Source organism: Mustela lutreola, chromosome 2 (assembly GCF_030435805.1).
Source record: "Mustela lutreola isolate mMusLut2 chromosome 2, mMusLut2.pri, whole genome shotgun sequence".
Taxonomy (NCBI): domain Eukaryota; kingdom Metazoa; phylum Chordata; class Mammalia; order Carnivora; family Mustelidae; genus Mustela; species Mustela lutreola.
The window spans coordinates 95,994,997-96,545,079 of NC_081291.1; the positions used below are offsets into that span (position 1 = coordinate 95,994,997).

Below are 550,083 nucleotides of genomic sequence, written 5' to 3' on the forward strand. Positions count from 1 at the left end.
TCTCTCTCATTCTGTCCTTTTCCACCCTGCACTCCTCTAGTCCTCACACGTGGGGCCGCTTGCTTGGATTCTGATTTCTACAGACTTGAAATTGGATAAAAATGGTTTCAGCAGAGGAGATCAAAATACTGTCACCATCTTGGAGTTCTGCTCACTACCTGAAGCCCAGTCTGCAAAGGGGAAGGCAGTGGGATTTGTGGCTTCCAATGTGGCAGAGAAAGCTCCATTTAACAGAGAGGGAAAGGGAAGAAACCCATTTGCTCCTCTCGACACAAGCCACTGTTTCATGAAGACGAACTAAGATTTAATGGTGTTAATGTTGTTGAATTATGAGTTTGATTAAGGTGGGCAAGCAGTTAGTTAAACACAGGCCTGGAGGTGAGTGGTTTACATGCTCAGCAAATGCAAAATTGGTGATTCTCCTGTCCTGCCTATCTGGATGATTTTGGCAAGGCCTTGGCCATGCATTCGTCCTAAGTGCATGGCAATGATATTTCACCAATGCCCCATGGAACACATACAGGGGGGCTGAAGAAGGACAAAGGCCACGTTTGATATAAAGTATCAACTAAATGTGGAGGAATGATAGAGGGCAGCATTCTAAAAGTTATAAATAAATTCCTAATTGTGGAGTCAATCCCTGCACTTATATAGAAATACTCATATGGCAGCTTAAAAATTCTTAAGATATTTATGGGTAAAATGCTATGATGTCTAGGATTTGCCTAAAATACCTCAGAAAAAAAAATTTTTTTAAATGTCTCTATGTGTGTGTTGGGAAAGAAACAGATAAACAGATGAAATTGTCAAAGTGCTTGGAATCGTTGAAGTTGGGTGATGGGAACGTGGGGGTACATTGTACTATTTTCTCTACTTTTGTGTCGGCTGGAAATCTTCCACAGTATAAATCTTCCCTAGCCTCCAAAAAATTCCCTGGAGACAATTAGGTAAACTGTGAGGGGAGAGATATGCAGGGAGATTCAAAATTTAAAAAGAGAAAATAAAGAAGAAAAACATGAAAATCATGAAGGTCCAAAGTGGATAGATGAACACAGTGTGTGAGCAGACAACTGGTTAAAAATACCATGTTTCATAAGATTGGAGAGCCTGTTTAACCTCATTGAAACAATTAAGGACATTTAAATGAAAGCAGTAGGATGCCTTTGCTCTTCCCATGCAATGAGCAAAGATTTAAGGAGCGTCAGTACCAGGCCTCCTCTGAGCAGCTGCTAAGAGTGCATACCGGGACAACTTTTTGGAAGGCAAATTAGCAATGTGATTTCAACAACCTTCAATTTTTTCCTATCCATTCAGCCAGTAATTCCACTTCTAGGAATTTTGCCTAAGGAAACAAGTGAAGACACGTGTCATGATTTGTGATCTATGTACACAGATGACTGTGCTAGCATTATTCAGGAGAATAGAAACAACTGGAAATGACCCAACACCCAACAGTAAGCAACTACTTAGAAGATTTTGGGGTAATTAATTTGGGCATGTCTCCAACACATATTTATCAAGATCCCTCAGCAAGCCACACACAGGAGACACAAAGATGGAGAAGACACAGCCCCTATCTTCAGGTACTTGATAGGGCCATGGGAACATAGACAAGTGAACAGAAGAGAAAGGCCATTGCTACAATGGAGTATACTACACATATTAAAACAGAAGTTGCAAAGGATATCTTTGCTTTTAGGTATACTGCCCTACGTAAAAATGCTTAGATAGAATTTTAAGATTGATAAGCAATACGCAAAATGTTAACAGATTTACTTCTGAGTGGTGGGATAATGCATGATTCTTTTTCCTTAGATTTTCTTCTGACTTGCAGAGTTTTCTCTAATCAGCTGTATAATTTAATAATTAGAAAAATAACCATAAAAAAGGGAAGGGTGCTACATTTAATGAATGACCATTATATGCCATGTAGGTTTCTGGACACCACACACACACACACACACACACACTACACAAACATGCATACCATGTATATACTCTTACTTAACTCACAATTTTTAGAGGTAGGCTTTGTGTCAAATATTTATTTATTTACTTATTTATTCAAGTTTTTGTTTAAATTCCAGTTACTTAACATATCATGTAATATTAGTTTCAGATGTAGAATTTAGTGATTCAACACTTGCTTACAATACCTGGTGCTCCTCCTTAAAGAGCCCTCCTTAATAACCATCACCCATTTAACCCATCCCCACCTACCTCCCCTCTGTTCAACTTTCAATTTTTATTTTTGAATAAGTTATCTATCTATCTTTTGAAGAAGTTATGTAAGTCGTTCCAAAATCAAAGTAGTGTAAAATGATATGTCACGTAAAGTCTCATTCTCACCCCTTCCCTGAACCACTACATTTTCCATCCCCCATCTTCACACCAGATTTAACTACTTTTATGAAGTTCTGTGTACTGTTTATATAAAATAAGAAAATGAAATATATTTTTATATTTTTCTTTTCTTATACAAAATGTTCCACGCTATACATACCAGTTCCCACCTTGCTTTTCTCATTAAAATAAAATCTACCTCTTATTTTTGTGAAGATTAAAGAACTTCCTGATTTGTAATGCTTACATAATATTCCATCGTGGATATCTTATAATCAGCTAATCGGTTCCTAGTTCTGCTGCAAATGAAGCTTCCAGTTTTTTTCTGTTAATCATTAGGGTTTCTAAAAGGTTAAGATCTCATTCAAATGTGGAGTTCACAAAATTTCCCCTCAGTAGTCTGAATGGTTTCTAAAAAGGTAAGGTGTGGCCCAAAGGAGTCATTTGTACTTGTCCATTTTATAGAGGAGGGAAAGACATCTCAGAGGTCAGCTAATTGGCCCACATCACAAGCTAGTAAATGACTTAAGCCTGTTAGAGTCGGAGCCCGTGTTTTCTCTGAGCTGGACTGAGACATAATCACAGATATAATGGAAGAATATACCAGGAACTTAGAGTGTTATGCAAAATAGTTAATTATTAGCTTATTATAATTATTTTACGAAGGAGAGGAAACAGTGGGACCTCTGAATAATTGGGAGCAGGAAAGTTCATTAGTAACGATTTGGAGGGGGGAGGGGTGACCAAAAGATCCAGGAGGACTTCGCAGTGATTTGGGGGGACCTAGACCCACTGGAATTAATCCATTTGTCGTTTTTTTGATTAAAGGATACCCTGCTATGCAACTGGTTAGCTGTCTTCTCAAGCTCAGGGAGGAGGCGGTGCCTGGCCACGATCACTGAGTGTGGAGTGTTTTTGGTCAGTGCCAGCTTCTGAGGTCCGACAGGGGCAGAAGGTCGAGGCGTATGTGTGTGTTTGGTGCGGGGGAGGTGGTGGGAGAGTTGTTAGCAAGGGGCCAGATTGGAGTCCCTTAGGGCTGACTTCCTTACGCTGAAGCACATTGGCAGCAGTGTCCCTAGATTAAATGCTAAAAGGGCCCCCGAGCGAGTGTTACCAAATAGGAGACAATGAGTCTAAATAGAGGACGTACATTTCAGCTCAGTTCAGCAGGGAGGAGGCGGGAAGAGTAAAGGGAAGAGCCCTCTTGCTCCCCTCTATGCCCCAGCATAATCCATGTAAATTTTTAGTATTAGGATATCCTATGTCATATTTTTATTTGCTAAGTCTGAACCTCTATCACAGGAGCTCAGGTCAGACACTCCTGTTAGCACCCATTCCTTTCTGCACATGTTTACTATGAAACATTTAGGGGAGGAGGGATTGAGCAGTTTCCTCCTTCAGACCACTTCCATTTTATGGCTGTTGGTAAGTCTACCTGGTGGTAACCACATCAATTCCGTATAACTTTTATTTATTCGTTTATCTATCCATTTATAGATTAAACTATCTCTAAATAATTTTTATATTACAGAGTTCATATATGCTCACTATAGGAAAAATAGATATAAGTAGATACGTGTGTATATATATAGACACACACACCCAAAAGTATGTAACAATATATTTCATTGTACTTGGATTTGACAGAAGAAAAATTAAAGTGTAACTAATAGAAAAACTCCAGGTAACAGTTTTTTTTCACAGCAAGAGAAATGAGTTGCTAAAAAAAATCTTCAAATTAATAAAGAGTAAGTTATTCTATATAAAAAAATATTCTGTATAATTATTCCATATAAATGATTCTATAAAAAATTTTATACAGAAAAAATTAATCTATATAAATATATCTATAATCACAATAGAAATATACCAAACTCTGTAGCTAAAATATAGAATTATTAGAGTCAATTAAAAAAATCTATACATATTCTGTTTGCAGAAGCCACACTAAAGAAAAGGGCATGAAAAGGCTGAAAATCAAAGGTTGGAAAATATATATTTGCCAGATAAAATAACCAAAACAAAGCTGGTATACCTATATTAATATCATATTTTTTAGTAAGTTTCAAATTTTAATTCCAATATAATTATCATAAAGTGTTGTATTAGTTTCAGGTGTACAATATAGTTATTCAACCATTCTTTACATTACTTAGTGCTCATCATGAGAAGTGACCTTTTAACCTCCTTCACCTAATTCACCCATCCCTCCACCCACCTCCCCTCTGGTAACCATCAGTTTGTTCTCTATAGTCAAGAATCTGTTTCTTGGTTTATCTCTTTCTCTCTTTTTATCTTTTGTTTATTTTTGTCTCATAAATTCCACATATGAGTGAGATCAGATGGTATTTCTTTCTATGACTGACTTATTTCGCTTGGTATTATACTCTTCAGCTCCACCCATGTTGTGGCAAATGGCAAGATTTCATTCTTTCCTATGGTTAAATGATATCCCATTTTATATGTATGGCACATCTTTTTATCCATTCATCTATCGATAGACACTTGGACTGCTTCCATAATTTAGCTATTATAAATAAAGCTACAATAAACATAGGGATGCATGTATCTCTTTGAATTAATGTTTTTGTATTTTAGGGGTAAATACCCTACAGAATGATTACTGGATCATAGGGCAGTTCTATTTTTAACTTTTTTGAGGAACCTCCATTCTGTTTGGTTGTACCAGTTTGCATTCCCACCATCAGTGCACAGAGATTCCTTTTTTCTCCAGATCCTTGTCAGCACTTACTGGTTTTTGTTTTTGATTTTAGCCATTCTGACAGGTGTGAGGTGGTATCTCATTGTAGTTTTGATTTGCATTTCCTTGATGATAAGTGATGTTGAGTATCTTTTCAGGTGTCTGTTGGTGATCTATATGTCTTCTTTGGAGAAATGTCTATCAAATTTTGCTTTATATATTTCTTTGAGACTATGTTATTAAGTATATTTGAGTTTACTGGTTATCTCTTCCTAATGAACTGAAGATTTCATCATTTTATGTTGCCCCTTTTCATCTTTAAAAAAAAAAAACTGATATTACAACCCATGAGCATGGAATGTCTTTCCATTTCTTTGCATCATCTTGAATTTTTGTCATCAATGTTTTATGGCTTTCAGAATACAGGTCTGCCCATTTTTAATTGGATTATTTATTTTGGGGGTACTGAATTATATAAGCTCTTTATGTATTTTGGATACTAACCCTTTATCAAATATGCCATTTGCAAATGTCTTCTCTCATTCCGTAAGTTGCCTTTTAGTTTTGTTGATTGTTTCCTTCACCCTGCAGGAGCTTTTTATTTTGATGTATTCCCAATAGTTTATTTTTGCTTTCATTTCTCTTTGCCTTAGGGGACATAACTAGAAAAATGCTGCTACAGCTAATTGCAGAAAAATTACTGCCTGTGCCCTCTTTTTTTCAGGCCTCATATTTAGGTCCTTGATCCATTTGGAGTTTATTTTTGTGTGTGGTTGAAAGAAAGTCATCTAGTTTCATTCTTCTGTATGTAGCTGACCTGTTTTACCAGTACCATGTGTTGAAGAGACTTTTTCCCATTATATATTCATTCTTTTTTATCAAGATTAATTGACTATATTATAAATTGTGGGGGCTTTTTTCTACTGCGATTTCTATCCTGTTCTATTGATCTAGGTATCTGTGTTTGTGCCAGTACCATACTGTTCTGATTACTACCACTTTGTAATATTACTTGAAGTCTGGGATTGTGTTACCCCAGTTGTGTTTTTCTTTTTCAAAATTGCTTCGGCTATTCCGGGTTTTTTGTGGCTCCATACAAGTTTTTGGGTTGTTTGTTCTAGTTCAGTGAAAAAGGCTGCCAGTATTTTGATAGGGATTGCACTGAGTCTATAGATCACTTTGGGTAGTATAGATATTTTAACAAGTACTGTTCTTCCAACTCATGAGCATGGAATGTCAACCTAGAAGAAATGGACAAATTCTTAGAAACATCTAACCTACCTGAAGCAGAACTGAAGCAGATCTAGAAAATTGGAACAAATTGATCAGCAGCAATGAATTGAATCAGTAATCAAAAACTCCCAACTGACAAAAGTTCAGGACCAGATGCCTTCACAGGTGAATTATACCAAACATTTAAAGAAGAATTGACACCTTTTCTTCTCAAACTATTCCAAAAACTAGAAAAGGAAAGGAAAACTTCATTCTATGAAGCCAGTATCACCCTGATACCAAAACCAGATAAGACACCACAAAAAAAAAAAAAAAAGAATTATAGGTTAATATTTCTGATGAACAGAGGTGCAAAAATCCTTAACAAAATACTAACAGACCAAATTCAACAATACATTAAAAAAAATCATCTACCACAGACAAGAGGGAGTTATTCCAGGGATGCAAGGGAGGTTCAATAGTCATAAAACAATCAATGTGATACATCACATCAATATGAGAAAGGAAAAAATCCACATGGAAATTTCAAAAGTTTCAGGAAAAACATTTGACAAAGTACAACATCCATTTATGATAAAAACCCTCAACAAATTAAATCTAGAGGGAACATATATCAACATATTAAAGACCTTATATGAAAAGCTCACAGTGAACATCATACTCAATGGTGAAAAACCGAGAACTTTCTCCTTAAGGTCAGGAACAAGACAAGGACATCTACCCTCACCACTTTTATTCAACATAGTACCAGAAGTCCTAGCTTCAGCAATTAGGTCACAAAAAGAAATAGAAGACATTTGAATTGGTAAGGAAGAAGTAAAACTTTCACTATTTGCAGATGTCATGAGAGCATATTTAGAAATCCCTAAAACCTCCACCAAAAAACTGCTGGAACTGATAAACAAATTTCAGTGAAGTCACAGGATACAAAATCAATGTACAGAAATCTGTTGCATTTCTATATGTCAATAATTAAACAGCAGAAAGTGAAATTAAGAAAACAATCCCATTCATAATTGCACCAAATCCAATAAAATTTCTAGGAATAAACTTAACCAAAGAGGTGAAAGACCTGTATTCTGAAAGCCATAAAACACTGATGACAAAAATTCAAGATGATGCAAAGAAATGGAAAGACATTCCATGCTCATGGGTTGTAATATCAGTTTTTTTTGTTAAAGATGAAAAGGGGCAACATAAAATGATGAAATCTTCAGTTCATTAGGAAGAGATAACCAGTAAACTCAAATATACTTAATAACATAGTCTCAAAGAAATATATAAAGCAAAATTTGACAGACCAACAATGATAAATTAACAAATATATATAATACTAGGTTGTTATACCTCTGAATAATTAATAGATCAGCTAGACAACACATCTTTCGTAATATTTGAACAATATAATTAACAAACTTCATCCAGTGGATATATAGGGAGAGCCATGCAACAAGAAACTGGAGCTTTTACATTCTTCTCAAACTCACAAGGATCATGTATAAAAATGAATCAGAATACCAGCATTAATTAGGTCTCTGTATATTTCAAAGAATCAATAGCAGAGAGACCGCATATCTTACCTCAATGCAATTAAGGGAGGAAAAAATTGGTAAAAATAATTTAAAAGCCCCACACATTTCTAAATAACTATGTATCAAAAAAGTACTCAAAATGGACATTTAAAATACTTAGAATAAGGGAGAGCTTCCAGGTCTGAAAAATCGGGGCAGCTTCCTGATCTCTTTAGCTCTATACATCACATGCAAGATCAACTAAGTCCAGAGAAAGGACAAATAAAATCATCGCTGACCCACACCTTTACATCACTGGAGATGGAGACTACCATAAACTTCCAACTAACTGTAAGCTGAGGAATAAACGCTGTGTTCCAGCAGAGCTTCTGCTGTCGCCGCAGAGCTGAGGGGAGGAGAGTAGAGGAGAAGAGGCTTAGAAGAATGTGTGAAAAGGAAATAAGGAGAAGGCATAGACAAAGCACATACAAAATCACTCCCAGAAAAATAAAGGCAACACTAAGTGTCAAAATACTGAAAGCAGGTCTGGGATACAGTAGTTCACAGCATCAGCTGAAGGGAATATGGCTTGGAAGTGAGCTGGGCTGGAAATGGCAGCTACAGAGAAGCATAGCTCCTAGGAGATAATCAAATAAATGGGGATGAATTATGCCCTTTATAGACTGACATAGTAATCATATCCAAGTGTACTAGACTACGTCACAGTGATATAGTAAGAAAGGAGAAATACTGATCTTGCAGAAATGAAAAAGGAACAAGAAATGCCAACCTTTCTCATTCCCTTCATCATCATCTATAAGGAAATTGCACTTTATCAAACCGACGAAAGAGATACTCTTAAACTATGAACTCAGTCCACACTATGCTCAGGAATAAAAAAAAAAAGAAAGATAAAAAACAAGTCAAACTAAGCCCATATAAGACTACTAGCTGATTAAAATTTTTCCCTAACAAACACCCACAAAATGGAAGAAACTGATAACACATGTTTCAATCTGAATTAAATACACTTAAAAAAGCACTTGGAGATTTAAAAAATTAGAACCAAAATTAAAAACCTAAAAACAGAAATGAACAGAACATATAAAGAAATGCAATAAGAATTGACCAAACTTAGGAAGGAAATTGAAGAAAAAGGCAACACAATCTCAGAAATAAAGAATAAATGAGAAGGCATGTGAGAAGGAATATGTTGAAGTGAAAAATTTTAAAGAACATTGAAGAAAGGCAGGAAAAACAATGAAAACAACAAAAATAAAATAATGAAAGAAGAAAATGCTTCTGGGAGAAAGTGACTGAAATGGAAGATGGGCAAAGAAGTTCAGTCTACCTATATTTGGAGTCCCTAGAAGAAAAGACCAAAGCCCAGGAACAAAGCAAACATTTAAAACTGTATTCAAGAAAACTTTCCAGAAATAAGAGAAAATTAAATAACTATATTGAAATGGCCCATTATGTTGTTAAGTACGGTGTAAAGTCTTATATTTTATCTTACCTGTAAGCTAATAAGTTAGCTTGCCAGTTTTATGGATGTCAGTAGAAAATATGAGCCTCCTAGACCAGAGACTAAAGATAAGATATTTTTCACAGCAGCACCCACTGTGTAGTCATTTCTACACTGGTTCCCTAAGCCCTGGTGTTCAAGGGTGGCATGCAGAGGGCTGGGTGCTATCTGTACATACAACGTTGCAAGAGAGAAGTTCTGAGCTTAGGGAACCCGCATTTTTATAACGGGTGAGAAACATCCCTTCCCTTTGCTTCATTATACTGCCCATAAGCATGTCTTCTCTTTGTCCCAGAGGGCAACAGTGTTTCTATCTTCTGAAGCTGTTTGCTCCACAAACCTCCTTGAAAAGACCCTCTAGAACAGAGGGCAGTCAACACCTCACTTGAAATATATACAGATACGTGAAGGACTCACTGACAACTGTCTCCCAACACATTTACTTGTGTAAATGGAAGATTGTCCCAAAATGATCAAATCTTAAATCTGAGACATAAGATATTAGATGGTATAGACAAAGAAAAATCCTTAGGGCTTCCAGGAAAACTATGAAACTTAAGTGCATAAGAAAATTAAGTTTCTGTCTGTCTTCTCAAGAAAAACGTACAAAGGAAGGCAGGGGGTCCTTGCCAGTGTAATTGATTAAGATGAAGTCATACAGGAGTGTGGCAGGCGGGGGGGGGGGGGCTTAAACCTATATGATCATTGTCTTTATGGGAAGAGACATAGAGACAGAGACTCAGGAGGGAAGAACATCACGAGACGACGGAGGCAGAGACTGAGGTGCTGCAGGTGTAGTAAACCAAGGAACATCAAGGACTGTTGGCAAAGCATCAGAATCTGTGAGGAGGCAAGAGAGGAATCCCCCCTACAGGTTTCAGAGGGAGTGTGGCCAAGCCAACCCTGATTTCAGGCTTCTAGCCTCCAGAGCAATTCTGTTGCTTGAAACCTCCCCCCACCCCCAGTCTGTGACACTTTGTTATGGCAGCCCTAGGAAACCAATTATTTCCTTAGCATGAAAAAATAATATAAACCTCAAATCCTAAAGTCAGAGTACTACTCAATGGGGAAACGCTGGAGGTATTCCCACTAAGACAAAGACGGCCACTATCTTCAGTATGATTTAGCATTGTCTTTGAAGTATTAGCCAATGGAATTGGATAAGAGTGAACATTCAGGTATGAGAATCGGAAAAGAAGCTGTCTTTCTATATATACTTGTTCTGAGACCCAGAAATCTCTCTCGTGGATAATGATCCCAGAGAAATGAAAACTTACGTTCACACTCAAACCTGCAGAAGGATGTTTATAGCACCTTTATCTGGAAGAGACCCAAACTAGACACCACCAAAATGTCCTTCAACAGGGGATCGATGAAACAATTGCACACAAGGAAACAGATTAAAAATTTAAACAAAATACTACAAATCTGAATCCAACAGCAAGTAAGAAAAACATACCATGGTCATGTTAGTTTTATCCCAGAAACGTTTATCTAGCTTTCCCCTCTCCCTTTTACCAATTGTCTCGAGGTCAGTGTGGACCCCACAAATTTCCCCCTTTTTTCCTGTCTGAACATCTAGACCTCAGATCCTTAGTACTCAAAATGTGGTCTGGCGGCTAGCAGCCTGGGAGCTTGTGAGAACTGCAGGAGCTCAGCCCTACCCCAGAGCTCTGAAACTAGAATCTTCCCTTTAACAAGGTCCCTAGGTGATTCCTTTACATGTGAAAGCTGAGGAACACTGATTTGGAACTCAAAACTAAGACTGACGCCATTGCCCTCTGGTCCCTCCACGCTAACTCCCCTCAAGCAACGAGGGCTGACATTAAGGAAGAGACTTAGATAGAAGCCCGCAGCGGGGAGGGCTGCACCTGTAAGTGACTATTTGACAAATCTTCCAGGACATTTTGTTCCTTTCAGCTTGTTTTCTGGAGCACAGAGGGAGAGGTCCTGAGCTGGTTATATCTGGATGTTACTCATCAGGTGTCTGAGGAAGAATGGTAGTGGGCAGGCTGGTGGGTGTAAGCTGAGGGCAGCTCCCAGTTTCGCCCTGTAACATGAAACCCCTCTCGACAGAGTGGGGTACCCAAGGGTCTCCCTCAGTCTCCCTCAGTCTCCCTCAAGCTCCCTCAGTACCTTGTCTCCCATAGCACCCCCTCTCCTCCCGCCCTCTACCTCTGCCTCTCCCTGCCTGCCTCCACACTCTGCCTGGAGACTGGGGTTTGTGGCCTTCACTTTGTTTTCTCCCCGATGTCAACATATAACAGGAGGCTTAATACTCCGTTGTTGAGCCTCTGGAGATCGGACAGGAAGTCCCTCAAACCTGCTGGCATGGGTTCGCAGTTCTTCCAGGGCAGGGGGACACTGTGTCCTTCAGCTGGGATGTATGCTCGCCCTCCTGATGCATCTCTGTAGGGTCTCTCTCCCTCACACGACTACTCCAGCCCTTTCTCCGCCCCGCCCCCCGCCCCCCGTCCCCCGACTGCTGGGCCCCAGGGGACACTGGAGCTGAGATGCTGATCCAATGGCCTTGGAAGACTTTCATCTCTCAGGGAAATATGTCCCAGGGGCAGGCTGGCTGTCAGCACCCACACTGGCTGGCTCTCTGAACCTTTTTGGCCTTAGCTTCTTTTTCTGCAAAATGAGGGTTATAATAATTTCTCACTTAGTCAGATCTGATCATCATTTTCTTGATGGTTTCTACCTTTGCTCCATGCTTAGAAAGCCTTCACCGTCAAATGATTTTTAGAAAAGACATCTACCTATTTTTTTTTTTTTTCTGGTTGTATCATGGTTAAACCCATCTCAGTCTGTTTTGGTGTGTGACAGGAGTTTCTTCTAACTGTCTCAGGGCAAATTATTAAATAGCCCATTATTTCCTTGACAGTCCTGGAACGAAAACGTTATCATAAACTAAAAATGTAAGGATGTTCGTGTGTTTCTGGGATTGTTTGCTCCCTTCTGCTGCTCTTCCGAGGCCCCGAGGGGGTCCTCAGACTTGCCTCCTGAAGGGATTCTCAGGAAATCTGCGTTTCTGCCTCCGGAGGCTCACTCTGCACCACAGGGAGACAAACAATACTCTGAGGACGGGTGGGGACTGGGAGCAGGCCGCGGGAGCGTGTGAGTGTCCATGCACTTGTGGGAGTGTGTGTGAGTGTGCATGCGTGTTCTGAGGGATGGGGCCCCTTGGGTTGCAGTTTTTAGTTAATCCTGTTTCCTACTTAATTTAGATAGTGGGGGCTGAGGACATAATGTCCTTCAACTTTCATTCTCTGTCTTCCAGCCCATGGGCAGTCAGGGGCCACTCTGTCCTCCCTGCTTCCACTGTCCTTGACCCCTGGGCCTCCTTCCCTCTGTCATTCTCCCTCTCTCCTGCATCTTCACCACTCCCTCTCCTCTGGCTCTGTGCCCGCACAACACAGAGGATGAGAGGGTCTGGCGTGGGGTGGATGGTGACAAGTCCCGAGTGGCAGAAATGTGGGACTGGGTGGATGGGAGACGCCAGGAGGTGTGTGACTAAGGGTGGCTGGGGGCCAGCACCACATGTTTCCTCAGTGGGCAGCACGAATCGTGGGCGCAGTTGTTTTAGGAAACTCTCCCTGGTAGCAGGAATGGGCAAGGCTGGCCAGTAGGGCCCAGGGCTGGAGGCAGAGATGTTGCTGTGGGAACGCACGTGAGGGGTGGGAATTCGGGCCAGGCTGTGGGAAGAGAGATAAGGGGGTGTTAGAACTTCTCGAACTGTTTGGGTTAGGATTCTTCCACATTCTGAGCACCTGGTACTACTGGGCTTATGTCATGGAGTCACTGGACTGGACCTGAGTCTTCTCGTCCCACCTGGAATGTCACAAGATGGGGCTGTGAATGTCATCAGACCAGCTGTCTTTCTTCACTCCAGCCTGACACCCAACTTGAAAGCTGAGCCTATCTGCCTCAGTAGGAACCGGGTGAAGGCTGCCTCCCCCGTTCCTCTCCCAGGCTCTCCCTCCTGACACACTTCCATCCACATTCCAGTGGAGCACAAGTTCTCCTTATCCAGGGCCCAGGACTTCCTAATGTAATCCCCTATAATTTACGACCTTGTCTCCCATAGCACCCCCTCTCCTCCTGCCCTCACTCCCAGAAGTGTTGGGGTAGGAGACAGAGCCTAGGAAGCCATGGTTGGCTTTGCCGTGCTTTGTGTGGGCCACCCTGAACTATTAATCTGAGCCTGTGGTCACCCCAAACACACCCTGTGCCACTTTCATTTGAGAATTCCGCTGGGAAAGAACAGAGCCCTGGACACAACTGAGATTTACTTATCTATAGCTTGAGGGTAGACTCAGTATTGGGGGCTTGGTGGGTGAGGAGGGAATGTATCCTGCAGACTGATGCCAGATTGTCAAGAAGGGTATCAGGGCCCTGAGGGGAAAAAGAAAGATCAGATTAAAACAGAAGGGATTTGGTGCTATGGCCAGATTTAGCCTCAGGTCCTGCAGAGGAGGGGACACTAGGCTAAGCTTGAATACACCGCAGCATAGCGCCTTAGCGACACTTTTGGATTCTTAGAAGGAGGTGGTTATAAGATCAAATGGAAGGCACCTGGATGGCTCAGTCGGTTAAGCGTCTGCCTTCGGCTCAGGTCATGATCCCAGAGTCCTGGGATGGAGTTCCACATCAGGCTCCCTGCTTCTCCCTCTGCCTCTGTCTCTCTATCTCTCATGAATAAATAAATGTTTAAAAAATCTTTAAAAAAATCAAATGAAAATAATTGTTTCTTTAAGAACTTCAACTACTCTTCTAGGGAAATTGGTGGTAAATTGGGAGGAGTCATTTGACCGGGAACCAAGCGGCTCTGCAGGGGTCCTCCTCCTTCTCCTTGCCCAGAGCGGAGCAGTGGGAAGGAAGGGGCGGTGTGATCTGTGGAGGAACCGAGGGCTCTGGCCTTTGAGTGGGAGCCTGAGCGGTCCTTAAGCATGGTGATAGGTGGGTGCAGAGAGCATCCAACGAAAGAGATCTCAGAAAGATGGTGGTAAGGATGCAGGTGTGGCAGGGCAGCTGTGGGAAGGAGCCACCTGGGGCTTCGCTGTCGGAGGCAGTGGAACGTGGGGAATAAGGTTAAAACTCCAGAGGAAGATAGTCTGGAAGGTGGCCTCGTGAGCTGGATAAGCCCCTTTTATGGCAACTGGCTTGGATCTGGATGGGAGAAAGACTCATGTGGGACTTAACAAATGTGTTTCAGTTTCTCTGGGCCTGCTGGCCAAATCCTGAACCCTCCCTGGAAACTGGATACAAATTTTGGACGAAGATTATTTGTCAAAAAGCAGAGAGTTGAGCATCTTGCTGGAAAGCTATGGGTTGCTTATACATTCTTTAATGAGTTTCTGCATGCCTTTTTCTAATGTAGATTATTCTTCATTACCTGAGCAGAAATACCAGTCCCCTCAAATGTTAAAAAAAAAAAAAAGCTTTATTGAAGTACAATTACGTACAATAAAATGACTAGTTTAAAGGAAACAATTTGATAAGTTATAACATATGGATATACCTGTGAAATCATCTCCATAGTCAAAGTAGTGATCATATCCATCACCCTTCAGTGTTTCCTCATGTCCCTTTGTGATGTGTCCCCCAATCCCGTACCCCCCACCCCTGCTTCCTGCCGCTGCCTGGAGACTTTCCATGAGCATTAAACCAGGGCCATCACAGAGCTCATCTCAGTTAGTTTACTGCTTCTCAGAGATAACCTTTCTCTACTGCCCAATGCCCAGTGTCTTGAGATCCATTGTTTTGTATATTTTGTGTGGGCTTGTAGTTGTTCCAGGACAGAGGACAAACTTGGTCTCTGTTACTCCAGCGTGGATGGAAAAGGAATTCCAACCACTCATCTTGAGTGACTCTCTACAACTTGATAAGAAACCAGTGCATTCTGTCCTTTGATTCAGAAAGTTTGAGTAGTGCTGCGGTTGATGTCCTGGGTATGCACTGTGGGAGAGGTACTTTCTCAACAAATACAGGCATTCAACAAAGAAGTGGTTCCAAGAATGTTCGTGGGCAGAGCTCTCTCTCCACTGGGGATACGGGGATGGGCAAGACAGACTTGGCTCCGGCCCCGTCTGGTGGAGACACAGAGGGCTATGCAATCTCAGTTCAGAGGAAAGGGTCACACGAGAAGTGGTTGTGGCTTTCTGTGGGAGCGTGTGTTCACAGACTGGAGCAGATGCTTTTCTGCCCCATTTCACATCTTCCCAGCCCACCTCTGATTTCAGCTGAAGCCACAGTGGAAAGTTCCACATGAGCTCAAGTCCCACCACAAACACCCCTCGCATGTCTCTGCTTGTCTGTGTCCAGTGTTGCCTGAAGCTTTGAAACCTACACATCTGCAAACAGGACACCTCAGAAGTACAGTCTGGAGGAGGGAGGGTGGCGTTCGTGGGCATGTCAGTCCTTAACCAATGGGAGACGGGAGGTCTACTTCTTGTCCTTTGGACGGACAGTCTTGCGGGGGCATTCTGTATGCTTCCCATACACTTCTCAGGGCTTCCAGCAGGATGGAGGTCTGACTACTTACAGCAATAATTGTATTGGTGCTCCATTTCACCTGCCTTGCCTTCCCCAAAACTTTTCTCCCACTCTCTGTGTTAACATTCTAAGTAAATTACCCATATCCTAGTCCTTGTCTCAGGCTCTGCTTTCAGGGTGGATTCAAATTAAGATGTATGCTTATCCTGGGGCATCTGGGTGGCTCAGCTGGTTAAGGGACAGCCTTCGGTTCAGGTCGTGATCCTGGAGTCCCAGGTTTGAGTCCGGCATTGGGCTCCCCACTCAGCAGGGAATCTGCTTCTCCCTCAGACCCTTCCTGCTCTCATGATCTCTTTCAAATAAATAAGTAAAATCTTAAAAAAAAAAAAAAAAGACATATACTTATCTAAACTTAGATCTATAGTTCTATTTTATAGGAGAGAAAATGGAGTCATGGAGCTTTTCCTGAGGTCCCAGGGATAGAAAGTGGCAGAGACAAGGTACCAACACAGGTAGTTGGACTCCAACTCCCTCCTTCTTTTCACACAGTCTGGATGCCCCCAGAAGCCATGTTAATAAGGGCACGGGTCTGGAAGAACTGCAAGGAGCTTGTTGTGTGTCCTCCAGGAGCCCAGCAACATCTCTGTAGTGACAGCAAACCCAGTATTAAAGGGAAACAGTCATGCCTATGTGGCAGTGTGTGTCTAGGGAAATTGTGACAGCCCAGGGAATAGGGCTTGAGTCATGGCTTTGACTCGGGGGCCATATATTCACAGGGTGCTGGGCCCAAAAGTGCAAACTCGTGGTCGTGCCCTCCAAGAGCTAATAGTCTAGGAAGACAGAGAGGGATAGGCTGATATTGAGTAGTAGGTGTGGAGACTAGGCTGGAGGGGACACTCAGAGGAGTGGCCAGTGTGCTCTGAGGAGAGGGGAGAAGGGCACCCCAGCATGAGGGGCAGGGCACTGAGGCCCACAACAGCCCCTGTTGAGGGTGTCTTTGCCAGGTGGGAGAAGTTGACACAAGGTACGCTGGGGGCAGGGACAGTAATGAAGGGTGGGGAGGAGGAGGAAGGATTCAGAAGATCAACAGGGAGTCCCAGAGGTTCTGGGAGCCGTGCCAAGGAGTCTGGGCCTGGCAGTGGGAACCACTGAAGCTTTTAAGTAGGTCAGTGGTTTTCTTTCTCTTTCTTTCTTTTTAAAAAATTTTATTATTTTTTAAAGACTTTTTAAAAAATTTATTTGCCAGAGAGCAAGAGAGCACAAGCAGGCAGAACAGCAGAGGGAGAGGGAGAAGGAGACTCCCCACTGAGCAGGGAGCCCGATGTGAGGCTCGATCCCAGGACCGAGATCATGACCTGATCTGCAGGGAGTCGCTTAACCAACTGAGCCACCCAGGCGCCCCAAGTAGGTCAGTGGTTTTCAACTTCAGCAGGTATCACAAACACTTGGAGAGCTTATTAAAACACAAATTACTGGGCCCTGCCCAGAGTTGCTGAATCGGTAGGTCTGCAGCATGTCCTGCAAATTTGCTTTTTTTTTTAAACCAGTTCCTGGGGGCTGCTGAGGCTGGTGGTCCAAAATCACACTTTGATGTAGGGAAGGGAAGTGCTCAGATGTCCTCTGGGATGGGATGGAGAAGGAGGAGCTGGGAGAGAGAGGTAGGTGGGCCAGAAGGCTGTGTCTGCTGCAGTGATTCCAGGGAAAGCTGGAAGGTCCTGAAGCAGTTGTGTGGAGATGGGGAGAGGGGAGTGGCGAGGAGAAATGGAGAATCAACAGGACTTCAGTTATTTGGGGAAAAAACAATATAAACATCCAGGTGGATCCTATCCCCATCTCAAAATCTCCAGATTATATGGAGAGGCTGGCAGAACCTCCCCACCCCCTTCCCTTTGTTCCTTCTATCTCTTTCTCCTCCTAGTTAGAAGAGTGACAGGAATTGTTCAGGGAAAGGAAAAATGCACAGGGAAGATAAAGTGGGATGATAAAACAAAATGAGAGACAAGCAGAAAGTTGATCTCCAGCTGGAATCCGGAGGCCAGGAAGCTAGGCAGACATGGACAGAGTCAAGAGAATGGACAGACCTGAACTTCCAGCCCTGGACCTTTTGCTGGTGGAGGGCTCATTAATGGGTCAGCTCAGCTCTTGCTACCAGCCACTGCTGGATTGTAGTTTGGCTTTGGAGAGAGGGGCACTTGGAAGCAAGTCCCCCACTCGGTCAAACATCACTTTCCCATCTCATCTGCTTTACCTGGCTTGCTGCTTTTCCTGAATCCTGCAGCCTGCAATACCCTAGATCAGTATTAGCATCACCTGGCTAACAGTCCCAGGGCAAGCCCTTCCGGGCTCCTTCCAGCATGAGCATTTCTAACCAAGACCAGGCCAGTCATTGACCAAGGCTGGAAGCCTTGGTGGGGAGGGGCCTCCCGCTGGTCTCCAGCCTGCTGCTTGGCCAGAGCACCTCCCTCCCTGCTAATAAATGTCCTGACCCTGGAGGCAACTTCTGGAGGATGCAGCCTCCCCATGGGGGCAGCTGGGGGGAGGCCAACTCCTCTGAGGAAGGGTCTAGAGGAGAAGGAAGGTTTCTGTAAGGCATTTCTCGATCCTTTGGCTCCATCTTCCCTCCTGAGTGTCCACACTGCCAGCCTTTCTTGCCTGGAAGTGCTGGCATTCCTAATCTGGTAACAGAAAAGGGTTTATTTCCAAAATCAATGGGAAAACCTTGCAGGCTCCTTTAAAAATATTGAAGTGAAATTCACATAGTATAAAATTAACCACATAAAAGTGAACAATTCAGGGGCATTTAGTACACTCACAATGTTGTGCCACCATAGCCTCTATCTGATTCCAGAATGTTTCCATCACTCCAAAAGAAAACCCAGCAAGCATTAAGAAGTTACTTCTCATTTCCCCTTCTTTCCAGCCCCTGGCAACCACCAGTGTGCTTTCTATCTCTGTGGATTTGCCTACTCTGGACATTTCATGTAAGTGGCATCACATAATACGTGACCTTCTGTTAGCAGGATTTCCAGGCCCATCCACATCATAGCATGCATTGAAACTTCAGTCCTTCTTGTGGCTAAAGAGGATGGCCTTTCATAGACACACCCCATTCCATTTATCCAGTCGTCTTCTGAGGAACATTTGGGCTGTTACCACCTTCTGGCTGTCATGAATAGTGCTACTACAAATATCTGTGTACTAAGAATTGTTTGAGTGTCCATTTTCAATTACTTTGTGTATTTATCTATGAGTTGGAATGGCGTGTATGGTAATGGGTTATATGAGAATTCAATGTTTATCCTTTTATCTTTAACTTTTAGTTCAGGAGTTTTCATGCCCAGCCTGACCCTGCCAGAGCTTTCAGGACACTGTGACTAGTGTAGATGGCACCCAAGTTGTAGCTCAGCCAACTGGACCAATGGGTGAAGGGTGGTGTTGTCACTAAGGGGAGCACAGCTGGGGATCAGTGATGCGTTCCACTGGGATCTGTTAGATTTTCAGTGCCCATGATGCCCACATGGACTGGCCTGTGGGGAGGGATAGGTGTGCAGCCAGAGAGAAAGGTGTAAGCTGGACACTGGTGTGGGTCTCTGTGTTGGCTTAGGCTGTCATATGTGTCTTCACTCACTGACCATTTTCCTGGGCTCCTTTGTGAGCACTTTCTGCTACTTAACCATCCCGACACCTGTCTGAGGTTCTATGAAAACCTTCATTTTTCCACATAAGGGTAAATATGCTGGGCTCCCTCTACCCTTCTTATATCCCAATGAGCACCGAGCTCATCGATTTTATTATTGTTTTGTTTCTGGATGTTCTTCTGGAAGACTGAGCTCCTTGAAGGTCTCTGCTCCCCTGGGCCTGGCTTAGGGGCTGGTGTTCTTGGGAAGTGGGTCCTGTGGGTGAATGGATTTCCTGAGTTAGGGTTTCAGAGTGACAAGAGAAGATAGCCGAGTGGCACCTGGGGAAGACTGACATTTAAGGGCAAGTGGAAAAACAGTTATCAGTAAGACAGATCAAGAAACATGCTCAGAAAGATAGGAGGGAATAGGAGAACTTCGAAAGGACATAGTTGAAGGTAAGACAACTTGTCCCCATCACACCTTGCGTGTGGTCACCAAATACCAGTCCCCTGGGCAGAGGCTGTATCTGAAGTCACAGGCTTATGGGGTTCTTGTCCCACTGAGTCGAAGAATGAATCTTGCAGACACAAAACAATGAAGTGAGAGTTTATGAGGTGAAGGTGAGAACAGAATGGAAGGGAAAAAAGCTCTCTAGAGAGAGAGGGGCCCCTATACAGTTGCTTACCTGGGGCTTTTATGGTCTGTAATTTACAGAAAACTGACCAGGGAACTTAAATCTTCTTGGGGGTCACCACTGGTAGCACCATGTTTACCTCTCCTTTGAGGTTTGCTCACTTTCAGTGGTCAATTTGTCACTATCATGAAAATATCTTGTCTGCAACAAGAGAAACAAGGTGGTCTGGTTATGTTCCCTTCTCTCTGGTTTTGTCCACCTCAGCATTTCTCCACATCTGGGATGGCTGTGAGCCTGGTCATGCAGCTGCCTAGCTATTTGTCCCTGCCTAGCCCCGCATGTCCCTTACTCAGTGTGACCATGACTGCCACGAGCCCAGCACTGGAGGTAAATACACAACACGTGTGTGAGCACGCAGCATGACCACCGTTCTCCCCTCAAGGAGCGGGAAGCCCCTCCCCCCCGCTCCTCCCTCCCTTCCCCTTGTTGCTCCCCGCCATTCCATAGCTGTGGACAGCTGCCGACTCCACTTCTGGGTGAATTACCAGAGGGATGGCAGATGATTAGGTACATGGACAGCATGTTCATTTATCCCCCTTGGAAGGAGTTAATTACAATCATAAAAAGAAGACAAAGAATTTCCACTGCACCCCCCCACAGAGTAGGTGAAGGCAGGACAGGGAAGAGGTACAGGCTCCCAGGGCCAGGAATCACAGAAGAAAAACACCTTCTCGAGGGAGAAAATTGTACCAGGTCTCATTAAAGCCATTAACACGCAAGGCTGACAAGTGCAGGCCCTCTGTGATTGCCCGCGGCCCCCGGGGGACAGAGCTCTTTGAAGCCCGTGTCTTCCTGTACCTCCTGCCTGGGCTTGCCGGTGACCTGCGCTGCCCCCTCCTGCCCGCCCCCGCCGGGCTCTGCCGCTGCCCGGGCACGGAGCGGGTCTGGTGGCCAGCGGCCTGGCAGAAACTTAGTGCCTGCCGGGAGAGAAAGGTCCTTGGGGTGTCCAGGCAGGAAATGGGCCCAGAGGTCATGGGCGGCCGGGACTCTGTGTTTCCATCCTTCCTCCCTGTGCTCACGTGGGTGCCTGTGCCTGTGTGGGAACTCAAGCCCATGGTCCTGGACGGCTGTCCTTCTCTCTGTCTGTCTGTCTGTCAGGGGCTGTCTGTCTCTGTGTGGCCTTCCTAAGCTGCTCTTTCTACCCAGGCCATTTCTGCTCATTCCCTTTTGCATCTGTCACTGCTCTATTTACAGTTTCTCTTTCTCTATATTTATCCCAGCTCTTTCCCCCGCATTGTCTCCCTGCAGGCAGTACCTCCCTCCACGGGGCCTCGTGGTTCAGTGCTGGGTCTTCCCCACAAGCTGCAGGCAGGCAGAGGTGCTCAGTTCCATCCCTCTTGACATGGGAAGCAAAGGCAGAAGAAAGATTATTAAATTGCCTTACTGCCTAGAACCCACTGACAAGTCCTTGAAACAGGCGGAGTGACATTCTTCTGGGGACTCAGCTACCTTGATGTTGACACTTTGCTAAGGACAGAAGACAATCCTAGCCAACCCTCATTCCCTCCAAGGGATTGTTTAAGTCTACTTTAACATATAAAAACACTTTTGGAAACTTCCTTTAACTCTAAACCCCCCAAGACACATGTTGGCAATCATCCCCAAGCATATGACCTACCCATATATATCTGAAGGGTCTCATGACTCAGGTTTTATTAGACAGTAATAAATGATCCTTTGCTAACAATGGCTAGCCCCCTCAAGGTCCTGGAAACCTTGCTTCCAAATTCCTTAGAGACTTATGCTATCCCTAACCCTCTTCCAACTTGAAAGTTATATAATGAGCCATTCCTTAGGACCCCAGAGCGGCTCTTTCTGCCCATGGGTCCTGTCCCCGTGCTTTAATAAAATCACCTTTACACCAAAGCCATCTTAAGAATTCTTTCTTGGCTGTTGGCTTTGAACTTTAACGTTCTTTCCTACATCCCCTCTGACAGTCTCCATGCTTGCAGGCACTCTGACGTTGGTTGAGGACCCTCATTCCACAGGGGCTGCTGGATTAGAAAATTACCCTAAAAACGATGAGTGGGTGAACTCCTTCTTGTTTCCAGAGCACCCCCACCCCCCGCCACTGAGCATTGTCATCCTGGGTGTCCACACACATGGTCAGTCACAGATCTCAGACGGGGGCTCTGTAGACCAGCTTCCCATTTAGCTCCTGTAATTAGCCTTGGAGGTGGATGGCTCTGCCATATGCACTTTAACAAATGAGAAAGCAAAGGCTCAGAGAGGTAGGGTGACTTCCCCGAGGACCTAGAGCTAGATAGCAACAGAGTGCTCTTGGCCCAGGTCCACCCATCTTCACAATACTGCCTCGGGGCACTGTAAGGTGGGTCACAAAAGTATGCAAGCCACACACTGGGGTGGGTGCTCATATTGTACCTGTGAGCTTTATATGTGCACATGAGTGTGGGACCGTTTGTTTATTTGTTGCTATGCATATTTTAAGATCCACTTCCTTTTTAGGGAGCCCCTTAGGACAATGTAAAATGCTCCTTCGAGTGTTTTCTGAAAATTTGACAAAACAGTGTCTCTGAGCCCAAAGGTCTTGCCAGGCTCAGGGCCCCTGCCTCCTGGGCCGAATGAAGCACACTGCTGCCCACCCTAGCATCCTGCATCCTGGCACAGGGCCTGGACCTGGCTGGGCAGGTGAGGCCATATCTTGGCCTCAAGGAGTCCTTGTGTCTGAGGCTGCTCTGGCTGAGCCTGTGACAGCCAGAGTGGCAGCCGGGCTCATAGTTCCTGATAGGCAGGAACCTACTTAGATGGCCAGAGTTTTCCCAGGGTTTTTGCAGATGTCACAGCTCATCTTGTCAACAGATGGACTGTCCCAATGTGAGGAGGGTCTCCTCCTGCTTCCTAACCTCCTTCCCTTTACTTGCCCATGTGCGTTGGCCTGCGGATGCCTGGTCTTATGACCATGCCCAAGGCCTCAGGATGCCTTGTCTCATGATTTTCAAATTGAATCCTTGAGACTTTCAGCCTCTCCAAGAGGCACTCAAAGCCAGAGGTGGAGAGGTTGGGTAGTGTCGGGCTACTCAGAGGGTGGGATTCATTTATCCACCTCTGACCAGAGCAGCCCTGATTTTGTGTTTTCTACAACCTGGGCTTTCTTCTAAGAGCTTCACTAAGCCAACACCTAGACTCGTGCCACATTTTCATTTGTCTTGTTACAAAGGCTCCAGGTCCTACCTCGTGACTCTTAGCTTGGGATAAGCAAGATGTCAGCCCCGTAAAACCCTTCATCCTTCCCCTGTGGTTCTGAGAGAAGCAAACCTCTGGAGAATTCTGAAAGGGACATTCAGGGGCCGCATGGGCTGTTTTGACGTGTTTCTCAGATCTCAGCTGAACCCTGGGCTCCCTCTTCACCACAGAAGAGGCCAGAACATCTGGGCCCTCTAAGACAGCAGAGTGTGAGGTCAGCTTGTTCTTACCTCAGACGGAGGGTGCTGGGCCATGTGGCTTCAGAGACCTGATTTATGGAGGACCCAGAATGTAGAACAGTGGAGGGGATGCCTCACCCTCCACCATCTGGGAAGTCCTTCCAGAGCCCTGAGTCCTGAAGGCCCTCAGAGCTCCCAGGAAGAGTAGCGGAGCCCCTCTCAGAGCTGCCCTCTAGTGGAGAGTCTGCAAATGGCGACTGAGCCCTCACCTCTCAACTACTAGAGGGCATCTGTGGGGGTGAAGGGGCTCTGCCGGAGACAAGGAATGGGGTCCACCATATTATATGCACAGAGCAATGTGGCTTAAGGGGTGTGCCAGAGCTACTCCAAGGCTGATTGGCCTCTAAGATGGGGAGAGATCATTTCTTCCTTCTTCAGTGTCCAGTACCAGCTGCTTGGGGCTGGGGTGTCTCCACATGGCAGAGCTTGCCCCAGCCATGCCCAAGGTGTTTCTTCTGTGGCTGTGACCGAATCTCGGCTTCCTTCCCTTCCCATTTTCAGCCTGGCTCCCTTTGGGGAGAAGATCCCTGAGAGGAACCCCCAGCTTTGGTCACATCCCTGCACTGCTGGGATACTGCTGCTAAGTAGTTGGAAGTTGAATGTCCACTTGGCTCTCTGAGTGTCTGAAGCCGGAATGATTGCAAGAACCGCACCAGGGCTTTGCATGCCCCCAAACACATAGTTCCCATAAACAGTCGCTAATGAAACGGCACAAAGAGGTATTCACACTTTGCTTCTGGGAGGTGGTGGGGGGAAGATTGCCTCTGGTTTGAAGAAAGGCCTGAAGATGTGGTCTATGGTTAGGCCAAGTCCCATGCACAGGGCAGGAGGCGCTTGTGGTCCTGCTGCGAACCTAGAGTCATCGGACTGGAGGCAGGGATGGACAGAGGAGCTCCTGTGGGTCAGTGAGTCCTTTGGGCTGGGACATTTGCCCAGCAGAGGGGAAAGTCTCTGCTCAACACCCCAAAGACTATTTTGAGTGTTCCTGGTCCAGATGATTTTCTGTATTCCAGCCTACCTGAATTCAGTTTAAGATCAGAGGAGAAGAGGGCCCATGCCTCTGTGCAGTGACCATTCCCAAAGAGATTGTCCATGAACAGCTGGGGAATTCTCCTCTTAGCACTGAACACTATGCAAAGTGCTGGGGGTTGGGCCCTAAGTCGTTAAGAAGAGTATTGTTATCAAGAACCTGGTGTGGGAAATCAAGTCCTACTATGTGCAGGGATGGAGGGCTGCAATGTTTGGTACATCTCAAGGACTGGTATGTTGCGGGATCTGGAAACCAGTCCTGTCCTGACAGCTGAAGTTCCAGCTAAATCTGGAAAAAAAGGAGCCACAGGGGACAGGGAACATCTGACACATCTGAAGACTTGTCTGGCACCTGTCCTTCCAGTTCAGAGGGACAGGTAGGAGAAACTTCTGTATGGGCCCAGATGATAACCCAATAGCAGAGAGATTGTCATAACACTATTTGGGTGTCTGAGTGGAACCAGAATTGGGACCCTGTGGACCTCAGGGTCTGTCCAACTCCCAGGGTTCTGAGCCTCTAAATGTAGGCCACTCTCTTCCCATGGAAACATCAAACAAGCAGATGCCTTTCTTTTTTGCGACTTTTGCATGGCAACTTTTGCATGCAGCTTTTACCCCTGGCTGGTGATGACTCTTGGACCAGGAGGACCCGCAGGATACAGCACACGTTACCCTTAGGCTAGGACTGGCTGCCCAGGATGCATATCACTACCCAAGACAGAATCATTGTTTTGCCAAGGAGCACAAAGAGACTGGATAAGGAGCGGGTGAGGGACAGTGTTTGCCAGAATCCATAAAGCTCTCCTATTTCAAACCCCCCCTTCACAGATAAGCTCACTGAGATCCATAAAGAGTTCCATAGTTAGTGTTAGACCTTGTTCTAGAACTCAGAACTCTGTGCTCCCACCACAAGGTGATTTTATCAACACTTCAATTCAACGATATTTATGAAATAGGCACAGAATTTGGTGCCTGGCAGAATATCAAGGGCAGGTGTAGGAAAAGAGGAATTAAGAATTATTCCAAAATTCTGAGTCCTCAAAAGAGGAAGAATGCAGGGTCCTGCTGGAGAGGAGCTGAAGGCAGTCTGGGTGCTGAGGATGTGAAGAAGGACCCCTAGCCATGAAGGGAAGGGGGCAGGGGATGGTCACCTGGGGGTAGAGGATCAGGGAAGGACGGACCTATAAGACTGGGGGTACCATGATAGAGGTGGAGGATTTGGAGGAGGGATTTGGGGGTGTAGAAGTGAGTGGATGGATAGGGGAGGGAAGGAAGGGGGCAGAAGGGGCCCTGGCGCTGGGTGAGAGGAGGGGTTGATGTGGGGGCTTGAGCCCTGGAGCCAGATGAGGGGTGAGAAGAGCAGGGAGGTGGTCAGAGCCTGGGGAGGATGAAACTGTACGTGAGCACACATGTGCCCCCATGTGCCACTGGGCGCCTGGGCCTGAGCTAGGATGGGGCCCAGGCAAATGCTTTGTGTAGAGATGGTACAGCAGAAAGCTTTAGAGTCCCAACTTGTTTGATGAAGTCACCCTTGATTGCAGCTATTATTGATTATCGACCATTTATGGCTCCTGTTGGCGAAAAGATGTGATCCGAGTGTCACCTGGGAGACCTGCTTGGCCCTCAGAGAGCTGGGTGGGATGTGCCCTGGCTCACCCCCACTGTACAATCTGGGAGTTCCCAGACTCTGTTCTGTGACTGCAGCGGTCTGGACACAGGCTTTTCATGGCCTTCCCTGCCCCCGACCTTGCTTATGTCCCCTCTTGTGTTGTCCTACAACCACACAAAGTAAGTCTCTCCTTGGAGCTCTGCAGAGACTCCAGCCCTGCCACATCTCCGTCCCCTCCCTAGCTCGCCCCTTCCTCTTTTCTCTCCTCTGCCTTGTAGACTCTTCCCCGGGGGGAGGTAGCCCTTACCCTGAAGCCTTGGCTCCCACAGACATGTATCAAGAGGTTCTTGTCAAAATGAACATCAGGTTCCATCAGAAGAAGACTGCATTCAGTCAGTTTTCCCCCACCCACTTCTTATTCACATTTCTGGTTAGCTTTGTTTTCGGGGGCCCTTGAGCTCAGCGCTCAACTCTGATTATGTCCGTCTTGTCCTCTACCATAGGGCCAGATGATTCTCTGAGTCATGTGGTCACATGATTGTGACTCCTCAGAACACAGGAGACAGTGACACCATCTATGCAGAGGGAAGGGCCTGGACCAGGAACAAAGAAAGGGCTTTCGCTGCAGCTGCCTCATGAACCATCACAGCTCAAGGAGGGAGTGGGTGTTGTCTCTCCCTGGACTCCATTCCCTCATCTGTAAGATGAGGCTGCACCGGTCTCCCTGATGGGCTATTTCAGCTGGAAGAGTCTGGCTGCAGGTTTCCAGCTGCCTGGCCTTCTGCAGCCCCCACTTGCTGGGCCCATCTCAGCCTGGCTCTGGCCCTGCTTGTTCCAATGCAGCCACTCCTGTAGACCCCTAGATGTGTCCTTGCTGGCCGTTATGGCAGCATCTTGAGCCAGCCTGGGACAGTCTTTCCTTTCTTGCTTTTTGTCAGCCAAACCTCTGGCTGCTCCAGTCCACAGCAACCTTGTTCCCCTGATGTTTCAACCACTCAAACCCACTTCTCTGGGGACTCAGCTTGAGCTTTAGGGCCAAGCTGGGGATGGTTTGGGGTTCTTCCGGACCACAGACCATCCCTACGTGGACCTCTCCATGGGATGGGGTCCTAGTTATTAAGGAGAAGGTACATGCCATGTTCATTAACTCATGTATCCAACAATTCCTTCCGTAATGGGTTGAACGGTAACCCCCCAAACGTTATACCCACACCCTCAGCTCCAGTACCTATGAATGTGACCTTATTTGGAGCAAGAGTTTTTGCAGCTGTTGTCAAGGATCTTGGAGTGAGAGCATTCTTCATGAATGGGCTGGGCCCGAAATCCAATGACAAGTGTGCTTACAAAAGGCAGGAGAGAGAAAAAGACACAGAGAGAAGGGGCAAGGCCCTGTGAAGGTGGAGTCAGAGATTGGAAGATGCGGCCACAAACCAGGGAAACCCCGCAGCCCCCAGCAGCTGGAAGAGGCAAGAACACTGGTCCCCCAGGACTTACAGAAGGCATGTACCCTGCAGACACCTTGATTTGAGACTTCTGATCTCCAGACCACAGGATAGGAAATGTGCGTTATTTTAAGCCACTGAGTTTGCAGTGATTTTCTAGAGTGGCATCAGGAAACAGACACAGTCTCTGACCGAAAGAGTTTGGCTTCCGGGTTAAAAGAGCAGCCCTCCTTGCCTGGGACCCACGACTTCTAAGGCATCAGAGCCTCCCCTTGTTGGCTCATCGGTGTTTTGTGCACGAACTGGCCCGGAAGAGAGGACGTGCTTTTGCCTCCGGCCTCATCACCCACTGGGTTTTCCTGGCAAGGGAAACCTCATTCCCCTCTCGGGCTGTTACATGAGCCCGTTCGGCTCCCAACAACAGGAAAATGCATCCAAGTGAGCAGAAAACAGGCAGGCCCGATGCTGACTTATAGCACCTGGATTTTAAAACATGAAACCAGGAAAGCCAGCCTCACAGGACTGTGGTGTGGAGAGAAGCCCTGGTTCAAGGGGGTGGCTACCACGGGAGGAGGGGAGACCAAGTCACTTTCCCAGTGTTCTGGTTTTTATATAGGGGGCTGGGTCTCTGGCCTTGCCAGGTAAGCACGAACCCTAAAGGAAGAAATAGGACCCCAATTGTTGTGTGTGCGACTATTGATAACAATAAGGACAAAACCCGCAATATAATAAGACTAACAAGGGTTTACGATGGGCCAGGCACTCTTCTAAGCATTTAGCTCAACTTTTCTTTTTTTGTCCTTTGTGCAGTCCGCCTATGATTTTTTTCCTATTGAGATATCATTCACACACAACATTTTATTAGTTTCAGGTACACAGCCAAATCATTCCATATTTGTACCTATTGTAAAATGATCCCCACAATACTCGATGACCACACATAATTACTGATTTCTCTTTGAAAAAACTGAAGGTGGTCACAAGCTACAAACTTCCAGGGACAGAAGAAATAAGTTCTGGGCATGTAACGCACAGCACGGCGACTACAGTTAGTAACACCGCACTGTGTCTTTGAAAGCTGCTAAGAGAGTAGAGCTTAAAAGTTCTCGCCCCAAGAAACAAACTTGCAGGCATCTGCCTTTTCATCTTTGTGGTCACCTACACAACGTTTGCTTTTATTGTTCCTCTGTTGCAGGTGAAAAACGGGCACACAGAGAGGTTGAGCAATTGCTTAAAAGACAGTCAGAATGCATGATGAGTCTGACTCTAGGGAACGTGCTCTTGAATCAAGTGTAAAAATACACACCTGCCTCATCAGGGATCCCAGAGCGCTTTCCTTTTCCTAGTGTCATTTTGAGACCTCAAGCAGGAGGCGGTAATCCTGCCTGCATTCTTCAGATGAGAAAATGGGTCGAGAAACTGGCCCAAGGAAAAGTCACCACTCCAGTCCCTCTTCAAAGTCTGGTGTCTCTCTGCAAAGCATGACCCCAAGCCAGTGTTACGGGGAAGGAATACAATCATTGAAAGGGCTAGTTAGCATTTCCGTGCCTGCTAGGGATGATGTTCATGCATTATCATGGGCTCATGCCATTTTCATAACAATGCCCTGAGGTGGAGACCAGAGAGGCTAAGGAATTTGTCTGAGATCACACAGTCCGTGGCCACACCAGAGCCAGAAACGCTCTTGGGCCCTTGGGTTGAGAGGAGTTCAGCATCCAGGGCAAATAGCTTCCTCATTGATTCCTGCAGACCTAGAAGGGGCGCTGCTGTCCTGGGGCCTCTTTCCATGGCTGCAAGGTGACAGAGGCTCATGCTTGCTTCGTGCCTCAGAGCCCATGGCCCGCTTTCCCAGCACTCTCTACTGAATTCTCCTGCCAGGACCCTTCCCCGGATTTGGAGTTTTAGTTCTTTGGAATGACTGAACTCGTTGCTCAAAAGACTGTTGCTAAAATGGGGCAGAAGAGTCTTTTTTGCTCCTAAATGATAACCCTCTCAGGCAAAAGGGCTTCAGCTTTCTGTCTGATGGAGGACCGGAACGGGCTGCCATGGTCACTGGGGTGATGGGTATGCATAGGCACTGACTTCTTCCATTTAAATGTTCAGACAGCCCCAGCCCTGAGCCTGCAGTCTTCCTCTGGCTGACTACCAAGCTCTGCCCATTCGTTCTCCCAGTGCATCCCCCTAATTAAATCTCAGGGCTTTTAATTTTCATAGACATGAATATGGAACATGCATGAGGCTGGGAGAGGACCCGGCGTGGAAAGGCTTGCCGCAGCTGGAAGGGCAAGGTCAGGACTTGGACTCCTTCCAGGAGGCTCCCTTGGCATGGTGCACCCTTCAGAGAGGATGGCTCAGAGGAGGTGTCTCCGGGATTCACCTTAAAGCGGAACCAAGAAACATTCATTTTGTTTGAAAGGGCAAGGGGAGTCCATGCTTTGGCTGAGAAGGCTGTCAGCGAAGGCACCGCCACTCTGGGCGGCGAGGGGGTGAGACACTCAGGGCAGGGGTCTGACAGCCGCTGGGCACTGTCCACCTGGCCCGATGTGAAAGCTTCAGATGGGTCTGAGAGATGCAGAACACAGTCTCCCAAGATGTGCCTCTTTGTCTTTACCGTATTTTTTGCTCTCTGTGTAAATCCTGGTAGGTGCCCTAGCCCTTCCTCTGTCCCCCTCCTTTATCCCTGAGGTAGAGATGCTTTGGGGAGTTCCTCTAAATTCTGGAAAGTAAGGGGAACCCTGTGGGATTTTCTCTCCATATTTTACCTACAACACTCACTTCCTTTAACTGTGTGCCTACTCCTGATTATTCCTGCAAGAGCAAAGCCTTCCAGCAGTTCTTATCCTAAGATTTAACAGAGTTGCTGGCAGGGAAGAATGAGAAGTGAGAAACCTTGCTACCAACTCCTTGGTTATATAGTTATGATGTGTGGAACCAGCAGAGCCATCAATGCCACTGTGGGGAAGGTCCTTGCTTCCAGGATGGTTAATACAGCTGTGAACATAGGCCTATCAGCCATAGGCCTAGCCTACAGGTCCAGTCTCTAAATTTATCGGTGGGATTCCCGAAAGGGAATCAGTCTGAGGCCAAGTGCATGTCCTCCTACTTAGCTTTCCCAGGGCAGGTGTTCCTGAGGACGAGTTTTGTATCCGGAGTGCAAGTTTCTCCCCTCCACTGTGGAAATGTGCTGTTCTCTGAAGGAGTTGGGCCAGCTAATGTGGCCCTCTCACCCCCCACTTGGCACAAATGTCCATGAGTGAGTTTGCTGGATGTTAGGTGTTGAGTTGTGTAAAATTCATATTGAAGTTATGACCCTCAGGAGCTCAGGATGTCACCTTATTTGGAGATAAGGTAATTATAGAAACAACCAAGCTAAAATGAAGCGTGGTTTCAGTTCTATATCACTGGTGTCCTTGTAAGAAGGGGCAATTTGCTCAGAAGGGAGATGGCATGAGAAGAGAGCCATCCACCAGCCATGGAGCAATCCTTCCCTCACAGCCATGGAGCGATCCTTCCCTCACAGCCATGGAGCGATCCTTCCCTCACAGCCATGGAGGGATCCTTCCCTCACAGCCCCCAGCAGTGTGTGAGACCTTGCCAACACCTTGGTTTTGGAAGTGGAACTTCCCAAATGGCGAGACACTACGTTTCTGTTGAATCAGCTGCCTACTTTATGGTACTTTGTTATGGGCAAAGTAATACAGGGGATGTCCTCAGCACAAACGAAACAGAACAAAATTAAACAAAAAAAAATATCTCTAGTGAAAATTTTAGGACTTAGTGAATAAGTGGGGATGAGAAGTTCCTCCTGGGGTGGTGCGGTTGGGGGCAGGTCTCAGAAAGCTCATCAGGTGATTTTTGGCAGTGTACTTATCATATTTCTAATAGTCAAGAAAAAGGCAAAGGCACTTCGTCAAACCCAACTGAAAGGCAAGAATGCTTTCATCATTAATTTTTTAAAAGTCATTTACAAGGATCATTATAAACTGTGGCGTTCCCATAGTTCAGGACGATGTTGTGGCATTACATGCTGCCTTCCTTTTATGAAACAGGATTCAGACAAGCGGGTCTCCATAATCAAGAGGCATGAGGTCAGTACCTATAAGAGTTATTGGGTGTCTATGAGAGATACCGGGACACCTTGTTTAATTCTAAAACAACCCTGCTTAGGAGATTTTTATTTCAGGGTTGAGACAACCCTGAGAATCAGAGGATCTGTCACTTGCTTGAACTCACACTATGAGCTGGGTATCGGAGGAATATCTACCTCAATAACACATATTCTTTTCCCAACAGTTGGTTTCCCATGAATCAAATTGTTTCCACCAGATATCTGAGGGGATCTTGGGATTCTCTGTCCTGACCTTTGGCCTAACTTAGGATAAGTGATCAATTTAAATAAGGTCCCTTTCTCAGTGACCCATTGAATGATTTTTCTGGCTTCATGTGGCAAATCTGGTTTTAGTGGGGGGAATCCCACCCCTCCCTGCTCCTTTCTTGGGGGTAACACCACACAGGTAGGGAGGCAAAGACCACAGATCCATGCCTCCTCTACCCACTTCTGGGGTCCTAAAGACGGCCCAAGGCTAGCTTCGTTCACTGTGTAGAGTATGCTCTGTTGGCTTATGAAGACTATCTGAGAGCAAACCGTGCAGAGGTAAATAGCTGAGAAGCTTATGGTAGATCTATAGGGTGCCGCTGGTCAGGTTTCAACAAGCAAGGCTAGACTCTTCTTTCCATTTTGCTTCAATGTCCAGTGGCACGAGTTGGCAGGTTCTGAGTCTTTAAAGGGAAGTGCGCACTTTCTGGTAGGACTTCGGGGACAAGCCCCCCACATTCAGGCTGGAGTTCTTCTTTCCAAAGCCTTCTGAGGCCACCTGTGTTCTGATCTCCCCTAGATCACAGGACCTGGCCTCGTTGACTCCAACTTTGGAGAGAGTATGGGATAGTCTTTGCCTTGGGCAGTGCCAACCCCCTCCATTTGTCCCCATCCGAGGTTTTGTCATTCCTAACCCCTCCTGTGGCCCCACTCTGGGCCTGGAGCCTCCTCATGAGCCCTGAGGCGCCGGTGGCCAAATGTCGGTCATTTCTGCAGCTCTTACCCCTCATGCCTACTGTGTTGACGTCTCATGATGGGGCAGCTCACAGAATTTGGAAATACTTGCTCCCCAAAGCTCGCCAGTGAACTGAATACTTCCCCAAGCCCGTGCTTCTGATTCCTTCCATGAAACTAACTTTCATCTCACCTGGGTTTCCTGGTCACTGCTTTTCTGTTTGATCTGCAAATTATTCACCTGACAGAGTGATTGTCTCCCCTCCAAGCTCTCTTCGTCCGCAGTGACTCCTCCATCCTTGGAGTAACTCTTTTATAAATATTAATAATTTAGATAATTATGGGCCCTACCTGGACTACTTGGGGTTACATCTCCTCACGAGTGTAGACCAAACCCAAGACCTCTGTGTAGGAGCGTTCTCAGGTCAGTGCCCTTCACCAAAGCCCGAGAGCGCTTTGACCTTTAGAATACTTAAGTATTTCCACTGATTTTAAGAACTTATTATATGGCAGTGCAGTGGTTCTCAAACTTGAGAGTGCCCTGGAACCACCAGAGCCTTAGTAAAACCAGATTGCTGGGCTCCACCCCAGAGCTTCCAACTCAGAGGGTCTGGGATGGGGCCAAGAATTTGCATTTCTAAGAGGTTCCCAGGTGACATGATGTTACTGGGGGGAATCAAATCTGGAGAACCACTGTGGTAGTGTAGGTATAAGGTATTAAAATCCCGTCTAATATGAGTGTAAGCTAATATCTCCATAAGACAATGATCAGGTTTATGTTGTTCATTCATTCTACAAATACTTGCTGAGCACCTGTTGCTTCCTGGCCAGGTCTTGAGGATGAAATGGTGGCAAGGGTGATCTGAGTCCTGCCCTCACAGAGGATCAGTCAGACCAGCTCTGATGATTCAGTGCACTCAGGATTATAGGAGGGGACGTGCAGGCTGCTCCCAAAGCTCAGAGCAGGAGGCCCAGCCCAGTGTGACATGTGAGAAGCAAATAAGAGAGAGGAGAGTAGTCACGTAGGCCTTCCTGGTGGAAGTGACATCTATGTTGGATCATCCAGCAGAGCGAGACAGGGGAATGTGGGGAGGGATTGTGTTCTAGGTAAAGGAGAGAGCATGTGTAAGGATCTGTGAGAGTTAGGGCATGGTGTGACATAGAAACTAGAAGAAGTTCAGTAGTAGTGGGAAGGCGTCTGTGTGTGAGAGGAGGCCATGGAGTAGGGAGAGAGGCTGGAGCTGGCCATGGTAACAAGGTGAAGTAAGGGCAGTAGCTCCCCTGGTAGTCCTTGGACCACCAGCATCACCATCTCTGGGGAACTTATTGGAAACCCAACTTCTCAGGCCCCATCATGGACCTTTTGGGTCAGAAGCTTTGGGGATGAGGTCCAGCCATCTCTATTTTAACAAGCCTCCAGGTGATCTGATGCCACTCAGTTTTGAGGATTGCTTGACTGGAGAAGCAGGCAGAGGCTGGATAGACACTGTAAGTTGTCCTGGGGCATCTGGATTTGATCCCACAGAACGCACATCACAGAATCATTTCTCGGTAAGCATATATTTATTGAGTAAGTAAACAAGTGAAAGAATTTAAACAAAATGGTAATGGGACATACTTGCCTTTCCAAGAAACCGCTTTGGCCTCCTTGAAGAATGCCTTTAACAACACTTCTATGAGTACCTTTATTCTCAGGGTTAGTTGTCGTTTCGTTGCAGTAAGGTCAGAAGGTGAAGATATTGGCCGAGCCTGGCTCCCCATGACTTTCAAATATGTTTATTAAAATATACAGCTTGTGTGGATCAAGTAAGGATGTTCGGGCTTGAACATGCTCATACCATAGAAGGACTTGGGATCAGGGTGCTGGGCTCCCTCTTTCTTTGTCTTTCTTGGTATTAGGATCTACCTCTCCTATAGTTTTCCTCTGCTGACAGCTCTAATGGGAGAGGGTCAGAGATGCAGCAGAGTCTCTGTGACCAGGAGTCAGGTCTTACTCTGCCTTTTCCTGTACCCAATTCTGGTGTCTTCTTCCAGACCGGAAGCCCTTTCTCTGATTCTTGAGAGCCTGTCCTTTCCAGCATGAAGATTGTTCCAGTGCCACTGCCTTCCTGTCTGTCCGCACCATTAACCACCAGGGCAACCCTGCAGGGACTGCTTTGTCTGGTGCTAGAAAGGGTCCTTCCTGCCTACCTGCCCTGCCCACACCCTCAGGGGAGGCTGCATGGGCCCGGCTGGGGACTATAACCTTATAACCTATCACCTGTGCATGGCTAGTTAGACCAGTGATGGTCTTCTATTGCTTTCTGGCCAGCCACGAAGGCCTCCATGGCTGGGCTCATGTCAGGCAAATCAGACTCCTCCCTTGGGAATGCGGGACACACAGAGAATGGGCCAGAGCAGCACAGGGTGGTTAGGTGGGTTGGGGGGCTGTCGCATGGTCCCACTGTGTCCGAACAGAAACCAATTGCAGCCGAAGGAGCTGGGCAGAGGGAATATGTGGGAAGACGACATAGAGACACTGAGGGAGAAACTTACGCTCACAGGTTCTTTCCTTTCTGGCTGCTGTCAGGTCAGGTCCAGGTTTCCCGTGATCTGGAGCCACCCCCCACCCCCGCAACCCCACACTCTGTGGCGGCCCGTGAGAGCTTCTCCACCCCCACCCAACAGCATTTTTTTAAAAACTGGCTTAGAGATCTCTGTTTTTTGTAGCTCTTGGCCCCTCAGGGGAAAGTCCCATCATTGGTTGTGTGTGCCTGGGACAGACTGCTTCTGTCCAGAGCCCATCCTGCTGCCACCAGGATGTCCCCCTCCCCAAGAAGACTCTGCTGTGCTCTGGGGCCCCAACTGGTTGGCACCACAGCCCTGCTGGCTGGCTCCATCTTGCTGCCCGGCACCTGTGGGCCCAGCTGCACAGAGAGGCTGGCTGTGCACGCAGGCACATTGGTGTGACCCGTCCTTCTCCACCACTGTGTCTCAGCTGTCTGGGTCCCTGGCTATTGGCATAGACGTGCAACACCACGTGGCTGGGGTCTTTACCTCTTCGCTAAAGGGGAGGCTGAATTACAGTCCCCCTTCAACTAAAAGACCGTATGGAAAGGTTAAATTGTTAGGCATTTCAAGTCAGGCTGGAGGGTTTTGGGGAGATGGAAGATGAGGACTGCGGCCCGTGTGGGGCCACCCTTCAGCCCACGTCAAGACTGCAGGCTGGCAGGCCGACTTTCACGGGCACAGGACCTGCAGAGTCACGTGGGGCTCCACCTTTGCAAACAGCCTGCTTGCTTTAACGTACTGCTGTCTTGAAACGTCTGATACATCTGCCTTTTCATTTTGCCTTTACATCTGATACGTCTGCCTTTTCATTTTGCAATGGGCCTTGTGTGTGAAGAAACAAGGTCTGCAAACTGAACCCTGCTCTTGCTTTTCCCTGACACCCACGCAGATCATTCCAGTGCACAGATCTGGGTCTGAGTTCTCCACGTTCTTGTCACAGGCGTTATTCATGTTCTTGTAAGCAAACATCTTTGAGTGCCTATGCTGTACCAGGTAGCTGGCTAGTCCAGGGTCCTCTTTGTCTAGGGGAGGCAATAGATGCATAACTGGAAATCAACCTTCAGGGGTGCCTAATCCAGCCTAGCCATGGAGACAGAAGATCCTTCTTGAAGGAGTAGACATTTGAGTTGAGTGTTGGGTAATTAAAGATTCTCCAAAGACTGGGGGGAAAGATCTAGGCAGAGTCAGCCAGAGCAAAGACATGGAGATAGGGAGTGTCACAATGTGCCTTAGGAGTTTGGAACACTCAAGCAGGACACAGTGTGAGGCCAGGAATAATGAGGCTTCAGGGACCAACAGGGGCCAGATTGGGGGGCCTTTGACATACTCAAGGAACTTGGAATCTTTGGCATCGAGTGGAGAGCCACAGGAGGACTAGTAACAGGCAGGACCGTGATCAGATTTGCATGGTGGATAATCCTTCAGTGGCTGGGGTGTGGCCAGTGGGCTAGAGGCCATGAGTCAGAAGGGTGTCTGTAACATGCTATGCCATTATTGAGGATTATCTTTAGCTAGTCAGACCCAAATTTCCCAGGAACAAGGACCGCGTTTGTCTTGCAGCAGACTTTGCCTACAGATCTTAATTTTGCAAGCCTTGCTTCACTGTTACTGGAGCTCTAATTAAGGCAATGAAAGGCTTGAATGGGGACCAGAGGCATTTTCCCCTCTCTTCATCTTCATGGTGCCAGAAGGCTCTGAGAACCCTTCTCTCTTCTCAGTTGGGATTGGCATCCCTCCCTATTTCTGGGCAGGCCTGGGTGCTGGAAGCGCTTGTGTGTGACACTGGGAAAGAATAGTTTCACTGAGTCCTCACTCAGGCGGAAGCAGGACAAGCTGGTAGGAGCAAGGGGAAGGCACCAGTCTGAAGATGTGTCTCCAAACTCCAGCCCCATGGTTATTCAGTCAAATACTCATCTCAGGTACTGCTGTGTAGGGACTTTGAAGATGCATTACGGTTGCCAGTCAGCTGGCTCTAAGGCCAGGTGATTATCCTCAGCTGTCCCGGTGAGTCCCCATGCAATCCCACAAGCCCTTAAAAGCAGAGGAGGGTGCAGGAAGATTCCAGGCACGAGAAGGATCAAATATGCTATTGTTGACTCTAAGAGGGCCATGTGCCAGGACCAGACTGGTTGCTGGGTACTAATTTGGAGGAGCCCTGGCAGCCAGCCAGCAAAGTGATGGGGACCTCAGTTCTCTAAGTTTAAGGAACTAGATTCTGATAACAACCTGACTGCACTTGGGAGAGATTGTCCCCCAAAGGCACCAGCAGGGAATGTAGCTCCCTAGGCTGGCTACCCTTCTTCTCCTGGGGAGGCTTTCTCCTGTAAGATAAGCTGTTACCAAGTGTGAGTGGTACCTTGTCTTTGTAGTCCAATAGCCAGGCTTCTCTGATGGGTGGGTAACAGAGAGACCCAAGCCACAGTTCTAAAACCTGGCTGCCCATTGAAACCTCCTGGAAAGATGAGTGAAAACTCATACTACTAGTTCCCCTCAAGACCCATTCAGTCCCTGACTGATGTCCACGAGTGACGCTCTTGATTTTCTAATAGAACCCCCCAGAGACTGGTGTCCCTGGCACATGGGAGTTTGGGGATCACCGCCTCCTAACATACTCTTTTCCCAAAGTTACGTTCTTTTTCTAGAAAATGAAAACTGGTCTTAAAGTCGTTAAATGTAGACTGCCTCTGGCAAAAAGATCGCATCATCAAAGCTGCGTTATTTAGAGTGGAAATTAAAGATGGCAAACATTCAGAAGAGTTGCAATCCTTTCTACTCACCTTCCATTTCTTTTCCACTAACCTGATTCTATTCTCGGGACTTGGTGGTCCTTCTCATCCTCATCTCTGATTTTAGGATTTACTTCTTGTCCCCTTGTGATTTGGGGGCTATATACACTGGTTTGTCATCAAGCACCATTCAAGATGCTTCTACTTTTTCCCCTTGCAAATGCAATCACTGCTCAGGTGTAGCATGGCAGATGGGAGGCCTTGGAATTGACCTCCTTACCCACAGGGTCTTTGCCATTCTCTCACTTAGCATCCATCTTCTTATCAAGTGGCAAAAGAAAACTATAAATAGTTAAATAACAGTATTGTCACCCACTCGGGAATTCTCCTCTTGTGTCTGTTTTGTCTTACTCGTACATGGGCTAATTAGCTTCAAAGTCTTTCAAAGTTACAGCTTGTGTTGATGCTAATTTGGAAAACAATGATAAGATTTACATAGCAAACACTTTTCTCTCCATTCCCTTAGTAACCATCCCCAAATCTGAAACAAAATTATCAATCCACGTTGGCCAGAAAGCAACTAAGAATGTTTTTGGACAGATGCTAACAACGGGAATCAACTTCCTCACTTCCACGCTGAGACTCACAGCTGGCTGAGGTTCTCAAGGTAGGAAAATCCAGCTTCCTGCTTCCACACCATTAACTCTGCTGGATTTCTGACTCCATCCAAGAGAAGCTTCTGGGTCCGTCTCCACCCTCGCAAGGCATCAGATCCAGAAGACTTTATCTTCTAATGGCTTGCCACTGACCCTTGAGAAATATCCAGAATATTCTTAAAGGATATTCTTAAGTCCATATGCATTCTGGCTCCCTGACTTGGGCGGGGGAGTTACGGTGTTGAGGGTTGTTTGCAGGCACGTTGGTGAGATCAAGTTGCAGACATCTTTGTGCTGGAAAGTGGATCCAGACATCCAAGGTGGGCGGGGTAGAAGCGGACGTAGGCACGCTGAGCAGAGGCATCCGGGCCAGGCCTGTCTGAAACATCAGTCTTGGCCACCCCATTGCCTTGTCCCCTGCGGGCACTGTGGGCATTGTGTTGTCTCAGTGCCAGGAGAGGAGGTGGATGGGAGAAACCTGACCCTTTCCTGCCAGACACCCGGTGCAGCTGATACACGGCTGGATCCTCTTGCCAGACTTGGCTGGCCTCCCTCTCTGTTCGAGGCAGCATTAAGAAGATTGATTTCTGTTAGCCAGCCATAATGGGGGACAGTAATGGCTGTGAGGGAGACACTTGGCTTGTGGACACCTTGTACGGGTGCCAGTCGCTTCGGGGAGACCAGCTGACAGAGAGCCAGGCGAGGCTTCTCTTTAACTTCTCACTTTTCTGTTTTTTTTTTTTTTTTCTTCTTTTTTCCCTTCTCTTTCCCACTTCTCTCCTGTTCTCCATTTGCTTCTCCCTTTCCATTTCCCATTATCTCCCCATGTGGTTTGGAAATGTTCCATGAAGAAAGGACTCAGAGCTACTTTTAGCTTTGGATGTGGGGTGCTCTCTCTGCGCGCCCCTGCCGAGGGCACCCCTGGCGGCTGGGTTTCTGCAGCTTTGCCGTGAGGGGCTCACACCATTTCACTCGACATTCCAAGATGGCTCTCGGGCTCATCTGCAAAGGGCAAGCATTTCCTTATGGAGTTTATTCCCAAGAGGGAGCAGAGAGCTTGGTTGTCTCAGAAGCTAAAGGGTTGTTCCCAGCAACTAGGCTTGATTGTCGCCCAGTTTATGCCCCTGGCAATCTTTTGGGATGAGGAGAAGAGAATTTGGCTTTCGATCGGTGGAGATAGCTAACTGGGCCTGTGCTACCAAGGCACTGTGGTCAGTGAACGTCTCCCAGGAAGGGCTGTCTATTCCAAAGCATGGATGGCAGCTTTGGCCTCTTCTTTCTTATACCCCAGGTTGTGCCCAGAGATGCCCAGACCCCTCTGGAACATGCTTGCCAGCCCCAGCCTCCCAATAGTGCCCACAAGCATGAAGACATCCCAGGAGGCGAGACGTGTAGCTGCTTCCCCACATGCGTCCCCACCCCCAGGCAGCAGGATCCTGCTCCCGTTTGCTGCCACCAGCATTCCGAAATGGGGCCAGGCCTCAGAAAAGTCAGGAAACCCAGCCATCACTACCAGGTGGGCAACGTGGTAATCCTCGCTTCCCACCGGGGTTAGTCTCTTTTGGAGCAAGTAGAGCCTTCTCTACGTGGTCTGGCTGGGAGGCCACTCCCTCAGTCCAGAAAAATACAGCACCCATAGAGCCAAGGCTATTTTGAGCATTAAGTTCTGGGCATTGCTGTTATCATGGGTAAGGGTGGGGGAAAAGTCAAGTGTACCTGCCATGTTACCCCCAGTCCCAAGTGATTCCCCCAGCCAACATCTCCATAAATACCATTTTAGAGCCTAACCCAGAACAAAGACGGCCGCACACAGCTGACGTCAGACTCAACCAACCTCACGTCAGACTCTTTCAGCTCTTTGCTCTTCACTAGGCTCCGCTCCCACCGCCGCCCCCTGGCCTCTGATAGTTCTGCTTACTGGTTAGTGTTCTGTCCTCACTGATGCCCTCCCACACGGCCCTGGGTGCAGTTGCCCTCCTCATCCCAGCAAAGGCGCCGCTTTCTCAGGCAGTGCTTCACTTTCCACGTGGGTCTCAGTTAGCATCTCTGGGATAATCTTACTTGTATTGTTTAGTTTCTCGAGCGGACGGTCTGTCTCTTCTACAATTTAACATCTATAAGAACAGGGGCTTTGTCTTCTCCTTGTTTCTCTAGTGCTCAGCCTTGGTGCCCAACATTCTATAGGGGCTCAAAAAATACATGCTGAAGAAATCATTGACTAACACCTTGCCTCCCCTCACTGCTGTAGAGACGGGGCAGGGGTGGGAAGCGGTGATAAGTAACATCCTCTGGGGGCCAGAAGCAAGGAGACAGCCCCCACTGGCATGCCCTGGGGCATCATTTCCTATCAGACACTTCTCTCCCATGTGGCTGTGTTGGTTCACAAGTTGGCCCCCATACACGGAGGCCAAGGAGAGGCTGGAGAAAGAGGCGGGCTGCTCCAGATTGGTAGGCGGCAGGTTTCATAAGCAAGAGAACTTACAAGTGAGGCTTGTCTTGGCCCCAAAGTGAGATATCTGCATCTTCCTGCCAGAATTTGAAAACTGTGGTAGAGAACTTAATGACGTTCAGTCACACATACTGTCCACATGGTCTCAACAATCCTTGAAAACAGCTCCCGCTGTGGGAATAGTGGTTGGACTTGTATTCCAAGGATAGGGGAGGGGATGATGGACCTTTGTCGCCCAGGGTCTGCCTCAACCAGCTGTCACATCCTCAGTGACCTCCTGCAACAGGCAGATGTTGACTTCCTCCCCTTCTCGGTCTCTTCCACAGGCTCTCTGGGTGCTGCCGGCATCTGCATTCTTGCTCCCTCCCTTGTGCTAAGTCATGAAGCAAAGAAATGATGCAAAGAATTTACTCTCCAATTTAGCATACAAACTTAAAAATAAATTCTTAACTCAAGGCAGAATAATGACATACCATGATACTAATGCAATAGAGAGGAAAATTGCTTTATTAATCTGTAAACCCCTTCTAAGGAGAGCGAATCCCGTAAACTGAAAGGCCCTTGTGCCCTCCCGAATCCCTGATAGGCTCTGGTCCACATGGGTAGCTTGGAACAAGAACACAGAATGTTATCTCTGAGGCCATTTCTATTTCTGCCAAGTAATCACCTCCTTCATCACTGCTGAACCCTTGGGGAAGTCTCCATCACACACAAATGCTGTGTGAGAATGGTGAGTATGGGAGTGTGTGTGTGTGTGTGTGTGTGTACAGAGGGAAGGCCAAGTCTGTGTGAGTCAGTTTGGTACCTCAGTTTGGTACCTTTGGATATTGCGGACGTCCATGCCTTGATCTCATGAAGCAGAAGTTAATGACTTAGCATTGAAATCTCTTAAGCCCTGCCCATGCTTCCTTAGTTCTAGCACCTCCATCAGTGGCTTGACCCCAACTGCCAGCTTTGGTGCCCAGGGGCTTTCTCTGGGACACTGGAGGGCCCTCCCCCGATCCTCAGGCAGCTGGAAGTGCCGTGGAGTTGGTGTTCCCCACCCTGGTGGTCTGACCTGATGTCTGGGGAGAATTGGTAGATAAATACCCCAGCTTCCTTGCTTCCTTTGGGTCGGATAACTCTTAAGTACGTGTTCTACACTGTGCAGGATAAATCTCTAGTCACCCACGGTGGTGACTGTCTTGATCGTACATTGGGATTGGCTGCCTCGCCTTTGTTGTTTGGCTCCCCCCACTCACTGATCCACGTTTCCTTTCTGTCTGGCCTTAGTGAGGTCCCTAGAGTCTGAGCAGAGTCTGAAAGGGTATCTTACTCACGTGACTTAGTGGGGAGAAGAGAGAGGCCTGTAGGAAAGGGCAGGGGAAGGGGGCTGAGCAAAGCTGTGGTCTTGGTTGGAGACTGGCTTCAGCCAAATCCCTTGGAAAGCTCTGGAGTACTAATAGTACGAGTTGGTCTATCCTGGAGTCAAGAGCTGGCCTTTAACCCCCCATTTCAGTTAGACATTTCCCGAAGATTGTCCTGAAGGGTGGGAGAGAGCAGGCAGATCCTTCCAAGTGAGTCAGCGCCCATTTGGCTAAAGGCAATGCTCCAGAAAAGGGCTCAACTGAGCTGCTGGCAGCCAGCATTCCCAGCTGGGGGTTGGGTGCACCGGTCAGTAAAGTGTTCCTCTGGATGGGCTCTTATTCTAATCTTTGTCTCTGGATCTGACTCTGGGGTACGGAATAAGAGAAATTTATCTAGATCTCCAGGGGAAGGGAAACCTCAGATTCTTTCATAGTGTGTTCAAGTTTTCATTTGTTTATTTGGTCCTGGAGGTCATTCTGGATAATTGGTGGAGTTATTCAGACAGTGAGCCCTTCTCTCTCCATCATTCTTTCTGTGTGGAATGGCACGTCCCCTCCTGGAGTGATCCAACCTCTCTTTTCCATTCTCCTCATTCTGCTATGGATGTGCGGCTCTGCATCTGCCCTAACCCCCCTCTTTCCCACATCGGGTCTATGTAGAGAGCACTAAAGGCTGAAGACGGCATGAATGCCAGGTGTTACCAACATGGCAGCTGCTTCTTCAGCAAGCACTTGCCCATGCAGTCTTCTGTGGGCAGAGATATCTGTGGTGTAGTAGGACTGGGTCTCTCACCCACCTCCCTAGAAGTAGCCTACCGCTCTGAGATGCCCTACACCACAGGCCCCTCTGTGGGGCCTGGATACCTCTGAATCCTTTTGAACTCCTGGCCCTGGAGAGCCAGATTCTGTTTTCCACAATTCCAGTCAGCAGCTGGTTGGGGAAGAAATATAAGAAGAAATATAATGTAGGCTACATATTTTCTAGTAAACACACTAAAAAAAGATTAAGAAAACAGGAAAAGTTCATTTTAATAGTTTAATAAATTGTGTTATATTATAAAGTTAACATGAAATCAATAGAAAAACTATCAATGAGATACTACATTTTTTTCATACTAAATCCTTGAAAGCTGGTGTCAATTTCAGTATATTTGATACTGAAAGTACATTTCAATTTGGACTGGCCCCATATCGAGTGCTTGGTAAGCACGTGTGACTAATGAGAACCACATTGGGAAGCTGAATTCTAGAGGCTCTGGTAGTAACCTGGCCTGACTACAGGGGTCCAGGCTGGACCAGGAGACAAGCAAAGCTGTATGGTGTGGGGTAGCTGGGTTGGTTGAAGTCGGAGGGTGGTGGTTAGGAGTAGGTGAAGGAGGGGCTGCTGCAAGCCTGGCTGGTCCTGGGCCAAGAGGAGAGTTAGCAGAGCTGGGAATAGTAGAAGTGGGGCCATGTCTGGTGCTGGTGGCTCTCCAGACTGGGTGGAGATAGGGCCCAGGTGCCTCGGGTGGTGAAGGAGGTTTTAGGCCAGTGTTTTGTTTTGCTTTGTTTTGTTTTTTAAAGATTTTATTTATTTATTTGACAGAGCGAGCACAAGCAGGCCGAGCATCAGAGGGAGAGAGAGAAGCAGGCTCCTCACTGAGCAGGGAGCCTGATGGGGGCTCGATCCCAGAACCCTGAGATCACGACCTGAGCCGAAGGCAGTCGCTTAACCAACTGAGCCCCCAGGCACCCCTGGGCCAGTGTTTTAAAGGCCCGTGAAACCATCCCCGATGCTGGCAGGAAGAGGAGCAGACAGACAAGCCAGGGCACACGTGCCCATGCTATTTGGGGAACAGGACTGCGTTTAGATGAGATGAGATCAGAGCCAAACTTGCCGGTCTGTGGCTTGTCAATTAATCGTTAGAAAAACCAACCATCCTCAGTTCTGTTTTTTTCTAAGATTTCAAAAGGCAAAAAGTTTAAGTAGCGTGCTTCTCATTGCATTATCAAGTCGATGGTGTAGTTGTTGAAAACGGCCCACGTTTTGTATTGACCCTCTCATAAAGCACTTGTGGATTTTACCATTAATAAGTCCCCTTTGGTCCTCCCTCCAATTAGTTGTGTGATCATCTAACTGTATTTTGATCTGGACTGTGTTTCTTGTTATAATGTTAGCATTTCATACTTTGGACTCTCTGTGCAGAACAAGATAAATTGCCTTCATTTCTTCTCCTTGATTAACCACTCAGAGCATTCCATAAACAGAAGGATTGTGAACTCTCAAGCTCCTGCTAACTGACTTTTGAGCAGAGTATATACTCACTTTGTTTTTCAGATGGGTAAGCCGAGGCTTTGAACAATTACTGGACTTGTCCCATTAACTCACTTTTTTTAAAAAAAGTAAAACCCAAAGAGTTTCCTTCATAAAAAGACGTGGAAGCGATTAGTAACTGTGATTTCCAACTCTCACTTCCGGCAAAATTCAGTCCTTCAAACGACTGAATTTTGTAAAGAAGAGACTTTGTAATTCTCTGCTGTACCCCAGATTCTGACATATTGTGTGCCCTCAAGAAATACTTTGTAGTAAATAGATGACTTGTATCATCTCTTCATTTAGTCTTAGCTGGTGAAGCCTCTTATTGGTTTAAAAATATTTCTAAGGTTAATATTTGAAAGCAATAGTTGCTCACGTAGGCTTTTCTAAATGGCAAATCCTTTTTGGAAACAATTCAAAACATACAAAACAGGTATACACACACACACACACACAACTGGATGAGGTGAGATACACATACAGCCTATGGGAAATCTAATACTGTTTTCTCTCATTTCTTCTGCAACTTGCCCTTCCACGGGACACGGGGTCTTGAAGACCTACTCACATTAAGCCCTGATCCATGCACATCACTCTTTCTACCCTTGTATTATCTTTAGTTGTATGGCTGGATCAGAGTTTAGTCTTCTCCTTAATTAATGGCTTCTAGGTTATTCTCAGTGTTGTGCTATTTTAAAATTTGCTGCACCAAACATCTTGGCTCAAGGCCTCCTTATATGCCTCCATAGTTTTTTCTCTAGATTAGTGCTGAGCAGCGAACAGCAATTCACAGAGACGCCCAATTTAGGTTTTCTTAGATACTGCCAAAATGCCCTACAGAATAAAACTGCAATTTATACTTTTACTGCCCATCTGCCCACATCCTTGCCTGCATTTATTATTAACAAACATTTGTTTTTACCAGCCTGTCGGGTGAAAAATGATATATAGTTCATCGTGAGGAGGTAACTTTACTATGGCAGGTATATACAAAATAATGAATAGAAGTACATATATATGTATATATGCGTGTATAACACACAATTTAATTATTAATACCTACCACTCTGTTGAATATTGATGTTGCCTTAGGAACATCTTCCCAATAGTGTGACTGTAATTCGTTCATTTTTGCTCCTGTATAAGAATAGACCTAAATTTATTTATTTTTTTGTTTCACAATGATGGACATTTGAGCTGTTTGCTTGTTTTTTCCTATTATGAATTGCTCAACCGTGAACTTCCTTGTGCATATCTTCTGGTGTGCATGTGCGTAAGTGCTGCCGAGATATACCCCGCTGTGAAACTGCTCAGTCCCGGGGTGTAGTGCAGATCGTTAGCTGTGCACCACGTCCGTTCTTTCCATCTGCCCCCATGCTGTCCAGCCAGACATCTCTCCCAGCCACCCTTTTAGTTGCATGTGGCTATGCAACCGAGTTCTCACCAATGGAATCTCAGTGGTTCCCATTCTGCTACTCTGGGATCAGAGCTTGAAGGCTATGATTGTACCTCCTCTGTGCTCTCTTCTTTCTTCCTACAGCCTAAAACCCAAACGTGGTGGTGATCCGACTTCAGCTTTGCAGAAAACAACAGAGTCCTAGATGCTGGCAGAGCAATGGCTTAGAAAGAACCAGCTACCTGAATGATCATGAGGGTCAAAGTAGTCCCACTGAGCAGGATGGTAAACTTTGGGGCTAATATGTGAGACAGTAACACATTTTTTTTTACCTTCGAGCCATTTTATTGTTAGTATCTGCATTATGGCAGACTGTATTTACTCTGATAGGTAAGAAAGCACATGCTCGACTCCCCCGAGTGATGTCATACTCCTATTCAGAATGTTTGAACCCACTGATACTCCCATTAGCAATGTATGAAAGCTCCCATTGCTCTGTCTCCTATGAACTCTAGTTGTTGTCTGAAAAGTCTATTCGGATCTTTCCCCCTCTTTAATACTGGGTTGCTTTTAAAATTATGGTTAAATACATAGAATATAAAATTTGTATTATAACCATTTGAAGTGTACAATTTGGCGGCATTAATTACATTCACAATAGTATGCAACCATCACTGCTATCTATTTCCAAAACCCATTCATCACCCCAAATAGAGACTCTACCCATTGAGCAATTTCTCCCCATACCTACTTCCCTATAACCTCTAATCTACTTGCTGTCTTTCTGAATTTGCCTACCTGAGGTATCTCATATGAGTAGACTCATACAATATTTGTCCTTTTGCCTGGTTTAAAAATCAGGAACATGTCAGGAGTCTGTGTGTCATCTTTGTGTGGGTGCCACGCCAATCCCCATATAGAGAATAATGCATTTTTTGCCTTGAAATCAATCCTTTCAATTTTAGTGTATTTTCTGCCAATGCAAGGAATTGAGCACTTTTCAAAGAGTTTATTTCTTTCTGGTTTGTACAAGTTCTTGATACAATCTGGATGTTAATTCTTTTTTTTATGTTAATTCTTTTTAAATTAAATGGGCGGCAAATATTTTCCCAGTGTGTGGCTTAACTATGTTTATGGTGTCTTTTAGTACCAAAGTTTTTCATTTTATGCAGTCAAATATGCCTATATTTTCCTTTGTAATTTGTGCCTTTTGCGTCCTGTTTATGAAATTCTCCACCATCCACTCCGCATCATTAAAATATTATCCTATATTTTCTTTAAAAATATTTTGAAACTTTTGCTCTTCATAATTGTTTTTGATTGACTGGAATTGATTGTGTTGGGTGTGAGAGGAGCTTAATTTTATTTTTTCAGGTTGTCTCAGCAACATTGATCGATCGGTTGATTTTTTCCCCCAGTACTTTGTAATGCTTTCCTTGACATGGATTTTTCCTCCACATTTTTTCCATATTTTTAAAGTTGTGCTGTCCGTTCTGTTTGTCCTCAAAATTTGTTCTTGCCTTTTGCCTTTGAATTTTGTGTCAAATTGTCAAATTCTTCAAAAATATTGTGGGTACTTTTCTTGTATTTGCACTAAGTTTATATTTAAAGTTAAAGAGAATTACCGTCAGTTTCCTTACAAACATAGTGTATCTCCCCCATGACTTACATGGTCTTTAAAAATTTTATTGATTTACTTATTTGTTTGAGAAAGAGAAAGAGAAAGAGAGAGAGCGAGCAGGGGGAGTGGCAGAGGGAGAAGGACAGAATCTCGAACAGACTCTGCACTGATCACAGAGCCTGACACTGGGCTCCATCTCCTGACCTTTAGATAATGACCTGAGGCAAAATCTTAAGTTGGACACTTACTTACCAGATTGAACCACTCAGGCATCCTTACCCTTAACAATTTTAAAGCATGGTTGACTTGACAACATCTAAAATTATCCAGCATCTCTGCCTGCTTCCTGAATGGTATCTGGGTTTTAGAACACTTTTAGTTCTTAAACTCCTAACTTAGATGCTGCTCTTGTTCAGTATTTTAGTATTACCTTGCTTTTATAAACTCCAAGGATTGACCCACATTGACCTGTTCTTTTACTCATTATTGTGTCCTTCATCTTACTTTGCTTTTCTGAGTTCATTTCCCTTATTCCTGAGCTATTTCCTTAAGTAGGTCTCAAAGATAGCACCTGGCTGGTAAATTCCCTTAGTCTTGCTTTCAGTCTTAAAAAAATTTTAGCTGGGTATGGGATTTTAGGTTACATAACATTTTAAGTGTATAGTTCTTTTCTTTCTGTACCAAACATTTTGCTGCTTGGAAGACAAGTAACTTGTCTTTCTGCTCTGATGGCTTTTAAGATGTTTTTCTGTCTTTGGTGTCCTGCAGTACATTATAGTTTGCCTGGTCATAGATAGGTTTTGTTTCTTCTACTCAGGACTTCTAAAATCTGTGTTTCCTCAATCTGAATAATTCATTTCCTTCATCAGTTCTAGAAAGTTATCTGCTATTTTCCCTTAATATTGTTTATCTTGCCCCTCCCAATATTCCTTCTATGATTCTCTCCTAAGTATTTAAAAAATTATAGCCTTCTCCATGCTGCAGTCATATTTTCAACCTCTTTTTAATGTTTTACATCTCTTTACTTTTCTCCTTTGCATTATAGTTAATTTTCTCAGATTTACCTTGAAGTTCAGTGAACCTATTGGGGATACAGAACCTCTTCACCTATCCAGCTAGTTTTTAGTTTCCTTTTCTATATGCTTCTCTTTCAAATCTATAGGTTTTTTTTAATAGTGTCTTATTCTTTAAAATATTGATATTTAAAAGACTTTCTTTGCTAGTTCTTAACTCATAGGAGTCTAATCCTGTTTGTTTTGCCTGCTGAGTTTTGCTCAAGGTAGGTAGATTGATTCTTGTGTCCTGTGATTTTGGATTGTGAGTTCACGTCTGGCAGGGCTTTATCTGTGGAAATCTTGTGGAAGAGGTGTGCTTTTTGCTTTTCCCCTGGCCAGTCCATTTACAACTGATTTTTTTCAGTAGAGTTCTTGCCTTTGGAGATGTAAAACTAAGCAGTATGTATCTGAACTCAAACCGAGGTAAGTGAGAGCCGAGATAGGAATTCTGAGGGGAACTGTCCAGGCTGAGGGGCAAGTTTCCTTCCTCTCCTCTGTGAGAGTAGTAAATGTTTCTCTCAGTCCGTTCTTTCAGTGGAGCTGTTGCAACTTGAAGCCTCAGCTTTCTGTGGTGATTGCCATTCCAACTTTCGGCCTTGCATTCATTCCAAGCCTTGTTTCCAATTGACGTACATTAAAATTCAAGCTATTAGATTTCCCAGAACAGGGTCTAACCCCCACCCACACTGCGGGGTAAGCTCCCACATTTATCATTCAGGATTTTAGTGCTTCTTTGTTTCTAGGCCCTTGGGAATACTTCTTCTAAGCTTGGCAATATATTGAGAAGCAGCTATTTTACATATTATTGAGTTCTCCTAGCTGTGTTTAGCAAAACGTTTTACTGGTTAACTTATAATATTACCATGAATGAAAATTATTCTTTTACTCTTTATTTTTCTCTTTGTTTTAGGTGTTGTTATTATTATTATTTGCCAATATGAGTCTTTTAAATCAAGAGTCAGTTCATTTGTATTTGTTACTGGAAGTGATTATGTATTTTCTTGTAAATTCTTATTGTTTAAACTATAAATTCCATTCTATTTATTTAACATTTTTCTATTCATTTTTTAAAAAACATAGGGGTATATTTTGTTTTTCTCTTTTCTAGTATTTGTGAAAACTTTTAACTATTTAAATTGGTTTTAAAACAACTTTAGTTTTTAAAAAGATTTTATTCATTCATTGGAGAGAGATAGAGAGAGAGCACAAGCAGCAGAGGGAGATGGAGAAGCAGAGTTTCCATTCAGTGGAGACTCTATGTAGGGCTTGATCCCAGGATCCTTGGATCATGACCTGAGCCTAAGGCAGATGCTTAACTGACTGAGTCACCCACACACCCCCAACTTTAATTATTTTAAAGCAATTTCAGTATTTGTAAGATTTGAGCATTAAAAAAAAAAAAAAAACCCTCTTCTGAATCCCACCCATAGGAATTTCAACATAGCTGTGCTATCCCTCCTAAAACGGCTCTTCTCTTTGATCTTAATTAATATAGTTCGAGTTACTAGATTTAGGGTTTTGTAATTAGAATTTTTAACAACATGTATATTCTTTATTGAGACTATTTTTGACATTTCAACTCAATTTATAAGTGGTTTGCAAACATTTAGACTTTGATTTTATTACTTGTCACCAAACTTCATCTCTTTGTCCTTTGGATATATTTTCAAGTAAATTTTTTCTGAATGTTTACAAGTTTTCTAGTACCTGAAAATGTAAATTAAAACATTTATTGCTTTCATCTTCTGGAAATACATTTTTTGTGTGTCAAAAAGTATAGTTTTCCCTCATAAAACTCTATATCTCTGATGCCATTTCCTTTTGGAACTTAAGGTCATCAAGTTAACAATCTTTATTCTACTGTAGGCAATCTATTTGTTCATGTGTGTCCATATACAGATGTAAGATTTCATTAAAAAACATGCTTATGGTTCAAAGACATTACCTAGATGTGACTATCAGGCTTTTATTCAGCTAAGATGGGTTTGATTCCTTCATAGCTCTGCCAAGACTTCCATGGCATTTGTACTGATATCCTTTTTAAGAATGCTCCTTGGGGGCACATGGGTGGCTCAGTTGGTTGAGCAACTGCCTTCTGCTCAGGTCATGATCCTGGAGTCCTGGGATCAAGTCCCACATCAGGCTCCCTGCTCGGCGGGAAGTCTGCTTCTTCTGCTGACCTCTCTACTCTCATGATCTTTCTCTCTCTCAAATAAAGAAATAAAATCTTAAAAAAAAAAAAAAAAAGAATGCTCCTAGGGACTCTTTCAAGTCCCCCATACTTTGCAAGTATGGACATAATTTTATATGTGTTGGTTCTCAATTTTCTGTCTCCCAATGTTTTTCCTTTTTCTGTCTATTTTGTATTCACTCTTGGAAAGATTCTGCAGTCTGGCTTCTCTATCATTCATTCATTGCTCGACAGCTCACATCTGCTCTTCACTCCTACACCAATGTGATGATAGATCCCAACACTGTATGGTTTCATTTCCTGAAAACGCTTCTCTATTCCCTTCCCTTTTCTCATTCCATTGTCTTTTCTGCTTAAACTCTTTCTTGTAAGCTTGTTCCTTTTACATGGAGTTTTCAGGCATGCCAAGAAGCTTCCTGAAAATATCTCTTGACTGTACAGAGCCTCATTTTCAAAGGGATGCTCTCCTCTGGGTCTTGGAGGTGCTGCTCCTGCTCTTTATTCTGAAGTATTCTAACAGACCATGGATGTCTTGACTCTTCTTTGAGACTAACTAGTTCTTGCTGTTTTTTGATAGGCAGGATGAGTAGATTGGCCTTGGGCCATCCATCTCTCTCTTACTTGATGGTTGAATCATCTGTTTAGATCTACACTGGTCTACAACCAGCCAATGTCCAACTGCCAGTTGCCAGCGGGTTTTATCGAGTGTCTATCCATTCTACTAGGTGGCGTCTTTCCCTCACCACCATCCTGACTCTCTGGTGTTCTGATCCTATGTGTCATAGGAAAACAACACTCAGAAGACTGCCCAACTTCCATAGTTATTACTGTGTCTTCTCCAGTTTCTTGGCCATTCTTCACATCCGGTACACTGTGTTTTCACCAGTCCGTCTGTCTGCCCAGTCGCCTTTCTCATTCCTGGGTATAAGAAGACCTTGGGGGAAGGGAGGAAGTTGGCCAGAGAAAACTGTTCTTCATTTGGTGTGAAGCTGGAGCAACAAAATAAAGAACATTTACTCCATTCCCTGGTTAGTAGAGATCTTGGGTGTCTGAGTCAGGTATTGACAGAGCGGGAATTACAACATATCTTCTTATCTATTTCTTTAAAGCAGGTTCTCTTTATAGAGGAGAACTTGGCATATGTCATACATGTGCCTGATAGGTTGTTCTCCATCCGGCTTCATCTGCCTTATAAGTATTGTCAGTGCCTTCCACATCCTGACAATTAGGTTGTCTGTCAGTGTTCATTCACTTCGTTAGTGGGAGTCTTCATATTTGTCTGTTTGCTGGGATGTGTTCCTGAGAAGCAAGGAAATGCTTGCTGGAAACCTCTAGCCAGAGGCCATTTTATACAGAAAGTCCCACAATGCATTTCAATGTCTCTCTTCCCAGGGAGACCATGAGATCCTTAAGGGGAGTGACTGAGTCACAAACATCACTGAGTCCCCAGCACCTTGCAGGCTTCCAACACAGCACTGCTGTACAATACATGTTGAAAGAACGAAAGAGAAAGGAAGCTTCTTGTTATTTGTCTATTACCCATTGTTAAAATGTTTTAAATGACTCGTAAATGGTTCACCTGCTTCTCCAAAAAGAATCAAGGACAATATATATTGCAGATTAAGAATCAAATTAAAGGTAGCTTGGGTCGTGGAGCGTATAACTAAACCTTTCATTTATGCAGTTAAGTAATATTTAAAAAGAAAAAGATGGGACAAGGGAGCAACTTAATATCTTCTCGTGTACAAGATAGCCATATCATCATCCTCAGGATGGCTACGGTTTGTCTACGTGCTTTACAACTGGGTAGAAAGAGGAAAACAGGCTTAAACTACAACAGAGGGGATGTGGGTTAGTGGTGAGCAGGTGCTTCCTATAGGGTGGCTTTATAACATATAGAATTATCAGGGGAAGTTGTACAATTACATTCCCTTGAAGTGTTTGTCAACCTTTTAGACAGACTGTTTAGCGGTGGGGGTGAATTGGGTGGTTGCCCCAACCTTCTAAGCAAAAGGGCTTGTGAGCTCCAGAAGAAGGGTCAAATTACCCTTGGGTTCCTGGGACCCCTTAGCTGCTGGCTTGGAGGCGAGCATCTGTGGCTTTGAAGGACTGACTTCGTGATATCAAATAGCTGGGTGATTAATCAGGAAAACAAGTGAGCGTTTGACATCACAGAGAAAAACAAAGTAGCCAAGAAGATGCTTTGGGGAAAAAAGGCACCAGGCTTGGGTTGCCCAACCAATGGTGCTTTCAGGGATATTTGCAAATCACACCCCTTGCAAGCGAAAGATCAATTTGCTGCACAGCTAAATTAATATTTAACTTGCTCAAGAAAAGTCAATCCCTCGGGTTATTAGAGAAATTAACAAAAGCCCTAAACTGATGCTATTCTTACCTGAACCACCAGCACACTCTCAAAGTCATCAATGCTGTTTTCCTTGCCCCTTCTGATTTGATGTGTCCCAATCCCACCCCAATCCAACCAACCCTTTCCTTTAACCCCTCTTCCTTCCCCCTTACCTCCTCCTGTTCTTGCCACAGAACCTTTTCTTCCAACAAAACCTGGTTTTGATGCCCTTAAATCAAAAAGCTGCCAGAACAGAGGTGAGGTCTGCACCTCCCCCTTCCCCGCCCTGACTGTCCCCTGAGATGAACTGAGAACACAGTTTTAAATACCTGGACAAGAACAGCGACTCTCAAGCCTCCGTGTGCAGCAGAATCAATTGGCATGGGGGCCATAGAATCATATTTGTGGGTGTCCCTATTGACTTAAAAGCCTCAGGGGTGAAGCTTGGGGGTTTAGTAGACCTTAAGTCAGAGACTCTTGTGTTATTTGCCTGGTACAGGTGAAAGACCCTGGCAGAGGTCTCCTTGGGGTCCCTGTGCTTATGATCTGCTGGGGTCCTCCCAGGAGCAACGTTTTGCTGTTGGACACTGGTCAGTTCTTCTTCAGGCAGGTCTGGAAGAGCCACTCAGTACCATCCAAAGAGATGTAGCATGAGATCGTGGGTGGGAGTGACCAGCTGAGGGACATCAAGACTTCCAGGCAGAGGAGGGGTTTGGCAAGAAGCAGAGGGCAGGAAGCTCAACTCACTCCATTTAAGGGTTGCATGGAAACTTCCAGGGCAAGGCGTGTATGCATACGGTGTATAAACAGAAGCCATTCTCCTCATGTCTAACGGCACTAACACCCTTTAACTGCCGGTTGCTTTAGTCTCCACCTGACATGCTACGGCCTCTTTGTCACCCTTCCCGCTGTACTGTAAGATCCCTCAGAGCAGAGCCCGTGTCTGCCATGTCCCCACGTGGCAAGGGCCTGTCTGGCTCATCACAGGTACTGGATAAATATTTGTTGAGTAAGTGGGTGGGTGTGTGACTAGCCAGGTGCAGGGAAAGGGGAGCCTGGGGGTGGGGGGTGGGGATGGTGAGGGGACCAGGCTGGCTGAGCCGCTCAGGCCCAAAAGCAGGTTTTAGGGAGCCCGTAGAGAAGTCTGGATGCTATGCCAGAGTGGTTGGTCTGTCTTTAGCAGACAGTGAGGAGCCACTAGTTTTCTGTGCTGGGAAGAGATAAGATCAAGTTTGGCTTGAGAAAGATTAGGTTGGCAGCAGAGTGCAGAAAGATTAGTGGGATAGAAGGATAGAAGCTGGGCCGCTGTTCAGACTATCTGGTTGTCCAGGGTAAGGAGCATGGCGGGAACTGGGACAGGCTCACGGCTTTGGGACAAGGGCACTGGAGGGAGATGTGGCAGAGGTGGGCTCTGCAGGACATGCCTCTCAGAAGTCTGTGACCTGGTGAAGAAGAGAAGAGTCAGACTCCTCCCTCTGTCTAGGAGTGAGGGGATGGCTGGCCATAGAGCAAGGAGCTGTCCACAGACATAGAGAGCAGATGGTCCAGGGACAGAGCTGGTGAGGGGGCTTCTGAGAGCTAAAGAGGGATCAGGAAGAAGTGGTAAGACAGGAGGAACAAGGGAACCCTGGGAAGGGAGGCAAGGGCTGCAGGAGAGCTGCTGGTCACCCATGTGGGAGGGTGCTGGGGATCCATGGTGGTGATGGGTGACCAAGGCTGGGTCGTTCCCATGGGGACAGCTCCAGAGATGTTGGGACATGTTGGTGGTGCAGAGCAGGGCAGAGGGCAGCCAGCATGGCGTTGAAGTGGATGATGAGGGAATGGAGACAGATGGAATGCCCCCTTGCAGGTGCGGAGGCAGGGTGGGATGAAGGGTGGGGGGAGGGGAAAGCAGCATGAATGAGAGCATGAGGGCTGTGGGGGTGGGGAGGGAAGTAAAGCAGTGTCAGAACAGGGAGATGAGTCTGGCTGTGACTGAGGGGGTGCAGCCCCAGCAAAGGAAAGACTACACACACAGGTGGGAAATGGATTTAGCAGAGCTTGGGGAGGACAGAGAGTGCTCAAGTGGTCACCACATCTGCCCATGGTTAACTCACTCACTGACAGCTCTGGGGAGGGCTTGGTGGGGTAGAGGCTTTTGTTGCTGTTAGAGGAGGCCACCTAACAAATCCTCCCTGATCCTGTAGGATCAGGCCATCATCAAGTCTGGGGTGGGGGTGATGTGGTGAGGACATGTCTCCAGCACAACATGACAGTCTCAAGGTTGGTTCTTGATCTAGAACACTGGCTACCTCCAGAGACAGGAAGAGAAAGCAGAGCCGTGGGAGCTGGGCTTGGGAGAGTCACTCTTACCTCCAAGGTCCTGTCCCCTTGCTGTTGTCTGTTCAAGTTCTTCCAACCCATTCTCAAGGCTTCACCCACAATCAGGGGCCTTTTCTCTGTGCCTCACCTTGCAAAGCCCTTTGCTGTCCCTCCTCCCAGCCCCATGTGGCCACCAGTGTCTCCCACCTGAGTTGACTCTTGGGGTCAAGCTCTCCGTGGACGTTCACAGAATGTATTCAGAAGTGAAAACTAAGCACAGCCAGAAACTTGTGAAGGGTTAGGGCAGCAAGGAGTTGGGCAGAAAGCATATCCAGGGCCCTGCTCACACCTTCTCTGAACCTCATTCATTCATTCATTCATTCAACAGATACATGCTATCACCTTCTACGGGCCTGGCACTGTTCTAAGCACTGGACTTTCTGTAGTGAGCAAAACACACACGAATCCCAAGAAAGGAGACCCTCTCTGTTCTAATAAGGAGAGACCCACATTAAACAGAATTAATAAAAGACATACCCTATTAGAAGGTGAAGAGCTATGAATAGGAGCGGTAGGGTGTCCTTTCCAGTTGCGCTATTATGGGTAGCCAGGGTATGTGTCGTTAAGATGAAATAAGAGGAGAAATGATCACTTAAAGCTCACCGAGTCCCGGTGGGCTGTAAGGAAGGGTATGAGCCTGAACTGACTGCTTCACTAGTATCCCTAGGCCCCCGCAAGGGGAGCGGGGCAGGCCCGTGCGCTTCTCCGAGAGCACCACGAGGGGGAGCCCGGACCCCTCCTAGTGCCTTCCAAGCCCTCCCGCACAGCCTAGCAAGCAAAAGTTTTTCTTAAACTAACAATGCCTGTGTAAGGAGGTGCTCGCGCCTGATTGGACGGGGGAATTTTGCAGGTTTGATTCCTTGATTGGACAGGAGGTGTTAGGGGTGGAGAGAGAGCTGATGGTGGGGGATCCCGCTCCCTCCCCCGTCAGTCTGGCCGGCTCTGTCCTTTCGTAGGCTCCGCTGTAGCTCGCAATGTGACACCAGGACGCACACACACTCGCGCGCTCTCCCCAGCTCACACTCCTTCGCCCTCTCTCTCACATACACGCGCACGCACACACCCACCTCTCCCATAAACACACACACACACATGCACACCCACACCCACGCGCGCCCGCACCGCCCCACGCGCGCACACTCCCGCCCACGCCCACGCCGCGCTCCGGGGAGTCCGGTCCCAGCGAGAGCGCGAAAGGATACGGAGAAGCCACCGGCGGGGAGTGCAGCGGCGCCCCGGGACGCGGCGCCCTCCCCGCGCGGCCGCCTCTGCTTGGGCTCGGCCTGGGGGCCGCCGGCCGGCGATGGCCCCGGATTGCCTGCTGCTGCTCCTCCTGGCATCCGCAGTGGCCGCGATGGAAGGTAACGTAGCCTCCGCGGAGCAAGTTGGCGGCTGGAGCCTGCATCCCCGGGCTGCTCTGGCGGCTTCAAGGCGTCCGCCTCCCGCGACCCGGGGGCACGGCTGTTGGGGAGCCCCGGCCGCGGCGGAGCGTGAGGCTGGGGCGGCACCCCTGGCGCGCCCCCCGGCTGGCTCCCAGCGCCCCCAGCCGGTTCGCGGAGCCCCCGGCCCTCCCGCGCCCCGGCGCTCCCGGGCAGCTCGGGTCTCCCGCAGCCTCGGCTTGGCTCCGGGAGCGCGGAGCCCGCTGCATTGCGGTGCAGGCTCGTAAGCTCCAGGGGCGCCGGGCTTTGGGGACCAAGGGGCTTCTCGGGCTCTCCAGCCCCTGGAGTGCGGACGCCTATCGGGTCCCCTGCTGTCCTGGCCACGGATGCGCGTAGGTGGCCATGTGCCACCTCTCCTTTTCCTCTTTTCCTCAGCTCCGGCTCCACGGGCTCCGGTACTCTGGGCTCTGCGGGCTAGCGCCGAGCGCTGAGACCAGAGGAACTCTGCCCCGATGCCCCGAAAGTGGCTGCCGAGAGTGGCTGAGTTCACTGCTGTACCCTCGGTGGTCCCGGAGCCTGTGGAGCTGCAGCTTTCCTGGGTCAAGTCGGGGCGAGGCAGACACCTTTGTCGCCTCTTAAGCCTGGGAACGGGGATGCGGTGGGTGGGTGATGTGTGTGGCCGAAACTCGCCCGGCATCGCCTTCGCCCGGGAAGGGAGACTCGCGGGTTGGGAGACGACGGGCAGTGACACTCCCCCTGCTACTTAGCCTTGGCTGAGCCTCGGGCAGCGGCCGGGCCAGCGCGCCCCGCGGGCACCGCGCGGGGCGCAGCGGGGAGCACCCGCGCTCGGCTGAGCCCGCGAATCCCTGTGGGAAATCCCTGCCCGCTCCCCGCCCCCCGCACCTCCCCCGCCCCCGCTCCCGGCTGCAGAGCGCGGGCTGCAACCCCTCCTGCGAACGCTGCTCTCGGTCCGGGAGCCGAGCGGAGTTGTCGAGGTGAAAGCAACTGTCGGGGGCGGTGAGCCGCCGCAGCCCGGCTGGCGGCAGCGCTTCTCGGGAGCTGGCGGGCTGAAACTCCACCGAGGGACCCGGCGCCCGCGCCGCGTTGCCAACTAGAGGGTCCTTCGGCCAGGGTGCCCGTCCCTCGCCAAGCTGTTACCGGTTGTCCGGGGGAAACGCCCCCACCGCGGATACCGTGGTCCAGCGCCACTGACCCCTCCGGAAAGCGCTGCCCTTCTCCAGCCAAACTGGGGCATTCGGGATCCCGGGGCGGGGCTGATTCCTTCCCGGTGTAGGGAAGACCGCTCCGTCCAGTGTTCGTTCTGGTGACGGCCCCGGGATGCGACGATGAACGCCTAGAAAGCTCTCACTTGCTTTTCTGAGCTTTTTTTTTTAGCTTTTTTTTTTTTTTTTTTTTTTTTTTGTCTGCCTCCCGCTGCCCTTCTGGCTGCTGGTCTTTGTGCGGAGGGGTTGCATTTGGGGACGTGCGGGGACAAGAGCGGGGTGGAGCGCGGGAGACAGACACCCCAGAGCAGAGCTGGCCGGTCGGGTTTGACTTCCGTAGGGGCAAGGGCGGGAGCAGGTGAGATGGGACGGGCACAGCGCTGTACACTTCCAAAGCAGACAAGAGAACCATGGTGAGCGAGCATGAGCAACGGGCCAGGCAAGGCTGGACTTTGTCGCGCTGGGGCGGCAGGTCCTACCGGCCGCTGTTCGCGCCCGCCAGCGGGGTGGGACTGAAAGCAGACGGGTGCTCACTTTGGGAACCTGCTCTTGGCACTGGGTCTCATCGATGAAGGAGGGCACGTGCATGCGAGCAAAACTGTTGGGAGAGCAAGTGTGTGGCAACACACCAGGTGTCTGGATGCGGGTAGTTTCCTTCTGAGACCTCTTCTTCGTTAGCTCTCTGTGTGTGCTGGGCTGGAGCTGCCCGAGGGAGGGTGCCCTTGTGCCGGCACACCCAACCCTGTATGTGGGCCCTGTCACTGGGCCACCTGGAGTGGCTCACGTTGTGGGAGTTGTGTCCTTCTCTCCGCACAGCCCCAGAAACTTTGCCAGTAACCGAGTCTCTAGGCTGGAAATCTCTCCAGCAAGGGTTAAAAGAAACGCCACATTCAGCAGAATATTAAAGCAGCCCCATCGTCCCTGCTCAGTGCACAGGGATAGTACACACCATTCACTCCCATCTCTCCTCCAAGGAACACAGGCAGGTTCATTTTCTCCTCTTCACACACGGAGCCGCCTTCCCGCCTGCCTGGCTGGGCTGGGGCCAGCGTCATTTGGTTTGTGATGAGTGAGGAATAATTATCAGAAAAGTGGATCAATGAACTGCCTACACAGACAGTGGATCCCTCCCAAACTCTGCTGTGGCTAGCGGCGCCTCTCTTTGCTCCTTTGGCCCCTTAACGAGTCTGTCTTCTTTCCCTTGGGTGGTGGGGGATCTGGTGGAATTGCTCTAGGGCCTTGTGGCCCAGGGACAGCAGCTCTAAGACCAGGCATGTCCTCAGCCCTGGCCAGGGCAGGAACAAAGGGACAGTGGAAGCCGTGGGCCAGCTGGGGACCCTTGGCCAGACAGGCAGGCCCCTATGAGACCCTCTGCCTGGGCGGAAGGAAGGAAGGGTCTAGTTGACACGGGGTGTGAGAAACCCGCACTGAAAACGAGCACCCCTTTCCTCCCCTTCCCCATTTCCAGCCAGTGGCTCGGGCTTGTAGGGAGAGAGGTGCCATTGCAGGGAGAAGGCTTTCTGGGGCTTTTAAGGTCTGTTTTCAGGGGGTGAATGGGGCAGTTTGGGAGGCAGGGATGCTGATATCCTCTGGCCTTCTGGACACAGAGCCAGGCCTGTAAGTCTCCAGACGAGCCGGTGTCTTTTCACACTGGGTCTGGGAGCTTGCTCAGAATGGGCTGGTGAGGTCTATGAGGGAAGGCCACCATCTGCATTCTCTGAGCTTCCGTCTGGCCTGTGCTCTTCCAAACAGGGTCTGGAGGCCTGGGCTTCTTTCGAGGTGTTTCTGCAGCCGTGGGACATGTGGGGCTGGCAGTAGACACCCCGCCCTCATAGTGGACTAAGCGTGTTGGCCTTCTGAGTGGCAGCCTTCCGGCATCACTGAAAGCTTATAGCATTCTCCCAGCCCCCTGGCATCCACGAATGACCATGTACCTGCAGGTGGCCTCAGTGTCCGGACACTGGCTGGCCAGAGCACCCCCAGGAGACCTGCGCTTAGGTGTGGCTGGGAGTGAAGCCCTGGGCTTGCCATCCTTGAACACTCTGGTACATTTGATGTGGTGGTAGATTTCTTGGGGTTTGACAAACACTGGGTTCACGGGAGAGGTTGCTGATGCATAGATACAAGCCTCAGTTACTGTGCCCCTTTGTGGCATCCGCCACCTTAAAATGCAAGGGCACTGGGTTACACCATACAGGCTTAAATCTCCATTACAAGTTCGTGGTGAAAAACCCCCAGCCTCAACCTGTGTGTCTGCCACAGGCTGCTGGTAGGCACTGATTGGCCGTTTCTGCATTTTATGCGACTATTTCTTTGCTGTGTGTGCATCTGTTGTAGGCATCCGTAAGTGTGCCTGAGCCTACCAGCGGTAGCAGGCGCCAAAGATTTAAAAAAATGTCGGGCAGAGAAAAGTAAATTTGAGGAAATCCTATTAGGTGATTTTATTTTCTGTGCATCATGGAAAGGTGGCTATTACTCAGTGTTTGCTGAGGGACCCCTCAAGCCGGTGAAGGGAATGCTGGTGAGATAGGGCATTACAGCTCTGGGTAATTGCTTGAGAAAATTCTTGGCAGGGCACATAGCTGTGGAGGTGGGACCCAGCCCCAGCTCGAACCTTCTGGGTCGACAGAGCAGAGTTGCCACCTGTGGTACCCAGGAGCGTGAGGAAGGCCTACTGGGCCCCAGAGTACCCTGCCCCAGTCTCTGCAGCCTTCTGTTGACTTGTGCAGACCTAGACCTAACTCTCAGAGCCCCTGCCCTGGCCCCTCACCAGTACGGATCCTATTTACCAAGCTGAGCTTTGGGAAAAGCCCATGAGGCAGAGACGTGAGATGGCATCCTTTACAATTTTACCCATCTAGAAGGAATCTTCGATAAAACAGATTGGACCAAAGAGGAAGGGTGGTGCCAGGAAGCTCAGGACAGTGCTATGACCCTTTCCTCTGGGTCCCCTTTACCAGACACTACCTATTCTCTGGTTGACTGAATTTTGTGGACTTGGGGTAGTGGAAGGAGGTGCAGGGCCGGGAATGAGGTCTGGCTATGAGGATGGGGCTGAGGTCTGCATGAGGTGAAGACAGATGGCTGGATTGTGAAGCAGGGGCCTCCACCTGGAATCTTCATCTGCCCACTCTATGGTTTGGGGAAATCTTCTAGTCCCCTGGCTGAGTGTCTTTCTCGGTACAGTGTGTTGTGGTGCTTACCTGTTCCAACCTTAGAAGTTGGACAGGTCATATATGTTGTGAGAACATACCCATACTTGTTTAAAATTAAGGTGCTATTAAAGTCAAAGACACTTTTTTATTATTGAATCAAAACCATCAACTGTATCATGTATAGCTAGTCTCTAAGAGGTTCTACTAACACTCAGATTCAGGAGCAAAGTGTGTGCCCGCGTGAGCAAAGGGTGGAAGCAATTTTAAAAGGGGAGGATCATCTTGGGCAGTGGTTCTCAGGCTACAGGAAGCCTCATGGCAACTAAGCAATTTGTTATAGACTCCTGGGTGCTCACCCTCAAAGTTCAGGTCTGAAGGGACTCTGAAAATTGGCTTCTGGTCTCCTTGAAGATCCTGATGTAGGTGCTTCTTGCAAACCCCCGCTGCTCAGAGGGTGGTTCTCAGCTAGCCTACGGTCAGAAATCCTGGGTAGTCTGGCTCCCTTTTGCACTGGCTACATCAGAATGGCCTGGACATCTGCATTTTTAACCAAGGGCTCCAGTGATTCAGAGGCAGGCAGCCTGGCACCAGTATATTTGGGAATTGCCAATGATAGCCAACGCTTTATACTAGGTGTTGTTCTAGGTGCTTGACATAAGCTAATTCACTTAATTGGTACAACAATTGTATCAGGTAGGTGTTGTTCTCAACCGTACTCCCATTTTTCAGATGAGAAGACTGAGGTACAGGGTAGGTAAGTCATTTGCTAGGGTCGTGCTGCTAGTTAAGTGGCTGTGCATTTGAACCCAGGTGGTCAGGTTCTGGAGTCTATGTTCATAACCACCTTCCTATATCAAGTCTGTGTGTTTTGCATGAAGAAAAGTTCATATCCTGCCAGGGACAGGAAGAATTCCAGCTGCTCATCAGCCATTGGCCATTGGGTACTTCATTGATTACTGGGCACTTCATGTTTGGGTGATCATGGGAGAAGAATGAGTGTTGAGATCATCTTAGTGCTTCAACTCGAACACCAGTCTCCATGTAGCTCCCTTCTTGCCCCTTTTTCCCACCTCCTACCCTTACTCCCGCCCTAAACACACACACACACACACACGCACACACACACACACACACACACCACTGTTGGAGACCTGAACCACCTCATGCCTTCCGATTAGGAATCTAGAAGAACTAGAAGAATCTAGAAGAATCTAGAAGGACTAGAGTGTCTTTCCTCCTCTCCCTGCCCTGGCCAGCTCTCCCAAGGAAGAAATGACTACAGGCCAGTGGCCCCAGAGGAGATGGGCCTGGGCACCCCATGCATCCCGGGGTGGTGGATGGGGCACACGGTACCCTTACCTGTCTCCACCTGACAGTCTAGAGCACATCCCTCCACCTGGATTTCAGGAGTCTGCATTCCTTGGAAGAGCTCCCTTTATGTCTCCCTCTTCTGCACTAGCCACTTAAGCAACCTGAATATTTCTATCAGATTTCCATGTCTCCAAAGGTGGTGGGGAAGCAGAGCATTGGATGCCTGCCCTTCTGAGGAAATTACTATAGTAATAAAGTAACACCCTGGGAGAGATTTCATATTTAAAAGCAAAATAGTACATGAGAAATTCCTCAGCTCCTTCTGTGGCTTCCACTTCAATTTCAGCAACAGTTGGGGCTCTCGGTCAGAGTGTGTTTGTGCTTGGAGAGGGGGCATTGACTGGCCTGATCAGGGCCACCTGCTCCATCAAAGACCTCTGACACCTGATGCCTGAGCTGCCTGGCTGATTTTGTTGATCGCTCCTCTGAGGATTGGAGAAACGGGAACACACTTGCCAGGGAGGTCTGGAGGATGGGGCACAGGGGTTGGGGGGTTGGCATTGGTTCTTTGCTAATGGAAAAATGCTTTCCTCCTGACCTAAGCCACAGGGAGCGGCCAGACACAGGGTTAGCCCTCTTCTCTCCTTGTGCCTCAGTCTTCTCGTTGTTGACTCAGACTAGAGGAGGGGTCATTATGGGAGAGAAGATAGCGGGAGTTGGGGGTGGGGGGCAAACCCTGGGGTAGAAGCTGTGTTAGAAGCAGGGGAGTAGACAACTGTAGAACTGTCTGGGCCATGGTGACCCCCTGGGTAATTGTGGCTGGGGTGGGACTCCTCATAGGCTGGTGGAGTTACTGCAGAGGTGGCTCATGACCCCGTTTTGGAGCATCAGAGATGAGTGAAGGTGAGCTTGACTAGCATCAAGAAGGGGCTCAACCTGGTGCCCTCCACAAGCAGGCCCTGTTCTAGGGCCCTCCTACGGGCCAGCAGCAGGCCCAGGCCCATGTGGGCGGTGCAGACAGCGTTGGAACCACAGTCCCCGCTGGTCCCACGTAGTAGCATCTGTCAGCTGTCTCTCAGTGCAACTGGCTTGTCAGTTTGCCTCCAGCTTAGTGAGCGAGAAGGCTTCACTTCCACAGCCACGAGAAGGCATCTCGCTCAGTCACTCCCCAGCCAGCAAGGAGTGTCCCTCAGCTCTGTGAGAGAGTGCCCAGAGCTGAAGGTCTGGGAGCCCTTCACCGTGCTCTAAGAGCCTGCTGATGACTAGGGCTTCAGCACAAGCCATTTGCTAAAGGGGAAGAAGGGTGCGAGGAAGAAGGACCCGTTTCCCCTTACATCACCTGTAAAACTGTTCCTCCGGGTCAGGTGAAATCCCAGCAGCCCAGACACACCATTAGCAACTGCTTAGGGAGGCTGCACTGTCCCCTCATGGAAGGTTCCCCTGGAGTTCTCTGTAGCAGAACTGGGCCAATGTGGACACGCGTAGGAAATTTCTTGAGAATTACCAGCACTCATTTCTGACTGCAGATTGCACCTGAGGCCCAGAGGCTCTCCTCTCTCCCCTCCCGCTTCCTGACAGCAAGTGACAAAGTAACTGATTTGAATTTAACCTCCTTGCTCTGCTTCTCCATCCCCCAGTGGAGGTGATAATAAGCAGAGAAATGGGCAAGGCAGGTGGCCAGGAGGGGAGGGGGCACGTGAGGGGAGCAGGGGCCCCAGGCTGTAGCCTAGCACTAGCCTCTGGGGGCTCTCAGAAGCTCTGGGGAGCTGAGACTAGGGGTCGAACCTGAAGGGAAGGAACTTTTCCAGAAATCCTGTATCTTGGTGGTACTAGGACCAGGACTGAACTAAACTCCACCTGCCCATGGTACATTTACCACATGCTGGTCCCTGCGTATGCCCTTAATATCCAGGCATCCATTCTCCCATTTTATAGGTGAGGAAGCCAAAGCTCTGAGAGGTTAAGTTAACTGACTCAAGAGCTAAGACTCAAACTGATGTTTCGACAAGTGGGACAACTCTTCAGGCCTCTGCCTCCCGGGTCGGCACCTTTTCCATTAATGTTGCTTATTCAGGAATTAATTCAGGGAGCATCTATTATGCGCCAGCTGTTCACTGTCCTGCCAAGTGCTGTCAAAGGTCCCAGACAGTGCTAGGGTCTCCACATTCAGGCTTCTGTGGCCAGGCTCTTCTTATCTCTCTGGAAATGGTCCCCCCACCCCCGACCCTGTGCCCCCAGCCGGAAGAAAACCTCTTTTCCTTCCAGTTTGCCTTTTCCTGCAAGCACTTTGTCTTTCCTGTGTGCTCCCCAACAATCAGACCCCCACTGTGGTCATTATTGGTTTTTTGTTTGCTGTATGTCCATCTAGCTCTTGGCTCTGATGAGCTCTTTTGCTTAGGTGGTTGTAGTTCCGCACCTGTGCCTGGCTTTTAGTGGTGGGTGTTAGCGAGGTGTGGGGGCAAGGCCACTGTGGGTCTCCTGGAGCCGCCTTCACAGGCTCAGCTTCCAGGGGAAGGGGGAGCTGAGAGTGCTCACCTTTGGGGACCTCCCTGGCTTTTGTCCTGTGGGTCCTGTCCTGCTTGGGGTTATGTTTCTTCTTGAATCCTGGCTGCTCCCACCCACCTGGCCAGGTGCAGACAGCATGACATTGTAGGAAGACCCTGGGATTTAGCATCAGCTTTGAGCATGGAAGGAGGTATGTGGGAGGATGGGAAGAAGAGCAGCCCCTCAGTGTGCTAGTCTCATTGGCCTGTGGCCGGTCCCCCTTGGGGCTGTGACTGCAGAAAGGGCTGAGCAGTAGGACTGGGAATAATTGCAGGCAGCTCCACCGGACAGTGGCAGCAGAGAAAATGCCTTATCTGTGAGAAGCAGCCGGCCCTGCAGTTAATTATTCTGTTGTTTTCCTCTTGCTGTTTTTCTAACACATCAAGGTAAGACCTTTGCCTTTGGCTTTCTCATTGATGCTGAGGCTGGAACTGGGTGGTGAGCTTGGAGGAGGGGGGAGAGAGAGGAGGAGCCTCACTGGGCAAGGGAGGAGGAGGAGACATCCAGGGATGCTTTCAGCTCCTTTGGCAATGCATCCAAAGGGTCTGGATGGAGGAGCATAGACTATAACTTTTGGGGCAAGGAAGAGGGCCTCAGCCTCATCAGAAAATCCAGTGAGCTTTGGCAGATGCCCAGGGACCTGTGTAGGGCATTGATCAGACCAAACTTGGGTGTCAGATCACAGCTTGGTATTTCAGTTTATCCTGGCTGCTGCGTGTGTGGATCTCTTCCAGCATCTTCTGACCAATCCAAGACCCTTCCCAGTCCCGGTCATTCTTTCCTCCTGTCCTTCTGAGCAGCAGCATCTTCAGCTGCTTTCTTTTCCCCTGCTCCACCTGGGCACATGTGCACACGCACTACACAGGTACACACACCTGGGCATTGTCCCGTTTTCTTTTTGTCCATCTGTGCAGAGGCCAAAAGGAGCTTCTGGTGCTCTGTGCCTCTGGGTCTGCACCTGCCTGTTCCACCTTTAGTTGCAATTTCTCGCTGAGCTTTCCTTGGCAAACCCTAACTTATTCTTTAGAATTCCCTGCTATAGTCACCTTCTCCTGGAAGACTTCTTTCCAGCCCCAGGCTGGATTAGGTGGCTCGATGTCCCTGCACAGCTGCCTCTACCTGCCTCTGTGGGAGCGCATTCCCCACTGGTCTGCCATTGCGTGTTGCTTTCGCAGGGTACTCCACAGAGCTGTGAGCCTCTGAAGGGTGGGGCTCTATCTTAATGGGCACGGTATCCTCTGCGTGTGGCACAGAGGTAGCAGCAGTAAGTGTCTAGTGTGTGAAAACCTGAGATCATGTCTCGTGCAGCAGTTTAAAACATCTCTGTAAATTTTTGATGCCCTTCTTATCAAATATGAGACCAGCTCCTCTCCCCTGAAATATGGGTTGGCCTTCTTATTCACTGTAATGAACGGAATAGGGCAGAAGTGATCCTGTGTAATGTAACGTTGGAGCTGAGGTCATAGAAGATTCCAGCCTCTGCCTGGCTCTCTCTCCCTCCTGGCATGCTTGCCTTTGTGACCCAGCCACCATACTGTGAGGAAGCCAAGGTGCCACGGAGAGGCCACGTGTAGATGTTCTAGTGCCCCAGCCCCAGCTTAAATCCCAGCCCACTGCCAGCACCAAATGCCAGACGTCAGAGCGAGGGGGTTTCAGGCGGTTGCAACTCCCATCCTTCCAGCTATCTGCTGACTCCCAGTGGGAAGAGGCAGGCTGTCCTCCCTGAGTCCTGTCCAGATCACAGATTTGTGAATAAAATAGATGTCGTCACCATGTGAAACTATCAAGTTTTGGGTTGGTCTGTTACGCAACAATTGATAACCAAAATACGCTGGCAGAAGTCGCAGAAGAAGAATGGTTTGAAGAAGACGGGAGAGGACTTAGGGAGAAGCTGGGGAGGGGGAGGAGAGATGGCATGTCATTCATTCAACATCTAACACATACTTCTTAGCTTCCTGCTATGCGCTAGGCTCCATGCCCAGAACAGGAAGTGTCCCAGCTCTTGGGGGGACAGTCATGAAGACGACAAATGACATAGAATAGAATTTTAGGAAAGTGCTATGACGGGATAAGCAAGGTGTTGGGATAGAAAGTGATGTGTGCGGGCTTGGATGGCTTGGCATGAGGAAGAAGGTGGGGAAGGGAAGGCCTCTCTCTGTGAGCACGTGAAGGCTGGGCTTGCCAAACAGGCTTAGCTTTACTTGGCATGTGAGATAGATTTTTGGCTTGATTACGGTGTTCTTTACAGCCAGGCTGGACCAAGGTAGAATGGGCTCCCTTGAGGGACGATCAGCCCCATCCCAGGTTTCCAAGTGAGGGCTGAGCCGCTGCCAGACCTGAGAGCCCAGATTCTATAAGAGGGACATGAGAAGTGGGAGCAAAGAGACAGAACTGACAGCTTCACGTAGGAGCCATGAGTTTCATGAATACTCATGCGGAACACATTTATGGACCACCTAGACCATCTACATGAGAAGCATTGTACTTGATGCTGAAAACCTGAAGGTAAAGAAGACATAGCCGTTCCTTCAAGGAGCCGCTTATTAACAGACTGGTGGGGGAGACAGAGCCATGCGGACTGCAGATAATGGGACGTAGGACGGATTGTGACAGATGCGGTATAACAATTATATGTCAACTGCTAGGAGAGACCAGATGAGAGGTCATACTTCTAGTGGGAAGGGTTTGGGGAAGGAGCATGTGTATGTGCGTGTGTGTGCTTGTGTGTATGTGTGAGAGAGAGACTCTAGATCTCTTGATCCAGAGTGAAGCTCCTGGGGGATGGATAGAAATGTGTCAGATAGAGATGGGAGTGGGTAAGAATGAGAAAGCGAGACTGAATTATTCTTACTCTCTGTCTCCTGAAGGTGGACATCTGCAGCTCTCCATCAAGGGTTTTGCCTATTTTATTGGCCATGTCTTTAGTTGTAGAGAGAGATGTTCAACTCAAGATGGAGGAAAGCAAAGGGTAAGGGGTGATGACTGGTGCTTGTTATTACAGGGTAGTGGACTTTGGTTATGAGGATGTCTAGGGCCCCCAGGGCTGTGTCAGGCTGTCTCCCTTTTCTCATTCCTTAGCTCTGTGTCTGTGTCAGCCAGGGTCTTGGCAGAAAACAGACTGCACACTCTCAAAGGGTTGATTGAGGTGAGTTTAGCGAAGAGACTCTTTACAGAATTATGAATAGGGTTAAGGGACTCCCTGAGGGGAGAGATGCAGCTAGGGGCAAGCGACAGTGGGAAGCCAGGACTCCCCATGGCTGGGAGGGCAAGGGAAGGGAGTGAGGCTGTTGGGGCCTGGCAAGAGCTGTAGCATGGGCAAGGGCTCCCTGACAGGAGCTGTGGGTATAGATAGAGGAATTCAGCCGCTGCCCAGATCATGCGTGGTTGGAGAAGGGACGCTGTAGTCCCTGAACTCCTTCACCTCTGCATTTTCTCTTCCTGCCAGCACTTACCATGGGATGAACTCAGCAAGAAGGCAGGGGGCGTGGAAGCCTGGTTCAGAAAGGTCAGTCTCCTGAGGCTCAGGAGAGAACAGAGAAAGGTAGAGAATGGATCTGAAGGGACAATGGACAGAATGATTTATGTAGACTTCATCCTCAGACAGGCCTTCTGCAAGATAGTCCTATGGCCACTGGCAGCTCCAACGCACATTCTCTGGAAACTTCCACAGAACGAGAAACGCTCACTTCCAGAAATACTCCTCCTAGCAAAAGCCCTGGAACTTCTGTCTCCTTGGCCTTCCTTGGGCCCTAAGCCCCTCTCAGGAATCAGGCTGTCACTGGGATAATGCAATGGCCAGGCTTGAGGCATGCACTACCCATCTCTAGAGTTGGGGGGAGAGGGTTGGTCCAGACAGCCCCCCAAGCACATGGCCCGAAATGAGGACCAGCTCCCCACAAAAAGTCATGGGTGCTATGACAAGAGGCAGGGGTGGGTGCTGGTATGCCACACCCATTCAACCTTCTTGCAGAACTGAATCATGGGACGTAATGGAGAGCAGTAAAGAAAAGGATGGGGACTATGGGTAGAGGAGGGGCTGATGGGGGGGGGGGTGCTCCGTCTGTGGTGGTCCCGGTGGAAGATCTGGGAAAAGCTGGGGAAACTGAAGGTCATGGAGAAAAGTAACAACCCAGGATGGCTGGGCAAGTGGCTTCTTTCTTGATGAGGATGTTCCCTCTATCCCTGAGCATCTAATAGGGGACAAATAGTAGCGTGTTTGGCTAAAGGCAAAGTGATTTTAAGGCAAGGGTATCTCAACCAGGCTCTGAAGAAGAAGGGCTCCTCTTGGGGGCAAGTTGAAAAAATACGGTGCGAGGGACCCTCTCTCTCACTGTAGCTCTCTGGCTTCCGACCTAGCTATCAGAACATCTTAAGGTGATCATTACATTTGAATTGGATACCCAGTGGAGAGCAAGAATGAAAGAAATGCCACCTCCTAGGAACAATGGGATGGCTCATTTCCCTTCATTTCCCTGCGTTATCCATCTGCGCTTAGTCTCACCTGGAATTTCCATTTTACATCAGTAGAATATTTTGTTCTGGGTACTTTTTGTCAAGGCTCTGAGACGCGCATAAAGATGGCGGGTCTTCAGAGTCCTTTGTAGACTTCTCCCCTCATACGTTAGCTGTCTCTTCCTCTCTTGAGGAATCTGCTTAGAATACATCAGAGGAGGACTCCATTTGCCCTTCCAAGTTCCCTGCTCTTGGCTCCAACTTTCTTCTACTCCTAGCCAAGCAGAAAAAGAACAGTTCATTTTTTTTTTTTTTTAACACAGTAGCACAATGCTTCTGCTCTGCATGAAAACCCATGGTTTTCTTTTTCCAATCAGAAGAAAGTAATTTTCCTTTCACTCACCTGACTAACTTGTTCAGAGCGTCCCCTCCCCACCCTTTTCTGATATCTTGCTGCTAAGTATTTGCCAATTCATTTGCATCTCAATGGTTCCTTAGCAACTATCACACCCTCAGGATGAGGTACAAAGCTGCTCTCTGACACGGACCCACCAGGGCTACGTTGCCCTCTTTTATGGTGTCTGAATTATGAAACCGAACCCTGCTCAGACACAAAACGTGCTTACTCACAACAGCTCACGGGTTCGGAATTACAACGCGGTTCCTCCTCACCTAAACTGAGCACGTGGGCTTGCAGGCGACCCTGGTGCCCAAGTGCCCCCAGGAACCTATTGGCTCCTGAAGACTCTCCTCTAATACCTGCCTTTGGAGGAGAGAGAATCCCAGATCTCAACAATGGAGTGAGTCTTGTCTTCTTCAGATGGGCCATGAGTTAGGTCCATTTTACAGATCTGATAGCTGAGGCTCAGAAAAGTCAAATGACCTCCCCAAAGAGGAGCAGACACCTGGAATGTGCCAGGGGCAGACCTGAGCTCAGGGCACTGTGGCTACCAGGCCCACCATCATGTGCTGCCTCCTGCAGAGTGACCATCGCCCTCCCCTTGCTACCTAGGTGGTGATATTTCAGGATCAGTTTAAAGAAATTTTTTTTAGTGCACTTACACGGCTCTATTCATATGCAGTCCTAGTACATTTCAGTACTCACTTAACTGGAGAGTAAGTGCCCACGTGAATATCTCAAGTGTGTGTGTCTTTCTGCATGTGTGTGTGTGTGTGTGTGTGTTTATGCAGAAGATACAGACAGACAGTGACCCTGTACTATTTAGCAAATTAGAATATCCTACCCTGAGGAGGTGGTGCTGTTTCTGTAACAGCTCCAGGCCTCCGCCGCCAGGGCTCACGGGCCTGGAACAGCCTGGCAAATGGAAGACACTATTCAGAAAAGGACAATGAGAACAGAGCTCATTCTGTGCTAGGGCTGACCTTTGCGACTCCCACTTCACGTTGTTATTAAATATCGGGAAGAGACTGAAAGAACAATTATGGTATTGTCATAATGTATAAGTCTACAAAGCCAGCCATTCCCGAGGAGTCTCGGGCTCGGCTGAGCTTGACAATAGCGGGCCACTCAGCCACGGGGCTGATTTTCTTCTCCTCTGGAAGTTGTCTTCATTATTTAACACGGCAGAAAACCCTGAACGTGCCGCACGCAGTTCTGCCATTGCGGGTTCCAGAAAGCTAGGACATCAGGGAGGAAAGGGGTGCGGTGCTTGGATTTCTACTCGGGTCCCTGCAGACCATGGTGTGGTCTCCGTTGCAGCCACCTCGATGGCCTGGGCTTAGCTGGATGTTGGCCCCGGGGGGTCCCGGGGAGAGTTTGCTGAGCCAGTTGAGCTGGCTTCCTGGCTTTCAGAGGAGGCCAGTGAGTGACCAACTGGCTTTCCCATGAAGATGTGTCCTGCAGAGAGAAGGATCAAGGGGAGCTCCTGTGGCCACTCCCTCCTGCACATTCTAAGTGTGCGCATATACCCCCATATCCAATTGAGGATGTCACCTGACTACCGATGACCTGGGGCAGGGGGCACTGCAGAGGTCCTCTTAGCAGGTGGCAGTTCCACACGTGGGCTGGGGCTCTGCCTTGCAGCATCACTTTCTCCATGGAGATCTGCATCTAGACCACTGTTTCTCAGCCCCATTCTTCTTGTTGCTGCTCTACGGAGTCTTTGCAGACATTTTCTTAAGCACTCCAGACACTGTGAAATGTTAATACTACAGACACACTGTACATGTGTTTATATACTGGGGCTTTTGGAAGGACCTTACACCATTGTAATATCTAAGTGTTTTTGTTTCCCTCTATCCCCCAAGAATCTGTTTTCACCCCTGTTCAGAATGCAGGACCGAAAAGATGTAAGCCCGGCAGCAAAGTAGCCAGCTCTCAACTGAGTTACAGCCCTGCTTCGCACCATCTGTTTTTCTGTCTAACTTTTACCCTGGGTGTCACTGACCTGGGAACGGGTGTCTGCCTTGGCTGATCCAGGAGGACCCCCGCTGGCTGGGATTAACCTTTAGTTGTTGGGTCCTGGGAGACAAGGGTATAACCAGAAGCCCCAGGCAGTGGGGATTTACCAGTAGGGGTGGAAGTATTTCAGAACCTGAACAAGCATGGCTGTGTCAGCTTGTACTTTCTGAATGTCAGCCCTGAGTTTCCCAGATTTGAAAATCATTTCTTGAGTCTGTCGGTCCATTTTTTAATTTTCATCTTAATTTTTTTAAGATTTTTATTTAAGTTCTGGTTAGTTAACATACAGTGTGATATTAGCTTCAGGTGGACGATATAGTGATTCAGCACTTCCGTGCATCACCCAGGGTGCATCACAACAAAGACACACCTTGATCCCCACCTGGGTCCATTCTTTTTAAAGAAATAAATTTTCTTGAGCTGTAATTTATGTATAATAAAATTCACCCGCTTTAATTGTATAAATCCCTTGAGACTTGGCAAAGGAATATGGTTCTGTGGCCTCTGTACAGCGTGATACAGACCATTCTCAGTGCTCTCCCATCCCTTCACTGTCCTTCCCCTCCCTCTGCCTCTGGCCTCTAGCAACCACTGAGCTGATTTCTGGCTCTCTAGAAGTTCATGTAAATGGAATCACAGCATATGTTTGCCTTGTTTCACTTAGCGTCATGCGTTTGAGATTGTTGGTGTGTATCACGGGTTCCTTCCTTCTTAAAAAAATTTTTAAAGATTTTTTATTTTATTTATTTGACAGACAGAGATCACAAGTAGGCAGAGAGGCAGGCAGAGAGAGGCAGGGAAGCAGGCTCCCCACCAAGCAGAGAGCCTGAGATGGGGCTCGATCCCAGCACCTGAGATCATGACCTGAAGCCAAAGGCAGAGGCTTAACCCATGAGCCACCCAGGTGCCCCGCTTCCTTCCTTTTTATTGCTAAGTACCATCCCATCACAAATGCATCATGCTTGGTTCAGCCATCCAACAGTTGATGGGCATTTTTTTTTCTAGTTTTTATTTTTGGGCTTTTATGAATAAAGCTACTGTTGAGTACATGTCTTCATGTGGACACAGAATGAAACATAGGTTTGCATTTCTCTTGGGCAAGTACCTAGGAATGGAATTGCTGGAGAAGATGGTAAGTGTAGGTCTGACTTTATGAGACGACCAATTTGTTTTCCAGAGTGGCTGCAGCCCCTTGCACTCCTACCAGCCATGTGTGGGAGTCCCAGGTGCTCCACATCCTTACCGACAGCTGATGTGGTCAATCTTTTAAATTTTAACTGTTCTGGTGGGGGACATAATGGCATCTCATTGTGGTTTCCATGTACATTTCTCTATTGACGAATGATGTGCTTCTCACGTGCCTCTTAGCCAGTCATATATACTCTTTGGTGAAAGGGACGTTCAGATCTTTTATCCATTTTTGTGGTTGGGTTGTCTGTTCCAAGTCCGTTTTTGACTTGAATGGTTGTTTGGAGGTAACAGAGAAATGCCACCCCACCTCTGCCTGACTGGTTTGCTGTGTTGTGCTGAGAAGACCATAGGTTGTTATGTGCTGGGTCTTATTCCTGGAGTGGGGCTTGGGACGGGCCATGATCTTCTCCACAAGGATGGTTATCAGTTATCGGGGATGAAGTACATCCCTAGACAGGGGTCAGGACTTTGGAGAGTGGACTGTTGCTATGGGCCTGGGTGAGCCTCCATAGAAAACCATTGAGTGATCCAGGATTGTGTTCCCCATGTTTATTTCCCATATGTCATCCCCAAGTTCTAACCTCTGGGTCTCTGCCATATTCCTGGGGATGTATGAAGGAAGGACTTGTGCCACCATCCCTGCCCAGCATGGCAGGGGGAGCTGTGTGTCCATGGTGGCAGCAGAAATCAGCAGAAATCCTCATTCCCTGCTTCCCCAGGGTTTTCTTATTATTTTTTCCTCCTCCTCCTCCTCCTCTTTCTTCTTCTTCTTATTTTTTAATGAAGAAAAATGTGATTATCCTAGGAAAGGTGGTCTGATCCTACACAGGAAAGCATATGCAGGCTTAGGCCAGACTCTCAGGGCTCGGCACCCCAGGCTTCTCCTCACCTCGCTCCTGCCGCTCCAGCCCTGGGTGGTGTCACAGCTGTCCTGGTTTGTGCTGCATTCAAGCTGAGGAAGGTTCTTTCTACTCCTTTCTGAACTTTCAGTGACAGACTCAGGATGCCACAGGCTTCACAACCCTGGTGATGATGTGTGGGCTTCAATAGGCTTGTCATGATTTGCGTGATGATTGGTGATCACAGTAATCACGGGGGAGGCAACGCGTGACAAGGATGCTGAGGCCTGCCATGGTGTCACCAGGGATTGGTGTGCTCAGCTCAGCCTCACATCGCTTCTCACAAGCCCCTCTTGTCCCCAAAAGTGAAGCTGCAGTTGGTGCTGTTACCCTTCTAGCTGTGGGCGGTATGGGCTACCTGAGGGTCCCCCAGGATCCAGCCCAGGGCCGGGCACACAGAGGACACTTGGTGACTATGGAGGGATGGATGGACGAATGGAGGGACTGGGTCTCTGTTACACTTCATAGGACACTCAGGGAGAGGCTGATGCTGGTGTCCCCACAGCATAAAGCCAGGGACTCAGCTCAAACCAAAGCAATAACAACAGAGGAGGCCTTGAAAATCTGGTTGTGGAGGCATGACTGGGACACCCGGTCCTGGGTGGAGAGACCCGAGGATAGTTCAGATGAGGAGATGCTGTTGTAAGGCCTGTTTCTAGAGGAATCTTAGGGGCAAACTGGGCTTCTCATAATGGAGATGGAGAGTGGTGGCGAGTACATCATGCAAGAAGTAGCAGAAGTGGAGGCATGGCAGCGGGAGAGGAAAGGAAGGTACTTAGCAGGGAAAGGCAGGTGCCTGGAGTAGCAGTTACGGTCAGGTGAGTGCTCAGAGGTACAACGAGGCAGTCAGTGCTGTGGGGAGTCAGAGGACAGAGAGTTTGGAGTAGGTTAGGGGAACCAGGGTGGCTTCCTAAAGGAGGGGATAACTTTGAAAGAAGAGGAGAACCTTGCCAAATGTTAATGAAAGGAGAGTTTGCGGTAGTAGGGGAGGCAGGGCATAGATTTTCCTTCCAACCAGACTTGTCCTGTCCAAAGCTGGCATCATCTGGTGTGGGGACCTGGCAGAGAGCTCTGTCTGTATGGTGTATGCCTTTCTGTCTTGGACCTCCTGGCTCCAGAGAACCCAGGATCTGTTCCTATAGGGAGGGCTCGGCATCACTCTTCCATCCTGAGTCTTGGGGCTGGGGTCACACTGCTTAGATGACTCACCTAGAGGAAAGCAAGAGGCTTCCTGCAGTGCTCTGGACCAGCTTTCCATTAGCTGTTTTCTTTGCTTTCGCGCTCTGTGGGTGGTCTGTGCACTTCACCTGAGAGCCCCTTGGAACTGCCTCCTAGTGACCAAATTCAAATCCACCTAGGTCGAGTCCCAGGCTCTCAATTTCTGAGTCAGGGAAGCAGCCTTTTTTTTTTTTTTTTTTTTTAGGATTTTATTTATTTGAGAGAAAGAGCGAGAGTGCGAGCATGTGCAAGTGCTAAGTGTACATGAGCAGGGGTGGGGGGTGGAGGATGAGGGTGGAGGGAGCAGGGGATGGGGTGGAGGGAGAAGCAGACTTCCCACTGAGCAGGCAGCCAGTAGTGGGACTTGATCTCAGGACCCCAAGCTCATGACCTGAGCTGAAGGCAGATGCTTATCCCCCTGAGCCACCCAGGTGCCCCAATAAACCTTCCTTTGAGCATTTATTTAAAGGAGCCATTCCAGATTTTAAAAGAACAAAGGAGACCTAAGAAGTAAATATAATGCATGATCCTTTACTAGATCCCGTATTGAAAAAAAATTTTAAAAAGTTCTAAAGGACAGTATTTGGACAATTGACAGTTGACCATGGGCTCCCAACATCGGGGAGAGGTTCTTATATGGAAGTGTCATAGCAATGTTAAATGTTCCAAATGTGAGAACCATTTTGCGGCCAAGGAAGAGAATACCCTTGCTGTCTTGATGTATGCACCCTCCTCTCCGAGGGCTCATGGAGGAAAATAAACAAGCAAAATAATCAACGTGTGTGTATGTACTATAAGGAAGGTAATGTCTAACACAGTAGCATACATGAAATATGTAATATCCTACTATACCATAAATATGTGTAGAAAGAGAGAATGAAAAAAAAATTGGCCAAATGTTAAAAATTGGTGAATCAGGATAAAAGGTACATGGGGGTTCTTTGTTCTATTCAAGCAACTTTTCTGTGTGAAAAAAGTTTTTTAAAAATACATGGCTTGTTTAAATGTTTGATGGATGTTTCAGGATACCCTCCAAAAAGGCTGAACCAATTTATATTCTCACAATGCCATGAGAGGGTTGGTGCAGCTGTTTGACGGAGCTATTTTTAGTCTGCTGTTTTGATGCCAGGGACTTTTTCTGATGCGGTCATATATCAGTTTTGACCTGGGGACATTTTTTTTCCCCCAATTTATTATGAATATTTCTAAAAGTACCGCAAAGTCATAGTGCAGTGAGTGTCTCTTGTCCAGCACCCAGATTCCACAGTCGTTAATATTTTATCGTATTTACTGGTCAGTGCGCAGTTTTGGGGGAGGTTGGGAATGGAGACTGGGCAAAGTTCAGAACTTGCCAAAGTTAAGTGAAGGAGTTGGACACCGTATCCTCTGTACCTGGTTTCTTCATCTCCTGCCACCCAGATTTTCCAGAATTGTTTCCAGGTCAGATAGAGCTGATCTTTTTTTCCTGAAGCAGTCTGGCAGAGCATCTGAGGTAGATGGATCTGAATTTAAGCTCCATCTCTGGCCTGGGGCAAACTCTTCACCCTCTTCTTGCCTCAGTTTATTCATCTGGTCAGTGGGGATGATACCACATACCTGTTAAGATCACTGAGCATTATTAATGAGACAGCCCTCTGGAAGCGTGCAATAATCATTATCATCCTCATTTCTCCCGTGTCCTTCTTTTCATCTAAACACATCTCCAGGCCACCTCCTCCAGGTCCCCGCCTTTACCCTGCCTGCCAGGCCTTGTCTGGCCCGTGGGTTACTGGTGTGTGGCTCTGTCTCCTCTAGTCCATTAAACAGAGGGCCAGGGCTCCAAGTCTCCATAAGCTGGTACACAGACATGAGGGCTGGGGTGATGTTCAGCAGTCTGCCATCACTGACCCCGAAACCCATGCCAGGGCAGCAGGATCTCCCAGGTCACCCTAGGTGAGCAGGTCTGGACTAAGTCCCAATAGCCCTGGATTAGCAAGGAAAGAGCCTGTGGCCCATTGTTCCCTTCCTCCCGTGTCTCTAAGACTTCTCACGGACCAGAGTTCCAGTTTGTGGGGAAGGAAAGGCACAGGGATAGGACTAGGGTGGGGAGAGTGAGGCATTCATCTTGTGTGCACAGTTTAAGGGAACATCCAAACCCTCAGTAACCAGGATAAATATTTTTTGAAAAAAATCTTTATTTTTTTGAAAGATTTTATTTGAGCAAGAGCAAAAAAGAGAGAGAGAGAGAGAGTTCACAGAGGGAGAGGGGGAAGCAGACTCCTTACTGAGCAGAGGGCCTGACTCAGGGCTCCATCCCAGGACTCTGGGATCATGACCTGAGCTGAAGGCAGTGCTTAGCTGACTGAGCCACCCAGGTATCCCCAAAATAAAATCTTTGAACTCTGGCCTGTTCCTGGCTGCCTGTTTTTGTGAATAAGAAAGTAAAGTTTAGAAATGTTTGAAGGCCTCACTCAGTCTGCTGACATGCCAAGTTTATGGCCCTAGAAATTGGGGGCGACTGGAGAGTACACTCTTGGTACTTGTTCTCAGTACAGCCATATCAGTAAGTCTCCAACTCTAGAGTTAGTGCGGCTCCTTCATCCCTTAAAGGGCCAGCCACCCCCAATGCTCTCAGGCCTGGGGGCGGTGTGGCTGGGAAGGAGGCACGTGGTGTGGTGGCTTCCATTGGTGCTGGGTGGCGCTTATGTCTCTATCATGGTGGAGGGGAAGCGCAGAGTCCCTCTCTGGCCTTAGACTGAAAGGATGCCTCCATGAGAGAGACGTGGTGCTGGGGGTCTGAGAACTGGCTCACATTTCCCTTCTGGTGAACGTGGAAAGTCGCATCATGTCTCTGAGACTCTTCTTCATCCTTAGTCCAGTGGGGCTGACAGGCTTCGACCTCCTTGCCTCTGGGTTCAAGGATCAAGTGTGTGTGTGTGTGTGTGTGTGTGTGTGTATTAATAAATCTAGCTATTTTATTTTTCGCCTTGTCCCTTAACTGTGACGTAATGGATTTGCTACTTCAAAAGCTGGGAAAACCGGGAAGCCCAGCTGGCCCAGAGGAGGAAGTTGCAGTAACAGGCAGAGGGGCTCCTCCTTGTCTAGCTCCTCTCGAGATCTTTTTTTTTCTTTTATTTAAAACATTTTATTTATTTATTTGACAGACAGAGATCACAAGCAGGCAGAGAGGCAGGCAGAGAGAGAGGAGGAAGCAGGATCCCCGCTGAGCAGAGAGCCCTATGCGGGGCTCGATCCCAGGACCCTGGGACCATTACCTGAGCCGAAGGCAGAGGCTTTAGCCCACTGAGCCACCTAGGCACCCTCTCTCAGGATCTTCTGCCTGAGCTCCTAGCCACCTACTTCTCAAACAGATGGCCCTCCAGTGCCGCTCCACTCCCTGCCCCATTCCTGGTTCAGGTAAGAGTTGTGAGGTTATCCATCCCCCTGACTCCACTAAGAGCCACGTGGAGACGAAGGACATAGAAAGGGAAGACGTAACCAGGTACCAGGATATGCCTGCGGGGGGTTATCTCACGCGCCTGGGTGATTACAGGCCCATGACTACAGATTTTTGCTTTCACCTTCCTTTGACTTGTCACTCCGCGGGAAGGGACACCTGTGGCTGGCTCCTGGGTAATGAGGTTGGAAGTCCCCGCTGCTGTGTTTTAAGAGCCTGACGGGCAGACAGCCAGGTGGGGTGGGTTTACTTGACTTGCAGTAGGTCACCTGAGCATGCTTTGACCATGCTACTGAGCACAGTGCTATGGTTCCCTGGGAGCCCAGCAGACCCCTGGCCTCCCCTCTGGCAGGACTGTGTTCTAGGGTGAGCAGGGAGTGGATCAGGGATGAAGGAGTAGAGGGGAGCGGGCAGCCTGACTGGAAATAGGGTGGAGGTCTGAAGTGGGGGCAGCTTCAATCTTCAGATTACCATGAGAGGCCTAGTGGTCAGTGTATGAGTAGAAGTGGTCATCTGAGCAGTATAGAAATGATCTATACATGTGGGATACCAGATAGGAGAGTGCTTTGTCAGGTGGAAGTTTTGCCAAATGCAGAGATGAACTCATCACTGAATGCAGAGAAATGGGAATAGGGTAGGCACCAACACACCTTGCATTTCTGTAATACATGGGGTTTTCCATTTGATGTGTCTCTCTCCTCTCTGTGCTTCGAGGGCTGGAGCCTCCTGTTTGTGCATGAGTGCCTTGTACAGGCTGGCAGGCGTAGGCAGGATGTGTGCCTCCACGGGTGACCCCCCATTTCCCATGTGTTGGTTTGCAAACTGGGTCCTATTTGGAGGCCAGAGAGACCAAAGAAAGAGGGAGACTGCTCTAGATCGGTAGTGGCAGGTTTACTAAAGGAACTTCTGTATGAGGCTGTTCTCAGGTGTCACAAGACACACAGATGTCCCCCAGAATCTTAAATATCTTATATAGAGGCCTTAACATGTATACCATCCAGATAGCCTCAACACTACATTGCTCTCCCAATGCTGTGTCCTTGATAATGGCTCCCACCGTGGGGACATGGGCAGAGTGTACATTTTAAGAATGGGGAGGAGTGTGTGGCTGCCACTGCCCAGGTCCAGCTCATGGGTCAGCCAGCGGTCCTGTCCTCTTACTGACCTCCCGCAACTCCACAAGGGACGTAGAGTGGTGCTCCTTGGGTGTCTCAGAGAGCAGGTGCTCGTCTTCACTGGGCCATTCTTGAGGTGTGGGCCTTGGGCAGTCAGTTTGACCTCTGCAAAATGGAATGAGTAATACCTTCTTATGGGGATTTCAGTATAGCCTGTGTCTGGTGCCCACTACAGTGCCACGTATGTAGTAGGCACTCAATCAATGCTTCTTTTCTTTCCCTTCTCCTTCAAGGCTATAGTGTGTGGGCTCTGCTTGAAGAAGCCAGGTCTCTCTCTTGGACCCATTGGAGACTGGAGAGACACTGCCCTCACAGCTTCTTGTTGTGGATGAGGTGATTGTCCTAGAACGAGTTCTCCCGCAGCCCTGTGCCTCTCATCTCTGCCCTTGTGGGGTGCTTCCCTGGGACAGGCAGGCTGGAGGATGGTGGCTTCCTTCCCTACCCTGCTTTTGCTACCCCTACCTCCTGCTCTGTGCCTTGCTCGGATGGGCCCAGCTCAGAGGACAGATGGACACACCCCTGGTGCCAATTTCCGATCTGGCCAGTGTCAGCTAATTGCTGTGACAACTGATCCCAAATGTGTTATCCAACAAGTTAGTTTATTTCTTCCTCATATCACAAGCCAATGAGGGCCAGTGGGCACTCTGTCCCCTCCCATCACTTGGGGAACTATGCCAGTAAAGGAGATGGCACCCCCGTTCCTTTCTCCCTCGGCCGGGGGGTGATGCGTCCCTTCCTCTCTCCAGCGGTCCCACCCAGACACCTGCTGAGAAGCGGCGTGAGGAGGAGGGTGCTGGTTTGGAGAGCAGGTGGTGGTATCAGCCAGGGACAGAGGTGAAATCTCCCAGCCCCCAGGGGAGGCCTGTCCACCTGAGAGGGCTCAGAGAATCCCTCCTTCTTCACTACTTTCCTGTCCTTCCTCCTTCCTTCCAGTGTTTAGAGAGCAGCTCCTTGGACCAGAAACTGGCTGCCTTTCTGAAGTAGAGGCAGAATATGGGAGAGTTACTTCTCATGTTATTCTACACAGAGACAAGCGTCTAGGATAATTAGGGCTGAAGGGCCTTCAACAGCAAGTTCTTGGTGCTGTTTTTTATTTACTTCTGTTTGCCTGGGCCGCCCGTGGTGCACCCCTGCCCTGGCTGCCTCCTCTCTTCCTGTCACTCCCCATGCGCTTCCTCCTGCCTCCCAGCATTGGCACCTGCCGTTCCGCGGCTGGATAAAAGCAACAAGAATCGATAAGCTTTGAAAGGCAGAACGGATTTTAAAAATTAAGGAAACGCATTAGAATTAAGAATCTAGAGACATTTAAAAAATGATCATGAAGTGGTAACAACCAGGGAATTGAACTGCTTAAAAGAATGTGTGAAAAGTGAAAATGGCTCAAGTAAAGAAAAAAGACAAGGATGAAAATCATGGTGGAATAAAAGGGTAAACCCACATGGATGAGAAAAAAGGTGAAATCTGGAAACCGAAAGTACCATAAGGCTGCACTGTAATAACACAAGAAGACAAAATTCAGAAGCAAACAACCCTTTCCAAGCCATAGGTGAGGAGGGGGAGTGGCATCGTTCTGTGATTGTTCGGGGCGGGGGGAGCTTATGTCTCTTTCTCTGAGGACTTTCTGGGTGTGAAAAGTTTGAATGCAATGGAAACCTTGTCCTCTGTAGGAGGAAGGGGCTCTAGGTGGGCTCCATGAAACTGGGGGAACTGGGAGGCTGGACATCTTGCGCTATTTGTCCTGTCCCTGGGGTTCAGCCCTCTGGGTCACCCCCTTTCTGCCTGCTTTTGGGGACAGTTGTATGGGGCACAGAGGATGGGGGGGTCAGCATTTGGGGCTACTGAGAGCAGACAGCGTATCCAGGAGAATGTGGGTCACACGGCAGGTGACACAGTGTTAAAGTGGGGCAGGCGGGGGGGAAGAGGGGTCACCAAAGGTCTTGTGCTGTTTGGAGCGAGTGCAGAAGCTGGGAGGTCTCCTTGCTGCACTTCTGGAATTGGGGAGTGTGTGCCATGTCTAAAGAGGTGCTTCGGCTGGCAGAGACACCCCGTTTCCCTCCCACTGACCTCCTGCCTGGAACCGGGTCTCCTGGTCCCCACCGGCCATGTCACCACACTGGAGGCTGCAGGGCTGTCCCCCAGGTGTGGGCATGCTCCAGAGACACCCCGTAGCCTAGGATCCCAGGCCCCTGGCATCTGTCCACTCTGATATGGACCACCTGACACTCAGACCTTGGCTCCAGGTGAGCTGAACTGTGACAGGCAGATGGCCTGTGCAGGAGGGTGGGGACAATGGCCGGTAGGTAGGATTCCTTTCTCATTCCCACTGTGAAAGGATTTACTCCCTAAAGTCGAGACCTCGCCCTGACCTGTCCAGAATGCCCGTGATTCTTATATTAATGTGTAGGATATTTTTCCGTATTGTTTGTGAGCAAGACCACTCCAGCCTCCCCCTCCTTGTTCTGATGAGCCCTCCAGCACCAAAGCACGTCCCTTTTTTATTTTGCCTCATTTTGCAAAGACGACAGATCTAAATTACATCAGGGACCCTCCTGTTTTTAAATAGCATACCTTTTGCTGTTAAAATCCCCCCCCCCCCCCGCCAAGTCACCTTGGAAGAGATTTGTGTCCTTCTCAGAAGTGCTGGGATGGTTTGTGGGAATTGGGGGAGCAGATTGTAGCTTTGACTTGGCATAAATGAGCCCAGATGGTCTATCCAAGGATCACACTGGGCTGATTTCTCAGCAGGACTTGCAACTTTGCCTCAGATCCGGCCAAGAAGGAAGCAGAAGTGCCCTCCGTGGGTAGACTCGTCCACCTCTCATGCCCCTGCGACACCTGGTTTCCTAGTTCCCTTCACTCTGCAAGCTTCCACGTACTGGGTTGAAACCTCGAGTAACTTGTCCCTGAGGCTGTGGCCTCTCAGATGATTGCTTTTTCTTGGAAGCCATTAAATCTCTGAGGAGAAGGTGTGAACTGGTGTAGTGGACTCACCTGCCTCCTTAATGGAGGAAGCGAATTCAGAGAGAAGTGTCCAGAAAACAAGGACAGGCTAGGGTCTCCCAGAAGGGAAGTGTCGTCTGTGAGTAATGAGTGTGGTGAGTGGAGTGGCCGAGCTTGCACAGAAGGGAGAGGGTGGAGGAGGTCACTCTGGACTTGAGAACTGGAAGGAGCAAGATGTTTCCAGAGAAAACCAGCACATTTCTCTAGCAGTCTAGGGTGGGAGCCCATCCAGGAGGCTGGAGGGAAGCCCCCGTGCAATCCCCAGAGTCTGCCTAGAGCATCCGGGGCTGCTGGGGTCTTCTCGGATGGGGCCAGTGGGGCTAGAAGGGGAGTGCCCAAGATGGTGGGAGAAAGATCTTTCTGGACTGAAGGAGGGTCAGGCTCTAAACTGTGGGGTGTTGGAAGTGAAGAAGGAGAGAGAGGAGGAGGCATGGAGGGAAAGAGGGAAGAAAGAAAAGGAGGGAGGAAAGCAGAGAGGAACATGGGGAGGTAGAGTGGAGCTAAGGATGTCTTTTGTCTGCTTCATGCAGCCCTTTCTGGACTGAAGCACTTAGAACGAATTGGAGAAAAAAGAGAGAAGGAGAGGGAGGGGGCCAGGCACAGCAGAGTTTGTATCATCATGGTGCTCTCAGGAGCTCAGAATTTCCAGCTGCTATCCCAGCTCCCCAGTACCTGCCAGGGCTCCTGCTGAAATGGGCCACACATGCTCTTTAAGTCAGCTCTGGGGGGCTGGGAGAAGAGAAGGCCTACCTTCTCTACCAAGCCCCCGCCTTGCCCCAAACTCTGCAACCCCAGGCTCATACATACATCTCATAGCAACTGGAGAGGCTAAGCCTTCTCATTTCCCTTTTACAGTTGTAAAAACTAAGACCCAGCTTGGCCAAAATAAAGGCAGGTTCTTTCTTCTATTTCCATGAGGCAATCAGTGGCATGGAACTTAATGATTACTCTGTTAGCTGCTAAGTGTCATACTGAACATTGGCCATGTGATGATCCACAGTGATGTCCTCTCAGGAGCGTGTGAATACAAAGAAATTCTATTATCTGAAGTCAGAGTCAATGACAGCATCAGCTTCCATGGCAACAGACTGTGATGTCACAGAGGGACAGCCGGCAGGGCAGTGGGGTGCTATGGAGGAGAGGAGGTCAAACGTGGTCTGTTAGCACAGATGCTGAAGGCCTTCCGTCCACCCTTCCCCCAGCATCTGCTGATGCTTTTTAAAAGGGAGACGCACTGACACTTGGAACAAGTACATGAGCTTTATGCATCATTGAATTCTTCAGCTTGCAAACTCACTCAGTAATCCAAAACAAATATGATTTCCCTGAATGTTTTCTTTGAATATTTGCAAAAAGAACCATACTTTGTTGTTGTTGTAATACTGGGCACTTGCATCCAATGGAGTGCTGGTTGGTTCTCTGTGTGTCCAGCATAGTGAGGTGATTAATTCCCATTGATGTGGTGTGCCAGGGTGGAGATGGCAGTGAGACAGGACTGACTGGGGAGCTGGTCAAGTGCCGGGAGGTGAGTGGGTTTCTGGAAGGAGACAGGAAGGTGGAGAGCAGATGCCGAGCATGCTGGGACAGAGTGCCAGCTGGTGCATGTTGCACTTGAAGGGTCTAGGTCTGGGGTTAGCAGGGTGTGACACACACCAGCACTGCCTACCCTTGCCACCTGCCATTGTTTCATGGTGCCTCATGGGTTTCAAATCTGTGGCCCATTATATTGTGCAGAGATGGCTTCAGCTGTATCTGCCAACCCACCTGCTCTTCAGCACTGGGCCTCTGCCAGCCTAGACTCTTATGCCCCTCCCCTTGAATCTGGACTGGTCCTGGTGACTCACTCAACCCATACAATGTGGTAGCTGTGATGTTCTGGGACTTCTGAAACTAGATAATACACAGCCTCACAGCTTCCACCTGGGGCTCTGGGAACTGTGATCTTAGAAAGCCCACTCCAGGGACCCATTTGCTGTGTTGTGAGATGCCCAAGCCACATGGAGAGGCCCTGTGGAGGGACACCAGTTGACAGCCCCAGGTGAGCTCCCATGTGCCAGCCAGCACCAGGTGCTGGCCATGTGAGTGGGCCACTTGGGCATCAAGATGGCAAGAGCTTTCATGACTGTAGCTTCTACCAACACTGGCTGCAGGGTTCTGAGCAATCCTGGGTGGGGACTACCCAGCAGAGCCCCATCAACCAACAGAACAAAAATAACACATTATTATCTCAAGCCACTCAATGTCCGGTGTGATTTGTTACACAGAGTAGATAACAGGAACACAAGCAATCCCTTGATATTGTCATGAGACAGAACCCTGTCTCATGACAGGCAGGCCCTAGCCCAGTGACCAAAGGGGCATGTGATCATTCCCATAGTGAGCCCTAGGGTTCAAGGCTTTACACCTTCAAATCCCAAGGACATGGCCAGTGGCATGTCTGTTGGGGAATCCTGCTCTAAGGGCATCCTGGAGATGGGGGATCATCTGTCAGTCAACTCCACAAGCTTGGAGGTTGGTCTGTAGTTTGGCAACATCAGTGCCCATCAAGCCAGATCTATTCCAGCTCTGATGGGATCGTTTTGAACCTAAGCGTGTAGGACTGTTCATTTCATCTGGTTGGTTTTGGCTGAGCATCCCAGCAACTGAGATTGGATGAGTGTCCCTTGCAGGGTTTCATCCAAGTGGCTGATGAAAATGCCAAAGAGAGCAGAGCCTGAGAAATCTCACAGGAGATGCTGCTTCTACTGGGCCCTCTTTGGCTACCGTTCTGCCAGCTGTGAATCCACCAATTTGTACTTGTCTCTGCCTGAAGCTCTCCAGCTGATCCGCCATTTTGTGAAGTGCTTCACTGAGACCCACATACACCACCACCTAGTGGCCTAGGAAGACTTTCAAGAAGGAAAGGAGATAGAGTCGTTGGTTCTGACTCAACTCATGGTGCCTCCAAGTCATCTCCATGTTTCCTCCATGTTTATATATACCCCAGTCTCCACCTTCTACATGGCTTGGCTCATAGCACATGGTGGTGGTTTTTCTTCCTTAAATAATACGTTTATCTCCCAGTTTTCTACTACGTTGTTCATCCTCTGCCCTTCCTTGAGGAATGTGGTCATTCTTTGATGGTATCTGCATTGGCTTTCTATATTGTATTTTCTCCCTGATAGGATTATTGCCATGAAATGTGCTGGAAAACGTTTTCGGATGCCTAGCTTGGAAGTAGTGTATGTTTAGGAAGTTCTTCCTGTTATTATTTTGATGTCTAGCCTAAATATCAGTCTGGATGCATGGCCATCTTTTTTCTGCATTTCTTTAATCCACGTCACATAGGGGCCAGGGCTTGGGCCTCTGCTCAGCAGTGCTGCTTTGCATGTAATTGACGATGCTTGCTGTGTCCTTCATCTGCCTTCGCTCGTTCTGGATAAATAACCCCCAGCTTCTTGTGCATTTCTGCAACACTCCTGTTTTTCAGGGCCCTAATCAGTTTTATTTCATTCTCCACTATAAATGATTTTAAAGCCCCTTGGAAATATAAAGGTTGTCTAAATAATAAATCATCATTTTGGCAAATGATACGGAGACATTTAGAGACATAAAATTAATCACCCCTTGTAGCTACCTCACAGCTTTTCCACGGGGAGTATAAGGTAGTTTGTAGAGCTGAGTTAATTCACCACCCAATCCCAGAGAAAGAGGGTAGGGGTCGTTTATCTGTTTTACTGGGGAAAAGGTGGCTGAGGTGCAGTGACTTCCTTTTCAGCACCATCCCTATTCCCCAGCAGGTGCTATCCATGGTGTGAAAGAGGCCTCAGCTCTCTACTCAACATCCAATAGGACACCCAGGGGGTGTGTTGTCTCTTCTCCACCTGGAGAGCAGCATGTGATGGGCTGCCTGGGTTGGCTTCACTCCCTCTTCCAAGCCCATACTGTGCCCACACTGACAAATGTGATGCACATTTTCCTTCGAGTGAGTTCTCTCCCCAGGGTGCTGCAGCTCCCACGGCATCAAGTATGAGCACCACAGATTCTACCACTATTCACGGAGGCTCCATTCTCGCATACGTCAGCTGGTGAATTATGCCCGTTTTGTAGATGAGGAAGCTGGGGCTTGTGGAACCTCAGTGGCTTATTCAGACTCACACAGCTGCCCTGTGGTGGTGCCAGGATTGGAGGCCAGGTCTATCTAACATCCTAGTCTAGTACTTTCTCTTCTCTCTAACCTGAGCTCATGGCTGCGTCCAGGATAATTCTTTCAGTTCTGAATGATAGTAAGTCAACAATGCATCTTCACACATAGACGTACCCCTTAGGGGCTCGTGTAATTACAAGCCCAGGGTGGTGCTAGTTTCAGGCATGGCTGGAGTCAGCATGCTCGCTGGATTCAGCCTCTGCCCCATTTCCTCGGGGCTGACCTCATGCTCTCCCATCATGGGCAGCAGGTTTGTTGTTCTCATTACAACAGCAACAGGGAGATTCTCTTCTTGGTTTCTGCACTGTCCTGAGGGTCATTCTGGATCCCAGCCTACGTCACATGCTTATCCCTGAACCAGTCACCATGCCATAGTGCTGAAGTTCATTGATGGGACCAGATGACTCCTTCCTCTAGGGAGCTGGGGGCCATGGATGGGGGTAGGGATGAAATTACATCGAGTACAGGGGGCAGTTATGAAGGTAGGACAGTAGTCTTCTCTTGGCTCCCCACCCTGAGTCCTCAAGTTCTGGCTGGGGTGCTGCTCAGATGGGTGTTCCCCTGCCCCACCAGCATCTCTTTGCTGATGCTTTTTCCCTGCTCCTGCTGTTTGCTCTTCCCACATGAATCCCTCATACTGCTTTGGCCTATTTCACACCTCCTTGGACTGAGGAAGGCTTCCTGGCTACCAGGCCCCAGAGGCTTCCTTCCTTGAGGTCCTGTGATCTGTTTCTCCATTTTTCCTTATTTGGTACCCCATTGAGGAAAGAAATCTGTTTGGTACCTTGGACAGTTTTCAAGAAAAGTGATTATGTTCAAGTTGGAATAAATGTGCAGAATTCATATCTCAGTGCTATTTGGGCTTTTGGTGAATAGTTGGTGAAAATCACTGCAGCAAAGGATGGAGGCAAAGACTATGTAGGAGTGGGAACAAAAATGATCATGGGATCTAAATAGACCAGTGATGAATATGACTGAACATAGTGATATCCCGAGAAGTCAAGCATGTACTTCCTAGCTCCCCAAGTGGGATGAAAACAAACAGGGCCTTTTGGGCTGGAAAGTTGTCCTTATGCTCTGTTCCTGGTCAGTTAGAATCTTCTTAGAGACTAGTCCTCAGTTGGGCTACTATCCATGAAAATGTGTATTAATTCCCAGCGTTTGACTCAACCTAATTATTTTACAGATTAGGAATCTGAGATTGAATTCATTCCCCAGGAATCGGGCAGTGGATTAATGGCACAGCCAGAAGTGGAAATCCTATTTGGTGCCCTTCCCAATCTCTGTGGTTGTCCAGAGAGCCCAGCAAGATGCTTAAGGCCAGAGAATGCCTCTTTCAGGCTGGCTTGGGGACTCCGGGCTGTCCCCAGCCAGGATGCTGAAGGTGACGGAAAGGGTCTGATGGTGCTTTCTAGGAGACTGGTCAGCATAGTCTTGGCACATGTGGATAGTGAGCCAGTGCCTGGACACCTGGATGGGCCTGATGATACCTCTCAAGTTTGGAAGTTTCTAGAGAGGAAGATGCCATGCCACTGCTTTCTGTACTGCAGGAGAATAGAACTGTGAGGGTGACAGAGGCTGGGGTGGGCCACGCAGGGTGACTGCTGGATCCTCTGGAGGCATTAGAGGAGGATGTCTGGGTGGCTCAGAGAGGAGCTGCCTGAGGCTGGCAGGTTGGGGCTCTCCCTCCCCTGGCTCATACTCTGGGACGTACCTACTGTCCCCATCCTCCTCTCCGTCGATGAAATATTGCTGTACAAATTTGCTATTTTTCAGACATGATTTGAATAAATGGAAAACTCTCATATGGAGTGTGCTATTTATAAGAGATACTAGTTAAGGAATAAAATTCTGTGAAACACACAATTATTTAGCGTCTTTGTTTAGCAACACTCTTCTAATTAACCACCACCAGCATCTATTGAGACGCTGGGCAAGTACACCAGGCTCTATGCTTGTTTCAAAGGGGGAAAAAAATTAGTTCGTGCTCTTAACCCAAATCTCGAGTGAGCCTCCTCTGAGTCTTTCTTTGGGGTGGGTGTCTTTCTTTGTCCTGGGGCATGGGGACTTTTTCATCTCCCCTAGGTGCCTCTCAGCAGCTGCCTCTCTGGTGGGCTTTTAGAACCTCATGGATCTGAGATGGTTCCCTCAATATTGTTGTCCTCCCCTGCACAACTTCCCCTTCAGTGCTTCTTAGATAGAACTCCTTTCCATTTACCTTTTTTTTTTTTTAAGATTTTATTTATTTGAAAGACAGAGATCACAAGTAGGCAGAGAGGCAGGCAGAGAGAGAGGAAGGGAAGCAGGCTCCCTGCTGAGCAGAGAGCCCGATGCGGGACCGGATTCCAGGACCCTGAGATCATGACCCGAGCCGAAGGCAGAGGCTTTAACCCACTGAGCCAACTAGGTGCCCCTCCATTTACCTTTTTAAAAAAAACTTCTAATTTTGAAATAATTTCAGAACTATAGTAAAGTTTTAAGAGTAGTATAAAGAACTCCATTATACCCTTATTATAGGTTGAGTTTTATCTCTATCCCCCTTCCTCCCACCATAAAAGATATGTTGAAGTCCTTCCCCCACCCCATACCTCGAAAAGGGACGTTATTTGGAAGTAGTGTCATTGCAGATTTATTAAATTAAGATGAGGTCATACTGGAGTAGAGTAGATCCCCTAATTCAGTATGACAGGTGTCCATACAAAAAGGACAGATTTGGACCATTTGCACACACAGGGAGAATACCATGAGAACACAAAGGCGGAGGTCGGGGTGATGCACCAGCAAGCCCAGGGATGTCAAGGACTGCCAGAATACTAGCGGAAGCTAGAGGAGAGCCCTGGAACAGATTCTTCCTAGTCCCAGAAGGAACCAGCCCTACAGACGCCTTGACCTTAGACTCCTAAGGTCTAGTCTCCAGAACTATTGAAAGATACAACTCCATTGTGAAAGCCCCCCCCCCCCCCACCGGCATGCGGGACTTTGTTATAGCAGCCCCAGCGAACTCATACAGCCCTTCACTCAGATTCCTCAGCCGCGAATGTTTTAACACTTCCTCCCCTGCACACACTGCACACACACAGGCACACACACACACATAGTTGTTTTTTGAACTGTTTGAAAGTTGCCTGTACAATGCTTGTTCACTCCTAAATACTTCAGTGTTTGTTTCCTAAAAGCAAGGAAATTCTCTTACATAATCATAGTTACAAGGATCAAAAACAGGGATTTAGCCCTGATACAATATTATGGCAGTACTATTTCAAAGGTATAGACCTCATACTTTGCTAATTTTTCTATAAATGCTAAAGAAAAAAAATTCATTTTGTCTTTTTTTTTTTTAAGATTTAATTCATCTATTTGGCAGAGAGAGAGAGATAGTGAGAGAAGGAACACAAGGAAGGGGAGAAGCAAGCCTCCTGTGGATCAGGGAGCCTGATGTGGGGCTTCATCCCAGGACCCTGGGATCATGACCTGAGTCTAAGACAGAGGCTTAACCGACTGAGCCACCTGGGCACCCCTTCATTTTTTTTTTTTTTTTTTCAAATGCTGTCAGTTGCTCAGATTTATGCCTTCATTTGGTTTGTTCCACGTGTGGATGATGCCTTTCATGTCCTTTTTCCTTCCGGGAGTTTTGGATTGCCCCTTCCCTCCTTCCTTCCTTTTTGTAATATATGCCAATATCATATCTCCAGGTTCACCCTATAATAAGTTTCCCCCAAAGTGTTTACAAACACTCTATCACAGTATGGAACTGAGACTGCACCCCCTCATTTTTCAGAGACTTATCTCCTGGAGTTCTTTACCCCCTGTTCCAGTCTGGGCTGGTTTTCTGTAGGGCTGCTGCACAGCACCCCCTCTCCCTGCAGGACTTCTCAGCTCTGATCTCATGCGTGGGTTGATCCACTCTCTTCGTCCTGGGCCCTTGTCTTTCTCTTTCATGATTGACACCCTTGTTCAAGTGCAGCACAACCTCAAAAAGCCTCTAAGAGAGGGTGCATAGAAAGTAGACTTGGCATTGGCAGCATGAACATGGGAGCTGGACGCCAGGATGGGCCCCATGACTCTGTTTTTGCTTTCCTGTTCTGTGTGGGGAGAGCTCCTTTGCTTCATCCAGCAACCATCATTTGAAAGATATGTATATTTTGACAATAATTTTCTAAGCTTTATAAGATCACTGTCTGTATTTCCTGTGTGTGTGTGTGTGTGTGTGTGTGTGTGTCTGTCTGGTGTTCTGTTCTTGCTGCTTGCATCCAATGCCTTGTTTTTATCTGAAGGTACCAATTAGAGAATTTTTAAATGGGGGTGGGGGTTGGAGGGGTGGAGAAGTGCCGAGAGAAACTATTTCTTGAATTGACCATTTTTCCTGTTTGTCTGTCTTTTGTGTTGTGGGGCTCCTCAGAGATCTAGTGAACATTTAAGAATCGAAGAGAGAAGAACACCACAGACCTTCTCTAGATTGTTTCTTAACTGTAACTCTCTCTGTGTTCTTGCCGATGACTTTTTCCATCCTGCTTCGAAGGAACCACTTGTCTTTGGGCTTTCATAGAGGAATTTAATGAAGCCTTCTCCCTATTCATTCTCTCTATGGCTCTGGGTTTCTGCTCCCCACCCCCCACCCCCACACACTTAAAGGAGGAGAAGAAGATCCTGTGTGTTCAGCCTACTGTTTTCTGAAGGCTGTGGTTTCTTAAGACTGTGGTCTGTTAAACATGCAGACTCACTAGCTACCATTGGTCCTATTCCTCAGTGTGAAGGGATCCCTTTTGCACAATGGGTATTGGTGCAGATGGGCTGGGAAAGGGTGGAGAAGGTAGAGAAGGTGGAGAATGGTAGAGAAGGTGCCTTCTTCACAGAAGGCCCTTCCCATCCCGAGGCCTCAGGACTTGGGGTTTAGATACTTTGCATTGGCTCACATGTCACTCCATCCTTTTCTGAAGTGGACAGTGATTTCCTACTCTCAGATAAACTGTTATGGCATCCTTAGCCCAACTAGAGAATTGCTCTTAAACCCTTCTAGAATAAAGAAATTTCAGAGTGTTCTCTAGGGAGGAGATGAATCATTCAGAGGGCACCTCATAGGCATAATTGAGATCCAGTGCCCTTTCCAGGCAAATTGCTTCCCAGGGCTCTGAAAACACTTATAGGCATGGCCTCCAATCTTCTCCAGAGCTTGGGAGAGCAGCTGGAAGACCAGGGGTGGTCCTACAGGGTTCCAAAATCTAACAAGGGAGCTATGGCTTATTGAGCTGGAGCCCTGATCCCACAATCCTGGACTGGCTCGCTGAGCCCATAGCTAGGCAGATTTATGTGCCTTCCCATCCCTTCCTGACCTCATTTTTTCCAGGTTTACAGACTGGCTCATGGCCCTCCTAAGCAAGCAACGCATGTCTGCTTCTGGTCTGTCCTTCCCCTCTGATGTTTCTCCCTTCTTTCCCAGCATCTTTTTTTTTTTTTTTTATTAAATATTTTGTTTATTTATTTGACAGAAAGAGATCACAAGTGGACAGAGAGGCAGACAGAGAGATGGGGGGAAGCAGGCTCCCCGCCAAGCAGAAAGCCCGATGCGGGGCTCGATTTCAGGATCCCAGGATCATGACCCGAGCTGAAGGCAGAGGCCTTAACCCACTGAGCCACCCAGGTGCCCCCTTTCCCAACATCTTCAATGAAGTTATCACAAGCTGCCTCCACTTCCTTGAGGACATGTTTTCCTATGGGCTGGGGTCAGTTTGACTCTTTATCGCCTTGCTTTCCTAAAGGTTGCCTCTATACAAATGGAGAATTACCTTCTACCTTCTCTGACTTCAGGCCATTGTGGCTCGGCCCAGTGTTCCTCCCCCCAGTTTTATATGATTTATTGGCTCCCCCATCCCCTGTTACAAAGGAGACATGTGCTTCTGAGCTTCCCTTCTTTAACAATGTGGAGATTCCATGTCCAGTCCGTGGACATTCCATGTCCATGTCCAGATTCCATGTCCAGAACAGGGCTGAAAAGAAATCTGGGACAAGTGACGAGACAGCTGAACTTCCAGATCCTCAGATGAAGTGTCTGAGTCATCATACCTCCTCCAAAATTTGCCGTATTAACTGGGGACACTCTTCTGTCCCCTAGATCCTGCCATCTGAGCATCACTTCCATGATTCCCCCTAAACCCTATTACCATCAGGGCTAGCGTACACATGATAGCTGTCTTTAAGTCAGTCCACTGAAATCTTGAATAAATCTATTTCAAAAAGAAAACTTGATTTCACCACTGTCAGGGAAAAATAATCTCACTTTTCACAAATTGTGGGTGACTGTAAACATAAGGACATGGAGATTGATGGTATTGAAATCTAATTTTTGACTCTGAGTCTGAAACCTGCTCTCAGTTGCTTAAAAAATTGAAATGAGTAAGTGGTAGAGAGGTGCTAATGACACCCGGGTCCCCAGCTGAAGCTCTCTTCTTGACATAATCACAAGAACCAGAAAAGAGTTGCAGAGGATGCCTTTGTCTAACCCAATGACTCTGTGTACTTACTGCTATGGCCATGCATTTGTGGTCGATGTGGCTTGCACTTCTAGGGAGTGCTGGTATTGGGTATGGTTCAGCAGTGGTCAGTAATTCTGGTTTGTTCTTTATTTATTAATTCGTAGTTAGTTAATTACTTTAAAAATCCTTTATAAATGAATTTAATTTCTCTGTAGAGAAGGAGAGATCTGAATGTTTACAGTCAGGAGTCTGAGTTTCTTCAGAAGCTGTGGTTTAACCCAAATCCTTCATGCTCAGCTTCTGGGATAATGTCCCAGGGCCATGAGCCAACATACAGCAAAAACCATCTTGGGGTCCTTTGGGACTCTCGCTCCCCCATGAGTGAGGCTGCAGGGGCAAACCCAACTTGACTCTGCAGCTTTGATCTGCTGGTGGCCCCACACTGTGATCCTGCCAGGGCCTCTGGTTTGATGGGAGGCCCAGCACAGGAAAGAATATGCTACATGGACCAATCTTTTTTGCATTGGGACTGTGAATGGGCAAGCTGTGTCCCTGACAGGCCAGGCAGAACTTGGAGCACAATTTTCCCATGGAAACAATGTACTAAAGGGTGGTTAGGTTTTATGATATGGTTGGTTCAGGATAGTAAACTTTCATTGAGCACCTAATATGTTCCAAACACTGTGCTGGGACTATAGAGCATTTAAAGCACTGTTTCAGGCTAAATAGAGTTCAGTCTCGAGAGAGAAAGAGCAAATGAGCAGCAGTGGCAACTCAGTGTGGTGGATACGGGTACTGAAAGAAGCCGAGGGTGCTGTGGAGTCGAGCAGAGGGACCTGGCTGAGCCGGGTGGCATCTGGAGGAGCTGTTCTGAAGCCGAGTCTCGAAGGGTGAGGAGGCATTTGACCCACGAAGAGCAGGGATGTGGGGCACGCACGTGGAGCCAATGGCCAACAGCCAGGCAGACCAACACTGTGTGTATCTCTCAAGTGACAGAGTCTGGATGGCTAAGTAGAAGGGACTATGGAGGCCCACCAGAACCTGCTAGGAAGCACGGACTTGCCATTTTGGGCAGGGAACCATTTACCTTTAAGAAAGTTCCCCAGGCAATTGTGTGGCTGATGGCCGGAAGTCTCTGCTCATGCAGAGGAGACAGACCAGCTTCTGTGACTTTCTGGGCAGAGTATGGAAGTCTGGACCAGACAAATTTCTAGGCTTCGTAGAATGCCAATGCCATGATGACAGGAATCTTAACTCCGTTTTGTTCAAGCATATCTTCAGAGCCTAGAATAGAGCCTGATAAACGGTAAACGAAAAATCAGTGTGTATTGAGTGAGAGGCTCAAATTGAGGGGAGATTTAGGGGCTCCAGTTCTATGGAGATGAAATAGGCGTTTGGTGTTCCAATCTGGATTCCTAACTGTCCCCTTTAGACCTCTAGGGTCTAAAGGGTCAAGGGTCAAGGTCTTTTTCCTTTCTGTTCCTTACCCTTCCTTACCCTTCCCTACCCTTCCTTTCCCTCCTTTCCTCTCCTCTTCTCTTTTCCTACACAAACCAAACTGACTTGTGGGTGATCTTTTGGGATGTGAGGGCAGGTTGCCTGGGACTGTCTTGGCTGTGGTCATCTCCGGGGTCCACTCTTGGCTCTTTTCTGCTGCATTCAGATTGGCTAGTCCCAGTCTCTCTTGCTTGGTGCTTCGTAAAGACAGAGCAGGGCTTGTCTTTTTTTTTTTTTTAAATGCTCAGAACATGTCACCTTCTAGCTGCTTCTTAGGGATGGCCCTACCCTTTGGGCCTTTTTTCCCTGTTAACATCAAGTGGTCTTTTCAAATATTCCCAACTGGAGGTTGCCTTATAATCTGTGAGTTGAGGACACCCAGCCAAAGGTCTCCTGGCCATTCGGGCAGTTTTGGATGTTACCCAGTGGAGGAACACGAGCAGCCACACCATCAAAATCTGTGATTAATAGACATAATCTCCACCAGAGCATTAATTTTGGGTATAATCAAAGCCTGCTGAATTACTTCAGTGTCAGACCTTGACAGAGAAGTCAGCCTGGGATTAGCATTTTGATTTAAAGTTCAATGGGTGGTATTTATCTTTATTTCTGCCACATACGAGTGATTGACTGTCTGTCCTGGAAAATAAAAACAAATGCTTCTTCCCCAGTCAAGTGAACAGGGGGTAATTTAGAGGCGCTCCCTCACGGTTGGCTGGACATGTGCATAATGGTTCAGCAGCCTGTCTTGGCTTCCACAAGGTGTCTGGGATTCAGATTCTTGATTCTGTCAGAGGTCAGGTGACCAAGGGGGAAGCTGCACTAACATCTGAGCAGGTGAGCAGGTCTGTTACTCCTGATGCCTTAGCCATACTCTTGCTTGCAGGGAGAGATGCTGGCACGTCAGATTGGAGGCGGTAGGGACTCTGGAGAAACCAGGTCTGTCCCAGTAGGTCTGGGGTCAAAACCCCAGAGATCCCTCCTCTTTCCTGAGTTGGACAGCATTTAATGGTGGTAGATTGCAGAGGCCAGCTCATATGATTGCTCTGGCCAGCCCTGCATAGGAGTCGATAACGGGAACACATTCACGTATGTGTGCGTATGACATTTATTGATGTTGACCCTGTAGCTGGCACTGGGCCAGTGTCTTTTCCCTGTATTGTCTTGAATCTTGACCACACCGCTTTATACTTGAGGACCTGGAGGCACACAGAAGCGAGGTGACATGCCCAACATAAGTAGAAGTGGCAGCCAAAGTCCAGTCCAGAGAAGTCTGGCTCCAAAGCCCGAGTTCTTCCAATCCCAGCACGTGATACCTCTGGCCAAGGGGGACAGACTTGTGTGGGGGTGAGAGGACCCAGGCCACGAAAGCTCAGTGGTGGCTCCGGGAAGGACGAAGGGTGAGGAAGGTGTGTCGAGGCTGCCCAGGTTTCCCCACATCAGCCCTGCATTCTCAGCCCCACATCAGCCTCCCCTTCGTCAGAACCTGGGGGTTCCTGTCTCCCTGCAGGCAGCCTCCTTTGGTCATAGGTTGGAGGCTTCAGGTATGGGAGCTGTTTTGGTCCAAATACAGAAATGACTGGCACCCTACAAAGAGTCAGCAAACTTTTTCATAAATAAGGTTTTAGAGGAAGGTTTTGTCATAGTCAGCAGTTCGTGTCTTTTCTGCACATTTCATTTGAAGATGGGAGTTGAGGCAGAGGGTGTCTGGAGATGGCGAAAGGATGGGCCTTTGCTCTGGGAGAGCTGTCCACCTGGTGGGCACAGCCATCTAGCTCCCGCAGGCCATGCCAAGCTCCCCTTAGGCACCATCAGTCCATAACTGTTCCCGGGTTGATTTGATAGTGAGAGTCAAGGCAAGGCATGATTTCAACACCTATTATACTCAGCTTTTTCAATTAAAAAGTAAATTTTTAATAATAGATTTTAGCTTTTCATTAATCAGATGCAGGTTTTTTTTTTTAAAGGTGCATTTAAAGAATTAACTTCATTTGTCTGTTTTTAATTTTGCATCTGAAAATGCAGTAATCTTTTAGGAATTTTCTCTATTCACACAAATTGAAGCAGATATTTGTAAATTAAGAGGGATACCATCTCCAATCTAGCAGGGAAGTGATATATATTGGGTGAATTTTTTAAAACGATGCTTTATTAGGCAAATAAAGTATAACAGAAATAACAGGCATTCAAATTATTTTCTTTGGTTAAAACCACATATTTATACATTATGAATATCTACATTCAACAAAAGCACATTTTAACAAAAACATGCACACACATTGTTAGTATTTCAGTTATGAATATGAAAAAAATCACAGTAAATATGAATCAGCTTAAGTTTAATCAAGATAAGAAACTTAATGTCTTTTATTACATAGCGACTTCAGCATTTACCTTTTTCTTCCTGCTAATTCATTGACCGGAAAAGAAATAGGAGCTCTCCTGCCTTTCCAATTCCCAAGTGACAAATGTCGAATAAATTTGTCGAAAGAAAGAAGACATTGTTTCTCTGTTTATAGAGGGGGCTACTGTTAATGAAAGCTTGGTTTATCATTAAAATATTCTGATGAGTTTAGATAAATGACTTTAACTTGTTGAAATCAGTCATCAGCAAATACTTACCTCTTGACACGTTCACCCTGGGGTTTGACTCACAGAGTTGATACAGAGAAAGGATGATCGCTAGTCCTTCATGTCGCTGTAGCCCATTCTGCATGGAGACCAGCAGCAATCAATGTGTCAGGAGCATATTGGGAACTATTTGTTGGACTTTCCATTAGAAGATTAAAATAACCTTGTCTCTCAAGTACCTCCTAACTGAAGAGGATATTTCCTACTTCATGATTCTGTCTTTGAACTGTAGTGTATCTTTTTGGCTATAAAAAGGCAAATTGATGTTTTTTAAATTGAGGTTAATTAAGAAAAAATAGATGTTTTAAAGCCTGATTTGCTCCTAAAGAATCCCTGGTTATCATTTCTATTGGTTCATGTGGGTGTAGATGTTGTAGGTATAAACTCAAAAATGACCACCGGCTGGTTCCTATAGGGTTCGGGGTACTGTGCCTCAGCTGCTCAGGTGCTGGTAGGGGAGGGGGCCACCATTCTTGCCCTGGAGACTTTGCTGGAGCAGGGGAGGTGTGCAGCTGTGCGAAAAGGATGCCTGCAGGGCTAAACCTTAGTGGGGAAAGGAGAGGCCTTCTTGGTCTGGGGCTTCCTTAAGATTGCTTGCTCATATTTATACAAGCATGGTTTTTTTCAAAGGAACAGAATCTTACAGAAAGTTCTCCCCTGGCTGCCAAAGATTGAGAATCAGTCCATATGAAAAAGCTAGGTGTTAGGGGCTATTTGATGTTTTTGTTTGTTTGTTTGTTTGTTTTACCCTGTCCATACAAGGAAAATTTAAAAGGAAAGCAGGGAACACAAATAGTCTCATCATGCTGTTTCTCCTTTGGGCATGCATGCTTTCTAGATGAGAAAGCAGTGATAACTGCCCCACAGAACAGGTACTGGACGTTACCCAGCCATGGACATGGCCATGTACGAAGAGGACATGGCACCTGGGTCGACCCCAAGAACAGGCAAGTGGTGGGGGCGGGAGTTAGGGGGAGCAAAGAACAGGGGTGTGCTTTGAGTGGGATTGAGCTTCGGGGCTGTTGGGGAGGTTTTAGGGACTCCTTCGTCCTGGACTGTGCTGGTATCCCACTCTTGCCCCTTAATATCCGTAGGCCCCCAAATCACGTTTCATGCAACTGCCTGGGATCTGCCTGTAGGTGAGGTTTGTCATTACCTGGGAAGACAGAGCCAAGGGTCAGGGAAATGCAGCACAGAAATGTAGAAGATTCATGTCAGCTGAGGTCACGGGAGCCATAAAAGATCATTTATACCATCGTTTCCTTTTATAGCGAGGAAACTGAGCACAGAAAAGTTTGATGATCTGGCCTGAGCCTCACAGTGTGTCAGAAGCAGAGTCCAAGGGAAATCCTGGTTTCCTGATTTTTCTGTCCTGGACTTTTGTCTCCTCACAGCTTTCCTGGGCTTATTTTTGGCTCTTGGGGACATCTCCTGGGTGTCTTCTCTACAGAGTCTCCTAGCAGTTTATGCTAAAATGTTATTATCCTGTTGGTCTTCCTATTACATCATCTATTCTGCCCAAATGTAAAGCCTTTTCTCTCATACTATGCTTGAAAGTCATGGAAGAATAATTGCTTAACACTTTCCTTTAAAAACAAATCTTTCACTCAATAGAATCTTCAAATCAATCATATATAGCCTTTCTTGCTTTTTGAAAATTCATATCTGGAAAACTCTTCGTTGTAGCTGAATCTAAGACGAGTTTTGAGCACCAGCGGCCCCCTTGATGTTGAGCCCAAAGCAACCACCACCACCTGGTGGCAGTGTACCCTAATTACAAGAGAAGTACATAAAAAGGTGGCAGGTTTTTGGCATGTAACTTTGATGCTAGAAAATAAAGGTGAGCACTCCACGCCCAGGGAGATCCTAACAAAAACAAGAATGGAATAATTAGAAGTGGTCTAGCACATGTTCAAGTAAATTCTTTTTTCCAATATATATTCATCCATTGATTGATCAAATCATGTTCAGGTGGAAGAGAACTAATATTTACATGATGCCTCCTATGTGCCAGGCACTGTATTAAGTGTTTTGATTATGTCACCTCGTTTGATTCTAACTGTACAAACCCCAAGTACGATCCGTCCTCTGCAGATGCAGAGGTTAACAGACCAAGACATAACCTGGAACTCTCAGGGTTAGAATGTGAACATGACTGTGCGGGGCCCAGTAATTGCTTTTCTTGCCCCCCTGCTGCTGCTTCTGCAGGTCCTGTGCTCTCCTAGCATCAGTGTTTGGCAGGCTCAGCCCTTCCCTGACCGTCCTTGTTGTTAGCTAGTGACTGTTTCTTGCACTGCTAGAATGAGTGATCTGACCTCCTCTTGGACTCTAGAGTCTGTTCCTTTGTTGTTGGCTATTCTGGCTGTGTCACCAGCCACTGCCTATCATGAGACAGGAGTGGAAGAGAGTGAGTCCTGGGGAAGGGAATGTGACAGGAGTTAAGGCAAAGGTTTTAGGTTTCAAGGAGAGGGTTCTGGCATATCTTTAAAATTTCTCTGCCCTTGGACCCCTTGGAAGCCCCGCTGTACCACACCTCAGGCACAAGACCAAGGATGCCTAGTCCTGGCCTGTTGATTGGGTCATAGCCTCAGGCCAGGAGGTCCCTGAATAGAATGAGCAGTACTGTGGACATCTCACAGATGTCGAGACTTTTCTATGTCCCCATGAGCAGACTCCTCTCACCCCCACAAAAAGGGAGCCCAACTCCTTAGATGGTGGGACCTGTCTCTGTGAGGGATGAAAAGGCTTCCAGGTGATTCTACTGTGTGCCTAGGGCACTTTTGGGAATAAACAAGTGAAAGGTAGAATGTGCTTCTGCTTTGTTGAGGATTAGCTTAGTATGGGCTGGGACTGACACCTCATTAGGGACCCTGGGACTTCCCCCTAGGAGGTCTTGGGGCTGGGGCAGGGGTTGCTCCTCTGTCTCTCCCTATGAAATCTCCTTATCTCCACTTGGCTCCTCCATTATTGTCTTGTTCTCATTCCTCATTTGGTCTGTTATTTCTGTGTGTCTGTCTCCTCAAGCAGAATGAATCACTAGGGCACAAGAACCAGGTCTGATTTGATTATTTCCCCATGGTGCCTGGCACAGGGCTTGGCCTATAGGAGACTACTGTGTTAGTGTATGTGGTTCATCTGGAACAGGGCCTCATGCCTGTCAGACACTACAGGTTTTGTAACTGGTGGGCCAGTGGGGACCATGGAGACAGATGAGCCCATGCCCCATCTAGTTATATGGACATTGCCTCGTCTTCTGGATTTTCAAGGGGGTGATACCCAATTTTTAAATGTTGACAAAAACATGTATGTATGTTTCCTTCCTTCCTTCCTTCCTTCCTTCCTTCCTCTTTTTATATCTCTGTGCAGGCCAAATAAAATCAGTCTGGTTCTTGGATGCCTTAAACACCTCTAAACTAAAGCACTACATATAGTCTGTGTATGCTGTCTTAGCGTGCTGTAATTAAATGGGCCTTGGCAATTGAATTTCTGTCTTTCAAATGAGTGAGTGTGTAACAGCATCCTCTTCCTGAGAAGGAAAAATTTTATGAAGTTGTCGGAATCAGGACCATAACAATACCAATAAAATGTGTTTTATGAAGTTGGTGAGAAAGTTGTAATGTGGATACCATTTTATAGCATGCAAAACTGGTACATGTTGTAAATGCCAGTTCCCTGACTCTCTGACTCGGCTTCTCCTTATCTCCACTTGGCTCCTCCATTATTGTCTTGTTCTCATTTCTCATTTGGTCTGTTATTTCTGTGTGTCTGTCTCCTTTGGTGGCAGATATGAGGCCCCCTCCCTTCAAGAGTCCCTGGAGAAGCTTCCAGAACTGTGGTGGACATTAGTGGGTCTGGCCACTCATGGCTCTCCAGCTCATTTCCAGACTGGCTCATTCTGAGCTGTCATTGGCAGGTATTATTAGGAAGGGTTTTTTTGTTTTTTAAGATTTTTTTTTTTTTAAATTTTCCACAGAGATACAGAGAGCGAGCGAGCGCACAAGCATGGGGAGCAGCAGGTAGAGGGAGAAGCAGGCTCCCTGCTGAGCAGGGAGCCCTATGCGGTACTCGATCCCAGGACCCTGAGATCATGACCTGAGCCGAAGGCAGACACTTAACTGACTGAGCCATCCAGGCGTCCCATGGAAGGATGGGTTTTAAACTGCATGTGATGTGCTGCCTCATCTAAGGGCTCCTTCTAGGAAATGGACTCTCTCCCTGGACTCCCACACTTTCAGCAGCCCGCCAGTCTGTATTCATCTCTCTGTACCCCACCAGATGAGGATGTGTGAGCTGAGAAGAGGCAGAACACACTGGCTTTGCAGTATGGCTGGAAGCGCCTGTTCCTCCTGGGGCATTTTCGTGATTTCTGTGAGGAGCTCTGATGGGAACAGCAAACAGTGGCTAGGATGTCTCCAGAACCACTGGGTGCTCTGCCTGCTTCTTGTTCAGACCCAGGCTGGAAGCCTTGGAGGAGGCGAGGCTTCCTGTCCCAACAGCCATGTTCTTCTTGGTATTTGCGCTTTTGGCATGCGATGGCCTTTTGGTGGCGCTCTCTTACCTGAAAAATTACATGTCCCTGTGCGTGGGTGTGTGTAGGGGGCAGGTAGGTAGGTGGGAGGTACTAGGCTGCTCACCACTGAGCAATGCTGAGCCTGGGTGTTTTGCTTTCTAGGGAACACAGACAGAGATGAATGATTCCTGAAAGGAGGCAGGAGTGAGTCTAGCTTAAATAGTTTTCTACTCATTTCACCATTGATTTGACTGCAAGAGCTGATTCTGGGAGTGGGGACCTTCTCACCTGAAGAGCTGGCTGAAATGGTGGGAAGAGTAAGCAGTGAATCAGGCACACACAATCTTGTTTTGCTTTGCACGTGTGTGAACCTTAGATCAATATTTCCTCAGGCTCCTCCTTTATAAATGCATTTAATAAAATTTCCCTTTCAGACTTAAATGAGGGAATTTGAGGTGGTTATCAGAATGTCTGGTGTTGTGTATAGGTTTATTTAGATTTTTTCATGGGACACTTGCATGCCTTTGCTGGTTAGGTGTTGAACTCTTGATCTCAGCTCAGGTCTTGATCTTGGGGCCGTGAGTTCAAACCCCATGCTGGGCTCCATGCTGGGCATGGATCCTACTTAAAAATTTTTTTTAAAAATTCTCTTACTCCCTTACTTATTTGAGGGTACACTCTTCAGGGTCTCCCTCATTGCTTTATGCTTTGATGGGCTTATCAGCAGCAACTTTGAGAGCTAGAGAGAGAATAAAAGTAAGAGGACATCTTAGACGTATAATTCCGGTGGGATCCTGCAAACCTCCTTATAACGAGTCTCACTCTTGCATGCCCATGCCATCTGGAGCTGGTACCATCACAGCACTCATTCCATCTGGGACCTGAACCTGCAGTGCCTATAGCCAGAAGACACTTCCTGAGGCACTGATTAGAAAGATTTATTTCTCTAATTTAAAAACAAAACAAAACAAAACCCAAAAAGCCCTCCAGTTTCCTTTTGAATGGGGGAAAATCAGTCTTGTTTCCTTAGTCTGACTTTCCACAGGTCTCCTTAAGTTACCTGCAGGCAACTCTTCTAACCTTATCCAACCTGGCCCTCAAATCAGACAACTAGCTCTGCCTCAAACATGACTTTCCTATCTCCACACTTTCGGCTGTTTGGTTCTCTCTGCCTGGAATCCTTTCCCCACTGTCACCACCTCGTAATACCTCCGACATCCTTAATCATCTGGTTGAAGTAGTGCCCTCCTGTTCTTTGTGACATTCCTATTGTATCTGTTGCATTTACAGATGCTATAAACTCAACAATACAGTGTCATAATTATTACTTCATAATCTTGTGCTTTTAAAAGACATTAAGAGAAGACTGACATACTTACATATATTAACTTACTTGCTTTCCATTACTAGTTGTTTCCATTACCAGTCTTCCTATGTTTTCACATTACCTTCTGGTTCATTTCTTTTCATCGTGAGTGACATCTTTTACTATTTTTTTGGTAAGGCAGGTTTGCTAGCAATGTATTCTGTCTTTGTTTATCTGGTAATGTCTTTATTATTTTGCCTTTTTTGTAGGATAGTTTTACTGGATATAGAACTTTTGGTTGGCAGGCTTTTTTCTTTGAGCACTTTGAATATCATTCTACTATCTTTGGGACTCCATTTCAGGAAAGGAGTCAGTATTAATTGGATTGATTTACTCTGTGTGTGATAAATCATTTTTGCCTTGCTGCATTCACATTTCCTCTTTTGTCTTCTAAAAGTTTGACTATGGTAAATCTATGTGGGAGTCTCCTTAACTTTGGGTTCATTGAGTTTCCAGAATGTGTATAGATCAATGTTTTTCATTAAATTTGAAAAGTTTTAAGGCACTGTTTTTCAGAAATTTTTGTGTCTCTTTTCCCCTCTTCACCTTCTGTAACTCTCATCACACATATATTGGTGTGCTAAATGTTATCTGACAGGCTTCCAAGGTTCTGGTTCTTTTCACTTTAATCTTATTTCTGTGTTCTTCAGATATGGTAATTTCCATTGATCTGTCTTCAAGTTCACTGATTCTTCCTTTTTCAATCTTGAGTTTTTGGCTGAGTTTCTCTAGTAAGTTTTCACTGCAGTTCTTATACTCTTTAACTCCAGTGTCATTTGGTTCTTTCTTTATAATTTCTGTCTCCTTAGCAAAAATCCATGTTGAATCATTGTCACATTTTTCTAATTCAGTAGACATGGTTTCCTTTGGTTTTTGAACATATTTATAGTAGTGTCTGAAGTCTTTGCTGAATCCAATATCTGGGGACGCAGAGGCAGTGTCTGTTGACTTTTTTTTCCTTTGATTATTGGTCACACTTTCCTATTTCTTTAGGTGTATCATAATTTTTAAACTTGAAACTGGACATTTTAGATAATACATTCAGCAACTCTGGGTTCTGTTTTTCCCCTTGAAGACTGTTATTGTTTTGTTTATTTATTTGTTTAGTAACCTGCCTGGGCTGAATCTGTGAAATTTATCTCCCCTGAAGTGTGTGGCCACTGATGTGTTGGTTGGGTTTTTGTTTCTTAATTTATGTTTTTATGTTTAAGCTTACTTTCTGGGAATGGCCCCCCAACCTGGGTAGCTGAGGGATCTTCTAGCAGTCAAAAAGAGTTTGTGTTCCAGTATTTGGTGTCAGTAAGTCTTCCATTCTCTGCTTGTGGATCTGTGTGTTTGGTAGAAAAGCACATTCAAAATTCATACACTCCTGAAACATAGTCTGGCTATGACTTTGCTTCTCCTAGGAGCAAGTACAGCACTAGTGCTGACCAGTAGTATGTGGCTATCTTGGGTCTTCCTCTGGTTTCATTGAATATATGCATAGCCTCTGTCAGCCAGGAATGTGCTTGTCCCATCCATGACCACAGCCATTCCTGCTGAGATCTTTACTTCTACTAAAAGTGTTCCTGGATGTGGGCATCATCAGCTACTCCAAATCAAGTGAGTCCTCTTTGACCCCACACCTCTGCTATTCTCATGTCATTTCCTTTCCTGGAAGAATCTCCATGTCAGCTGAGCTGGGGGATGGGTGAGGAGGAGAAAGCAGCCCTACCAAGAATGACACAGATTCCCACTGTTTTTATCCAAAGTTCCACCTTTGAAACATAAACACTTCTCAGATGGTCTCTGATAAATTTCCAGAGTGCTGAAAGTGTTGTTTTGTTACTTTTGCCCACCTTTGTAGTTGCTTTTTGAAAAAGAGAGTTAGCAATCTTTTCCCTCTGCTCTGGCCATGCATCTCTACCTGGTTGTGAATTTTTTGATGTGATCAGCTTTTTCTTGGCTGGGGAGTCTGTGGAGAGCTTGTGTTTCCTCCCCTACCAACCCAAGAGCTCCATCCAAATCCACTTTGGGTTTGTCTTTGAGTCCTCCATGTGTGGCATCACGCCTGGTGCACAGCAGGTGCCCAACAAATGTTTGTTGCACTTATGATCTGAAAGATGGCTGACAGATGGCATGATCCATTTAAACACTGGATGTGGACTCATGCAGATCTAGCTTTGGGGCTCAAGTATAGTGCTTTCTTTTATTGATCCTTGGTTTCTCATCTGAAAAAAAATGTATAAAATAAAAATCACTTCTTGGGATATTTGTGTGAATAAGATAAGGTATAGAAGTCATCTACAACAATACCCAGCCTGGAGTAGTAGTTTGCAACTATTGATTTTATTTCTTTCCATAAGACGTGGAATTGATGATGATAATACACCTTGAGTAATCTGGTTTATCCATCCATCCATCCATCCATTCATCCATCCATCCATCTATATACAGATGCAGAAATAAATGAAACATGATGCATGCTCTGGAGAAACACATCTAGTAGAGTAGACAGCTATATAAATAGACAATTTGTAATCCTGTAGACGAGAGCTATGGCAGGCATCAGTGAAGAGCTGCAGGTGTAGAAGCCAGAGGAGTGACATTGGGTGGAGGATCTGGTGTTCGTGACACTTTACTGTGGCTTTGAGGCTGTCTGGTCAGGGGCAGGGAGCCAAGGTTAAGTAGAGACAAGACAGCCTAGCCACTTCCTTCATCCCCTAGAATCTCAGGGTCTTATCTCTTCTGGGGAGGTGACCCACCTGCTGTCACATGGTGGTGGTCATCTGTGTGCTCACACTGACATTGTATTTTTCTTGTCCACTGATCACTTTTATCCATTTTTTTTTCTTTTTTACCCCAAAGCCCTCACATCATAGTGTTTCTGTAGAGTCCAGGAGGGCTCTTGCAGGAATCTCTGGCTTCCCCCTCACACCCCCCATGGAGGAAGCATCCTCACATTTGAGGTAAGGTCACTAGGACTATTTCCTCCCCACCCCCCAACACGCACACACACACTTTGGACTTGGCGGTTTCCTCGCCCAGATCGGAGAGAAGACCTGTGGTCATTTCTCTCCACATCTGCAGAAGGTCTGCTGCAGTGGGCCACACCCCTGGGGAAGTGGGGCGGCCAACCTGCACCCCAGAGTTGCATTTCCTTCTCTGCTTCTGTTGCCTCTTCTCAGGGGCCCAGGGGACAGGAGGGCAATGATCAGCACACAGGTTTTCCCTAGGTCTATCAAGCCAGTAATACTTTCTCTCTGCAAGCACAGACCCATTTTAGAAGACAAGTACCCAAGTGCTGTGCATGAACAGAAGCCCGTTACGAAGTGGATCACTGCTTGCACACTGTGACCCGCCAGGGCAGGGCTCCGGGGTCCCATTTGGAGGGATGTTAGTACAGCCCAGTGCAGCCCAGGTTGACTGTAACGCTGCCTCCACGAGCCCTCCCAAGCCCTCCATTGTTCCCTTCACGCACATCACCAGGAGTGTTGCCCGGGTGCTCCTCTGCTGGTCCTGGGAACTCTATAGCCCATATTTACTGCTCTTTATTGTTGCCAAAGTACCTCTTGTGTGATGCCTGTTGAGCTACGGTAAAATGACCCGCCTCTTCTCCGTGGAGTTAATTCACAGAGAACTGCTCTTGGAGGAGGGCGGGGGACAGTCCTCTTTAGGAATACCTTTGTGGAGGATGGAAAGACATGGAGGCCTTGCTCAACATTGCAGGCCATGGTGTGGGAAGGGAAGACTGAGGGCAGCCAGGGCCACTCGCTGGTCCATTTTAGAAGTTGAAACTGAAACTTCTGGATATTTACCCAGCTAAGTCACCTGGAGGAGCAATGGTTCAGGAGGGTCATGTGACAGGAGTCAAGGCGAACACAAAAGAATCCATTTATTATCCTGGCAGGAAATTTGTTCTCTTGGATTCTGGAGCTGCAGACATAATGATTTCATTTCCTTCAGTGAAGGGAGATTAATGGCCCTTACCCCTGGGCCTGTGTGGACTGCCATTTCCTTCATTTCCCTAAGTGTTGTCAACTCTGGTATGCCTGCCTTCCCGTAGGGTCAGAGGGCATGTACCGGTTCACACTGATTAATACAACGTGGCCTTCCCTGTGGAAGGCTCCAGGATACCCGGAGGTGACCCAGGTTCAAGCACACACATCATGGAAAAACACATCTGAGACAGAGAGACTGTTCACGGGAGCCCCTAAGAGTTTTCAGCACAAGCAGGACAAGGCTTGGTTCCCCTCCTACTACAGAGGTCGCTATTCATCTGGCGGCTGGAGAACTATGCCAGAGCACCGACTCCCCAGGGGACCAGTTGCCCTCAGATGGCACTGCCATTGCCCATTTGCTGTGTGACTTGGAGCAGGGAACCTCACCTCACTGAACCTCAGTCCCCCTGTCCGTCAATGCGCAGATGACACCTACTTTCCCAGGCCTTGGAGAGGATTAAATGAGATCTGTGCCAGAGTGCTTTCAAACCCAGGTCCTGTCCAGGAACAGTGGCCTCTCATGGCCCCTCCTGACTCCTGGAGGCTGCAGGAGGACATGTCTGGTGTTGAATCAGCCTTGTTTAAAGGACATGAGAAGGTGGGTGGGAGAAGGTGGGTGGATTGAGCCTGTTGGTCTTCCTTGGATGAGGAGCTCAAGAAGAAGGCAGGAGGAGGATACCAGAAGGCCCTTGGCAGAGGGTGCCTCTCCCAGCAGTGTCATCGGCTGAGCTAAGGTGACCATGTCCAGCTCGCTCCAGTGTTCTGTAGTACGTGGGACAGATGTCCTATATGGGGACTCACATTCTGTGTCTGGATAAGGATCAGTGTTGTGTTAAAAAAAAAAAAAATCACGCTTAAGCAATTTTCCCACTGTAGCCTTTAGACGTGGTGTGCCCCTGCCTGGAGTCAGACCCTGGCTTGTGAGGCTCTGTGGCTTCCTCCCACTGAGCCTGCTCATGATTGGTGCTTAATAGCTATTTGCTCATCATACCTTCAATTCCAAGGAGACGCAACGTGATTTATTTGGGGAAATATTTGTATTTCTGTAGGCCTCAGTTTCCCATTTGTGTCTCCACTCTGTCCCAGCCACACATTCCTAACAGAGATTAATGAGTTTCTTATGCTTTGCATGAAGAGATGTCAGATTGAATATTGTGAAAAGAAACTGATTTAAACTGACAGAGCTGTTGGACCCAGGACTGTGTGACCGAGACAAGGACTGTTCTCTGGGGGCCCTCGGGCCCTCTCCATTGAGGTAGGTTTTAGGGAAGTCTTCCTGGAGGCGGGGGTTATCTCCATGAAGCATTACTAAAAGTACGTTAAATATGGATAACAGAGCAGTCTTAATAAACATTTTACTTTTAATATGTTTATAGTGTTGTTAATTATCTCTCTAAGTGGAGAAAATAGGAATTGTAGCACATTGAACAAAGATTGCTGATTAGGATAATAAAATGGAAATTTTAATCAAGACGATAACTTGAAGTCAAAGGGGGTTTTCTCCTAGGCTGCTGGAGCTTTCATCTTTATTAAACACCCCATTTATCATCACCACTCCATTCATCGTGAGCATTAGATTAATATTGACAATTTAAAATAGAAATAACTTTTTCTTGCCATTATGGTGCTGATGTGATAATGGTGCCGGAGACTTCGAGGGAGCCATCACCAGCTGTCGCTTCCCTCCCCTGCTGCAGTTGGCTGCCACTCTCCAAGCCAAGCCTCAGGGCACCAGCCGCCCAGCAGGGAGGGCTTCTCCTGCAATGAAGCTCCTCCAGGACCTGCAGCCCACTAACACTCCCCTGTTCTTCCCTGAGAGAGAAGACCTCTGGTGGCTTGAGGTTGTCTCTTCATGGTGTGAGTGTGCTGCCAGAAGTCACAGCCTCTGTTTCCCTGTGCCCACAGAGCAGCCACAGGAGCTCCCCAGGGAAGGGGGTGTGGGAGAATCGTGACCAGGGCAAGAGATACTTGCTGAGCCCTGGCCAAGTACTGTGGAGTGCCCACAGAGACCGGACTGCCCTGCCCTGCAGAGACCACACCTGAGCCTAAGGCAGGAGCTCTGAGTTCCAGATGAACTGCTTGGACAGGTGCATCCCAGAGATTTAAGTGGGGGGTCTTCAAGTGTGGTGCCCAGGCCCCCAGTGTCAATGTGCACACCGGTAGCAGAGGTCCACGCTCCTGACCAGTGGGTCTTTCACATAAAAAGAATCATCTGGAGGATGGGGGGGGGGTGCTTGTCCAAACCTATTGCTGCTCCCCTACCTTGAACCTCTGAATGGCATGGCTTTTGGGTGGAATCCAAAATAATTGCTTCTTGAACCAGGTGATACCGATGACCACACTTTGAGAACCACTGAATTAGACTCAGGAGAGACTGCTAAGAAGAAAACCAGGAAGACTTGATGGAGAAGGGTCTTTAAGCTTTTGTAGAAGTAGAGCGTCCCTACGTAGAGACGAGAAGTCCCTGGAAGGTGAAGTGGCCAGGGTCAGAAGGGGGAGGTTTGGAGGGCAGCTGGCCCAGGGGAGATGTCTGGCTTCAGAGCCCCTGTGGCTGGCACAAAGGGGGGCCAGCAGGTGGACCTGGGAGTTGGACAGGGGAGCCCCGTCTCTGGCTCTGGAGAGGGGAGAGTGCACAGTGGGAGCTGTTGCTGCTGCCATCAGAAGGCAGAGGGATGCTGAGGGCAGAGTGAGGAGATCAGGGTTTGGAAGCCATTCAGACCAGCTGGACAGCTGTGTCTGGAGATTCAGCTGAGGCCTCACTACAGACCCCTGTGCTGCAGGGCCCATCACCCCATGTCTGCTCTTTGGAGTAACTGTGTTTCCCTACATTGCGGTCTTTGCTGGACAGGGAAGGGGAAGGGCATGGACATGGGTGTGTGTCCCAGAGCTCTGCTCTACAAGCCCCTGCCGCGGGGAGAAGGACTGCCTTGGGAAGAGGATCACCCCTGACTTGGGCTAGGTCTGCTAGGCCCAGCTTTGGGGGGTCACCCAGCAGCAGGGGTCCCTCGGCTGTGTCGGGAGTCACTGGGGAGGGGACGAGGTCACTGACGCCTGCATGGCTCTGCCTTCTCTTTGGAGCCACTACCTTCTCTCACCTTCCACCAATCCTCTAGGGCTTCTTAAATGTGCTACATTGCTTCTTAAAAGGCCTCTTTCTTTTCCTTGATCATAAAATTGCCAAGGAACAATGGCTGTCATTTAAAACAGCAGCATTAAAACTCCTTCCCACCGGTTACTGCCCTGTCACCGCTGTTCCACATCAAAGCAGCACAGAGCTCCCTGGAGAGGAGAGAGAGGAGGGCCCGGCCTCTGTCCTCCCCAGTGCAGGGGGGGCGAGCCAGCCTGCGGGCTGAGACCTTCTCTGAGTAAAAAGGGTGTCCTCCACATTGGCCCCTGGGGAGACTGCCCAGGTCTGGGACTTGAGAGAAAGGAGGTTGGGGGCCTAGAGGGATGGGGACCCCTCAGTCTTCTTGAGTATCCTCTGGGCTTGCCCTCACAGACTGCTCTCAGCCAGGGCTGGGAAACGGGATGGGGGGTCATGGGGCAGGAAGGGGAGCATGTCCCAGGCATGGAGGTGAGAAGAGGTCACAGGACCTGGGGGCTGATGTAGGCATCTTGGTGCCAGCCACTTTTGCTGGCCCTAGAGGGCTTTGGGGATCATGCCTGAGCAGGGAGAGGCAGGTTATGCCCACATAAGCTGCAGGGATTCCTGACTTGCTGTCTAATGGGGCTGGGGGTGTCATAACCCACCCCTCTCCCCCTTTGCTGGGGAGCCCTGTGGCTGCTGTGTGGGCATAGGGCAGGCCAGACAGTCTCCCCACGGAGAAGGCTCAGCCACATCAGATGCCCTGGGCTGGGGTGTCCAGGGTCAGGAGGGTAATTGCCCCCTTCCCCTTGTGGACAGCCCTGCAGAAGCAGCTGGAAGGGAAATTGCATCACAATGGAAGGATGGGCCGTGACCTCCACCCCATCAGGAACTGCCTTTCTCCACTCTCTTCCCTGTTGGATCATTGCCCTGTTTGCTCCTGGGCTGCAGGTCTGAGTGTATCTGGGAGGGAAGGTGCTGGTTCTGTGTCCCTCCAGGCTCTGGCTGGGTCTGGCCAAGAAGGAAAGTGAGACCGGGGCCCCCAGGGCTGGACAAGCCTTGTGTGGAGGGAAGAATCTTGGCTGCTGGAAGCCCACTGAGGAGTTGCTCCCAAGGTCTCCTTCATGCAAATCCACCTTCTCAGTGATCGGTTTCCGAGAGCAGTTAGATCTCTGGAGAGACTCCTTTCAGGGCTCTCCTTGGGGTCTCTTCCCCTGTCCAATCTTCACGGCCTTTTCCCCGCAGGGCCCCAGTCCTGTGCATTCCAGCTCCTCCTGGTGCTCCCCCTGCTCCTCCCCCCCACCTCTTTTTCCTCCATTTCATTCTGCCTGCTCACTCTCCACTCTCTCCATCCCCCCACACCCTCCTCCTGTAACTTCTCTTTTGGAGCCCCTCTTTGGACAGCAGGCCCCCCTTCCTGGTGGATGTCCGCCTCGAACTCGATGCATGCATGTATGGCAAGGCCATGTGGGCTGTCTTTGCTTCCGCACCCTTGTTCCTTGGGCCACTGCCAGTTCATTGTAGGTTCGTGCTCATTGTCCTCGGTGCTCTGCCCCATGGGCCCTGTGGTCACTTTTCAGGGTGTGACGAGGGATAGTTTGTTTCAGAGGTTGGTTCACATGTTGTCTTATAAAAGAAGGTATAAGTATGCAATCCCGCTTGTTACACGTTTCATGAATTATGTTGGCTGAAAACCCCATAATGGTGCCAAATCTTGAAAAAAAAAAAAAAAAACCCCAACAACCTATAACCTTGTTTAGCATCTTGTAGCTATGTCCATGCTCACAGCCAAGCTATCGTCCTTTGCCAGGCTCCGGAGACCTGACGTGCATCTGTGGACCTGAGGACCAGCCCAGGTTCTTAACACATCCTTCTTTGCTCGCTGTCTGTTTTGAAACTCTGGCCCAAGATGGATGTGCAGTAGAACCCCAGGACTTTCGGGGTCTGTCCAAGTTCAGATTCTGAACTGAGGTTCAGATTCCCTCATCCTGTGCAGGCGGGCTGTGCACTTAACCCACCTTGGGGGTGTTTTCTTACCTGTTTTAAGCGGTCTCCGCAGGACCGTGCACGGCCATCTGCCGTCATCCCCCTGTCCCCACCTCTCACTGCTGTCCTCAGTGGTCCCCTCCTTTCGGCCGCCCACCCCTCTGGCAGTCTGCCCGGGCCCTAAATCTGCAGCCACAACACCCCCTGACACTCCCACCCTGGCGAGCAGCATTCTCACAGATGGCTGTGGTAAATCTGGATGGGTTCCGAAGATGTTATTGGATTTCTGCAGCCCTTTTGTGCCAAGACCATATGGGGCTACAAGGAGAGAAGGGCAGAGGGTCAGGCACTTACTCCCCACCCCACCCCCACCCCCGTATTTCCTCTGGGCACCCTTTTGGTGGTATTTTATTAAATCCTTTGTGGCCAAGTGATGGGATTTTGAAAGGATTTTTGTGGGCACAGCCAACTATAGCAGAATACGTCAGCCTCACTGGAGGAAAACTGAAGACCTGAAAAGCCACAGAAGGAACATTTGGAGAGGGTGAAAACGCTCTCCTCTGAAATGTTGGGTGCAGGTGCGCATGTGTGCAGTAAATGTGGAGGGGGAGAGAAAGACAGACAGACAGACACACGGAATCCCCAAGCATCCTGATTATTGACTTGTGTTGTAGGAAGAATGACTGGCTCTGTCTTCAGCAGTGGCTCACAGACATGGAGTAAGGGACAGGGACAAGAAAAATCAGCATTGGGCGGGGTCAGGATATTCCTACCGTCGACCTTGATGACTGCCAACCGCGATGAGAATGGGGAGCCGCTTTCCCACCCTGAGACTCACGTTCCCACCCATAAAGTCAGATGGGCAGATGATGTCACCAGCAATTCTGAATTTCTGTGACTGTCACATCTGAAGACCAGGAAGAGAGTAGAGTCGGGGAGAGAGAGAGAGAGGGGTGGGAGAGAGAGAGGAGACAAGGCCGAGGAGTGGGAGAGAAAGAAGCAGAATACAAGGTAATAACAGAAGTGGGGGCAGACATGAAGGAAAAGCGGAGAGAGAGCAAGGTGAGCCTGCCCCTGGAGCGGGTGTTGTCAGAGGGAGAGAAAGGAGGGTGGAAAGTGGCTGGCTTGAGGAGCCGCTGTGCGCTTGGGCTCCTCTATGCTGTGTGGCCCCCTGCCCCGCTTGGGTCAGCAGAGTCAGTGGAGGCTGCGGGTACCCCCGAGGACACCCCCGTTTGTGTGGTGCCTGTGGGCCGCCTCTCACAGTGCCCCTGGAAAGGAAAAGAAATGGCAGACACATTTGGGGGACAAAATCAACAATTTTTAGTGAAGGCTGTGGAAGCGGGGGGGGAGAGGGAGTTGTCAAAGATGGCGCCCAGGTTTTTGGCTTTTAGAGCCAGTGGATGGGGGTGCCACTTGCTAAAATGGGAAAGGGTGGAGGACTGCCATGTTTGGGGGACTTGGGATGGGTGTGTAGGTCTGGGTCTCAGAGGAGAGGTCTGTGGTTTGGGTGGAGCTGGAAAGTTGGTAGCTATGGCAGACCGATGGGGGACCCCCAGCAGAAGCACTGTGGTCCAGCGGTATTCCTGGCCTCTTCTCATAGGAGTAGGGAAACGAGAAGGCCCTGGGGAGGAAGAAAAGGCTCTGGGTCCCACCACCCAGAACTAAAGCCAAACTGGGAAATACAGTGGTTCCACGCGCGAGCAATCTCACACCTCTGTGAAGTGTGTTCTCCTCGACCAGGACCAGAGCCCAGCCATCACACAGTCCTTCCCATGAGCCCCTACTGTTGGTGTGCAAGCAGGCACACATGTTCCTCTCCTGCACTGGAGATTAACCTAAGGCTTTGTGTGAAGAAAAAAAAAAAGGTGTTTATCTGGCTGCAAGCTCCAAGATGATGTCAGGGGCAGAGGGCCTGACTGGAGCCCTGGGCGTGTGGCGGATCTGGGATTACTGGGAGTAACTGTGTGACAGGAGTGCCCAGGAGGGGCTCAGCAAATGTGTGTGGAATGAACAAATGTCTAGAGGAGTCGGCATCTGCAGCCTCTTTGGGGCAGAGAGGTAGGATCGTGCCTGCTGACCTAGGGGACTATGTGCGGTGAGCTGAGAGAGCCAAGCTAAGGAGGAAGCTCCTTGAGAGGTGATCTGGGTTCTCATCTTGACCCTCTAATGTCGCCCTTTTGATTCAGTCCAATCCACTGTGACCCCTGCAAGGAATTGCTTTGACTGCTCTGCCCTTCGGCAGGGCACCGTCAGCCAGCAGCGAGGGATTTTAGGGAAAGTCTTGGTGGTGTTTACTGTGAGTGTGTCTTGGCAGTGTTCATCGCATTTCATGGCATCCTCTGTGAGGACCCGTGGGAGGCATTTGCTTTAGGCTTCCATATCAGGAACGGCTGGGCTTTTCTGAGCGATCATTCAGTTTATGTCCTGTGGACCCCGTGACCCGGGTAGCTGATCAGGGTTTCCACATCCATTGACTGTCAGAAAATCCAGCTCCAAATATGCGGCTTCGCTATAGAAAATGAGTTATTTTAGCCTCACTGTGGGCTCCAGATTATGCCTTTATTTTTAGTTTGGTTTTTTTCTTTCCTACCTGTGTTTCTTTAAAGGCTTCTTATTACTTTTCTTCTTCTTCTTTTTAAGATTTTATTTATTTATTTGACAGACATAGATCACAAGTAGGCAGAGAGGCAGGCAGAGGGGGGGGGGGGGAAGCAGGCTCCCTGCTTTCCCACGCAGAGAGCCTGATGCGGGGCTCGATCCCAGGACCTGAGACCATGACCTGAACCAAAGGTGGAAGCTTGAGCCACTGAGCCACCCAGGCACCCCTATTGCTTTTCTTCTTATAAAACAAATATAGATGCTCGACAAAAAGTTAAGAAAATATAGAAAAGTGTAAGGGGAAAAAACGAAGTCATTTATAATCCTTACCCCTCCTTATGGCAATCTCTTAAATGTTGTGTTTAGCTTACCTGTGACTCTTCTAGACATGCATGTGCATACAACACATATGCACAATATTCAGATGATTTCACCACATTATATATAGAGTATGGTAACTTACAAGATAACAATATGTATTTTTTATGTGGTTGCTTAGATATCTTATAGTACTTTACATAATTCTTGTAAGACCTGCCTTACATCTTCTAGAACAGAGTGGTTTATAAATAAAATAAAATGTAAGATTACAGGCAGAGACTTCCAGTGTGCTTTGGAACCCACAGTGAGGCCAGGCCTGCAGGAGCTAGAGGCTCTGGACTGCTGTGAAAGACATGTGGGCCTGGGTTGGAGTTGCCTTGGAAGACTTACCTCAGATCCTTGAGGGGATTTTGAACACATTGGAAGTTCACAGGTGCCCATTGGATCCCACAGATGGGAAGAAACTTACCTGTTGAACCTGTAGGCAGAATATGGGGGCAACTAGAAGGTGTTAGAAATGAGGGAAATGTGTATCCTCTGAATGACAGCCTGCCACTCATCTGAGCAAAGATATGAGAAGTTACCTTAAAGAAACAAGCTGGCTCTTGCTTACCGAATGGGCTGTGACCTGATTGATATATATTGACTACAATGGGAATGATATTATAGAAATATCTCCTGATATGGGCTCCTGGGTGGTGTAGTCAGTTAAGCGTCTGATTCTTCATTTTGGCTCAGGTCATAATCTCATGGTCATGAGATCGAGCCCCCAGTTGGGCTCCATGCTGGGCGTGGAGCCTGCTTGGGATTCTCTTTCCCTCTCCCTCTGCCCCTCTTCCTTTTGCTCTCTCTCTCTCTCTCTCTCTCAAATAAATAAATCTTTAAAAAGGGAATATCCCCTGATACATTTTTCTATATTTATAGGCTTCTTTATTTCCATACAGTCCTTCCTCCAATTATGGTGGCAGAAGGAGGGAGGAACATATGGCATAGTAGGGGGAAAGGAAGATGGGAGCTAGAGAAGTTTCTGCTCCACTGTCGTAACTCATGTTGTTAAGCCCTGACCCAGTAGCAGGCATTCTTCTGAGTGTTTTATGGGTATTTGCCATTCAGTCTGCAAAGCAGCTCTAGAGGTGGTAGTATTGAGCTTATGCCCATTTTGTAGAAGAGGAAAGAGAGGAAGAGAGGAGTCCAGTAGCTTATTCTGAGTCATATAAGGTGCCTAGGTGGCTCAGTGGGTTAAAGCCTCTGAGTCATATAGCTACTAATGGGGGGAGCCAAGATCCAAAGTCAAGTGGCCTGACTACAGACAGCAGCCTTAAATTATGAGGGTCTAGGACCCACTTGGGAATACAAATAAGAAAATGCTCTGGTTCCTGGAGGAAGACAAAGAGAGAGGAAGGCAAGGGTGGAACTGAGTGCCAGTACCCCGGAGCCCCACTTTGGGATGTGGGAAAAAGAGGGGTTGCCATGGGCTTGGATATCCATAGACAGGTTTAGGGGAGTGGATGTGTGGTCCTAGCCAGCAGCTGGGACCAGGTCTGCAGTGGGGCTGCATCAGGTGCCTGGACAGGCACCCACGAGCCTGATGGGCCAGGTTCTTCAGGCTCCCCTTGCAGGCCAGCCCTGGCACTCAGTGTGGGTGGGGATAGGAGCCGATGGCCACACCCCATGGGAATAGCTCAGCTTCCCTGCACGCCACTCCATCTCAGGCCTAACCGAGAGGTGCTGTAAGTTAAATATACTGTAGGTTTTGAAGACCTGGTATGAAAAAAAGGAATAAAATATCTTAGTAATTTTTATATTGAGTACATGCTTAGCTGGTAATAACTTGGTCATATTCGGATAAATAAATCATTAACATTAATTCTGCTCTTTTAGTGTCCATAATGATTCCTGAAAAACTTGAAATCATATACATTACTTGTATTATATTTCTACTGGACAGCACTGGTTTAGATAAGAAGGAGGGTTAAAAAAGAGGAAGACTTTACTTTTTGCACCTCTCACTGAAGGACGTGTATTTCTGTTGCGTAAAGTGAATCTCGAGAAGGAAGTGTGGGAATTGAGACCCTCCCAAGCGGCTGGCCAGGGCATTGTGGTAAAGGCAGGGAGAGCTGGGTGAGCCAGCCCTGTGACGGCAGTGTCCCGTGAGCTCTACTGGGGCAGGCTCCTGGGAGAGCCCGGGCTGCTCCTTGCCCAGCCTGAGGCTCAGAGTTTCCTCGTGCCTGTCCCCCCCTGTGTCTGCTCCCCACCAGGTGTGTGCTGTCCCTCTTCTCTCAGTGTGTTCTCCCTCCTTCTAAGTTCCTTCTTCTTTCCAGCTTGGCTTCCACGTGGCCTAGGCTCCCTCTAGCTGCCTCAGCCTGGCAAGTCTTACTTCCTAATGCTGATAGAGGCGATCTGGTGGGTGAGTCACCTTTCCCAGCTGGCCATATCATGTCTGATGACTGGCTGAGAATGTCGGCCCTGGGATTGGTGGTGGCCTCTGATCCACTCAGTGGTTTCCTCTGACGTTAGGAGAAGGAAAGGAAAAGCGAAGGGGGTGAAAATCGGAGGGCGAGATGAACCATGAGAGACTGTGGACTCTGAGAAACAAACTGAAGGTTTTAGAGGGGGAGGGGTGAGCCTGGTGGTGGGTATTAAAGGGGGCCTGGATTGCATGGAGCACTAGGTGTTATCCGTAAACAATGAATCTTGGAACACTACGTCAAAAACTAATGTTGTAAAAAAAAATAGATGTCAGCTTGGCATGTACCCCTGAGCAGAGGGCAAATAAGTTGGGCCTGATGGCACTAGGTAAGGAGAGGTGGGATGATTCATCATGTGAACAGAAAGAAAACGGGCAGTGTCCATCCCAGCACCATGCTGGTGGGCAGTGCTTGTCCCAAGCACCTGTTCAGAAGTGATGCCTAGGGTGGAGGTGAAGGCAGAGCCTTATGGAGTCTGATGCTGCTAAGTATTTCATTCTTTTTTTAAAGATTTATTTATTTATTTGAGAGAGAGAGAGCGTGTGCACATACGCATGTATATGCAAGCGGGTGGAGGGGCCGGGGAAAGGGAAAGAGAGAGAATCCTCCAGCAGGCTCCCCACTAAGTGCAGAGCCTGATGCAAGGGTTGGCATGGCATTGCAGGGAGGTGGCCCAGCTAGGTCCCAGGACCCCAAGGTCATGACCCGAGCTGAAATCAAGAGTTGTGGGCCCAGCTGACTGAGACAGGCAGGTGCCCTAAATACTTAATTCTATCATCAATTGCCCTGTGCCTGTTGGGTGATGTGACTCTCAATGCAGCTTGTCTGTAGGGAGAGAGTGTGTTGGTGAGCTCATAGAGGATTTCTGGTTACCTGGATGGGTACTCATTTCATCTGAAAGCAACACATTGGCATCCTGGTTATACATCACTCTTTGTGAATGTGAATGTTATTAGCAAACATGACTGCAGTTGTGGGTCTGACCTGGTCTGGGATGATTTCGTGAAAGATGATACCAATTTGGCAGGCTTTCTGGAAGCCATCCAGGGGGCGTTAGCTTATTCCATCCCCCACCTAATTCTGCCAGGACTGCTTCAGGCTGACAACTTTTCTTGCAAGCATTGTAGGGCCCCATCAACGTTATTGTCACCATTATTGTCAACTCAAAGATATCACCATAGGTTGGGGTGATATGCACTCCTTGCTTGGGGCCCAGATGCCCATGCTGCTGTCATCCCAAGTGCTCATTTGGTTCTCTGAGTGGTCAGAATCAAGGGCAATGCTTCAAGTGTGTTTATGTGAGCACTCAAAGCGGCACATGGGAGGGCATTTGGGGCTACCACAGCTGAGTAATTAAGCAGGGAGGATGTATGTGATGTCTAGGTAATTACTGCTAACATCTGCTAACTATGAAGTTTCATTGATGGCTGGTGTTGTTAGGCACGGAAGTGATGGTGTGTTTGCACTCAACATGGCAAAGGATGACTTAAAATCTGTTCCCATCAGTAGCCCCAACATAAGGAGCCTGGCACTTATGTAACTTGACTCAAAAATCACTTCCAAGAAAGGGCATGGGAAAGCTTCTCTACTTTGGAAAGGCTGCTAGAAATAACAGCAGGAAATGACAGACACAGGCACAAGGAAGGACCCTTGAGAGCTGGTCCAGTCCACTCATCTGATGGTCGAGGCAACAACATGGCACGGGGAGGGTGAGTGACCGTAGAGTCAGCCATGGCGCTGGAGCCAGGACCAGTCAGCCCCTCGCCAGCTAGGACCTCCCTCCCGCACAGCTGTTCCCCAAAGACCAGCCTGCAGACCTCTCTGAAGCACTGGGCCATTTCCACCCGAGCATGGGAATCCAGGTCCTCCCCACCTGCACGGTCACAGGAGCTGAGATGCTTGGGAGAAGGGAGGGGGAATTCAGGGAGGTTCCACCTCTGACTTAGAGGGGTTTTTCTTCCTCCCATTCACTTCCTTGGGGCTGGAAAACACCCTGAATGTCTCCTGATTTCTTGTGCCCAACTTCTCGTTAGCCTCTCTTAGTTCTGACTGTTTTAGGGGCCGACCTAGGGTCATGTGGTGTAGCATCTTCTCTCCTCCCTCCCTCTCCAGGTATTGCTCCTTAGGTCTCATTGGGTGGCCATCAAGTGGTGGTTGCCAAATAGAGAAAATTCTTCTCGAACCCAGCCTTGGGCGGGTGGTTATCAGAAGGCGTAAACGAAACTCATTTGGGCAGCACCTTCCACCCCAATCATCCTGCTCAACGTTAACTTGGGGAGTGGCAGAAGCTTCCAGACTGTTCTAGCTCATTTGGATCAAGATGTGTGGCAGGGTCTGAACCCTGATGTGGGTCTACTGGTCTCAGACTTGAGATCTCTAGAGGCCTTTTCCCAGGCTGCTGCTTTGTGAAGCCTGATGCCCCCAACCCCCTGGCGGAGATCCCGCTGTCCCCTTCTGCTGGAGCCTGCAACAGCCAGTAATAGGATTCGTAGCATTTTTCTTCCCAGCCTCCAGACCCTGTCTTATGGACCCGTGGAGCCTGCCAGCTGCACTATTAGGACTTCGAATTTCCCTACGCAAGGGCAATCCCTCATTCAATTAACAGGCATTTATTTGCAAATTTTCTCCTTTTTTTATGATAATGATTGATGTCATAAAATCCTCGAGTTCATTTTTTGGTGACTCCTCTTCCAGTCTGTCCAGATGCATACAAATTTAATGTTCATATTTTCCTTGCTCTACATAATCTCTGTAATTTTCATTTTTTGATCGCTTTGTCTTTGTCCATCAAATGGCTCTATAATATTTAACCGCTCCCCACCCCCATTTCATGAAATTAGGATAAGAATATCTGTATTTAGCTTTCCTTCATAGGGCTTTTTCTTTCTTCTGGTGAACTCTGAGTGGATAATTTCTGAATATCTTTATAGCTGTTCAAAGTACAGAGTCACATCACATGCATATTTAATTGACCATAATTCAGCTCTAACGAAAGAGAAGGGCAGAAATACACAGACACAGACACACACACACACACACAAACACACACGCACACAGGGTAAGGAGCACAGGCTCTGCCGACTCCTCAGCCCACCTCCCTTCTGTAAGCCTCCCATTCTGGAAATCTCTCCCCACACCCTCATTAAAGTTCCTGATGTTAAAGATTTGAGGTTTTTGTGTTCTCTGGCACCTAAGTGTGTACCAACTGCTTCATTGGGCACCCAACCAAAGAAAGGAACCATCTGTTTTCTGGGCTGCTTGGAGATGTGGAAAGATGACATGGTGGTCTCCAGCATGGTGCCATGGGGACCCAAGCACAGTTTTGACCACAGGGACCTTCAAACCTAATGCTAGCATAATAAACAGCTCCACTTAATGCATTCCAAAAAGGTTCCTTGGTGCTGTCACTGTGAGTGACACTAGAGCCTGTCACCAGTCATCACACCCACCGTGCACCCCGGCTCACCCTGGATTTAATAGGATGAAAAGTAGTACCTCAGGGCTCACTGCTTAATCTGCATGAGTTTGCTGCCTGTTTTGTTTTACTTTTTGTGTTTCCCCAAGAGGCACTTGGTGCTCGCCTGGGTGTACCAGAGGTGGTGAGGAGGGAGAGCATGAAGAATGGGGTACCCGGGAGGAGATCAGGGGACTGGAGTGCCAGGAGGAGAGCAGGACTGGGTTTGCACGTGTGGGAATCAGGAGTGAGTGGAGTGGGGAGTGGGGCTCGGAGGGATCATATACATATAGAGCCACCTTGGGGTCCAGAGGATCAGGAGGTGACCCTGGACCAGGAAAAAGAAGGTGATGAAATGGGAAGATGATTGTGTCATTCTAGAGTTGGTGAGGGCCAGGGTGCTTAAGAAAAAAGTAGTCAAGTCCGTGGGACGTGACTGTGAGCAGCAGCGAAGCGGGTGGAAAGAGTGAGTATGGCAAGCTTGCTTCCTGGCATGGTGGGGTGGCTCCACAACAGGGACAACGAGGCTGTGACCCTCTCTGTAGGGAACATTCATGGAGTTTCCGTGATCTAAATAATAGGATCCGCAGTGCGGGCTAGGGGAGGCGAACATATCACAGGGTACTGAGAGCCATGCTGGTTCCAGAAAAGGAAGCTATCCTGGAAAGAAGGGATGTGGAAGAGCTAGGGCATGGATGAGGGGTTAGGGACGGGGAGACACAGGAAGAGAATACACCCCAGAGGTGGCAAAGATGTGTTTCAGCACTGTTGGGTTAAAAGAAAGGCTCATCCATGATCGTGGTGGTGGTCCCTGGCCTTCTGCCCAGGATCTACCTAGGATATTCATTTTGGAGAGGTGAAGAGGAGCCCTCAGAAATACTTAGCAGCCTCCTAGCCAGACCAAGGGTGGGGTCTCTGCTCTATAGGGATTCCTTAGGACATCCGTTTCGGTCTCACTGCTATTCCTCACATGATCAGTTCTGAGTCTCAGATACTGTTGACTGACCTGGGTGAAGGAGGGATGCTCTGGGAAGCAAGAAAGCATAGGGCTTGCCCAGGGCCTTCCCTGAGTGTGGGGGTCCAGTGTGAGGGGTGGTAGAACTTCTTGGCAACACCAGTTGGGTGTGTAGCACAGGGGTGGGTGTCCAGGAGAAGCCCCTGGTTCTCTGGGGAAGGAGTGGTTGGGCAGGCTTGGAGTTGGGGTCAACAGAGAGGGAGAGGGCGCAGTTTGAGTTGGGCCCAAAGAGGTCAGAGCGGGGTATCCTATGGATTTCCCTAGTCTTTCTCCCTGGAGCCCTGTAATAGATTTACTCCTGTCTTAACCACAGTTTTCCCAAGGGATGCTGGCTTGTTTGGTCATAGATTTATTTTTCTGGACAGGCTGTTATTCTCCCTTTGGTTTAAATCTTGTAAGTTGAAAAAAAAAATAGATACCCAATTAGAATAAAACTTTAATTAAATCGAAACACTGCTTAACACATATCATCAATTAAAATAGAACACTAAGTGCTCCCAACCACAGCAGCCGATATGGTCTGGTGAACTGGCAGCACCAGCCTTGGTCACAGAGTGGCTGGAGGGCCAGCTGGACAAGCTGTTGCAGATCTTGGGGTTTGGAGATCAAGAAACTGAAGGCTGGTTTTGGACCCTGGGAGCAGGACATCTCCCTTACTGAGTTTTTCATTTTTCTGGCATAGTCGGTGACACTTTTGTTCTTCCTCTTGGAGGCAAAAGGGTTCCCAGCAGGTACTAGCTGGCGGAGACTGTCCTCCTGGGGCCCAGAGTAGGATGGGTTGCAAGACACACTCTAAGACTTTGCATGCACCATGCTGGCAGTCACTTGGACTCAGAATCATAGAAACATTTGTGGATGCTGTGTTCCTTCCACTTAGGATGGAACTTGGGGCTGTCCTTGGGGCTATGACTATGAGAACCACTATATGTGTGTGTGTGTGTGTTTGGCTTAGCTCCAAGGAACCCTGGACATCTGTTGGAGCGGGTCTGAGGCTCCCCTGACCTTGCAGACCTGGCATTCATGGCTTCACGTCACCCGGGCCCCCCTACTTTCCTCATCTCTCAACATGCCTGTGTGTAAAAGTTTCTCTATTCCGCCACTCCAGTCTCCCAGCTAACCAGTGAATTGCTGGAAGTAATAAGATGTTTCTCTGAAGCTGTTCCTGACCACCCAGTCCCCAAGGCCCACTTAGACGAGTCTTCTTGCACCTCCTCTAGGTCTGTTGACCTCGATGGGTCTGTTTGCCATCCCATTGCAATTACTGATATATACAGCCATCTCAATTCCTTTGTAGAAGTCAGAGTATCAGTTAAAAATAGCCTGAAGTTGTATCTTTCTTGTGTAGTTGACCATTTTTTTTTAAAGGGTAGCAGTTGACCTTTGCTTATCTTTTTATCCACGATTTTTTGTAATTACCCATCAACTTTTAAACTTGAAGAATTTTATATTTCAGTCTTCTAAGGATGAGTTCTGTTTTGCCAGGAACAAAGTGTCAGTGTGTGAAAGAGCCGCTTCTGTCTCTGTCCAGCACTCCCTGCCTGCGGGGGCTGGGACCACTGGGCCATAACCTGGACCCCTGCTTACCTGATGTGAGCTCACTTCAAGGGCAGGGGAGTTCTTAGGTGAAAATCAATATGACCTCATGTGCGCTAGTCTTTTAAATCCAGGGCTCTTAAGTGGCAGCTAGCTCCACCAGGAACAAAAGAAGGAAGAAATTAGGTAAAAGGAGAATCAATATTTGTGTTGGGTTTTTAAAGACTTAACAGTCTTTCACTGTACGTGGCTCCGGGGAATAGTGGCTATTATTCCAGAGCTCCTGGAACGAGCTTTGGGAAAGAAACTCAGCATTATGAATTTCCTCTTTTACCTCGGAGCCTGGAAATGGAACAGGTGCGGCATGCCCTGCGAAGCATTGTTCCTTCTTTCTAACGTTGTATCTTCTTACACAGCTTTGTATTTAACGCAGAGACCAGGAAGAGCAGACCTGCTGCGTGTCAGCTGTCCTCTGCCCAGACCGTGTTCTTGTCCCACCCACCTCCTGCATGAAACGGGGAATAACAGTGGGCAACACGGTTGGGTCCCTTTTCGAAGCCTGGAGTTAGCGTTCATTCGGGGAGGCGGGCGGCGGGCAGGTGGGGCCCGGGAGCAGCGCTATGGGAGATGAGAGCGCCTCTGCTCCTGTCAGGATGAAGGCTATCTCACTGGGAAAACACTTTAGGGACCATGGTGCCTTCTGTCCTCTATTCTGCTAACAACGGCAGAGACGGTAGCTCAGGGGCAAGCCCCCGCCCCAGCACTGGGCCTTTTTATGTTTATTCGCCTCCTCTATCTGTCCTCAGAGCCCCGCTGCCTTTAGTTGCTTTTGTATGAGGTTCTGTTCACCTGCTTTCCTTTAATCCCCTATTCTGTGGCTTCTGGACTGTGCTTGGCAATCTCAGTGTTAGGAGAAGGCTCTGGAAGACCTGGGCCTCTGTTCCCAGCTGTCAGGAAGGGCTTCCTTGACTTTAGAAACCGGCTGGCTGTGGTTCTTCCCTGAGCTGGCTGGCTGGCTGGCCTTTCCTCCATTTGTTGGGATACCTTTGCACACACACTGCCAGTTCCTCTCATTCTAGTTTTGCTCCCCTCCCTTCTTCTGCCTCCCCATCCGCTCGTTCTCTGATGGCTCTGTTTCTCTATGGAGCCATAGGCTCAGAGGAAAAAAGCCATCAGTGGACTTGAAGAAGAGATATTAATTCTTCTGTCTCCCTGAAACCTGCTCTTTCTCCTTACTTTTCATAAGAACCAAAGCAGCAGGTGGGGGGCCATCTCACGATGGCCAGGAAATTGAGGGAGCAGTAGAAGGCATACGGAGGTGATGTGTCAGGAGGAAACAGTTGTTCATTTCTTCAGTGTAGCAGATGTCTTGGGAATGCCCATTCACTGCCAGTTGGGCTGACTGTGGTGGACGTGAAGACAAAAAACCCACCAGCCTGTCCTTGCTTGGCTCCCAGTCATTGCCTCAGGCAATGGAGGGGGTGGGGTGGGTTCCTGCAGGGGCCTCCCAAAGGTCAGAGACTTTTGACACCTTTTCTCAGAAGCATTTCTGCAGTTTTCCTCTGATTTTTAAAGAGGTTCAAGATCTAAGATTTTGAATTTTTTGACCACGGTGTATGGTAAAAAAAATTCCTATCTTGACTGTCTCACGCCTCTGTGTATGTATGTCTGTGTGTGTGTGCCTGCGCGTGTGCACAAACATGTGTGGGTGCGTGTGTGAGTTTTCTGGGTGTATCTCTATCTACATCTGTATCTCATCTCTAAAACAAAAGTTCTCCAAAACATGCTTACCTTTTCTATATGCGAGTCAATATGGCATTTAAAAAAAATATTTTATTGAGGTATAATTGACATAATATCACATTGGTTTCAGGTATGCAACATAAAAATTTGATATGTGTACACATTGTGAAATGGTCACCACAGTAAGTCTTGCTGTCATCAGTGGTCACCACAAGAACTATCTGTCATTATTCAAAGTTATCTTTAGGATTTATTCTCTTGGTACCATTCAAGTATTCTCTACAATAGTACTGACTCTCGTCACCATGCTGTATATTATATCCCCATGACTTATTTCTGTTATGAATGGAAATTTGTGCCTCTGGATCCCCTGCATCCCTTTCCCCCACTCCCCCATCCCCTTCCCCTCTGGCAACCACCATTCTGTTCTCTGTATCTATGATTTTTGTTTTGTTTTGTTTGTTAATTTGTTTTGTCTCTTGAATTCCATATAAGTGAAATCATATGGTATTTGTCTTCCTCAGATTTATTTTGCTTAGCCTAATTCCACCAAAGTCAGTCCATGTTGCTGCATATGGCAAGATTTTATTCATTTTTATGGCAGAGTAGTATTTGTGTGTGTGTGTGTGTGTGTGTGTGTGTACCATATCTTCTTTATTCATTCAATGGACACAAATTGTTTTCACATTTTGGCTATTGTAAATCATTCTGTGATGAACATAAGGGTGCATATACTTACTATTTTCATTTTCTTCAGATAAATACACAGAAGTGAAATTGCTGGATCATATGGTAGCTCTATTTTTAACTTTTTGAGGAACTTTGGTATTGTTTTCCAGAGTGGCTGCACCAGCTTACATTCCTACCAATAATACGTGAAGGTTTCTTTTTCTTTCTTTTTTTTTTTTTTTTAAGATTTTATTTATTTATTTGGTAGACAGAGATTGCAAGTAGTCAGAGAGGCAGGCAGGGAGAGAGGAGGAAGCAGGCTCCTCACTGAGCAGAGAGCCTGATGCGGGGCTTGATCCCAGGACCCTGAGACCATGACCTGAGCCGAAGGCAGAGGCTTTAACCCACTGAGCCACCCAGGCGCCCGAAGGTTTCTTTTTCTTCATATCCTTGCCAACCTTGTGTTGTTGATTTTAGCCATTGTGACAGGTGTTATCCCATTGTGGTTTTGATTCCCATTTCCCTAATGACTAGAGATATTGAACATCTCTTCTTGTGTCTGTTGGCCATCTGGATGTTTTCTTTAGAGAAATGTCTGTCATGTCTTCTGCCCATTTTTAATTGGATTGTTTATTTTTGTGCTATTGTTTTATGAGGTTTTTAAAATATATTTTGGACATTAACCTCTCATCGGATATAAGATTTAAAAATATCTTCTCCCTTTAAGTCAGTTGTATTTTCATTTGTTGGTGGTTTGCTTAGCTGTGGTCTGGTTTCATTCTCTTGCATGTGGCTGTCCAGTTTTCTCAACATCGTTTACTAAAAAGACTGTCCTTTCCCCACTGTATATTTTTGCTTCCTTTTTTTTGTAAATTAATTGATCATATATGCATGGGTTTATTTCTGGATTCTCTATTCTGTTCTATTGATCAGTGACTTTTTTTATACCAATACTGTACTGTTTTGATTACTATTGCTTTGTGATATAATTTGAAATCAGGAGGCGTGATGCTTCCAGACTTGTTCTTCTATTTCAAAATTGTTTTGGCTTTTGTGGTACCATGAACATTTTAGGGGATGTGTATTCTTTTTCTGTGAAAAATATTATTGGAATTTTGATAGGGGTTACACTGAATCTGTAGATTGTTTTATGTAATGTGAGCATTTTAACAAATCAATTCTAATCCATGAACATGGGATATCTTTCCATTTATTTGTGTCTTCTTCAATTTCTCATTTTTTAGTATACAGGTCAATTTCTCAGTTCTTAGTGTACAGGTCTTTCACCTCCTTAAAGTTATTTGTAAATATTTTATTATTTTTGGTACAATTATAAATGTGATATTTTCTTAATTTCTCTTTCTGATAGTGCATTGCTAGTATATAGAAACACAACCAATTTTTGTATATTGATTTTGTACCCTGCCACTTTACTAAATTTAATTATTAATTCTAATAGTTTCTGGGGGAGTCTTTAGGGTTTTCAGTATATAATCATATCACCTGCAAATAGTGACAGTCTTGCTTCTTCATTTCCAGTTGGATGCCTTTTTTTTAAATTTCCTTGCCTAATTGCACCAGTAAGGACTTACAATATTATATACCATTGAGTGAAAGGGGTAAGAGTGAACATCGTTGTCTTGTTCCTGAACTCAGAGGAAAAGCTTCCAGCTTTTCACCGTTTAATATGGTGTGATAAGCTGTAGGCTTATATATATGACCATTATGTTGAGGCATGTTCCCTCTATATCCACATTATCATGAGTTTTGATTATAAATGGATGTTGCATTTCATGGAATGCTTTTTCTGCATCAGTTGAGATGATCATATGATTTTTATCCTTTGTTTTGTTAATATGATGTATCACATTGACAAATTTGCAGTTGTTGAACCATCCTTGCATCCACAAGTAAATCACACTTGATCATGGTGTATGATTCTTTTAATGTACTGTTAGATTTGGTTTGCTTTGTATTTTGTTGACAATTTTTGCATCTATGTTCATCAGGGATATTGGCCACTAATTTTCTCTTTTTTGATGTCCTTGTCTTGATATTAGGGTGATGTGGCCTATAAAATGAGTTTGGAAGCAGTCTCTCCTCTTTGATGTTTTGGAAGAGTTAGAGAAGGATAGCTATTACATATTTGAATGTTTGGTAAAATTCACCAAAGACATCTGGTTCTGGACTTTTGTTTTTTGGGAGGTTTTTGACTAAAAGAGTCACTCTCCTTGGTGGTTAATGCTCTATTCAGATGTTCTATTCATGATTCAGTCTTGGGAGACTGTATGGTTCTAAGAATTTATCAGTTTCTTCTAGGTTGTCCAATTTGTTGGCATGTAATTTTTCACAATAGTCTCTTATGATCCTTTGTTTTTCTATAGTATTAGTTTCTCTTTCATTTTTAATTCTGTTTACCTAAGGCTTTTCTCTTTTTTTCTTGGTGAGTCTAGGTAAAGGTTTGTCAATTTTGTTTATTTATCTTTTCAAAGAACCAGCTCTTAGATGCATTAATCTTTTCTGTCATCTCTTTGTTTCATTTATTTTTGCTCTGATCTTTATTATTCCTTTTCTTCTACTAATTGTATGCTTCATTTGTTCTTTTTCTATTTCCTTTAGGTATAAAGGCAGATTGATTTTTGAGATTTTTCTTGTTTCTTGTGGTAGGCCCGTATTGTTATAAACTTCTCTCTTAGAACTGCTTTTGCTGTGTCCCATAGATTTTGGTATGTTGTATTGCCATTTTCATATGTCTGTGGGTATTTTTTAATTTCTCTTTGACCCAGTGGTTGCTCAGTAGTATGTGGTTTAATTTCCGCATGTCTGTGATTTTTCCAGTTGTCTTCTTGTAATTGATTTTAAGCAGGTGGAAAAGGTTCTCGATATGATCTCAATCTTCTTAAATTTATTGAGACTTGTTTTGTGGCCTAACATGTGATCTATCCTGGAGAATGTCCCATGTGCACTTGAGAAAATTGTGTATTCTGCTGCTTTTAGAGGGGTTGTTCTGTACATGTCTTTTAGGTCCATTTGGTCTAATGTGTCATTTAAAGCCAGTGTTTCCTTATTGATTTTCTGTCTGGATGATCTATCCATTGGTATAAGTGAGGTGTTAAAGTCCCCTACTATTACTATAGTGCTTTCAATTATTCCCTTTAGGTCTGTTAATATTAACTGTGTATATTTGGGTATTCTTATGTGGGGTGCATAAATAGTTATAAATGTTTTATCTTCTTGTTGAATTGATCCCTTTATTGTTATGTAATGCCCATATGTGTCTTTTATTACAGTCTTTGTTTTAAAGTCTATTTATCTGATGTAAATACAGCTACAACAGTTTTCTTTTAGTTTCCATTTGCATAAGATTTACCTTTCTACCTCTTCACTTCTATTTGCATAAAATTTATTATTCTACCCCTTCACTTTACGTCTGTGTGTCTTTACATCTGAAGTGAGTCTCTTATAGGTAGCATATGGATAGGTCTTGTTTTTTTATACATTCGGCCATTCTGTGTGTTTTGACTGGAGAATTTAGTCCATTTACATTTAAAGTAATTATTGATAGGTATGTGCTTATTGCCATTGCCATTTTATTTATTGTTTCCTAGATGTTTTGTAGTTTCTCTCTGTTCCTTTTTTCTTCTCTTGTAGTTTGATGACTTTCTTTAGTGTTATATTTAGATTTCTTTTTTATTTTCTTTGTGTGTTTACTACAGGTTTTTGTTCTGTGGTTACTGTGAGGTTTAGATACAGCATCCTATGTGTATGTAACAGTGTATTTTTAGTTAATAACAACTGAAATTTGAACTCATTCCCAAATTCTACATTTTTACTCCCTCTTTCCACATTTTATGTTTTTGATGTCACATTTTACATCTTTTTATTTTATGTATTCCTTAACTAGTTATTTCAGTTTTAATTTAATTATTTTGTCTTTTAACCTTCATACTAGCTTTAGAAGTGATTAACCAACTACTTTTATTATATATTTACCTTTTCCAGTGACATTTTTACTTGTATGTGTGGTTTTTTTTTTAAAGATTTTATTTATTTATCTGACAGAGAGATCACAAGTAGGCAGAGAGGCAGAGACAGAGAGAGGAGGGAAGCAGGCTCCATACCGAACAGAGAGCCCGATGCGGGGCTCGATCCCAGGACCCTGAGATCATGACCCGAGCTGAAGGCAGAGGCTTAACCCACTGAGCCACCCAGGCGCCCCTTGCATGTGTTTTTGTTATTAATTAGTGCCATTACTTTTTAGCTTAAAGAAATCACTTTAGAATTTCTTTTAAAGCCAGTTTAATGATGATGAACTCCTTCAAATTTTGCCTATCTGGAAAACTTTATTTGTTCTTTAATTATTAATAACCTCACCAAGTACAGTATTCTTGGTTGGACGTTTTTTACTTTCAGTTCTTTGCATATTTCATGCCACTCTCTTCTGGCTTGCAAAGTTTCTGCTGAAAAATCTGATAGACTTAATGGAGTTTCCCTTGTACATAATAGGTTGATTTTTTATGATTACTTTAAAAATTCTCTTATTATCCTTAACTTTTGACATTTTAATTATAATGAGCCTTGCTATGGATCTCTTTGGGTTTATCTTATTTGGAACTTTCCTGGACCTGGATGTCTGTTTTCTACCCGAGGTTAGGAGAAGGATTCTACCTTGTTTTGGTGAGCTCCCTTGCCCTTTCTTCCAGCTTGCTGATCCATTCTTCTGTTTCATCCAGTCTGCTGTTGAATTCCTCTAGTGTATTTTTTACTTCAGTTGTTCTATTCTTCAGCTCTGTGACTTCTGTTTGGTGTTTTCATATATTTTCTATCTGTTTGTTGAAGTTCTTATTGTATTCATTCATTCTTCTCCCAAGTTCAACAAGCATCTTCATGATCATTACATTGAATTCTTTTGGGATAGATTATTATCCCTTTATCATTAAGGTCCATTTGTGAGGTTCTGTCTTGTTCTTCTGTTTGGAACATATTCCTCTGTTTCTTCATTTTTCTTGGCTCTCTGTGTTTCTTTCTATGTATTAAGCAAAACAGGTACTCTCCCAGTCTTGAAGGAGTGGCCTTGTGTAGGTGATGAACCTTATTGCTCAGCTTTCTCTTAGATCTTTGTTACTTCCTGAACCTTTGTGATTGTTTAAACAGTCTGATTTTTTCTTGATATACCCCCATTCTTGAGGGTGTGCCAAGACATGTCAGTGTTCCGAAGGGAGGGATCTCATTCAGGTTGATTGACAGTGAGACCCTCAAGTAGCAGCTTTTAAATTATGCAAATGCATACAGTCCTGTAGAGCTTTCACCAAAATCCCTGTCAGCCACTAGACCAAGAGATCTGGAGGTGGCCCCAGGTGATAGTTAAAAAAATTGGGGCTCCAAACAAGAGTATAATCTTCTTTCTGGGAGGTACTCTTGAACTGTTGCAAGACCACAGGAGTGTGCAAGGACAGTATCTCCTTGCTTACATTCCCTGAGGGTCCTTCTGTATCCCATAAATGTATGGAAAACCCTAAACCTGTACCTCAGATTGAAGCTCCAGGACACATTAAATGGGCCTTTGCCACAGGAAGACTGGTGGTGTGTTTCCATCTGCTCTCTGTACAGTGTCCTGAGGGTGGTGGCTTGCCAAAAACTGTCTTTCCAATTGTTACAGTCCTGTGGAGCCCAGGAATGCAAGCCACCTTGGCCACAGGGCCAAGTTATCAAGGAACATTCCCTGTGTGGATTGCATGTGCCTACTGCCCTTAATGAGGCAGCCAGAGAATGTGTGGGGTGGAACACACTTGCCAGCTTCAGCAAGGCAGTTGGGAAAATGCCATGTCTCTGCACCCACTGGCTTTAGCAAGAGAGAAGAGTGCCTTGTCTGCATAGGTCTATGGGCTTTCATAAGGGAGCAGGAGAACGCTCTATGACCCATGCTCACTGGCCTCAGCCAGGAGTTGGAGGACCACCACAACTCTTTGTTCCCACCAGCCTTAGCAAGGCAGCAGTAGGTTGCCACGTCCATGGGTGCTCACCTGTGTTAACAAGGTTGGTGAAGAGTACAACAGTGGCATCCACCAGCACCTCTGTCTCCAAAGAGAGTCCCAGATGTCCCCTGCCCCTCCAGCCAGTCCCTCCAGATTAGCATACGAATCTCTTTCACATACAGACTGGGTGCTTTTGCACTCGGTCCCTGCAATGTAGTATTTTTTATTTTATTCTTCTTGATTCTGTTATATGCTATCCTATTTTATTCCATTAAGAAATACTGATTGTAACCCACAGAATTGATTTCGTGACTCAGTAATGAGTCACAACCTGCACTTCGGAAAACACTGATGTAAAGGAAAAATGTTAAGAATCACTGATCTGGGAACTCTCAAACATCACTAGTGGGAATGTAAATTAGCACATTCTTAATGAGGGCCTTTTGGCAAAATCTATCAAATTTACAAATACATACACCCATTGACCCTGATGTTCCATTTCTAGGAATTTATCTCACAGATATACTTGTGCAAAATGATGTTCAAGATAATTCTTTGCTCTGTTGTTTATAATAGCAAAAGATTGGAAACAACCCAAATGTCCATCATGGGGGACTGGTTGAATAACTAATGGAACATTGACACAATGGAATAATACTCTGCAGCTGTTTAAAAAAAAGAAAAAAAAAAAAAAAGGATGCTCTCAATGGCCTGGGTTGGAAAGATTGCCAAGATTTATTAAGTCAAACAAGCAAGATGCAAAACAAGAGTATTTAATTTGTTACCTTTTGAATAAAAAAGGGGTAATTAGACTCTATATTCACACCTGCTTATGTTGGATTAAACCATACTAAATCCATTTTTAAAGGTCGAAATGATTGAATTCTGGCAATTTCACATGGTTCACTGTAACCTATGCATACAAGAAGGATAAGCTAAGAAATGGAGTTATCTGGGGAAGGTTGGGACTTTCTCACTGAGGCTTGTTAAAAGAAGGAATCTTTGAGGTGGTTAATGGGAAAGGAATGGGGGTCACTCTGAGCTAGCATGCAACCAGGGACAACACCATGTCCAGGTGGAGGGTGAGCAGAGTCCTCCTGCCTCTGGCCTCACACCTGAGTCCCAGGCAACACCATCTCCAGACAGTGGGTAAAAGGCTGAGACAGGCTAGACCAGTTACAGAAAAATGCCTCTGTCTCTCTCCTCATTCCTCCCCCTTCTAGATATTGTATGTGGATGGCATGGTGAGAATGAGTTAGAAATTTAGCTTTTTCAAAATTGTAAATTTTGAATGCAGTTGTATGTGGCAAAGGAAGTATCTGGTTCAGAAAAAACCAGAAGTCAAACCCATGAATCACTGAAGTACTAATTAGTAAAAGTTTATTGTGCACACATGAAAAAGACAATTTGCAAACTGGGAGCATTCAAACCAAAACATGGAATGAGGCTCAGATATAATATTGTTATAAAGTAGCATGAAGGCAATGGCTGTTCTTCACGGTGATTGGCTAGAATATTAGAATTTTCTTAAATGAAAGTGAATTGTTTAGTGGCTAACTCAGGTCAACTTGGGGGAACACATTAAATTTCACTTATATTTTCAGACACATTTGCAGGAAGTGACCTAGGTTGACTCAGCCTCACTTGTCTTGCAACATAAGCTAAATCAGGCTTTGCTCATATGACTAACCTGGTTTTGTCTGCTCAGGGGATTTTCAAGGCATGTCTCCATTTGTGTTTGATTTTAACAAAAGCATCACCCAAATAGTGTCAGTCATGGAAGTCGGGACCAAGTGGACTTTTTCTCAGAACTGGGGTGAAGAGGGTCCAGGATTCAGGAGAGCTGCCCACAGGGAGGGATCATTTCTCTTATGCCTGGTACTCACTGCCTTCTGCCCAGCCTGGTGGTCAAGCTCTTGAGAGATTCCCAGGGCCCTAGAGTCATCTGAACAGGTGTCATGAGGAGTTAGCTCTTGCTCAGGTGAGAGTGGGTAGAAGGGGAGCCTGGTCTGTTATTCCAAAGCTCATGCTGATTTTTGTCAAGTTTCCAGGACCAAGGAGGATCCGCAGGCAGCTGGCGTATATTTTCCTAGGTCTTCATAGGGCTCTTCACCACTGTGGAGAGCTGGATCTTAGCGCTGCAGACCTGGAAATTTGTTTTCATCAGCATGTGGAGGACAAAGTCATCTCTTCAGGGGAGAATCACACACTTCAGCCTCCCAGGGTCTTATAGGTGGACCCAGCCCTATGTATTTGTTACCCTGGGAGCAGAACTCCCAAGGACAGCAGATACCCAAGCTCTCTGGAAAGGATACCCTGTATCAGGCAACTGCAAAGGGGCAGAAAACCTCCCTTTGGCAGGCTGGATTCTGAGCTATGCAGGCCAGTCTGGGGCTATGGAACACCAGTCCTAATGTATCCCTGAATACCTTGGGACTTATCCTTACCACTGAGAATGGGAAATGCATGTGTGCATGGGGGGGGGGGGGCAGCCTCGAAAGGCCATGTCTTAGTTCTGAGAAGCTTCTTTTTATTCTCTGGGTGTGACCATTCTCGCTGATGGGGCACATCCATTCATTCACTTTGTGAATCCCCCTAATTTAGTTACAGTTGATTCTAGCTGGACAGAGATCTTTAGTTTCCCTCTGAAAATACCATGTTGAAATATTGACATCTTTCTACTTTATATGTATATGCATGTATGTATGTGTATGCATGTATATATTTTGTCAGGGGAAGATATTACACTCCTTCTCATTTTCTGCCTGTATTTTCTGCCAGTATCCCATGGCTCAGATCACAGAAGCACCATCAGACAGTGACTAGTAAAGAGGTTGGTTTAACCACAGTGGGGCTCTGTGAAATTAATCAGGAAGTGCTGGGCAGACAGAGTGAGACCAGGTAAGAAGCCACTGCAGAAGCTCCAGGAGCATCCCAAGGTCCCAGGCCGGGAGGAGCAGGTAGACAAAAGGGAGTGAGAGGTGCTGGTGGCCTTGAGAAGGAAGAGGCAACAAGCTTCAGAAGCTGACTCAGTTTCAGAGGTAAGAGGACAGACACCACATGACTCCGGCTCCTCGCCTGGTGTTGGGAAGTGTCACGGAGAAGAGCCTTGGGGAAAATGTGCTTAATTAATTCAGAGTTGGGCATTCAGATTTGACTTAGTGTTGGGAATGGAGAATTCCACTCTCCACCTCCCTTGGCCTCAATTTCCTAATGCTGGTAGTTAATCTCAAGCTTGGAACTGGGTTCAAGATTTTGGTCAAAAGTTCACAGAAGCAAAAGATGGTGACTCATTCAGCTGAAGGAATGGGTGAACTCTTCTAAGAGGGAGCACAGAGGAAGTAGGTGGCCAAGGATCAAATCTTGGGGAATGCCTGATTGGGGAGTGCTGTGTCATGACACATTTTATTGGGTCCTGTGCTGACAGTGAGGAGAGAAGGTTGAGGGGACAGTAGGCTGGTCTCCTGGGGCATCTGAGGGAAATGCTATGGGTACCGCATGCTGGAGTCCTCTTTCCAGGGGCTCTGGTACCAACAGTCCCTTCTGCCTGTAGTGGAAATGGAGCTTGGGGCACTGATGGTGGGGGGAATTGGAACCCTGTACCATGTACCCTGAGTGTACCCTGAGGACCATGAGCAAGACCTTATCTCTAAATGTACAATTAGGGAGATTTGAAGGAGGGGTTCTGCCACAACCAGGGAAGATGATGAGGGTTAGATGAGGAGTTGATCGATGAGTCAAGGTTTAACAAAAAGATACCAAATCATACTTAAGTGCTTATCTTTCTTTGCCTCTTATTCTTAAATTATGTATCAGATTTTAAAATGTGGACATGATTAATGCTACTTAGGATCTCTGCCTGGGCTCTTTTAACAAAAGAGTTATATTTTAACTTAAGGAGTATAACTGAGAGGAGACTCTTATCATTTTTCATCAATTAATCACCATGCGTGAAGCTCAGCTGTTTGGACCCCAAGACCACATGCGAAGGCACCACTGCTCCCTGGGTGGTAATTTACCCTCCTTCCAAGTAGGATACTTTGGAGGAAAGAAACAGCCTCGTGGGGGCTGCAGCTGTAATGTGTGGTGAAGATTACAGAGAATGCAAAGGTTCTGTGCTCCACAGGGAAGGGAAACAGATGTAGAGGGTGGGAATGGGGAGAGTAGTACAGTGCTGATGCCAGGGCAGGGGGTAGTCTTAATGTCTAGACAAATCAGGGAGAATCCTTGGAGAAGCTGGTCTTTGAAGGGAGCAGGTATGGTGGAGGTTTGGGGAAGTGGAATATACAGAGTAGGGGCCCGACTTGCATAGCTTAGTGTGTTAGATGCTTATGAAGCACCTACTGTGTGTTAGGTTCTGGGAGTACAAATAGGAATAAGACCCATTCATGGCTTCAAGTTATTTATCATATAGCATGGAACATGGACTACTGAACAGTGGGATACATACCTGTGGTCTTTTGAATAATGGACATTTGTATAAGGCACAGAATCAAGTCTCCTTATGGGAAAATAATGAATCCACAGAGCAGGCTTTCTGTCATGCTATGCCCCTAGCTGTCATGGGCTCCATGGTGCATTTGAGGCCAGGGACCTTTAGGGCTTGATGAACTCCAACCAGAGGGATGAGTTTGTGGGTTCCTATCTTGCCTCTGCCTCTTACAAGTTGTGTAGCCTTGAGAAAGTCGCTGAATGTCTCCATGTCTCAGTTTCCTCACAGTGATTCTTCACAGGACTGTTGGAAAGAGGAGATTTGTTCCACTGTTAGCTTGGATGATGGAAAAGAAGGCGAAGGAGAAGTTGTCCAGAAAGCTGGACTGGAAGAACAATCATAGAGAAGAGAAAGCTAGGTAGGTAATAGAAAGCCCAATCCAACCTGGTTGAAACCAACAGGAAATTTATGAGTCTCCCAGTGGACCAGGAAGATCAGACAGTGCTGTGGATCTACTTTCTCTCTCTACCTTGTTGGTTGCTCCCTCTGGGGTGATACCATTCTCCCAGACCGTCCACATGACCTTCCAAGATGGCTGCAGGCAGCTGCGGGACCGTGGCCTTCCAGGATAGAGTCAGTAGGGAATGATGGCAAGAGTTGTTGTTCTGGAACCTCTAAGAAGAGTCCTTCGATGGACCTGGTCAGGTTAAACCCGTACCCTACCTTGAATCACTCCCCGAGTTCAGCCAAGTGCTCAGGGGTCACTTGGCTTTGGCCGCCTAAAGCACTCCCTTGACAATGGTCATTTCTGGTTTCTTTTAATGGAGCAAGAACTTGAAGACCCTCAAGAATTTTGAGTACAAAATCCACTAGATTTTTCATGCTGCTGTTTCTGATCTTTTAGCTTTGACTTTCCCTGTCCAAAACGGGGATAATTTCTTAGTAGCTTGCATCTGTTATCTTTCCAAAGCATTCAACTCCATGTCATGGAAGCAACAGCTCTTTTGCACATTTATACTTCATAGGTTTATTCATACCTAATTAAATTAAGTATACAACTGACAAACAGAGTGGGGACACACACAGCATACTGAGGGTAATTAGTCTACTTTGCTCATGGGCCCTGAGTATAACAGTCTCCTTGAGCTGCCACAAGGCTGTGGGCATTGGATCAGTGCATTTGACAGAGCAAATAGAAAAAACAGGTAGAATGGGCAAATCAGATAAGGTTATTGAAGAGAGTTGCCACTGCCCGAGTTTGTTCTCCAATGACTGGCAAGGATGGCCCAGTTGCAGTGGATATTGAGAGGGTGAGCTCTGGCTTCCCAAGGAGAGCCAACAGTCTAGAGGGAGACATAATGATTTTTAAGTCTATCTCCAGACCTGACATCCAGGGTCTGTGGATATCCCATGTGAACTAGGAAGGTGCCCAGGGCATTCACGGGGGTGTAGCTGGGGAGGTTAGGAAAACATAGCCCCAGTCTGCCCACTCAAAGCATATTCCATTAGAGCATGGGGTGGAGAGGAGGAGGCCATCCCTTGGCAGAGCAAAGCACGGTGTAATTCTAGCTCACAAAAGGGAGTGTACCTCTTGGGTCACCTGAGAAGTTTTCAGAAGCCCAGGAAGGCCAAAATGCTGCTGACCCCTTTGTACAGGGACCCAGGCAGGCACAATATTTTCAGATCCCACAGAGTTCAAAATCTCAGGCAGAGGCTGGCATCGCCTAACACTGCCTGGGATGGCTTGACCCCAGCCTCAGTGTACTAGAACATTCCAGCCTCAGAAAACCCAAGACGTTGGTGGGTCATGTTTCAGAATCCTCATCAGTAGAATGGGGACAGGGATGCCTACCTGAGGATTAAATGAAATGAGAACCACCCTGTTCCCAGTATAGAGTATGCATGTAGGAAGTACCAGCTTCCTCCCAGCCATGTCTCCCTGGTCTTCAGTGTGGAAACAGAGGCTCGCTGAAGTTAAGCAACTTGCCTCATTTACATGGCTCAGGAGTGGTAGAGCAGGATCCCAGAGCTCCCTCTTTTCTTCCCAGCCCAAGTTTGGTCCACACATGGGGCAGGCTGCTGCTTCTCGAAGAGCTCAGCCCCCTGTTCCAGCCCGTGTCGACCATGGTCCTTCATGGTGAGTTACAGCATGGGGAGTTAGGCCTCTGCTTACTAAGGTAGCAGAGATTAGAAAAGTAGAGGCCGGAGGGAGGCCATAGAAATACCTGGTTACTAAAACAAGATCAGGTAACAACCTTCTCAACCAGCTACAGCTCAGGGGATGGAGTAGAGCTGGGTAGTGTCTACAGCTCCCGGCCTGAGGAGGAGGCCATCTCTTGTTTACGACCCCACCTCTCCCTGTTACTTCCTGTGTGCCCCCGGGCGAGGCAGGTGGTCTCCGTTCACAGTCAGAGCCACACCTGAGTCCATTCAGCCAATTCTCTGGGCTAGAGGACTGGCTGCGCTGAAGGAGGGAAATGTTCAGCAGACACGGGTCCCCAGACACTGGCCCCAGGGGGAGGGGATGGGGTGGGAAACTCTGGAGTTCTCAGAGTTCTTTGTTCAACGTGGATTCAGTTGCCGGGAACAAATCAAGAGGTAATGGGGCGGTTGGGGGGCCATCTCGCCCTTGTGTACGGTCGTTATTATTATAGCCTTTACTGAGTGTGCTGTACTATATATTATAGGGCTCCCTAGGGCATCTCAACCACTGTTTGGACTTTGAAATACTTGTGAAACAGAGATGACTCCCAAACTTCTTTCCAGTGCAGATTATCCATTCACTGCAAACACGTCCTTCCACTTTGTCTCCAGGTCCCTCCCGGGGATGTCTGACACGCCCCTCTGCCATAGCAGGTCCACAGTGGAGCTGTTCTTCCGCCATTCTTTACACCACAGTCGATGATGTTATGATCTACTTGGTCATCAAAGCCCCAGAGCATGGGTCACTTTTAGTTCCTCCCGTGCCCTCATGGCTTTCATGTGGTCTACCCAGGGACCTTGCTGGCTTTCCTTCCAGAGTGACTCCTGGATCTGTCCACTTCCCTCCACCTGTACCACTCGGTGCTAGCTGCGACAGTGTTTGGCCTCCCTACCAATAAGCATCGTGGCTTCCAGTTCCTTCTCACCCATTCTAAGTCAGGAACTCTCTCTCCAGTGCAGAACCTCCCAGTATCTTCTGTTACACTTGATGTAAAACCTCAACTTTGGGCTATGGTCCTCAGGTCCCCTTGGACTCTGGCTCTTGCCAGTTTCTGCAATATTGTCTCCCATGCCTCAGGACCTCCAGGCTACACAGACCTTTCCGGCCGATTACCAGACCATGCTTTTTTCCCATCTGAGGCCCTCTGCCTGGAATGGTTTCCTTTAGGGCTCCCTAGGACTGACTCCTCTGGACTCAGGGTCTACTAAACACCATCTTCTCAGAGAGGTCTCTCCTGTCCACCTTAGTTAATTAAGAAACACTCTCCACCACTCTTTATCCTATCCTCTTGCTGTGTCATACATATAGCATTTATAATGATCCAAAATTATCTTACATGTTTACACGCACTGAGGTCTAGACCCCACTGGAGCAGGAACTGTTGGGGTGGAGGTGGATTCTGCCCTGAACAAGGCCTAGCACGGTGCCTGGGATGTAGTGGGCTCTCAGTAAGTGTCTCTTGAGTGAATTCATGAACAAGTGTTTTTCTAATTTCAACAATAATCTACGAAAGTAGGTTTCATTTGCTCAATGTTACAGTAAGTTCAAGTTCAAAGATGTCGGGTATCTTGCCTAAGGTCATCCAGACTTGGAGGTGGCAGAGATGCATTTCAAAACCAGTTTCATCTTGCTCCAATGGTCTTCTCTAAGGCCATGCCATGTCACCAGGACAAACCCACTTGGGTGCTCCTCTCAAAACAGTGAGTTTGGAGAGGCTCCCCTGGGAAGATACTACTTAACTGGCTTATGGCTAATGCTGTAGAGGGTTACTCTTCCTGGACCCTGGGTCTTTGCAGTTACCATCATCACCATCCTACTAGCTGCAGATGAGGGAACATGTGTGAGTGTGTGGAACGCAGGTAGAGTGATTAGTGGCTGGTCTGCAGCTGTGGGTTATCCTCACAGGGACCACATCAGCGTGGCCCTTTGGTGGCCCGCTGCCAGCCTACTTGGGGGAGTTCATACAGCTAATTTCACTAAGCTACCAGTGCAAGCAGGGGCAGGCTCTGAGAAAAGTTCAGAGGCACTAGAATGGAGCCACTTGGGTTACTGGTTGATAGCAATCATTGGATGCTGTGTTTCCAGGTGGTAGCACAGGTGCTGCCAAATTGCCCTTCTAGCCACCTGCACCTACTCTTTTCCCCTGTGTGGAGGGGATCCCTCCTTCTGTAAAATCCTTGACTTTCTGGTTGGATCTCACCTCTTCATTTTGCCTTGGGTACATTCTGTTTGCTCTGAGCCTCACCTGACACCTGAGAATAAAAGTGACCTCTCACAACAAATTGACAAAGGCTTGCTGAATTCAGGGTAAAGGCTTTGCCTCTCTAGGAAAGAACTGATGGTCCCGCCCTCTCAGGGGACTCCAGAATACCTCACAAAGTAACCTTGACGTGGTTTACGTGGGCCCTTATAGGCACATCTGAAATATGGCTCCCGTTCAAGGGAGAGGCCTTTTTCCTAATAGTGTCTTAGTTCTCTCTCCTGTTGCCTCTTCTCTTCCTTATAATTTGGACCCTAGTGCAATTAATCGGATTGCGAGAGAGTCCAGAAACAGTAAGCAGAATCTGCTGTTTTCATGCAAAGCTGAAAGACATGTAGCAATTAGACATTTTTATGACCAACCTATCCCATTACACACCACAGATTCCCAATAAATAAAGGAGAGCTGGAGTGGGGGCTGCCAATTGTCTAACAATCCAACTAACAATATTGTGGACAGAACAGTGTTTTCTTGACATCTTATTTACTCAATTACATGAGTAATCATGTCACTCCCTGCTTAAGCTCCTTCAATGTGTTGCCATAAATTAGAATGACAGGTGAATACCCCAGTGGTTCTCTCCATCTTGGCACATATCACAGAGCACTGGAGGGGGATCTTCCCTCATGTCTCCTTCCCACCCCCCCAGGTGGGGTGTCCCATGAGGCGGGACACACCATTTTTCTTAGTATCCGTTGACTAGCACAGGCCTGGTGTCCCAAGAGAACCCTCTCGGGGTTGTGAGTGGCTTGCACAGTTTGCTGTGTGGATAAACGACTGAATGATTAACTTGAGGACTGTGGGCAGGAGTGGGGATGGACTGGGAAACACTTCACGGACCCAACATGGCTGACATTCTAGCCAAAATTCATGAAGTGACATTTCTAGATATTTGACACATCCGTTGGAGTTCTCTGTCTCAGCGTAGACCCTTAAACTTGAATTGTTCAATTAGAATGATGCCAACTTAACTGCTTGTGCTATAACAGGGATTGAGAGAACATGAGATAACTCATGCCCAAGAGAGAAAAAAAGGAGGGAGGAATGGGGGTGGAGGAGTGGGGCGGGGGAGAAGGAGAGAGAGAGAGAAAGAAAGAATATGAGGGGCATGGTAGGGCTTTCACTTCTGTTCTGGTTCTCTTGTGTTCCTTGACCAGAACATCTTGATGCTCTGAGTATGATAAAGGATTTGTAATTTAGACTGGCCTTAATACCTGATTTACCCCACCTTCACCTCAAGTAAGGGAAAACTTTTCTGGGGGTATATTTGCCACATCTAAGTTACCCAGATGGTTTGGGGATATATACTGAATTTATCTGTATCCTAATAGCCAATCCCAGCCAATCCCAGTAATTGTTTTTTTAATCTAGTCTGCATCTCAGCAATAATAGTGTTTATATTCATGGAAGACATATGGTCGTGGGGACACATCACATGCTCTTGCCAATTTGCAAGGTTCTGCTTGGGGCTACCAGTCATGCAACTGGGGATGTCCTGCCCCTTAATTCAGTGGCTCCTCCTGCCTGCTGTGCTCCTGGAGAAGCAGGCTGCCATGGTGGTGCCCACAGGGGGGCTGAGCTAGCTGGTGGCCACAGGGTGACTGCCGTGGCCTGCCACTCACCTCCAGCAGGAGCAAGCTGGACCACATCTTCAAATGTCCTTTAACACAGTCTGGAAATTGGGATTTTTTAAAAATGTGAAATCTTTGCTTTTTTAACATTAGCAACAGATTTCTAAAGCATCATGGGCTGCTCCCTTGCCTCCCGCTATAAAAGTCTGTGGATAACACTGGAATCGTGGCTCTTTTGGCTCCAGAGGCAGCAGGGAAGCCTGGAGGACCTGGGGAGACTTGGAGGTTGATTTCCTTGTGGGCACACAGTAATTCCCTTTGTCCTTGTCTGAGAGTATAGAAATCAGACCTGATGTGGAGACAGATCCCTCTTTTCTTGCTAAAGAATTTTCAGGATGAGGAACCCCAACCCGTGGGCTGTGATCGTTACTGTAGTCATCCGATGGACAGTTTGCACAGCACGGACTGTCGCTCTGCGGTCACCTAGGGGCCCTTCCTCTGCCCGCCTGTGGAGCGGACTGAGCCAGTACAGCTGGGTCCAGGGGCCCATCTGCGGGACGCAGTCTGCTCCCTCCTGCTTTCTCATGGTTGTCTGGCTCCCAGGGCCAGTGGGCAGGATTTGTGCATCACTTCCGGGATGTCGTCCAGAGCTTGGCTCCCAGGATTCTTAGGAACTCATCTTCCCAAGGGATCGGGCTCCCCTGGCGCTTGCTGGCACCTGGGTGGAATCTGGGTTATGCGAGGCGAGGAAGCAGGGCCACTCAGCTCAGAATCCCGCCTGCGGCCCTGCTGGCTCCCTGGGAGAAGCCAAGCGTTGTCTATGATCCCTTTCCAGGTGAATCAGCGAGGAACAGCTGACCCGCCCGCCTGCTCTCTCCGCAGGACTGTGTGCCGGCGGGCGGAGGGGAGGAGAAGGCCAGCTGGGAGGCAGAGCGGGGCAGATGGAGGCACTGCCGGCAGTGGAGACAGGCGCTGTGGGCAGCGGGGAGAGGACGCCTGTGGAAGGCGGGGCTCTTGTGGAACTGCAGGGAGTGGAGGCGGTGGCCTTCAGGGAACTGCCTGGACGCCCGTGCCACAGTCATAGGCACCATCGAGCCTCCTTCCGTGTGGAGAGGATGCCCATGGTAACCACCTCTCACAGTGGTGATGAGCTAACGCTTGCTAGCAGGCCAGAGATGACAGGGCTCGCTGCGCCTAAGTGACGAGGTGACATTTACCTATTTCTATTCCAGTTCTCAAACACTTATTTTCCCCAGGTCTTTTGAGCAGACATTTTAAGGACCTCTGAAATGGAGCGGATCAGGGGACTGGCCACAGGGCCTCTTCTGCTCCTGGGTCCACACGGCCTCCAGAGGGAGCTTTGGAAAATCACCCTGATCACTTTCCCACTTCACAACCCCTAGCTTGTCAATTCTGCTTTCCCATGAGAGAGGCACATAAGCCATGCGCTGGGCGGGGGTGGGGATGAGATGGAGGGGGCCCAGCTGTGCCCCCGGCTTGTCGGCTGGGGCTCCTCAATCCCCTCAGGACCAGAGTCATGGTTCCCAAGGTCTCGGGGGCCGTCCCTTGCCCCCCGCCCCTGTCCTCCTCAAGAGCCTCATTGTTAAGCTCCCGGAGCTAACTGGCCAGTGCCGGCCTCAGACCACGCCGGGGGCCGTGCATGGCTCCCAGGCTTTGCCCGCTCATCTCCCATGTGCCCTTTCTTCTTCCTTCATCCCTCTTCATTTGCCAGGCTCCTGCCCAGCCTTCACGACTCAGCCTTTGTAGGCTTGCGAGTGATAGAAATTTAACTCAAAATAACTTAAAGGAAAAGTGAATGTATTGATTCGGCTCCCTGAGACCGGAGCGTGTGTCCCACTTAACTCTGACTCATCATCTGACCCTGGGCCTGCACCCCATGGGGCTCAGTGCCTGTGAACCCACTGAATGAGGTCCAGCCTCCGGCTCCCGCGCCAGTGGATCTGCGCTGACAAGAGTCTGGAGTCGGCTGGCAGAACTGGGGGTTGTGATCCTGGCAACAGGCATGGACCCTTGCTGGGCACCTTGGCCCAGATCCTGCGGGTCCTGTGCTCTGCTCAGAGCGTCCATTTAGATCCACTCCTTTGTGAGCTGACAATGTTGTGTCACGGACAGGATGACAGTGCTGCCCAGCGAGGATAGTGGTGCATAGCACTTTGCCACAGGAGCTGGCTCTTTTCCTGTGGGAGAGAAATCAGCCCAGCACCATGAACCCCCAGGGTCAGGGCCAGCCCTGAAGCTGTGTTCTTCCTTTCTGAGCACCTCTCCTTATCGTCTCTGACTCTCAGACCTCTGCCTTCAGCCAGTTCCCCTGGGCCCTTAGCTGAACGTACGTAACACCAACCTTTCCAAAGGCACTAACTATGGAAACACGATCCCTTCCAGTGGGAGATATGCCACAAGAAACTGTTTCTCATAAGAAAGAATTGTTCCTCATAAGAAAGAACCCAAGTTTGTGAAATATAGGGGTTCAGGGTTATTCCCTATAACTTCCCTCTCCCTCACATGTGCTGGGTGGCTCCACTGTAGGGCGCTGGGAACTGTGTGTTACCTCAGCCTCTCTTACCTGTGGGGCAACCACATTATTTGGGGTTTCTAGGAAGGCTGTGCTAGGCCTCATAGTGTCACCACCAAGGCAGGGAGTCAGGCAGTCAGTCAGAAGTCACTGTCCTAGACCTTCCTCCTTTCCTTTAGCAGTAGGAGTGCTTGTCCCTGAGCACCTGGGGCTGCCAGATGAAGTTGGGGTGAATCACATGCATCCCAGGAGAGTGGCTGAGAGAAGGCCAGCTCCTCCTGTCTCTGGGCCCCAGTACTCCCAATGATGGTGCTGGTGAGCCTGAGGGAGTCCGTTCTTCACTGCCCAGCTGAGGATGGCTGTGGGAAAGCTGGGACTTCCGGGCAATGTTCTGGTCCCATCTCTGTGGATCTTTCTGAGGGACATTTGTGACTTAAGAACAAGTTCAGACTGTGTTTTTTTTTTTTTTTCTTTTTTTTTTTGAGAGCAGCAGAATTCTAGACTGTTCTTAAAGTAGTTTCTTAAGAAGGTGGCTCAGGTAAAATGAGCTCTTCTGAATAATTGATTTTCCTTCTTCCAAACTCAAACTTGCTCTTCTCTTAGTGGATAACCAGCCAGATGTGAGGTAGGGATAATTGGTGGCTTATATCAAAGTAATTAAAGGTCATAGGGAGGCTTGAAACCTGTAACTGCCATGGAGAGAAGTGACAACAGGGGTTGGCATCACAGGTCCACCGCTGGAGGGGAGAGCTTCTTGCTGAGCACCTGGCAAACCCGCTAGGCTGGAGGGCCGAGCCCATGGGGACAGGGTCCTCTAGGCTGTGACTTCCTCTGGGCACCAAGGCAGGCTTGGTGACAACTGTGACTATATATAGGGGTAGTGGGTTTTTTCAGTCAGGAGACCCATGCTGAGGGTGCAAGGGACCTTCAGTGCCAACAACCCCAGCATGTCCTAAACTTCTGTCATTCATACAGCAACCGCCTTGTTGAATTTTGGACAAAGGGCCTTCTACCTGTACCACTATTGATTCACTTTTTTAAAAAATTTAAGTGTGTTCATTTGTAAAAATCAAGTTTAAATCAGTCTAGTCTGTGGAAATTGGACATATGCAATAAACAAAGGACAAATGTCATGATATATCGAATGAGAAATATAATATGAAGCTTAGGTAAAGCCTGTTTTCTTACATTTGAATATCACATGTTCAAGAGGTATTAAAGAAATACCATCCCCAAACTAAGACTGTCTCCCTGAAGGCAATCAGAAGAATTGAAAGAGAGTTGAGAGGGACGTCCACGTGTGTTTCTCCCTCACCCACTCAGTATGGTTTAGTGTGGTATTTGGCATCTCACCCTAAAATTGCTTTGTGTGTCACCAGTAGTGCTCACCCAGGAAACCCTACTTCCCCCAACTCTCCATGCCCATTTTACAGAAGGTGTGCCTGAGACTTATCTATAGAGCACTATATCCAAGGTACCCAGCTGGCCAGCACAGAGTGAACCCCAGGTCTGAAGACTATCTAAAAAACTGGAATCATTGGGTCACTGCTCAGCCTGAAAAACCATCTGATCCCAGTTCCAAGCCAAAAACATTTACTAAGCAGAGAGTCCAACAAGAAATGCAAAGGGTAGGGATTCAAGGGGGGAGATTGGTCCCATTTTCTGAACTTCGGAGGAAGGGAATCTGGTTTGGACAAAGGTTTGGAAGAGATAAGACAAGTCCACCAAGTTGTTAAGAATGATTTTTATCGAAACCTAGCCTGATGCCAAGATAACAGGCAAAATCAAATCCCAAAAGGACATTGGTAGGGTCCATCCTTGAAGAAATTTCCAACATGAAGAAGGTCAGAGAATAATAGAAATGAGGCTTGAAAAATCAGCATGGCCCAGAGGGCATCTTAGATTTGAAGCACAACTAATAAGGGACTTCTCTGAGAATCTTGGATTCCTGTTCCTTTATATGTACCCCAAATGCTGGAGTTGGTAGACCTTCCCTGACACCACACATCACTCCTTTGTCCCAGCTGTTACAACTGTGTCTCTTGCTCCGGGGTCAGAAGCGGCTTTATTGGCGAGGGGGAAATGCTCTGCTCTGGACTGAACTGGACCACTTGGCCAAACGATGAACACAGAACCAAAGGTGAAGAGGATGTTGCTGTTCTCTAAGTGCTGAAGGCCTGACTGGAGAATGAGAGGGTGCCATGCTCGCAGACTGGGCTGCTTTGCTCCCAGAATCCTGTGGAAGTGAGTTTCTTCAGTGTTAGCAGTGGCTAACACTCTGGGTTTATACCAGTCTCCTCAGCCAACAAAGATGCTTTGGTGTGGATGCCTTCAAGGGCTGGTTTGTTAGGCACCTCCTGTGTGCTCCCCATTGAAGGCGAAGGCTGGTTCCGTTTTTTCTCCTTTGTCTATCCCTCTTGTCAGTGGTCTACAAGGTTCTTGGTGCAGGTTTGCTAGTGGGGGCCACGTGTCCACACAATCAGGAGTTCTTCTTGGAGACTGCAGTGGCCCCAGGCACTTCAGAGGGTATGGCATTGAGGGCCCATAGGCAGGAACCACAGGGCCAGACAGCTAGGCCCATCCCACTGCTCAGTCTACACTCCTCTTCCAGGGCCACTATGAGAGCCCCTAGCCAGTGCCTGGCAGAGTAAGGCCACAGCAGATGTGCCTCTGTGGTGTAGAGCCTCGCCGTGAGGCTGGCGGCCTGTGGGCCTTCCGGGCATAGATGAGAATCCCAGGTGTGTCCTCACAGGAAGGTTAGGCAGCTTGGAATTGGGCTTCTGGGTCCTTCCTTCAAGAGGGAAGAGGTGTTATTGCTTTATCTTGAGAGGAAGGGGTGGTGTGAGAATTACATGGCCAAGGGTTCTGAAATTGGGAAGCAGTTAGGAGGAATAATGCTGGTCATCACTGGATTAACACGGGTTTAACCCTGCCTCAGCAGATCAAGGGTAGGGTATCACACAGGCCTTGGTCCAAACAGTTTGAGCACTCTGCCCTCTTGGGGGATTCTGGGTAGCTGAGCCTTTGCTGGTTGTGGGAGAACCCTTTGTTAGCCATGGCCTAGAGCTTTCCTACTAACATCTTTAGTGTAGGAAATGGCACCTCCTAGAGAGGCAGAGGGTCCAAAGCCTCCTTGGGAAGAGGTTTGTGGGTGTGCTTCCCATGGAAATGGATAGCAGGTGTGTGGCATGTACCTGGTAGCATGTTGTATGTAGATGTGTGTGTAGCGGGGCAGGACACGGAGGTGAGTGCCAGCAGATAGGAGCAGAGGATTCTCTGAAAGGAAGGCCCACCAAGAAGCAAAACGCGGACCCCAGACTGACTTGAAATCAAGGTGCCTTGGTTGATAATGGATGAGATAAATTCCCATTCCTTGGGCACCTGGGTGGCTCAGTGGGTTAAGCTGCTGCCTTCGGCTCAGGTCATGATCTCAGAGTCCTGGGATCGAGTCCCGCATCGGGCTCTCTGCTCGGCGGAGAGCCTGCTTCCCTCTCTCTCTCTGCCTGCCTCTCCATCTACTTGTGATTTCTCTCTGTCAAATAAATAAATAAAATATTTAAAAAAAATAAATTCCCATTCCAGAGTGGCTTCCTCTGGGGCCTCGCCTGCCTCAGGCTGATGGGGCCATTGGAGAGACCATTGGCTGAGATGGAGCGCTGGCCATCTGCAAAGCCAGTCCAGAAGAAATGCTCTCCCGAAGGTGCCTCTTATAAACCAGGCAAGATCCACAGGGGAAGGAGGCCTGCCAAGCAGTGCTAATTGGCTTATGTCCATCAGCAGAGCTGCCTCAATGGACATCCGCGCCAGAATGGTAAATACATGAATAATTGAGAATGAAGAAGAGCCTCTTAGAGAAGTCAGCCCCTTAACACAGGCATAGATCTTATTTTTAATCCCCGGAATTCTGACTTTTTAAAAAGAGCTTGACTTGGCAGGCGGGAGAAGAAAACGTGGGAGCGACTGCTACATCTGACCATGGGCTGGCACAGCTTCCAATCAAAGAGGACTGAGCAAGCGAAAATAAGGGTTCACGGAGGGTTAATAAAGCTTTATTGCAAAAACCCAACAAAGAATTCATGGAACGAAATGATAATGGGGAGCTGTCCAACAATATTCTTTGGGATGCATCCAAGACTGTAATCAGAGGCGAGCTAATTCAGTACTAATTTCAGGAAAAAAGATGGGGAAAAAATGGGTAATTAGAAAAGAAAATGGAAACACTAGAGGAATCATATAAACATAAATTAGGTCCCAAAATACTAACACAATTAATCACAGCCAGGGGTGAATCAAACCTCATCCTATCAAGAAGAACTGAATATTTCATAAAGCATACAAAAGAAGGATGAACTGAGGGGCATATAACCAGCTATAACTAAAAAAGAAAGAAAGAAGAAAGAAAGAGACACTTGTCAGAAATTAATTGAAAAGTGAGAGAGAAATAACATCTTCATTAACCAGTGGGGATGAAAAATGGACTCAGGAAATACGACAAATGCTCATATTCCTCAAAGCCCAATCTCCTTCTATTGAAATTACAGCCATAACTTTTGAAAATCTTTTTATTTTTCCTCTCTCAGGAACAGAATGATTCATTGTATATAAAAAAGAAAAGAGAACAGAGGAAATAATTAAAGCTATAAAAAAATTCCCAATTATGAAGCATCAGTGTCCAGATGGCTATACCATGGATTCACCGTGAAGAATCAACTTGCACACACATGCGTGCATGTGTGTGCGTGTGTGTGTGTGTGTGTTGGGCGGGGAGAACATCTCCTCTAAACCAATGGAGCTGGAGACCTGCAGAAGGATTTCCAGTGAGAACAGTTCTTTCTGCCTGGAATGAGCATGTCTTAGGAATGGTAAGGAATATACAAGCTCACATATTCCTGATTTGCTCACCCATATTCCTAATTTGCTCATCCTGATGTGTTAGCACTCTACTTTGAGAGGAGGAGAAGCAAACCATACTCTGCTCCAAGGAGCAGCACTGGAAGTCTGTCCCCAGAAGACCCGTGGAGGAAATGAGGGCAGGCTGGAGAGGAGAAACCTCAGAGGCAGATGTGAGAGTCCCTGCAAGGAGGGCTCCCAACCGCAGGGGGTATACCAGCTCTCTGGTCTGGGTCCTGGCTGTCCCCATCCCTGGCATGGGGATCATGAGCCTTCCATCCCAACAGAGGTTGTGCAACCTCCTGGCAGAAATATCGAGGGGGATTCCAGTACTGAATTTGAAAACATCCTGCTTAATCCTTGTATTTCATAATTTTGGAATTGCAAGCTGGTCCATCCTGAAACCCTCTTAGAAGGGTCAAGTGATATATTTAAGATTTCTGGAGGAGGACAGGGGAACATGGCTGGCTGTTAACAACTGGCCCTGAGAATTAAGGACATTGCTTCATTCATGAAGAGGAATGCAGGAGGGGGTCTGGACACGGGGATGGCTCCCTGTTCTGAGACTAGACCTTCCTAAGTAACCTCTGGTTATCCTTGACCCTCTGTGGCAGCTCCCAGTGGGCCCAAGGTGCTCCTAAGGCAGGAGGTGCCCTGCCTTGGTTAGGGGGAGAGAATGGTCAGGAAGAGTAACCCTTGGGTACCTTCCTGGGTACCTGGGGGACTAAATGTATTTCATACACCATCTCACAGTAACTCTCTGAGCCACAAACCATTTTCCTGAGTTTAAGGGGTGAAGAAATGTAGCCACCTAATTTAAGTGTTCTAGGCAAGGCCACATACAAGGTAGGTGGTGAAGGGACAGGATTTGAACCCCCATCCGCCATTCTGGAGCTGAGTGGACTGCCCCATGTTGCCTCCTATTCTGGTTTCTAGGTCTTAGGCCCTGTGGCTGTGACCAGACTGCTGGGACAAAGATGTCCAAGTGTCCGCGCAGTGTCCCAGCGTGAAGCACCAGCGGCTGAGTCCCACATGTCAGAGGCTGTGGGCCCCACTGCCACATGTTGAAGTGTGGTGACAGTGTGCGGAAGTGGGGAATCGAATGTTCCTTGTTGGACAGTGCACAGCTGGAAGAATTCTGAGTCCATGAGCAAGCACAATTCCATCACTTCATGAAGCCTCAAAGAAGCCTTTTTATATGCATATGCTTATTATAAATCAATGAGTGTGAGCTTTCTTTAAACTCTTTGAAAATATATGCTTGTAGCCACAGCTTCTCAGATGCCCTTCCTGGGGATTCAGAAGTTCATTTGATCAGAAGGTGGTCTGTTCTTGCTAGAGAATATGGTGGGCTCTAATTAGTTGGGGTTCAAAGTCCATGCAAGCTCCGCACACAGTTCTGTTAAACAAAATATCGAAAATCAACATAAACAAGCAACAGGATATGAGTTAATAATACCATTTCCTTTCAAAAGACTCAGATGACCCGGACCGTATTTCCTTTGGCCAATTTGACTCTTTCATTTTATGAGGCCGAGGGACCGGGGCATTAGAATATTGGCCAGCCAGCCTCTCAGTTTCCTCTGTTGCGTGGGGTGCGCTGAGCTGTGCCCACATCTGACACGTGAGAGCCCAAGGCGGGTGCTGGACCAATGCATGGAAACTGAACCATCCACCTCTTGAGAGCTGCTCTCCCAAATACAGTCAGTCAATCAACAAACATTTATTGAACACTTACAGAAAGAAAACCCTGCTGGAAACTGACGTCCATTCTTGGAGGAAACACAAGCAGTAGATACAAGGATGTCCAATCCTGCCTTTGGCTTGAATTTCCCAAGTAACTGAAGTAAGAAGTCTTAGGTTCTAAGAGAAGATGGAGGAATGCATGAACACAGGAAGGAGAGACATAGAAGATAGAAAAGCATCCGCATGGAACATCTGGAGATGAACACCTGAGATGAGAAGTGCACCAGGTAGGACTGACGGAGCATGGGGCACTGCAGAAAAGATCGGTGCATTCAAAGACATGCTCATAGGAACCATCCAAAAGGAAATACAGGAGGACAGAAGATGGAAGAATAATGCCCAGAGCATCTGTGAACTGTGGACCTTAGAAAAATGACAACGGAATAGTATAAGCATAATGTTTCGCAATTCAAGCAGCAGACAAAAGTGTGGCATGAAAAGCGGCAGCCTTTTTCCCCAGTTGGCTTCCCCGTTTCTTACCCCAGCAATCACCACAGGGAACAGTGTCTCAGGCTTCTTTTCTGAAAAATATATATGCCCACATCCACCTGCTTGTATTTACATATTTGAAGGGTGATCCCAGTGAACAGAAGGCAACAGACTCTCTTCCCCACTCCTGTGACTCTGGCTCTCCTTCACTGAATTGCCTTACCTGGCCCCCAAGGAGTATTTCACAGAGCAGGACAGATACTGCGAGGAAGAAGGGTTCCACAGCCTCAGAAGTTTGGGAAACCTTGGAGACAGCCACGTCAGGGAGTGGGCTTAATTGTTGCTGTCTTGGCTGAGCATCCAACTCTTGGTGGAGGAGAGAGTGAGGAGTGTCCCCCAGGCTTCTCTGATTAAGGGACTCCTTTGAGGAAAGGTGTGTCCTGTCGCTCCTGAGGTCAGTGAGTTCTTTGGGGGCTGCGACTCTGCCAACATGGGAGAGAGGGTGGCTAGGCTGGAAACTGAGCTGGAGTGACGGGGGCCGTGGTGTGTGAGCCTGAAGAGGGGCAGCGTGAGAGAGCTCATAGCCTGGACAGCAAGAACCCAGATTGGGTGGGATTGGACACTGACCCCATCTGCAGAAGAGGTGCTGCAGGGAGCTGCGGGTTGGTGAAAGAGTTGATTAAAAAAACAAAACAAAATAACTTTTCTGGGAGAAGCATGTGATTCAGCAGGTGAATTTAGCTGCAGATAAAACATAGGAGGTGTGAAGAAGTCGGCTCTGCTGCTGGAGTCCAGCAAAAGCAGCAGGGTCTGGGGGCCCATTTTCACAAGTGTGACATGGCAGGAGCAGCTCGCATGGAGCCCGATAGCTCTTCGGCTTCCTACCTGGTGGCCCCACTCACCTTACTCATGCTTGCTGAGCCCCAGCACCGTCATACGAACCGGGGGATTATGACGTGTGGCTCTTCCTTCTTGAACACTTCCTGGGTCCCGCTCCTCTCTGGTTGCTTGATAGGAAAGAATGGCTTTACTTCTTACAACAGCCCCAGAAGGGAAGTGCACTTTTTAATCTCCAGGCTTCACAGGTGAGGGAGAACTGAGGCAGAGTGAAATTGAGTCTTTTATCCCAGGTCACACAACATGTGAGTGACAGAGAGGACATTCGAACTCAAGCACTGTTTTCTGGCTATGCCCACGTGGCGAGTCAGTGTAAAGACAAGAAGAAATAAGGACCCGTGTACAGAGAAAGTGCTCCGTAAAATGTTGGATTCTTTTCTTCCTGCAATTAACCATGTGGTAGAATGTTCAATAAATGTGATTCCTGAACAAATGTTTTGTGGTTTTAATAGCAGCTGATATTTTTTGAGCACTCAGAATGTGCTAGGAACTGGGCAAACCGATCACATGTTTTCTCTTATGCCCCCAGCAACCCTGGGTTAGTACTATGGTTATCCCTATCTTACAGGTGAGGGAGTTGAAGCAGAGCGCAGTTCAGTGGCTTACTGTGAGTCACGCAGCTAGAGGTTGGTGGGGTCTGAGGAGGCGTCATGACTTCTGGCCAAGACCAGAGGCTGTTATGAAGTGAGGTATGTCAGAGTGGTGCTCCTTTCCAAAAAGTGTGTTCACCTGGAAGAAAACTGGGATATCAGAAAATAGAAATTAGAGATGCAGAATCATGGCATAATAGACATAGGGCAACAGTTTTCCATTGTTGTCTAGCAAACCACCCCAAAATGTAATGGTATAAAACACTTTCTCCTCTGGCTTTGCTTGGGTTCACCTGTGCAGCTGCCTTTAGCTGAAGGGTCGGGGTCCCTAAGGTGGTCTTGCTCTTGTGTCTGGCAGTTGGTGCTGGGTATTGGCTGGGGGCCTTGTTCTCCTCCATGTGACCTCTCGTCTCTGGTGGGTCCACTGGGCGTCTTCTTGGCATGGTGGGCACAGTGTTGGAGGACAAGGGTGGAAGCTGTCAGGCCTTCTGAGTTCCCACACATACTACTGGCCAAGGCAAGCCACAGAGATAGCCTGGCTTCGAGAATGGAGGGAGACAGATCCCATCTATTGAGCGAAGGAGTGGCAAGTCACATTACAAGAGGCATAGACATTAGTGGCAAGATTCCCTGCGGGCCATTGCTGTAACCATCTACCACACTGGACTGGGGACACAGGGTATCCAGAAAGGGAATGACACTTGCATAGGAAAGAAGAGCAAATATTTATTTTCTTTTATGTCATTAGATGTTAGAGCAAAGGCCACCAAGACAACTACTTATAAATCTGAATAATGCAAAGAAGTTGTGGAGAGAGTGAGGATAGAAGAAATCAAGTTTTTGTTTGCTTTAACTCAGCAGAATGATCCATTTTATAAGTTAATAAAAGTTGAAGATTAATGAGACTATATCCACGAAGTATTTAGAGCTCCTTGTAAGCAGAGAGAACTATATTATCAGAATTGTCATCACACAGCTATCAAAAATGCCATTCTAAAGAGGACAGGTCATATTTTCTACCTGGAAGGATTTGCTTCTGATTTTGGGGGGGCAGGCTGGATTTGTGTTGACGGTCTTCCCCGGTTCCTCTTGGCAAAGGTTGTAGTGAAAAACCTGTGCTCCTCTTGCTGGGAGTGCTGCATGGGAAGCTGCGTGGAAGGTTCCATTTCTGGGGTATTGCCCCCTTCCCTTGAGGCAGCCATTAGAGGTAGCTGAGGCATGCTGGGTGGAGGGAATCCTTTCTAGGGGTAGGGGAGAAATAGCCCCGGACAGGCAGCATCTGTGGTTTCACACAGGGACAACCCGCCGGAGCACAGGGTCTTCCTGTACCTGGCCTCGTCTGGCCTCATGCACAGTTCAGGTGCACTAGAATGGCCTTGGATCCACACCAACCTGGAAGGTCTCCATGGTGAGCTCAGTGTCATCAGGGAGGGATTCTTTAAGGCACCTGAGGATCTGCGGTTAAAACATTTTGTGGTCTGTTGTGGCCTCTATCTCTAGTCCCTCTAGTAAAAGATACCTCCTCTTCTGTGGAAATAAACCATATCTTCCTGGAACGTCAGTCTGAGCCACATGGGCTTTGCTTATTCATTAGATATATTTAGTGATGCATACTGGGCACCATACTAGGAACAGAGACACAGGAAGGAACAAGGCAGACAGAACATCTGCTCTCCTGAGCTTCGAAGAATGTTCTAGAAGGGGAAGGAGGATAGTGCGAAAGTTCTAAAGGGGTTGGGGTTTGATAGATTCCAGTAGCAGACAGAAGTTTAGTGCTAGGGACTGAATGTAAGGGCCTGAGGGCTCAGCGGGGGGAGTTGAGGTAGACCCCTTAAGATCCAGTCATAGGTCTGGTGCAAAATTTAGATTTTCCACTGAGTGCCATGGGATGCTGTCGAACAGTGTTAAGCAGGAGGGTGAATGGATATGGTCTACGTGTTTAAAAGATCCCTCTATCCATTGAGTAGGGGAGTGAGAGAGGAAATTGGGGGAGGGGACCCGCGAGCAGCAGGTGCAAGAGGCCAGGCCTGATGAGATAATGGCCTGGGCTGGAGTAATTACAAACAAGAACTATTTTTGAGTAGATTGCGCATTCTGCATTCATGACAGCAATAAAGCTTGAGTCTTAAAAGAAGTTTTGTCCCCATAGTGGACCACATTGGGCTGCGGTCCCAGACCTGCAGATCTCTGTTCACCACCCTTTGTCAGGAGGGATATTTGGGTGAAAAACTGTGAGGAGGACTCCCATACAGAAAGTGTTGTGTTAGGAGAAGTAGGCAGCCCTCTGGAAAAAGAAAGGTGAGAAAATTTCTAAATGTTCTATTTTATCCCATTAACAGACATCTTTCAATGCCAATACTACACTGGTTATGGCATGAGTATCTGTTTGAATATCTGGTAGGACTAGTGGCCTTTTATTGTTCTTTTATGAAAGCTTTTCTGGCTATTCTTTCTAATTTATCTTACTCTAGAATGTTTCAGACCTATAAAGAGTGTGGAGAATAATGCTACCTTTAAAAAAGAGAGAGAGAAAATGTGTTAGAGACACTGACCTACCTACCACGCAGCTTCTGGAATGTCTCCAGTTTCGTCTGCAAATGCAGAAGCACCCTTCACCTCACCTCAGCCCCTGCCCCCCTCTCATCAGGTGGTCACTGAATTCCATGCTTTTTATTTCTGTGCATTTTCTTCACTTACAGTGCCTGTGTATGTGGGCCTAAATAAAACAGTAATCTAGATATATCTAAATGTTATGTAAATGGTGTTGTCCTTTATGGATTCTTCTGAATCTCTGCCCTTTTTACTCTGTACTCGACAGTATGTTTGAGACAGTCATCCGTGTTCAGACAACTTGCTGTAGTCCATTATTGCCACAGCTGTGTGGCATTTTATTGCATGAAAATACCACAGTTTGTTCATTTTACTGTTGATGGGCAATCAGCTTGTATACGATCTTCTGCCATTATAAACTGTACTTCTGCTGACATGCTTGTACATGTCTAAGAATTTCCCTTGGATCTTTCGGGTCTAGACCTAGGAATGGAATAGCCTGTTTACAGCTATTCAGCCCTCCTAGCTGAAGTCAAACTGCTTTATACAGTGGATGCAGCTGTTTGTTTTTCTGTTTTAACCTTATAATTAGCATTACCATTTCTAAGTGATCATATAAGTAAATAATGGTTTTATTGGATAAAATTTATAGGTTTATTTAGGAATAATTAACGTTTTATGATGTTTAGAATTCTTATCTGAGAATATGGAACTTCTCTTTTTTCTTATTGAGTGCATCTCCAGGTATGTGGTCTTTTTGTTACTTTTATAAATGAGGTTTTATATGAAATTTATATATGAAAATTATATGAAATTTCTGTTCTATCTTATGATTGGTTGTTGTTTGTAATGATAAAAACCATTGCTTTCTATATATTACTTTTGTAACTTACCGCTTTACTCTTCAGAGCAGATTGTAAGTGGATTGTCTGAGGTTTACCTCAGGTACAGTCATATTACTTGACCACGTTTGTGTCCTTTCAAATTTATATATCTAATTTCCTAGACTCGTTGTTTTGCCTACTGTCCTACAACACTGCTAAATAATGGTGGTAAATGTGGACATTTTGCCTTGTTCCTAATTTCTATGGGAAAAATTCTGGTGCTGTTCCGTTAAGTATTTTGTGTTGAAGAAGGTCTATAGCTTTTCCATCTATTCATGTGTTATTATGAGATTTTAAAAATCAAGAGTGAGTACTGAGTATTACTTACTGCTTCTTTGGTGTCCATTGAGATATTTAGATAAATTTTTGCATCCAGTAATATGGTTAAATTGTATTATAGATCCTCTAATATTGAACCATCCTTGCTTTATAATCAACCCCATTTGGTCCTTCAGTGTGTTGTTGAATTCTCTGTCAGTAATTTATTTAGGACTTTTGCACTGAAACCCATAAGCAAGCTTGATTTCAAAGGCCTGTGTTGGTGTTGGGGAGCTATGTGTGAGGTACCCTGTTTGGATCTGGGTTGCTAGAGTCCTAAACTTACACTGAGAGACAGTTCTTATGATTATTTGGGTCCCCAAATGTTCCATAGACCTTCATCCTTCTAGATGATTTTCTCTATCAGCTTGTCACAGAGTAGGATAGCATGTCAGAGAGGAGGGGGTCGTTCAGATTCCTTGAGAATGGCCTTGAACCATGGCTTCCTGTTATATAGCTCATGTTATTCTCTCTCTAGGCAGGCTTTCTTCCATATAAGTGAGTTTTGGAGAACTGTGGCATGACTCATTGTCCAAGTGGACCCTCTCCCAACCCCCTTCCTGCTCTGTTTACTGCTTCACTAGAAGATATTCCCAGTTTTCTAAGCAGGTTCATTTTTTGGAGTTGAATTTATAAGGGAGCTGTTTGGATTCAGAAGTGTATTTTCCCAGAGAAAGGATGTTTTAAGTAGTAGTGGAACTACTTCCTTATCCTGGCCTTGAAGCCCAGTTACTGCTTAATGTTCCTACTAAGGGGTGTGGGTGTGGCAGTCCCTACCACAGCTTGTCACCCATTGTCATGGTCTTGTGACAAGAACCTGAGCTGATTTCCATGCTTGAACCCTCCCCAGAAGTGCATTCTTTTCTGACCTTGTTCAGCCAGAGCATCTTTACTTTCAAAAGGGCAATGCTTCTGGGGGATTCTTTAGACTGGACTGCCTACTTACACCAGGAACAGGTTAACTCTAAATTTAAGAAGAGGTCCCCTTCTCTATTTGCATGAGAAAAGAGAATTCTGTGCATTTGCAAGGGGAAAGCAGCCACCCATCAATCAATCCCTAAGTGACCCCTCAGGAGAACAAAGGGCAGTTGGTTTTTTAAGTCAAGGGTTTGTAAGTTAGAGGTTACCAGCAAATGGCTTTTCTCTTGGTAGGATGCTTTTCTTTTTCTTTTTCTTCTTGACAGACAAATTAGGCTCCATTTGTATTTCTTTCTGACTCCAGGCATCTCTGTAGGTCTCTATTCTCTGGCTTTCCCCATACTCTTCCTCTTTATTCTTGCTTTCCCCAATTGGGTACCAACTCTGCTCCCCCCTCCCTCCCTCCATCCTATCTTTTGGTGTGTAATTTGTTTGCAGTCAGGTTGTCTCTTTGATTTACTGGGCCTCTTCTCAGCAGAATTATAATAAATGGATTGCTTTGCTGAGCCCCAGCAAGTTCAACACCATTTGCTCAGCCTGGGTCAAGCCTCTTGCAAACAGAGAGTGTGTCCAGACTGCCCAGAGACACATGCTTTCTCTCTCTCTCTCTCTCTCTCTCTCTCTCACACACACACACACACACACACACACACACACACGGTATCTGCCCTCTGCATTGTTTTCTAGCCAAATATAATGAAAAATCACAAGTCATCCGTCTGAGAACCAATTAATTTACAATAATGTGGGAAGAGATGGCCTCAGGACAGTCTACCTCCCTGTAGTGCTGTCCTAGGTGCTGATGTTCTTGGGCCTAGAGATTATCCTGATTACAGACTTAATTAGTTGTACAATTAGCAAAGGTAGACTTATAAAACCTTTCTTGTTTGCATCCAAAATACACATAAAGAGAGTAAGCCTGAACTCTGATAACTGAAATGAGGAATAAACAAATCCATTCCTGGGCCATTCTGCTTCACACTCTCAATGGTTTTCCTTTGTGCTGAGAATAAAGTAGAAAAACAAGCAAACAAGCCATAAATCCAAACAAAGAACATCTTGATGTGGCCTGTGAGACCCAGCCTGCCTGTGTCCGCCCTACCATTTTGTCCAGTGCAAGTGTGTACTCCCAGTTCTGCACGTGCGCTTACACACACACACACACACACACACACACACACACACCCCATACCCCCACACACATGCCAGACCCCATGAAGACTTTGGCCTCAACCTTGCCTCTGCCTGACAGTCCTGCTAGGTACCAGCTCCCCTCTTTCATCAGGCCCTTCTGCTCATCCCCCTAGGCTTAGAAAGTTGCTTCCTCCAGGAAGCCTGTCATCATCTATGTGAGGTAAGTCCTGTTATCTTTACCACCCACTGCCATCCGTGTCACTTAGCACAGTGGTCATGACATGAGTATTTGCGCTACTCCTTGAGGGTGATCTATCTGTCCCTCCACACTACACACTGCCTGGGATTTGGGCTCCTGTCTGTTTCATTCTGGACTCTATCTGCAGAGCTGTGGTTTCCTAAGTACCTGCGAGCAGGACCGAGTGAAAGAAGGAAGCAATGCCAAAAGCAACTGAGGCTTTTGTCTTCCTTCACTAAGTTTTTGGAAGAGGTTTGCGTCAAAGAGCTCCCTCTGGTTTCCCTCCTCACTTACCCACTTTATTACTGTGCATGGCCCATTCTTTCCGAGGTGAGCCCTTGTTGGTTTCTCCCCAGCAGAGTTAGAGCCTGAAGAATAGGGACTGAGCCTCTTCCAACTTGGGATCCCGCAGCCCGGCGTGCATGGGCTCACTTCACAGTCACAGAGCTGGGCTGGTGACTTCATCCAGATGGGGGTCTCCCCTTGTCACCACATCTGAGCTTGTTATGGTGTGGCTTGTGGAAGCAGCTTAGAGTGGTGGCCCAGCCACGGCTGTGGGCAGACCCAACTCACTGTGCTACCTCAATACCCCCCACTCCTAGGAGCACCTTCTGCGTCTGAGGCCCTTCCAAGGATACGATTTGAACTCTCTGAAGCAGAAATACAAGGGCTGAATCTGCTTAGCCTACCAGCCTTCCAAGAGGTCATCTCAGCTGCCCCTCCCCTCCAGGAAACGTGGCACCTAGTACATCTGTCTCTTCTCTGACGTCTGTACTCTCTCTTACCCTTCTTCCTGTGCAGTGGTGTTCATGAAGCCCAGAGTTGTTGGTTTGGTTGTTTTCTTGGGTTCTGGCAAATGAAATAAGGTTCTAGAGGAAGGATGGGGAGTTTTGTTTGGACCAACGGCTCCGCCGTAGCACACCCACCATCCTCTCTCCCCAGACTCTCTGCCGTGGGCTTTTCGAGATGCACTCCTTAGTTCCGCATTTTATGAATACATCAGTCAGAGAAAGTACATTTCCCCTGCCTTCTCCTGTGGTCATCTCTGATCCGCAGAGCTATGTTGAAGAGCCAAACGCTTTGTTCCTGGAAAACATCCCCTTCTGATGGTTTGATTCCCCTAACTGGTATTTTTCTCTGTAGTTTCTCATTTTCTCTTTGTCTTGGGGAACGAGGAGCTGTGGCTGTTCTGCTAGGCCCTCTCCCTTTCTTGTTTGAGTTCAGTAAATCTCCAGCATCTGAGAGGAGTGACAGCCTCCAGCCTTGGGCTTCTGCGTGGAAACAGGCTGCCTAAAGCAGAGCCAAACCTTCTGCGTTAATAATCAGCCCCCTCTCTTGTGGAGATTTGCAGTTTAAAAGGTGTCCTTTAAAAGAAATTAATGCAAAACAGGAGTCTGGATCAGGTGAGCCCTATGGCCTCCGCTTGCCCCTGCTTTCCCCGTGGCCCCGTGGGCTGTCTTGCTTTTTCTGGCCAAGCCTGGCCCCCAGGAGTTGACCCCCACAGAGATCAAAGCCGCCTCTATCTTGTCTTCTCACTCTGCATTTGCTGGCTCACTGGATGCCCAGTGAATTAAACATTTTGCCCAATGACAGAGAGCCAAGGTCCAGATGGATACAGGAATGGTCTCGGTGGCCAGTGCGTGAGGGGGGGATGTTGGAGAGTGACCTCCTTTCCTTCCATTGTCGCGTGCAGGGGTGGGTGAGTTCCGAGAGAATCATCTTTAACTGTCATCCATGCATTTTCCCCCTCAAAGAGAATAAGAAAGCCACAGCTTTGAAGTGGAAATTTTCTAGGCTTGGAAGAGGCTGGAAAGTAAAATATGGTGCTAGGGACATTTTGTGTGCAGATACGGAATCTGAAAACATGTACTTTTCCCATTAAACATGCTCAAATATCTTTCTAGTACTCATGTAAGCAGAAGTGAATTTGCCGAGTATAAGCTCTAAGAGGAAAAACCACCCGAATGTTAAGAAGGGCAGTTAAAGTTTCTATTCAGGTTTATACTGCTGGAGAAAGTGGGCTAATCGTAGGGAAAAGCATGCCAGGATTTTCTTCTGCATTTTGAAATGGATGGGCAGGGAGAGGGGAAGTGGGTACAATTCAAATCCAAAATGAAGGGTGCACGGGTCCTTCCATGAAGTCACCCTCTGCCTTTCCAATTTCTGCAGCCTTTGCCAGTCTTCATTGGAATGGGCAAATGAGGCTTGAGGGTGAGGTAGGGGTTGGGGAGAAGCAAGGCACTGGAATCTTCTCTTGGATTCCTCCAACTTCGTTCCATGAAGCCAGCTGCAGGGAGTTGTAGCAAGAGGGAGATGTGAGAATAGAAGAGTTTGAATGGCTCACCACGTCTGGTGTACGGCATTTCAAGGGCAGGGGAAGAGGTTCTGAGATCCCAGCCAGACTGTCCAGACCTCCAGGCTGCCCACAGTCCTAGAAGGTCCTCTGAGTCCTCCCTGCTGAAGTGACCTCAAGGACTCCCAGTCTGTGCTTCATGTGCATCTGTGGGGTGTTGTTGAACTGCTTGCTTCTTCGACCAGTTTCCTTCTGTCTTGGCGCCCTCCTTCTCATAACCTGGCACACTGGGTGCAGATTGTCCCATCAGTAAAGCGGGGGGGGCGATCACAGACCCTGCTGCCTGGGGTCATTGAGGACTGTCCGTAGAGGCACAGAGACCACACTAGGAGCATCATGATAACATGATAGCTGACATCGTGGCAGTGGACACTACTATTATTACCCTGAAAGTCATCCTCTCTGCCCCTGTTGGCATGCTGCAGCTCCCCTTTCTCCTTGCTGAGTGACTTGATGGTTTCCTCCCAAGCGGGCTGGTCTCCGCTGTAGACTTTCCCATAGTCGACCCCACTCCAGCCCATGTCTTCTGCCCTGAAGACTCTTGGATGCTTTACTCCTCAGGAGTTCCCTGTAGCATCAGGCTCTGAGGGAAGCCGTTCTTGGGCAGACTTGCTAGAAGGCACCATGGGTTTGGTGTTGATTGAGGTGGCAATCTGGGTGCAGGGCTGGCGTCTGCAGGCCCCAGTCCTGGGGCCCCACAGGAGCCCTCTGATTCAAAGGGGCTGAGAGTGGTGAAAGGTCAGCCCTGGTGGTTCAGCTTTGTGATGGCATGTGGGAGAAGCTCAGTGGAGAGATCCCTCCTGGCAAATGTCACTCTCGTCACATGGTATCTGTCTTGTCACCAGCAGGACTGGGTGAGAGTTGGGGCATGGACCCACACAGGCTGTGTATATAGGGGGGAGCTCTGGCGTTTTGGTAAAATGACTGCGCCTTGGAGAGCTTTCCTGAAAAGGCAGAGTTGTTCCCTGATTCTTTCTCACAACCAGGGTTCTAGTTGGTGGGTCTAGGGCACACCCCGTCCCCTTCACCATATTCATTCTTAGAGAGCAGTTTTCTTCTTGGTCTGTTCGTCACTCTTTGGAGTCGGGATTCCATCTCCTTTTGGCGTGGGGAACCGTGAGGGGCTACAGCATCTTTAAGGGAGGGATGCCACAATTCAGGTGTCCCCTGAAACCCCCCATCCCCCAATTCAGGCCAAGAGCCATGGCGGAGGGAGGTCAGGGTCGTGGGGTGATGCCCAGGCAGCAGCAGCTCTTCAGGAGAATGAGACTACAAGCCAGCAAAGCAGAGTGGTGGGGTCACATATAAGACCTGAAGGTCACCCTCCCCCCATAGGTGTGTCCAATCCTCAGGCACCATTGTTCCTCTGTCCAGAATGTCTTCCCCGCCAGTCTCTTCATGACTCATCTAGAACTCAGAGGGGCATTTCCTCTGCCCTGCCTCTCCCGACTCCCCCTGGCTCTGAAGTAGCCAACCCCCGTCCCTTCTTTACACTGTTGACTGACGCACGGAATGGATGATGGATGGTTGGTCACTTCTCTCTTCGGGACCTTTATTACCTACCCCAAAGGTGCCTCCATCTTGGCTTAGAAATCCCCAGACTAGCTGGGGAAGTTGGGGGCTGCTCTGGGGCACCAGCCTAAGTGCCCTCCCTCTGCAGGGGGAAACGTCTTTCTGGTGGGCAGCTGGGTCTCAGTGCTATGATGAAGGGAGGGTTCTAGAGCCCCTTCTGTAGGCAGCCTCCCTTCTCTTCTCTTGGAGCCCATACTGCATGTGGACCCTGGCCCAGGACCGTGATACTCTCTGGGTTTCACCATTAAGCATCCCTCAAGGATTCATGGCTTGGCCCCAGTGAATCCTGAGAGGGCACACGGATGCTCTCTCCTGTGCCAGTAGCAGCGGTTGGTATATCCGCTGGGCGGGCTGCTGTGAGGATTGTGGTTGGTGGGTTGGTGTGCCCAGGTCTGCTGCAGTGTCTGTCATGGCTGAAGGGAGAGGTGTGGCTGCACAAGGCTAAGTGTTTCGTCATCCCACCTAGCCACTTCATGCCCAGCCTTCTATAAATTACACTTTTATAGTTGTCGCCTCCAAGGTTCATCCTATAAAGGGACTACAAAGCAGCGCCATTTTCAGATGGGAAAAAATGACTTCATCATAGCGGCACTGAGTGCCGAAGTCAGGACTGGGAGGAGAAGCCAGGTCTGTGGGATTTCCAGCCTGGTCTCTACGGGTTCCTCCTTCCTGTGGACCCCATGGTCTTGCTTGGTGGCACAGATCTGGCTTCTCTCTGTCGCTGGTGGCAGGCCAGCCCCGAAGCTGCAAACTCCCAGGAGATCCCAGGCAAGCATCGGCAGTCAGCATGCTAGCAGGTGATACGGGCCTTCGCCCCAGTCTGTGGTTTGGAATCGATGCTGTGTTTTCTAGGCGCCCATCTGTGGAGGAGAGCAGGGTCTGTCTGCTCACGGAGACAGCTGATGCTCAGGACTGGAAATGTCTGCCCTCTTGTGTGTGTCATTTCACGTCCAAGCTGAGAAGCTCCGGAGCTTTTTAGGAGGTGGATCCAGCCTCCAGGGACTCAGCCCCCAGGGCATGGGAGAGCCCCAATATCTCCCTTCCTTGTCAGAACCAGACCTGCAATTCCGGGTCCTTGGCATGCTGACTGGGAGCTCAGGTCTAGTGCGCCCCTAATTCTGATTCTGGCCAGTCCCCTGAGTGAGTGCAGGTGGAGGGCTCTGTGTGTGGGGCAGCATGATCTGGAGGATGTCCTGTGCTGGGTCTTACTGGGCTCCCAGCAGATGAGGTAAGCACCCCTATTTAACAGTTCTGATTTTCTTAATTTTCCAGTGCACTGATCCATGGGGCAGAGGGTGAGAGGAGGCCCTTGGGCTCTTCATACATAGGCACTTCTCAGGGGTTAGGAGTAGAAAAGACATGGTGGACTCCTGTTGCGTGAAGTTCCTCATTGTCCTCCTCATCACCATTTTTTAAAAAATATTTTATTTATTAACTTGACATAGAAAGAGAGATCACAAGTAGGCAGAGAGGCAGGCAGAGAGAGAAGGGAAAGCAGGCTCCCTGCTGAACAAAAGCCCAATGCGGGGCTTGATCCCAGGACCTTGAGATCATTACCTGAGCCGAAGGCAGAGGCTTAATCCACTGAGCCACCCAGGTGCCCCAACCTCATCACCATGTTTATCATCATCCTCAGCCATGGGATCCAGGCGATTATGGGACATTTTTGCTGGATGTTCTAGACAGAGAATGAAACAGTTGCTAACTCAGGTTGGCTTGAGTGGTCATTTGCTCTTGTCAGTGCATCTGAGATCCTACACCAAGCAGCATGTGGGTCTCCCGGACACACAGTTCTTGCATGCCTCACTGTCTTTGCCCTTGCTGTTCCCTCTGCCTAGAATTCCTTTCTGTGCTTCTTTGACCCGCATACTTCTACTCAGGGGCTCAGACCAGCGCAAGTACCTCTTTGCATCTAATAGAATAGATATACTTCCAAAGGGGGTGTTGATCACATTCTAAAGTTGATCTCTTCCTTATTTTCAGGTACCCAACATACACACACACACACACACACACACACACACACACACACACACATCCCTTTGGGTTTATTGAGGGGAGGGGCTTTTTAGGTAGGAGCAGAGCAGAAGCAGTGGTGGGGAGTCATAATGATACCTGGTGAGTTTGGGAGGTGATGGGGAAACTGATGGACCCAGAGCTTCTTTCCAGGCTGGGAGTGGCAGGACATAGGCCAGCTGGGTCGTGGATGTCACTGGTATCTAACCTGATGAATCCATCCTAAGAGACTGGCCTTCAGGGTTGGACAAGACCTTCCTTGGAATCAGGCTCTTGTGGCAGTACGTTCTGAGGCCTCATCTCTGAGCCCAATTTCTCTATCTATAGGAATGTGATAATATAGCCCGTCCCTTAGGGTGCTGGGGAAAGCAAGAGGGGTGACTCGGGTAAGCTCACAGTAGATGGGCTTGCTTTGACTGTGAGAAACTGAGGCCTTTGGGAGCAGGGATCTTAGCATACACAACTTTCAATCAGCCAGTAGGCCTAGCATGATGCCTGTGTCTATTGGCTGCCCATTTTTTCTGATTAGTTGAGTAGAGATTCTATCCTAAGAAGAATTTTGAGTCAAGAGGAGGCCATGTGAAAGTGATGGTTAAGGAAGAAGGCTCTGGCAATGATGTGTATGTAGGGTGGGTTAGAGATAACTGAGGGTGATAGAAGGGAGAGGAAGATGAGTAAGGGTGTATGAAGCACACTCCAAAGTGACCTGGAGGGGCCTGTGGAATGTCATGGAGACTTCTCCTGCTTGGGCTCATGGGGTCTAGTGGGGAGGTGGCCTTGGGCAGAGAGGTGGGAGGGGCACGTGTGTGGGTGGAGGTGCTTATGGGTCTGTGTAGGGGTTGTGCGTGAGTGTGTGTTGCATACATGTTTCCAGAAGACCCCACGCTGACCAAAAGACACATTCTGCCCTCATACAGCTTACGGTTGCCTGGGGGAACAATGGCATTAATGAAATCATTACTGGAAAGTGTGGTGAGGGGTCTGAGGGGAAAATTCAGGGCTTCTTTGAGATTTCATACAAATACCTCATCCATACTTAGAAGCTTGGGGAAGGCAACTTGTGTTCAAAAAGTGTTTATCCTTTGGTCTTATCATACTAAGCAGAATTTAATAATTGTTACATGGATAAATATGTTCACATTTTCTATCACATAACCACGATGCCATTATCATATCTAAAAAGTTAACCCTAATTTCATAGTGTTATCAAATATCCAGTCAGTGTTGAAATTTCACTTGGTCTCATAAAAGCTTTTATAGTTGGTTTATTTAAATCAAGATTCATATAAGATCTACCTGCTTTTGATCTACCTGTGGTTGGCTTGTCTCTTCTAATCCATAGGTTCCCCTATTTTCCCCATAATTCAGTTGTTGAATGAGCCAGTTGTGGATCCCAGAGAGTTCCGCGGGGTCTGGCTTTTGCGGGTAATGCCCCCGTGGTGTCAGTGTGCTGCTGGGGCTCCTGGACGCCCTGTACACTGAAAGTTAGGGTCGGAGGCCCGATTGGGTTTGGGTTGACTTGGTTTCCCCCCAGGCTTTTCACCTGCTGGCTCAGCAGCCATTGGTGGCTATGACCTAGATGGGGAGACATGTCATTGGTGGCAGCATCCAGGCTAAAGCCAGGTGCCAAGAGGAGTCACCATGGGAAAGGGAAGGCGAAGGAGGGGGCCGTGAACCAAGGCTTGGGCGTAAGAGAGGACCTGGAAGCACTGAGAACAGCTCTGAGCAGTGGGAAGGCTGACGCTGGAGTGAAAGAGGGCTGGGGCGGGGCACGGAGACAGCGCTGAGCTGCGGGAACCTGTGAGGTCTTTTCACTTCTTTCGGGCTCGTCTGCAGAGTGGACAGAGTACTGCATCAGCTCGGAAAGGGTGGTGGACATTCAGAGAGGTAGCAGATGCAGGAAATGTAGCAGCAGTGCCTGGCGAGAGAAAAGGATCAGTGGGTGTTATTGGTAATGACGATGTGGAGGAGGAGGGGAAAGGAGCTGGGACTCTTCCCCCCAGGTCCATAGAAGCTGTTGAAAGCTTTAGGGTCAGAGAGTTATGATCCCATTTGTATTTTGGGGAGCCTGACCTGTCTGTCTTTCTGTAAGACGGAGGGTGGGTTTGGGAGGGACAAGAGAGTGGGTAAGACCGAAGTTAAGTTGAAGCTGTTATCCAGAAGAAAGAGGGGTCTGGCATGGGTGGGTGACGGCAGTGGGGGTGGAGGCAAATGGGCTTTCTGGAGGGTATCCTGAGAGTAAACACAGAGAAGAGGTGATAGACAAAACAGGCAAGAAGAGGGAGCTGGGAATCTGGAAGAGAGTAGAGGGCATCGGCCTGAATCTCCGGCAGAAGGATGGCGGGAAGCCTCAGGGATCCAGGGTCGGGCACACCCTCCTGTGCTTGTACATTTATGTATTGTGTGTACATGTGTGCATGCGGGTATACTAACATATACTGTGCATTTTAATATATGCACTAAAGTAAAAATTATGTAGAAATCAGATAAAGATGAAATAAATAATATTTTAAAGTATCTTGCCATGATTAACATGCCTTCTTAATCTCATTAGCTGGTACAGCCAGGCAAAATATACATTCAGGGAAAGGTTCATCATTAGCAAGAGCCGGTATATATCCATATTTCAAATAGCCTTTCTGATTATTTGATGTTTTCAACCCATTTCTTTTCATATCTGATTAGATGGCATGGCTGTTGGCTCCTTGTGTGGCTGATGAAGAGCAATTACTGGGTGTAGGGCAAGTGTCGGCAACCTCACACTCATGGGCTTTATTTACACTTGTAGTACGGGGATGGTACAACTTGCCAGTTCTTTGCAGGAAGGTTTTAAAGGTCCTAGAGGTCCATTTTGGTAAGGGTTAGTGTAGTCTGAGCCCGGTTATGGGACCTGTCAGTGCTTTTCACTGGCCGCTAATGTCACCCTGCAAATGAGCACACAGCTCGGGCCCTCTGGCCACTCTTCTGCATGCTGACCTCCAGGCTTCTTCCAGGACCCGCTCCGAAGCTGCACTTGACGCGTGACCCCACCATAGCCCAAGGGAGGGCATCAGGGGCCATCGGTATGCTCAGCGTGACTCACCTCAATTTATTCCTTTCCTTTTCGTTTATGTATTGAGAAGAAATAGAAATGAACATGCAAGCACCCCACTTTGAGTTCCGGGTTGCTCTCTGACAAACCAAGGACGGCAGAAGGTCTTGTGCAAGGTGGTTAAGGCAGGTGAGACCCTGAGGAGCCTGCTCGTGGCTCCAGTTGGGGCTCTTGCATTCCAGGCACCCCTGCAGCTCCTGGCATCTGGCTGTGGCGGTAGGTCCTATTTGGCAGGGAAAGCGGGGTGGTTGTGCGAGGAGGGAGGGGCAGGGGGCAACGGGGGGCTTCATGGCTCCCTTCTCCGGCCTCTTTGGCCGTCTGCCCAGAGAGAAGCGCCAGCTTGCCCCAAGGCCTGCTGTGTGGGCATGTGCAGTGGGACGAGCACATTTAGCCGCATGACTTGCCATTCAAAATGGATTTGCCTAGGCTCATTGCTGCCCTTTCTGAGAATCCCCTTCTCTGCAGGTCCTGGGGGCTAGAGGTGCAGGGTGCTCTCGCTCTCCTCCCTCCCTGCCAGCCAGAGTGCTGTGTGCATTTCTAGGGATGGCCGTGGTGAGGCCTCTGCAAAGAGAGGGGCCCGGTACCTGCCAGAAAGGGGAAATCAGATAACGGATGAACCAGGCAGGGCTGGCAGCAAAGAGATTTGTGAGGCTATTTAAAATCGTTCGGGGTTCTAGAGGCTGGCTGTGATGCTCTCTGCTCATCCCGGATGCTGACGAAACTGCAGGAAACTGCTGGGCTCGCATGTCTTTCGCAGGCCGGAGCAGTTTGGCCATGACCCCACCACAGCCCAGTGTGCCTGAGATGGAGACAGACTGGAGGAATAGGGGTCTTAACTGGTTGTGGCTGTAACAGTGCAGCTTGAGCGGGTGCAGGGGCAGTGCAAGCCTCTGCTGCGGATTCCCCCTCCCCGGACAGAGGCACATACCTGGGCATGGGCAGGAGGGCGTGTCCGCCTTCCAGCTGCTGCCCTGCCCAGAGGCGCTCACCGCAAGTCCAGCTCCTGTGGAGTTCCTGGCCCTGGAAAGGAGGTCGGCTGTGCGGAGAGGCGAGCTCCAGACCAATTAGGAGCCCATGCAGCGTGGGGTTTTCCTCCCCCCAGTGATCATTTCCTTCTGAGGCTGGGTTCTACCCTCTGATTATCACAACGCGTTGCCTGTTTGGTTTTTCTCCACTTAACTCCCACACTCATTTTGTGCATGAATGAGTACAATGAAACCAGTTTAATTTGCTGTTAATTCTCTGTTCAAAATATTCTCTTGTGTTGAAGGGACTGGGTCCTTTTCATCTTTCTGTGGTGGTTCTGGAAAGAAGGCACCTGTTGGGGAGGGGCAGGAGGGTGGTGAGGGCGGGGAGGTGTGAGAAGGAGGCACAGTTCTTTGGGGAGTAGGTGAGTGCCATGGAGAGGGACATCCCTCACAGCCTGTGTGGGGAGAGGGATGCTGTGGAGCTCGGGGTCAGTTTGTGGTGGGGATGAGGTCATGGTTGGGAGAAGCACCTCCCAGCAGAGGGGCTATGGTGGAGGGATTCGAGGGTGTAGGGCCAAGCTGGCTTCTGTGGCTCTCACACGTGGGCATGAGGAAATGAATGCTGAGCTGATCACAGCTGCGAGGTGGTCAGGGAAGACATCTGATGGAATTTACAGAGATGAACTTTAAAAATTGCTTTAAAACATCTGAGTATAGTGTTGATAGCATGTGTTCAAGCTTAGCTAGTTTTTTTTTTTAAGAGTTTATTTATTGACAGAGAACAAGAGGGCACAAGCAGGGGGGTGGCAGGCAGAGGGAGAGGGAGAAGCTGACTTCCTGCTGAGCAGGGAGCCTGACTCAGGGCTGGATCCCAGGATCCTGGGTTCTATGACCTGAGACGAAGGCAGCCACTTAACCAACTGAGCCACCCAAGCGCCCCAAGAGATCTATTTTTGACAGAAGTTGCTTGTTTCAGTCAATCGTGTCTAGCTCTTCTTTGTACCTGGGGCATGTATCCAGTTCCTATTAGTGGGGCTGCATTCTGAGAACGAATGATCTACACAGACGTCTGATCTGCCAGGCAAAAGTGATGGGGAGAGCACAGCTTTGCTGGTTGTCACTGGGCAGTCCCTCAGGCCATGTGGAGGCAGAGATAGCTGAGTGGTAGGTGGTGAGGCTGAGCCATCGTAAGGGCTTGTCTCACGGTCCAGTAACCACAGAAAGACCCCCTCCCTTGGGAAGGGCATCCTTTTGAATGCTTTTGTAAGTTACATTTTGTAAGTTGCTTTTATAACATGGAAGAGCTTGATAAACCACCAGGGATCAGCTGCCCTCAACTTTCCTCCCTGGGGCTACCAAAACTGCTGGTAGAGGGAGCCCAGGAGCCTCCCAGAGGCTGTTGAGCTTTTGTGTAGTGACTCGGGCATTCTTGATTCCCAGCCACTGCCAACCCAGGTAGGAGGCAGAGTTCTGCCTTGGGAAACCCACAGGCTTTGTCTATCAGGACATCTGTAGAACCACCCACCAGGTAAAGAGACTCAGGTGAGTGCAAAGGAAAGGAGAGCAAAGGCAGCCTGTGGTGAGTAGATTTATAGGGGACCAGCCAATATGGACTGTCAGGGCTTCCCACACTGTACAGCCTACTGTACTGCCTGGCTAGGAGTGGGGAGGGAATTGCAGGGTCCCAAGATGCTAGGAGGCAGGGATCTTTGGAGCATATGTGGCTCTGAGGATGAGGTAGGGGGTGAGCTGGGCTGGCTTGTGCTCAGGGAGTGGTCAAGCACCCCACCCCAGGCATGGGCTTCCTTCCCATTGCTACCTCTTGAAATGAGCACAGTCTGGGGAGTTGGGGCAGAGATTCCCACCACAGATTAAGCTGAGAATGGACCAAATCAGGATCAGTGTGCCGTTTGGGGCATGATAGTTGGGCCAAAGTGGAGTATTGTCAAGACATCTGGGTGGCTCGGTCAGTTAAGGGTTTGACTCTTGGTTTCAGCTCAAATCATGATCTCAGGTCATGAGCTCAAACTCCACGTAGGGGCTCTGCACTCCATGTAGAGCCTGCTTGTTCCTCTCCCTCTGCTCTTCCCCACCGCTCACATGTGTGAGCTCTCTCGATCTCTCTCTCTCCCTCTCTCAAATAAATAAAAAAATATTTTTAAAGCAGCGTTGTCATTAAGCTCATCTTTAAAGTATATAAAATGAAGATTAACATAGTGCATGCCTTGTCATCTTGCCTTCTTCTGTTTATTAGGGCATTTTCTTCTTCCCCAGAGAAGAGATAATGACACTCAAGCTCCTGCTTCTTACCAGGTGTGTCTCTGCCACACGCTGGACCCTCCTTGCTTCTCGCTTCACACCCAGCTCCTGAGCCATGTGGCTGGAAGGCTGAGAATGGTGAGGATGGGGCCCCTGTTCTGCCGACCCACCCTGAACTGGCCCAGCCACGGTCACTCTCTGCTGCTCACTTAACCTTCCCTCTCCTTGGCAGCCAGAATACTCGTCCCGTGGCAGCTGCTGAGGAGGGTCTGTTCCCGGAGCCCCACTGTGCAACCCGCCCCTTTATCCTTACTCTAAAGAGTCTTGCGGTAAAGACACTGGTTTTGCTCACTTTTCTAATTTGACCACTTCCTTGGAATATATCTTCTCGTTTCCCAGTTCCACAGATTGCCCTTTGGGAAACGTTGCTACAAACCCTCCATTCTCTTATTTCTTCTTCCATCCAAATCCTTTGCATAATCCAACCTGTGTCTGGATCTTTTTTTTTTTTTTTTTTCTCCAGCAAATCTTCCCTAACCACTCCAGGCTTGCCCGTTCCTCTCTCTTCCCCAGAGCCCTGGTAGTCTGTACTAGTAAACTCCAAGGATTCTTTTGGAGGCTGAGATGATAAGGGCATTTTTCAAAACAGTCAAAAGCCCAAAGGTCGTGGCTTTCTAGGACCCAGTCACTACTTCCAACAGGCCTTCCAACCTCGGCTGTCCCTTGCCACATTTCCTTACTCCACTGCCCCAGCGCCCCTGAATTTGGGACCTCCCACCTAAGTAAGAGAATTTCACAGCCTTCAGGCCAGTGCCTCGACCAGCTCACCTCCACCCCTAGTCCCACTCTCAGGCCCAGGCACCGCCTATCAGCCAGCTCAAGGTCTACAGCCACCCTGGCTGTCCATGTACTGAGCAGGTAGTGAGTATTTACAGTGTGCCTGGGACTGAGGATCTCGGTATGGACAAGACAGATGATGGCCCTGGGATCATGGGGGGAGCATTCCATGCTTGGCTGGATTAGCTTCCTAAAGTGGCCGTACACAATCACTGTGAGCTGAAGGCTTAGAACAATAGAGGTTTAGTCTCTCACCCTCTTGGAGACCAGATATCTGAAATCCAGGTAGGGCCACGTTAGTTTCTTCTGGAAGCGCTGAGGGATAATTCATTCCATGAGTCTCTCCTAGCTTTTGGGGGTTGCTGGCATTCCTGGTACTCTTTGGTTATACCTGCATAAATTCAGTCTTTGTGGTGATGGGGGCCTTGCTGTGTCCATTACCTCCCGGCTGCCCTCTAGGCAGTGGAGGGTGTGCAGAGCCTTGCCATTTCTCCATGATTCCTGGGCAGGCCTTGTCCTGTATTGTTTGAGCATCTTACTCTTGGCTTCTCTTTCAAAGCCCTCTTTGCCCATCTGCTGGCTTCTCTCCTTCTGCCACCTGGTTTTGCTATGTTGCATTTTCTCTCTCAACTGATCACCTACTTTGTGCCTTTGATGATGGCTCCATCAGATCAAAGGGGACTCTTCTCTAGGCCCAGGGCCTGTGGCCCTCCTGAGTGTTCCTATGGCAACATGTCTCCATTGAGGTGCCAAATCTATAGACCTCCAGCTGACAGACAAACTAGTTACCCATGTTTCTCTGAAAATTCAGTTGTGGTGAGTGAGACTTGGGCTCCCCGCGTTTCTCCTGTTTCCCTTCAGACCTTCTAGGAAGGACTTAAACTCCCTCCTGAATCTGGTGCAAACCAGTTAGCCCATGAGGACAGCATCATAGACCAGAGTTAGGTCCGTCATCTTCCATAGGTATACTTTGCTTAGAATACCTATAAATATAAACCATATTTAATTTTGTTTTTGTTCACTAAATATCCCCAGGGTTGCAGCTGGTATCTTTCTGGTGTTCTAAAGGGTCACACAGATTTCTGTAGAAGTTTGTAAGTGTGCGGATAGCTCGAAGACTATTTTATCATTGTATGCTAAAATAATGAATGAGTTGATCAAAAATTACAAGAAAAAAATTAAATCTCACTGATGAAATTCTGTCAGCACATTTGTCCAGGCCAGAGCCCTTGCCTATCTAGACGATGAGTAGGGCAAGCAGTAGACCATGGGCCCAGTGGAGCCTGTAGCCTGCTTTCATGCTGTAATGGTGTCAGTAGATTTACATAGGTGCAACAGAAATCTTATGGCTCACAAAGCCTAAAATATTTACTCTTTGTTCCTTGACAGAAAGTTTGCCAACTGCCAGCATAGACCATTGTAGTGAACATCATTCAGCCCAGTTCCTGGGTGGTAAACTAAGGCCACCTAGGAGGATGTGCTCTTGAGCAGCTTGGAGAACATCCCTTAGTGTGTTTTCTTTCCCAGACAAGATGGTGTATCACCCGCAGAGGTCTAGGGAATGCAAGCCAGGAACCATTCAATTGATGGTACTATGGCTAGTGTGTGTAATAAGATCTCAAGTAGTGGGGCACTTGCCTATCTCTCAGTAGTCTTCTGAAGATGTGATAATGTCTGTGAAAACATTATTTATGGGGCACCTGGGTGGCTCAGTGGGTTAAAGCCTCTGCCTTCGGCTCAGGTCACGATCCCAGGATCCTGGGATCGAGCCCCACATTGGGCTCTCTGCTCTGTGGGGAGCCTGCTTCCTCCTCTCTCTCTGCCTGCTCTCTGCCTACTTGTGATCTCTGTCTGTCAAATAAATAAATAAAATATTTTTAAAAAACCCATTATTTATAAACTCTAAGAGCTACTTATTAAAAGTATATATAAAAGTATATATTTCCCCTTAAAATGAAATATTTGCATATAAATCTAACAAGATGTGGATGGGATATTATGAGGAAAACAGCAAAACTCGGATGAACAAAGTTAAAGAAGAACTAAATAGAGAGATACTCCATGTTCATGGATAGGAAGACTCAATATTGTCAAGATGTCAGTTCTTCTTCCCAACTTGAGCTATGGATTTAACACAATCCTAAGGAAAGTCCCAGCAAGTTATTTTATGGACAGAGACAAAATGATTCTAAAGTCTATATGGAGAGACAAAAGACCTTGATCAGCCAAAACAATTTTGAAGAGCAAAGTTGGAGTACTTCAAGACTTACCATAAAGTTCCAACAATCAAGAGAGTGCAGTGTTGGCAATAGAATATGCAAATAAATCAGTGGAACAGAACAGCATCCTTAGATCTCCATATGCCTTGAGAAACAGGATATTGTACCCATGTTATCAGTGAGAATCTGGGGCTCAGAGAGGGTGTGTGGGTTGCCCAGGGTCACACTGGCATTATCTATGTGAATTAGAACCCATGTCTTCTGACTTCAACTCCATTGCTCTCTTAAGCTGCACCATAGCTGGCTAGGTAGGGGTCCTCTAAAGGAGGCAGGTATGGATTCTCTCAGTTGATAAGTGAAGCTTTGCATCATCTTTTTAAAAGGAAGGACAGGTGGGCCTAAGGAACACAGTGAAACATGAAGAAAACAGTTATCTCTGACCTTTCCTAGATTTAACCCTGACTTTTGGCTGTTATAGAGTGAATTTCCATATCATTTTGCTAAGAGGTAAATCCAAGATATGAGACACTGAGGAGCCTTCCAGGAGGGACACAGTTTGCTGTTTGCCATTTATCATCATTCCATTCGTTACATACATTAGAGAAACTTATGATGTGGAGAATGATGAGCCCTTCCTTCCCGAGAAAGCCAGCCAGTAGTGCTGGTGATGGAAATCAGGAGGAGGTTAAGAAGAATTGACATTTTACAAGAATGAGCATACATGTGATTGTATTACACAATTTAAAAATTAATAAAAGTCCTAGAACATGACCGCATGTAGATATTACCAACTGAATGTCCTTGGGAAATGAGGAATAACCATCCAGGCCCCTGGTTACTTCATTTGCATTATCCCCCTCCCACACACCTCAACTTGGCCTTCCCTTTCTGAGTCTCTAACACATGGCTGCCCTGAAATTTGGGGTCTCCTGGCACAGAGTTTGGGACGAATACATTGCAGATAAGCTTTCTCCCCTGTAGGCTGGTGGCCTCACCAGCATCTTGGTCCCACGCTGATTCAGTCACTGGCTAATTCACCCAAATGTAAATGGGCTGTGGGAGCTCTTCTCTTCTGGGCGCGTTCCTCAGAGAACCCACAGTGCCCAGCACTGTGTATCCTAACTTCCTTTTTGCAAGCCCTCACTGCTTATATTCTAAACACAAGATATGGGGCCTTCAGTGAATGCATCTAGAGACTTCCATGTGTCAGACACGGAGGTGCTAATATTCCCAATAAATGCATGGAATGGGGGTCTCGCCCAGCCTCTGGGAGGTCTGACTAGAGAGGGGCTGGCCCTTGTTGTCAGCTTTCCCGGGGTCCAGGACCTAGGGCTCTAGCCTTGCTTACACAGGGACCCCATGACTATATCCCATTTGGGCAATGTGAAAGGAAGGGTATTTGTTCCCTGTGCCTGTTACTCTGCGTTGCGTGGAGGGAAATGGAGCTTTTGTGAGGTCTAAGGGAAACTACTGGCCCATTGTCTAAGCCAGCTTTCCACAGAACTCTACCCGTGCTCATGAGGACAGGAAGAGGCTGGGAAAGACCGGATATAATCCCAGTCAGGGCTGAAAACACTATTCATTCCAGAAACACTCTATTAAGCATCAACAGTGGTACAGAGAGGAAGGAGGGTGCAGGCAGGAGAAGGCTGGAGAGGTGGGGGGGGGGGAGTGAGGAAGGGAAGGGGGCTGCAAAGGAAGAGGGGAGGCTCATCATGTCCTGGGGCCTGGGGAAGGATTCAGAGCATTGCAAGCCACATTTCTCCCCAGGAGACCCATGCCAGGAGACCCTGGCAGGCTCAGTGGTATTCTTAAGGGAATTGATAGGGAGACGAAAGGGAGGGTGTGCCCATCAGGGAGGTGATAGTCCCCTTCCCTCCTCTGGGCTGCTCAGACTATGGGAAGCATTTGAGCTCCATGGTGGGTGCTGTCCCATCAGGACAGTACAAATGAGGCAGTGGGGCTGAAAGAAGAGCTGAGGGAACCCAGAATGTGGGGGACAGAGAAAACTCAGAAGGTCCTATCTCTTCATCATCCAAAGGGCTGCCATGGAGAAAGAAGAACAGTTTCAGGGGCACAACAAGGGCCAAAGAAAGGAAATCCCAAGGAGCCAGGCTTCTGACAGTTGGAGCAATCGACAAGAAAACAGCGAGCCTGGAAAAGTAGTGAGTGGCTCATCTTCGGTGGAATGTAAGCAGACACTGTATGATCAGCTGATGAGGATGCTGTATCAGAAGCTCAGGCTTAGGGTAGAGGAGAGTACCAAGCTTCTGGAGCTTTTGAAACCTTGAGAGGTTCTGAACAGAGAGTAATGTCCAGATTTGGAGCCCATTCCCCAGTGTATTTGGATATGTGATGTAAGTGAAATCTGGACAAGTTTATCATGTTCAAGCTGGAAGACACGGAACAGAGCTCCAGATCCTGATGCCCCTGTGCATGATCTTTTCTCAGTTCAGAAGGAAGAGTGCTGCAGGATCATTTTTCCTGAAGCCTGTTTTTTTGGCCAGAAAACCAAGAAAGAGAGTTGAGTGGTACCAGCCTCTCAAGGAATCCTCTGCTCCAGCCTAACAGGGAAATGGAGGGCCAAGTTGATGAAGGACTCTCCCTTGAGCTTCTGCCTTGAAGAGGAGGAGGTGACTTCCAGGTCCCCCACCCCCATTGCCAAGTGTTAGATGAGGAGCCACTCAGGGTAGAGCCTCAGTCCAGAAGGGCCAATAATGATCAGCCACCTTATCCATCATCCATCAGGGGCACTAGGCAGAGACACATCCAGGCTGATGCCACATGCTGATGGCAGAGCCAGGCCTAGACCCCAGGTCTCCTCTGTAGTTGAGAGTGTTGTCCTCTGCCTGTCACCCCCAGGCTTTGATGTCGAATTTATCCAGTTCCCACAGGGCAAAGCCCTGGAAGCTGCAGGAGGGTCACAGCTTCTACCCTGGGAAGTTTCAGGTCCCAGATATCACCCCCCTGCCCTCCCTCCCTACTGTGAAGGGCAGATTAGATGCTCACAGCCAGAGCAGGGGCTGGACCCTATGGCCACCAGACCTGCTTGCCTCCGGTTGTGAAAACCCAGCAGCATTCCTTGCAGGCCAGCAAGGTAGCTTTGCCTGGGACTTCAAATCCCTCTGGAGATATTTCTGCACAAAGACCTGCATTGCAAGAGTTTTACAAGGCCCAGGGAGGACATTTGGGACACTGAAACTATTTGAGGTTTCAGGAAATTCTGGATGCCAGGAGCCCATCAATGCTATTGATTGGGAAACACAAATAGAAATCTTCCCGGGGCTCTCTCAAGACACCTTGGTGGTGAGAGGGAGGCCCTAAGGGCACGAGTGACAGGTAGGTCGGTATGGACTTTCCCTGACAAGGAGAAATGGAGGGGCAAGAGGTCCATTCTTGGGGGCAGGAAATATCCATGGAGTTCGAGGGCAGCGCTGGAGGAGACTTTGGGGATCACCCCATTTACCCCCCACAGCAGCACAGTTCGGGGAGGCCAGAACCGTGATCTCATAGCTAAGAGGGAGCCATTCCCTGGCAGGCTCCTCTTGAGGTTGGCCGTTGGCAGTCCATTTCTTCCATCACTCCTTGCGTCCCTTTGACCCTCTGTGCAGTTAACAGCAGTCACGTGGTGCAACAGGACAGGGCTAGTCCTGGACAGATGGCAGGTCGAGAGCAGTTCCGAGTCAGTCCTTCAGTTCAGGGTGAAACAGAGAAAGCAGACCATGACCAAGGCCTGCAATGAGTGGCGGCTCTGTGCGGAGGTGAGGTGGGACAGTCTTGGTGGCTTGAGTCATCTTTGAGGGCTTTTTGGCCCCTGGACAGTATCCTTGTTTTTTGACACTCCGCCTGGGCTTCTCTGTGTGCATTTATGTCTGGCCTGGAAAATCCAGGTCTGACCCCCTGGGTCAGGGGCCAGGCTTCTGCCTTGCTGCCTATAGCTATTGAACCCAGGCCTGATCCACACAGCTGTGCCCATGGGTCAGCCCTCCAAGGGCTGTGCCTCGCCACTGCCAGGCACCATGCAAGGTGCCCGCGGAGGGGAGTGGTGTCACAGAAGCTACAGGACGCTGGGCCAGGAAATCATAGAGAAGATGACACAGAACTCAGGCCCTACAAAGCTGAGGTGCAAGTGGGGGTGGGCTACATATTCAGGGGCAGGAGGAAAGCAAAGTTAGGCAGGCTTCCTGGAAGGGGAGAGACGAACCATGGCTGGAGGAGTTTGGTTGTGGGTGGGCAGTTAGGTGGGGTGAGGACAGAGTCAATCCGGGGGGCCTGGGTGGTGAGGCCTGCAGCCTCCCCACAGGGGGCTGCAGTAGGCCAGGTTGGCTCTCCAGAGAAGGATGGGGAGGCCTGTGAGTCGGGGTGGGGTGCGCAGTGAAGAGGCATGAGGCCACATGAGGGGAGAGCCACGGCGTGGGCCAGAGTAGACCCAGCCTGGTGGTGCTGAGGACGGGGGACCCCTGGAAGAGGATGTCAGTAAAGAGGGTCAGTGGCTGGGAGCAGGTGGGCTTTGGAGCAGCCCCAAAGTGTGCTCTGGGCAGTCTCTGGGGGGTCCCTGGGGAACTCAACGACCCCAGCCTGGTCCAGGATGTGTCCAGGAGAATGTGGGAGCCTGCCTGGCTAGCCCTGTCTCTCCCCTGTCTGACGGGGGAGGCCCCTCATGCAACACATCCCCTGAACCCTGGCTGTAGCCATCCCCCCAGCTGGGGGCACTGGGTTCTCTACTGCTACCAGTGCATGCAGAGGCCCTGGCGGCAGTCTGCAGTGCCAGTGACTTCAGAGAGGTACCGTGCCACCGATCGATCCAGGATGAGGGCCCAGGAAGGCCTGGAAGGGGAGGCAGATGGCAGCGTGTTCCTCTGGTGAACGAGCTTGGGCCACCGTCCATCGCTGGCCTTCGTGGGGACTGCAGACAGTCCTGCGTGGGCATGCGGGCTCTCCTCCCGGCGCTTCTCCCGGGTGATTGATGCCCCCTGGGGCCTGCACCCCTCAGAAGGAAGAGGCCGTCTTGCTTTGTGCCCATGAGAAGCGGGGGCGGTGGGCTTGTCATGTGAGGTTCTTTCCCATGTCCCACGGACACCAACTCATGGGCATGTCCGAGTGGCTGGGGGCCAACAGAGTTCATCTCCATCAGAACTCGTGGTGCCAGAGGGCTGGGAAATGCCAGGATCCTCAGTTTTCACCGTTCTTTGACTCTCCTCACACAAGTGCAAATAGGTAAAGTACTGATTGGCCTTGGGGGCTCCCGTCCGGGCCTGTACTGTCAGTGGTGGGTGCTGATTTCAGTGATGTCCTTGGACCACTGCATCCCCATCTTGTTCCCCTTTCTCTCCCTGTGCCTGCTGTGTGTGTGTGTGTGTGTGTGTGTGTGTGTGTGTCTCTCTCTCTCTCTTTGCTGCTGGACTAGGTAGAAGAGTGTGTCCCATGTTGTTGTCAGGGAAGAATCGGAGTCAGGAGGAGGGGAGGGCCCGAGAACCAGCTCAGCAGTAGGTCTGGTTAAATACCACCCCCCTCCCCCGGCTGCCCACGGGACGCCTGTTGGTCCGGGAGCAGGTGGAGCAGCCCGCAGTCAGGCCTCAGCCAGAGGCAGCCTCAGAAGCCTGCTTTGCCTCTGCCTGCTCACGTGATCTGGTCAGTGTGGCTGGTGCCTACAGATGTTTGATACCAAAGAGATCTGGAGATCCCTGGCCAGGGCTGGTGACTCCCAGTTCTCCTCTTGGTTCTCTGCCTGTGGCATATTCTCAGGGAGCGGAGGGCGCACGTGGATCTGAGAGGGTGTTGGGCCATCTTAAAGGAGGAGGGAATACAGTTATCAGAATGGGGAATGGAGATCAGATGGAGATCAAAAGGCAAAGAAGGTGGAAGAAGGAATTTGGCAAAATAAAGATTGTGAGTGTTTGTGGGATTTTTGTACCTCAGACGAAGGCTTTTAGTCTCCCCTTTCCTTGTTCCTGTGTTAGTCTCACCTGTGCACAGCTTCTCCCTTGTTGGAGAATGGCTCAGTCCTTGCAGGCCCAAGTCCCCCGCCTGTCATTGAGCCACGTGGAGACGGGAAGTTGTGCCCCGGAGGGGGAGGCCAAGGTGGGGAGCACACAGGATGGGTGGTGGCTGTGCAGGGGTGGTGGGAGGGTACATGCAGGGTCCTGTGTGCCCCTCATGAGAACAGTCTCCCATGGGCAGGGCCCAGCACAGAGCTTCCCCCTCCAAATAGACAAGGATACTGCTGAAACCCTTCCAGTGTCAAGAATGAGCCCAGCAGCCTCAGACATTGGGAAGACTGGCAGCATCTTGTCTGGGAGGGTCGTGGGACAGACCCTACTGTCATCCTGCCTAGGTTCTGAGGAACTACCCCCAACCTCGCCCCCTTGGGAATACTCCATGGGTAGTGGAGGGTCTGCTTGCTGACCCCCTCCCAAGGGTGTGGATGTAAGGAGAGACTCTCATCCTAAGTTCTTGGGGGCCTCCCCACAGAGGACATGAGACAGTAGATGGGAGAGGAACCCACTGCCTAGCGCCATCATGGGGAGAGGAGCAGGGTGTAGACGAGGGCGGTACTGGGAGCGCTGGGTTTGTGGTGTGGCCCATGAGCCGGTGACGAATGCCTTCACTGCCAGCTTGTATTCTGCTTGAGCTCCAGGGCACCCAGAAAAGCCCAGCCCTGCTTTCTGGGCCTCAGCTTGGGTCTGGGGGTGAGGTGAGGGGGAGCCACTCGGCTGTTTGGGCTCCTTCTCCTTGGCCTTGCCCCTTGCTTCAGACGGGACAGGGCCACACAGAGTCCGGCTGGTCCTCAGCAGGAGTCCGTGGGAGCAGCATTTAGTGAGCTCTTACAGAGGCTGTGGCCGTGCCCCAGGCCCCTCCATGTACAGTGTGTGTGGGGAGAAGGAGGCTGCAGCCAGTGGCCTCTCTGTGGTGGGACTGGAGGGTAGCTGGGGGTTGAAGTGTGGCTTCTCCACCAGCTGAGGCTGCCAGGGCTGGGTGGAGCCAAAGCCTGTCCTTAAGAGTGGTCTTATGGTGGGAGTCTGGCGACGGGCACCATCCCACTGGGTGTAGCTAAGGACGCCACACCCCACACCAGGACCAAACCGCAGCTGCGGTTTGAGGACCTACTCCAGCTCATCGGAGGCTGCAACAAGGGCTTGGTGAATAGTGTCTCGCTGGCTCCCCACGAATGCTTCGTACAAGACGTGGGCGCTGGTATCCTCATTCGGGGGCTGGCTGGGTGGGAGATGCAGGGCTCTGAGTGACTCGCTCAAGGTCAGGCAGTCAGAGACCTGTGGGGCCAGGACGTACCTCTGGGCATGTGTGATCCAAGTCCAGTGTGACCAGGCCTCTGCAGGCAGCCAGCTCCAATGTACTGTGCCACAGGACATGGCCAAGAGGTATAGGAGGTGCAGGACTGCCTACCTTGGGCTATGGATGTAAGCCCTGAGGTTCATCAGGGGCCTGGTGGGAGCACCTGGCAGCCCCGAGAGGTGACTGAGGGGAGACGAATGAAGCAGCTGGTCATGAGGGTTTGGCGGGTCGAGCAAGGCAGCAAGCATGGCTGGAGATACTTAGGGAGCAGCAGGGGTGGGGCACCCTCCCACCTGTGGTCTGAGGGCAAGGTGAGGGGCCCTGCTGGCAGAGAGGGCCACCAGCCGCTGCCAGCCAGCTCCACAGGGAGGGGCCAGGGTTGTACCCTGACCTCTGTGTCCCCAGCACTCTGAGCTCCCGTGGTGAAGGACCCAGTGGGTACCGTCTATGAAGGTCTGCCTTCTGGGAAGAACAGGGAGGAGAAGGGTGGCCAGGGGATCTGGAGGAGCAGAGGAACACTGTGCCTTGCATCCTAGAAAGGTGTGTTTGAAGGAGGCCCCAGCCTTATCCGCATCTCTATTTGCCAAGCTCCCAGCAGGGGCCTGAGTATTTATTTGTTGGAGAAAACCTTACAGCTTGATTCCCTGGTATCTTACCCTTGTGCTATGGACTGACTCATCCCCCCACCTCACCCCTGAAAAAAAAAAAAAAAAAAAAAAGTTGTGTTGAAGTCCTAACTCCCAGCATCTCACAATGTGAACTTATTTGGAAATAGGGTCACTGTGGGTATAGATACTTAAGATGAAGTCATACTGAAGTGGGATGGGCCCCTAATCGAACTTGACGGGTGACTTTGCAAGATAGCTGCGTGAAGACGGACACACCGGGACAATGACAGGTGCTATGAAAGCAGAGATTGCAATGTTGCACCTGTAGGCCCGGGAGTGCCGAAGGTCGCTGCTAAACCACCAGACGCCAGGAAGGATTCTCCCTTCTGGATCACAGAGGGAGCATGGCTGTGTTGGACTTTTAGCTTCCAGAACGGAGATAATACGTGTCTGTTGTTTCAAGCCTCCTGGGTTGTGGTGCTTTGTGGCAGCCTTGGGAAGATAGCACATCTCCTGAGAGAGTTGCTCTTTGCTGTCTTGCTGTGTTTCTTAGAAACCACTTTAAGAACCAGGAGCCAGGAGTGACCCTCTGAGGCCTGAGAGGACAGAGGTGGTTTTGAGTGGTGTACCAAGTCTGAGGCCAGACTGGGCAGAGACGGCAGCCCTTCTGATACTTACCTCCAGCCCGTTCCAGCTGCCTAGCCAAACTGTCCCCATGCTCCGGTCAGCTGCCCTGTGACCCCTGGTAGAGCCCTCGGAGGGATGCAAACCAGAACCAGAGCCCTGAGCCTTGTGCATATTCTCAGGCTGTACCCCGTGTCGGCCGAGTGCAGATGGGGAGCTGTCCCAACTCCTTGAGGCACATTGTTGTGCGGTGACCCATCCATGCTGTGGCTTCCTTCTGTTTACAGTAATTAATTGCACTTTGGAAAATAAAAGAAACAGAAAGAGAAGGGGGGGCGGCTACTGCACTGATCTGTGCATTTCTTAAAAGAGCAGATTTCACAGTTTGTATTTATCATTCAGATGCCTGTTCTGACTCAGTCAGTCCGTCAGTCAGCAGATGGGCTGGAGTGGTTCATCTGTTTACTCGGGCTTGCTTCTCTTCCTCGCCGGCCACTTCGACGCATCGATCAGTGGAGACTTCTCTAATACTAGCTTCTCTTACCTAACAGTTCACGCTTGGCCAAGATGGTAAATGAGTGTTAGCTCGATGCGTGTAGCTAAGACCAGGCGCATCTCTCCGGGCATGGTTCTGGGTGGCTCATGGATGCCTCTGCCCGTGGAGATCAGGCTCTGGGGCTCACATGTGACTTGCTTGGCATGTCTGCTGTGGCACTGGGACTGGAACCCAGGACTCCAGAGTTGGCTGAACGTTTTGCTTGGTGGGGCTGTATCGCTTTTGAAGCATTTGCATTGGCTGCCGACGGTTGAGATGGGGGCTTCTGCGGAGACATCTGTGTGGTCCCCATGTGCGGACCACAGGTAGGTTGCTGAGAATGGAAAGGAATTCTCAGCTGCAAAAGGCCCTGCAGAGAGGGAGTCCCTGGGGCATGGCAGGTGCTGTGAAGAGACTGAGGGGGAACAGGGAATCACAGCTCAATGCCTCTGAGGCTTCTGTCCTGGGCTCCAGGGAAGGGCGGCAGAAAAACTGGGCACATGGGATGCGATGTGCAAGGCTTCCTTGGAAGACTTTCTTGCTTTAGCCTTTTGTAGCTGTGCTGGGCGCAGGCTGGTTCTGCCAGAACTGGGGCCGTGAGACTGGTGGATGCCCTCAACAATTCACATTCAACCAGTTCATCCCAAACCCAGAGCTGGCAAAGCCTCTCTCTCCTCTGGTCCAAGAAGGCAGCTTGAGGCCGATTCCAGAGGAGTAGGGACAAGATCGCAGAGTGGCTGTCCTGCACTGGCAGCAGGAAGTATGCATAGGGTGAGAAGTTGAGGTTAGAAGCTATTGGTTCTGGCAGCCTGTGTCAAGGGCTGAGAGTCCAGAGGAAAGCCATGAGGGCATCATTCAGTGTGATCCATGAAGACAGGACACAGCCTTGAAGAAGGTCAGGCAGGGAGGCTGGGCTGAGTTCTCTGCAGGCAGGCTGCTGTGTTGCATGGGGCAGGGCCAGGAGTGGAAGGCCGCAGGGGAGCTGGGTCATGGCTGGTGAGTGTGGGCTCCAGGTGAGGCTTAGGCTGCCCTGCTGAGTCCAGGTCTCGAGGGCAGCATGGGCATCTCTGGAAAGGCAGAGGGCCTCGCTGTGGTCAGATGTGCCCAGCACATTCTGGTCCCCAGCACACACTAGATGTGGGAATGGGGGAGAACTCTGTCTTAGGACAGGTGCATGTGTTCGTGTATGTGTGTGTGTAGGGGTGGTGATCGGGGGGATGGGAAGGAAGGAGGGAGTGCTCACTGAGCGCCAGCCTCCAGTACCCCTGTCATTTTAGTCTGTGCTCACAACTGTCTCTGGGATTCCCCCCTTCTGCATTCACTGAGGCTATAAATGCAGATTTATCTGCACGGGGGTTTGGTTAATTTCTGTTCCCTTGCTTGCCTGCAAGCTCCCTGAGGGGTGGGATGTGTGTCTACCCTCTGTTCCGTCTCTGATGCCTGCGCGGGGCTCACTCTGCTTTCAGGAATTGCTCACTGAATGGACCCCAGAGCTACTTGATACCAACCCATCTCAGGCCTCTCCCACCCATCCTAAGCCCTTGTGAAGGCTCTGGGAGGGACCTGGGCAGCGAGGATCCCCTCAGCAACTTGCATGTATGTAACCACAGCTTGCTTCTTGTGGGGGCACCCGGTGTGGTTTCTGGCCTGCCCGAGTTCCGGGGGGGCCCCAAAGAGCGGCATACGGCAATGACTGTGTGGCTGTTGCTGGTTCTTCCGTGCTCTGCAGGTCCACGGTCTCGCCTTATCCAACACACACGAGGCCCTGCTCTGAGAAGGCCCGGAAGCCCTGATTCCATCTGTATATGTTGTCTTACATTGTTACCACCACGGAAGGATGTTGTAAATATATTCAGCCAAATGTCTGATTAATGTCTCTCCAGAAAGAATGGCAGAGCTGTAAGGAGAGGGTTTATTTATCTCTCTCTCACCATGATGGGTATCTAATTCTTCCCAAATGTCAGTACATCCCAAGGTGCCCATCCAGAGAGGGCCACCAGGCGGTGGCTGCCTCTTCCTCCACTCAGAGGTCTCTGACCCAGCCACCCACCTGGACCTCCAGGCCCCAGGCCCCAGAGTAGGGGGGGTTTCCATATCACCCAGAGGGTTTCCATATCAAAGCCACTGCAAGGAAGTTGTTCCCTGGGAGCATGGGGTCTTTCCGCCAGGCTTTTCTTGTGCCTGAGTCCTCAGGTTCTTGCCAGCCTAGCCAGCGCTCCCCAGAGGGCCCCTTCTGTCTCCCCTCATGGCCTCCCCTCCGCTCTTGCTCGGGTTTTCCTCGCCCTCTCATATGTTTGGGGGTAGATGTCTCCCACTTCATTCCCATCAGCTTGTTTCTGCCACTGCCCTTGCTGCCCTGGGGAGTCGCTCTGAGATCTCTGTCCCAAGAGCCAGGTGGAGTTCTCCATCCCTCTCCCCTCCCCACTGCTCACCACCATCCCAGAGGGCACAACGTCTCCCTTTGCCTCCACATGGCCTGCATCTTCCATCCTTCCTGTCGGGATGGGCCCACTCATTCCCCACATGGAAGAACCCCATCCGTTCCCTTGGATTTCTGTCTCCTTCACATGGGCTCGCCCAGAATAGGATGCCCTGTGTGACTTTGCTTCTTGTCCCTCCCCAAACTAGACCGAATGTTTCCAGGGCACCCACCCCTCGGACTGGCTACTGTATCCTCAGCATGTTACTCTTTGGTATGGCAAGGAAGAAGGTAGATGAGATATTATTAGATATTTAATACTGTTGAGTCTTACAGATGTCTTCTGGGTGTCTTACAGATAGCACCATTAGGGTTTTTGCATAGCTAAGGAAACTGAAGCTTGGAGTGGTTAAGTATCCTTAACCACTGTCCTTAATCATAGTAACAACAACAACAACATATTTGCCTGCTTCATCCCCCCTCCCCTGCCCCCCAAGGCCTGTGTATTAGCTGGCTCTACACCATTCACAGTTGAGGAAGAAATGGGGGGGCGGTGCAGGGAGATGGAGGGAGAGAGAGAGGAGGGAGAGAATGGGGCACAGAGAAAGAGTGTGGTGGAAGTGGGACCTGGACCCAGGCTGCCCCCAGAAGTGCCCTCTTTCCCCTGATGTGCATGCCCTTCCCAGCATTCCTCCCTCCCGTGGGCAGTGAGGACTCGCTCCCAGAGGGCAGAGGCCAGGCTGTGGGCGGAAGTTCCAGAGCTGCATCCCCCGTAGGCATCAGATCTGACAGCAACACATGCACCTCCAGCTGGCCGGTCCCCACGCCACTGTTCGAGAGCAGAAGTGATGGTAAATATTTAATTGTGCTTCCACCATAACTTTCTGCCAGAGCTCTCAATATGCTTTATAAATGCAAATGAGCGCTCTTTTCCTCTCCAGGGAGATGTAAACCTCCTCAAATCACTTTTATTCAGCCCCCACCAGAATGTAATGCCATAATCAGGAGCTCTCTGTGCCAGCAAAGAAACTGTCCTTAATCATATCGAGTGGATGGTTTACGGTTTTGTGGTCTTCTGTCTCCACAACCGGCAGGATGCGGAGAAATGGATCCCTCTTGCTGCAACTTCCGTCCAGTAGGGTGGATGGAAAACATTATTTAGGAACAGTTTCAATTATGGCCCTGGAGTAGGTGACTGTGAATATAATGAAGTCTTAGATTATATTAATGGGGTTAACCGGATGCACTAGTCCTTGGAAGGCTTAGAAATGAAGGCTACTTCTTATTTTTGTCTCTGGGCTCCATTTCCCTTGCTGCCTCTGTCTCTTTACCACTGCTTCAACTTGGTCCTGAGGTGAAAGTGGGTTGTGATACATTATTCTGGGTGTTTTTGTGGTTTCTCGGCTTTATGAGCAAAGCCCACCATCCGGACTCCAGAGCCCCGGTAGAGCCCCTGAAAGTTCATATGTGCCTGATGGGCGGCAATCTCGGGAGCTATGGCATCGGTGTGGGAGGCTGTGTGACCTCGCGGAAAGCCCCGCACCTTTCTGTGCCCAGGTCCCCAGCTCTGTCAGAGGGGTTCACTGGCTCCTGCTCCCAGGCCACCTGGTGGAGGCTTTTTAATCATGGAGATGAATTTCTGCAGAGCCTCATGGAGTGTCTTCTGAGAAGCGTGTTATGTAAATTCGGTGTGTCATTATGATCATTATTAGTGCTGTGGAGTGGAGATGAGGGGGAGAGGGAGGGTTGCTCCAGGAAGGGCCCAGCCTCCCCAGCTGTCAGAAGAATCAGAGGAGAAAACAAACTGGTGGAGTCTGTTCCAGTGCTCGCCTTCCTTCAGATATGCGTGGGGTAGGACTCTTAACCCAAACCCAGACTCAAATGGGCAAAAAAAATACAGCTTGCTGTATTTCCTTTACTCCCTCCAGTTTGCTTTTTAGAGCCTACCCTATTCCCCCTGGGGTGACAGAAGTATGACCAAGGGTATAGGCGGGCTGTGTAGTACCAACTTGTGGAGGAAGCTGCCTCATTGGTCCTCTTAACTCCTATCCACACTGGCACCCATTAAGACACCCCACACCCCATCTGACCCTTGCTTATAGTTCATGCACATCATCTCTTAGTGGTTCTGGGTCCCTTTTGTTAGCCCTGATGGGACCTAAGGCTCCCTCTGCTCCGTCCAAGCCATGTCAACCTGGTGGGGTTGCTCGCTGCAACCTCCCATGCTGGCACACTCAGTGTGCAAGGCCCTGTCACCTCGACAGGCTCCCACGATCCCTTCTCTGGGGTGGGGCACTAGGACATGAGAGATAGCGAACCCGTTTCCTCAACACAGATCCTCATTCATCACTGCAATTTTCATTCAATTTTCATTCCGTCTGCCCTGCCCATAGGGTGGCTTTCTTCTCTGGTTTGTGCCAGGAGTCCTTCTGTTTCCCAAGCGGCCCACAATTTTGTGACAGCATTCTGCATTCATGTCTCCTTTCTCCTGCCTGAAGCAGTGAACACAGAATAGGGGGGTTCAGGAGAAAACAGAAATAGAGGAGGGAAAGGCCAAAATGACATATGTATGGCTGTTTCCCCCTCCTCTGTTTGCTGAGCCCCTGTGCAGCTGGGCAGTTCCTTCGATACACGCCCTGGGGGCGGGGGGGGGGGGTCCCAGCCTAAACAGCACCACTGGGTGAATTTTAAAAAGTGCCTGTCTGAAACAACTGGATATCCATGTGACAAAAACAATTGTACACTTGATTTGCACCTCCCACCTTATGCAAGAAGAAACTCAAACTAGATCATGGACCTAGGTAGGACCTTTGGGACCTTGGATTAGGCAAAGATTTCTCAGTATGACACCAGACAAGTGAAAGAAAAAGTTGATAAAGTGGACCTCCTAAGCATTTAAAACTTCTGCTTTTTGAAACACACTGTTAAAAAAGGAAAGAAAAGACAAGCTGCAGAGCAGGAGAAAATATTTGCAAAGCACATATCTGATAAAGGACTGGCATCCAGAATGCACAAAGAGCTCTCCAAACTCTTTAATAAGAAATTTGAAACTTGCAAAATCTTGAACATACTGCACCAAATAGGACATGCAGATGGCAAGGAAGCATGTGAAAAGATGTGTAACATCACTCATCAGTAAGGGAAGGAAAAGCCACAATGAGCTACAAGCACGCACCTGTGAAGATGGCCCAGGTGAGAAGTGACTGAGCCCCCCAAGTTGGTGAGGACGTGGAGGAACTGGAACGTTCACGCACTCTCGTGAATGCCCCCAGACTGGGGGCAGCAGGTGCATGGGGAGACAAGCTGTAGTGTGTCCTCGCGGGAGTGCTACTCAGCAATAAATCAGAATGAACTGCTGATGCACACAGCACGATCAGTTATTTTAAAGATTTTATTTATTTGTCAGAGAGAGAGAACATGAGCATAGGCAGGGGGAGCAGCGAGCCCAACGCGGGGCTCGATCCCAGGATCCTGGGATCATGACCTGAGCCGAAGGAAGAGGCTTAACCAGCTGAGCCACCCTGTCATCCCTCATTGGTCTTTTGTTAAAAGAAGACTTAGTGACTTAGAGAGAGTGTGCGTGAGCACAGGGGGAGAGTGGGGGAGAGGAAGAGGGAGAGGGAATCTCCAGCAGACCTCCCACTGAGCAGAGAACCTGATGCGGGGCTCAGTCCCAGGACCCTGAGACCATGACCTGAGCCGAATGAAGGCAAGAGTCTGATGCTTATCCAAATGAGCCACCCAGGCGCCCACAATGTGATCAATCTTAAAATTATGCTAAGTGAGAAAAGCCAGATAAAATATAGTATATGCTCTATTTATATAAAATTTCAGAAAATCCCAGTTAATCAATCTATGGTGACAGAAGGCCAACTATTGCCTAGGGACAGTGATAGGGTGGGGCAGGGGCAGGAGGAAAGGAGGGTTTACAAAGGGACAAGGACATCTCTGAGAATGATGGATATATTTATTATCTTGAGGCCGGTGACAGCTTCATGTATAAATATATGTCAGAACGTATTCAGTTGTATGACTTAACCATGTGCAGTTTACTGTGCATCATTTCCACCTCAATAAAACTGCTGAGGGAAAAAAAAAACAAAACCCAAAGAGGCTTTTGGCTTTGCTGATCAGGAGCTCATGGGTAGCTTTTGGGGAAGAGTTTCCATTGAGAGGTGGGGGCTGACAGCAGTCAGTAAGAGACTGAAGAGAAAAAAGAAAAAAGAGGGAGGTGCCTTGTGCTCAGGATGCTTTACTGCTCTCTCCCAGAAAGCTGTTCTCCTGAAGAACAAGTCTGTGGTCACCATGTGCCCAGAGATCTTGGTGTATGAGTTGTACCTACTGTCACAGCTCCCTGGAGCTCAAGCTCCCTGGAGTTCACATCACAGCTGAGTCAAGGTGCTCTTTCCATGAATGGCGAAAGGGATCAATAACCAGGAAGCAGGTCACAGGGACTTGGGAGGTACATTTGTGTGAGACCCGGCTGAGTCTTGGGGGAAGGGGTGGCGTGGATTTGGGCCCAGGGGCAAAGGGACTTGCAGGGAGGCTGAGTCTTGGGAGAGTGGCTGGGGACAGGGGAGTTCATGGGACACCACCCATGGGTGTCAACATGGATGCCTGAAAGGGAGGCAGGGGACAAAGTGGGGGAGACGTGCAGGCAGACAGGTGAGGCTGGAGAGTGAGCCCAGCAGGGAGGAAGAGGGCAGAAAGACGTGGCCCAGGGAGTTCAAGGAATGAATTAAATTTGGTTACTGGATTGACATGGCCATGGAAGAGCCTCTTGAAGAGGACCCTGGGAAGAAGCCATGGCTGGGGGTGAAGTTTCCGGACAGGTGGCTTCATCCTGTGCAGGCACCTTTCAGACTTCCAGGCTTCTAGGGAGAGAACAATGGATGCAGTGTCAGGACCCCTGAGATCTGAGCTGTGGCTTCCTGACGAAGCTCTTCCCCTCTTAGCCTAAGACTTCACAAAGGGGCTCAAGGCTCCTAACACTGACATTTGTAGTCATAAGTAACCTTGTTATCACCATAAGGGTGACCATCTAGCAATTCTCCTGACTCACCAGATTTTCTCTTTTGACCCACAGAAACTTTAATGGACACCAGGACAGCTACTGCAGAGCTGGGCTGGACGGCCAATCCTGCATCAGGGGTGAGTGTCATCCATCCATCCTTTAATCCTGCTGTGTAGTCCCGGGCCTGTAGGATGGCTGGGGGAGCAGAGTCTGGCTAGAGCTGGACCTTCGGAGGGGGATTGGGATAGAGGTGTGAATAGCTGTGTCCCCTGCCCATCTGCTTCAGGGGTCTCAGATCTGAGCTGCTCCCCATTGTGGTGATACAGGCCATCTCCTGACACAGTCCCTCAAGGAGTTGGCCCCCAGGCAACTAGGACTGTACCTGTGTGGGGACAGGGGTAGTAGCTGCTGAGAGCTAGCTAGGCACTCAAGCTGGTGGTGTTGGCACAGATCAGAAATTTGTGATGTCCACAGGGTTGCCAAGACATAAGGGCATAAGGAAGAGCTGGAGGTCAGAAGGGCTGAGGCTTCCTTTCACCTGGAGCTTGCTTTAGAGAGTTGCTCTTGATTCACTTGTTCGGTGTTCATGTGCCTGGCCAGGCCTTGTTAGCTATAAGAATGGACGAGCTCTGAGGACCTCATGGCCTCCCATGGGTGTGTGGCTACCATGTTCATGGATAGGCTAAAGTATATCTTTTCTCTGTGGCAGTAGAGAGATCAGCAGGCAAGTATGGCCCAGAGCTGGGAGTGAGGAACTTAGGAGGGACCCATGAGGCTTTGCATAAAAGTTACATGCCCATTGGGGTTTACAGAATGTTTAGGGGGTTGATGGGTGATGAATGGGAAATCTGCAAAGATATTCCAAGTAGGAGCCATAGTTGAATAGGGTCATGAAAAGACATGAGAGAGGGGAATCTGTGTTTCTGGAATGTGGCAGGGTATGGACAGTGCCAAGGTGGGGTATGGGTTGGAATGGGGCATGGTGGTAGAGGACTGTGCCTGCCATGCTGAGGCTTCTGTGTCCATTCTGTCCTGCAGGTAATGGGCGGGAGAATAACATGGCCACACCTGCTGATAGGATTTCAGGGAACAGTTGAGAGAAAGCATTTAAGAGCCTCTTCCAGCTGTCCTGCATGGGTCAGAAGAGTGGGATGAAAACAGGATACTTAGAGGACCATTAGAGCAAAGCAAAGGCAGAAACACTGGCAGCATTTGGCCATGGATAGACAGCAGGGGGACAGAGCAGGAGACAGAGGAAGGGAGATAATGTTCAGAAGCCTGGCCTGAGTAACTGGCTCACTGCAGGGTTTAATCACCAAGGGAGAGGGCAGGGCAGTGAGTGGACTCTTCATCCCAAAGAGGTAGCCAAGTCAGCCGGGGTGGTGAAGCCCCTATCTCCTCCCAAAAGGCCTATGCCTTTGGTGGCCTCTAGCCCAGAGCCTGTCTATATCCTGTGGCACACATCACAACAAGGCACAAACAGGCCTGTCATGAACCTGTGCTGTAGGGACAGTTCTCAATGACCACTAGGGGCCCAGCAGGCTGTGCACACTCCCTGGCTCTCACTCTCCCCCCAACAGCCCCAACAGTTACGGAATCCCCCCAACCATTAGGAGCAAGCATCCCGTCTTAGGGCAGGAAGACAAGGATTAGGATGGGTTGGTTGGTGGTTTCCAAGCTGGGCCCAGGGCAGGGGTCAATCCTGCCCACAGTGCCCAAGTCCCAGTTCTGTTGGGAGCACTGTGGGCTACTCGAGAATCTTTCCCACTTCTGGGAGGGACTATGCAAAGCCAATGAGGCAGCCACTTTTCAGGCTGCTGGATGTTAAGAACTTGCCACTCTTTTACAAATTACATTATTGTTTGAAGGCCTGTGTTTTCACAAGGCATTGACATGATTTATGGTTAATTTTCCCCTTGATTTTTGTACACACCACCTGTCTTCTTTAAACGTCGGCTCTCCTTTCCCAAGGAAGATTGTCCTTTAGGAAAACACTAAAAGTAAAGTGGTGCCCTTTAGAGACAGCAGCTGGCTGGGCTGCTCTGTTTTTGCTCTCCCACTGGTTAGCAGCCCAGTTCAGCCACCGTTCCCCAGGCTTTTCTCTCAAGAACATACAGCCAGGTAGTTCTTCTCTTTGTGCCCTGAGCAGCTTCAGAGCCTGGTTGGTTTCTAGAGAGTGCCGGGAGTGTCAGGCTGGCCCTTAGCTGGGTGAAGAGGGAGGACCAAGAACTATGCTTCCATCTCAAACCTTCTCTCCACCTCTCTCTGTCCTCATCCTAGATGGTTGCCCCCAATTCCCTGAACACTGCATGGCTCCCAAGCATGTGTCCCTAGCCCATCTTGCACTGGATGCCCACAGGCAGGTCAGTTGAAGCTTGGCCCGAGCAGAATTCAGCCCCCTCTTCATCTCCCATGAAACATGTGGGCTCCATTTCACCAGGTTGTAAAGGCCAAACACTGGAGTGATTCTTTGTCATCTCCAGGCCCATCTGGAGGAACACCTTCGCAGCATCCCCAACCACGCTGTGTCCCAATCCCAGCTCCTCCGAGGGCCAGGGAGCTTTCCCCAGTAGCACTGTGCACAGTTGCAAATTTTGCATTTTTATATGTTAGTGTGGACTAATGTCTACCCCACATTTCTATTACCTCTTGGTTATCCCGTAACCTCTGAGGTTAGTTGGGATTCTGCCTTTCTGTTTACCATTGGAGATGGACACCTGGTTCATGACCTGACTTGGCTACTTGTTGATAGCTTCTGACCTGGACAAGTGGGTAGGTCATGGTGCCAGTCTCAGAGTTGGAGGACACAAGAGGGGCAGAAAGCTTGTGCAAGAAAGAGGCTGTGCTCAGCATGGGACCCGTGGAGTCTGCAGGGCCCCCACAACCCAGCTCTGCCAGCTCTTGACTCATGGGCAGTGGAATCAGAAGGCGGGCAGCACACGTCCATAGGGAGGGGAGCCCGGGGCATGCCTGCTCTCTCCCAGGGAGTGTCTGGAGCAGGGAGAGGTGACACAGCACTTTGTGAAGGGGAAGGAAGACCAAACACGGGAATGGAAGGAATGGGGCTGTGGACATGTTGACCTTTCAGGGAAAGGGACTCCTTTTCTGTGGCAGGACAGAGATAAGGGGCCTGCACAGAGATGCAACTGCTCAGGTTTGGTGACTGAAGCCATAAAACAGAAAACTCTTCCAATGATCTATCTTCTCACTGATGTTGGAGGACGGGTTCAGACAGTGAGGGTGGGGCGAGGGGTCTTGGGCAGCAGCATTTAGGAGAGAGGGGCAGGTTTGAAGGAACTGCCGCCGTCGGAGGGCTGGAGAGAGGCAGGTGTGTTTAAGAGTGTGGCCAGGCTGTGGCTGCAGGCCATGTGTTTGTGACGCCTGATCGGCAGGCCCCCGTCAGCTGCTGACTGTACAGGAGGAAGTGTGCTGGTAGGATCATCCTGAGGTATGGAGATGCAAGAACAGGGGGCCTGGAGGAGTAGGGAGCTGAGGACATCGGTCGGAGGTGGATAGTGTCTTACATCATGGCATCTACTCAGCAAGAAGAAGAGTGAAGCCGGGAGAAGACTGACCGCTGTGACAAAGTGCAGGGACCCAGATGGCAGTCTCATGAGCCTGGAGGAGGACCCCAGACTGTGGATTTGAGTCAAGGCTTGGATTGAAGAGATCAAGAGTACTTCTGGGTGGTCAAGAGATCCAGGGAGAGGGGCCAAGTTCAGGCATATGAGAAGTCAGGAGGCTGGATGGGTGACCCACATCTTCCAGGACCCACTGGGGTGGTGACATCCCCAAAGTGGGCAGAGGTCTCAGAGCCTGTGTGCAGCCAGGAGACTGTGCCTGCAGGCTTAAGATGGAGAAGGGTAGGCTGTTACTGTTCCGGTAGCTGGGGCATCCCCAGGGAACTGAATTAACTTTGACCTGAAGAAGCATCATTCTGCCAGGAGACCCGATTGGCATTACAGTGAACCCTATGCACAGTGCATGGCCTGGGAGGTGGGCTCCCCATGGGACCCTTCCTTTTATGGGGCTTGCTGGGTGTCTTCCCTGCTGTGTTTGAGAACTGCCAGCTGTGGGAAGGAATTGGACTGCCCACCCACACAGAGCCCACAAATTGTTCTCGTTTATATTGCTGGAGAGTGGATCATAATATTCCATGTCAGAAACGGAAAGTATTCGTGCCCAAATGCAAAATGTTGCTCTCTGATCTAATTGCACCTTTAATTCATGGCCTTTAGGTTTAACCTGAATTGGAGGCCTCCTGGTGAGCAGAAGGAGAAAGTAACGTTTATAAAGTCACAAATGCCAGGGAGGAGCTCAGCTTCCAGCAAAGCGTATCCCGGCGACCCCTCCCTCGGGCTAGCTTCATTTATTTCTCCCATACCCTTGCTTCCAGAAGGTTCCATGACCTTCGCTGTTCAGGGCCTCTGGGCAATGGGAGAGTTCAGGGAGGCCCCCCAGTGAACATTTAGTGAGTAGTGGTCTTTATGGCTTCACGGTCCTCTCCCAGCTGTCTGCCGCCATTTCTGGATGCTGCCTGACCCTCCCTACTCTTTTTCTTCCCCACTCCCACACTCTTGGGTGTCAGCTCTGTTCTCGTCCCCTCAGGGAGCCCTCCTGGATGCTCCTGTCCACCAGGGCCCAGTAAGGTGTCCTCTTCTTAAAGCCCAGGGGGCTTGGTGCTGACTTCTGACATACTGTCCATCACTCTGTGAGCTAACCAGATGCTGACATATGATCTTCCTCATGGGCTGGAGGGTATAGCAGCTTTATCTCTGCACCTCTGGTGCCCAGCATCGGCTCAGCAGGGAGTAGGCTCCAGGGGACAGGCTCCAATAAATGTTCGTTGGCCCAATAATGAGGAGCATTCTGGATGCTTTTTGCATCGCCAACCCAGGGCCCTGAACTTAGAAGATGTTCAATTTAGGTTTATTGTAGCCTAAGAAAATGTTTGTTGTAGACCTCTCCACACCCAATTAGTTGTCAGTATCCGCTTACTTATTTTTAAGGATTTTATTTACTTATTTGTTAGAGAAAGAGAGAGCACAGGCAGGGGGAAAGGCAGGCAGAGGAAGAAGGAGAAGCAGACTTCTGCTGATCAGGGAGCTGGACGTGGGGCTTGATCCCAAGACCCTGGGATCATGACCTGAGCCAAAGGCAGTTGCTTAAGCCACTGAGACACCCAGGTGCCCTGGTCAGTATCTTTTTAGAGAGCTTACTTGGTGATGGAAATGGTGCCAGCTAAAGGAGACCAGGACATTTACCAGAAAGGGCCAGTTGCTCTCAGATGCTGGGGTGGGGGGTAGATTAGAAAAGCAAGCCCTGGTTGCTCTGACAGGGGGACTTATTCTGCTGCTTATTGGGAGTCCAGCCCCAGAGTTCTTTTACTTTCCAAGTTTCACCAGGGCTTGCCGGCCCTGTGTACCCGGTCGGCGGGTGGCCTCTGTCTGTGGGACATGCAGCGGGAGTGTAAACACCTATCAGAGTTATCTTCAAAGGCCATTCCATGGGTGTCTAGACTCCAACTCCATCTGCACTGCCTTGGGGAACCACCTTTGTGGCCCGTGACATATACTGTTCACTCCTTTAATTTCGGCAAATCTTTATCATGGTAAGTGGAATTTGATGGAAAAAGGAGGGAAAGAGGAGTCCACAGCCCTGCCCAGTGAACCTTCAGGATGAGCTCACTGACTGTGTGTGTCCCTGCATATATGCATCTGTATGTGCCTGTGTATGTGTGTCTGTCTATATGTGTGCGTGTGTATATATGTGCACTTACATATATGTGTTTGTGTGTGTATACATATGTGTATATGCTTGTGTGGATGTATATGTATATGCGTGTATATACAGTCATCTGCATGTGTATATATATGTGTGTGTGTCTATGTGTGGTTGTATATTTGTGTGTGTGTGTGTGTGTGTGTGTGAAGTTAAATGAGTTGATTTCATTTCATGCCCCTGTTGTAGGCAGTAGGCAGGTCCTAGAGTTCTGAAAATATCTTAAATGACTGGAGGGTTATTGACTTAGTGGCAGAGCTTCCAGAGGGGGCCACTGTAGGGAACAGCACGCAGTTGAGCACGCTAATTCAGTTAAGTCCTGACATTAGAGACACGTTTACGAGCACAGGAACACGCGGGCTTTACTGCATGGCCATTCCTTGCTGGCCACCTGTGGACCCCCATGGACCCTTGGCTGTCCCCGGCTGCCTCTCACTCCACATCTGTCAGTCCTCCAGGCACGTCCGCTGGCTGCCCCTTATCATGGGAATAAGGAAAGCATGCTCAGGAGAGGAATCTGCTCTAATAACACCCCGTTCATTCCAAGGCCACTCAAAATCAATTGAAATTTGTCTTTCTGATGGATGAGAAGCTCTGGAGGAGCCCTGAAGCCCCCAGGCCTTGGCATGAGATAAACTAGCTCCCATTCCAGCTGTGGGATCTTGGGCTGGGAGTTTGGACCTCGCCGCTGCAGGTTGCCCCTCTCCTCGGTCCGGCAAGCGCGGCACCTTTCTCCGAAGATGGAACAAGTCAGTAGAACATTTTCTCTTCGTAAACATTCATGAAGTGTTAGTGTAGTACTAAGCCTGTGGAGGGCTGGATTTTCTCTTTTCTTTATTTGATGACTCAATCATGTTAATGAAGACAGAAAAGCCTGAGCTAAATTAGGCAAGTCCAAGAGAAATTTAGCCCCGGGCAAAATGATTTTGTGAATGGCGCTTTATGGTGTTTGAATTTCAGGCCTTGCCGGGGGACAGGTGGGCAAAGGTGGTTGGGGTTGGTCATCCTTTCTCAGACTGGTACCACTGCCTGGGACCTGGGGGCCTTTGGCCTGGTCGCTGATTGCTGGAAGCCACACTCTTGTATTGGTCAGGGTTCTCCGGTGGCCAGTGACAGAAAAGCCCGACCAAGTCTTAAAGGAAGTGCCCTGGCTCGTGAAACTGGCTGGTATGAAGGCTGGTGTGGCTTCTTGTGTGGGCCCCAACCATGTTAATCCTCGCAACAGCCCCATTTTACAGATGAGGAAACTAAGGCACAGAATCAGCTATGAAATTGCTTCCAGGCACATGGATAGAAAGTGCCAGAGCAGACGTCTAACCTCCTTCAGGCTGCTTTCCTGCTGACAACCACACAGTACTATCTTTCCCAATGAAACGCTGCCCACTGTGGCGGTTCCAGAAGCCGGCTTCAGAAGGAACTCCCAGGTTGCCTTGCTATGGGCTCCTCGAATCCAGGCTCGGTATATAAATGGTTTTCTCTCACAGTGCGAGAGATGGATGGTATCTTTTTCTCGAGCTGTTACCAGGAATGGATATTGCTTTCTCCACCGAGAGAGGTCTGGCCTCCCAGGGAGCGGGCCTCTGACCTCCCCGCTCCCTCCCTCCGCTCCTCCCCTCCCCTGGCCTTCTCAGGTGACCTCAGAGATAAGTCAGAGCTCCCCACCCTGGGCCTCCCACCCACTCTTTATCTTTTTCTCTCCCTACCAAAAGGCCTGTAATTAGGAAACATTAGCAGGCTCCAAACAGCTTTCATACCTCAAACATCCTGTGTAATTGCACTCAGCAGTGCTCTTCCCTGGCTATTAATGTCACTTTTATGAAGCAATGAGGAACAAAACACCCCGAGGCACTTAAAACATTTTTTTATATAATATGCATCTTTTAGGAGTGGAAGTTTAAAATCACCTGCCTGACAGAGACATTGATAGACAAAGGCATGGGAGCCAGGGAGGTGGGGCCCTGGGAAGAGGAAGAGAGTCCGAGAGGAGCTGAGGCGCCCCATGCTGCCCTGGGCAGAGTGTGGTCGCTGGGGCTGGGTGGGTCCCCAGGGGAGGAGAGGTGGGTCCGATGAACAGCAAGCTTACCCTTCTGCCCAGCTTCATCAAGTGTGATCGCTCTCTCCTGGGGCTCCTGTGTGAGATCTTCTTCGTGGGCATGTGTGGGCCTCTAACAGAGGTGAATAGAAGGTTACAGACTAATTACGATAGTGGTTGCTGAAATACGTGGGGTATGACTGTGTACGTGTGTGGAGATCAGGTAGGAGGGCAGGAGGGAGAGAAATGAAGGGAGACATGCTTCTTAGAGCTTGTTGTTAAAGAACTTTGGGAGTTGTGGTGGGTCACCAGAACCTTCTCCATTGTGGAGGTAGGCTTAACCTTCATTTGCCCAGACAGACCCATGTCTTTCCTCATCTCTAAAACCTTCCCCAGAAAGGCAATCACCCCACCACATCCCTCGTTCCAGCGCTAAAAGCCTCCTGCCACTGATAGGTGAGCCCAAGGACCAAAGGCCTGATGACAGATCCCCTCAGGTTGAAGGCAGGAGTGGCTCTCAAGGCTGTGGAAGGAAACGGGGCTCCTGACAGGTGCCAGGACAGAGCTGAGGCGGGGCAGAAGGGGCTCAGTGCCCTGAGAGCCCAACTCACAGCTCCCTCACACAGCCTGCCTTGGCAATGGAAAGAAATGGGGTAAGACAAAGCTTTAGAGGGAAGGTTAGGCAGAGTTGAGAGGTGTAGCCAAGATGGGTAGGAAGAAAATGGAAGAAGAAGGGAGGGTAAGAGTGGGCAGAAACAGGTGGGGACACTGAGTGTAGCTCAGGAGACAGGGTTCTGGCCTCAGTGGGAACAGAGCAACCCTCCCATGAGGCCTTTGGCTTTCCTTCCCCTTATGGCCGGAAGTACTAGAATACTTAGGCCCAAATCCCCCCGTATGGGAATTGCCCCTTCCCGCAGTTTTACTTCCGTAGTTTTAGTTACTCACAGCCAACTGCGGTCCCGAAGCAGAGGATCCTCCTTCTGATGTACCGTCAGAAGGTCAGTTGCAGCCTAATGCTAGGTCACAGTACCTGCATCGTTTCCCTGCCTCCATCTCATCCCGTAGACATTTAAGCATTTAGTGCCGTGCAGAAAGGCATTTTAAGAGAGAGACACCACATTCACATAACTTTCGTTACAGTAGATTGTTGTAATAGTTCTCTTTTATTATGAGTTCTTGTTGTTAATTTCCTACTGTGCCTGATTGAGAAATTCAACTAGGTACAGATGCACAGGAGAAACATACATAGGGCTGGGGACTGCTCGCAGTTTCAGGCCTCGTCCTGGGGGTGTTGGAAAAGGTTCCTACAGATAAGGGGAGGACTCCTGTACTTCTGGTAGTATCATAAAGGAGCAAGCCCAGCATTTGGAATCTAACGTCCTGGGTTTATTTCCATTTTCCTTTAAGTTCTTTAACTTCTCTGAGCCCCTTTTCTGCCCTGTTGCAGAGTGTAAGATCTTATTTATGCGGTGCTTGGCAAGATTAGAGAGTGTTTACCTTCTTTATAAACTCTGAGGCTCAGAAAGGACCATTTGCCCTAGCTAGTACTAGTGGTTGCAGTGGCTCTCGTTGGAAGGGCGTAACTGGCCTGGGGTGTGGGGTGAGCTGGCAGAGGGAGGCCCTGGAGGCTCGAGATCAGCATTCCTGCACCGCTGTAGAGAGACTGCTTTTGGGCGGATACCGTCCCAGGGTGCACTTGTTATTAATAACCGGGTTGCTGTTGTTCGTAATAGTGGGAACCATTGCTGCTACTCCTCACCCTTAATTAAGCACCAGCTGTATACCAGGCACTGAAAACAGCCAGTATGACCTCACTGAACTTTCACCAGGGCCATGCAAGCCAGATGGTGTTTCTCCCCATTTTACAGAGCGACCCTGGGACTCAGGGCAATTTTCCAGTCACAGGACTGTTTAGAGGTGTGGTTAAGACTGATCGATCGCAGGCTTATCTGGTCACAAAGCTCACTCTTGTACATCTTTCCCTGAAGCCATTAAGGAAGGGATCTCAGAGTCCTATGTCACTGAGCAACTGGAGAACAGGAGTAAGGAGATGCCAAAGTTTCCCTGTTTTCTACAAAGGGAAAGGGTAGGTTTGGGAGAGCTGGGTGTTAGTGAGTAGGGTGCTCTTTAAGCAACCCATGAATTTTTTTATAAGCACAGATAGTTGGTGATGTGTGGATTAGGAGGAAGGGAGCAGCAGGTCCAGGAGGATCTGGAGGGGGATCAGGAAGGGCTGGCAGGTATCCAGAGGAGCACACAGGTAGCCCCTGGGGATGGCTGGCTCCAGGCCGTGATGGAGGGGCCTGTGGGTCAGTTTCCACCCCTGGGCCTCTGCGAATGTTCAGGAAGTGAAGACTCCTGAAAAGGGAGATATGTGACAGGATGGGTCCCATTGAGTTGCTCTGTCCTCTCCAGTGGCCTCAGCAGCAGTCTGTAGGACCAGCCCCTGCTCCATTGGAGGTGCTCTTCTGCTGATAGAATAGAGAGGGTTCTGGACATGCCACATCCCCATCTCTTTGGACCCTGTCCCACTCACCACTCCGGTGGTGACAGGCCTGCCTGACACATTTCCCAGTGTCACAAAGGACAGCCAACATGAAAGATGTTGGACGGGGGAGCTCTGCCTTTAAGCCAGGATGGTCCTTGGCAATGGGCTACATTTACAAGTAGGTGTCAATAGCTCATTAGGCAGCGACAAGCCAGGGGTGACCCAGGTAGGCGGGGCCTTAGCGGGTGGGGCCTTGCATGTGGCTGGTCTCCTTTCCATTGGAAATGACCACAGGATGCAGAAGCAGGAGAGGCCAGACTGAGCGGGTGGGATTTGCAGTCATCTAATACAAGTCATAGAGGATGGCAGGCCCACGGTGTGTGGCACTGGCCTGAGCGCCCCTGCCATGATGGGCTCATTCTGGGAGCTGAGTTTAAAAGAAATATTGGAAACTCTAGAGCATGCCTTGAAGAGGGTGACCCTTAATCATGTTCTTCAAAGAATGTTTGTGGACCTGGGAACCTCAGCCCAAAGACAATCTGTAGCAAAGTCGAGGAGGTAAAGGAGTGAGATCGGAGTCCTCCCCAGGCTTCCCAGACTGACCACACTTGAGCAGCCACAGTCTCAGGAAAAGATGCCCTGATGTGGGTCATACACAGTGGCCACAAGCTCACCGTCAGGAGGGAGTAGACAGAATGGAGGGCGTTGTGTCCTCTCCCTGGGCTAGATTTGATTTTAGTGCACTTGGAGAATGGGAATTCTCCACTCTGAGAATGGCTGGAAGCCAAGAACTTTAGGGAAGCCAACCTCTTCCTCCTGCTCTGGCCTCCTCTCTTGTCTCCAGGATGGCTCCAGCTGGCCATAGACAGCCTGGTCCTCATGCAGTCAAAACTCTCCACCCCCATGCAGTGAGGAGCCCGTGTCCCCAGCCCCTCTCCCAGTGTGGTGGCCCGGCTTCGGGCTGGCCTCCGCTACTGAGCAGAAATCCCTCGGAGCTGCAGTGACAAGTGCTCAGCTTCTCCCAGTGGTAACTGTGCTCCTCTCAGTGGAACCCAGATCTGGGCAGGGTGGGATTAGGCAGCTGGGGTCTGGGGCCCTGCAGCTCCCGCCCCTGCCTTGTTCGACAAGGCCTTGTTGGACACCAGTGAGGACCACATTCAATCGACAGCTTAAGATAATCACATGTGTGAGGCACTGGGATAATGACAGCTGAATACCCTGCCATGGTTGCCATAGTGACCAGCCAAGCACTGGTTCCCTCCTTTTTTTTCTTTCTTGTTTTCTGGGCCTCCTTGTTATGGGGCTGGCTGGTGGGGTGGGGGCTGAGTTTGGGAAATGGGAAAGAGGAGGAAAGGGGGAGGGGAGACCCAAGAGGGGCAGCCCATTATCCTCTTTTTAAATACCCCAGCTGGAGGTGTTTTAAATCCCAACAGAGACAGAGAGAAACAGTGTCTTAATCCCTAGCTCCCTGTGAATTATTTAAAGGGATCTTGTCAGAAGGATGAATTTGTCACTGTTGCAGTGTCAACAGCAGCAGCAGCTGTCATAATGGCTGAGGACCCCACTCCAGGCAGGGCCTGGTACGAGATGCTGCTGCCTGGTGGAAGTTACAGTGGCCCCGGGGGCTGTGGACCAGAACCCCCCTCCCGAGGCACAAGCCTGCAGTGTTTCTCCTGGCGTGCTGGCAGAGACCGGGGTGTGAAATGTGCCAGGATGCAAAGAGATGCATGCCATCTGGACCTTGGGCCCAGCCAGCCTCACCCTCCCTGAGTGGGGCTCCCAGAGCCCTGGGATCTCTGAGCAGCGAGAGCTGTGCACCCTGGCTGGGAATGGGCAGAGCCCACCGGTGCCCGTAAGACAGTTGGTAGGTGGGCATACCCAAGGGAGGGCAAACAGGTCCCACCTGGGCCACAGCCAGCACACCCAACCATACATGGACACACACACACACACACACACACACACGCACACACACACACCAAAGATGATACAGGGGGGCAAACAACCAGACAGACAAGGAAGAGTCATAGATCATACATACCATGAAGGAGAGCTGAGACTTTTTTTTTTTTTTTCCCAGGTTTTATTTATTCATTTGAGAGAGAGACAGAGAGAGCACAAGCAGGGGGAGAGGCAGAGGGAGAGGGAGAAACAGATGCCCCGCTGAGCTGGGAGCTGGACATGGGGCTCGATCCCAGGACCTGGAGATCATGACCTGAGCTGAAGGCAGATGCCCAGCCATCTGAGCCACCCCGAGAACCAAGACTTTGAAGGAAAAATAACAGACCTGTGCTCAGAGAGAGGCTAAGCATGTTTCTCTGGAGGGCTGGTACCCATAATAACTGACTTGCAGGGGTCCAGTATGCCATGAACTGTCATATTTAATCCTCATGCCCATCTCCTGAGTTAGGTCCTGTTAGAGCAGCGGAGGCTAAGAGAGGTTTAAGGACTTGCCCATGGTCACACAGCTGCATCTGGTCTGACTCCAGAATCTGGACTCTTGGGCTAAGCCAGGGGTCACATGACTTCTGGAGTGCAAGAGTTAGTCATGGTGACAGCAGTGCCACTTAATCCCAACCAAAATCTCCTTCCCAGCCATCAGGATGTGTTCCGCTCGGGGGCATCTCTCCTGCTTCCACCTCAAGACAGTATTTCTTGTATTTTTCCCTCTAGTCCTTTTTTTTTTTTTTTTTTAAAGATTTTATTTATTTACTTGACAGACAGAGACCACAAATAGGCAGAGAGGCAGGCAGAGAGAGAGAGAAAGGGAAGCAGGCTCCCCACTGAGCAGAGAGCCCTCCTGGACTCTGGCAGGCAGATCCCAGGACGCTGGGATCCTGACCCAAGCTGAAGGCAGAGCCCTTAACCCACTGAGCCACCCAGGCACCACCCACCTTCTAGTCTTTCTTAAAAGGATTTTGTAGAGACATTTAGAGACTGCACTGGGAAACAATGAGTATGTTTTTCATATTCTCATTGTTTCCATATCTGTGTCCTTTCTCCCCCTCCCTGTGCTTTTCTGCATCACAGAGTATGTAGTTGAGGGAACGCCTAGCCTCGTACCCCTGTAGGAGGAAAGCCCTTTAAAGCAGTCCCTGATAGCAGGTCCAGTTCTGGGGCACGCCACAGGGAGCTGTGGTAATGAGTGGGGGGCCCTTCCTGTCCTCCCAGCCCAGCACATCTGGGAGGGAAATGAAGGCTATTGGGAGGTGAGCTCTCTTGCAGCCCTCAGGGGGGCCATTGAGTAAATCGCTGCTTTGGTTGGTTGGTGTACTAAATGGTAGATCCCTCAGGGCTTGTAGGAATTTATGCCCCATGGACCACATTTTACATTTTAATTAGCCCTCTAGCTTGTCTAATATCCCAGCTCTTTGAAGCCTAGTGTCCTGTCTCTACCGGAGCCTTGGAGTCCAGGCTGATTGGGGGAGGGGGTGGTGGCTCTGGCCCAGCCCAGGAAATCTGCTTCTCCATGAGAATCGGGGGCCTCCTGTGGGCTCTGTGAAGTTGTGTGCTGTCCCAGCCTCAGTGGGCTTCTTGTTCAGAGAGGCAGCCATCTCTAACTGGGGTCTGAAAGTGGGTCTTTGGGTTTCCTCTGATTGGGCAGTGCCGGGGACGTTCCATATGGTTCCATGGGGCGTGTTGGCAGTGACAGTCTGCAGAATAACAGGTTCCTTCAAACAGCAGTTTGTGCCCAAATACAGACTGCCAGATGGGACCAAAGCCTGGGCGCCATGTCCAACTTCCTCTCCCTGTGGTTTGAGCTGGTAGTGGACGATGCCTCCGGGGATTGCCTAGCTGAGAGGAGGGAACCTGTGCTGAGCCCTGCCCAGAGGACGCCCTGGAGATTCCAGGAGGGGCAGGAAAGGGGGCCCTGGTTGGCCCTCTGCGTCTGTGTGGAGGTGGAACTTGGCCCTCTCGGCCGGCCCTTCTGCTGACCAGAGACGGGATTATTTATTCAAGATGGAGGAGATGATTTCCACATCCCGATGCGTCAGCCAGAGGTGGATCCTGCGGTTGACATAGCAATGGGGCTGCTGCTGACACTAGTGGGAATGATAATGGGTCCTTACTGAATGGAAGCTCCGTTCAGGCCTGGAGCAGGATGGGTTACTCCCATGATCTCGGTCCTCTAGGCACCCATGGAGGTAAACGGTCTTCTGCAGATGAGGAAACTGAAACTCAGGAAGTCATTCATGGTTACAGAGCTGTAACTGACAGGCATCCGGCCACCGGCCTCTGGCAACCTGTCCTGCCTCTCCTCCTCCCTGCCCCTTGTCCTGTGCCATCTGGCAGTCACCCTGCTTCCAGGGTCTTTTGGCCCTGTGCTAGGCACACTTCTGCTCCAGAGAGTCCGTTCTTGTTCTAGCCTGGAATGTCCCTCCCTCGTGTGCCCTCCAGGCTGAGGGCTCTAGTGTGTCATTTAGATCTCTGCTTCAAAGAGGACCCCCTCCTTGAGGACCCCACTGCCAGCCATCCCTCTGTTCCCTTACCTGTTCCTTAAGAGTATGGGACAGTTTGATACTGTTCCTTTGTTGGCTGTTCATCTTTGTGGTTGCTCTGTTAGAGTATGAGGCCCCCAGGGCGGGGACTTTGCCTCTTGCTCACTGCTGGGTCTCCCTGACACCCAGGACACTGCTTGGGGATGTAGTAATTATGAAACCTTTTATTTAAAAAGTGGGTTTAAATGCACTGGGCTTTATACAAATCACAATAGCTAGGTTCTTGTTAGGCTAATAGAAGCCACAAAGCCAATTTCAATGATCTCTTCCTTCGCTGCAGTGTCCAGAGGAAGTGGCCTTCCTGGCCAGGTGCCACGGAAATGGGAAATGGCTTATTCAGGGCAGTTAATAGGATGCAGACGTGGTAGCCTCTGGGTATTCGGGAGGGACAGGGTCTACACAGGGTGTTGGGGCAGCAGTCCAGGTTGCTGGTAACTATCACAAATCTTTCAGCTCCGTGCTTGGAACTGTCTTCAGAGACATACAGGGGAATCAGCTAGATTCTCTTAACTTCATTCTGTAGTAGGTCTTCATTTTTGAGCAAGGAATATTCTTTCTTAGTTTGTTCATCCATCTGACTCATCAGATTTGGCTGCATATGACTTTTGCCTCTTTTTTAAAATCCAGATTCGCTCTTGGAGGTTAAAGAATGCGTTCGAGTTTCTGAAGGTTGTTCTAGAAGTCAGGGTAGATGGTCAGGTAGAATTCACGGCAGTGGTTTTGAAGGGGAACAGCATGTTTTACACACACACACACACACACACACACACACACACACAGAGCTAGCCTGCATATAGGGGATACACCGGCCACTCCTGAGCAACAGTCCTACGACACCTGACTTCCAGAAAGCAGGTTTAACAACCGCTGATCTTGGAGGAACCTAAAGCTGTCTTTCTTGTACATCAAAGTCACAGTCTCAAAGCCTGAACAAGTACTTTCTGATGGATGTCATTGTTTTCTTTACTACGCTTATCTCAAGGATTCAAGGATGGGTGGTCCATTTGCATCAATAATAGTGCCCTTTCAAAGGCTATTAATATTCTGCTGGTTGTGCAAAGCTGCTTTGTTTCTTTTCCCAGGCGCAAGTTAGCCAGGTGTCACCTGCACTAAGTCCACAGAAAGGATTGGGGCTAAGGAGACAGAGAACTTAAGAAACAGACCAGGGCCTTGCTCATTCCTTCAATCTTAGAGTAATTATTGAAGGCTAGGTGCTGGGATTACAGAGAGGTCCCCAACACAGTGCAGCCTGCTAAGGGCCAGCCGTAGGGAAGGTGGATTTGTGTTTTAGAAAACTCACTGGGGCAGGGGAGTTAAAGAGAAGGACTGGCAGAGTGACTAGGAGGGGGAGGGACTTCAGCAGGGGGCGGGGAAGGGGGAAAGGGCCAACCCTGTGAATGAGCTCTGGAGGAGACAGGAGACTTGGGTTTGGCACCTCCACCCAAAGATGGGGAATGGAAGTGGAGAAGGCGGAGTCTAGAGTGCTTCCTGGATAGCTGGCATAGGGCCTGGCTGGTGGAGGGGCCAACTGTGTGCAGGAGCACTGCAGAGAGCATGGGGGAATGCGGAATATTCATCAGGAGGCATCCAGCAGCCAGCTGGGGTAGAGAGCCTGGGGTACCCGGCAGACCTGGAGGTCCGTGATGGGTGAGACCTGAGGTGGTTGCAGCCTTGGGTGTGGTCAGCAGCTCTCTGGGCATAAAGGGAAAGGAGAAGGGATTCCTGAGAAACCAGTGGATTTCAGGGATCCCAGACATTACTGAATAAAAACGCAGTTGTGTGATACCAGTGCTGCAAAGCTAAATGCATGGAGTTATTTTGCTTGTCGAAATCAACTAATAAATTAGTCAAAACATAATTCCCTGTCCTCAAGGAGCTCACAGCCTGGTAGGGGAATCCACAGTCGTACACGGAGCAATTAACAAATAGTTCAAAACAGTGTCTTATGAAATGCTAAATTGTGTGGAAAAGCTCAGTCATGCTGTGAGCATCCAGAAACATGGTAGCTGCGTATAAGCCAGGAAGGCGTCATAGAGGGCAGAGTACTTGAGCCCCTTCACGGGAGGGAGCCACACCGAGGGCTCGAAACTACCACCCACCAGCTGCCTGACTTCAGGCCAGCTATGGGATGTCCCTGGGCTTCAGTCTGCCCATCTGTCAACAAAAGGTTTTCATCAGCATGACCTACAGTGGTTTCCAGCCAGATCTGTTCCTCTCTGGTTCTGCATCTTGGAGGAATGGAGATGGCATAAGAGTGGGATAGAAGAAAGGTGTCAGGCCCATCAGAACCTCAAAAACAGCAGCAAGAGGCAGGGATGGGCACTGTCTCTGGGCGCAGATGTGAGAGGATGTGGCCCTGGTTTGAACCCTTGCCATCTCTCGCCTGGTCTGTTGTCATTACTTTCTGACAAACAGCGAGTCAGGGCACAAGTCCAGGCATTAAGTAATGCCATCCCTAGTTCGTGGTCATGGGGATGTGAGGGAGAAGCCAAATAAGGAGAGTATTGTTCTGGGAGAAATGGCAAATTACAGTGACAAAGGGGGTGTGTTAGACACGGAGGGTGTTTTGGCCTGATACCTGCCTGATGCCAGGCTGGAAAATCGAGGGGTCCTTGAGTGGGCTCCTGGGCCCAAGGTTCTGATCTCATCTTTGGACCACGCTGGTGATTCTCCTTAGGCTCCCAGTGATGGGGATTCCACTTCCCTGGCCACCTGTCCCCTCTCTGGTTGCCATCTTTGCCTCACCTCGGGCATCACTTGTTCATCCACAAGTAAAACTTGCTCAAGCAAATACTGGTCACTTGGGATATAGGGATGAAGGAGTGAGAAGGGCATCCCTGGCTCAGTGGCTTGGTCACACAGGGGTCTAAAGTTACAATGGGCATGCCTTTTGTGGTTGTCAAGGTGTCAGCTGGACCAGAAGAAAACAAAGAGTTTTATTTTAAGGTTTATTTATTCATCTTAGAGAGAAAGTGCACATGAGAGAGTGTGAGCAGGGGGAGGGGCAAAGAGAGAGGGAGAGAGAGAGAGAATCTCCAGCAGACTCTCCGCTGAGCGCAGAGCCTGCCTCTGAGATCAGGACTTGAGCTGAAATCAAGAGTCAGACACTTCACTGATGGAGACACCCAGGCGCCCCAAAGAGGACTTTTTTTAAAAAAGCTACATTGAAGTATTAGTTACATGTCATAAAATTTACTCATTTGAATTGGACAGTTCAATAATTTTTAGTAAGTTTACGGAAGTGATATAGTTATCACCACAGTCCCATTTTAGAACATTTCCATCACCTCCACAGAAGATTGTTCATGCCCATTTGAAGCTACTGCCCATTCCCATCTCCAGTGCCAGGGAAATACTAATGCTTTTCTATCTATAGATTTGCCTTGTCTAGACAGTTCATATACATGGAATTGTGCAATATGTGGTCTCTTGAGTCAAGTTTCTTTCATATAGCACAACGATTTAGAGTTTATCCTTGTTACATCTATCAACACCTCATTCTTTTTTATAACTGGATAGTATTCCATTTTCTGGCCACGTTACATTTTATTTAGGTGTTTACTAGTTGATGGACATTAATAAGGGTCTTATGTGCCATATTGGAATCTGGTGGAGAGCTCTAAGAACGGAGGACTAGAGTCAGAATGGTGTGCTTTATAAATCTTAGCCCACAAATAAAGATGCACAAGAACAATCCTGGACCTTGTTTTCTTTTAGTCAAATTATTGCAGACTCTCAGTAGTCCCTGTCCCACTGGTTGATGAGAATTTCAGTCTTGATTAATGGTTCTTCCTACAACGCTTGTGCAAAGCTCCCAGAGGTCCCACTCAGAGCAAATCGGAGAAGGCTGCTACATGGTCCATAGGCCCATGATCCTCTGAGGCCCAGCCACCTCCAGGTGTTCTGAGCAAGCATAAACTTCTAGAGATGATGGTAGCTGCGGGTAATAACTATTCATACCTATCCTTGTCTATATAAAAGAATATCTGAGGCTTGATCCTAGAAGTGAATGGCTCGGTCAAAGGGTATATGCAAATAAAATTTTGATAAAGAAAACCAGAATTTTTACAGAGCCTCTACCAATTTGCCCTTCATCTAGTTAATAGATCAAGTGCTTAGTTTCCACACCTTCTCCAACACAGTGTGTTATCAAACTTCTATCTGACAGATTTAAAAAAAAAAAAAAAGTATCACAATGTGGTTAATTTCCATTTTGGTTATATTGAATAATGTTCAGTATCTTATCATATGTTTATGAGTTCTCTTTTAGTGAGCAGTTTGTTAACGTCCTTTGCTTATTTTTGTATTTTATTATTGATATATAGATTATCTTTATATATTAAGGGAAACTAATACCTTTCCCTAAATAGTTCCTTCCCAGCATGTTTCCTTTTTTTTTTTTCTTTTGATTTTACTTCTGGCCATTTTTTTTTCTGCCATTAAAAGAAAAATTGTATGGAGTTGAATCGATCAATCTGTTCATTTGTGGCTTCTGAGTTTCATGTCATAATTACTGCACATAAATTGTCTCCATAGTTTCTTTTAGTATTTTTATAGTTTTGTTTCTAATGTTCAAGCTTTGATTCACTAAGCATTTATCCTGAAGTAAGGAATGAGATATGGAGGCAAAGTTGTTTTTTCCCAGATGGCTACTCAGTTATCACAATGATTTCTTAAAATGATGTACCTCTTCCCTACTGATTTGAGTGGTGGCCAACATTTTAAATGTTGAGAGAAATTATTGATATGACTTCTCAAAGATTTCCTTAGCCACACTGTGACCGGTGGGCTTGTGAGTACCCTTTGCTCCAGATTCTTACCAAGACTTGATACTTTATCTAATTTTTGGCTGATAAAAAAAGTCATGGTACTTTGTTGTTGTTTTAATGGAAAAAGACAATTATAGAAAGGAACACAAGAAACATAGGTCAGATGCCTGGAAGGTGAGGCCGAGAAGCTGTCACTGAACAGAGACCTTTAGGACATCAGCTTTGGGACAGGCAGTGAGAGTGCCTCCCGGGGACCGGGGCTAGCCTAGACCTTGGCTGAAAGAATCTGGGTTCTACACATCTGTGGGGTATGATATCCAGAGCTGGTAAGGCTCCTCTTTTTTAGAGAGCTGGAAAGCAGTGTGCCTGGGAACACAGTGTAGCTCAAAGTGTGGTTGGGGAGGTAGGACTGATGAGTGGAAGAGTGCTGAGGGAATGCATGACCTGTAGTCTTATCAAGGCCCTCTCTGGCCCCTCCCCAACACTTGCCCCATGAGAACCTAGAGATTCTACCCCAGGATACCTTTTCAGTTTCTACAGGTCTAGTTCAACCTACTATCCTGTGTTGTTGGTACTGCTACATGCACATCCAGTTGTCCTGTCCACCTATTGGGGTGGCCCTCCAATCCAGTTTCTACATCACAGAAATCTAAAAACTCAGCTCTGATCACCTGTGCTTCTCCTCACTAAAACTCATCAGTGACTTCCAGTTACCCAGGATGAAATTCAGAGTTCTAGACCAGACTCATCCTCTCCTCTTGCTTATTCCTGCACCTTTAGCTTTTTATGACTTTCTGTTACACCAGTGACACTACTCAATGGCACCAGGCCACATTTTCCCACTGCAGGGTCTTTACACTTGCTGTTCCTGGACCTCGATGCTGCACTCCTTCTCTGTTCCTCTCAGCCACCTCCAGATACACACTTCTAACTCCTCTCTGACCACCACCTCTCAGTTTGGAGGGTCTCCCTTGACACTCCTCTGTGTATCCGGTATATCCCCTCTCTTGGCACCTTGTCATTTTCTCTCATAGCAATTAGCCAAGTGTCATTATTTTTTTTTAAAGATTTTTATTTATTTGTTTGACAGAGAGAGAGAGAGAGAGAGAGAGAGAGAGATCACAGGCAGGCAGAGCAGCAGGCAGAGAGAGAAGGGGAAACAGGCTCCCTGCTGAACAGAGAGCCCAATGCGGGGCTCGAACCCAGGACCCTGAGATCATGACCTGAGCCGAAGGCAGTGGCTTAACCCACTGAGCCACCCAGACACCCCCCAATTGTCACTATTTAGTTACTTTAATAACCATTTGTCTAATTTTTATTTCTCTTCCTAGATTATAAGCTTCATATCGTTGTATCCCCAGTGGCTAATAGAATGCCTGGCATAAAGTTCATGTTCAGTAAATATTATTTTTTCATTGATGAATGAATGATGTATAACTCAAAAGCAAGGAAGCTGATTCCACATATCACAAACAAATAACAGTGTTTGTCCCTCCCCGCTGGGAATGCCATTCCACTCTCTCTCTGTCTGCTGAAATACTCCCTTTCTTCAAGGCCCCCAACCCTAATGGCCACTTGCCTGGAAGGCTTTCATTCCTCCTCTAGCCCGCTCTGAGCACGTTTATTTTTCCAAACCCTGTCGTACCCACTGGCAGGGGAATGAAAGGAAGAAATGAATGTGAGACTCTGTCTTCTCCTTTCCCCAAACATCAGGAAGTTATTTTTCCTTTCTCTCAATTTCTCTCTGCCCTTTCCCTTTGAATATACAGCATTCCTCCTAATTTGCTTCGATCCCTCCCTTAGGAGCTGCCATGGAATCAATTAAATCTGTGTAGAATTTTATAACTCAGGGTCACCCAGTATGATTCCTCATTTTACAGATGAGAAAACTGAGGCCCAGAGAGGTTAATGTTGGAAGCGATTACCTCTGTTGGGTCTTATAATACCAATCCGTGTCATTTCCTAAGATAAATGTTCTCAATATCCCAGCTCCACAAGAGTAGAAATGCCTCATTCTGTCTACTTAAGACTCACTACTGGTGACAGTCTCAGTGCGAAGGTGAGCCTCAAAAGGTGGGCTTCCAGTCCTGTTCCCACACAGTGAAGCTGAGGGAGTCTTGACTACTACAGAGTCAGGGACTCTGCCTGGGAAGCTTCCTCTCCTAAGTGGGGCCACAGGCTTCACCTGTGCATTGACAAAGGTGCCCCGTGTTGGTGCTGAGACTTTACACAGCCCGGTTGAAGTAGAAGTAGAAGATGGGGACTTTGCTGTTTAAATCCTTGCAGAACAAACCCGTCCTTCCCTCCGAATTCACATAGGGTCCACGGGGAAAATGTTATTTCGAAACAGCCATGAAAGGGAGAGAGGTCTGAAAATAGGAACTAAAACCACTGTCAGCAACTTCGCCCTAATATATTTGCTTCTGGTTCCAAAAACCCAGGCAAGCAGAAAGTAACTTTAACAAACACATTGAAATAGAACATAACACAGTCTTTAAGAAGGAATAAAAAGGGGTTCGTTGACTTATAGAGAATCAATAAGAAATTAAGTAGAGTTCAGCTGAGGTGTGCAGTGTGCAAGGATCTGGAAGGAGCTCACCTGGGACATCAGGCTGGGGAAGGGACTTTCCCCTGGGGCGCTGGCAGAGGTGGGGGAAGAAGGGCCTTGGATGGACCATTACTCACGTTTCTCGGGGGTGGGGCCCTGGGCAGCAGGAGCGGCCGGGATGTTACTCTGCAGGCCTGGGTGGGTTGGGTCAGCTCTCCCTTTGCCCATTTTTCCCCCATGCCATGCCTGGTCTTTAGATGCTCTGGCATTATGCTTGAAGGACAGCCTGGCCCTCTAGCTCCTTCAGGGGACTTAATTCTGTGCAGGAAGCAAGTGCATCTCTTTCCCATGCACCCATGCACTTCAACTTTTTAAGTGAAGAATTCTAATTTGTCCATTTCAGCTCCACACTGTGAACAATAAGCAATTAGCACAGTATTTAGAGAAATGGCTACTATTTTCTACCATTTTTTTTTTTTTGCCACTGCTAAATATTAAGATCAAAGATCTTAATTTATTTTTTCTTTTCACTTTAGGAAGCTTAATTTCTTCTGTCCCTTGTTTGTTTCTGGCAAACTGAGCAGAATTTAACAGATGCATTGAAACTCCCTGGAATACTCTCAGTTCTTGAGGTCAGGGTCCTGAGAGCTCCCCAGTAGGGACAGCTATTTCTTCTTCCAGCCCAAGCAAGAAAGAAGGACCTGGTAGGTCTTCTCTGTTTCCTGCCACAGAATGGCGTGGTTAAGGAAGCTGTGCCTTTGTGGACCTCCTGCCCCATATTGCCCATTACAGAAATAAGTTAGTAGGTGCATCTGGCCGTTCAAAGCACTTTCCTATCTCCTCTCTATTCTGTCTCCTCTTATGGTGTGACCATGGGCAAATTGCATATCTTTTCATTAGTAAATTGGGGGTGACAGTATCTAGTTTTCAATGCTATAGGGAAGATCGAGAGACAGAACTTAATAAACGCAATGTTTCTCTTCTTCTTCCTACCTACAGGACTGCTAAAAATGAGTTTTCTTTTCCAGTGTGAAGCATGCTGTCTCTCCCCTGCTAAGAAGCCCTCCTTTCTCCTGCATAATACCCCCCAGCATTCCCTGCCATCCGGTCCCTGCTAGAAGTTTGCACACAATGAAGCTTGATTTGCTTCCTCAAGAATCTCAGCAGGCCCTACTCCTACAAGTTTTCTGGTCTAACTCTTTCAAAGGGATTGATGTTGTAAAACAAAAATTTCTGAAACTCTACATTTGTTGAGAAATTCTGAAGAGCCTTATATTCATATGCTTTTCAGGACCCTAACAGAGCTTCACCACAATAAAGGAAAGAGGTTCAGAGCTGATTTCCGAGGTGAGGGGTGTTCTGTTGTCAGACCCCTAATCCACAGAGTGGCTGTGGGGAAGAGAGGCCATGGCACTGAGGTCTCAAGTCCCTGCTGTTGCCCAGAGCCGGAAGCTGCAAGTTGTCCCTGTGACTGTAATGAGCCATAGTCCCAATAGGGGTGCTGTTAGTTGAATGAAGGTAGGCTTTCTAGAGGGAAGTCTGTTGTTATTTCAGGGTGGCCAGCAGAGAGATCTTTGAAGTTGGCTCATGAGGAAGTGTTTAAAAGCAACTTAGGGTTAGTAGCGTTCCTGTCTTAGGTCAAGCAGCCGGGCTGGTGAGCTCGTAAGGCCCCCTCTTGCCCCAGGCTTCTCTGCTTTGCTCTCTTGGTCTTCTTACTTCTTACTCTCTCTTTTGTGTTTTCGCATGTGTGCACCCGTGGCCCTCCCGGTTCAGTGGGAGGAAGTCAGTGGCTACGATGAAAACCTGAACACCATCCGCACCTACCAAGTGTGTAACGTCTTCGAGCCAAACCAGAACAACTGGCTCCTCACCACCTTCATCAACCGACGGGGGGCCCACCGCATCTACACGGAGATGCGCTTCACTGTGAGAGACTGCAGCAGCCTCCCCAACGTCCCAGGCTCCTGTAAGGAAACTTTCAACTTGTACTACTATGAGACTGACTCAGTCATTGCCACCAAGAAGTCGGCCTTCTGGTCTGAGGCCCCCTACCTCAAAGTAGACACTATCGCTGCAGATGAGAGCTTCTCCCAGGTGGACTTTGGGGGAAGGTTGATGAAGGTCAACACAGAAGTCAGGAGCTTTGGGCCTCTGACTCGGAATGGTTTTTACCTCGCGTTCCAGGATTATGGAGCCTGTATGTCTCTCCTTTCTGTTCGTGTCTTCTTCAAGAAGTGTCCCAGCATTGTGCAGAATTTTGCCGTGTTTCCAGAGACCATGACGGGGGCAGAGAGTACATCTCTGGTGATTGCTCGGGGGACATGCATCCCCAACGCAGAGGAAGTAGACGTGCCCATCAAACTCTACTGCAACGGGGACGGAGAGTGGATGGTGCCCATTGGGCGCTGCACCTGCAAGCCTGGCTACGAGGCGGAGAACAGTGTGGCCTGCAAGGGTAAGTCCAAAGGCCTTGTAAGGCCTCTGCTTCCTGTCCACCTGGGGCAGGGACCAATCTTCGAATTTTCCCCTCCTCCAGCTCTGGGTCACAAAGGAACAGAAGTGCCTAATGGCTAATTATAAAGCTCTGGGGAACCTGTGTCCACAGCGTGAGGCATGATGTTTCAGTTGTGTCCAACCAGAATGTCAAGTGTTCACAGTGAGGGAGGAGATAGAGAGGGTTCCAAACAGTAGATAAGATAAGAACTTAATAACCACTCAGTTATATTTAGTTTGGGGATATGAACTTTCATATTCTCTCTCACATGCATACGTGTGCTCTCTTCCCCTTCCTTCCCATCCTCCCTCCCCTAGACACACACACCCCCGCATAGCGTTAAGCCTGTGCTTTAAGACATGGAGGATTGGGGTTGTCGTGGACAGTTCACTCAAGTGTAGTTGAGAAGTGACTGAATTTGGAAACTATTTTAGGTCATTTCGGGTCAGCTTCTCCATTTTACACAACTTGTTCCTGGACCCATGCAGCTCGTGAACTCAAAGTCCTATGCTTAGTGGTCTTGCTCCAGCGGCTCAATGCCAAGTCCTGGGGCAGGGACGGGGACTTGCTTTCATGTGTCCTGGCAGGAGATCCATTTCCAGAAATGGGGGAACGTGGTACTAGCTATTGTATTACCTTTTCTTGAATGATGCTTGGGGCGTGTTGGGGAGCTGTGTGCTCACATGGGTTCCCCTCACTCCAGGAGAAATCATGTCCAGTACATGGTAATAAATGAGCTGAGCTGGCTGGAGATTCTTCTCTGAGAGTCAGTAGGAGGGTCTAGAGAGTCCTTGGCTCATTTCTTTAGGAAGTTCATAGAAGCTGAACATGGGTAGAGGGTATCCAGAGTTGGGGAAGAGAAGACTGCTTTCTTTTATGAAGTTTTGCCTATAGCTGTCAAAGTTTCAGATTCACATAGACCTCAGAAATGACAGCCTTGACCCTAGTGCATCATTTAAGCTGCTTCAGACCTTTGGGGGACAAACTGGAGTTGCAGCTGCATTAGCTCCATCGTGAGCATCCTGTCAGTTGTCCTCCCTGATGTCACCCCCCTTCTGGCCTGAGCACAAGGCTGTCCTTGACTGTCTCCTTTCCCACTTCTCTGCTCCCCAAATGCATGCAGTCAGGCACCAGGCACAGGCTCACTAAGGCCCATCAGCCCTGCAGTCCTTTGGACTCAGCTAATTGCCTGGGCTGGGGCACTCATGCAGCCTTTCTGAGGCCTGCTGAGAGCAGAATGTTAGGCCTTTGTGTCTTTATTGGATTTCTTGGTTATGGTACCCTGATGGATGGTGTGGAAACAGAGGAGAGAGAGTGCCAGATCAAGTGATGAATCAAGACAGACAGTTTTAACACCAGACTTGTCCGGCCCCACCGTGCTCCTCTTTGTCCTCTTGGTTGGGGGTGGGGGGATGTGTCCTCTTGGACATTTGTCAGGGCCTGAGTTGGGACCCAGGCACTGGGCTGGATTCTTAAAGGTACAGGTGCAGCAGCTGCCAGACACGCTTGCAAGGGTTCTGGTGGTTTCTCCAGCTTCAGTGGGCTGCTATGTTGCAGTTGCTGGCTGGGGCCTTCTCCTTTCTCTCATTATTTCTCGAGCGGAATGACAGGAACCAGAGCAAGCATTGATTGGTTCTGGTTTAATTGCACCTCCAGGAACAGGTTTTCATTTCTTTGGGCTAATTGGAACTTTTCTTTTGTGGGGGGTTCTGCCATCCGTGCGGCATGTCAGTCACCTCCTGTGGTTTGCTGTGGGAGGGCCTGTGGAGACAAATGTGTAAATCCAAGTGGTTTCTTTCCATTCTCCTCACCCAGCTCCAACCCCCTTCTGACTGTTGGTGGACATGCCTCATCTAGAGTTGTTATGAACCTGACTTGATTTCACGGGTTGCTTATTGCAAATGCACTGGAGACTGGAGGAAATGCAGAGGACATGCACAGTCACTTTTCTGTTTTAGGGACACAGGCAGCCATGTTTTGGGGGCATTTCTAAGAGTGGAGAGTTGCAAGCCCGGTGGCATCATGGGTCTTGCAGCCCAGCAGCCTGGCTGAGCTTAGTGTCCTAGAAGGGCAGAGAAGCACCTTTGTTTTTCTGTCTCAAGAACGTCAAGATGCTTCCTTCAGATCTTAGCCATTGGCTCTGCTGGCCATCTGGCTCTGATGGCTGAGCCAGAGCTCCCTTCCCAGGCCTTAGCAGGCTGCCCCAGGGAGGTGAAGAGGCCTTGGCCATGGACGGTGATCTTGGGAGGACTCTGTACCCTTTGGAGGGGGATGGGCAGTGCAGGTGGGAGGATTTGTGACTGGTGCCTGAAGTGTGTCTCCAAGTGAGAGTACCCCACCCATTTCGGCAGCTCCATGCTGTGTTGTCAGATGGGCACCATGTAGCCCTTCACAGGCATTGTGGGGCAGCCTGCCCAGTGTAGCCTGTTTTCATGAGGCCAGCAGTGCAGAGAATGGGGGATGTCAGAGAGCTGTCGGTGAGTCTCTGTCATGGATGGTTCTGGGCTTCACATATTTATATTGACCTGATATATTTTCTTTTCTGGATATTTGAGTCTGGGCCTTTGCCTGTGTCAGATCTGTAGAATACACTTTACATTATTTTTTTGGCAAGACAGATTTTCAACATGGGCAGGAACTTGATTCTGACCTTCCCTTTGTATCTGCTGAACCCTCTCCTGTCAGAGTCATGGGGACCAGACACTCAGTTGTGCAGAAACACCTGGTGATCAATGAGGCAGCCCTGCCAGTGAAGAATGGTCCTGGCCTAGAGCTGATCCTGTTCTGAAGAGAGTAGTGGTGAGAGGGAAGACAGGCAGAGGCAGCTGTGGGGGGGCTCTTATACATTAGGATATGTGGCAAGTGGCAGATGCACTTTCTAGAGGGTTCCATGACCTGAGGTCTCTGCCAAACTCATCCTTTCTGTGTACACAGGTTTAGCCGATCAGGCAGAATCATAGTAACCTGCTTAGCCCTCCAGTGACTGTGACCCCATCTATGAAATTGTTAATTACTAGGAAAATGATCCATCTGCCCCAGCGTCAAGCCTTATGCTCATAGTCTAGTGGATTAATGAGCAATCATAGCTTTGTCTTTACCCGCCCCATACCTTCCCTACTTAGGTTGATGACTATGTCAGTTTTCTGTGTGGGTCCCTGCAGTCGGTCAGTTCCTGGGGCTGGAACCCTGAGAGCTGGTGTTTGGCAAGCTCTTTCTGTGGACCCTGAAATGTTGCAACATCTGAAGTTGGTGTCAGGGAGGATGGCTGGGTGGAGACTGATGCTAGGGGGAACCTGGCATGGGCAGGCCTCTTAGCTGGGCTATAGGATCCCATTTAGGGGCCCAGGGATGGGTCTCAGGTGCTAGGACAGACTCTGGCAGACAGATCCTAACTGGAGCAATGTACCCATGGGGCTTGATTTTGTTTCTTGATTTTGAGTGCTCCTTGAGGGCCTGGCTTTCCCTCCCAGGTATATTCCCTGGAGCTTCCAAAAGGAGCTTCCTCATCAGCCTGCCTTTCCGGCCCTGTCCAAGACTCAGGGAATGACAGTGACCTTTCTATCCATGACCTTCCCTCTCATCCTCTCTTATTCCTGCTCCAGGAGGAATAGGCCATCCCAGGCTCACAACTGTTGAGGGCACACACTGACCCATGGGGCTCAGGCCTTCGTTGTTGGTGCTGTCACTCAAGGGGGGTTCAGGGACATGAAAGGGGAAGAGGGTGCATCTAAGCAGAAGAAGCCTACCCCAGAGACAGGAGCTGGTTTTAGACCTGACTCTGCTGTGAGCTTCTGGTGGTTTTTAGATAAGTTCTTCCCCAAGATAGCCTCATCTTCTCTGCCTGCCTCTCAGGGTGTGTAAATCAAGTAGATAATGGATGTGAGAATGCTCTGGAAGCCACGTGATGCCATGTCATTGCCCTTAAGCCTGAAAACACACCATCTGACTCTGGCCTCTAAGGCAATAAGATTCTAGAAGGAAGGTGGTATGTGGAATCCCCACCCAGGGACACAGGTCAGCAGGTCATGTGAACATTCCGTCATTACCTGCCTGCGCCTGTGCAAGCCCAGCTCCATGACTGTCCGGCAGTGACCAGGGATCTGCACATATGTGAGTCACTGTCCCTCAACAAGTCAGTGGGTCAGTTAACACACATTTGAAAGGTGTGGCTCATGCAGCCTGCCTTGAGGCAGGTGGGGCAGTAGGTGGTCTGTGTGAGCTGAAGGTCTAAGAAGACTAGAAGATGATGGTCATCTGAAGCAATGATTCTTGATCCTAGGGTGAGTGTGGGAACCCACAGGAAAGGTTTTATAAAATGACATCCCCAGGTGACCCCTTCTGAGATATACTGTTAGGCCAAGTGGAGCCCAGGCCAAGAACCCCAGAACCATCCATGTTGCTGGAGTATAGGAGAAGGGGGGTTGGGGGAGGTCCCTGAAGCCATCTGGGGCCTGTGGAATTTGCAGAAAGGGTACCCCTAAAGGGATGTAAAGGTGCCTTGGAAAAGGGACTGAAGGAGTGTGCTAGAGGTGGGGTGAACTGAGCACAAGGCCAGCGGGCCAGCAGGGAGGACAGGCTCAGAGCATACCTGCCCCTGGAGTAGGGGTTGGGAAGACTGTGTAGGGCCCTGACATGCTGAGCTACTAGGAAGCCTGCAGAGGAAAGAGGGGCAGAAAGCTGAGGGAGGACTGTCTGGGGTTACTGAAAGGAATGGCCCTCCTTGCAGCTGGCTGACACCAGCTGGGTCACTTGGGACCATCCTGAGAACACTCATCGGGGCTGCCACTGCTGTCCTCAAGGGCACAGTCAAACCTGGAGGACTCCTGTGCTCTGCTCAGGGCCTGCCAGTCAGGCTTGGGGCTGAGGATTCATGTTCCAGAACCAGGAATCCACATGGCTTCTCCAGGGGGCCCTCAGGTCGCCTGAGACTATTCCAACTCCGGATGTTGGCAGGGCCTTGACAACTTCTAGAGAAGACCAGAGCAGTTCTTCCTGCATCCCTGTCTCTCTCACTAGAGAGAGAGACATCCCACCCCCGACGTGTGTCAAAGCCCTGAGGCAGGGTCTGAACCTTCTCCGGGGCTGTCTCACGCAGCCCTCCCAGGCGCTCTGCAGGCCAGGCTCTTCGCTGCCATCGCCCCACAGGCCTCCTCTCTTTCTTCCCTGCTTCTGCACTCTTCTCTCTCCAAATAGGGACTTTTTTCCTCCGTAATTTTCCACCTACATGTAAATTCCTTCATGCCTGGAAACCCAAGGGACATTTTGAACCTTTCAACAGTTTCGGCGCCTTTGTCAACTTGAGTGGCGGCGATGAGCCAATTTATAAGCCTGGGGGAGTTGAGACGAAAAATCTGCAGGATTTGAAGGTGGAGGAAAAATGTGTCTAATTTTGCTCCCCTTGAAAAAAGTTGCTGGGGCCAATTCCATCTCCCTTGGGGTTGCTGGTCCCAGCTTTGGGTCACCACAGCATCCTCATCCTGGTGCTGAAAGAGAAGTTGGGGTCTCGCAGGGAAGGTGTGTGCGTGTGTGTGTGCACATGCATGCGTGCACAGAGCTGACAGCTGCATCCAGGGTACTGGGGAACCCTGGCCGCTGGCTCCTGCCCATCAGCTGTTGGCTGGGAGTGAGGGGAAGCCTGCACTAGACAGCTTCCTCTCAAGCCCCAGGGAGACCAACTCTGCTCAGGGCTTGGGGAGGCCAAGGTTATTAACACCACAGTATTGTAAGATGAGCTTCATAATAGGATTTCCCAACAGGCTACTTCATTTAGAAGTCTCTCGGGCTTCCTCTACTCCCTACGGTGGCCCTGCCCAGTGCCCTCCAGAGAGGAATCCAGTGTAATTGGCTGGATTTAATGGGCTGTGACACCGGCATGAGCAACAGCAAACCGAGCTGGAAGGAGGCCCCACTGCCTCGTGGACTCCGGCGTATGGGGCGTGAGCACTCATCCCGGACCCTGGGGGTGGTAGGGCATGGCAAGGGTGGGGAGAGAAGGGGAGCGTTGGGTTCCAAGTCCCATTGTGTTTCTGCACTGCCCCTCTGCCTTTGAAAAACAAGGCTAGAAGCACCCCAATTCCACTAGTGTTGAACAAACAATTGTGATTCTCCCAGGTCAGTGCTGGAGTGACTGGGATTGATTGCTCGGTGCCTGAGAGCTGCCCTGGGTGGGAGCCCATGACTTCATAAATGTGTGCCATCAGAGATGCCGACAGACACACCACGCGGTCATTACTCAAAGGCTGTAAGCAGTGGAAATGTCACTGGGTTAGCGGTTCAGTTGGGGCCACGCACGGCAACTTCACTGACCCATGAAGACCCAGAGAGTCTGAAACTCCCCAGGCTGGGTGGGTGTATGGGATGCTGAGAGACCATAGCTTCTGACCACCATATCATCCATAAAGAGAGCGTTTGTGGGTACCAGTCTGGAGATCCCTGGCTAGTTAACATCAGAGCAGGGATCAGAACCCCTGGTCTGGGGAGACCACCATTGGCCCCTGCATCTGAGACTGGATTTTGTTGAAATTAATCATCCTTCAACACACAACATGTATCTTCAGGACTGTCAGACTTCTCAGCTGTTCTCTCATGGATTCCCTCCCTTGCATCTGTGTTGTCCCTTGTTTTTTCTTGAGTCGGGATCCCTGGCGCCATGGTGTGTGGCTTACATTTCCACACTGTTTATAGCACAGACCTCCACATTGACCATCACTCCCTGGGTGCAAGACTGTCCCTCCAGATGCTCTGATATGTTGATCTGCTTGGGAGGCCATCCAGAAGACGCACGAGTTCTCAGGGTCGGGGGCAACCCCAAGCTCCTGGGGAGAGTTGAGGGCTAAGGCTTTATGCCAACAGAAAAGTACAGAGGACTGGTGATGGGACTGGGGGCTGGAGACCTGGTTGTAGCCCTCTACTGGGCCCCCTAGGGCTGAATCCCAGCTTAGGCAGGGTAGTGGTTAGACTTAACCCTTTGCCTCCTGTTCCCATCTCTCTCTGGAGCTGGGAAGTCCCTACCTGAGCACAGACACTGGCACAAAGTCCCTAGCCTGGATGAAGAATCACTGCATTTGATTTTGAAGCATGAAGATGAAAATCATACTTAATTAGAGCCTGCTTGGTGTGGAGTCTTCCAGTTCTGAGTCCTAGGGAGCTCTGATGATCTGAATTCTTTTTCCACCACCTTTGGCCACCAGCAAGCTGTGTTGACAGTGCCCTAATGCTCCTGGGTCTCATTTCTCCCTGAATTCACTGGGGAAGGAAGACTGAGAAGAGTCAGCCCAGGGAAGTTGCCAACAGAGAAGGGATGCCTCCCAGACCCAGGAAACCACCAGAAGCAAACCTTAGTTTGCCAAGAGCACTTTGACAGGAGCAGTGAGTTGGGGGCACTCTTGGCCTTTTCTAGGGGAGGGGTCTCTACCTGCAGAGGTCCTGTTTGCCCTCTCCTTGCTGGCTGAACTAAGAGTATGAGTATCAGTTACCTGATGGGGCAACAGAGCCTTTTGTTTCCAGGGCCAGCTAATGAGGGCAAGTCACCAAAATACTGGGGAGATGTGGCTTTTTATAGAGGACTATGTCTAGGTTGGCTCTAGTCCCCAGGAACTCTCCCCTATGACAGGGAGCATCCCGCCTTCTTGTGTGCCCTCTCAGCCTGCTGCAGAATGAGTATGTGCAGCTGAAGATGTGTGGGACTCATGGTGTGTGTGTGTGTGTGTGTGTGTGTGTGTGTGTGTGTGCATGTGTGCTCATGGTTCATGGTCAGGAGGGAATCAGGAGGAAATCAACTCAGCCACATCAGGCCCTGGAGAGGTTCATGAGGGTAAGGAGGCACTATGGGGAGTCTCAAGAGGCTTCTTGGAATCATAGGACAGAAATTTAGGGCCAGGGAGGGCCAATCCTATCCCTAATAAGTTTTCCTTGAGGGTAGGGCCTAGTTCAAGGAAAGAGCTGGACAGGGAAATAGGTCCTTTGGTTTTGGCCCGTCCTTGGCCTCTGCGGTGGGCTGGACTTACTTGGTCTTTGGATATGACCCTTGGGGACCTGCTCTGCTCACATCCTTGCAAGCCTGGGCAGTTTTGGCCTTCCATTCCTTAGTCAAGTTGGATTCCACTCATGAGTTCATGTGGCTTGAGCGGTGCTTAGGCTCATTGTTTCTTTAGGCACTTACTGGGCTGCTCCTGATGCCCTTTATGCTTCTATACTCAGATGGAGTGGTTTCGCTTCTAAGAATTTGCTACATTCTTAGTTCTCAGAAAGTGCTTGCAATATCCAGAGGACAAGAGAGCCACAAGGGGTTCTGTGGCCCTGGTGGGACCCAATGGAGGGTAGCCCCTCCCAGCTAGGTAAGAACTCTGAGGACATTAAGTTCAACCCACCAGATAACACTTTGCTTCTCCACAGTGGTCCCCAGCCTGCTTCCCAGCGCCTCCAGAGATGGGACACTTGGACTTCCTGAGGCAGCCTGGTTCATCAGATCCCTTCGTCCTAGCACTGAATCAGGGGCTCACTGATCCCGTCCCTGGGGGGAACTTCTGTGCAAATCTCTCTTCCCCCAGGTCAACCTTTGCTGTTATTTTAAAATGTTTTGGGGGGCACCTGGGTGGCCCAGTTGTTTAAGTGTCTGACTCTCGATTTCGGCTCAGGTCATAATTTTAGGGTCCTGGGATCGAGCCCTCTGTGGGACTCCCCACTCAGTGGAGAGTTTGCTTAAGATTTTCCTCTCCATCTGTACCTCCCTGCTCATGATTTCTCTCTCTGTCTCTCAAAAAAGAAAAAAATATCTTGAACAGGTAGTACATATGAAAAGATAGTTTCCCTCCCACTCTGGTCCTCAACAGGGTCCTTTGCTGTTCCAGTTTTTGAAATTCTCTTGTGGAGAATGGGTATGCATTTGCATCCCCGAATGAAGACCTGTCTTTTCCCCACTTGCACAGGGCCATATTACATGAGCTTTCCATCTAGTTCCCCCCCCCCACACCCCTTTCTTATTTAATGATGAAGGTTAACAGTAGCTTGGCTGTATCATAAAGACATTTGCCTCATTTTTAAAAATGATTCTGAAAAAAAAAATGATTCTGTAGTATTTTATTGAACTGGTGTGCCTTTTTGGTCCTTCACATACACACATTTAGATTGCTTCCTGGTGTTTTTTGTTGTTGTTATTTATTTCTAAACAATGTTTCAACAAATACCCTTGCATTTATCTTTGTACTTGTGTGCAAGCTTATCTGTGAGTCAAATTCACTAATTAATTTATTCAATGAATATTTATTGAGGACTTTCTACGTGCCAGGCACTTTTCTAAGAACTAAGATCATAGGAAATTCTTAGAAAATTTGCTGATCAGAGTATAAAAATTTTTAATTTTGATAGCTACCCCCAAACAGTCCTCCCAAAAAAGGTGTTTTCTACTAATTTTTCTCCCTCCAAGGGTGTAAGAGAGCTCCTGCTCCCTACACTTTGGCCAAGAGAATGAAATGTCCATCATTTTTATCTTCTCCAATCTGATAGATGAAAATCGGTCTCCCACTGTGGTTTCAGTTTACATTTGTCTTGCTATGAGGGGCATTGACCGTGGCAGAGTCCCACGTGTTGCCCCGTTCAGGAGTTGTTCAGGACTTGACAAGAGTGCCTGTTTGACACATCATTAAATCGGGTGAGTCTGCTCATTGCAGACGTTTGGGGTTCGCTCCCTCCATGTATGACATGGTCTACCCTTCACTTTCCACTGTCTCATTCGCTCCCGCAGGGCATCCTGCCTTTTTTTTTTTTTTTTTAAAGATTTTTTCTTTATTTATCTGACAGAGATCACAAGTAGGCAGAGTGGCAGGCAGAGAGAGAGGAGGAAGCAGGCTCCCTGCAGTGCAGAGAGCCCGATGTGGGGCTCGATCCCAGAACCCTGGGATCATGACCTGAGCTGAAGGCAGAGGCTTAACCCACTGAGCCACCCAGGTGCCCCGGGCATCCTGCTTTTATCCGCTTTGTCCATCCATAGCATCAGGCCATCTTGGTGCATGATGCTCATTCATGATGGCATGTCTCAGTCGGTGGCAGGTGACCGGTCTGCAGATGGACAGGGCAGGTGCAGATGCTGGTGCTCAAGGGCCAGCCCCTTCCCCGAGTCCAGTCCCAGGAAAGCCAGCCAGCCAGAGTTGATGGGAAATACACCTCACTTCTCCCATCCTTCCTCTCCTGCCTGAGCCAATTCTGGGCTTGCTGCTTGCCCTGTGCAGCCCTGCTGTGCCCCACACATCTTTCACCTCTCTCTCTCTTTTTAGATTTTATTTATTTGACAGAGAGAGATAGTGAGAGAGGGAACACAAGCAGGGGGTGTAGTAGAGGGAGAAGCAGGCTTCCCGCCAAGCAGGGAGCCCAATGTGGGGCTCGATCCCAGGACCCTGGGACCACGACCTGAGCCGAAGGCAGATGTTTAACGACTGAGTCACCCAGGCGCCCCACCTCTCACCCTACCCCACATTCTTTTCTTCAGTTCTTTCAGCTTACTTCTGGGGCCTGGGGCTTCAGCACTCCCTGGTGGATCCTTCTAAACCGCCCCTTCATAAATCACCAGCGCATAGCCCTCACCTGCCTCAGCCTTCTCTTCATTTCTTCTGCACAAACCCACCCTCAGCAGACCTGCCCAGCAGCCTCAGCCCGGCCCCTGAGCAGGCACATGCTGCACTCCAGGCCCCAGCTCAGCCCTCCCACAGCTTTGTTTCTGCCAGCAGGCTTGCCTTGAGCCCTGGGAAGCTGCTCACTGCCTCCTTCTCTCTGTGGCTTTTGTCTTCCAGCTCTGCGGGTTTTCTTTCTCTCTGAGGCCGAAGACTTCCTTCCTCCCTTCCTTGTTTCACTCCGTCTCTGTCCTTTCCTTGCTCCCCTCTCCTCCTCTGTGCTCTCTCCCCTCCCTGCCCCTTCCTTTTCTCTACCCGCTTCCTTCCTCATGAGTTTTCTGTTAAATATACTCAGGTTAAAAAAAAATAAGTCAACTTAAAGAAAAATAGTAAAAAATACATGAAAAAACCTAGCTCATAGATATGGCCCAAACCAGTAAAGATGATATGCAAATGGCTGATGTTTGAAAAGAATGCTGACTTGCCCCAGGAACTTAGGCTAAGGAAACAGTTCACACACTCTTCAGGCCAGTGCCTCGGTTCATCATCAGACCATGGTGAGGGCTGTAATGTGGGTACAGAACCAACCTTTCTGGATTGGCTTCCAGCTTGCACTGAACCACTAACACAGCTTGGCTTTCTTTTGCAAAGACTATGCACCAGAAGCTCTGCCTCCATCTTTCCCTGCATTATCTCTTAAATCCTTACAACAGCCCTATGAGTACATATGGTTATCAGCCTCATTTTTCAGTGGAAGATACCGAGGCACAAAGAAGCTAAGTAACTCTGTCAGGGTCACACAGTGTAAGGACTCTGGGGCCGGCTGGTAACCACCGTTCTGTACTCTCCCCCCCCCCCTCCAAGCTGGAGAAAAACAAGATTCCTTAGGGGCACATCTGTGATTTGTGGTGGGGTTTGGGGCTTCAGTATCCCATCTGGGCTGAGATACAATCCTTCACTAAGGGACCCAAGGAAAAGTCCTCAGTTAGATGTGCATTTCCCATTGACTAGGGATGATCCAGGAGGTCCATGGAGGGACTGTGCTGGAAGTGGGAACCCCTCTGCCTCCATCTTCTAGCCAGCCTCAGTCTCCTCCTCCCCACACTCCTCATGGGCAGGTCCATGCCTGCTGTTTCCCTGCATCCCAAATGGCCATTCTGTGCCATCTGTTAAATGAGGACCAAACAAAATGCATCGAAAACAAAATTTGTGAGAGCAGGGTGAGCGCTGAGGAGGGAGAAAACCTTTGCAGGAGGATGTGTAAGGAAACATCCAGGAGCACTGAGTAACACAAGCTCCGAGGAAACCAGGCAGGGACCAGGCGGGAGTCACTGATGAGGCCTGTGTTTGTGGAGGTGATGATGGTAGAGCCAGATGGAGGAAGTAACCAGTGATGGCAGAGGCCTTGTCTGTCTGTTGTCCAATATAGTGACACGCTGTGCACACACACGCCCAGAACAAAATCAACAGAATGGCCTCAAGCCCATACGTTGTGAAATCCTTTCACTAGAAGCCGGTGATAATGCCTCAGTTTGACAGAGGACATAAGGTCAGTGCAACGTGTGTGTTGCAAGTGAAAAGTGACAATCTGCTCTTTGCACAAGATGGATAGAGCTTCTCACTGAAATTGTAGGGAATATGCAACAGCCCTGCCAAATCATGAACTTGGCAAAAATTTGTCTGTTCTGGGAATTAGGCGATTTGAGGGTTTCTGTTTGGTTTTTGGGTCTGCCCCACACATGCCTGCATTGATCCGGACACCGAGGTGCTTGGGACCTGGGGCTTTTCTTTCCCTGCTGGTTCTGTTTGTCTTCCCCTTCGTATCTTGGGCCAAGCTGGTCTCCCTGCTTTCTTTTCCTCCATTTATTCTATTCTCTTGTGTGTCTTCTCTCTGGACTTGATTCAAAAAGGAAGAAAAGAGAAACACATTTCATTGGTAGGGGTTGAATGAATGGATGGTTTTTTCCATTCACTGTTTTTATATTTTCCGTAGGAAACTGTTTAGGTGCAAATTGCAATAAAAACGAGTTCTTTCATTTAGAAAATATAGGAAATCAATGTTTATCATTGAAATCAATTGCAGATATTACAAGAGTGATTTTTATCATCAGAATTGTTAATATATAATCACACATATTGATAATGAGATCATTTTATTAAAAAGAACAGAAACTTCTTTTTTTTGTTGTTTTTTTAAGGTGTCTTTATAGAATGCCCTGCTTCTCTGTGCTCATTTCTTTGCTTTTCTGGAGCATATTCTGCCTTTTTTCAGCTTTTTCAACCCCATTCTTGATTATTTTCCCCTTTGGAGAATTCTTTCGAGGTTCCTTTTTTTCCCTAATGACCTTTAAATCTTTTAGTTCAGCTACTGGTTAAAAGCAGCAACCAAAGCTGTTGATTGTTGAATTTAACTTTCCCAGTCAGAGTGACTGATTCTGTCTTTGGGGTTGATGATGCCCCCCCTCCTTTGTGGGCACTTCTGCCCACTCACCTAAGAATTTCCTTTAATGGAAACTCAAGTATTTGGCCCTGACAGCACCAAAGTGAGCAGTAGATCACACTTCTCTCCAGGACTTTCCACAGCCCTGGGGGCAATGGCTTGGCTCCCCAGAGAAGGTAGTACACAAGCCATATACCCACTTCCTAAGGACCCAGGAGAAGTAGGCAGAGGAGACTGCCCCTGGACATCCAGTGGGTTGAGGGCCCCCATCCCCTCCCTACCGTGCCTTCCCCCAGGGGCAGGGCCTTTTCGGGCCTCTCCCCACAGGCTCCTTCCCTGCCCATAACTGTGTCCTGGCCCCTCCTTCTAGGCCACAAAGAGCTCTGTAGACAGACATTGTGCGCTGTTTGCCAACACGGGGGCCCAGGGACACAGAGGGGGCGAGGGAGAAGCCATCTGCTCTCTCCTTTCACATAGACCTTTGCTTTCTCCCTTTCACTCCCCTCGCTCTCTGTCTTTGAACGTGCATACAAAAATAAAAAAAGCAGTTGCTAATTAGAGCAAGAGAATGAGAGTGAGCCTGGAAGGGGGTGCTGGGGAGAGGCAGCCCCTGTGCAAGTCAGCCCGCTGGTTAGAGCCCGCTGAGGAAGGGGGAGGGGGCACTGAAGGGGCTTCGGAGGGATATTTTGACAAAATAAGCAACAAAGCTGCTGTTTCAGAATGGTAGAGGGGCTTTGTCTTAACTTCTCATGATAGAAGGGGAGGAAATAAGAAATGACAGAATTTCTTGTAACTCCCACTGCTGGTGCCCACCGACCTTTGCTTTCCTATTTTCACTTTCTCAATAGCCCCATAAACAATAGTCTCTATGGGGGGGGGTGCATTTAAATGTGTCCTTTTATGGGTAATTTTTGTTCTGGCTGATAGCTAGTGGGAAATCACTGGCTTGGCTTTCCATGGGGGATTTGCTGGCTGAGGAGAACCTTCCCCAGGCAGGAACAGCTGAGTCATCAGGAAGCCTGAGCTGGGAAATAGCCCCCGACAAATCAAGACTTTCTTTCAGGGCTTCCCCACTCTCCCCACTCTTTCCTATTCTTGGTTCACCAGGTGATTTCTTTGCCCAGCCTGTGTTGTTGAATTGGCCAGGAGCAGCCCTGATGTGTGTGTGTGCTGAGGTGCGTGGCTAGGGGAACAGCAGCCTGAGTTAGGACTGGACATTGCCCCAGCCCTGAGCTCTGCAAATCCGCCCCCCACCCCCACCCCGCCCATAGAAGGTTCTGGACACCACAGCACAGGGCCAGGGCAGGGCCATCTGTCCGGCAGTTCTGCCATGGCTTAGAACGGACCCTTCCCACCTTCCAGCCAGGCTCGCTCTGAAGGTCAGGAGGTCCCTGGAGGACTGCCTCTGGAGAGCCAGGTGACCAAGTGGCTAGGCCTCTACAGAGGTGCAGTTTTTTCCAGGCAGAAGCTCAAAGGACGGATGACGCAGATAAGGAAGGATTTTGATGTCAGTACCCTGTGCATTCAAAGAATGAGGTGATTTTTCGAGTTTCCTGTGAAGGTGAACAAATGTGGACGAGAACAGGGAAGCCTCGTCGTGACACACATTGGTACTAACTCACCAGGGAGGAGGAAAGGAAAAGGACATAGAACGTGGAAAGAAGGATCATCATTAGTTCGTTCTCCTCCACGGGCTGTTTAAGGTGATGGCTACCCATAGGAACACAGAGTGACCTCTCTGGAACTTTCCAGCATTTCCAGAGTTTCCTTATCCCCTGACCCTGGGATGAGGCCCCAAACGAAGTTTTCAGGATTCCATACTCAGAACACCTGTCTCTGACACACAAGGATGCTTCCCAGGAAGCTCAGTGCAGCCCGCCTCAGCCCTGCCCGAGGACCCCCCTGGGGAAACAAGGACACGAGTCCACGCACCGCGCAATGAAGACAGATCAGCAAAGCTGTTGAGAAGATAGCCATGGATGGGGCGCTGTTCAGAGCCTGCGGCGGGAAAGCTCGGGTTGTTCCATCCTGGCTTTGCGTTTCTTAGCAGGGTTTCTCCCCTGGGCCTCAGTATTGCTCTGCATTAATGGGTGGTTTAACTCTGGGCTCTAGCTGGCTGTGAAGTGAAGACGCCATGAGAGTCTGCTTGTGTGGAGCTCTGCAAAGACCTTGACACATGGCAAGCATTCAAAAATGGATGTTGATGTTACCAGCGTTTTTGTTATTAAATAAGCCAGAGGATGACTTTCTCTTTGGTGCTGGTTCCCTTGAGACACAGAACTGTGGGAAGAATGTGGTAAATGCACAGAGATCCAATGAATATCAAGAAGGCTTAGATAACATGATCTGGGTCATGGGTCCATAAAGTATTTTAACACAGAGTCACTGGAGAGAGTGAAAGCCACCCATCTAGTCATAAATGGATATGAGTTTGCTCAGTTGGTCATGGCAAGGTGAAATTCTTTATTGAAATTCTTTTTATTTTAAATTTTTTGTGACTTTAAATTTCATTTAAAAAATTGTTTTATGGAGGGACACCTACCTGGGTGGCCCCATCGGTTAAGCACCCGACTCCTGGTTTTGGCTCAGGTTCTGATCTTGGGGTCATGAGATCAAATCCCACATTGGGCTCTGGGCTCAGCGGGGAGTCTGCTTGAAGATTCTCTCCCTCTGCACCACCCCACCCCCACTCTCTCCCTCTCTCTTAAATAAATAATAATGAACAGATCTTGAAAAAAAAAAACCTGTCATATAGACAATTTGACTTTTTTTAGGAGAAAGTTTTATGAATCTTAGTGCATGCATAGATTTGTGCAACCACCACAAAAAATAGAAGACCTGCCTTATGATCCTGCTTTCTAGTCACTGACTCCTCCCAGCCCCAGCCCTGCAGCCAGTGATCTAGTCTCCATCCCTTGCATCGTCTTTCTATGTGGAGCGATATGGCGAATCTTTGAGACTAGCTTCTTTCACTTAGTGTATTGCCCATGATGTTCACGGAAGGGCCGTTTTCTATCACTGGTTTGTTGCTTTTTATTGCTGAGTAGTATTCCATGGCACAGATGCTCAGTAATTTGTTTATCCAATCACCTGTCGAAAATCATTTGGATTGTCTCCCAAGTTTTCGGTGATCATGAATAGAGTTGCTGTAGGCATTCATGGACAGAGTTCGTGTAGACATCCGTTTTCACTTCTCTAGATCAGATATCCGAGAGAGGGATTGCTGGGTCATCCAGAAATTGTGGGCTTAATCGCCAGATGGATCTTCAGAGTGGCTGTTCCCTTTGGCATTACCGCACCAAGTTTTCTGCCTCTTTTGCAGCCCTCTGTGTGATCCGTATTTGTTATTTTAGGTGTGTCTAGGTATCTCAGGGTGGCTTTTCTTTGTGTTTCTCTAGTGAATAATGCTGTTGAGTATCTTCCATGTGCTTATTTGCCATTTGTTTATCCTCCTTGGCGAAGTGTCTATTCAAGATGTTGGCCCAGGTTTTAATTAGGTTGTTTGTTTTCTTACTATTGGGTGTTGTGGTTTCTTTATATATTTTGGATATGTCTTTTTGTTGAATATGCGAATGTGTGGCTTGCAAATATTTTCCTCTGTAACTTGTCTATTCTTTCTCTTAATAGTGCCTTTCACAAAACAGACATTTTCAATTTTGATGAAATTTATCCATTAAATGTTTTGTTTTGTTTTTACTGAAGGCTTTGTTTTTCCTAGAGCAGTTTTAGATTCATAGCAAGATGGAGGGGGAGGTACCAAGATCTCCCATGTGTCGCTGCCCACACACGTACATGGCCTCTCCCATTTCAACATCCCCACCTGCCTGGGACACTGAGCACCATCAGTGAACCTACAGTGGTGCTTCACAGTCCCCCAGAGTCCATAGTTCACATTAAGGTTTTCTCTCGGTGTAGTACCGGTGTGAATTTGGACAAGTGTCTAATGACATGTACCCACCATTACGATGTCATACAGAGTAATTTCACTGCCCTAGAAATCCTCCGTGCTCCACCCATGCATCCCTCCCTCCCTTAACCCTGACAACTGCTCATCTTTTCACTGTCTCCATGCTTGCATCTTTTCCAGAATGTTATACGGATATATACAGTATGCGGCCTTTTCAGGTTGGCTTCTTTCACTTAGTAATATGCATTTAAGCTTCCCTCATGTCTCTTCATGGCTTGACAGCTCATTTCTTTTAAAAGCTGAATAATACTCCATTGTCTGGAGAATTTATTCATTTTTTTTCCTCAATGTCTCCAACCAATTATTTTTTCCATTGATCCAGGTTTATGGATCATACTTCTGGTGTCATGTCCAGTGAAGTAATTCCTTGCCTAAACTCAGGTCACAAAGGTTTTCTCCTAATGTTAATCTTCTAAGAGTTTTATACTTCTGGGTTTTGCATGCACGTCTGTGATCCATTTTGAGTCTTCTTTTGTTTAAGGTAGAAGGTTTGGATTGAGGTTCGTTTTTATTATTTGCCTCTGAGTCCAGTTGTCCCAACATCAGCCGGTTGTGGGGATGGGTCTTTCACCTCCTCCAAGGCTTACTTGGGTATTACTGTCTCAGTGGTCCCTGACCTGACCACCCCACTCACGGTGTGGACCACCCCACTCACAGCCTTCCCACTGCCTCTGCCTTGTGTTGTTTTTCCCCATAGCACTGACCACGTCTGACGTAGTATACAGCTTACTTACTGATTTTGTTCGATAGGGTGGCCTAGGGCACATGGCTGCAGAGAGAGAGGGCGCAGGCCTTCCTGTCTCACACGTTTGTCAGGCCAAACAGGTTTGTCAAAGTTAACACTCAGCTCTGAGCTCTTCGCTCACCCACCCGCCCACCATATTGTCTGAGACAAATAAGAACTTAAGCAATTAAACCGCTTTCCCTCTCAGTCTTAAAGTATTTGTCCCTTGAAACTTAAGCTTTATCCCTTTTTCACCCTGATACTCCTTGAAAGAAAGAAAGTGCTCTAATGCCCTGGGAAAATTATCTTAAATTCTAATCAGCCCTCAATTCTGGGTGTTGGGAGCAGCTCGGAGATGAGGTGGTTGTCAGGGCAGGGGGAACGCAGGAAAGCTGTTTGGGCGGCAAAGTTGGCTAGAATGGAGGCTTTCAACTGGCTAATAGTGCTTCAGTTCCAGCAAGGAGGCTTAGCTTATCAAGTGGGAGGCCCAGGGAATCCGAGAAGCAAACAGTGCAAAGATGTGGAGAGACCCAAAGAAAGGAGAGCGGATCAAAGAAACTGGGGTGTAGAGTTGAGTGGCTTCCTGTCCCCCAGAGAGGAGCCCTCATATTTATTCTGTCCCTACCCTGAGTTCCAACATCACTCTGCCCCAGGCTTCTCCAGTAGCAGGGGGAGTAGGTGCATACCCTCGTGTCTCCCTGGGGTCTGCTCTAGAAATTCTTTATCTGGTAGTTTGGGGGCAACAGTGTGGTTAGCTGGGTGGGGAGAGGGCTGCTGGGCACTTGAAGCCTGCATTTCCACAGCAAGCACAGGGTTCTGAAAGTGAATGTTAATTTGGAGTTGGGGGGAGGGGATGAGAGGGCTGCCACTGTGTCTGTCAAGAGGGGCTGGTGAGGGCTGGTGGGAAGCATTTACAGAAGGAGCTAGTCCTTTTCCTTCCTTGCTGCAGAGGAGCTGGCCCTCTAGATACCCCCCACCCCCAGTCTCCTGCCCTAAACTGGTCCCCTGCAGGTCCAGTGGGTCCTGGCAGACAGCCCTCTGTTCAGCTAGTCCTGCTCTTTGGTGATCTCAGAACAGCTACGGCTCCTGGTCTGTTTGGAATCTGGTCACATACCATGTTTGTTCCCAGAAAAGCAAACCCATGTTGTCTCCAATTTCTGTCTCATTTCTACCACTGGATGGACCGAGGCGGCTACTTTTCCCTTTTGATAAATTTACTTCAGTTCAGTGGGAGGAGCTGGTGATTTTGAGTCATCAGACCTATGAGGGTGGAGGAACCCAACTTGTAATATTTCTTCAATTATACTTTAATGAAGACACCCATTAACACTTGTAATAATTCACAGAAAAGAAGCCCAAGCAGAGCTGGTTGAAGTGTCTTCCTTTGTCTTTTTTTTTTTTTTTTTTTTTTTTTCTTAAGTGTTACCAGCTTAAACAGAGATCTTAATTACAGAACAGAAGCAGAAGCTAGCAGGGTCTGGGAATTTCCTTTCCCCTGAGGGCGCCAGTCCTTGGCCACACCTTCCTCCTCTGGCTCCTCCCAGAAGACCTGCTCCAGGAGAGGCTTCCTCTCCCCCTTGCACTCCCTTCCTCCCACTTGAGAGCATCCTTGCTATGAGCCAATGCTGTGTGCAGGGCTTCCTGGCTAGACAGAGAGGGTCTAGGTCTTTGAGTCTTTCTCAGTGGTGTATGTGTGTGTGTGTGTGTGTGCGCGCGCACGTGCGCGTGTGTATTTAAAGAGGTAAAGTCAAAACAAGGTTACGAAAAATTGTGGCATGATTTAAATGTTTGTTTTCAACAAATAAATGCGTTTAACACAAAAATTGCAACACTCTGTGTAATGCTACAAAAAGATACTCATGGGATTCATGATACGTACTCATGTCCAGAACCCTAGAGGCAGGCTGGTTGGGTAATGGGATACAGTTTTAAGTTGTATGGACTTCTCCTTTCAGTCCTGTGAGTAGATCTCACTGAGTAGGAATTTGAGGCCTTTCCCGAATGGGAATGAGGCCAGATGGTCTCCTTACCTTGTCTGTGACAGCCCTGCAGGGGCTCTGACTCTGGGAGGTGTGCGTTTGCTCATCCCGGCTCAGCCACGTGCTCCCATCTCAGGGGAGCCTGGTCTGACTCCTCTTCTCACACCTTCTAGAGCTAGGGTGGGTACTCCATCAACTGAGACATTTGGAGGCAGATTCAGAGGACAAACAAATCTGATGCCGGATTGGACTGGGGGCTGCTGATGCAGTCCCTCTCCTTCCTCGGGTATGGGGACATCCCACCCCATGGCACCCTCTGTGGGCTCAGATGCTCGTGGGCCTCTGGGTGCCGTGACACCTGGGTCTGCAGCCTGTCGTAGAGCCAAGTACGACAAAGGGACTTCTTTATCTGGCTGTGCTGGCTGGCTCCCTTGCCTTCCCCAGGGTGCAGAGCAGGGTGGGAATAGATGGGTGTGGGCAGAGTTGACCAGGGTTCAAAGCACCAGGCCAGGCTCTGCTTAGCTACTTCTGTGCTGAGCAGAGCTTTCCTTGTCTGTGTTCTGCTCTTCAAAAGGAATCATCTGGGCAGATATAGAATGCCCAAGAGTGCTAGGGCTGGGTTGGTGTGGGCGTTGCTGAAGAAACCAATTTGGAATACTTCAATACTGACTCCTAGAGGAAAATCCTGCAGCTCCAGGCTCTAAGGCCTTATCCCTTCAGGGAAACCCTAGGAAGCATTGTCTGACCTGGAAAAACACAGAGAAGCATATCTGTAGAAGGGATGATCCAAAGGCCGGTGGAAAGTTGGTGCTTTGGTTGGGGAATGGTCTTCAGAAAGTGCTAGAGAATGATTAGAGCTGCACCTGGGCTGGAGGGCCTGTCCTGTCTCTGCCTTAATCTTGCTCATTAGAGACCCCACCAGTAGCAAAGGTCACCACCCAAATCCTGCCCTGGTGCTTTGCCTTCACCTCCTGTCTCCAGACACGTCTTCCTAAACCCCAGACTGGCCCAGTCCTCCCCCGTGCTTGCAAACTCTTACAGCTCCCCATTGTTATAATTATGAACTCCTTCTCAGGCAAGAAGTCAAGAGTGCGCACATATACACAAGTACCACAGGCCCCAAGCCCAGCATGGTTGAGAGTGTGGGCTCTGGGTTTGAATGCTGTTGCTCCCTCCTATAGCTGTCTGACCTTCGGTGGGTCATCTTACCTCTCTGCCCCTCAGTTTCTTCAGCTGTGGAATGGGCATTATAGTAACCCATTTCCTAAAGTGGTTGTGAGAACTGAGTGAACAGACATTCACCAAGTGCCTAGGCCACTGCTGCGTCTCAGGGAGCCGTGAACATGTATTAACCAGGGCTGTTTCCCAGCCCTGTCATGGGGAATGGAGAGCCCCGCCCACCTTCAACTCCGCAGTTCCAACTTCAAGTCTCAGCAGCCCTTCCAGGCCTACCTGAACTCCTGCCTCTTCTCTTAAGAGTTTTGGATTTCCTCTTCAGTTGACAGTGGGACAGGCTTTTAGTTCTCACCTGCTCACAGCACTTTGCCTATCTCTTCCCCATTCTGTCCGTGCCGCGCCCCCCCCCCCCCCCCCCCCGCCACAACACGTACCAAGAACCGGAGGCCGCCTGTGGGCCCTGGAGGGTCAGCAGCCCCATTTTCTGTGCAGCCAGTTCCTTGCTGGCAGAGCTGCTCTGTTTCCCTCTCGCACGTCCCTGTCCTTCTTCCTGTTGGCACTCTTCTCCTGGCTACCACCCAGCTTCCCTCTTTCTCTTGTCTTCCCTGCTCTCCATCTCTTCCTTTTTGATTCTCCTTGCTTCTCTGACCTCCCCCACCTTTCTCTTAATGAGAACTTTCACACATCATATTGATTGGGAGTTTTAAAAAGCCAGAATTGATTTTTCTGGGGGGGACTCTTCATGATCTTATTTTCAAATGTAGGAAGAAAGCTGTTTCCAGAGCTGTTGACTTTGTTCTATTGAGTTAGGAGTCGATGGTGGAAACTCTTTTCCGGAGACTCAGTGAGCTCAGGGACCTCCGATGCCACATCTAATGAGTGGTGGGGTCAGGGCCGCCCTCACTTCCTCAAGCCCAAGTCTGGAGGCAGAAGACCTGGCAAGGGGGGGCCTTGCACACCGGCCTGGGTTGGAGGATGAGGTTAAAGAGCATGTCCAGAGAGTGAGCACAGACAAAGCAGACATACTTATGGAGTAGGGGGCAGGCTGCAGGAGAGCAGTGGGGGGAATCTACTGCTGGGAACACGGTTTCTGCTGCTCTGCTATCAGAGATGGGTTCCAGGGGCTGTTTCATCTCTTCCTATGTGTGTAGCATGTGCTGTGTGCCTGGCCTTTGGCTACAGATATGTATGTGTGTGTGTGTGTGTGTGTGTGTGTGTGTGTGTATGTAATGAAATATTACTCACCCATAAAAATGAATGAAATTTGGGGCACCTGGGTGACTCAGTCAGTTAAGCTTCCACCTTTGGCTCAGGTCATGATCTTGGAGTCCTGTGATCGAGCCCCACATCGGGATCCCTGCTCAGTGGGGACCATGCTTCTCCCTCTGCCTCTGCCCCATTCATGCTCTCTTTCTCTCCTTCTCAAATAAATCAATAAAATATTTTTTAAAAAGTTAATGAAGGGAAGTGGGCTAAAAAACAATCTGAAGTATAGAGTAATGGAAAGATCTAAGGGAGCAGAATGAGGAGGAGGAAAGGCAGCCTCTTGCCTACAGGGATGTTTGTGTGTGCACATGTGTTCACACATGTAGGATGCATTAAATATTTTGAGGCTGGGCATATATAAATAAACCCACAGAATAAATGGAATAGATGAGGATATTGGATGAACAGAAAATAAAGGCAGGGAAGCAAGATGATCTGTGGCCAAAGGTCCTGACTCCCATGCTTGGGGTGGATCTTCTGGATGGACTGGTTGGTTGTCACCAGGCTTGATCTGCTCCCCCTCCTTGGGTGCTACAGCTGTGCATCATGACCACCCCTTACCCACATAAGTTCAAAGCTCCATGGAAGCAGCCGGGAGAATAGGAGACTTGCCACAGCTCATCTGACCCGGGCTTCTGGGCAGGGGCAAGGGGGAGATGTTGAGGGCATTTCTGGGTTGATGCAGCCCCCCTGGGCACTGAAGCCTGGGAGCCCTCTGGCAAATACAGAATAGCTTCCTCCTCTGGCTCAGTAAAGGCAGCACTGCGCAGGGCCAATTCACAGGCAGCTTGAAAGGTGATCAAACCATCCTGAGATGCCATGGGACCTGCTTGCAGATTCTCATATTGTCTCAGTTTTGTTGCAGAACAATTTTGCTTCCTTTTTCACCAGGTAAACTGTTCCTCATTATCAGATTTCTGGGGGTCAGTTTCTCCACATGCCTATGATACTCCAAATGGCCAAGGCATTTCTTCAGTGACACCACATACAACTTCCCTAAACAACATTTTCTGTAAAATTGCAGTCTAGGATAACAGTGCTTCTGGGAAAAGAAAGGTTAGGGCTTGTCATTTAACACCTGCAGAACTTTATAGCCGAAGCCATAAGAGAAACAACAATCCTAATAAAACCAGTAGCCCAAATACCTCTCTTCTGGTATTTGTCCCCAACCTCACCGTAGGTGGAGGCTTTGTAGCTTTGAACCCTGGGCCACATCCTTTTTCTTTGCAATGTCAGCCCTAGAGGGCATTCACTTCTAGTGGAGACCCATTGTACCAAAATTACACATCCAAGACTTCTTTGTGGATGTTTTAACACAGGCAGATGTGTCTTTGTAGTTTCTCCATCTGCATTCCCACCTCCATGCCTTAATAGAGTGGAGGACTAGAGGCACTTGAAGCTGCTGACCCACAAATTACACTGAAGCAGGCACCGGGTGGACTTTCAGTTTGAGCTCTGCATTGTCACAGGCCCTGTCACAGGGCGTGGCCTGAGATGCATCAAAACCCACCTGTGCCCTGCCCAGCTCCTGACCTGTTTTCTTTCAGCAAAGAGGTGCTCTGGGGTGGAGCAGGATGGCCTACAGGAGCCGTCCTGGGCAGAATGGACATCTTACATTTCTCTCTCTCTCTCTCTCTTTTTTTTTTTTTTTTTTTTTTAAAGATTTTTTAGAGTTTATTTACTTGAGAGAGAGGGAGAGAAAGCATGAGCAAGGTGAGGGGCAGAGGGAGAACTGAAGTGGGTCTTGATCCTGGGATTCTGAAATCATGACCTGAGCTGAAGGTAAATGCTTAATCAACTGAGCCACCCAGGTGCCCCAGCACCCCCTCCACCCCTGCCGCATTTCTTTAATAAAACCTCTGGGGCCCACACCACGGTGACTCGTCCCAAATCTTTTCTCTTTTTCAAACTTTTCTCTTTTCAAACTTTCTTCTCAGGAATGATAGCTAGGCAAGGAATGTTTCTGGCAGACTCTTTTTCAGTGACCAGGACACCCTCCTGTTCCTTCCTCTCCCATGTCCCCCAGCCGGTTTTTCACCGGTCTTCCCAAGCACAGTCAGTCTTCCCCAGTTTACCAGAGTTACGGTCCCCCTACCCAGGGTCCCTAATTTGCTCCTGGGGTGAGATGCTCCATACCAGGTTCATTCTCCGTGACTCTTCCTGCTGTCTCCTCTGCCTTCTCAGTTGCTTTTCCCTCCCACCCCCACCACTGAAGGAATGAGTATTCTATTTTTCCCAAGATGCCTCTGGCATCCCTTGGGTTACCCACGGGAGGCATGAGGCTAGAGGCTTGCTTCCCCAGTGAATGTAGGAAACCTTCAGGGCTGGGAAGAGGCCTTGAGCCTCTCCAGGCCAGGCTGGTAGGATAGCTTTACCCGCAAAAGGAGGAATGACGGGGACTAGTCCAGCATCCTCTCTGACCTCTGTTTTCTTTCCTGTGGTGTGCAGGCCTATCTAGAGGGTCCTCAGAGTGCAAGTCAGGCTGAAGGAGCCTGGCATCTCCACCTCACCCACACATCAGCCTGTGGCTGAATTAGCCCCTTCTGAGGGGGCTGGGGGTGCTGGTGGAGGTCCAAACCTTTCCCTTCTCTCTGCAGGGGATCACCCCCCACCCCCCACCCAAGCCATTGAGCTACCAGATTCTGTCCATTTCACTGCGGAAGCTCTCTGGAGCCTTTCCTTTCTCTCCGTTGCCCCTATCCCACTGCAGGTGGACCTCTCTAGTCTCCCTGGCCCCTGTCCTGACCGTAGCGCATCTGCCCCAGGGCTGCCCCAGGAATTTCCCTCAAAAGTAAAGCTGGCCCTGGCTGCCTGTGCCGAACCCTTCAGGTCTCTCCACAGCTTCTGGATAAAGTCTGACATGCTCCCCACCACATACACCCCGTAGCGCCAGGGCATTTAGTAACCTGGTCCCTGGCTACGTCTCCAGACCCTCTCCTGAACCCCTACTTCACGCTTCCAGCGAGACAGGGCTCAGGGGTTCCCAGAAGTGAGTCCTGTCAGCCGTGCCGTTGATCCACTCTCTCCTCTTCCTGGATCTCCCTTCTCTTTCCCTTTGACTGAAACAGCTCCAGGTCTGCTCCTGTGGCTCCATCCCTCCAAAGCCCTTCCAGCCTTACCCCCACAGAGGCACGTGAGCAGCCCTTGCTTCTGTGTCCCCAGGGCTTTGTGACTATGAGCTCCAGTGGCAGTCCCTGCTCTGTGTGGCAGAGCGTCCTCTCTCCGGGTCCCTCACAGTGCTGTGTGCTCCCTGAGGACAGACAGCCTCCAGATCTCTTCCACACTCCCTCACCTGGCCCCGTGCAGGTGTTACAAGCACGCATGATCTGTGGGATGAGTGAATGAGTACGACGGGGGTGTGGGAGCTCCGCAGAACTCGAGCTGCCATCTGGCTTAAGGTGCATAAAATAGAAGTGGCCTCCTTGACTCTCCACCCGCAACATGCTGTCTCAGCCAAGGGTGGAGCCAGGCAAGGGAACTCCGTCTTGGCACCTGGAAGCGAGACAGACACTCAGGATCTCTGGCCCCACAGTACAGCTCGTCAAAGCCCCTGGGGGAAACAAAGTCAAGAGATGTTGGAGGACTTTTCTTTGGGGAAAAGAACTATTCTCAACTTATATATTTAGAATCGTGCAGTATCTTCTACCTGATGATTTGACTGATGGAAGAAGTGTATTTAAGCTATTTTTAACCTGGAATCTTAAGAGGAAGAAATCTAGTGATTAGATATTTGGAAGCTATTGTGTAATTTTAAAACTTTGGTAAAGGAGCGTGTTGAAAGAAAGAAAAAAAGAAAGAAAGAAAAAAAACCCAACCAGATTGACGTGTTTCAGTTCTCTCTGTAACTTTAGACTTTTGTTCTGAAGGAATCCATTGTCTTCAGAAAGGGGCAGCCAAGGGTGTGTATGTGCATGCACACACATGTGTGTGTGTGCGTGTGTGTAATTCACTCCCTTCTCCATAAATAGCTTAAGATTACATTCTCCGCATTAAAAAAAAACAAAAAAAAAAACAACATTTTACAAAGGGCCTCTTTCACTGTACTGACAGCAACAACAAACATTTTACAGGGCTTGGCAGTCTGTATGTTGTCATTTACTTTTTTAACGCTCCTGTGAGGAAGTTACTACTGTGATCATGATTATTCCCGTTTTGTGGAAGGAAAAGAAATGGAAACAAGAGTGGCCGAATGACCAGCCCGAGACCATCCCAGTCAGGGCATGGTTATAGATGGTGTTTGAGTCCAAATCCTCCTGCCCTAAATCATCTGTTATTCGCTATTTCTTTGAGACCTGAATGTGAAAGGTATTAGGGCTGTCCCCACAGAACATCACTGGGATCTTAACTGGCAGAGTCCCTTCTGTTATCACCATTTCACTCCTCTGAGTGAACTCCTTCTTTCAATAGCAACCATTTTTATTATGCTCACAGGTTGTCTGGATCGGGAATTTGGACAGGGCACAACAGGGATGGGGTGCCTCTGCTCCAAGACGGTGGGGGCCTCAGCTGGGAGATGGAATCATCTGAAGGCTTCTTCACTTACCTGTGTGGCCCCTGGCCTGGGATAACTAGAAGGCAGAAGTCAGCTAAGGGTTCTAGAACTGGCCTGGAATCCTTATAGGTGCCCTCTCCATGTGGCTTGAACTTCCTCATAGTGGCATTAGAGCACAATTATCCTTTTTTTTTTTTTTTTTTTTTTTTTCATGGCAGTTCAGGGCTCCAGAAGAGAATGTTTGGGTGTAGAAGGAAGAAGTTATGTAGCTTTTGTGACATTGTTTTAGGAGCCACACCTCATCATTTGTGCCCTACCCTCCAGGTCAAAGAAATCACAAGCCCACTCAAATTCAAGAAAAGGGAACACAGACCACCACCCCACAATGGGAGGGGTACCTGAATTTGCAGCCCTATTTTTAGAACCACAGCAGAGCTCTTCTCTTGTGACTAGATTGTTCTGGCTTCAGTGCTATCTGGAAGAAAGTGAATGGACTAGAGAACATCTGGAGAGATTTACTAGCAGTGGGCTCTGGGGATACCTTAGCTTTCTCCATCCACATGGGAAGACAGGCCTTCTGGATTGTCCCATTTAGTTCTCCCTGGCACTACCAGGTCAGAGAGAAAGGGGCCCTTGCCACCCTCTGCTGGGAATAAATACTCAGTGCATACAGGTATCTTCTTGGGTGCCTTGCTGGGCCCAGGGCTTGAGTAATATATGGTTTGGGGATTCTCTGCCCATTACTCCTGAGCTAGAATGCTGCATCATCTTAGAGGGAGGATACCTCCTCTGGCAGAATCCTTAGGAATAAAGGGATCGACAACCTCTCTGAAAGAGAGAGGCTGCAGAGACAACTTCCTAGAAATTCAAAATGCTTTATCTGTGAGCTCCTTCTTCAAGGTTGGGTCGGGGAGATGAGCAGGGACAAACAGGGGATCAGACCCTACAGGGTCCTCCCTGTTGTGCCAAGCCAGTGCTGACACATCAGGGTCTCCCTGGGACACGTGTTGACCAATTTCTCCATTCTTGGTAGTCAATGGTGGCCCCAAATGACCTTTCTTACCTTGTTTCCCACACCTGTTCTCACCTGCCCTCCAGCCACACCAGATTTTGTTATTAGATTTTCATGAGCCATTGTACTTGTACAGGTCAGCATAGGCTAAGTTATGCTGCAATAACAAATAGTCCCCCAACAACACATGCTTATTTCCCCCTCATAGTGTTGTTTATCATGGGTTGGCAGAGGTTATGTTCCATGCCATTGAAAATCTTCTGCCAGAAGTGAGGGAACTCTGGCGGGTCCAACATTGATAATTAAATGTCCTGGCTTAGAAGTGACATACATCATTTCTATTTACAACTCATTGGCATACTAGACTCATGGTGTCACTCCTACTTCAGATGGTCCAGGAAGCACAATCCCACCACGTCCCTGGAGCACAACTAGAAGAAATGACAAATTGCATTGATGCTACATGATTACCACAATGTTCTCCTTAAATCACAACTTTGCCCTCTTTTTAGAATGTCCTCCTCCTCCTTTCCACATTTTCATTCATGCATGCATGTCTACACGCAACTATCCATCTCCTCAGCCACCCACCTAATACTTAGTGAGCATCCATCCTGGGTGCTCTTCTCTAGAGAAATTTGTAATCTTACTGGAGTTGTTCAAATCTATCCACCTTTTCCAGGCCATAGCTAGACTCCCCATGAAGACAGCCCATATCAATGGGTCCTTCCTTGATGTTATGTCATTGGTGGTTAGTTAGGCATAACAACAATTATTATTGAATTATTATTGAGCCCTTACATTAAGCCACACATTTTGCTAAAAGTTCACCTTAACCCTCACTACAGTTTTGAGTTGTTGGCTGTATTATGCCCATTTACAACCGAGGGGGGTTAAGTCACTTTCAAGATCTCACAGCTACTAAGTGGCAGTGTTGAGGTTTAAATTTGTCCTGAGTCCATGCCCTTACTCTTCCATGGCTGCGCTACAGTTATCTTTTTTTAAAGAAGATTTTATTCATTTATTTGAGAGAGCACGAGCACAAACTTGGGGAGTGGCAGGCAGAGAGAGAGGCAGAATCAGGCTCCCTGGGAAGCAGGGAGCCTGAATCTCAGGGCTCACTCCCAGGACCCCGGGATCATGGCCTGAGCTGAAGTCGGACAGTTAACTGACTGAGCCACCCAGGCACCCCTGCACTTCACTTGAATGCTCATGCAGTTTTTCCCTCTGTGTCTGAGATCTGTTATAACACAAACCAGGATTATTCCCTGCAGTCGTGCTATGAGCACTTAGAAGGCAGAGATCGTTTCCAGTGATTTTGAATTCTTCGATTCCTTTTTGATGAAGGAATGAAGGAGGGAGAGACGAAGGGAGGGAGAGAAGAAAGGAAGGGAGGCAGGAAAGAGGAAGAAAAGAGCAAAGGAGGGGAGGGGAGGAGCTGATGTTCTGAACCCGGATTGAGAGTCTTGGCCAGCGAGGCACATGGCGGCATGGCCGCTCCTGGAGGCAGCTCCTGCTCTGATCGCGGAGAGGTGACCCATAAATCGGGGTGCTGCGCTTTAACCCAGCTATCAGCAAAGTCTCCGAGGCGGCGCTGCTCTTCTAACCCCACCGGCAGCGAAGTTCCCCAAGTCTCGAGTAGCTGGGCTCGCAGCCTCCACGTGGCTCATTACCGCTGAAGAGCTTCTCCAGTCTACCACGTCTGAGCCGACTACAATTAAATACACAGATGTATTCCTCCTCACTCGGCTGCTGGAAAGGAAATATTTTTGAAAACTATGACAACTCAGTATCACAGCTCAGAGAAACTGGAGGAAAAGGAAGAAAGGGCTACGAAGGAAGCATTAAACAGAATTTTTAAAGGTCACTCTCTGATTTTGGGTATTACTTTTCAAAGCAGTATTTTGAGATTTAAACAAACAAAACAAAACAGAAACAACAACCACCCAGAATGACAGCTAGCCTCCGCCCTGTGCAGTCAGATAATGGTTTCCACGGGGCATCCACAATGGTGAGGCCTGAGAGCGTCCACCTTCGCTGCAGCCCGGCCCTGTGTGCCAGGCCCAATTTGTTTTCTGCGACTGCTCAGTCTTTACCAAAAGAACAGTCTGCAATCCCGTGCTGCTCTTCTCTGGGGCTGGAGCCTTCTTAGACTGGGTCTCCCACATTGGTGGAAGGTTTGGCTTAACCTAGATTCTTCTAAGGCAGCTTCTTGATGTTCTAATCAAAGGGTCCTCCCTCCATAGTGTCTTTTAGACTCCAGCCTTGAGAGCCAAATTGCGTTTTCTGTGTCTACTCCTACATCGGAGAGCAGGTGCGCGTGACCTGGGTGTGTTTGTTCTTGTATGTATGTGTGTGTCCCAGAATATGTGATCATGCTCATGGGTATGTGTGTGTGTGTGTGTGTATGCGGCAGGTGTATGTGTCTGCTTGTGTATGTGTGTGGTTCTCTAAATAATATGCATGCGTGCCCCTGTATGTGTGTGTGTGCGTGTGACCATGCATATGCTAGTGACTACTGTGTTGGCAACTTTCACCCTGGAGATAATGTGTAAGTGCCTAATTGCATTTGCTATTTAGCAATTAACCACTTGCAGGTGCAACTAGTTGTAAGCACAGTTCTGCATGTGTGACTAATTGCAGGTGTAAAATATTCACCTCTTCAGTTCCCTTCATGGCTCAGTGGGGCTCAATGCTAATTCTCCCTCACCATCTGGGTTCCGCTTCATCCTCTGGCCAGACCATCTCTGCAGAAGAGGGGCCCATGGGAGAAGTAGGAAAGCTCCTTCCGAGCAAGAAGGGACCTGGAGTCGAAGGGGAGCAGGCTGGAGTTGGGGGTCATGGCAGAGATTCAGAAACTTAGCTGGTGAGTTTCCTCCTCACCATGCTGCCCATGCAGAACAAGGGGGCTAGCTGGGTCCTTGGGCCCCAAAACCTCCCTATCAGGAGCCTGGCATCTCCTCAAGGGAAGCCCTCAGGGGAGGGTGTTGGTTTTCTGAGGGATTTCCCTATCCTCAGACCATTTGCCCAGGCAGTGATACATATCATTGTAGAGCTGGTTTGTGGAAGTTTGGATAGGAATTCGGGAAGGGCATGCCTGGGTGGCTCAGTGAGTTAAGCCTCTGCCTTCGGCTCAGGTCATGATCTCAGGGTCCTGGGATCGAGTCCCGCATCGGGCTCTCTGCTCAGCAGGGAGCCTGCTTCTCCCCTCTCTCTGTCTGCCTCTCTGCCTACTTGTGATCTCTCTCTCTCTGTCAAATAAATAAAATCTTAAAAATAAAAATAGAATTCAGGAAGCTTGGATCTCTCTGCAGTATTGCCGCTACCCTGTGTGATGGCTGCACCTGTGCTCTCAGCTGTTGATCTGCAAAATGGGGGTGACCCTCTGCCCTATGTTCCAGGTCGGCCCCCGGGGTGACCTGAGGGTGAGGTAGATGTGACTTGTTTTGGACTTGTCTGGTAAAGAGTATATTCAGGGAGGTGGGGGTGAGGGGACAGGTGACTCTTGGGTGGCCCGGGGAGTTTCTTACCTGTAATGCGTTCATGGTAAAAATATCCATGGGGTGTCCAGGGGATGAAGAAGTAGGAGCAAGGACAGAACTCCTGACCCTGAGCTTCACTCCCTGGGCCCCTCTCACCACTAGTTGCAAGGGCAGGCCTGAGAACAGGCCCTCTTCGGGGCAAGGACTCATCTTCCCAGCAGCCCCCAGCTGAGAACTCTCTGCTGCCTGGCTTTCTACCCCTCGCATTGAGGCACACCCTCCTTGTGGACAGTGGGCCCGTTGGCAGTCTGCAGAGAGCCACTCTCCACAGCTTGAGGCCTGGATAGAAGGCCTGGGAAAGGAGAATGGGAAAAAGCAAGGCCCAGTGGAAGCGAGAAGACCAGGAAGTAGTTGGGACAATGTCAGCTGGTGAGCAGGCAACCAAATGGAATATCAAGCTCTCCAAGGAGCTTCTCTGAGAAGTCCAGCGGGAGAAGCTACTGCCAGGCCCCAGCCCGGAAGGGCCCTGTCCCAGAGCTCCAGAGGGTTCAGAGCTCCCAGCCAAGGGCTGGCCTAGGGCCATTCTTGCCACATTAGACTGGTTCTCACTGCAGCTGTAGACATGCATTTCCTGGGATGAGGGGGGCAGGGGAGTCATGGGGAGAAAGCTTCTGGAGGCAACAGCTTGGTGTACTGCCCCGTGGGGTGTGTTATAAGAGGCCCAGTGAGGAGGGAGTGAGGGTGAAGCCTGAGGCCAAGGGAGAGGTAAAGTGGCAGGGGTAATAGTCCTGTCATACGCCCCCTTGTGGCCAGGATTGGGGAGGTCGCGTGGCCTCCCGGGCACTGGGGGAAGGGTGTGAAGCCTAGTCAGGACCTCAGGGAGTTTGTGGCTCCCAGACTTTACTCCAAGGGGGCGCTGGTCCAGGGGGAACCATCACTCTGGCGTCACATTTTGAGTTAAGTCCTTCATATTGTATGGCTGAACTTGGCTTCCCAGTCCTGACACTTGGGTGCCTACTCTGAGCAACTTTCAGTAGTTAAGTAAATTAAGTAAAACTTATTTTGACCCCGGGATCCTTGGCCTGTCTCTCAGTGGGGTTCATTGGAGTGCAACTAAAGATGGCTTTCTGATAGGATTGATTTGAGCTGACCCTTTATACCTTATTTCTCCAGAGATTCGAAAACTTGTTGAAAACAGGAATGAGAACTTTTCTTTATCTACTTCACCACTTGCTAGTTATGCCTCAGATTTCTCATCTATAAAATGGGATAATAGTAGAGCTTACCCGATAGGGTTGTAGGGAGGATTAAATGATGTGAGCAAAATGCTCATCATGTTAGCTAGCATGGAGCAAACCCTTGTGAAGTATTAGTACTCAGGTTACTTGTGTTATTGTTGTCGTTCTTAATTTTATTGTACTGAGGCTCCTTCCTCCCAAGAATGCCTGCCCCTCCCTCCCCAGGATGGCTTAGGGTCAGTGTTGTCTGTTGGCTTTCGATCCCAGCACCTCATAATTCTGAGACCAGTGTGGTTTGAACCCAAATCTTTGGCTTCCTCATGACAGCAGATGGCTTTGGGGACTGCTGGGAATCTCTGGTCAGGAGTCACACACAGTTCCAGCCAAGCAGAAAATGTGCTTGCCCCAGATAGTGGCCATCGGACCCAGACTTCACACGCGACAACTCAGGAATGAGACACAAATATATTAGAACGTCTGCCTTTTGACCGTTGCTTTAGATGATAAATTCAGGATTAGCATAACAGGTCCACATGTGGTCATTCAGAGGCCAACTCCTCAGCTTCATCCCACCATCACAGGGAGTGACTGTGTTCAAGAAAATTAAAGAATGTGAGTTCTGGGAGAATCCCTCATGATTATGCCATGAAACCATCTTTCTCATTTGGGAGAAGCGGTGACAGAATGTTCAGAGAATATAGCCGGAGTTCAGGCTGTTCAGGGTAATTTATCTTTTAGCTGGTTCTTTTAAAGTCATTCCCGTCAAACGCAATGCAGCTTTAAAAGAGGCTTTCTTAATTGCCAACCCTCACAAATAAGTGTATGCATCGATATGTGTCTGTGTGTACAACATCAGGCATCCCAGCCAACACGCAGCTGACCCCGGATGTTAGCCTGAGGGACCAGCTGGGCTTCAGCATCAGCTGGATTGCTTGGAAACATCCAAGCAAGGTCGTGGTCCTACTTACTTATCTGGAAAATGGAGGCTGGGGACAGAGACCTCTGCTTTTTTAGTTCACATTAGACTAGAGTCCAGCCTAGGGGGCTCCAGAGTTTTAAACCAAAAATGAGGTAAAGAATACCAGTTTACCAATGAAAGCTTTCCATTAGGGATATTAAAACATATATACATACACACATACACACACACACACACATAGCCCAAATAATAACACGAGAGCTGTTATCTCTTGTCAGTGCATCATTTCTTAAAGGGAGGTTAGTTTCACACTTAAACAAGGACAAGGCAGGAGATCCCTTTGTCTTCAACTTAATGCATGTAATCGGAGTTCTAGAAAGCCTAATTACATGTTTCCAAAATAAAAAGGGGGGAAAAATATCATCCCAAAACTTAAACACTTGAGAATTTAATCTTTATGAAAAACTTCATGAAGATGTCACCTTTGTGAAAATCTCACTACATTACATTTATCCCTTGTGTTTACACAGCTTTGTCACTTCTGGCAGCTCTAAGTGTGGGAATAGCTGTTCTAACCAATCTTAAGATGAATGATATTTTCTTTCTTTCCTTATACACCTTATCCGAATACTCACCTGGAGGGAACCATGAAATATTGGGCAATTGCTGTTCTTTAAACCTTAGCTTATCATGACCCAATATTCTGAAAACAGCAATCTCACTCATAGTAATTGCTAACATTCATGATGCATGTGGTGTGTAGAAACGCTGTCCTTCCTAAGTACATTACGTACATTAGCTCATTTAATCATCCCAGAAGTCACTGAATTGTGTCCCCACAAAATTCACATGTTGCAGCCCTAACCTTCCACGAGACTGTGTTTGGAGAGAGCGCCTTTAAGAAGGTGAGTAAGGTTCAATGCTGTTATAAGAACAGGGCCCTCATCTGATAGAATTGATGCCTTATAAGAAGAGGAAGGGAAACTGGAGCTTTTTCTCTGTACACACCCAGAGAAAAGGCCGTGTGAGGACACAGTGAGAAGGTGCCATCTGCGAGCTCGGGAGAGAGCTCTCACCTGCCGGCACCTTGATCTGAGACTTCCAGCCCCGAGAGCTGTGAAAAATAGACGTCTGTTGTTTAGGCTATCAGTTTGTGGTGTTTTGTTAGGGCAGCCCAAGCAGACGAAGACAGCAACCCTTTGGAAGAGGTACTTCTGTCAGCTCCGTTTTGCTGAGGAGGACCTTGAATCCCGGAATTGTGACTAGCGGGTCCAAGGTTGGACAGGAGGTTGGCCTTGTTCCAGAGTCTGAGCTGCTAGCCAGGAAGGAGCTGCCTTCTGCTGAGACGGGAGCAGGGGGGCGGTCCTCGCTCTTCTGTCAAAGCCAGTACCCCCGTCTCCTGGTGCTGCTGCACAAGGCTCTGTGTTTTGAAATGCCTGTCAGGAAGAGAATGAACACAAAGTCCCGGGCGCCGAGCTGGGCACAAAGTGGGCGAGAGCTCAGGAGATGCTAATGAGGAACAAATAAATGAATGGAACGCTGACATCCCTATGTCTTCAGCTTAATGTGTGCGACCGTAGTCTTAGAACAGCCTAACGACATTTTTTTTGAAGAGGAGCCGTTAGCCTAATGAAATGGGTAAACATGAGCAGAACGAATCACTGTCAGGTTCTATAAATTGTGTCTTGAAGTGCTAACTGCCCTAATAAGAGCAACCGGAGTAAATGAATGCACCATTACACTGAAAACAGGATCATCGATACCAGAAGACGCCTGCCCCCTCACCCTCCTGCTGATTGCTAATGGGTGCTAGCCGGACGGGCCATGACAGATACGCGGCACAAGCATTCAGGTGGCCATCTCCATGTGCTTTTTACTTGTATTACTTACAGGGATTTGTGTGTACGGTAATCCCTCCCCAAACACAGATTCTCTTTTTATGAAATTCTGGTATCCTTGGATTTATTTCTGTATACTCTGAGAATTTCTGTTCCAGGATCCTTAGGTTTTGAGTCACTGCTGCTGGAGATAATTTAGAAATAGAGGAACTGGTGGGCGGTAGGAGAAAAGAGAGTGAGTGGAAGGCAAAGCGGCACCAGACGCTTTACAACACGGTCTTGGAGGAGGACCTGGGATGCCTTCCCGTTCTGAGGGTGCCCTGGGAAGGGGACTGGGATGTGCGTGACCTGGGATCAGAGTTCTAGGCCAGGAGCTGTCTCTCCCTCCATAATTCCAGAGAGGAATTAGTCTCAGCCTAAGCAGGCTGAGGGATTAGATACCCAGGGAGCTCCTCTGAGGAGGTTACATAAAGATTCCTGAAAATGCTTCAAACTTCACAGTCACTGTGTGTCTCTGGCATCCCAGTGGAAGCAGAGAGTCAGGGCCTGAGTGGTAGGTGACATAAATCAGAAAGAATCTGAATATTTGATTGGGGGACAAGATGAGGCAAAAAAAAAAAAAAAAAAAAAAAGTAAATTAGTATGTGCATTACTGCACCAGGGCAGAATTACAGATGCCTTTTTGAAACTGTGACAAAGGGAGATTCTGAAAATGCTTTAGCAAATAGAGGCTAGTAAATAAGAATGACTAACATGGAGATCAGGATTACTACTTTCAACTTACGCATCATGTTATGATCTCCTTTTCATGTGGCATTTATATGTTTAGGAAAGTGTCGTTGTTTTTACTAAAGGAGCACATTTTTATTAACATTTCAGAGAAGAGAAGAAAGAGAAAAAAAAATATAGTGAGGAAAAGTAAAAAAATGGCTTAGAAAATCCAGAAACTACCATCATTAAATTGCGGTCAACACCACTTTATATATGCCTCTATCATCCATCTTCGCTATGACTGGAAAGATAGATGGCGAGTCAGGACTAATTTTGGGAAGCCGTGATAATGGCAATCTTGAAAACATTAATTTAATTTTGCTTAAATATATCTGAAGAAAAAGAAACGAATACAAAATGGAGGAAATCACTCCATTTGATAACTGTTTCTTCACCACAAAATATATTATTTCCTGAAAGATTCTCTTAAGATTAAGAAAGAATATTATAAAGATGTTGAGATGTGAATCATTGTTCTAAACTTCATATTTCAACTTTAAGTAGCCGCCTGTAACCCCTTTCTCTGCACGACGAGGAAATCCATATACTTCTCTTTTTTCTGCTCCCTGGCCCTGGGGCCTGGTTTCTGTTAACTTTTTTTTTTTTTAATTATTTTTTCATGATGAGGCTTATAGCAACGTCCGAATGTTTGCATCGTATTTCCATATTTAAAAGACCGGAATGGCTCCCAGTTGCTCGCTCAGGACTTCTCTATGCCGAATTCATGATTTGAATTTATCTCTTGGTTGAGTGAATTTCATTATCAAGTAATTGTTCCCCGTGGCAGGACTCTTCGTTACCTGAGGTGCTACATCGATGGGAACACCTGCCTGCGAAATGTCACTATAGACGCGTCTGCCGCTCGCCTATGCTTCCCCTTTGAGTGACTTGCGCGCTCCTCTCCTGGCTGATCACTTCTTTATCTCTGAATTCAGCAACTCCACCAGCCTGTGCCTTTGACTCTGCTGATTATTCCTTCGTTTTTTCAAAAATATTTTTTCCTATTAGCTCTTTGAATACCTCCCCCCCGCCTGCCCCTCCCCCCATCTGTACCCGCTGGGGCCTCTGGTTTAGGAATAACAGTTGTCCTCCATAGATTCTTCGGAGCCTTTTCTTTGCTATCACCTATTTTTTTATGTATTGAACTCCGTGCGATCTTAAACTCTATCAATTCTGGAGCCATTTCTACTAGATTCGTTTTGTGATATTGTTCTCTTGATCCATACCTCGTTTCTTTAACTCTGCAATCTCCCCTTCTAATTTTATTCTGGTGTTTTTATCATCTGGTCTTGAGCTTTTGTATTATGGAATTCTCCCAAGAGTGAGTCCTTATGGAGTCTCTTCTTCTCTTTCTTCGGCTGAATTTTCTTCCCTACTGAATTCTTTTTCTGTTTCTTTTCACGCTCTGTTTCTGGATTTCCTTCTTGTTTTTCATACAGTCAGTCGTGAGTTTGCATATTTACACCACAGCTCCTTTCTTTCTTTATTTAAAAAAAAAAAAATCATGTTGTTGTTGTTTTAAATTAATGTATAGTGTATTCTTCGCCCCGGGGTACAGGTCTGTGAATTATCAGTCTTACACACTTCACAGCACTCACCATAGCACATACCCTACCCAGTGTCCACCACCCCGCCACCCTATCCCTACCCTCCATCCCCCAGCAACCCTCAGTTTGTTTCCTGAGATTAATAGTCTCTTATGGTTTGTCTCCCTCCTGATCCCATCTTGTTTCAATCCATTGTGGATGCTCTTAACAAAGGCAGCACCTTGCCGCTCTCTGATTTCTCTGCCCATTCTGCCTGAGCCACTGTTAAAGGGCTGGGTCAGCCCTCCCCTCCCCTTTCCGGACCCCGGAGGAAGAGGGAACCTCTTCTGGATCTGTTCACAGTCTTGGAAGGAGACATGATGTCTTCTCTCTGTCTGGGACTTTGTTAAATGCTTCTAGCCAGGGCTCGTTTTCCTCTAGTTTGGGGTGGGAGTGGGGGTAAAGCCTTGGTGTTTGAATTGTTTGACTGCTTCCGAGGGGAGCCCTGCCACTTATCTTTCTGTAAGGCCATTACCCCCCAAAGAAAAAGATTTTTAAAAAGACCCTTTCAGCTTGCTCCTTTCCAACACTCAAAATAAGGGGTTCCGGAGGGTTTCTCAGAACCTTAACTCATCGGTTGTGCCGGAGTGACCCTGCAGACCTTTGTAGACTGCCTTCCTCACACCTAACGCCCGTGTGCACCACTGCTCCCCCTTGCTGGCTGTCTCTCCTGCGGGCCTGCTTCCAGTCTATTGTCTGCCGCACATTCCCTTCTAACTTGAGGCCTTTCCAGTGTTGATCCCTCTGCCTGGCTCACGCCTCCCTGTCTTCCCGCCATTCCCAAGTCACATCTCAGCTCAAATGTCGAGGCCTCAAGGAACCCTCACAGACCCATTATAGGAGGCCGAGCCTCTGTTATTTGCCGAGCTCTGCTCTCCGCAGTGAAATTCTCTTCTCCAAGTCACAGTGTGCAGTTACTTTCTTGGGACTTCCCCTGGATGGCTGAGTCTGGAAGCAGGCCCGTTTCCACGGCTGTTGATTCCAGTTCCCCGTTTCTCCTCGTGACTCACTAAGCCTCCACTTTTTCCAGCTGCATTGTAGAAAGTTTAATCCCAGGTGCCCTGTGAGGAAAAACTGACTTTTTCTTTTTCTTTTAATTTTTTTTTAAAGGTTGTATTTTAAATGAGCTCAGTGTTGGAACCTAGAATGAGACACGTGGCTGTAGAAGCCCATGATTTATGGTGCCAAGACACCAGTCCAGCACGTAAGGGGGTGGTCCGTGGGCGAGTGGGCGGCCCTGGGAGGAAACTGAAGGTCTGAGATCTGCTCTCACATGGCGCTGAAGGAATCTCTCACTTCAGGCTGCAAGCCTATGAGAACTTAGTTATGCGTCTGGGACCAGCCTCCCCAAGCGAGTGGCCAAAGATGCATGCTCCCAACTTCCCTCTGGTCCCAGGATGACGATGCCAAGTTTCTGGTCAGTGTGGTGAAAGTGGTATGACTAAGCTTTCCTGAGACAGACATCCCACCAGGATTGACTGAGCAGCTACTATGTGCCAGGCACTGCCAGAAGCCTTTGAATACCAGCAAAACATGATCCAGCCCTAATGAAAGGCATCTTTACCAGTGCTTGGGCTGCCAAAGTAATGCCCTCAAAATCTCTTGGACCCACAGCCTCAGGAATTGCTTCCTGCAGAAAACAGTGTCTAGAGTCAGATGGTGGCAGGGTCAGGTCTGGTCACACCCCGCCTCCATGCTGGGAGCTCCCTGAGGGCAAAACCTGTCTCATTCATCTGTCCACCTGCAGTGAGATGGCAAATGGCACAGAATCGTGCAGGCCCTCTTCTTCCCCCAACCACACCAGCTCTGCTCCTGTAGCCCCTAGAGACGACTAATGAGAAGAGCCTGTCTGTGGGTTTCTGCCTCTTGTTTCTCACCAGGATTAGGGGCTGCCCGGTGTTCTCCCCACTCCGCCATCCCAGCAGCCCCTGCCCCCACTTCCTTTTCTGGAAGCCTTTGCCCAGATTGCACGTGTGCCCGGCAGACATCTTGAGGCCCGGAACGAAGCCTGCCTGGCCAGAAGGGGACCATCCTCCCCGCCCCCCGCATGTCCACGCTGCCAGGTGGCCTGTCCACAGCTCTTGCCCTGTCTCTTTTGAAGCACAGCCGCACAGGCTGCCGGCCGCCCTTGCTGCCATAGCACAGGCCGGGAAGCTAGCCAGTCTCATCCCTGTGCCAGGCGAGCAAGACCTGGGGAAACAGATAGATCTGCTCCTGGCCTCGGAGGGGACAGCTAAATTGTCAAGCAGCACACTAATGGGGGCTGCTGACTGCACAGGTATCTCTGGGTTATAAATGCCCAGCACCAGAGAGCCTCCTAAGTCACACAGAGGACAACTTTATGATCCAGAAAGTAAAGAACTGGAGCAAGATCAGCTTGTGACAGGGAGCAATTGATCGGGGATGGGAGAGAGCTTGGCCCAGGAGCTCAGGACTCCATAAACCATTGGAACTCCGTGCTTCCTGGGGGCCATGTGCTGACCGCAGCACGGGATGCCCAGGGAACTGTGTGGGAGCTCTGGAGGGCCATGCAGTATAGTCCTGAAGCACAGGTGGGGGTTGGAGCTGGGATTCCCTGCACCACCCTAGTTTATTTCCCTTACAGCCCTCGGAATGCTCTTTCTATAACCCAGGTCTGATCATGAGCCTCTTCTGTGGAAAAGGTGTCAGTGGCTCCCCAATCTCCCTAAGAATCAGGCCAGACTCCTTAGCGTGGCATTCAGGGTGCTGTGGGATCTGGGGTTTGATGAACTCTTCGGCTACATTTAATGCTTGTATTTCCCGAGTTGTGACTTGTGTTCTTACCTCTGGGCCTCTGTACAAACTGTCGATTCCTTTTACCTTGAAGGCCATCCTCCCCCACTTTCTACTCATTTGGCTTTCTGCCACTCATGCTCTGGCTTTAGCTCAGATGTCACCTCTTCCAGTAAGCCTTCCAGGTTTGGATGCCTCTTTCATGCGCATCCCCTATCACAGCATTTATCACACAATCATGTCTTTGCTATTTCTGTTTGCTTTGCCCTGCATCAAGATCTTGGCTGGAGTGGGGTGGGCAAGGTTAGTCTTTTACTTATCATTTTATCCCTAGGGCATGGTGCAGTATCTGTCACATGGAGGATATTTGTTGAAGAAGTGAATGAATGAATAAATAAATGAATAATATGATAAATAAAATAACACAACAAAGTTGGGGGGGGGGGAGTTGGGCGCTCCTAGGGCATCCTCTCTCCCTGTCTGTCCTCCTTCTCATCCCCCCTGGAGATACAGTCATCACAGGGTCCCAGGCTGCGTCCCCATCCTCTGTTGCTCTGTGCCTGGGAATGCTCTGGCTGATGGCAGTCCCTGCGGACTGCAACCTAGGAAGACCTCCTCGAATCGCTTGTGGGGCAAGATCCCTACTGTGCCTCTCCAGCTTCCAGTTTTCACGGGGGCTTCTCCCATAACTCTGGCTTGACACATATTTTGTTGCACTTTCTTTGTACATTTTTATGTCCCATTGTTTCTTTAACTTTTTACCTTGAGGTAATTACAGATTCTTAGACAGTTGTAAGAAATAATATGGATAGAACTATGGGCCCTTTATCCAGTTCTCCCCAGTGATAACATCTTATAGAAGTGTAGTATAGTATCACAATGAGGAAATTAACATTGAAACCCTCCCTTGCACTTATGCAGATTTCACCAGTTTTCTCTGCACTCGTGTGTATGTGTATGTACTTAGATCTGTTCCGTTTTATCACATGCGTAGAATCAGAGGACCATCACCACAGTCAAGATACAGAGCAAGCTATCACAAGCATCCTGAGAGATACCCTTTTACAGCCACAATTGACTCTCTCCCTCCTACTTCCCCCTCATCCCTGCCAACCAAACCACTCTCCATCTTTATAATTTTGTCTTTTTAAGAATGCTGTGTAAATGAAATTATAGTTTGTAACCTTTAGGGATTGACTTTTTTTTTTTTTTCTCAGTGTAATTTAACTGAGATCACCGAAGTTGTGTGTGTATTAATAGTGTGGTCCTTTTTATTGCCGAGTAGTATTCTACAGTCTGGATGTACTGTAGTTGTTTCCACTGTTCACCTGTTGAGAGGCATTTGCATTGTTTCCAGTTTTTGGCAGTTATGCATAAAGCTGCTATGGACATTCACATACAGGATGTTGTGTGAACATAAGTTTTCATTTTTGTACAGATGGACAATGAGCACACGAAATGGTGTTCAACATCCTTAACTCCTAGGGACATATCAGGTAAAACCACACTGAGATATCACTGCATACCTATCAGAATCACTAAAATTAAAGATAGTGATAATACCAAATGCTGGCAAGGATGTGGAGAAACACTATCCCTCATACAGTGCCAGTGCCATTCTGGAAAACAATGCCATGCTTTCTCACAAAACCAAGTGCGTGCTTATTACATGACCCAGCAATTGCACTCTAGGCCATTTTAATTGTATTTTAAAATAAGTTTCAAATAATTCATACATAATTCATATTCATGGTAAAAAAAAAAGTAATACAAGTAAACATAAAGAACAAAAATCTGTCACTTTGCCTTCTAGACAAAACTATTAGTAATGTTTTGGTATATTGTATGTGTGTTTCTTTTATAAAAAATGGTGTCATATATTTTCATGACTTTCTTTTCTTTTCTTTTTTTTGCAATATATTGTTTCCCCCTCTATGTCAGTGGGTATCTCTCTTATCTTGTTAATGTTAAATTCAGTGACTTATTTCACTAAACTGAGACATCGAAATCATTTTACTTTTTCTTCCTGCTGCTGTAACAATAACAGATGAAGTCCCTCATTCACATATTTTTGATAACTTCAGTGGATGTTATTCTAAAAATTAATTCCAAGTAGAATTCTTAAAGTTTTTCCTATTTTTAAGGCTTTTGATAAAAATTTCCAGTTACCATTCAGAGATACTGTATTAATGATGTATCCCTCATATTCTGGATGCCCACGAGCGACCCCCGCCTGTTTCCAACAATGGTGGTTATAATTCTTTTGATTCTATGTCAGTCTGATGGCTGAAAAATGCTAAATTTTAGCTTTTTGAATTTAAATTTTTAAATTTGATTACCAGTTGGACTAAATACATATTTATATCTTCATCTATTGTTAATTGCCTGTTTCTATTTTTTTTTTAATTTTTAATTTTTTAAATTTTTTATAAACATATAATATATTTTTATCCCCAGGGGTACAGGTATGTGAATCGCCAGGTTTACACACTTCACAGCACTCACCAAAGCACATACCCTCCCCAATGTCCATAATCCCACCCCCTCTTCCAACCCCCCTCCCCCCAGCAACCCTCAGTTTGTTTTGTGAGATTAAGAGTCACTTATGGTTTGTCTCCCTCCCAATCCCATCTTGTTTCATTGATTCTTCTCCTACCCCCTTAAGCCCTCATGTTGCATCACCACTTCCTCACCTGTTTCTATTCTTTACCCATTTTACTACTGATTGGAATGATACAGACTTCATCGTATATATTTCATTTTTTCTTAGTTTTGTAATTTGACTTAGAACTGTATATTTGTTGTGGATCTTAACATTCTTATGTTGTTAATCAGTCTTTCTCCTCGTGTGTTATTCCCTCTGGTTCCTTCTTGAGGAGTTCTTTCTCACCCTAAACTTACACAAATATTCATCTCTATTTTACCCTATTTACATTAATGGCTCCATTTTTCATTTAAGTATTTAATCCAGTAGGGATTCATTTGGGGGATTTGATAGAAAGTAGGGGTTTAACTTGTTTTCCAGCAGCTGACCTGTCTCTGAGTCATTCACAATTTGCCGGGACCGGAAAGGCCCCCTGCGTCACTGCCATGTTCTTCTCTACCCTCGGGTCTGTTCCATATCAGGTGTCTGAAGCCTCCTACCTCTACGTGGGAGCAGCCTGCCCTCTCTCTCCAACATTATCTTTATTATTTTCTGTGATGTGCCTAGGGTCTCTTTTCGCTGACTTTGCCTGGTGAGCCCATCTGTCTGTACACACAGGCCTTTATCTTTAGCTTGGCAACATTTTATTACATTATATCTTTCATTTCTTTTCTGCTTCATTTGTGGATTCTATTTTAGGAACCCGCATTATCTACATGTGGCTCTTCATTCTCTCTTTTCCAGCTCTTTCACCTTCTGCCATATTGTTGTAATTTCTTTCCCATTTGTTTTCTGTGTTACTGACTTGATATTCAGAAGCTCCGCTGCTAGTCTTCCCTGCCTGCAAAGTGGCTTTGCTTCTGTGATTGCAGTTTTCGTTCCCTTGCTGTGTCTCCGTTTGGAATGCAGCTTCCTTTCCATCTCCTCCTGCAGACGGGTCCTTCTTGTGGCTCTGTGTTCCTCTGGCTTAGAAGCCAGGCTTTCTTGTATACTACTGAGGAGCTGTGCAGCTTCCTGGACTTTTCTGCTGCATGCTGGGCTATCTCCTTTTAGAGGTGTGCTCTTCCTCTGAGTCAACTGAATGATGTCCCTATTCTGGTGTCTGTGGGCTTTTTCCCTTTGACTTGGAGCATGACAGACTTTGGTGGGACTTGCCGAGGTTGCACAGACGGGGGGGTGGGGGGGTGACTTGCCCCGGGGCTCTCTTTCTGCCCCCTTTCAGGGTGATTTCATTCCCTTCTCATTTCCGTGCCAGCCGTGAACACTGACGCATGCAAGTCCCCCTGCCACTTGCTCATATCTAAAATGTCTCCCTTGATGTGTCTCTTCTCTGCTTGCGGGGGGCATATTCCTTTGGCCAGCGGCATCTGGTTCTTTGGTTCTCCTCATCTGGTGCAGTATGTGAAAAGGAGAGTTCCCTGTGGGCACCACTTCTGGGTGTTTCTATCCTCACCCGTTCCCACTACTGCTTCCCTTTTGGGCAGCAGCTTTCAGATGCTCGATGGCCCTTGCAGACCTTGGGCAGCTGTGATCTGTGCAGCATGTTCCGGAAAGGGGAGAGGGCATTAGGAGTGAAATGGGAACTTCCTTGACCGTCAGCGTAGCCCAGCTCCTCACTTGTGGCCGCCCTGGGCCTTTGAGACAGTGCCTTTGGCACTTACTGCCTTTTCTCTTGGGCATTCTGTTTCAGGTAGTCGAGTCAGGGCCCTAAACCTGGAATCCATCCCTGGCGCAGCTCTACCTCTCCCCACCTCTGACACAAGACTATCTTTCAGTATTAGTTTGAAGAACGTTGTCATGAGCTTTCCCTGTTTGTCTGACATCATAATACTTGTACTCAAAGATTGTAACTGTCTCGGGGGCTGCTAGCCCCAGTTTGAGCCCCAAACTCTTCTTCTGTAGTGTGTTAAATCATTCATTTATTGCCCCCCTCATACACATTTGTCTGTCAGCTTTTTGAGAGAATTATAACTCACCACGACATCAATAGTGCTTAAAACAGGGCCTCGTGCATAGTGTTTCACAGATTTTTTTTTTTTTAATTAAACTAGGATATGATTGCCAAGAAAGGGGACATATAGAGGAAAGGAGAAAAGGAGAGTGGACAGAGGGACTTTGAGGGACATGGCGGCAGCAAGAGGAAGAGCATAAGCCAGCGAGGGAGACTACAGAAGTCACAGGAGGGGAAGACACAGGTGGAGAAGTCTGGAGAGCAGAGCAGGTCTGAGGAAGCCCAGGGGGCTGGGAGGAGGCTGAGCAAGGACAGGTCAGCCCTGGTGGGCTTGGCCAGCTGGCTGAGAAGAGTCTTGAGGGAGGTACTGGCCCTCCTGGGCCATCACTGGCGATGTGTCTTTTCAGAAGATGGAGACAGTCCTTTCACAAGTCGGAAGGCTGAGTGGGCTGAGGAAGAGGAAGCAGTGCTGTGCAGATTTAAAAAGAAAAAGAAGAGAAAAAAGAGGGCTTGAGGGGAAATCAGCATGCCAGAAGGTTTTTGTTTTGGTTACTGATGTTGCTGTTGTTGGAATGGGGAAGATTTGATCAGCTTTATATCCTAAGGGAAGGAGGTCGTGACTAGAAAGAGCAATTTGTAGACTGAGAAGGAGTATTTGAAAAAGCCATTCTGACTCTGCTCCGCAGAGGGTGAAGTCAGCCTTGTGGAGAGGAAGCTTGGTCCGAGAGCTCCTGAGGGCAAGGGCTGCCTCCCACTGGGTCGGGCAGGTGCCCAGCAGGACATGCACATGGCACCTGTCAGGGGAGACAGGAGGGCCATGGGCTGTGGTGGGTCACCTGAAGGTGGCAGGAGAGAAGGGGAGGTTGCCCCCTTTCTGCCTCCTTGGGAAGGAGGGGGCAGGGCACAGCCAGGGCTAGGGTAGAACAAAGGAGAAGAATGAAAAGGCTTCTGGGCAGCCCTGAGGCCCAACCGAGGGGCAGAAGAAGCCTCTCCTCTGGATGCTGGGTGGCCAGCAAGGGAGCCTTGAAAGCCTCCTGCTAGCGGGGAGGGAGGGGAGTTTCTGCCATGTGCTAACATTGATTTCCTTTCTGGAAGGCTTGAGGAAGGCTTTTAGGAAGTAGCTTTGATTTAGCCAGGAGAGGGAATTTTCTGGACCCAAACCCACTTTTCCTCATCCTTCGGGTATTGTGGGGTATTGCTTTACATTCTGTCTCCAGAGATGTGAAGTGTATGGGCTGTGGGCGCAGAGCAAACCTCTGTGGAGATGGCCCTCGTCCCAGGCCCCCAGCCCCCCAGACACCAGGCAGTGGCTGTCCGTCTTCCCCTCTGTGTCCCCACCCACCCCCTCTCGGGTCATCAGCCTCTCTGAGGACCGACTTGAACCCGACTACACTGGCTTGGCACGGTCAGCTGGACAAGAAAGCTGGTCATGAAAGTGCCAGCTCTACACAGTGACTTACAAGAGCCTTCTTGGTTGAGAAACAAGCTCTTACTTAATTACCTAATGAATCAATTAATAGATAAAACATCTTTGAGAACTTTCTGTGTGTCAGGAACCGATACCATAAAGGTGATGAGGCCATCATCCCTGCCCTCGAGAGTGTATATCTACTTCAATGAGGAAAACTCACTTAAATCAAGGCCCTTAAGCAAGGAGACAATTCATGTGAGGTGTAGACAGTCCATTTAAATGAGAGGCAGAGGGATGGATTAAGTAATCCCTGGAGTCCTGTCCCAACCAAGCAGTTTCATTATAAAGCAGGACCTGCAAATTGGCTTTTCCTTTCAGTATTCTTCATTGTCCTTTCAAACAAATAATTAACCATGCAAAAATCATGCAGCATATTCTAGAACTCAATTCCTAGTACTGCTCTCCAGAGTACTTGAACTGTGCCCTGGGGTTGGCATTGTTACAAGAAACTCTTGATGAGAATAATGCTTGATACTGTGCGATTGTGTGCAGTTGGCCTTCCTTGCATGATTCTGTGTATGCACATCAATTACATGCATTCGGTATAATTTGTCTTTTTAAAATCACACCTTCTATTTCACCCCAAGAAGATAAATGGATCCTGCCTCGGTCCCAATTCCATTGATTTTTTTTTGTGGTCCTATGGTGAAGCTATTATCAACACTAATCTCAAACCCCGCTAGGAGCCAGGAAGTCCTTAGAATACAGAGCACCAATTTCTGCGACTTCCAACTTCTTTTTCTTTTCACTGGCTTTTGTTCTGACTCCCCTCTCCTCATCTCATTTTCAAATATGATTTGATTATTATCCTGTGAGGTCCGTCCCCCTGGCTCTGTGCAGAAACCTTTTGGACGTCTCCAGGGGTCTCTCCGGATGAAGCGTGACCCTCCCCGGGGCAGGGTAGCCTGGGGACTTTGAAGCCTCACTCTGCGGCTTCCCTTTCCAGCAGGGTGGGCCCACACCCTTCACCTTGCTGCTCTCAGAATGACTTTTCTAGGGAGAGGTGGAAGAAAAGAAGAAACACGGGGGTTGGAATTGAGAAACTTCAAGGCACTGGGGAGGCTTTTGACGGTGAGCTCAGTGTTTGAAGATGGGGAACCAGTGATGTTTCTAGGACTTGAAGCGATCAGTGTCAGATGGGCATTGGCTTTCACTTTCCAGGCGGCCTCCCTGGCTGTCACACACCCCTCCTTCTGCTGGGACTAAATTCAAGATCTGAAGTGATCACATGCCAATTAAAAACCATATTGATTAATTTTCTGAAGGCAATACGTTCAGTTCATTAAAATATTTCCAGCAGTACAAAGGGCATACAGTGAAGAGTAAGTCTTTTCTCACATTTGACCCTGAGCCCCGTGGCCTCCTGAGCACTGCTCTCACAGGCTCCTGTGGAGCCTTCCAGAGACAGTCTATAAATCAAGCACGCACTCAGTTCCTCCTGCTACCGCCACTGTCCACGCTGCTCCCTCTCCTCCCCTCCTCCTCTTCTCTTTGTATGTAAGATCTTAGAAATGATTCCATACCAGAACTCCTAAGTCTACCTCCTTCTAAGGGGCTGTATGGTATTCTCGTGTATGGATATACAATAACTTATTTAACAAATCTCCTATTAATCGCTATTTGGTTTGTTTCCAATTTTTTTGCCGTTAAAAAGAATACTGCACAAAAGAATTGAGAGCAGGGTCTCAAACAGCTATTTGTACAAAAATGTTTACAGCAGCTTTATTCACAGTAGCCGAAAGGCAGAAATATCCCAAGTGTCCATCAGGACATGAATGGAGAAACAAGAGGTGGTATATCTACAACGGAATGTTATTCAGCTGTAAAAAAGAAGGAAGTATTGATAAATACAACATAGATGGACCTCGAAAATAGTATGCCAAATGGAAGAAGCCGGACACAGAAGGACAAATATATATGCTTCTACTTGTACGAGGTACCAAGAGTAAGCAAATTCGTAGGGACAAAAGAATAAAGGTTATGGGGGATGGGGGAAAAGGGAATGGGGGTTATTATCTGATGGGCATAGAGTTTTATGTTAGGGATGATGAAAATGCTTTGGATGTAGATAGTGGTGATGGCTATTGTAAATATATTTAATGGCACTGAATGAGATACTGGCAAATAGTCAAATTGATAATTATCCTATAATATAGGATTCGCCACAATACAAAGAAATGACAAAGAAAGACAGGAATATGCTACTGAAGCCTTAAGAAAAAGAGGATACTGCAGTGAACTCTTCATACAACAGAGCGCTCTGTAGGGATGCAAGTGTATCTGTATGATACAGTCCCAGAAATGAGGTTACAGAATGGGAGAGTGAGTGTATTTAAAATGTATACATTTAAAATTTTACATTTGGTGGATAATGCCAAATTTTCTTCTAAAAGATTGTGATAAGTAATGCTCTGACCCATGAGATATGAGGTTGGTTTGATGCCAAGCGCAGTGTGATAGTCAGCGTTTTGATCTTGGCTACCCTGACAGCGGAAACATGGTGCCCCTTGTAAATTTAGTATGTCTTTGTCTTAGGGTCTCATACCATATGTGTGGGGAACGTCAGAGACTTCACAGATCAGGGGTCACCCTGGTCCCAGGTCAAGACAGAGACAGGTCAGGAGCAGCCTGGAGGCATAAGGGAGGGCTGGCTGGCTGGGGTGTGAGAGAAGGATTTCTCACTCAGTTTCCTCCTTCCCCAACCTCCCTCTGGTAAGGTCAGCCTGCTGTGTTGATCAACCTTATCAACCTTATCATGTGATTCATGGACCCATGGAATGGCACCTTGGAAGAGAGGCTGAGGTGCCCAGCGACCTAACACAACAAGAGTCCTTGATATGCTCCCTTCCCAGCCTTGAAGGCCTCTGTACACTCTGTACGCTCTGGTGACAGGAGGCTCACTCCTTCCTGATCCTTATGAAGGCTAAGCTCCTATTAAATGCACCTTCTGGTTTCCAACCCATAATCCTAGACCTTCTGAGGAACCAGGACAAGTGTGGTCCTTCTCTTAGCTGCTCTTGGGCCAGTGACTTGCAAAGATAAAGCCTGAAACAGGATGGTGGTGGATGGATCCACGGATAAATGAATTCTCAGCACACTCTGGTCACTGGGTTCTTATTATCCTGTGGCCTCCCCAACAGCACAGAATTCTTTAGAAGGAAACTTTTCAGTTGAGAAAATAGTGGCTGGCCCTTTCCGGGATGTGGCTCTGTCCTGGGTCAGTGTAGAGAGCACATAGTCACCCGTCATGCTTCGGTCTCCTTCATGTAGTGCGCCGCGGAGCCACGGCTCCTTGATTTATGTGCATTCGTCCTGTCTAGAGAGCACCTTTTCTTGGCTTGTGTCCAGAATTCCAAACCCCCGCGATCAATCTGAGTGAATCTTAGCTCACTCACTGGCACTTTAGTCATTTCTTCCAGCTTTCTGTCACTTCCTGATTTGATATACATTCTGTTAAATATTTTTTCCTCCACTTCATGGATTAAAATGTTGATTAGGTCAGGACCAAGGGCAGTGTCAGGTGATAACATCCCATTTCTCAAGGCTGACAGGATACAGTTACTTAACAGAATTATTACTAATGGCTGAAGTCTCAGCCAACTCTCATGTTCATGGTGATATCATGCGGGGCTCAGACTCTGCTGAAATCAGGGTGACCGGGACTGTGGGAAGGGATTGGGGTGCGGGGGACAAAAGGGGACAGCTACTATTAGAGCCTGAGTTCTGACTGCCATGGAAGAAGTAGATTCTGCAGTGAAAATGAGGGGACTCAGGACAAACATTGGCTTGGTGTGTGAAACTGAGAGAGGAGAGAAGGATGGTTGCCTTCAGACATGTAGGTACAATATGAGAGCAGAAATAATGAACATATGTGTGGGGCTTACCACATGCCAGATGCCAGGCATGGTCCTAAGCACACTTGCGTACATGAACTCATGTAATTCTCACACATCCTGTGAGTCAGGAATAATTATTACCCCACTTGACAGGTGAGGACACTGAAGCACAGAGAATGGTGAAAGCATTTACCCGGAGTCACACCTCTCGGGCTTAACCCCAAGCAGACTGGCTCCAGTGTGTGTACTCCTAAGTGCTTCACTTCTGTGACCTTGGGAAGCTCAGCTTCCATCGAACTACTAAGGGAATTTCAAAGCGTGCACTGGCATGTTCAGCTTCTAGAAAGAGGACTTGGCAAATCCCAGGGATTCCAGATCTCAGGGTAATCTCTCCAGGGCCAGCAGTGCCTATGGAATTTTCTCTGCGCAAAGTGGGGAGAGGGAAAGCAACTGCTAGGAGTTGTTAATAGTAATAGCTGTTGATGATCTCTCTCCAAATGTATCCCCCTCTGTTCTGAATGCATGGTGGCATTCCCTAGCACAAGGCTAGCAGGAAAAAGTCTGGCTGGAGGGAGGGCTTTGCCACCACCTGACACCTTCATCTTCAGTGGCTTCAGCTGTGAAAAGATGAGACTGATCTAAAGGACAACTTCAGTGTAAGTCATTATCTTCAGCAGCAGTTTAGTGGGTCTTCAAAGGGGGAACATAAGTCACATATCTGGGTGTCAGCAAGACGGTGCATTCAGTGCCAGCAGACCCCTTACTGGACAGGCATGGTCAGCTGGGGGATGGACTTGTGTAGCCATCATACTGTGCTACAGAGATGCAGGGTGCTGGCTTGCCTGGGGAGCAGGAAGCAGCATAAACCCACATCCTTCTTAGATCCAGGAGCAGATGTGATCTAGGGCAGGGGTTCTCAGCCCAGCAGCCATGAGAGCCTTCCAGGAAGACCGGAAGTCTACCAAGGCTCAGCCCCATCTGCAGAGTCTGATTCAGTCCTCACATTTAGAAGGGGGTGGGTGGGCATCAGGACCATCTAGGAGCTGCTTCCAGGTGTGATTCTGATAACTCTCAGAGTTTGAGTACCGGTGGTCTCAGAGTCATTTCTTAGAGCTCCAAGTGTTTTCCTGTAAGGCTAAGGTAGTACAATCTGCAGGCTTTCCTATATCTAGGTGTGGGGGTGCAGAGGGGAGAGGGAAGCAAAGACAGGCCTTGGTTAGCTCATCTGGGATGGGCCACTTTAAGGATGGGCTGCTGCCAAGGCTATAGACACATGCCCAGGCAGCCAGAGAAACTTCTTACTGCAAAGCATTGCAAAGTTGTCCTAACATCTTGGTACTGGAAAATGCTATTTATTGGACCTAGAATAGTTCAGTTTTTAGCTGGCTTATCTCCCAATCTGACTTCTTTTAACCTCATTTTAATTATTTTTTCCTTAAGATTGATACAATTTAAGTACTAATTAGAACATCATTGAAATCTGTTATCCTAAACAAAGACCTTTCTGATTATGCTTTTTAAGAACTTTTTTTTTTTCTTTTTTTGGTGAAGCAAATACAAGCCTGTTATTTTATTTTATTTTTTTTTCCAATTAGGTAGTATACAAACGTGCCCAAAAAAAGAAAAAGAGAAAGAGAAAGAAAAAATTACTTCAAATTCCACCGCGAAGAAGAAATTAACATTTGGTGAACATCATCACCGCACTCTTTCTCTGATAGAATGATAGCTAATTAGGTAAATTGAACCACTTTTACAAAAATAGAATGTTACTGTACACATTTTTAAATTAAAAGCAATATGTTTAATTTGATTTGAATTTAATAGATAACAAAATTCAAATGGAACTTCAGAAAGTGCTGAAGTTCAGAAATATTTTTCTTCATTGCAAGTTTTTAATTTCTGAAAGAATTTCTGTGAAGTTGTTTATTTGAGGGAAGGATGTGATTCTTCCCCCGACCCCCGCCCAGTTCTAAAATTTCACAGTGTCTGCTGCTGCTCCCTGCACCCCAGGCCCTGGATGTCTTCCGCCACTATTTTTACCACGACGAGGTTTGTGGGCATCTGTGCTCTGTGCCCTGCCCAGGGGCTTTGCCATGTCCCCCTCTCCCCCTTCAGTGCCATTCCCTGCCTTTTGCTACAGATTCTTTATTCAAGCCGAGGGAGTCCCAGGCTTTCCAATGCATAGGAAGCGCTTGAGGGTTTGGTTAAATGGCAGATTCTGGTGCGGTAGGTCTGAGGTGGGGCCGAGGGTCTTTATTTCTAACAAGCTCCCTTACGAGGTCAATGTTGCTGCCCCAAGAACCACACTTTGACAGACAGGTTCTAACATGTTTTGTTCACTTCAGTGTCAGCCAGATTCCATCCGCCCCCACCCCCCACCTTGCCCTCAGAGCTCTCTGGTGCTGTGTTCGCTGAATGGCCGCATTCTTGACAGTACCTGCATCTACATGCCTATTGGTGTGCATGGAGGGGTGGGGTGAGCAACTGCCTGGGTTTAAAATACAGAGGTGACCTAATGTTGTTTTGCTCAGAATCGTGGACCTTGCTTCAGAGTCTTCTGGCATTGAACATTGCTGTGGTCAGTTGAGATTAAGTGTTAATTAATTAATTTTCTTTCTTTCTTTCTTTCTTTCTTTCTTTCTTTCTTTCTTTCTTTCTTTCAGGCTGTTTGCCTTTCTCCACCGGGATGTCCAGAGGAGTCCCTCTTTAGCCCTTAGGTTTAGTACCCCACCAGGATGTGTCTTGATTTGATTTGGGGATGTATTCTGGCTTTTTCAAATGGCAGCTTCAAACTCTTAATTCAGGAAACCTTTCTCCCATAGGCCTTTGAATGGTTTTTGTTCTACTTTTGGTGTCTCTTCTGCAGAACAACAATAATGCTTATGTGGGTGGAGAGCCAGGGGTGCATGTTTTTGTCACGGGTGCTGTGGGCTGTGGCCCACTGAAGCTCTTTCCCTGCATCCTCCACACTCTCTTCTGGAAGTTTCTCTGGCCCAGGAACTCTCTGCCCAGGAGCACTGGATATGGGGGCAGCAGGAGGCTGATACAGAAACAGAAGAGCACCCTCTCGGCTGGACCAGAGGTTCCCACCCTTTCCTTTGCACTTTGCAACTCTCATGTGCTGGGGCGCCTTTCTCAATGTGACATTTGTCTTTGAAGAAATCTAATTCTTTTTTTTTTTAATTTTATTTATTTATTTGACAGACAGAGATCACAAGTAGGCAGAGAGGCAGACAGAGAGAGAGGAAGGGAAGCAGGCTCCCTGCTGAGCAGAGAGCCCGATGCGGGACTTGATCCCAGGACCTTGAGACCATGACCTGAGCTGAAGGCAGAGGTTTAACCCACTGAACCACCCAGGCACCCCAAGAAATCCAATTCTTGCCCAAAGTCTGAGGGGTTTGCCAGCTTTCAGTATTCTCCCAAATTCCCACATGCATTTTCTGTATGTGGTTTATAATGATGGCTGTCTCTTAATTTTAATAAGGGCTGATATTTCTTCTCTTCCTAGAAGAAAAATCCCTTTTCCTTTGCGCATTTAGTCAGAGATGTGGAGAGGGGCAAGGTAGAAGGCCTAAGGAACCGTTTTATTTTCCTCTACTCTTCTTAGCCAAGTCCGGGATGTGATTTAACTTGGTCCACATTGAATTGGCCTATTTTCCCAGATCAACAAGGTTATTGGGGAGCAAGGGGGACCCATGGCCCACAAATGCCTGGCACTGTGTCCCCACAGCCCCCGTTTCTGCAGCTGTAGCAGCTCAGTCCTGAGGATTCCCCAAGCCAACTCCTCCTTCACAGGGGGAATCACCTTCACCCCAGGCTTCTCATCTTGTGTCTCTGGGAAGGTTGTTTTATTGGCAAATGGTGAATGAGAAAAAGGGCACAAACTACCAAACCCACTGACCCAGCTCCTTGAGTGAAAGCCAGAGACACCCATCATTTCACATGCAGTTCTTTGCAGATCTGTGCTTTCTTAGAAAACAGGATGTTGGCTGGAAGTACCTCGAGGTGGGCCAGACCTCCCTTCTTTTAATTTCGTGCCATGACATCATAAAAAAGTGTGGCAACCGACCACACCAGAGTGAAGGCCTTTCTGTCTCCAGAATCCCCCCCACCTTTAACCCATTTAGTAGGATCATGCCAACCAGGAGGGGTATCCTCTCCACTTGTGAGATAGGAAAGTTGAGAGTGGGGAAGTGGGAGTCATTGACCTGCTTTGTTTGTATGAAAAAAAAACATTAAAATGGATGATGGTAACCCCATTATCTCAGGACCCTTGTAGCAGCTACTGGGGGTCCAGGAAGGTGCAGAGTGTGCTCTCTCCCCGTGGTGCCTCCCTAGCCACACTCTGCTCACCTTTCTCACTGGATGGCTATGGAATCTGTGCCTGCCTGTTGGGGAGGACGGGAGGTGAGCAGATTGCGAGCCCTGGGAGACAGCAACCTGCCTCGTGCATCACCTCCGCGTGCTGACGTGGCTCCCAGATGTCAGAGGACACATCTGGGGGAGCTGGCTGCAGATGTAGACAGACACTCTTTGTGTGAGAGCAGGGAGGGGAATGGAAAGAGGTGTCAGCCACTGGGCTGAGAATCCCTGGGGCTAAACTCCGCTAAGAAAGAAAAATTTTGTCCTGACCCCTGCCTTCAGCCAAAATTGCAGCTGCTGCTCCCCCCACACCCAGGCCACAGGCTGGAAACAAGCTTGCTCCCAAAGGTGCTTACCTTCTGTCCAAACACCTCCCCTAGACGGTGTCCCCAGCGTGTCCCCAGCCTTCCTCGATAACCACAGGCTGAAGTTACAACGGCAGCTGTTTCCTCTTGGCTGTGGATTTAGCACATTGTAAACACTAGACTAACACTGACTCAGTTACACACCTAGTGAGACAGCTTATTCCTGCTTCAACTCTGCTACTTCAAAAAAGTCTGATGGAATAAAGTTGCTGTGGAAGTTGAAGATGGGATTCTGTGTTGTAGTGGACATATGTCTGGGTGGGTAGGGGCAGCCCCCCGGAGTTGGAACACCCCTTCCTGCTTGGAGGTGGGGAGGGTTGTCGTCCTAGAGAGTGTGAGGAAATCCTGGAGAGCTCTTCCTCTCCACCTCTGGGGAGCTAGAGTCTGGGTACCTGACCGGCTAACTCGGCCGCCTGGATGCTCCTGACTAAGGCTTTGACTTTGGAGGGATGGGCTGGAAGATTCAGGAAAGCTGGGACATTTGTCACAACATTAAGTCCTGGCAGATGCACTTGCATCATTTGGAGGGTGGGCAGGGCAGAGTGGTTGTCGGAACGTGTAGCCCCGCCCAGACCATGGGGTACCATCTAGGCTCTGGGGCCCAGCCTGCCTAGTCTCCCACCCAGCCTTTTTGATGACTTAGAGCACTGTTCCATGGCCTTCGAAAAGACTGCCTTCCTTTTCTGTTTCCTTCGTTTAACCACAGTCATCTTCTATTACTATGGCTAGGAATTTTCACTGATATGAGAGTGGTTCTGAGTTTGAGTCCGCCTCTTCAGGGAAGGCTGCTTCTAGCAGAAAGACCATACCTACTGAGTGGATTAAGAAATACCCATTTGTATCTACGGCCATACCACCCTGAACGCTCCCGATCTCGTCTGATCTCGGAAGCTAAGCAGGGTCGGGCCTGGTTAGTACTTGGATGGGAGAAATACCCATTTGTAATTCAGTCAGTGGTTATCAAGTGTATGCTGGAAGCAGGCACTCCACTAAGCACTAGGAAACATGTGCCCTCCTGGAGCTTAGGCCCTGATGGAGGAGACCAGCTCGTCCTGCTTCCAGATCACTATTCCACATGAGTCGCATCTGGAAGGCTGCCTGGCTAGTGGGAGCATGTACCATATGTCCACGAAGCAGGTGCCCAGCAGGCCTCTGGAGAGTGTCAAGCAAGGTTCTGGCATTTCAATAGCGGCAGCTCACCTAGAGCCCAGCTTTCCTGTGGGCACAAATCACCCATTCTTTTATGGGTTATTACAGCTATTTTGTCTAGTTTTTGCTTTCTCATTTTATTTTCCTTTCTTCTTATTTAGTAGACCTCAAGCGGGAGAGTATTGCTGGGCATGGCCAATCGTAGATTGACTCTCTGTCTTTAGGAGTGAAGGGACGCTGGGTTGGCAGGTGTGTACACGTTTGGGGGTGTTAGGATCCCCCAGGCAGCACCCCAGGCTCCCGCATAGTACATAGGCTCCAATCCTGACTCCTTTGCAAGGCAGTCCCATCTGGGCCTGGAGCTTGACTGTGGTCTCCTGCAGGCTGGGCCATAGTTCCCAACTTCCAGTTTCTGTGCTGTTCCGGCTCACTTCTCCATCCCTAAAGGTACTGGGATTCTCAGTGCCCATCAGCCGGAGCGTCAGACTCCCTGCTGGTCAGCACTGGCACAGTGGCCTTCGGCATGTCCCAAAGAGCAGGCAGGGGTCATCCCCCAAAAGAAAGCTAGTAAACATCCCTAAAGTGCTGATCTAGGGGTTTCTAACCTGGCTAAACTTGAGAAGACTGGGGGAGATTATAAACACATACTAATTCCAGCCCCCACCACTCCCCTGTCATTCTGACTGAACTGGTCCTGGGTGTGGGCAGGGCATTTTAAAAATCTGTCTAGATTGTTCCCATGAGCTGCCAAGGTTAAGAAGCAATGTTTGAATTTTGTTTTCTTTTGTTTTGTTTTGTTTTCCTAAGTTAACCCTTCAAAGAAGAACCAGGAGGAGGTTAGGAGAAAGAAGGATCAGGTCAGAGGTAGAGCCTGAGGAAAAAGTGGTGGGCATGGCTAGTAGGGCTGAGTAGAGAGACTAGGAGTACACACTGGACTGTCAGGCTCTGCCCAGATATAGCCACAAGCTTGATACATCTCTCTAGCAAGAGGCGTGTAATTGTTTCTTGTTTGTGTTTAATGGATCTTCTCTTTGGCCATGACCCTGGAGAAAAGAAGAGGGAAGCAGACCCTCTTAGTCTCAACCCCATCCTGTGTATAGCCCACTCCTTCTCTGGTGGGAGGGAAAGGGGCTGAGCAACAGAGTAACAAGGATTTCAGCTTAACACAAGGGCTGGGAAGGAAAATGGAGAGAGTGTTCTGGGGCTGGGGCTGCTTTCGAGGAAGTCCTGTCTGAGCCGAAAGCAGGAATATTTGAAACCAAACAGGAACTAATACTGGGGAAGAACATTCCAGGCAAACCCAGCAAATGCAAAGGCCCTGAGGTGGGCTTGGCAAGGTTGAAATGAGGTCTGAGAAGTAAGTATGGGTCAGGTGGTGTGGGGCTGATAAGTTATCCTCAACTTACCTTTCTGACAAACAGAAGTAACCCTGTTGCTCTTCAGCCCTGCTATGCCCCATCCTATATAGGTAAAGGTGGAGATTTGGAAATTGGAGAGCCTTCATTCACTCTGGAGTGGTCAGGTGCCGCATCAATGATGCCTCCATGGCTTGAAACTATACAAAGCAGGGAGGTTTGGCCCACCTTGAAGTACTTCCAGCCAACATTCCCTGTTTTCCAATAAAGCACAGATGTGAATTGCATGTGAAGTGCTGGGCGCCTGTGGTTTTCACCCAACGAGCTGGGTCAGTAGGATTTGGTAGCTTCAGTCTTTTTTCTCATTCACCATTTGCCAACAAAACAGGCTTTCCAGAAACACAAGCTTGGGCTGAAGCTTATTTCCCCTGTGAATGTGAAGGAAGCCCCTCCAGAGTTTGGAGGAGGGAAACAATGATCTGACTCAGGTGAAATAATGATACTAATCACCCCAAGCACCACCACTCTGGCCAGTGTGTGGGGAGAGCCACTTTCAGTGGAAGTCAGAATGGAAGGCAAGGGTTCAGAGGATGAGAAGGGCATTGCCCTTCCAGGGCCACCCAAGAATGAGAAGGACAGATGGAATCTGGCCTGGCAACCTGGGGTGGGGGTGGGGGGTGGGGCACTGCCATCCCTGCTCTGGCCCAGGCCCTGAATCCTGGGTGACAGAGAAGGTGTCAGAGACCTTCTTCCAAGGGCTCAGGCTCCTCCCACTTGCCAGGAAATCAGTAGCCTTTTCCCCCACTCTTCTTTCAAGATCAGAACAGGAACTTCATGAGACATGCATGGCCTCCATCCCATCCATTTGATGATGTCTTTCCTTTAAAAATGTCTGTTAGGCTTATTTCTCAGGACCCTGGCCAGGAGTATTTTCTTCCTTCAGAGATTCCCAGGCAGTTCTCCCCTCAGGCCTGGGGCTTTCGCTAGGCAATGACTCCCTTCCCTTCTCTCTAAGCAGCGGATGAAGGCCTTGAGCTTGAGGGGGAGGAGGAGGCAGAATTGGCAGACGCTTTCCTCAGGCAGGCTGGGAAAGATTGTTTAAATTTAGGCCTTACCCTCCCAGAATGAAAATAAGTTATTTTTATGTGAGTAAGTGTTAGTTATTGAATTAAATATAAGTACAGGGCACTTCTCCTAATTTATAGCTCCGGTCCAGGAGCTGAGGCGGCCTGCGTCATCCGGGCGCCCTCCTCCACAGGCCGCACTGGCTTCTCAGCTTCTCCCACCCTCTGCGCTCATCTGTCTCGGTTGTCTCTCCCAACTTTGTCAAAGGCAATGTGGAAGAACGGGAAATTAAAGGAAAACAAAAGAGAGATTTTCCAAGAGGGGAAATCAGATTTATCCTGAGGTAATTAAATGTGTAGGAAACGGAGAACAAAGGATTGCAAATAGTGTGTGTGTGTGTGTGTGTGTGTGTGAGTGAGAGAGAAAATAAATCATTATTTCCCAGGCAGCTGGAGCCCTCTGATGAATCTTAAATTCAGGTGCCTATGAGGTGGAATTGGCAGGAGAAGCCAAACGTGGGCTTTGTGTGGCGGAAGCGGAATGCTCAGGTGTCCCGACAGCTGCACAGACTGCTATCAGCTTCCCGTGGCTCCCCACAGTGCCCCAGCCAGTCCGGGGTGGGTGGGGGAGCACTGCGGGACACCCCAGCCATGGTGGGAGAACCCTTTATGTGAGCCTTCTGCTCCCATGTCCCTGTGGAAGTGTCTGTGCTTAGGGCCCCCCACACTGGACTTCTCTTTAGTCTTTCTTATCCTCTAGAGGTTGACTACACTGGAGTCAAGGGCTGTATTTTTTTTTTTTTTTAAGATTGTATTTATTTATTTGAGAGAGATAGAGTGCACATGAGCAGGCGGAAAGGGCAGAGGGAGAAGTAGACTCCTCACTGAGCAGGGAGTGAGATGTGGGGCTCGATCCTGGGACACTGAGATCATGACCTGAACTGAAGGCAGACACTTAACTGACTGAGCCACCAAGGCACTCCAAGGACTATATCTTTTACTGTGGCATTCCCAAGTGTCTACCACAGGACCTGGCCTACTGTGGTCACTCTAAATGTGCTTGTGGGATTAATAAGTGAATGAATGAACAAAGGGGCCCAGGAGGGACCCTCCTTCAATAAGGTTAGGCACGTTAAGTTCATCTCACTGCTGTGTTGGGCAGGTGCGTCTTCTGTGCCTGCACTTTGAGGTGGGGCATGACGGGAGCTCCAGTGCTGGTGACTGGACTGATATCCTTTATAGACCCATAGACAGGACTGATATCCTTTATAGACCCATTTCCAGATGCTTTTCGAATGGCACCGTGTGACAGGGGTGGTACATGGGCTTTGCATGATAACCTCATATATTCCTCAATGCTAGACAGGAGTGAGTCTTGCCAGATGATGGGGACTGAAGGATAGAAAATTCTGGCCTGAGGCTGTGCCTTAGAGAGGCTGAGGCCTTTGGTAAGGCAGCCTGAGAACCTGTGTATTCAGAGTGATCCTGCCTTTCTACCAAGGCTTAGCCCTCACAGACGCCCCAGCCGAACTCTGCCCGCAGTGCTTCGAACCCCCGACGCGGAGGCTGCGTATGGCATTCTCCTGCCTAGTCTGTGGCCCTAGCCTGGGGTTAGGGGGCAGCTAACTCCCAGCAGCAGGCTTGGGGACAGGGAGGAGAGTCCTCCCCACCTCTTCCAGACACCTAAAATTCCACCATGAGGTATTACTATTATTTTATTGTGCTAAAATACACACAACATAAAACTCACTTTCCTAACCATTTTCTAAGTGTACAGTTCAGTACCAAGTACTTCAGTAATAAGTACATTCTCATGGTTGTCCCACCATCCCCGTCCTCCATGTCTAGAACTCTTTCCATCTTGCCTAATTGAAACTCTGTCCCCATTACACACGGACTCCCTGTGACCCCCTCGCCCCAGCCTTTGGCACCTACCAACCACCATTCTACTTTTCTCTCCCCATTTCCCCCCATCCTCTAGCCTCTAGTGATTAACATTGTACTGTCTGTCACTGTGAGTTGGGTGTGTGTGCCTCTGTGTGTGTGTGTGTGTGTGTGTGTGTGTGTGTGTGTGTAGAATAAATATAGAATGTGTACATAGAACTTAAATAGAATGAATAGATATTCATTCTACAGATAAGTGAAATTGGGCACTATATGGATCTCTGTGTCTGGTTTACTTCACTGACCATAATGTTCTCCAGGTTCATTCATCCATGTTATCACCGGTGGCACAATTTCCAGACCTTTTTAAGGCTGAATAATATTCCATTATATCACAGTATACACAATGGAATATATATATTCCTTTATGATACATACATATCTCTCTCACATTTTCTCTAATCATGCAACATTCTTCACACTGGGTTCTAAAGGTTTTTCAGAGCTTTTAATGTGAGCTCTGTTAGAATAAACACCACTTTGGCCTCAAAGACCTTCAGGCTTCTCAGTGATATCAGCATTATTATTCCTGATAGCCTAGATGAGCTGGAGCATATGAATGAGGGACCCTTAGTGCTAGGGTCTGAATATTCGTGCTTTTTCCCAAAATTCATATGTTGAAACCCTAACCTTAAGGTGATGGTATTAGTACATAGGGCCTTTGGGAATTGATTAGTTGTGAATGTGGAACCCTCACAAATGGGATTAGTGTCCTTATAAAAGAGGCACCAGAGAGCTTTCTCGTCCCTTCTGCCACACGAGGACGTGGTAGGAAGTCTGCAGGCAGGAAGAGGGCCCTCCCCTGACCATGCTGACACCATGATCTCACACTGCCAGCCTCCAAAACTATGAGAAATATAATTTCTGTTGTTGGCAAGCCACACAGGCTGTGGGTTTGGTTGTAGTGGGTTGCATGGACTAACACAGTCAGCCTGGTCAGCAAGGGTGGAGCAGCCACCGGGAGGGTGGGTGGCCCTTTGAACCTGCCTCCCTGCCATTCTCGGGGGCAAGGGAAGAGGAGGAGAGGTAAGAACCAAGCAGATACCAGCTGTTAAAGAACTTGCATTGCCATTATCCATCCCTTCCGGCCAAAGACATATCTGCAGATGACTTTTCCGGAAAATAACATTTCTTGTTTTCAAATTATAGAAATAAAGTGTGCCTGTTGTAGAAAACAAGGATGATACGGGAAATATAAAGAAAAACTGAAAATCACCCAGAATGCCACTGCCTAGAGATCTTTTCTGCCAGCCCTTTGGTGTATTTCATTTTAGCATTGTGTGTGCACGGGATCATATTGTAAGCAATTTTATATCCTTCAACCATTGAACATTACATTGTGATCATTTTCCCTGTCATTAAATTTATTTGAAAACATCATTTTTAATGGCTGCATAATATTCAGCCTTGTGGCTGATCCATAATTTATTTAACCATTTCTCCCCTTTTGCGCACTGATGTTCATCCTCATTTGTAGATATTATAAATATCCACAAATAATGATGCCGTGAACACCCTCGCACATAAATCTTTGGGCACTTGGTGCTTATTTCTTGCAGACAGATTCCTAGATATGAAGAAAGGGGATGCGTATTTGGGAGTAGACCTGAATGCTTATTCCCAAGCTGCTTCCCAGCATGGTTTCCAGACAAAGGCTTTGCCCCAGAGAAGAGAAGAATGTCCTTGCTCGGGCATCTTCACATCTTCTTCTGCCTTGAGCATTAACTCTTTCTTAAATCACTGCTAACATGATAGAATACACACCGTTTGTGAACTTCTTTGTCATTTATTGTTTGTTCATCGATTTTGCCCAATGTTACTCACTATTCTTAATCAGGATTATTTATTTTTGATTCTTCTTCTATGGCAAGGTTATTAATATTTTCCCAAACATTTCTCCCAGCTGGGTTATTTGCCATTCAATTTTTTGGTAACAGCCTTATCGAGATATAATTCATATACCATACAATTCACCCCATTAAAGTGTACAATTCAGTGGTTTTTGGAATATTCATGGAGTTGTGTATCCAGCACCACTATCAATTTTAGAATATTTTCATCATCCTAAACAGAGACCTCATACCCATCAGCAGTCACTCCCCATTTCACCTCAGCTCCCCCCTCCCCCCAGCCCTTGGCAACCACTAATGTTCTTTCTGTCTCTCTAAATTTGCTTATTCTGGACATTTCATACAAATGGAATCATACAATATGTGGTCTTTTGTATCTGGCTTCATTCGCTTGGCAGAATGTTTTCAAGGTTGTAGCAGGTCTTAGCACCTCAATTCACCATTCAATTTTGCTTATGATTTTTACTAGTAGAAGTTTAAAATTTTTATGTACTAAGCGTTCTGAGCTTGCCTTCCGTAATCTACCCCCTCACTCCTCAGGGCTTTTATGCTTAGAATGTCCTTCAGTTAAATTTACAACTATATTTTCTGCTAGTTTTTTTTAAATGCTTCATTATAACATTAGAATAATTAAATCTCAAAGTAATATATGGATATAGTCCCATTTTAAATGGCTTTAGTTTTTATACCAACTCTTCAATCCACCTGGCATGTATTTTAGTAAATAGTAATAGGGCGAGAGTCTAATTTAATTTTTTTTCCAATAGCCAATTGTCCCGGTGCATTTCTACCCCATTTACTTGTACGGCTTTCTTGGTAATTTATTAAGTTCTTAAATGTACTAGGTCTATTTCAAGACTCTTCTGTTGCAGGGCTCTGTTTATCGATGATTGCGCCAGTGCTGTGCATTTTAATTCCAACAGTTGTAAAACAGTGGACCGTCTGGTTATGAGACAAGTTACCTCTCTTTATTTTTTCTACAGGCTTTAATTCCTTCACCTTACTCGTCCCAGCAGAAGAGCTTGGAATTTTTTTCCCCACAATTCCTTGTCTTCTTTTTAACAGTGCCTTTCCCTTCCCCAAACCAAACAGCCACTTGTAATTTCATTGCTTCTATTTTAAAGTCATATATCATTTTAGGAATTAACCACATTCAGTGTTCCATCCAGGCGCACAACTTCCCATTTTGTCAAAACTTATTCTATATATTTTAGTGATGTTTTTAATTTTCTTCATTTTGGTGCCACAATTTAAGGCTATTCTTATGTCTTTGATTGCTTTTCCTATTTTTTATTGCTGTTGTGAGCCGATTTTTGAAAGTGGCTATTTCTAGTATGAAAGAAGGCTCTTTCCCACCCTCCCTTTGTAATAGTCTACATCCCTGAACCCTCTTTCTAATTATGAGATATTTTCCAGTTGTTTCCTTTGTAATTTCTGTCTGATCATACAGTCTGAAACCATGATTTTTTCTTCCTTTCTAATAGTTAGATCTCTAATTTCTGTTTCATTTCTTATAGCCTTAGTCTGATCTTCCAGAAAAGAGTAAAGCATTAGTGAGAGGGAACAATCTCATTTTCTTTCTATTTTTAATGAAACTGACTTTAATTGTTTCATTATTAAGGACAGTGTAAGTTTAAAAAATAAAAAACTAAGAAGAAAAATAATGTTTATTTACCTGAAAGAATAGTAAAGAAGGATATATTTAGTATGTTTTGTTAAAAGTGTATTGTTTTCCTTGCTGCTCAATTGACATGTTGTTTTGATTAATGTTAATAAAATAATAAAATCTGTTTTTAATGTTGAGAATAAACCTTAGTTGGTCATAGCGAATGATGTATTTGGTACCTGCTGCTTTTACTGAGATGCCTACATCTGTATTTGTATGCACATTTTTATTTTAGTTTTTTTAGTTGTATCGGTACATTTTGGTATAAGGCTTTACTAACTTCATAAAACAGACCAGAGTTTTATATATACTTTAATATTGATATTGTATATTAATATCTAATATTAAATAGTATGCTATATTAATTATAATGTATTTAAAAATGTAATGTTAATAAAGCACAGAGCTACCTGTTTTTTAGAAGTTCAAAAGACTCTCCCTGTCAAAGTATTTCGTCTTAGAATCTTTTTCAGATATAAACTTTGGTAGTTTTTATTTTTTTTTAATTCTACCCTCCCAACGATTTTTTTTTTAAACATTTTATTTATTTATTTGACAGAGAGATAAAGAGGTAGGTAGGCAGGCCTCCTCGTTGAGCAGAGAGCCCGATGCCGGGCTCCATCCCAGGACCCTGAGATCATGACCTGAGCTAAAGGCAGAGGCTTAACCCACTGAGCCACTCAGGCGCCCCTCACACAATTTTTTAAGGTTTTTGTTTTATTCTGTGTCATGCTCTGATAATTTACATTTTCCAGAAAAACTATCCAATTCGTTGAGATTTTTGAATTCTTCAGCCAGTGCTATACAGAGGGATTTTTTTTTTTTGGATAAGAAGAAAACACTGTCTGTGACTGTGTCCCCTTATTACTTATGTTATTTGTTTTCTCTCATTCTCATTATTTACATTAATCCTATAGAGAACTTTACATGGAAATGGGTTTTATCGCTCACCTCCAGCTTCCCATTCCGGAATGCTTCATTTTGATTCATCACTCAGTCAGTGGAGTATGCTTTCAAGTAACATTTTCTCTTCCAAAAGATACCTGTTAGAATGTTAGAGTTCATGCATATCTCAAAATGCCTCTGTGGCTCTGCATTTAGACCATGCCCCGTATTGGTTGAATTGAACATTTCTAGCCACAACCAATTCCTGCAGAACTCGGCAGGTGGTGTTGGCTCATGTCTCCTGTTCTTGCCTTTGTGTTATTGCAGAGGTGGTCTGAGTTCTCCACTGAGTTCTCCACTGGTTAGATCACTTTTTGTTTTGCTTTGTTTTTACTTTGTTTTTTTTTTTCCTGCCTGAATGGCTGTAGATTTTTAACAGTTCTTGTAGATAGCATTATTAGGACCTTCAAACCTAATGTATTGATGTATATGAGCTGTGTGTGAGTGTGTGTGTGTGTGTGTGTGTGTGTGTGTGTGTGTGTTGAGACAGAGGGACAGGGGGAGACAGAGAAAGAGAGAGGCAGTATGCTGGGGAAATAGGCATTCTCGTTGCCTTCAAATACATTTCCCTTGCACTACAGCAGTTTTCCTCATCCTTGGCACTGCTGACATGCTGGTCTAGACTCTTCTTTGGAGAGCCATCAGTGCCTCCCAGGACAGTTAGCAGCCTCTGTGGTTCTCTACCCATGAGATCCCAGGAGGGTCCTTTCCCTTGAAGTCGTGATAGTCCCAGAATCCCTAAGACATTATGTCCTAGGGAGCAAAATGGACTCCTGTGGAGAATCTCCCCAACAGAGAGAGACATGAACTTGTGTTCTGAACTCAGATGCGGGAACTGAACATCTCTCCTTATCTTATTTCAGTTGGGCTCCAGATTAAGCAAAAATGTCTCTGTGAGCCTTGGTTTGTGTTTTCACTTCCACTCTGCGGCTTTGTGATTGGTGGACCTCCCCCAAGGTTTAGCACCGTATCAAATTGTAGTTAACGTAGTAACATTTGAGTTTTTACTTGCCTGGTTTTTACTGGTCTTTGATGGGAACCGGGGAGAACCTTTGGGAGGCGTGGCCAGCTGGACACTGTTTTACACCACTCCCCTGTGCCGTGGACTGTCTTACTCTGTGCATTTTGATACTCAAGCTCTTTAAAAAAAATTTTTGTTGTTTCTTAGGGGAATTGTTTTTAATATAAATGCTGGTGTTTGGGGTGAATGTATCACTGGTTCAGATGGTAATTTGGGATGGCCGGTGAAGTAGTTTGCTCTGGGCCACACTGAAAAATGACCCCTCTGCCACCTTAAATACACGGTCAGCTGCTCCCGACCCAAAGACACTTTTCTCAGGCCACACGCGCTAATGATGACTGAGCTGCGCTCGCAGCTTGCCGTCTACACCTAGTCAATTCTGAAACCAGGCAGTGATGAAAATCCCCTCTAAATGCAAAGAAGTGTGAGACTCAGTCGAGGCATGGTGTGAAAAACAGTTTGGCTGCGTACCCTTTGCCCAACTTCATCTCAAGAGACTCGGGAAAAACACAGAAACACCTCCTTTCCAGTATTGTTTATTTTCATGTCACAAACTGTGCGGTGGAATGAAAACAGGGCCCTAGTGTGGCTCTGGTTGTGAAATGTGATTTTTACTTCTTCTATTTTAATCCCGGAGAGGGAAAATTCCAAATTATCTGCTAAAGCCACCTTCTTTGAAACCTTTCAACAGCATGGTTGAGAAACAAGGAATTGATGTCGCTGGCATTTAGAACGTATATCCGTTCCTAGCCAGAACAGAATATGTGTTTTGAGAGTGGGGGTCCTTTTGTGTTTGGCCTCCTGTTGTCCCACCCCACGGGGTGGACTAGCACCTTCTCCTTCCGTGTTGTGGTGGGACCCCTTGGGGGAGTGGCAGCCTTTCATTGTTTGAATTGATTTTATTTTTACCAAAGTAGTGGATTTAAAACTTCAATTTGTACCAAAAAGAAAGAGCATCCTTCTCCTGCCCACCTCTCCCAACCCCATCCTGCTCCCTGACACTTCGTTCTGCTTTGCATACCTCCTTCCATTTTTTGAATTATATGCTCAGCATGCTATTTATTCATACCAATTTGGACCCTCTGTTTTGATGACCGAGGATTTGGCTCTGTATTTTGCCTTTCTCCGCATTTTTCCTCTTCTTTTGCACGCATCTCTCTATTGTTCTGTTACTTGTCTGTAACGTGTTGGCTTTATGTATGTGACTTTGGGAAGTGATATGTGTGCAGCAGAGAATATATGATTATCTAGTTTGTCCGTCTCTACTCATAACTTTTTGGTGAGATCCATGTCCTGCTCACATGATTATATTAATACAACTATTTTTCAATGCTGAGCTGAGTGGAGTAGTATACGGTGACTTTCCTTTTCACACACTTTTTATAAAATTTGGGAATAATGGTTTCCCCGTGTTTTCCATTTTATCTGTATTTTTGTGTACTGCCTATGTTTTTATCCACGGACTCAACCGAATCTGCCCAATTATAACCAAGATCATTTCCCAAATGCTCCGAAGGTCCAGAGTGTCTCCCACCTCCGTCCCGAAAGTGTGTTCGGCATTACCACCCACTTGCTCTCTCATCCTGCTGCCCACTTAGTGGTTTAGGTCTTGCCTTTGCTATTTTCACGCATTGCTGATGTGACCTGTGTCCACCTGGGGTTTTATTTATCTGCTTGTTTGCTGGAGCAGAGGCATCTGTACCTGCACCCCTCACCCCCCCATTCCGAGAGCTGTGCCTCTGGGGGACCCAGCGACCCAGCCACTTACACAGCCCCTTTAGAGGCGTGGACATCGTGGCCCTTTTCTCAAAGTCAGTCTTCACTCCTCCCGCCAAAAATGTATACAAGCCTTTGTGTGCTGAGTCCCCTTTCCCCATTCTCCTTGTCTGTGAGAACTCACACCTTTTCTGTTGTGTATTGTCATTTATTGGGTTTGAGTCAGAGATTTGAATGCAGATGGCTTTGGTGGCAAAAATCCACGTGTCTGAAGACCATGGCTAACACCCTGGGGAGAGGAAGTGGAATCTGAGGCCATTGCCAGAGAAGGACTGAGTCTCCAGGCTTCATTTTATGTTGGGATAGGGTATCGCAGGAGATTCTTTTTTTTTTTTTTTTTTTTTTTTTTTAATCACAGAAGCTTCCTTTCCTGCAAGTTGACAATCAGGGTAGAATCTGGAATCCTTTGCTGAAGGTTTGACTGGAAGGCAGAGGAGAGACTCAAAGAACTCAACACCAAAGCTCACCTTGAAGACAGGGCATCGGCCTCTCCTGGGAAAGGTCATCTCCCCCTGGGACCTTCCACTGTTACAGCTGTTTGAGTCCCCAGAATCAGCTATCACCCCAACCCTGCAGGAAACATTCAGCATAGCTGCTCTGTCTGCTGTGCTGATTCTCTAGGCCTTGACCCTTCTGGCTACAAAGTGGGGAGATGGTTTTCAGCCTTCTGAGGAATATGCCTGGGAAAAACACAACCTGCACAAGGGTTTGGAGGCTCCAGAAGAGCCCATTGACTGAGAACTCTGAGCCGGGCCTGGTATTGAGGACCCAATTCCTCATTCACAATGGATTTTAATATCTTCCCAGGAAGATGGGAAATAGCTCAAACCAGAGTAATATCCCTTAAAAAGAAGCAACTGCTGTTTCTGAATAAAATGTTTGCAAATAGGTTGAGAGTGAGAATCCGGAAATGAAGACTAATAAATCACTCGATCTCTCCTGTTGCATCAGGAAGGTTCCGTCTGATTCCTGCCTGCTCCAGCCCTGGCCCTGGAGCTCTAAATAATGTGTCACAGATCCCGAGAATTTAGTTGCCAGAAGGGGCCTGAAAGGTTCTAGCAAAATGCTTCCCTTTGTAGCTCCTGCTACAGCGGAGACATCGTGCCACACACTCTCCCTCACACCATTAGTGTCAAAACTTCGTCAATATTTAAACATTCATTATTCAGAATTTCATTTCTCTGCTCCTCTTCTTTTTTTTTTTCCCCTCGGAGAAAGAAAGAAAAACAAGGTTAGCAACTGTCTCCTGCATTTCTGCAGGAAAGAAATGAGCCAGTTCAAAGCGGAGCTGATTTACTGGATAAATATCTATTTAAGCATTTGGGGACTTTAAATGTATATGATTTAGCAGAGAAATAGGGGGCATCCTTCAGAATCCACTATGCAAAGATATATTGACACAATCTCAACTGTAGGGTTATGTCTCTGGTAAATCAGCCTGCCTCCTTCAGACCTTCATGGTCTATTGGAGATAATATATGCACCCCCTTTTGGGGAGGGCAGAGGGCAGGCAAGCTGGAAGGTATGGCCTTGTCTGCTGCGAAGGATCTCATGGGGATAATCCTGAACCTGGAAGTCTGGGAATCCTGGGCGTGGACGTGGGCTCCCAACTGGGCGCCTGTAACCAGGTTCCAAGGCTGTGGGAGACAACTGCTGTCTGCTTGGGAAAGGACTGGAGACAAGAACCCCAAAGGGGAAACCACGCTGGTGGATTTAGGGCCTTGACCAGGCTCAGCTCTGAGCCACAGCCACAGGGACTTGGGCCAGGTCCTGCCAGGTCCTACCAGGTGGCTTTGCTCAGGGAGGTCATGCATGTGAGCTCAGGTGACTGTCAAGGTGGCTGTCATGGCTTTGGACAGCAGTGTTTCCTAAGGTTGCTAGATGGGGGCCCTCAGCCCTTATAGCTGCCATGTTTTATCACATGGTGCCTTTTGAAACCACAACTTTTGAAATGGACCCTGCTTGTAGGACTTGAGTAGGACTTACGGCCAGAAAGGAGGAGGACAACTGAGAGGGATTTGCCAATGCAGCTGAAGAAGGAAGGAGTCTGTATATTGGAGGCTGAGATGGAGGCCGAGATGGAAGCCCAGTTTTCACAGGCTATCTAGGCTGGAGTGATCTTCTCATGGGCACACCCCCTTCCTGCTGAGAGCTCACCAGCATTTCTAAGCTAGCTCTGGATTTGTTTCCTCCGTGCCCACACTCTGGCTTATTCTTTTAACCCCGCTGGGATTTGGACCAACACGGCCTGTGCCCTAGGGTTTGCTGCTCACAGAGTGGGCACGAGTTGTGCCAAACAACCCTTTTCCCTGTGCTTCCCTCCACACTTCTCTCTCCTTGGGGAGGCTGCAGAGAAGCTTATAGTCACCTCTGTTAGGGGTGATTTCTTTTATGCTTAAAGCTTTGTCTGCTGCCCCTTCCTACTGAGAGGGACTGGTTTATTACCTATGAAGTTGGGATTTTTGCTGCCTAATGCCATGGAAGGGAATGCTAGAACTGCTTGAGGAGAAAAGAAGTCTCTTATTCCAAGCCAGTATTTACAATAATGACGTGCAATGGTAAATGGGCCCGGGAAAGCGAATTACTTCCAATTAGGGGGTCTTTTGTTCTTAAAGTAGATTCTAGGGAGCACATCCTTGGGTAATTCAAGAAGGTGGTTGGAATCTAGTAGGTTCTGCGATTGAGCATGGTTTCCTCCTCAGGACTGTCCAGCCAACCCCACATCTGCTCTCATATGTATCCCATGGGCCTGGCTCCTGTTGCTGAGAGAAGATGGATCAGCTGGAGGCCTGGTGTCCATCAGCCCTGAAACCCCATCTTGGCATCTCCTGTGGCCACAGACATCCTTTCATGATTCCTGAGTCATACATCATTCTAAAACCTATTTACTTGTGCAAGGGTCAGGTGACTGGCCCACATGAAGGCCTGTTGGTAACATGCCAGAACTCTGCTGTGACACAAAGAAGAGAAAAGTGGTCCCTAGGGAGGTTGGTGCATGGGACTTGTCAAAGTATCTGGTCTGGAAGGGTCCACAGGTTTGAGGAAAGGAGGGACATGAGTGCATGGAAATCCCATTAGGAACTAACATTAGTTTACTTCTCTGTCCACCTTCTCTCCAGCCACCCATCTCCCTCCTCTCACTAATTTCACATATATCCACTGAGTACTCTCCAATGGATGCCAGACACTGGGCTAAATGCTGAGGCTGCAAGCGAGAAACTATTCCTGACCCCCAGGAGCCCACTGTTGGGTGGGGAAGGCAGACCAAGCCACTGATGTGAATAGTATGGGAAGGTTGGTGGAGTGCTGCCTCTGGTTGATCAAAGCCTCGGGCACATATTACACTTCAAGGGTGGGAAGGCTGAGGCCAGTCCAAGCTGCTAGGGCTTGCTTGATTTGGATAGGGAGGGAATTAATCAAGGAAGTGGGAACTGGCACACACCTGTCCAGACTGGCTAAGATGGAGCTGGGGGACAAGCTTGATGGCCTGTGAGGTCAGGAGCTCCTCACTACTTTCCTATTCTGTGCCATGTCTACCATGTGGGTACCCTACTGTGTACAGATTATTGTGCCCTGAGATTGAGAGAGATGTGTCCCCTGTGGACTGAACATCTTAGATGGAGCTATCTTTGCTTAATATTAGCCCCTGCCCTTAGACAGAGGGCATCCTCCTAACTCAGCCGCCATGACAGTGTCATTGTTAGGTGTCATGGCGCTTGCCTTCCCCTGAAGATATGCCAAAACTTGGGATAAGCCCTTAACCTCTCTAGTCACTGGGGACCTTGTGCCTATTTAGGAAACTTCTAGAATCATATGTTTTGCTGATGACAGGCAGCCAGTTCAGGAAACCCAGAAGTGGACTCTCCGGTTGGGATCTGGAGGAGGATATAGCAATGGATGGAAGTGGCTGGGATCCGAAGCTGCAGAGGTTTGCAAAAGTGGGCACCAGGCTTGATGAGCAATCACGATATAGCCATAAATGTCGGCTTCTCCTCCCTTGATTGATTCAGGTAGTGGAAAGCCAGGCCAAGTGGGCAGGACTGGAGCTCTGGGATGGTAACTGGACTCCCAGAAGATGGGTGGGTGGTTATTCTGTAATCAGACTTCTCAAGGCATGGGGCTCTGTCCTGACCTGGGATGCCGCCAACCTCACACCAGGCCCCTGAATGGGAAAATTAGCACAGTTCCAAGGAGCTGATGTATCTGCTCAAGCCTGGAAGCAAAAAGAGAGGATTTTCAGTGCCACAAATCATCTTGAAACTCAAATCTCTTTACCCCAGTTGTACACTGAAGATGAGAAGTTTACTTTTTGTTTCAAATCTCCATGAGACGGGATGAATAGTGAGACGAGACTGTGGCCTCTAGGGTATTTGGTGGAATTCTTCATTGTCTTGGCCTTGAAAACTGGAGAGGGTTCAGCCCCTTGAGGTGATGTCCTTTGAAGATGAATATGCAGAGAAGCGCTCATTAGTATGTAAGGGAGAAAATAACTGGTTTGGCATGAGTTTGGCTTTTAAAGGTCATTGGCACTAGTTACCAATGTCAAAATGTTGGAAAGGATTTAGAAATCACATAGACCAAGGAGAGACCGAAGTTCAGAGCATTTGGGGCATTGCATATGACGGGGAAGAGCGTCTGCACCTCAGCCATTCCTCAGCCCTCACCGGTGCTGACTTGTGTAGAGTAGGTATTTTGCACTCCTTGCTTGAAAAAGAAGGAACGAACCAGCTACAGTTTGCCATTGTATCTCATCATCACTTGGGACAACAGTCTCATTACCGAGTAAGCCAAGAGATACAAGGTTGAAATGTGGATTTTCATGTCTGCACGGAATGGGTACTTGTTGATCTGTGTTGGGTGGAATAGTGGATTTCTGTGTTGGGTGGAATAGTGGATTTCATCGGGCCACATTTGCTCAGCTTCCTTAGCCTGTGAATGGTCGGATGACTTCTGCAGAAGAGTGACAGGAATTCGGTGTTAGTGTTAGAATACTTCTCTCGTGTCCCTTATCAGGCCCCATCCCTTTATTGTCGTCTTCAGTGTCTACACTCTCCAGATTCTCCAGCCCAAGAGCCCCTGGAATATCTGGCCCTGTCACAGACCTCCAGTCTGACCCCCCTTTATGCAAGCAGGCTCCCTCCATCCCCCTTGCCAGGATAGATGTGAGGGGCATCTTGGCCATTGGGAGCTCCAGTGGGGTAGCCTGGCCAGGCCCTAGCTTATGGAACACCTGTGGGTTTACTTGTCTCTTGGGGTGGTAAAGAGATGGTAGCAAATCTTCACTTGTCCCAGGGAGAGATGGGGCCCATTTACCCTCCCCTTGAATCTGGGCTGCCCCATAGCAGCTTTGACCAACAGAGTGTGGCAAGAGCAACACTTCTTCACTTCTAGACCTTGCTTTTAAGAGCGTGTGCTGCTTCCTTCTTGGTCTCTTGGTGCTGTGGGCCGCCATATAACACTCTAGCTCTCTTGCTAGTGAGAGTACTGAGACATCCTGATGCTGATGCCAGGGAAGATGGGCCTGGCTGAGAGCAGCTCACCAGCTGGCCCTACCAAGCTGCCAGCAGGAGGGTGAAGCCATCTTAGAGCCTCCAGCTTGGTCCTGCCACCAGCTCAGTACCACTGAGGGACACTGTTCAGGGCCATGTGGAGCTCAAGAATCACCCCACAGCTCTCTGTCTGAATTCCTGACCCACAAAAACTTTGTACATAATGGAAGTCTGAGTTTGGAGTCTGACTTTCTGGGTTCAAATCCCAGCCCTGCCACTTTCTGGTTGTGTGACCTCAGGCAAAGGTTGATTCTCTCTGAATCTTAGTTCCAACACCTCTAAAACTGGGGCAGCACTCCTTTCCTTGCAGAATTGTGAAGCATTCTCCATAGTAAGGCATAAAAGGCCTGGCATGGTGTGTAGTAGGTGTGCCTTAAATCCAAGCCATCCTTTCAAGTTTTTTCAGTAAACCAGAATTCTCTCAGGCAGGGTTGCCCGAGGCATGGCACCCCCAACATGTGATGTCCCGAGAGCCACCTGGCTTGCCCTTTTGAGGACCGGTGGTGTTCGTGGGGAAGGGCCACCCAAAGACACTGAGTCCTGGGAGCCTGGGGCTGTTTGGGGAGCTGCAGGCCCATGTGCCCACCTGCAAGGAGAACAGGAACCACACGTGGTGTATGGGTGAGACACATCTGTGTCTATGGGCATGTCCAGGTCCCCGGAGGTGTGCACGCATGCGTGCACCCACACATGGCAGAGGACAGAGGCTGAGGGTGTTCAGGCCAGTGAATGTGACTGTAAGCACTGAAGAAGGAGCCATGAAAAGCCCACACAGGTCACTGCTCTGTCCAGCCTCAAAGGTCGTGCCCTGAAAGCTCTTTTTAAAGTGTAAAGCACTCTGCGTGCATCAGGCATTATTCTTAACAGCTTGACAAGGAGGAGGAGGAGATAGAGGAAGTCAACGAGGAGAAATCCGCCTGAATCCTCCTGATAACACTGTTACATCTATAATTCCTTCCCCTTCTTACCGCATTGGAATTTTATGGGGATTAGTGAGCATCCAACTGCAGAAGGCCCGGAGCCCCTTAGGAAAGGCTCAGCCTGGACTTTATTTAATGAATCCCCTCAGAGGGGATTTTCTTTTGTGGCCAGATGTTCCCTGCTGGGAAGGGATGTGTGTTCCACTGCCTAGGGCCCATTCCCTGGGTTTCTGTCAACCAGGAGGGGAAGGATCCTTCTACCCCTCAACAGCTCATGGTGCTTGTGTTGGTTGAACTACTTAAAACTCTGGAGCTACAACTACAGTTCCCTCCCTTCTTGTCTCTGCCCTGAAAAGAAAAGCTCCTGGCCCTCTCATTCCCATGCCTCCCCTGGGTAGCCCTGGAGTTTACTCATGTGGCCCGGAACTGCTGGGATGGAGGGAGCCTTCTGTGGTCCATGGACATGTACTGTGATGCTGGGTTCTTTGCCTTTGTCTAAGTCACTTCTCCAAAGACAGTTTTTCAAATCCAAGTCTTCCAACTAGTGTTGCATGAAGAACCCCATGGTCCTAGCCTCCCCTCGCAGCCTTGAACAAAGAAACCCCTCTGAAAACAGAAAGGAAGCTCCAGACCACCAGGTATCATAAGCAAGAAGGTGAAAATGTGAAGGCTAAGGTTTGAGACCATGAGAATAGGGTGGCTAGACAAAATACAGAACACCTGCCTAAATTCAAATTTCAGACAAGCAATGAATAGTTTTTTTGTATAAGTATGTCCCACGTGGACTTCTCACAAAGAATGATTTTTCAGTACATGTCCTATGCAATATTTGGGATATACTTGCACTTAAAATAAAAATTACTGAAATTCAGATTCAATTGGGTAGGCCTCCTATATTCTATTGGTAAATCTAGAACCCTTCCAGAGGACTGCCCCTCCCGTAGTGGTGGTCTGGTCTTGCGCACTGACCTGAGGTTTGCTGAGTCTGCAAGGCAGCCTTTCCTGGGCTGGTTGTTTCTTCTCAAGAAATTCACTTGCACTAAGGTCAGTGGTCGCAGGTAGGCAAGGTGCGCCTTATTATCTGGCCTGTCCAAGAACGCAAGTGCGTTCTTAAGCTGATCTGGAAAAGCTTCATGACTCATCCCCTCATGCCCTGTCTTTAAGCATATTAATAGCTCTCCATGCCAAACAGCAAACGTTAGACTATTGAGTTGGAGATAAAGAAGCTGACGTCTCAGATTTTATTTTCTTGTTTATATGCTACTTTCAATTCAAAAGGAATATGGAATATCTAAGCCCCTAAATACAGTTAGGTTCTTTTCTCTCTAATGTGTTAACTGTTAGTTAACCAGTCTCGAGCTTCATCAAGGCTAGAATAGGGCTCTGTATTGTGCACAAATATCTCTCTCAGAATGTGAAAGCCTTGAGGCACGCTTATGTACCTGGGCCTCCCCAGGGCCAAGATGTGGGATGGAGAATCTTCTGGCATCAGCTCTCCTCATTTGTTTCTTCTGGCCCTCCACATCTTCTGCCTTGACCTCCCTGTCTGAGGAAGCATCTGTCCCCAAGCCATCTGCCTGGTTTGGGACGCCCTGAGGACTCCCTATCTCTGCCATGCTCCATCCATTCCTGCTCCATCTCCACACCAGAAATTCCCAAGATGCATTCCTTTGGTGGAAGCCTTTTGCATGTGTGGAAATCCTGCCTCCAGTGTGCGTGGTTTGTTCCCTGTGCCTCAGACCGTGTTCTGCAGGTCCTTTCCTGAGTTAGTGCCTATGGAGGAAGAAGCAGGAGAGAGGTTGACCTGCCTGTGGCCCAAAGCCTAGGGCAGGAGGAGGACAGTGAAGTGGGGAGCATTGAGAATGGGACATGTCAACTTCCCAATGAGTTCACCCCAGCTTGCCCATGGGGTCTCCCCAGGACTCTACTCTTTCCAGGCTGACTTTGGCTGGGGGTGGAGGGTGCAGACTCATCTGAGAGTGAGTAAGACAGTCACAGATTAGCAAGGTAAATTTTGTGTAATATATGTCCTGATTAGTGAATTTATCTGGAAATTAAAACTGAAATTGTCTTACTTTCAAACCCTTAATTTAAAAAAAAGAGGTCTGCTCATATTTGTTGCCTGATTCGCTGCAGTTCCCCAGGATGCCGAGGGGCAGACTTTTCTGGGTATCCATACATTGGATACAAGTATGGTGGGGAGCCCTGTGGTTGGTGGCAAGTTAGCTGCTGTCATTACCGCTGTACTAAGTAAAGGGAACGGGAGTCATCGTAGTGGCAGAGCTGAACTGTCCTCGAGGAGAGCAGCTGTGCTTGCATCTGCCCTGAGGGACAGTCCCCATGGATGGAGGCCAGCATCTTGCCCCCGGCAAGCAGCAGAGTAACTTCAGCTCAGCCCTGTGGTCAGCTGTGCCCAAGAGACTGCAGCGCTGAGGGGCTAAGTACACCGGCTTCCTGGTCAGACAGAAGCAAGCTCATAATCACAGTTTGGCTTTCTTATTTACTGTGGTTCAGTATGGGGCGCATCACTTTACCTCCCCAAGTCTCAGTTTCCTGGCCTGTAAATGGAGGTGATTATATTTGTTTCATAGGGTTGTTGGAAAGATCAGGAAGGATAACATAGGCAAAGGTTTAACACAGTGTCTTCCCTTAGTAAGTGTTTAACAATGCTACTGATTATTATTTGAAAACATATTAATTGGGTCTATAATGTCTTAACACATTTGGTTGTTTTTAAAGTGATGTTTTTGGCACTAAATTAAGCTGCCTGCTTAATTCAACTATATGCTTACAGGCTGCATTGCAGTATAGACTGTGTCTTGCCTGAAATGTTTTCCCCTACATGTCTACCTTTGTGTTTTCTTTTCTTGATGGGCTTAATCTCTTGATGCATCTCAGAGGCAAGGCTGGGTATGACCAAGATAGGTAAGTGTTTAGGAGGTATTTGAGAAATGCTGAGGAATTTAATGATGCTATGGTACAGAGGTTCTCAAAGTATGCTCCATGGGCCCCTCATGGGGTCCTTTTAAGAGGTCTTTCAAGGCCAGAGCTATCTTCATAATGAAACTTACATGCCACTTGCCTATTTCACTGTGTTGATAATTGCATAGATGGTGGGTAAAAATGGGATCTGCCTGACTGAATCTGGCATTCTTAGTTCTTGCCCAAGCAAGAGTTAAAGCAGTGGCACCAGAGTACACTAGTAGTCATTCTGTTCTTTACCAGCAATCACTCAAAAACAAACAAAACGAGCCCCCTCCTACCAAAAAACCGAAGCCAGTTTCATTTAAGAATGTCCTTGATGAAGCAGTGGAAGTTAGTAATTCATTTACCTCTTGACCCTTGAGTACATGTCCTTTCAATATTTTGTGTCACAAAGTGGTTAAGTCCAAATAACACACTTCTCCAGCGAACTGAAGTATCATGGTTGCCTCAAGGAAAAGCATTCACGTGGTTATTTGAGTTGCAAGCCGAACTAGCCACTTTTTTCTTTCTTTTCTTCCTCTTCTTTTTTTTTTTTTTTTTTTTTTTTTTTTTTACAATTTATTTATGAGAGAGAGAGAGTGCATGCACACATGGGAGCTAGTGAGTGAGGGGAGGGACAGAGGGAGAGAATCTTCAGCAGACTTCCTGCTGACCACAGAGCCTGATGCAGGGCTCCATGCAGGGCTTGATCCCACCACCCTGGGACCACGATCTGAGCTAAAACCAAGAGTCAGATGCTTGACTGACTGAGCCACCCAGGCACCCTGGAACTAGCCACTTTTTTCAAGGAACATCATTTTCAGTTGCAAGAATATTGGTCACAAAAATTATAGTTATTCGGACTTGGATATTTGGCAGAGATTGCATTGAAAATTAAGGAGTGAGCTTACCATTCTAATGAAAAAGCACTGAAGGTATTGGTTGCTAATGATAAAATTTGAGCTTTCAAGTAAAATTAGAGTTTTAGGGAATTTGAGGGCTTCCTTTTTTTCTTTAAGTTGTATATATTTTTAAAAATTTTTATTTATTTTTTAAAAATTTTTTTCAGTGTTCCAGATTTCATTGTTTATGTACCACATCCAGTGCTCCATGCAATATGTGCCCTCCGTAGTACCCACCACCAGGCTCACCCAACCTCCCACCCCCTGCCACTCCAAAACCCTCAGATTATTTTTCAGAGTCCATAGTCTCTCATGGTTCGTCTCCCCTCCAATTTCCTTCAACTCCCTTCTCTTCTCCATCTCCCCATGTCCTCTATGTTATTTCTTATGCTTCACAAATAAGTGAAACCATATGATAATTGACTTTCTCTGCTTGACTTATTTCACTCAGCATAATCTCTTCCAGTCCCAACCATGTAGATACAAAAGTTGGGTATTCATCCTTTGTGGTGGAGGCATAATACTCCATAGTGTATATGGACCACATCTTCTTTACCCATTCATCTGTTAAAGGGCATCTCGGTTCTTTCCACAGTTTGGTGACTGTGGCCATTGCTGCTATGAACATTGGAGTACAGATAGCCCTTCTTTTCACTACATCTGTATCTTTGGGGTAAATACCCAGTAGTGCAATTGCAGGGTCACAGGGAAGCTCTATTTTTAATTTCTAAAGGATCTTAAGGAATCTCCACACTGTTTTCCAAATTGGCTGCACCAACTTGCATTCCCACCAACAGTGTAAGAGGGTTCCCCTTTCTCCACATCCTCTCTAACACACGTTGTTTACTGTCTTGTTAATTTTGGCCATTCTAACTGGCGTAAGGTGGTATCTCAATGTGGTTTTGATTTAAATCTCCCTGATGGCTAGTGATGATCAACATTTTTTCATGTGTCTGTTAGCCATTTGTATGTCTTCTTTGGAGAAGTGTCTGTTCATGTCTTCTGCCCATTTTTTTTTTTTTGACATGATTATCTGTTTTGTGTGTGTTGAGTTTGGGGAGTTCTGTATAGATCCTGGATATCAGCCCTTTGTCTGTATTGGCATTTGTGAATATCTTCTCCCATTCCGTGGGTTGCCTCTTTGTTTTGTTGACTGTTTCCTTTGCTGTGCAGAAGCTTCTGATCTTGATGAAGTCCCCAAAATTCATTTTCCCTTTTGTTTCCTTTGCCTTTGGAGACATATCTTGAAAGAAGTTGCTGTGGCCGGGCGCCTGGGTGGCTCAGTGGGTTAAGCCGCTGCCTTCGGCTCAGGTCATGATCTCAGGGTCCTGGGATCGAGTCCCGCATCGGGCTCTCTGCTCAGCGGGGAGCCTGCTTCCTCCTCTCTCTCTCTGCCTGCCTCTCTGCCTACTTGTAATCTCTCTCTGCCAAATAAATGAATAAAATCTTTAAAAAAAAAAAAAAAAAAAAAAAAAAAAAAGAAGTTGCTGTGGCCGATGTCGAAGAGATTACTGCCTATGTTCTCCTCTATGATTCTGATGGATTCCCATTTTTAAAGGGAGATATTAATGAAAAGAGTTTTTTGATACTGTGTGATATAAAGTGTCAGCATTTGGAAGATCTTCCTTTGAAAACTCAAAATAAATGAACTTATTTTAATGCAATGTGAACGCAAAATTTCCATTGATCAGGTTTAAGAATACACATTACAGCTAAACTTACTGAGTTTTGGTGTAGTATCACAGAAGAGCCCCAATTATCTGAAAAGGCTACAACAATGACTTTCTCTTTACCTTTTTTCCTTTTTTTTTCTTTTTCTCTTTTATCAATTTTCTTCATATATGTCAATCAAAGTGACATATTACATTGTATTGAATGCAGAAGCAGAAGTGAGGATCCAGCTATCTTCTGTTGAAACAAATTTAAAGAGATTTGCAAAAACCATAAAAAATGCCAGCCTTTTTACCTTTTTTGAAAATGTAGTTATCTTTTTAATAAAATTTGGTTATTTGTGTGAACATACAAGGAATTCATTATTGGGGTTCTCAATAATTTTTAAGAATATAAAGGGGCCCTGGAACCTCCCAAAATTGGGAATGGCTACTCTAACAAATATTTTGTTCTTTCTGAACAAATCTCTATCTTTATTATAATTTTGGGGGGTTGTGCCTCTCTCCCTCTCTGGACGCATATGCTCACGGAGGACAGCTTCCTATTTTTGTGTGCATTCCAGCAGGTCACACATGGCAGTGCATGTGATAGATGTTTGGTAAATATTTAATGAATGGGATAATGAGTGTTAGGTTATCTCTCCATCTATAAAAATGGGGTTTATTGCCTCATAGGGTTACCTGAAATGATGCCAGGTTATTACCTCTGACTATACCATCCAGGAGACCTGATTCCCATTCATATCTGGCCCTTGGCAAATGTGTGATAAGTAAGTTATTAGATTTCTAGTCTAAGGCATGAGTCCTCCAACTGAGAAATACAAATTCTTAGGCCTTAACCCAGATTTACAGGATCAAAAGTCCTGGAGGTGGGGCCCAGCGATCCGTGTTTTAACAAGCACTCCCGGTGATACTGATGCACCCTTAAATTTGAGAACTTCTAAATCCCTTTTGTTCTCCTACAAAGTGAAGGATAGAACTCTTGCTCCATAAGGTTGCTGACAGATTACATGAAATCATAATCATAAAACGCTTGGCATTGTCCAGACACTCACTAGGCAGGACTTATTCTTAGCTTAGAGGACAAGAAAGCCCAGACTATTTTACCTCTTCCCGAACTATTTCCTTGTCCGCATCCCCAGCCCTGGCTCACATTCTGCGGCCCTGAGCCTAGGGTGGAGAGAGAACAGAGATGTCCAGAGAGCCAAGGGGCGGGGGGGTAGTGCGTGGTTACGCCCCCAAGCCTTCTGTTTCCTTCTCCCTTCCTGCTGGGAGTCTGCTGACCTTTAACAGCACAGGTTCACCATTCCTCCCTCAGAGGGAGCCCCCAGCAGACTAGTCCACTCCAAAAAAGGCCCTGATGGAGGGAGAGAGAGGAAGAGGAGTGAAAGCTTAGAGAGAGGTCAGAGGAGGAGAAGTGCCAAGCAAATTAGAGCAAGTAACCTTTGCAAATGGCAGCTGGGGAAACAGAAGGTGAGAAACTGTCATTCCAAATTGCAAACTTGACAAAGAAAATGAATCGGCGCCTTCACCGACAGGTGCCTGAGCTTCCCTGGGTCATACTCCGCAGCCCGGCTTATCAGAGGCCCCATTCCTGTGTCCCTATTGAAGGTCCATTGACATCTGCAAGTCTTCTTATTAATTGGAAATGCATCAAACTGCACAGTCAGCAAAAGCCCATTGAGGATTCAGGGTCTCGATTGGACCAGCTGACCTATTAACTGCTTCTCTGTCTGTAGCTCTCCATTTATGCACCCAGAGCTCCCCCGGGGGCCGTATGCTTCCTTTCCTGTGCATTGATCGATCGACTGATTCATTCATTTATTCATTCCTCTGTTCACTTGTTCCTTCCCTTAACAAACATTTATTCACACCTCGTAACTGCCTCTTTTCACTCTAGACTAGCAATTCTCAAACAGGGGCTTCCCTGTTTGAGAATTTTTTCCCCTTTTCCCCTGGGGAGAGGAGTTGTTTGGCTTTTGGTTATCAAAACGGGAGGGTGTACAGGCAGATAGTGGTAGAGATGATGCTGTCAAACATTCTGCAGGCACAGGACAGCCCCCAACAACAAAGAATTATTTGGTCCCAAACATAGATGGGAGATGGTTATTTGAAGGTTATGGAGGGAGTTAATACATGGAGATGGCAGATACCAGACTGCATCAGCAAAGGCAAGAGATACTCAGAGGAGTGATGACTCTAAGAAGGAGATGGGGAAACCTGAGATTGTTCTCTCTAGAGGTCAGTGGAGGGCAAGGGCAAGGGTGCTAGAGAGGACAGGTGTGACTGCAGACTGAAGTCTGAGGGGAAGAGGGGAGGGATACCTTCCTTAGTCTGTCCAATGTCAAGTCTCTTCCTCTCACTAAGGGCCCATGACCTTGGGTTTGAAGCAGGTGCTGTGGGGAAAATGGGGGAATGGTAGCCAAATCTTCATGCCAACAACTCCACCATGGGCACTCTCATGCTAGGAGCTAGCCCCATTTTCTGTGGCCCATGGCCTCCACAGCTGGGCTGAGGGCTCCTTGATTACAGGACTTCTGTGGCTTCTGCTTCTTCTGGCATTGTAAGGAGGCGCAAAGTCAGGTCACTCCTACCTCCCTCCCCGGTGGGCTTGGTTGTTAAGCCCACGCATGTGATCACAGAGGAGTAAGCACATGGCTATTCATTCATTCATTCATTCATTCATCAGACAGTTCTGAACACCCACTTTGGGCAAGGCTTTCTGTAGGGACAGAGCAGACTAAGCCACCCTCCTGCCTGGGAGGCATTCAGGGCTCGTGGACTCTCATCTAGACCTTTGAACTTTGTGTTCTGAGTGTTCTTCCTGGTTGGAAACCTGAAATGGGACAAAAGTTGAATGAGCCTTGAGTCTACAGTGTTGTTCTGCTGTGAGCTTCTGATGGTACCCTAGGACAAGCAGTCTGCAGGGCCTGACCCTGGGAGTGAAGCCTGCCTCTCCCCCCAACCTTTTAATATTCACAGACCAATATGAGTGTAAGCTCAAGTGCAGTGAGTGTTCTGCCTTCAAACTGACCTAAGAACAAATTAGAAGGAATGATACAGGGATGCAGACAAGCTATCGTGTGTGCATGGTTATGATATTGGCTGCTGCAGGGGGCTTTTGCCTTAGGTGTTGACTTTATAGCCTAAACTTGGACTTAGCTATGACTCCCTTAGGAAGCCACTAAAATAAAATGGCTGTCTACAGCCATTGTTGATTCTGTAAAAGAGAAGACACCTTAATCTTCACACACACACCTTCAAAAGTGGCAAGGACGGAATAATAAAGGACAGTCCTTCCGATGAAAACGAATTTATCTTTATTAAAATATACTGGCATTTTCATATTATGTCATCATACCACAGCCTAGTAATGTTGTAGCCACGATCTTCCGGGGGCACATCCTTTCCCTTTAATTACTAGGTCACGGTCTCTGCCCCTCACAGCTATGGGCCTCACCTCCTTCAGGAGTATGTCCTCAGAGCTGCTGATCCATCCTAGCTGCTGATGGAATAAGTCAAGTGTCTACCACTGTATGTAATAATCCCTCTATCCCTGATTTTCTGGGCTCTATTATCCTCACTTTGAGAATGGCCAGAAGGAAGGGAAGTGAGAAATGCAACAAGGTAGATGCTAGCTTACAAGGATCATTTCATTCTGGCCTACCCTTCCTCAGGGCCTGGGTCCTTAATCATCCTCACTTCATCCCAGAGTTTATTTTTTCTTTGCAAACCTAAAGCAGGACAAAGACACCAGGGTAGTTATTTCCTAATAATAACCACCGCCCCCCCAGCCTCCTTCTTATCTCTGTATTAATCTCTGTATTAATGACTTAGTCCCTTGGAGGTTTCCTCTTGGAAATTTAGGAATGGCTCAAGCAAGCTGTCATCTTTCTAAATCAATTCTGATCATAGCCTCAAGATTGATTAGCACCTGCTCTCCTATTTTCCCCACCCGCAGGCATCTTTGAGAGCAACGTGCTAAAAGATGACAACGGTAGGGGCCTACGTAATTCATAAATGGTTTTGGCTCTGTGGGTTTTGATGAGGCAATATGGAAAATGATTGCATTAAGCATTGCTATTTATTTACTTGACTTTGTACAGGACAATCAATTTGTTCACGTTCTGGGCTCCTGTCAGGAAGTTAAACGGCAGAGAAGGCAGGCTGGAGGCATTACCTCATTGCTCTAAGAGATGCTGTCACTTCTCAGATCACTTTGGATTGTTTTTAATAACAGCATCTTTCATTCTTGTCCACCGAGGGAGCAGAGATTCTCTTTCTGCAGAAAACAGGACACTGAGAAAAGTGAGGTCTGACCAGGAAAAGATGAGCTCATTTTTTTTCTTGGACTGTATGAAAATGCTATTTCTGTAGGTCAAACATCAGCAGTTTTGTACAGATCAACCTAATAGTTTAGCACAACCCCTTGCCAGAACAGAGCTAATCTGTCCGAGGCAGGCAGGAGTCAGTCCTGTTGGAGCCTTTGGGAAAGAAAATAAATAAATAAATAAAAATTCCACACCCTTGCAGAGAGAGCCGGTCAACATTCAGCCCCAGTTACAGCAGACATCAGACTGGGGTGATGGAAAAAGGCTGTGGGTCAGAGGCTGAAACAGACTCACGGGATGGGGCTGATGAGACCGTGCACGCATCTCTGCTGTGTGTTGATTGAATATTTTTGGAGATTCTGGAAAATGTATCAGCGTGATAGATGGTCTCTGAGTTTGAATAAATTCTGGAAATCAGACTTCTAGTTTGGAGGGAAAGCCTGGTTAGAGAAAGAGAAAGACAGAAAAACTGCTTTTACTTGAGAAGAGTGAAAGAGAGAAATTGCTTAGACATAAAGAGGAATTCAAGTTTAGGCTCTGTCAGCTCTGTATAGGCAAGTCCTTTTGTCTCCAAGGACCTGTTTCTTTTCTTCTTTTCTTTTCTCTCTGTTTTTCCTCATCAGTGAAAGAATCAGGTAGGTGTGATGGTTAATTTATTACATCAACTTGATTAGGCCAAAGGATCTGGGTGTTTGGTCAAACACTATTTTCAATGTTTCCGTGAAAGTATTTTTTTAGATGAAATTATCATTTAAGTCGGTAGACTTTGAGTAATGCAGATTACCCTCCATAGTGTGGGTGGACCTCCTGCAATCAGCTGAAGAGCTTAATTTTTAAAAAAGCTAAAATGAAAAAAGGCTGACTTCCCCCAAGGAAGAGGAGGCAGTTACACCAGTAGACAGTTTCTGTACTTGAGCTACAACTCTTTCCTTGGTCCTCAGCCTGTGACCTGTCTTCCAGATTTCAGATTTTCCAGACTCTATAATTGCATGAGTCAATTCCTTAAAATCTCTCTCTTTGTCTCTGTCACTAGACACACACCCACACCTTATAGAACTTTGGTTCTGTTTCTCTGAGAACCCTAATACTGTGGATAAAATAATTGTTAAGTTATCCTCCTCATTCATTCAAGGCCTAGGCACCTGCTCTAGGTCTGACTTGGCACCAGGTACCTTGGTGTTAATCTAACCTCGGGGAGACCACATCTGTCCCATCCCTCACTGAGCCTCCAGTTCTCTGCACAGCACTTAGCACATTGTTTCGAGGAAATGATCACGTCTTTTCCGTCTTCAACTCTTACATCCTGGGTCTGTTCTAGAGGACGGGGTGGGGCTTGACTTGGGGCTGGAGCAGGATGGTCTTTCTGGAAAACCTGGAAAGCCAGGGCTGGAGAGGAAAATTCAGAGAGCTTTGGGCCGATACTGGGCGGGCTCCTGGTGGGAGTGCTATGAGCTGAGCAGGGCTCATGGCCGGAGGGCTTCATGGCCTTACACATAGTGAAGGAGAGCAGTCACCTCTGCACATGGCCAGCTGAACTTGCCACCGTTGCAGCAAGCACCCTGATCGTCTGCAGGGATCCCTGGCCTTCACACAGCACCCACTAGCATGCTTGTTAGCTCGTCGGATCTTCACAGATTTATCATAAAAGATTTACATCGTATACATATTTATCGTCCTTTTTTCCAGATGCAACACAATTTCCACAAACACTGCATATTTATTCCTTATAAACCCAAATTTATTATAGATTCAATTTTCTTTTTCTCTGCATGGGTTTATCTTTTCCTCTCTGGGTGTTTTCCTGATTGTGGAGACGCTTTCTTCCAAAGACGTCCATTTGTCCTTATGCTCCCCTTGCCTTCTAGCTCCTTGTGCCTTCCATCCTACGTAATACTTCTCTGGCTCCCAATTTTCATTTTTACTCAAGTAAATTAAGCTTTTTGAATATGTAATTAACAGATGCCTACTGTCAAAAATTTAAGAAGTGAAACACAATAAACGAGTAGGCAAAATAGTATCCAGGGTTCTGTTAATATTTTGGTGTGTTTACTTTAACTTGCCGCCTCTCTTTCTTGTTTATTACCCTTTTGTGCCTAACAATCTAGTTAGGCCTTTTGATATAAAAAATCATGAACCTTATTTTTAATGGCCATCCATTTGGCTGTCTACCTTTGGGTATAATATCCTATACAAAACAATTTCCGCAATGTTGGACATTTGGTTTGAATCTGCTTTTCATAAAATGACTATGCATAACACTTCAAAGAACATATTGCACCTACATCTCGTCTGCCTTTTGGGGTACATATTTCAGAAAGACTCACTCAGAATGCTGGCTCATGTCTAGTGAGCTGTCCCGTGGGCCAGCCCTGTGCTAAGCGCGGCCTGCTTGTTTCGGAGGCAGCCATATGGAGTCGATACCATGCCTCCCATTTTTTCAAGATGAGAACGCATGAGGAGTTGAGGTGGCTGGGGCTCGTCCACGATGACCATCCAGTTAGCAAGTGGCAGAGCCCACCTCTGAAGATGAATGGGCCCATGCAGTCAAGGCTGGCACAAGCCTGACCCTTGGGACTGCTATTGGGGATGGCTGCTGTCATTTCTACCATGAGGCCTCCACTGCACAGGTGTGAAAATGGGCCTCATTTCCCCCTGCCTAGAAGGAGTCCCTCTGTATCCCCATCTGTGCCCCTGTCTTGTGGCCCAGAGGATCAGGAAGCAGAAGACACACAGTGCCGCTCCCCCAGGTGCTCACCCACTTGGGGTTCTCCCTCACACCCCTGTGGCCCGGCCCATCTCTTCCATCCCCCCCCATCTTAGCCCCAGTAGCACACTGATCAGACACTAACTGCCCCAGAGAAGGAGTGGCATCCACTTCTGAGCCCAGGTCACCGATACCAAGTAACCAGAGAACCAGAGAATATGATATATCACTTAAAGCATTGGGCTGCTCCCAGCACAGCTGGATCCTTTGGCCCCTGAAGCCCCCACTGGGTGGGTGCCTACCACTGCCGGCAGGAGGGGTGGGGCTCCCTCCTGCATTGCGCTGTGCCTTGTGGGCCTGCTTGCAGCCCTGGGCCTCCTCTGCCTCCCAGGCTGAAGGAGATCTGCAGAGTCTTAACACACCCCTCGTTGCTTTAGACAGAGCAGCCTGGCTGGGCTCATCCCAGAATGCATCCACCCTGGCAGGCATGCGAGCTCCCTAGAGCCCCTGGAAGGGCCTGTGGTGGGCAGAGCTGAGGCGGTGCTGTGTGTTTGACCCTGGAGGGTTGGAGCTGGCGTGGAGACCAGCCCAGGGTTGCTGACTGTGCCCCGGGGCTCTCCCAAGGATAGGCAGGCCTACAACAAGGCAGACGTGAGATGGCAACATTAAATTCAGGGCTGGGAGCAAGAAGTTGAATTCCGCCTTTCTGTTCTACTCTGCTCTCATTAGATTTCCCACAGATTTCATGCTTCCAAATGCATTGGCCACACAGAGCTGCTTGGGGTCTCTTGGAGCCCTCGCAGACAGATGGTGGGGAGGGGGTGGAGGCTGTGTGGTCGGGGGCTCGGCTCTGGCAGCGGGGCTATTTGGAAGCAGGGAGCCTGAGGAGGAGAGGAGGGAAGAGGCGACGCGAGCCCCGAGCCCCGGGCCTGCTCTGCTGAGAGAAGATTCCCACCCAAGTGCAGACTCAGAGCAACCTGTCCCTCCTCAGCTCTGCTCAACAGCCACCCCGGTAGGCTGGGAGGAGGACGTCCACATATGCAGAGGGTGACATGGAGAATGCCTTCCCAGCCTGCTCAGTGACTCCTGACGAAGTGATTACTGGGCATCATTAGACCCCACACACAGCACGGCCACATCCTTACTGCTACCTCGGATCCTGGGAGCCGGTGAGGCAGGGACCTGGGAAGGAGCCAATGCAAGCTGGGAGGCATCCTGGTTTCACACATGGGCCCCAGGGGCCACGTGCTGCCCAGGGTATCTTTGGAGAGAGTCCTTTTCACGAGAAGTCCCTGGACGAGGAAGGCATACAGGAGAGGGGCTGACGAGGAAGAGATCACAGGCCAGAGGGGTCGGCGGCAGGTGAAGGGGATGGAGAGTGGTCTCTATGGGAGTTGCTCCTGAGCTCTCTGCATCCAGTGCTGAGGCCAGCGGGTTCAGTCTGCCCCCTGCTTGGGGGGCGGCACCCCTAGTCTCTCCCCTCTGCTTTCTCCTATCTCTCTTTCTTCCCTCTCTGCTATTCCTTTCTCCTCTGAGAAGTTTCTGGTGCACCCTACCAGTGGGGCTATCATGTCCCCCAGACCCCACATCCCTGAATCCCCAGCCCCATACAGTTCTTAAACAACCCTCCTGGGTCTGTGGAGGGACTTGTCTCTGCCGTGCCTTCCATCTGTGACGCTTGGAAGTGCCCTCCTGCCCCTCCTTCTCTCCACGGGACTGGCTCCCCCATCCAGCTTTTCAGAAGGGTTCTGTCCTCCCAGCTCCCAAGGCTTTAGTCACTGTTTCTCCCTTGCAGGTTTCCTGAGCATGGCGACCGCATTTTCCAATCTCAATATCCAATTCCCTGATATGCGTGAACATATGTCATATGTATGCGTGTATCTGCACATACACGAGGGTTGTATGTGTAAGCATGCATATGTCTGTAGGAATAAACAAAATCCTGTCCTTTGTTGACTTTCCTGAAAGCTCTGGACAATTTAGGCTGTAGGGCTGACACCCCACCCACTAGGGCATTGTGCTCTGGCTTTGTCTTTGACATGAGCTTCATTTGAGCCGCCTTCTTTTTAGTGAGTTTATTTTTCTCTCTCAACTGGAAAATCACATTTGATCAGCTGTAGAGAGCAATCAAATACCGAAACATTGGGATTTCTCCCGGAGAGGCAGCTCCCTGAAAAGCCCGTACTGGTTCTCCGGGGCGAGATGGGACTCCTGCAGAGGCACACCCAGGCTCCCAGAGCCATGGGTCAGGCAGATGGTGGATGGCACAGATGGGGCGAGAGGGGAGTGAAGCAGCCACTTCCTGGGCTGGAGGAAGCCAACCCCAGCTGAGTGCTGGCACCCTAGGCTTCCGGGGCACCCTTTGGCCCGGGGCTCTGTCTGCCTCACTGTCTCCCTCATTCCTCGGCTCTCCCGATGACTGTGGCATAGGTGAGTGAGTGCCCTGTCTCAGCACCAATGTCCAGCCCCTCTGCTGGCTGGGGCTGGGCTGTGAATAGGCCTGGTCTGCCTGGCCGGGCACTGAGCTCGGCCCTGCTTTCCTCCTTGCCCCTTCCTCTGCTGCCCATGGGCCACTGCAGGCCCTGGGCAGAGGGAGGGCCTGGCCACGGTAAGGGTTCCCTTGCTGACTTGCTTTTCCCACTGCAGCGGATCTCCTAGGCAGGGCTCTCCTGCTGTTGTAAAAACAGTCTGAGCAGCCTCTCCAGCCCTCTTCCCACATAAGCCCCCTGGGGGGCACGTGGCAGTCACAACCCTGAGGGCGCTCCCACCACCCTCCTCATCCTACCTTTGTGTGTCAGCCCTGAGTTTACAGAACAGCCTCCTTGCCACTGCCGTTCAACCATCCCCAGCATCAGAAGCTCCTTCAGCACGGCCTTCAGCACTGGGCACCTTGGCTCAGCCATGCCATCTCCCACTGGCCGCCACAGAGCTCTTGCTCCTTCAGTTGACACAGGGGTTCTGTGGAAAAGGGTCTGTGGTCGCAACAGTGTAGTGCCTGTGGGTGAGGCTCTTCCGCAGGACCCCACAAATCTTTTTTTGTCTTCCAGGGTGTTCCTTGAGGCTCCCGTAGGGGCACTTCGTATTAACCCTTTCCTAAACTCTTTTGGCCACAGGAAGCCTTTCTCCTCAGAACACCCAATGACACCTCACAGAATACAGTTTGGAGAAGCAGTGTGGGAGAACCTCTTGGTTTTTAAACTCGACAACTCCCTCATACTCCTAAAAATGATCCTTGTGGATCCTACCAAACAAATCACATTAGCAAATATTTTTCATGAACCGCCTGCGGTGTCTCAGCCCGGTCCCTGTGGTGCAGCAGATTCTTCGGTGCAAATTCTGTTCTGTGATCAAACCAGGCAACTTACGTTCCGCCTCTCTATAAGGTTGGCTTCTGAGGTGGGAACAATTTTATTACAGGAGTCCGCTCTGAGTGAACACAGTCATTTACTGCTTCACAGCAACTAAGCTGACATTTAGAATTCGGTGTCACCAAGAGTGCCTGAAGTACCACGTTATCTGTGATATTATGACATGGGTCACTTTCCTCCCGTAGGGTGATCCCTGGCAGCTCACCCCATTACAGGGAGGTCTCCTGATTTGCCATTACTTGAGGAGTGAATTCCCTCCCACCTGCTTGAAACAACTCAAAAGCGGGGTGGGGGGAGCAGAGAAAGGAGGGGAACAGAGTGAGGAGGAAAGGACGAGAGTAACCAGGGAAGGCAAGGTGAGGCACAGGCATGGCCTTGCACCCCGCGGGGGTTTTGCGGAGCAAAAGCTGCCGAGCCTCCCAGCTTCACTGTCAGTGTCTGTTGGTGATCGTGGGTTTTTTTACCTGCTTTAGGTACGACACTATTTTGCTTCCTCATGGGAGTAGATGAGGGTGGTGATAGTGTAGAGAAAGAAGCCAATACGTGTTTTATTCCGAATAGCATTCCAAGGCTTTAAGTTCCTAGGGAAGGGGTGCAGGCTCTTAAGGCCCTGAGGTGTGAGGATGCGGGCTCTGGTTCCAGCTGAGCCGCTGCTAATGTGTGACCTTGGTCAAGTGTCTTGGCCTGTTTGGGCTCCACGACGCTCACGCATAAGGTGAAACTCAGTCCCGCCCACAGTTCTCAGATGCTTGTGAGGCCTGAGCCAGGAGCACGGCGATGCGGATAGACACAAGCGCTTCTAGTACATTCACAAGTTTGTGCGATCATCAGCACTGTCTTGATCCAGAATATTTCATCCTCCCAAGAAGAAATTCATACCCATTAGGAGGCTCTCACCATTTCCTCTCCCCCACCCCAACTCCTGGAACCACTAATCTGCTTTCTGTCTCTATGGATTTACCCACTGTGGACATTTCCCATAGAATCATATAATATGTGGTCTTGTGTACCTTGTGTATAATATGTGTCTTGTGTATACACATATTGTGTATACACATATTGTGTATACATATATATACATATATGTATATATATACATATTATACACAATATGTGTATACGTATATATATATATGTACATATACACATATTGTGTATAATATGTGTACCTAGCTGCTTTCACTTTGCATCATGTTCTTAAGATCCATCCACACTACAGCATGTATCGGTACTGTATTACTTTTATAACTGAATGCTATTCCATTGAATGGATATGCCACACGTTGTTTATCTGTTCATGAAGTAGAAGTTGAGCTGTTTCTGCATTTTAGCCCTTATCAATAATGACAAACATTTATTTGTGTGTATGTTTTCACGTGGACATACATTTTCAGTTCTCTGAGGTTCGGAATTGGTGTTTCTGAGTCATATGCCAACTCCATGCTTAACTTTTTGAAGAATTGAAGAACTGTTTTCCAAAGTGGAGAACCATTTTTTATTCCCACCAGCAATGTATGAGGGTTCCATGTCCCCACATCCTCTCTAACACTTGTTACCATCCATCTTTTCGATTATAGCTGTCCTAGGGATGTGAAGTGGTCTCACACTGTAGCTTGAAATTGCATTTCCCTAATGATGAATGTGATTGAGCATCTTTTCATGTGCTTAGTGGGGCTATTGATACATTTTCAGAGAAATTATTTCATTTTTTGCCCATTTTTAATTAGGTTATTTGTCTTTTTATTGTTGAATTGTAAGAGCTCTTTCTAAAAAAAAAATACTTCATTTATTTACTTATTTATTTAGCTGAGAGAGAGAGTGTGTGTGTGTGTGCATGTAGGCAGGGGGAGGGGCAGAGGGAGGAAGAGAGAGACTCAGGCAGACTCCCTGCTGAGCATGGACACCCTCCTCCCCCTCCAATGCAAGGCTCCATCTCATGACCCTGAGATTATGATCTGAGCTGAAATCATGATCTGAGCTGAAATCATGATCTGGACAGTTAACTGCCTGAGTCACCCAAGCTCTCCTAAGAACTCTTAAAAAAAAAAAAATATATATATATATATACACACACACACACACACATATATATGCATACACTAGTATACTAGATACTAGTAGACACTAGATACTAGCCCCTATCAGATATATAATTTGCAACTATTTTATCTAACTCTATGGGTTGTCTTTTCACTTTGTTGCTAGCATTGTTTAAAGCTCAAAAGCTTTTAATTTTGATAAAATCCAATTTGTGTGTTATTTCTTTTTGTTGCTTGTGCTTTTGGTGTCATATCTAAGAAACTATTACCTAAATTCAAGACTGTGAAGATTTATATCTGTGTTTTCTCCTAAGTATTTAATAGTTTTAGCTCTTAAATTTAGACATTTCATGCATTTGAGTTAATTTTTATAGTGCACTCTCTTAAGACACTTACCTCAAGTAAAAACAAAACAGAACCTCTGAGTAGAGCCAAGCCAAGCCAAACCTTCCTGTGGGTCGCCAGGTACCAGTTTTGATCAGATGTTCTCTAAGGGCTCTCTGCTTCTTCTCTGTCAGGCTGCCTGCTTTTCATGAGTTTGTGGAGAATCACCCAGAACCTAGGGGAAGAGAATTTGGAACAGGACCTCCAGCAGCAGGACAGGCGGATGTTGTGGGGCAGGGAATCATACTAGATCTTCCAAAGAGGAAAGCCACATGGCCGTGAATATGCTTGCAAGCAGGCCTCAGAACTGGGTAAGGGCTTACCAGTTTAGACTGGTAAGTCAGACTGAAGCTGACTGTAGGTTCTGTGGGCTCAGGCTTGGTCTGCTTGCTCACACATGTCTTCCCAGAGCCCGAACGCTGACCTGGTTTCTGGAGACCCGAGTCCTGTTGTTATTTCTACTATTGTCAGCTGTGTGACCCTGGGTCACTCATGGAATCACTTTGATCCTCCAGCTCTTGCTCCGAAACAGGACATAGGTGACCTTGTATTAAAAGTTTTGGTAATTGGAGTCCCACTGACATGAGGTGCTTCCAGAAGTTCAGCTGATTGGATCATGGAAGTGCTTACTAGTGTTTCCCCAAGTGTCTTAAGCAGATGTGAGACACAGTGTTGTGTGGTCAAATGACTGAGAAATACTAAATCAAACATGGACAGGTTTCTTTGTTATGGGAATTTCAGAGCCTTTCTGAGAACACGTAGCCTGAGTCTGTTGCAGGGAGATGTGCTATGCAGCATTTCCTAAATTAGTTTAACTAGGAAAGAAATATTGTCAAATGTGAATGCTACCAATTTGAAACAGCATGAATGAAACCACAGCCATGGAATGGGACTTGTGTGTGACTTGTGTGTGTGATACTGTGTGGGTCAGAAACCACAGTGTCCAACCTGGTATAGGGAAATAAGCCTCCCAGAGGAAACCTTGCACATTGGTATGCCTACCGGCATCCGTCAGTCTGGCCTACATTGTGAACGGAGACTTTGGTCAACTTCTGGGGTTTTCTGATTTTTACTCCTGGCTAATCTGCCATTCAGGGCTGCCCACATTCGTCTCTCGGGTAGCACTGAAGGGCCACTATGCCACGAACCCCAGAATCCACCTGACCTGTCCCAGATCAGTGGGGCTTTGATCTTTGATCATGTCCAAGGTAGAAAGCCAAGTGTCTCTGGGCTCACCCATCAGTATTACTGGCAGTAGAATGGGCCAGGCCACTGGGAGACTGAGCTCTAGGGTTTTGGAAAGAGTCCCAGCCACAGGGAGGTAAGGCAGGGACTGGCAAGACCACTGCAAGGTGACCTTTCTCATTTTATCAGCCCAGGTTATTTGCTTATTATTGTGAGGATTTGGGGTTGGGATGGGTAGAGGTAGAGATGATGGAAGAACTTATACACAAAAATAATTTAACAGTTTATTCAATAATAATTTTGTGATATATTCTTTTTATATTTAATTTAATTCCCTGATTTTGCGATGTTAGACAAATGTTTGCATTACTTTACATTCCTAAAATACAGGTTGAGATTTGCTTGATGGGTTGGAGGTGGGCATAGGGCACGGAAGACGAGGTTCTGCGCCTGAGACAGGTAGGTGAAAAAGAACATTAGACTGTAGGCTTTATTTTGCACATAGTCAAAAATGGTGCATATGGACAAGTGTTCATTATATTATAGTGTAAGTGTGGCCTGTTGGGCCAGTTGGCCTATCTGGTCTGTGCTTTCTCTTCTCTCTGCAAACCTGGAGACTTTTTGAGATCAACAAAATCACTTCCTTGCATAGGATCTTCCTCAAACAGTAAGGTGACCTGACCTCTGTCCACCTCCCTTTGCTGACCTTATCTGTCTCTGCGTTGGCACAAGGCTTGTAAACCTTCTTCACCAACAGAATACATTCCGCTGGTAGAACTGCTAAGGAGATCCAGGTTCCAAACGTCCATTCCGTTTGTGCTGGGACAAACGTGAGAATTCCGCAAGCTCTGCTCCCAGGAGACTGTACCCACATAACCACTGCACAAGGCTGACAGCCGTAAGATCTCAAGTCAGGCAGATTTAGAGAGGAGTGGGAGATTGTTTCCCACTAATCTGAAGGACAGGAAACGTTCATGAGAATAGAATGACTTTTTAAGAGAGTCTTTTGGGTGGGTCAATCCTCAAGTGTCTGCTTTTGGCTCAGGTGGTGATCCTGGAATCCTGGGATCAGCTCCACCCAGGGCTCTCTGCTAAGCAGGAAGCCTGCTTCCCCTTCTCCTACTCCCCCTGCTTGTGTTCTTTCTCTGGCTGTCTCTCTCTCTCTCTCTCAAATATATATATGTCTTTAAAGACAGTAGGACTTAAATACACTGAGATGGGGGAAGGGTTCATGTGGACTCATGTGGACCCATTTCTTCCAAAAATCCACAAAGGGGAGCACTGGACCAGAATGGGCTCAGCCTTATACACTGGGCTCCGGGGGTTGACCATTTAAAGCAGTGTGACACCTCTTTCTGTTCCAACACCATTTCATTTGAGGTTCAGGGGTGGCTTCAGAAAGGAGGGGGTTGTTCCTCTTAGTGCTTTATTTTGGTAATGAGTGAAAAGCTCATGGCTCTAAATACCATCTATATGCTAATGACTGCAGAATTTACATCTCCAGCCAAGACCTGGGCTCAAGAATCATATATTCACCTGATGACTTGACATCTCCCCTAGGACAGCTAATAAGCTTTTCAAACTCAATGCATCCCACTCAGAACTCTTGTCTCCTTCACATCGATTGCACCCCACCCTTTAGCATCTCAATAAATGGCATCATCACAGATCCAGGTGTTGAATCAAAAAAGTTAGGTCATTCTTGGTTCCCCGGCCCTGCGTCCACTCCACCAAATTCTGTCGACCCTAACTTGAGAATGTGTTTCTGTCTCTACTTTGTTCCATCTCCACCCTAGGGCCATGGCCTCTCCTCTTCTTCATAAAATAAGTTCCTTACCAACCCTCCTTGACCGGACCCCACTCTGCTCTCTGATGTGTCTCCTTGCTCTCTGTCCAGGCCCACGGGGGTACAGCCACACTAACTTTCTTGCTGTTCCTATCACCTGAGTTCATTCCTGCCTAAAGCCTTTGCACTTACTACCCCCTTGGTCTAGAAAATTATTTTCCCTGATCTTTTGTGTGACTGACTTTAACCTTAAAGTCTAAAGCACCCTCCACTCCTTGTTCCGGACCCCTCACTTCCCCTATTGTCTTCAAAGCATTTATCAATGTATGAAATATGTTTGTGCATTAACTTATTGTCCATCTCCCCCTCCCCTTTTCTTCCTCGCGTGAGCCTTGTGAGAGTAATTTTATTCTTTGTCTAGCTTGTTGTTGCATCTTTTGCACCTGCCACCTCGTTGGAGCTCAAAGATATATCTTCTAACATATTTATAATGCAAAATCTCAAACACATACAGAAGTAGAGAGAAGAGTATAATGAACCCACTTCTGCTTATCACTCAGCTTAACAATTTATCAACCTGAGGCCAGTCTATTTTCATCTATCCCCCGTGTTGAAGCAAATCCCGGTTATCATATCACTTCATCTGTAACTATTTCAGTGTATATCTCGCAAAGATAAGGGGTTTTTAGGGAAAAAAAATAACTACAATACCATTATCACATAATTCACAAAAAAACCCTTAATATCAAATATCCAGTGAGTTTTCAGAATTCCCTGAATGTCTTGCTTTGTTTTTAAGTTTGTTTGAAGCAGATGCTAAAGAAGGTCTTTAAATTACAATTGATTTATGGTTCCTTTTCAGTCTCTGTTAATCTGTAGCTCTCTCTGCAACCCTCTGTTTTTTTCTTGAAAGGTATTTGTTGAAAAAAACTAGGTCCAGCAGGGTACCCCCTAGTCTAGGTTTGCTAATTTCATTCCAGAGGTGTTGCTTGATGTATGCCTCTATCCCCTGCATTTCCTGCAAATTGGAAGGAAGAGATTTGACTAGATTCAGTGTGGTCCCTTTGAAAATAATACTACTGCAGGCTCATATTCCCCCATCAAGAGGCACAGTGTATCTGGTCATCCTTTTGTGATATTAGAGGTATTGATTCTTATTGTCCAGATCCAGTATTTCATTCGAGTTTACAAAATGTTAACATTCTAATTCTGTCATTCCTTTTGCATATACTAGCTGGTATACTTTTAGAAGAAGTTTACTGTCATTACTTATTTGGTTACCCTAAGATATAGTTTCTATAGAAAAGGCAGAGAAAGGTTTGATTCTTTCTTTTATCAGATTTCAACATAACAATTTGGTTCCTACATCCTCCCAAGTTGACCAGTGAGGATTTGTGTTTTAAGTATCATCAGGAGCTTGTAGATTTAAATAGACTTGATGCATTTCAATCGATAGAAATATGTTGAATTAATGAGTGAATAATTGAACAAATGCAGATTTAGAACTTTCTAGAGGCTTTCAGTTTTTTCTTTCCAGACTTTATAGTCCCAGATTACATATGCAAAACCATCGCATGATTTTTTTCTTGAGTTAATTCTATTCCTTGAATTTTTACTTAGTACTCTGGGGTTTAATTGAATAAGTAAAAAGCAAGCCCTGCTTTTAGGAATATTCCTATCCATCTGCTACTGAACAAAACAGTTTTAATTAGATCTTGAATCACTTCATTATTGAAACCTACTGATGTGTTTCCCACCTGAGAAGGTGCTGGTCACTTGCCCAGAAACAGCAGCACTGACCTGAGTCTGGTTCAGGCTCTTATGCTATGGGATTGGGCCAGTTACCATCCCTCTCTGCCTCAGTTTTCCCACTTGCACATGTAGGGATGACACCAGGTCATTACCAGGGCTCTTTCTAATTCTTCTATGATGCGGGGCACCCGGGTGGCTCAGCCTGTTGAGTGCCTGACTCTGGGTTTTGACTCAGGTCATGAGATCAAGCCCCCTGTGGGCTCCATGCTCAGCATAGAATCTGCTTGAGATTCTTTCCCCCTCACTCTCCCTTCCCCCTGCTCCTTCCCAGTCATGTGCTCTCCCTCTCTCAAATAAATAAATACATACATACATAAATAAAATCTTCAAAAAAATAAATAATTCTTATATGATGGGATCCTCTCCCTTCTCCCCACTACATGTGACCTCTAGGTAAAGGCCACATGAACATGTCAGAAGGGGCAAGCAAGGCAGGAGTGCAGGGTGTATGTTGAGGGGAATTAGGATGGAGAGGCCAGGAGGGAGAGCCCACCAGGACATACTTCAGCCAGCAGCTCTCAAGGAACCATGACTGGAATACATTTGTCATTCTGTGTGCTGTTTTCTCTGAAAGCTTTCTAGAGTTTGGTGGGAGCAGTGGGTTGGGTGCTCACCAGGTTAAGAAATATTTCTGGGAGTGTTTGGTGGTCTCTGAAGGAAGTAACAGTGAGTGCTGTGTGTAGGAGCCTGGAGCTTTAATGCCTGAGCCATCCTGACCCCACACTTCCTAACAGGGCTGCTCCCTCACCTACAGTGCACCGCCCCCCCCCCCCCCCCGCCTGTCTCTGCAGCCCTCCCTGGAGGCAGAAGTAGCCTTGCCAGCCCCTGGCAGCATTGCCCGTCTGGGAATTCAGACATTCAGAGTGCCAGAGAGTCCTCTGGCATTTTCCTTTTAGTCTGCAAAGGGTTAGATTGCATGAGAATCGATAGCCTGCATTACGGGAGCTTTCTGATGAGCAGACCTGCTGCTGAGTTGTTGTCTGCATCCCGTCCTCTGATCACAGGGCCCCCACTTTCCCATCTCCGTCAGCATGTGACCCAAGTTCCCCAGAGGAAATCAGCTTATCTGATGTTCACATGCATCTGATGAGGTATCCAGAGGTGATGGAATGTCTCTTTTCCCTGCTTCCGAACACTAGCTGCCAATAGCTGGAGGATGAGGGGCTTTCTATTAACCAAGGATGAGACCTCAGCTTATAAGAGGGTGTGGTAATGTATGTGTCATCACCTTCAGTTCTTCTCACCCCCTTTCTGGGAGGAAGGGAGGGTGCTATCCTGCCTCCATCCACTACCCTCACAGTTCTCTAGTTCTCTACCACTGTTGTCTTCCCGGGTGTGCAATGGTGGGCAGAAGGTTCTAAGAGGGTGAAGGTATATTCTGGGCCCTGCAAGGGGCTGGCATGCTAAGAGCGCCACACCTTTCTCCTCAGTACCTTGTGAGTACTGTCAGACTGTTCTCCCACTTGAGGCACCTGGGGATGAACGGATGGTCAGAGTCCCATCGGTGGTGGGAAGCCATCCCACAAGATGGTTCCAGGCATCCATTTAGAAAGAAGAGAGAGTGGTGAGACCATTGAAGATCCATATGGAAGGCAAGCAAATGCAGACCCTTTCCTCATGAGATCTATTCCATCAAAATGGATCATAGACCTAAATGCAAAAACTAGAACTATAAAACTTGTTGGAAAAAAAAAATTGTGACCTTAGGGCAAAGATTTCTTAGACAGGACTCCAAAAGCACAATCAATAAGAGAGAAAATCAGGGTGCCTGGGTGGCTCTGTGGGTTAAAGCCTCTGCCTTCAGCTCAGGACATGATCCCAGGGTCCTGGGATCAAGCCCCGCATCAGCCTCTCTGCTCTTCGGGGAGCCTGCTTCCCTTCCTCTCTCTCTGCCTGCCTCTCTGTCTGCTTGTGATCTCTGTCTGTCAAATAAATAAATAAAATCTTTAAAAAAATAAGAGAGAAAATCAATAGATTGGACTTCATCAAAATTAAAACTCTTGTTCTTCAGAAGATACCATTAAGAAAATTAGGAGATGTGGCGTGGACATGAGAGAAAAAAAATATTTGTACTTCATAAATCTGATAAGGGACTTATATTCAGAATATGTAGAATCCTTAAAACTCAATTAATAAGAAGTCACACAGGAGTACCGGGGTGGCACATTCAGTTGAGTGTCTGACTCTTGGTTTAGGCTCAGGTCATGATCTCAGGGTCCTGAGATCAAGCCCCACATCAGGCTCTGAGCTGAGCAAAGTCCACTTCAGATTCCCTCTTCCTCTCCCTCTGTCCCTCCTGCTTATGTTCTTCCCTCTTTCTCTCTTTCAAGTAAATAAATAAAATCTGAAAAAAAAAAAAAGTCAAACAACTCAATTTTTTAAATGAACGAGAGTTGGGTGCCTGGGTGGCTCAGTGGGTTGGGCCGCTGCCTTCGGCTCGGATCATGATCTCAGGGTCCTGGGATCGAGTCCCGCATCGGGCTCTCTGCTCAGCGGGGAGCCTGCTTCCTCCTCTCTCTCTCTCTGCCTGTCTCTCTGCCTACTTGTGATCTCTCTGTCAAATAAATAAATAAAATCTTAAAAAAAAATAAATGAACGAGAGTTTTGAATAGGCATTTTGGCAAAGAAGATAGGCAAGTCGTTGATACGCACATAAAAAGATGCTTATCATCATCCGTCAGCAAGTAAATGCAAATCAAAAACCCACAGTGAGGTATCACTTCACACCCACTAGGATGGCTATAAATTTAAATTAAAAAAAAAGAGTGGAACCCCTGTACACCAGCGGGAACATACAATTGCACACCTACTTTGGAAACCAGTGGTGGTTTCTAAAGTAAACCTAAATTTACCATATGACCCAGTAATTCCACTCCTGAATTTCCACCCAAGAGAATGAAAACATGGGTCCACACAACTTACATGCAGACGTTCACAGCAGCATTATTCGTACGAGCCAAAAAGTAGAAATAACACAAATGTCAGTAATGGGCAGATCGATAAATAAAATGTGGTATGCCCATACAATGGAACATTATGCATCAGCGAAAAGAAGTGAAATGCTGATCTGTGCTACAGTATGGACAAACCTCAGAAATATTAGGTTAAATGAAAGATTCCAGATGCAAAGAAAATAGCGCTTGAATCCATGAGATATCCTGAAAAAGCTAATTGGTAGAAAGAGTAAATAGATGGGTAGTTGCCTGGAGTTGCGGCTGGGAGCAGATCTTGGCAACAAAGGGTCATGAGGGAACGTTGGGGGGTGATGGAAGTGTTCTAAAATTGGATGGTGGTGATGGCTGCACAACTCTACAAGGTTTTATGAAAATACCTTCGAGCTGTATACTTACAATTAATTTTGTAGTATACGCATTGTACCTCCATAAAACTATTTGAGAAGAAAAAAAGAAGGGAGAGAAGTAGACTCCAGCATGTGCTTTGTTAAAGGTACCAAGGAGGAGAGGGAGAAAGGGGGAGACTGGGCTCAGGACCCCTCGGAACATGCAACAGGCATGTCTCAGCCTCCGGCGAGGGTGCAGAGCCCGCCTTGTCCAGCCCACTGAACTGAGTCCAGAGCACCTTCCGCGTCCACCTGCGGGAGTGGCAGCCTCAGCGGCAGGCAGTTCAACCCTTAGGACTCAGCTCCTTCCAGCCTCCTCCCATTGTAGCTCCTTCTCTCTCCCTGTCCCACGTGGCATGGGTGTCCTGTTCTCTGCACCCCCTTGGCCACCATGCCTCCCTGACTGTTGTCACAGCTCCCATCCCCAACTCTGATGTCAGTCATTCCTCCCACCCTCTCCGTTGTCCTAGAACCTGGGGTTCTGGCCTCTGATGGGCTTACCCTGTTTTTCTGGTGTATGTCCCTGGCAATGAGCCGGCTGGGCTTGACCTTGTTGGGGAAGGGTTTCAAATAAAGGGAAGAAGATGTGGTAGAAGGAGCAGACAGGGTGGGGGGAGTGTGGGGTCAGGAGAGCTGAAGGAGCAGCATGTGGGGCACAGAGTGCACAGGAAGAACTAGAGAAGTCCTTGGAGTACGTCTAGGGACCATAAGCCAGCAACTGGAAGTAGGACACTCAGGAGCAGCTAAGGCCTTTTGGGTTGAGTTTGCTGGAGTTTAAGAATTGAGCTCCCCAGGAAGGTTGACCCTTGCTGTTGGCTTATTGTCCTTTACTTCTGAGTATGAACCAGGGCCTCAGAACTCAGAGGCCAATTTTGGAGCCCTTATTATGTAGTAGACCCTATAGAAAGCATGTAATAGACATCAGTTCACTTAATCCTTACAAAATCCTTTGAAGTAGGTGCTGTGTTATCACTGCATTTTATAAATGATGGAATTGAAGTCTAGAGGGGAAAGCGAGTTATCCAAGGTTTGGAAAGCCATCAGCAGCAGAGCCTGGCTTGGAGCCCAAGCAATCAGTCTGGTTCTTGCATACTTGGCCTAGTGTGGGTTTGATTGGTAAGAAGACAGACTCTTAAAGGCCCACTATGAGAAGGCTGGAGGTCTTCAAGACAAACTCATCCACTGGACCCAGCAAGGGGAAGAGGAGGGAAAGGGGTAGGAGAAGAAGCTGACATGCTCTGGGCACAGGAAAAGCATGGGTCCTTCCAGGGTCATGTCCTGGGAACCTGTCTGCTGGAGGGAGGGGAGCTGGATGGGCAAGGCAACTGAGCCTAGCTCCCTGGCCCCAGATGCTGCATCTGTAGTGCACACATAGATGGATGCCTGGGCCAGCAGCTCTGTCCATCCTTTTGCACACTCTTGTGTGGGCACTGCAAAGCCAGTACTTTCTTTGCCCACAGCCAGCTTGGGGGAAAGGGGTGTCTTATAAAAAAGCAGTCTATGAGGTCAGGGTGCTGATGGCCAAGAACCAAAGAGAAGGCACCACCTGTGTAAGAGGGAGGTGGACTGAAGCAGAGGGAGGTTGGAGCTGCTTTGTGCTTTGCCCAGAAAAACCTGATCATGCATTTTTCTTAGGGAGATTGGGGCTCACAGCAGCAGGGGGCTCGGCCTACAAGAATCCAGTGACAAGAGAGTCTTGAAATTCAGGAGACATTTTACCTTTTCCTAGTGTGGCTTCAGATTCAACCTGTACTTTCTGAGCACCTTCTGTATGCTTGGCTTCCTGGGCAGAAGCTGTCTCATGGATCTTGCCAGACTCCCTCTCTGATCCTTTTTTTTTCTTTGATTTCTGCAACTGCAGTATCCTCCAAAGAAGGACCTCGGGATAAGAGTACTTGTGAATGGTTACCTCCAGCACCGAGTGTCTAACAGCACAATGCTGAACCCAAAACAGTGTCCTGGGGAATTGTGGGCATGAGTTTAAAAACCCAACCTCCCACTAACAGGTTACCCACTGTAACGTATACTTAGATAATTGTGCGTCTCTTGGGCTTGGCAGTGATGACCCAGAGGGCTAGAATGAGTCCATCATAGAGCTCTGTGTCTGCAGAATGATGGTCACCTGCTTACAGGGTGTGTGTGCATCTAAATGGGTCCCATTCTTCCATCCAGTTTAGATCCATACTTCCGTCTACAGGCCCATGCCTCTGTTCACAGGGGCACCAGCATCTCCCATCTAGGTATGCCTTGTGAGGACACTTCTGCCTGCTCCTGCCACCACTGAGTCTCTGACCCCATTAACACAAATGCTCTGAAAGGCTCTGCCTCCAAACCCTGTGTAAGAGGAGGCCTCAATCCGCTTCCTGCCTCCTGGAGACCAGCGTTTTATTTAAGATTGTGCGGGCGGAGAGCTGGGCACGGCGGCCCTGGAAGAGCGGTCCTGAGCTCCCTCGGGCCTGTTCTTCTTCCCTTTCCCTTCAGCTTGATTATTATTCCAAAGTCCTCGTTATGGAAATTACAGAATAATGGTTCTGCAATTTGTGCGTGTGTGGTTGTGTGCACGCTAATTGTCATCCGTGTACCCTCTCTCGGAGGGGCTGCAGAAGGTTCCAGACGCGGCTCTCTTTCTGCCTCCCTCCCCTCCTGCCTTCTGTCACCCGTCACCACAGCCATCTCCCTTCCCCAGGGCATAGGGATGGCATGGAGTATTGGACCAGAAATGACCACCCCAAGCCCATCTATGCATGTCCAGAGGGTCCCTGGCCTCCAAGATGTTCCTTGGCTAGAAGAGGAGATGTGAAACATACCTACTGTTTTAGCAGAAAGTGTGTCTATCTGGGGTGGCTTTGGGGGGCTGGTGGAAATGAAGAGGCGCACTGCTCCCTGGACATGGTCACTGTGGCCACTCTTCCTCCCTGGCTTGCCCCATCCTCCTGGGAGGGGGTGGGGGGTTACTTGCATGGTTGGGAAAGGGAGGGTGGGAGAAGAGGTGGCTGGGGGGAGGGGTATTATTACCACGAATCCTGGTCCAGGTGGGATGCTCTGAGTGGGGAGACATCTTGGCTTTAGGGGGAGGTTCCCAGAGTAGGTGGAGGGGCTCTGAGCCAGATAGAGTTAAGAAGGGGCAGAAGGTGGACAGGGCAGGGGAGATCCGAACAGGAACCACCTGCCCCCAACCCAGATTAGACAGATTTTTCTAAAAGAAATGGTTTGGAGTGAAAGCTAAATTTTCTTTTCACGAAGGGGTCAATGACTTTAATGGAATTATCCTTGGGGACACTCAGGAGGGACAAAGGCAGAACCTTCACAGGGCCACGTTGGGACAACACAAGGAGAGTGTGGTCTGGGGGTGGGGGGTGGGGACAGCATGCATTAGAAGGACACAGAAGGGGCACCTGGGTGGCTCAGTGGGTTAAACCTCTGCCTTCGGCTCTGGTCATGATCTCAGCGTCCCTGATAGAGTCCCACATCAGGCTCTCTGCTCAGCAGGCAGCCTGCTTTCCCCTCTCTCTCTGCCTGCCTCTCTGCCTACTTGTGATCTCTCTCTCTGTCAAATAAATAAATAAAATTAAAAAAAAAAAAAGGAGAGGACACAGAAGCAGGTGCCAGCAGGTGGGACAACTTGGCATCACTTGCAAGGGAGATGGCTGGAGGTCATGATTGGAGGCTTCAGCCCCCACGTGCTCTAAGCTTCCATCGGGCTTCAGAGCCACACAGGCCCGGCTTGAATGTTGATTCTTTCACTTACAGCTCGCTGTAGGGCCTGGAATGAGCCACTTAACCCCACTGTACCTTGGTTTCCACATTTATTTAAAGGTGTAGTGACAGCACTGCCTTTGTAGGCTGGGGGGAGAATCAAACTTGACAACGTAGCTAAGCCCTTAGCGGCGCAAGCCCTTGTCCACAGTGGCCCTTTGGCGTTATCACCGTGCATGGTTATTGGCCTGTTTTAAGAATTCAGTGATATAGTTATAGGATTTGTGGAGCTCTCGCGAAGCCCCTGGTGTGTAACCCCTGTGTATTCTGTGTCGATTGCTTTCACACCCAACCTCTTCTGGTTCAGATAGAAATCTTCCATTCCAAATCTCCATCCCATCTCCTAGGGAAGTGAGGATAATCATGTGGGGAGAAGGGGCAGCCCAGCCTCGGGTTTCACCTTACCCTTTGTCTGCCATCCGCCAAGCTCACAAGGTCTTTGAGGAATTTCAAATTCTTGGGACCTTTGGGTATGTTCCTTACAGGTTCTTAGAATGTGTGGCATAAAAGGAGGTCTTTGGGAAGAATTAATTTTAACCTATTTTAGTAAAAAGCTGTGCGCTGGGAGGAGGAAGAGAATTGACATCAAAATATGGCAGGTGATTTCCAGTAGAATCAAATTTGCTAGAGGAATGCAAACCTCCTGAAAGAGTGGGGGAGATAGAGGTCAGACTAGGTCATCAAGTCCTCTCAAGTTGGCCACCAAATTCAGAGAATCTGTAATCGCAACACCCTGTTGACCATGGTCATAGCTGCCTCTAACACTGAGGCAGAACCAGACGAAAGAGCTGGAGGTCACTGCAAAACATCCCATGTGGCCAAACCCATGGGCTGCTCCCCACCCTTGCCCGAGAGCCACAGCCAAGCCGCTGTCTCTTTCCCCTCTCACTGGTGAGCTCTAATCCAGATCCACAGGCCAGCATTCTAGGAAATGCCATGCCCCTGTGAGCCTGAATGAAGCATAAAATGTGGTAGGGGCCGATTTCCCAGCAGATAATCCATGGAGGTGGGGATCTGCCTCTTTTAAGATCCTAAAGGCCTTGCTCACTCATGAGTGCAGAGACAGGAACTGCAGCAGGACAACACCATCGTTTTTTGTGGGCAGAGAGCTCCAAGCTGTACGGCTCCTTGGGGAGGAGGTGGAAGGAGAATCAGAGGCCTGGGTACCTCTCTGTGAGGCAGATGGAGCAGTGGCAGGAATGGGAAGATCTCAGCAGGAGATCCAGGCTGGAAGGCATTAAATGCAGGCCCTCCCCAGCAGGGGTGATGGGCAGGGAAGTGAGATTCGGCATTATAGGAAATTCTGTGCTGCCCCCAGAGAACCCCTGAAACTGGGTCAGGGCCAAGGGAAGAGGCTGGGGAAGCCAGGGGCTCAGTGGGGGGACTAGAGGCTCACCAGGGACTGACACGAGAGCCATAGAGCCAATGGGGATATATGGACAATCTTATAATGAATTTGATTCAACAAGCACCCAAAGCCACCACCTGGGTTGGGCAGGATCTTGGACACATGTCCTGGAGACAGCCTGTGCCCTCAGAAACTTAGGGTTTAGTGGGAAATGATGATGACGGTAGTGGCCCCTGGTGGTGAGGAGGAGGAAGGGGAGGATAGTGAGGAGTTAAATCTTTTGACTGCTTAGTCTATAAATAATGTTACATAGAGTATCATGCTTAATCTCCAACAGTACCAGTTAGTACTCGTATTATTATGTACTAGCATTATGTGCTGTTATTATGATAATAGGAGCTGTGATTATTCCTAATATACAGATGGGGAGCCTGAGGCTTGGAGAGGTTGGTGACTCGCCTGTGGTCCCAGCTGGTAGAGGGGCAGCCAGGATCTCTCTGTGGCCTCCTTGACTCCATATCCTGTTGCTATAATACAAGATAGATAGCGTTGGTGGGGAAGACAGCATACAAATGCACTGCTGGTGCCCGGGGCATTCTGGTAGGAGATATTCATGCCAACCGGGAAGCGAGGGACACAGTCCTGGCTAAGGGGAAATGTGAGGTAAGGAGTAGGGGATGGGCACATTTCAGGGGCAGAGATGGGTGAGAAAAGCATCCAGAGAGTGGCATCTGTATTAGCAACATCTTGGAAGGTCACTGATGGTTACATAGTAGGGAAAAGTTTAAAAAAAAAGTCTGAGTCTTAAAAGTTTGTCTTGCCTATAGCCGCTTTTTTGCTCATTTAACACGAGTATGTGGGCCCTGTTAGGTACCGGCGGGAAGAGGTACGCAGGGAACGGGGAGCAGCATGGAGGGGCCGGCAGGCAGGTAGACAGCTAGCTCTGGATGTAGAGACAGCAGGATGTGGTGACTTTGGGTTGCGGGGGAGGGGAGGGAGGGTTGGGGAAGCAACAGGTCATGGGATGTTTGTATGTGGGCCGTCCACAGGACATATCCTATCCACTGAGATTGAAAACACAGAAGAGGGGATGAAGCAATTAGGGCAAGCCTTGAATCCCAACAGAAAAGGCATGAAATGGGGCTGGGAGTGAGAGGGGGTGGGGTGAGGTGAGGTTCCTCTCTGTCACAAGGAGAAAATTCTCCTGAGTTCATTGCAGGTATGGGGGAGTGGGTGGCAGATGGGAGGTGGTGAGCCTCCCGTTTCTCTAACTGGAGCTTTTAATTGTGCCTTGTAGGTGGAAGTGAGGGCTACATGGGTCAAGTTAAAAGCCTACACGTTAAAAATAATGATACTAAAGGCCAAATGAGTCCCTCACATTATTGGTGCCTATTGCCCCATTCCCTGGCTTTCCAGGAAGCCTGAGGCAGTCCCAGAGGCCCTGGTCTCCCCAGGTCTCCAGTCCCATCCTAGGGCCCCCTCACTTCCCAGGAGCAGGTGACAGTGGCACTCACACAGGGTTGTGTTTGTGGTGGCAAAACTGTGAAATAATTCATCTAGGCAGAGAGTAAAATCTTAGCTGGATATGGTTCCTCCCTCTTCCTTTTCAGGAATAGATTTTTTCTTAGCTCAGAGATATGCCAAGAAAATGAAATAAAAGCAAAGGGGAAAGAGAGAGGGAGAGACAGAGAGAGAGAGAGCGGACAAAGTGCCTTTAATTTGAATAGCTTTTCCCCATGTGAAAAAGCGACAGTTCATTGCAAAAATATTTATCTTCATTACGGTTGGTATCATTATTGATGGAGAAGCCCCGCGGACTAATGGGAAAATCTCTCTAGGAGGTCTGAATCCAGATGAGCTCAGTCTCCACCTTGCCTTCAACATGCTGGGTGAGCACGACCTTTAATTTCTAGGTGCCCCCGCTGACCTGTGGGTACAGCCTGGAAAGAAAGGTCCTCAGGGCTGGATCAACCCCTCAGAGCCAGGGGAGGTCTTCCAGATCAGGGCGGGAGCTGCTTGCAGCACAGACCACTCCTTGCTTGTCTTTGGATCATACAGGCCCTTGCTTAATACAGGCGTGTGCAGTGCGGCTGGGTGATGGGCAGACGGCGTGAGAGCAGGCGTGGGTGAAAGGGTTAGGTGGATCCATGAATCTGGTCAAACCATCATTTCTTCAGAGGCTCAGTGTGGTCCAGAGTAGAGGCTCACACCCATTAGTGGCTGAGTTGGCCTGAGGTTCAGCTTTCCCTTCCCAGGGGCCTCGCTGTCCCTGTCCCTTCTGCTGAGAGATGTTGTAAAACATAAATGAGAATGTGCTCTTGCAGTTATTTTTGCTATTCGGAATAAAAGGAGCTTATAAAAATCAAAGTATCATTTATCATGATGGATGTTCGAGAGGCTCAGGTTAGCAGCCTTGGAAGCTGTAATTCATAGTAAAATCAAGCCTCGTGTGTGTTCACCAATCAACAGCAAAGGCAGGGAGTGCCCCCACGACGATCCCACTGTGGCTCAAAAAGCTACAGCGGGACTTGCTTAGGACTTCTCAGGTAGCAAGGGCTTAGAGCTGGTTTTGGAAGCCAGGAGTGTGCAATCAACTCTTGGGGTGCTTTTTGCCACCTGGTTGCCTCCTCCTGTGATGTTCTGGGGCCACAGGTGGAATATGCAGCCGTGAGCCAGAGGGTCCGGGGCTCAGAGCTCTGTCTTGCGGTGCCTGAGTTGGGGGATTAATGCACAAGGTACCGAGAAGATCTTGGACTTTGAGGCATTCCTGGAGGGGAGCCAAGTGTCTTCCCAAGCTCATTACCTGGTCCCAGCACTTTATAGCCATACCTCGTAAACTGGACCCGTGTGACATTCGGCTGTTTGCTTGGAAGAGATGTCGGGGGTGATTTAGAGCTCCTGCATGAGGGTTTCCGGTATGGCTCCGAGATTGTAAAGATGCTGAAGGAGGGACACTGTGGCTGCCTTGGATGGCATCTGCTTGTCTGGACAGAGAAAAGCATCACACACGTCTGATGGGGGTGGCTCACCTGGTCCTGGGGTGTCATCCAGTGCCCCGAGCATACACGCTCATTCCAGCAGCTGCAGCGGCGAGCCATCCAGGCCGCGCCCTCCCTGCCTGTCCTCCCCAACTCCCTGCCGCCCCTCCCCCACTATGACCAGCATCCTCCACCACGTGTCCGTCTCAGTGCATTACCAACACCTCCTTCTGTTTCGAACTGCTTGCCTTCCCCCAGGGAGTGCTGTGGGTTGGAAATGATGGTCTTTAATCATTTCTTAAGTGACCAGCCCAGAAATCATTTCTTAGTGCCATACACACAAATTAAATCATAAATCCACACTGGGCCCTGCCCAGGAAGGACTGAAGTACAGCTCTGATTCGGAGCAGAGAGGAGGCCTCCATGGGGGCGGGGAGGAAAGCAGCACACACCTGGAGGAGAGGCCAGGGCCTTGGAGAGAAGGAAGATGTGCCCGTGCTATCAGAGCTTGGGCTGCTATAACCAAGTGTCACAGAATGGGGGCTTAAACAGCAGACATGGATTTCTCACAGTTCTCAAGGCTGGCAGGTCCAAGGTCAAGGTGCTGCAGTCTGATTCAGTGTCTGGCGAGAGCCCGAGTCCTGGTTTGTGAATAGGTGTCTTCTGAAATCCTCACGTGCCCTTTCTTTGGTGCTTGTACTTGGAGGGTGGGGGGGGGGGTGGTCTCTCCTGTCTCTTTTTTTGTAAGGCATTAATCCCATCATGGGGGGAGGTCTACCCTTATGACGCAAAGGTGCCATCTCCAAATACCGTCATGTTGGGGATTAGGGCTTCAACATGAATTTGGAGAAGAGAACACAAACACTTATTAATAAGACTATTTCATAGAAGGGTCCCTTGGCAATTCTGTTGTCTTGATCTCACAGAAGAGGTCCCAGAGAATGCAGACAGGTCTGCTTTGGGCATGAGGAGGATACCCATCCGTCTCAGGGATAAGAGGTCTGGGCAGCCCCACTCCAGGCTGAGCTATCCATAGGCCCCCATCCAGAATCATCCAGGCCCAAGATATTCTCTGCTTACCTCTGAGAGACCAGAAGGAAGAGGGCAAGAAGGATTACCTGGGGGGTGCTCATCAAGAGAGACGCACTAGTGGGGATTGAGTGTGGTGTTCCTAAAACATGCCTATGATCTCTACTTATTTTGAGACTCAGTTTAACATTATGGCCCGCTCTAAGACTAACTCCAGCCTATTTGGAACCTCTGCTATCTCTCCGCATGAAAACAAAGTCTTCCGTTTCACTAGGTGGGTAATGGGCATGCAATAAGGATTCTGTCAAACTTCTTAACATCCTTGACTCTTTCCTACCACCATGCCTTTGCACAAGCCATTTCCTTTAACTGGAATGTCTCCCTTCATTTTACTACCTAGTAAACTCCTATTCATGCTTCAAAACCCAGATCAGCCACCCTCTCCTTCAAGGGGTCTTCCCTCTCATCCAACTATCATAGAGAGGGGACTTCCTCTTTTCTCCCAACTATGATACTTGCTTCTCTTTTCACATTATTCAAGCTAATTACAGTTAGCATTTGGTTCTTCCATCAGGCTTTGCATTCCTTGAGAACAGGGACTCCAGCATACTCTGCTCTGTATCTGGAGTGGCCAGGCCAGGGCCTGGATCAGGCAGCAATGTTACCAAAGCCATGTGGTGAAGCAGTTGGGGCCCTGGAGTGAAAGGGGCACCGCATATCTTTTCTTTGCCCCCAAGATGTTTGGTTTATGGCAGTCACTCAGCTTCAAATTTGAGATTCTGAGTTTCTTCGTCTGCAAAATGGGAGAAATAAAATTAGTACTTTGACTATTTCAGAAGCCTACAAAGAAGATGAATCTGACAGTGGGTTGGTGGGGGAAATGTGTCAAAATGCTTTAGCTCCTTGAAAAATTCCATTAGAAAGTCAAGGTGTTGGTATTGCAATTATTATTTGATTCCCAAATGGTGAGAGCGCTTCCAGAAATGTGCTTTGCCTGATGAACCAATACATTTTCAGCCCCCACTGATGAATTTGGGAATCGAATACCTGTCATCTTGAAATAATTGACACATCTTGGTGAAGCGCTTTCATTCCTCTGATGAAATTCTGGATTCTTATTGAAAGCGAGGAGGAAGACGTGTTACATGGGAGCAATATTGTTTTATGGACCTTTATCTTGGTTATTAACAAATGAGCGTTACGTGTGGAAATGGTAAAGGGGGAATTCAGTAATGAAGTTTCATAGGATTATAATGATTATTAGCCTGATGATGGTGAAATCCAGATTATATTGTATGAGGTTTCCTTGGCACTCACTGTTCCATGGCCCCTAATGCTGACGGACAGCAGGCGGGCTTCTTCTGTCCCTATTCTCCACCCTGAAGTTATCTGGGAAGTGGGCATAAACGTTGATAGGCTCCTTGTGCATATTTGCACTGGCTGTCAGTAAACCATAATAATTATAGGGGCCCATATGTCAGGTCAATACCTTCCATACTCAGAAACTGGCACACATTCGAAGTAGGAGCAGTTAGTGTCAGTAACCACTTACCCACAGGCACACCCCACTGCTCAGCTGCTCGAGGATTCTCTAGAAAAAGCAGCCAGCCCACCATTTGCACCCTTTTCATTTCCCTCTGGTCACTAGAAGCCACTGGGAAGATGAATTTGCCTTTCAGAGCTGGCCTCTGCAGAGTATGCAGTGACCACATCCATACATCACCCTTTTACATCTGGTCGGGAATGCAGGCAGGCAAAGACTCAGGGGTGTCAGAGTCAGCACATGACATAGCTGTAGTTTTTTTGAGAACCCCCCTGACACCCCTTTGGAAGTAGGAAAAGGAGGGCAAGGTGCCTTCAGTAAGCAGAGACGAAATATACTGTCCCTTCCCCAAGCTTCTCATCTAGACTTGCATGCACTTGACTGTGTTTTTGGATCTTAGCGCACATGCCCGTATACAGAGTGCCCCCCACGCCCACGAATAACCTGCCTCAGTAAATAACTACAAAGAGCATCAGCTTTGTTGCCGGACAGACCTGGTTTTGAATTCTGCCTCTGCCATGGACTAGCCATGAAAATCACTAGCTGTTTAACCTCTCTGAGCCATAATGTCATTGCTGGTGAAACGGGAGACCAGGACCATTGTTACTCCATTTTATGGATGAGGAAGCCAGAACTCAAAAAGCTGACAGAACTCAGTCCCTGTGGCTATGAGTAGAGCCGCCTATAACTCCGAAGCTCGTACCCCGGTCTCCACCGGTGATGTTGCCATAGTCTATATTCAACGCGATCCACACTAGCTTTTGTTGGTTCAAAGGAAATTTACTTGATTGTAAAACACTCCCACCAATGAGCTCTCAAATCTCTGGAGTCAGCTGGGCAGACTGGGTTCAATTCCCGGCTTCACCACTGACGGAGGGACCTTGGACAAGCTGCAGACCTTATTTTGAGCCTCAGTTTCCAAATGTGCAAAATGGGAACAATTGTAGCATGTGTCTCTTAGGGCTGTTATGAGTATAAAATGAAGTCATGCTGAGCACCTGGCCCATGAAAAATGGTTATTTAAATAATGGTTATTGGGACATCTGGATGGCTAAGTCGGTTGAGCGTCCGACTCTTGATTTTGGCTCAGATCTTGATCTCAGGATCAAGGAATCTAGCCCCAGGTCAGGCTCCCACACTCACTGTGGTATCTGCTTGAGATTCTCTCTGTCCCTCTCCCTCTGCCCCCCACCACTCACGTATACACATGCTCGCTCGCTCTCTCTAAATAAATAAATAAATACTGGTTATTATTACTATTGACAACACTATTGCTGTTAAAACCAACACAATTTTATTTTATTTTGTTTTATTTATTTATTCGATAGAGACAGACAGAGATAGTGAGAGAGATCATGAGTGCGGAGAAGAGGGAGAAACAGGCTTCCTGCAAAGCAGGGAGCCCAATGCAGGGCTCGATCCCAGGACCCTGAGATCATGAACTGAGCTGAAGGCAGACGCTTAACTGACTGAGCCACTTAGGCACCCCTCAACACAACTTTATAACCAGTTTCAGCAAAGTAGTAGTCAGTGTGCCAGCCCATAGACCTCACCTTAGAAAGGTGCAGAGGGTGGGGGGCGAGCTGGCCTGCATCCCACCCTACCCTGTGCTCTGTAGTACACGCCTAGTCTCTCATTTAGCATAAGGGCCTGGCCCAGAGGCGTAGGGGTGAAGGGTGGGCAAGGAAGTGCAGGCCCCTTCCGCCGCAGAGGAAGCAACCAGTGTAATGGGCTCCTGTCCAGCTTGCTGCCTGTGGGCAAGGCCTTTCCCAAGTTGCTCAGCAGGACCTGCCCCCACTTGGCCCCACTCCTCCCCTTGACATTCCCTTGGGTCCACACCTGCTGCTCCTTCCCTAGGCCCTCCCTGACGTGGCCTTCAGTGGAATGGCTCTTCCCATAAGTGCACATTGAGATCTAAGTGCTAAGTGCACCCTTAACACCTCTGATCTTTGCTGCAAGCTTCTCCCTTAATCATGTTTAACTGACAGACCTAAAGGCAATTCGTAATGCTAACGCTCACCCAGGAACTGCAAATAGGGAGGACACTGAGCGTTCTGGAAATTACCTCTCAGCACCTGGGAATAAATGGTCACTCTGGAGAACACAGCTATCCCCTGCTCTCCTGCCTTCCCCCTGCGGCAGGAGCCTTCTCCCAGCTGCTGCAAGTGCAGCAGCCACAGGGCTGATCACAGCCTCCTCGTGTGGGCCCTGCTCAGGGGCTCAGGAGGAGGGCACCCTCCCTGTTCTAGAGCCCATGAACCCCCATTTCTCTGATCAGAGGCTACTGCAGTTTCTGTGAGGTTCTGGAGCAAGAGCCATGGGGCAGAAAAAACGACTTCTGCCAAATTTGTCTGCCTTCGGCCCTTTGGATAAATGTCAGGCAACTGTCCTGCCTTGTCACCTTCACTCCTGCTTGGAGAATCTTCAGGGATGAGTATAACCTTATTATTTCAGTATTGATTATATTACATATGGTCGTTTCACTTGCAAAGGGCTCCTTCCCCTGTCCCTGCAAATGAGGCTCTGAGATGGGGCAAAACAAGCCTACCTGGCAAGGGTGTGGCAGAGCCAACTAGACCAAACTGTGATTCCTCTGTGACCTTGGACAGCCCCCCTTTCTCTGACCTTCTGCCAGAGGCCCAGGCCACACTGTTTGCTGACAGCAAGGCTAAGGCAGGGTGGAGGAAGGCTCCTGTCTTTTATCTGTCAAACAGCCCTGGTAATACAGCTTGAGCATTTCAGACTCAAAGCATTTGCTCCATCATTACCGTAAAATAAAAATTGTTTCTTTGGCTCACTTGTCCCACTTGAATGGTGGGTAATATCGTTTCAGATTTATGTGTTTATGACTTTGTGACCTGGGGAGAAGCTGGAAATTCCACTGTGCCCATTTCTACTCCTGGGTTTCTGTAAAGGTCACAGTAAAATTATTTTATCAAGTACGCCACAGAAAGGGAAAAATCTTAATCTTGTATTATACATATGCAGCCCTTGACCTTCTCCTGAGATGTGGCACCTCTTAGCTACACTTACTTAAACATAATGCAGCTCTTCCTTGGATGTGCACAGAGAGCATAATTAGGTGCCCGGCATCCCAACCGGAGAGGTGGCTGTGCTGTGGGGATGACCCTACAGATAAGAAGGAGGAGGTGAGGGTGGTGGGGGCAGAGATGGGGGTGATCCCTGCAGAGAGGCAGCAGACTCGTCCTGATAAGGGGCCATGTGGGTGGGTGGAGCAGGCGTTGTGTCTTCGTTTTCTCCCCTGCTGACTGTGTGCCTTTGGCCAAGTCATTCATTGCCTTCTCTGAGCCTCAGTTTCCCCATCATCGGTACAGGATGCACCATCTTTGGTCCATGGGAGCCCGTGCCTGAGGCATTGTATTAAGGATTCAGAGCTCTGGTCTGGGTGGAGTAGGAGTGAGAGCTGTGATTGATTAGCGATGTCTGCCATGGCCCACTGTAAGGTAGTGATAGTAGTTCTGCTGGCTAACCTTGTTCTAAGGTATTTCTTTTCTTTTTTTTTTTTTTTTTAAGCTGTGTGTTTTTGTTTTTGTTTTTGTTTTTTAAAGATTTTATTTATTTATTTGACAGAGAGAGAAAGATCAGAAGCAGGCAGAGAGAAAGGGGGGGCAGGCCCCCTGCTGAGCAGAGAGCCCGATGTGGGGCTTGATCCCAGGGCCCTGAGATCATGACCTGAGCCGAAGACAGAGGCTTACCCCACTGAGCCACCCAGGCACCCCTTGTTCTAAGGTATTTCTAAAGTCTTTTCCCCACTCTTCCTCTGGTGAGGAAGCTTGGAAAAGGAAAAACAATAACAAGCTCTCCCAAGAGGAGAGTGTATGATTTGCTTTGTCAGGTTTTGGAGGGGAAGTGATATTTGTGTGATGCCCCCAAATATGGTTGGGTTTTGGTGTCTTTCTTTCTTTCTTTGTTCCTTTCTTTCATCTTTTTCTTCTTTTTTTTCCCCAAATTCACTCTGAAAAGCAGAGAGAACAGAGGAAAGCAGTGCTATTTTTCTGGGTGTGATGACTCACCAGACCCAGCCATCTGTGTGTGTGCAAGTGGCCAGCCCGTGCCTCTGGCCCCCAGAAAGAGTGAGGAGCCCTGGGTGGCTTCTCATCATTGTCCAGCCTGAAGAAACACAGTGAGAAGTCATCTTCGTTTATCTGAAGAACTTGGTTGGTTATAAATTATTTCTTTAGGGAATCCATCAAGGTCTGTGTCAAGGGAAGCACTTAAAAATAGGTTTTTCTCAAAGGGTAAACACTTCAGTCTCAAAATGTGGGAAGCCGCCTGACTACCAGCATATGTCCCCCTAGCCTGCTGCCCAGAGCTACCAGATTGATGGTGTTTTTAGAACTTTGGCAGCCAAGCTCTGATGCTGATGGAGACAGGGCCTGGGGAGGGGACATCTGGGGATTCCCTGCCCACCCCCCTGGTGTAAAAATGGAAACCTAGGAGTGGCATCCCTGGTGGCCCAGTGGGTCCAATCAGAAGAGACGACCTTGGGGCCCCTTGGAGTGGCCGAAGTGATCTGACCCTCACCTTCCTTTCACTGGGTCCCAGGGGCCCTGTGAAGCATCCCCCGGGGATAGAGAGGGAAATGAGTAGAACATACTACCTTAAAGAGGCCTGTCCTCGCTGCTGGCAAGGTGCTTCTGCCCTTTTCTAAAGGGCAGACCCCCTCCCCATTCCCTGCCCCCGCCTCAGCCCCCTGCACAGGCCCTCCCACCTCTTTCACCACCTGGCTATGACACTGACTGTCCTCCTGCCCTTGGAGCCCAACACTTTGAGAACTCCATCCCCATCTGGACTTTTGCTGCCTCTGGACTAGGGGTTCCCCCAGGCTCCCTCCCACCTCTAATCCCCTTCTTATCTGTTCCCACTCCTCAATAATAGCTCTGTTCTCTCCCTGATGTAAGGAAAATGACTCCCATCTCTAACCCAGGGCACCTAGAATGTGCCCTCAGATGCATTCCGTGAAACTGAAGGAGACTCACATATCAAAGGGAAAATCTGGGTTGGGCTAAAGCTTTAGGAAGCAACCAGGGGCTTTCAGCAGCTGCTGGCTGTCCAGGTGGCCTGTAGGGGAGGGGCTCTGGTAGTGCTGCACCCTCAGGGTCCAGGGGAAGGAAGTAGGGGCAGGCCTGGATCTCCTCCTTGTCCCAATACCAAGTCTAGGAGGCTCTTCTGGCTGAGGATTCCTGAATCTGAAGACTGATGAGTCCCCTCCTTGGTGGAGGGTCTGCTTGAGCCCTGTTTGCAGGCTTGCAGTTAGAGGACAGACAGACTTGGAGAGCAGTCACAGACTTGGGGAGCAGTCACAGCCAGTTCCTAGAGGAGCCAAACCAATCCTGGTTTTTGAGTGAGCCCTCACCCCGCCTTCCCTGCCTGGGCTCTTTCCTAATGTCACTCCCAACCACCTCAAAGTCATAGAGACAGGGAACACATGGCCAGGGCCCTAGAAGTTTAAAAGGGAGCTCGAGAAGGAAGAAAATGTCCAGTGCAAGTGAATGGAATATGGAGGGTGGCCTTTCTGGCACCAGGAGGGACTCCGTGCGTATCTGCTGAATGAATGAGTGGTCTCAGTGAGTCACCAAGTTTTCCTAATGATTCTCAAATTCCTCTGCTTCTCTCTGTTCCCACTACCCTGGTAATTATCACTCTTTCTGGGCTCCTGTGTCTACCCCTAACTGTCCACACCCCTCCTGTCCTTTCTCTACCCAGCAGCCGGTGTGATCTTTCAGAAACAAAAACCTGATTGCCTTTCTCCCCAGTTTTAAGCTTTCCAGTAGCTTCCATGGACCTAATGATAATAAGGCCCAGAGACTTGATGACACAAACTCAGGTTCCCTCTCTAGACAGGCTCTTCCTTGCCACTTGCCCCTTGACCACCTCATGTCTGTCCCCTGCCTGGCCACAGAAAGGCTGCTCTTGGATCCCCATTCTTGCCTCTGGGCCTTTGGACATGCTGCTCTGTCCATGTGGAGGGTTCTACGTCTCCCCTCACCAACCCGTCTTACCTCTGCCAATCTATAAGGCTCTTATTTCTTCCTCATGTCTTGGATGCTGCTTGTCTGAGACCCTCCCAGACAGGGTTGGGTCCTTGCTCTGGCTTCCCCACATGGATGCCCACCACTGGAATTGCTAGTTTAGAGTCTGCCTTCCTGCACTAGGATGTAGCTCTGTCAGGGAAGGACCTCGGTGTGCTCATCCAGGTAGCCTGGTGCCTAGCACAGTTCCATGGTAAGTGGTCGGCTTAAATACTTTGAATTCAGCCTGCTCCTCAGCCTGAATCACAGCTGCTATTTACTGGGGAGCTGCCACATTCCAGAAAGTTTATGTACATGACAGGGATCTCCACAGAGCTGTGAGAAGGCAGTTACCCTAGCACCCTGTTTTACAGAGGACGGGGCTGAGATTTGGGGGGTTAAGTAACTTACTTAAGATTATACAACTTGTTAGGAGTTAGTTTTCCTCAGAGCCCAAGGCCATGGTTTTTACTCTACCAGGAGATCTAGAGCAGTGGATCTCAACATGGAGTTGCTTCAAGGTCTCCTGGAGGGCTCGCTGCTACTCAGATTCCTGGGCCCTGCCCTAGAGTCTCTGATTCAGTAGTTTTGGACTGAGACTCTGCATTTCTGCAAGTTCCCAGGGGCTGCTCCTGCTGTGGGTCAGGAGACCACCGTTGGAGAATCCCCGGCCTAGATCATTAGGAAACACCTGAGTTGGCCTTGTGGCAACCCACCTCTCTAACCACACTGACCTTAGGCTGAGACTTTAGGATGGAGCTCTGAGCTCCCTTCTGAGAGGCTCTGAGGCCCAAATAGCCTCCCACGTCTGAACCTGACCTTGGCTGTGCTGTGCCTGGCTGCCATTGCTGATAAGAACCTAAGTGGCTGCCCCTCCCCCTTGGGATGCTGCTCTTCTATTAGTCATCCTTCAGTCCTGTTCGGTGATCTCCCCACTCCCATTCCACCAAGGCAAAGGCCTCCGTCCCCACCCCACCTTTTTACCAACTTCCACATTGACTGATGCATTCTAGGCTCGCAGCTGCTGCTGCCATCTGAGCAGCTTAATAGCACGGGAAGTTACAGTCTTGTCTGCGTCGTGGTGCCTGCAGCATTCATCAATTTCAGCAAGTGTCACCACGAGTGATACAAGTGTGTGACACAGCTAAGTATCCCCTCTGTACAGGCCATTACAGCTGGCACCCAGCCCAGGTAGGCAGAAACTGCAGGTCCAGTTGGCTTCATTTGTGCAGGTCGACGGAGAAGTGAAAATGCCTCCAGCCCGCCTCCTGCATGGCTCCTTTAAAGGCTTTGGGTTCCTAAAACCATCAGAAGGACCCTCCAGGATTTCCTTAGGCAAGCCAGAGCCCTGCTCTCTCTGTCTGGGCACATTCTTTACCCATTGCCCCACCTTCCCATTTCTGCATCTGCTGTTACCTGTCCTTCAAGACCTGTGCATGTCTACCTTCTCCAGGCAGCCTTCCCAGCTCCCCTTCACTCTCCTCAAGACCTCCACCATTGGTGTAGGGTTTTTCTCTGTAAACAGCCCACTCTGATCTGCCCTGCTCAGCTGAGTTCCCATGGCGATGTCCTGGGGTTGTTCAGGGAGATCCACTTCTGGGAGAAGCAGACTGCCCGCTAAGAGTGGACAGGGGAATCTCAGCACAGGGGGCCAGGGCCACCTCCCTTCCATGGAGCTTTGTGCCTGGAGTTCCAAAGTCAGTCACCCATGGTGCCCACCACGAATCATGGGAAGGTGTTGGAGAGTCAGTCACAGGGATGACTCCAAATACCAGGCTCCACGCAAGGCTTCAAGGCCGGTGGGAAGAGCTGTGCAGAGCTGTGCCCGTGCACTACAGGAACCGCTGTGCCTCCCCACCTGCCACCACCTCACCCGTCCCATAGTGCTCAGCAGCTGCCCACAGGGACAGGGTGGGGAGCTCTTCTGCCTTTCTCACAGAGCGGGAGCAGACTGTGGAGAGGAAGGGGAGGTTTGGGGGAGCAGAGAGCCTTGCTAAGGGCTCTGAGCCCCTCTTCCTGACTGGGAGTGAGTGCCTGGCCCAGCTCATGGTCGCCCCTCCAGGCAGACAGGCCTCCTGAGCCAGCTGCTGAGCTGCACCTGCCTTCAAGAAAAAAGGCACCGGGTTCTTAAGCAGGGGATGAATATTCATTGGCATGAACCTTTGCAAACTCATTTGGGGAAAAAAATTAGATCAGGAGAAGTAATCAGATTATTAAAAAGAAAGCAAGGACAGAAGGCAGTGGTGGAGAGAAGAATCACATTTAAAATGCAAGGAGAGATTTCCTTCCTGCAGAGTAGCTATGACCCTCTGCGCCATGCATCGGGAATAGTTAAGCTCTCCTGCATTTCTGCTGCATAAAAATGTTGTATTTTGAGGCTTCACTGGATGGGGGAGGGTCAGAGGCAACACGTGCCCTCCACATACAAAAATTATAAAATAATGTTTGGAGGTTTTCATTTTATCTTCCTCAGATATCGGGGAAAAATCATGAGAGCTAAAGAGGCTCCGGTGAGTGCTGAGTGACAGGTTAAAGGGCCCCAATAAAGATTAGATGGTCCACTATCTCCTGAGGAAATTGCATAAAAGTGGTTATTCCCTCTTGCTTCTATTAATTTCCTTTTCCTGGCTGCTTGGAAATGCTTCATAACCCGATGCTGCAGATGGGGACGAGAGGCGCTTTCCATTATCCCAATCACTGCACTGTTTATGAGACACTTAATCTGTTTCTTTATAAAGTAATAGTACCGTAGTGATGGATTTAGTGTCACTGGAAGCCTCCGTGCAGGGACAGGGGGGAGGGGCTCCTCCAGAGCATTGTAAGCACCAGGCCATTTGTTACATGGTTGAGGCTCTGAGAAGTTGGGTGGGCATTTCAAGGTGACCTTCGGGTATCAGCTATAGGTCTCCTGTACCTGTCCCCTGTCACTTGAAAGGGGAGAGAAAGGCTGTGTGTTTTGCCTGGGGAATGGCAAATAAGCACAGGTTTAGGGACCCGGAACTCGGGTCCTGTCTCTTCCTCTCTGCCAGAGTCGGGGGAGGGGAAAGAGGCCTGTGTGAGGCCATTTGTCGCTTGTCTGAACTGCGATCACTTGCAATGGAGGGAAGCAAACCCCCTTTTCTTAAGGAAGCAAAGCGATGTGGGCTGTACTGAGGACAGATCCCAAACCCCACCACCACCACCCTCCGCTCACAGGTGTCTCGCTGACCAAGGGCTTGTGCCAATTCACAGCACGTGCGGCTCTTCTCTTCCCACCCGCCTCCTGGAATAGTAATGAGACCCTTCCGGCTGAGATCCTGACATCCGGGCTGGGCTGGACACTCTCTGACCTCATTTCCCTTCCTGCCTCTCCTGTTCTGCCACCTCTTCCCTTTTTGCTTTGTCTTTGCCTCTCCTGAGACTGGCCTCCTAGTTGCCACAAGAAAGTGCTGCTTATGGTCCTCATCTCGTAATGACGGGTCCTTGTCATGAGGCACATCCCGCCTGACCGGCCCCACCCTCCCCAGCCTGTGTACACACAAGTATCACACAGATCGTGCCATGCCGGAGTCAGCCTTCATTTCCATTGTCTGCCTCCCCCACCTGGAAGGGTGCTTCCCAACGCCTGCCCACCCCCCCACCACCTCCTACCCTCTGGCCTCCCAGCAAGGTGCCCAGCTGTGGGCAGGTCTTCTGAAAACATCTGTTGAATGAGGGGCTCATTCATATCTACAGTGAGAGTACTGACCACACTTTTTTTTTTTATCAAGAGATCTAAAAACCCTGAGTTTTGCTTTAATGATATTAAAACTAAAAACGGTCTCATTTACCTTGCAGTGACTTGCAAGTGTGAGGATGTGCTTTGTTACTCCATCACAGTATTCTTATTTTTGTGAAACTGTAGAGCCGTTAGGCAGCTATGTTGCTGGAGGCTGTCGGAGTGCCTGCCATTCTTCACTGTATCACTCCTAGCGGCGTTCCGTACTCCTGTGACTTATCCAGGCTAGGACCATTTGCTTCTGCTTCCCTTGACCTAAACACTCTTTGTTAGAATCTCCCCGGGAGCTCCATGTATCACTTCTAATTAAAGCTGCATTTTCTCAAGGGGCAGCATAATTTTCTTATTTATTTTTCTGTGTTAAATTTCTAGTAAAATAACAATGTTGTTAACTTCTATTTCTTATTAGTGGTGTCTGATACAAGATGAGTTAAAAAGGCTTTGTGGGCTAGCCTGGCACTCTAACCATTATTTAAAGCATTAATTCTATGAGAACATATAGCTCAAGTGTGCTTACAAGTGATAATCTGAAAGTTTAATAACTGAACCTAGAAATGTTGCTTCTTTATAAATTAGGGGATGCCTAGACATAGGTTTTTATTAAAATGTTAACTTACGGCATCTGATTATTAAGGAGATTCATTCATTCTACAATTACATGTAAAATATATTTTATGGATATAATTATTCTCCATTATACAAAACAGAAATAATCTGTTCAGAAATACATTCTTCACCTGGTTCCAAGATTGATTTGCCTGCTTTGGGACTCTAAGCTTATATTCTGATCCTGCATTCTCACAGTTCCAGCCAAGAAAATGTGTTTTTCAGTAGGGAGTGGGTAAGCAGATATAGAGAGAGATTAGCATTATTTATCATTTAATGCTAGGTACACTTTCATATTTGACTTTATTAAATTCTCATGACCTGTGGGAGTTGGGAGAAGTGTGTATTTCTTTTTTATAGATCCATTTTACAGGTCAGCAGGTTGAAGTTCTGAGGTATTACATACTTTCTCATGGTCACCCAACTAGGAACCAGCAGAGCCAGGAATGGGACCCAGGACTGATCACTGCCCAGTGTTTACTCTCCTGGAATCACAATCCTTCCTGGGACCTCTCTCCCTAATCTTTAACCTTCTTGCCCTAAAGTTCAGCTTGGACCTGCTCTCCTTCATTTCTTCTCCTTGTGGACTCTGCAGCATCTAGAGACTTCAGGGCACCCAGTTCTGACCTTCCCCCATCAGAAATCTCAGAAGAAGTCACTTCCTAAATCCGCTGCTACTTGTGAATATCAGGATGATTGTTTATGCTGTTAACTTATTAAATGTAAACCAAGTAGGCTTTTAAATGCTTGAAAAGAAAGTGAAAACACCTTGTTCCTCTCGGGCTGGTACATTAAGGAAATTACAGTGTAACAGAGGACCCAGTGAATGCATTTGATTCACCACTCTCTCCTCCCCCACTCTCCAGGGAAAAGGCTTCTGCAGTGTTCGGGCAGCACGGGCCTGAGTTTTCTCTGTATTTTTAAGCTCCAGAACTGAATGGCCCAGAAACACTGGGTGATTTATAAGGGAAAGGGTCAAATGCTTCTTACGGGAGACAAGGAAGAGATGTGGGAAGAAGAAAGGGAAGAAGAGAAAGAAAGAGGGAGAGTCTTTCCTCAGTGGGCTTGGAAAGACAGATCAGTAAGCCATGTTCTAGGCTACCTTGGGTTTGCCATTCAGGGACACTGCTGACATTTTATTTGTTGAGTCTTTAGCAAAAATGTAACTTTTTATTTCTGCTGAGAAGTTCCTTGTGAATGTGCTGAGGTGGGTCAGCAAGTGGTCCATTTTTATGTAGGTTGCAAGCAGAAATTTTTAAGAACCTTCTTGGATCATCTAGACAACATTTATGCTAGTGTCTTCTATGGAACTTGAATCTCAGGGGACGCTCTACAAAATAGGGCATCTTGGTGAGAAAACAGCATTCTATATTCCATTTTTTGGAAGTTCAGAGAAATTCTGTAATAAAAAATGAGATTAACTTTTTCAATACATATTTTCAAAATATTTGGCCACAGAACACTTTTTTAAGTGACAGGTGTTAACAACCGAAAGAACACAGACTCAGAATACTCCTGGGCTATGCCATCCCAGAGCATTCTATTCCAGAAATTACCTTACATCAGAGATGAGCTCCTGCCCCAGGGCATTTCCAGAGTAACTGATACCCTGTACTTTACTTCTAGTGAGCAAAGGGCTGAGAAAACTTTTCTAGCATAGGAAATAGTCCTTCTTTGTCTCAGTAGAAAAGCTGTGGGTATTTTTCAAATAGTTGGTACATATATCATCACTATCATTTCCCCCACTGTGTGATTCTGGGCAACTCTTTTAACCTCTCGGTATCCCGATTTCCTCATTAACAAAATAGATATAATAATAGCTACCCCATAGAGTAATACATGCAAGGCACTTAACAAGAATGTTTAACAGATGGTGGCCACTGGTATTATTAAAGAGTATTCGGTACTTTCCAGAGGGAACAATATATTTGATAAGATGAGCTTTGTGTAAGTAGAAGCCATTATAGTAGTACTTCTGTTATAGCAACAGTCACACTGTTATAATTGTATGACTACACTAGATCAAGAGCTCCTTGAAGGCAGGCTCTCTTCTCTAAATTCCCTGGGTCAGATTCTCAAAAGACTCACAATAAATGTTTATTGAATGAATTAATGAGAAAGCCAAATAAATTAACCATGCAGTCAGTTTTACTCTGTCTCCAAGGAGGATGAGTGTGAGCAGGTTTCCCAGGGACAAGAAGAGCCCAGATCTGTGAGGATGAGGAAGGGCCCCAGGGAAGTAGAACAGACAGGAACAGTCTTTTGAGGAATCTGCAGTGAGGAGCCCAGATGTCTGGAGTAGAAGGTCTCTGTAGATGAAGCATGGTGAAAGCTCAAAGGATGGCCTGGAGCCAAACATTTTGGGGCATAGCTCCTCATAGACTGACCACACAGAGGACTAAGAAAACGTGCTTCATGTCCAAGGGTACCTCTAGTGGGCTTTGGGCTGTCCAAGGCATTCCCAACCTTCTCCACTGCCATATACATGGTAGACGACACCAAGTGCATGACACATTCACTGGAGTACTGCCTGCAAAGCCTTTTTTTTTTTTTTTTTTTTTTTTGCCACACCCCACAAAGCATTTAAAAATGCAATTAAGGGAAAATGATGTTGTTAAGCCAGTGACCTTGAAATCACTTTAATTTCTTTTTACAGAATCACTCATGAATTTCAGTTCTTTACCATCATTCATAACAAGTGGCTTGTTAACACAGTTTACAGTGACCCTCATGTGTGTTGCAACATGACATTTAAGAACCATGCATACCATTCATTTATAAACCAGGAACCCTTCCCATTCGAGGATATTAGGAAAGATTTTTTTTTTTTTCAATGAGTGGTTCAGGATAAGGCCCTGGCAGTTAACCAGGTGGAAGAAGGAAGGAATAACCATTTATAAAGCACTTATGTCCCAGACACTGAGCTACACATTAGATTCATTTTTTCAATTAAATCTCTCGACACACCTGAAAGGGAAGAATCATTATTCATATTGTTCAAGTGAGAGAGAACATTGGTACCATGGAAGGTATTCCACTAAGGATGTTTAAAGAATTGGAAGTATTAAATATGGGTTTCCTCAATCAGAAATGCTCACTTTGTGTTAGGAGGTATATCTCAATATCTTTTTCAAGGGGGACAGAATCTTTCAATTTCCCTATCGAAGGAATTGATTTTGATTGCCATTCTTCCATTAATTCTCAGATGGTCTCTTTGTGTTCCAGCCTGCCCCGCCGGGATGTTCAAGGCCAGCCAGGAAGCTGAGGGGTGCTCCCACTGCCCCTCCAACAGCAGATCCCCTTCAGAAGCGTCTCCAATCTGTACCTGTCGGACCGGCTATTACCGTGCGGATTTTGACCCCCCAGAAGTGGCATGCACTAGTAAGTGTCTAGAAAGGACTCTGGGCTGTGAAGTTTGGTTCCCTGACAGTGCAAGTGGTAGGCAGGGGGGACTAAAACACCAGATTGCAGCACAAAGCAGAAATGCTGATTGTGGTGCTGAAGCGGACAGCTCCAAGACAGGGCATACAGAGCCCCTATGCTTAATAGCACAAAGTCAAGATTATTATGTTCTTTCTTACCTCTTCCTCTCAAATGGGAGAGTGTTCACGGGGCACCTAGGTGGCTCAGTTGGTTGGGTGTCTACCTTTGGCTCAGGTCGTGATCCCAGAGTGCTGGGATCGAGCCCCGCATTGGGCAGAACCTGCTTCCTGCTCTGCCTCTGCTGCTGCTCTCCCTGCTTGTACTCTCTAGCTCACTCTGTCAAATAAATAAATAAATAAAATCTTTTAAAAAAATGGGAGAGTGTTCCTCCCACTGAAGCAAGACACCTTCTGTCCACCAGATGTTAAAAATGACAGCCTCAAGAGTTCTTGAGTGCAAAATCAAGATCCACTAGGCTGTTGCAACAATTCCTAGCCACCTCCTCCAAGAAGCCCGCTTGGTCTTGACAGCTGATAATATTCTCTATCTTCACTGAACTTCCTGTATCTCAGTGTCCAGGCTCTTCTCAGAGTCTAATAATTTTGTTAATTGCCCAGGTATTTTGTAATAATTCCAGTGCCCTTCCTGTGCCCAGTAGAGTGCAGCACCTTTGCCCCTGCCAAATGATAAGACCAGAGCTCTGGCCACAGCAGTCATCTCTGAGGCAGATTTTAGAATCTGGAGCTCATGCTTCAGCTTCACCTCTCTCCCATTCTCTGTTGTGAAGGGAAGGCAGTCATTTTACCAAAGGTGAATGGGGGCAACTCCATTTCCTGGGTGGGGTTTAGGGAGGGGAGAGGGGAGAATTTTGTCTCATCTTCTCTCTCACAATCATGGAGGGATAAAAAGAACTGACTCTGACTTCACAGTGCTTTAGAGAACTTGTTCCCACTCTCTTAAGTGTTGTAGTCCTAAAACAGGGATTTTCTTTTTTTAAGTATTCTCATCATATTTAGAAGTCAGTGTTCCAGGTCAGCCTCTAGTTTTGCTACAACTTCCTTCTGCATTAGATGCTGTTGCCTGACTCCCTAGACTTCCCTTTACGTCTTTGAACCAAATTCTTTCCTCCCACCCCCAGTATAGAAGGGCACAAAGGGAATGTTTCAAAAACACTTGTAGTTTGATGGACAGAAAAAAATGACTCAGCTCTGAAAAGAAGAACTTAATTCTGGCCTTGTAGAGTATGTAACTTTTGCTGGGGAAAGAAGAGGAATGAAAGTATCTTCTAGATCAAGGTTCTGAGATCGATCAATGCTTATAGATTTGAACTGAAGAAAAGCTCATCCTCTTGTAAATGGATTTTCCCCAGACCTCCCTCTCTGGTGCTTGATATGAGCAGAAATTATTCCATTTCTGCTGACTGGAGTCCCTGTCTTTCTGTGGTGGTATCATCCCCACTGATTTCTGGGGTTCCTCTGTGGGTCTCGGTGAGCATGTGAAGCATGGTTTAATGCTCTTCCTTCAAAATTGAATCACTGCTGGCTGGATGTTCATACTGGAGACTGGTCTCCATGAGTTCCAAAGTGTACTCCCAGGGTCTCAAATCTCCCTTCCTAAAACCATTCCCATTTGCTTCTGACATGAACTCTGCCTTGCTGTCCGAGTTGTCTCTGTAGATTAACTCAGGCAAATAAAAGTCTGGGCCCCCAGCTTCCCACTTTGGCAGACACACCCAGTAAATCCATCCAGCTCCCGCCTAAGGTCACCTACATGGATGGTAGGCTGATGACCAAATGCTCAGAATGCTGATGTGAGCTGTCTTCGTAGATATACAGCTCCTCTCCCATCTACCTCTCAAGTCTTGTCTTCCAGCTTCCTGACCTGAAGCACTTGAACCAAAGGACCAATTCCTGGAATAAATAGCAATGTCCCAAAGCTTTCAGTCTGCACATTGCAGACCCTCATTCTGCTTTGCCTACCTGTATCCTGAGTTCATTTCATGAAGATCACACTTTACAGGCTTTTTCTCTCCCATCTCTGGTCCAGCTAGCTGTGGGGTAAGCACCTCTTCCTCATCCCCCATGGCCCCACTAAAATCTCTCCACCTCGTCCAGAGTGGGGATGAGCGCTAGACTTGCCTGTATGCATCCCTACACCCTTCCCATGCTTCTCTATTTCTTATGCACCCAGATGTGGGACGCTAGGGCCAGACCAGAAATTGCCAAGTTCAAGCCACACTTGTCTGTGTGGTCAGTCCCCAGAGAAACTCATGGATGCATTTTCTAGCCCCTGGTCCTGGCCTGCAGGAGCAAGCCCTTAATGAAGGACCCAGAGGCCAGGCTGGGCTATAACACAACAGTAGGCAAAACAAGTGTAAATAAACCCATTATTTTATTGAGGCTCATTATATATTTGATTTATTGTGTGCCAGGGAAGTACTGTATGAAAAAGTCAATTTGTTGGCTTTTATAATCTCATTAGGGTTTCCTTTTAAAGCATTCTAATTGGAGGTGCCATCTGTTCTCTTAAAAAGGCATCGCACATCACCACAGTAAATAATTTTTCAGATACAGGAAGCATATCTGGAGCTCTTGAGGCCAGGCATGACCTTGCACTATAGCCTTGGGGGCACCAACAGGTTTCTCAGGTAGAGCAAGGCAGCCAGGCATGGGCCCGACCCGCCCTGGGAGGCTGTGGTTGGGGAGGGGAGGACACAGGTGATTGTTAACTTTGCAAGTGAGGCTTCCCATCCATCCAGCCAGCCAGAAAGCCACTGTGGCCTAGCAGGGCACAGGGAAGACCCAGGTAAGGGGGAGCTTCGTCCTTCAGTGGGCTTGTGTAATGTCTAGGTGGGTGGTGGAGAAGTCCCAGAGCTCAGGCTTTGAAGTCTGGAAGGCTTCAGGCTTGGCCCATTGCCATCATCTTTAACGGGGATTATATCATCAGTCATACTCATTCCCTGACAATATTGAAGATTTTATAAGGAATCTCGTGATTTAAAATGTGTTCTTTTACAAAGCTAAAATACCTATAGTGCAATAAAATTAGTATTTTTTAATGAATCCTGTTAGTCTCCTGGGATCAGCCCATATACATTCATAGTAGTTCTATAGTGTTCATTTATTCTCAATTAATCTAAACATCGAGAGTGCCTGATGGCTTGTGTACCCTTGAGTGGGCATTTCTTCATTTTCTTCTTATTGTCCTGGGAGAACCTAGGGCACCCTTGACCTCTGAGAGTCCCTGGCAGCAGGCCTGTGGGTCCAGCGTTGTCTTTGACGATCTTCATGGATTCAGCAGGGATTCGGTTGTACCCTAGAGTAGTGTCCCAGGGACCAGTATGAGCTCTGAGTAAAGTCAGAGGAGGGAGCCTGATGGGCCCTGTGCTTCAGTTTGGTAGCGGTCCTGATCCCGCTCTAGGGACACACACCTCCCTTCTTCCTTCTCCATCGTCCTCACACCTCTGCTAGGATTAAGCAAAATAGTTTTATAGAGTCTTTGGCCCGATGCCTAGTTCATAGTAAACTCTCAATGTATGTTAGCACTTGCTTTAGTTACATCCCTGGAAAGTGTGAAGATTACAGCAGATACAGAAGCTTCTAGCATGCGAGGATGTTGGAGCTCTAAAAATAAAAAAGTGACATTCTCCCAGTCCAGGTGGACCCCTGCTCTGGGCATTCCATAGTGTGGCCCTAGACCACACAGTCACCTTGGACTGATGGAAACAAAGAGGGGGTAGTCACTGGGACCAGATGCACTGTGGAACGAGGAAGGAGGTACAGCCTGAGCATTCCAGACTCCAGCTGCTCCCCAGGGGCCAGGAAGCCAGGCAGGAGTGGTGGCCAGCAAGACTGGCTTTCAGTCCTTGGGGAGCAGGAGCTTGTTCCCCTCCTCAGGATCAGACATGCTTCTTTTCACAGGAGGGTATGACAGCATGGGGCATATGTGACAGGGTCAGTGGAGAAAGGGAACTGCCAGGAGCACGGGCGGTGAGGGGGGCAGTGGTGGAGAAGGGCATAGCCGTGTGAAGCCAAGCACCAAAATGCACAACTTCAGTTTTAAATAATTTCTATTTTACTGGGGGACGAAATGGAAAGGAGGAATTTATGAGGCAGGTGAAAATAGATAATTATCCCTTATAAAATTGCTGTCTGTGAAAAACTATGCAGAAGGAGTGGTGTAAAAATAATTTCTTTGTTACATTTCTGACCACAAAACCCTTTTTCTGTCACCCACATGGAAGAAACTTTGATGGATCACAGAGACAAGCTAGTGCTTGTCTTGTTTCTTTATTTCTTCTTCACATGCAGTGGATCTCCCACTGCAGTTTTCATCATAGAAATGTGATGAGGAAGGGGCTTGAGAGATTATTGTCTTGTCCTCTGGAACTTTCTGCCATCCCCTCATGTGAGCCCTCTGGGGTACCCCGGGGACCCCCTGACCCCCCTGCTGACTCACACAGAGAAGCTGGGAGGCTGAGTGGTAAAGCAGGGGCTCTGGGTATGAATCCTGGCATTGTGCCCTGCCAGCACAGCCGGTGTGAGCAGGACGGAACTTCCATCAGGAGCTTGTGAGAATTACATGACAGATGTCAGTGAAGCCCAGGGGTGAAGGCTCAGGTCTGCCTGCCTCTGAGGCCATGAACTCACATGTGAGAGCTAAAATTTGGTAGCTCTTAGGAGGTTGTTGCCAATAGCCATGGCAATGGTGGTGATTTGCTTTCACTCTAGAATTGACCACCCCCAGAGACGGACAGGAATCCATTCTTCCTTCCCCAATCTCTGCACACTCCACTTTCCCTCTCCTACCGCTCCTGCTTCATTTTTGCACATACTCCCCTCTTTCATCCCAACTGTCCCGGGCAGAAGGTTGGTCCCTGCGACAATGCAGGGGTAATGCCTTCTGGATGGACTGCGTCAGGGGTGTGGTGCTGCCCAGACCCTGATCTTCCCCAGCAGGCTGGGTGGATTGGAGGAGGACACCAGGCCCTGGAGGGTGGGAAGGGCTTTGGGATGGCAGGAAAACAAGGAAGTCCTCTGCAGCCAGGCCTCATGGCCTTCGGGGCATTGTGAAAAGTCTGTAAGGACAGAGGCTTATAAACCTTCTCCCACCAGTCTTGAGTCCTCCTGGGCCATGCTCCCCAAGATCGTCTGTGATGGTTTTTGTTTCTGTTTTTTTTTTTTTTTTTTCCCTGCAGCGGTGTTTAAATACAGTCCTTGGGCAAGCAGCCTCAACATCACCTGGGAACTGGTTGGGGATATGAATTCTCAGCCCCTCCCTAGACCTGCCAAATGAGAAACTCAGCAAGTGGGGGAGGGGAGGTGGTGATCTTAGTTTTAACAAGCCTTCTAGGTGATTCTGAAACATGCTGAATTTTGAGAACATTGCTTTAGTTAGGTTGAGTTCCTCTGCCCTCTGCTTTATGGCTCCTGGGGGAGAAGGGCCATCAGGTGAATTTCTGCAGACAGGAACCACAGTGCCTGCCCCTCCCCTTAGCGCCCATGTATCAGGCTGGAGAGAGACAGAGACTGCAATACTTGCATGTGGAAGAGCGGGGGTGGGCTGGGAGATGGGTGTGAGTGTGAGTGTGCATCCGTGGTTGTGTGCTTCCGGGGAGGGTCTCACTCATTCTCAGAACACCCCCAGCTGTCCCAGCTCGGTGTCTGCCTCCTTTTCACTTTGGGTGGTATAGAGACTCCAGGACACAGCATTAGCTGGGGCTGTGGGCAATGATGGGAAACAGAAGAGGGAGCATGGCCTGATTAGAGCAGGCTCAGAGAGGGCTGAGAGGGAAACTGAGGCAAAAGGAAAGTGAATGGTGGGGATCATTCACTTGAGCTCAGAGGGTTGCGCAGGGAAATGATATAAAGGGCTGATGGGCTCATTACTCAGCTGGGCTTCCACCCCAGCCAGCAAGAGCTCAGCCAAGAGGAAACCTTTGGGGGTGCCAAACTGCAAACCAACAGGTCAGGGAGACACCCCCTCCCCCAGGATCACAGACAGACCTCCTGAGACAGGGGTCCAGTTTTGTCAGCTGGGGACTGCTGGTTCGTCTGCCTACGTACTTCAGGGCCGATCTTCAAAAGTGTCTACCCCTGTAAATCTTGGAACTGCCATGTATTGAGGGAGGGTTGCTTTACTTCTTGCTGACCAGGACTGCCATGTATTGAGGGAGGGTTGCTTTACTTCTTGCTGACCAGGGCTTTAGGAAGCCATACCCCATGTTTCCCATTCTGGAGGTAAAGAGCTGCTTGATTTTACTCTGATGCATGATGCATGCTGCCCACGAAGAAAATACATCATTTATGTTTTCATAGGGGAGGCAGACTGTGTTTTCCTTGAAGAAAAATTCCAACAAGGGTCATAGCTGAACAAGAGTCGGAGGGCGCCCCGCCCTGCCAGCTGCCTGGATTTGGCTGGTTCGTCCACCTGGGTGCAGCTTGAGGGACGGTGACAGCCAGCTGAAAGCTATTTATAACTGTCGCTGCCATCTCCAGAAGGGTCAGCGCTGCCTGCGTAAACACACTTCTACACTTCTATCATCTCCAGTTTCCTTTCACAGTTGTTGACCCGAGTGGGTCTAACCCTCAGGAGACATTGGCGAGCTCAAAGTTTTAAGCTGACAGCCAGGGACACGCTCCATTTCTGTTGTGGGCTTTTCATCACGAGGACGTTTGGAGTCCCAAATTGTTAACATTCGGAGCCGCCTTCGAGGTCCTGCCACCCAAATCCGTCCTCAGTGTCGACCTCTCTCTCCAACAACCTGAATGTTGCGATGACAGACAGCTGGTAGATTTTGCAAGGCAGCTCAGCTCCATGACCAGGCAGCTGTCATCCCTCACTGGGGAGCCTTCTGGCCCCTGGGTTGGGGCCTGCCTTCCTCCCCTCCTCAGCGTGGGTCCACCACTGAGGACCGATGTTCCCTGGGCCAGCAGATGCAGTGTTTAAGGACAACTTCCTCATCCTTCCTGAATCACCTTCTCTAGACTAAACGCCTGTTAGGTTCTTTGTTCCCCATGACACATGAGGTCCCGAACTGTACCGGCCTAGCTGGCCTTTCCTGAGTCTCTCACATTGATCAAGAACATTCTTGAGATGTGGTGTGGTAGCCAGAAAGAACCATGCGACCCTCATCCGAGAGCGTGGTTTGGTGGAAATGTGATGGGTCTTCTCCTGTGCCTGGGATATTGTTGACTGTTTACTGGGGTGCAATCCTCATGCCCTAGTTCCCACCAGACACTGGGCCACCACATATCCAATGATCCCATTTGTTCCTTCAGGAAATACTCCTCATTTGGGTCTTTTTTTTTTCCTGCCCTGATGAATGTGACTTCAGAAATTTTGTCTTGTGGACCTATGCATAGGGCTCTTTCAAGTCTAGCTTATTTTGAATACCGATTTTTGTCATCTTTCAAATGAGAAGTGTTAGCATGATGGTTAGGAGTGTGGGCTCTAGAGTCTGTGCCTGGGTTCAAATCCTGCTTTGCTATTTGCCAGCTGCGTGATGTGGGGCAAGTGACACGGCATCTCTGTGTCTTCCTTTTCTCATTCATACAGTGGGTATGGGTGTCTGCCTTCCTGTGTTGTCAAGGCTATATTACATGTCATAATACTATTTAGGACATGGTCTGGCATACAGGAAGCACCCAGTGGAAAGAAACTATTTTATTTTATGACTATTACTAGAGTCACTTGCCCTACTTTGAGCTAAAACCCAAGCAGTAGCATTCCCATTTAGCGAACATTTCCTCCTTTGGTACACGAGGATTTGTTTACCTTTTTCAGTTATTGTTGCTGAAACCTAGTCCTACTCTCTATATACCCTTGTTCTCTGCAGACTCATAAACATTTGGAAAAAGAAACAATGTCATTTGGCCTGACTTACACTTAGAGACACATGCCGGTTCTTGTCCCTCTTGGCAGGAGGCCCATAAAGCACTGCTTTTACTGAGCAGTTTCAGAAAGAGGAGGGGATTGTGGTAAAATATATTCATTTAACCTGCTCTCTTCTCTTGTTTGAAAATGTGGAAGGAAACTGCCTGCATTGGGTTTCTAGGTCCCTGTGGTGGCATGGACGCTCCTTGGCGGTCTTGGGGCGATGGTTCCAATGCCAAATTTGCCAGTTCTGGCTCCAGATGGGGCTGGTCCGGGAGGCATGCTGGAATTTGATGGGAGCTGCAGTTCCTGGTTCCTAAATCTTCCCTGCAGACAATCAGAAATAAGGATCTCTGAATCCTTGGTCCTCTGCCCCCATCTTAACTCATCCCCAAGAAGCAAGGAAGATGCCTTGCTTTTGCATATTCTTGAATATTCTACACTGGTTAGTCCTATTCGGGTATAGGGCTCTCTCTCCATCTACTGGACGGGAAGCCCTGTGACATGCTGGTCTGATTGTTTGGATCCTCTCCAACACAGTAGGTGCCCCACATGGTCAAGTGGTAAGAGCCCGGCTGGTAGAAGCAGATCGACCAGGGTTGACTCTCGGTGCCACCCTTCCCTGGCAGTGTGCTCTTGGGGAGATTACCGAAACTCTCTGAACCTCCATTTCTTTTCCATCAAATGAAGATATTGTGTGTTATTGTCCCCACTGTGATAATGTATGGAAAATACCTAACTCAGTGTCAAACATGTGGTAAGTGCTCAGTAAAGGACTGTCCTTGTTTTGGTTGCTGTGAATAAGGGCAAGAGGGGAGCCTGGGTCACGTTGAAATTGAATAGACCAAAATAAGAAGAGACTAGAAGTGGGGGGGAGGTGGGCATTTTAGAGCAATACTGCTGGAGAGCCATTCTTGGTTGGCTGTATTGTGACAGCATCCCTCCCCGTCTCCACCCCCATCTTAATGTGATCACAAATCTTTGTATCATTTGTGCAGACCACCTTGGTCCCCAGATCCTCACGGGTGCTTTCCGGATGGTCTCCTGATTTCCTCCAGTTTCCTCCCTTCCATCTATGTAGATCAATATCAGACCCTGATCCACTTCTGACACCCGAGTCAGAGCCAAGCACAAGTTTCATAGTGGGTTCTGGATGTATCTCCTTACTAGACTTCTGGCCACTGTTGTCTTTATGGTCACCTTTCAAGGTCACCACTGTCAGCTCTGAATCCCATATCGCCCCACCCCACCCCCTTGCTACTGACCACTGACCCTGTCTGAGAGTCAGGTTCGGAATCAATCCTCAACTCCATAATGGGCAACGGGGGGTGTGGTCCCTTGCTCTACCCCATCTTTCATTCCTTGGCCCTCCAGTTGCTCTGTTAGAAACCTGCTATCAGCCAGTCCTTTCCCAAACCGGAACTGTGACCTTCTAAATTTGGCAAAGTGAATATGGCAAAGAAGCCTGAACCAGAGACCCACATATATCACCGTAGCTTCAGTTGTGTGTGACAAAGACCAGGACACCAGTTGTCTTGGCCTGTCATAAAAGATTTAGAAGGAAGCCAATTTCAACTTAGTGTGAAGGCATACAAATATTGTCCAGAGAACAAAAGCCCCCTGAGTAATTAGAGATCACCCCCTAACTGCAAGTTACAAACGAGAGGCTTGTGATGCCTGCTCCGAGGGCTTCTGAATTCTGTGGGAAGGTGGGCCAAGTGAACAAAATGGGTCTCATAGTCAGTTTGGGTATGCCCAGGCTCTCTGAATTATGTGTGGCATAGGACTGGGATTGCAGGCATTTTGTAGTGATTTATTTTGAAACTGTGTGTCTCATCTTCTGAGAAACTTACCACACAGTTGGCTGGAAAGTGCCCCATCAGAGCCAGACACCTGAGAACTATTATGAAATGGGATTGGCTATGGGCTTAAAGGCTGGACTCCCCAGAAACGATCACAGATGACTCTGCAGAGAAGGAGAAGGCTACAGTCTGAAGTCAGCCCGTGAAAGGACCAGGATTCCCCTGCAGCCTGTGCCAGAAGCCATGCCACTCGATCAAGGGTGCTCTGACTCTGAAGTCACATCAAGAAGAATGGCTTGTCTTTGAGGATAAGGGGCAGAGAGCCAAAGGCTAACTGGACACAAAGGTCCCTCTGTCCTCCCACCCCGTTCTGTAGAGGGAAGGTCAGGATCAGGGTGGTAGTGGAGTTCTGCCCTCTGAGACTTGCAAGAGACGCCCAAGACAGCCTTTTGAACAGTTCCTCTGAGTTACCTCTGAGCTCTGGTCACCTTGGAAATGGGGACAAAGGATGTTCAATTGTGCCGTCTGGAATGAGGCCTTCATGGCATCTGTGTAGTGAGATGTAGGCCGGCTGTGCTGGGCCAGACGTATGCAGAAGGTGGACAATTTGACAGGGGCAAGTGGGCTGTGGGCAGTGGGATGCTGTGGTCGCCGCCAAACCCTGACAGTGCTCAGTGAGCACAGATAGAGGGGCTGCTCAGTTTCCACAAAGAGCACACTGTCTGCTGGCCAGCAAAGGGGGAACCGTGTGTGAGGTGAGAATTTGCTCTCCTTGTGAGCAAAGGGCAGTGTCCATGCCCGTGCCCAGTGGAAAGATCTGTGCTGAGCTCCGATGAGGGTAGCCGTGCGCCTACCCGTAGCCCCTGCTCCGGGACTAAGACCTCTTCTGAGTGGACCTCAGGTGCTATGTGCTCCAGCGCTCCACGATGACTGATGAGATCGGGAATGTAAGTGCCTAATAAGAGGGACATAATAGCCAGTGTGAACTGAGGTCTCTCCACGTGGGAGGCCATGCTGAGTCCCTGACATGGGAGATCTCCTCAATTAGTCTCACAGAATGTAAGCTAAGTGCTACTGTTATCCCCCGTTTACAAGGGAGAGAACCTGAGCCCAAAAGGGTTTGCACGTAAGTGAGTGAGTGGCTGGGCCCAATTTTTGCCCAGGCCTCACCGCCTGGCTTCAGGGCTCTCTCCCCTCAGGGTGAGGCTGCTTCCCTCAGGAAGGAGGATCTCTGTCTCTGAGGTGGCATGGCCCCAAGATAATGACACCCCGCTTGAAACAGCACAGGATGGCATTTCCTTGGCTAAGACTCGTCACGTGATCTGCATGCTGGTGTCTGTCCTCTGTGAGGGTGGGGCAGAGAGAATTGGCGGGGGCAGGCACCAGTGCCCTCTGCTGTGTTAGAAGGGCCCCCTGGGTGAGTATTTGCGCTGACTCCATCGGTTCCCTAATAGAAACAACCCTACTGCACAAATGCTCAGACACGCTGGTGTTCGTGGAAGAAATTCACCCAGAAATAGAGTGGCTGTGTTGGTGGGCGCATACACTCAACCCATCTACACCTCTCGCGAGTGTTTCCATCTTGCTTCTCCACACACAGGCCAGCTTTTACTTTTGGCCAATTTGACTGATCTCCTAGTAATTTTGACTACTATTGCCCTAATTGTAAATCAGTGTGTATTTTTCATACATTTCTTGACCAGTTTATTTTGTCTTCTGAGAATTAACTGTTTATTACCCTTGTCCCTTTTCTACTAAAAAAAATGTGATTTCTAGGTGCCCATTAATTATATGTGACATCTGTCCACCCCCACACCCCCACCCAGGCCTCCGCTGATGTTTAACTCTATTTATGGGTATTTTTTGTTTTGTTTTGTTTTGTTTTGTTTGGTCATATTGATCTTTTTAATGTTTAAACTCAGATCTGACCATCTTTTTCTTTCTGATTTGGGGGATTTGTGTATTGACCTTTTGCTTGGGTTTTGTGTTTGTCCTTCCACTCTAAGGTATAAAAACAATCTCTTATATTTTCTTTCAATTCTTTATATAGTGTTTATGTTTAGCACCTTCCTCCATCTGGCATTTATTTTTGTCTGAGATGGGATACTAGTGTTCTTATATCTTATTAAAATAACATCCCATCAGCTCCACCTGAATTGTCCACATGTTAGTGAGATGCCTTTTTTATTATCTACTAAATGCCTATATATACTTATCTTTATTTTTTTCCCATTGAAAGAATGTTCTGTTCTGGCATCATTTCTAAACTGTTGTAAAGATGATAGCTTTATAAACATGTCAATAACTTATAAATCAAACCCCTACATATTATCCATTTGCCAAAAGTGTCTTGCCCATTCTCAAGCATTTTTTTCTTCAAGATGAACTTTGAAATCAGCTTGGCGCCTTTCATTAACAATCTTATTAAATTGAGACTGGGATTGCACTGAATGTATGGACTGCCCTGGGAAGGTCTGTCAGTTTTATGATTTTTATGATATGCCTCTCCATCTAGGAGCATGGTAACCAGGTCTATTTTTGTGCCCTTGAGTAAAGTCTTATAGTTGTCCTCATGCGGGTATTATTACACAGGCCTTGTGAGATTTAATCTTAGGTATTTTATGGGTTTTGTGGCTATTGCAAGTAGGTACTTTCCCTTCATTATATATTTTTAAATAGGTTATGATTATCATTAAGAGATGGCTCCTTAGTGGTGGGAGTAGTGAGTTCCCCATCACTGGAGGGATCAAACAGAGGCTGGCCAAGCACATAGGGACTGTAGAGGGCATTCACCACTAGGGACACACGGTGATCTACCAGGTTTCTCCCTGTTCTGAGAATAACTATGTCTATGAATTCTCAGAATGAGGACTTGATTTTGAATGACCTATAATTTTCTGGGAGGAATATCTACTTTCCCAGTTTCCTTTCTTGTTCCCTTAACCTTGGATTGTTGTCTATAGAACCCGGATCTTTCCTGTATACGTGGAGAGGGACAGCACAAGTTTCTTTAGGAACTGAAAGGGACAATGGCTGGAAGGTCCTTCAGTATATTCCCAAGGAAAATTGAATGAATAATCCATGCTTCTAGGGGTGCATTTCGACCAGCCTTCAGTTAGTGGGGCTGTTGTAGAGGTGCCCACCTCCCCTGGAGACTTTGAACTCCTCAGGGCAGGTATCTGTGAATTTATGAACAGCATAATCTTATATACAGGGCATAGCACATTGTGGTCTCCTTAAATGTGTCAGATTGACCAGTCACACGTCAATGAAAGATTAGGCTCAGAGAATGTAAGTGACCTGCCTAAGGTCACACTGTGGCAAAGCTGGCCCTCAGCCCTGATCTTCTCTATGTGCTACTTTCACGACTCCACAAGGCCTCTGAGCCTCATTTCAGGGCTAGGAAAGAGGTCTGGAAGTCCGTGTCTTTAGGATGACATGACCTGTAGCTTTCATTGCCTTGAAGCGTTCCCAAGGAATCTGTAGGAGGGAGTCATGTCAAAGCTTCCCTCTCTCTGGCCTCACCTCTGACCATGAATAGAAGCTTAGTCTTGTGTCCCTCCCCCCACATAGGCAGTGGTGGGGGACAATCCTACTCAAATGAGCTGTCTCTCTAGGTCCAGGGAGCTCAGCTATCTTCCCTGAGGGCTTCTGCAGCCTTGTAGCAACTAGATACTTGGGCTCCAGCTTAGACCAGCTAGAGGCCCTGTCTTGTTTCCCAGAAAGTGAAATCCACCCCCTCTCTCTCAGACAATTAGCTCCGTTGAAGCAGGAGAAACAAGGAGTACTTTCTACCAACATTGGTGTTTGGTGAAATGTATAACACTGGGTTCTCTGATGCTCCCGAAATCCCTCTCAGCAGGGTCCCTCCTTGTTTTGACTAATCATTCCTTCTTATTAGTAACTGTTATGATTAGGAGAATTGCCTGAGTACAGGCCCAGTGTTTCCAAGACCCTAATGAGCAACACGTGCAGACTTGCTCAGCGCAATGCTGGAACTGCCGTGGCTCTGTGTCTCCAGGGAAGCCCCCGAAATGCTTCGGGAACAAGAGCTTCCTGGCACCCTGAGAGACCCATCCCCCATCCCAGCACCCGCCTTCATGGGCATCCGTCCTACACCTTATGCCCTCAGGTGCCCTCGCCCGGGGTAAAAGAGTTGCTAAGGATGAGCTTTGGACTGGCCGGGCCTGTCTTCAAGTCTTGGTTCCACCACTCACCAGCCACATGACTTGGGCAAGCTCCTTAATATCTCCAAGCAGCAGTTTCCTCAGGTGTAAAATGGGGGTAATAGTTTCTACCACATCAAATGTTGGGAAGATGGGATTTTATCAAAGAACATACCCAAATACCTAAGATCATACTTTGCCTACAGGGTCTGTTATTAAAACAAAACTCAGAATTCCATACAGAGCACCACCAAATGGAAACCAAATCTCTGCTCTTTCAGAGGCCTTTGCAGAAATCTGCTCTAGGAAACCAGCCGCCATTAATCACTCACTTAGGGGTACGCTGCGAGTGACTTCCACCAATCAGTGTCTTGTTCTGATGTCTATGCAGATGGCACAGGTGTCTGTCCACAGGAAGCCTATGTCCCTGGGTTCATTTGAAACTGTTTCCAAAGGTGGCATAAAATTGTCTCTGAGAATATCAGGATCCAGAGGTGTTTGGAAAAGAGAAGCAATGATTTCCCCAGGTTTCATCAACCTCCCCTCCTTACCCCAGCAGGACAGCCTACATTTTGAGGGAACAACCAAGGTGCCTGCCCCACCCCTCAGCTTTCTAGCCCTGCTGCCTCAGGCCTCCAGCATGACTCTTTGGAAGGAACACCTCAGAACTTTACACACTACTATCTTCATAGTAAGCAAATGGTGTTCAAAATGGCTGGAACTCTCACCCACAAACTATAGACAGTCCTTGGTCTGCCTTTCTGTAAGGATCCCAAGCCTCTCTTAGCTGTTACTATTGAATAGAGGAATATGCCCCTCTCCAAGGTTCTGAACCAGCATGAAGCACCCCATTACAACCTTCTCCTCTAGGACAGTGCTCATTCTCTCCCAGGAATTCTACACCTTGTGCAAGAACAATGGAAGAGGAATTGGTCTCAGGAGGGAAAGAGAGAGAGAGAGCTGAACTTTGCCTGGGAAGTATCATAGTCACACATGGCGCTTAAAGAATAGAGGGGTTTTTTGTGTGTTTGTTTGGTATTGTTTTCCAACAACAAGTTACCAAAGAAAGAACCACAACTGATCATGAAACTGACTTCATGTTTATTCAATAATTCTACCATTTTTCTGCAAAATTTCTCTCGTTTGGCTTACGTTACCTTCCAACTCATCCTGCATTCAGCCCTGTGTGCTATATTAAGGGCAAAGGTATAACAACCAGCCTGACCTAGTTTTCTGCACATTTTGCCTCCATACAAGACCTCATCATACATCTACAGCCCCATTTCCAGCTCCGTCTCTGTCCTTGACTCCTGTCTATCTTTCTATAAAATCTCAAAGGATTTCACCCTTTCTCCAGGAAGCCTCCCAATTATTCAGACATGGTTCCTTATGTAACTATGTCATGGTGAGCAGTAAGTAAAGAATTGTCCCAATAGTACTGCCATTTTTGATAACCAGTCTGGGACTACCTGGGCTCTCACACCATACCTTTTACACCATCCTTTTCCCAATGTCATTTTCCAATCTCCTTCTTTTTGCTTCTTAACCCTTAGCCCACATAAAGTATCCAATCAGTTTCCCAAACTATCATCTTGACTCTTCTCAGTCACAAGAACATTTCTCTACATTCTTTTGACTTACAAAATTTAAGAGTCTTGAGTATCAACTCTCCTTCTTGGTTCCTTCCCAGACCCTATCTCAACCTTTTCTCCTAAAGGAAGATTGAGTAGAGGACATAGTTTGCTGTGGGAGTAAAAGAGGGCCTTCCCTGCCCACAGGGTAAGGGAGAACAAGGAAGCCCAGATACCATGTCAAAGCCAGACTACTTCTTGGGCGGTCAGGGAGCAGATATAAAGATGCACAAAGAGGTTAAAAAGAGCAGGACCCATTCTGGAGATATAGCCCCATGTCCACGATTGGGGTTCTCCCCCTTCCTGGATGTGCTTACAGGTGTTAGGGGACCTAAAGTATATACACTGGAGCACTGAAGCAGGAGATTCTCTCTCAATATGGCAACACTTGGGCCAATCCTGTGTCTCCGGAAGGATGTTTTCTGTTTAACTCTTTGGGGTCCCAATACCAACTGTACTCATGCAGGCTGAGCCAACCTCTCAGGCACATTCTGGAAGATACAGAGCCCCAACCTCATAACCCGTAACCCATAGCCTCTAAGGTGTTCTCCTTCTATAGCTCCAACCTGTAGACAAGACGCCCAGACACCATCCCTGAGTATTTGTTCCACGTTGATCTAACCTTTTCTCAGACATCTGTAACTCTTTGTGTTTGCATTGCTTACATTGATCCTTACCTGTATGTGTCCACAGTTCCCAGTACACCATGGGTAAGGGGGTTCACCTCCCTAGAAAGCATCTGGGTTTCCCAGCATCATGGGCTGTAACTGCCATATCTTCATGGCTTTCACAGGGCCCAGCACAGTTCTGGACATGCGGTCTCTGTTCAAGGAATGAGGGCCTGCATAAGATCAGTCTTAACTGGATGAGCAGTTTGGGGCTCCAAATCACCTAATAATGACAATACTTTTAATAATAGAAGATGATATTTATGGAGGTCTTCTGTGTACCTGTCACACAGCTAAACTCTTTGGGTATAATATCTCATTACATCCTCAAAACTACCACTTTTTTCAGATGAAACTATTAAGACTTAGAAGATTGTCTTCTCAAGGTTCACCAGCAAGAGAATATTTGTGAATTTGGTTGCTGTGAACATCAAGGACATTCACTGGTTAGTTACAAGGAGCTATGAATCCCTGGGAGCCTCAAAAAAATCACATGTGTTCAAGAATTTGTCCATTTTTCTGGGAAAATCTTCATTGCTTTCATTAGATTCTTCAAGGGGTTGTGCACACAATGTGGAAAAGACCGTCTCTGGCTAGACACAGAGCAACATGATCCCAGCCTGCACATGGGGGCACCCAGGAAAGCTTTACCACATCACCATTGTCATCTACCAGGTCCCCAGGGGAAGGGATGCAAGGCTGTAGACCCTGGCTGTGGCAATATACAGCTGCCTGCACCCTGCCTGGTTGGCACCTTGAACCAGGCTGAAGTTCACATCTAAATTCCGAGACCAGGAAACAGGCCTTATTAAGATTCCTGAAAAAGGAATTGGCTTTCAGGGCTTACCTATCTTCAGCAGATTTTCCCTTTGATTACTCAGGAGGGCTCTTATTTCCAGCTTAATGCCTACAAATACACTCACCCACTCTCTCCCACCCACCCTGTCTTTCCATTCTTCTAAAAAAAAAAAAAAAAATCATCTGGCCTAAATCACATTAAGAAGCAGGAGATTCTCTCTCAATATGGCAACACTTGGGCCAATCCTGTGTCTCCGGAAGGATGTTTTCTGTTTAACTCTTTGGGGTCCCAATACCAACTGTACTCCTGCAGGCTGAGCCAACCTCTCAGGCACATTCTGGAAGATACAGAGCCCCAACCTCATAACCCAGGACCTACAATGCCCCTCCCACTTCAACCAGCTCAGTGGTTTTCCCATCTTGTAAAAGGACTGAGTCTCTTTAGCCCTATTCACAGGAAGCTTTCATCAGTAGTAACCGTGGCAACAGATCAGAGAAGCTTCAAAAAGCCTGTCTGTATGTAATTAAGAAAAACGAGGACATGGACGCAAGAGCAAGGAGTTTAGACAAGGAGACTGTGGCTCCCAGCCTTGCCACTGCACGCACTGAGGGCTTTTGCTGACGGAGATGACAGATTTTCTTCTCCCTCTGACTTCCCTCTCTACTCCCCCTTTTTTAGCATTTTTGTGTGGTTGTCTCATTTGGCCTCATTCCTGGGGATGTTGCTGGGAGCTCTGGTGCAGGACAAATGCTCCCTGCAGGGGTAAGGCCTCAAGCCCAGGGAGTGCAGTTTGGATGGGGAAGGATGGCCCAGCACCTCCCCCTAAGGAGGTTTATTCAAGAGCCGAACCTGCTCTGGTTAGACTCTCCAAGCACAGGAGATACATGGCTCTTAGCATTAGGCCAATGGAACAGAGACCAGGGACCATTGGTGTTTTAGGCACCCAGACACTGGACCCTAGCTTGCTCTGCCTGGAGCCGATCTTCTGAGAAAGGGAGCAGGAGCTAAGCATTGTTGGGAGGCAATCTTAACCTATTTTATCTCAGAACCCTTATTCTTACCTGAGTTATCTCACTTATCTCAAGGTTTCTGTTCAGCTTTTTCCTAACCCCTGAGAGCCCAGAACCACACTGGCATATTTGTTAAAGGAATGAATGAGTGAGGAATAGGATCACAGCCAGTGTTGGGCCACCTGCACTGTGAGTCTAGGCACTGTGCTGGGCTCAGAGATAACAAGACACACCTCTACGGTTGCAGACACACAGCAAAACATATTGGGTTCTCCCAGAGCTCTTCGAAAGGAAAAGATTCACTCTATGCCGTTCTGGACTCAGCAACTGTGGGACTTATAGGTCCCTATTCACACCCCCTTCTCTGGAATGCAGCCGTGAATGAGAATGGGACCATAGTTGCTTTATATGAAGGCTATTTCTAAATAAATATGAAAATAACCTTCCTGGAAATGCACCGCTTTTCTTCCTAAGTGGGGAGCAGACATGGGACAGCACTGACTGGGGTTTTCCCAGCTGCTAGGGACTCCACTGGATTAAGGGACAGGGAAAGCCTCTCCCAGCAGCTCCTCCCTTGCTGCCTTTATCTCACTAAAGCTTCCACCACTCAGGACCACAAGCAGGGGTCCTCACTGCTACCACATCTGTATCCTCCCCCTGCCGCACAGCAGGGCCTCTCAGACTGGAGTAGAAGGCACACAGGTGATCTCCCAGGCAGTACAGGTCCCTGCGCCACCGCCCAAGGCTGCCCTCCAGTGAGAGCCTTACCATGTCCCAAGGACGCTTTAAGACAACGGTGTTAGGGGATTTGCCCCGCGCCCGGCAGAAAGCGAGCCCTCGAGGAACATACCTATCACGAGTATGAGAGATGGTGGCCTGTGGCAGAGGCTGGGCTCTCTGCGGAGCCCGGGAGCGGTGGCGCGGACCACTGGGAGCTTGAGGTCCGAATCTCATCTGTCTGAGCAAACAGACGTGTCCAAGCCAGGCACTGGCCAGTATGCACGTGAATGAATAGCGCAGCGTGGGGTGGAGCCGGCCAACCCAGTAAGACTCCACCCACCGCCGCGCCCACCACCCTCCCAGCCGGGCTGCGGGCTGCGAGCTGATTCCAGAGAGGTGATGGATGTTTATCCCTGGGCAGATGGGTGGGGTATTCTCGAACGCTATTTGCAAGACTCCAGTAGAAATGCTTCATGAATCCTGCCCTGTCACAAGCGTGCAGGAATGTTGGGCTTTAGCTCAGGTCTAATGGGCTTTATATAGTACCGTACTGATTTTCTTTCACATTTTAATAGAATCCGATTTAATATTTGCTTTCTGCTCTAGCTGCTTGCTGCTGACTGATTCAACACAGAATCCTTCCCTGGTGCCCCCCGACCTTGTTGTTATTCCCTCATTTTGTTTGTTGGCATTTGATTCCTGTCTTCAGCATGAACCATTTTACACATGTCTTCGTTCAGCTGGCGACAGTCACGTGCGTGAATTCTGAATGCATTACTATCCAGGGCGGCTGCTCCAGCAGACCCACCATTCAGAAGGGGGGCTTCTGGGTAAGATTCGTTTTCACCGTGATATGCATCGCGGTGCATCGAGGATAGGCAGCGCTCAGCTGCGGAGGGGCTGTGATCTGTTCTGTTTTGGGGCAGATTCTCTGACTTCATCAAATGTCCAGCAATGTGGCCAGTAATTCAGAAATAGGTTGCCTTTCCACCAAGGACCAGGCTTTCCAGAATTTCATATTTAACAAGGCTTTTCCACCTTTGCCACCGGATGAAGGGGAGCCTTAGACAGAGCTGTCCACAGGGAAAGGGCTGCTCTCCTGGACTCCCAGTGAGCCTGGCTGGTTTGTAGGAGAGAGAGTCTGTTCAAATCTCCTGTTATTTAGGAACAGATCTGACCATCAACCTTTGGAGTACCATACCGGTGGAAGGCCAGACTGGAAGACGGCTTTTTTCTTAGTAGGGAAAGATAGCTGGTTTCATGGTTTCATTAGCAGGCAGCATAGGGCTGTCATGGAGCGTCTGAGCTATGGAGTCAGGGGGACATGGGTCTGCATACTGGCTTCAGTTCTTATAGACCACGTGATCTATAGCCAGCTTTAGTTTCCCTTTCTATACAATTGAATTAATCATTGTATCTTCCCATGCAAATGTGTATAAAGCAGCCAGTAGAGTATCTGGAACAAACCCCTATGCTCTTCTTATGTTGTGGGATCAAAAACGGTGGCTTGTATGAAGCTCCCACCCAACTTTGCGTGTTGTCCTCAAGCACCAAAGCTGGGCGCTGTCAATATTCATCTGTGCAGGTGGTCCAGCAGCCTGTCCTCCAGAGAAACAGCCCAAGATGTATACACCACACAGACCCCAAGTTGTGTGGGGTTTTGTGCAGGATGCCTGTTGGATCTGTGCAGGATCTGTTTGGGCTTTTGATGGGCCACTTGTGTCCCTCAACTCTTGAATTCTACAGGAATCCAGTAAGTGTCTAATACACATACATATTATATACTATAGTATACTATATTAAACTATACATACTATACACTCAGATTGGCTAGGGGAAGTAGCATAGTCCTGAGAACAAAAGCGCCCGAAGCCAGGTCCTTGCATCTCCTCTCCTTCGGCACACATGACTGAAAGAAGTTGTCCCAGGGGAGTTTGGGGCAGGTTGTCATCTCTGTCCACCAATTTTCTCGGGATGGATTGGAGTGTGGAAATTTGGGACTGAGGGGCAGGAGACGATGCGTGCAAGACGATGGTGTGGTGGGAACACACCAAAGACAGAGAGAGGCTGGAGGAGGAGGCTTCTGTCCAACCTCACTGGGCCTCTCTTTGTCTCCTACAGGTGTCCCGTCAGGCCCCCGCAATGTCATCTCCATCGTCAATGAGACGTCCATCATTCTGGAGTGGCACCCGCCCAGGGAGACAGGTGGGCGTGATGATGTGACCTACAACATCATCTGTAGGAAGTGCCGCGCGGACCGTCGGAGCTGCTCCCGCTGCGACGACAACGTGGAGTTTGTGCCCCGGCAGCTGGGCCTGACCGAGTGCCGAGTGTCCATCAGCAGCCTGTGGGCCCACACCCCTTACACCTTCGACATCCAGGCCGTCAACGGAGTGTCCAGCAAGAGCCCCTTCCCCCCACAGCATGTCTCCGTCAACATCACCACGAACCAAGCTGGTAAGTCTGAAGACATCTGTGCTCCTTCTGTCTGTCTGTGTGGCTGGCTCCCCGTCCCTCTCTCTGAAGGAACAAAGCTGTGGCCACACCCATTCTGCCTTCCGGTCTCCTCACAGGAGAGAAAGGGTCAGGCCACGGGCATTGATGGCCATGGAGGAAACAGGTATAGCGTTTCATCCCTGAGGGTGAGCTGGATTCTGAGGGATATTCTCGAGCTCAGGACAAAAGCAGAGGCGTCTATCCAAGTCGGAGTAGAACCCAGTACTCTGCATTCAGCTGGGCTCAACAAATGCCGTTGGAAAGATAGATGGACAGACAGAGGGGTGGGGGGTTGGGTAGGTGAATTGGCAGAAGCCCTGCACGGTATTAAGAACCCCAGTGCTACTGTATCAGAAAACCCAATGAAAGAAACATCTCAGAAATCATGTGATAGAGTTACTTTTCAATTAAACCATGTAATCCAAGAGTGTGTCCTCCTGTGTAGCTTGCCGAGATGAATGCTACACTGCGATAGAGACCTCACATCATTGGCAATAGATCACTGCCGAGAGCCCATACATCCCTGTGGCACGCAGAGCTCAAAACACATTTGCTTCTCTCCTCTTAATTTCTGTATCTCTTACTCTTCTGACCTTTTCTCTTTATTACTTTTTACACCTCTTGCAACAACCCATTTCTTTTTATATCCATCTAACCAGTCCATTCATGCACTCACTCCCTTCCTTATTACTCCCTCCTTATTAAGGGAGAGTTTGTTAGCCTCTGATGTGTGTGCCAAACTGTGGGTTAGACACCGTGAGGGATACAGTGAGACCTGGAGACCACGGTTCCTCCCAGAAAACTCATTAACTGCAGAATTTGCAGGATGTAGACACGCAATCCAGATCTGCAGCAGGGTGCGTTTGAGGCGTGTGTACCGTGCATGTGCGGTAAATACCAAGGGAGTTAGACAGAAAGGAGCAATCTCCCCTCCTGGGGTGACGGCGCAAGAATGCAGAGGGAAAGTCTATAGGCAGTGGGGGTCGTGGGCAGTGGACTGTGATCTTATTTGGAATTATGGATTTTTCTCAATCAACAGATGCTAGAAGGACAGCTTGTTAGTGGAATAGCTGGAGCCAAGCACATCCCTTTTCTCTCTCTCTCTCCCTCCCTGTAGCTCCCCCTTCTTAACCTCCTCTTCCCTACTCTGTCCTCGTCTGCTCCTCACCTCCCCATTCTCGGGTTCCTTCTGCCTCTTTCAGTACCAGGCGGCTCTGATGGCAGATGATTCTTGGGTTTAAGCTGTCAGAACTCAGGAGAAAAAAAGGTGTTGCAGGAGAGCGTGGCTGTCCAGATGGCTGCGTTGTTGCCGTGAGCAAGTGTGTGTTCGTGAGTGCGTGTTTGTATGCATGCGTTTGGTCACGTGTTTGCATGCATGCGTGTGCAGTGAGAAAACAGGCGTGGAAGTGTGGAAGCCTCCAGCTGGTGACCACAGCCCCAGCACCATGGAGACAAAGGTTGTGACAGTCTCTGTCTTACCCCAAGAAAAGGCGATGGTAATTTCTGGATCACGTGGAGCATGGAACACGGGCAGCTTTTGTTAGCAGTGTTCCCCTTGGAGAGTTTAAGGCGGAAAACGGGCTGAAATATTTTAGTGTCCCAGCTTCTGGGACTAATAATCCTGCCAGCCTGTCATGTCATGCTGGGCTTGGCTGTCTGCTCTCTCTCTCTAAGAATGTGCGAACAAACCTGCCACTTATAGCGGTTTGCTTTGATTCCTGCCCCTCCCTTTCCTTACCCTGCTATTCCCGAACCTGCCCATCTGCTTATCTTGCCATCTGCACCTTCCCAGGCTGCAGAGACGCCGAGGGATTGGGTCTCCTGCAAGGGGCCCGGCATCGCCAGCATTCAAGATAGCTGTCGTCATCCTCACTCACTTGCTTCTCCAGGAGTGGATTTCTCGTGCCCTTTGTTCCTCTTCTGACAGTCCCTTTTCTCTTAACTTTCCCTGATTTTGGAGTCCCCTTTTTGGGAATCTGGAATTCCGGTGTCAGAAAGTTTACAATCAATGAGAGAAGGGTGCTTCTTGGTGGCATGTGGTTCTAACGAGACAAATGACAAGGTGACACACGGGTCCTGATTGGTGGGCTGTGGGGCTCTGAGGAGTGTGGTGCTTTCACAATGCTTGGGGGCAGAGCTGTGTGGGAATGCAAACTTTTTAACCATCAGATCATTCCTTTAAAGGAGGAGATCCCCCAAAATAAACACTTGGGCCTGTACTGTCCAAGAAAAGTTGAGAAACACAAAGGGAAGTGACACTTTTGGGGGGCAGGCAGGGAGAGGAGAAGAGGGAGAGGGGGAAATCTTAAGCTGGCTCCATGCCTATCGCAGAGCCTGATGCCAGGCTCGATGCCACGATCCTGAGATCATGATCTGAGCCGAAATCAAGAGTCAGATGCTTAACTGACTGAGCCCCCCAGACACCCCTAAGTGACAAGTTTTATAAGAGGTGAAAGAGAGACTAAGTAGCAGGCATCGTGAAAGCCATATCACTCTGCTACATGAAGGGCCAAGGTAGATGGACCCATGTAAGTCCATAAGTCATGCCACGTCTCTGTGACACGGAACCCTAGAAGACTTCTCTGCCCCTGGATCGAGACAGAGATGACTGTGTGTCTGTTAAGTGATCCCCGAGGTGATTTGGAGCTTGACCATGGTTGTCAGTGAGGGTCACATGAGAGAAGTGCTTGGCAAAGTTGGTTGCTAAGTGGTCTTGGACTTGATCAGAAGCCTGATGTTCATGAATAGCAGACTCGATCCTGGCAGGCTGGCTTGCTGCTCCAGCCTGGCTCTTCCTTTGGCCAGAAGCTACAGACCATGTCTGCAGCTGGGTATGCAGCTCTAACTGTCCAGCAGATCCGAGATTGTCATGCTCCTTCTTTCTCAGGGCTGCCCAGACACACCACACTGATGCTGCCTCCCACCGTTCTCGTGAGGCCCGCCCAGTGGAAGCGGGCAGCTCATTGAGCTGACTGAGGTATCCAGTAAAAAGGTTATGGTTGGCATCAGTCCACCAGAGGGAGTTACCAAGAGGCTTTTCTTGGCCCTAAGGGCTGATCTAACACGAGAGTGTGGGAGATTTTGTAATCATCTTTTGATCCATAGGGCACACGGAGACAAGCATCCCTGGGGGGACACTGAGGGATCTCTTGGGTCCTGAGAGGGGCAGAGGGCTTCTGTCTCCTGTGACTGCCCCAGTCATGTCTATAGTCTTGACTACGCAAAGATATTGTGTCACTTGGAGAGTAACAGGATCAAATCCTCACCCAGCCCATAGGCAGTGGCAGAAAACTGCCATTTTGAGCACCTCTACTGTGCCAAGTCCATGCTGAGTTCCTTATTACCATTTTAATCACCTCCAGTGTGCCAAGCCCATGGCTAATTGAGGTGGATCAGAGGAAGAAATGGGCCAGAGTGCTTTCAGAATCTGCTCAACATCTTACTACCGGCAGTGATGTTTCTAGGTTTCAAACTCAGATTCGTGGCCATTTTATTCTCCGACTGATCAAAAATCGCATTATGGTGAGCCAGAGAAGTTATAAGCTCTCTCTAAGCTATTGCCACATAGCTGGGCTACTTCAGCTGTCAAAAAAAATGTCCATCATCTTTGGTTGGGGCTGGTCATGAATTATGCAAGCTCAGATTTACGTGAGGTCTTCGGAGATGCAGCCTTGCACTGCATACTGCTGCTTGGAGTTTAAAATAGACCAGATCAGGTGGAACACGCTCTGTTCCAGTGGCCAAGCGATCTGCACAGAGCTGTTATCACCACTGACTCCTCCAGCCACTCTCTGGCACCTGGCCCCAGATTCAGACTGATGGCCAGATCATCTGGCTGTCAGAGAGAATTAAAGTGAATGACAAACTTTACTTCTTTTTCCTGCCAACTAGATTCAGAATGTCAGAGTTGGGGAAGGGGACCTCAGAGGAAATCTTGGGGAAAATAAATAAGACAAATCAGACCAGAACATCTAAAAAATCAACTTGCCACAAAATAAAATAGAGTCAGTGAATTTGGGACCATCTGAGCCAGAGAGAACACAGTCAAAGGCCCAAGAGGCCAGGCAGGCAGTGGAGAGGAGCAAAGCAGGGCCAAGCGTCAGGCAGTAGAGTGGTGAGGGCCGCAGAGAACCACGGACAGGCCAGCCTCTGCTCTGCTCTGGCAAGTGGTGCCATGCTCCGCACTGCCAGAACCTATAAGCTGAAAACCTAGATTTAAAATGTTGACGACTAGGGATGCCTGGGTGGCTCGGTCAGTGAAGCCTCTGCCCTCAGCTCAGGTCATGATCTCGGGGTCCTGGGAGAGAGTCCCGTGTCAGGCTCCCTGCTCAGCGGGGAGTCTGCTTCTCCCTCTGCCTCCCGCTCCCCTTGCTTGTTCCTTCTCTCTTTCTGACAAATAAATAAATAAAATCTTTAAGGAATAAATGAATAAATAATAAAATGTTGACAACTAATTAGGAAATTTTAAAGCACTTGAGAGCCAAATACACCCAAGACTGGATTTGCCCTATGAGCTGTGGTTTGTAACCTCCGATTCAGAAGGCTAATCTGATTTACCCAAGCCTGAATGGCTGGCAAGAGTGCTGTGTTGGTCTAGCCTTATTCCACTGTGGGGCAGTCACGTTTCTCACCTCTTTTTTTCTTTTTTTCTGTTTTAAAAATTATTTATTTATTTGAGAGAGAGAAAGCAAGGGATAGCATGAGCAGGGGGGAGGGGCAGAGGGAGAAGCCGGCTCCCTGCTGAGCAGAGAGCCCCATGCCGGACTCTATCCCAGGACCCTGGGATCATGACCTGAGCTGAAGACAGATGCTTCACTGACCGAGCCACTCAGGCGCCCCACCTTGCTCACCACTTGGGTCCAGTGCAGCAGAGGTAGAGTGAGGGACCCTGCTGTTGGACCCCCTCTCTGCTCTTCACAGGACTCGTGCAAGTTCACTGAACTGCCATGATCCCTTCTATCTCAACTGTCACATGGGAGTAATGAACCCTTCTTCCTAGAGCTGTTGTGACAAGCAAATGAGATGGGACAAAAAGTCCCTTTGTGAACCAGGCTACGGATGAAGGGATGAGCCTCATTTCTGAGCCAGACAGCAGTTTGCTGTACTCTTCCAAAGCTGTTTCCTTCCGAGGCCCCTCCATCACTTTGTTTGGGACCGATGTCATCCCCATCAGATAAATGACAGGGATTGGTTTGTCCATTCTCCAAGGGAGGAGTGGGTACCAGAAGGGCTTAGCGGCAAAGTCCCAGGGAGTTGATGAGGGCACTGGAACCAGAGCTATGGACCTGTGCCAGGCTGACCTTGCCACTCAGAGGAGCCCGTCCGTCTTTCCTCCTCGTGTGTCTAGAGAAGCAGCACTTGCCCTCTTACTTTTATGAACACATCAGCCTTACTTATATCTGACATGTATATTACCCCCGGTCCACGTGTGACCCACTGTGCCTACTGCATGTGGGATGTTAACATATTCACTGTGCCCACAGACACAATCCATAACTTAATTTTGTTTCAAAGATACTGCATTACTTCCATTAATGGTCATAAGCCCCTATAGTTTGTCCATTTTTAAGGTGTTATTGAAGCTCCTAGACAATTAAAGTCACTCAGAGATGCTACTTTTCCTACAAAAGAATTACCTAGACCACCAATTCTTCTGAACACATCACCTAATTTGCATTATTCCTTGGTTAAATATAGTATTTGCATGCATAAAGAATAATCTTTGAATATGAAAAGGAATTTTATGATATTGCAATATATCGAGCTCTTTGGAGGAAAGATATTATGTAAATCTCAAAATTAAATATTAAAACAATATTACAGTGCTGCCTGTAGAAATTTGGAGTGTTAAGATCCATATGCTGAAACCAGTTCATTTTTAGGGGCTGGTCTCATTGGAAATTAGCAGGCGAAATTTGCTCCGAAGTATAGAAAAGATTGAGTCAGAACTTTAAAAAGACTGGAATGACTTTAAAGAAAACTTTCATTCAAATTAATAAAGAAGAGTTTAAAAACCTTAAGTAAATGAAATTTTCACTGTCCTTAATTCAATTTCATAGTTAATTTCATTGCTTTCTTCCCATTGTTAATTCTAAAAAGGTTGTTTTTATTGTTTCTTAAGCCCTGACACTGAAAAGGAAATTTTAAGTGGTCTCAGAAAGGTCCAGCCCATATTTGCCAACCGCGGTGTGTTGTGTGTTGAGCTGAGTAAGTCAGCAGGTGACACTGTACTTAATCAAAGTCCTGGCTTCCACCCTCCTCAACCTTGGGGCTCTCCACAAGATGGTGAGCTCTAGGGGAAATCAGCCTTTCTCACTTACCCCAGCTTCAGGAGGGAGGGACCACACCATGCTAGGCACAGGGAACCTTGAGAAGTACTTGCCAGGATCCTTCAGTCCCTACATCAGAGTTAGTACAGAGATGTTTCTCTGGGGTGGTGATAGCTGGCCGACCAGGTATCTCCCTCCCCTAAAAGGAAAAACTGAAAAGAAAAAAAACAGAACAAAACAAAAACTGAAAGGAAAACTGAAGGGAACAATCTTTGGACGATGCCAGCAGCCCCAATCCACTCAGAGGAGCACAGTGAGATTCAGCCGTACTCAAAGGGGTTTATTTATTTAGTTAAGCACTCTAACTTTGGGAATGTATTCATTCATCTAACACAGTCTTTGTGACTGCTTTCCACAGCCTGACTCATGGGTTCCTGCTTCTAGGGGCTCCCGTCTGTTCTCTTTCTCAACAAATATTTATTGAGGCTTTCTGTGCATCATGCGCTGCTCGAAGCACCAGGAACACAGGAGCAAACAACACAGACACAAATCTGTGCCTTGCGGAGCTCACATTCTGGTCCACAGCACTCACTGGGACTGGGGTCACAGGCCCAGACAAGTCACAAGGGAGCAGACAACTAGCGGGGAAGCAACACTAGGGGCCCGTCAGCTGGGCTCTTGGTCCCACAGCCTGCTGTGGTGCCAACCTTCACTTTCCGATAGTTAGAAGGTGGTCACATTGAGAGAGAACATCTCAGTCTATAGCGACTAGGCTGAACACTGACAGTGTTGGGTGGTCTATTTTACGACTCAGTAACTGACCAGTTTGGGCTTCTTATGGACAGATATCACCTGCAGGACCATGCAATGCTCGTGTGTGGGTATTCTCCATGTTTCCGGTCCTGGGCAATGCCTGGTGATGCTGCTGACAGCTGGGGAACAGCTGAGAATGCCCTGCCCTGCCTCCCGGCCAGGATGACTGCAAGGCCCCATGCGGCCTGGGGCTCATTTGCTCACTGTACTCCAGCTTGGGCCAGGCACTGCAAGTCCGTGCTTTGTTGAGTGCAAATGGGACAGGCTGCTGGCAGTGAGATTGTAGTATGTTTCTTACCCTGTCCCAAGTCCAAATGACATTGCAATAACCCTCCTCCTAGAGGGAACCTCACGGAGAGAACTTCTAGTTGGATCATGAGCTAGTTGCTGTTCGCCCCATGGCCTTGGCAAAGGAGGTGGGAGGGAGGAGGGGTTCTGGTGATGTGTCTGCCCCGCGCTCCTCCCGCAAATGTCAGCTCCGTGAGCCCCAACCGTAATCTTCAGGACAGCATGCCTGTACCCGTCTTATTGGCTCTTGTTCCCCAGTGTCTAGCTAGATGCCTGAAATAACAGAAGTCAATAAATGTTTATTGAGGGATTAATAAATTGTCAAGCAAATGTATGAATGAGAGCCTCAGTCTTTCTTAGACTCAGCTCAGGCGTCTGCATGTGGAGCAGCTTGAGCCCTCTCTATGGTCTTCACTTCATCACACATCTCTGGGCGGGTGCTGGGTTTGGAGTTAAGCCCCAACATTCTTCCAGATGTGGCTGAGACCTGGAACTTCCTGGTGGCACTGTCCTCCCAAAACATGGCCCTCAGAGAGACCCTGTGCTATGAGCCGGGCTGCGGCTCCCCTGTGGGCAAGCCCCAGCTACTGGAGCGAATGCATAGCTGGGGGTGGTTGGGACGGCGTACTGACGCGCTGTCTGTCCACCGGCGTGCCAACTCCGTGCCTGTCATTTTCACAGCGCCAGCCATGTTAAACAGGCGGGAGCACCAGGGGTTTTTGAATGACGCAATTAACAAAACAGTAATCAAGCTAAGTGTTTAATTTCAGAAAATTAACATCTTCTCTGAGCGGATGTGAAAGAGGGAGAAAAAAAAGGCGCATTAAATGTTCTGGGTAAATAAAGGCAACACCAGACCACAAATCTATTCCAGTTCAAAGGAGACTCTTGGCCAACCCTCAGGCCTTGGGATCAGTTTCCTTCTGAGGCCCCAGCTGCAGGACATCGGCGAAAGAATGGAGCCCTAGGATCTTAACATGTGTGTGCCTTTCTTTCCCTCTTTCCTCCCCTCTCCTCTCCGCCCCTCTCTCCCATCCTCACCCCTCCCTCCTGTCCCCTCCTCTCTTCCCTTCCCTTCCCTCTTCTCTTCTCTTCTTTCCTTTCCTTTCAGAACAGAGCAAATGCTTTGTCTGTCCAGAAGAGCTCAAGGGCACAAGACCCCCGGGAACTTCCTGGTGGCACTGTCTGCCCCATACAAAATCCTTATTGGTCTCTGAACTGTACTAGTTACAAGGATGATACAATGAGTTCTTGCACGTGCATTAGTTTTTCATGCACATAGGCTGTACTTGTCCTGATAGACTTTATGGCTCCCAGGGGAAAAGACCAGGTCTCACTCCTCCACTAACCCCTGTACGTCAGCACAGTGTCCTCTGCTCTGGCCTTACTTAACATTCATGGTCTTGTGGTGCCTCATAAACCAGCCGGCTATCTCTTGTTTGTAGGTGCATGTTTGCTTGTGGTGGAGGAAGCTTGGAAGGGGGTGGGTGTGCAGGGCACTGGCTGGGGACAGGACCTCCCGGTGTCTGTTGGCTTATGTGATACCCTGGGAGAGAGTGAGGGCCCAGGACAAGGACTGTAAGGACAAGGGAGACAGCTGTGCCACAGGAACAGGGTGAAGTTTGAGCACAACAAGCAGCCTTGAGGCATGGTGATGAGGTGCCACAATTTGGAAGGGAGGAAAGGCTGTCGGCGGTTGTGGGTGTTGGGCTGAACGTGGCCACAGGTCCTCAGAGAGGGGACTGGAAATGCGGCTTAGGGAACAGCTTTCCTAGGGGGCGTCTCACAGACAGCTGACATGGAGAAGAGAGAAAACAAACCAGGAGAATGAGCGGATGGTTTGCAAATACATTGGAGACATGCCAGGGGCCCTGGAAGTGTTCGGGGACAGTGGCAAGGGGAGGGGGGGATTCAGTTCTGCGCATGTGTGATTTGTGGACATTTGGAGTTCCGGAGTCCAGGTACGACTTCTGCATTTGGGTATTTTCTCCACAACGTGGGAGATGAGCTTGGTTGCGGAGGGTGCACGAAGTACTGGGGTCGACGGTTCAAAGAGCATGGCAAGTTTGGCAGGGCCGTTGCAGAGAGTGGGGGATGGGATTGAGGAGAGAAATCCCTCATTTCCAGGAAGCGCTGAGGGCTCCTTGGAAGCTGGGGATCACGTGTTTACGAAGCCATCCACCTGCCCTGTTACGTGACCTTCTCAGCAGTGCATGGCTGACCCTGCAGGAAGTTAATCATGGATCTCTCTTGAGATGAGTTTTGCTGGCTGTGTCCTCAGAAAAGATAAAGGCGACTCGTGCCTGAGGGTTAAGGGATTATTGCCAGTTAGGTTATTACAAAGATGGAACTGGGCTGGATAATGAGGGATGCACATAAGGAAGAGGGCTGACGTGTGGGGTGGAAGTCACGGCCGAGAGGGCTGGTTGAGCCAGCCAGAGTTGCAGGGGCTTGTCAGAGGTTGCTGGGAGGAAGGAGAAGACCTGAGTTTGTGGCTTTGAAAATGGAGCCACTTCAGGTGAAACTGAATCCAGGTGTGCCATGAGAATGGGCAGATGTGGAAGAGTGGTGGGGGTCGGGGAACAGGAAGTGGTTGGACATGGAAGTCATCCACCAAAGGGCAAGTCCTGGGATGGAGCAGACAGAAACCCAGGTCTTCAGTGAGTCAGGAATGGTGGTAAGAGTGAGTACACAGTGCTCCCAACGTGAAGAGCGGCAGCTCTGCCCAGTGACATTTTAACAGAGGGTGCCAGAGAGGGTGAGCCACAGTGTGGAGATGGTGACTGGGAATAAGGAGGGCATAGCCCACTTCCTGACCTTGAGTTGTGCTAGGCATGAAACTGTCCACTGCCACATTTCAGAGGGCTGCAGGGCACAGGTGTCCCCAGGCATCAGAGTCAAGAGAAGGGAGACCCATACAGTTGTGGGGATAGGAGGCCACCCAGGACCCCATGAGCTGGATGCTTCCTTCCTCTGGCCCAGGGCTCCACCCATTTCCACCTGTCTGGATTCCCCTAATCTCCCTGAGGCACTGCCCTCCCCCGTGCCGGGCATCCCCCGGGCTAGAAGCCTGAGTGTAGGAGGAGAGCAGAGATGGCCAGCACCATCATTTCTGTCACTGCTCTCACCTGCTAAGGGCTTAGGGAAGTCACTTCCTCTCTCACCGTCAGTGCTCTAAACCCATAAATTGGAAGAATTAGTAGAAAACTGAATAACCTCAGATGTCCTTTCAAAATTTTATATTCCAATTTCTAGATTTCTAGACAAATAGTTCTCAAATTGAAATGTACATCAGAATCCCTTGAAGGGCTTGTTAAAACACAGATTGCTGAGCCCTTCCCCCACCCCCGAGTTTGTGATCCAGTAGCCTGGAGTGGGGCTCGAGATTCTGGATGTCTCACCAGTTCCCAGGTGATGCTGATCAAGGATCCCGTTTTGAGAACTAGCAGGATCAGTTGGATGTTCCCACCACAGAACGCCTCCACATCAGAGTTAATATCACCCTCTGCTATAAACCTGCATCCCCAGAGCAGCCCCCAGCTCCTACCCTCAGCTGTCTTATCCCTGCCTTTGGCTTGGAATCAGGACCTTTGTGGATGGACCCAGGAAGGAAGCCCCAGTCAGGGATATAAGGCTGACTCAGCCACCTGGGCCTAAGACCCCCACTTTCTCTCCCACTCCTGCTTTTTTGAGCCCAGGGGGAGATTCAGCCAATATTCTACAACAGAATCAAAATGATGCCATCCCCTCAAAGCAGTCCTCTGTCCTTAGCTGACTCCAAGGTAAAGAGGAAGATTGGAAGGGCGTGTCAGGGTCATCTCAAGGCAAGCCCGGAGCAGAAGTCAAGAAGCCAATGTCCACAATAGAGGAAAATAATTAGAAAAATAATTAATTCTGCTTTTATATTCATATCCAGTCTGCAAACTAATTGCTTGTTTGTTTAATCTACTTTGGCCAGAAGTGTTACTGCACCAAAAATATTTAATGAGTCAGGCTTCCTAATGTAAAATTCAAGCATATTTGTGCAATGAAATGAGTTTTCATCATCAGAGGGAGAACCCGTTATGTGAGCAGCACCTTCCTGAAGTTATCTCCCAGAATAGAAATGTCAGAGGAAACACAATTCGTCGTTTGCACAATTCATCGGTGTGCAAACTCTTTTTCTTTGTCTTCCGTACTGGTGGGCCTGAAGTCTTTAGCTGACATTTAAATTGAGATTTTTAGGGGCGCCTGGGTGGCTCAGTGGGTTAAAGCCTCTGCCTTTGTCTCAGGTCGTGATCCCAGGGTTCTCTGCTCAGCAGGGAGCCTGCTTCCCCCCTCTCTCTTTCTGCCTGCCTCTCTGCCTACTTGTGATCTCTCTCTGTCAAATAAATAAATAAAATCTTTAAAACAAAACAAAACCAAATACTCTTTAAAAAAAATAAATTGAGATTTTAGTTTTTTCTGAAGAATGTGTTTCATGTAAGGAAAAGGTAACCCACCACCTCCAACCCCTCACTCCCACTCTTGTCACCCATGCCTTTTAGGAGCACCCATAATTTAATCTGAGGCCTCAAGGGGGCTTTTGGAGGCTTTCCAGAATTTTTGGATCTCTCGGTGAGCTGTTCGGAGTCTGGGCTGGGGACGTAGGAAATAGGACTGGCTTCAGGGCTCTGGGACTCCTGCTTCTGATTCACCCAGAGCAGCTCTGAATTGCGCTGTTTCTCCTTTAAGGCTTCAAGGAAAATTTGGTTGGGAGAAAGGATTCCACAGCACCTAAAAAAGAAGAAAAATTAGAAGGCTACTAATGTTAGGGTAGCATTTCAGCTGAAAGCTTTCAGTGAAGTGAGGATAGCCCTAGCCTCCCAGCTTCTGGCTCTGTGCCGTGTAAAGGCACCCCTGTCCCCGGGCTCCCAGAACTGCTATATTCAGCCCCCCTCTGTGTTCCTCCCTGGGAGCAGCCTCCTCAATGCTGTCCTCCGCGTGCTCTGTAGAAGGCAGTTCACACCCTTGCCTCCCCTCCCCACCCCACCCCACCTTCCTCCCCGAAGGGCCACTATCCATGTTAGGTATTGGTACATGATTTTCTGACCCTTTTACCTTCAGTGTCGTTAGAGAAGAGCCTGCAATCATTACAGTAAGGGCACACTTTTATGGAACATCTATTATGTGCTAACACGGTGGGAAGAGGCTAAAGACATGACTTATGCCCTAAAGAGTTCAGTCCAGTGATGGAGAGCAGAGATGAGCACCTGGAAAGTTAGATCACAGTGCACTGTCCCAAGGTGGAAATTACAACCGATGAGAGTCACTAAAATAAGGGCTTTGAATTGGGGGGGGGGGGGACAAGGTGCCCTGGTGGGCGTGGTCAAGCGGGACTAAGGCAGGGCAGCATGTGGCCTGATCTGTGACTCTGAAGGCTACTGGGTCATGAAGAGATGTTTCAGAGATCCTCCAAAGCTGGGTTCTACTGGGACAGGGTGTGTGGAGCAGTTAAAAGAAAGCAATGGGCTCCTCTGGGGGAAATGGGGGGGCAGCCTGGACTGGTCAGGGGCTGCCATGCTGTTAAATGTTAGAAGGGACATTGGGACTTTTTCCAATGGGAAGCCATTGAATATTTTTTTAAAAGATCTATTTATTTTAGAGGGAGAATGAGCGCAAGCACCTTATGGGGTTAGGCAGAGGAGAGAGAGAATCTTAAGCAGACTCCCTGCTGAGCACAGAGCCTGACTAGGGACTTTATCTCAGAATGCTGAGATCATAACCTGAGCCAAAATCATGGGTCAGACCCTTAAATGACTGAGTCACCCAGGCACCCCCCACTGAAGGTTTTTGAGCATCAGAATAACATGTGTGAATCAAGCTTTGGAAAGAGTAATCTGGCTGCTGTATAATGTGACATGAAGAGGCCCAGGAGTGTACAAGGGAGGTGGGACAGGATGTTAGGAGTAAGGAGATACAGGTGACAAGACCATGAGAAAGGCAGGGACAGAGCAAAGAAAGCATCCATGACACCTGGGTTTGAGTCACACTATCAGATGGGTAGGCCATGGCTCATCCCCTCACAGAGTCACAAGGTCCCCCTGTCCTCAAGGACAAGGAACCTATTGTTTACATCCTAGATTACTTCCCAGAAAAACTTTAGGTCATCGTGAGATGTCACAGGAAACAATCTGTCTTCTGGAGCATCCATCATTCCAACCTCTAGGGAACCCTGCTGTGAACCTTCCCCTTCTCCAAGCTCATTCTTCTCCATCATGTCCATCTTGACTGGGTAGACATGTTCATTTATCCCCACAAAGATATTTATCAGATAAATGCCCAGGACTGTCGCTGGGTTGTGCTTTCACATTTACATCAGGAGCTATGCCCAGGCATTGCTTTGCATATGTAAAGAGGAGTGGACCCAGAAGGAGACTGTGAGGTGGTTGCTGAGATCCCATAGCCTAGCAGACTAGATTTAGGTAGAAAGAGCAAGAGGCAGTACAGGGCATATCCACAGAACATTCAAAAAATCTGTAACACAAGGATCAATACTCCTGTTTTATAGTTGATGAAGTTGAGGCCCAGAGATGTTAAGTGAACTTAGTCCAAGATCGCACAGGAAGCAGACGGAGGAATAGGAACACACGTGTCTCTATGGCATCTGTAGGGGCCATAGTTCTTCTCTCTTTCTGCCAATTCCTACTGCCCTGGGCTGCGCTCTAGGATCCTGACTATTCCTCACCCTGCCTAGTTTTCCTCATAGCTGGGGTCTGTGGTATACAGATTGTGGGTGGTTAGTCCAAGAATAATTTGGCTGGAAAATGCTATTCTAGAAAGAATAGAAGAAGTTAGCATTACCATGTGATCCAGCCATTTTACAATGAGATATAAACCCAAGAGAAATGCAAACCTAGGTCAGCACAGAAACTTGTACATGAATGTTCCTTAGCAGCCTTATTCCCAACAGCCAAAATGTGTAAACAAGCCAAATGTCCGTCAGCTGAGGGATATTCCTCCCAGCAAAAGCATATGCCCAGGAAGGTAGAAGAGATTCCTAAGCCTCAGAGCACACTGTTTGGTGTGGGATAGCAGCATCTCTCTGAGAGGTCGCTGTGACGACCTTCCCTCTGCCACGTACCACGCAGAAGGGCCAGGAAATACTTCCCCCACCTGCCCAGCATGGATTATCGTGAGCAATGCAGATGGGCTCTTTCTATGGGCCTCCTTGGAAAATTCACTTATGAAGGTCCCCCTAAGTAGAGAGGTCGTTTATCTTCCAGGAGACTTACAAGGGCTGTCACCTGAGCCAAGGGGAAGGCGACTCAGCCGTGACCCTCACCCCAGCTCCTAAGGCAGGTGAGAAGTGGCCTCAGAGCAAGACTGTTCCTGGTCTGCTTTCTACCTGCAGAAGCATCACTGTTTTCCCTTAAGATGAAATCTGCCAAAACTTGAAACCCAAGTTTCATATTTTTTTTTTTAAAGATTCTGTTTATTTGACAGACAGAGATCACAAGTAGGCAGAGAGGCAGGCAGAGAGAGAAGAAGGGAAGCAGGCTCCCCACTGAGCAGAGACCCGGATGTGGGGCTCGATCCCAGGACCCTGGGATCATGACCTGAGCCGAAGGCAGAGGCTTTAACCCACTGAGCCACCCAGGCACCCCAAGTTTCATATTTTCTATAAACTCTTCAGGCATTTTTCTCCGATAGATCCACTTAATTTTGAATGTATGTGTGTGTTGCTATTGTTTTTTAAAACTGCTTTAAGTGCTTTTGATATCTTAAATAAAATAATTTAATACAGTAAACTGTTACATCATTTATTATATCCCCAAATGGATTATGGTTAAAGCTGTTTGAAAGAATTATTTTGACACAAAAATCAATTAAGACATTAGGAAGCAATTTTTAATAAGCAAAGATAATGCATTAGAAGTCAGTAATTGTCCTAGAAAAAAAGCATCAACTCATTCTCATATTTTGGGATTTGAGGTGCTTAATTGTTGGGGGGGTGGAAATGCCTTTATTAAATAAGGAAAACAAAATGAATGAGAGGAAGACTTTGGATATGACTGAGTCAGTAACTAAATGAAAGGGTCTAGGAAGGTCACAAACATAAAATACATGGTCCAGGTGAACCGGAGGAAGGACAGCAATGGTTCCACACACAAAGACTCAAGGTTTGGATTCTGGGTTGACTCTGGGATAGATACACGCCCCCCCTCCCAGACCACAAACACTACTGAAGCCTTCCTTACAAATGGAGGGCTGGCCAAGGCCACGGGCAGCGATGACCTGTGACCAGTGTGGGCCCCTGTTTGCCCTGTGTCACCTGTGAGTTCTTTCATAACTTGCAGTCGAGGCCGTCCTGTCTCGGCAATTTATCCACATCTCATTTGTCAGCTCAGGCGAGAACATTCTGCACACTTTCTCTGCTGTATGTGATATGCTATCTTGGATCTGCCTGCTTCAAAAGCAATTTGGGAGTATGATCTCCCCAAAGTCTTCCTTGGCGAAAAAGAGACAGTGACTCACTGACTCAGCCTGTCTTTGCATTTTCTCCTTCCCTGAGCCCCTTGACCAGTGGAGTTTAAGTCTCTTGCTGCTTCTGACACATCTAAAGGGCCTCTTATTACTGGCAGTAGCTTCCCTTATCAGGCACTCCTGGTGCCGGTTCTTTTTTGAACCCAGCTAATTTTGTCTGGGTGCTTGACACAACACTGTGCATTGCTTCCCCCTCTTCTTTTTGCATCCTGATTTCTTATCAGGTCCAGCCTCTGTATTGTGCTAAGAAGGAGTACAGGGCAATTTTGATCATATTTGGGGCTTTGGAGCATCTCCTCTTTAGGAACCTTCTCGAGCCTTCAGTGCCCTTTTCCCCCAAATAACCCCTAAGCTAATTCTTATTAATTCTAAAAGAAGTTCCATATTTATTTCTCTGCTAAATTTTAATAGTTTTATGAGCTCTTTATTTTCATTTTCTTCTCTCTGTAGAATGTTCAATTTAGTCAAAAGTGCTCTTGTGAGGGAGAGACTCTTTCAAGCATTCAGTAAAACCATTTCTTCATCTGAGGAGGCAAGTTTATGGAGAAAAGACAACAGGCCAAGACTTCCTGTTGAAACCAGCATATTCGGGTTCGTGGGGCTGCTGCTTTGAGTTTATCTTCCCAATCCTCTTTCGTCTGCCTAATTTTGCCAGAAGAAGGTGGTGTTTGTATGGATATCTGAACTCATTTTTTATTTTTTGTTTTGTAAGAATGTTTCATAACACGTAAAACACCAGATTTAGAGATGGCATTTGCACTTGGAGAAGGAAAATAAATCCATATTTGTCACCCCAAAAAACCAGATTGGTGATGACCCATGTCAGAGTACCAAATGTAGGCTGCCCTTGGTTTTCAGGGAGGAAGAGGAATACTCTCCCATTACCCTCCCACGTGTTAAATCCCATCGCAATGAAAACATAAGACATTTAGAGTGACCTGTGTGAGGATAAACAGCCCGCAAGGGGGTCTGGGAACATTGTCATCACCATAAATCTGAGCAGTGTGGGCAGTGGTGACCCTTACCCTCTGGTAGCTTCTTCCTGGTCCACATACCGACTGGCTGCGGAGGTCTTTGCCATCCGTGGAACGGGGACTTTCTTCTCGGATTTGGCTCTGGATTGCTTCTGGATCACCTGCCCCATGATTACCTCTTTACCACCTAACCACAGCTAGATGCCAGGGATCTTCAGGACAGGGCTGTGACTTTTTTTTTTTTTAACTCATCCTTCTGTCCCCAGTGACTAGAGTGGGGGCTTGGCACAGTGGTTGGCAAATATGTTGAGTCTTGAATGGTGGTTTTCCAGGGATTAGAGGCCAAGGGAAGAACCAAGTCCATCAAATCCTCAGGCCACTAGGTTAATCTTTCCAATTTCTAATCTATGGTGCTTTAGCTCTCAAGGCAGAGGAGGATACCTATATGGCATTGATGTGGTTGGCAACACATTAAATCGTGTGTCCACGTGGGCTGTGGGCAGCATGGAGCTGGGCAGCAAGTGTGGCAGGGGTGGAGGAAGCGGGTGTCCCCAAACCGCCTGTGTTGATGCCCCACCAGGATCCCCTTGTAATCTGGCCTGACTCCAGACACTGTGGCAACTCCTCCTCTCCCTGGCTCTGCCCAGTGCCCTTGAGGTCAGGAATGCCAGCCATGAGCCATCCCCACTTAAGCATCCAGCCTGTTGCTAACTCCAAGCTCAGTTCCTGGTTTCCTTTTACATAACTTCGCGGTTTCATTTCACACGTTCCCTCCTCCTGAGGACACTCCTTGCCACTTGACTTCTAGGTAATCCCACTCCCCTGCTTCCTGCCATCTCATTGGCTTTGCCTACTCCGGGTCCCCGGCTATTTCTCCTCCTCTCCTGAATCGTAGATCATATATTCTCTTCTCATTCCCGCGAGGGCCTCTGTCTATCCTGCAGCTTTCAGCATCTCTGAAATACTGATGGCTTAACACCACTGTCTCCAGTCTGGACCTCCTATCTGTGCATCTGCCTGCGCAGAAGCTTCTTTTTTTTTTTTTTTTTTTTTTTTAGATTTTTATTTATTTATTTGACAGAGAGAGAGATCACAAATAGGCAGAGAGGCAGGCAGAGAGAGAGGAGGAAGCAGGCTCCCTGTTGAGCAGAAAGCCTGATACAGGGCTTGATCCCAAGAACCTGAGATCATGACCTGAGCCGAAGGCAGAGGCCCAACCCACTGAGCCACCCAGGCGCCCTTGTGCAGAAGCTTCTACTCTGTCTTGCCACATCTCAGTTCACGGCAGCCCCACTCTTCCAGTTACTCAGGCTGAACACCTTGGAGTCATCTGGGCTCTTCCATTTCTTCCCCACCCCACATCCAGTGAGAGGTGCTAAATCTATTCAGAATCTGACCACCCCCATTCTCACCCCCTCCACTGCTCCGAACCTGGTCCGAGTAGCCACAGGCTTGCAGCTGGATCATTGCAATTGTGTGAAGCTAGAGCTTTCAGCCTTGGCACGGCCCCTGCATTCTATTTGCAGTGCAGCCCAGGGTGAGGCTGTTAACGCACAGGTCAGATGGTGTCACTCCTTGGCCCACCACCCTCCCGTGGCCCTCCATCTCACTCGGGGTAGGAGCCATTGTCTGCAGCCTCATCTCAGCTCTAGTCCCACTGGCTCTTGGCTGCTCATCTGGAACACTGGGCTACTCCCAGGTTAGAACTGTGACCCTGGCCTTTCCCTCTCACAGGCTGTTCTCCCAGGTGTGTGCGTGTCTGCCCCCCTCCTCCCACCCCATGCTTCCACATCGACTTCTCAGGCAAGGCCTTGCTGACCCAGTGGTTTGGAACTACAGCCTTCTCCCAGCTGGCCTCCTATACTCTGGCATTCTCTGTAACCCTCTCCCCTGCTCCACTGGTTCCCTTGTTACTATTTTAAAATCCCTTGTGATTGGTCAATTCCATCTGGCCTCTGAATCTCTCCACTAGAAAATAAACTCCATGAGGGCAGGGAATTTTTTTTTTTTTTCATTCACTGTGGAATCTCTAGAACCCAGAACGGTGCCTGGCGCATGGCAGATGCTCCGTGAACATTTGTTTAATGACTTCATTAATGGATCTGGATCATGATGCTAAGTTAGGAGGAAGAGAAGGTGCCTTTGATGGTTGAATCAGGATCAAAAATTGTTTCAGTTTACCAGATTCATAGGCCAAATATAGCCCCATAAAGGTAAAAACATACATGTAGATCCCTGTAGTCAGAGCCAGAAGCTTACTCTACAAACAAAAGAAGAGGAACGCACCATGAGGAAACCTAAAGCTTAGATTTGACAGTAATTTCAGAATCAAATGGCAGGGGCATTTTAAAAAAAAAAATTTTTATTTAACTTTTAAATTTTTAAATAAATATATAATGTATTTTTATCCCCAGGGGTACAGGTCCGTGAATCGTCAGGTTTACACATTTCACAGCACTCACCATAGCACAAACTTTCCCCAGTGTCCATATCCCCACCACCCTCTCCCGTCCCCCCTCCCCCCAGCAACCCTCAGTCTGTTTTTTGAGATTGAGTCTTTTATGGTTTGAGTAACATGTTTTTGATGCAAAAAACAACAACAAAAAACAAAACAAAACAAAACAACTTGATGGTCCCATTAACAGATGTATAATACACAGATTATGGGAGATGGTAGGTTTGCCCTAATAATCTTTGCTGCTTAAACAGCAGTGGGAGAATTGAATTTACCTCTGGGCCACATGCCTAAAAAGACAATATGAGCCCCATTTGGACAAGAGCCACCTCGGGTAACTACATGTCATGGGAGAAATGTTCACAGTATCTGGCCATTCTTTTCAGCAGGAAAAACTCAGGGGAGACCTAACTAGTTTCTTTAGCTATTTGACAAGCCATTCCGTGGAAGAAGGAGCATTCACTATTACTTTAGTCAGTGGAACTGAGACCTTTGAGAAGAAGACGAATTTGAGATAAGGATAGGAAGACACGCAAATTGGTGAGAGCTACCCAAGTATGAAGCCACAGCTCCCAGAGGCAGTGAGCAACCCGTCCCTGGAGACACAGCAGGGCCCAGCAGAGAATCCTTAATAGGGGGATTCAGGACTGCATAAAATCAGGTCCTCCATGAAGCAGACATCAAGATGGGATTAGAGGTGCCAGAGATTGGGGAAATGGGAGGGGAGGCCAGAGGAAGCCAGGAGAGCCATCAGATCACAATGAAGGGGAGAGGGCAGGAAAGAGGACTGGATGGGAAGACTTTGACCACCACGCTGTATAAAGAAGTATCGGTGAGTCCGATGGGGAGTCTTTGGGGGAAAGCTGCCCAACAGAAGGGTTAGGAATTGGTCTTTGGAAGCATCCTCACTGCTCTCAGTCAATGGCTGGAAGCAGCCTATGGAGGGTGGGGCTCTAAGTGGCTTCCGAGGGCAGCAGCCGGGGCCATGAGTCGGCTATACTCCCAAGGGTGGGAGCTCTTGCAAGTGTGTTTTGGGGGCCCTTAATGGGAACTGTGCAGGGTCCTGGGTGGACTCCATTATTCTAAGCCCTCCTAACACCACGTATCACCCTGTGCTCTCCTGGGGCTTCCAGGACTGTGAGCATCTTCGTGACAAGAACTCAGCATCCCTACCCCTGGCCTGGGGGCCAGCATGTCCTCGGTACTCCCTGAGAGCCCAGCAAGCCGAGAGCAGAGAGCAAAGTGACCCCCACGCCCAGACCCGTAGCCATGCTCTAGACGGGAATCCCTTCATTTAAAGTGAGGCTAGTAAGTGTCGCTCCGCCACAGTCCCCCGAGAAACCCATGTGAAGTGGGGTTTGCGTGAGGATACGACCTTCCTATCGCTGCAGAAGTGCCAGGACTAAACGGAACAGCCCCTGAGCAGAGCGCAGTTGGAAGCCTTATCCATTACCCGCCTCTTCCCCTAGAAAGACAACCCTCATTTGTTATTTCCAGACTGTTTTCATTTTACTTACAGCGTGTGAAAAGTGTCGAATTGGGAAATAAATAATATTTTTTTCCGAACAGAGGTTTTGGAATCACTTCACAGATTTTGGAATTATTATCCTGTTTCCAAATGTTTGGTTTGTGTATCATTTCTTCATTTATATTTGTGAGCTCTCTGTTGCAAATGCCCTCATTTGGAAAACTCTGACAGAAGTCTGAATGAATTCGGCTGTTTGTCTGTGTTCATGTCTCATTGAGACATGCCTCCTCCCTGTATTTTGAAGTGCAGCAAAATCTTGCATGCAGTTTGGGAAAGAGGTATTTGCTAGAACACTCCTTTCCATTGCAGTAGTTCTGCAGTGACCAGTTCTTCTCTCATTAACATCCCTGTCTCCAGGTTCTCCTCTCTACAATAGCTCTTCCCATTAACAGGAAATTAAGATTCCTTCTCCACCTTCTGTTCAGAAACTCCCTTGTCCCTCTTGTCCCACTGTCGGAAGCCTAGAATTGCCCTGGTTTTCAGCCCCCTCCCTAAATGGCTCCAGCTTCCCCAGGCCACACTGTTTTCATGGGATTCCTCTAGCCATCTCCTTTGGGTCAAGCCTTTCTCCTCCCTGCACAAAAAATACTGTGCCCGTTCCAGCCCCGCCCCCATGTATGCTCCCAGTCCTAAAGTATCACCTTTTCTCTCCTTTGTTATCCGTACTCTGTTAGGCAAAACCCACAGGGAGCTCAGCTGGTGAGAAAGAAAGGGGAGGTTCGAACCCAGAGATACTTCTTTCCTCATTTATCTCTGAAAGACCACACTTGTCATCTAACTGAGGGTCTGTTCACCTGCCCTGTCTTCTCCTCTCTCCACAGCCCCTTCCACTGTTCCCATCATGCACCAAGTCAGTGCCACCATGAGGAGCATCACCTTGTCATGGCCACAGCCAGAGCAGCCCAACGGCATCATCCTGGACTATGAGATCCGGTACTATGAGAAGGTGAGGCCTGCTGCCATTCAGTGGAGGGTGGTCCTCGTAGGGCACAGGTGGGCAGGCTAGAGGAAGTCCTGAGGGAAGGAGGATTCTGCTGATGGAAGCCAGAAGCTCCTTGGGAGGGTTTGTTGGGTCTTCCTTGGCAAAACTCCCCAAAGTCTAGACACTGTCCGTGCCATTCTCTCAGGAGAGAATCTTCTGTTGTCTAAATGGCTGCAGTCTACCCTACTATCTAAATGGCTCAGTGGGCTGGTAGGGCCAGAACTAACTCCATTTTCCCAGGCGTGTGTTTGCTGTACTGACACAGATGCCACAACACTGCCACGTGTCCCCGAAACTTCCCAAGATTTTGTAATTTTGCAGACCAGTGTTTTCCAAAGTGTTGGACCGTGTTCTTCCGATATAAGTTTGTTTATTTATAAATGCTTGTAACGCCGTGCTAGTATATTTATAGAGATTAAAACATGTAAACGGAAATGTAAAAGGATGAGCTAGAAATTATTAGAAATAGAAATTTCTGTGTTATCTACTGACTGTTCTTTAGCAGCTGTTCCTGGGACCCACAGCAGGGTACACACTGCCAAGAGGAGGGAAATGGTGCCCTGTGGAGCAGGCCCCCTTGGTCTCTGTGGGGGAGGCACCATGTTAAACTGTACCATTTGCAAAATCCCAGGAAAACACTGACCCAACACACTGTTTCTGAAAACACCAGATTTATTTCCTTGTTCTGCAAGCATTTATCGAGTGCCTGCTATTTGGCATGTACCATTTGTGATATATTGATGATCTAAACAAAGATTCCTGCCCTCCTGGGGCTTACGTTCTGATGGAAGGAGACAGAAAATGAACACAATAAATAAGGATACCATAGGGTATGTTAGAAAATGAGCCATGCAAAGGAAAATAGAAAAAGCAGAGAACCGCAAATGTGATCAAGAGGGTCAGGATTGGGGGAGGAGCAGGTTGTAGAATTAAATAGAATGGTAAAGGGAGGCCTTTTAGAGCAGGTAGGTTTCAGGTAAAGACTTGAAAGAGGTGAGGTTATTGTGAAATGGGGGAGAGAGGGGCAGATGCCTATGCAAAGGCCCTGAGGCAAGGTCATGACTAGTGACTCTAGGAGCAGGAAGAAGACCAGCATGACTGGAGTGGTACAAGCGATGGGAAAGTAGCAGACAGGTCAGCGAGATAGCCAAAGGAGGTGACCATGTGGGACCTTAGAACTTCAGCTCTCCCGCTGAGATGGACTCTGTAGCAGGGTTAGGGGCTGAGGACAGACAAAATCTGACTTCTATTTTAAGAGGATCATTCAGCCATCCCATTAAAAACCAACCTGCTAGATCACAATCAGCCAGAACAAGGATGATGGGGTGGAACGAGGAATGGGAAGAGAGGACCGGGGAAACAGGATCCACCGCGATGGGAAGAGAGGACCGGGGAAACAGGATCCACCGGGATGGGAAGAGAGGACCGGGGAAACAGGATCCACCGGGATGGGAAGAGAGGACCGGGGAAACAGGATCCACCGGGATGGGAAGAGAGGACCGGGGAAACAGGATCCACCGGGATGGGAAGAGAGGACCGGGGAAACAGGATCCACCGGGATGGGAAGAGAGGACCGGGGAAACAGGATCCACCGGGATGGGAAGAGAGGACCGGGGAAACAGGATCCACCGGGATGGGAAGAGAGGACCGGGGAAACAGGATCCACCGGGATGGGAAGAGAGGACCGGGGAAACAGGATCCACCGGGATGGGAAGAGAGGACCGGGGAAACAGGATCCACCGGGATGGGAAGAGAGGACCGGGGAAACAGGATCCACCGGGATGGGAAGAGAGGACCGGGGAAACAGTAAATTTCAGATACAGAAACCAAAGACAGAGCAGCTGGATTTCTAGCAGGTTGGAGTTCAGACTTGGGAAGGTTTGTGCCCGGCCTGATAGGAAGATGTCCTTGATCATTTACCTAAAAGGGGACTTGCTGTGGTAGAGCATGATTGAGGTAAAGGAAGGGACAGAAACTTAGCTCGATGTCTAAAACACCTCTGAGAGGGGAGCAGGAAGCTAGAGGTCCATGTTTTCAGTCCAGGAGAGAGGACCAGCTTGGGAAAATCCATCTGGAATTTATGTGTCAGCACATAAACGGTATGAAAGCCCCAAGGCTGGCAGAATCACCCAGGGGACAGTGGAAATCGGAAGACAATCAGGGATGGAGACCGGCAGCCCTCTGGCATGGAGGTTGTGTTGAACAATGGAACATGACTGCCTTGGGAAACAGGACCCTAGTTTCCGGTGCCCTCCGTAGCTAACCAGCCATGCAGCCATGCTTCAATTACTAAGACACACTAGGTCACAGTTTTCACATCCATAAAATGGGAGCAGTTTACGTCCCCAAAAGTGGAGAGCCAGATGGATCTCTAATCTAGTCTGTAAGGAGATACGCCCTTTGGCCCTTTCAGCAGAACCTATGAGCAAGGTGAGAATTAGGGAGCATTCTGTTCCATTTAGAGAACATCAGGGTTTCTAGACAGTAGATTCAGATAATTCAGTGAATCGGGGGTAATCTAAACCATCTGGATTCGTAAGCAGCTTTGAACTTGGGGCCCTCGTTTGCTAGGTATCTTCTATCATTTACTAAAGTACATGTTGGGTTTCCACAAGATTTTGGACCAATCTGTTTGGACCAATTGTCCACACAGTCTCATTTCATCATCAAAGTCGACCTAAGAGTTCAGTAGGGAATCTCGTGTGACCAATATATGATGCAATGTCAGAATCACCAACAAGATGCCAACGGCCGACTTCCCACACACACTTGAACTGGAGCCTTAGAAGATCATCTCAGAAAAATCACAGGAATTTCTCCCTAGTCTGCCCCTATCTGGTACCAGAAGCTTTGTAAACATTACCTACTTTTCTCCTCACTACCCAGTGTGGTAAATATTTGTATCATTGTTACGGGGAAAGGAACCACTGCACAAAGAAGTTCAAAGCAAAACAAAACTTGCTGTCAAACACACAGGTAGGAAGTGAGCCTAGAGCCAGGTGTGACAAGTGGCGGGGCTGGAGAGGGGCTGAATACATGGGAGCCACCTGCCCTCCACCTTGTCCACCGGCCAAGGGCATCCACCCCAGGATGGAGGTGGGCTTTGTGACAGGTGCCTGCTTGGGTCCTGGGGCTCCTCACTCCCCAGCCCACACCCCAGCTCCTCAGCTACTTTTCCCTTTACATGCACACTTCCTCTTTTGAAACACTGTAATTAACTTCAACTTCTGATGCTATGAAGGAAGCTTAGTCTCCCATTTCAGACCACGTCCCTACTTCTCAGTAATTTATACTAATCATTAACAGACACACGGGCACAGCAGCTCCATGCCTGAGGCACCTTCCACACCTCAGTGAAGCGTATTATAGTCCTCACTCCAGAGGATGCAATGCTTTCCTTGGGAATGCGGAAGATTCTTTGGCCAAGCATTGGTTACTGTTCAGTATGTTTCTATGGAACTCTAGACTTCACTTACAAAGTGCTGGACTGTAAGATCTGTTCCATTGCCTAGACCATTTCTAATGCAAAGAAAGAAAAAGACACTGTCCTACGAGGGTATTTTGAAATAACCACAGTGATCACAATTCACCATACATTGAGGACCTATTATGTGCCAGATATACACAGATCCATGAACTCTGAGCCCTAAAAGAAATAAAAGAAAGATGCTTGCAAGCCAGGTATAACCAATTTATAGATGATGGCACTAAATCCCAGGAAGGTCCAATGACTTGCCCACCACCACAAAGAACCAGAACTATGGACGTTCTTATTATATTCCGGTGGCGCAAACTTCTGAGCTCAGTGTTGAACTGGAAAATAATTCTGCTGATGCCGAGGATCTCAAAATGAACGTGGCCTCTGAAATATGAGAGCGCATCTTCATTTTAAATGCAGATACTTCTAAGCAGAATGATCTGCCTCCATGCCCCACGAGGCCAGTGAATTCTGTCTTAGAAGATGCAAACACAGGAGAACTCAGTCTGGTAGACATCCTGGGTTCAATCCAAAGAAACAAAACCACTATGCCTCCATTCTGTGCAGCTTCTACTAAGCCAGGAGTCAGCAGAGTTTTTGCGTAAAGGACCAGAGAAGAAATATTTAAGTTGGTGGCCACACAGTCTCTGTCCCGACTACTCAACTTGCCTTCATAGAAGAAAAACAGCCGTACACAATAGATCAGAAGGCAGACACGGCTGGGTTCCAATAAAACTTTATTTATAAAAACCAGGAGCTGGCCATGGACCATAGTGTTCCAAGCCCTGAAAACCCTCCCTGGGTCTCCTACCTCACGCCACCCTCTCGATCTGTGCTTGGCACACCTCTCCATTTCAACTCTATGAATAGAATCAATGAGGCTTTGGCCTCCTCCAACAGCTCATTAATAGAGAGCTCAGATGCCGTCGAGCTGATGACACTCCCAGAGCCTCTCCATGCTCATCTCCTTCCCATTTTAATATGCTCCCATTCATCATTCTCTCTTGTTTACTGTCTTGTAGCACTTTTCACTCCTGGTGTCAGCGCTTGTAGGCAAACCATGGGAGGGGCAGCCACACCTGCTCTCAGCTGTCTCCGTGATTAAGCGTTCAGACGTTTACTTGCTCTTCATAATAACTGTCTGGGCTGGAATGGGTTGGGTGAGGCCTTGGGACTTTCTGCCCTTCATATTTTTGGATCATTTTCTCCTAGAAGCCCTTTCAGATCTTGGCAATATCTTGTGCTCGATCGATGGATCCCAATAACCGGTGTGAAGTATGGTGTTTATTCATTCATTTAGCACAGAATCCTTGAGCACTCTGGCAGTTTGGCGTCAGCCCTGTCCTGCGTGTCGGGGACGGGCGCCATGGTCTGTGCCCTCAACAGCTAGTCTCCTCCTCGTACATGCTTACAAAATCAATCATGACACCATATTAAAAAATAAAAGTAAAAAGGCAAGCAACCGTGCTCTTCACTCTCACTCATTTGTCTAAGGTTGATTAATGGTGTTGGAGGGAACAAGGACAACGACTCATTTTAATCACTGAACTTCTTGAAGAATGTGTGGGCTATAAAGTGATTATGGGGTAATGTTTTTGTCCTCACAATCCTAAGACAAATACACCAAGAAGCAGTTTTCAGGAAAAGAGTGGACTGGTCAGTGTTTTGATTCTATCAAGCGGCGTCTAATTCCACAGATTCCAGCAAAACCAGAGAATCCAGACAGCTGCCTGCTACCTGGATTTTGTAACGATGGTATTTTATTCTAATTTGCAAGGTGGTAAGGTGCTTTTTGTAACTTCGGGTCACAGATCTCCAGTGTGTTGAGATAGTAATGACCAGAGCTCTGGATGCTATTCCTTCTGTAGAGGACGGCCTTCTTTCTGCCAGATCGCTGTCAGCCTCCTTATAGCCTGATGGGTGACCCTCTGCTGTTCCCCCAAAGTTCCCCAAGCCGCCTTCTGCCAAGTCACTCCGTCACTACTACTGTCAGCATCTGCTCATTTGCCCCAAGGAAAGGAGCCGTGCCTCGGTCTCCGCAGCCTGTGTGTAGTTCCCCGCACATGGTAGTGTGTCATGAATGCAGCTACCTGGCCCAAAGATTGAGTGAATACACATGAGGTCACCCTCGTCTTTATATTTTTAAAACAATGGCATTTTAAAAAAATCATCACACTATATTCTTTTGTCCTGGGTCAATTTCCCAAACGTCTGTGGCTTGTCTGAGCATATAGCTTACGCACCTCTTACCATCAGCTTTCCCTGCATTTGTCGCCATGCCTCTCGAACCGTTGTGCCGAGAACTCATCAGGGAGCCCCAGATGTGCACACAGGGCTTGGGAGCTTTCCTCTCCGTGACCCAAGCTCTTCAGTTTCACCAATGCTCCCCATTCTGTTCCAAGATTGATGGTGCAAACAGGGGCAGGCCCAGATTCGAAACCTTTGTTCCTGCACACTTGGAGATAACCCGCAATCTCTAGGATGTGCACATGGAAACGACCAGAGGCCAGGCTGGTATCTACGAGGGAGCTGAGAGTAGGATATAACGATAAAGAGAAGCAATGAAAACAGCCCATGGAAAGCCTTCCTGGAAGAGGAGGCCTTAGAAGTGTGGGTACTGGGAACCAGCAGCATGCCACGGAGCACTGGAGAGAGGCATTTCAGACAGGGAAAACAGCCTAAGCAAAGGCCGTGGGTCTGGGGGTGTGGTTCCTGGAGGGACAGCAAAGTAGCAATTTGGGGGATGTGAGATTAGAATTGCTTCCTCATGACAGGCCTGTCAACGTAGATTTAGGAATTTTGTTTTTATTAGGTCATAGTTTTAGGGAAGGTCAGAGATCTTTTTTTAGAAAAGAAGTTGGGATTTGGTGGGGCGAGAGTAGCAGAAGAAATGGGAGGCTACAAACGTGTAGGCAGAAATGAAAGATTCCATAAGATCCGCAGCAAAGAGGAAGCACCCTAGAAGGGGATCCCGATAGGTAGAGGAGTCGGAAGGGTGAGAAGCAGAAGCAAAGTCTCTGCGGGTAGCAGGGACTATCCAGAATGGCCTCGGGCTCTGTTGCAGAGTGGACGCCAAGTCACTCAGCTAAGGACTAGGACTTGTGGGGGCTTAAAGGGTGGTCTAGAACAGCCACGGTGAGGAGTGACCAACCGGGAGATTTTGAGTGAGGAGAGAAAAGACGAGGCCTCAGTAGGAGCAAGAAAAAGGGCAGATGTTGTCCAGTTTGCTTCTACTGACCTGAGACACCACAGGGTTTTGCAAAGCTGCATGTGTTCTGTTATTCTGTCCATGAACCCTGGCAGGGAAAGGAGCAGAGAATGACAGTGAGTCCCCCAGCCAGGCCTGGAGAGCCCAGCCGTTTGCTCAGAGATTTCCTTTGGAGAGCAACCCCCCCCCCCCCCCCGACATGAAACACAGCTGATTCTTCATGCCCTTAGTCCAGGCCAGACTGTCCCCCATTCAGAGGGAGGGCCTGTGGCTGCTGGCAGCATCCCACTCATGGGGCCTGGGAGCTCCAGGGCAGAGCAGCGGGGGATGGGGCTCTCAGGAGCCGGCTACAAACTGTTCTTGCTAATTATTTCAGGAGCACAATGAGTTTAACTCCTCAATGGCCAGGAGTCAGACCAATACGGCAAGGATTGACGGCCTACGGCCCGGCATGGTATACGTGGTCCAAGTGCGAGCCCGCACAGTGGCCGGCTACGGCAAGTTCAGCGGCAAGATGTGCTTCCAGACGCTGACGGATGGTAAGAGGCGGGCCAGTGAACTAGTACAGGGCCAGCACTTGGGGGTAGGGGGAGTCAGGGGGAGCACTGAGAGGCTGCCTTGCAGCCCCAGTACCAACCTGTCACTGCATTCTGGTACCGCTCCCTTGCCTCTGGAGGGGCCGTGCACACTTTCGTGATTCACAAGGCAGGGCATCTGCCTGAAGTCTGGCTTGTTTCTCTGCTGGCATCTCAGGAGTTGGCCTTCGAAGGGTCTTTGCTCCATGAGCAGAAGGTCATAGGCCCCCACACGAATCTTGGGGGCCATGTGCTCAGGGCCTGGTGCCTCCTCTATTTTATCCTCACTCCCACTTCATCTCCTCTTCTGGGGCACTGGGAGCCAAGCCTAATTGCTATTTTTAGTATATGTGCTGCCGAAGCGAGCACCCGAGCCTAATTGCTAAGGTGCCCAGGAAGGGGCAAGAATGGGAACCCAGCAGTCCCTTGTACCCAGCAGCTCAGCTTATCTGAAGCAGCTTCAGATGGGACTCCAGTAGGTTCTGTGTCACCAGAGATAACAGACACTGTCTTCCCAACCATCCCCAAGGCCAGAAAGTCTGTCCCCCAAAATACTTCCACCTTTGGGCTTTGTTAGTTCCCTATTATAACTATCTGTCCCAGTCTTCTGAGATCACCCTTTTGAACGGTCATGGAAATCTGATTTCCCTGAAGCCTGAGCTCTGAGCATGGGCTGGCTACCTTCTTGGGCTCACTCACTCCCTTCACCAGCCATTTACCATGGTGTGTGCTTTTATTTATCTACTTACTATCTATCTATTTTATTTATTCGTTTATGAGCTGTTGCCTGATAGTTTTCCAAATATCAGTCTATCCTCACCCTCTTCAACTGAAAGCCTTTCATTTTTTATGTATTACTTACACTGTGTACAAAATAGTCTGCCCTTCCAGAACATTTTACTTTAGGCCAGCAATTCTCAGACTAGGCACGTGATAGGACTTAAGGTTTTTTGTTTTTTTTTTTTAAATTTACTCCCATTATAATTTTTAATAATTTAAAAATCCAACAGAAATATTTTTTTATTTTTTATTTTTTTTTCAATTTAACAGACAGAGATCACAAGTAGGCTGGGAGGCAGGCAGAGAGAGAGAGAGGGGGAAGCAGGCTCCCTGCTCAGCAGAGAGCCCAATGTGGGGCTAGATCCCAGGACCCTGGGACCATGACCTGAGCCGAAGGCAGAGGCTTAACCCACTGAGCCACCCAGGCGCCCCCAACAGAAATATTTTAAAGATCAGATTATTTCACATGAGAACCATAGTGTGCTTATTCTTGGGAAAAATTATAAAGAAGCCAATATCTGGTGGGCCTTGTAGCATGAGGGCTCTGCACCCCAGCTGGGCGGGGGCTGCCCCTGTGGCGGGCCTGCGCCTTCCCAGTGATTTGTACCCGGCTGCTTTCACATGAGCTTTCACGTGAGCTGGCTCCTATAGGTTTGGTCTTTGCAACCCGTTTTGAGGGTGTTTTTTATTAGGGGACTCTTCACTCATAATTTGAGGATGGTGAGATGGGGTGGAAAGGCCAGTCAGTTTGCTCAGATGAGTGACGCTGCCGGTGTGAAAAGAGCACAGGCCGTCGTCTCCTGTTCCCGAAGGACTCTGTCCTCTCTTTGCACCTCACTTACCATCTCGATTTATGGGTACTTTGGCATCAGGAAGTACACAGGGTTAAAAGCCCAAAACTCAGAATGCTCTGAGCCCTTGGCAGTTCTGCTAGACAAATCAAGAAGTAACAAATTTCTCCCAAGAAGACTATTCCTTTTACATTTGGCAGTTAAGTTTTATAAACCCAAGAGGGGCTAGATGTAAGAGAGTTTTGGTAAGTGGCCAAATTCAGGAATATTTATCTTAATGACTGAGGTTCACACATCGGTAGTAATTAAGTTCACGGAGGCTTCAGGCCCTGTCTTCAGCACGAAGGTGAGTCTGAAGGGTGATCAATGGTAGGGTCGTTGGAGCAGGGAGGACCCATGGGATTCTGCCCAGGTTCAAAGACCACACTTTGGGGGGCAGGGGACCACCACATGCCGGCGAAGACATCATGGCCCTGGGCTGCTGTTAGCAACAGTGTGCCTACTTTTGGCTTAGCTGTCTTTTTTTTTTTTTTTTTTTAAACCCACTCATAAAGTATGGTATTTGCATGTTTATCAAACAGTCCAGGAGATTCTTAGGCTCCCTGGTGTTTGAGAGTCATTCTTCAATTCCTTGAGCGGAAGAAGACCCTTCTACAGATAAGGATGTTGGTTCTTGAAGCTTCTCATTCTTTAGAAATCAGTTTTAAAGACTGAAGGTCACATTGCTTTATGAAGTTTTTAAGTTATAAAGATGTTTATTATGGACTCTTCACTGTGATTCCTTGAATTTCCTTTTTTTTTTTTTTTTGGTGCCAAATTATTTTTTGTTAAACATATATGTTCCAGAACGCTCTCAGCTGAGGAAAATTGACTCTACCCTCAGTCTTTAAAATTGTTGTCTATGGAGTGGTTGGCCTCAAGAACCACATCCTTGTCTTTGGAAGGCTTTCTCCACCCACGGTGTTGAAGAGTGGTTCTTAAACTCTGAGAAGCGCCTGGAGTATTTGGTACATATGGAGATGTCCTGTTCTCCACTCAGAGGTTCTGATTCAGCAGATCTGAGGAGAGGCCCAGAAATAATCATATTTAATCATCGGGCTCAGGTGATTCTGATGCAGGGCACAGGGAGCTTTGCTTCAAGAGAACTGCTGCCGTTAGGGTTGCCGGGTAAAATATAGGATGGCCAAATAAATTAGAATTTCAGACAAAGAGTCAACAATATTTAGGTCCGAGTATCTCCCGCACAATGTTTGGGGCATACTTAGACTACAACATTATTCATCGTGTATCTGAAATTCAGATTTAAATGGTGGGTCTGTGTTTTTGTTTAGTGTATCTGGCAACCCTCATTGTAATAGAACATACAATATTGATCTCCATGTGCCTCCGTCCTGAGCACCAGGTGAAAGAATGACCACAATTATTATTGTACCAGCCTGTACAGATTAGGGCAAAAAGTATTAGTATTGGGGGCACCTGTGATAATGTAGATGTGAAATATGCCTCACATAATTTGATCATTTTAATGTTTGTTTGTTTGTTTGTTTGTTAGCAGAAAAGTGTCTGTGGTCAGAGGGACTAAAGATTTTGTGCAAGAGCATAGGGCTTTCATGCAGGAAAGCGAGCTCTGTCGACCTCTGTGACTCAGGGACTTCCCTTCCCCCTGCGTCATACAGCATGGTTCTGACCTTGGCAGAGGCCTTGATTCTGTTCTTGAATGGGAACTGTGGAGTGCTGGGTCATTTCTGGCCGTTCCTTTGCACCTGGTGCAGGGCTGCCTGGCCGCAGATATTCTGGAAATAATCTGCTCCATGAGTCTGTGCGCTCTGCTGCGTTTCAACACCTTTTTGTTTTAGAGATACTCCTGCAGGGGTTTTTCAGTCTTCCTCTTAGTGTGACTGACCAGTCTTGGAGAGACCTTCCAGATGAAGGGATGTGGACTGGTGTCACCTCTGCTGTGGGGACAGATGTCATCAGCATTTAGTTCTCAGCTTCTCTCTGTCGCTGCTGTTTCATTTTTTTTGGTGGCTGTCATTTGGTTTTAGTTGTTATTACCTGTTTGTGATTGGAGATCACTCTTTGCTTCCATTGGGCTTCTGGCTCTGAAGCAGAGAAGCTGTACTCTACATGTACATGCAGCTGTCTATTTATCAAGTCTTTGGTGTCCTGTGCTGAGTCCCAGTGGTATGGGAAGGGCATGTGGGAAGGACTTAAATGCCTCTTTCTCCCCTAGATGACTACAAGTCCGAGCTGAGGGAGCAGCTGCCCTTGATTGCTGGCTCAGCGGCCGCCGGGGTGGTGTTCGTAGTGTCACTGGTGGCCATCTCCATCGTCTGCAGCAGGTAGGCCTTCCGCTTCCATGCCCGCCAGCTCGCCTCGGATCCAGGAGGCCCCTTGCCACATGCAGGCCCCTCCTGGGCCACACAGACCGGACGGGGCCTAACGGTCTGCAGACATGCTGTCCATCTCATGGTCATCCCTCCGTCTTACTCCGTGGGCAGCCTAGAATCCGCCAGATTATGTGTTTGCTCTGTGCCGAAGAGCTGGGCGAGGCTGTGAGTCAACAGCATCTGTCTTCCAAGGTCCTTTCACTCCCCCTGCGTGTCAGAGTGACAGTTCCCAAATTACATTTGACCCACCTGAGCATCGCACCCCGCTCGGCAGCCCATCCTCTGGTTAGAGAGCGGAGGCCCCCGGCAGAGGGCACAAGGCAGGCGGGCAAGAGGGGAGCCATGGAGGAAAATGGGAACTCTGAGCTCTGCGGAAGGGCGGGCCCTGATGCCTTGTGAATTTTTCATACAGTTGCTCCTGCCTTCAGGGCTTAGCCCAGATTCAGCTGCTGCAGAAAGCGGTGGAGCTGGCTTCCCCGGAGCTGTTCCCGCGAGCTGATGGCTGTCCTCAGCATGTCTGCCCCCGACTGATGGGGGACCCACAGCCCCGCCTGGCCTCTGAAAGACCTTGACTGGAAAGCTGATCCGAGTGCTCACGGTGGTGGTCAGGCCAGGAAACAGGATGGGAGCTAAATGTTCAAGTGAGAGAGCTCCCGCTCCCAACCCCGGGAGACGCCTGAGTGAGCCTCCCACAGGGGCAGGGGAGCTGGGCGGATACCGGAGCAGGGCAGCGAGCCTGGGCATCAGCTGAAAGAGCTCCTCTTGCTTGCCTCCGCAGGAAACGGGCTTACAGCAAAGAGGCTGTGTACAGCGATAAGCTCCAGCATTATAGCACCGGCCGAGGTGAGTAGAAAGAACATACCCACCGCAGGGTACAGGAGGTGAGCGCTTGGACTGCTCCCTATAGCCAGACTTGCTGGTCCCAACCGCAGAACCCCTTCCAGCCCCCAGAGCCCCAGCAGACGCCTCTCTCTGCAGGTTCCCCGGAGCCACAAACTGCCCACCCCTTTTGCTGTCTGCCCATGGCGGGCACTCATTGGGTGCCCATTGGGTAGATTATCTTCCACCTTGATAAGCCCATATAGGACATAGAATGCAGGGAGAAGATTGGGTTTAGCAAGTCAATGAATCCTGAAATCAGACTCAGTGGGAAAGGATGGAGGGTTCTCCATTAACATCTTCTGCCTTATCTTATCCAATTGAGCGGCTGGGGAATGTGTTAGCCAAATTCACAGATAAGCCAGAGAACATGAATGCAGGGAATTAAAAAGATAGCAGAGCCCAAGAGGCCAGCGTGTTGGGGTATCTCCCAAGTGTTTTCTTTTAAGCAGTACCTTTAAAAGTTTTTCTCACTCATTATCCTACCCATCTCTCTCTCTTTTTAAAACTATGTGTAATATTTTTCTAACTAAAATTCCTTGTCACCAATGTACAGTATAAAGTCCTATGTCAAAATGATTCTTTTATCTGTGTCATTACAACATTGCAGGATCTGAACAAGGTCCCCCTAGGTCAGCTGGGCCACCTCCCCACTTCCAGAAAACTTAGCTCCCCAGGCCATGTTCTCATTCTAAATAACTCCCTTTGAATTCCCCGATGATGGGGATCATTGATGCCCCCAGAAATCCATGCCAGCCCTTTGCACTGTGCTCTGTCACAGGCTCCTTCTGGAAGCTGCGTTTCACCTAAACTCCTCCCTGCTCAGTGAAATGCCCCACCCCCCATCCTTTCTTCCTGTTCGCTCAGCAGTGAGCATGGAAGACAGACCTCGTGGACACACACACACACACACACACACACACACACGCACCCTCAGCCTGCTTTTCGTGGGCAGCTCCTGGAGCAAATACGGGCTCAAGGGTAAAATTTCTCCCAGACCACACTCTTCCCTTCTCCAAGGGTTCAACAAGGCAGGAAGGTGAGGCTGGGACCATCACCCAGCAGCCCCACCTCAGAGGAGCCAGTGCCAGCTGGGGCGGTACAAAGGCTATTCTGGAAAATCGGCTTTGCTCTCTGGGAGGCTTTCAATCCAAGACCAAGAAACGGCCATGGGTCTGTAGAGGACGGAGCCCCGGGGGCTGGCTGCTGTTCCCAGGCACTTGTTACTGGGAGGGAGGTGGGGGCTCCCTGGAGGCTCTGGGGTGTTGAAACTCTCCCACAGGGGACCAAGCAGCAGCACAAACAGTGCGGGACTAGGAGAAGGGGCCCCCGTCTAAGATTACCAGAAAAGTTCCTGCAACACTCCGAATCCCATCTACCTTCCTTCTTTCCCTGTCCTGGCCACTCTGTCCTTCATTTTAACCAGTTGTAACTGGTTTCCCAGGGCTGTGTTCTCAATCTTTTCCTACATCCTGACTCTGAGCCTCACTGCAAAATCTACAGATGCGTTTACCTATTTTAACATGTGCATTTGCCCTTCCAGCCAAGGCCTTAGCTTCCTCAGCTGAATAACACAGACTTGGACCATCTCTGATTCTCAAGGGAGGGTTCCACACCCCTCCCCCTACTGAGCATCAGAATTACCTGAAGGGGGGCGCCTGGGTGGCTCAGTGGGTTGAGGCCTCTGCTTTCGGCTCGGCTCGGGTCATGATCCCAGGGTCTTGGGATCGAGCCCCGCGTCGGGCTCTCTGCTCGGCGGGGAGCCTGCTTCCTCCTCTCTCTCTCTGCCTCTCTCTCTCTGCTTGCCTCTCTGCCTGCTTGTGATCTCTGTCTGTCAAATGAATGAATCTTAAAAAAAAAAAAAAAAAAGAATTACCTGAAGGCCTTTCTCTATCTGCCTATCTGCCTGCTTCCCCACCTCTGCCTCGGGATTCTGACATCACTCCCAACCACCCCCTGCTCTGGGCTAACTTCTGGCCATACTAAGAGCCACTGTGAAGTCCAGTTCCAATTTGGCATCCTCTGAGCTCTTTTGATGTCACATTTAGAGATGGCCGTGTCCACCTGATTGTGGAGGATGCCACATCGGGTTCAAGAGGAGGAATGCCATTTTGGAGCCTAGAGATGACCTAGGGTGAGAATGGGGTACCCTAAGAAGGAGCTCCCCTTTGTAATAGACAAGCAAGCTAAGCCTTGTCACTCTTTGGGCAGGGTATACAGAGAGTCCCCAGGCATGGAGTCCAAGTGCAGCTTGGTGCCCATTGGGCCACTTCAACCTGAAATCTGGCCATTCTCCTGCTCTGGAGGGGTGGGCTAGGCCTGCCATATGCACAGAGGTATGCTTCCACAACAGCCGGAGCCCCTCTGGGGGGACTCTGTGACCTCTGAGGCCAACAGAAGGAGGCCTCCCTAGTCGTTAGGATGCACAGAGAAACCAGTCCTCTGTCTGCAGTAATGGTGCCTGCTGCGGCCAGCAAGCGGGGCTGAGCCCATGGCACCCCCTGTGATGAGCTGCGTGGTTGCTGACCCGGGCAGAGCCAGAGTTTGCTCCCGTGGCTGCCTTAGAAGGCTGTCTTCTTTTCCATTCCGCTCACCTTTTGTAAGCGTCCTTGCCCCTGTTCATGACTGTTCTTTTTATCTTGTCCCCTAACCCTGGCTCCTCCTTGCCACCTGCTTCCCTAAACTCACAGTTGCGTGCCTTGAACTGCATTCGTGCTTTTTCTGCTGTGCACATCCCTCGCTCTGATCCAGGCTCTTACTGTTGGAGAATCACAGCTGAAAGGCTGTTGAGCTGGGGTCAAGCTCAACACACTTGGAACAGAGGAGAAAACTCCCAACTCAGACGGAGGACATGTCTGGCCCAGGATGGGGAAGGAGTAGGAATATTTAGCCACAGAAAAGCCTATTTTGTGCCTCAAGGTGGGATCTTTGTTCTGGAAGCTCCCTTCGACTCATCCCACCCTGACAACACCTTGGGAGGCAGGCACTAATGCAGGAAGGTTAAGTGACTTACCCTGGTCACACAGCTCCTAGGCGGCAGAGGTTGATGGCACACTAAGTCTGGCTATGGAGCCCATGCTCTCTCCATGTGGCAGAAGCTCAGTCTGCCCGGCAATCAGCAGCAGGTGAGAACCGAGTGGGGACTAACCCTAGTCCTAGGAGGACTAACTACCTGGCTGGTAGTTTGTTGGTTCCCCCTCCTCTGGTCCCACTGTAGGAGGCGGAAAGGTCAATTATGTCTAATCCACATGTGAGCCTGTGGATTACAGACTCTACCTGGACCGCCCACATGCATGCCCCTCGTGGTGAGGTGTGGCTAGCAGCTGCAGTTCTGAGGACCTCCTGCCCAGGGAATGACAGCAAACCTACAACAGCTTCCCGACTGCATTCATCAGAGTCCCGCCCCTCTTTCCCTTAGGCAGGGCACAGGGTGCCTTAGAGGCCAGTGGTCCCTGCCCTCCCAGGCCCTCCTTTCAAGCTGATGCAAAGGCTGAAGGAGAAATAACAGGAACCTTTGAAGATGGAATACCTTTTCTAGCCCGTCCAGACATGGTAGAGCTGTTCACTTTGAGAGCAGTGTGCTGTCTCGGACACCGGTTCATGGCCCTCCTCTGAGCCTGCAGCACGTGAATAAGCGTGTCAACGGGAGGCTGGATTTGGGTGAGAGAGAGATTAGAGGGAAGGCAAGTTGGGAAGAGAATCTGTTGGATGCGGTGTTGGATGCTTGGCTGAAGAGCCTAGAAGCCTGTGGTTCATGTTCAAGGGTGGGTGGGACCGTGCTTTTCCAGTGTCCAAGGAGAGGCAGGCGGATGGTTGTGTATTCTCATGATTTCGGGGAACCAGATATCAGAAGGTGCTTGCCGGCAGCCTAAAAACTGCCTGAACAGGATGACCAGTGAATAGTAGGCCAGGGAATCTGTCTTAGAAAATTTCCAGTGGATTCTGCATTTGGGAAATACTACTGGTATTTATGGAGGTTGTACAACTACACACCCAATAGCAGCTGGTGCCTCCCTGATTTCTGAGTTGGCTGAACTGGGGAGGGGCAGGGGGAGAGAAAGGAAAGAGTTTGGGAAGGAAAGAGTTTGGAAAGCCCTTGCCTTTCAGGAAGGAACTCTAATACAACCATCTCCGGGTTGCAGGCAATTGTAGCTAATAATCACAGAGCTGTTGTCAAGCCTCGAGAAAAGCAAAACCAAACAGGGTATGTGACCAGGGACTAGTGAAAGCTCTAATTTCCACCTCGGGCAAGAGGACAGAGTACTGAGATGACAGAACAGGAGTGTGAGCTTGATCCCTGCAAAATGCTTGTAGAGACCAAAGCATGTGGGTCCTGGGCATTTACAACCTGAATTTGGTGATCCTGAGGAAACACAGATGATCAGTAAGAAAAAAGAATGGGGACCTCGTCTCATTTACTAGAGTTATACATTTAGTGATTTCAAGAGGAATTGCAGATGTAGTGAGTTTTTATTTTGGCAAGAATATATGATGATCTCCTATGGGAAAGCAGTGTAAAATGAGTACGGAGCTTGTGTTCAGACCCAAAGAAAGTGGGTTAGTGATTCTGTCAGCCAGGTAGGAAGTCACTAGCTTTATTCTAGTCCTTGTCCAATTCAAACTCTTGTTCATTTGATTGTTTTTTAAATTCATGAGTCAGGTGCAAGCAAGCCGAGGGATGCTCATCAAGCTTGTAGGTAACAGTTGGAGAGCATAACTAACACTGTATAAAACAATCAGAATTCAGAACTATCCAACAGCTTTGAATGCTAATTTGAAATCTGCAAGATGATATGTTAGAGGGATAAATCTAGAATCTAATGTTTAGGTTAAAACAAAAATAAAGCAACACAGAAATGAGGAGACCTGACTTGCTATTCGTTTGTGTGAAAATGTGTAGGTATTTAATTTACCACATGTTTAATATGAGTGATATAGAGCCAAGTGAAGAGCCAAGCACTGTTATTGATGTAAAATAATAGTAAAAATAATATCCAGTTTTGAGTACTTACTGTGTTAAACACTTTACTTCTGTTAACTCATTTAAGCCTCATAACTGTCCCATGAAGTAGATTTTGCATGTGAAAAAACAACCTCAGAGAGGACAGGTATCCTGTCCAGAATCTTGGAATTCATTGCAAAACAAGGTTTTAAACTCAGGTCTGTCTGACTCTGTGGTCCCCCAGGTCAGAGGAGGCGATACACAGACACACTATCCTCTGTGCTAGTAAGAGTACATCTACAGTGATCTCCATTACGAGAAGAGTATTTTTGTCCAGGCATCCTGCACGTGGAAGGTGGCAAGTTCTGATCTCTTACCTTAGAGACTTGGAAACACCCATTCGGTGCTGGAGAAACATGGGCAGGGATCAAGCATGATACCTTTATGGCAAAGGAAAGGAGAAAATGTTGTCATCCTTCATGAAGTTATATAGAACCATCGAGGGAAAGATCAGAGTAGGCAGAGGTTTGATTCAGTAGGGAGCACCCCCACCACAACTGGAGCTATCCAACTCAGAGACAGGCTGCTTTGTGGGGAGGTAAGCTCTCTGTTCCTGGAAGCATTCAAGGGCAGGCTAGATTGCCGACTGCTGCTCTAGGTTGGAGACTGGCCTAGATTAGACCCAGAAACACATCTTCGCCAAGATTCCACGCCCATCCTTCCTGACTCTGGGTGGTAGATGTATTTCAAAACTATAGAGGACCAGCAGCCAGCCCGCTGGAAATCACCTTGGGCACCGGGGTAAAGGTCAGGGGGAGCCTGTTGGAGGAGGAGGCAGACTACTTTGGATAAAGAGGATACTTTGGCTACCTCTTCTGGGGGTAACAGGAACGTTGGTAACTGGTTATGAGTAAATGAGGGCCTACGAGGAGTAGAGGAAAGGGCCCCAGGGGCAAAAAGTGGCAGGATTTTCAGTGGGTGCTTATTAAATGTCAAGGAAATTTATGAGCAATGCCTTGGTTGTTGCCTTTGGGTTCCCAAGACTTCAATGGCTTAGAACCAGCGGGCCTTGCCTGGAAAGACCTGTCTATGCTGGTCATTGATGCCAAGAAGCAGGGAGAGGTTACACTCTGTTTCCTGAAGTACTTTGTGCAATAGCAAGTAGCCTGTGGCCCGCTTTCCTTCTCCTGGAGACTCGTCTGAGGCAATTACTGTGGTTTTAAGAACAAACTAAAATGGGTGAAACTTCCAAATACAAGGAGGGAGGAAGATCCTCCTCAGATCCCTGCTTTTCCACTGAGGCCCTTTGCCTCCCTTGGGGCTCCTCTCTTGGATTCTTCCCCAAATCCTGGCTGGGCACCCAAGAACTCTGCTCCTTCCTGGAAACAAAAACAAAACAAAACAAACAAAAAACCCCAACTACCTATTGCACTCTTCTTGGCCCTCAGAAGCAGGCGGAACAGACTGTGTCTAGTTCCCACCAAGCTTTCCTGGTAGGTTTATTCCAAGAAACTGCCCATCACATCAACAGCTTCAACCACCACCCGTGTTCCTCCTCAATCGGTAACTCCAGATTTAGACTTCTGGCTCTGTTTCCTTTCTGAGCATTATGACAGACTTCCGGGCACTCACGTATTTCATCTGCAGGTTCAAAGAGCAAAAGCACACGTGCAGACTTCCCTGACAATGGGGTTTCTGGCCCAAAGTCCCTTATGTGGTGAACAGTGCCACTTTATTCCACACATCTTGGCATTGATTTGGCTGCTTCTTGTCCCTCTTTAATCCCCCATCTTTAAATGCTTAGCAAGTGCTACCAATCCTCCCTTTGAAATTTCTCTTGCCTCTTCATTTGTCCTTACTGCAGCACTCTGGTGGAAAACCCTGTATCTTGTGCTTTAACGACTACAACAACCCCACAGGCTGTTTTGTCTGCCTCCAGCCCCTTCCCCCAGCATCCAGGTGAACGCAGCAGCCTGCCGGTCAAAGGCATTCCCCAATGCCTTGTGCTCAGTGCATCCCTTCCTTGCAGATGGAAGAGTTGTCAGCTCTGTGTGTCCGATGGCATTGATCTTAATGCCTTTGGTTTCGCGGTCAAGGCCCTCCCGTGCTGGTCCGTAAGTGCTTTGCCTGCTCGGTCCCCCCTTCTGCCACACTGAAGCTGGCCACGTTCTCCTCATTCATGCCATGGTGGGCTTCTCTCTGGCTTTGCCCGAGATGCTCCAGGCTTCTTCCTCCGCAGTGCATGACCGTGGGACATGTCCTTCTAGAATAGTGACCTGGAACACTGGCATCCACGGCCCTCTGTCTTCTCTGGTTTCTGCTGCATTTATAGCTCATGGCCTGGTGTGGGCTCCTGATTCTAGACTCTCCGGCACTACTCCCCAGTACTGCCGGACTTCATCGTCAGAAGAACCTCATGAGCTCTGCTTTTTCTATAGCTCCCATAATCCCTAGAACAGCATCCTGTCGACGTTGAGGCTAATGAGGGGGTAATCAATGTACCGCGGCCGAGCATTGGATGAAGTCCCTCTCAGGGACCAGATTTTATGTGTTGATCCCTAAACTGCTTCCCTCTTGTGCTTAGATATCTGGACTATGTTTAGGTGAGTCGCAAAGGTGACAAAGTCTGCCTTGGATCCAGAATGGGATCTGAGGAAGCACCCTTTGCTCTTTCCCATGGCTCCATCAAACCTGCTGGGACACAAGTTATCAGTGACTGAGGATAAGCCAAGTCACTACCTCTCTGGAGCCATACTGTAGGGTTCTAGGAATCCTCAGCCTACAGAGGGGCATCAGGTTGTTCCTGGCACTCTTGAAGCCTCCCAGGCTGTCTGCTCTCCATGGAACCCCCAAGATATCTGTGGCACTGATTTTGTCCTTTCTGAGTGCACAAGAGGGCTGAAGAGGAGCACTCCATCTTCTTCTTCAGCTCTCAGTACTCCTATGTCACCCACTATGGCCACTCCTATGGCCCTTTCCCAGCCTGCTTCTGCTCAGCCCTGAGACCCTGACACTTGCAAGTGGGTCTAACTGACATTTTAGATACACCCCACATATCTGCCAGCATCCCCAGCATTTGTCCCCGCTGCTTCATTTTTGAATGCCCCCTTATGGAGTGATGTAGGGTCACTAACAACGGCCAGGAGTTTCTTCTCCTTCCAGGAGTGCTCTGTACCACACAAGAAGGCTCTGGATAGTGGCTAAATCATTTGTCCCCAGACTTCTATGCCTAAAGCAGGGGTTGATGGGTAAGATTTGGCCAATTTCCTCAGACTATGATCTTTTAAAGCTGGAGGCAGTCCAGGCTGCACCCCTAGCCATAGCATAGGTGGGTTTTGAGCTCAAAGAACAAACATACCTACAAATCACCTTTTTAAATAGAAATTAGTGAATTAGAAGAGCATAAAAATGAAGAATTTTTCTGTCTCTCAAGGCACTAGCAATCAGAAGTTTAGATCCATACACACTGTCTTTGTGCCAAAGGTATGTAACGTATGTTAGACATAAGGAAAAAAAGTCGATAACTGTAAAATAGTATAAATATACAATATTAACAACAATAATAATGTGAAACACCGTCCGGAGCATTATAAAATGCCTTATCTTATGAGCTGTATTGCATCTGATATTGTTATTACTACTACTGATAATATTTCCCCAACACTCATAATCTGAGAACAATTTCTGAGCCTGGTCTCCAAATGTTTGGCTGTGCCTGACTCCGCAGCTGACTTGAATTCCTTGTTCACTGTCTGGTGATTCATTGCACTAAATACCATTTTCCTGATAATTAAAAACTGCTCACTGGCAAGTGGGAGCAGGAACAGGCTGATGCAGGATTTATGCAGAAACACAAAATGAGCCAAAAGACAAATGACCTGTTCTGCCTAGCTAAAGGCTTTTTTTTCTTTTTTTTGTGCCTTTTTTTTTTTTTTTCTCATCATCTTCAGGGACTTGAGAAAGCCTAGCGGTAATGCAGGAGAGAGGTCTGGAGAGCTGTGTTATTCCAGGATGAGGTAGATGCCAGGAAGCCGTGATGGGCACTTGCTTGGTCACATCACTCTCCCGATTTCGAGAGCTGGATCTCTGTCCCCAGCCGGAGTCAGGCCAGGACCCTCCACTAGGGCAGCCCTCTCAGATCTTCATCAGGGAAAAGTGCCCACGTCTCAGCCATTTGGTAGACCTCTGATTTCAGCTTACCTTCCTCAGTGTGACAATGGTGTCTTCAGTTTCCGGGAAAACAAGTCCTGATTTTTACCGTCGCCCAGATGTGGAATTTCACAGGCACTTTGCATCTCTCCTCCTAGGCTCCTCCGTGTGGCCCCCTCAGCTGCTTGGGAAGGGCTTTACTGACAGTCAGGAGCCCCAACCTAAATCAGCTGTGACATTGCTCCCCCACCCCCATTTCTGTAAGCCAGCAAAGTAGCAAACCTCTCCGTGTTAGTAAACTGCACCCATCATTGAAGTGTGGACTTGCTAACATCTTGGTGCACTTGGTGGCCTGTTCCTGGCCTGGAAGAATGCCAGCCCCATCAGATGAGCTGTTGTCCTCTGGGAACAGGTCCTTCCCAGAATGGATGGGGGCTAATATCCGTAAAGCTCATTAACTCAGAATCCTTTCTCCTTCATCCTTATATGTGTCTGTGCTTGCAAACCATTCATTACCACACATTCTAGATTGTTTAATTAGACTTTGCGGAAGAGTTCCTGTAGGACAGCTTAGCATACATCGTTTAAAAGCCCTTGATCTAAAATAACAAGGTAGTTATTTTTAAGGTAACTAATAAACTCTAAGTGTCTGACATCCTCCACTGACCACCTCACCTTGCTTCCTCTTCCTACCTCCCCAAACACTTCCTAGAACCGTTTACTGATAATCACCATGAGTACGTCTATGTGCAAGCCCTCCCTGTGTACATCAGGCGCTTGGCTGGGTATGTCACTGGCAATATGTTCTGTAATATCAGAGTCACCGTGGGAGGGAGGTGCCAGCTTTGCCACCAGCGGAAGAGAGACCTGTTCTGAGAGAAGGGTGGGGCTTTGCTGCATTATGCCAGGCTAATAAGAGGCTTTGGGATCCTGTCCTCGCCTAACAGCCCCAGCATCTGGCTCTCACCCTCCTCTCATCTCTGCACAGCACAGAACTTGGGCAAAGTCACAGGTTGTGACACTGACCTGCTGTCTGCTTGGCATTTTGAGTGGGTCTGTGGTTGCCTTACCTCCTGCCCTCACCCCTTCAGCTCATGCTGGCCACCTTCCACCTGCTGCATCTGTTTCTTCCCCAAAAAGCTCTCTCCCTGCTTACCTGCATGGCGGCTGATCGGCCATCCCCGAAGGCTGATGGGAACCTAGGCGGTAACAGCACAGCTCCCTCCGTCCAGGGTGGGCCAGCCCTGGAGCATGTAGTCACCCACACCAGCTCCTCCAACTTCTCTGGGGGCTTCAGCCTGCTTTGGGAGGAAGTGGCTTGAAAACACACTTTTTCTAGGCTGACTGCCTTGCCTGATCTTACTTCCCCACCACCTGCCCCGACTGCTGTTGGAGCATCTTTCACATAAGCCACTGGGCTCTCAGAAACTTGTCCCAGGGGTTGCTTCTGGTGGAACCCCAAGTTTGGCTGCCTGGTGCTTATCTGCTTTCATTAGACACTTCAGTCTGGTTTCAATGGTTCGTGCTCTTCAGTTGTTCTTCATTCCAAATGAGAATGAGATGAACCCCATCCCTACTTTCCTCCTAGTCCACTGTTAGCAAAGGAGAACACCTGCCTCTCTCTCTCTCACTCTTTCCCCTCCCACCACATTCCCCACAGATTAGAACATTCCACATAAAGGTGGGGATCTCTCTGACTGCTTTATCCAAATCTCAGTTGACAGATGCCATAGTCAATGTTGTCATTCCCAGGTTCCCAAGGAGCATTCTACCATGGTCTTGACCAACTTGAAGCAAGCAGCCTAGCATGCTAGGAGTGATTTTATTTAATGACTTGGAATGAACCATCTTTCAGAAAGAGTCGTTCTTCTGGGCAGAGCACCTGGCTCTCTCTGACTTAAAAAAAAAAAAAAATCCCCCTTCACTTCTTTGCTGTATCTTTCTTCTCCCTCTGGACTTGCTCTAGCACTTCGAATCCTTACCTGAAGGATGACCAAAGCAACACAAACTTGGGGGAGCTATAGAGTCCTCAGAGTTTTTTGGATGAAAAATCTCAGAACTAGCCTCTGCATATAGGGCTGGGAGTCAGCTAGATGAGGTGCAGTGGGGATGGGCAGATGGTGCTCAGGGAACCTGGGGGACTGCCTCAGACTTGGGTCCCGACCAGGGGCGCTCGGCACCTGTGCCTTTCTGCCTACTCTGCTGACCTGACTCTTCCACCTACCAGACAGCTGCAGAGGGCAGGCAAACCGCCTCCCCTTCACAAGGATGCCAGGCTAGACCATGTAGTTCCGCTTTCAAAGTCCTCTCCTGCCCACCACACCACCACCAAGTGAACAGTGTCTAGTTTTTGCCTAATGACACATCAGACATGTTGAGAATTACATTGTGAGTGAATCCATTTGTTTCTTGGCTTTCGTTTCTTTTTTTGCCCCCCTCTTCTCCGCTTTCTGAATGTGTTTTTTCTGCAGTGACAATTCTCTTGTCCCCATGCACACCTATTTATCTTGCCACTGTAAACATCAGTGACAAAGTCTATATTCCTTTTTGTATTTCTCATTCACCATTTTATTCATTTTTCATACTTCAGGGCGTCTGAGGGCATGGGCGTTCATTACCATTTTTCTTTCATTCCACCTCATTTTTTTTCCTCTGTAGACTTTGCTCTTTTCTCTATCAGCATTTTCTAAGCTTTTCTCTTCATGTTTTCTCTTCTGGTGTTCTATCTTGACACTTCTAACTTGAGGTTTTTCTAATAGCAATTTCTCCTTCTCTCTCTTTTGTTTTAATCCCTCCTTCTCCCTCTTGCAGCCTCGGCCACAGCCGTCAGTTATAACCTTAGCGGTGGCCTCCACTCAGAGAAGTTGTCAAGTTGATAAATATTGATATCTACCCTACCATTTTACCACCACTTTTCTGCTAATGCGTTTGGTTGGCATCAATCAGTTTCTTTGCCTTCTGTGAGTGCTCAGTGTGGGAACTGGTCCCAATCTGTCACTTATAAGTAATCTGCTCCACATTTCATCAAGAGCTCAAAAAGAGAAGAAAATATGGAGGAGAAGTAGAGGACAGAGAACCAAGCTAGTGTGGCCCATAGGGAAGGGAGATGGGAAGGCCTGGCCAGGCACAGAGAGGCAGTCTGTCTAGGGGGGAACCTGCCCGGCCATACCCTTGCTGCTGGGGACAGCAGCCAGGACTTACCACCATATCCTCTTTGGGATGTTAACCCTGCTTATCTCCTCTAATAAGGCTCCCCAGGGATGAAGATCTACATTGACCCCTTCACTTACGAGGACCCCAACGAAGCTGTCCGGGAGTTTGCCAAGGAGATTGATGTATCTTTTGTGAAAATCGAAGAGGTCATCGGAGCAGGTATGGCTCTCCCCTCCCCTCATTTCTGTTCTCTTGGTATCCAAGCATCTTCTTCCCAATGTCCTAGGTGTTCTCTTTCAGCATAAAAAGTCATCCCACTGAGAAGGAGCTTCTAACATCTTTCTCCTAGAAGATGAGTCTGACTCATCTGCAACGTGTGTCTAGGGATCTTTGGGGGGGTCTTGATCACGGTGGCCAAGCTTGACTGGTGTTGCGGAGAAGTCAGCTGCAGTTTCAAAAAACTCAGACATAGCTCTGGAAATGGACTACTGAATGTGGACAGACAGAGAGAGAGATCTAGGGTACACAGTGGAAAAGACTGAAAGAAACAGTAATTTTTAGAAGCTGGACATAGTGTCTCACTCACTGATAATATCTCCAGGGCTCTGGATCAAGATTCCTTCCCAAATGCATTTGGAGAGAGATCGTGATAAAATGAAGAGGGACCGCGGTTTCTAGGAGAAAAACCTCCCCCTAAGTGTATTTTCTACAAAAGATCTATGATAAGGACGGTAACCCAAGACAGATTTCACTTCCAAGAAACACGTGTGCATGCAACCATCTTACTATGTTGGAAGAGAAACTCAGCCCAGCAGAGGACTAGCTGCCCGAGCTGTTCTCAGGAGATCCTACCTAAAAACTGACCTATATTTTTCATCTTTCCTTAATGGATCAGTAGTTGAGTCAATTTGGCAATGGACTCACATTAAAAAGTGAACAAGTAAAATAACCCCAAATATCATCACTTTATGAGTAACCTCTTTATGTCTTCTCTGCTGCCTGTTTTGAATCTTCTTAAAACGGTGTCTGCTTTGTGTCCTCTTTCCTACTTTTATTTTCTTCTACAACATTGTTTGTCTTTTCTTCTTCTCCAGTTCTTGTTAGCCATTATTCAAGCTCTCTTCGTGCATAATGCTGTCGTCGTCCTTTTAGTTCCTACGTTTAGAAGTGCTTTATTCATACGAATATTTGGAGAGCCATGGTGTTGCCTCTTCCTGTAACATTTTAACTTGATAAAATACACTCAGTCGAAGTCTTACAGACAGCCACTTCATGTATTATCTTTAGGAGGAAAGTCACTATCCTTCCATTCACTGCTTCTCTTAATGCACTGAGGGGTCACAAAGCCATCTGTGAAATTGGAAGTCACATTTGAAAGCTTGCCCCATTAGGCCACCATTTTCATGCTCTGGCTTCTCTCTTAAAGAGCTCCGCCCTCATGGCATCTCTGGGGGGCTGCTGGGACTGTCCCTGTTGGGACACACCTCTCCCCTCCCACCAGCCCCTCTGAGTCCCAGCCCGCTGGCCGTAATCTGATCCACATGAGTCTATCCGTGTTTCGCATTGACTTTCATTAAATATGTTACCGAACCACAACTTCCACTTCTGTGCAGATAATTTTCTCTTCCTCCTTAGATGCTGACATATTTAAGGATCATGCCTTGGAAGGCTGGATACCAGATAAATTGGATTACTCCTAGGGGCTCAGATTTCTGCAGTGAACTTGAAAGAGTGTCGGGGAGGCGTGCTTTCAGTCCTGTGCCCTGTTTCCTCACGTTATTAATTGTTGTTATGTCATGTGGTAATGGTGCTAGTGATTTTAATGTTGTTTTTTATGTCATGTGCTTCGAGCAATATGTTCTGGACTGCATGTCACCCCAGAGAGCACACATCGGCCCCCTTCCGCCTGTGTCAGGGGAAGAGTAAAAAGGCTTTTCACTTTATGACCCTGCCAGGGAGTGACGATTGGGGGTGAGCTCACCCACTGCTGGCCGCCTATAAAGGGATAATCGACGGCCCAGCTCCATCCTTTACTTTCCCTTTTCGTGTAGCCTGGGCCGCCGCTGCTGGTACATCTTCCTCAGAGATGGTCAGCCCTCTCCGAGGCTCACGGGGGAGTGGGGAGGGATGCATACATCCAGCATTTCAGGAGACACCCAGCAGTACGAGGTAAAGACCTGTGCCTGGTCGCTGCCGACCGCCCTCTACCAGACGCTCACCTCCTCACGATCCAGAAATTCCAGGGCTAATCCCTGTGGATATTAATTCACTATGTGTAACTCGATGCAGTTTTACCAGAAGATGCTTCTAGCTGGAATCAGTCCCCACTCTCCAGTTCTTTTTCTCCTCTCTCCCCACTCTTGCTTCTGCACACCCCGCCTCACCGAGACTGACTTTACTTTGTGCTAAAAGAGCTGGTGTGAAGGTCAAGTTAAAAAGAAAAGCATTTTGTAAGGTAATGTTTAGACAGTGTTGTTGGCATTGCCGCTCTCAACCTCCCGACTGACTGGGAGCAGGGTGCAAAAAGGGGGCTGCAGATCCTAACAACACAGGAAAAGAAGGCTCGGAAGTCATTCGTCCTTTCTCTGCTTGGGTACCCCCCCCCAACAAACTCTCATCGAATACTTCTTGCATGTTGGACGTGGGGCTCCCGAGATAGACAAACAGAAACCCTCTCCCCTCCCCAGAGCTCTGACAATCTTAGTGGGATATCGGCCAGTCATATGTTCACTGTGGGGCCAAGCCAGAGCAGCATTCAGTCCCTTGTTCTGGGAATGAGCAGGGGCATCAGGAAGGCTTCACAAGGAGATGACCTTTGACCTAAGCTTTCAAAGATGAAAACTGGTAGAAAGAACAAGATTTTTGTGAAACTCATTAGAGAATGAGACAATGACAGAAGAGGAAAATTGCATGACTTAAGGAGAGAAATGAACATGACCTTCCAGCTGCAGGCTGCCAGAGACAGCTGGCACCAGTTCCCAAGAGCTAATAGTGTATGTCTCTTTCTAGCCTTGTGTTCAGTGACACCTGTGGATGGGACCACATCAGCCCCAGTAGGGGTGTTTACATGGTGGGAATTGGCAAATGCTACAAATGGGAGATCTTCATTTCTTTGCTTTCTGGAGAGCTCCCCAGTGAACACTTACTAGCACACTCCAGCTTCGCAGACCATGCAAGGTTATTTCAAAGGATGCAGAGGACCCCGCCCATACCTGTTGAATGTGGGGCCCGAGAAATGGGTTGCGATTGTGGCTGAAGGGGTTCTGTTTAGAGTTCAAGAAGATCCTCGTTCATTAAACACTGACCCTGTGCCTGAACTGTGGTGGATTCTGGGAAATGCACAATGCCTGTCAACCCCTGCCCTGTGGGGCGATAGTCTAACTCATACACCATGCTGGTCCACGAGAGAACAGTGGGCCACTGACAGCTGAAAAGAGGGCCCCAGGGAACACATGGGCCTGGAGATGGGAAGAGAGGCTTGAGGGCAGGAGAGAGTCCAGGGAAGAGAGACATTAAGGGCCCTTGAGGATGTGAAGGCTTTGGATGGGCTGACTCTCCACATGACACATCCTGAGAACAAGGAAGAGAGAAGGCTGACAGGTAGGTGTTTCCTGACAGTAAGCATCAAGTACTGAGTCTGGGGAGTCAGGCTGAGATTCGGCATTCCAGAGGCGTGGGTATGGATTTTATCCCCTGGAGGATGGTGAGTTTTAGGTAGGCATCTAAACAGGCTGGGTGACAGGAATGAGGCTCTAGGGACACAAACTGGATAGAGGCTGTGTCTGGATTGGACCAGAAGGAGATGATGGGGAAGAGTGGGTGAGGCCTTGGAGGCATGAAGACAAGTTATGGGACTTTGCTTGGAAGTGTGGAGAGGATGGTTGGGTGGTAGGGTAGCTCAAGTAGCCTTCAACTGAAATGGATCCAAACATGGTGAATGGAACCGATTGGGGGGGGCAACATGAAGGTTGTGGCCAGAAATGTGGGGCGCAGGATTAAACCCGTTGGAGGGAGGGAACCCTGCCAGGCCCCAGGGGTAGGCGTTGGTGGTCATGCATGTGAGTAAAGGCAGTAGAGTCAAGTCTAGGTATTGAAGCTGAAGAGTTGTGGCAACTGTGGGTTTTCTCAACATCTGACCCTGTTTCTCAACATCGCCCTCCAAGTTCCATGAAGGGGACGCATTCTCAGAGTTTTTGTTTGTCCCACGCCAGGCCTGGTGTGGCACTCAGGAGCTCCATCAACTGTTTGTTGCATATGGTTGAAGGAAAGTAGATCCTTGGTGGGGCGAGTAGAGCAGGGAGGAAAATTGGGGGCGACTAGGCAGAGCTTAGGAGAATGGAGAAAACCTAGAAGAAGGTGAAGAGTCCTGATTCACTTGGCGCTCCAGAAGTGGCTCAGTGAGATGAAGGCTGGCCTTCATCCCCCACAGCAGATAATGGATATCACTGGTCTCTTCAACGAGGGCCACAGGCCTTCTGGCATCTGGCAAATATCAGCTCTTCATGACCATGAATCTGACTCATTGGAGCCCTCCCATAGATCAACTCCAATGCATTGGTTAATTCTGATCAGTTCAATCCACAGATTCACCCAGAGCATCAAACAGGCTGCTATCTATAATTGGGCCCTCCAGCATGAATGGCAGTCTGGGTTGTGCAGTATGCAACCTATGTAGCTGTACACAGCAGCCCCGATCATGACTGTCAAGTGCATGGAAATGTAGGTAGAAGTGACACTAGAGGGAGGCTTCCAAAGGAAGATATGGCAATTGTATTTTATTAACAAATCTCCTCTCCTGACTCCAGTAGCTGCCAATTCAGCATTTTTACAGAAAACTTTTTTGAGAGAGAGGCAGGCTTATGGGGAAAGGGTTGGATGTTGGGGATCTGTGATGTGCACTGATTGGGAATGGACCAACAAGGCTCCCTGGTTCTCTCCTTTGAAGAAGAAGATGGGTTCTTGGGGGTGTTTTGGTAGAAAATCCACCTTCCAGTCTGATTTTCCTAGGCTTAATCAAAGTGAGGGTGGCCTCAATGCTAGATAAGAGTTACAACAGGAAAGGCTTCAAGAAGAGAATATCAAGTAGATGTCCTGAGTACTTATAATTAAAATAACTGGAATGTATTGAACACTCACTGTGGACATACTTTTCAAACATTGCCTTACTTCACTCCCTTAATGTGAGATAGGGTGTGTGTGTGTGTGTGTGTGTGTGTGTGTGTGTGTTTAAACTGATGAGGAAATTGACATTCAGAGGATAGCTTGCCAAAGATTGTGTCGCCAACTGAGTGAATAATAGAGCAAGAATTGAAACCTAGACACAGTCAACCAAATCTGGTGAATGTAACCCCCTACATAGCTGCCACTTTGGGCACTGTTCTGGGAAAGAGCAGTGAAGTATATAGGGATGTTACTTCTGCCTGGGGGTTTGGGATATGTGAGCTTCCTTACTGGTAGTGACAATTCGTCCTAGAATTCAGTATGCCCGTGGGGTAGGTGCCCCTCATTTCCTGGAGAGAACACATTCTTCCGTCCTCCAGTCATCTTCTTCCAGTATAATCAGCTACCTACCTAAGGATAGCAATGAGAACCAAGATAGGCAGCATTTTCAGTCATATGTGCTTGCTTACGTTATGAAATAATGTCATCTATAGGTGGGCAGTTGTCGCCTGACCATTGCCAGCCCTAAGAAGAGAGATAATCAGTTCACTGTCACCCTGTAGGTATTAAGTATCATGCACACCATGGCCATCAAGCACATTCCATCTTGTCCGCCCAGTAATGGGGCCTGGGGAGCCCCGCCAAAAGGAGGAATAGCGCTGTGATCAATAAGGAATGTCTGTCCCAGGTGCGGGGCTCGGAGGTGGCAGATCGCCTGCCATGGTTTTACTCTCCTTGGTTTAGCCATAACCTACTTACCTTGCCCAGGCTAGTGTGATAAAACTAGCTGGAAATCCTACTTTAAAACCTAGTTTAAATTTATTCTTTAGAAGTTCCTTTTCTGGTGGAAGCTTGAATTAGTAACTAGAAGCTCTGCTTTCCTTTCTTCCCCCAAGGCAGTTTGTGACTTCAAAATGCTGCTGCTAAAAAAAAAAAAAAAAAAAAAAAAAAAAAAAAAAAAAAAAGAAAGAAAAAGAAAAAAAAGTGCAAATGTGTGTAGATTTGCACTGCACATAGCCAACAGCCACCGGTCGAAGTACCTGCTAGCAGGTTATATGTTTCATTTTCAAAAATTGAAAATTCTTCTCTTTTGATTTTATATATAATAGTTGAGGCACTTAATGCTACTGAACCACTTCTTTCTTCCTCGTTTTGTCAAGGGAAGGAGGAAAGAGGAACTGGCAAGGAGCTGAAAACTTGTAGGGGATAATTTCAGGAGCCGTCCGGAGGACAGAAGTAGGAACTCCCTACTCAAGGAGACCACATGCTTTGAACATCTGTATTTTTTTTTTTTTTAGAGCATTTTTAGGTTTGCAGCAAAATCAAGAGGAAAGTACAGAGATCGCCCACATACCCCTTGCTCTGCACACGCACGGCGTCCTCCACTCTGCAGGCCTCACCGGAGTGGTACCTTGGGGGATAAACCTACCGTGATGCATCATTATTATCCCAAGTCCATGCTTTACAGAAGTGTACACTCTCGGGGTCGCATACTGTATGGACTGGGACAATGGTCTAATGACACGTGGCACTGTGACAGTTGCAGGCAGAGAGGATTCACTGTCCTGAAAATCCTCTCTGGAGAGTCCATTTTTACTTTATCATTTTAAAAACCTATATGATGCAACGCCAGCAGAGCATACAACTTCAAGCTCAGGAGTAGGAACGCCGCACTTGGAAACCAGCCAACCACAGGGTTAAACAGTGAAATAGCAGTTGTCACTTCAGAAAGGAGCGTGAGCCACACCAGTCTAGGCAGATAGGACTTGCCAAAGCCACACTTTCGCCGGTCTCTTGCCTCTTGTTCTTTCTTTCTACTCAGGTATATAAAGCCTTCATAATTTTTGAACAAGCCCTGCAGTTTCATTTTGCACCTGGTTCTGACCCACAAATTATGTAACTGATCCTGTGCGTAGCTTTGAAGTATGTCTAGGCTCAGGGAGCACCCAGACAAGTGAATCAGAATTCCTAGAGGTGGGATCCAGGTCTCTTAACTTTGCTCAGAGTATACCTGCTCTCCAGGGTTCTGTGGTGGGTGGCCAACTTCAGGAACCACTGATTTAGAAGAGAAGTTGTAAACCAGGGCATTCCTGTGTGTGTCGCAGGGGACATCAGAATCACCTGGGGCATTGTCCCCAACTCCACACATTGATGCAGACGTTGACGAAGATCCTGATTCCTAAAAATTCTGACCTCATCTGACTCCCAGACAGGAAGTCTCCATGAATGTGAGATCTGTCTATGTGCTAGGCCCACTGCGTTTGCGGTTCCCCACATAAGCGTTGCTGTGACAGTGACAGCACAGCTGGGGCATGGTGGTCCCTGGATGGTGACTCTAGGCAACTGCTGAGCATGCCTGCTGAGGGGCACTGGTGGGAAAAGGGCTGAGCATCGACAGCAATCCTGGCTCTGATCACAGCTGAAGGGTCCGGGGTATGTTTTCTTTGTGGCCCAGTTTCCTTACCAGTAAAGTGAGCATAATGACACCCAACTTACGAGGGTGCCCTGAGGATTAAATGAGATAAGATATGCAAAGAGCCTAGCACATTGCCTGGCACATGGTAGGTCAATAGATATCATTGTCCAGTCTCCTCCAAGAAGAAATATTACCGTATCTTTTCCTTCAACCACTGTCTTCTTACTAAAAGAAAATGTAACTTGTTATTATAGCAACAAAGAGGAAATACTAACCGATAGTCTTCAGTTGGTACATTTATCAAATGTGCAGTCTGTATCTGTATTCATTCAGCTCGTGGTTACTGAATACTCGCTAGGTCAAGGTGTCAGAAGGATGGATTTTATAGATGCACACTCATATTATAGATCACGCGTATACACATACATATGCATACATGTAGACATGTGCATGCAAATATATACACATGTGTATACACACATACTATACACAAGCACATACACACACATGTCTGACAGGTCTCCTGCTGTGAAGTACCTTTAAAGAAATTTTTACTCAGTTGAACAACAAAAAATAATGCTCATTGTAACCATTCAAATAACATAAACGGAATTAGATTAAGTTGATTGGCTTTATTTCCCCACTCTTATTCCCAACCTTGTAGGGCAACCGTTTTTACAAAGAATCTGAAGTTAAAAATAAATTTTATGTGGATTTTTCCTGTTGTGTTCTTTTTTTTTTTTTTTTTTTTAAGATTTTAATTAGTTATTTGAGAAAGAGCAAGAGAGCACAGAGGCAGAGGGAGGAGCAGGCTCCCCGCTTTGGACTTCATCCCAGGACCCTGGGATCATGACCTGAGCCGAAGGCAGAGGCTTAATGACTGAGCCACCCAGGCGTGCCCTCCTCGTTGTTTTTCTTCTACACACACACACACACACACACACACTGCATTTGGGTACATACTGCATTCACATTCTATAGCTTTTTTCCCTTTTTTTCTTCATTGAGCAAGACAGTGTGGACATCTTTTGAAGTCAGTGCGTGTGACTCATCTACTAGTTTTCCGTAGCTCCTGGTATTCCATAGGACAGATGTGTCATTTTCCAGCCATTCCCTGGCTGTGGGGCTAAAATATTTTGCTGTAGAAAGAGATGCTGAAGTGAATAGTCTTTTAAATACTGGTACTTCTACTTTTTTGGTTAGAGGAGTCTCCAGCAGGTCATAACCCTAGAGCAGACAAAGCAGAAGCAAACAGGGAACAGTAAATATGCTCTCCCCACTTTGATAGACACACCTCCCCATGCCAGGGACCACAGTGGGCACTACAAGCTAGGAACATGAACAAGACTCCATCTGACTTCAAGCAGTTTGGCAAAGCAGCATTTGATTCCTGTCGAAACCAGTGTCACACATGGTCTGTGTCCTCAGGTCCACGTTGAACTCATCCTCATGGTGCTTGTGTCAACCTCTGCTCCGGCCCTAGCTTCCGATCGATCTCACAGACTCTGGAGCAGTTTCACGCAAGAAACCCTTTCCTGCAGCTCCCTTCCAGTGACTTCCACAGCAGAAAACAAAGGGAACTCCCAACCAAATCACAGAGGGGATGTTACCTTGCTTTTCTAATTCGGCCTGTCGTTGATCTGCCCCCGGTTTGCGCCATCATTTTCCTCCAGAAGCTGAAGGTGAAAGAGAAGAAGGTCCCCCCAGCAGAAAGCTGTCGTGCCCCATCTCCCGCCAGGCCTTTGCCACACATGTCAGTGCTGGGGAGATCACAGAACGGCTCTTGAAAGCCCATTTAAGAAGATTCAACAGATTTTGTAAAGCAGCTATGAAACACCAGCCACCGGAATTGTTTTTACTCTGGGTCATGGTCCTGCACAAATGTTGAAATGGTGTGGCACGCGTGGAGGTGTGCCGCTCACGTTCGCTCAGAGAAACCACAGCCTGTCCAGCTGCCGGGGGTGTAGAGAGCCATTGGCTTCCAGCTTCCCTGGCTTCAGGACCTGCCTCAGGTTTCCCTGCAGAGGCCAGCTCTTCCTGGCAGCCTCGGGCAGCCTCGAGCAGTGACTGAGCTTGGTGGGAGGCCAGAGCCTGGGCCTTCCTGACATGGGTGCTCTGTACTCTGGAGTAGCCCAGGGGTGGAGGAAACGGACAGTCCCACAGCAGCCAGGGTGGCATGGCGATCTGGAGATCTCCTTATCCATGCCCGCTTCCTCCTTTCTTTTCATAAGGTCAGGTTTGCCTCATGGTTTGGGAGTCTGACCAGTCCTGTTCCCTCCTCTTCGATCCTGCACGGTGTCTGCTAACTTCCCTTCCTGACTTCTCAGGGTCTGCTTTCTGGGCGACCCAGTAGACGCAGAAGCTTTCAGGGCAGTGTAGGAACATAAATGCTATCCATCTCATTCAGAGCACTAAAGAACCTGAACATATCCCCTGGCCCCTGGATGTTCTTGCACCAGGCTCTGCTAAAAATGAATTATGGTCTGCCAAAGTGAAACTGACCATTTCATTTCAATTATTCAGCTGGGACACAAATGAAAAACCAAACGCGAGGAAAAAACAAACTCACATAGACTCTGAAATTTCATTTTAGGTACCCGAACTATTTTGAAGAACTGAGGCAAGGAACTTATATTAGTGTAACCTCTGTGTTTGCCGTGAACTGATCAGGGCCAGGATACCGTAGTTAAAATGGGAGAACACGGTTTCCATCCCTATCGCTTCCATCACATTTCCACTCTGAGCGCCACTGTGCCCACCACTGTTGTGCCCTTGTGGTTTCGCAGACTGAGAAGGAGATGGGTAATGATTGCATTCTTGTTGCAGGGGAGTTTGGAGAGGTATACAAGGGGCGTCTGAAACTCCCGGGCAAGAGGGAAATCTACGTGGCCATCAAGACACTGAAGGCTGGGTACTCAGAGAAGCAGCGTCGGGACTTTCTGAGTGAGGCCAGCATCATGGGTCAGTTTGACCATCCCAACATCATCCGCCTAGAAGGCGTGGTCACCAAGAGTCGGCCGGTCATGATCATCACCGAGTTCATGGAGAACGGTGCTTTGGATTCTTTCCTCAGGGTAAGAGCAGCTCGGGGGCATGGACGGCATGTTGGATGCAGGGAGGGGGTGTCTGCATGAGGACAGCCTGCTGCTTAGGAATCGCCTGATGAAATGTGGGTGGGCTTTGGAAATAGTAGTGGGGTTGACAGATTTGTTCCTAAAAGCATAGAACAAGAGGAGCCTGTGGAACCCTCAGTAGGAGGATAGCGTGGAGTAGGGCCTTGATAAATGCTTGTTGGATGAGTATGAGTGAATAGAGGCGGGTGAAGGATAGCCATGGGCACCTGCATGAATCACAGAGATTGAGGAGACTCTCAGCACCTGTGATGAACTGTGTGACTCCAGCAGACACCAGTGGCCATCACTGCCTTTCCCCAGCACTGTCCTATCAGCCTGTTCCCTTCATTTGCAGCTCAGAGATAAAACAGGCTGCCCTTTCCGATGGCTGGGCCACCCACCCTCAAAGGTGGCGTTCCTGGGTGGGAGAGGAAGAGACTGTCGCAAGCTTTCACAGGTCTTCTCTGGGCTTGACTCCAAATCAGCCTGCAGCAGAGGTGTGGGGGTCCTCAAGGCTTATGGCTGGGAGATGTGTAAATGGTCATTGTCAGTCATGCTCACATGGAACCACGCTGGAACCGCTTGCCTTTCTGTGGGACAGCAGAGTGACTCAGCGGGGGTGGTAAGGACAGCCACAATGCCGGTGTCTGGGGAGTGGCAGCTGGTGGAACAGAGGTCAGCCAGCAAGTCCTGCCTTGGACCAAAGCCTCAGCTGGGGACTAGGGGGAGACTGTGAGCAGAGGGTGCATGGGCAGCATCTCAATAGAGCAGGGTCTACTGAGCAAGGACTTGTGAGGATAATACCAAGCGGCAGGCTATGTTTGTCACCAAAGCTACTGAACAGTGGCTGTGGCTGTAGATCAAAGGATCATTCAGACACTTGGTCTTGAAATATTCATGGGGTGACTCTGCGGTCACGCCCTCTCCTGGGTTCTGGGCCCATAGAATGAAAGGGACATTGCTCTGATGCTAACTAACAAGTCACCCAAGATTTCAGTGGCTCACCACAATTTATTTTGTTCATGAATCTGCAATCTGGGCTCGTTGAGGACACTTCTGTTCCATGGGGTATCAGCTGGGGCAGTTCAAGATCCAGGACCTGGAATCATCCAAAGTCTCGCTCACTCATCTGTCTGGCAGCTGATGCTGGCTGTCTGCTGAGGTCACTGCCCCTCTCTCCAGGTGGGCGGCTTGCGCTTCCTCACAGTGAGCTGCGTCCCAAGAACGAATGTTCCATGAGAAGAAGGCAGAAGCTGGACCACTTTTGTAACTTAGCTTCAAATCCCACGGTACCCTTCCACCACTGTGACAGGATGCCCAGATTCGGGGTGGGCAGAAACGGGCCCCACATTTTGATGAGGACAATAACATGATGTCATCTTACACATAAGAGATGGGAGGTCCTGTTGTCCCCATCTTAAAGACTACAGCATGCCCCAGCGGTCCTTTCTCTGAGGACCCTAGTGCTCCAGGCGTCCAGCAGTCATCTGCCCGGATTCTTTATGTTTCTGTGTGTGGTGTGAAGAGGTATCATGAGCCAAGAAGAATGTAAATCTTCCTGCAGGAGGCAGGAAAAGCATAAAAGAGACGGAGAATTAACTGATACCGAAGACTGAGGGGGAGAGGAAGCAAGCAGGTACAATGGAACAACTGAGCAGTATGTTCAAAGGCCAGAGCCAGCACGGCCTAGCTCTGTAGTGACTCAGGGCCGAGGGTCTGCAGCATGGAGGAGCTTGTCTGGAAGCTGCATTCGCCCAGACTGAAGCTACTTGAGCAGGGCAAGCACGCACTTTTGCCTCCTCTGGGTGCTTAGGCAGTAGTGGCTTATTTCTGGTAGGGGACATGGGATGACAACAGGTGGCGCCGATGTACATTGCCTAGTATGGCCTCCTTGAGGGTACAGCTTAACGCCCTTTATTCTGAACACCCCCCTTTCCCTCTGAGTACCTAACCCAGGAAGCACCTGGTAAATGCTGGTTGAGTGAAAAACATGAAAAGCCATTTCTGGCACCAGAGCGTTTGGGAATGGCAGGAAAAATGGAATCTTCCTGAGTGTACGTGGTCTCTCGTTCTTATAGCCAGACCCCTCATGTCAGAGTGGGGTATAGACCATGCTTTCCTGGGGGCATTAATTCGTAATCAGAGATCTCATGAAGACAGCCAAATAAAAGTGAATAGCAGACAATGTTAGGAGAAAAAGTATTTTCTAGAACCAGCCTCCAGACCTTTTTAGGAGCCATTTATTTCCTACGAGTCACCTGACTGTACTTCACCGAGTCACAACATGACTTGAGGACTGTGATCAGACTCTCTCCCTGGAATGTACAGGGGAATGAGGAGATTCGTTCCTAGAAGGCTGCAGAAAATCAAAACCCCGCACAGACGCTCTGCACAGGACTCCTTCCGGGTGGGGCCCAGGACATGCGGGCATGTGGGACACCAGGATTTTTCATGATGATGAAGCCCAGGTGGTGGAGAAGAGCCAGGGGCAAGTGAGGAATGCGGGAAATGGAGGGTAAGGGATGACGAGGAAGGAACGGCCAGAGCAGGCAGCGCCAGGAGGAGAGGGGAAATGAAGCGTTTCTGACTCCTCGCACGGCATGGAGGCAGGTAATCTATAAATCTAATTTCAGCCTTACTACCAAACCCTGGAGCATAGCAACATTAATTGATGTATCTGCTGCTTGGTAAAATTGAAAAGTAGGTCATCAGTGCAGTTCTGCAGGGCCCATCTTCTGGGAAGTAGTATAATTTTAGGATCACCATTCAGAGAAGAAAGGAAAAGAGTGTGTGCAACTGACTGCCCCCCACCACGCCCCCCCACCCCTGGCCAACCAAACTGGTCGTGGTGCTTTACACTGGACATGGCAGCTTTGGAGAGTGGCTGCAGCTCTGGCTCCAGGTCAGTGTCTGAGAGGCTGTAAGTATGGGGGATCCAGTGAGCACATTGGACACGGCTTCTCACCACCCACGCACTGCCCCTCTCTCATTGCAAGACATAGAATCCTTACTTTCTGGAAGGATTAGAAGCATTATTATTTTTTAACTGCATGTTCAGTAGGTTCTTTATTGTCCATTTTTTAAAGTATCTGCACCATGGATTATGTAACATGCAAGTCCACAATTAAACATTTCCTTCTTGGCCCCCAAACTTAGAGGATTCAATGTGGTGGCTCCTGTATAGGAGCACCCCCTGTGGCCCTCATCAGTGTCCTTCCCATGCCATAGCCTTGCTTGGCATTGTGGTCACTGCTGGTTCATCCACAGATGGTCATAACTGGGAGACTCTTAGAAGCTTCTGAGCAATGTCAAATGTGGACATTTCTTATCACGGAGGCTCATTCATAGGCTGGAACTAGATGACCATAAGCCAGAGGTCAGGAGGAGAATATCAGATTGGATGCCCCAAGACCTCAGTTCTGCTTAGGGATCCATTGTGAGTCACCTGGTGGCCTTGAGCAAATCTGTTAACTCAATTTCCCAGACTATAAACTAAATGCTTTGAGCTGGCTGATCTTGAGAGGTAGGTCTCTTACAGTTGAAGAAGAAGAAAAAAAAAAAATCTATGACTCATTCTCTTCAAACAAATCAAATAAGGGTTTCATTTCCTGAAGTGGATTTGTCAATGAAAGTTGAAATACCTAAATCCTTCCAGCCTAATAAAAGGACCAGCAAGTGGCTTCAGTGAATTTGCTGGAAAGCAATTTCAGCAGAAAGCACTTCACGAAGGAAAGAAAGTTTAAATGACTTCACCCAGGCCTGTATTTTTTTTTTTTCTCTATATGGTGTTTTTACCATGTGATCAGCGTGGAGGCTGATCCTCTTCCAAAGTCATCAAGAAAACATGGTCTTATATCTCTTTGGACGCTGGTGTTCCTAACTTTCAAAATTCTTCTTGGGGAGTTATACCCATGAACTGAACATAAAAGAGTTGAACACGGGAGGCGATCTTCATGTGTTTATATCTTTAAGTTTTGCCGAAATCATGAACTCAACAGGCACCATCCTGTCTTATCGTGATATGTGATTCCTCTGCAGTTTCTGAAGAAAATGTGTAGCTCTTGCAAAGTCAGCATATTCCATGGAAAAGACCCCAGATGGGAGTTAAAAGATTCCAATCAGAGTAGCATATTTGAGGCATACATGCCTCTACTTTCTATTTCTGTGACCATGGCAGACATCAATAATCAATCATGTCACTTTTTGCTACAAAGCTTATATGCAGCTTTCTTCTCCACACATTTGAGGAAGTCGTTACCATCAGAGATGGAAAGCCAGTGGAGAAGTAATTTACTATTCTGGACTTGTTTTAAGTCAAAGCTACATAGAGTGATTTAAGTCTGATCAGTTATACTTTCTGGACTTCCTTTATCTCCTCTGAAAAGCAATAGACCATCCCCTGCCTCGCACAAAGGAGGATCAAAATGTACTCCATTAAGTATGACTTGCCTTTCAAATGTCAAGAAATGGAAGAAATCGTGTTTGTTCATTAACTGACCCAAATATCCAGCCTGCATCATGAGGCCCCAGTCGTCCACTATTACAGTTGGGGTGTGGACTATCGGGGGGAGGTCTACTACAGATGCCAACCCATTGAGCTCAGAATGCACTGCAGGCGAGGTTCTCCTATGGTGATGTCCTAGTATGTCTCCAAAACACACCAGGGAGCTGTGGGAACCTGGAGTATTGGCCCCAGGTGTCCTCCATTCCTCTCACCAGCTGTCTGAGCACCTGGGCCAGCTGGTTTGTGAGACATTCTGGCCTGACTGATAATACCAGCAATCCTTGCTGCTGTCTTAGGATTTACAGGCACTGAGCCAAGCCCTTTCACATGTATTGTCCCACTTAACTTCACCAAAATCCTATGAAGAATGGACACCGTGTACTTGTTTTACAGGTGTAGGAATGACAGCTCTGGAAGTTAAGTGACTTTCCCAAGGGCATCCAGCCAATGAGCGGCAGAGCCTGGACCATAGGCTGGGTCTGTCTGTCTCCAAAGCCTGGACTTTTCACCACTTCACCGCCTTTGTCAACCCCAGAAACTCTAAGGGTGACTGATCTAAATATTAAAACAAATCAGATAGTAAAGCTGTTCCGTGTCGCTTAAATGATTTAAAGTAGAAACAGACATATTGCCGCACATCCTTTCAACATTTCTTTTCCCAGCGTTGTTTACAATCACCACCAGTCCCCTCCCCAAAATCTATCTACAAGCTGGCTTCTTTTGGGAGACATTCATTTTTAACCACATTGTTGTCTACACTTACAGAGAGGAAGTAACAAACTGAATTGGAAAAATATGACCCTTGTGACTCTCAGCTGAGATACATTTTCTAATATAAGGAAGTTGCATGACAACTTTCTGGGGAGCGGGTCCCCAGAGATCTACTTAGAGAAAATGAATGGTGCTAGCAAGAGCCTGGCTAAGTTCTCGAGGAGGTGTTGATTGAAGTTCATTAGTGAGAAGGAGGATTCGCACCGCTCACGGCCCATCCAGCTCTCGCAGATGGGCACCATGTGCCGAACACCAGGCAGACTTTCCAAAAAAGCAGATCTGCACTTCCTTTTGGAGTTGGTTAGAAGAAAATATTGCAGAGAGAGCTTTCCAGGCAGGCTGGGAGGGGGTTAAGGTTTGAGTTAAAAGCAGCCTAGAACCTGGGATGTGTTGATCCTGGTGTGCTGGAGGCTTCTCCTCTTGTGGGTGTTTTGGGAAGAAGTGGAGGGGGGGGTCAGGTGGCTCGCTCCAGCAGATCCAGTGGCGTGACCCTGGGACACAAACCCAGGCTTACAATTTTGCAGGAGGAAGTCTTCAACATTTGTACTATGGTGGCTAGACTTTTTGATGGCTGGGGTTTTCTCTAATAACCAGGGTATCTTTGCAATCTTCCCTTTTCCCTTATTGATTGTTGCATAGAAAATGCTTTCGTAGACGCGCATGCATATTTAAGTGATGTAGTGTGTGCGACTGCCTTGTGTACCAACTCACAGGAAGCAGGTGCTCCCTAAATGGAAGCTGTGCCCACCATCTCTGCTTTCTGTGTTTCACTTGAGAGCACTGGGGAGTGGCTGCCTTGCCCTGTGTCCAGCCATACCTAGAGCAGACCCAGGGCGTTCCATCTGCTCCCACCCCTCCCCCAGTCAAAGCATCTCAGTGCCTGGGCCATGCTTTGCTTACAGAATACAACTTAGAGCCCTTCGGAAGAACAGCTGGGCCTGGACAAGAAGAGAAAATGTGTTGTTGACAGCATGGGGACCAGTGATATTACCAGTGGGTGCAGAAACCAAGACTCAGGGACTTTGGGGAGGCAGGAGGAAGGATGATTCATTCACTGAGGTGTGTCATCGAACCATGAAGGAGACTGTGAGCCCACCAATGATGGGAGAGAGAGCAGCACTGCCAGTTGGCCTGAGGAGAAGCCCTAGCTCCCATTCACTAAGAGGGTCCACATGCCAGACACTGTGTCTGTGCTTCTCTTGCCACTGACCCCTTTGCGGTGGGTGTGGTTATCCCAATGTCAAGGTTGACAGCTCTGGTAGGACCCAAGGAAGAGGCCTTAAGCATTTAATTCTGGAAACGGTGAGATGGAGCAGTCATAAATTGAGCATGTATTTATTGAACTTTTTCTATTTACATTAAAGTTCTTAGCCCTGGGAGCACTCTGGTGCCCACAATAGAGAGGGTCTTGTCTTCAAAGAGCTTAGAGTCAAGCGACAGACACAGGCAAGTGTGCACACAAACACACCCCAAAACTTGTGACGTATGCTAAGAAGAAAAATAAGAGCATGCCCTGGGGTGCCTGGGTGTCTCAGTCAGATAAACATCCAACTCTTGATTTCAGCTCAGGTCATGATCTCAGGGTCATGAGCTCCAGCTCTGTGTCGGGCTCTGTGCTCAGCAGGGAGTCTGCTTGAGATTTTTTCTCTCTCCCTTTCTCCCTCTGCCACTCCTCCCTCAAATAGATAAATCTTAAAAAAAAAAAAATAAGAAAATGCACTACAGACAGTGAAATAGAAAGTGCTAGTTATATTTGGAGCAAGGGAATAGTTAAGGAGACATTGTCTCTGAAAAAGGGACACTTAAAGGGAGACATGAAGGCAGGTAAGTGTTGATTGTGAGGAAGAGCAGCAGGGATGGCATGTGTAGGGGACCTAAGGCCGGAAGAGCTTGGCTTAGAAAAAGACTGAGAGGTCACTAGTCACTGTGGCTGGCAGGTGAGACAGTGGCTGATCCCTCGGGGCCCCATGAGCCCTGCGAGGGAATTTGGAGCTTTTCCTTAATGCAATGGGAAGCTATTAGAGAGCTCGAAGCCAGGGAGTGGCATGGTCTGATTTATGTCTTGCAAAGATGGCTCTAGCCACTGTGTAGAGAATGGATTGGGAGGGGGGCAGGTGCGGGGAGGCTGTTACAGGTGATGGATGACGGTGACTTGGTTAGAAGGGAGGCAGTGGAGATGGAGAGGCATGGATGGCTTTGAGATGTAATTTGGAGATGGAATCGACAGGGCTTGGCAAGGAGGAGAAAGCAGAGAGTTCAAGGAGAGGAATGCGGGTGGGAGTGGGAGGGAGTGGGGGAGGGAGAAGGGCACAGTGAGCAGCATGGCTGGTCTCAGGCAGAGGCTAACAAACAGCAGGCCTATGGTACTTCAGCTTCTGCTTAACCACTGGCCCATCTTGATGCCAGTGCCCTTTGCGTCTTGTTACAGCAAAATGATGGACAGTTCACGGTGATTCAACTGGTGGGGATGCTCAGGGGTATTGCCGCGGGCATGAAATACCTGGCCGAGATGAACTATGTGCATCGGGACCTGGCTGCTAGGAACATCCTGGTCAACAGTAACCTGGTGTGTAAGGTATCCGACTTTGGCCTTTCCCGCTACCTCCAGGATGACACCTCAGACCCCACCTACACCAGCTCCTTGGTGAGTCCTTCCTGGTATTCTCTGGTAAAAACGTGGCATGAATAAAAAGTGGCTGCCCATGGCTGGGCTAGTGACCTGTGGCAGGGCACACTGGGAGGGGCTGGGACCTGAACTTTTCTCTCCACTGAGGGAGGTGGGTGCCAGATGGAGAAAACAGCTGCATCTGGTTGTGAGGCAAGCATCTGGGCATAGGCTGTAAGGAGGGGTCAGAGTGTTCCTTGGCCAATGGGAAAAGAACATTCTGGAACAGGTGATGTGGGGGAATCCAGGCATTGGATGGTGGCATCAGAGACATCCATCAGCAGAAGTGGTTGCTGGTGGGGTTGGGTTCTGTGTTACCAGGCAGATCTTTGGTGCCCTCCTCTTCTCCAACCCTACTGCTTCCAGACAGTTTGAAGAAAGACATCTACATGATGGTTCCTTTCACATTTGTGCTTCCTGCCCAGCTTCCCCCTCCACAGCCCAAGCAGCTCTAGTCACTTACGGCCAGCACCTAGTTCACACAGTTCCAGTCAGAAACTGTAACAGGTCCAAAGCCAAGCTCCTGGTTTATTCCATTTCCCTCCCCAGTCTCTGCATCTCTGTGGTTGCAGCAACTCATCTCTTGACTGAAATTTGGGAAACAGCCTCAATTGCTCTCTGCCTTGCCATCCACATCCAATCCCGCCACAACTCCCATAGGCTTAAATAAAATCTGCTCCTTTTTTTCCTTTGCTACAGTCCCTACCCTATTCCAAAGCACTGGTCTCTTTCACCTGGTCCCTTTCACCTGGTGCCTTCTAGTAGCTTCCTAACTGGTCTCCCTGGTTTCCTCTCTTCTCTTTATGTCCACTCCCAATATATTATAAAAATAAAAACAGTACAGAGAAGTAAAGGGGGGAAAAGTAACCAAGAAATCACAATTGCCCTGAAGCAGGGTCAGTAAACTTTTCCTTCAAGGCCAGATAGTAAGAATTTTAGGGTTTGTTGGCCAAGAGGCAACACAGAGGGTATTACATAGATAAATATATAACCATTTAAAATGTAACCCTTTAAAAAGATATAAATACCATTCTTAGCTCATGGGCTGCAAAAATTCAGGTGACCAGACCAGAGTTTACCAACCCATGTCCCAAAGCATCAATTTTAATAACTAGGTGCATCTCTTCTCACACTTCTCTCATTGTTCAAAATGTGAAAAATTTTATTTTGTGAAAATGGGATCATACTAAGCTCATTATTCTGTCCTGTGTGTCTGATGGGCATTCTTCCTGCCCAGCTGCTTTTCTAAAAGTCTGTGAACATTTACACTCTGCCAGGAATGTATGGTGCCCATCCTTACCAGCAGCAAAGGTGATCAATCTTTAAAAACTTCCCAAAGATGAAAAATTATACTTCATCGTGTGTAAGTTTGCATTTTCTTTTTTAAATTATTTACTTACTTTTAAAATTTCTTTTCAGTGTTCCAAAATTCATTGTTTATGCACCACACCCAGGGTTCCATGCAATACGTGCCCTCCTTAATACCAACCACCAGGATCAGGTTTGCATTTTCAACTGGTGCTAGGGATACTACTTTACTATCTTTTCACACAGTTGCTAGGATACATGTTTCCTCTTCTGTTAATTACCTGTACACGTTTTTACATATTTTTCTATTGGGTTGTTTGTCATTTTCTTAGAAATTTATAGGAAGTCTTTTTACTTTTAATTTTTTATTTTTTATAAACATATATTTTTATCCCCAGGGTACAGGTCTGTGAATCACCAGGTTGTCTTTTTATATTAGGGATGTTAACCCTTTGTCTCCACATATGATACAATTAGTTCCCCTCCCCCCATCTGTTGTTCTTTTGCTATTGTTGATGATATCCTTTGGTTTCCAAAAGTAGTTAATATTCATATAGTCAATAAAATGCATCTTTTCTATGTCTTCTTGGGTTTTCTGGTTTATTTAAAAATTTCTCTCTACTGCAGGGTTATAAAGCGCTTCTTAAAGTTTTCTGTATTCTCTTACTGGAGGTTTTGCTCTATTATTTAAATATTAAATACACCTGAAATTTTTTTTTCTCAAGGTCTTATTTTGAAGAGTTTCAAGCATACAGAGAGTTTGATAGAATTTACAGAGGGTAGCCATTGACCCACCACTTGGGTTTTAGAATTAGTATCTTGCTGGGTCTGATTTATTATATAACTATCAATCTGATCTGTCCCTCTGTCCATTCTTCATTCCATCCTGTCTTGTTGACGCATTTCCAGATTTCATGCTACTGTTGGCCATCATTATGTCTGTCTTTTTTGGAAAAATGTCTATTCAGATCCTTTAGCCATTTTTTAAAATCAGGTTGTTTGTTGTTGTTATTGAGTTACATTAGTTCTTTATATATTTTGGATATTAACCCCTTATTGGATATATGATTTGCAAATATCTTCTCCCATTCTATAGCCTGTTTTTTCATTTTGTTGATAGTGTCTTTTGCTGTGCAAAAGTTTGATGTGGTCCCATTTGTTTATTTGTGTTTTTGTGTCCCCTGCTTTTGACACCAGGTGCAATACATAACATTGGTAAGATTAATGTTAAGGAGTTTACCATCAGTTTTCTTCTAGGAGTTCTATAGTTCTAGGTATTACATTGAACTCTTTAATCCATTTGGAGTGGATTTTTTTATATATGGTATAAGATACTGGTTCAATTTCATTCTTTTGCATATAGCTGTCCAGTTTTCCCAACACCCTTTATTGAAGAGACTGTCCTTTCCTCATTGTATAGTCTTTGCTCCTTTGTTATAAATTACTTACCAGGTAGGCGTGGGTATTTTTCGGGGCTCCCTATTCTGTTTCTGTTTTTATGTTTTTTAATGCAAGTACAGTACAGTTTGATTGCTTTAGGTTTGCAGTGTAGTTGGTAATCAAAGACTATTTTCTTCCTCAAGATTGTTTTAGCTCTCTGAGGCTTTGTGTGTGTCTGTGTGGTTCTATATAAATTTTAGAATAATTTGGTCTAGCTCTGTAAAAAATGCCATTGGAATTTTTATAGGGATTGCACTGAATCTGTAGACTGCTTTGGGTAGTATGGGCATTTTAGCAATATTAAATCTTCTGACCTATGAGCATGGAATAGTTTTCCACGTATTTGTCACATCTTCGGTTTCTTCATCAATCTCTTATAATTTTCATTGTACAGGTCCTTCACTTCTTTGGTTAAATTTATTCCTAAGTATTTTACTCTTTTTGATGTGATTGTAAATGGGATTGTTTTCATGATTTTTCTTTCTGACAGTTTGTTATTAGTGTATAAAAATACAACATATTTTTGTACATTAATTTTGAATCTTACAACTTTACTGAATTCATTTATTAGTTTTAACAGCTTTTTGGTGGAACATTTAGGGTTTTCTATATAAAGTATCATGTCATCGGCAAATACAGTTTTACTTCTTCCTTTCCAATTTGGATGCCTCTTATTCCTTTTTTTCTTTTCTTTCTTTTTTTTTTTTTTTTTGCCTAATTCCACCAGCTAGGACTTCCAAAACTATGTTGAATAAAAATGAGAAGAGTGGGCATCCTTGTCTAATTTTCTTCTACAAAAAGTTTTCAGCTTTTCACTACTGGATATGATATTAGCCATGGGCTTGTTCACATATGGCCTTTATTATGGTGAAGTACATTCCCTCTATACCCAATTTGTTGAGAGTTTTCATCATAAATGGTTATAGTTGTTGACTTTTGTCAAATGCTTTCTCTGTATCTACTGAGATGATGAAATGATTTTATCCTTCATTTTGTTAATGCTGTGTATGATGTTGATTGACCTGTAGATGTTGAACCATCCTTGCATCTCTGGAATAAATCTTACTTGATCATAGTATATGATTCTTTCAATGTATTATTGAATTTAGTTTGCTAATATCTTGTTGAAGATTTTTGCATTCATCAGGGAAGGGGCACCTGGGTGACTAAACTGGTTAAGCATCTGCCTTCAACTCAGGTCATGATCCCAGTGTCCTAGGATCAAGCCCCACATCAGGCTTTCTGCTCAATGGGACCTCTCTCTCTCTCTCTGCCTGACACTCTATCTGCTTGTTCTGTCTATCTCTCTGTGTGTCAAATAAATAAATAAAATATTTAATTAAAAATAATTGGGTATATTGGTTTGTAATGTTTTCTTTCTTTTTCTTTTCTTTCTTTCTTTCTTTTTTTTTTTTTTTTTTTAGTGGTGTCTTTGTCTGGGTTTTGTACAAGTGTAATGCCACTGTCATAAATTGAGCTTAGAAGTGTTCCTTGAAATTTATTGAGAGTTTGAGAAGGATGGGTATTACATCTTCTTTGAATGATTGGTAGAATTCACCAGTGAAACCATCTAGTCCAGCATTTATCTTTGTTGGGAAGTTTTGATTACTGATACAATCTCCTTACTAGTAATCAGTCTATTCAGATTTTTCTGTTTCTTCATGATTCAGTCTCAGAAGATGGTAAAGTCTATTTATTATTTTTTCTAGGTTTGTCCAATTTTTGCTAATTATTCATAGCACTTTCTTACGACTTTTTGTTTTCTGAGTTATGAGTTATAACTTCTTCTCTTTCATTTCTGATTTAACTTATTTGAGATCTCTCCCTTTTTTTCTTGGTAAGTCTAGCGAAAGATTTGTCAGTTATGCTTTTCAAAGAATCCGGTTTTAGTTTCATTGATATTTTCTGTTGTATTTTCAACCTCTATTTCATTTCTTTATGCTCTGATCTTTATTATTTCCTTCCTTCTACTAGCAATGGGTTTCATTGGCTCTTTCCTATTTCCTTTAGGTGTAATGTTAAATTGTTTTTTGAGATTTCTCTTATTTCTGAATTTAGGCCTGTATTGCTGCGAAATTCCCTCTTAGAACCACTTGTGCTGCATCCCAGAGATTTTTGGTAAGAAATGAAGAAATCTTAAGTGTACGTCTATAGAGTTTTAAGGAATGCATATGACAGTATGACCCAAACTCCTGTCAAGATACAGAACATGGCCATGCCACTAGGAAGTTCCCTTGTAAGCCTTCCCATTCCATTTCAACCCTACCCATGCCCACAGGCAACCACTATTCTGATTCTTTTCTCAACCATAGGTTTGTGTTGCCAGTTCTAGAACTTCACATAATTAGAATCAGAGAGCATAAGCTCTTGTCTGGCTGCAGTCTGTGAGATTCATACATATTGTTGTGTCCAGCAGTAGTTTGTTCCTATTTATTGTAGTGATTCATTGTGTATGTATCTATTCTTTTGTTGACAGGCACGTGGGCTATTTTCAAACTTGTTTTTGAAAATGTATTAAGATATATATTTTTACCCTGTTTCATACAGGTAAATAGATAATTATGTCAATACCATGTGTGAAATATATTGTCCATATTTTATTGAATCACTTACCATCCTTGTCATATGTTAAGTTGCATATATGAACTATGTTTTTTTTTTTAATTTAAATTCAATTCGCCAACATGTAGGACATCATTAGTTTCAGATGTAGAGTTCAGTGATTCATCAGTTGCATGAGCACTGGGTGAACTATGTTTTGATTCTCAATTCTGTTCCATCAATCTATTTCTTTATTCTATGCCGAACCATATTGTTCTGATTGTGATAACTTTGGTGCAAGTTTTACTATCTGTATTATTTTGATTATAATAACTTTAGCAAAAGTTTTACTGTTCAGATAAAGTAAGTTATCCTTCATTATTCCTTAAAAAAATCTTTGTTGGCTGTTCTCAAATACTTTTCTTTCATATATAATTTAAAATCACTTTTTCCAATTCTAAAACATGCACACACACACACACACATACACTGACATTTGGAGTTTGAATGGACCTTTATTCTACTTTTGAAAAGATTGACATTTTAATAACTGTGAATCATCTAAATAATGATGTGAACCAAACATCTGTACATGCCTTATATTTAAAAAAGTGTTTTAGGTAAAGGTTTCCCCACCTGATTTTCTTGTATACATTAGTTAGATCATTTGTTGTGGTTTTCATTTTTCTTCTAAATGATGAAGCTTACCAACTCTAAGACGTAAGAGCTCTCAGGATTCTTCTCAGCCATTATGTTCACCTGCCTCACTATATTTATCATATTATTTCTCCAGGCTTTGCTTTTTATCCAAAATAGAAACAAATAACATGTTTGCTATTCAAACAATTTGTGTTTCTAGAAATACAAAGAATTTATTCATGTGGAAAATATTTATTCAGCATCTACTATGTGCCACTATTGCTCACAAGCTAGGGACAGAATCATGATCAAAAAGAGACATCGTTACCACTCTCACATCACTCATAGGTTACTGAGGAAAGGAGATTTTAGTCAGACACATATGCAAATAAGTGCATAATTATGAGTTCAGATAAGAGCTATTACATTCTGTGAGAACCTGAATAAAACAATAAATAACAATATAATCTGACCATACCTAGCAGAGTTAAGGAGGGCTTTCAGAAGAGGAGATGGTGCTCCAGCAGAGATTTAAAGAATAATTCGCCCAAATGAAAGGAGTAGGTTAGAACCCTGAGGGATATAAATAGCACATACAAAAGCCCTATGGCAAGAGAGAAAATGGAACATTAGAGGAGCTTCAGGACCCCTATGCCTGGAATTTGGAAAAAGAGGAAGAAACTGGCCAAGAAGATCAGTGGCAGCCTCTTGGTTCCTTGTAATGGAATTGAGGGCCTTAGAGCAACGGGAAGTCATTGCAGGGCTGTGTATGTTTGTATGTGTGTGCATACATAGAGAGATACACATAACACAAAGATGATGAATTTGTATTAAAAAAAATAATAACCTGGTTTTTCTCTTGCCTTTTCCTTCCAATCTCTTCTTTTCCTTTCTTTCAAAACAAAATGAAATTCTTTATTGACTTCCTTCCTTTAATATTTAACCAAAAGCCACTTGGCAGGTCCAGGGAAGATAGATGTCTTGAATAAGGGAGGCATCCCTAGCAGGTACCTAGACACACCCATGAGGGAGCTGGCAACTCAGCAAGGTTGGGAAAATAACTATTTACAAGGAAACTGAGAAATATGTTGGAGATAATGGCTGTTGGAAAAGGAGGTACAAATCTGGAAAACATCAAAACTAGAATGAATTATGTGGTGTTGAATTGGAATTGAAGGCATTGGTGTGAACTTCTGATTTTTAATATATAAAGAGGCAGAGGAAAAAAATGAAGGTGTAGAGTGCCTCAAAGCAATGACACCATGTACAATACAAGCACCTGTATATAGCACTTGTGAAACTGTTCCACAGGTTCCTGAGGCTCTGCTCATTATTTTCCCCAATTTTTCCTCTCTATTCCTTATAACTCTCTTTAAGTTCATTGATTCTTTCCTTTGCCACCTACATTTGGTAAAAGAAAGTTCCACTAGTGATTTTTTTTTCTGATACCCTCTTTTTTAGCCTTACAATTTCTTACTAATCTCTCTTTCATAGTTTCCAGTTTTCAACTGGGGTGTTTTATCTTTTTATGCATCATAAGCATATTTTCCTTACCTCACTGAGCATAGCTATAACAGCTGTTTTAAAGCTGAGATCATCCTGAGGTTGGCATCTTTCTTTCCCAGGAAAATGGGTTGCATTTCCTTGGCTCTTTGTATGTCTAGTAGTTTTGGATTACATACATTATGAATGTTATGATGTAGAGACTCTAGGTGCTGTTACATTGATCCAAAGGGTATTGCTGCCTCTGATTTAACAGGAAATTAACTCGGTGAGATTCCACCTGCAAACTGTCATGTCTGCAGCAGGCAACAGCTCAGATCTCAGTTCCTGTGGTTTTCAGTCTGTCTCATACATGCAAGATTCAGGGGTCAGCCAAGGAGACAAGAAAAGTTCATATGCAGAATTTGAGATTCCCTCTTCCTGGCTTTATTTCCAGGGAGTCCCCTGCCCAGCCTCCAACTCTCCAGCTACCCTGATTATCCTGGGCTCCTTCCCTTCACTCTTCCACCCAAAAAGGGTGTGGGATTTTAAAATGGAGTTTTAGCCACAGGGCAGACCATCCTCAGACTAAAATTGCAAAAGTTGAAACACCCCTTGTGCTGTTCAGTTGCTGGAAAGCTCAGACAGTTTTGCTTTACATTTGTCCTCTTATTTCCCTTTCTTTTCTCTTCTGTTTTGTTGTTACTTGCTGGAGAGTCTGGTTGTTGGAAGTGTAGCCGCCGCCCCCCCAAACACACCAAAAGTGAAAGCTTCCACTTGTTACCCTGAATCAGCAATACTGTAAAACAGTTCTTAAGACCTCTGTATTCCATCTTAATTCCCCTATTTCATGCAGTTCTTTCAAGACCTTTTTAACATCATCATCTTCTAATACATCTTGCTTTACTTTATAAGTGAAGACCTCGTTAATAGCTATTAAAGTTTTCTAGTTTTTCCCTACTTGGCCCTCAGCTTTCATCTCTCATTCTGTCTTAATTCTCCACCATACTTTTCCCCAGGTCTTCCTTCTCTAAATTGCTATTTCTAGCCCCAGGATCATTTCTTTCCCACCAGGCTCCTGGAATAATGAACAGATAGAATTTGTTCCTTTGTGCTTTCTTATGGTTGGAATAAACCCGCTAAACTAAGGAGGGGTTCTGAGTTACCGCAGGTAACATTCCTGCCCTTTAAGAGGAACAGATACGTGAGCTGGTCTGGACTCTAATACTTTCTAATACTTGTATGACTTACAGAACATTTCTGAACCCTGTGAAGGGTGTTCAGATTTATAGCCCCACGTGTCTTGGTTTGCTCAGGCAGTCCTAACCACATACCATGGACTAGAGGGCTTGAACCACTGACCCGTATTCTCACAGTTCTTCTGGAGCCTGGACAGTCCAAGATCAAGGTTCTGGAAGATTTGGTTCCTGGTAGGAGTGTCCTCTTACTGGCTTGCAGAAGTCACCTTCTCCCTAAATCCTCACATGGCAGAAAAATCCAGAAGTCTGATCTCCCTTCTTCTGCATCTGAGGACACTGAGTCCATCATAGGGATCCCGTCCTTGTGACCTCATCTAAACCTAATCACCTCCCCAAGGCTCTACCTCCAAATAGCATCACATCAACAGTTAGGGCTTTAGTACATACATTTGGGGAGGAAACGAGCCCACAGTCCAGAACACCATGCTTGTGTTATAGACCAGTTCTTAAGGTTTGACTTCAGAGGCCTCATTCTGGTTATTACTGGTCCTATCTTCTGTTATTAAGAGGGAAAAAAGGCACACACACACACGTACCTGGGAAGGTGCCACATCTTTTTTTTTTTAAGATTTTATTTATTTATTTGACAGACAGAGATCACAAGTAGGCAGAGAGGCAGGCAGAGAGAGAGGGGGAAGCAGGCTCCCTGCTGAGCAGAGAGCCCGATGTGGGGCTTGATCCCAGGACCCTGAGATCATGACCTGAGCCGAAGGCAGAGGTTTTAACCCACTGAGCCACCCAGGTGCCCCAGGTGCCACATCTTTGATTAACTCTTTGTATTGGGGGCTCCTGTGCACTCACAAACCCAATCTTCACCCTTTCTCAGTTCACACTGGTGGACAGAGCCCCAACAGGATCCCACAGATCTTCTCTGTGTGCTGACTTTCTGTTGATTAAGTCAAAAGTTATCCTCCATGAGGGCTTGCTTCTCTTCTCCTCAGGAGGAGAAGGCCCCATCCAGTCCCTTTGTGAGAAAAATCTTCCCTTCTTAGTATTCAGCCAGGTTCCTTCTGCCAAAGTAGTGTCAACTCTCCCATCCTTCAGAGCCCCAGGCTGTCTGTCTGAGAAGTCTCCAGCCTTGCGCTGTGCCTTCCCTTGGCCCTGCTCCCGGCAGGCCTCCCTGTTTCATCATGAACTGCGCTCCATCTTCAAGGCGCCTCTGATCTCTCTCAGCCCCTTCCCCTTTGCTCCTCCTGCTGCTCCATCCTCTTGTCTCGGGCCCAGGCTCCTCCCACACTCTGTGTTTCTGCAGCTTCTGATGCTTTCTGCTGTCCATGCCCGCCAGTCCCTCCTTCTCCTTGTTTTCTCTCTTCTAATGTCTGCTGGCATTCTCAGCCCCCTCGGCCTCCTCTGTGAACCTCAAACAGAGCTGTTCCTTGGGCGTCTGCCCCTCCTGGCAGGAGGCAGAAGCATCTCAGATGATTTGTCACCTGCACCTTTGTCCTTCCATGATGGTTGTCCCCTTGCCGGATCTTTCATACCTGCCGTGCTGTTTGTCATGCCCCTCATTCCCTGCATTGACTGCCTTGACTGACTTGGGGACGGCTCGGCTGTTGCACTTCCTCTCGAATCTGCCCCATCTGTGTCAGATTCATCTCTGGCACTGCTCTGGGCCCTGGGCGTGGAGGGCTCATCCTCACCATGGGACAAGGGACAGCCTCTCCTGGAAGGTGATCCCTGTGAGCAGCTAGCCCCATGGCTCATCCTGAACCTGTTGGGGAAGACCAGTCCCATCTCTCCTGTGCTCTGCAGAGGCCCTTGTTCCCGTGATGAATTTCAGTAATCCCAGATCATGATGGAGGCAGGACCTTGTCCCTCCTCCCCCATTATTCCCAGGAATCACATGTAGGCTGCAGCCTCCATCCTCACTGTGTTTCTGGGGGATAGGACCTGTTCCAATCATGATCCATTCTGTGCTGAAATCTGTAGGGCCTTTGCTTTCACAGAAAATTTTACCTTTATTCTACGATATAGTGCTGCCCTCTGAGACTTACCTTCAGCAATGTCAACTGCAAAAGGGGAAAAAAGATCCTCTCTAGAACTTTCTTGCTCTCTGGCATGGCAGGATAGTTCTTGGGCATGATAGGACTTGTGTGTGCTCTGGAAATCTGGCCTTAGGTCTCCTCATTCATCAGATGGGAGGTGTGAGAATTTGTGATAATCGTAAGACCCCATATGTTAAACCGGAAACAACCCCCAGTCCAGGTACTGCTCTGTTCACAGTTTATGTGACCCTTGTGGATGCTGCCATGAGTGCTTTTCATGCTCTCAGGACCCGTACCTCATGTAAGACATACACAGATGGACATACACGATAACTGGTTAAAAAAAAAAATCCTCTAACTTTCCCTATTCTCAGTCACTCCAAAAGAGAAAACAATAAAGCGGAGGGCCTCCAGATCCCAGGGAAAAAATGATACTCACCAAAACAATTAAGGGCCCTTGAGATAGGATCACCGTGGAAGGATTTTGAAGAAAACTTCTCAGGACAGAGGGGGAAGAAAGGCAGCCGAGTTACTGCATGCCTTGCCACAGCGGTGTCCACACCTCACTATGCACCAGAATCCCTGGAGAGCTTGGGAAAGCACAGATTTCTGGGCCCCACCTCAGGGTCTCAGATCTGCAGGTCTGAGGTGGGGCCTGGGAAGTGTGGAGCACCCAGGCGATGCTGATACCAGTACTCTGGAACCGTGCTTGGAGGACCACTGCATTGAGGATATTTTAGGGAGCATACATTTTACTTCATATACTTGCATTGCAGGAAATGTCAATTATTTTTCAAAAAGCAAAGCAAGTCTGACAGAGTCCTCATTTTGTCAGACTGGAAAAGGAAATGTATTTTCCATCATCTTGGAAGTCTTCCTCCCTCCGCAATCCCAGCAGAGTGTGAAGGCCCTGAGGCCACAAGTAGACGCCTCGTCTCTGCCTAGTCTGGAGCCTGTGTTCCTCTGGCCCAGTTTCACCTTTGTCTGAGGAGGCGGGGAAGGCACGGTCCTGGCAGAGGTCCCCACCACAAAACCCCACGCCAGCACCTGCTTCCAGGGATCAAGACCCTCTCTGATCCTGCCACTTGGCTCCCCTGATAACTCAGTTTCCAGAGCCTGAACCCCCCTCCCATTCATCAGCTGCTTTGGAAGGAACACAAAACAAAACAAAAGATTTAATTAAATCAGGCCTAGAGATCCCTGGGGGCTGGAGTGAGGTACATGTTTGGTTTCTTGGGAGCGAATCTCTATGATTACCCTCAGTCTGGAGAGTCTTCCGTTCCATAGAATAAAAATCATATAAATGAACAGCTCAGTCGTACTCGTTGTTCCGGTCATCAGTGATAAGGCTGCCCATCGAGTGGGGCTGAATCCAGAGAGGGTTTTCTTGCATTGTGTTTGTTTGGCCCCCGCCTGTTATAAGTAAGTGCTTAAGGAAGGAAAATAGTTAAAATAGTGCTGGGCACCTGGGGGGATCACCCAAGTCTGGGATGGAGAGTTCTGACCTCTCTAGGGCACAGGCTTGGGAATCTTTTAAAGGAGGGATCCACAGAGAAAAGATGGAGGGAATTGAAGCCTCAGCCTCCTACAGGCTCTGAAGCTGACATGCTCAGAAGAGGTGCTGTAAATAGTCTGAGCCCCCTTCTCTTTTAACACAGGCCAGAGGAGTGGGGGACCTGCCTCACAGTTCCCTGAAACAGCAGGGGACCCAGGGCAGAGCTGGGAGCACAGGCCTTTCCCTGCCCAGGCTGCCAAGACCCCCTGCTCCACCAGGTGCCACCAGTGTCATTCACAGCCCTCCCGGGGGACAGACTAGCTAGGTAATTCTGTGGTGAGGGCCAGAAGTCTCTCTGTGTTTTCCTAAAGCCTGGAGTAAGGCTTTAGGAACCAACAACACACCCAGGGAAGGCGCTCAGGGCGAGCGCATGCTCAAACATGTGTCCACGCACACGTAGGCACGCATGCGCACACACCCATCCACCCACAGGTAGTATAGTATACGCACAGAGAAGCATAAAAGCACAGAGACACAGGGAGCAATGTGCATACAAACCCTCGACTACCCAGAGGCGGACATACACAGACACAAACCTAAGCTGGTGCAGGGCGATAGGTAGTTGGGCGTGTTCCTTTCCTTACTGCTGAAGAGTGGGCTCAATGCTATAGTGCTGTTCTAGATTGTTTTTTCTTACAGTGTAGCTAATGCTTAAAAGGTGCAAAGAAAGCAGAAAATTATCTCGACGATAATCCTTCCTTTGGGGCTTCAGCAGAAAGCACCTCTGTCTGCACTTAGCAGCTCCAACTTGAAGAAGAAGCTGCTCCTAAGCAGGTGTCCTTCTGTCTGACAGGTTTCAGCGCAGGCTGGGACCTTCAACCTTCTGAAAAGGTTTGCTGGCTTTCAGACCCGTGACCCCACGTCTTGCTCTGCTCACCACCGCCTCCCCCCCTCTCCGCCCCCGCATAGTTCCTGGCGGTTTTTACATTTAAATCACGATTTTCCTCCCTGTCTGATTCACAGCTTCCCTCACGAGGCCGTTTTCAAATTATGATTCCTCACTCTTCTTTCAATCATCGAGCTTGGGTAACAGGCTATCTCTTGGGTGGATGGAAAGTGGAGAGGAATGAAGACAAGCAAGGAGAGGAGGGAAGACCCTTTAATTGCAGGCAGAATAAAACCGAGTCCTGGTCCCCTGGAAATTCACTGTAGCATTAATTAAGCTGAAGGAGGAATCATTCAAATGCCACTCTACCCCGTGCTCCACAGCTCAGATCATTCTTCTTCCGGCAGTCCTGCCTCCTCCTCATTCTGATATCTCTCCCGGGTCACTTTGTCACCAGATGCTCGGTTAGGGATATCCGGCCCTGACTGAAATGCCCTTTTAAAAAAGACTCAGCATAATTATTATTAGTAAGGCCAGTATATTATTAGCACAAGTGAGATCAGGATGGGATTTCAGAGCCCTTGGGGGCTAGAGAGAGGTACGAGTTAGGTTTCTCAGGAGCGCATCTCTCTGCTTGGAGCTTGGTGTGCAGGGCCAGGCAGGCCCAGCCCTCTTCCCTCTGTGCCTGTCATTATGCCTGTCATCACAGAGGAGGGGCCGGTCGCCTGGGTGTAGGCCCATGAAAGCCTCCACTAGCTGTTCTCCCAGCCACCACATTTTTATGAAGCACTTAGTATGTGCAAAGCACAGCAGTTAACACACAGATGGCTCGTGAGCATCTTGCTGTTCTTTCCTGGCCAAAAAAAAAAAAAAAAAATGACATGAAACAACTAATTAAGCAATTAGCAATGTAATTATAATCACGTATTGTGGGGAAGTATGTATAAAGTATGTATTACTGGACCCCAAGGAAATAACCCCTGGGCTGAAACCCAAGGATAGCGAGGAGAGAATTTGGGGGACAGTATGGCCAGTGCCTCATAGGGACTGTCCCCAAATGGGTCACAGCAAAGACAGAGTGGGAGGAGAGGAGGCTGTTGGCCAAGATTGTGTTCAAGCCCAGGGCAACTGTAGGAACAGTCGTGGGTTGTTGGGGGAAATGGCAAGCCAGGGTGAGTCAGCACCGAGGAGCTGGGACTGTGTGAGCCGCCCATGTGGGCCCACAGTAGTTTTGGACCCAGAACTCTGGGGTTCTAGAAAGAGAAGAAGAACCAGAAATAAGACCCACACACCAGTCTTCAGGGACTGGTCTGGGGAACCCTGTGAAGAAATGCGTCATTGAACTGTGAGAGTGCCTGACATGATGTGCTCCCAGCAGAGGGTAGTGAGCCAGGTTTCACCCTCTCAGGTTCCAAGGAGAGTCAGTTAAGAAGTCAATGAGCCAATCAATCAGGGATCATTGATTTCTGGCAAGAGGCAAGGACCTCTGCTAGAGAAGGAAATAAACTTTACTTATTTTTAATATGTTGATTGGCAGTAGTGTCTGTAAATCATTCACTAAGATGTAGGCTTATTTTCCTGATTCAATGCTTAGTAAATAAGAGTGTTGAGCCACAGGCTTAGAGGAAAGAGCTGGCTTTCAGCTGAGATGAGAGGGGAATGGAGTAGACTTCCAGATGGGTTAGATAGGAGCTAAGCAGTAAAACTGGGCACATAAAAGATACTCAGTGATTGTTTATAGGATGGATGGATGGATGGATGGATGGATAAATGGATAAGATTATTATGAGGGCTTAGATGTTGAGGGTTTTCTAGAAAGAAATAATAGCCTGATCAGAACTGAAGAGGTAAGAAAGTAGCTGGTGTGCTCACTGAACAGGCTGATTTGTCTGGTGTTGGGAAGAGGGTGTGCTGGCCAGTAAAATCATGCTATATTAGTCTTAGAAGGGTCCTGTCATCAGATGAACTGTATTCTCCCAAAAAAGATACACTGGAGCCCTAACCTCCCCCCATACTGGTGAATGTGACCCTTTTTTTGGAAATAAGGTCTTTGCAGATGTAACCCAGTTAAGACAAGATCATACCAGATGAAGGTGGACCTTATAACCAATCATCAGTATTCTTATAAGATGGGGGAGATTTAAACAGAAGCACACAAGGAAGAGATGGCCATGTAATGACTGAGAAGGAGAGTGGAAGGCAAGGATTGCCAGCAGACACCGCGAGCTAGAAAAGGCAGGGAAGGATTCCCCCATACGGATTTCAGAGGGAGACTGGCCCCATCAACATCAACACCTTGATTTCAGACTTCCAGCCCACAAAACTGGGAGAGAATACATTTCTATTGTTTTAAGCCACCCAGTTTATGGTACTGCACTACGGCAGCTCTAGTAAGCTTCTTCAAGTCCTAAGAGACCAACTCTACCCTTATCACTGGACAGGTGCACAATTGGACTAGAAAGGATGGAATGTAGGACATGACATGAAGGGTCTTGGATATACATCTGGAATTTACCCAGATTCAGGAGAACCTTACTGCATGACAATTAAGCAAAAGGTAAAAAATAAGTAAATAATAAATAAATAAGCACATTAGAATCCTTGTTTGTTGAGTTCACTGGGTAGTAGGGTTTTTTTGCAGGAGCACTGCCTTCAAAGACCTGTGGTCCTAAGGGTTAAGTACTCTTAACAGGAACTGCTCAAATTTCAAAACCCCTGACCAACCATGAGATTCGAAGAGTCTTTGCAAACCTCCCTCTAGTTCTTCAGGAGTCCTATCATTGTTAGAAAAGTTGATTTGAAGGATGGAGATGCCTATCCTGTGCCCCTCAGCCTCATAGGGCCTTCTAATAGGGCTTGGCCTATGAGCCCTTTGCGGAACAGAGCCGCCTCACTAAAAGAGGCCTGTGGGTCTAGCAAATCTTTCCACGGCAAGGTGTTTATCCTGGAAAGGGAAACCAGGCTCTTCAACCCAGCCCTTCGAGAGCACACAGAAGCAAGAATGATTTTCAAAAGACCCCAGTAGCTCGAAACTAGCACTCTCAAAGGCGAGCATATTACATTTCCTCTGAGAAACCCAAATTTGAAATCTAAAGGCAGCCAAGACACTCTCATCCAATGCAGTTTACAGGACCAGAGGTAAAAGATAGAGTCAGAGTGGGAGTCTAAGGGAGAGAGAAGAGAGAGCAGAGTGAAGAGGGAAGAGTAGGAGGACTCCTGATCAAAGGCCACTCGCTAACTCACTCCAAATACAGTCTAGCTGCAGGGGAGCGGGCCAGGAGGATTGTAGAGGTGAAGAATTTATTTTAATCCTCCCACAAAAGCGTTCAAGTAAACCCTTTCCCTGGGAGAAAGTGAGAGAATAAGAAAGAGGAAAAGAAGATTCTCTTTGAAAAGATGCACGTGGGGGCGCCTAGGTGTCTCAGTGGGTTAAAGCCTCTGCCTTCGGCTCGGGTCATGATCCCAGGGTCCTGGGATCGAGCCCCGCATCGGGCTCTCTGCTCAGCAGGGAGCCTGCTTCCTCCTCTCTCTGACTCCCTCTCTGCCTACTTGTAATCTCTGTCTGTCAAATAAATAAATAAATAAATAAATAAAATTTAAAAAAAAAAAAAAAGAAAGAAAAGATGCACGTGGACCTCCACTAATATTGCTCAGTTAGAGAAGACATGCCATCTGGGTGTTCGAGAAAATGAAAAAGAAAGACGAGTCCAAAGCCGTGGATGCGGCTGGTGAGTTGCAAGCTGTTCTCCTCTCCTCCGTGGCCAGCTCTTGGCTTTGTTGGAGGTGGAGAGTTCTTTTCTGGGTCAGCATTGGCTTCCTTTTCAGAGTGACCTCTCGGGGCTTCATTCCTTTATTCTCTTGTGGTGGAGGAGCTGAGCAGTGGGGAGAGGGGAGGTGAGGGGACACGGAGGACCAGAGAGGCCTGACCTTCTAGTCATTGATCATGTGAGAATTCTCCACGAAAATGCAAAGCCTCAGCCTGGTTTTGCCTGGGGCTGGCCCCACAGCCTCCCATTTTGCTGCTCCACGCCTGATGGGCCAAGAGAGCCTGCCTCATTCACGCACATTTTCATACTTCATGTCTATCACAGTTGCATATTTTGGGCACACGGTCCAGGGCTCTGACCTGTGACTTAGCCGGGAGTGGCCAGGGGGCCCTGACTTTAGGCTCCAGAAATTTTTAAAACTTCTCCTTTGGGAAGAAATTTGGCCTGTCCCAGGGATCCTAGCAGATGGCAGGAAATCTAGGGAGACTCTACCCCAAATTGCCAAGCAGTGCGAGTTCATGTGCTTTTAAACCAATGTCACCAATAAAATGGTATTAAGTGGCTTTGTAGTTAGATATTTGACCTAGAGCAATTAAAAGGGCAAAGGTTTGGTCAGGAAATGCTGGGGTAGAAGGGGTAAGTGGGGGTAGAAGTAGGGGCGGGGGGAAGCCCCAGTATGCCCCCTAAATTACTTTTTCCTGTTAAACAATATGGTTCTATTTTCTTTAAATGATGATTAGTATTCTAAGTAATTCTCAGTATTAAAAATTATTTTAGTAAGTAAATAAAACACTATCATTTGAAATCCATTATTCGGGGTTCCTGGGTGGCTCACTGGATTAAAGCCTCTGCCTTCAGCTCAGGTCATGATCTCAGGGTCCTGGGATCAAGCCCCACATCGCTCTCTGCTCCATGAGGAGCCTGCTTCCTCCTCTCTCTCTGCCTGCCTCTCAGCCTACTTGTGATCTCTGTCTGTCAAGTAAATAAATAAAATCTTTAAAAAATACCTATTTAAAAAATAAAATAAAATCCATTATTCAGGGGTTTTTTGGTTGTTTGTTTGTATTGGCTTTTGATACCCATTATCCTACCAGTAATCATTCTCTTCAATACCAACACACTAAAGTCATTCTTTCCTTGTTTTATTTTTCAAAGTTTTCATTGAATTTCAAGTCACATAGCATAACTCAGTCCAGTAGCTCTAATGACAATTTCAATGCACAGGACTTCACGGTAGGTAATTCTGAAGGGTGGTCCCCTCAGAATGTCCCCTTATAAAGACAAGGATGAATTTTGAGCCAGAAAACATGGTTTGGGTCCTGGCTCTGCCAGTTGTTAACTTGGGGTAAGCCTCTCCAAGGCTCCATTCCATTATTTGTCAAATGAGAAGAGTATATTATACTTGGTCTATATCACATTATTGTAAAGATCGAAGGAAAAATATTATGTTGAATGCGACTTAATACATTTCTAAAGTCCTATAAAAATGTAACAAAATAAAAGCTGATGAAATAGAATAAATTATTCTCGATCTCAGTAAAACTCATTTTTTCCAAATTTGGGGCTAGGGTGGTGGGGTGGAGAAGAGGAATCTGTTCCAACAACACATGACAAATATAATTAGCAGTGCATGAACTAGTTCCATTAAACTAGTTAATAACTCAAGTGGTAGGATATTAATCTAAAGTCTAACCAATGTGATATAAAGAACAGAAACTTGGAGAGCAATGGGACTGAAACCCTCTGGCTAGGCTGCTAATACACTGTGTAACCTGTGTGAAGTATTTACTTCAGGAGCCTCAACTTTCTAACCTGTAAAATGGGGATAAAAACCTACCTCTCAGTATGACTGTGACAGTTGGATGATATTAAATACGTTAAGTGCCCAGCAGGGCAGCTGGTGCCCAGTGGATACTTGACAAAGGTCCATGTGCTCTCACCAACTCTGAGCTGCCTCAGAGAAATGGGAGTGGAGAGGGGCACATGGGCGGCTCAGGTCATGATCCCCAGGTCTTGGGATTGAGCCCCATATCAGGCTCCCTACCATGGCTCAAAATTCTGAGGGGATCCTGCTTCTCCCTCTTCCCTTCCCCCTGCTTGTGCTCTCTCTCTTAAATAAGTAAATAAAAAATTTTTTTTAAAAAACGGGAGTGGAGAGAGCCTGTTCTGTTACACTGCCTCGATGCAAACTCATTCAGTCAGTAATTGGTAAATGGGGGGCACGATGTCAGCATCATGTGGGAGCCCTATGGTTTCATATGCTTTTCCCCCAGATATTTACATCTTTTTTTTTTCTTTTTAAGATTTTATTTATTTGAGAGAGAGAGAGCGTGAGCTAGTGAGCAACCAGGGGGAGGGGTACAGGGAGAGAGAGAGAAAATCTTCAGCAGACTCCACCCTAGGGCAGAGCCCCGCATGGAGCTTGATCTCAGGACCCTGAGATCTTGACCTAAGCCAAACAGGTATCCCAGACTATTTACGTCTTGAAGCAATCAGGGACAATGTTTCTTACAATGAAAGAGAAAACCTTATTATAAGGAGAACACCTTAAGAAAAAAGTTGAACATTGGCTGAAAGACCTTTCTTTTACACAAATAGGAGTTAGTTTAGGCATTTCTAGAACGGTTGTATTTTCCACTCTGTGACCTGGTGCATCTGGAGGTGTGGAAACTGTGGAAGCATTTTCTTTCGTGTTAAATTTTAATTTGGGAGCAAAGAAGTCCACCCACCAGATCGGATTCGTAATTTTGATGAAACTGATCTCTATAAGCTGTGACTGCCCCTCCCCCACTCCCCCAGACCTGTGTCTCTTAAATGGAAAAACAAAATCCAGGGCTTAGGCTACAGAAGCAAGGACAGACAGGCTGGTGCAAATGCAGGTTGTAATTTACCCATGTTGCCATTTGTTTGTTTGTTTTTACAAAAGCAGATAGGTTTTGGGGGGTTTTTATTTTATTTATTTATTTCTTTTTCAGTTTTCAAGATCCACTGTTTATGCACCACACCCAGTGCGCCATGCAATAAGTCCCCTCCTTAATACCCACCACCAGGCTCACCCGACACCCCACCCCAATCCCGTCCAAAACCCTGTTTGTTTCTCAGAGTCCACAGTCCCTCATGGATCGTCTCCCCCTCGGATTTCCCCCAACTCACTTCTCCTTTCCATCTCCCAAAGTCCTCCATGTTATTCCTTATGCTCCGCAAGTAAGTCAAACCATATGATAATTGACTTTCTCTGCTTGACTTATTTCACCCAGTATAATCTCTTCCAGTCCTGTCCATGTTGATACAAAAGTTGGGTATTCATCCTTTCTGATGGAGGCATAATACTCCATTATATATATGGACCACATCTTCTTTATCCATTCGTCTGTTGAAGGGCATCTTGGCTCTTTCCACAGTTTGGCGATTGTGGCCATTGCTGCTATAAACACTGGAGTACATATGGCATTTTTATTAGGAGTGTCCTGTTTTTGTTACATTTTAAATGGTCTTCTCCAGATGTAATTTTTTCTCATAGGCTGTTATTTTATTGTGCCATTTGGCAGAATATGAGGTTTTTTCAAAATGTCTATATGACATTGTAGCAGAAAAGCCTGGATTAGGAGATTAGAGTCCGTTTAGTCACTTTCAGGAAACATGCACTCTATTTAGGCATAATCAATACTTGAACCATCAGCAGGCCTAGCCACTTGAGGCAGGGAAAATGTTTAGGTCATTAATAAGATCAAAATGAAAACAGTTATGTTCGTATCTGTGCATTAAAGGAAAGAAAAAAATGTGGTGTCACCTCTTGCATATGAGTCTCCAGAATGCCTCTCTGCCTATGTGGCCCATGATCTTCTCTCCAAGTCCCAGATTAATAGGAATTTTTCTATATTCTCATCACATTTCAAATGATGTAGCATTACTCAGTCTAAAATTTCCATTGACAGTTCAGTGCGTAGGACTTCACAGGAGGTGATTTTTCAAGGGTGGTCAGGAGCTCAGCTGGGTGATAGGGAGACAGAGCCGGGCTCCAGACCACTGCTCTGCTTTAACCACAGCAGTCTCTGTTTCATCAAATTTAGATATTGAGCTTTTACCAAGCTTTCCTTTGAAATGGATTCTGCCTCTACAAGTAGTATTTGGAAACCATAGGCAATCAGTTGTGATGAGAATAGGTTATTTTTTGTGGTCACTATTTCTGTCCCTAATCATACTTGTTCCAGACCTGCACAAGAATCTACAAACCAAGCCAAATATTGGTCTTTAAAGAAGATCCCAGGGAAATTGTATTACATTTTTGGGAGCTTCCAAGCTAGGATGCTGTCCATATTCCATTTTTTTTTTCTTCTACTGTGTGCATTGAAACCATGATATAAATGTCTTGAGTTTCTCTTCTATGGCTTCCCTGTAAGAAAAGCTTCAAAGGAAATGCCACGCTTTGGTCAGAGAACTCCTTTAGATACCCAATCAACTGAGAGGAGATTTTTTTCAAACTTTATTTGAACAAGATTTCCAAAAAATAGATATGATTTCAGTTTATCAAAACCAGTCTCTCCTGGAAGGGAATTCCCTCCAGCTCCTGCAGCCCAGGGTCAGGTCTCAGATTTAGTTATTGTGTCTGGTCAATCAATCTCCTTCATTCTGGAACAATTCCACTGTCTTTCTTTGTCTTTCGTGACACTGACTTTTTTGTTGTTGTTGTTAAGGAACACAGTCACTTTTTTTTCATTAATAGAACAATCTTCCTTGGGGCTTTTCTGGTATTCCTCATAATTAGCTTCGGGTTCTACATTCTTGGCTATAATCCTGCATGAGTGATATTGTGTACTTCCTAGGTTATTATACCTCAAGACATGGGAGATCCATGTGCCCTTCATCATTTTAATCACCTGGTCAAAGTTTTGTCCAACTTCTCCACTATATATTTGCACTCAGTAGACATTACATTGTTTTCCTCTGGTAACTGATAAGTAATCCATGGGAAGACAGGCTGTGCAAACATCCTGCTCTTCGTGGAAATTCTCCCCCCCCCCCTTTAGCATCCATTGATGATTCTGATCTGAACTAATTTTTATTATTATGGCTGCAGAATGAATATTTTCCAACACCAGCCGCCATGTCACACTTGTCACTGATATTTTGGATGGTAGTTCTATAATCTGATTCAATGTTCCTTCATTCTACTTGGAAAGTCAGCCCAATAACATTCTGAAGATCATATTCTCTTTGATTTTTGCCTGGGAAAGTTTTGGAATGACCTTTGGCTAAAAACATTAAGATTCTCATCTGTTCCCAATTCTTGTTTTAGACTGTTGCTTTGCAGACCTGGTCTTATTCCATCGCTATCCACTCTGCTCACACTTTTGATGTAAACAGTCTGATTTACTTGCAGGGTTGGGGGGCAGAAGAAGGGGGAAACAGATAAGCTCTTCTCTGCCCACAGTTAAGCTGGCTCATTAATTCCTACTTCTCCGCCTTCATACCTGCTCTGCTTCAGACCTGGAATGTCCTGTCCTTCACCTGTCCTAATCCCACCCATCCTTTGCCACAGGAAAAAAACACAGCCCTGAAAGGCCGCAAAAAATGTGAAAGTCTTAAAGGCCTTGGGAAATATTGAAATATTCCTACAGGTTGTAGAACCTCTAGGAGGCTCTTCAACAAGACCAGATGAGAAGGCTTTTCTTAATCATCTTAATCACATGCACAGGCCATAGATCTTGGGTACTTTCCAGGACTTCTCGTGACTTGTGGTTGAAGATTATCTCCTGAACCTTTTAGGCTCCCACAAAATTGTGAGTATGGGTTCAAGGCCTTGAGAGACCATGAATCTAGTGGAAATAGTAACTGGGGTTTTTTTGGGTGGTGGTGGTTCACAGTTTACCAGCCTCCAGATAAAATGGAATCTTAACCCTCTAAAAATGGGGTGTTTTGGACTTGAGCAGGAGGTGCTGCCATGACTCTCATAATTACAGAAAATTCTGGAACTGAGACCCCGCAGTCCTAGGCAGAGCTTCAAGTCTGAGGCAAGATTAGGAAGGCCCCAAGTCCAGTGAATGTTGCTGGTGGTGACAGCCACCAAGAGCCACAGGAAAGGCTCAAGTGAGGGGTCTCTCTTCCCACTGTGAAGAACCCATCTGCCTTTAGGACAGCCATATGGTAAATTTGTTCATGGGCGGGGAGGTGAAGACCAGAGGTCTAGACCCACCAGATTGGGGAAATTAGGTCTGGGAATGTAGAAACAACTCCATTGTTGGTTTTCTAAGGAATGGGGAAATGTAGTATAAATCCTAAAGCATATCAAAAATAGATCAGTCATCAGTGAAAGGACACATGAGATCCTGGCAACATTGGCCAAAGTCTAAATCAAGCTGGAGACCTGAGTGCACCCCAACCAAAGGTTCTGTCGAGCAGACCTACACATGACAGCTGCATCTGAGGCCAAAGGGTGAGAGAGATTGAGAACAACCATGCACACTCAGGCCCAAGGTCCAGCCTCTTCTGTGCTCTCAGCGCTGTTCTACCAACCTGCACCTGGCTGCATGTCACTACTCACCCTACTCACAACTGCTCAGTTACCCTCCTAAGCCTCTGCCACACTCTTCATATTCTAGCCAGCTCTGCATTCTTCTCTCCCCTCTACTGGCCTGCCTTCCTCTTTTATCACAGTATCCCCAGGCTTGCATGTACTGCTCAGTTACTGTTTGTGAACTGAATTAAGAAATTAATTAATGAGTGACAGTATGTCTCTGGTAATCTGAGATACCAAGTAGGAAAATGGTGTACCCAGGGAGCAATATGGCTGTACAGGCTGCTGAGCTCTTCACAATGGAAAGAGACCTCTTGGTCTCTGCTCCACCAACCCTGGACTTGAGTCTTTCCTTAGTGGCCATTATCATCAGCCCCCTCATCAGATTTTTGGCTCTCATAACCCCTCTCCTTCCACCCACACCTGGAGAGGACTGATCTCAGAGCAGCCAGAGAAAAAGGAGCTTATAGTCCAACTTGGAAGGTCAGCCCATCTGAAGAGAGAAGTTTCTCGAATGCCTTATTTTTTTTTTAATGTTATGGTTTTATGTATAAAAGCTATGCTTAAAAACATTAAAAAATCAAAGTGTGTTTAAAGCATAAAGGGAAACAGACTTTCCCTTCTCAATTCCTGGAAGTCACTGTCAGCAATAGTTTGGTGTGGGTGTGTATATCTCTCGAGGGTCCTCAAAATGGTCTCATCTTATATAAACCACCTCTTGCTGTGTTACTTAAGAACATGTCATGACTGTGAACTTTTACTCTCTTAGTACCTTAGTTCATGCCTTTGGAGACTTTTCTCTGCTGTCCTTGTCAATGTCTCAGGCATCCTTTGTATGAAGAAACTTTGGAAACTAACTAGCTGTCTCTGGATGGCCATCCTGGTAGCTTGTATCATTTCAAACAGAGTTTCAGTGAATGTTCTTACATGGATGTCTCTGCACACCCGTATGGATATCTCTGTACAATAAATTCCAAGGACAGAAATCCCTGGGCTGAAGAATTTGCACATTTTACATATTTTAAACACTTTCAAGCTTAAATAAAAATGCCAAGAATAAGAATGATACACTCATAACTTTTTTTTCCAGATTCTTTACCTATTATTAACACTATTATTAACACTTCACCTCCATTTCTTTATCATTTGTCTGCTTCCCCACTGCCTCCCAAAAAATAGAAGTTTTTTTTTTTTTCTAAATTCTTGGAAGAAATGTTGGCTACCTCATGGTTCTGCATCTTCATATATTTGAGTGCAACCTTCTGCGTTTCCTGAGAATAGGGACATTTTCTTATATAACTACAGTACAGCTATCAACTTCAGTCATTTGATGTGGATCAAAGTATTTATTTTACAATAAAGAATACTTTACTGTCTGTATTGTAATTTTGTTAACTGACCCCAAAATGTCATTTGTAGCACCTTTTCTTCTAGTGCAGCTTCTAGTCTCAGATCAGATATTGTTTTTTGTGTCATGTTCATTTAGAGTTTTTTAACCTGGGGTATTTTCATAGCATTCCTTTGTTTTTTATGAGATTGGCATTTTTAAATAATACCATCTTTAAATAAAAAAAAATAAAACCTCCCTTTTTCTATGTTTGTCAGATTAGACCCAGGTTACACATCCTATATTATTTAACTGGTGGTGTGTCCTTGTTGCTCATCTGCCCCTCATGGTGATGTTAAGAATTGCATATTTTAAATTTGGGTAGAGAATAGTTTATTTCCCAAAATATTTTGCCAATTTAACTCCCACCACAGCTGGTGAGAGTTTGCCCATGTCCCTGTTCCCTCGCTCACACTGAGTCCCATCAGTCTTCTTATTCCTGACCTGTACAACTTACCCTCTTGTGAATGCTTTATTTTAAAAAGAAAGCAATTGAATGTGTTTTTTCGCATTTCAGTTGGAGATACACTTTAATATTTTTGTATCTCAGCAAATGTTTCCCAAATACCGAAAGTGCAGTACACTCTGGCCTTTTGTGTCCCAAAGCTTACTTGGTCTTCGGCAGTCTGGGTTGGAACAGCACAGGTGGGACAGGACACCTGGCTGAGAGTCCAGGGCTCCATGTTCTGTGAAAGGTAAACAGAAGCCAATCCTTTTTTCCCCCATTTGTCAGAGAAAAGTTGCCACCTGCCCTCCACATAAGGGACACATTCCCCCATTTATACCATTACCGCTCTGAGGAGAAGGCAGTGCAGGATTTGGAATGGGAAGACCCAGGTTCAAGTGCCCTCCCCACCCTTGATGAGGCAAGGATACAGGCTGCGCTTCTCTCCTCACCAGCTCCCAGTGCTTGTATAAGGAACTTTAGAAAACTGACTCACAGGAGCAATGTGCAAGGTACATGGAAAGGAGCGGGCCTCCCCGAAGGGTCTTTGGGGCTGGTTCTGCCCTCCCTGGCCACCCCTCGTGCCCACCAGAGGAGGACATGTGGCCCAGAGAATAGGGCTCACGGCTGGAGGCAGGCAGAGCAGCCTTGCCGCACATCTCACACTCTGCCAGCGTCAGCTAGCAGCTCCTCATACACCCCTCTGAGATAATTAAGCATTATTATCCCTATTGGCAGGTGGAGACAGTAAGACAGAGTGGTTAAGTGACTTGGTTATAACTGCTGGGATTGTTTGAGAGCAAAGCCATGCCAAGAAGGGAGTGTGGTTCAGAAGGCCAGAAGAACATAAGCTATTTAATGTGACTGATTATTTTCAAATAGCTATTGGAGGGTGGGGACAGGAAGAGAGACTACAAGTGTAGCTAGTGGGCATTGGTCAGGCACCAAAAATTACACTGTGAATAAGGAACATACCCAGCATATCTATTAAAACGGTTGCCATGGATAATCTGTCAGATGCTTACATCAGGTGAAGAGGAGGAAAAAATTAAAGGGTGATAGTCAACTCAGTGAGGATGATGGAATAAACCCCACAGGCTTCCCACATGACTGGACAGAGGTCTCTGAGCTGTGCCAGCAGAGGCCACATTGTCATGGGAGGGGCAGGCCCAGTCCAGGAAGCCCGAGTGCCGTCATGTGTAGGGCAGGAGTGCAATGCAAGAAGAGTGTAGTGCCTGAGCTCATGGGGGAGACACAGGGGCAAAGGTGGGATGGCCCTCACAGGTAATTGACAGAGACAGGAGCCACAGAGACGTGGGGACAAGTGGGAAAGCCCAGGGGTCGTCAGTGCAGAGAACTGTAACTGGTTAGGGTGGTCTTGGGGCTGGGAGTAGGCAGCAGTGAAGCAGTGGGGGTGGGAGTGGGGCTCCAAGAAAAAGCACCGTTCTTGTATTTTTCAGAGAAGCCTTGGGTATGTACTGGACATGGCACAGGAAAGGGAAGGTAGAGAGATAGCAGCGTGGTTGCCTAGCCCCTTCCTCAGTCCTGCCCCTCTCCTGTTCCCTGATCCTCCCCAACAACCTTGTCAGCCAAAGGTCCCAAAGGCCTGCCATCCCCACCCCACCTTGGGAGCTGGGCTGTTTTCCTCTCAGTGGCATGGCAGATTCCTTCTTGCTGAGCACTGGCTCCCTCCCTAGTTACCATCAGTCCAGCCTCTGGGAAGGTCAAGAGCAGAGAAGCCACAGCCCTCTGGGCCACTTAATCCAACTACTCACTCAAGAGGCCGGCTTTTCAGGATCATTGAGAGCAAGGCCCAGGTTTCTGGGATTGCACCAGGAGAGACCCAGTCAGGGGCCATGTCAGAGCCGATCAGAGCCCGGTCAGAGCCCATGACCATTTCCAGATTCTCTGGAGAGTGCCCTCTTCAGGGAAGAAGTGGTATTGTTCCCTGGCTTGGACCAGAGAAGGTACCCATGGTCAAGTGAATGAAGGCAGCCCGTGAATTATTTATCTGGGGCCCTCCACACTTTTTTTTTTTTTTTTTTAAATTATAAACTCAAGAAGTGCTATATGACAAAAATAATAATAAGAAGAATGTCTGCCCACATCTCAGCCATCAGGGACTATTTTGAGGGCGAGTAGTAAAAGACAGCTGTTTGCCCGGCTGCTATAGTACAGAGAGACAGCGTCTGGTTGGTTGAACAGAATTTTTTTTTCCAGCTGGGAAACGTCACCGAGTGGCCTTTCTGTTCTTCACACATGAAACACACACTATCATCCGCATATTTTTAGTTAATTTATGTCCAAATAGGCCTTTCTCTAGCTGCTGGAAAATGATGTTTGGGCTGCAATTACCTTTTGCAGCAGCTCACAGAAGGGTTTCAGCACTCACAAAGCTCAGGGGAGAGGTAGCAAGGACCCCACCGACTGTAAATCTCTCCATTTGTAGTTATTCAAATCACATATTTTATTACTAGTATGAAATACATTGTGTCATTCATTTTGGAGGAGCAACTAATGCTTCAAGAAAAGCTTTGAAAAACATTCTATTTAGAAACAATTTTGTCTGAAGCCAATGCAGTGTGTCTTTTTGGGTTGTCTTTTCTCTGTTATTTGTGTCATTTGCATGACAAATAAGACCATCCTCTCCAAAAGCTCACCTGTTCCTGCAGCCTGTTTCCCACCTCAAGTTCTAATTCTCTGTATGTTGTATCATAATCCTTAGCATGGTAATAAATTACAGTGTCACCATCAAGATTGTGGCTTCTGGAAAGAAATAAGCAGCAGGGCCAGATGAACTCTCTCAGAAGATGGAGAGACTGTTTTCATGCAAATTCCTGGCTTCCTGGGGAACCAGGAACAGCCTCTTTATTATATAGACTCAATTGCAATTCTGCAGCCAGAAGCCATTTCCACTGGCTGTTAGAAGCTGGTAACACTCAAGAAAGATAACCTTTTAGGCAGAACCTGCTTTTCCTTCCTGGCTGATACTGGTCTTATCTGGAAAAATCACTTTGCTGATTAGGTTGGGGGAAACGGGTCAGTGTACTTTCCAAGCGCTGTTAAATAGAGACATTCATTCTAATATAACTTCTTAATTTAATGGTTGGACCCCCCTGGTCCCGGGCAGTGGCCAGTGACTGGGGAACCAGAGGAAGGCGTAACCCACAGATGCACCCTGAGGACAGGGCCATCAGTGTCTGGACTGTTTGACAGTTCATGGTAGATGTCTTACCCAGGCTGACCAGCTGCACAGGTCAGGATGGTCACTACTGCACAGTGAGTGTCCAAAGGCCACTCCGGAGGGACACTTTCTGTGCAATGGAAACTTTACTTCAATAAGCCCTGCATTTCCCTTAGGTCACAACTATACTTGATGGAAACTTTGGTGAAACCAGCTTGCTAACTTTTTCTCCCCCATCATTTTGAGATCTTTCAAGGCTTAGTGCAGTGTTGCCAAACACTCACCATATATATAGCCATTCATTCCCTCTCCTGTGGCAGATATCGCTCATCAGCCATGGCCCTCTTCCTTGCTGAGCTCAGATGAAGTCTCAGAATCCTTCTCAACCGAGACACTAACAATGCCCAGAGCCCGTAATCAAGAAACCTCACTCAGTCCCTGATTTATGCTGGGCTGGTCTATGACAGTGGTTCTCAAAGTGTGGGCACCACACTGGGAATTTGTTAGAAATGTAAATTCTCAACCCCGCTCCCCTTTCCCCACCCCAGAACTGGTAAATTCGAAAGTCTGGATTAGAGTTCTGTGACGTGTGTTTTAACAAGACTTCCAGATTCTTATGTACACTGAGATTTAAGAACCACTGTTCCAGGCCAGTGGCTGTGACTAATGACTGCACATTAGAGCCACTTGAAGCATGTTAAAATGTTAAAACCTACCAGTGCTTAGGCTTCACCACAACCAGAGATTCTAAATAAATTAGAATATCCACTGGCATTTAAAAAAAAAGAAAGAAAGGAAATACAACAAACAAACAAAAGCGAAAAAACCAGCCTTCTCCAGGGTGATTCCAATGGTCAGCCAAGTTGGAGAACCACCAGTTTGGGTTTTCTGAGTCTGACAGGAATAAGGGTATCGATGCTGCCTTGAACTCTAGCTCTACAACTCAGGTGTGGCTCCCTAGGCCTGGAGCAGCCAGCTGGGTCTTCGGACCCTCTGGTAAAGTGCGGGTGGACTCTCCCACGGGAGTGCCATGACTCCCCAGTGAGTAGGAGGAAAGTCATGGTCAAGGCTGCCTTCTGACACTTGTCCTCATTACCACAGTGGGGGAAGTGCCATGGAGCTGCCTCTTGACATCCTCACCACGCAATGCTCACGTGGCTGAACAAAGGGAACGTGTATACCAGGCTGGGTCCAATCACCAGCACGGAGGCAATGTCACGGAGGGCCCCGGGGCTTCTCTGCTGGCCTTCAGTCTAAATGGTAGAAGTGCCTCTCACTCCCAAATCCCACTGCCTCCTAAGGGCCACAGGAGGTGGCAGAGCTACCTGGGAATTCAGCTACAGTGCTTCTAAGCTAGGGCCTGAAAAACATTTATATACTCAATGTGTTAGTTTCCTGTGACTGCTGTTACAAAGTAGCACAAACTGAGTGCTTTCAACCCCCCCCCCCCCAATTTTTTCTCTTGCTGTTCTGGAAGCTAGAAGTCTAAAACCAAGGTGCTGGCTGGATAGCGCTCCCTCCCAAGGCTTTAGGGAACAATTTGTTCCATGCCCTTCTCTTAGTTTCTGGCTGTTGCTGTCAATCCTCGGCCTTCCTTGGCTCACAGGTACATCATTCCAATCTCTGCCTCCATCTTCCTGCATTGTTCCCTCCTATCTGTCTCTGTGTATTCACAGGACCCTCTTCGGATACCAGTCTTTGGCTGCTGGGTCCACCTCTTTATCCAGTATGATCTCATTTTACTTAGTTACATTTTGAAATACCCAGTTTCCAAATAAGGTCACATTCACTGGTACAGGAGGTTAGAACTTGAACATATTCCTTTGGGGAAGGGGGGCTGAGTGGGATACAATCCAACAAACACAACCCAATAAATCTTGTTTAATGGTAACAATAATACATTGAGTGGTTCACACATATATCATGCTGGATCTTCCCAACAACCCCAATATGTTTTATATGCTGTAAACCTTTTGGAGAGTTGTTTATTGTGGAATTCAGAGATATTGCATGATGCTCTTGGTCATAAACCTATCGCTTCCAGACTTCCAGGGGATTCCTCATGCAGCATGGTCCCAGTATTTGACGGACAAGTCTTTTATCACCACACTCAGTATTCATGAGTGTCTTGATTCCTGCTACATGCCCACTGAGACTTCATCTCACACAAGATGGCAGAGAAAAGCACTGTAGCAATGCCTCTCGCCCACGCAAGTGTTACTTTTATGGGCATCACTGGGATAAGTTGTCAGCAAGGGGAATGGGTGTTATGCTCAGACTTTGGCTTCCAAAGCTCCACAATTGACTGAGTTTTAGAACCAAAGCTATGAGCTGTTATGTTTAATCTCACTGTGACAAGAGAGTGAGCTGGCTGGGGAGCACTGGGGCTATCCACTGATCATTGAGAGTGGAGCTGAGTCTCACCACGGACTGCCTCCTCTCCGCCAGGGTGCTGGGCAGCGTGGGTCCCACCTCAATGCTTTTGCAAGGCTGGCTGCGGCTGAGGGACTGATGGATCTCTATGCGGAGACCTTCGACCTGGTGGTCCCACGCAGGTGTGGGTTAGCTGCGTATAACCCTCTGCCGAATTAATCCCCTGCTGAGTATCTTCTCTTAGTTCATCAAATTACACACACGCACATACACTTTAGAGTTTGCCTTATACCAGGATGAAAGCATGATTATTCTAAAGCAGTGGATTTCAAACTTTTGAAGAATTTCTCAGCAGCACAACCACTCAGTGTAAAGCTTCATGTGGAAGGTCAGGGTCTGAAGTCTTGTTGGGGAGATTAGGGCCTTGATGGTGGTGAGATGCTCCTCCCTTTTCTTCTCTTCTTCCTCCCACACATCCCAGCAGTGGCCCCGTGGCAGCTCTGGGGAAACTGGGTCCCTGCAGAATGCAGACTGTCTTCGCGTCCCTGGCAATAGCAGTCATCTGGTGTCTTGGAGAAAGAAACCCTGTGCTGGGGACAGCACACCCTTGAAGACCACTGTCACCCTTTCTTTGCCCATGTGGACACAGTTTCCTTCCCAATGAGCCTCAGCTGTTCCTCAACCCCTGAGAATTCTTCCCTCCTGCTCCTTCCCAAATCACACATTCTCTGTGCTCTCATGCCTGCTTTGGTGAGAGCCAGTGACTCCTAGAGCACTTTGCAATCATATGAGTACATTGGCCCTGGGCCTTCTGGCCCAGACTTCTCTCCCAGCAGGAGGACTGTCCTCTCTAGCAGACCCCTGCCTGCTGTAACACCATTCCATTAACTTTTCTTCCAGTCTCCCTCCGTGGGGCTGGTCACTACACCTAAATTAATAGTTTTCCTTTCACATAACCAAAGACAAGTTAGATAATCCTCACCATAATTACCTCTGAGCATCAGAAGGCAACACAGATGAATTGATGTTTGAAAGGCTGAGAGAAGTTTAAAATTCCCAGGAAGGAAAGCAGCCATCCCTGTGCTGCACCTCGCCGCTCGCCCGCTTCCCCTTCCTCTTGTTTGCCTTGGAGGTCAGCATGGACCTGCTCTCTCGGCTAAGTGAGAGAGCTGGTATGACAAGCTGTCACCTGTCTGTCCAGGGCAGCTCTTCTGGAAGGCTCTGCTCCCTACTGGGATTGGTGGGGGGCGGTGGCCGTGACAGGCCAGACTCAGTGCTCAGTGAGGCCCGGCAGCGCAAGGTGGCGGGGAGGGCCGAGGCGCTTTGCCAGCAGGCCCAGCGGGCCCGCTCCGCCACTTTACATGCGAGAGGGAGCAACTCAACAGCTGTCACTGGCAGCCCCTGGGGTCCACTCCAGACTTGGCAGAGAGGACACCTTCAGACTCCCAAACCACCTCTTTGAAATTCAGAAGAGCCACTTCACGCTCCTCCCCCTCTCTGACACACACAGACACACAGAAGATAAGCCTGAACTCTTACCCACAGACCTACACAGCCAAGCTTTCTCTCCATCGCCCACTCTGCTCTCACACATACTGATAAGTACTCAGTCACAGAGCCCTGTTCTCTCTCTCTCTCTCTCTCTCTCTCTCTCGTGCGCGCGCGCACACACAGTCACATTCTCTCTCTCTCTCTCACACACACACACAGTCACATTAATTAAACTCCTGCTCTCTCCTGCCTCACTTAACCCAGGTATTCTGAGAGAACAGAAACCCCTCCCCTGGGCCCAAGCCTTCTCAGGGTGCGGAGTCCACTCCCTTGGCGGACCCTGGCCTCCAGGCATTCGATGACTCCTGGTTCACTGGCTGAATTTTCGCCCCTCTCTTCCCAGACGTGGGTGCCTGGTAGATAAAGCCGGTGAACCCACTGCTATTCTGGGGCCAGCGAGAACAAAGCAGCTGAGTGCAGCAGAGGCCCAGGCCTTCCCTCTAGGCATTTGTCACGCTGGCATTTGAGCAGAGGCTATCTCCCACAGCAAAGGCCTGCTGTCGTCCTCAGGGGAAATCAGGGCTGGCTCCTTTGCAGGAAGCTGGATGTGTACCTGGGGAGGTCCTGGCCGGGTAGGGGTCCCTACTCCTCCCAGACCCGGTCAGGAAACCAGATATAAATACACTTTGCCTCTTGCTCCTTTCTCTGTTGCTCGCCCTCAGATTAACCACTTACACATTTTAGAGGTATTTGTGCCCAAGTCCAACATGCATCTTTGGTGACTGGAACAGATCCGGAGCGGTCAGTATAAATATAGCCTCTTTCGGGTGGAGGCTTGAGTCTGCTGTGGAGGGGAGGGAGGGAGTCTGTGTATTGTGCAGGCAGAGTCCAGGCAGGGGGAAAGGCTGGGGAGGGAAAGCCTGCCCCTTGGCAGGAAGACATGAGAATGAGGATCGTATTTGTTCTAGAGAGGGATGAGCTGGGGAGAGCAGTGCTGGCAAGTGCCCCCACTTCACCTCGAGGAGCCGAGGGCATCCCCTGCTCTCTGCCCCTGCCCCTCCCTCCCCCTAGGGGTGGCCAAGCTCCAGCCATGTCCAGCTCCCCCTTGCAGCTGGTTATCATCCCCGTTCTCATCCTGGCACCTGCATACACTCCTACCTGCGTGGGCTTCCCTCCTCCCCCGTCTTTGGTGAACTTCTGCTGCTTGTCCCCTGGGACTGAAGATAGAGTGGAGTAACAGTTCTCATGCATGGGGCATGCCAGGCCCTGTCCCAAGCACTGTGTGGATAGGAACTCACATAATCCCCCCAGCAATCAGATGACATAGGTGAGATTGTTCCCCCCATTTTGCTGATGAGAAGGAGTTGCACACAGAGGTTAGGTAACTTGCCCAAGGTCACATAGGTTGAATGGGGCTGTACTGGTTTCCAGACCCATGCAAAGGCTCCAGGTGCTTGCTCTTAAACCCTCAGGACACTGGTCCTGTGGCTTCGTGGCCACCTTTGCCACCCACTGTCTATTACGTTAGGGCGTCTACTCTGGCCCTCAGACACCCTGTCTCTGCCTCGGCCTCACCCTCCTCACTTTCTGTCTTGCGAACGACACATTTTCTGTGTCTGTTTTCTTGTCTTCCTTCCCCACTCCCTGTGTAGCCTGAGGGCAGGGACCATGCCTGGCTCATGTCTGGAACACCAGCTCCTCAAAAAGGACCTGGCACGAAGTAGAGCTCACTGCCTAACATTGACGGAAAAAATGGAGGATAGCCATCCTTTAGGTACTCAAAACAGGCCAAGGTCTGGCAGACAAGCTAAGGGCCAAGCAGAGAGCCAAGCTGGAAACATCCAGTGTGGGTTCGGAGGGCAAGAAGGAGAAGCAGACATAGGAGTGAAAAGTCTATCTCCAGCCTCCAAATATCAACCTCCACCGAAAGGGAGGGAAGGTGGCCAGCGCCTACAGAGACCTGGCACTGGGCCGCTCAACCCAGTGCAGCCCAGGGCTGTCCTCAAGCTGCAGGGTGAGGAACCCCCCCACAAACCCCAACAGGTGGAACACAAATAAAATGGGGAAGGGGGCAGCAGGGTGTGACCTTGTAGTAGAAGGCCCCCAGGAAGGACTGCTTGCCATGTTCTTCCTTTTTGTGTTTGTTTTGCTTCCCCCTGACTCAACATTAGGATCAGCATGCAGGGAATTGGGGACCAACAAAACCCCAGCACAGCAACCACCTCACAGGTGTGCCCAGATACTGTGTCAGACTAGCACGGGCCACACAAATCCCCCACCACTACCCAACCCCTGTACGTGGGTGCAGAATGAAAGCTAGCCATATGGGGTGGGCTCTTCTGGCTACCGTAATTCACAAGGTGTAGGAGGCCCGAGGGGAGTGGAAAGAACATACAGACTGAGTTCATTTTCTCCTGCCTTCAACTAGAAACCTGACAGTTGGGCTGACCAACTTCTCTGTCTTCCAGGGAGGGAAGATCCCCGTGAGATGGACAGCTCCAGAGGCCATCGCCTACCGCAAGTTCACGTCTGCCAGCGATGTCTGGAGCTATGGCATTGTCATGTGGGAAGTCATGTCATTTGGAGAGAGACCCTACTGGGATATGTCCAACCAAGATGTGAGTATCGGCGGTAACCGATTGCCATGAATCCCCAGCCAAGGGTTCTCATTGGCAGTGGCAAGCCAGCCCTCCTATCTGGTGTCAGCTCAGAGCCTTACAATCTGAACCTGAGGTGTCCGGGCAGGGGTACAAGGAACCCCTTGACACCAGTGTTTGGGCTAATCCAAGAGTCCGGCATGGAGATGTGGTAACGCCAATAGCCCCACAGGCACCCGTAAAGGTGCCTGGGCCAACCCAGAAGCCCCAGGAGCTGGTTCTGAATGACTGTGGACCATGATCTAGGACAGGCCCAATGGCAGGAGTTCTGGCCCTTCTTCAAAGTGCCCAGGCTGTGTGCTGTCCTGCCATGGGTGACAGAGGGGAAGCGGAGCTGTCTGCTCTAACAGATGTGATGCCTTGAGCAGGTTGCAGTTTCTCCGTCATTCACACCTCTCTGCTTTAAAGACAGGAATCCTAAAGGACCCTTCTTTGCTGAAAATCTACTCTTTGGTGGGGGTGGGGGGGTTGCTCTGTCACCTCTCAGTGAAGGAGGAGCTGATGGGGCTTCCCAAAGCTGGTCACATTCAGATGGCCCACAGGAGCAGAGTTATCTGAGCAGAGGGGATCAGCACTGCTCCAGGTTTCCCTCCAAGGACAGAGGTGGGCAAGGAAGGGAAAGAGTCATCTGGAATGCTTTAAGCAGAGGTGTTCCAGATGGGATCCTTTGCTTCATAACCACTGCAAGGTGAGGAAGACTTCTGAGGATGATTTGCTTTGCTAAAGCCCCAATTTAAAGTCATATCTGGATTTCCACACTGCGTTTGGTCCTGGGCTGTTCCTCCAGACCATTCCGCTTCTGTATTTTCAATACCTGCCCTTCCTCGGGAGCGGAGCAGATTGCTAAACCTGCATTCCTCCATTCCGCTTACTCCGCCCATCCCCTTGGGGGCGGTTATTGCATTTCCCAACCTAGCAGCTGGAGGGGCAGGGCCATCCCCAGCACACTTCTCCAACCAGCGTGACTATCCACACCTCCCTGCTTCCGTGGCTCTGAGGTATGGCTGACTTGAGAAATCTGGCCTTGGCAAGCCCTCTGTCCCACCTGAGGTATAGAGCCACAGCAGGTGCTGAGAGGATCAAGAGAGGTGGCTGTGTAGGAGCTCGGGAAAGCTTTCCCAGGGGGAGTGTGGGGACTGGACGGGCTCCTCCCAGCCTCCAGGGGTGCTGCGGCATCGCTGGTAAAAGGGTTGCAGGTTAACTAGGTCTCAGGACCATGTGAGGCCTCTGGGTCCCCTCTCATCTCTGATTATCCATGCCTCACCTCTGCCCCTGGAACATGTCAAAACAGAAAGTGTCAGAATTGATGTCGAGGCTGCGTTCACGAAATCAGTGGCCTCCCGGTCCCATACAGACTGTTAGAGTAATAGATGGGATCCAGAAACATGGAGGCCCTTCCCTGAGACTTTAATCCTATTAAGAACAATTCAGCACACAAAGAATGGATTCTGAAACCTTCTGCCAGGCGAGATTTGACATTCAAGATATTCTCAGCAGATGAATTCACCTAGGCTGAAAACAAATGGAATTTCCGATAGCAGACTTCCAGAATTCCCAGATCAGTCATTCAGCAAACACTCATCACTGCTGGGCATGGTGCTTGCCGCTTCTGTCCCTGGGTGTCCACAGTCCGGGGGCACGTACACTGGGTGGTGGGAACACTTAGAAGGAGGAGGAAAGGAGGGCTTTCCAGATATTTGACTCTCTAGAGCTGCGTCTCAAAGGGAAGAGGAATATATGCAAAGTAGCAGTTTATTCCAGTTTTGTGGTATTTCTCCCAGACAAGTCCCCTCAACATGGCCCTGAGGGCAGTTCTTCTCTGGATGGAAGGAGGTGCCTTTCGCTCCCTCGGAAAAGGCCTGGCCTGAGAGACAACCAGGAGGGGCCGCGGCTGCCCCGGGCTGCAGCCCCACTCGTCAGAAACCAGGAGGTGGTGGCAGTAGAGGATTCTACAGATGACAATTGAAAGGCTTTAAGAAAGGGAATTGCAGAGGCAAGTCGGAGTGCTGGTAATTGGGCTTCCAGAGCCCAGGAAGGTCTTTGAACATGTACAGAGAGTTTGTCAGCCAGAGAGAGAACTTGGAAGTTCTGCTGCTTGGATCTGATTGACAGAGATAATGAGAGTGGCAGTGTCTGTGGAGAGGAGCTGCGGTTTTACTGAAACATCAGAGCTCGACTTAACCCCCTCTGCCCTGGTTCCTCCACGACACTGAGCTTCTCCACTTCGGTCTCCCCTGCGGAAGGTGGAGCAGGTGCCGCCGGACTCGCTAATGAGAAAGACCTGTCTGGGCGCTACTGGTAGCCCACAGAGGATGGGAGGACCCGAGGAGGGGCCCCGCTCCTCTCCCAAGAAGCTCCAGTCACTTTCTCTGAGGCACTGGGGTCACACCAACAGCCCCTGTCCCCTCCCAGCCCCTGCCTTGTCCAGGTCCAGGGGAACAAAGGCGGCCCCTCCCCCCTCCCTGCCCCAGCCTCCTAGGGCCCAGGGTGCTGGCTTGTGCTGGCCTTCAGGCCCAAAGGTTGCTGCAGACCATTCCAAGGGAGCCAGCCACCTATTCTGCCCGAGTGACAGTTGCCTCATGTGGTTCTCTTACTCCCACACCCTCGCTCTCCCTTCTCTCTGGAGATGCCATCTGATCTCGTTCTAATCTCCAGTGTTTTCAACAGCCATTTATCCCAACCTGCTACAGACCAAGGAAAGGGACCCAGGACTCACTCTGATGAATTCCAAGAGTCTGCTCAGATGACCACTCTATGCCCCCAAGCTTGGTCTGTATCTTTTCACACAGTTCAAACATGGTAGCAGGTGTTTACAGCCCTTGGCTGGCCAGATGGAAGGGGCTTCTCCCTGTCTCCTCCCTGTTTTCCACATCTGTTAGCAAGGCAGGCGTGACCAAGAATGGTCCCCAAACCCCACTAGAGGACCACAGTTCTTTTTTTCAAATGATGATGTTTTAATTTGATTTTAAGTTATATACTCAGAAAATTTGGAAAATACCCAGATCCTTAAAAAGAGTCAAATTCTCCAAAGTCACAGCATTTCAATGAAAGACTTAAGCAGCAGATAAATCAATTAATGACCAAAATAATTTTTTCTTTGGGGTGAAGAGTAAAGGCTTTTTTTTTTTTGCAATGTACAAGAGACATCCATGGCTTCCAGAATATCAATTCAAGTAGTAACAACAAATGATCTAACAGAAATAGCAAATGGCATGAAGTTCCATTTTGTAAACACAAGTGTGACTATCCTCTATCTTGGAAGGTGATAAATAAGGATCTGGTATTCATTAGCTCCCCCACCATGTGCTTGGTGCTTCTCAAACACTACCTTCTAGGCCTTCAAGTGACCAGAAGTGCAACAGTAACCCCCTTTGCCAAGACAGCTACTGTGTTACACGTGGTAGGAATGACAGCCCCCATCTGATGAAATGATGCCTTCTGCTGTTCACGTGTATGGTGCTGGACATCGCCTCGTCATGTCATCTAATCTTTTTACTAACCTCATCTGTGAAATTTCCAGAAGTCAAGTGACTCTCCCAAGGTTCTCAAGCAAATAAGAAGTGAAACTTGGATTCGAACCCAGGCCACCAATGTCTTTGTCCTTAGCTATGATGCTATACCGTCCCCAGCACTGTGTGTGGGTCTGCCTCCTGGCTGACCTGTGGGGAGGAGGGATCAGTGGTTCTGATGTCCTCTTGAAAAGAAAGACGGTCTACCAAGCGAACAGAGGAAACACAAAAGCAAATGGCAGGACAGTCTTCAACATGTCCAATGAGGGGGCGTGCAGAGGAGACATGGGAAGCATAGCTCGGTTGCATTTGATCCAGAGATTACAAAGAGATGATCCACTGTGTGCACGGGTCCCCCAGGCTCGGGGTGAATGGCTTGGGTCAGTGGGTCATACCATAGAGCTGGGCCTCCTGCTGAAGGGCCCTGACTCTGGTGCTCCCTCCGGTTACGGGCAGATGGGAGAGAAGCTTGCCAGTGGGAATACATACTATTTGGGGCTCTAGCATCAAATAATTTGAGCAGAGATGCCAGCAGTTTAGAGGAACGTGAGCTGCCCTACACTGGAAGACTTTGGGGGCCCCTAGCCTGATGAGGGTTTGGGAATAGACACTAGACCCTCCCGCTAGCCCTACATAGCTTGTCCTTAGGGAACCCAAGAAGAGCCATTCAATGGATAATCCCACTTGTCTCCACAGTGACTAGGGACTTTGTGACAGGGCCCCTCAGTCTGGCTGCCTAGAAGGAACTGGAAAAAGGTGCCAATTTATGAGCCAGGCTGATGGAAAGGCTCCCCAGCCACCCTTCCTCATGGATGATTTGGTTGAGCTCCATACCCCTGCTTGCTGCCATGAAGACATCAACTCCTGGACTGTTCTCCAGGCTGATTACAGTGGCAGCCCAACAGAGGCCTAGGGAACGAGGGCTTCAGGATACTCCAGACTTAAAATCAGACCCTCCTGCAATGTCTTCTCAGTCCTACCGTTTCCTAACTGTGGTTCCCCAGGCAGGTTATTTGCACTGTGTGCCTCTGTTTCCTCCTGGAGAAGTGGGGCTGTAATGCCCTCCTAAAAGGAGAGAAGGTGATTTGATTGGCAGGAGTTTGGCTAAAAATCTGTCAGCGGCATAACATAAAGTGAATGTTTCCAGTCCCCAGTTTGTGGATAGTGCTAATATCGGTATGGTTTGTATGCTTGTTGGTTTTCCCACCACCTAGAAGAGAAGGAATAATACACCTTGATTATCTCTAATGACTTCAGGTCGTATTATTTCATGCCCCACTTTATGTCCTATATACTGGGCATAGAATTTGTAAAAATATAAACTGATTGAAAATGCTTAATTTCTGACAGATCTACAAGGTTAAAAAAAAAAGAAGAAGAATGAAATGAATGTGACATTTTTTTAAAGTAGAGGCAAAAACACCTGAAAATCCCTGAACTCCAAATTATTTCCTTTGTTGTTTAAGGTGCTTGAGCTGTTTATTTTAAAATAAAATCAATGTATAATTATTATAGAAAATAAAAACACAAGCAAAAAGAGAAACATAAAGAGCACTCCTGGGTCTACCTGCCCAGAGGCAACCGTCATTAACACCATGGTATGTATCTTTCCAAGGTCTTTTGTATGCATGGGTGTAATTACTGTTTCTTGTTTTGTTTTGATTTTTGTTTTTTTTTTTCCAAAAGCAAGATTATACTAAACCTGCAGTTATGCCGCCTGCTCTTTTACCTAATATTACAATGTGAGTACATTTCCATTTCAATAGGTACATTTTTGCAACATCACTCCAAGGCGCTCATTGTATTCCAGGCCTTCCATTGTGGTAGGAGGGAACCATAATAAATTCACATGTTTAGCACTGGGTCGTTTACAATTATCTTCACGATGATGGAAAAAAAAAATAGAAGAGGCATAATTGATTTAAATGAATTGGAAATTAAGAAGTAAGGTGTTAAAAAAATAAAAAACTCTTACAACATATGAAAAGTAGGAAGAAGTACTTAAAGATCTGGAAATCTGAACAAAATTGTCCCCCAGAGACTGCGCAAATTACCTAAACCTGATCGGGAAGGTTCATTTTAGCTCACTCGCCGTGTTATTTTGACCGCTGTCACTGTACTTAACCAGTTTACGTAGCCAAATTATCTTCAACCCAATGCATGGTGCTGCATCGTGGAGAAGAAGGCAAACAGAGCACGGGAAGCTTCGAGAAGGGCCCTGACACAAAGTAGGCTCTCTATCAAATGCTGATCCCTTCCCTCCCTTAGCAGTGTGAGGATCAGGCCACTGCAGGCTTCGCAGGGTATCCTTTAGAACTAACAGACTCAGTAGGTTTCCCAAGTGCCATTGCTCCATCACTGCCCCGTGCCACCAGCTGCCAACAAGGCAGAATGGTGCCTGATGTCCCGATACAGAGAGAAGTTCAAGCCATTCACCAGCTCATCCTTCAGGAAGCATTGACAGAGATTCAGTATGTCAGGCCTTGCTGCACATGCTGAGGACACGAAGGAACAGTGAGACATGGTCCCTACTTTCCAGGAGCCCACAGACTAGGGCAAAAGGCCAAGTACATATACAGCCCATTATGGTGAGAGGTACCTGAGCATGGAAGGAGAGCCCCTGATTCAGGGAAGCTCCATCCTTAAGGGCTAATTTATGAATTTATGCTGCTGGTGTCTCTTCACCCCATCATACCTGTCCCCATGTGCGTCACTGCAGGTCATCAATGCCATTGAGCAGGACTACCGGCTGCCTCCACCCATGGACTGTCCAGCTGCTCTGCACCAGCTCATGCTGGACTGTTGGCAGAAGGACCGCAACAGCCGGCCCCGCTTCGCAGAGATTGTCAACACCCTGGACAAGATGATCCGGAACCCGGCAAGTCTCAAGACTGTGGCAACCATCACCGCCGTGTGAGTTTCACAGAATGGCGTGGCTCCTGGGTGTGGGTGGTCGCACTGCTGGGGGCAGTCCCAATAGCAAGGCTGCTAGCCTTTAGATATGTTAACAGTAAGGGTGAAGTGCCTAAGTTTATCTACCAATGGAAGAAACTCCAAGACATCTTTCCTTTTTTTTTTTTTTCCTCACCTCTCTAAAGTATTTCCCACTCCCAGCATGGGCTATGGGCAGATATCAAGATACCCATCTGGGTTTCCACCTTCTGCTGGCTCTGTAATAATTGAGGAGTGGTAACGAGGCCCCACTTCTGGGAGATCCTATTTCCAGAAGGCACCCTTTCTGTTAACCACACCAGGTAGAGCTGCAGACTTGGAACCTTGGCCAACTTATTGGCAAGTAAAAGCTCTGATTGCTGTGGGCCATAGACAAAGCCTTTGGATTGTTAGGAGAGAATGCACAGAATGACTTTGGGCTCCTGTCAGCAACAGTCAGCTCTACGTTACTCTCTAACACTGCAGTGTTAGCTGGCTGATTAGTTGATCTTTTCAACCATAGTTTACTGGGCACTTACATGCTAAGCTCTGTGCCCATTGCCAGCAGTATCGAATGAACAAGATAGACCTGATTCCTGCCCTATTGGAGCTTAGAATCATTTAGGAGTGCCAAACCCAGAGGATCACCCAAAGGAATGCAGACTTGAGACCTTGATAGCCACTATGACAGGGAGGTGCATGGTGTTGGATAGCATAGACACATACCTTACCTGGTATCAGGGACACATCCCTGATGAGCGTTCTTCCAGTTGAGTGCTGAAGGGAGGGAATGCATGAACCAAATGAAAGAAAGATTTGAGGAGAGGAACAGGTGTTCCCAGCCAAGGAACAGCATATGCAGAGCCTCAAGGATGGGAAGGACAGGGTCAGTGTGTTCAGAGTCCAGTCTACGAGGGGACTGGGTCAGGGCTAAGGCTGGCGAGGTGGGCAAGGGCCAGACACTCAGAGTCTGTAGGCCCTGTGAAGGCTTCTGGGCTGGATTTTCAGAGCAGCGAGCACCCATTGAAAGGTTTGACATGGCTCGGGATCAGGGTGAGGGTTATGCACATGATGCATCTGCATTTTTCAAAGAACGCCCACCTACAGTGTAGACCTTATGTCGAGAAGAAGGAACGTGTGTGAAGAAGATGGGCAGGAGAATATTGCAGCAATAATGATGGAGAAGATAGGGTCCTAAGTCGGAGTAATGGTGCAGAAAGAGATGGATGTGTTCAAGAGATTTTGGAGGTCACATCTTTAATTCTTGGTGAAGGACTGGGCATGGGTCTTGGGGGTTGACGGATATGTCAAGGTGGAACCCTGCTTTGTGGGTTGATTTGTGGGGTGTTTGCTTTGAGAATGTGCCAGAGAAGGTCAGTAGAGGGCTGTTCTGTTCCATTGATTTCAATTAGCTGAGGACAGAACCAGGAAAAAAAAAATGTTACCTATACCTAAATGTTACCTATAGATTTGGGAAGGTTATAGTAAACTTCATATATTTTTAAAAGAACCATATTCTTGGATGGTGAAGCTACTCAATCCCAGTTTGCAAAGGAGGAACAGGCCTTCTCTTCCTCCAGACTGCATGCTGCCTCAGTCTATCTGTCTGGCCCAGCTGAAGTGTAGCAGGGCCCACAGGCAGGGGAGGGGCCACCTCACCACCAGAATTCTGAAGGAAAGAAGGGTCAGTGCAGGTCTCCCCAGTAATCCGCATCCTGTCAGCAAGGTACTCTCAACCTGCATGAAGTCTGCTGTCTGCCCAGAGTGTGGCTCTGTCCACACACCTTTGAAGTTGTGGGCTCACTTCCCCCTTGTCTGTCTGTCTCTTTCTGTCTCTCTGTCACAGGCCTTCCCAGCCCCTGCTAGACCGCTCCATTCCAGACTTCACGGCCTTCACCACCGTGGATGACTGGCTCAGTGCCATCAAAATGGTCCAGTATAGGGACAGCTTCCTCACCGCTGGCTTCACCTCCCTCCAGCTGGTCACCCAGATGACATCAGAGTAAGTGACGGGCGTTCACCTCTGTGCCACCTGTGGGCGAGGACCAAGTCTCCTTCCGTGCTGTGGCTCAGGGGACCAGTTCTGCTCTCTGGCCTCACCCCCAGAGCTCCACTTCTGTTTAGAACCAGGCCTGGTGGGGAAAGGCCCTGGAAAGATGGAGGGCTTGAGTGGCGAGGCTGAGATCGATCCTGGTCCCAAAGGGGAGTTCTTCTAAGTCACAGCCATAGGTCATTTGTCTCATCATCAAGGGTCTCTCCTCCAACAAAAAGAACATCCAGATGGAGAGGACACAGCCAGCCAGCACCTTCAGCAACATTGCAGGAAGGGGTACTGCACTGATTCAGCAACAATTCCAGACGTGTGGGGAGCTTAGATCCGTACTTAGATAGCGCTCGTGAATGAGCAGATGTTTCCATCCCCCACCAATTATTTACCAGTCTGCAGCTCCCACAGGAGGGTGGAGGAATACGGAAACTAAAATTATTCAAATACGATGAGAACCAGAAAGGGTCTTTAACATCCATTAGTCCATCACTTCCCCAAGAATGTTCTGAGCAGCACCTGTTCTGGGAAATGTTAATAGGTTCTCCTTGGAAAAAAGGTCCCCCGGTCAAATAAATTTGGGAAATACTGAACACTTTATCACTCTTTTGGAGATTCGCTACACATATTAGCATTGTAAAGGCCATGAGAAATCCTGAAAAAAAGAAACCTATTTAAAATTATTAAATACTGTTGAACCATCTTTTGGATGGGCAGGGTTTCGTGGTATGGTAGTTTGGGAAATAATTACTTAGCTCCCCCCTTGCACTCAGCAGATTCAGAAAGGAGGTGAGTTAGCACCCGAAGCTTCAGTGCTCACGAGTGGCAAAGCAGGAGCTACAGCCTTCTCTCCTAAAGGCCACTTCCTTCTCCTCCTATCAGTTTGCCCTGGCGGCACATCATGCCCAAATTTTGTGGCACCCTGAAATGACCTGGGAATCTTTAAAAAAATATATATATATGGATGCCTGACTTCCACTGCTAGATTTTCTGGTTTAATTGGTATAAGCTGAGCTCTGGGCATCGGGATGTTTAAAACTCCCCACGTGACTCTTGTGCAGCCAAGGTTGGGAAGCACTGGACTGAAGTTGGCAAGGTTTAAATTTTGAATACACGCACCCGGCTAGAGGGGGCCTCACTGGCCACCTGGTCCATAATGTGTATGGACAATATGAGGCTTGGTGGCCTGTGACACACATTTCCCAGGTTAGAGGATCGGTAAATCCTCCAGGCAATTGGCAAACACTTACGGGTCCCCTGTTATATCCCAGACACCATGCTAAGTGCTGACATTTCCTCCTGTGGTGGGCCAGCTACTGGGTCCCAGGGGAGAGGGGTGGTCCCATCCAGCCCCAGGAGCTGAACCCCAGAGGAGCAGCTTCTGTCCTGGGGAACAGCTTTGCAGTCAGTCTTCCCGGAGTCCTGCTCTACCTCTCTGAGGTCGATTCTTGCCAGAAATGATGGAACCTCCACTTTCTCCAACAAGATGGCTTGAGCATGCATCTAGCCCACGATCCACAAAACAGCAGAATTCATTTTTTAAATGTAGGTTCATTTTTCTGTTGATGCCTAAACAAGGCACTCCCTGTCACCATAAACTATTGTCAGGCACCACCAAAAACAAACAAACAAACAAATAACACACAAAAAGAGAAGAAGAACTTACCATTGGCAAACCAGGTTCCCCATCTTGCAGAGATAAAGTGGATGTCCTAGAGGATTGGAGAGCCTGGAATCAGGGGCAGAAGTTGGTGCCCACGCTGGTGGGCTGCTCATGCTTCCTCACTGTGATATGGCTGAGTGTGAGGCCATCACCCCCTAATCCTCCTCAACTAAAGGAATCAAATGTAGTACTTTCCTTTGGTCCAGAAAAGGAAAAATTAAGGGATTTAGTTCAAAGTAAAAAATGTCGGCACACTATTGGAGCAATGTAGTTGGTTTCTTGAGAGATAAACATGGAAAAAGTACATGAGCAACTAAATAAAATAGATTGCAGGACAATTTGTGAATTCCAAATTCAAGCATGCCTCTCAGAAGTGTTTGCTGAGAAGACATGGACAGTTCGACAAGCTGAGCCAGCTGCTGCCCGGAGGTGCTTGACCACCAGCTGAAAGGAGGGGTTGAGGGAAGCATAGGCACCTAGAGGTAGGAGCTAAGAAGAGTTAAGAGCAGCTCTACAAGCGTGGCTAAGAACCAGGTAGTCCTGAGTTCTAACCCAGCGCGACTGCCAATTGTCTGTTGTGTGATCTTGAGCTTGTTACTTAACTTCTCTGAGCCCTACTTGCCTTGTTCACAAATGAGCAAACAGTAATAGTACCCATCTCATTGGTTTGTGGTGAGAGGTTAATGGACTAGTGCAAGCAAAGCATTTGGCCTATTGCCTGCCTACAGGATGCACATGAGAAACAATTACTGCTTAAACTATTATGGACTTTGAGTGGTTTGTCAATATTCATGAAATGCTTCATTAGGTATAAATGAGATAGTATACAGCACATGAGAAGTGCTCGAACAATGCTATATTATTATTATTTTATTTACTAACTAAATATTTATTTACTAGGGAAAGGTGCATGCATCTCCCCAAAATTAAATATAAGCCATGAACTTGATCCTATTAAGACTCACAGCTTAAAGATGAAGCCAATCCAAACCCCTATTCTAAACACATTACTTGGATTCCTGCTTGGGCAGATATTTGAAAGTTATTTTGAGATCACCCTTCTTAAAAATTCATGACATTAAAATTCAAACAGAGGCAGAAAATGGAAACTCAGGGGAAAAACATCAGAAAACCCAGCAAACCCCACATCTTTCCGATCTCAGTGGGTGATCACTAATTTAGGCAGAAAGCTCCACAGCATAACTAAAGCCCCATATAGTGTATGCTTGGTGTATTCAAAAAAACAACAGAGGAAAGTTCCAGTCCACGTAGGGTCAGGGACACAAGGAAGGGGCTGCTTCAGAACCCAGAGGTGAAGAACAGGGCACAACACTTCGAGGATTGTCCAAGTGGGAGAGGCCATTGGGGATGAGGGCCACTGCATAAAGCAAGTGAGATTAAGCAAGAAAATATCTAGGTAGGCGCTTGCCAAAGACTTGGGTAAACTTGAGTGTTGGATTTTAAACACTTTTATTTAGTCTGTCCAACTATTTCAAGAACTTGCCTTCTGTGACGAGCTTTGATCTGTGAAATGTTGCCCTAACACTAAAGTGCCTTTTTTGTGTGTGGCTTTCTCCCTCCCAGAGACCTCCTGAGAATAGGGGTCACCTTGGCAGGTCATCAGAAGAAAATCCTGAACAGCATTCATTCTATGAGGGTCCAGATGAGTCAGTCACCAACGGCAATGGCATGAGAACTCTCATTTTCTGGGGGGAGGAGAGGAAGGAAAGGACCAGGCTCAAGAGGACACCAGAGGTTTACCACTGTGGAATGTTCTGGAAAGATGGGCTTCTTGACTGAGAAATGCATTACATCAGTGAAGAAGAAATTAGACCTGTTCTTAATGGGCAACCTTCACTTCTCAGTGACAGAGCATGTTTCAGATGCTGTGGGAAACCCAATCTGTGATCATAAAAGCACGAAAAGGTGACGTTCAACGAAAGTGAAGACAAAACAATATGCATCAGGGAAACCAAGAGTAAACTCGCTCCCCCCTCGGGGGTCTGGAGTCACCCATCCACAGGAAGAAAGGGAAGGAGGTAGAGGGAAGAAACAGGCAGTTTTCCATTTTCTTCCTCACCAATGACATTCTTTTCTTTTCTCCTTTTGTACTCCTCCCCACGAGCCCTCTCCCTTCTCCCACATCCATTTCCCTTTGCTCATGACTCGTGTAGGGAAGTTCCTTCAAGCAAACCCCAGCTCCTGAGTCTCCAGATGTCGTTCTGTCAGTTGCCAAAGGACCTTGCTGACCACTGCATGGGGGATCCAACCAATTCAATTAATGTCTTCATATTGAAGAAGAGATGTACCTTCAATTGAAAACCTTGTTTCTCTTTTGTTTGCATTTTCTGCAAAAAGGAAAAAGAAACCACAAATTGGGGAAAAAAAAAAAAAAGAAAAACCTGTTTCTGTGTGCAGGAGCACACACGTGTATGTCTGTCTTCTAAAATGACTGTGCTTGTTCGTAACAGATGCAAACAAGAAAGAAGAACCAGGAAGTCTTTGCCCCCCGAAAATCCCAAGGGGCTGGAAAGTGTTGTTGGTTTGGTGTTCTGACTGGCCCAGTTGGCCCATGGGCTCAATGGGGAGAGAGGGCAGGGAGAAAAATAAAATGAAAGGGGAAAAAAAAACTCTCAGGAGCTTGCAAATTCAGACAAGATACAGGTGAGTGGTTTGAATTGGAGGCAGTGTGGGCCATTCTAGAATGATACTGACTGATTAGTTGTTCTTGGTAACATCTGAAGAGAAGGAGAAGGAAAGTGTTTCTGGAGAATGTTCTTCCACATCCCTGAAATCTGCAATTCAAGAGATGGCAAGGGAGAATTCTTCTTACCTGATCTGTGGACTGGCGTAAGCCGTGTGGCATCCGAGGAATGTTTCAAATGTGTCTGTGTTTCTCTGCATTCCTTCTTGTACCTCATTGTTCAATTCGCTTTTGTAAATCCCACCTAACATTTAAATATTTTTAATTTCTCCTTTTCTCTTAATCTCCTTGCTAATTTTATCTGTCTAATTAAAATGAGCAGAAGCATGTCTGGGTTTACATAGAATGGTGTCAGAGTGTGTGTTCTCAGACCCCAGGGGGTCCATCCCCAAGTTCTAGGAGAATCCTTAACAGGTGTCCTTCTTCCCCACAAAGGGGAGTGAAGGAATACCTTCTGTACCTTGTGATTCCCAAGAAGCAGAATATATTAGACTCTCTCTCACTGATGGAACCCAAAGGGAGAGCTGAATAAAATATGAAGTTTTGAAGCCTCAGATATGCAGCTTACGAAGCCACTGGCAGATAGATATAAACAATCACCAGTAATAGACCATCAGCCCTGATTTCAGTTTGCATACTGCATTTGGGAAGTTCATATCCAGGCCAATTCTGTAAAAACCACTGAAGCCTATTTTAGACGGCTTGCTTGTGCTATGTCTGTGAACACGCAGTTGGGTGGTGGGGGGAGGGGCTTGAGCCAGTAAAAGGAGCCATGCAGCTTACTGAATGCAAATTTAAGGTGAGATGAGCCTTTTCCCCCAGTCTTAGGAAACATTGTACAGGGGGAGGTCATACCTTCTGAAGACCCTTCAGAGAGGTTCCTGGGCCTAGGAGTACAGCTCTGATGCCAGGGGGCCCCATCTCAATGCATAACCCTTGTGCTTATCCCCTGGAGGCTAAGAGGAGATGGACAGAACTGTCTTAGAGGATTTGTCTATGGTTGCAAAGGGCCCCAACCCAGCCATGTAGCAAGTAGAAGAGAAAACTTCCTCTTATTAATAGCTTGCCAATTCCATGCACAATTTGCTAATTACCCCCAAAGACCTCAATCCATGAAGTGTCTTACAAGTCTAGGCAGTTTGGCTAATCTACTCTTAATTTTCCACAGGAGTGAATTTTAACTTACCACCCAATTCCTCACACAGCATCTTTAACCCAAAAATTCTCACTGTGCCTCCACCAATGCCAGCCCACCTTCTGACCATCCACAAAGCAAGGTCAAGGTGAAGGTCGTGCCACACCCTTGGGTTTGGTTTCATTGTAAGATCCCACCGAGAAGACAGAGAGTGAGGGGCAGGGGGGAGTTCTGTAGCACGGGGTCTGTCCTTAACCTCTCTGAGCCTCTGTTGCCTCTTGTGTCTAATCCGATAGTAGTATCAGCCTTTGATGGGGCCTAACACTGCTAAGCAGGTTCTGTCTGCCAAGTGCGGTGAAAGTACTTTACATCTACTAACTCTCTTCCCCACAAGCATCTTGTAAAGTGGTAGCTGGTAACTGTCCACCCCTAATTTTCAGATGAAGGAACAGAGACAAGAACCTTCCGGCATTACACAATGGTGGAGTAGGGATTTTGACTCAGGCAACTGGGCTCTTGTTCTCATCACGACCCCACTGAGTCTCGAGCTTGAACATGCATTGGCATCGCCTGGAGAGTGTGTCAAAACACATACCACTGGGCCCAACCAGTGAGTTTATGACTCAGCAGAAATTGCCTGGTGGTGCTGCTGCTGCTGGTCCAGGGACCACACTTTGGGAATCTTGGCATTCTACTCACTGGAATTAGTAATCAATGTAAAGTTCTTGACCCTGGCAGTGATAGCTGTTAAAGCTCTTGAGCTACCCAGAAAGAGAGGAATGAACCCTCGCCCTCCTCTTGGGCACAAAGCGAAGGGGGAGGCTGGTCTCCTGCACAGAGGTATCTGGCCCGTTGACAATTTGGAGCCAGGAAACTTTACTCACACCCTCAGAAGAGCTCCTTGGGGAGAGTGCTCACTGGTAGTGAGATCCCAGGCTTCTGAATTTCGGTTAGATCTGCTACTTTTGCATCTGGCAGATGAACTCCAATTCAGATGGTTTCTTTAAAAAGCACTTTGCCCAGTGGTGGTGGCCTGTGGCCCTCTGAGCCAGGCTAAAAAGACAGAAACTATGGCCATGCTGGTAGCCCAGGATATGGCTGACAGAGGGGGCTTCTCTGCCAGGGACATCCACAGCCCCCAAGGATCATGTGAGTGAGGACTGCACAGAAAACAGTGGCCAATGTTTCCCTAGTGCTCCTGGCCCAGGGGTTATGGGAAGGGAGGTGATTTACGGGAAATCCTTAGAGACTATGACCCAGCTCTCTGCGCTATCTCCCTGGCCTCCTCAAATAAAGGAAGGCAGGGTTGTAGCAAGTAGATAAATCTACAGAGCAGGTGTTTATTTTATCCTCTGGAGATCACTGGAGCTCGGAGATGTCAAACAGGTACCTATACCACTGAAATCACATGTCCGCTCTCACCTACCACCTCTCCATGCCCCCACCCCCCACAAAGTTATGTGTGGAGCTGGGCCAGTGAGGTAGGTCCCCTAGGATCATTGAAATTGCTGAGGTTCCCAAATAGAATGCAAATCGAGTAAGGACAGAAGTTACCCTTGGCCATGCTTTTGTGAATAGAACAGAAACCAGTGAGGTTTGAGAACTAGAACGCCAGGAATAGTCAGGGCAGGAAGAGTGAGACATCAGGCAAGAGGGTAAGAATCTACAATGTGCAGTTAAAAACACAGGATTCTAACAGCTAGATTTTGTTCTAAGAAGACCTTTGTGAGCTAGCTTGGGAACCTCATTACCATTTCAGAAATAATAATGACCTTGACCCCAACTGCGTAAGAGTATGATTAGGTCCCTGGCAAGTGAAGCAAGGAGAAGCACGGGCATGATGGAGAACTAGCAGTAAACGGGAAGAAGCCAGGTTTCTCTGCCAGCAAGAAGGTTCAAAGCATGCTTAAGTTCCACGTCACAGGGAGTTCCGCACTCATTGAGATGCCTTGTTGTCCATATAGAAGTTTCTGGGTCATTTTCAAGAGTAGCCAGAGGTTTTTGTACGGTCTAAGATATCAGTAGGGCTGGAGGTTGGTCATGGGAGAGGGGGCTCACTGAAGCCACAGAAGGGTCATCCAAAGGGGGGACAGGGTGGCTGGATCACACCAAAAGGTTATTCAAGTTGATCAAGGTCAGATGGGAACTTTGTTCACCACCAGGGAATCCCTTAAGACTAGAGATCTCCCAAATGAGAACTGCTCACCGGGCTCTGAGAACCAACTCTCAGTCCCTCTGAGAGAGTGCCAGCCTAGTGGGGGGCAGGTGGGGCTTGATGTGTTCTGCAGATCCCGCTGAAGGGTGGGACCACTTTGAGCAGAGGTGAATGGACCTCCATGATACACCTGGGAGAAAAGGAGAACTCTCTGTTCCTTTCCCCTCACCCCTGCATCCCTCCTGGGCTGACCTTGCTATTGCAGGCCCTTGCTATTGCTAGGAGTCATGACTTGGCACCCAGCATTCATTCTCTTCCAGAAACTTCTGGCAATCCCCAGAGTGAGAGTAGACTATAGACTCAGGTCATGTCTTAGTCACCTCTATACCCGGCACGCAGCACATTGCCTAACACATGGCAGGTGCTCAATATGTATTTGGTGGCTTAAGTAAATTTGAGTTGAGAAAGTTTTACATATCATTATTTTACCTACAGAAGTCCATGACCTCAAGCAGCATCCTTTTAAAAAAATTAATCCCTAGGTATTTAGTTGCAATCTTTCTCAACTTATTCTTAGCAGCTGTCGATTGTAAGCTATTCTAATTTTAGTTTTGCAAAGTTTAACACACTCATCTTCAACACTGTCCGCATCTTTCACACGATGTCACAGTCTTCCCCAGAGGACTGGCCGGGGAAAGCAGCAGTCCACCGAGTGTCAGTCACTGGGTACAGCAATGCACACAGCCCTGTCCTCGGTACAACAGAGGCAAATAAGAGGATCAATGGAGGGCAGCCCATCCTTCTGAAAGTAGAACCAGGGTTCCTGTCTTGCAAGGCTGATATCTGGCTGAGCAGAAAGGATGGCGGGACTTTCTTCCAAGAGTTGTTTTGCCTTTCAATATCTACTCTTCCTCCAAGATTCCTGTAGTCACCTTTTCCCCAGAGGGGGGAACAATTGAATTAAGGAACTAAAATTACGGACAGACAAACCACTTCCAAGGTACTGAGATACTAAGCCCATGCTATTTTGTTCTTTTAAAATATAAAGATTCTCTTCTCTCTAGTTTTCTTTTCTGCTATTTAAATTCAGATTTGCATGTACATTAAGAAAAACGAGAGCTCTGGAAATGGCTTTCTGACCCAGAATAGGTGACAAATTCCAGTTACAGTCATTTTAGCAGGACTCAACTTTGTACATGACTTCAACAGAGAAATAGACAGAGCTTTGGGAGCACAAAGAACTGTGCTGCCATTGTCCTAGCATCCCTGAAGGCGGGTCTGCTAAACTGCAAGCAGAGTGAAGCACTTACCAACTGGAGAAAGGAGATGGGAGTGGTAGAACTGGTCTTGTAGGTGGAGGGAACAGAATGGACAAAAGTTCCAAAGCCACAAAGAAGGTGGCGTGTTTGTGGGATGATAGGCTGTTGAACAAGGCTGGAGATTAGAGTGCTGAACGTGTGTGCCTGGAGGGGGAGGCAGGGGCTAGATCATGAAGGATTTTATATGGCATAAGGAATCTGGATATTTTTCTGAATGCCGTTGGTGGAAAGTGGGTTAGAGCAAGGGAAGTGTATTTTATATAAATCACTCGGGTTACAAAATGGAAAATGGAGTGGGGGTGGGGTACTAGACTCAGTTCTGGGAGGCTAAATAGGAGAGTGATGTGATAACGTAGGCAAAGGATGATGATAGCCCGGGTGAATGAGTGAAGTAGCAGTGGGGATGGGCTGATTTAAGAAACATGAAGAAGGTAAGATCAATAGAAGATGAAAGGGGATTGGCTGTCAGTGGAGAGGAAGGGCAGAGTCAAAGATGACATCACAAGTTTCTGGTTTGGGCCACTGAGTGCCTTTGTATACCATTCACTAAGATAAGGGATACACAGGAGGAAGAATTTGAGGGTGGGGGAGAACAATATGAATTTGAATTGCCCATGGGCCATTGGATACAGGGGTCTATAATTCAGCAGAGCGATCTGGGCTGATGACGCAGATTTGGGAGTCATCCTTTATCCAGATGGCCATTAAAGCTGTGGGAGTGGAAGTTTTTACTGCATGAGAATGTAAGAGTGAGGAGAGAAGTGGGCCCCCATGGAACTCTGAGAAACAGCCAGATTTAAAAGATATCCGGGCAAAGGGAGGCTCACAGAGGCATCAGAATGGAGCCACTGCAGAGAAGGAGGGAAGGCCAGGAGTGGGCAAGGTCCGTGGAGACAAAGGAAAACCTTTCAGGGGAGACAGTAGCCCCAGGGCCCAGCCCTGCCAAGGAGTGACAATACAAGGTAGAGGTTGAAAAGCGTCCACAGATTTAGCTGCCAGAAGTCATGGGTGCCCTTCGTAGGGCAGCTGCAGCAGAAGACAGTAGCTGGATTGAGGAAAGACGGGACATCACAACCTTTCAAGAAGCTTGACTTCAAAGGGGAGAAGAAAATCAGGAGGTAGCTGGACTTCCTCCCCTTTTGGTGATTGTTATTTTGTGGGTTTTTTTAGTGGGAAAAACTTGAGTATGTTTGAAAGCTACTGAAACAGAATCCATGAAGAGAGAGAGAGGAGGGTCACCGGGAGAGTGGGCCGGGAAGGCAGGGAGAGCCACAGGGGGAGGAGCAGCTTAGATGGCACAGCCCGTCCAGTTGGAATTGGAGAATGAACAAAAAGGAGGATGGCATGAGCTCCTCGCAGAACTCCGGCTCACTGTCCAGCTTCCTCACAGTCTCCTCATTACTTAGTTCCCACAGCCTCTTGTGCAGACCGTGGAAGAGCCAAGGCTGGACCCATGGGCCTTGCCATCACAACCTAGCATGACAACAGGCATTCCTGTTTCTGATGAAGGGGATGCACAGACAGTGTCAGGGTTGACTAAGAAATGAATAGGAAGCATCCCAGTCCCCTTTCTTGCTCAGAATCCCTCTGGGGCTACCCCCCACCAATGGGACTTTGACCCCTCACCAACAGGACAAAGTTCAAAGTCCTGACCACGAAAGGAAGGCCCTCTCCAACCAGACTGCCCACCAGCAGACACCTGCTGTCTGTCCAGAGTCTTTCCAACTGTACTCACAGCTATTCCTGTTCTGGGGACTCCCCTGACTCTCCCCTCCCCCTACCCAAGCCTTTAAGCCCATCAGGCCCCAGCTCAGGTGTCATGGGTCTGGTGAAGGTGTACCCAGAGAAAGAGGCTGGGCTAGGATGGTAGTGAGAGGCCACAGCTGGTCACCATGGGATGGGAACCAGGACAAGTTCATGGACATCCTAATACATGGAAGGGCCTGATGACAGGACCAACCAGGCGGACAGTGGGATTGGGATATCTGTGCTTCAAGGTTAGGTCTTAGCCATAGGGCAGAGCCCAGGATCAGGATCCCAGACTCCCAGGAAATACAGTAGTGGGATGGGGAGCAGAAACTGTTAATAGCAAAGCAGAACTCCACACATTCATTCACCCAACATGTGTGAGACTGCTACAGGGCCAGGAAGGCAGGTCCGATGGTTCAGGGAGGACCCTCAGCTTTTCTGCTCAAGCTTGGTGCATGCTTGGGCAGTTCACCAGCCTCTTCAGCCGCTGCTTCCTCAGCACTCACGTGGGACAGACCCAACTAAACCAGGTGGAGATGTGGTTTGTTCTTGAAGGATCTCACTGCTGCAGGTCACAGTCCTGACTGGTCCTGAGTGTACACAGCAATTTTGACTTGTTCAGCTGCTGGGGCAAGTGTTGAATGAGCGGGTGGGCAGCTACACGTGAGCTGGGGACCCTAACTGCTCTCATCAGGAGCATGGGCGAGAAATAAAGACTTCAGAAGGTATCCCACATCTAAGCTGTACAAACCAAACACACTGCTTCCAAATCTGAGCAATCAGCCCACCTCTTCCTGGATTGTTGTGGTTCCTTATTAACCTTCTGAGACCCCCACCCCCACCCCAGCCCTGGCCCCATGTTGAAACAATAGGCTTGGTGAGAGCCCAGCCCTGCTCCCCCAGCATGCACCATGAAAGGTCCAGACCCAGGACACAGAGCATGCAGGTGCCTGGTGTTCAAGGCCTGTGAGCTTTGGCATGTCAGCTGGGCTTCCACTGTTTGATCACAGACATCTCCGGGATCTCTGACCACAATAAGGAGATTTTCAGAAGCAGATAAGCTGATTAGGGCTCCCATACCAGATTTCAGTCTGGCAGTGAGAGCTGGGAGTGTTCTACATTTAGAATCTATAGTGAATCTTTTCATCAGCTAATTAAAGGAGGTGCTCCTGGGGTAGGGGCTGGAATGATGGCCACTTGAGAAGTTCTCAAAAATAATAATCATAAATTTAATTATGTAATTGGTAATAGAAATTTCTGCTTTTTTTTTTTTTTGGAGTGTTTGCTATGAAACAGGAACACTCGGTATTTATATAACTGGTATTATTATGCCCATTTGAAAAGTAGTTAACTAAAAAGGCTCAGAGAAGTTCCAGCTGCTTGTTCTAGATCACACTGAAGAGCCAGGATTTGAACCCACGTTATTTACCTGGAGTGTGTTCTCTGAATCATTCATCATTCTGCTGCCGAGACATCTGGGAATTTCTCCTGGTCACCCCCCGTCCTGGCACATAGCAGAGGTGACTTGTTTATACTCTGAGGCTCTGCGTCTGTAAAATGGGGGTAATATTATCTACTCCACAAGGTTTTTGCAAGGGTGAGATGAGGGGCCACATATAAATCACTTGCTCTAGTTCTCGGTTCTTTAGAAGTACTCAATAAATAGTAGCTTTCAGTTAGTTTATTTTACTTTTGGGAATTTGGGACCATGACCTAAAAATAGAAAATGAATTAGTGCCTGAGGTTTGTTGTAAAAAGTCTTCTTGCTTTCTGATAAAGGTCAATCTTTAACCTCTGTGGACTTGGGTTTTTTTTTTTTTTTCTTAAACTTCAAAGTTGCATGTATCTGTCATCTTAATCATTTCTGCCCTTCACCTTGCATGTTTACAGAGATTGGAATTGAGCTTTGCCTTGCTCCTGGGTGGATTTCCAGGCTGCCTGTCATATTGGACCAATGGTTGGGTTCTGGAAGCTTCTCCAATATGTTGCATAGGCACTTACTTTCTTATTCTCATGGGCCAGGGGCCTGTCTTCCTGACACTAAACCAAATCTCTTCTTTGTATTAAAGTCCAGTATTGGGGCCTATCAGTCAATAGGAGAGGTTTCTTCCACTCATAACTTTTCAGAAATTTTTTTTTTTTTTTTTGATAACCAGAAACCCAGAGGCCAACCTGCTGGGTTTCCAAAAGAGTGCTGAATATACCAATGGCAGGCAAGTGGGCTTTAGGACATACATGTCCAAATTCTTCAAATAATAGTTATACATATGTTTTAATGTGCACAACGGAAAAAATATATCACATAAAATACATCATTTTTCACATGTATTATGATGTTTCCTTTCAAAATAAATTTATTCAAGTAAAACAGTATCTTGTTTTTAAGAAAAAAGTAGCAATTAAATGATAGTACAATTAATAGTGGATATGGCAAAAAACTAATCATGAAGGAGAGGATTGAAAAGCAGAGGCTAAGAGACCTCTGAATCCTTCTCACTTCTCTTTGCATTTCTCACACCCCCCACACACACATACACCTCCCACAACACCCATTGCCCTGCCAATTGTCCTAGAATTTTGGCCGGAGCAACCCCTGACCTGTCTCTTCTCTCACCTGGTGGCCTCCTGGACACTCTTCAAGCCCCAGCTCCATTCAGGGGCATCCTGAGGTCCTCCACGTGGGTCTGCTGCTTGTCCTCAAGGCCCTGAGTGCCCTGTGCTTCTCACCATCATGGTGTCAGCTGTCTGTATTATGATGCTCTGTTGACGCATCTGTAATCCCACCATCCCAGATTGGGAACTTCTCCAAGCCGGGGAGCATGCCTTCTTTATGGCTGAATCTGCAGGCCTGGTGCTCAGCCCTCACACAGTCGATCTGTTCAATAAATGAACTAATAACTGAATCCATGCCCCTTTGCCATCAGTTGCCTCCAACAGGGAAAGCAAAGGCCCAAAAATACATATGGATTATAATGATTCTTCTTGAATTTTACCTCACCCCAGGCTCAAGGTTGGGCCACTTCTCCTACAAGTCTTTGGAATCATGTTTACACCACCTGCTCACTTGGTTTTATTTGTGCTTTCACTCAAGGAAAATGCAGCAGCTGAGCAGGGCACCTGGTGACGGGTCTCCCTGCAGAACAGAGCAGATGGCACCAAGCCTTGAGTCCACCTCGCTCAGTGGGGGGAAAGGTTGCTTGGCTCAGTGGTGACCTCTTGTCTTACTCACAATCTGATATTTTCCAACCACAAAGGGTCCACTGCAACTTTGAAAGATATTCTCTCTGACATCCACTTTGACAATTAACAATTTTTTTATTGTTTTTTCCCACCACGGGGTTCTTCTCTTGCTAGGATGTTTCACAGAGAGGGCAGTTTGCCAAGCATTAACTTGTCTGGCCCAGGGGGGCATAACTGTACAGCTGATTTCATCGGCATGATCATCATTCCTTTGGTCTTATTTGCAAACTGTCATGTGGTGATAGGGTTCAGTTAACCATTTGTGGTTCTGAGTCATGTGACTAGCCAGAGAGCAAAAAAAAAAAAAAATCCAGAGCATCTCTTCTAGACTCTCATGCAACAGATCTAATCCAGGGGATGGTAGAACTTCTGTAAAGGGCCAGTGAGTAAATATTTTAGACTTGTGGGCCATCTGGTGTCTGTCACAACTATTCAACTCCACCATTGTAGTGTGAAAGCAGTCGTAGATGATATGTAGATGAATGAATGTGGCTGTGTTCCAATAAAACTTTATTTACAAAGACAGGTGGCAGGCTGCATATGGTACATGGGCCTTCGTGTGCCAAGCCTGGTCCAACTGGTGGTTAGAAGCCCCTGCTCTTGAGTCAGATCAACCTGGAAACACCTTGCCTAAGGGAGACTAGAGAGACAGTGGCTTGAGTCAGGGAGACTGTGACAAAGTTCAGGAACCCAAAATATTTGCAGAAGACTTACCAACTGAATGTCGATCCTGGGACTGGCCGATCAGCCTTGTCAGACAGTCCTTACCAGTGGTCTCTCACAGTCATTTGTGAAAGCGGTTTCATGTACTGTAACTGGATTGTAACCACCCTTAATATGGAAAACTAGAAATGAAGGAAGTTCCTCAGGATGTACCTATGAAGTGAAAAGTAGGTGATGGCTCACTACCAGTGTGAAAATGATCATGGTCCTGGACTAAAGCATCTGGAAAGGGAACAGTCTGCCACCATGGACTCTGTCTCCTTGGCTGATAAGGGTACTTGAGGACCTTCTCCGATGGGATCACGGGAAAGGAGATACATGCAAGCAGGTGACTTGGGAGAAGGTAGTGGCAGTGAAAGACTCAAAGAGAGTCTCTAAGAGGTACCAAATATCTATTTGCCCATGCGTTATTCATTCACAGATCAATACCGACTCCTGTAAATGCCAGGCCCAGTCCTTGCTCTAATGGCACCACAGTCTCACAGGGGAGGAGAGACAGAATGAGGTGAGAAGGGCTGCCATGGAGGCAGGAGTCCCAAGTTGGGGAGAGGAGGCTGGTGTGTGAAGGGTCGGCATCCGGGGTGAGGGATCTGGCGGAATCCGATGGCCATTTCCAGACAGCCCCTCACTGTGCACAATCCGCCTAGGGAGAGGTTGGCTTGAGAAGCAGGACCCACGGCTGCCAGCACCCTCCCTCACAGGGGACCTCTGTCACTGGCCTCGATGAAATGACCCCGTGGATCCACGTGCTGTCTGCCCCTCTTGCCCCGGCCCTCAGAGCCATCAGCCTACCTCTGTGACCTCCGAGCCCCCAGAGGTGTCTTGAGAGCTTGGTAAGATTTACTGCCCTTCACCTTCCACGAGGAGTCCGTCCCTTCTCCAGCGCGAGAAGAGCAGCAAGCGGGATGGACTGCCTCACACATGTAATTAGAAGAAATAAGAGTAGTGAGAGAAAATTGGTTAAGAAAGCCCAAGATGACTTTTTTTTTTCTTTAATAATAAAGGAATAAATCTCAGGGAAAAGAAACTACATTAAGCTGGAGTGCATCAATATGTTTTCTTCTGCCACACATCAGTCAGGTTTTCAGGAGGAATCACATGGTCACACAGCCAACCAAGGGCCTTGCCTGACCCAGACCGGAAAGTTGGGGACTCCATTGCTCAGGGTGAGGGTGGATGGGACCTGGTCTCCACGTGCTTTGCTGCCTTTCTGGAGTGCCTCTGCTACTTGGATGGCGGTTTCTGCCCCGTGATTGCATGATCTCAGCCCTGCCTTGTGGCAGGCTCTGTGCTCCAAGGCCAGGACCGCATCTCAGCATGGTCTCCTCTAGGCATATTTGGTGTAACTGCCTGGTGATCAGCAGCCCCTCTCATGGCATTTATCACCCCTCACGCACCTCTCACTCTCCATCCCCTGTGCTCGTGGAATGCTTCTCAGTTGTCAGCTCCATTTCTATATTTCTATGGCAACCGCAACCCCCAGCCTCATTGCTTTTTCCTTCCTCCTCTCCACCTCCCGCCCCCCTGCCTTTTGCAAGTAGGATTTGCAGGGAAGCTGCTGACAGACTGGTCTTCTAGTAATTTTCCTCATAATACAAACAGCTGAGGAGAGGGAGTAGAGAGGTGGGGCTGTGTAGTAGGGCCGGCTCCACAAGGGGACAGGGAAACCGAGCGTGGTGCACATGCAGAGTCTGGGGCACGGCGTTGACAGCAGTGTGAAGTCCAGTCGGTCCTAGCCTGGGGCACCAGGCAAGGTGTGGAAAGCTCCCTCCAGATGTGCAGGGACGGTGGGCTAGGTGCTAGCATGACTGTGGGCCGTCACCGTGGCCCCAGGGAGGCATGCTGGCCTGGCTGCTGTGGCAGACCAGAGGGAGCAAGGGCACCAGCTGTAGCCCACAGGGGAAATTATCCCAAATACCCTCATTACTGAGGCAAGTGCCTCTGAACCCGGTAGCGCTGAACTGCGAAAATGCCCTCTCTCTGGAAGACGGGGTCATTTCACCGACTCTAATGGCAAATTTCCATCCATCTCGGTCCACTTCGAGTCACAGGTTCCTGTGTGGGCTGGAGGGCTTGGACAGGTGTCAGGGATAAGGCAGGTGCAAGCAAGTGAAGGCCACCAGGAGGGCACGCTGGTGGGGGCCGAGGCAAGACAGCAGCTTACATGGCAGCAAGGAAGCGTGCCAGAGCTCAGGGAGGAGAGTAAATATTAATAGCTTTATTACATGCCTTTTTTATAAATAAAAGAAATATGTTTTTGGCTGCTAATGACCTTCAAATTAGCAGCTCTTTCCGAAAGCGCTTATGTATTTTTAATTCCAAACGTAGCTGAGTGTCAGTTGCAGCGGCAATGAAAGCAGCGGGGCAGCTGGGTAGTTTTAAATAAGAGGAAACCCAGATCATTATTTTTGAAACTGTCAGCTTTTACGCCTTTTAATGGATTCACTTTTCTCTCATCTCTCCCCCCACTTCTGTGGTCTTTGAAGTTTCCCAGGCATTCTCTGTGGGAGAGAGGAGCAGAGGCACAAGGCCTGCCATATGGTAGACCTGGGTTTTAGTCCCCACCTTGGCTCTCAGGGTGTCACTGTCACACGCGGGGAGGCTTTAGCACCAGGGCCGGCGAAGATCATCCAAGAACGTCAGAGAGAAGAGAATGCCATTCCAAGACGCAAGATGCTGGGTAACAGGACTTGGGATTTCCTTGTCCATCCTGCTTCTGATTTCAAGTCGCAAAAATAAAAGAGAAATTGGAGATGTTAGGGGCAGCAGATGGAGAGATGGGGAGATTAGTGAGGAAATAGAGACACAAGACAATGAGAGGAGACAGACAGGCAGAGGTGGATGGGGAAACACAGGGAGAAGTCAAGCAGTGGGTGGCAAGCCGGCAATAGAGCAGTGTTTCTCAAAGTGTGAACCCCAGACCAGCAACAGCAGCATCCCCTGCGAACTTGCTAGAAATGTAACTTCTCAGGCCTCTGCCCAGAAGTGAGGGATCAGAGAATCTAAGGGATGGTCCCCACAGTCTGTGTTTTTATAAGTCCCCCCCCTACCAAGGGATTCTGAGACTTAACCAGGCATGAGGAGCTCTGATCTAGATCAGAGGAAGAAAAAGGGGAGCTCGGTGAAGAAAGTGAGAAGGTGGAAGAGACAGTGTCAAAGGAGGTGGAGGAGGAGAAGCACAAAAGACAAGAAATGTAGAGGGAGTCTGCAGGACCCCGGACCTCCTGCTCCACTCCCATGCTCCATGACATGCTCAAACAGCCAGCTAACAGGCTTCCACTCCACCAGCCCCACAGACCTGAGCTCCCAGTCTTTGCCAGTGACTTCCTGCATGGAGCTGACCTCCAAGTCACCAGTGACTCACAGCTGTATCAGGCTTCCCCTGACCTTGGGAGAAGATGCCGTGTCATTTTGCTGACCTGAAAACTGAGGATGGGTTTCCTCCTTTGCTCATATGGTCGCCCGAGCCACCCTTTCCGATGGACACCTCATTTTTACTTGAACTACTAGAAGGATCAGTCTCCACGATTGATTTTAGATAAAAGTTGAGCTCTTGGGAACACCTGGGTGGCTCAGTTGGTTGAGTGGCTGCTTTTGGCTCAGGTCATGATCCCGGCATCCTGGGATCAAGTCCCACATTGGGCTCCTTGCTTGGTGGGGAGCCTGCTTCTCTCTGTGCCTCTGCCTGCCTCTCTGCCTGCCTCTCTGCCTGCCTGTGCTCGCTCTCTCGCTCTCTCTCTCTCTTTGACAAATAAATAAATAAACAAATAAAATCTTTTTTTAAAAAAAAGTTGAGCTCTTGGGGTACCTGGATGGCCCAGTCATTGGGTGTCTGCCTTCAACTCAGGTCATGATTCCAGGGTCCTGGGATGGAACCCCCTTGCCTGCTCCCTGCTCACTGGGAAAACTGCTTCTCCCTCTCCCATTCCCCCTGCTTGTGTTCCCTCTGTTGCTGTCTCTCTCTCTGTCGAATACATTAATAAAATCTTAAAAAAAAAAAAAAAAAAAGTTGAGCTCTTTTCCAAGTTGTCAGGCTGATGGACAAAAAGCATGATATTTCCCATTTGATCTTGGATTTCTTGGTGTCTAGGCATAGTTGCCTCTTCATTTAAAGTTGACGAACACATGCCAATTTGTCTCCAATCCAGCCAATAGACTTTGATTAAGTGTCTACCCTATGCAGAGATAACTCAGCCTAACTGATCCACCCCACCACCCCTATCCCCCCAGGAGCCTCTGATCTCCTAGATGGTAACTAAAAATAAGGACTCCTTCTAGAGTCCTCCACCCCAACCCAGACCTCATCATGATTTTGCCTTCTGCCAAGACTGACTTCCTCAAGCACCCACCCTGGCACCCTCAAAACACCTTGGGCTCCCAGGACCTTCTGATTTTAGCAATGATAAATATAACTATTCATTTAAGAAATGTTTATTTAGTAAGAACTCTAAGCCACCTGGAAACAAGCATTACTTCCAAGTGCTTGGAATACATCAGTAAACAAAGCACAGATCTGGGTCTTCCAACAGGAGCCAGCAAAGGGAGAAAGACAACTAACAATAAACATAAATCAATTATCCAAAACCTTTGAATGTGAAAGTGCTATGGCCAAAAGAAAACTGGAGAGCAATAGAAGAGTAGTTTGCAATTTTCAATAGGGCAATCAGGACAGAACTCCGGGAGAAGGTGGCATTTGAGCAAATATTTAAAGGAGATAAGGAAGTGAGCCAGGATAGAAGAGTCTACAAGCAAACTGTAACTGCAGCCAGGTATGTTCTAAAAACAGGGTGGTATATTCAAATAACAGCAGGTAGATTTTCCATATGCTACCTAATTTAAGCCTCACTATCTTCTAATGTATCTGGTATTATTAGTAGCATTTTACTGATTTAAAACCTGAGGCTTTGGAAGTCTTCATGATTTGGTTAAGGCTGTTTAGATAGTGGTTTGCATAACTGGGATTCCAATCCTTACTGGACTGATCCTAAAACACACATTGTTTTCTAAAATCTGCCTTACCTCCAGATGAGTCAAGGTGGATCTTAGGGTGTTGACAATGAGTGGGACACAGAGCCCAGCCTTGCAGACAAAGGGAGACACCACAGCCAGGAGGCACATGCTTCATGGCAAGGTCATTCCCAACAACTCTGACCCAATTTTCAGAAAGGGTGGATGCCTCTCTGCCAAGGGGAAGGGTCTCATACTAGAAAGGGTAAAACTCATGGCCAAGAGAAAATGCAAGTCTTAAACGGCAATAAAATAGTCAAGGAGAAGGCCAGACATTCTAAGTGATTTCCAATATTTCAGCCCAGATCACCAATATTACAGGACTGTATTAAAAGTTGTCTGATGGTGAGAAGTTGAGGCAATCTGGGTGCCCATTGTCCAAAAAAACCAATAGCCAAAATGTCCTAGACACAAACCACTGAGTGCTTGTGTTTCAGATAAGAGACGACTAGATTTTCACACAGCAGCCCATATGGGTTTTAAGATCAGAGGGCTGAGTGGGCAAAGCAAGAACCAGGAAGGATGGATAATATGACAACATCTATTTTACAAGAACATGTATCACCAGAGTATCTGCATTGAGCATGATAGAATGGATGCCTGTGGTTGGAAATAGTAGGGATAATCTACCCATTTCCCATTTATTTCACTTGCAGCTTTGCATCTAGAGTCATACATGTCTATATATACCTATTTCTGGATATCTGAGATGCTTCATTAGCCTGCCAACTCTTATTCCAGGATAGCACTATCTTAATTATTGCAGCCTCATTGCACACTTTAATGTTGTGTAACATGAGTCATCCATCCTTATTCACTCTCATAATTCTCGTAACTATTTTCACCTGCTTGTTTTCTAATTGAATTTTGAGATGATTTTGTAAATTTCCAAAATAGTGGTATTTTTATTAATATAGCTCTAAGTATTAAATTAATATGGGAGAGTAGCAACCTTTACTAGATATATTTCCTATTTACAAATATGACATTTCTCTGTATTTCAGCAATTAATCTTTTATAACCCTTGGCAAAATTTTATACTTTTCTTATAGATGTTATATATTTCTTCCTAAAAATTCCCATAATTTATATTTTGCTATAGTTAAGAGAATCTTCTTTTTCATTTTGCTATAGTTAAGAGAATCAAGAATCTTCTTGATTTTGATGTATTTTTTATCATTATCCAACATGTTAAGCATTAATATCATTAAATATTTATTCAATGGAATTTATTATTTCACTTGGTTGTTATTTTTATTCAGGCATGTAATATAGTTTATAATAAAAAATAGTATTAATTCCAAGTTGGCAGTACTTTAAATTTAATTTGTTTTCCTGCCTTATTGCATTGTCTGGGACTTCTAGAGAAATATTCAATAATAGTAGTGACACACATAGTTATCTTTTGCTTATTTACTGGAAAGGTCTTTATTGTTGTTTCATAATCAAGTGTGATATTGGTTGCTGCTCTGTATAGATATGCAGATAAAGGAGTTTCTATATTTGTTGTACTAAGAATTATTATTTTAAATGAGTATTTTATTTTTTCAAATGCATTTGAGCATCTCTAGAAGAGATGATATATTGAACCAGACATAAATTCTTGAAATAAACTTTACTTCATCATGGCACGTTTGCTTCTAATTTACTGGTGAATCTGACAAATTACAATTTTACTTCTGTATTAAGAAATGTGATTAGTGTGTAGTTTTCTTGTTTGTGTATTTGTGCTAGCTTTTTCAGCATTTTATTATCAATTGCCCTGATTATTTAATAATCACATTTATTAAAGTACAATAAAGAGGAAAAATTATCCAAATTATTGCTCAACAGCTTGATAAACTTTCAAAAAGCAAATTCATCCATATAACCACCACCCAGATCAGGAAATAAGAAGACTACTAGCATCAAGGTCCTTCTCAGTCACTATGCCCCAGTTTGTAAAAGTAAACATGTTCTAAACCATAAATTGTTTTGCATTCTTATGAACTTTATGTAAGTGGAATAATATAAAATGTTATTATTTACTATCTAATTTGCTTTGCTCAGATCATATCTGTGAAATTCATTCGTGTTCTTATAAGTTTAATTCATTCATTTTAATAGCTGTACAATATTTCTTTGTATGGATATAACCACAATTTACTCTATTGTTACACATTTGAGCCATCTCCAGTTTTTTATTATTATAATTGTATTAAGAATATTCTCACATGTCTTTTGGTGTACATGACCTTCAGTATACACATTTATGCATTTCTGTTAATATATACATAGAAGTGAAATTGCTGGGCCAAAGGGTATCTGTGTGTACTGTTTTAACAGGTGCCTTCAAACAGTTTTCTAAAGTGTCTCCAGTGTCAGAGGAGAGTCTTCTGATCAGAAGAGAAATGTTCAAGAAACCTTTAGTATTTTCCCCACAGATGCCCAAACTGTGCTGTAATTTACCACCAGTGAATGAGTGTCAGTTTTTCATGTAAACCCAAGATGCAGCTGGGCCAACCTGGTTGAGTACTGGGAATATGCTATTTCCATTTGACAAGTCAGCTTACTGTAAGGGACTTCCAAATTTGTTAATCATTGTCTGAATCCCAAGGACTTTATGAATCAGTTGCTTACTTTCCACAAAACAAGCTAATAGATGCTTTTCAAAAGGGGGGTACTTGAGCAGAGTGAATAGACTCACATAGTCCCAAGAAACTTTCACAGAGAGCAGAGCTTAAATTTTGTCAAGGTTGTGAGCACCCATGCTGTCAGAGGTGTGATTATACCACAGAACCATTGAGACTCAGACTTCTGAGTTACCAACCAACAGGGTATCATTTATGCAGTGAAGGCTTTGGACATCAGGGAGTAGAGATAGTCATGTTGAAACCTAACTCATTCACTGGTGGTAAATTACAGAACAGTTTGGGCATCTGTGGGGAAAATACTAAAGGTTTCTTGAACATTTCTCTTCTGATCAGAAGACTCTCCTCTGGACTTTATGAACATTCAAAATACATGCATGTAAAATATCAGTATCAACTATACATCCAGCAGCAAAAGCCACAATAGTATATTTAATTGGCCCAAAGGGTCCCACCCACAAAATCATTTTAACTTCCCTTCCCCACTCTGAAACTTGCCCACACCTCATTAGCTAAATCCTGGCAATGGGTATGATGGTGAACTGGGCATCTGTGTTCAACAGAGCCAAAAAGATCCGAGCAGATCCCTAGTGTGCTCAGAGAGGTGCATATTGCCTTCAGTTATCCTGGGGGCAAGAGGAGATCTTGGCCACATGACTAATCGTCTTTTTCACTAATGCAGCTGAGGTAGAAGGGCACAGATGAATCAAGGGGACTGGACAGAGAGGGGCTCCACACCAGGAAGCAATGCATATCCACTTTCCATTATGAGCAGTGCAGCAGCTACTCTCAGCTCAACCAAAGGAGTTCTCACTGTTTTCAGCCTACCCAGTTCTATAGGGAATGGTGAGGTCCTGTGTTTCATCCTCAGGAACTCTAGACTTGACAGCCACAGCCTCTGGGAATTCCAACTGGGGCTGTGGGGCTTGTGCCCCCTGGCTGGCTTGGGCTTAGCTCACACGGCAGTGGCAACTTCTTCGAGGAGTCCACATTAATCTGAGGCATCATTTCCCATTACTAAAATAACATCTCCTAAGTACTCATTTGATTTCCATGCAAGGGCTAGGGAAATTTTCCAGGGTGGCAGGACTGACAGTGAGCATTTATCTAAATTTCTTTGGGTCAGTTTCTCATTCCGCAGTGGGTCACTTCCATCATTATTATAAACCCAATTCGGGGCAGTGAGAACCTGAATACTAGTTAATGACTCATTTATGGTTTCCCAGGGGAGTAGGTCCATTTTAGGCAAGACTCTCTTAAAGCAGCCAGAATGCACTGAAAAAAAAAAAAAAAAAAAAATCTCTGAACCTTTTACTGCCGTATCCAAACAGCTCCTCGGTTGACATGATAGACTGCAGATACGGCTGAGCCATAAGATGATCCAGCTATGCCCATTCTTTCTTAACAAAGCACTATGCAGTGTGCCCAGGTGGCTCAGTCAGTTAAGTGTCTGACTCTTGGTTTCTTCTTGGGTTGTGATGTCAGGGGTGTGATCTCGGGATGGCAGGATAGAGCCACAAGTGGGGCTCCACACTCACTGTGGAGTCTCCTTCTCCCTCTCCCTCTCCCTCCCCCTCTACCCCTCCCTCTCTTTACCCTTGCCCCTCCCCACACTCTCTCTCTTTCTCTCTTAAATAAATAAATAAATAAATAATGCCTTAAAAAAAAAAAAAAAGCATTATATATCCCACCTCATTCATCTCTCAAGTGAACCAGCGAAGGATCTTAGACTCGCAGTTTCTGTACACAGTGATCATAAACCTCCTCCTTTCAACCTCCTGCCCCCAGGAGACATCTAAGTATTAGTCTTTATGATAGAGTGAACTTGAAGCTGAACTGACCACCAGATGGGCAAAGAAGTCCCCTCACCAGAGTGGAGCTGCATCATACAAGGCCCAGTCCATGCAGCTGTTTTGAAACCTGCTTCCTAGTACTTGCCCTGCAATGTCTCCCCAGCTCCTTCTCATTAACAGGCAACATAGCAGACAACAATTTATTGCCTGGTTGAACATACATTTGGTCATGCTTGCTAAAAGTGTCCAAACTGTGGAGGGTCAAATATTTTATTCTACTTGCAAACTAACAAGTCACCCCAGCACTGTTTCATGGGTACTGTTCTACAAGAAGGGGTAAACAGAGTACCAGAACTTTTGGACCAGTTCCTGAGGCCCAGTTCCCATATGATGACATGACATGGGCCAGAGGGAACAGCTCATACAGTGTGTTGCATGGCAGAAGAGGAACCCAAACCTACACAGCAGTAAATTTGCCTTTCGTTCCAGAGGAAGACATTAGCTTTATTATACTGGACAGTAAGCACGCCTGCATTTTACTCTAGAGAGTGACACTATCAGTGTCTACCAAGGCTATTCACTATGCAAACATTCCTGAAAAGATAGGCCAGATAAAAGGACCATCGTTGTCTCCTCATAAGACATGCAAGAACTCCATGGAGAACTGCCTCTCAATGAGTATAATTTGCACTTTTTTTTAAAGTGGTACATTCCTAGTTTTGAAAATCAGTCATATAACCACCACCACAAGCAATATATAAATATGTTCATCAACCCCAGAAGTTCAATATGATCCTTAAGCCACTGATCAGACTTTGGTCTCTAGAGATTTGCCCCTTCCAAAGTGTTATATAAATGAAATAATCAGAAACATACCTATTTGTGTTTGGCTTCTTTCATTAAGCACAATAATTTTGAAATGAATCCTTGGTGTTAGTTACATGCATCAGTAGTTCACTTATTTTTATTGCTGTGTAGTATTTCATCGTATGTATATATGATTTCTTTATCCATTCGTGAGTTGATGGACATTTAGAAAGTTTATGGTTTTTTACGCTTAGAAATAAACATGCTATAAACACCCATGTACAGGTGTTTTTGGGAACATATGTTTTCACGTCTCCTGGGTAGTTTGGAGTACATTCTTGGGCCGTAGTGTAAGTTCACGTTTAACCTTACAAAAAACCTGACTATTGTTTTCCGAAGTGATTGTTCATTTTTCATTCCTAGTAGCAGTGGATGAAAGAATGTGACTTCCTATCCTCACACTTGATATGATGTGTTGTGGAGTTGTTTTTGTTTTTGTTTTTAATTCTGGTCATCCTACTAGGTGTTTGGTGAAATCCCATCATGTTTCTCATTGCATTTCCCTGATGGTTAATAATGTCAAGCCTCTTTTCATGTGCTTATTTATCATTTCAAATGTCTCATTTGATGAAGCATCTGTGCAAGTCACTGCTTTTTAATGGGTTGTCTTTTTCTTATTGAGTTTTGAGAATTCTTTACATATTCTAGATTAATTTCTTTTATCAGACTTTCTTTCCCCACCCTGAGAAATTTTCTTCCAGTTTGTGGCTTTTTGTTTTATTAACATTCAAAGAGCTTAAGTTTTAAATTTTAATTAAATTCAACTTATCTTTTTTAAAAAATTTATTGCTTGTGCTTTTGTGTCCTATCTAATAAATTTTTGCCTAACCAGAAGTAAAAAATATTTTCTTTTGTGTCTCTTGGGTGGCTCAGTCAGGTGAGTGCCGAACTCTTGATTTTGGCTCAGGTCATGATCTCAGGGTCATTAGATAGGACCGCACATTGGACTCCATGTTTAGTGGGGAGTCTGAGTTTCTCTTCCTCTGCCCTTTCCCCTGCTCTCTCTCTCTCTCTCTCTCTCTCTCTCAAAATAAATAAATAAAATCTTCATAAAAATTCTCTTTTATGTTTTCTTTGTTATGTTTTACAGTTTCACATTCTTATATTTAGGCTTCTAATCCTTTTGGACTTGTTTCGATATATGATAAAATGTACAGGTTGAAACTGTTTGAGAGAATTTTTTGGTTGCTATTTGATTTTTTTGGTTTTTTGCATGTGGATATTCAAACATTCTATCAATATTTGCTGAGAAGAATAGCTCTTTGATCTAGTAAATTACACTGGGACTTTCATTTAAAATCAATTGAACATATATGCTTGAATCTAGCTCTGCTTTCTTTTCTTCTGTTCCATTTACCTCTGTATCTTACCTCTCATCACTGGTACACTGTTTTAATTATTGTAGCTGTACAGTAAGTGTTGAAATGAGGGAGTAGGTGTCCTTTTGTCCTTCTTAAAATTGTTTTGGCTATTACATTTCGTTTACTTTGCCATATAGATTTTAGAGTCAGCTTTCTAATTTCTACAAAGTGGCCTGCTGCTGTTTTAATGGGATTGTTTTAAATTTCTAGATTTATAGGTATAACTCTCTATTTATTTAGTTCAAAATTTCTAGATTTATAGGTATAACTCTCTATTTATTTAGTTCATCTTTGATAGCTTTCATTAATGTTTTATAGTTTCAGAATACAAATATTGAGACATAGTTTGTTAATATTTTGCATTTATGATGTTATTGTAAGTGGGTCTTTTAAATTTATATTTCTTAGTGGTCATCTCTAGTACACAGAAATACAATTAATTTTTCTATATTGACATTGCTAAATTCACTTATTAATCCTAGGAGCTTTTTTGTTTTAAAAAAAAAAAAAAGCTAAAACCCTCTAGGACTTCCACTTAGAGACTCACATTATCTGCGCATAGTTTTATTCCTTCCTTTTCAGTCTGGATGCCTTTTTTTTCCTCCCTTCCCTTTCTTCTTTTCTTTCTTTCCTTTATTTTTTTCTATTTTTTTTTTCTTCTTTCTTTTTCCTCACTGCCCTGGCAACACTCAGACCTTCCACAAAATGTGATGAGATGCGAATAGACATTCTTGCCTTGTTCCTGATCTTAGGGGAGAAGCATTCAGTCTTTCACACTAAGTATAGTGTTAGCTGTAGGGTTTTTTTCTATGCCTTTTATTAGATTGAGGGAGTTCATTTCTTTTCCTAGTTTTGATGAGACTTTTTTTTTTTTATCATGAATGGATATTGAATTTTGTCAAATGTTTTTCTGCATCTGTTGAGATGATCACATTTTTCTCTTTTTCAGGTTATAATATAGCAAATTTTGTCAATTGATATTCTAATGTTAAACCAGCCTCACATTCCTGACATAAATCCAGTTTGGTTATGATGCATTACCCTTTATAATATATTCAGGTGGCTAAAGTTTTGTTAAGAATCTTTGCATCCGTGTCCATGAGGGATATTAGCCTGTTGTTTGCTTTTCTTGTATTCTCTTCAACTGATTTTGGTTATTAATGTAATCTTACTCACATAGAGTTATGGTCAACATTAGAAAATATTTCTTCTTAAAATTTCAAAAAAAGTCTATGCAGAGTTGGTATTTTCTTCCTTAACTGTTTGGTGGAAAACCCCACTGATGTGAACCAGGCCGGATTTTTTGTAGGAAGCATTTTAACTACAGATTCAATTTCTTAAATAATATAGGGCTACTCATGTTATCTACTTATAAAATTTGCTAGTTCGTGTATTTCAAGAAAATTTACTATTTCATCTAAGCTTTTAAAAATTTGTTGGAGTGAAATTGTCTATAATGTTTCCTTAAAATCTTTTGATAGTTCTAGTATCTGTATTGCTGCCTATCTCCTACCCAATATTGATCATTAGTGTCTTCCCTCTCTTTTCCATAATCTGGTTAAAGGTCCATTCATTCTTTTGATCCTTTCAAAAACACAGCTTTTGTTTTCATTGATTTTATCTGTTTCTCTGTTTTCTCTTTCATTGATTTCCTCCTTGGTCTTTATTGTTTTCTTTCTTCTACTTACCTGAATTTAGTTTCCTTTTCTTTTCTTGAAGCTGAGCTCATTGATTTGAGATCTTTCCTTTTTTCTTTTCTTTTCTAGGTGTTTAGTGCTATAAATTTTCTCCTAATTACTGCTTTACCTATTATCTCAAATTTTGATATGTGGTGTTTTAGATATTTTAGTTCCAAATATCTTCTAATTTGCCTTCTGATTTTTTTCCTTGACCCATGAGTTTTTGTTGAAAGTGTATTATTCATGTACAAATATTTGGGAATTTTTAAGATATTGTTCTATTGATTTCTAGTATAATTCAAAGAACAAAAGTTTTATCATCACAATCTATTTAAATGTATTGATAACTTATTTTATGGTCCGTAATATGGTCTGTCTCAAATATTCCATGTATACTTGGAAAAAAATGTATTACACTGCTGATGGGGAGTGTTCTAAAAATGTCAATTAGGTCAAGTTGGCTGATAATGTGTAAGTGTTCCACTTCTTCACTAATGTTCTATTTACTTGTTCTACCAACTATTAAGAGAGAAGTGCTGGAATTTCCAACAATTATTGTTTCATTAATCTATTTCTTTTTTCAGTTTGTCAGTTTTTGCCTGTATACTTTGAAGTTCTGTTACATGGTATATAAACATTTAGAATTGTTATGTTCTCTTGATACACTGATGGCTTTATTATCATGAAATGACCTTCTTTATCTCTGGTAATATTCTTTATTTTGATTAACGTTAGCATGCTGTATTGTTCTCCATCCTTTCACTTGTAAATATGACTTTATACTTAAAGTGCATTTTTTATAGGTAGCAATAGTTGGACTTTATTTTTTGTCCAACTGATAATTCTGTTTAATAATTAAGGTGATTAGACTATTTGTATATAGTGCTTGCTTCGGCAGCACATATACTAAAATTAGACTATTTGTATATAATGTGCTTATTGAATAACATTGTTATGAAAGTAACTCTAAAATATTATTGAGAGACACAAAATAAGTTTTTAATAATTGAAAGGCCACTGTATTATTGGATACCAAAACATCAGTATTATAAGACTTTAGTAATTCCTAACTTAATATCTAAATTTAATTTGATCCCCATAAAAGCAGCAGATTACTTTTGAAGTGCATAAGTTGAATCATATGTTGATAAGGAAAAATAAACATGTAAGAATCTTTAAGAAAATTCTGAAAAGTAAAAATAATGTGGAAAAATTGGTCTTACAAGTATCAAAATATTTTATAAATGTATAGTAATTAAATAGTGTGCTATTGAAATGACTGGAAAAAATCTCTGAAAGGAGCAGAAGAGGGAATGGAGAAATAGATATTCATTGAATATTCATGCAAAAATTTTGTATATGAGAAAAGTGTATCAGTGTGGAAAAGATGGATTCTTCAATACATGGTGTTCAGACAACTCAGAAGCACTCAGAAGAAAATAAATGTGAATCTCTTCTTCACACTTTACATTTATGTAAATTACATTTGAATCAAAAATTTAAAACACAAAATACTAACCAAAGATATAAGAGTACTGAGCAAAGATATGAGAGAATTTTTTAAATAATCTTGGAAAGTTAAGGTCTTTATATGCACAACATAAAACTAGAAGGTTTAAGAAAATTGATAATTCTGAAAACATTTAAAAAATTAGGACAAAAATATAGTCCACTGATCTTTGACAAAGCACACAGGCAATTCAATGGAGGGAATATATTCTCTGCAACAAACAGGGCTGGAGGAAATAGACTTCCATGTGCAAAAAAGCAAAGAAAAAGAAAAAAAATAGACAAAAACCTTATGTCTTTCACAAAAAATAATGCAAAGTGGATCCTAGACCTACTGTAAAATACAAAATTATAAAAGTTCTATAAGAAAATACAGGATAAAACTGGGGCACATTGGTGGCTCAGTTGGTTAAGTGTCTGCCTTTGGCTCAGGTCACAATCCCAGAGTCCTGACTTGCTGCTCAGTGGGGAGCCTTGCTTCTCCCTCTCCCTTTGCTGCTTTCTTTGCTTGTGCTCTCTTTCTCAAATAAATAAATAAATAAATAAAATCTAAAAAGAAAAAGAAAATATAGGGTAAAATCTATATGACCTTGGGCTTTGTGATGAGTTTTTAGATACAACACCAAAACCACATTCTGTGAAAGAAAAGTTGACATGTTGGATTTTATTAAAATTAAAAATGTCTGCTCTGTTAAAGGTCCTATTAAGAGAATAAAAATGAAAAGTCATAAACTGGGAGAAAGTATTTCCAAACATTATCTCATAAAACATAGAGTCCAAGATACTAAAAGAACTCTTAAAATCCAAAAATAAGAAAATGTCCAACCCAATTTAAAATTGGCCAAATATCTGAAGAGACATCTCACCAAAGAAGACATAGAGACGACAAATACACATGTGGAAAGATACTTACCATTATGCATCATTAGGGAAGTGTGACTTAGATATACTACATAACTATTAGAATGACTGAAATTCCAAAGAAATGACAATACTAATTTCTGACAAGGGTATAGAGGAACAGGAACTCTCATTGATCACTGATGGAGATTTAAAATGGAGGACATCAGCTGTTTCTCACAAAGCTCAATGTGCTTATTATTTGATCCAGCTGTCCCACTCCTAGGTATTTCTCCACCTGATCTGAAAAGTTACACACACATACACACACACACACACACACACACACACACACACCAGTGCATGCTTATCTATAATAATTTTATTCATAATTTTCCAACAGTAGGAGTGACCAAGATGTTCTCTGATAGGTGAATGGATAAACCAGTTGTGGTACATCCATACAAAGGCCTACTATTCAGTGATAAAAAAGAATGGGCTCTCATGCCATGCAAAAACATGGATGAATCTTAAATGCATAATGCTGAGTGAAAGAAGCCAGTGGGAAAAGACTACATACTGCATTTGCATTTACATGAGATTCTGAAAAAAGAAAAACTATAGAGATGCTAAATGGATCAGTGGCTGCTAATTAATGATTCAGTTCAGGGAGAGAGGGCTGAATTGGGGAAGCACAGAAATTTGTGGGTTGGTGAAATTGTTCTGCATGCTACTGTAATGGTAGCTGGATTATATTGAATTGACAAAGTACACAGAACTTTATGGCACAAAAAGTAAACCTTAACCCACAGACTTTTCAGCACAAAGAGTAAACCTTAATATGTGCAAATTTTAAAAACTTACCTAAGATATTGGGGGTGCTAAGTTGGGAAGCAGAGTGTGACAGAGCAATCTAACTGTATTAGAAATGAATGAAACAATCTCACTAAAGAGGGTGAGGGGAAAGGTGCTGATCTAAGCCAATTTGGAAATGAGTAGAATCTGTAAGACTAAAAGCAAAAGGACCTGTACTTAAACATTATACTCTGGCTGTTAAGGTTTCTCCCATGGGGGTACAGGTTAACAATGCTGAAAACACTATACACAGATACACGTATAATTAGACAACTAAGTAAATGGATAACAGCGTAGGGGTGAGGTTTCTCACTGTTAGAGTGGATTTTACAGCTAGGCAAGGGAGGAAGCTAGAAAGAGCCATGTGGTACTGGCTTAGAGTTTGAAGGCATCAATATGAACTCATGTTTGGCTTAATATAGATTCAGATGTTACACAGAGAAATATTTATAGATATGTGCATATATATGAGTTAGCGTACACACATACATTTCCTTGCTCTGTCAGCTGAGAAGGCCTACAAGCAAGGACACTCCAGTAAAAATGAGCACACCTAGAACCTTAGTTTTGATACTGTTATTCATTGAAAGGAAAAGGACTCCTTTGAGAAATGATTGATTCTAGCACTGGGTCAGGAAATGTACAAGATGAGAGCCTGGGGCATCTTGCAGTAAGGAAGTCCTGAAAACCATAGCAACAAAGACAGGAGTATGTTAAAGGGATAGGAGCAGTCTGAAAGAACTCCTCCAGTGGCCAAAGCAGAACAATGTGAGCCACCAAATAAAGTAGTATTTGATTATAAACCGAAGAATATAATAAATATTCATGAATCCATACTGATATAAATAAACCACTGAATAAATAAATAAACAAACAAATATGTACATAGCTACATAAATCATAAATGAGGGGAGAACAGATATGCCAGGTAGAATTCCCAATAATTTATGAAATACTCTGTTTCAAGAAGACGAAGTCTAAGTCCCCACTCCCTAGGTGTGAACTGCACATAGAGACTTCCTGCCAGAGTCTCAGATGGAAAGAGTGACTTCACAGTGGGGAAACCTAACCACCTCAGCCAGGTGATCAAGATTAACATGAATGGCGGTGAGTCGTGGTTATGGTAGGTTCACTTTACAGGAAGTGATGAGAATGGTACTTTATCTCTGTGGCTTCCTTCCAGTCTAACCAGGAGAACAACATCACACCAATCCTAACTGAGGGACATTTGACAAAATGTCAAATGACTGGTATTCCTCACTCTGAAAAACAATCTAAGGGTTTTGAAGGGGCTGGGGGTGGGAAGTAGGGGTACCAAGTGGTGGGTATTATAGAGGGCACGGATTGCATGGAGCACTGGGTGTGGTACAAAAACAATGAATACTGTTATGCTGAAAATAAATTAAAAATAGTAATAAAAAAAAACTGTCAAGGTCATCAGAAACTAAGAAAGTCTGAGGAAATTGACAGCCAAGAGGAATCTAAAGACACATGGTGGTTGAATACAATGTGATAGGATCCTGGCTCAGAGAAAGGACAAAAAGACAAAAGCTGAGGAAATCTGAATAATAAAGTATGGACTTTAGTTAATAATGATGTGTTAATATTGATTCATTAATTATTACAATTGAGTCATATTCATCTAAGATGTTAATAATAGGGTTGGCTAGGGTAGGGTGGACAGAAACTCTACTGTCTTCACGATTTTTTAAAAAATCCAAAACTATTCTAAATTTGAAAAGTACCTTGGAAATTTAGGATGGCAAAAACTCCATTAATAGTATCTAAAGAAATGCTTTCAACTAATATAGCAAAAGACTATATTAATTTCTTTTTTTTAAGATTTTATTTATTTATTTGTCAGAAAGAGAGAGAGAGCTCACAAGCAGAGGAAGCAGCAAGCAGAGGGACAGGCAGGCTCCCCACTGAGTAAGGAACCTGTTGTGGGACTCGATCCCAGGACTCTGGGCGGAAGGCAGATGCTTAACCAACTGAGTCACCCACGCATCAGCAAAAGATTAATTTTTTAATACATAAAGAATTCCTATAAAACTTTTAAAATATCAGTAACTTAATAGAAATGTGGCCCCAGTTCAGCAAAGTAGTTAACAGAAATAGAATCACAAAAGACTTTTGAATTTAAGGATCACTCATAATAGGAAAATGTAATTAAATGACAGTGAGACACCATTTTTCACTGATGAGACTGGTCAAGCCCAATAGTACATTTTGTTGGGGAAGAGGGAGTTCACAGAACTCTCTTCACTATTTGTGGGAATTGTTAATAGAAACTCAATGGGTAGAGATTTGGCAACTGCTTACTATACTGTTTAGGTACTCATTCTTTTTTTTTTTTTTTTAAGATTTTATTTATTTATTTGCTAGAGTGAGATCACAAGTAGGCAGAGAGGCAGGTAGAGAGAGAGAGGAGGAAGCAGGCTCCCTGCCAAGCAGAGAGCCCGATGTGGGACTCGATCCCAGGACCCTGAAATCATGACCTGAGCCGAAGCAGAGGCTTACCCCACTGAGCCACCCAGGCGCCCAGGTGCTCATTCTTTTTATCTTTAATTGTCGAGGGGCTATTTTTTTCAAATGAGATGTAACTGACATAACATTATATTAGTTTCAGGTGTACAATGTAACAATTTACTATTTGTACATATTCCATAATGGTGACCACAATAAGTCCAGTTAATATCCATTACCATACATCATTACAAATTTTTTTCTTGTGATAAGAACTTTTGAGATATGCTCTCCTAGCTACTTTTGAGTATGTAACATGTACTCTTAACTATAGTCACCATGTGGACATGCTAAACATCATCACTTTTTAAAATCAGGAATTTATTCTACTGAAGTAATAACGTATATACACAAGATATTCATACAAGGAGAATAATTGTAAAGTTGTTTGTATGATATCAATTTTTTTTAAAAGCCAGGTCACCAATAAGGAACTTGTTAAAGAGTTACACAGATGTAAAAAAGAAAATGAAATACAATGTAGCTATTAAAAAGAATTTAATTAATCCTATAGGTACTGACATCCAACAAATGCCAAGATAAAATGTCAGGTGAAGAAAAACAAAATTCAGAATATTGTATGCCTAAAAATAAGTCTTATTAGTATATATAACAACAGTTTAAGAGAAATTATACCCCTAAAAGAAAAACTAGATTATTTAAAAAGTGCAATCAGAAAACAAAAAGTGTTCTCAGTAATCAAATGATTGCAAAAATAGAAAATTAAATTGCATTCTGAATAATAAGCACACAGCTAAAGACAAAATTGGTCCTCTGGCAAATAAACTTATGGTAATGTCTCAAAACATAGAATAAAATGAAGAATTTAATTGCAAGGTAAGGTACTATAGGACAAGTGTAGCAGCTCTAACATTTATACAAAAGAGGTTTAAAAGAGAAAACTGGCAGGGGTTGAGGAGAGATAATAGCAAATTATCAAGGAAATATTAGAAGAAAATGTTCTGGAGCTAAAGAAAGAAGGCATTCTTCTAATTTTGAAAGATCCCAACCAAATCTCGGTAGGGATTAATGCAAAAAGCTCACATTGAGAGAAATCTTAGTGACATTACTGAATTCCAAATAGTAACAGAAAATCCTGAAACTTCCTTGAAAGCAAAAAAGAGATTACTTAGAAGAAGAAAAATTAATCTGATCCAGACTTCTCATATGCAACAGTGGATTCTAGAAGACAAAGGAGAAATGCCTTCAAAGTTCTGAGGGAAATGGTTTGAATCCAGAATTCCTTGCCAATCTAAATGATCAGCCAAATGTGAGAGTGAAATAAAGACATTTCAGGCATTTAAGAATTCATAAAGTTTAAATTCCATTCACATATATTTTCTGAAACAAAAATGCTCAGGAATGGGGGCACCTGGGTGGTTTAGTTAAGCCTCTGCCTTTAGCTCAGGTCATGATCCCAGATTCCTGGGATCAAGTCCCACATTGGGCTCCTTGCTCAGAGAGGAGCTTGCTTCTCCCTCTGCCTCTGCTGCTCCCTGTACTTGTGCTCTCTCAATCTTTCTAATTAAATTAATTAATTAATTAATTAAAATCAATTTTTAAAAAATGCTTGGGGATATATTCCAGAATACCCAAAAGGCAGCACAGGAAAGAGGGACACATGGAACCCCTCATGAAGTAATTGCTGTCTAGCCATCTCAGAACCTAACCAGCCACCCAAAAACAGAAGCACGAGGACTTACACGAAGAATGTTTTGGAGGAAAATAAAAGGGGGATTCCATTCGATCAACAGCATGACTAGGAGGATACTTTAAAGATTCATCAAATGTGCAAAGAATCTATTAGGATACTAGGGAAAATGAATGAAACAAATGAAACAAAAAATGAAAAGAAAAATGAAAGAAACAAATGAAACAAATGAAACAAAAACATGGTCTTGTCTTCAAAAGCAAATTAGAATGAGGCAAGGTTATGAGCTGAAAGAGAGGTTAGTAAAGATAAAACATTTGGCTTTTACTTTCTGAGCCCTCTTTCTTAATGATGAGGGATATCTATCTATCTATCTATCTATCATCTTTGGTGGAGGGAAGTGCAGTACTGGTTGGCCATGAACACTATTTCCATGTTCATAATATTTTGAATGATATATATTTATTTTGGGAATAGGATAAGTGCCAAGAGAACTAAATAATATTTGAGAATGAAAACAACCATCACAGACTTTGACCATGCCAAAGGCCCAGGGGAGAGACATGAACGTTCATTTCTTCTTCATACGTGTGGGCAGTAGATAAGGTATAAAGTTAAGAAATTAAAAATAGATGGTTTATTATGTTGTTAATAAAGGTAGCAATTTTAGAAACTGATTCTCAATATGTTAAGTTCGAACAATTTAAAGGCGATAAGCATGTTATTTAGTGATGCCGTGATAACAATCAGAAATGCTAAAGGCAAGAAAGGTTACATGTGTCCAACCCAGGGAGGGGATTGTATGTTTGGGATGAAGGGAGACAACTAGGGTTATCACTTTTTCTTTTTAAAGATTTACTTTTTTATTTGAGAGAGAGAGAGAGAGAGAGAGAGTACATACGCATGCATGAATGGGGATGGGGCAGAGGGAGAGGGAGAGAGACTCTCAAGCAGACTCCATGCTGAGTGTGGAACCTGAAGCAGGGCTGGATCTCACAACCCTGAGAACATGACCTGAACTGAAATCAAGAGTCAGATGCTTAACTGACTGAGTCACGAGGCGCCCTGGGGTTATTACTTTCTATAGGAGGCTCTACTGTACAATTTTAAATTATTTAACTGTGCATGTTTGCTTTTATAATAAGAAAAAATAAGGCCACATAGATTATTAAACCAATGATCAGGGAATGAAAATAAATAAGTGATCAATTACAGCCATCTCAGCTAAAAAAAAAAAAAAAAATCTCCTGGGACGCCTGGGTGGCTCAGTTGGTTGAATGACTGCCTTCGGCTCGGGTCATGATCCTGGAGTCCGGGGATCGAGTCCCGCATCAGGCTCCCAGCTCCATGGGGAGTCTGCTTCTCTCTCTGTCCTTCTCCTCGTTAATGCTCTCTCTCACTGTCTCTCTCTCAAGTAAATAAATAAAATCTTAAAAAAAAAAAAATCTCCTAATGTGGTCTGAGGAGAACTGAAGTGGAAAGGAAAGTCTGTATCGCAGTCCTGGCTTTGCCATGAACCCACTCGGGCCTAGCCATTTCCTCTCTGGGACCTCAGGTTCCTTATTGGTACAAAGGCAGCTTGAACCTGACAATCTCTAGGTTCTTTTCAGCTCTCACTTTCTAATATTCTAATTTGAAATTCATATATCTCACATTTGATAAAATCACTATGTTGGCAGGTAAGGTTCTCCCAAAGATACTTGCATTTTTGTGCTAAGAGGGCATTTGTCTTTGGCTGGTCTTTCACGGTTCCACACGGGGCAAGGCGGAACCCCGGGCTGGAAGGCAGGCACTTCCAGTGGGTAGGGTCACGGGCTTCGGGCAACATGGAAAGGAGAGAGCTCCCATGGGAGGTCCTGAGCTCCATCTTTATGGACAGGGTTTTCAGTGCATCCGCATGGGACCTGCAGAAAAGTACTTAGGATTCATTTTTTTTCTCTGAAGTCCCTAGAAGTATGAAGGAGTTTTCATAGACCCCAGAATCCAGAAAGGGGTTCCTGAAGGGGAGGAGTGGGGTGGGAGGGCGACTTTTCAACAGCATCTTGTATAGGGAAAGGACTGATTCTAAAGGAGGAGAAGGTAAGGAGAGAGCAAATCTCACCTGCTCACTCACCCTCAAGGTCAACTGGACCCAGCTGCTGGGGGCAGGGGGTGGTAGTGACAGAGCTGTCATCTCTAGGAGCACTGAGAAGAACCGAGGCGTGGCCATGCCGTGATATTGGGATTTATAGTAAGAAATGTATATTTGGTCTTCATCCCCATTCCTGGCACAGAGCTCCTAAAACTCTTGGAATCTCCTGTGATGAGGTTGATAAAGGTATCTTTTGTCATGCTAATGAGGTGACTTTTGAAAACCCCTAGGAGGTCACCAGCCTCTGATTAGAGAGTTAGAACTTTCAGTCCCATCCTCCGTGCCCCCTGGAGAGCAGAGAGGGCCTGAAGGTTGACTCATTCACCACTGGCTAATGTTTTAGTCAATCACATCTAAGTAGTGAAGTCTCCAGAGAAACCTGAAAGGGTGGGGTTTGGAGAGCTTCTGGGTTGGGGAGCACATGGGGATCTGGGGGAGCGTGGAAGCACGGAAGCTCCCTGCTCTTTCCCCATACCCCACAGTCCCGTCCCGCTGTTCCTAGAGACATGTCCTTCCGTCATAAACTGGCAATGTAGTAAGTAAAATGTTTCTCTGAGTCCTGTGAGCTGCTCTAGCAAGTTAGTCTTAACCAAGGAGGGGGTCCTTGGAACCTCTGTTGTTCAGAAGCACTGGTGACAACCTGGATTTATGAGTAAAGTCTAAAGTTCGGGGAGGTGGGGCGGGGACAGCCTTGCAGAAGTAAGCCCTTACCCATGAAATCTGGCACCATCTCCAGGCAGGTCCTGTCTGAGTTGAGTGCAACTGTAGGCTACCCAGCTGGCATCAGGGAAGGGCTTGATGTGGGGGGAAGCATCCACCTATGGTAATCGGGTGCAGGATCTGAGGTGGGCTCAGATCTGTGTGCTGGAACTGCCACAAGAAGGTACCTCAAACTGGGGGGCTTTAACAATGGAAATGGATTGTCTCTGACTTCTGGAGGCTGGAAGTCGGAGATCAAGACTCTGGTCAGCAGGGCTGCTGCCTCTGAGGTTGAGAGCAAGTCTATTCTAGGTTTCTCTCCGGGCTTCTGGTGTTTTGCTGGCCATGGCTGTCATTCCTTAGCTCCTAGAAACAACGCCCCAATCTCTGCCTTCATGTTCTTGTGGCGTCCTCCCTATGCACAAATCTGTCTGTGTCTAATTTCTCCTTTCTAGAAGGACACCAGTCATTGGACCAGGGCCCACCCAACTCTCCTATGACCTCGTCTTAACTAATTATATCTGCCGTCACCCTTGTTCTGCATAATGACATCTTCTGAGGTCCTGGCAGTTAGGACGTCAACATATGATTTTTGAAAGGACATAATTCAGGTCAGAACAACTCACAACTAAGGCTGAGGCCAAAGCGCTGCCTATCCTACAACACAGGAACTTTTCAAAAAAGAGCATTGGGACCAGCCAGAAAGCATGCCTTTTCCTCTTCATTGTCTGTGACGTAGGCGATGGTAAGAGGCGGGTCACTTAAGGGCAGGAATGGCAGCACAGCATAGCTTGAGGGGCTGGTGGGTGAAGCACAAAGCCAGGGGAGGGCACTGTAACAGCTGGAGGAGAATGTATACCTCTCCCCCTTATCCACGGGGGCTGCGTCCCAAGACTGACAGTACCAAATCCTACACATACTGTTTTTCCCCATATATACAGACCTATGATAAAGTTTAACTTACAAATTAGGCACCGTAAGAGATTAGCAACAATAACTAAGAGTAAAATAGAACAATTACAGCAATATATTTTAATAAAAGTTATGATAATGTGGTTTTTCACCCTCACAGTATCTTATTGTGTGGCACTTACCCTTCTTGGGATGATGCAGGATGATAGAATGTCTACGGGATGAGATGGGGGGAGGGGAAGGTCATACGCACCGTGACACGGCGTTAGGCTACCAACAACCTCCGGATGGTACATCAGAAGGAGGATTGTCTCGTTTTTGACAGCGATTGATGGCAGGTCACGGAAACAAGGCAAGCAGGACGTGGAGAAGAGGGACTACTGTGCTGTCAGAACACATCAGTCAGCACGGGCGGGGCCGGCTCTCCCTTCCAGGCTCATTACTGAAATTGCGCTGTCAAAGCAAAATAAAACAAAACTTCCTAAATTACATGAATTTTTCTCAGTCAGGATTCTGGGGGTTGCTTGGGGAATGGGGATCCCTGCCTCAGGCTACGGATCTGGTTCACACCTGCTCCAAGGGCTCTCGGTTCTGGGACCAACTGTTACCCAGGCCATGCTTTCCTCATGGTTGGGGTGCACTGCAGGAACACGAGTGACCAGACCACACCACACAGGCAGGTTCAAACCCCTGCTCAGATCGCATCAGTTAACATCATGTTGTCATAGCAAGTCCCATTGTCAAAGCCCATATCAATGGGTCAGGCAGGTATACAGCACTAGGTCCACTGCGGGCCACTACAGTCTTCCAGCAAAGGGAGTGGGTGTGTTGTCTCTTTCAGAAAGACAGTGAAGAGGCAAAAACAATATCCAACCTATAACACTTCGGCTTTTATTTCTTTTTTATTAATGACACAATGAACCCAGGCTCATGGGTCAACCTTTTAAAAATACAGAAAAGTAAGAAGTAAAAATAAAACCATGGCTGCTCACATTTTGGCACATTTTTAGTTCCACTCTTTGTTAATAGTGGCCCTCCTAAACCATCTGTGCTCCCAGTCCCCCAGCCCTGCAGTCCTCTGCTTAGGCCTGGAAGCCAGAGTGCACTCACTAGACTCACGGAGGGGAGTGCTCCCATGCTTTAGAGTCAGGAGTGAAAAAACTTTAACTCCCTGGAATGCCAGAACCAGCGACATGAAACTCAGTAAGAAGACAAAATATCCTACATTTAGGTGAGGAAAAAAAAAAAAAAAAAGAAACTGTGCAAGATGGAGAGATGAAAACTTGATAAGATTTCCTGTGCGAAAGATCTGGTTGTTCCAATTTGTCATAAATACAACAGCAGCCAATCACAAAGCCATCTTAAAAGATGTATCCAGGCTAAGAGTGGATCATGCATGCATTATATCTGTGTGTGTGCGTATGCATGATTCTAAATGCAGAACGCACTTTTTGAAACCTATGTAAGACTGCTAACAGTGGTTATCACAAGGTGGAGGAAGGCTACGGGGGAGGAAATACTTTACTTTTCCTTTTACAGCTGTTTGTGTGGATGGATTTTTTTTTTTTTTTTTACCATGACTATATTATTTCCGCATTGTAAACATCATTTAAATTGAAAGAAAATCTAAGAGAGGTGATAGAAATACTATTGGGGCTGGTCAAAGCTGGGTTCAGTTTCAGAGGAGTTCTTTCCTATTATTTTTATCACAATAACACAATGTGGCAGCATTAGAGAGTACTCGCTACCTCTCCTTATAGCTGCAGTCATGGCTTATACACAGTTCTGTTACTGTGGCTTTATCATTTGACTTTAGCAGGGGCCAGGCACAGAAGCTCTGAAACGGCCTGGGCTCTGGCTGTGTGACCATGGGCAAGTTACTCACCCTCTCTGGGCCTTTTTGCCACTTTAAAAATGGGAATAACTGTGGGGTGATTGTAATGATTCAAGGAGGTAATCACTAATATGCTTTAAATAGAGCCTGGGATACAGTCAGTACTCTCTTTCAGTGTTAGTTCATGTTTCTAGTAGTTTCTATGCATGATGCATAATATCTCATAGGCTTAATATGTTGCAATTAATAAATCATCCATTGTTTGGTATAGAGGTTACATATAAGCAGGGGCTCATGTTGCTATGAAGATGCCATTGACCAGTAATTCTCAAACTTAATGTGTGTATAAGTCATATAAGGAGCCTGCGAAAATGCAGTTCCAAACTCTGTGATGGGACCTGAGATTCTGCCTTTCTAGCAAGCTCTCAGGGGATGCTAATATTGTTGGTCTGCAGGCTGCACTTTGAGCATCAAAGAAACCTGAGGGTTTGCTTGCTAGTGCTAACACTCACCGTTGAAAGAGAGTGCTGACAACACCTTGGGCTGTATTCAAAGCATTAGTGATTACCTCCTAGAATCATCACCATCACCTTAAAGGTAGCTAACACTGTCATTCCCATTTTAAAATTGATTTAAAAGCCCCAGAGAGGGTGAGTAACTTGCCCGTGATCACACAGCCAGAGCCCAAGCAGTTTAATTCCAGAGCCTCCGTGCCCCACTGCTATAAACATCTAGCGAGAATAGGAAGAAAAAGAGTTTAGAAACAGTTATTGGAGAAACAAAGGGTGATTTGCCCAGATAATATGGATACTGTGACTCGTGAGTGCCTTCAAAGACTTGGAAGACTGTCACACAAAGAGAGGCCTGATTTTTGGAGCTGCAGAATTCCCACTAACAGGTAGGAAGTGCAGGGAGGAAATGTTTCCATCAATACAAGGAAGGACTTTCTCACAGTCCCCTTTACTGCTACAGCTCAGGGGTCTGTGCACTAACATCGTTGGCTCAGCCAGTTACCACAGCAACAAAGCTGACACCCTTCAGCAAAGCAAGGCGGGGTGCAGGGATATACGTCCCCAGAGCAGTGGCAGCCTGAAGGGCACCTTCCAAGAGAGCACATCGGAACAACCCTTCTGGGTGTCATCAAGGAGGAGCCCTGGAGTCCCCACCCTACACATCATGCCCCTCTGCGGTCTCACTGGGCCTTCTATTGCCCTGAGCAAGTGTCTGAGACCTTGTCTTGTGGCTGGATCCTTCTGTCCCTGAGTTCTTCCGGGGCCAGACTCCTCTGGTCTGCCTACAGCCGTGCTGCTTTCTAATTCATTTCCTGGCTCCTGGTCCCAGTGAACTTGCAGCCTGCAGACTGCCAAGGCAGCAGACTTCAGTGACAGATTTTTGCTCACCACGTGGCCAGGAAGGATCTGGGCATGTCCTTCAGTGGGATGTAGACATCTCATCCTCCTGCTGGCAGGAGTCAGTGGCACCTGACTTCTGTCCTGAAGTGGCAGGTCTGGTTCTCCCCACACCGGGCAGGAGCACCTGTGCATTTGAGCAGAAGGAAGAGCACAGCTTCCTGTCCCCTGTCTGCTTGGAAGCTGAATACCATTACGGTCCTAAGGCAGCTTTTGAAGAACCAGGGAAAGAGGGGAAGCGTGCCGGGAGTGAGTTGGGGGCCTTCAAGGACAGCATACTGTCTGAATGGAGCAGAGCCCACAAAGCCAGTGGGAGAATATCTGTTCTAGTCTCATGGAGTCTGGCCTGGGCAGAGGGGGGTTGTCACAGGAGAGACCCTCTCAGTAATCCCATACAGCAGGACCACTTTTGTCCTGAGAGACAGCTCTCTCTCCAGTTCCAGAACAATCTCTCTCCTTCTCAACCCAGCCCAAAACCTACCAAGCAGAACCTCTTCCTCTCCTGCTGGTCATTTTTGCAATGAGACAAACTGGGTACAAGGTTAGAGAGACACTGCCGAATTAAAACTCAGGACTCCTGTCCTTCTTTGTGCTGTCTGAGGCACTAAAATGAGAAGAGTATCAGGAAAGCAGAAGGCCACCCTACTGGTGGTTCACAGACATGGCCGTGAGAGACATCGGGAGAGCAGGAAGCACTCACACACCATTCTGTCTTGTCCCACTTGATACTAGTCAGGTCGGTGGTCTTTCATATGTGTATCTTCTGGTGGTGAGTCTCTGAGAGCAGACTCAGACTCTGAGAGTTGTGCCCTATTTGTCTTGTATCCCCAGTGCATGGATCTGAACCCCACGCAGAGCTGGTTCTCGGTAAAACCTTGTTGAATGACTAAATCTGAATCAAAGGGAAGGGCCAAGATGGAGATAGGAAAATAGCAGTGTGGAAAAATCTAGCACAGGCTCTGGCACAGGGTAAGTGTCCACCCCTCGTAATAGTGGACCACATCATTAGGTGACCCTTCTTTTTCATTACCATCTGAGAAATGGGTGCCATTTCTCTCAAGGCCAAAGCACAGGAACAGTGAGTAAATCCACTGAAGGTACTCCTTGAGCACATACTGTATTCCTCCATGTGCTCAATTTGGCCAAACTATACACAACCCTCATCTCAGAATGACTCAGCTTGACATGACCAATAGCCTTGAGATGGCTTCTGAAGAATCTTCAATTAATGAATGAGTGGGAAGCACGAATAATAATGGGACTTAGCATAAAGTCTTGTATTCAGTATATTTCCAACAGGGGTAAAAAGAAAAAAAAAAAGAGCTTAGACCATGAGAAGAAGAGAGAGAAGAAAGGAGGGATCCCCAGCTAATACCTAATTCAGCCTCAAGCAATTTAGTGCTGACCTCACGTGTTGGGCTTCTGGCCAGGCAGAACTCTGGCTTGACTCCTGGTGGTGGATACACACTGACGGGGTGGAAGGGCTTGCCAGCACCCCATCGCATGTCCCCATTTATTGTAGGTTCTGGCCCTCCTCCAGCCCTTACACAGATCTCCCTCCCCTTGAGTCTCTTACAAACATACTTATTAGACAATTAAATGCTTAATTTGGGTAAAAGAAGAGAGGGTGTGAAAGTGATAGTTCACACGCACATCTGATTAGTATCAAGTGGGACAGATTGCAGAGGCCCAGCTCAGATGCACATAGAGAGGAAAGCTGCAGCTGGAGAATCACACTCTTTGTTGAAACGGGGAGGGTGATGGGTGGTAGCCGGACTTTCCCACTGTTTTCCAGGGACTTTGCTCTTTGGTCCGCCTGCACATTCATGTTATGTTTTCATTGTCTTGAATGGGAATTTTGCAACGTTCTCTGTATGGTTTGGTTTGTGTCATCTTCTAGAGCTGGGGTCCAGCGGGGCAGGGGAGGGCCAAACAATGCATTGGCAGGACCCAGAGATCGGACCAGGTCCAAGCATCAGGTAACAGAAAATTGACCAAACAGAACAGTAAAAGAAGAGTGCCTCTTTCCTGAATAAAAAGAAACCCCAGTCACCCAAGTGGGGAAATAGATTAAATTTAACAGATACTACTTATTGAGAATTCACTATGTTCCAGGCACTGTGCTGTTTATTATACATTATCTCAATTAAGTACTATAATACTTCTGTGATATAAATATTAGGGTTTTTACTTTATAAGTGAAAAAACTGAGGAATAGAGAGATTAGGTAAACTGTCTGAGCTCTTAAACATAGTATGTGACGGAGGCGAGTCTGTGACCCGAGTCCATCTGCGTTCAAAGCCCATGCTTGAAGCCACTCCAGCACTATAAGCCTCCAAGCCAGAGGGGAGGTAGAAACAGTCTTCTCAGCCTCTTGCCCCGCCAGGCTCTGCTTCCCCTTGGGAGCTCACTGAGGGCCCAATCCACCTTTGCCTGGTGGTTTCAGGTGCTCTGATTTCCTTTCACATTTCAGCCCAAGTGGAAACCCTGAATCCAACCTCTTATAGCTAAAACCAGACCATAAGATTGGGATAAGACTTTACCGGCTATTCAGGTACCCACCACACCCTCCCTGCAGTGAGGGTGGTCTTTATTGTAGTGGGTGCTCTACAAATGTTTCTAGCATGGCATTAAGTAATCAATAACAAAACAATTTTGAGACTTCATTGCTCTAGCCCTTCCTACTGACTAGTCTGCACCCTTTTGGTGGGGCAGCATCAGAGCACCCCTTACAACCCAGGAGCATATGTGTAGCTCTCTTAGCATAAAATATGATCCCTCTGATATTTCTAGAGAAGCCAGTGATGTTATGTCTCCAGCTGGCTGACATAAAGCTGGCATCTATGGGACTGTCCAGAGGGATGGTCTCACCCTTTAGGACCAGCCCACAGACAGAGGGCACCACACAAGCCCAGTAGGTGGTGGGGTAATTAGTGCAGGCAGCAGTGAGTGGGAGGAAGTCTTTCCAGTATCTCCCAGCACACAGGACAGTGGGAGGAAGACAGGAGGTAGCACTAAACCCACCAGCTAGGAGTTGGGAGCTTAGACTATGAGGTCAGGGAGGTAAGTGCATGACCAGTGAGCACGGCATTCCAAGATGTAGCCTGAGAAGATATTTAACACGAGGATGGGGACAGGTGCTCAAGTTGGGAGCAAAAAGCCCCTGTTAGGTGTACACAGCATTCAGGTATACAAATGTATAGGTTTAGTGATGAGACAGAACACACAGGTTGGAGACAAAATCTCAGAGATGTCATGATCCCAGACACAGACACATGGTTAAAAGAAATCTCTGGAAGGCTTGACATCTACCAGGGTCTGCCACAAGTCAGGAGGAGCTGAAGCCCAGAGATGGGATTTCACCATAGAAGACGAAGCAGGTGTCTACAAGGTCAAGTGAAAATAATGTGAGATACTGATTTAAGAAAGGGGGTGAATAGTTCAAAATCCAGGACCCTTGAGATGGAACCACAAGACTGATGGAATCCCAAGTCAACAAGCCACACAGATATGTGACTCCTTCCAGAGTCCCTGCCTAGAGTGGGACATGAGCCCTGATCTTGGGTGGGCTGAGCTTACTGGTAGGGGTTAAATAGTCCAGCTATGGGGGAGGGCTGCAGAAGCCAGGATCTGAGCAGAAAGCCCATCTTATCACTCTTCTTCTGTCCGGTGCAATATCAACTGACGATCAGCCAGCTGTGGAAATCCAATAGGCATATAACATGGAAATGTCAAGTAAATCAATCTCCAATTGACCCAGACCAGCCGTTTCTGCTTCTCATCCTAAGCAGGTGCCACTCAGGACCTGGTTGACAACACACATCACAATGTCATGACCTTCCCACAGATGCCTGGGCTCCACTTTTACTGTGCCAGGCTCTTCTCTCTGGAGCCAGAGTGGTTTCAGTAGTGTGTGTTGTCTGATAGCCATCTGAGATTTACCAAGGAAACCTTTAGGTCGGAAGCCATGCCATGTCATGCCAGTGTCCTCAGCAGGCTCATAGGACAGTTACTTCACTATCAAGAGGAAGCAAGCCAGCACTTGGCCATTAGAGGTCAAGCCACCAATCTAGAAACTTCTGCTCCTTCCTTAAGGGTCTCTAATGGCTCCGCATCCTCTGGTCAGGAAACTGAAGGCTGAACCCCCAGCACTGGTCCTGAGGCTGCTCTCTTCTGCCCTATTTGGCTCTGGGCTAATCCCAACCTCACCATCCTAGAGACAGAGAAGCCCCCTACCCTGGCCTGGATATGGGCCTTATTTCTATTTGTCCCTTCCCCAGGAGCTGGGCTTTGCCACTACAACCCAGAAGAATGTGAGATTCTGGAAGGCAAGGTCTCCCATAGTCATCTAAGTAGAGTGTGGGTCTAGCTTTGGGTAGGCCGAGAAATGAAGTAATGACTGAGTGAAGGAATGAAGAAACACATGAATGGAAGTTATCCTTTTCCATGAAAGGTGTTGCTGAGAAGATGTGTCCAGGGGAAGAAAGTTGTTTTGTTGTTGTTGCTGTTTTTTCTGCCAGGACCCAGACCTTCCTAGACTATGACTGTGCCCTGATGAGAGAAAGGCAGGTGTCTATAAGACACTTTACCAAATCATGAATCAATCAGGGATTTATGTCCCACTCTTTGATCACCCAACAAGAGAACTCTGTCAGGACTTGAAGCCTCTTCTCTCCTTCCAGAGGTCAATGTGAGGCTTTTGCTCCTGTACCTTCATCTTGGTTCCTCCTCCTCCTCCTTCTTTCCAACCACCTCAATGCACTACACACACACACACACACACACACACACACACACAGCCACTCGCATCATCCTTAATTCCACTCACCCCAACATTAGGCCTCCCTCTTCTCTCCTCTGTCAGTTCTGTGTCTTCAGATGCCACTAGAATGAGGCTCTTCATTATCATTTGGGCCAGGATTGGTGGTGGCTTGTGGATGGCAGACAAGGTTAATTGTTCATCCCGAAACCCATTCATTTTGCTATTTGTTGTTCCCCAACCCTGCAGACCACACAATAACATGACAGCCTACGGGGTGCTAAAGTGATGGGGCTTCCTATGGGTGGTACGGGGGCGGGGGAGCAATCTACACAGCCTGGCCTCTCTAGCTCTGTGTATAGCTCAGGGAAGGCAGTACCGTTGAGATCCTGGTGGTCACAGATCCCATACACCAGCCAGGGTGGACCAGTACGTGGCAGTCTGGAAAGGAGGACAAGTCCTTTCCCACAGCCCAGTCCTGACTAGGTTTGAGCAGAATGAGTCTGTGTTCAGCAGCCTGCAGACTTGTATCCTGGCCTGAAGCTCTGCTGGCCTCTCAAAGGAAGATCAAGTTCAGTTTTGAGTTCCAGGCCTGTCCTGCCCTTGACAGGAGACATGGCCAGTCCCTTTGTCTTTCCTCCATTCCCACCCCAGATACATGGATCCCACTCCTATATTACTTTCCATTGTCAAGGCCCTTCACACCAGCCCCTGAGAGAGGATAATTGTGGATGAGCCACTGGGAGATCCCATCCCATGCCCAACTCCCAGCTCCAGTGGAAATGCCCGGCCTTTGAACAATAAAACATGGAGCAGAACAAAAGGGCTGCAGGAGGGAAATTTGAGAAAGGGATGAGGCTATTCTGTACAATGACCATGGAAGTTGATAAATGACCCTATGCATTTGTCAAAACTTGTAGAATGCTAAATCTCAAAGAGTTGAGTTTTATGGTATGCAAAAAAAATAAAAAATATATCAGCCTTGAATCACAAAGATGAGAAGCAAATCTAGGGGGATTGTAAGCTGTGCCATCCTCTTGATTCCTGGGCCTGTGTATCTGAATCTAAGAGAACTAGCATATGGACCACATCTTGCCGGATAGTGCCCACTTCTTACAGGGTGTCATGTCCCAGCTGGTGCCTGCAACGGAGTCTTCCTGCTTCTTTCGTACTTCTGGTTTATGGCTGGAGGACATAATCCAGGACCTTATGGTGTGAGATAGTAAGGGCCTGGATATTTTTAGGCTCTGGACCTATCTGAAGTTTATCCCACAACCTTCTGGTCCTGCTCCTTCTAAGATTTTAACCACCCATCCAATCCATTGGTATTGGGACTATATGGATTCTAACCTCAGCTCCTCTCTCCTTCCAGGCAGAATAGGCCAACTAGGAGGGCTTCCCCTGCTCAGGAATGCTTCAGGTTACTTCTGAGTGGAGAGGTGTAACTCCCAAGCATTTCTTGTTGGTGGTACTGGAAGGTGTTGCTGGAACTATCTGAAAGCCAAACTCTAAGTTTTCCCACTGTCATTTAAAAGGCCACAGAGGGGGCACCTGGGTGGCTCAGTTGGTTAAAAGGCCACAGAGGACTTCCCCACAGGGTCAGAGTTATTGTGTGATACACAGGGCAATGTGGTACCCAGGAATGAGTTTTGTTTCCCAAGTATTTTCAGTTCTCCACTTTTAAAGACACAGTAGCCTATATTTTCTGGCCTCCTGTGGGTTGGGTAGGACTCTGTGTCTCCTACCCAGTGGGAAATCATGCATCCCTCCTTGGAGGCTGAGGATTTAATTGCTGGTGCAAGAACCTCCAGGTTACCCTTTCCTCCTGGGTGTGACTGGCATCATTTGACATGGTGAAGGCTTCATCAGCTTGGGCCCCTGCATAACTGTGAAGAACACAGCCCCTTCTGGAACCCTCCCCTGACTAACTTTCATTGTAAGATGGCAGAGAGTAATTGAGATTTAGATCTTTGTTGGTTTAAGTCACTGAAATCTCAGGACTTGTTTGTTACTGCAGCATAACCTAGCAGGACCTGACCGATACAGATGCTAAGACGGTCACAGTCTCTGGGATCATCTGATCGACTGATCATGGCTCATTACAATAGCTGCATGTAAGACCATTCACTGAGTCCCAAACACAACCTTACAAAACCACCCCTGATGAAAACCAAAACTGTTATGCCCTAGGCAATATCACTCTAAGATTCTTCCATCCCCAAGGATCCCAGTGTCCATTTTGAGTGAGCCCCTTCTACAGAATTCTTGGCCCAGTAGGTAGTATCAATAGAGCATGTAAAAAAGATTTCTGGCAGTTCTCTTACCATCTTTTCCTCAAGGCAAGGGAGAGAGAAGAGACGTGTGAGCCCTGTCAATGGATAGAAGCAAAAGGGTGGGTCTATGAATTCCCTTCTCTGTGTTACTGCAGAGCTTTCTGACCTTTTGGTTTCACCTAGCATGGACCAGTCTCCAGTAGAAATTTTTATTAATAAGAGCATCCAATTGTTGGAATCCAGCTGACTGTCCAAGCAGGCACACAGCAGGTAAAGTGTCTTATGGGCTCACCTATGACAATAGAGTCTGCCTCATTTAAAATGATGTTTCAGTCTCATTAGTTAAGCATATTCAAAATGTGTTACCCCAGTTACTCCAGATGATGGACTTACAATTACTTCTAGGCACAACTTTCTCTTTTGTATCCTGCTCATTCGTTTCCCCTTCCAGGCCATGTTGAGTCCAACTCTTGCTTATTCAGAAAGCCATCATAAGGTGAGGCAGAGTGTCAGACATTTCCATAGCAAGAGAGGCATAGGAGTACTACTACAGAGGGGTTCCCAAGTCCTCCAGCTCACAGATGTCCCCATCCCAGGATCACGAGTCCCACCCACCAGCACCCCTGGTTTGTGAGGTTGTGAATTAACTAGTGTTGTCATTCAGAAGCCAGAAGATTGACTCCTTGAAGTTTTTAAGAGCTTATCACCCCAACAGCCACAAGGAAGGAGAGACTATTTACTGTAAGGAGAGATTTTTGATGTTTGAGCTCAGGTTAGGACTCTTGCCTTGGCTATCGGATGCTCTCCTGAGGACCCATCATCCTCATGTTTCACTCCCTTCCTTGCTCTGTGGCAGGGGCTACTGGTCTCTAGGGCTGGGCCATCACTGGGTTTGTGGTCATCTCAGGTGAGCACAACAGGTAACTGAGAAGTTGCTCCCTCTCTCTATACTTACACATTCCATTTGGGCCTAGGACCAATTCCACACACCCCGAGGGCCCACTCCCTACAACTAATTTCTGGAACCAATTTCTCTGTCAGCCAAGATTCTTCTGGAACAACAGAAACCAATTCTGACTGACTGAAGCAGAGGTAAAAAATAAAAACAAACAACAACAACAATCATAAGGAAAGAGAGGAGTGTGTGTGTGTGTGTGTGTGTGTGTGTGTGTGTATGTGAATGATTAATTAGAAGGATTCTGAGGCAGCTCACAGAACTGAGGAATGAAAAGCCGGCCTTGGATCTCGGGTCTTAGGGACAGGGCTGTTCTATGCATCTCAACAGCAGCGGGAACCAGGAGGCCTTCTTAGACACACACCAACCCTTCTTCCTTTGCCCTACAGTTACACTTCCCAGGATGGGATATGATATTGGTCTAACCTGGATGTGTTCTGTGTCATGGGAAGAGTCATAATCTGTTACCAGCAGAAGGGGAAAAAATGGGTGACCAAGGGAGGAAAGCCTCAACAACTTCACCTGGCCCCAGGCTGCATAGCCTCCCTCTCCTGAACATTCTTCTTCCCACCCAGCTGGGGATCTGGGAGTAAGGGAACGCGGATGCCTGGCAGTAAGTGGGCCCTTTGTCTGGAGAAGAGGTTTGCATCCCTGAGACCCTAGACAAGGGGACCCCTGGATCACTCGTTCTGGCCCTGCCCACAAGGAATTCCTCTGAGCTTCTCTCCACCGGCTCCCAGATTCTCCTGCCTTCACTTACAGAACAGGTTTCCCAAGCATTACAGGAGCCTGGAGAAGGGTAACAGACCAGAGGGGATTCTTCTCCTAGATGACAGCCTGAGATCTGGGCTCTCTCACTTCCAGCCCTGCTAGGGGATCATAGTCAGGAAAAATAACATTCTCTATTTCCACTGATTAACAGGTGAATGAACCCCCTTAACACACTTGGCAAGAGGGCGGGCTTTACTCAGGAAACTCAACACTTAACCAGCACTAGCCTCTCTTGGGAGAACTGAACCCATTTGAGTCTACCGACAGCATCAAATTTCCTCTCTGGAAGTGTGAAAGCTCACTTCACTGACAATATGCATCCCCTCAGACACAACATAGGAGGACTGGGCTCCAGGGAACACTACACTTTGGAGGAGAAACACCCATAAGGCTCCATATCCCAGCCTGACAGAGAACTGGCAACAGTCCATGGCCAACAGTCCTGTGTGTTTCCGGAGATCTGTTTGTGTGACCAGAGGGTCTGCCCCATCGTGACCAAATGCCTATCTCCCCACAGCCCAGCGCCTGGTCCTCACACCAACCCAGCCCCATGCCAGTGTTGTCATTACCTTCCAGAAGGAATGCTGACAGGAAACAGGCTCTCCAGGAATCTGCAGCGAGGCATCTCCTTCATGGCATGAGCTAACTAAATATCTGAGCTGCCCCTCCTTGCCAAAGCCCATACTGTCTCCCCCTGCCTCCTTGCCTGTTCCCTGTCTACACCTACACCTGAACTTCCTTCTCCCCGTCCCACTTCGCTCCCATGCCCTCCACTATTTATCTTTCCAGGTCATCCCCTTCCTATCCCTCCTAACAACATCACCAGCTCCTCTCCTCAGGAGAAGTGGCTACTTTTCTGTGCCCCAACCTATCCCCTATTTCTAAGAGCAAGTTAGCATTTTTGGCAATGATTCACTTAAGTGTCTGCCTTCTCCAATATACTGAGAGCCCCTCCAGGGTAAATGCTGATCTGAAAGTCCAGCCCAGTGCTTGACATAAAAGTCACTCAAGCATTTATTTATTTATTTAGTGAATGGGTACATTTAGTGAATGGGTGGAACAGCCCATACCCTGTGTCCCCTGGACAACACTGTGAAGCAGGACCCAGGGCAGGGGCCGCATGCTCTGTACAACTGGACCCACATTCCCGGCTCCCTTCCCTTGCTGCCACTTTGTGGATTTTCAGATCATTTAGAAGCTTTGGCTTTTTACCAGTCATTGCCTCACACCATCTTGGTGACAGAACAGTGAGTTGGGAGGAGGGTTCTGAAATGCATCTTTCCGTTTGTAGTAAATTCCAAGTTTGGGAAAGCCAGGTAGCAGAGTGAGCTGGGAAGCAGTGTGGGATGACAGAGAGAGAGGAGCATCCTGGCCCGTGTCTCCTTGCTGGCTCCGCTACTTCCCTTCTTAATCGCGGGTTTTTCCAACTGTACAAGAAACAATCCTTCCTCAAAGGCTTGCTGGGAAGTTGAATGGAGTAAAATAGGTTAAGTGCCCAGTAGTGCCTGACATATAATAAGCAGGTGACTGTCCTAAATGTAAGCAGTCACGAGACTGGCTAAATGAGAACATCCACAAAACCTAGGAAAGTCAGCAACATGGAATCTTAGGAGGAACTTATGAGACGATACCATGAGCTCATTACACTTTGCTATCAGAAGCTCTTTCTCCCCAGCAAAAGCCAGAGACCCTATACAGCTTTCCGAGGAAGGCCTAGCCCGATGGCCCGAGGGCAACAGGTACTGTTGATTCTGGGGAGGAAATGTCTTGTGTCACATAAAGCTGAACATACATGCATACTTCATGAGATAGCAATTTCATCCAACACATTCATAAATTTGTCAAAAATCATGTATGAGATTATTCATAGCAACACTGTACATGAGAGCCCAGCACTTGAAAGTATCCAAAGACCATTAACAGAAGGATGAGAAACTAACAGCAGTGTATTCACCCAACGGAAAACTGCACATCAGTGAGAATGAATGAACTACAACCACATGTGTGGTTGTGGGATGGATCCCACTATCATAACACTGAGTGAAAGAAACCAGGCACAAAAGACTACGTGCTCTATGCCTCTATTTACATAAATTTCAAAAGCAGGTGAACCATATAGATGCTGTTAAAAGTCATGAGAGTATATGGATCAAGAAAAAGTAACACACACACACACACACACACACACACACACACATGCAGGAATAGGATTCGGCCATTAAAAAGAAGGAAGTTCTACCATTTGTGACAACATGGGTGGACCTAAAGGGGATGATGCTAAGTGAAGTAAGTCAGACAGAGAAAGACAAATACCATGTAGTCTCACAAATGAAATCTAAAAAAACAAAAACAAAAACCAAGTTCATGTAAACAGATCAGATTTCTGGTTGCCGGAGGCAGGGGATAGGGTCTGTGGAGGAATGTGGGGAGCATAGCTGAAAGGTACAAACTCCAGGTATAAGATAAGTCAGTCCTGGGACGTAATGTGCAGCATGGGGACTATAGTTAACAATACCCTATGGACTGCTGGAACATTGCTGAGAGCAGATGTTAACAGTTTTCTTCATAAGGAAAAGATACTTATGACTATGGGAGGTGATAGGTGTTACCTGGGCTTATTATGGTGATCATTTCACAATATATACATATATCAAATCATTATGTCTATACTTTAAACTTAGATAATGTTATATACACCAATTTTATCTCAATAAAACTGGAAAAAAGGTCAAGAGAGCAGTCATGTTCCAAAGGGGAAATATTGACAGTAAGAGGGTCTCTTAACGGGGTTTGAGTAATGTGCTGCTTCTTGAGCTGGGTACAGGTTACACGCATGGGTCCAGGTAATGAAACCTCAGCAAACCAGACGTTATTTTTTGTGATTTTTTTTCTATATGTATGTTATACTCAAAATTTTATTTATTTATTTTTTAAAGATTTTATTTATTTATTTGACAGACAGAGATCACAAGTAGGTAGAGAGGCAGGCAGAGAGAGAGAGGAGGAAGCAGGCTCCCTGCAGAGCAGAGAGCCCGATGTGGGACTCAATCCCAGGACCCTGGGATCATGACCTGAGCTGAAGGCAGAGGCTTTAACCCACTGAGCCACCCAGGCGCCCCTATACTCAAAATTTTAAAAATTACTAAACTGTTACCACACACACACACACACACACACACACACACACACACACACACACAAAGATGGCTTCTGGCAAGACCTCTGAAAGAGAGATCATGTAGGGTACCCAGGTGAAACACAGTTCCTAGATCTGTGACAGTACAATACCCATGTCGTGCTAGATGAATACAGCATTTTCCCAGCGATGATGAAATATCTAATTAGCTGCCTGGAGCCAAGGAAGAAGGCTTTGGGATGAATTCTGATTCCAGGATTCTCTTACACCTGCTCTGGGTTGTAGACTCTGATTCTGGCAAAACACTTTACTCCACGTGATTGGGCAGGTTTGGTCTCAAGTCTACTTAATGAATTTAAGGAGAATAACCCCCTGCTCCCCCAGATTTTAGGTACATCAGCCCATTGAGAGCTGTTGCTGGCTTGGTTTTAGACAAACTATAAGCCTGGGCCCCTTAATCTGAAATACTGTGTGAGGTTCATTTCCCCTAATTGGAAATGCAAGTAAAGATAACCTAAGGCCTGGAAACATGTATTGATCTTGTCATCAACTGGTTATACCATGGACAGAAATCAAACCTGACCCAAGCCATAGAGTCTTATTATTGACCCAAGCTTATTTAACTCTCTTTCAAAGACTTTAGTGAAAGACTCGGACTGCAAAACATGCTCTTATATTTTACAAAATTACTAATGACTTGAAAAATACCTGTGCCCTATTCTCATTTTGATGGTTTTTAGATGATTCAAATTTATTTTTCATCTGCTGAAGCAAAGAAAGATGGTCATCATTTGTTGTCTAAAGATGAGGTATCATTCCCAGGAGTCTGAGTTACCTGCAAATTTAACTTACTTGAGCTTCCTGTAGCACCTGTGTGAGCTTCATCATGAAGTAGTTTCTGTCACTAAGAACAGCTAATGACTAGTTATGCCTGTGGCCGACCCAGCAGCCTTTCCCAATGCCCTTCTCCCCTGCCACTTTTGACTATGAGAATATGAAGAGTTAAATACATTCCCATTCTCTACCACAGCTAGAGGTGGTCCTAGTTGGACCAGTTATGGTCAAGGGGATTTTAGCAGAAGTTTTCTAGAAGGTTGTTTTGTTGATTAGTGGGAGAACTAGCTGGCATCTCCTTTATTGTGTCTTCCTGCGTTGACTATGAATGATGTCTGGAAGAGCACATTTCTATGCTGTAAGTCAGTCTGCTAAGGATGGGGAGGAGGGAAAACAGAAAGGGCACACACTGCCTGACTCCTCACGTGAGGGACATGGTGGAGATATGAGCCAGCATATTTAGTAGAACAGGAATATAAACTATCCAGACATTAAAATTATAGTAGTCTACTTCCTGTGGATGCAGCTTATTATGAGAACTATCTATAAACCAGACCCTCATTTTTGTTGGGGTGAGGGGGTCAATTGTCCATAAGAAATTTTTCATGATGCCATAGACGTGTCTGGAGGGAGATGGGTGAATGTAGCTGGACTTGGTGCCATAGGAGTTTGAGTTACCTGCAAATTTAACTTACTTGAGCCTCCTGTAGCACCTGTGTGAGCTTCATCATTAGATTTGTGTCATGTATATTTCCACTTGATAATGAATTGTGTCTCTGCATATCTAACCTTACGACCTGAAGGGTCCAGTGACACTCAATTCATGATGAGTAGCTCAGATCACATGGAGGACCTTGGTCAGACATTTAGGAGGTACCAGGGGCACATAGCAACCAAGAAGCTGTTTGTCAGGGCAATAATTGTCTATAGAAGAGAGATGAGTTTTCTCCAAAATCTGAAGGCTCTCCACAGTGATTCTTGCCAGAAGACACATAAAACTTCAAAACTTTTGTGTGGTGTGAGATCTTATAGGTCATAGGGATCAAGCAGTAGAGGAGCTTGCTCTGAAGCCTGGACCTACTGCAGGTTCTTCTCCTTCTCTGAGACCCACTCAGAAATTTCGGTTAGCTTGATAAATGGGTCTAAACATCATATGTTGCCTCTAAAATGTGAAGAAGTCCACCTCCCTCTCCTTCACTCCCCCCTCAAAAATGTTGTTCCATTATCTTTACTGGTAGATGATACAAGGTACAGGCACTTATCTTTCACCTTGAAGGGCACATCCCATATGATCTAGATCATAGGAATTCCAGACATGTCTCTGAAGTTGTAGGTCCTTGAAATCTTATGGGATCTGTCTCCAATCCTCTGGCACTTATATATCTCAGTAAAACTTCTAAGTTACTTGATACTTTCCAATTTCCAAGACCAGCAGTGACCAGTGTGATATTTTGTGGACTGTCAAAATGATTAATATTTCTGGGTTAGATTATAGCAAAGAATAGGAGAGTTGGCATAGCCTGCAGGAAACAATGAAGGTGTACTGAGTGCCTTGCCAGGTGAAAGAGAACCTTCTTGTACACCTTATAAACTGATATAGTGCTAAAAGCATATTCTATATAAACAGCTATGCAGTGGGGTCCAGGAGTTGTTTCGATCTATTCCAGGAGAAATTCAATACCTGGAACAACTATAACTGCTATTAGCACATGATCCAATTTTCACCATTCTAATCATTCTCCAAGATCCGTGTACCTTCTGCACAAACCAGTGGACCAAATTCAGTGGGATCTGAGCAGAATTACCACCTCTGCATTTTTTAAGTCTTTAATGGTAAGTTTACCCTGAGATGTGGTTTAACTTTTGGCTTTATTATCTGAGTCATGGGTGGGCAAGCTCCAGAGGCTTCTGTTTGGCCTTTTTGACCATAAGAGTCCTAGTTTCTTGGATCAGAGAGCAAATGTGGGTGTTCTACTAGTGGTTGAGTATGTCTGTTCTAATTATATGTTTAAAACAGGAAAACAAACATAAGGAAAATCTATAGACCATTACATTACTTACTATGAGACAGAGTTGGACCTGATTTATCATAAGCCCTCCATAAGCTCCACTCTGCAAGTGGACAATGGTGGCATTTGGATCCTTGAGGATTAACATTAAATCCAAGCCAATGTCTAGGTAAGACCTGAAAGATCTCAATATTACCCTTTAGTCTGTGTACAATCATTTACATAAATGGCTTCATATCCCTTTGGAGAATTTGTGGAGGCATACATGAAGGGGTTTATCTCAAGAGAACTCAGTCTTCTCTGCAACCCAGAAGCTGTGGGTCTGTGAAGTGACTTAGGCTTTGAAACTGGTTGGGACCTCCAGGATTCTCCATTGTGGCATCTCTCTATAGGTTTCTGATCAATACTTTGTAGTTTTTCCTGCTAATAGATTAAGTAGCATTTTAGTAGGCTGCCCATACATTTCATTCCTAGGGACATCGTGATCAACAAGGCGCTGCCAAAAATCTCTGCAGGTTAAAACTGTGCATATGATGATTATGAGTTCATCCTTGATGCTCATTATGGTAATTTTGTTCACCTAGTCTCTGGCATTTTGGTGTTACCACTTGGTTTCTGCTACTTCAGAATTCTATCAATCTCAGCAAAATCAGGAAGCCATCTTAGCGGTATCACCTTCCAGCCTATAGATGACCACAACCGAACTATTCTAGATTTTTGGGGGTTCTCTCACTGGTGCTCTTCTCAATATCTTAATCAGGAAAGTACAACCTGGACCATTTCCATGGATTTAGTGGGGCTGTTAGTGAGTGTGAAGGCTGCATGAGATAAATGCTATGTTCTTTTTTTTTTTTTTAAGATTTTATTTATTTGACAGATAGAGAGATCACAAGTAGGCAGAGAGGCAGGCAGAGAGAGCAGGGGAAGCAGGATCCCCACTGAACAGAGAGCTTGATGTGGGGCTCGATTCCAGGACCCTGAGATCATGACCTGAGCTGAAGGCAGAGGCTTAACCCACTGAGCCACCCAGGCACCCCTATAAATCCTTATGTTCTTAAGCATTTTGATTTTTCCCTCTGTATTATGTGAGGGAAGTTTGAATATCTCAGCATTACTGAGCTCAGGATTCATTCAACTAACCCGGAATCATATGGATAAATTCAGACTGATTCACTGCTATGGAGGACCCTTCTTGCTCTATTACCTTATAAATCATCCCCAAACTATTTCCCAGGTCTCTGCTTATGTAAATTAGAAAATCTTGCAGGTTTTTTGTTTGTTTGTTTGTTTGTTTTTGTTGTTTTCTTTTGTTTTGTTTATATATCAGTTATTTCCCTCTGGGATAGACTTTGCAACTGTCTTCTGGAACATGTGAACTAAAGCTAGATATATGTGCAGAAACCATAAGGATGAAGAATTAGAGGTGATGGCTCAGGCAGGGATGATGCTGGGAGGACCAAAAGAAGCTGGGGCTGGAGCCAACTTTCTGCTATTATTGGAGGGAAAATGAAGGAAACTGGAAAACCAAAAGAAATTGCTCCTTTCCCCTCTTCGTTTCTCTCATCTTCCTCTAGTCATTGGCATAGCTTAATAGGAAGCCAGCTGACAAGAGAGTCTGGGAAGTCACATCTGGAGAGTCTCAGCACCAGCATCACAGAACAAAGTATTAAAGAGCAGTCTGGAAGGTGAGAGGCAGTGGGTGAGTTACTGGTCCTGGTATGGCCCTAGCATTGTTTCATTTATTTATTTATTTTGCTGCACAGCATCCATTCATCTTCTCTGGGAAAAAGCAATACTATTGAACTTTTTTGGAAACCACCATTTTCTCATTCCCAGCCCATGAAAATTAGGTAAAATGTCAGACCTGCTGCTCCAGAGGTGAGTCTTAGACGGGTTTAAATCAACCAGAGCATCACATCATACTGGTCAGAAAGAATGAAGAGACAGTGTAACACAGACCAATCAAAATGAATGAGATGCATCAAGACTTTCCTAAGAATTCTGGGATAAGGGCAAAAGAAGCTTAAGGTGGATCCTGAAATTTGTAGATCTGAGCTACTACCACTATCTTGCTGGAACTTGAATCTAAGCATAAAGTCAATATATGAGAGATAGGAGAGCTGAGGCAGAGACAATCCAGGTCCTAATGACATTGTATGAGTTCCAATCAACCTTTGCTTAAAAACAGCATCATTATCCCAGAACATTTCCATGTATAGACTATGCTCCCTTTTTGCTGGGCCAGTGTGCCCCATTGCTTTTGGTATCTACTCAACACATTTCTCTGGAGAATAGCACTGAATAGTAGGATCTGTTACAAGATGAATGGCCTTTTCTATAAGAGACCATCCACCATTTCTCCTACCTTTACATGTATATTCAGTTCTATATATATATATATCTCTATAGAGAACTGAATACTGAGAGCTACCAGATCTTACTAATGTGATGCTGATAACCAAATAAATTTACAATAAATCTATCATGAACTTAAATCTACCAGCTTCAAAAGCATATTTGCAGTGGTTTATAAAACATTAACGCAGGCAATGTAGAATGAGGCCAAATGAAACCAAACAGAGCTCAGAAAAATGAACACAGAAGAGATGCTGGAGGACCTGTAGTTCAGCCCTACATTAGCTCTGAGTTTCCTGACAGCAAGGAGGAAATGAAACAAGCTGATTTCTCTAACCCTAGCATTCTGATGAGATGAAGCCCCCGGGTTTATTTGTGGAAAGAAGAAGCCATCAATATTCATCAGCACCTACTATGTGGCAAGCACCTTCCATGTATTTCATTTACTCCTCTGAGTAAGAAGGTGGAGTGTTACTCTCTGAGACTTACAAATAAGAAGGCAGAGATTTATAGAAATGAAATACCTAGCCAACAAAGTCAGTTACGGCACATGGTGGAGTCATGCCCGGATCCATCCATCACCTCCTAGCATTAAAGCTGCCTATGAACCACAAGAAGTTAGTAGATGCTCACTTAGTACAAGAGAATGCAAGAATCCTCACACATGTGGTCACAGTGGACCTTCCCAACAGCTCAGAGAGGTCATCACATGACCCGACATAACACGTGGGAAAGCCATGTTGGCTGTGTTTCTTGGTGCTGAAAAATGGTAGTCCTCAAGCCAGGGATATTGGCTATTTGATGGACATCACCCTTTAGTTTGACAAAAACAAAGAGCATCTTTTCAGAGGGTTGGTTCTTCTATATAATGAAATATCATTAAATTCTAATTCCACAATGGCCTGTCTGTAGGGGACCTAAAACAGCGCAGGCCAGGCTTTTGGTTTCTGACGACTTTATTAAATAAGGGTACAGAGCTTGGAGGATCTGGGGAAGTGAGGAACCAGCCTGGTGTTCTGAATCTCTTTCAAATTGCCTGTGTCTTGGGCAGGCCTGTGGGATGGGATGGGTTTCTGCATACTGCTGCTGGCTTCTCTAGACTGCAACTAGAATGATCTTTCTAAAATGCAAATCCGAGCATGACATTATCCTGCTTTAAAAAACCCTTATTAAAGCTGCACATGGCCTGGATAAAGTCCAAGACTCTTAATGTGTTCCTTTATGACTAAGCCCTCACACTCCGGACTCATGTATCACCCCTCTCATCCCAAAATTCTGTGCTCTAGTCACACTGAGCTACTTTTAGGCCCGTTGCACCCTCCCCTCACCTCCTGACATTTCTCTGTGCCGCTTCTTCCTCCAAGAATGCCCTCTCTCTCACTTCTCCCTCCCTGGACCCTTCTCAAGCCATCTTTGCTTGGCTTGCAGCCACTCACATTTCAGGAGCCATATCGGGTCTTGCCTTCCCTGGGACGCCTCCTCTGACTCCCACTTCTGGACTGAGATGGCCACAGTACTGGCGCGCATCCCCGCCCTGGCACTCCCACACCAAAGCGTTGTTAACCAGATTTTACACTGGACTCCGTCATTTCTCGGCCAACCTCCCAGGGCAGTCACTCTGTGGAGGTGCTTGCTGGATGTATAAGGTGCTGGCAGGCGACGCCATGCATAAATGAAATGTCTCGAGCATGAAATATTTGGATGTTCCAGGTAAAAGAGATGATGCTGGTTGTGGATGCTTGGATTCTGAGTTAAATTCGGCCCGAGGGGGGCACCTGGGTGGCTCAGTGGGTTAAAGCCTCTGCCTTCAGCTCAGGTCATGATCCCAGATTCCTGGGATCAAGCCCCACATCGGGCTCTCTGCTCGGCAGGGAGCCTGCTTCCCTACCTCTCTCTGCCTGCCTTTCTGCCTACTTGTGGTCTCTGTCTGTCAAATAAATAAATAAAATCTTAAAAAAAAAATTCTGCCTGAGGCATGGGGATGAAGCTGTGGATGGAAATTAATGACGTACTGATGTGAGTTCCAAATGAGCTGGAGTTGAGGCACTGGAAGGCAATATCCCCATGAGCGACTCTGATCTAAGGGCCTAAGGAACAGAGCATCAGCGGGGTGGGGGGGGACGGGCAGGTCTGGGAGAGTCCAGAAGTGGGAGAAGTCATCCCAGCTGTGGGAACGTATGGAACATGGAAGCAGGGAGTAACACCTATCAATGCTGAGCTGTATTCCTGATTTTATTTTGCTTGTTGTCGCAGGGGCATTGTCCATGTGGATCTATCCCTAGAAGTTCCCAGAAGTGCCCACAGAAAGCCTCAGAGGGCACACAGGTCACAGACACTGGACAGAGCCAACAGTGAGTCTTTTGGTCGCACCAGCTTCACAGTCCTGGTCCCCCAAATGCCAGTTGGGCAAAGCGATGCACTTTGGTAGGAAGAGCCCTGAGACAGCCATCAGAGGCTCGACAGCACTCCAGTCTCCTTTGGTTTGGGGGGCCTGTGCCAGGACAAAGCTCTATCACTCTGCGACCCAGATTTCTCATCTGGAAAATGGGGATGAAGATACCTGCCCTTCCTACCTCAGAGGTTGTCATGAGGATCAAATAAGATAATGGCTGCAGGAGAGCTTTGAAAACTGTAAAGTGCCATGGAAATGCCAGAGAGTGTGAATAAGAGACAGCGATGCTCCCACACTTACTTCAAAGGGGAGAAACAGGGTGGAGAAGGCTGACACGCTCTGCTTTTGAAGTGCACAAGAGCAGCTCTCAGCAGAGAAAAAACAGCGTTGCTGCTTAAAAGGCAACTTTCAAAACAACCATTTTCTCTCTGAACGGAGAATATAGTTGGGAGTACTTCAAAGGCTAGGGAAAATTTCCAGAAAAAAAAAAAAAAATGACGTCCTCAATCCAACTTTTAGTCAAGTCAGAGTTATTAAAAATCCTTCAGAACTCCTCACTTATTCAAAAAGAATTTTAATGCCTTTAAAAATTAAAAACCGTTAAGAGGAGGCAGACAAAGGCACTGTTTTCCCCGTTCCTTAGGATCACACTGTAGAAGGTGGGGATGTAATGGGTCTATCCATCGTCCATCGTTTCCTCTGATTAAGCATTCTCTCCAAGGCTTTCCTCTCTGTCCTGATAAATTTCATACCAAGAATAAGTCACCAGGAATAGGCCCTTCTCTTCCCCTATCCATCTCTGACACCTAGCTATCAAGCACAGTGAGATTATTTATTCGGTTTTTCTTTCTCCTTCCTTTAAATATGGCAGCCTACGAAAGATCGATTTCAAGAAGCCAGAACTTCTTATCCCACTTAATATCCCACTTAAAGGGAAAAGATATCCCCACCTCCACGCAAAGAGAGAACCCCTTTTCAAACGACTCCACACAAAAATAAACGAAGTCCCTGGTCTTGGCCTTGGTCCCCACGAGCAAAAGGAGTGCCTGGCCATGATGGCTGGGAGGTCAGCCAACTGGAATGTAGCCAGACCCATATGGAAATGTGACCGTGCCCTCCTCCCAGTCCCCCACCCCCTTCTACTCCCAGTGTTGTGCTGAGGAAGAGGCCTGGGACTGAGGTCCTCAAGGTCCTGAGGAATCAACCATTCCCCTCAATTCTGCCCTGGAGGGACTCTCTGGGCCCGTGTGCACATCACAGCAATGTGGTTACTGGGAGACAGGGCGTGTACCCCTACCTGTAGAATATAATCAAATTGGGTGCTTCTGAGACAATATGCAATGCTCAACCGGACGGTCACATTTTCTACTTTTATTAAACATATACAACTAGGCAAGGCTAGAGGGTGAGCAGGAGAAAGTACAGAAAAGAATTCACTCTTTCCAAAGGGACAACCCATAGAGAGGAAGCTCTTTCTGCCGCCACTCCCCACCAGATCTGCCTCCCAGTTTATTTTTGCAAAGAGCTTTGAAGGCAGAAGTTAAAGAAATCTCTGTGGTCTGAAGTCAGAGAACGGCAGCTGCCAAGGGAAGATTAGTCCAGAGGAAAGGAGAAAGAACACCCGCGAGCAGGGTGATGTCATAGGAGAAGAGGCTGCCTGAGCCCCAGCTCTTCTGCCGCAGTTTTAAGCAACTCCATTTAATTAAAGTTGTGCCTTGCGCTGGCGTGAGAGCAATGGAAGTGTCAGTTTGCTTGTCAGGAGCTCCTCTGCCTGGAGCACAGATCAGAGCACCCGTGGCTGAGTGCCAGGCTTCATCTCCAGCACAGATGGGAAAGCCAGGGGTAATTACCCCGCCCTGGCCACTCGCCTTCCCGGGTGAAATTACAGAAAAGTAGGAGACAGCAGCTCCATCTGATTCTTATTCAGCATCATTCCCAGGGAAGGAATGAAGACAATCAAGCATGACGTCCTGATTTGGGCAGGAAGGCTGTCCCTGAACCTTTCTACTCCATGAACTGCTTTGCAGGACAGTAAGTCAGAGATGGAGGTATGCTGTGATCCGGCCCTGCAGTGGTCCACTCTGGCACTCAGCTCTACAGATGTAACTGGTTAATTGAACTGTCTGAACTCTGCAGGGCACACATATGAAGACGTTTCCCTCCAATCTCTGCCTTCAATTGTGCTTTGTTAAATCTCTTCCCATCTTTCAAGTAAAGCTTGGAAAATTCCAGGCGTTTCCAGCCAATTCCAGTCTAGATTACAACTTGTCCTCTCTCATCGTAGACCAGGCTTTGGCCAAGGGGATGTGAAATAGGGAGGAGAGGGTCTCTTCTGTCTTATTACCCCCATACTTCTTCTGCATTGAGGACAGCGTGACCTGCCTATGGGGTATGTCAGCCAGCAGTTAGTGTCATGTCACCCTTCCTGAGACTGTTACCCTCTCCCTTGGTGCCCTCCTGTACAGCAATAGAGCTGATGCTACTTAATCATTTTCTCCGTGCTCCACAGAGACTGTCTGAGGTCACTTCTGCATCTTCTGGGGACCACTGGCAAATGTAGGGTGCCCCATCTTCTTTTTGAGCAGACCATTCCACAGTTCCTGCTTATAGGTGACTTTGAAAAGCTCTTCCCTCCAACCTGAAGAAGGGCTTTGTGATGCCACCCTCCTCCTACCCCTTGCCATCCATTTGTAGACTGGGAAATTCCGATTCAGTAAGCCTAGGACACCTTAATGTCACAAAGAGAGTCTATGGCAGAGGGGGACCAGAATGTTTTTCTTAGTGTACAGTTTGTTTGAAGTTGGTGCTGATAGACAGTAAAGGTCACTATGTGTGGCTCTGAAGTTATGGGGGAACCTGGTTCTATGCCAACCAACCAGGACCAGTATGTACTTGACAAAGAGTGAATGTGACCTTGGGCTTACATTAATTTTGATGATGATAAGAAGAGAAATAACAAAAATTGGTCAAGCACTATGTATTGGGCACCTCTTAGGTCATCTTTCACATCTTTTTAGTCCATGTTTTACTGCAGCTTTTGCTGGAACAACCAGTTTTATGCAAGTATAGCTTGATGGTGCCTTGCTTCAGCTGTACCTTGTCACTCTTAATTTTGAGACTCAGATTCCTCAGTTACGAGACATTTGGGGAACCAGAAAGTGTGAGGGATTTTACACCAAGTAAGGCCATCTTTGGCCAATGGGCAACAATAAATGGGCTCCTCTTCCATTCTCAGGTGGACAATTCTAAGATACACTGCTTTGCAGAGGATCCCAGAAGGACTGAGCCCCAGCTGACATCAGTGTTAACCAACTTAAGAACATAACATGTATTGGTCTTCTCTCCTTCCTGTTTCCCTCTTCCTAGGACTGGTATATGGACCTCCCAGCCCCCCATTTCCATTCCTTGCCCTCTCTTATCAAAATAAATTTCTTGTCTACCTCAAAATTCTTTGTCTCAAATTCCAGACATGACCCATGCTAAGTTGATTAACCATGTTTAGTCATTTGTTAAGTGCTTTACATACATTATTGCTTTGACCCTGAGGCAACCTTGTGAGGCAAGTACTATTTTTATCCTCCTTTGATGGATCAGGAAAGTGAGATACAGATAGGTGAAATAAGAGAAGCCAAGTGCCCTATGGATGGATGGGTTGATAACTCCAACAAACTCAGGTAAGAACCTTTCTCCAACCTGGAGTGCTAGTTTTGGTTCTGGGCTCAGACCTCATCATAGGGAGTATGTCCATAGGTAGCCTCCAAGATCGTAAGGGGAAGAAACACTAAGCCTTAGGAGAAAGGATGGGGAAAATGGGTGGTTGAGCCCAGAAAACATTCAGAAGGCACATGAGAGCAACCTTCACTTCAGGACTTCATGTAGAAGTCAGGATGCCTTTTTCCAAGTCATTGGAAAGACAGAACAATCACAGTACAAGAAGGCAGGTTGATGCTCAACATAGGACAGAACTTCATAATGCAGCTGCCCAGGCTCAGAGTGAGTAAGGCTCGTATACAGCAAACCTGAAGTTGCAGGTGGGAGAGCTGGGGGTGCATGGCCAGCCATTTCTTGGGAAGGTTGTAAGGAAAGTCTTATGAAAAAATTCTATCTGATTAGGACAGGATTCAAATTTGGGGCTGACAAAGATTTGCCTCTTCACTCACCAGTCCAAGACAACCTTACCTGGTAACCCCCTGGGGCTCCTTGAATCCCTACTGTTATAGAGCCACCAAAAATTGAGATTTCACTGGGGTAGAGAGGGGACAGGATCCATTTCTAGGCAGGAAAGACTACTATTGCCTGAATGAATAAGGGGTTTATTCCACTGGTTAATGTGTAAAGGTGAGAACCTACCTTGAGATTAATTTTTATTCACTATAGTACTTAGAACAGGGATGGGCACAAAAGATAGTGCCCAATAAATGTGCATAATGTGCAAATGAGTTGAAAAGGTAATTGGTCAAAAGCCAGTTGTGAGCTCCAACCTGGCCTGATGCCTCAGATGTAGCCCAGCTCTGTCCCAAGTCCCCCTGATGCGCTTGGAGCATCCTCCTGACTATGGAAATTACTTCTCTTAAAACCCAGTGAAAGCTCTTCAAACCCAGAGAAGGAGCTGTAGGCTAGAAACAGAGCAGACACGACTGAGCCCAAGAAATGGGCTAGTGGGCTGGTAAGTAGATTGTTCGTGGTCATTTGGGGGCTACAAATGCTAAGTGGATGAAATCTTCCTGCACAAAGGTGATACTCCACGCAGGAAGGACTGTCATCACAGATACTGGACTGTGAGTTACACTCACAGGGAGATGAGCTGGAAGGGGACCATTACCTCTAAGCAGTTCTTCAGAGAGAAGAAGAAATGGGCTGGAAAACAGGCAGTTTAGAAAGGAATTTAAGGAAAGGAGTAAATCAAGGCCTAGGGTGGGAGAGTCCCAGCCCTTGTCAGATACATTCTCTTTCCCTCACCTAAATCCACTGATTTCATACACAGTCAGTGTGAGTGGCCTGTGGCCCAGGAGAATTCTGCCCCAGTGTCTGGAGGAAAAGGTCCAGACAATCAGGAAGCTCCAAGGAAGAAAGACTGAATCAGCAAGGTTTTGGGGTCGGAAGCTACCCCAGCTCTAGTCCAGCAGGTCTCAGGATGAGTACAAAGGAAGCTCAGTGATTAAGGAACAGGATCCCATGAGAAGTTGTCTTTAGACTGAGAGGAAGCACTAGGAGCGTTGGGCCCCCTCCTGCTCTCACTAAGCCAACTGGTAAAGGAAATACCCCCACACTCTGCCCAGTACTCTTCACCCCCTCTACTGACTCCTGATCTGCATGGCTGCAACATCCTCTCCTGAGCTCCCTGTCTCCTCACATGACCTGGGCCAATCCATTCTCCACATAGCAGCCAGAAAGAATCTTCTCAATAATGGGTGTTCCCTAGACCATGCCACCTACAATCCAGTTCAGATGCTTCACCGCAGTCTTTAGGGCCCTGCATCCTCAGCCCCATATCCTTCCCTTTAGCTCTTCTCAAGTCTCTCTGCTTCTCACTCACCATGCTGTCTTTCTCTCAGTTCCTCAATCACAGCACAATTTCTCCATTCCACTTGTGAGTGTTTACCTGTGCCTAGAGCCTGTGGTTCCCCATTCTTCAAATAGTCTCTCTTTCTCTCCTTCAAGGCTGAGCTTAATAAAGTCACCTCCTGAGAGGACTCCCTGACCTATCCAGATAAAGTAGATCCTACACCTATGTACCTCCAGGTCCATTCCATATCTTTCCTCTGAAATTTTGCATCTTGGAGGTGGGGGCAGAGGGAGACAGACCCCTGCAGGTAATGTTTCCCATGGCCCCTTAGCCACTGCATCTGATCAGGCTCACCCAGTGGGAGGCACTGATAGTGTGTTAGAGAGCAGGAGGAAGGGAAGTGCAGTGGGGTTGGGGAGGGGTCCACATTTCTCTCTGCTCACATACACTCTCCTGTAGTTTGGATAGCTTTCAGGGCAATTGGAAGCATTTGAAGCATGTTAAAGAGAGCAAGGACACCATCAATTTTACTTTTTCTAAAGATCACAATAATTGTTTTGGAGAAAATGTGTTAGATTTGGGAAAGGATTTAGGAGGCTGTCCCAGTGAGAAATGATAATGGCTTGGACTAGGGTGATTGTAACTCAGACGGAGAGAAGTGGGCAGATTAAAGCTGTCTTTGAAGGAAGAATTACCAGAATTTGGTGATTGTTTGGCTGTGGTGTTTGAGAGGGGGGTATGGTCAGGAATGACTTCTAGGTTGCTGGCTTGAGCAAACTGGGTAGACAGAAGTACCATTTATTATGATGACAAAAACTAGAATGGAACAGATATTGTTTTGTTCATGGAGGAAATGTTCATATACATTCTTGTGATCTACTTTTTTCCTTACCCCGGAATACTTTTTATCTATCTATATTATCTATTATCTATCTATCCATCATCTATCATACTGTGAATTTTGAATTAAAGTATGTGTACTGGGCTGTGATTTCATTTTCCCATTGTTTGCTGCTATTTAACAGATATTCATTTGTATTCTGTATTGACTGCATATTTTGTACTTTGCCAGTTTCATAAATTAAATTTTGTAGGGTTTTTTGGTGTGTGGTAGATTCCTTAAGGTTTCTACATACACAATAATGTCATCTGTGAATAAAGACAATTTTACTTCTTTGTTCACATCTTTGTAACTATTTCTATATCTTGCCGTATTATAATAGTTAGAACCTCCAATGCAAAGTTGAACAGAAGTGATGAGAGTGACTTTCTTTGCCTTGATACCAATCTTTGCTGAAAAGTGTTGAATACTTCATCATTAAGTTCAATATTTAGCAAGAGGACTTTTTTGATAGGTGCTTCTCATTGCTTTGAGGAAATTTCATTCTATTCCTAGTATCTGAGAATTTTTATCATGAATAGTTGTTGAATTTTGTCAAACATTTTTCTATATCTATTAAAATAATCACATTTTCCATTTATCTTATTAATGTAGTAAATTACATTATTTTTTTGAAATATTAAGCCAACTTCCATTCCTGGGATAAATCTCAGTTAACTAAAAGGTATTGCTGTTCTCGTATAGTGCTTGATCCAACTTACTAGTATTTTGATAAGGATGTTCTGCCTATGTTAATGTCCATTTTTTTTTCCTTCTTATAAATCACATGACCTTTGTAGCTAAGATGTGGTGCTCTGGGGATCCCTAGAATATTTCAGAAGTTCATAAGAACTCTTCTTACTGACTTGGTCCAAATTTTAATATCTCCCAACACTGTAAACCATTGGGTACTTCTGTTCAGCCTTGATCCTGCAGAATCTGCTCCCTGAGGACTTTATAGGTCCTTCCTCTGGGTGTTCAAGCCATCCCTCTAAGCTGAGACAGCAGTTTCAAACCCCAGTACCTACCTCCTCAGTTCAATGAGATGATGCTCTTCCTCTCTGCTCTAGGGTAGGAGAAGTGTCCCCAGACAGAAATGGAGGTGAACCTGGGGTCAGCTTATGTTGAGTTTCCCTTCTCCCAAGGATTATAGTTCTGCTCTACCTATTGTCCAGTGCTGTAAACAATCATAAGTATGTGTTCACTTACATGGATGAGGAGGAGAACGGGGAAGAAGCTCTATTTTTTACTGGAAACTCAGTTGGTCTTTTTAGCCTGGAAAGACATGACCTTCAATTCAGAGAAGTTTCCTTAATTTCTTCATGGATGAATGCCTCCCTTCCATTTTCTCTTTTCTTTCTTTTAGGAATTCCTATTATTTAGATTCTGGATGTCTGGGACTTTCTCAAAGTGTTCTGTGATTTCTCCTAGACTATATCCCTTTTATTTTTTTTTCTTCTTATTTCTACATTCTAGGAGGTATCTTTAATTTTATCTTCCCATTCTTCCATTGAGCTTTTCATCAATCACATTTTTATAATAAGATTTTTAATTTTCAAGATTGTATCTTTGCTCCCTAAATGTTAACGTTGATAGCCTCCTCTTCTTTTGTTTCATAGAGATCTTTCCTACTAGTATCAGAAAACATTATTGATAGAGTTTTGTTGTTGCTGCTGTTGTTACTGTTTTCTTCTTGCATTTCCCCCAAGTTGTTTTTTCTCCCATTTGGTTCGATCCTATGTTTTAAATTTGAGGACTTTTTCTGTTTTCTGGTTATGTTTGATTGTCCCCTTATGTTTAAGATGAGGAGACTGAAAGTCTGATCAGGAGGAGCTCTGTGCAAGTGGTTAGAATGTCCCTATCATGAATGTCACATTGTGAAGTGCTGGCTGAACTTTTCTTTGGAAAACTTCAATTTCATTAACTTGCAGTCTATTATCCTTGACTTGTCAGGCTCCTCAAAGAAGGTTTTTCTGATCTCCTTCCTAGAAGGTCAAGTCCGGCTACCAGAGTCCCGAGGGCTACTAGGAAAGAGGGGACTGGCAGCCTCAAATCCAGTACATGAGCTTGCATGTAATCCCTCTCTTTCTCTTATAGAGACCTTGCCTCACATGGGCCCGAGGCGTCCAGACAGAGACCTCTTCTCTTCTCTCCAGAACAGAAGCCTCCAGTATTCTGGAAGGGTAAAGAAAGAGCAGTTGTCCACCTTCTTGCAGTGGGTGGGAGCTAGAGAATCACATTTTATCCTGATTTTAAGTCTGTTTTCATTTCCACTCGAAGGATACCGGAAAAAGCATGTCCTGAGCCTTTTGAGAGCTTGTGGTTAGAAACCGGTTCACTTTTCAGCTGTCCTGACTGTAGTCTTTAGATTCACTTGCTTTATGCTACATTACATATGACTTGCACATCAACAATCCGGCTTTCAAAATTATTGTTTTTGCTGCTTTTCTCATAGTTTCTTTGTCCTTGAAGATTTATGCCTTTTATTTTTTTAAATATTATTTTAGTAGTGTTTTGGAGAAGACCCTTATATTTTTTCAATAGACAGATAAAATGATGGCTTGATACCGAAGGCTAGAACTGGTAGCTCACTGTTACCAATGGACAGCAAACATGCAGAGTTGCCAGGTTTTCCAAAATATGCAGGGCTAGGATGAATATAAACCTTTTCCCCATCTCCAAAGCAGTAGGCTAGGAGGGTAGGCCTTAAATTTGAAGGTGTAAAAAGAACCTCTCCCCACGACAGATGGTAAGCTTAGGAAACTTATTGTTACAAGAATTGGTACAGGCTATTTATTTACACGCAGTTGTTTTTTCAAATGTTCAGAAAACACACACACACACACACAAACGCACAAGAAAATGGAGCTGTCGTAGATGACATAAGGAGCAGGTATTTCAGACCCATTAGGTGACCATCTTTCTCCACTCTAGCTCTTGACTTCTGCCCTCATCCACATTCTGAGCTTAATATCCCAAGAGCCCATCTCTGGCTCCTGGCCACAGCCACTCAACTCAGACCCACCCAGCAGAAAGTTGCTTTTCCATTGTTTTGGCTGGCTGACAGAAGGAGCATCCCAGTGTCTAGGTAAAGAACTCTGGCTAGCTATGTTCTTAGCTATAGCCCTCAGCTATAGCTAAGTAGTTTAAATAGTTCACTCAGGAAAGTAACTGAAATAGTTATCAGCTGTTTCCCAAATCTTTGAGAGAGTCTTTCTCTAAGACCTCCTTTAATAAGAAAGCCAACACCCTTCCCATGATCTGCAAAGCCCAGAAGATGGAGAAGGGCCTTGGTACAAATGGACCAACATCACACAGAGGTGTCTGAGCCTCCTGGTTCAGAAGGTAGGTCTCCCCCGGTGGCCATACCCTGAGCACTACAGCCTACCTCACCCTCCTAGGGGCTTTGGGCACCCAGCCTCCCAGGGACCATTCTTTCAGGAACACAAGCCAGAAAACCACAGGATCTGAAGCAGCCACCAGCCTCCAGAAAGCCATGGGCATGAACGGGCCACCCCCTCCATCTTGTCGCTTCCCGTTCACCCTCAAGGGAATATAAAAATATAGAAAGGGCTGGAGAGAGGTCATTACCAGGTAAAAACTTCTTCTGCAGGTTGAGAGATTTCATTTTGATCCTGTCTTCAGTGCTGTGTTATGATACAGCAATGTCATGATCACTTCACAGCCATGGAAGGAATTATTTTCACTGGCATCTTTCATTTCTGATCCCCTCATCCTCATGTGTCTGCCTGCTGACAAACCAGAGCTGTCAGAACTACCTGTCACGGCAGGGGGAAAAATACCTTTTTGACAACTGTATCTTCCTCCAGCACACTCTTTGTACCCGGTGTCTGCTTCCCAACCCTTGTTTGTGACATTTTTGTTATTTCAAAGGGCCTCATGAAATTCTCCAAAAAGGAATCTCAAACCCAATTAATTTAAATTCATTTTTGGGTTGAATGTGCTACATAACATATTTAGGAGGGAGTGTGTGCATCATAAAGTGAGGCAGTGGGAGGGCCTTGCTGTAAAGAAACAGCCTCCCTCATTAAAAGCGAACCCAGGACTCTCCAAGGACCAGAACAGGGAAGGGCTCCAGGAGGGGCCTCAGGGTGGCAGCTGCAGGGTTGGGTAGAGGATGCTTGATTCTGATTCTGATGCTAGCTCCATGCTGGTGGGGAGATTTTTCTAGGTGGAAATAAATAGTCCTTCCTGAATTTCCCCCCAAATAACACCATGCAGTGACAATAACAACTTGCCCTTCCCTCCACCAATCCTGCCTTCCCCTTGAACAAGCCACGTCAGGCCCCAGAAGTCCGCCACTGCATTACAAACTCCCAGCTTGCCTGCTCTATCCTCCGATTCCTGAGTCAGGCTGTTTTTGTTTGTTTTCACTTCTGGTTTAATAAAGACCAACAGCAAATAAAAGGAAAATATGGTTTGCAGAGAAGACATTTCAATGGGGAATTGCTTATTCTCCAAGTTTAATAGCAACCTTTTGGCTTTCGATTTGGGATGGTGGCCTATGCATATGCATTATCGTGTCCCCCTGCAGGATCACACAAAAGTGTCAGTGACACTTGGCAAAAAGCATAACTCCATGGCAGCCCCTTAAATGTAAGGAAGAGTGTCATCAATGGATCAGAAACGATAAAAAACGATAAAAAATAGATAAAAAACGATAAAAAACGATAAAAAAATAGAACACAGATGTGACTGAATCATTGCCCTCAGAACCATGAGGGAGAAGGCTCTAGCAACCCCGCTAGAGCTGCTTCCCAGGGGAGCGCCAGAGGGTCTCCCAGCATGAGTTTGGCTGTGGAGTGATAATCAGAATCACTAGTTGGAGGACTACTAGGACTACCTACAGCTGTGGTTTCCAAATTGTTTTGAGTCATATGCTCTTGTCATTAAAAAGAAAATAATAAGCACACATCCACAATTAATATAAATTTATCTATAAATTATATATCTACACTACGGTCATTAGCAAATACTTCTGCATAATGTATATTTAAGTGAGATTAATTGTTAAATATCATGAGTGAGACATTATCTTCCAAATAGTCTTCATGATAGTTCTGAATTTTAGGGAGCCCATCCCCATCAGAGCTCATGAAGTCATCATTATTTTCATCACATAATGCAGTGAATGAAAGTTAGAAGTATCGGCTTTGCGATTCTCCGGTTGTTTACTAGTGTTGGCATTTTTAAATTCTCTTTGATTCACATTTTTTATGCCGGAATTTTTAATCACTTAACCATTTTGCAAGGATTACATTTTTTTAAATGGAATGTTTTATCCATAAATCTCCTTAGCCAAGAAGATACAAACTGCAATTCAGCACAAGACAATCAAACAAGCAAACAAGTGGATTAGGAATTCCTATTCTCACTTCAAGAATGACAATCCATATGCTAAAGTTAGGAAGCCTTACTGCCTTTCATACTTTAGATAAATTCATGTCAGTAAAAGTGCTAAGCTTTTCTCTGCCCACCTAAGGGATTGATGTCACATAACTCTCCAGGAGAGCACGCCTGGCACTCACTGGGTTGTTGTTAGCCTCTGGGGTGGGTGGCCCAGTGCCTCCCTGGGTCACAGAGGGGTGGGCTGCAGCTTCTGTACCTGGCTGGCCCTGAGCCCAGTGTGGGTGTCGGAGACAATGGTCAGGAGAGACTGTGCATCTCCCATCCTCCTCAGCAGACCAGGAGACAGAGATGGGGGCTACGCCACTCAAGAGTAAAACAGTGCTGTGACCAGGGTCAAGGCTAGTGTATCTAGGCAGTGGTGGGAATTGTGAACCTGTGTGTCTGCCCAAGTTCAACATCAGCACTCCCCACGAGGTCTTGCACAGTGCAAAAGGGCCTTTGTGTGCCCTCCATACCAAAAGGGCTTGTCTTCCACTCATGAATGTGAAAAGTCAGCCAAGGGTCACAAAGCCTTTGAGAAAAATCAGCAGCATGGAAGGAGAAACCAAGATGAACCAAAACCATAACAACAACAACAAAAGAATCAAGGAAAAGAAAACAATTTAAAAATGGTACTTCTCACTTGGATTCTTAGAGTTATTGAGACAACATTTAAAAGGATTAGCTACCTCTTTCTTCTCCTAGGGCTACAGAAGGAGTCCTTGGGGTATTATAACTGCTCAGTGGTTGTGGTAAAAACACAAGCCAACCCAAATGATAAAATGGTACTGAACCTAATTCACACACATGCACATGAGTACAAGTAAAACCAGAGACATCTGAATAAAATTGGTGGGTTCTGTAAAATGTTAGTGTCTTGGGTGTGATATCACACTACAGTTCTGCAAAGTGTCGGGGAAATAGGGCAAAGTGTACAAAAGATCTCTCTGTATTATTTAGAACTGCATATGAATCTATGAAAATCCCAACTGCGGGGATTGAGATATAGACCTTCTAGTGGTGAGTAGATGTGGACAATAAATGAGAGACGGTGAACAAGGAATAGATACATCTATAAAATGTAAAAGCCAGATATGAGAACTACAGTTACCAGGAATACCGCTTAACAGTATAGAAGAGAGGTAGTTAGTGAAGGCTGGCATTGAATTCAATTGTAAACAAAAGAAAGCCAATGTTACAATAGTCACTTAATTCAATAATTATATATGACAAAATAATTAATAAGAGTAAATTATGATTGCACAAAATGATAAAAAGAACATTCTAGAAATAAGACACAGCCATGACAAATTCTCAACAGAGATCCCATTATGGAACTTTCAGGCCTAGGAACATGAAATTCCTTCATGGTCAAATGAAGGCAGATCTGTCCTCTATTAATCAGAAAAAGAAATTCTAAGCACAACAGTAGCCAGCTTTAGAAATCCTTCTTTCTCAACTACAGAAGCTCTCTGCAGTGTAATATATACCAACACAAATCATGTTTGCAGAGGGCAGTTGGGGTAGGAAGCCAGCCGGTGAAGGAGACCAACAGACTTGCAGTGTTTTTGCGAAGATCAAATGAGGTCATATTATTTATTCAAGGGTCTAATTTACTATTTAACAGGCAGTAGACATTTGTGTTTCTCAGAATAGTATAAGCAATGCTGCAGTAACAAATAAACTCCCAAGTCTCAGGGTCTTGACATGAAAATGTTTATTTATTACTCAGATAAATTATAATGCCGGTCCAATAGCCCTCTTCCAACTTGTAGCTAAAACACAGGGAATATGAGATCTCAAGGTCAATGTGGCTAGGAAAAACTGGTTTGGAGGATTTTGTAAGATGTAAGTGTGAGCCTGGAGCCAGCTCATCACGACACTGCACCTGCATCCCACTGGGCAGAATTCTGTCACATGTTTCTAACGTAACTGCAAAGGAGGCTGGGGAGTGTGGTCCTCCTGCATGAACAAAACAGTATGGAGGGCCCAAATCCCTCTGGAAGCGGTGACCCTGCCCTCCTGCTAGGCTGCCATTCCGCTGCTGTTACTCCTAATGTCCTAACGGTAACGAGAGCAAAGCCTGACACTTCCTATCTGGCACTGGCCACTTTTCATTGTTTTGGTTTATGCAACAACCCTACCAAAGAAGTTTGTAATTTATTATTATAAATCAAGACTTGGGGACGTTGAAATTGCCTGAAGTCATAAGCTAGTGATATTTGTCTTATTACCAGTACTTTCCCTACTAAAAGGGAGAGCGTATCCTCCAAGGGGCTGGGGAGCCTCGGCACAGGCTCTCTGGAAGGCTCCAGCCCTTCCCAGCTGAGAGCCACCTGCCTGGTACATAACCATTAGAACATCTGTAAAAAGCTTCCCTCCACGGTAATTTTTTCTTTGATTTACTGGTTGTGTTAAAATTGTTGTTCTGTAATGGTCAAGTCTGGAGGATGTTGCACTTAAAGAGAAAATTGCCTTAAATAAAAACGAATGTTACTAAAATCCCTTCTCTCCCAATGAAATGATTCTCCTGTATTTTGTTCTCCTTGTGAGCACACCAAAAAAGCTTCTTTGGTCTATTATTTCCCAATTACCTCCTCTAGTGTTAGCTGAGAGCAGAGAAGGAAGATGGGATCATGAGGCTCATAACATTTGATCTTTTCCAGGCTTCAGCAAACCTGTGAATCACTTTCATAAGCTAAATCAATATCAGGTGTCACCTGGTGGCAGGTAAGGGCAATTCGATGGCTTTTCTAATACCTTACAGGCATTGATTTTCCCACAGATCAGGAGAGAGGAGGCTGAATAGGGAATGGAGAAGCAGGCAAAGGCAAAGTGACCGTGCCGCTCAGCAGGTGGGATGGGACGATCTCAGGCCTCACATCTGCCCTGACTTCACCTCGATTTCCCAGCTGCCACAGGCACGGCCCATCTCCCTTGGAGCACTCCCAGGGCCAGAAGGCCAGAGAAGGCTGCTTAGCACCGGTGGGTGAGAATCAACCTGGACCCCGCATTCACCAACTGAAATAGGGCAGTTCTCTGTTTTAAAGGGCTGAATGACCCAGACAGCCTGACTAAACAATGGTCTCAGAGAATGTGAGGTGGAAAACATGCTTCTCAAAGTCTGCTCCCCACCAGCAGCAGCCCGGAGGAACTGGTTAGAAATGCGAATTCTCAGGCCCCACCCCACACCTACTGGGACGGAGTGTCCAGGGGGCTGGGCCCAGCCATCAGAGCTATAACAAGCCCAAGGAGATCCTCACGTGTGCTACAGCTTGAGAACTGCTGTACCGGAAGAACTTCCAGAGATCATTAGGCTGAGCTCCTCATTTCCTGGAAATGGAAAGTCAGAACCAGAGACAGTTGTGGTCTATCAGGATGGGAACCCAGTTTCTTGGCCCCGCTTCAGTTCCACCCTTTGTTGCTTCCTCTGGGCGGCTGACCCAGCACACTGGAGTTGAGTGGGGGGACCCTCCAGAATACAGAATGACTGTTGTGACACGGGGCTGAAGCCCAGAGCCCGGAGCTGGGAGGCCCTGTTGGGGACACAGGTGAGAGCTGCCTCTGCACTGAGCATAAGCCACTGACTGCTCAGAGAGCGAGCAGACTGACAGTGCCCCAACTTCCAGCAGCATAGTTGCTGCTGCCCTGAATCCCAGACAGACCCTCAGATGCATTTGTCATGGGGAAGCATGTCCAGGCCAGACAGTGGCAAGCTTGCTTCTCGGGCATGCCTCTTCCCTGAGAAAGGGCAAAAGCAGAGGGATGTGCTTATCCCTCATCCTGGACAGCCCAGATTCTGTTCCTGCTTCCCAGGCCCTCCCATTTGGTCATCTCTCACCTGCTCATTGTCTTGTCCAATATCACTGCCCTCTAGATACTCTTTATTCAAGAATAGAGAAAGATACCTCCAACTAACCATATTTAAAATCTTTCCCCATCTTCCCTCAGCTTCAGGAGGAAACCCACACTCCCTTCCTGGCATATTCTGTCCTATACAACTGATATCTGGCCCTCTCCACCCTCCCCTTCTGCTGCTTCCCTACCAGGGCTTCAGCCCACCAGGAATGCTACCCTCCCAGCTCTGCTACTTAATGTCCACTTCTTCCAAAATCCAAACTGAGGTCTGCACCTCTGAAGATCCAGAACCCCCTCCCCAGCCACATCCCTCCAGAAGCCATGCCTATTTCCAGCACAGCCCTAACCTCAGATCCAAAATACATTTGTCTGTCATACACACACACACACACACACACACACACACACACGCCCTGCCGCAGACAGTGAGAGTCCAAGTGCAAAGTGATCTCACTGGTGATGATGCCCTAAAACTACTAGCATTTATGTATGTTCAGACGGTACCCGTATCAGATATTTTTAATTGCTTGGGTATTGCTCCAACTTCTCTCCTTTGAGTTCCATCTCAAGTAGGAGATGCAGGGAAGTTTAAATTCCTATAGCTTCATATTTTGTTCTGTTTTTTTTCTTTCTATCCTAATTATGCATTATCCTTCCCAGCTGGAAGATCCCTGGAGAGGTGACCCCACCCAGCCCCTGCCTCTAAGCAAGACTGAAGGAGGCTTCTGGGCTCTTTTCTACAGCAGGTGATGTCTACACCTCAGTCAGCTTGGAGAAGGTACAGATCTGGATCCGACGCTGGGGTTGCCGCCTGCAGAGCAGGCCACATTCTCTTAGCCTTCCATTGTCAACGGGCAGAATAAGAAACCCTTCAGGCTTGGTGCGACTCAGCCTGGAGCATGTACCCAGGGACACCTCTTTAAATATGCTTTGTGCTGCTTAAAATAAAAGTTACCGTGTCTCCTTGCTTTTATCTAAATTTAACCCCATTACTTTCACTATCTCAGTAATAAAGCAGATTGAAGTGTTTCGTGGAAGAGGTTTGAAATAAAAAGCTTGCTTTCCTTCTTATTTTCTTTCCTTTTTGTTTATATCCTGCTTCAGTTAAAAAAAAAAAAAAAAAAAAAAAACTTGAGGCACTCAGGGAATATTGTAGGTCTTCACAAGCTCCCCAACTTACAGATGGAGAAATATTCAAACACTTCCACTGGTCATTGAAGCCTAGACCATGTTTTCAACAAGTAGAGGCTTCCTTAATGGTAGTTCCCAAAGAAACAACAGCTAAGGTGAGGCAGGAATGGGAACTGCCAACCTTGAGCCTGCTCTAGGCACTCGGGTCATCAGAGGATGACCAGGAAAACAAATGAGTCGGGCAGATTGGTAAGACTATTCACCAAGGAATCACAGACTTATACAGCCAAGAGGGAGGGGAAACAAGCGAGGCCCCAATCAGGACACCCCAACAAGATGGGACACCTGGGTTGATCTCCCATGTGTTCTTTGCAGCACCTCAACACAGGCTGGCCTGAGTGCCAGGACACAGCGCAAAGGATAGGACCTGCTCTTGGTCAGCAGAGAGGACAAAGCTGGCAGG

General features: G+C 47.2%; 1 protein-coding gene across 2 annotated transcripts; it reads left to right on the top strand.

Annotated features, from left to right (window-relative positions):
• Positions 1-56,606: 56,606 nt before the first annotated feature.
• EPHB1 (EPH receptor B1) lies at positions 56,607-475,674 on the top strand. 2 transcript variants are annotated; one of them, XM_059162673.1, is made up of 16 exons: positions 56,607-57,053; positions 192,058-192,122; positions 215,876-216,557; positions 341,472-341,627; positions 362,462-362,797; positions 384,490-384,614; positions 391,713-391,875; positions 395,716-395,824; positions 396,651-396,715; positions 409,092-409,214; positions 419,398-419,645; positions 427,388-427,603; positions 462,289-462,438; positions 468,706-468,899; positions 470,764-470,919; positions 474,209-475,674. In XM_059162673.1, exons 1-16 carry the CDS (start codon positions 56,996-56,998, stop codon positions 474,315-474,317), a joined length of 2,955 nt encoding a protein of 984 aa, XP_059018656.1. In that variant the 5' UTR covers positions 56,607-56,995; the 3' UTR covers positions 474,318-475,674. The 2 variants fall into 2 exon arrangements, with proteins under 2 accessions (XP_059018656.1, XP_059018658.1); XM_059162675.1 differs by lacking the exon at positions 56,607-57,053 and adding an exon at positions 81,620-81,643.
• The last annotated feature ends 74,409 nt before the right edge of the window (positions 475,675-550,083 follow it).

Bases quoted from the DNA above. Each gene is read 5' to 3' on its own strand.
- EPHB1 (XM_059162673.1), top strand. From the start codon at position 56,996: ATGGCCCCGGATTGCCTGCTGCTGCTCCTCCTGGCATCCGCAGTGGCC. The intron at 192,123-215,875 runs GTGAGTGTCATC...CTCCCGGTTCAG, and splicing joins CGGCCAATCCTGCATCAGGG to TGGGAGGAAGTCAGTGGCTA. The intron at 462,439-468,705 runs GTGAGTATCGGC...GCGTCACTGCAG, and splicing joins GGGATATGTCCAACCAAGAT to GTCATCAATGCCATTGAGCA.